At 39.7% G+C, this 576,716-nt stretch overlaps 2 protein-coding genes across 11 annotated transcripts; one reads left to right on the top strand and one right to left on the bottom strand.

Annotated features, from left to right (window-relative positions):
• Nucleotides 1–187,708: 187,708 nt before the first annotated feature.
• On the top strand, nt 187,709–429,494 carry Rbp6 (RNA-binding protein 6). Of its 10 annotated transcripts, none has more exons than XM_090369754.1 (16): nt 187,709–187,870; nt 188,269–188,309; nt 194,075–194,153; nt 237,732–237,816; nt 247,234–247,275; nt 314,621–314,713; nt 380,588–380,636; nt 402,123–402,205; nt 402,491–402,578; nt 405,308–405,340; nt 407,507–407,575; nt 419,694–419,897; nt 424,555–424,608; nt 424,861–425,042; nt 427,381–427,439; nt 429,290–429,494. In XM_090369754.1, the coding sequence occupies exons 1-15, from the start codon at nt 187,809–187,811 to the stop codon at nt 427,420–427,422; spliced, it is 1,206 nt and encodes a 401-aa protein (XP_090225880.1). In that variant the 5' UTR covers nt 187,709–187,808; the 3' UTR covers nt 427,423–427,439; nt 429,290–429,494. The 10 variants fall into 10 exon arrangements, with proteins under 10 accessions (XP_090225880.1, XP_090225888.1, XP_090225881.1 ...); XM_090369762.1 differs by lacking the exon at nt 419,694–419,897 and adding an exon at nt 407,076–407,078 and having other exon boundaries at nt 194,072–194,153; nt 402,491–402,560; nt 424,930–425,042; XM_090369755.1 differs by having other exon boundaries at nt 194,072–194,153; nt 424,861–425,033.
• A 9,031-nt stretch (nt 429,495–438,525) lies between these two features.
• On the bottom strand, nt 438,526–522,062 carry Nos (Nitric oxide synthase). The gene is made up of 26 exons (XM_090370991.1): nt 521,569–522,062; nt 479,242–479,344; nt 470,522–470,664; nt 470,272–470,434; nt 469,207–469,298; nt 468,962–469,103; nt 466,834–466,973; nt 462,113–462,287; nt 461,928–462,029; nt 459,424–459,618; nt 458,966–459,066; nt 458,717–458,861; nt 458,160–458,264; nt 456,751–456,818; nt 456,387–456,503; nt 455,516–455,690; nt 452,229–452,364; nt 452,044–452,122; nt 451,645–451,841; nt 451,376–451,545; nt 450,966–451,176; nt 442,639–442,726; nt 442,399–442,529; nt 441,304–441,452; nt 439,117–439,308; nt 438,526–438,941 (listed from the first exon to the last, which is right to left on the bottom strand). Exons 1-26 carry the CDS (start codon nt 521,994–521,996, stop codon nt 438,831–438,833), a joined length of 3,858 nt encoding a protein of 1,285 aa, XP_090227117.1. The 5' UTR covers nt 521,997–522,062; the 3' UTR covers nt 438,526–438,830.
• Between the last annotated feature and the right edge of the window lie 54,654 nt (nt 522,063–576,716).

Genomic DNA, 576,716 nt, shown 5'->3' with positions numbered 1-576,716 from the left:
ACTTCTATACCTATTTGACGTACAAATCTCGATAGAGAAGTATACAGAAAGTTATTAAATTGTTCAATTAAATGTACAAATCTAATCATACAAAATACAGTTAGATTTTGCTGTATTTTTTACTTAGATTTAACAAAAGTAAATTGCCGTAAAATATGGGTATATGTACAATTAGATTTGTACATCGAATTGTACGTTTATGCATTCAATAAGTTTCCGTGTACTTAAATTGGTACGTCTACTTTCCCACTTGTGCATTTAATACGTTAATATATAGTTGTAAAAACGTACACTTGTACAGCTAGATTTTTGCACCTGATTATATATTTGTTCATTCAAAAAGTTAGTGTAAACTTTTACACTCAGCTGTACACATCTAATTTTGTATTGGTACAGTTAACGTATTGTTATACAATTGTATAACAATACATTAACTGTACAATTGTTATACAATTGTACAGTTATTGTTATACAATTGTATAACAATACATTAACGATGTATTGTTATAACAATTGTATAACAATACATCGCGTACCTCAGCTGTACACATCTAATTTTGCATTGGTACAGTTAATCTATTGTTATACAATTGTATAACAATACATTAACGATGTATTGTTATAACAATTGTATAACAATACATCGCATACCTCAGCAGTACACATCTAATTTTGCATTGGTACAGTTAATCTATTGTTATACAATTGTCACTTAAATATGTTATTGCATGTATGTTTAATACGCAAGCCGAACGGTTGCGTATTAAATATACGCAAGATAGATTGATTAATTTTGTACGCATATTTGTACATTAATATCTGTGTACACTTATATCTGTGCATGTAATTGCATATTTACTTTAAATGTACGTTTAATTTAATTTATATTTACATTTAATAAAGTTGCCGTGTATAGTTTTATATTGTACATGTGTACATCTTTATTGTTTTAAAATGGAGTATCTCAAACAGACTGATTGTACTTATTTTAATGAATATTTTGGAAGAGGTGGGACGTACATCAGATTCATTTACAAAAAAATTGTCCAACACTTATTTAACAGTGAGACATAAGGATTATAATGCATCTTCCTTGAGCATCCCAGTCATCCTCTGAAGGTCGTGCCACGATTTGAGTGACTGCTGTAAGGTCAGCCATTATTATCCATTAACATGAAGTCCGAAGTACCTGGAAAAAAACCAGCATTACATTTCTGGATTTAAGTTTGAAAGTAATTTCAAAAAGATAACAGTAGATAATATATTTAATATTAATGAATAATTGTGATGATAATAACCAATTCATATTTCTTATTTGTACCTGTACACCCTCTCCAAAGCAGCGCTCATCACTGATGAGCACTGAATCGGAAGTTTCAAACCCAACATTCCAACTGTAGCACACACCAACAAATTACCGACGTCACTTGACAGCACAAGTATCTGACAATCCATGATCTCCTTACCACGACTCATTCTAGCTGATGGTAATATTTCTGGTCTTTTATGCAGCTGTTTCTTCTCTGCAGACTTCGCCACCTTAAGAATTGTCCAATTACATTTTGAGAGGATAATTTACAAGATTCTTGTTACTTGCGCAGATGACCATCTATTGTCCTTTAGAGAGATCAGTCCATCAGAGAGATCAGTAAATATTGGATCATATCGTAGATAAACACATTTATTCACAATCTATCTACACTGCTCGACAAAATTAACAGAACACGTAGAAAACGTGGGGGAACTCGTGCAGCTTGCGATGAAGACGGACAATCGTATGGTGGTGGACCATGGAATAACGATGAAATGAAGAGACAGCGAGAAACTGTGGACAAGCATAAGGAACATTTGTAGGCTGTCTATAAGATTCTGTGGCAACAAATCCCATTCTTCCAACAACGCAGTCATAAGTGGTTCACCAAGTGACCAAGGAGTTGGCTGTCGGCACCCAATGCGACGTCTAGGGGCCTCCCACACATGTTCGATAGGATTTAAGTCTGGTGATCGTGCTGGCCACGGCAGTCATTGGATATTTTCATTTTCAAGATATTCCTCCACCACTTCAACCCTATGTGCAGTGGCGTTCTAGTGCATGAAAAGAAAATCTGGGCCAACCGCATCCCTCAAAAGCCGCGCATAGGATCTGTTCTCGGTACCTCTGCGCAGTTACGACATTCATATCAAAAACATGAAGGGGGTTCGGCCGTTCATCTTTATCCCTTTCTCTGATGTTGGAGAAATTGTACCGCATTCCTCGTTGTCTTCAGATGATATAACGTCTAGAATCTGTTTGTAGGCTAAAACGGGACTCATCAGAGAGCAGGACTGAACTACATTTCTCAGGGCTCCAAGTCACATGTTCATGGCATTAATTTCGATATGAGTCCTGCAATGGTCTGTGGTTAGTGGGATATAAACCATTGGCTTCCTTGCGTTGAGTCCACTTCAATTGATCCTTCTTAACACAGTCCGGTTTGAAGAGACGACATTGTGCTGAGACGACATTAAGCCACGTTCAACCTTCTGGCTTCTGGCTTCAAATTCCAAATGCCCCCCTTCTCAAAGACTCGTCTAAAGGACAATGACTTGCCATTCTGCGTACTGGAAATATGGCTACCCCATTGAGCAAACCAAAAGAGCATGAATGAAGTGATGTGGTCCCAGCCCGTGTTTTCTTAGGCACGAATAATTTGCATAATGTGCAGCTTTGTCAGATGATAGATCGTTTTCTGGACACTCGGAATTTGGATGACTATTATGTCAAATATTGGCCTTCAGGGACACTGTTCATAATAAAATATCCATGAAAGACATTAATTATGCCGAGCTGTCGATGATGGGTTTAAAGCCCACCCAGACCTGTAGAAAGTGCCCTCTAAGGGGTTCTTAATATCAAACCCCACTAGGGCCATATGATCGATAATAAAAATTTCTTTTTTCTAACACGATGATATTTCATTTAGTATCCCAATACATGTGGAGCTTAGTGTACATAAGCCCCAAATTAAGCGATCAGGTTCTACGTAAAATTGGACCCAAGATGGGAGACGAATTCTATAAAATGAAGTGGGGGTGTTTACAAGAAAACATCAAAACAAAAACAAAACCTACAAAAATACTATATAAATAAATAAGACGTTGCTGGAAACCATGTACAAGGGACAGAACCATTAAGGATTTCGAAGACTTTATAGAGACACGATCCAGCGTTTTCTCCATAAGACAATTTCTACATCTCTAAAGATGGCAACCCAACTTTTTCCTTTGGAAGAAACTTGTTCGGTATTCATTAATAGAACTCTCAGGGGCCGGCTTCTTTTTCAGTTTATTACTATGTAGATTTTGTAACATGTTTCTACGAATCGAATTCGGTCTCCAGATGTAGGAAATGGCTTTTCATAATCGTCCTCCCTCTGATAGCCTTTTTCGGTTCCAATGTATTTTGGTTACCAAATAGCAAAGACTCGGCCTTCCCCTGCACAATCGCTTTCCTGCACTACTCTCTTAATATGCAGGGAAGCCACATTAGAGTGCTTTGTTGTATTGCCTGTTTACATATTTGCTACTGGTACGCGGTGGGTTTCAGGTTGGCAATTCCCATTGGGTGGGACCCCCATAAATCTGGGCGTAGCTGGCCAGAGCTGTCAGGAGCAGGAGCTGCTCGTGCGGGCTTAGCATCCCTACTACGGAAAGCTAGAGGTTTAATTAAATGGCAGCTCCATGTAAAGAGAGAGAGAGAAAGAAAGAAAGAAAGAGAGAGAGAGAGAGAGAGAGAGAGAGAGAGAAACTTCCTACTTCAGTCGACCGGTAAATTAGGGGTGCACAGCCGGAACAGGCATGATGATGAATTGGTCAGCAAATATCCCCAGCGTTCCGGAGAATAAAGTAGGGAGCTGCTTCAGTTGCCGACAAGGAACAGATTGCTCTGGTGACAAGGTTAGAGCTGTCATCCACTTTATTGAAGACCATTATAGTTGCTTTTCACCAACAAAATAAAATTTGCCCTGGCTTTTGATCGCATTGGAGTGGATGATAGCTCGTTTCTGTGTTGGATCCTACAGTCTATTAGCTTAATGACTTCCCCTTTAAAGACGTTGGGAAAGGAGAAACAGAAGAGGTTGAAAGAGATTATTGAGGAAAAGATTTAAGATTTTAATGTGGTAGTTTAGAACCATCACATTCGGATGTTGGAATGCTCGTTTAAATTGATAAGTGGGGTTAGATTTTATCGGTAAAGTTCATCTGAAATCATTTAGTGAGCATCTCCTTTCATTTTTTTTTTTTTTTTTATGGAACCACTAATATTATCATTCCGATGGACCATCGAATCTTAAAAGAATGCTGGAAAACTTAAGTTAACCGAAGTGAAGAGTTTTACAATTCTTCGAGAATTGTAGAATTGAATTCTTCAAGGTCATTGAACAAATCGCGCAGCTCAATTGAATTGAACTGAGTTGAATTCAATAATTGATTTCTTCAAAGTCATTGGACAAATCGCGCAATTGAATTGAATTGAATTGAATTGAATTCTTCAAGGTCATTCGACAAATTTCGCGACTCAATTTAATTGAATTGAACTGAGTTCAATGATTGATTTCTTTATTTATTGCACAAATAGTGAACCTCAGTATAATTGAATGGAATTCAAGAATTGAATTCTTCGAGGTCATTGAACAAATCACGCAACTCAATTGAATTGAAATCAAGAATTAAATTAGAATTAACGAAACAGGCCTACGCGCTCTGGATTCATTGAGGAATTTATTGTAGCTTAAACACAGAGCGTACAGATAAAGCAGAAATATATGAGCTTTCGGCTATATGGTAGCCTTCGTCAGAATTAAAATACATGAATTTTAATTCTGACGAAGGCTACCATATAGCCGAAAGCTCATATATTTCTGCTTTATCTGTACGCTCTGTGTTTAAGCTACAATAAATTCCTAAATTAGAATTATCATTAGAAGAGGCATACGATGCAAGGAAGCAAGCTTATGCATCATCAGACAGAAAAAAAAAAAAAACAAACAAAAACCCTCCAATTTCACCCCTCCATTCATTCCAAATGCCTGTCCAGCTTAGTCTTAAATTTTCTTTTAGGCTATCAACTTCCACAACAAAAGATGGAAGTCTGTTCCAGCAATCAACTACCCGCACATCTACTATTCTACAACTGTCTATCCTCAATTTGAATTTATGCCCCCTCAGGTTCTTAATCTCAGCAAGAGGAAGAATCTCATCAGCATTGAGCCTATTCAAACCACTCAAGGCTTTATACACCTCAATCAGATCACCTTGAGGGTGCCTAATCTCCATAAACTCCAATTTGCACAGCGCCTTTCTACATAAGAGCACCCCTTTGTTCCCCCTCAACAGTCTTGTTGCCCTTCTCTGTACTCGTTCTAGAACTGTACATCCTTCCTAAAATGAGGCGACCAGACCAGTACGCCGTACTCAAGGTCTAAATTCTTCAAGGTCATTGAACAAATAGTGGAACTCAATTGAATTGAATCGAGATGAAATCAAGAATTGATTTCTTCAAAGTCATTGGACAAGTCGCGCAATTTAATTGAATTGAATTGAATTCTTCAAGGTCATTGAACAAATTGCGCGAATCAATTTAACTGAATTCAAGAACTGATTTCTTCAAAGTCATTGAAGAAATCACGCAATTCAATTTAATTGAGTTGAAATCAAGATTTGAATTCTTCAAGGTGATTAAACAAATCGCGCAACTCAATTGAATTAAATTAAATTCAAGAATTGAATTCTTTAAAGTCATAAAACAAGCTGCTCAATTTAATTTAATTGAATCGAAATCTTCATGGTCATTGAACAAATCGTGCAACTCAATTGAATTGAACTGAGCTGAATTCATGAATTGATTTCTTCAAAGTCATTAGACAAATCGCGCAATTTAATTTAATTGAATTGAATTCGTCAAGGTCATTGAACAAATTGCGCGACTCAATTTAACTGAATTCAAGAACTGATTTCTTCAAAGTCATTGAAGAAATCGCGCAAATCAATTTAATTGAATTGAAATCAAGAATTGAATTCTTCAAGGTCATTAAACAAATCGCGCAACTCAATTGAATTAAATTAAATTAAAGAATTGAATTCTTTAAAGTCATTGAACAAGCTGTTCAATTTAATTTAATTTAATTTAATTCTTCATGGTCATTGAACAAATCGCGCAACTCAATTGAATTGAATTGAGCTGAATTCAAGAATTGATTTCTTCAAAGTCATTGGACAAATCGCGCAATTTAATTTATTGAATTGAATTCTTCATGGTCATTGAACAAATCGCGCAACTTAATTGAACTGAATTGAATTCTTCAAGGCCATTGAAAAAATTGCGCAACTCTTTTTATACAATTCACATAACTCCCATTTTCACTTATTTATGTTGCTCTTTTAGCTATACCTCCACTATATTGCCAAAAGTATCCGTACACCAATGAAAATTTGTAAAAATGAACTAAACTCGCCATCCACGATGTCAAGGATAAACAAGGATCACAGAGGAAGTCCCGATAATTAAAAATACCATTTCTTACACGAGGATTTATTTAAAAACCAGACGTATCTTCAATCAAGATCCCCTCTTCTGTTTTCCTTTAGCAATTATTCATTTGGGGGTGTACGGGCAGCTGATGTTTGCACCAAAGTGAGCAATTTCTTGGTCACACACTTTGGCTGGCCCTTAGAATTCTCTTTTCGTAAATCGAGACAACCGTTCCAAAGTTTTTCCCACTGTTGTCTCTTGGGTCACATGTCAGTGGACAGAAACCCGCTCGCCGAACATGACATACACCACTTCGCACTTAGAGTTAATAAGAGTGTGGAAGGGGAAAGGACAGTGGAGCGTGATATAGATAAAAACTACACACACCGAGGATTATCTATTCCGCCAGAGTGCAGCTTTCTCTCGGGAGGGTTGAGAAAAACCCACAGGGGAGAAAAGTCGCCACGGTCTTCTTCTCGGTCTACTTTCTTATCAGTTCGTTATTCGCCTTAATAGATTGGGTAATGGATATGTGGTTTGTCAGTAAAAGAACTGATTGATAACTTTATTGGGTGATTGATAAGGGAGGTGTTCGCATGGGAGGGTACTGAAACCAGGAAAATAACTGGAAATCACTGCTGAATCGTGATTTGGTATCCCCTTAAATTTAGGGGTGTTCTTTACTACCAACAAAGTAATCTTCCAAATAAGATTTTAAATCTTTCTTACGTTGTGGCTGTGTCAACGTATTTTTGCGGTGAAATATTTTTATAATGCGAGGGCTGTTGATAAAGTAGTGGCAACACATGTATGCGTAGCCTTTTTTGGGCATACATAACTGTGTTGAAAGAAGAAGAAATTATTTGAAGTATTAAAGGATATAGGTTGTCTGAAATTTCCATAGATTCCTTCATGTATTTTGTTATATAGGGGTTTTTTCAAGCTAATAAAAGTCATTAAGTCAATTTTCGTGTTCGAATAATTTAGAAAAAACAGGGGTGGCCATCTTTAAAAACCGCCCTTGATGTAGACATTTTGGAGGACACATTTCTCTTTCATCTTACTCTATCCAATATTATCATTAATACACCAGGTCAATTATACTGGAGTCCCACAAGGATCGCCCTTGGGACCACGGCTTCTTAAAATGTTCGCAAACGATCTAACCAACACGCACAAGTGACCCTAGTTAGAGGCCATAGAAGAAGATTATTTTTCCTACCCAGTGTACTTTATACTTTCACGCGTACCTGCTATGTCCAACCGCCATTTTTCTTTCTCTGTTTCCGAGAAGAGGAAGAGAAAAACGCTAACCGAAAAGCAAACTGTGTGCTGAAGGCAGATTTATGGTGATTAACTTGCCTAATTAAGGTGAGTTACTAATTATCACTTCTTGCACGTGCAGTTGCGGGGCCCCCATCGACACTCGCCAGCTAACTTTTATCAGAAATGTCGCGCTGTTTCGGAAATTATTTAATTTATTTGCATCCTCCGAGTGTAAATTCTAATTAAAACTTAATTTTATCCGGGCATTGCTTTCTTGGGTGGTGGAAGACGTTATAAATTGGGCCATCTTTCCAGAAGAAAAATACTTAAGGTGGATATCGCGACATACTTTGAAAGTATTTCCACTCCCTTTTGCAACGCCTGGATACCTTTTTATTTTTTTTCACCATCCCAGCTTGGCAATTCCACCCCCTCCCCCATTACAACGAGCCTGCTAAAATTGATTTGTCTCTTCCACTCTATAATTTACAGAAAATTAATTGTTTTAAATTTTTAAACATTTATGAAAGTTAGAAGTTAAGTAGATCAATTGACATTTAATAAATTTAATTTATGGCCTTTATTATTTTTTTTAAATTAAATTGGGCTTCTTTCGCGCTTTCTGTACCACCTTTGACCCCTGACCATCCCCAAGAAGTTTCACTAATCACATTTGGTATAATCACTACAGAAGAAAAAAAACCATGTCGTGTTTTGAATCACAACTTAAGATTTATAAGAGCAAAATGTTGTGCTGCCATCTGGGGGAGAGTAAAGTAATTATAAATCATAATACTGAATTTGCATTAATTTGTATAGAACTTTGACCTCTAAAAATTAGGAAAAATCGTCATAAATGTCGCGTGATGGGATGAACGCTGGACACGTGTCACAGTTCGACTGTCGTCTTCCACTTTTCACTTTCGGAAGCCAATAATAATAATAATAAAATGTAGAGGTATGACGGAGTAAGTTCGATTGTTCGATTTTCCCGGAAATTTCGGGAGGCTGTAAAAATGTAAACCCCTGGCTTTTTGGCCGTGAAGGGCATTAAAGATTCTCTCTCTCTCTCTCTCTCTCTCTCTCTCTCTCTCTCTCTCTCTCTCTCTCTCTAAGTCAAATCTTTATCACAGAATGCACACCTGCCGAAACGCACTGATCGATATCTAATCAGGAAATAACCTATGTAATTATTTACCTGCGCATTTGTAGTGACGTAATTTCCCGTTTACCCGCATCCCTCTTCTCCCATTGGCTACCCCACACCCCTAACCACGCAGCATTCTCAAGGTGGAATAATATTACTATGTAATTATTAACTTTCGTTTACATAGGTCACTTAGGAAGAGGCCCTTTGCTTCTGCGTCCATAATGCATGAGGAATATTGTTGCACCCGAAAGAGCAGGACTAAAATATTTACGAACTATACAAATATTTAAAATATTTACAAATATACAACTTATATCGGGACGATGGGTCCCTTCATCAGCTGACATTAATCTACAAAAAACGTTACAATGGAACATCAATGGACCCAGATGTGGTCATGTATTTGACAGTGAAGCACGTGCACGAGGTTGGTGGAAGTAATTGAGGCAGATGTCTTGCAATGCGCGAACTTTGGCATGTATCCCACATACGTATTTTACAATCATACCTCTACTATATCGTCCCGATATAGTAGAGGTATGATTGTAAATAGTTTAGTATTTTGTATAGTTTTGTTATTATTGGTACAATAATAACAGTATACTAATATACTAACATTATAACGCACTGATCGAAATCTAATCAGAAAATGACCTATGTAATTATTTACTTGTGCATTTGTCGTGACGTAATTTCCCAACCTCTTCTCCCATTGGCTCGAATAAATATCATTAGGAGGAAAACTTTTTTAATGTGTAGATAGATGGATATAATTTTTAGATGATTTCAGAGTTTTGTGAATAACTATCAACATAGACTGCTTCCATGGCAATGATTTCTTCCGGGGGGGGATGCGTTACCAACTCCTCTGGCGGAAGGTTAAAAGGGTTGGGAACGCATCCCCCCCGGGATGCGTTATGAAGTTGGATGAACAGTTTTTGTGTGTGTGGGATGGTAAGAGAATCTTCTGAAGATGTGTATCCTTGAGGGATTGTGAGGGGAGAGTGAAACGGAGGGGTATGAACTTTTAACGTGAAGGGATGGAGAGAAATAGGGGAAGGAACTCCTCGAAATGACGTGGAATATTGGAAGAGATAGTTAAGGAGAGATGGCTTCAAAAGGTGATGGTCGGTGGAAAAGAGAATTGCGAATGAGGAGATGCTCAAGAGGAAAGATGACTTAAGGAGAAAATGCTTGGTGGAAAAGAGAATTGCAGATGAAGTTTTTCGAGAGAAGAGCTGACTTAAAGGGTGATTCTCGGTGGAAAAGAGAATTGCGGATGTCGTGTGCTCAAGAGGAGAGATGACGATGACTTAAAGAGGGGATGCTCGGTGGAAAAGATAATTGCAGAATTGCAAATGAGATGCACATGAAGAGATGTTCAAAAGAAGAGACAACTTAAAAGAGATGCTTGGTGGAAAAGAGAATTGCAGAAAAGAATCAGATAAAGGATGTTCAAGAGAAGCAATGACTTAAAGAGAAGATGCTCGGTGAAAAAAGAGAATTGCAATTGAAGAGATTTTCGAGAGAAGCCATGACTTAAAGGGAGATTCTCGGTGGAAAATATAATTGTGGATGAGTTATGCCCAAGAGGACAGATGATTTAGAGAGGTCGAAAAGAGCATTGCGGATAAGCGGATGCTCAAGAGGAGAGACAACTTAAAGTTGAGATGCCTGGTCAAAAAGAGAATTCTGGAATTGCAGATGAGATGCAGGTGAAGAGATGTTCGCGAGCAGTGAAGACTTAAAGAGAAGATTCTCTGTGGAAAAGAGAATTGCGGATAAAGAGATGCTCAAGAGGAAAGATAATTTAAGGAGGTGGAAAAGAGAATTGAGAATGAGGAGATGCTCAAGAGGAGTTGATCGGTGAAAAAGAGAAAAAAACGGATGAGATGCAGATAAAGATATGTTCGAGAGAAGTGATGACTTAAAGAGGAATTCTCGGTGGAAAAGAGAATGCGGAGGAGATGCTCAAGAGAAGATTTATGAGAAGATTGATGCTGAAGAGAAGATGCTCAAGAGAAGAGATGTTTAGAGAAGTGGAAAAGAGAATTGCGGATGCCAGCAGATGAAGGATCTTCGAGAGAAGGGGTGACTTATAGAAGAGATTCTCGGTGTTAAAGAGAATTGATGTGGGGAGATGCTCTAGAAGAGAGATGATTTAAAGGGGTGGAAAAGACGATGCGATGAGGAGATGCTCAAGAGGAGAGGTAACTTAAAGAGGGAATACTCGGAGGAAAAGGGAATTGAGGATGAAATGCAGATGAAGGATGTTCGAGAGAAGAGACGCCTTAAAGAGGGAATTCGTTGGAAAAGAGAATTGTGGATGAGAAGATGCTGAAGAGAAGAGATGTTTTAGAGAGGTGGAAAAGAGAATTGATATGATGAAATGCAGATGAAGGATGTTCGAGAGAAGGAATGACTTAGAGAGGAGATGCTCGGTGGAAAAGGGAATTGTGGATGATATACAGACGGATTCGAAGATGCTAAACCGTGATGTGGACTAATATGGCGTTCTAGAGGAGGTCGAAGCTGGTGGGTGTCGTCATTTGTAGTCATTGATTTTGGTTGTGCGATGCCGTGTGTGTGTGTGTACGATGAGTTTGGCGGGGAAGGGGTGCTTTCACCCTTCTCGAGGGCCACTCTGTAGAACGTGATTGGCAATCTGGTGGCGGCGGATTAATCAGGAGTCGAATTATGAATCGACATGACTGGAAGGGGGCCCCTCGGTACGGTTAAAAGACAAAAGCGCATCGAAGGTTTCCGATGGAGATTTGCATCTGGTCGACACAATGGCGTCGCATAATGCGCCGTTGGAGGGACGCAGTGGTGTGAAGGCTGCGCGTGGAACCGGTGGATTATTGCTTCCCTTTAGAGGCCTCATTTGAACCCCCAACGAACCTATTGTCGACGCACTCGACGTTTGTTTCAATTGCGCCGTGTTTCGCCGGGTTTTATCGGAAGAGGCGATTGTTCCGAATTTGCCACAGCGGATCCATTCGTACGTTAATTTCGCACGATGAGGTTATCGTGACGGTTTTCCCCACCCTGCAAACAAGAAACGCTCCCCCGAGAGAAGTACGACGTTATTTATTGGTAACCAGGCGTCCCTTCCCACAGCGCAGTTTCGGTGCGCTTTAGCACCTGAGTGGTGAGGGCAGGCACACCCTCGCTGCAACATCGGGTCGAATCCCGTTCATTAAACTTTCCAAAACCTCACTTGGCCCACCCCATCAAAGCGCAACTCCATTCCTTTCTTTTTCTGACGGCATCTCTCTCTTCTTATCGTTCTATTTTCACTCTCTCTTCTTTCTTTCAGCCTCTCGTTCTTTCTCTCTCCTTATCTTTCAGTTTTTCTCTCTCTTAATGTTTCTGTATTCTTTCTCTTTCTTTCTTTCCATCTTCAACACTCTTTATCTTTTTAATTCTCTCTCTTTTCCTTTCTCTTTATGTGTTTCTGTCATACTTACAGTCTTTCTCTCAATCTTCTTTTCCCCTTTGCTTCTTTTTTTCTCTCTATCCTTCTCTTTCAGTTTTTTCTCCATCTTTCTCTATCTCTCTGTCTGATTGTCTTTGTCTCTCCCCTTCCTTCTCCCATCTTTCGCTCTGCCTTTCTGTCACTCTCTTTCTCTGTACCTTTATTTTTCCTTTTTTCTCTCCATCATTCATTTCTCTCTGTTTATTCTCTCCTTTTTCCGTTTCTTTCACAATTTCTGTGTTTCCGTTCTTTCTTTCTGTGTTTCCGTTCTTTCTTTCTCTTTTCCTCTCTTTTATTTTTTTATTTCCTTCGCTTTTCCTGTTTCCTTTTCTCTGTCTTACTAGAGCTGTCTTTCTTCCTCTCCTTTCCTTTCTTCTTTCTCTTTGTCTCTCTATCTTTTTTAATCCATTTGTCCTCTCTCTCTCCTCTTTAACATATTTGCTCTTTCTCTCTCTCTGTCTCTCCTTTCTTTTTATTTTGCTTTCTCTCTCTTTCCATCTTCATCTCTATTTATCTTTCTATTCTAATCTCGATCATTATCTCCATCTTCGTGTCTATCTTATTATTCGTCTCTCTTTATCTTCCTCTCCGTCTTTCGCTCTGTCTTTTTGTTCTGTCTTTAATTTTTGTTTTTATCTTTCTGTTTTTTCTCTCTTTCTTCATCCATTCTTCTCTTACTTTTTCTATTGTTCTCTCTTTATCTTTCTCTCTGTTTTCATCTCTGTCTTTTTGTTCTGTCTTCATTTTTCTATTCTTCTCTTTATCTTTCTCTCAGTCTCCATCTCTTCTTATCATTGTTTTCTCTTTATATATTTATATTTCTATTCTTCTCTCTTTATCTTTCTGTGCTTTATTCTCATTTTATTTCCGTCTTGATCACTTTTTATCTTTCTTTCACTTTTTCTGTTTCTCTGTCTTCATCTCTCTTTATCTTACTATTCATCTCTTTTTTATCTTTCTCTCCCTCTTCATGTCTCTATATTTTGTTCTCTCTTTAATTCTTCTCTGTCTTCTTTTATTTTTCTCATTTCTTCTATTGTTCTCTCTTTATCTTTCTGTTCGTCTTCATCTCGCTCTCTCTTCATTTTTCTATTCTATTCATCTGTCTCTTTACTTTTCTATTATGTTTTTTTTTTACCTTGTCTTCCTCTCTCTTTTTCTTTTCCAATCTTTTCTTTTCTATTTCCCTTTGTTCCTCTCTCTCTCGTTCATTCATTTTGTTCTGTTTATTTTCCCTATCTACCTTTCTCTCTCTTTTTGTCTCTCTCTCTCTCTCTCTCTCTCTCTCTCTCTCTCTCTCTGTCGTTCCTTTTCCCTCTTTCTCTGTCTTTGTATATAATTTCTTTTTTTTCTCTCTGTCCTATCTTTTCTTTTTCTCTTTATCGTTCCTTTTCTCTCTCTTTGTCAATCATTCACTCTATCCGTGTGCATTTGTAGCTGACATCGTGCATGTCCACTTGGATCAACCCCTAATTCATTTCCTCCCCCCGTTTTCAAAGCGCATCCACTCTGATCTTTCCATTCTAACCCCCTCTCCCCTCCCCTCCCCCTCCCACTTCCTTATTTCATTTCCGTCGTTTCGTTTTCTAAATCAATCGGTGAATCGCAATGCGGCCAAACGAAACCCTTCGCCACTTCATCCGAGTCCGAGTAATCGTCAATCCCCCGACGTACCCCCCCCTTTATTTCGGCGCGTCCCCTTAACAGACCTACTCCCGCGCGACTTTCATTAATACCGAAGTCAAAGAAAAATGAAGGAACGCCCAACGTTACTTTGAACCCCAGAAAAAAAGTGCCCCCCCCGGAAAAGAGGGGTCGGCGAGATTTAATTTCGTTATCTGCGTGGAATTAATTTTCTCGTCTTCGGCCGACGAGTATTAGCGCGCATGAAAAATCAAGCGGCGGGTTTTTTACGCTTTTCTCGCTTCCCCCACCCCCGAAGCAATCAATAGGTCTTTAGGGATTTTTGTCATCGAAACAAGGGTGGGTCTTTCGGAGAAATCTGGGGAGCGCACTCCCCCTCCGTCATCTCGCTGTTTTGTTGCCGACACAGGGCAGGGCACGAGGTCATTAACTGCGTCCGATATAGCACGAAGGGGTGGGCAGCTCCGTCTTCGAGGAAATTGGGTTAATTAGTCCTCGTGCATGTCCGTGTTTTTTTTTTTTTTTTTTTTTTTAAATCCGTTGCCGAAAGTGAATCGCGAGCCGACGACGCCCAGCCCTCAGTCGGAGTTTTGGCGGCGATAAATTGTCATTCGGATCGGGGGCAGTGCGACAAACGAGCGAATTGTGGACGTCCGATCGTCCACAAGTGCGAAAAGAAGCGATCCGATTGGCCAATCGGTTACGAAAGCGTAATTATCCGCCGAAACGCGCGAAGTCATCTTGCGGTTTCCATGGAAACCAACTCTTGGTGTTCCTCGGATTTCGAATTCTGTTTTTCTCCCCCGGAAAACGCCTTTGTCCCTCGTGGGTGGTGAAGAAAGGGCAAAATTTGGCGAAAACATCCTTTTCGCGCTATAGAGAAAATATGTCGATTAGTCCCAGGGTTTTCGAGAAAAGTAATGGTAAATGTTTCCATCCATCCCCTCCGTGTTTGGCTGTAAGTGTTCAAAGAACCTGAAGACAACATTAAGTGGGAGTGGTTGAAACTTTGAACCGCCTCAGCATCAAACGACAGCTGACAGAAAGAATTTTGTGATGGCGTCCACCCACACGATGCTCGCCCAGTCCAGATCCCGCTTGAAAAGACGCGCTGAGGATGGAGGGTGACAACCCAGTAGTCTGTGCACTACAGTCCTCTATTACACAATGTTTACAGTGGTTGAAAAAGAAAAAAGCTTGGAAAGGATTGAAGAAAAGATTCAGAAGGATCAATGAAAGATCAGAGAAGGATATTTTTAGATGTTACCAAAATATACTTTCAATCCTAAATTCGCTTAAGATTTAAAATATCATTATCTTTCTCTTTATCTCTCTTTCTGTCTGTCTCCCTTTCTCTTTATCTCTCTCTCTCTCTTGCTCTTCATTTACTTCTCTCTTTGTCTCTTGCTCTTCATTTCCTTCCCTCTTTCTGTCTGTCTTTCTTTCCCCTTTCTCTCTATCGCTCTCTTCCCTTACTCTTTTCCTCTTTGTCTCTATCAGCGGCTATCTCTTTCTGTTTCTTTTCCCCTATCTCTCTGTCGGTCACTGCACTTCTTTATCTTCTTTTCCTCTTTCCTTTCTTCTCTTTCTTTTCCTCTCATTTTGCAAATCGCTCTTTCTTTCCATTTTTATTGTCTTTTTCTCTCTCCATCAGTCGCTTTCTCTGCCATTCTTTCCTCTCTTTTTCTTTTCTTTCTTCTTTTGTCTCTTTCTTTCTTGTCCTCTTTAGTATCTGCCTTTCTTTTCTTTCTTCTTGTTTCCTCACTTTCTCTCTATCAGTCTCTGTCTTTTTTCCTTTTTTCTTGTTTCCTCTCTTTCTCTTCATCTGCTTATTTCTTTCTTTCTTTTTTCCTCAATTTCTTTCTCTTTTTCTTTCTTTTCCCAGTCTTTTTCTCTATTAGTTTCCTTGTGCTTCTATCCTCTCTCTCTCTCTGTAAATGAATAACTAAAACAAGAAAAAATCACACTGTTGATAAATTTTGCAACATATTCCGCGTAAATTTTCCCTAAAAATTTGGGAATTTTTTTAATTGAAAATTTACGGAGAATATTTTAGAAAAAATATTCGATAGAAATTTCGAAATTATTCCCTAAAATGTAGGAAGGACATTTTTTCGGAAATTTGAAAAAGTTACTAGACGAAAAAATCGACAATTTTTTTATGTTTAGAAGTAATAACATTTAGGGAGAAATTTTAGGAAATAATTTTACATAAAATTTAGGAAATAATTTTACATAAAATTTAGGAAATAATTTTACATAAAATTTAGGGAATAATTTTGGAAAATTTAGAAGAACATTTCGGAGGCATTTATGAAAAATTGTTAGGAATAAAAGTCTACAAATAAAATTTGGGAGAAAAAAAACTTTTAAAGAATTTTTGGGGATAAAAGTTTAGGGATAAATTGGGGATTTGAGGGATAAAATTTTAGGGATATATGTGGGGTTCGGGGATAAAGTTTTAGGGATACGTTTAGGGTTTTGGGAAGAAAATTTTAGGGATACATTTGGGAAGAAATTTTTAGGAATAAATTTAGGATTATGTTAGAAAATTTTAGGGATAAATCTGTGGTTTTGGGGAGAGAATTTTATGGATAAATTTGGAGAGGATTTGGGACAAGCGAAGCATGGACGGATGACGTGATATTCGAGTAGAAATTGTGAACACATCCTGGGTCTCTGTGGCCGACCCTTTTGTTCTGATTCAGTTTAATAAGCGCAGCACACATTCGCAGCCACCTTCGGGCATTCCGCAGAGTGGTCACACCCTCTGTAACCTCCCCGTGATGGCTATCATTAAACGGGGCAAGATGGAGATGGAGGGACATTAAGAGCAAAGGAGACATTAAGAGCAGCAGCACGCATGAGTAATGACTTTCTATGTAGGACATCCTGTTAGTCGTTCGGAACAATTATCTACATGCCCATTCACTCTCTCTATCAGCTCTTACCTACTCTCTCTCTCTCTCTCTAACTATGCAGGTGTAGTTAGTTAATCATTCCATCTATTTATCTAATAATTAATCACCAAATCAATCCATAAATCATCTCCTCTCTCTCTCTCTCTCTCTCTCTCTCTCTCTCTCTCTCCTTACCTGTTACGTAATTACTCTGTCTATCCGACAATTAATCAAAAGCGCCATTTTCATCTATCTATCTTCATCGTGATCATAAATAAATCGGCTCATGCGTCTCTTTCTCTCTTTTCCTCTCCTCTTACTCTGTGACAATATAGTGAGTTCGCCACTTGTCACTCTCTCACAGAAGTTTGGTTCGAATCCCTTCTGAAAATCGGGAACTGTTGAAAGTCTCTTCAACCAAAACTGCAGTTAACCACCCACAGGGAAGGGAGTAGGATTTCCTCTTTCTTTCTTTCTATCTTTTCTATTTTCCCTTCCCTCTCTCTCTTTCTCTATCTTACTTTTTTTTTCTCTGTCTGCCTGTATAACTTTGTCTCTTCTCTTTCTCTCCATCAGATTTCTCTATTATCTTGCTGTATTTCTCTACCTCTACCATCTTTCTCTCTATCTTTCTCTGTTTCTGTCTATCTCTATCTCTCTGCCTTTTTCTGTTTCTCTCTCTCTCTCTCTCTCTCTCTCTCTCTCTCTCTCTCTCTCTCTCTCTCTCTCTCTCTCCTACACTCCTCTCTCGCTTTCTGGCGCCTCCCTAGCCAGGTGGGCAGGAGCAGCAGTGCGTAGCACATGCTTCTTGATCAGACCTGGGTTCGAGCCCGTGCCCACCAAATACGGAGGGTGTGGAAAGGTCAGAGAATGACCACCGCATATCCCGGAGCAATATGGCCTTAGTTGCTAATGCTCCTAAAAACCAAATAATAACAACATAACTCTCGCTTTCTCTATTTTCCTCTCTCTCTCACACACACGCTCACTTTTTACCTTCTCTCTTTTTCTCTATCTCTCTCTATCTGCTATCTACTTACTTTCTCTCTTTCTCTCTTCCCTCCTTTTGTCTCTATCTTCATGTTTTCTCTTTTCTCTGTCTTTCTCTCTTACTCTCGCCTTCCCTTCATTTGCCCGTCTTCTTTGTCTCTATCTTTCTCTCTCTCTCCATCTTTCTTTCTCATTTTCTACCTCTCCCTCTGTCTCCTATCTTTTTCTCTGTTTATATCTCTTCCCTTCTCACTCTCGCTTTCTCTTTTTCTTTCTCTCTCTCTATGTCTCTGTCTCTTTCTCTTTCTATCTGCCTCTCTCCTTTCCTTATCTGTCAGTCTCTCTCTTTCGTTTCTCTTTTATTCTCCATGTATTTCTCTCATTTTCTTTCTCTCTCGCTTTCTCTGTTTTTGTTCTCCATAATGCCCATCTCTTTTCTTTTTCTCTCTGTTTCCCTTTCTCTCTTTCTCTTCATATACCAGTTTCCTCTTATCTGTTTCTCTCTTTATTTCTCTTTCTTCTTATTTTCTTTCTATCTGGCTTTCTCTGTTTTTCTCTCTGGCCATCCATCTTTCTCTCTCTCCATCTATCTTTCTCTCTCTTTCTCTCTCTCAATCTTTTTTCTCTTTTTCTACCTCTCCTTCTATCTCCTGTCTTCTCTGTTTCTGTCTCTACCCTTCTCACTCTCGCTTTCTCATTTTCTTTCTTTCTCTCTCTCTCTCTCTCTGCCTCTCTTCTTTCTTTATCTGTCCGTCTGTCTCTTTCCGTTTCTCTTTTATTCTCCGTGTCTTTCTCTCATTTTCTTTATCTCTCGCTTTCTCTGTTTTTGTTCGCCATAATGCCTGTCTCCTTTTTCTTTTTCTCTTCATATACCTGTTTCCTTTTATCTGTTTATCTCTTTATTTCTCTTTCTGTTTCTCACTTATTTTCTGTCTATCTGACTCTCTCTGTTTTTTCTCTCTTTCACTTTGTTTTCTCTCTCTCCATATTTCTTTCTCTCTCTCAATCTTTCTTTCTCTTTTTCTACTCTCCTTCTGTCTCCTGTCTTCTCTTCTTTCTATCTCTGCCCTTCTCACTCTCGCTTTCTCTTTTTCATTCATTCATTCTTTCTTTCTTTCTCTCTTTCTCTTCATATGCCTGTTTCCTCTTTCTCTCTTTCTGTCAGTCTGACTATCTCCTTTCTTTGTCTCTCCGTTTCTCTCTCTCTCTTTCTCTCTCTCTCTCTCTCTCTCTCTCTCTCTCTCTCTCTCTCTCTTCCACACAATCCTTCTTTTCCATCGATTCTACAGGAAATCTCGGGGAGCATTCCAACCACATCATCAATACTGAGGTCCATACGTTTATCTTTTCCTACTCTCTTGGGACTATGTAGAGCATATTATCCTCCCCCCTCCACACAGTAATCGATCCCCTCATCTGAGTTCAGATCACTCACGAAAGTTAAAAAAAAAAGAAGCCGCACCAGCAATAATTAATCTCTCTATTTATATATTCATCTATCTCTCCTCACTGTGTGAGAAATGCTCTGCAAAATCGTCCGGACTTCAATGATCTCTTTAAATTGTCTTGCTTCTTGCGCAAACAACTCAAAGACTCTTTCATGAGCCTCACTGATTGTTTTTCTGGGCATCTTCTCATAATTTCTAAGAATTTTAATTTTAGCTCTTCGGCTTGCCGCATCATTTTCATGTCTGCGAGAAAGATATTAAACCTCTTAACGAAGTCATTACGAGTGGAACGACGCAGATAAAGCTAAGTTCGTGACAGAATCGCCAGATCGGCGAGCTACGATTGCACCCCGTAGTAACGGAGAGAAATGTTTATTAAGTTTAATAATCGCTGTTGTGTGTACGCGCGTGGAAACCAACGCCACTGATAACCGTTTCTTCTCTAATAAATGAGCGTCGTAGACCCCTGATGATGATATCGAATTAAGCTTTACATAAATGAAAAAAAATTAGGGGTTCCCGGATCCAATCAAATAACATCAGCCGGAAATAATATTCAAATAGAATTATTAACGTATTAATACTCAGCACGTGCAGCGTTCAAATCGTCTTAAGTGTTTTGATGTCTCAAAAATTGTACAATTCCCAATTTTGACGTCACAATGACGTAATCGGTTTATATTAATTTATAAATATAATTTTTTTGGCTTTTTTTGAATATTGAACGCAGCTCTCTGTCGAGGGCCGGCAATGCAGAAGCGACACCCTCGATCGCAGCGCCACCTGGTGGCTCGGTGTCAGTGTTTTTGTGATTAATTATCAGTCCTACGACACGGTTTTTATAGAAGCGGGCAATAAAAACCGACTTACCGATTTCTAAATAAAAAAAATAAAAATAAAATTAATGCAAAATCTATACTTCGATTAAAATATTTTTTTCACTCACTCCACTTCATATGGCTGCTTGGAAAGTGGAGGGGAAAAAAAAAGGAAGGTATTTCGACTTGCAGATCCATTCAGTGACATGGACTAGTTGATTGAAAGAGAAGACAGAAGGGAACTGAGAATGGGTTTTCCAAAGTGTTTTTTTTTTTTGTCTTCGGGTTGGGGATCGCTCCTCCACGAGGCAGAGGTTACTGACACTCATTGTGATCTTTCCAGGCTTTGGAGAGAAAGAAAGATATTTGAAGTGGACATTTTGATTGGACACTGACGCTTTTAAAGTTAAATAATTATTAAAAATAATTCATTTTACGTTATGGATGGTTGGATTTCACTTAGAAGGACATCTTTAAATCCTTGGATTACATGGATGAAATATGTCGCGAAGATCCTCTTTAAATTCTTGGATTGGGATCGCGAAGACCATCTTTAAATTCTTCGATGGAATATGTCGCGAAGGTCATCTTTAAATCCTTGGATTACATGGATGAAATATGTCGCGAAGATCCTCAAAATAAATTCTTGGATTGGGATCGCGAAGACCATCTTTAAATTCTTGGATTAAATGGATGGAATATGTCGCGAAGGCCATCTTTAAATTCGTCCATTAGTTGCATCTTGTTATTTTCGAAGAGGTTTGCTATCTCAAGTGTAGGAAGTTAAGAAATATATAAGGAACACGTAGAAGTCATTATCTTCAATGCTCCATTCCTACAAGCGTTTATTTATTAAATTCCAAACATAACTGGATTAGTTCAATTTGTCAGAACTTAAACCATCGAAGATTGTCAAGCTGACAGAGAGAGAGAGAGAGACTGCAACTAGCGCCCCCTTTATTTGACATCCATAAGGCAAAGTGTAGTGCAGAGAAGCCCTACGAAGACCCGATTGTAGGTTATTGGGATGAACGAAAATTTACCATCCAGGGTAAGGTAGCTATCGATTGCCTTGGGGGCCTGACGTTGAGCTAGGAGAGAGAGTTGGGGGGTAGACGCTCGCGCTGTCATTGTAGATGAATGAGAGAAGCTAGGCAGGAAGACGATGCAGGGTACTGCACGCGCGACGCGAGACTTGATTGAGTTGCTACCAATTACACTCCAACACAGGTCCGGCTCTAAATCTCCTGTAATGGTCTCCTTCTGCCTCCGGGCAGCAAGGAATTGTACCTTTCGTAGGGCGCCCTCTACAGAAACTATCTGTTTGGAGAATATAGGCCAGCTGACGTATCAAAAACAAAAAGAAGCCACCCGGGGCTGTTTTTGTAAGTGCGTTTATCACACCTTCTGGCCTATCAAATGTCAGATTCCACATTTGTCCAACCCCCAACCAATGAGGCACGGTAAGACTAGTTTGATGAGTACTCTTAATTGGGAAACGTCAATTTTTGTTGTACAGTGTATTTTTATAAAAGTTTAAATTAAATATGAAAATTTAATAGGATAAATTAAGTGCCTGGTGGCCGAGGCAGAGAGTTTGGTTAAGTTCAAAGAGCAATTAGCAACTTTTGGACGATGGAGAAAGCACCGGTGATTTAGGGATGTTTTGGCAGGACTAACGAAAACCCTGAGGGATATCTGAAATTCATGGTGCTTCTTGTCTTCCCAATAGTGCGGACTTGGCACCCTTCCCATTGTGATACGTTCAGACAATTGAAAAGTTCGTGGGAAGTTAATGAGGAGATTATCAATTCAAAACACGCATAATTCTGATTCTGTTCCATAACTATAGTCATTGGGCAAAAAATTAGAAACCTGCAATTGGCGTCAACAGTTCACGTGACATGAACACGAGTTCCGTGGTATCAGATAAATACTGTACGCTTTCCTTGAGGGTTTTTAGTCCATCTGGTCCAGGAGGGGCTAAGACAGGTGATATTTCCGATTTTAAGAAAGATCTGTTGTTTGAGGACGTTTAAAAAATCGGAAGATTCCACTGGAGTGGGCCATCAATGCGAAGAGTGGACTGTGGAACAGTGGAATGGTATCGCATGAAGACGTTCGTCTATACTGTCTCGAGTCCACCATTGAAGATGCTGAGGATAGTACCATGGTATGAGATATTCATTGGCGTGTTACCTCCAATGAATATCTTTCTATCATATGGGACCAACTTCACTCTGCAGTGCTTTATTTTTACTCGGATTGCAAGGGATTCTTTCACGACAACAACGAACTGAAGATTTCCAACATCAATCAAAAACGAATTAGACAATTGATTGCCCAATTGTGTAGATCTGAATCCAATTGAGAATGTTTAGGTTACGTTGGAAAGGACAGTTTGGTTTCTCAGTTCTCTAACGACCCCAACACACCATCTGACAATTATCCTGATGGACGAATGGTCAAGTCTGGAGCTAGACTCCCTCAGACATCCCCTGAAATCCAACCACTACGCTGTAATTCGGACAAAAGATGGCCCTACTAGATTTTGAATAAAAGTTCCTAATTTTTTGGAGAGCGAGTATAGCAAATGTTCTTCTCAAACCCATACGTAGTTAAGTCTGTTCAGAGAAGCAGAAATTCGTCATTATTAACCTGTGCCAATAAAATTCCCAACCCTCAACCCATCCCCAGACTAATTTAACCGCTCGTGTATTTTGAACAACCCTTTCGCTGTACGCGACGCCATTCTCTTCCTTATCTCGACTGTCCTCCCCTAGTACCAAAGGGGTGGGCGACTGCTCCTTCCCCCCAATATTCCCAAGACGCAAAAACTGAAGTGATGGGTTTTGCGCCCGACATCTCTCATCTCCATCCTCATCCGGGCTAATTTCTGCACATCGCCTGCAGTATGAGCGGCGCAGGCTCCCAGAGACACCCGCAATTTACGACCAATAAAAGAGCAGTAAAAACACGGTCTCTCTGTTTGCTTTCTCTTCGACAATAAAGAGAACCGAATTAAGTCAGCCTAATCGACTCTTTATCACTATGTACAATACATTAAATAAACGGGCTCTTCATTGTTCATGACTGGCACTGCCCCCTCCTGGGAAGATTTAAAACTACTGCTGGTCGGATAATTGGAATAGAAAGGAACGATAAATAACAGCTTCCAAGGAGCTGAATCCAGTTCATTATTGCTAGCCGGGTCTCCCTTCTTCTCCTAACAGCTCCAGAGAGGAGAGCTCCTCTCTCTCGTGGCTATTTATGACGTCACTGAAACTTTGGCGTGCACCTATTGGTTTGCCATCGGATACGCTTTAATTTATGGCTGAGGTTTGCTGAGAGTTGCGTTTCAGGTGCATCCAAGGGTGCAGTAATTCTGTTTCTCCTCTCGTGCTGAACGTCTTTGGGGTCTACGTTTCAGAGCAGAAGCTGGCATTACAGAAACAATTTATTCCTGCAGTCTGTCATTTCAGAGTTTATCTTATTTCGGCCCGCCTTTGTTGGCCCTTTTAAACTTTCCTTCATTCTCTATTTCTTCGGGTTTTTGAACACTAAATAAAATCTTAGTTGAGAGTGCAAAGAAAACCCTTTAGGAGTCGAAGGTGTGGGCAGAGTAGGTCTCAAAGTCCGAGGATGCGAAAGAGAATTAAAAAATCTAAAAGTGAGGAAACTTAGGTTTTTCATCCAGCAAATACAAAATCGGCCTCAGGACCCAACAATTCCCTTTTTATGCGGGAAAACTTGTTAAGGGGGAAGGTACTTAAGGGAGTTTTACTATTGCAGTGTTGGTATGAATAGGAAGATAAAACATCGCTGGAATAATCGAGGACCATTGGGTGCCAAACTTAATTTTCCGTCCATCCACAATCACCATTCACCCCAACCATAAAAAGAGTCATAACCACGCATTCGGTTCCTACCAACCACCAAACGCCAGGACATCGAGCGACATCAGCGACCTCTATCTCGAGCACTCTGTTAAATTAGCTAGATTACTGAAGGGGTTATGCGACATTGCTCCTAATTAAATGTAACACGATATTATTCTGTAATTGGAAGGGGAAAACGCTCTAGAGAAATTATCACTCCCACTTCGAAGATAATTACAATCAGTGTCCCATTAACTTAACTATCCCCCAAGAAATAATGTTTTTGAACTCAATCCATACTTCTGCTGACGTTTCTAGTGAAAGGTGGAGAAAGCGAAGAAGTGGAGGAAGATTATTGGAGAGAAGGACAGAATTCTTGATATTCCTTCCACCTCCCTCTTATAAAAAAACAAATATGAAGGCTGGAGAGGAAAAATGTCTTCCTTCTGTCACGAATGCAAGGAAACTTGAGGCAAACTGGAAGCCACGATGCCCATAATAAAATAACTCTCGGGTGATTGACAAAAATCGTTTTTTGTCCTCCCATCTCAGCCTGTGGCTTTGTCATGATCTTCTCCGATCTCCACCATTTTCTTGTTCGTCCGTTCCACCCTCTCACGAGAGACAAACAAAAGGCGGAGCTTTTCCAAGAGAAGAACATGTTATCACTAACGAGAACCCGAAATCAAAGGTTTTTTTCTACAGCATTTGGTAGGTGGTTGTGGTTGATGACATTTTAGGGAGGTCCAGCCTTCTACGCAATCTTATCCTTCGCTATTCCTCCTTACCGATTCAACTACTGACATCTCTACTTTATATTTCCACTTTTTATGGTCTTTTGAGAGATGGAACTCGGCTAGTTTAGTTCAATTTTTAACCTACTGAACCGGCCCTTAAAAAAAAAACAACATTGATTGAAGATTTGGAGAAGTCATTACGAAAGTTGTTTTTCCAACAACCGAAATCACGTGGTATAAAACAACGCAAAAGTACTTTTAATTCCCTGTCCATTCTTTGAATCATCAAAGAGTGTCCATTTAACAAATCCAAAAAAAAAAAGTTGGAAACCAAAAACCAACTTTGCCTTCCATCTACTCACTCTTAAAGATATATTAAAAACTCTTAAAATAATCCACAAACATAAATTAAAATTATCTACAAGAAAAAAAAATTTGAACATCTCTAAATTATAATAAAAAATTCAATTAGAGGAATAGTTCGCTTCATCCACGCTAGAGGGAGTAATATGCGTAGAGAGAGAGAAATTAACACGTTTTGTGTATTTAGAAATAGAGAAATTGACACATATTTTTGTCTGTGACGTAACTTAGAAGGCAGCCTTCTGTTGGGCGCCCTCTAGAGGAAATCTAAGGAACTATTTTCGCTTAATGACGTAATTTTTAGAGGGATAAAAATAAAAATTGTTGCACTTTTCAAAACTCTTCTATTTCTGGCCGAACAATTTAAGATTAAGTTATCAATTGTTATCCATTCCAGGAAGAACAGTTCGCAAAACTTTTCTAATTTTTCTGCCATTTTGACGCCATATGTATTCCACCGCTACTCAGTGTTGTTCACTTGGCTAAACATCCATCATTCGAGTGGTTTAATAATGTATTTATCTGCAAATTCAGAGGCGGATAACGTTTCTGGTCGTTTGGGAACTTTGAAACAATGTCCCCGGCGGTAACTATGGCAACGGGGCCCGGAGTGAAGGCGATCGCAGGGCTGCCAGCGCCCCGTATGAACGCGCCCGTTATTGGAAAGCTATATAGCACTTATATATTTGTCGTAACGTTCGCGTCCGTTAACTCTAGAAGCGCAGTGTCAATATGACGGTAACTATGGCAACGCGGTGACGTCACCAAGGTAAGTATCTCGTATAAAGTCGATTATTATCAACTTACAAGGGGGGAGGAGGGTGGGGGAAAGAAAAGTGGAGACGAAGAAAAGACTTAACGGGGAGCGTTTGGCAAAGTCGGATCAAATTAAATAAAGATGGTTCGCATGCGCAACGTCGCAGGCGTAAATATTGGGACTTCGGATGAGAATGGCTCTCTGCCGGAAGTGAAACGTATATTTACATCCGGTGAGGAGAAAAGGTGGATTATGGACACGTCTAGTGTAGGACGTCGGAAGATCCATTGGAGATGTTTGGGGAGGGGGGATGAGAAGGTTCCCTGAAGTGTGCTAAGAAGTAATCAACGTCTAAGATGACTTGTTTCTAAAATGGGATGCTGGTTGCTATAGCAACGGAAATGCATTTTTGATTTTTCTCGGATTCTGAACACGTATTGTTGCGTTACTGTATTGCGTGGCAGTTATTTTCAATGTACAGTACCCTGACAAAAGTTAGTGGCCAGTTGTCCTGATCTGTGCTGAGGAAGGTCAGGTGTTCTGAAATACGAATTCGGTTGCTATAGCAACAGAAACGCATCTTGCTTTTTTCTTGGATTCTGAACACGTCCTGAGCAGCAGTTATTTTCCATGTATAGGACCATGAAAAAAGTTAGTGGGAAGCGGCAGTAGTCCTGATCTGTGCTGGGGGAGGGGGGTCAGTTGTACTGAAATTCGAAAATTGGTTGCTATAGCAACAGAAACGCATTTTATGTTTCCTAGATTCTGAGCACCTATTAGTTATTTTAAAGGTACAGAACCGTGACAGAAGTTAGCGGGCAGTTGTCCTGATCTGTGTTGGGGGAGGTCAGCTGTTCTGAAATACGAGAGCTGGTTGCTATAGCAACAGAAATGCATTTTGATTTTCGTAGATTCTGAACACGTATTATTGCGTTATTATATCGTAGAAGTTATTTTCAATGTACACGACCATGAAAAAAGTAAGCGAGCAAAGTTCTGATCTGTGCTGGGGAGGAAGGGGTCAGCTGTCCACAAATAGAAACTTTGGTTGCTATAGAAACGGAAATAGATTTTATTTTTCTTAGGTTGTGAACACTTATTGTTGTTTTGTTGCATTTTTTTTGTTATTTTTTCGATGTATAGGATACTAAAAAAAGTTAGCGAATAGCAGTTTTGGTCTGTGCTGGGGGTGGACAGCTCTGTCTGAAATAAATGTTGGTTGCTACAGCAATAGAAACAACACGTGCGGTTGTTATTATACAATATGTTGCGCATTATTGTGCACCGTTTGCATTGCGTTTATCTCAATGTACAAGTCCCTGACAAAAGTTACCGTACACCAGTTTTGGTTCTGCGTTGGGTTGCTCAGTAAATACATGGAATGACGTCAGTGGACTTGAGAGGTTTGAGGGGAATTACGCAGGGATGCACGGGTATTTTCCAAAAACACTTTTGTAAAAAAAAAAAAAACTCCAGGAAGAGTATTTTTTCTAAATGGTTTCTATGGCGATAATTAATAAGAGACTATAAAAATGAGGGTCACTTTTTGTAGTTAAATGCCCCTAAGTAAAGGTAAGACAAAGAAAAGGGAGGCAGATCAGTGTATGGAAGGGTGGAGGGGGGGTTAGATCCCTATAAATACCCTTAACTAGTTCCGAATCGTGTTAGGGAAAGAAAAACTTATTATTTCCTCCGATTGGCCATTTGCGCGAGGTATTAGAAGGACCCGGGTGCCCATGCTTCAGAAGGAGAGTGAGTTACGCGCTGGCTACTCGCACGGTGTAAAATTTAAACGGCCGTGAATGACACGAAGACGACAAGGAAGCCATTGGGGGTGCTCGGATGTCCCGCTGGATGGAGCAGAAATTATCTACGCCTTGTCGGCCGATTAGACTCCCTTCTTCCGGCCTGCCTGCTCGTGACAGATATTGCTGTAGATTACTAAATCAATGGCCGCTCACTTCGCCATCTCTTCCGTCTCCAACGCTCGCCGCCCCCCCCCCAGCACACACAGCTCCGTTTTACTTCTTCGGCGAACCCCACAACGTGACGGCGAGAATTGATTTCCGATAGATGTGCGGGATCAAAGGAAGGGATGAATCTGCGAAGAAGTTGCGCGTCCCAATTGACATCCCCGAACGCATCTACTGTAACCGCCGATAATAACGCTGTCCGTCGACAGTTCTGGGTCGCGGAGGGTTCGTCGAGCGAGTCGCTGTAATACCAGAAAACGGCCGCATCCTTCGCCGCTGGAGATGACCAAGTGATCCATAAAACAGATCCCTCAAACCGCCCCCACCCCACGCCAATATCCCCCCCCCTCCGATACTCCTCTCAGTTTGTCGTTTGGCCATTCCTGGGGGGAGGGAAGAAGACCGATAGAGACTTGGGGGGGCTGCTGATAGGGAGCCGGCGTTTTCCGAGACATTGCCCCTTTTGTTCGCAGTGACAGCGTTGCCATCGACTTCACTGTTACCTAAATGGCATGCGACAAATGTCACTCGCGCAGCGGGTGACATTTCGTGACGGCGCGTTTGATGATGGCCCGAGTTGGCGACAAAGAGGCCGAAATTACGGACATCGTAGATTGATAGCTGCTATCGCCACTTTTATTCCCCCCTCAAGCCTTCCGTTAATGTGTCAATATTTCCTGGAATCTTCTCTCTCTCTCTCTCTCTCTCTCTCTCTCTCTCTCTCCAGATGCTGTCTGATGGCTTCACTCAGCATCCCATCTCAATGTACAATTACTCACTCCCATCTTCCCTCCGAAGAGCATCTGCTGTTGGCTTTCAGAATCAGTCTTCGGTCCTCCAACAAGCCATTGAAATATCAGTTCAAAACAGAAGTGACTCGTAAGTCCTGATTGTGAGTGCGCGCAGACAGCGAATTCGGCAGTTAGGATGAAAAGCTGAAAACGGTGGTTAACATTTTGACTCTTTTCAACTCCATCATTATTAATCACGGAAATCGTAAAGGGCTCTCCACAGTCTCGTGGGGGATTTTGTCAGATGGATGTGTCTTGCCAAACAGTTTTGAATCAAAATTAGGCTTTCTGGCCCTTCCTTTCAATTTTTGTTGGTGTTCCCGGGAAGTAACTCTTACCTGTGGATAGGGTATTGTGGAACATTGGAATAAGTTACTAACAAGGGAGGAGGAGGAGAGTTTTTAAGGAGAAATTGGATGGGTACCGGAGCATTGTCAACTAGGAGGCTCAGAGTACCTTTAGATAGCTTCCTACGTCTTTAACTTGACTCAACTTTCCTTTCCCAGGAAGTTTCTGTAATATTCCCAAGTGATGCTTTCATTTGGGAGATGATGTGTAAAGATGACACCTTTATTATTCCCAGAAGACTGAAAACGTAACCTTGTTGACAGACAATCGACCCTCGCTTTTCTGGGGGTTGTTGTTGTTGTTGTAGGGTTTTGGGAGCATCAGCAACTAAGTCCATATTGCTCCTTGTATATTGTCTTTAAAGGGCGTCTGTTCTGAGGTTGATTTTCTGTTTACTGGATGAAAGGCAGGAGTTACCGGGAGGGAAAACCAGCCTACCATCGCCTGAGGCCGGCTAACTCAGCAGCCACCTTGCAATAAAGGCTCATAACAGTTCCTCACGTCATCGACGCGACTCGAACTGAGGTCTTTTCCACTCGATGTGTTCAGGTGTTGTGGAACATGAATGTTTCCATTTTTTGCTCATCTGTTTTGTTTCTGGGTCATAAGTGATGTACCTAGCATTCATCCATCGTCCCAATTCTCTCAAACAACCCCATCAACATCTCTACAAAATATTGTTTCTTGTGGAGCTCTTGAGATTCAACAATCTCAATCTCAGAATTCATCCAGTTTCCGCCTCAGACACGAGCAGGAACTCGTGCATTATGATACATACAGAAGCCATAACCAATTTTCTCCTCATTAACTACCAAATTTATAATAACACGTCTATCTTCAAGGGCCGGCTGTTCCACTTAGCTCACAATGACAGGGTCTGTGGCTGAGATGAGTCTTCCTTCTCTTGGGTCATCGTGACACTTTGAACTATCTTGTCCAATTATTCAGAGTCTCATATGATGGGCAATCCTCCCTATACTACAGAGGTTTCTGTACTGCTCCCTTTAAATATGATACCTTTAGTGTCCCAGAAGACTGAGAACATGACCTTGTTGGCAAACAATTGAACCTTGACCTTGCTTTTTTGGGGCTGGTGAAAATGAATGTTTCCATCGTTTGCTCATCTCTTTTGTTTCTCCACCATAATGATGTACCCAGCTTCATCCATCATCCCATCAACATCTCTACAAAACACTGTTTCCAGTGGAGCATTTTAGGAGGTTCAACAAGCCTTAGACATGAGCAGACTTCGTGCATTATGATGCAAACAGAACCCATGCCCAATATTCTCCTCATCAACTACAAAATTTATAATGACACATCTGTCTTCAAGGGCTGCCTGTTCCATTTAGACCACAATGACAAGGTCTGTGGGTGAGATGGGTCTTCCTTCTCTTGAGTCATCGTGCACACCTTGAACTATCTTTTCCAATTTTTCAGAGTCTCATATGATGGACAGTCCTCTCTATATAAAGTTTTCATCCCCTTATGGATTTCTTTAGCTTGCAAATGAAGACTTTTTTAACGGATCGAACTCGACCTCAATCTCCTCTTTCTAGTCAGAAAAACGGCTCCAGTTCACTAGAGCCAATGGATTTAGAAAAACAAATACCTAACATCAAATCCTTAATTCAAATATTTCTAGGTGAGGGCAAATAAACTCCCAAATTTCCTTAAGGGACGATAAGGGTCTAAAAACTTTAATCACTTAGGAGATAAAACAACTTGATGCGGACTCGAATCGTTATTAAATAATAAATTATGGCCAGCATCTATTGTAATCGGATCTGGCTGTCATATCTTCCCGAACTGAGACATATTTCAAATACTTTTCAAATGGATTTCAGTTTTAATTTGAGCCATGGAAATCTTTCTTGATTCACTTAGGACTAGAAGAATTCAATTATCCATTAATTCTATTTTTTTTGTCTCTCTTTTTTTTTCTTTCATTTCTGCATTACTTTTATCATCTCTCTAACTGTGCACGGCTCCCGCGCAATAAGTGTATTGATTCCATCTTGCTGTGCCATCTATCACCATCCCTCCCTTTCCTCTCACAAGCTCTTCCTGCATTTTCGCCTTTAATTCTTCGTGACACCAGGAAGGGGGTTGTCTCTGTATCATCCGCTAATTAATTTAGCAGACGCCTGCAAGTCTGTCCTCTATCTCCGACTGTCTTTTGCAACCGTGAAAATGAAAGATGGAATCCGTATATACAGAAACGCATTCTCTATTTGGGTGTGGGGGGGGCGCGAATGTGCCGGGTGACGTCTTGTGGAGTTCGTACAATTGTCCTGCATCGTTGACTGTCGCCAAATAGTCAGTCACGAGCCAGGTGCTGCAGTCAGGTCGAAGAGAATGAATATCTTGCGTTGTGGACCGCCTGGCTTTGGAAAGAGGGCGGATGACAGATTGCCTTAATATCTACATTTAAAGGTGCGAGTGCCGGTCCTGAAATTACTTGACAGAGGGAAAGAGCATGGACCCAGAAATATTTCGAAGTCTAAAACTCTTTCTGATTTATCCTTCAAAGTACATCTTCCATACCCTTCTCACCACCTCAATGAACCTTACCAAGCTATTTTGGACATTGATTAGAATCCTCTTCTCCCACAAATGTGGTCTTACCAGTGATTTATTGAACATCCCCTGTCCCCATCAATGATTTTCGTACAGATATAACAGATTAGGACTCTCAGATGAGCTCATATAATTTGTTTTATATAAACCAGTAATGCTGCTGAAGAGCGGGTATATACGGTAGTGGCTCCACTACTTTATAAACAGCCTTCTTAGCTAGAAACTAACTATGATAACTTTTTCTTGGTAAACTTCTGTGAAGTGTACGATACGTATAATATCCTCAAGCCCTGGTGAATTGATACCCCCACCAGATGGTTAGAAATCATCAAAAATCTATTAATCGGATTCGTGTTAATTTATGGATATTAAATAAAAACTTTTAAACTCTTGGTAGATTATTCAATGATTCTTTGTAAACAAACAAAATGTCTCTTCCCTGTTTAGAATCTTCTGTGTATCTTAAATGCCACGGACGCACATTTAAGGAAATCTTGTATCTACCAACTCCGGTTAGAATTATGAATACAGTCTCCAAAGATTCTCTTATCAGAAGTCACAGGAACATGAAAGCATACGCTTCTAGCGATACCCATCCTTTCTCTCTCTCTCTCTCACACACACACCACTTCTGCCCTTTCACTTTTGTCTTATCGGGTTGGATAGCTAGTCCGACCTCAATACCATCCCTTGGGTACATTTACCTTAAGCTAAGTATCGTCATGAGCCTTGTGAATCATCTCTGATTACACAGCTCTGTGTTCAACGAAAATCCCTTTATCAATAAGGGAACAGCTACTTTTTTTTTTTTTGTTGGGGCCTCACTCCTTAGCTTCTATTTAAACAACTTTTACAGAGTTTTCTAAAAGGCTTTTCCAGATAAGAAAAGAGCCTCAATTCATCAAACACTATCCACCATCTTGGCTAAGTCAATAGAGCAATTAGGTTCATTACTCACCTCACGAACAGGAGTTCCCTCCCGCGGATGATTGCAATTCTATTTTTAGTAAGGGGGAGGTTTAGAGAAGGATGTAATCCACTCCTTAAAATTTTCTACCGATGGAGGGCAGCAAGAACACCAAACTAACTTTTTTTTTTTTTTAATAATAGAACCGGGGACATCTTCCAAAATACAAATCGACCAATTGAGGTCAATCTTCCTCTAAGAATCCATTGCTAAAGAGACTCCAATGACAGTTTTTCATCCCAACTATTTTATGATGAAAATCAAACTCCTAACCGGCGTACAATCTATCAGTGGTTGGCAATAAGCCTCACTGTCCAAACTTGCCATGTCTTCTGAGCAATGTTTTTATCTCATCGGTTGCCATGGTGATAAGAAAGACGTCAATCATATTGCACACGCAACGTATATTAGCCATGTTAAATGCTGACAGGCCGTATGTAAAAGCTGTCACAGGACGCTCTGATAGCAGAAGTTATTAAGGCAGACGAAAAAAAACTTTTAAGTGAATGTTCAACGTTTAGTTCCTTTAGGGACACCCAGGGGGCGTTTGATAATACGTATGATTAGATCGGAGGAGAGAAATGCGTTTTCCAAAGAGGCTGAAAGCAAGTTAGTCCGAGGCATGAAATTAAGGAGGGAATTTTCAGAAAAATAGACGAAAGTGATGCGTTAATGGTTGGTGAGCAGCGCCATCTGGAGGCAGAAAGCTAAATCATCCACGATGGGCGAAGATTTAATATTTGTTTCGCGTCTAAGGTTTGAGGAATCGTACAATCTTACGTTTGGTTGTGTTATGTAGAATTGCCACTAGGGGCGCTGGGTTAGCGACGTTTTATTAGTGGAAATCCAAAGTGCCACCGATGAAATTGAGAATAAAATAGAATTGTAAATAGAAAATGACAGGAGAGTTAATCTGTCTGTTGGATTGAGACAAGGAGAGGGTGGATGGTGTTGTTGAAAGGCTGACAAAAAAGTAGATGGAAGGAAGAGCGTAGTTATTAAATAAAAAGTATTGTACGACATTTTAAATAAAAAAGGACAGAGAGAGAGAGAGAGGGAGGGCGTGAATCAAACAAAAGCATCTTCGTTTCTCTTAGAATAAGAGATCAAAGAGGTGGTAAAGAGAAATTGCTAAAGCGATCAGCTGTTAAGAAATCTTATTGTGTTCAGAATTAGTTGTTGATTCAAAAAGATGAGAAAGTTGAGTTGAAAACTAACAAGACCTTCCTGCTACCAATCACAAAGACATTAATAAAGACCAATAGATTTTTTAAACAAACTTTAATATCTAGCAGGGCCACTTTTTTGAGCGAATTGCAACCCATGTTTTTGCATGGATTCCACTAGGTTTCCGAAGGAGTCAAACTCAAGGTTCTTCCATCTGGATATTTGTCGGCTGCTCTATTGTGGTTGGTAGAGAATTGCGAAGCCGAACTGCTCTTTCCAGCACATCCCACACATTCTCAATTACATTTAGATTTGGAGAATTAGGCAGCCAAGGTGGACGTTGAAAATCTTGGGAATGTTCCTCGAACCATTTAGATGGATAATCTTCTTGAAAGAAGCCATCATAATCCAGGTAAAAATGGCGCATTGTAAGATGAAGTTTATCCAGTATGGCAGGAAGATATTTGTTGAAGGTAATACGACCTTCAGAGGGTACAAACTCATACCACTTCCAACTGCTTGAGTAGGTTGACACAAGACAGTCTGGGTGCGTGACTTCAGGTGCGAAAATTGCGAATCTGTTGGCGCAAACTGCAAAGGTTTCTATTTTTTTGGCCATTGAGTGCACGAACCATAATATTAAAGCATTTGTGTTAAAAGTATCAAAAATCATTTATTTATAAGCAGCCCAAAGTCATTGGCATACGCCACCATTGCTGTATGCTCAAAGTCCTTGAGCAACCAATCCTCCAAAACTAAGTTCCACATTAGTGGTCCATAAAACCGACTCCTGTGGACATTCCTGATTACTTCTCGTACATGACGGTTACCATACAACATCACGAGAACGTTCCCATTGAATAGAGTCAAAAGCTCCTTGAAAATTGATATGGATTCATTCAAGGTTCAATGACCTTGAGTAAATCCATATTTCTTGCCAGATCAGATGGGTTTTGATTTCTGTGCAATCCACGATCGTTCTTGCAAAGAAAGGACAATGTACTGGTTCGGCGGTTTCTAGCTCCATCAGTGGACAGTTCCTTGGAATTTGAGAACTCTTTTAAAGTAATGAACAGGGAGTATGTTTAGATGTACGAAGTTTTATGGCCTATTGAGAATTTAATAAGGTAAGAACCTGTCTGAAAGATCGAATTCTGTTAAGCACTGACTTGTACAGCTCAGGAATGGTCCTTTGAGTATCGGCGAGAGGAATCCTCTCTCAATATAGGGCTCCCAATGCAGAAATCATGCTCATTTTCATTTTGGGTATCGATTGTAGTGAGGAGCTGTTGACACCTCAGAGAGTTGGAAAGCTCGGTGAAGTGGATTTGAGTCAGAAGGGTCACTTGAGGTCCCGATACTGCAATAATTAAATACTGTGGTAAGTGCATTATTATTATTCCATTTTTACCAGAACTTCGCATATCTGGAAAGGAGTAGTGGATTTGGGTAGATTACTGAGTAATCTTTGGGGGTGGAGGGCACCATCTCCGGAATTTTAACAAGCTGGACGAGTTGGAGATGGATCCTGGCACGTGGTTTGATTGAAACCAGTTTTCTGTTAAGTAATCGGATCATCAACCGAATGAACTCTATGAGAAAGGCCTCCCATCCTTGTCCTTGCTACGCGCTCTGATTATTATCAATTACTCCAGCGGTTAGCATGTTTGCTCTTAGGACAACTGAATGGTGTGAGCAGCCTTTTCGATTATTATATCCTGGAATTCAATCTTTGACAGGGCTTGCGGATATATGGCATTCAGCTGACAGACGAAGGATGTCCACGAGTGGTTACTTGATTATTCATCTGTCTGCATCTTTGCCAATCGCTTGGACTAGAGATCTTTAATTTATTTCTTTGGTACTTCCAACCACATCTCCTAATATTATGTCTCTTTCTCTCCCTTTCACTCTCTCTCTCTCTCTGATTAACTCGTTCCCGATGTGATTCCGAATCAGCGAGGCATTGCGTGAGACGTCGGTCCGTGAGGATCGCTTGATGTCGGTGGACGTGCCACCATATTTTATCTTCCCCATGAATACCCACAATGACTTGGTCACTCGGAGGAAATTGATGTCTTTCCGTCAGCGTTCGTAGAAGTAGCGATCTATCAATGACCTCCGAGCCACTTACGGATGGAAATAGGAACTGCGAGATGCGGCACTCCTTTCTCCATCTCCGTCCGCTCTTTTTCGGCGCCAACTCTTTTACTCGGGACATTTGTTTCCTGATTTAGCAATCGGTTCCCGAAATAAGTTGTGGCTCTCTGCCCCCCCTCTCACTTTAGGGCAGCCCTGCCCCTTCCATTCGCCTTTCGACTGCCCGTGCAAACGAGCGACCAAATGGACGCACAACTGGACAATTGTGCGTGGGGACGCATGCGCGCTGGGAGCGAGCTCAGTGACGTCATGCGAGTTACGCGTTTTTCATTTTGCCGGGGACGTCAACAGAGCCACGTGCTTTCTCGCGATGCTTCGCTGGATATTAGCGGAATAAGCGGGCAGTGTGCGAACGATAAAAAAAGGCGACGGACGGCGAGTGCCTGCGAAACCATAACTGTCGCGCGCAGCTAGGTGTTGGGGTGATTAACGGGCCCTGCCGAGCAGCCCGTCCCTGGACGAAACACTCCATAAAAGAACGAGTGAAGTCGTTAGCTGCGAAGCGTTCTGTAATTTTGAGCCGTGTTCGGCTGTCGCTTTATTTCCTCTTCTCTCATGTATCGATCGTCGTCATGGTGATTGTGTGTCATCTGTTTCTTTCCCTCCATCCGAAGCTCTGCTCGTGCTACTTTGCTTTTCTTCATCTCTCTCTCTCTCTTTCTCTCTCTCTTGGTCATTTTCCCATCTTCTCCTTCCCTTTTTCTTAATCTGTTTTTCTTACATTCACTCTCTCTCTCTCTCTCGCTCACACACACACATACACACTCTCTTTCTCTGTCTCTCTCTCACATTCATTCTTTCTAGTTCTTTCTCTCATTCAATCGTTCTCTTATTCTCTCTTTTTTCTTTCTCTCTTTCTCTCCTTCATGCATTCGCTCTCTCTTTCATTCTTCCTTACACACACGAAAGATACACACATGCGCTTTCTCTCTCTCTCTCTCTCTCTAGCTGATCCTCTTTCTCTCTCCTTTCTCATTTTTTGTAGTTCTTCTTTCTCTATTTATCTTTCACTCATTCTTACACACATAACCAAACAATCTCTGTAGCTCTCTCTCTCTCTCTTTCTATCTAGCTCATTCTCTCTCTCTCTTATTCTCTTTCTCAATCTTTTCTTCGTGTTCTTTTTTCTCTCTCCCCTTCATACATTCGCTCTATCTTTTGCTCTTTCTTACGCTCATACACTCTCTCTTTCTCCAGCTCCTTCTCTCTCTTCTTCTTTCTAGTCCTTTATCTATCTTTCAATTATTCGCTCTCATTCAATCTTTCTCTTATTCTCCTTCATTCTTCTTTTCTATTTCTCTCTCTCTCTCTCTCCTTTCCAGTTCATTCTCTGTCTCCTATTCTTTCTCCCTCTGCCTTTTATTCTTTCTCACTCTTTCTTTCTCTGTCTTTCACTCATTCTCAAACTCTTCCTCTCGCTCCCCTTCTTTCTTTTTCTCTTCCCTTCATACATTCGCTCTTTTATTGTGTTTTTACACGCGCACTCTCTTTAGCTCCTTCTCTCTTCTTATTTCTCGTTCTTTCTCTCTCTGTTAATTATTCGCTCTCATTCAATCTTTCTCTTATTCTTTCTCATTCTTTCTCTCTCATCCTTTATTTCTCTCTTAATCCCTGTCATTCCTTCGGTTTATTATTCTTTCTTTCTGGTTTTTTTTTTATTTGTCTTTCCCACTCTGTCCTTTCTCTGTCTCATTTCTTATCTTCCATTCTTCCTACGTCTTTCTCTCTCTTTTTGATTTTTTCTCTCATAGGTCTCTCCTTCACTCATTCCGTCTGTCTCATTCGTTCTCTCGCTGTAAATGACACGAGAAAAATTTTAAATGGCTTTTTAACAAAGTAGCTCAGTTCGTCGGTCTCAGGAGAGAGAGAGAGAGAGAGAGAGAGTTGATGTTTTATTCCCCAAAGAAACTGTTGCTTTTTCTCATCAAACAGACAAAGCCAACACAGAATAAAAGCGATTTAAAAACGCAATGTACTGATGCCTCACAGCCTTAGTTGCTTTGGCTCTCTCTCTCTCTCTGTTTCTCTTGTACACGATGACGTATTGGTCTTCCTACAGTCACAAATATTTCATCATTCACTGCCAACTCACTACTCGCTAATCTCCACGGCATGTACAGTGGAGAGAGAGAGAGAAAAGAAAAATTTGTTGATTTAATTCTTCTAAAACTCACACTTATTACTTCATGGGTCCTTGCTTCGACTTAAGCCAATTGTGGCTTAAAGTGCTAATAAAATCTTTCCCTGACAACATTCTGGCCCTAGGGCTGAATGTTGAACAAGCCCGCTCTGACCTTTCTTTGCTAAAGTGTTTTGAATTCAGAGCAAAGTGTTACAGCAATGGTTAAGGGCCATACACAGAGAAGACCCCGCGCTATTTTCTGGCTAGTTGATTAGAATCAAGTGATCATCATTCAAGACATGTCTGTTTAGATCACAGTATCTTAACACTGACCAAGGATTTTATAACATTACACATATTACCTTTGAAATTCGGCTGGAGCAGTACCACCAACGCCAAGACTGGGCCGTGGAACAGTGGAAAAAGATGATGTGGTCTGACCAGTCTCGATTTACACTTTTTGTACAAGAAACTAGGGTCAAAGTGTGGTGTGAACCTCATGAAGCCGCATCCAGACTGTGGATGGAGGTGGTATCATGGTATGTGGTATGTTCTGACAGCACGGACTGGGTCTCCTCATACCTTTAGCAGTTCTTACCTCTAATGAATCTGTCTCTCTCTCTCTCTCTCTCTCTCTCTCTCTGTCGTATATGACCAACCCCTGCAGCGCTTCAATTTTACCCAAATTGCGGAGATGGATTCTCTGAAGACGACAACGCAACCGCCTACCTTGAAAAAATTGCTTGAATGGTTCGAGGAAAGAACATTCCCAAGATTTCCAATATCGACCCTGGCTGCCTGATTCTACAGATTTGAATCCAGTTGATAATGTTTGGGACACGCTGGAAAGGACAGTTCAGATTAACAATTCTCAACTGACCACTATACAGCAGCTGAGAAATATCCTAAGGGAAGAATGGTCAACTCTGGAGTTAGGCTCTTTCAGATTCATAGTGGAATGCATGCGCCATTTATAAACTGGTCCTACCAGATATTAAGTAATGGTTTCTAATCTTTTGGCCACACTTTTAAGAATATTATATGTTCAATGTCTTTTGGTATCTGAAATTTCGATTTTGGGTAATTCCATATATTTTCTTCTGTTTTAATTTTTTCGTTTGCTGTTGTACTCTTCTCTAGTCTTTTGCACCCCCATCCGCCCCCCCCCCATCTTTGGGGAGGTAGTCTGAGAGTGGTAACTTTAAGTACCTCGGATTGCTAACCGCAGTGTTAAGGAATCAGTGATAGCAGCACGCGAGACACGCTGACACTTCCTAATTTCTATCCCCTGTCGAAATCACTCGCCGTAAGTTGACATCGAGGTTGCGAAGATACTTATTGTAGTTGCCGGCAACGGTGCGTGGAGACAGAATCAGCAACTTCGCCATCGGTGTCACCTGCCGGTGCCGCTGCAACATCCTTTCGCAGAAGGAGGATTTCAGTTTTCGTGCCAGCGGATCAGAGGAATTTATCCTTTGCGGCTGGTCCCTAATCTCGTGTAGCTGCATACGGAGTGGCCGCCAACAGCGCGTCCTCCCGTTACATTACAACGGCGATTCTGTAATTTGGATCATTTCCGGTCTCTAAGCTTGGTTAATAGCTGCAAATTCCACCATCTCCAAGATTTTGCGTTCTCTGGTAATAACTTCACAATTTTGCCCAAACAGCGATTCTATTAGTGCTAAGGAAATTCATATCTGGACACTTCAGGCATCTATTAACTTCTACCTAATTAATTCCTGCAGTGAACACATCGGTGAGCTCTTTTCCGGGCAGAGAAAACTCATCATCTGATATTACACCTCTGCTATCCTTGGGAGAGATTGGTCTGCTGTTGGGAGATGTGACACGTTTGCACAGATTACTTTTGAACTCTGGAGGAAGAGAGAGAGATTTAGGCAGAAATAAATAATTTTTTATTGTGTTGATTGCTTAAATTTACTCAAATCTCGCCAGAAATATCTTCAAATACTTGGAAATAAATTGTAAAAGGTTTTATAATTCCAAATTTTGTCATTGAAAGTCAGGAGGGGAAATGGTCAGGGCTGTGAGGGTTGCGTGGTATGCCCTTGTTTTGATTTATTTTTGGACAAGACTGTTGGACCATGCGTCATTCACAGTTGCTGAACTTCTGTGGACTTAGGTCTATTGCCACACAAAGTAACTCGATTCATCTAGTTGAATGACTGATTCATTATTGAGAAAAGTTCTTTGAACGAAATATATCTGATATACCACGGTTGTTGTTGTTGCTGTTGCGTAGAGTTTTAGGAGTATCAGCGATTATGGCCATATTGCTCCGTGTATATTGTTTGTAAATTGCGTGTGTTCTGAGATCGATTATCTGTTTGCTGGATGAAAAATCCCCGAGTTTCCTGGAGATAAAACCACACTATCCTCGCCCGAGATCGACTAACGCAACCACGATGTGAAAAAGGCCTCTAAGATCTTTTCCACCCGGTGTGGGGAGGACGGCGATTGCACCAACTCTGCTACCCACGTAGGCATATACCATGATTCCAGTTACCACAAAATTACCAGATTTCAATCTTTAAAATTCGCGGACATATCCAGCGCGATCTGTCAAGAATTAGTCACTGAATCAAAGAATCGATAGTGACTAGAGTCGCTTTTGATTTGGCTGAATCGACTCACCCAAATGATTCGTTTTGCCATCGTTAGTAACAATCCAAACCATTAGAATATTTGTCGTTCCTATTAATCATTGTCCACGATTGGCATGGCCAACATGACTGTTTTTTACGCTCTATTCTTTTTTGTCTCTTAAAATTACCATAATCTTGTCCTAAACTTTCTTTTATGGCGATATTTTGAAATACCTGCCTTCTTCAAATTCGAAGTTATCAATAGAGAAGTCCATTAGGAGGTGGGGTGAAAGATAGAGGGATGATACTTTGGTCGTCAATCCCCGATTTAGCTTAAGGACAAAATTCATCATCCCTAACATGGCACCTTGGGGAGGAGAGCATTAGGATTCCAACCGACAGGGCAAAATAAACAGCGCCGGATTAACATCCTGGAAGATCTTTAACGCTCATCTTTTAACAAGAGAAAACATTAATCAAGCCAAAGATGTAAGGACTCATAGAAGCAGCCCAACACAGAGTCAGTGAGAATTAATCCCCATTAAGACAGTACGCTGTCTATGACACAAAGTAAAAATTATGACTCTCGACACTGCTCTTTCTACCCACCGAAACCCAGCGCCATCTGTCTACATTCTCTCTGTTGCTGACGTGGATAATTTAAAATAGAGTGAGTGGTTTTCTAACGAAACTAGCCAACACGCTCTCAAGCGAATTGATTACAAAATTATTAAATATATAAAAAAAAAAAAATGTACATTCCCTGTAAGTGAAAAGCAGCAGCGACCTCTAGCGAGATCGAAATCAGATTGGAAAGGGACCTTGCTTATTTATTTATTTACTTTCGATTTAGTTTATTAATTAAGATAAGATAAGATAAGATCTTTATTGTACAGTACATCGGTACACGCAGGTACCACGACCATACAATACCCTTCACGGCACCATGCCAGGGGTTAACAAACGGCAGAGATAACCTCGCCGGAATTATAAAGATTAATTTTTAAAAAATTAATTAAAATTAAAAAATTAAAATATTAATTAAAATTAAAAGATTAATTAATAAAAAAAAAAAAAAAAAAGTACTCATAGCAGATAACATTGACTTGAAAGGAAAACTAATACAAAAATAACAAGTTGTGATAACAAAAGATTTTCCTCGAGTCCAGTTTTCTGAGAGTCTCTTGCCCCGCCAAACCGATCTGAGATCAGTTGGTAGTTGTGGAGACCACGTGCAGATCTAGGATGATCCGTCTATACTTTTTATCATCTATGATTTTAAATAAGTCAGCATCCAAGGATTGAACCAGGTGGAGCTTCTGATAAGGGAGGAACCGATCTTTCAAATGTAGTCTCGAAGGAAGAGCAAGAAGCTTGGGAGTGGAGCGGAGACCTGGTTGGGGAATCCGCCAGCACACGGTGTCCCAAACGTTGGGTGCTGAGACTCTCCCGGAAATCATTTTTACGGTGAAGATGAGTCTTCTCTCGTGCATTAATGCTGAAAACCTGGTTAAATTCAACGCGTCGGCCATCGGTGTTGTGCGCTGCTGTGGTGGGAGATGACACTTCCAGGTTGCCCACTTCAGGAGCCAGTATTCAGCGGCTTTTAATGGTTTAATTGTGGTGTCTGCAGCTGAGCCCCACAACTCTACTCCATACAGTATACTTCCAAAAACCATCATCCTGATATACATTTTTATCAGGTTTGTGTTGTCAATGTGTAGCAAGTGCTGCTTGGCAACCCACCGTTTCTTGTTGAATTTAGCACAGAGTTCGTCTATATGATGATGGAATCGTAATTTTCTGTCGAAGATTACACCCAGATCTCTTTGCTTTTCAACGCAGGGGATCGGGACTCCGTCAATCGCAGGCTGAATTATGGTTGGTATGGGTTTAAGAGAGAATACCATGATGGCAGATTTCTCAGGATTCACTTGCAGGTCAAAATTCGTGAGGTACTGCCGTACTTCTGATAAAGTCTTGTTGATGGTTACTGTGGCATTTTTGGCTTCATCGGTCAACTTTATTTTTGTGAAGATCTTTAAATCATCTGCATATGATATCATATCTGTTCTATTGTGTATTAGTGGGTAGATGATAGCAGTGAAAAGAATTCCGGACAGGACTCCTCCTTGTGGAACGCCTGTTTGTATTTGTCTAGTATACCTTTGTTTTCCTATGTACATTTGGATGATTCTATTCTGAAGAAGGGATGTCAGAAACTTCAATACTGGGCCTGTGATGTGATAGTAATTTCGAAGTAGTTTGAGCAAGGCTGGGATGTGAACACTATCGAACGCAGCTTGTAGATCAAGATATGTGATTGCCATTTCTTCTTTCTCCTCAAATGATCCAAGGATTGCATTAGTAGTCATAATCAGGTTACTAACTGTTGATCTGTCTTGCAACGAATAATGAATTTGCTGGGGCCTGTGCGGGAGAATGTGCGTGGTAAGTGTTTTCAGTACTGTTTTTTCAAGTAATTTCAATAGACACGAGGAACGAGAGATGGGTCTAAAGTGCCTGGCTTCAGTTGGCTGGGAAACTTTTGGGAGTGGCCTAACAGAATATAAATTCCATATTGGAGGAAAAAATTCTCCTTTTAATATGCTATTGAAAATTATTAGGAGGGGATCACTTAGAAATGGGCTCAAACATTTAATGATAAATTGTGGTACTTTGTCGATTCCCGCTGTACCAGTTGCAGGCAACTTATTAATCGCAGATAAAAGGTCTTGTCTTGTTAATTCAATGGTTTCAAGTGCGTCTCTGGGCATATCATCATCAGACATGGGAATATCACTGGGCTCATGTTGGTTTAGCTGAACTCGTGCAATAAAGTCCATCCACCTTTCGGGATCAAACTGTGGAGGGAGTTCACAGTATTTCTGTCGGTATGGTGGACAGCCCTTATGAAGTGTGGTTTCAATGTGATATTTTATGGCTTGAGACTTGAGGCGGTTGAAGTTTGCTCGTCCTTTGGAGTACGCAATTCGGTCTGGAACTAGTCCTGTCATTTTCCACTTATTTATTTACTTTCGATTTAGTTTATTAATTAATTTATTTACTTTCGATTTATTTTATTAATTTATTTATTTACTTTCGATTTAATTTATTTATTTACTTTCGATTTAGTTTATTTAATTTTGATTTTATTTTAGTTTATTAATTTGTCACTGACAATTTAATAAACATGTTATGTGTAAAGGAACGACCTCTGTTAGATTATGGAGAAAATTAGCAGCATACGAAATAAGAATCTAATGATAATGTGCCATCTAGCGAGTTAAATGGAAACAACGTCGTATTCAATTATTATCAAATTATAATTATTATGAAAATGATTAATCATAAAATTATAATTATTAACAAATTTTAAAAAATAATACATTTCTAGTACAGTCTTCCAAGCCAGTAAATACACGCTTTATGCGTAGAAGCGACCTCTATTGGATTTTGTATGCAAATTAATATATTAACAGCAGTTTCAGTATTTGGTAAATAAAACTAAACGCGAAGGAAATAAGGATTTAGTGGTAAAGCGCCGTCTAGTGGAGCAATTATTAAGCAGTTATTATCGAAATAAGCAAAAACATGTATTATATAATAAAATATAATAAAAAATATCAATTATCTGATATTTTTATTGAAATATTATTATTATTTTTTATTGAAAACCTATTATTAATTATTATTGCCCTCTAGTGGCGAATGCTCTCTAGCAGAACATAAATTCGTACTGTAATAGTTTACTGTTATGCGCCATCTCGCGGAGTTATATGGAAACAACATATTATTAAATAATTATCAAACAAAATAAAATAATTATCAAAATCCTCTACTGGATTTTGCCTACAAATTAATATAATTAAATAAAAATTAACGGATGGAAAATAAGAATATAGTTGTAAAGCGACATCTTGCGGAATTATATTGAATTGATCTATTATTAAGCAATTATTATCGAAATAAATAAAAATATGGTTAACCTTTTTGATAAAAATAAAAAAATTAAAATAATACGATGCAGTCTTTGGGGGAATCTTACGAGGGTACACAAAAAAAAAAACCACCGCGTTTGTTTCCCCCCCCCCCGCCTCGTTTTCTTTATTTTTCTTCGAAAGAAATTACACTTTAGAAGAATAAAAAGCCTTTTATCTCAACTTCCTTTTTTTTTTTTTCCAACTCACGTGCCCGTATGAGCAGGCGACATCCCACCTAGCCTCCCACGCGCATTTCAGCTCCCCATGGATGCACACTTGATTTCTCTTCAGATGCAAAAGCATTTCTACCTTTGAATATCGAATGTGCAGATAGTGCATTGCCTTTTGTCGCGTGTATGTCTACGAGTGTAGAAGGTGGGGGTGGGATGAGTGGGGGAAAGGAAGGAGTCTCCATTTCCAGAAATGGAAGATGCAAAAGATCTTAGCTCACTGCTTAACTCCAAAAGGAAAGACAAAAAAAAAAAAAAACAGACGACCGTCCAATTTTAAACGCAGTTAAAAGTGCTAACACCTTCTCGTCTGCCATGCTAAACATTTCCTCACGAGCGCACGTTTTGTGTGCATTTCAGAGCAGACGACTGAAAGAATCTGATCCAGCAAACGATTTCTGTTTTCATGGTATGCCAGGATTGAACATTGTTGTTTAATGAAACAGACTGCGGAATTTATAACAAAACACAAGTCTTTTTATATTGACTTTTCTCCTGACAAGCTCCAATATGGGCGAAACGGGAAGAAATTTTATTTTTTTCTTATATTTATCTCGTAACGAGATCTTTCTTGAGGATAAGTAAACAGAAAATTTTCCTCAACTCGCAGGGGATTTTTACTTGACCGAAGAACTCGTATAAAAGACTTTTCAAGCGTCTGCGCGTGCAATATTTGATCCCTAAATGGATTGTGTTTAGCCCCGCAGTAGCGATAAATGTTAAACACAGCGTACATCGACAAATTCGTGCGTTATAATACGCCGAACTGCTTGTCCGTCTTCCTAGTTATTGGGTTCTATTTAATACAGTCGTCGAGTGAGCCTGCAGTGCTGCTAAGCCCACTAATAATGCTGATGTCAGCGCTGAGTAGCCCACTTGCGCGAGCTTCGAAGACTCCCTCTTAGGGCTTAAGAAAAGGGATGAAGCCTAACAAACATAGCCACGTCTGACTTGGAGAAAGCTCTTACCACCGAGCGAGAGAGGTTTTTGTTAGGTTCGTGTTTCACGACGATTCGCGTGGTTTGGGAAATTGGCGGGAGAAGGGGAGGGGGTGGGGTGGTTGGGGGTGAAAACTCGAGTGGGTCTTCTCTTGTATTCGCCTTCCAATAGAAGGCGGTGCATTAATGGTCACAGACTGACAAAGACGTGGTTTATCTTTCCACCATCGAATATGATGGCAGAGCACGAGACAAAAGAACGCGTTTTATGCTCCCTCCCCCCCAACCAGATTTCTTTTGTTTTCCCCACTCGGAATATCAAGAAGTGCTCTCGTGGACTTTCAGTCTATCTTGTGGCGTCTGCGATTCTCCCCCTTTTTCTAACCCCCTCCCCCACGCCGTTAAACCTTTGCACGCAGACGTGGTTGTACCGTGGGGGTCGAGTTGCGGTGCCATGCATTCAGCGGGACGTGTCGAGATGTCTCCGATATGCTATCGACTTGGCGTGGGTGGTTTCGGGGCATTTGCCCTCCCTTTCCTTTTCCATGCGCGTGCATGTTTTGCTCGCTAACGACGTTCGCTCGCAATTTGCTGAATCACCGTGACTGTCTTAAATACGATGAACCGTCAGCCACCTTTGACCTCCCCCGTTGTCATTTCGGAACGGAGAATAACACGTAAATATTCCCAACCCCGCAGTTCTAATCACAATAGTGATGCAGCACTTTTTCACCGGCATGACCACCCCCCATCTACTCCTCCCCCTCTCCTTCTTCTCCTTCATAAGTCTTGGTTATTATCATGGAGATTGAAGATAGTTATTGATTTAGCATTAACTTCATTTCTGGTTCGCTAACGCTAATCTGTATTGATGAGCTGTTGTAGGATGTTTCTTTAATTAAGATTTTTATCAAGCAATAATAAATCAAAGGAATCTGAATTTCCATCATTGCCTGACAGCGATTAAAATAGTCATTTTTAAGATTGCAGAGAATCGAAAAATATCAAAATATTCGTCTACCCCAGTTAGAAATTAGGCATTTTAATTAAAACATTCTTGGTATAGTTAAACCATGGTTAACTCAATTGATTATTATGATTGATATTATATTATTGATACCGTACATTAATGATTAAATTGTCTATTTATTATTAATAATTAAAAAGGGGTTTCGCCAACCACCGAGCACGCTTTTCTACGTAAAATGTAGAGGTATGACGGAGTAAGTCAAATCTTTTCCACATAAAAGACACACCTGAGAACTGCGCTGATATTTCCCCTTTTTACTCGTGCTTTTGTTCTTTTGTTCTCTGCAGGAAGCTCAGGCGACCCCTGATGGAGAGCAGCCACAGTACTGTGGACAGCATGGCTCATCTCCTAGTGGTGGTGGTGGCAGGCAACATGGAGTCTCACTAGGGGCCTTGCGGCCAAGAAGCCAGCACGAACAACAGAACCTAACACTAAACTGCACATGCAACACTTCTCTGGCTTTTACAGAGGTTCTGTATTCATCACAAGAGTACTGATGTTGCAGATGTGGGGAACCCACAGGTGGCGCCTTACCCAAACAGTATGCCATTATGATCGATATCTAATCAGGAAATTGACTATGCAATTATTTACCTGTTCGTTTGTAGTGACGTATTACCCCACCCACTTGAACCACATCCCTCTTCTTACAATGGCTACCCCACCACGCGGCATTCTCAAGGTGGAATAAATATCACTATGTAATTATCTACCTGCGTTTACATAGGCCACTTAGGAAAAGGCCTTTTGCTTCAGTTCCATAATGCATGAGGAATATTGTTGCATCCGAAAGAGCAGGACTAAACTATTTAAAAATATGCACACTATACCGGGTCCCTTCATCAGCTGACATTACAATGGAACATCAAATGATGCCGTGCGTGGTCATGTATTATAGAGTGAAGCACGTGCACCATGTTGGTGAACGTTATGGATAGAGTTATCTTTCCATGGAAGACAACAATGTGATTATTTACCTGCGCATTTGTAGTGACATGATTAGTACGCCCTCTTCTCCCATTGGCTCGAATAAATATCACTAGGAGGAAAGTTTTTTTAATCTATAGAGAGAGTTCAGTTTTGGTTGAAAGTAGGTACGTGCCATTTCTCTTATTAGGTATTTCAAAATACAAGATCAAGACTTCTTTAACCCAAAATAAAATGAAAATCAAAAGAAAATTTTCTTATATTTATATCTCAGCTATTTTTAAACCACAAAAGTGATGAAAAAATATTATATGCATTTTTACGTAGTAGAAGATAGTTCCAGAAATTTCCACCCCAACAAGAAGCGCTGCTATTCAGGGTAGTTCCTGAAGGAACCACCGCAACAAGCAGCGCTGCTATTCTACAGAGAATTAAAGAACAGAAGCTTATTAAACTCTAACAAGGAGCGAAATGATTTTGTAATAACTGAGAGCAAAGTGGAGGAGGAATTGTTGAAGTTGAACATAAGAAAAGCACCTGGGGTGGATGGGATCTACCCAGTTATATTAAAGAAGGCGGCAAAGGAAGTAATCAAACCCTTAGCCATAATTATGAAAGCATCCTTGGACTCAGGGGAGGTCCCCACGGACTGGAGATGTGCAAATGTATCCCCAATTCACAAAGGGGGATCGAAGAGTCACACGACTAATTACAGACCAGTTAGTTTAACTTCTGTTCCTGGTAAAAAAATGGAGGCACTGGTTAAAGATGCATTGCAGGATCATCTAGACAAGACTGCAGTAATAATTCAGACACAGCATGGGTTTGTTAAGGGAAATTTGATTGGATACTATGATGTGGTCACAAAGGAACTGGATGCAAAGAATAATTTGATATTTGGATCTTAGAAAGGCTTTTGATACTGTTGCACATGAAAGACTGATGTACAAATTGAAGCAGAATGGTATTAAGGGTAAGATACTACAATGAATAAAAGGATGGTTGAGTGGGAGAAGAAAGAGTGGTAATCAATTGGCAATCAATGGAATGCTCTTCGTGGACTAATTTTTTAGGAGTCCTCCACAGTTCGATGTTGGGCCCACTGTTGTTTTCTGTATTTATCAATGATATTGATGAAGGTTTATCAGGCTTAATGTCCAAGTTTGCAGATGATACAAGGTTTGGTAGGGTTGTTAATGACAGTAATCGCAGTGTGCTATTGCAACAGGATTGGGAAAAGTTGGGCAAATGGGCTGAGAAGTGGCAACTGATGTTTAACCATTTCATTTGCCATTTCCACTTTTTCATTCTCCACTACATTGAGGGTAGAGGAGAATGAAAAAGACCTGGGGATAATTCCGCAGTCAAATTTAAAGGTTTCTGAGCAGTGCAGACAGGCTTCCAGAGCAGGTCATGGAGTCTTGTCAATGATATACAGGAATTTTTGTAGAAGGGATAAGGAGGTGATTATTCCCTTGTATAAGGCAATGGCCAGGCCAAACCTTGAGTACTGCGTACAGATGTGGAGGCCTCATTTTAGGAATGATGTAGAGCTACTGGAACGACTACAGAGACGGGGAACAAGATTGGTGGGGGTGAACGAAGGGATCCTCCTACCAAGACAGGCTTAAGTTCTGCAAACTGCAATGCCTGGAGAGTAGGCATCTTCGATGAGATCTGATTGAGGTGTTTAAGGCTTTAAATGGTTTGAGAAAGCTGAATGCTGATGGGATTCTTCCTGTTGCTAAAATTTTGAAGCTGAGAGGGGCATAAATTGAAATTGAGGAAAAGGAGTTGTAGAATAGCTGTGTGTAAATTTGCCTTTATCCAGCGGGTGGTTAATTGCTGGAACAAACTTCCATCTGTCGTTGTGGAAGTTGATAGCTGAAATAAATTCAAGGAGGAACTGGACAAAAGTTTGGAGCGAATGGATGGATGAATTGGGCAGGATTTTTTTGGCCGATGCTGTATAAGCTTGCCTTTCTGCACCAAATGCGTCTGCTAATGCTATTGAGTAGAAGGTAATTCCAGAATTTGCAGCACAACAAGTAGCGCTGGTATTCTATTATTGAGTGTTGGATTTGCTTTATTTAGAAAGGTATATTTAGGTTATATTGGAAGTGGGAAATAAATTTAATAAACAAAAGGTGTAATTACCTATGCTGGTATCATTTCCTACAATTAAATGGTATATTTATTGTAATATCGCAAGCTGAGGTGGCCAGAGCATGAAGTTCACGAATGGTTATTTGAAAGTTTTGCCAACAAGAAACGTATTGAAAAGCATTTAAACCATTTTGTGCGTAGATGGGCACGAGTGGTCGTTATGAGCAACAATCTCCACGACTGCAAACATCTTTCCCGTAGAGTTCGCCTGTAAAGCAGCGGAGCAACCCTTTGACGAGTTTAAAATCCTTCCATTTTGTCCTTGGCCCCACCACCACCACCAGGAAATCAATTCAAAGTTCTTACATCCTGGAACCTTTTCTCAACAATTACATTACCATCGCATTGCCATTTTTTTTAACTTTGCAGGGGAAAGTGTGAAGGACGTATTGATCTAAAGGAGGTGAGCAGATCATTAAGACTCGGTGACCGTCTTCGGACATTGTCTGTTTCGCGATTGACCTGTGGTGTCCAGAAATGATGTCGCCACCTTTAACGACCCTCATTGTTGACGGGGACCGACTCCAGAGAGAAAAAGGGGTGGATACCGGAAAAACAGAGCAGACAGCGAAGATTAGCGAAGAAAAACTCGTTCTTCTTCTTCTTCCGGAATCGACGACTGGGTGTCTCAATCTGTTAACGATGCAGAGAACACAGCAAGAGTTCTGGCGACTCCCTGACCGGGTCAGGGTCATTAATCATCGACGATGAGATGGACACTGGTCATTAATGATGCTGCGGCACACGTGCGAATCATCTCAATCAATGTCTCGCGGCCAGATTACGGTGGATGGTGTCTTTGCCGTTTGGCCGTGTCACCGGGCATGACGAATGTCCTTCCATCCAGGGTGTCCAGGTATAAAACGCATTTGGCGATAGAACCCAGTCGAGATACATTCATTCCCCCTTGGACGGGGCCGATGGATTTTCCCCCGACAGTTGCCTGCCCTTAATGGATTTGCAGACGCCAATGGAATTTCTCGGCTTTCTCCCATTTTCTGTGGATTGTCTTTAACAGAAAACAAAAGCGTCTGCTCTTTTTTTAATAATAATTTGCGCAATCATAAAGCGACATCTGCTGGTTGGTTTTAAAGTCTGTTCTGGTTTTCTTATAAAATACAATTAAATTTATAAGAGTCTTCCAGTGACTTAAATCAGTTTTCTGCTGATGAATACACCAGGTGACCATTTTATGAGGATCATGGAGTGATGGGACGTTGAGGTACCTTTCGTTCGGATTGTTTATCCGCTAAATTCGTTCCTCATGAGGTTCACTGAGGTAAATGGACCTCTCTTCCACCGCTCTTGATGCCATGGTAACCATTTTTCCCCATAAATTCGGTGCTCCTAATAAAATGGACGGGAAGTGTATGCCGATTGGACCCAATGAGTCTTTGCAGGTCTCGTGACCATCCTTAAACTCTCTTAAATAAGACGACGCGTACGTAATAAGGGAAGAGTGACTGCTTCGAGCGCCCCCAGGCGAGTAACTGCAGAACTTGTGAAATTGTCGATGTCGAAGCGTAAACTGCGCCATTAAATATTTTAAACAACGCCGCGAAGTCTATTATTCAATAGGACGCCATCTGTTAGTAACGCGGGCGCATATTTGTCTCGTTGGGCGCATGCGCAGAGGGGGGTGTTACTTTTTAACGGCGCGAGGCAGTCGATATATTAGCCGCTGTGTCTTTGCCGTCGGAAGAATGCGGCCGCTTTTATTGGCTTCGTCGTCCCATTCCGTTTCTTCTTTCGTCTCATCTTTTGTGCGGCGCAAATCAGAAAGGGCCCTCGGCGTGTGTTTGTGCGCGCAAATTACTTACCACAATTTTCCGGGCTATTTGCAGTTAGGTCGGTTTGTGAATGGAGATCGAAAGTGCGCAGCGCGCGCCTCGTTGCTAAGGAACCCGGAATCTCGGCGGCCGGTGCAACTGTGTGGTGTGGAGAACGCGTTTCTGTTTCGGGGAATTTGATTAGGGGGCTTTCGCAAAATTAAATCAACGGCCAAACATCTTCATCCCGTAGTTAACTGTGAGGAGCCGCCAGTCGATATGCGATTTTTTCCGTGTGAGCCCGTCCGCCCGCCCGCAACGAGATGTCAAGCGATACACGCCATTCGCCGAAATTGAAACTCTTTCCGCCGTTAAAGGCGTCCTCAATTTACGGAGGTGCAGATATTCGGGCGGAGGTGACAAGCGCGTGAAGAGCATTTTGGAAAACAGATCGATCGATATAATTGGGCCGCCATCTTTGTGGCCGGCTACACGCTTTGCTGCTCTGGGCACAGACCTTTTCTGCAATTAAAAACATTTCTAGCACCCTCACTCCCGCTACCCCACTCTCATTCATTCACTCTTCCTCTTGCGATTCTCTATTTCCTTCTTCCCCCTCCCCTCTCTCTCTTTCTTACTCTTTCTGTTTTTATCTCTTTTCTTTCTCTCGTTCTCACACTCTCTCTTACTCCCACCGAACCCGTCTCAATCTTTCTTACTCTTTCTACTTCTCTCTCTCTCTATGTTTCTTACTATTTCTCTTCTTCTGTCTCTTTTCTCTCTCTCTGACTCTCCATCGCTCTCACTATCTCCTTCTCTCGCTCTCTTTATTTTCTCTCTCACTTTTCTCCATATTTTTTACTTTCTTTTTTTTTGTCTCTCTCTCTCTCTCTCTCTCTTTCACGCTCTCTTCTTGCTCTTTTTATTCACTCTCTTTCTCCATCTTTCTTACTCTTTCTATTCTTCTATCTGATTTTTCTTCCTCTCTCTCTCTCTCTCTCTCTCTCTTCCTCACTCTGTCTTTCACTCTTTCTTTCCTCTGTTACATTATTATTCCTTTTCTCTCTCCAACTTTCTCTTGTTTTCTTTTTCACTTTATTATTTTTCTTTCTTTCACTCTTCTCTTTCTTTCTCTTCGTCTCTCTCTCTCTCTCTCTCTCTCTTATATGTCTGCATCTATCATTCTTTTACGCATTCCCCCCCCACATACACTTTTTTCTTTCTCTTTTTTTCTTCTCTACTTCTCTCGTTCTCTTCCTTCCTCCTCTCTATCATTCCTCCGTTTTCTTCCTCATAATTAATCCCCCCTCTCCCTTTCTCTCTTTCTTTCTCTCCTTTCTCGTTCATTCTCTACTCTCTCTTAGACATTCTTTTTCTCTCTTTATATTTTTTCCTTCTCTGTTTCCTTTTTCTCAATTCTCTCTCTCTATTTCTCTCTCGCCTTCTCTGTCCCTCTCCATTTCTCTCTTTCTTTAATTCTGCCGCCTCTCTCTCTCTCTCTCTCTCTCTCTCGTAAACATTCTTTTCGCCCTCCCATATTCTCTTTCCTACTCATTCATTCTGTGGTTTTTTTCTCTTTTATCTCTTTATTTGTCTCATCTCTTTCATTCTCTCTAGACATTGTTTATTCTTTCTCTCTCCTGTTATTTTTTTTATTTTTGTTTCTTTCTTTCTTCTCTCCCTCCTCTTTTATTTACTCTATTTTTTTTCTCCTGTCTATCACCTCCCCTCTTTCATTCCAAATTTTCTTCCTCTGCCTCTCTCTGTCTCTCTGACTGTCAGTTTTTCGTCCTGTCACCATGCATTTATTTGCTCATTTCTGTTTTCGGCGCGTTAACATATAAGCATAATGCGTCTATTGTCTTCACTATGCCCGCCCGTCCGTCCACATGCAATAACTCGTCTCCTAGTAGATGGATTTTCATACAATTTTATATTCAGGTCTTTCAGGAAGATTTATAGAACCATCCCAAATTTCATTAAAATTTATATAATAGAAATCGTACAATTATTATTACTTTCTCCGTCCGTCCGTCCGTTCGCATGTAATAACTCGAATACCAATGAATGGATTTTCATTAAATTTTAAGTCTCGGACTTTCAGAAAGGTACCGTCCAAAATTTCATTAAAATCGAACCAAAAGTAATCCAGCAATTATTATTTATTTTTTTCATACATATAACATAGACTATCCATAGCTGAAGCCCTGGATGTTATAGTTTTTTGCCATGCGCTAGTTAGAGAAATGAAGGGAACATGCGCAGAAACAATATTTTCTCGGTTCGCGCATAAATGTTGTTTTTACCTTTAATAATTTCTCCTTCCTCTACCAGTTTTTAATTCTGATAGTTTGTTGATTTTTCTTAAAATAAAATAAATAATTAAGCCTGTCTCTGTCAATCATCAAAAATCAAAAGAAATTGTATAAAAAAATCTTCAAATCATGGAACTCCCCCCCCCCAACTAATCAACCCCTCGATTAAAAAAATGAGATAAAAAAACAAAATCTTTATAAACAGAAACGAATGCCAAATACACTTAAAATTCAGGAAATAAAAAAGACGTAATTTCCGGAACGTATCCATACAGTTCATAACAGTTCCAGAACTGTGTTTCTGGAACTGTTACGTGTTTCATAAGTTTGTAGAGGAACTCAATCAGGAAGCGATAAATCTCGATTTCTTGCAGCTCAACTCCCCAAAATTGATGCGTTCTACTTAAAACTTATATCAGCGTTCCTGTTGTAAGATAGGAACGCTGATAACCACTTAAATATTTAACTTCGAGTCCGTTATTTTATCCTGTAAAACTTCATTCGCTTTTTGCACTTCAATCAATAACAGTTGAGCATCCATTCCTGAACATTGGAAATATAAAGTTTGAACTTTGGGGAATCTTTAACAAGTGCACGACGATATGGGCCCCCGATAAAAGAGAGTGAAGAAAGTAGAACATCTGATGTTAATATCTTTCCCGTACCCAATCAATAGAATCGGTTCTGGTCAGTGTATGCGCCAGCCTCAGCGAGTACTCGAAGTCGTTTACATCATAAAAACCGAGCCCGAAGCGCAACTGCTGGTACACAATACCAACTAACCAGGACTGCTGTAGGACGTTAACAAGATAAGTAACAAATGGCGCTCCAATCTAACCCCCTCGGGATAAAAAACCCCCCACAAATGGCATCAACAACACACCATGGAGTATTGACAGTTCCACAAATATTCCACGAAGATAAAACAGATGTAACAGTTACAGAAACGTGATTTTTACCAAAAGGCATCCAAATTTGAAGGGTGTGTACACTGAATAGGAAAAATATTGGACGAAATACACCAAAATTCTAAAACTTGATTTTTACCAAAAGGCATCCATATTTGTAGGGGTGTGTACATTGAATGGGCAAAATATTGGGGAAAAAATTCCAAAAACATGATTTTTAACGGGTGTACATATTTGTAGGGATGTGTACACTGAATGGGCAAAATATTGGACAAAAATTTTAAAAAATAAAATAAAATAAAAATTGCGAAAATTCCAAAAAAGATAAAACAGATGTAACAATTATAGAAACATGATTTTGACCAAAAGGCATCCATATTTGTAGGGGTGTATACACTAAATAGACAAAATAAATAAAATAAAATAAAAAATGGAAAAATTCCGAAAAGATACCACACAGATGTAACATTTATAAAGACATCCATATATGTAGGGATGTGTACACTGAATGGGCAGAATATTGGACAAAAAAATAAATAAAATAAAATAAAAAATACAAAAATTCCAAAAAAAAAGATAAAACATATGTAAAAATTATAGAAACATGATTTTTACCAAAAGGCATCAATATTTGTAGGGGTGTGTACACTAAATAGACAAAATATTGGACAAAAAATACAAAAGAAAAAAAATAATAATAAAATAAAAAAATACAAAAATTCCAAAAAGATAACACAGATGCATTTATGAAGGCATCCATAACTGTACGGTTGTGTACACTGAATGGGCAAAACATTGTACAAAAATAAATAAATAAAATAAAATAAATAATACAAAATTCCAAAAAAAAGATAAAACAAATGATTATAGGAACATGATTTTTAACAGGACGCATCTATATCTGTACGGGTGTGTACACTGAATAGGCAAAATATTGGACCAAAAATACAAAATAAAAAATAAAAAAAATACAAAAATGTAACATTTATGATGGCATCCATACAAAAAATATAAAACATATGTAACAATTGTAGAAACATGATTTTTACCAAAAGGCATCCATATTTGTAGGGGTGTTTACACTAAATAGACAAAATATTGGACAAAAAATACAAAAGAAAAAATAATAATAATAAAATAAAAAATACAAAAATTCCAAAAAGATAACACACATGCATTTGTGAAGGCATGCATATTTGTAGGGGTGTGTACACTGATTGGAAAAAAAATTGGACAAAAAATAAATAAATAAAATAAAATAAAAAATAAAAAAAGCAAAAATTCCAAAAAAAAAAAGATAAAACAGATGTAACAATTATAGAAACATGATTTTTACCAAAAGGCATCCATATTTGTAGGGGTGTGTACACTAAATAGACAAAATATTGGACAAAATAAATAAATAAAATAAAATAAAAAATGGAAAAATTCCGAAAAGATAACACACAGATGTAACATTTATGAAGACATCCATATATGTAGGGTTGTGTACACTGAATGGGCAGAATATTGGACGACAAACACTACTAAGAAAGAAAAATCTCTTAATTTTAAAGTGATGTCTGAGGGAGGTTTCAAAGGAAAAAGTTTCCACCATCTGCTCATTCAAATTCTCCATCATTACGAACCCATTTTGTGGCGCAGAAAGTATCCAAGTAGCGTCTCTGTTCCCCGCAGTTTCATAAAAATATGCTAACGTCATTCATTCTGTGTGTAAACCACTACGAAATATCCCTTCCCCCAGTTGAGGGGCTGGCAAGAGGAGGGAGAAAGGGACTGACGAAATTTTCTATTCACACCAAATGGATTTCGAATGACAGTCCTATTAAAATCACAGATATTAATAGCCCGAGAAGAAGGCAGTACATTAAGGGGTGGGGGAGGGGGGGAAGAGTCTTAAGTGGTTTTTAAACGTCCCGGCTGAAAGACAATGCTTATTTAATAGTAAACATGGTGGCCACGCATAAATATTTAATAGATTTTTAAACCTTTCTTTTTTTTTAATGAGATCTTTCTGTTTCCATGGCAACCACCTCTTCTTTTTTTTTGCTCCGTGGTGATATATTTGTTTCTAATCTCTTTTGTACCGGTCTGGGGGGTTTTGTATCATTATTTATTCGTAGGTTACTTTAATGGATTTGTCATGTACAACGGGGAGAAGATAGCTGATAGACAGAGAGAGAGAGAGAGAGAGATGGAAGGAAAATGTAAAAATAAGTGGCTGCATTATATGGTAAAAAGTAATGGTGACATTGGACGCCAGCTATCTCAATCAGGTGCAGTTGTTCTAAAGGGAGTTTGCTTTTAAAATGTTCATCTTCCTTCGCTAGCAATTTATCTTTTAATTCTATTTTGAATAAATTTCTTATCTATTTTCAGAAAGTCGAGTCACCAAAAAAAGGCGCAAGACATTTTCCTTTAACGTTCAATTTAAATCAGCGGATAGACAGAAAGAGAGACTTCGAAAAGAACAAAAAAGAAATAAATTAAAAGCGCCGAAAAGAACAGCTAGAATATATTTAAAAAAAAAAAAAAAAAAAAAAATTTGAGGTTGCCATGGAGACCAAAGGAAGAAATTAAATACAGTAAGTGGTTTATTATAATAATAAAGAAAGAGCCAAGGGAACATTAAGAAAGGAAACGGAGTACGTTTTATCGTACGTGCCCCTGGAGCGGCGCAGTGGCTACGCAGTTTTTAACAATGTGAGATTTTAGCCGCGTGCAGAGCTCGATTTATTCCTGTCATTAGTTTTTAGAGGCGTTAGCATATATGCGTAATAAGCTTATTGCATTTACAATGCCCGTCCGTCCGTCTGCATGTGATAACTCGGTTCCTAATGGATGGATTTTCGTGAAATTTTATATTTGGGCTTTTTAGAAAGCTTCGTTGAGTCATCCCAGCTTTCACTGTACAGCAAAGAAATAGAATAGATTTGCAGCCATTTATGGATGTCTCAAATTAATATCATCCTTTCTGGCTTTGAGGTAAACGCTGAACTAGCCATCACCTATCTGGATGTTGGTTTAATTCCATCAGGATCCCAAGATATTGAGCATCATTTTCATAACGTCCTCTTAGCTACATCTGAAAGTTTTCCAAAAAATTATCCAGACCTATAATGGCAGTGGGTCTTCCAGGCGTTGTGCTGTCAGGATTGCTCTTTATTGCTATTCTGCTACCAAAACTACACTCAATGCAATAAAGATGAATTCAAACACCGATCCCCTCCTTGAGATGATGTCAAACTGTAATTAGTTCATCACTAGACAGCATCCCCGTTGAATAGAACGCAGGTTTTGGAGTTGTGATATTAGGGCAACAGCGAATGTAGAACACGCTTGCTGGTACTATTGATGTTTTCTAGGCATAGGGCCACTGGGGATCCCTATCTATGAGCTAAGGGGCTACGTCGTCCCTATTCTCTGGTGCCATCATCATCAGATGGCAAGTCTGGTCCAACAGCAGGATTGTGATCTCGTAAGTTCTATTCAAGTGTTAAGACAGTAAATGTTATTGAGATGCCGGACGAAAGATTAGTCCATTCTGGTGCTTAGGACATAGACAGAATCTTTTTCGCTTTTGGGGGACTCGTGGTTTAGCTTCCCCTGTAGTATTCCGCGATGATAACTGTCCAGTTCACGGGGACTGTACTGTTTTAAACTGGCACGAGGAACACGATTCGAATCCCGTTAGAAACCGGAGGAAAGTGATATTTCAGGAAGAAAGGAAGGAGACCTGTGGAAAGTGGAAATTCAGTATTTTGTCGAGGATTACTTTGGGTTTCACAGCCTATTCTACATGCAGATTGGTCCTCTTTATTTCCATAATTATGCCTTTCTTCTGCCTGTCTTTTTCTCTTTTCCCATATTTATTTTCTCTCGTTCACCTTTCTCCATTTCTTCCTTTTTTTTCTTTTTCTATCATTCATTTTCCTATCAGTCGTGCTTTTCTCTTAATGACTTTCTTCCCATCTCTTCAACCTCTCACCATCTTTCTTCTTCCCATCGCTCCCTCCTCCCGCTCTCACTTTCTTTCCTTCCCCTACTTTCTGTTCTCTCTCTCTCTCTCCTTCTCCCCATCTCTCGTTCTCCTGTCTGTTTCTCTCTCTGCTTTTTCTTTCTGTTTCTTTCTCTCTCTTTCTTTCTCTCGCCGTTCTGTTTCCTTACCTCTCTTTCTCCTTCTTTATCTCTCTTCTATATCTTTCCTTTATTTCCTTCTCCTCCTTCCTCCGTTTCACTTCTTTCTCTCTCCTATCTTCTTCTCTTTTTCTCTTTATTTCTCTTCTTTCTCACTCTCTTCCTCCTGTTTCTCTCTTTCTTTCTCCCCCACTTTCTCCTTCTCTTTCTTTCTAATCTTCTTTTGTCTTTCTCCTCCTCTCTTCTTTCTTTCTTTATTGCGCTCTCGTTTTTTCCCTTCTCTCTCTCTCTCTCTCTCTCTCTCTCTCTCTCTCTCTCTCTCTCTCTCTCTCTCTCTTTCCTTCTCTTTCTTCTTTTCCCTTTTCTCTTTCCTTTCTTTCCTTTTTTATCGTTTTCTCTTCTTTCTTTCTACTCTTTTTTCTCTTTTACTTTCCCCTATCTCCTTCTCTGTTTTTCTCTTGATTTGTTCCCTTTTCTTCTATTTCTTCTGTCTTCTTTCTCTTTCTTTTTCTCCTCCTGTTTCTCTCTCTTTCTTTCTCATCTTTATTTGTCTATCTTCTCCTGTCTTCTTCCTCTTTCTTGGTCTCTCATTTCCTTCCCCTTTTGTGTGTATTCTGTCTCTTTCCTTCTTTTTCTCCTTTCCCCTTTCTCTCTTTCTCTTTACTTCTTTTATCGTTTTCTCTTCTTTCTCTCTATTTTTTTCTCTCTCACTTTCCCCTATCTCCTTCGCTCCTTTTCTCTTGATTTCTTCCCTTTCCTATTCTTTCTCTTTCATGCTCTCCTCGTCTTTCTCTCTCCTCTTTTTCTCTCTGTTTGTCATCTTCACTTGTCTTTCTCCTTTTTCTTTCTTGCTCTTTCAGTTCCCCCTTCTTTCTCTCCTGTGTCTCTTTCTTCTCTCTCTCTCTCTCTCTCTCTCTCTCTCTCTCTCTCTCCACTTAAATTGGCCGGCTAAGAATAGTCTAATGTTGTTGTAAACTATTTAAGGGACCTGGCCGGGCCCCTTCCAAAGAGCATCCTCGAAGTGGTTGGTGCTGAAAGAGTGGGGGGCATGTTATTGATTGGAAAATCCCGGGTTCGACCTTTCCGTTTTAATTCGTGTGGAGATCGCCGGCCGTGGGCGAATCGCCCTTTCGCAATCTGGACGAGAAACGTCGGAAGTTTCGTGATTCTGTCGGGCATTTGTGACCGCGTCTGACTCGCGCCAGTGTCGTCCTACGAAAACCCCGGCGATTAATTGGAACCGGGGAAGGTTGCGTAATTAATTCGGGCGCATTCTTCGCAGTTATTAACTTTTTCTTTCGTTTCTTCCTCCCACCGTGTGGCAATCTCGAGCTAATCTGGCGCAGTTTCCTTCGAAGGATGTTTAAAAATGGCCGGATCGGTTCGTTTGGGTGGCGCCTTTGTGCGGCGGGGCCGTATTAATATGTTCGGCATTGATCGACGTCATTGATTGGCCGTTATTAACGGAGTAACACGACTCGAAGTGTTCGCATGACTGCCGCTAATAATGCACGCTCTGTTGTGTACACCCGACTGCTTAATCTCGACTCCAGCGCGCGATATTTTTATTTCGTTTTATTTTTTCATTCCGGCAAATGACGCGCACAATTAGCGGCCACGATTACGAACACCCACCTGCAGACGCCGACAATGAAGGGAAGAACGCGCCCTGAAAGCGAAGAAATTTGCACTCAACCCATCCCATCCCATCCCATCCCCCTATCTGGCCGGATTAAAGGGAGTCCATTATTTCGGGGTGTTTCGATTTTGGGAGCGACCTCTACAACGGGACGCATTAATCTCCGGCATTAATTGAAGTCACGGACGAGGAGGCGGGGGTGGGTTGGTGGGTGGGGGGCAGCTATATTCGGAATGCGATTTATGACGACCTTTTTGTGTTCGACTGCGTGCAATTTCTCGATTGGGCTTCGTTGCCGCAGAGGGCGCTTTCTTCTCTCCGGGAGACTGCTCGATCTGTCACGAGACCTGCAAGAGAATTTAGTTAACGAGTCTGTTTTAAGATACGACATGCCGAAGCCTCATGCCCTTGGTTTCCTCTCCGCTTGTTCTGATCCTCTTCACCTTTTCTTCCGACTCTTCCTCTCTTTTCCCTCTTTCTGTTCACGCTGTTCGCCCCTCTCTTTTATCTTTCTCTTCCTTTCTTTCTGTTTACTTTCTCTTTCCCTCTTCTGTCAGCCTCCCTTTTGTCTTTCTTTATCGTTTCCTTTCAGTCCCTCTCTCGCTTTCTTTCTCTTCTCTCTCATTCCATTTCTTTAATATTCTCGTACTGCCCTTCTTCTTTCATCCCTCTTCTCTCCTCTCTTGCCCTTATTTTTCCCTTCCACTCTGTCCAACAGACAGCACGGTAATTTGGCCCCTATTTGGAAAGATCCCATTTGGAGGAGAGTGGCATTCATTGGAGGAGGGAGTAGAGCAATGGAGAGTGGAAATTCAAGATTGTTTCGTGGATTTACTTCGGCTCTGACAGCCTACACAACACGCAGATTGCTCCTCTACATTTCGATAATTCTGCCTATCTTTTTCTCTTTTCTCTTCTTTCTCTTCTCTCTTTCTTCTTTCTCTTTCTATCATACATTTTGCTATTGGTCATTCTTTTCTCTCACTTTCTTCCTATCACTCACTCCTCTCGTTCTCACTATCTTTCCTCTCTCGCCCTTTACCTTTCTCCTTTCTATTCTCTCTCTCTCTCTTTCTCCTCTGTTATTTCACTTCTCCTATCTTCTCTCTACCTTACTTTCTCCTTTCTCTTTCCTTCTTTATTTCTCCTTATCACTTCTTCCTCTTTCCTTCTCTTTTCTTTCTGTTTCTTGCTCTCGCTTTCTCCTTCTGTTTCTCTTTCTTTTTTGTGCTCTCTATCTTTCTTTTTCCTTTCACTTTCTTTCTTTATTTCTCTTTCTTGCTTTTTCCCATCTTCTTTCTCTCGGCATTCCCATTCCTTCTCTCTCCTTTTCATTTTTCTCTCTCCCTCCTTCTCTTTCTTTTTACTTCTCTCTTTCTCCTTCTTTATCTGTTGTCTATCTCCTTCTTTATCTGTTGTCTATCTCCTTCCTTCTATCTCCTTCCTTCTCTCTCCTTTTACATTTTCTCTTTTTTTCTTCTCTATTTTTCTTTCTCCTTTCCTTCTTTATTTCTGCTTATCACTCTCTCTTTATTTATTTCTCCTTATCACTTTCTCTTTCCTTCTCTTTCTCCACTTTTCTTTCTCTTTTTCATCTCTTCTTTTTCTCGCCGTTCTCTTTCTCTCTCGCTCATTCTGCTTCTCTCTTCCCTTTCTTTCTCTCTCTCTTCTTTTCTCTTCCTGTTGTTTCTTTCTTTCTCTTTATTTTGTCTTCTTTCTCTTGCTCTCTCCTCTTTCTCCTCTCTCTCTCTCTCTTTCTTTTCCATTCTTCCCTCTCTCTCTCTCTCTCTCTCTCTCTGCCTTTCCTTCTTTTCGATATTACATTCCCTCCCCCTCACTCTCTTCATCTGATTGTAACCGATGGTGTTTAGTCGTTTACTGTCATCCAAAAACAAAGCCCTAATTCTGTTCTTTCTACATGGATGGACAAAAGTTACAGTCCACTTTGCTGATCTTCCCTCTGACTATTTATTTTCATTTGTTTACACTTGTAAACACCTCTGATCCATAAATAACTTCAAGGTTTAATATTCAGTGAAATATGATTCTCGAAAACTGCCAACCCACTAGGTCTCTCTCTCTTTAAAATCTAGTGCATCTCAGTTCTAGACAGTCGCGAAATCAGCGATCAGATAGCATACTACACCTATCTCACATTGTAGTATACTATCAACACTTTCGTAATGCACTTTCCTCGTTTGTTCCTTGATTAATATAATAAGGAGATAGTAAAAAATCAAGATTTATATATTTAGTAAACTGATAACAAAATACGAGCTCATCGAACCGAGAAAATATATACGCATCCTCCAAACTGCCCATTAATTTCTCGGATCATCGCGCATTAACAAACATCCAGTGCTTCAGCAACAATATACGAGACAGGAGAATTGTCCAGAAGAGCTGCACGAGGTCACAACCCTAGGAGGTGTCTAATATCCCTCTCTGACTGCCACACAAGATGGCGGTCTAACTTTAGAACAAAGAATAATAATCTTTTTCACTGATCTATTGTCTGCATTGCTTTCTTGGACAGATGGCGTTGAGGTTTGTTGATTTCTGCAAAATCCAAAGTTGTTGTTGGAAGGATTGAGCCCTCTTAAAGACCAAATCGATATTGGGGTTCAATTTCTGACTCTTGTACCACTCGTTAAAGACACAAGAATGCAGCCTCGTCAACAGCGATCGCAAGTCTATTATCGCCTTCATTTAGGGAACGCAAGGTGGGCCATCTACCATCAAAAAGGGGGGGGGGGGGTCGATCAGCCACTCGAATTACAACGAGTCTCTTTGCGGACCCGACCTGTTTTCTGGCAGCAGTTGTAGAAATTAGCGTTTTCATTAGTAGGCCGTGTTCGAGATTAACAAACGACTTAAGGTGTTGCTAACATTGGTCGATGCCATTGTGCGGTGGTTGTGACGGAGCCCCCACTTAATTAAGAAGAACATTAACTCATACGCCGACATATGTTGGACGCTACGGAACGTGTTGTTATAATTGCCGTCAGTAAGCGGCGAATCATTAAGATCTTGTACCACCATCCGTCTACGCAACGTTGCCAAGGTGACAGCATCCCTTCGTAAAACACGCTTTCAAGAAAATGGTGCCTCTTCGAAGTCGAACAAAAGAGGGGCGTCCGCGGAGATGACCGCTAGAGGGCGCTACGTGTGCAGAAAACCGAATCGTTCTAATATCGTCGGTATTAATTAATTACGTAGTAACGTCTGATTGGGGGAGGGGGATGAATTGCCATGGCAACGAGGACGATATCGTTTGGAGAAACTATAACGCCGGATATTCGATTGTTGAGCGAGTTGCGGAGATGAACTCCAGAAGGCGATTCGTCGTCTGCTTTCAAAGATATTTTTTTGGCTGTTTTTGAAATCCTCCGTTGGTGGCATAGTGATACTATGAAGATGAACGCCAGGAGGTGCTTCGCCGTCTGCTTTCAAAAACATTTAGACATTTTCTGGCCATTTATGAAATCCTCAGTTGGTTGCATAGTATCACTATAACGATGAACTCCAGGAGGAGCTTCGTCGTCTGCTTTCAAAGGCATTTTCCGGTCGTTTTTGAAATCCTCAGTTGATGGCATAATGTCACTATGAAGATAGGGAAGCTTTCATCGTCTGCTTTCAAAGTTACTTTCTGGGCGTTTTTGAAATCCTCAGTTGGTGCCTTAGAGACACTATAAAGATGAACGCCAGGAGGTGCTTCGCCGTCTGCTTTCAAAGACATTTAGACATTTTCTGGCCGTTTATGAAATCCTCAGTTGGTTGCATAGTATCACTATGACGATGAACTCCAGGACTCCAGGTGGTGCTTCGTCGTCTGCTTTCAAAGACATTTTCTGGCCGTTTTTAAAATCCTCACTTGGTGGCATAGTGTCACTATGGAGATGAACGCCAGGAGGGCTTTCATCGTCTGCTTTCAAAGTTACTTTCTGGGGGTTTTTGAAATCCTCAGTTGGTGCCTTAGAGACACTATGAAGATGGACTCCAGGAGGTGCTTCGTCGTCTGCTTTCAAAGACATTTTCTGGCCGTTTTTGAAATCCTCAGTTGGTGGCATAGTGTCACTATGAAGATAGGGGAGCTTTCATCGTCTGCTTTCAAAATTACTTTCTGGATGTTTTTGAAATCCTCAGTTGGTGCCTTAGTGACTCTATGAAGATGAACTCCAGGAGGTGCTTCGTCGTCTGCTTTCAAAGACATTTTCTGGCCGTTTTTGAAATCCTCAGTTGGTGGCATAGTGTCACTATGAAGATAGGGGAGCTTTCATCGTCTGCTTTCAAAGTTACTTTCTGGATGTTTTTGAAATCCTCAGTTGGTGCCTTAGTGACACCATGAAAATAAACGCCAGGACGTGCTTCGCCGTCTGCTTTCAAAGACATTTAGACATTTTCTGGCCGTTTATGAAATCCTCTGTTGGTTGCATAGTATCACTATGACGATAAACTCCAGGACTCCAGGTGGTGCTTCGTCGTCTGCTTTCAAAGATATTTTTGGGCTGTTTTTGAAATCCTCAGTTGGTGGCATAGTGTCACTATGGAGATGAACGCCAGGAGGGCTTTCATCGTCTGCTTTCAAAGTTACTTTCTGGGGGTTTTTGAAATCCTCAGTTGGTGCCTTAGAGACACTATGAAGATGGACTCCAGGAGGTGCTTCGTCGTCTGCTTTCAAAGACATTTTCTGGCCGTTTTTGAAATCCTCAGTTGGTGGGTGAACATTTTGACAATGACATCAACGGTGTTTGTACCTTTGCCCGAATCACAAAAAAAAATCAAACGAAACGGAGTTGGAAAATGAGGAGGGGAGGAATTTGAGGAATGTGCACCCCCTGGTTAATAGCCATAAGCGGGTGTCTCTTAGGAGAAAATAGTAATAATAATTGCCATGGCAGCAAGTACGAAATCGTTTGGCAAAACTATAACGTTAAAAATCCGATTGTTGACAGAGTTCCTGAGATGAATGCCAGGAGGAACTTCGTCTGCTTTCAAAGATATTTTCTGGCCAATTTTGAAATCTTCAGTTGGTAGCATAGTGTCACTATGAAGATGAACTCCAAGAGGCGCTTCATCGTCTGCTTTCAAAGACATTTTCTGATCGTTTATGAAAACCTCAGTTGGTTGCATAGTATCACTATTGAGATGAACGCCAGGGGGCACTTTGTCTACTTTCAAAGATATTTCCTGGCCGTTTTTAAAATCCTCAGTTGGTGGTGAACAATGACGTCGACGGCGTTTGTACCTTTGCCCGAATCACAAAAAAAAAAACGAAACGGAGTTGGAAGAAATAAAAGTCAGCCATTCTCTGCTTCCTTGGAGACTCAAGAACTCTTTTTTTTTCTTTTTTCTTCATTCCGATAATCAGAAAAGTTCTACGATCGTCAACTACTTTTCCCTCAATGTCCCGTCTCTCTGCAGCGGCAGCACTCTTGACCCATAATAGAACGAACAAGCGGAGACACAAAAAAAAAAATCGGATTTTCAGAAATTCGGTTGGTTAGAAGGAGCGAGGTAATCGGGCGTGCATGACAAAGCATCTAACTTCTCCATCCCATTCGTCTTGAGTTGCCCACCTTTTGTCGGTGATCGAAACTGTTGTCTGCTGCCGTAGCACGAGCTCTATATTCCCCCCTTTCAACTGCGCCGACTTTTTGAAAGGAAGACCCTGTTTAAGCTCAATAAATCAACATCCCTATAGATCGGGCAGATCGATTGATTGAAGTGCTCCAGGATTTGTCCTGTCGTGTTTCCCGGCCATTGGGGAATATACGTCACGCCGGAAAAAAGATGGTTCGTAACGCCGTATCGTTCTTTCAAGCGGCGTCTTGTCTATCGACGCACACGTCGTCAGCGAAGACTGTAGACGTCAAAGGTTCCCCTCCTCCCCCACCAGAAAACATCATCAAGAATCATCCTGGCAACAAAGCGGATGTCCAAGGATTTTTTACGAGAAAGTTGCCGTTTATTTAAGCCTAATTTTACATAATCTTTTGGTAATGTTGAAATAGAATTAAACGTCAGCTGTGACGTCATATACATGGGCGTGGTTTTCCATAATCTTTTGGTAGTTTAAACAGAATTAAACGTCAGCTATGACGTCATCTACGTGGGCGTGGTTTATCGCGAAGACTTTTTATCGATTTTTACAAAACTGTTTCTATCAATTTATAATCGATAGAAACCAGTCACGGTTCTGTAACGGTTACTCTCCTATATATGTCCTAGGAGAAATTTAAAAATAGGTTGGTTGATTTAGAAACGCTGTAGAATTAAGGAGACGAAAAATTAAGGGCAGGTTTCTCGCCAGCCAGGGACATTCCAAAATGGAATCAGAAGCCATGCGAGTTTTGTATATTAAGTTCATCTTTTCCAGCTTGGTCTATTTCCATCTTTCATCCCGGTTTCCAGGAGGAAATTTGAGATTTAATCTGGTGTCTGCAGCTGGGTTGGATGCATGACTAATCTCCTGCCTAAAAAAAGAAACCATCAGCGCTCTGACGGCGAAAAAAGGAACGTAAATCTCTATTAGGTCACGTGATGCAGTAATTGCAAATGTAAAGGTTATGGCGTGGTAATGTAGCATGACCACGACGCAATAAGGGGTTATAAAGCTTTTTTTCTTTCTTTCTTTCCATCTTTGTGATAGTTCTGCCTCACAGAAGCTCGAGTATGATAGCAGATAGTGAGAATTCTATTTTTATTCCTAATCTCTCTCTCTCTCTCTCTCTCCATAACGAAGCCATTTTTTCCCTCTTAATCTACCAATCGTACTTTCTGACAGGTTTATTAATAACTGAACGAAGTTTGTAAATTCTTTATTGATATGAAAGAAACTTTTTTAAGATTATTTCCTTTTGTGGTGATCCGAAGTGGATTTATGATTTCTTACAACCGTTTGTGCTTCTTCCATCGTGTTTTCCTCAACTTTAAGATCCAATTAACATTTCTAATTCAAACTGCCAGCAAAGCAGAAAGTGAAACTTTTCCACTTAGTAAACGAAGTGAAGAAAAAATTACCATAGAAACAAGAGAGATTGTGGACAATGCCGGAACAACGCTTTTCTTTCACAAACTGCCAACACCGACTTGGCGCGAGACAATAGGACCCTACTTCCGTTCAAGTAAGTGACAAGCAACAACGTTTAGCAGTCGCTGTCCTAAAGACTCGTTTGCCTGTAAACTGGTGGACGTTACTGATATTTTAGTTGAGCTGGCCTTTGCGAAACAATAGTTTTTCTCGATATTTATGAATCTTGTAGACCCCTGATGAGAACTTTATATCAACTTTCGATTACACTTTGTTTTCTCTAAGAAATCTATCAACAAAACATCGAAATGTTAACAATTTGCTTTTTATTGAAAAAGAAAATTTATATTTCTCCTTAAACATACATACACTGCGTGGACATAATATTAGGACTGATAATACCGATGATGACGATGTCTTTATGGATCTGTGGGATAGAAATGCGTCAGACATTTTGTCGATATTTAATGGTAGACTGACAGTTGCAGTAACATTCCTGGATGTCCCCCGGATGTATTTTCCCTGTTTTTCTGCCCCCTTCTTTCGGTTTTTATTCACATGTGGAGAGTGATTGACGTCGAAGGGTGTTTCTGAAGCCATCCAATACTTCTGCGCGTCAAAGTTTTATGTTTCGTACATTTCCGTTTGTCAAACCCTCCCTTAAGAATAGCACTTCAAAATCAGGACACCTTTTGAACATCAGGTTGGCAGGGTACACTGCCAGCGACAAGCGCGGTCACTTGCCAACCGCGATATCTCCGGACTGGAAGTTGTTCGAAGCTATCTCGCGAGGTTGCTATTTTTTACCACTGTCGATGGGATGCTTTCCTCCCTCATACCGAACCCCCCCACCCCACCCCACCCCAAACCTATATCTGCCCAGACGCGGAAACTATGAAAACAGAAAATTCAAACTTGGCCTCCAGATGGGAACAGCTGTCTGAGAAAGCTTTGATGGAATGAACGAGTTCCTTTTAATAATTTGGCCTCTTCGGAGAGCAGCAAAGAAGATGTTTTTGGTTTGTTGGGGGGGGACTGAATGATGAACAGATGAGTGAGAGACGATAAAGGGATGCGTAGAAACAGAGGGAGAGAGAGAGAGACTTGCTGATGAAGAGATAGGAAGCTGAATGATTGAATGACAGACGGACAGAATGAAACAGGTCTTGGTATTTCATCGCTGTTGAACTTATTATGAAAATTCTTGTTAAAAATATCGCAATAATCGCAGACAGAAAGACAGAAAGAAAGAAATTCATCTTATATAGTGAAAGAGATAATAGAAGAAAGAAAGAAAGAAAATATGAGAAGAATGCAAAAAAGTGATAAAAATACTGAGAGCCACCCAACTAGAAAGAGAAATCGAAGAAGGAATAGAGAGAGAGAGAGAGAGAGAGAGAGAGAGAGAGAGAGAGAGTTAAAGAAAAAGAGATACAACGAGAAAGACTGAGAGGGAAAGATGAAAGGAAGGAATAAGGCGAGAGAGGGAGAAAGATTGACATAGGGACAGAAAGTCATATAGAGAGAAAGAAAGAGAAAGTCAGAGTGTGAAGTAGAAAGAGTCGAAGAACGAGCGAAAGAAAAAGAAAGGGAAGTTGATGGAATAGAGGGATGAAGAAAGATGCTGAGGGATAAACAGAGAAAGGAAAGAGAAAGACATACAAAATGCAGAGAGAGAAAGACTGAGAAAGAGAGAGAGACAGGATGGAGAGGAATATATAATGAGAGAGAATAGAGAGAAATACAAAGAGAAAAAATAGAGTAAAAAAAGACAGACTGAGAGGGAAAGATTAAAGAAAGGAATAAAGCGAGAGAGGGAGATAGATAAACATAGGGGAAAATGTTGTACAGAGAGAAAAAAGAGAAAATTAGAGTGTGAGGTAAAGAGTGGCAGAAGGAGAGAAAAAAGAAAGGGAAGAGGGAGGGAAAGATAGTATGAGAAGGTAATAGGGAAGAGGAGGGAGGGATGCTGGGGGATAAAGAGAGAAAAAAGAGAAAAAGACATAAAAGCAGCGAGAAAAAATGAGGAAGGAAAGAGAAAGACGCAGAATGGAAGGAGATAAATATAATGAGCAAGAAAGAGAGAGAAATGCAAAGAGAAAGAATGGAGTCAAAAAAGAAAGATTGAGAGAGAAAGATGTAAGGAAGGAAGCAAGAGAGAGAAAGGGCGAAAGATGAAGATGGGGGGAAAGATGACATAGAAATACAGAGAAAACGAAAGAGAAAATCAGAGTGTAAAGTAGAAAGAGAGGAAGAAAGAATGGAATAAAAAGAAAAGAAAGATCAAAAGAGAGAGAAGTAGAGACAGGTAAAGAAAAGGAAAAAGTCAGGAAGAGAGGGTGACAGGGAAGAGCAGCAAAGGATGGTGAGGGATTAAGAGAAGGCAAGAGAAAGATAAAGAAATAGGTTAGGAAGAGAACAATGAAAGAGAACAGAGTGTCAAAGAGATAAAAGGAAGAAAAAGAAAGAAGATCGACTAAAAGATTGACAGGTGAGAGAGAGAGAGAGAGATGGGGAGTGAAAGAAATAGAATAGGAAAAAGAAAGAGAAGATGGAAGAGGAAGAGATGGAAGGAGAAGATGAAGGAGAAACCCACTTCACCTGTACCGCTTTCGTGTCCACTTTGATTTACAGAAATTACCCGAATACACAGAGGGGGGGGACAAAGTGTAGGGGGCAGCAGCCATCGGAAACATACCCGCGGATTCAGCCGAGGAACGAGTGGCGTTCTGTTTCTTCGGCCTCGATTAAGATTCCGGTGAAGATGGAGACGCATAGTTTCACGGAGAGCACCCACAATCATCCCACGTGATTAATTGGCTCCCGGCTGCCCCCCCTCCCGTGTGTGTGCCTCTAATAATAGGCAGACGAAATATTTTCAAGGAGAAAATAGCGCGTGTCGAAGGAGATGCAGAACATCTCCGCCACGCGCATCCACTAAGCCTCGTCTCTGCTCATCCCTCTCTCTCCATTCTGTCTATCCATATAAGTTTATCTATCGGTTCCGAGCGAAGTTTTGCCGGCTCGACACTCCCCACCCCCAGCATCCCGCTCCGAAGAGGCCTATTTTAACTCGGCTGTGACGTCACCGCCCGATTAGATTAGCGTTCATCTCTGCCGTGTCAGCGAGGTTTAAAATTTGGCGATGTGCACCATCCCTATCGACTAAATATACCCTCGTGGTCTATTACGGCGCACCCGCTCCATGCACGAGGAGGAGGGGGAGGAAAAAAGGGGGTGGCGATGTAGCCGTTCGAAATAAGAGGTCACATAGCGATATTCGGGTGTCGTTAACGTCGAGGGATGGATGGAGGGGGCCCCTAAAGAGAGAGAGAGAAATGATTGCACAGCTTCCAGCTAAATCATCCGAAAATTAGATTAGGCGCTCGTCAGCAGTAACGGAGTCGTCCGAGGAATGCAAACGCATGCGGGGTCCGGTGGAGGTTCGGAGGACTTCGCCGCAGAACGTATCGTTCATTGCGAAGATCAGTTGAGTAAATGATGGGTTTTCTATTCTTCTCTCTCTCTCTCTCTCTCTCTCTCTCTCTCTCTCTCCATGTTTGAATCTCCCTCGCTTAAATTGGATCTCTGTTCGAATTCTGCCCTTTTTCCCCCACCTGTTCCGGCCCTCTCCGGTTGCGCAGTGAGTATAATCACCATCCTCCACACCGGGTGGAAAAGACCCCACTTCTAATCTAATCTCGTGAACAAACAGCAAACCGACCGAAGAACACACTCTCTAACATATCTACGCCTCATTGCAAACCAAACACTTGTTCCATCCTATCTCTTTTGGTTTCTCTTTCTTATTTCTCTTTATTCTTCTCTCTCAAAACCCCCAAAGACGAAAGGTATTAGAACCTTTAATACTTAGTACCATGCATGGGTTGGGGATTGAGAAGATGAAAGAAGATCCTTGTTGACATTAGACTTGAATTTCTCAGGGAATACGTACGAAGGAAGTTGAAGGAATGAACGAGGAAGAAAAGTTGGTCTGCGAGCTTGATTTTGGACAATAAAAGGATGCTGAATGGTTGCAGCATGGGTTCGAACTGGTTTGGAAAATAGAGCGGGAATTATATAAGCCATTTCAGAAGTACAGTGCCCATGTAACTATCTGTACGTCTATGAGACAGCGCGTGGGGAGATTCTGTTAGAGATGGATCATTAATCAACCCTACTGTCCTCTTCAATGGAATCTAGAAGACTCAGAGGTTTTGTGGGCATCCCCCCCCCCCAGATGTGGCAACAATATTCCACGGTAGGGCGGATTTGTGATTTGTATAGCGTGGATATTCAAGAAGTTGAAGCTGTTTGAGCAGGGCAAAGGTTCTCAAACTGGAAGATTGCAATATGCTATCATCAGCAAAACTATGAATAGGATTTCCGGTCAATGGAAGAAGGTCATTAATATAGAAGAGGAAAAGAGTGGGAGAAAGAACTGAACCTTGGGGAACACTAGATTTCAGCAAAGCTTTTGACTCAGTCCCACATGAGCGGTTGCTTTATAAGCTGGAACAGGTTGGAATCACTGGGAAAATCCTTAGATGGATAGAAGGATGGCTTCAGGGCAGGAGGCAGAGGGTTGTGATAAATGGCTATTCCTCAGATTGGGTTGATGTAAGAAGTGGGGTTCCCCAAGGATCAGTATTAGGACCACTGTTGTTTTTAATTTTCATAAACGACATCGATGAAGGGATAGAGGGCGTGATGTCTAAATTTGCAGATGATGTTAAAATTGGGAGAGTAGTTAATGATCACTGTCAAGCTGAGCTTCTTCAGAGAGACCTAGATAGACTTCAAGAATGGTCAGAAAAATGGCAGCTGTGCTTTAATCCAACAAAGTGTAAGGTATTACACCTGGGAAACAGTAATCCCAAAATAACTTATTCACTTGGTGGAGTTCAACTAAACCCAGTACTGGAGGAAAGGGACTTGGGTGTTACGATACGGTCAGACATGAAATTCTCTGAGCATTGTAAACAGGTTGCAAGGAAGGCCCATGGTGTCCTATCGATGATCTATCGAACTTTTGCAAGTAGAGATAGGGACGTGATAATCCCATTATATAAGGCTTATGTTAGACCACACTTGGAATACTGTGTTCAAGTATGGAGACCGCACCTAAAGAAAGACATCGAGCTTCTTGAAAGGGTGCAAAGAAGGGTAACTCGCCTATTGAGATCGGCAAAAGGGCGTCCGTATGAAGAAAGACTTCGAATATGTGGGTTGCAGAGTTTGGAAACTAGACACCTTAGAGGAGATTTGATTGAGGTGTTTAAGGCTCTGAGAGGCATCAGTAAAATGAATGAGGACAAAATTTTCAAGATTATAAATGATGCTAGAACTAGGGGACATAAATTCAAGTTACGGGGGAAAATGTTTAGATTGGACTGCAGGAAGTTTTATTTTAGCCAGCGAGTTATAAATTACTGGAATAAGTTGCCTTCATGGGTGGTAGAGGCCGACAGTTTGGGGAAATTCAAAGGTCATCTGGATAGTACTTTCGGGTAAGGGAAGCGCATAGGATGATAGGATTAATTTCCTTTTTATTTATTTTTTATTTTTATTTTTTTAAATTATTATTATTTAGTTATTTATTTATTTATTTATTTTTTGTTTTTATCATTGTTTTGTTCGGATTTTTTTTTTTTTTTTTTTTTTTTGGCTGGTGCAGCATAAGCCATAGGCTTTCTTGCACCTTGCGGCCGTTACTAATACTAATACTAACACCAGCATTTGTGGAGAAGTTAGAAAACAGATCCATGAACCATTGAGTAGTCAGAGAGAAACTGGATACCCAATTACAAAAAACAGTTGGCAAACCATAAGATGGAAGTTTATTTAGAAGACCCTTATGCCAAACACGATCTTTGGAATGTCAAGAGCAACTGCTTGAATTTCACCAATCTTTTCCATTTAACTTGTCCATAGATGGGTAACATAAATCAAGATATTACCAGTGGATCGACATTGATAGAATCCATATTGGCGATCTTTGATCAGAGGAAGATTTCTAATACTTTAGGAGTTGGTGGTAAAATCTCACTAAATGTACCCTCCCAGATCGTGACTGGAGTAAATCTACGGAGCGCATGTCAAGGTGGTGGATATAACTTGCTGGATGCCCTCCAATTATAAAAAAATTCATCAATCTCGCTCCCTTTTCATCCCAACTTTCATGTCATGTACACCAATGCATCACGAATAGCCAAAATTGAAAAAAAAATGTCTTAATTATTCGCTCTACAATCCTTTCGCTTTAAAGAGGTACTTATCGAGCATATCTCCTCTCTGGGAATCCTTGTCAGAGACTTCGAAACCTGCAATCTCCTGGAATATAATCTCTCCGCCCCATTTTGGGGAACTGGCCTTACTCGGATTAAGCGAGCGAAATTATTCTTGTAGGGATCAAATCCTTTACTCCATCATCTTCATGAAAACTCTTGTTTCCCAAGAAACACTGTGGTAAGGCTATTCATGATAACAACATAACATATTGCAGTTGAATTGCATCCGAAAGTCCAGCTTCATTTTGCGCCTCATTAGAGATCGCAAAAATTGCAGAACGGTAATTAACCAGACCAAACTGGAATTTCAACAAACGAAGAGACTTTGTCTTTTGTCCAAATGGTAGTAGTCGGTGGTCTTTGGTCAAAGTTGAAGATGAGTTATTGGTGTCCTACGTTTTTTCTAACTCTTGCATCGATGATTTTTTAAATCTCCTCCCACCGTATTGAATCATTATCTGCTCCTACAGGAGATTTAGAAGAATCCTAAACAACCTCCGACAGAAGTATTTTAAAAGAATCCTGAGCAATCTTTGAGATTTAAAAGAATCTTGATCAATCACCAACAGAAGAATTTAGGAAGATCCTGAGTCACCAAGATTCTAAACGATTCCAGGTTCTGATGGTATTTCATCACTCAGAATCTGTGCACCAGAACTCAATTCTACTTTTCTCACCATTTTGCACTCTCTTATTCCACTGGAGTTTTTCCTTTTGTATGGGAATTTGCATATAATCATCCAATTTCTAAAACTGGTTACAAATCTCTCCCTTTCGACAATGGGACATTGAACTTGTTCTCCATCCAGAGTAATCGAGAAATCCATCAACCTCCAACTCTTACACATCGAAGTATTTTGTCTTTTTTCAATCTTCAAATCACACATGGTTCTAGAGTATGTGGTTTCAATCCCTTTTGTATTTTGGGTCACCATTAAAGAATTAAAAAAGAAAACTCGAGTTCCATGTCGTCCTCATTCTGTTTACCATATTCCGCCTACTCCTATCTTTTTCTCTTTCTGTTTTTCTCATGGAATTATGAAGAATTTTAAAGGGAAACTCTACTATAATTCTGGAGGGTAGTGTACACATTGAGCAGACAGTGAGGATGGATTTCTAAATCCTTCGAAAAGTCAAAGTGTTTTGCTGGTTTTTTCTAACAAACTCCAAGTTTCTGCGCTCGACCTTTCACTTTGCCGCTCCCTCAGGACATTACGATGATACGAAAGAAAAAAGGTTGCCCATTACGTGGTCCAGAAGCGCCACTCTGTGGTCGTTTGGCCCGCGGCTACCCATTACTGCTTTTCTCTTGCTGGCATAGGAGACCGTTGTCCAACTATTGCTCTCCCCACCTCCTGATGGACCGATTCAGACGGGATTTTCCGTCAACACAAAGGACGTTGAACGGGCAAAGCCTGTGTGGTCACAGGATTTGGGGTGAATAAAGTATTCTTCCCTCTCTCTCTTTTTTCTTTCTCCTTCTTCGGCACGCGGGTCTTAACTACGACAGCCAATACTTTCTCCAATCTTTTTCCACTGGGAAAGACAACCCTCCTTCGCATGCAGTTTTTCTTTTTGGTGAAACACACAGCAAGACTCAGTTATGCAGTTGAAGAACGAGTCATTAATATTGGAGTGATAATACGATAATGGGGAAAACAGCACGTGAATAATATATGGCACCTGATGATAATATCTAGGACAATAGATATATAGGTATAGAATAAAGATATAAAGATCAGGATAAAAATACATAGGTACTAATGACATGCCATGATAATATCTAGGCTCATAAAGGACATACAACGATAACATGATAATACCTAGGATAATGAAGGAGTACAATGATAATACCTAGGATAATGAAGGAGACAATGATAATACATAAGATAATGAAGGAGAACCATAATAATATCTAAGATAATGGAGGAGGGCCATGATAATATCTAGGATAACTAGGGATGTCCAAATAAGAGGAATATATTTAGGATAATTAAAGATATATAGGCAATAAATTACATGCCATGATAATATCTAGGCTCATAAAGAACATACAACGATAACATGATAATACCTAGGATAATGAAGGAGTACAATGATAATGCCTAGGATAATGAAGGATAACAATGATAATACATAAGATAATGAAGGAGTACCATAATAATACCTAGGATAATGGAGGAGGACCATGATAATACCTAGGATAACTAGAGATGTCCAAATAAGAGGAATATATTTAGGATAATAAAAGATATATAGGCAATAAATGACGTCATGATGATATCTAGGATCATAAACATCATACCATACAACACCTAGGAGAATTAAGGATAACCATGATAATACCTAGGATAATGAAGGAGAGCATGATAATATGTAGGATAACTAGGAATTGCCAAATAATGGGAATATAGTTAGGGTAATAATATATTTAGGTAATAATCGACATGTCATTATAATAACCAGGATCATAAAGAACATACCATAATAATAACTAGTATAATGAAGGAGAACCATGATAATACCTAGTATAATGAACGAGAAGCATGATAATATCGAGGATAACTATAAATTGCCAAATAAGAGGAATATATTTAGGATAATAAAAGATGCATAGGTAATAAACGACATGTCATGATAATATCTAGGATCATAATGAACCTAGATAATTATCATCTGTTGTTGTTGTTATTTGGTTTTTAGGAGCATTAGCAACTAACGCCATATTGCTCCGGGGATATGCGGTGGTCATTCCCTGACCTTTCCACATCCTCCGTATTTGGTGGTCACAGGCTCGAACCCCGGTTTAATCAAGAAGCGTGTGCTATGCACTGATAATGATCATCAATAATGATCCTAGATATTATCTATGATAATATGTAGGATCATTATAATAACTAGAATAATGAAGAAAAACCATGAAAATATCTAGATAATGAAGGAGATCACGATAATATCTGGGATAACTAGGAATTGCCACATAATGGGAATATATTTAGGATAATCTATTAATTAGGAATTCATAGCAATAAATAGGATAATATCTCTGATAATGTCGAAAATAATAGGATAATATTATAAAAAACGGAAAGAAATTTTGGCTATGTTATCCGGGGTGTAATGAGGTATGAAAATATTATGTAGGATGGAGATATTTGAAAAACAGGAGAAAAGTCAATCATGAGAAATATCACATATGATCTAATAATTTCAATATTTTCTTTTAAGTAAGTTTTTTAGATATTTTTTTATGGTTCTGGCTTGACTTATTATCAGATTAACCATTCCTGGTCGATCGTGAGTAATTTTGTGATTGCTGATCGAAGTAATTTTGTAAACTTTGGTTGATGTTGAGCAACCTTAAATTTTAATCATTCTGATAATTGTTTAAAAATTTAGATGGGTAAGTTTATCGATCCTGAGCAATATTGAAAAATGTTTTATCGTTCCTGAATCAACTTGTAGAATTTTGTGACCTGAATATATTGAAATTTCTCTGATTAGTTTCTCATTGTTTGCCGATCCTGAGAAATGTTTGGAAAAATATTCATCTTTGAGAAATAATTTAAAAGAGTCAAACCTGAGTGACACTAATTTGTGAAATTTTTGATGTGGATAATTTCGTGAATTTTCTTTTTTGCTCCTGAGAAATGCTGAAATTTTTTTTTTTGTGGTTCTGGAATTAATTTTTAAAATTCGTGACGTGGATAATTTTGTCAAATTTCTCTGAGTTCGTAATATTTGTCAATGCTGGACAATTGCATAAAGTTTGTGAAATCCTGAGAAAAGTTGCAAAAAAGCGAAGAAAATTCCTTCCTGAGAAATACAGTATTTTAAAAATTTAATGCTGAGAAATATTTAAAAAAAAAGAAGAAAAAAGTGAATGCTGAAAAGTATTGAAGAAAAGAGGAATGTCAATCCTGAGAAATGTGGAAAATGTTAATCCTGTGTCATATTAAAAAATGAAAAGAGAATCCTGAGCAACATTAATTTAGTAATATTTATCTGATTACTTAAGCAATATTTGCAATGCTGAGTAATTTCATAACGATTGTCAAATCCTGAGAAATACTGATAAAAGTGGAAAGAAGTCCATCCTCAGAAAAACAGAAAAAAAGAGGAGAAAATTTAATGCCGAGAAATATTAAAAAAAAAAAAAACTTGGAGAAAAGTTAAACCTGAGAAATATTGGGAAAAGTTAATGCTGAGAAACACTGAATAAGGAAGACAGTCAATCCTGAGAAATATCAATTATGAGAAATATTGAAATGTGCTAACCCTGAGAAATATCGAGATGTAATCATGAGAAATATTTAAAAAAGAGGAGAAAAGTCAGTCATCAGAAATATTTAAATGTACCAATCCTGAGGAACATTTTAAAATGAGGAGAAAAGTCAGTCAGTCGTGAGAAATATCCATGATGAGAATTATTAAAGAAGTGCCAGTCCTGAACAATATTGGGAAAAATCAATGCTGAGAAATATTGAAAATGGAGGAAAGTCAATCCTGAGAAATATTTAAAAAGAGGAGAAAAGTCAATCACGAAAAATATCAATTATGAGAAATATTTAAAAATAGCAGAAAAGTCAATCATGAGAAATATTGAAATGTACCAATCCTTAGAAATATCGATTAAGAGAAATATTGAAACGTGCCAATCCTGAGACATATTTAAAACAGATGAGAAAAGAGAGTAATGAGAAATACTGAAATGTGTAAATCCTGAAAAATATTTTTAAAAAATCAATTGTGAGAAATATTTAAAAAAGAGGAGAAAAGTGAGCAAGGAGAAATATTGAAATGTGCCAATCGTGAGAAATTTCAATTATGAGAAATATCGATAATAAAAGATATATAGATAGCAATATCATGAGAAATATTTAAAAAAGGAGGAGAAAAGTCAGTCATCAGAATTATTGAAATGTGCCAATCCTGGGGAACATTTTAAAAAGAGGAGAAAAGTCAATCAATAGAAATATCAATTGTGAGAAATATTGAAATGTGCCAATCGTGAGAAATATCGAGATGTATCAATCCTGAGAAATATTTTAAAAAGTCAATGAATGAGAAATATTTTTAAAAAAAAAGAGGAGAAAAGTCAGTCATCAGAATTATTGAAATGTGCCAAGACTGAGAAATATTTAAAAAAGAGGAGGAAATCACTCCTGAAAAATATCAATTATGAGAAATATTGAAACGTACTAATCCTGAGAAATATCAATTATGAAAAATATTGAAATATGCCAATCCTGAGAAATATTTGGAAAAAAGTCAATCCTGAGAAATATTACCTTTATAAAATTTTACCACCCGGGTAATTCTGTCGCCCCCGAGTAATTTTATGAAATGTTAATGATCTGTCTGGTGGGGGTAATTTTGGAAAACAATGCCGCTTTGTACAGAGGGGTTAATTCATCTCGATGTTAGAAAGAGTAATGGGAGGTGTCATCCTTCATTTTCATGGTGTGACCAATCTGTGAATCTTTTATTCCACGCTGCTAATCTTCCGCTATATTAAGAACGCAGTAATTACTGGGGTAGTGCGCTGTAATCCCTACTGTAATTTCACTACGTCATCTCCACTTGCTCTTCGCACACCAAACAAGCCCCCAGACTGTGTTCCTCGCTAATAACCTTAAATGCTCACCTCCCTTTTTTTGCACCATCATATTTTGGCCCCCCCGAAGTATAAAAAAGCCACGTGCTCATCATTCCTTCTACAAAAGCTCCAATTAATTATAAGAATAAAAGTATCCGGTCGGTCTGTCATAGAAACACGTCTGTCATTGTAATATGGGGTGGCTTGTATATATTTAGCCGCGTTCGTCGGGACATTTGCGTTGCTATGTGCTGACAACGGGCATATTATTAAAGACGGCTTCGCGCTGCCATTATGGGATAAAAATACTTCGCCAGCTCCGAGATATTGTGACCCAGATCGGCGGGACAAATAAAAGGTCGCGCAACTATAAGGGGTTAACCTCCCACCAGTCATAGAAGAGGGAAGAAGAAAATAAACACCTAGACTAAAATTAATTTGGCGGTGATTCGTTCAACCATAACTGGAAACAAGAGAGAGAGAGAGAGAGAGACAGAGGTGGGGGGGGGGGGTGCCAGTAGGTTCAAAAATAAATTTATGGTTGTCCAATCAGGATTCTCATTTGGCATCATTTCTCAGACGCGCTTTCCAGCTCTCTTAGATTACTAAGTTAGGCCTAACTGAATCAGCTCTTCGATCACAAATGGGTTGTTTGTTTCTTTTTTAATTAATCACGCTTGGGGATTTCGTTGGTCCCCTAAGTGGTTTACCTCCATAAACCCTTCTAAAACTGTAGAGATTCATTTTTAAATACCCACATTAGAACTAAGTTCGACCACTAGATGGCGGTAGAGACGCGCACCAATTAATAAAAGTTGTCTTTTGCCGCCCCCCTTCTCCAGTTACGAATACCTACGCGCTCTTCCCACTCCCACTCTCCACAGTTTGCATTTTAAGGGGGTTTTCACCTGTTCTGGGACACCGCAGTCGTACAAAGTGTTTCCGAGTGCGTAAAGGTCAAGGACGTTCGTTGAGAGGAGCACCGTTTGACTTTTGCAGTCATCGACTTCCCCATCAAAAAGAGGGCGTTTACGTTTCAAAGGGAGCTTGTCTGTTGGCTCGCGCTGATTATTTTTAGCTGCCCTCGAGTAATGGGAGTAGGCCTGGCAAAAGAACTGTTTTTCCCCGGATGACGTCATCGCACGTGCTCGCTCGGTGATATTTGGGCAAAGCCGTTCGTTCGACTTTGTCGGAGGAGGAGGAGGAGGAGGACACCGAAAGCGGTTATTTGTGTCGCCAGGTGAACTCTGACCTTTTCACGGTGTACAGTTATCTGTCACGATTTTTGCAGAAGACAATTCTTTGAATGGGCCAAGCGTTCGGCTCGTCCCTGTTCTCCCCCCTTCAGCTCACCTGGGTGTAACGAGAGTCAGAGGTAGCGTCGACTTGTCCACGTGACGAAGCGCATATTTTGCACTTGGCAAGAAGCCAACTATTTCTTTCGCTGCTTTGATGGAGCGTGCAAAGGGGGGTTGGTTTTAACCCGATACAAAATGACCACAGCGTTTTGTATAGCGCCATTCTTTCCACGCGCTACTAATGGGTGCTCTTTTGTAGTGACAAGACAGGTGACGGACAGGCAGACGTCTCCTCACCATTTGTAGGTGGACGCAATATCCGCGGTTTTGTTTCTTATTTATAAGACGCCATAGCGGTGTATATTTTAAATTTAGCCCCGATCAGATTCTCAGTAAATTACTCTGAAGAAAACGGTATGCAAATGCCCTCGAAACGTTGCCCACAAGTTTTGTCCTACAAAAACAACTTTACTGTTCTTTTAACTTCTAGAATTGTTTAATACACGCCTCCGAAGTATATAACAATAATAAAAATAAAATACCTCGATAACTGTAATATAGAACGTAACCCACACCTTTTGCATTATTCCTTATGAGAAAACGATACTCACTTAACGCTATTTCACTTTAAATTGTACATTTTCACGAACTGCGTGTTCCTGAATAAGTACAACCGTGCGTCTATCATTCTCTCTACAAGCGTGATAATTTTAATTTCGGTACAGTTAAATTAACTGCGCATGCTCGCGTCGCTTTTCGTGAACCGAGCGGATAATAACTGATTAAAGAAAAGAATTTTAATTGTCAGAGATGAAATTTAGCTTCTTGCGTGAATGTCTAGCAGTTTCTCTTATCGCCATGGGAACCAGAAGGTACGCATTTAATTATTTTGATTCAAGTATGATGTCATTAGCGTCCGTAATGTGTTTTCTGCCCCCTGAACTCCCCCGAATAAATCCCTGCGTGTTTGGGAAGCCACTTTCAAGTCTCCCACTTTTTATTGCTCGCTCGCGACAACTGATTATGAATGTTAGCCCTTCTTGGGTTTTAATTAATCGTTAGTAGTTGCCATAACGCGACTATCACGAGTACGATTTTTTTCTTCCTTCTTCTGTTTCTCAACGAAGGTTATTCATTCAATTTTAGATTTGCAGCGAAACTGTCATTTCCAGGCGTTTATAGAGCGAAGAGGAAAGTCGTTTATTCTCGGTTCTCACCGGAATAAAGTCGATAATTATTTGTTTAAGAAAAAGGAAATTAAGGATGTTGCACACGGCACTCACAAAGGACTATTTTTTTTCTTTCTTTTAAGACCAAAGCGTTTACCTTAGATAAGAAGCAACGCCACGCTTTATTATCGATGGTGTCAGTAGAATATAAATGAAATATTATACTGCGGGCATCGATGAACTCATTCCTAATGAAACTATTCCACTGGGAAGAGGAGGAGGAGGAGGAGGATAGATGGAGGACAATGATAAAGATGGAGAGAAGGAAAAAGAAATTGAAAGAAAGACACCACCTGTGTATGGAACCAACCCATGGCTCATGAAGCTCTGTTGGGAAGACGCAGACCTCGGTATGATGACTTTTACAGGGGCAAGATTGGTTTTGGTAGTAGCCACAAGTTTCGTGCGGTACCTATACTCACTGGTCAAAAAAATAGGAGCCTTTTGCAACTATGATCACAAGTTGGATCCGAAACGTCAACAAGATGGCAGTATTATTATTTAATAAACTGGTTGTGCTTTTTTGTCTTTTGTCCAATTTCTACTTCAGGGACTCGATAAGCTTTTCAATATTCTAATATCTTCCATTATCAAGGTTGAAGTCTCTGCTTCGTAAAATACCACACTCCATACCAAACATGTGACCAATATTTTCTTAAACTGATTCCTAATCCTTGAAAATAAAAGAACTTTGTATCAGAGTTTCTTTTATTGGAGTCATTGAACAATCACTGGTATCAGGGAGCGTAGAAGGATAAGATTTGTACGGGTTTTCTTTTTACAATGACTGAGTTAGTCGGTCTTAAGGGAGGTTTGTGGTTTTTTCTACGGACCCTCTGGTCTTTCGTCCTGCAAATGGAGCCTAAGTTTCTGAAGAGCCTAAAAACCCTACAACAAACCCCATATCCCCTCCAATAATTTACCTAATTCTTTTTTTGAACTTATCCAAATTATGCAATTCCATAACAACAGATGGAAGTTTGTTCCAACAATCAACTATCCGTTGGCTGAAGATAAACCTCTGCCCAAGTAGTCTGCAACCGTCCTTCCTCATTTGACTTAATGTTCCTCGTATGTGTTGTCTGAGCAAAAGGAAGAATCCAATCAGCATTGAGTTTGATTAATCCATTCAAAGGCTTAAACATCTCAATCAGATTACCTCTCCAGCTGGTGCAATTTGCAGAACATAAATCTTTCTCGATAAGACCACCCTTTCGTTCCCTTCACCAAACTCGTTGCGGTTCTCTGTACTACTCCTTCCAGCAGCTCTACATCCTTCCTGAAATAAGGCCTCCACACCTGTATGCAGAGGCGCCTCCGTAGCCAGGTGGGAAGGAGCAGCGGTGCGTAGCACACGCTTCTTGATTAGACCGGGGTTCGAGCCCGTCACCACCAAATACTGAGGATTCGAAAAGGTCAGGGAATGACCACTGCATATTCCCGGAGCAATATGGCCTTAGTTGCTAATGCTCCTAATAACCAACAAACAACAAACAAACCTGTATGCAGTACTCAAGGTGTGGCCTGACCATTGTCTTTATACAAAGGGATAATCACATCCTTATCAGGAGGATAATTACTTCCTCCTCCTAAAGGGATAATCACCTCCTAAAGGATAGGGTTGCTTTGTATTTGTCAATCTTAAACTTCAACTGCCATTTCTTGGATCTCAGCCCATAGACCTAATTTTCCTCGATACCTTCATCAATATCATCGATAATATATAAGACAACAATGGGTCCAGCACTGAAACTGCGAATTGGGGATACATTTGCACATCTCATCTCCACAGGCACCTGAATCCAAAGTTTATGGCTGAAGGGTTGGGGGGGGTATGGGGGTTTCATAAAACAGATTTAGAGAGAGAGAGAGAGACTGACATAAAATGAGATACATTTTCAGATAAACAGAGATCGAAAGATAGATGCATATTGAGGATCATTTAGGATGAGCGCAGAAATTGAATTAAGAAGAAACAGAATCTCGTTCAGAGATGGGCATGCGCTGTCTCTTTCAGTGCATTGAACCCATCCCCATCTTCGGAGGGAACAGAAAGCTCTCCGATCTCTCTCTTGGACGTCATACTTTCCCGTCACTTCATGTCAGCCGCCGTTGTCACGTTCTGTCGCCGAGACAATTCAAGCAGAAGACCAACCCCACATTCCAGATGTTAACCTTTCCTAAGCAAATGATTCGGTTTTAGCCGAGCTATCTTTCAGATCGAGCAGAAGGCCGACAGATGGGGCTGATAAGATGGATGCGTTTATTTCTAGAGACACCGGCTGGAGCAGAGAGGGGGATGAGTGATAAGAATATTTCGGCTCTCAAAATACCTATTGGCAGCTCACGTTATGAAACACTCCACCGGGCCATCGGAAGGAGATTAAACTCAAAGAGGGGAAGACCGAAATAGATGGTAGTCACGCGTGGATAGCTGAGCGCGAGGGAAATACGATATTTGGACTCAACAGGGTGTGCGTCAATTACTGCTTTAAAACTGGACTGTGTTTCCTCTGGTCTTGTCCACTTCAGGGGCCTTGACCACCGTCTTGTTGTCAATCTCCTTTTCTACCCTCTCATCTCTTATTACAAATTGCAGACTGTTTCCTTTTCGTTCATGCATCGATCAGAAATGAAATGAAAAAGTTCTTCCAAGTTGGGAAATCTTTCTGAGTGAATGGCTTCCTGCGTTTCTTACTTCGGGTATCCCTCAAATGTTGACACTACCTCTTGAAAAGTTTCGGGCAGCTGCTAATGTACACGGATGTAATCGAATGCAGTTAAGGGTGGATTTACCATAATTACAGTTGACCAAAAATAATGTCACGTCATTATGTAAAACATCTACATTTCGATGGGGGGATGATGACCTACTTAATGAACACGTAGGTGGCGCTGTAATTCTGAAAAAAGTGTTTCTAGACCATAGAAGCCAGTTTAGGGCAGAGCAGTCGCCGCTCACTTATTTTTTAGTCAAAACATTCCAAAAGTGTTCTGTTAACATTCTGTTCCATCTCCTTCTGTTAACACTGTTCTATATACCTTTGTTAACATTCTAAACCAGTTCTGTTAACCTTCTATTCTGGCTTCGTCTGTTAACATTCCAAACATGTTTTGCTAACCGTCTGTTGATATTCTAAATGAGTTCTGTTAGCGTTCTAAATGTGCTCTGTTAACTTTCTAAATGCATTCGGTTAACGTTCTAACATAAACAAACCTTGTACAACAAAAGTTTGTTCTAAAAGAAGCCTTCTATTCTATCTTCTGTTAACCTCCTATCCTCTCTTCTTCTGTTAACATTCTAAACATGTTCTGTCAACCTTCTACTTCTGCTGACATTCTAGATGAGTTCCGTTAACCTTCTGTTCTGACTTCGTCTGTTAGCACTCTAAAAGCTTTCTCTTAACCTTCTATTCTGTTCTCTTCTGCTAACATTCTAAACACGTTCTGTCAATCTTCTGTTTTATATACTTCCGTTTACTAAATGAGTTTCTTCTTCTGTTAAAGTTCTAAACACGTTCTGTTAACCCTCTGTTTTATATGCTTCAGTTGACATTCTAAATGAATTCTGTCAGAATTATAGCGGTGTTCTGTTAACTTTCTATTCTGTTCTCTTCTTCTAACATTCTAAACACGTTGTGTTAACCTTCTGTTTTATATGTTTCAGTTGACATTCTAAATGAGTTCTGTTAGAATTGTAGAGGTGTTCTGTTAACCTTCTATTCTGTCTTCTTCTGTTAAAATTCTAAACACGTTCTGTTACCCTTCTGTTTTATATGCTTCAGTTGACATTCTAAATGAGTTCTGTTTGAATTCTAGCGGTGTCCTATTAACCTTCTATTCTGTTCTCTTCTTCTAACACTCTAAACACGTTCTGTTAACATTCTGTTTTATATGCTTCAGTTGACATTCTAAATGAGTTCTGTTAGAATTGTAGAGGTGTTCTGTTAACCTTCTGTTCTGTCTTCTTCTGTTAACCTTCTATTTTGTCTTCTGTTAAAGTTCTAAACACGTTCTGTTAACCTTCTGTTCTGTATACTTCTGTTGACATTCTAAATGAGTTCTGTTAGAATTGTAGCGGTGTCCTATTAACCTTCTATTCTGTTGTCTTCTGTTAACATTCTAAACACGTTCTGTTAACCTTCTGTTTTATATGCTTCAGTTGACATTCTAAATGAGTTCTGTTAGAATTGTAGAGGTGTTCTGTTAACCTTCTGTTCTGTTTTCTTCTGTTAGCACTCTAAAAGTGTTCTGTTAACCTTCTATTCTTTGTTCTGTTAGCTTTCTATTCTTTGTTCTGTTAGCCTCTAAAAGTGTTCTGTTAACCACTGTTAACCTTGTATTCTGTCTTCTATTGACATTCTAAACGAGTTCCGTTAACCTTCTGTTCTGTGTTCTTCTGTCAGCCTTATAAATGCATCCTGTTAACCTTCTGTTTTTCTAAATGTATTCTGTTAACCTTCTACAATAGGATCTCATAACCGTCCTGATACGTCCTCTTAACCCTTCAAAATACCATCCCTTAACTTTCCTCTTAACCTCTTCACCTTCCACTCTGCCAACTCCAGACTTTAAATGTAGTCTTCATTAGTGTTTCCGATTGCCACACGGTGTCGCTATTTGCAATCCTTTATGTCTGCCCACTGCCCCCCTCCCCCCTCGACCAAAATTCAGTTTGCAACGCGCCAATAGGGCGGAAGGTGAGCAAAGATTGGCATCGGCTATGGCTGGTTCGTCAGCAACCTCACGAGTGATCTTTCAACACCCAATTTCGTCGTCCCCTCCACTAATAGATGGGTTCGTGTCAGGCGGACGTATCAAACAGAACCAAACAATGGAGAAAGGCATTATTCCGCTATCAGGCGACCAATCGGCGTGTTGTTGGGCGAAGCACCACAAAGCCCCTCTTCGTTCCTCTCCCATTGAGAAAGTTTTATCGCCATTTTGAAACATTTGAACGGATCGCTAAGGAGCACACAGTCGTGTCTGGAGGGCACTGCCAACCTCAGAAGAATACTGGTGTCGGGTTCTATCTCTTCGGTAATGATTTGCGGCCCCTTCCGCCCTCCCCGGCCTATCAGCGAACGAGTTGTCCGTGGAACAGTTCATCCGCAGTCATATCTTCACACTACAACAAACCCACAACGACCCATTCATCCGGGCTCTGTTTTCACTGACGAACTATTGATTGGAGTGCACGCGTGGCGTAATGTAAATCCAATTCTCTGATCGAAACCACTCTTCGGCACTTGCCTGCCCCCCCTCCCTCCCTTAGTTCCCAAACAGCCCCCCCTCCTTCCAGCGGACAATAAGTCTTTTCTTCGACTCGTCTCTGGATGCTCATTTGTTGTCGGAGGTTAGATAAGCGAGTCCGAAAAGTGATATCAAAGCGCGATAAGGTGGGGGCCCCCTTGTAGATGGCTAATGTGCATGGTCGCTGGCGACATCATCGTCACATCATTAAAGGTACAGACGCGCTGAAAAGGTCCCTGTTTTTCTACTCATTGGGGGCTTTGTAATGAGGCAATCGCGCGTCCTTTTTAATGACGTTCTCGCCAAAAGGTTAATTTTAACCGAAAATGCGTTGAAGATGGCTCTTGGCGTTTATGTGTGTGTGGGGGGGGATCTTTAAGGGGGACGCACGCGAGAATGTGCAGGAAGCGAGATAATGCGGGTTTTGGAGGCCACGATGAAATTATATTCGGTGTTTGTTGGGTACGAGTGGAAATGTTTTGAAAAGTGTTTTGCCATTGGTTGCCATGGATGAGGCAAAGCTAAAAACACTCCAGGCGTCCACTATGTTTGGCAAAAGTTTCTTTCTTAACGCCCGCTTCTGTTGCTCGACTTTGTTGGTGGAGTTTTCTTTGGAAGTTTGTGGAGTCATCGGTGGAACATCAAAGAGTCATCAATAGACTGCTGGAGTAGCATTGGTGGAACATCGAACGGTGATGAGTGGTCTATCGAGGAGGCGCTGATGGATTATGGGCGGAATATTAGAGAACGGTGGACAGATTGTTGACAGCCATCTTTGGAACCGAAAGGTTAATAGACCATGACACCGAGTAGATGTGGAAGAAACCGAGTACAAGAAGAGTTTCACCTTCGTCGAGCGGTGATAATTTAAATTTTTGACTTTGCTTCTAACGGTTTCCGACAGAGGGCGCGCTCCTCGCATCGAAGGAAGATTTGCGCGATACCTCAAACGTTTTAATTACTAATTTCTGAATTTACTTCCAGTACAACCAAATTTCTGGATTTTATTCTCAATTGTTTCCAACAGGGGGCGCTGCGCATCTCTAAGATTGCGTCGAAGAAAGGCTGATCTTCGTCACAAATTTCAATTATCAATTTTTTCGTTTTGCTTCCAACAGTTTCCGACAGAGGGCGCTGTTCCAATATTGCGCCAAAGAGAAAGATTCTTTGATTGTCATTTTTATCGACAGGGGGCGCATTCCCAAGATTGTACCTAAAGTAGACCGCGAAATCCACCTTTTTTTACTAGCTCTCGATTTTGTTAGCAACAATTTCCAACAGAGGGCGCATCTAACTTGGCACAAAGCGAGAGATTTTGCCACCTAGCGCCCGATTAAAATTTGCGACTTTTGTTTCCAGTGGTGTCCGACAGAGGGCGTATCTCCAGGATTGCGCCGAATAACAGACAGATCATAATCCAAAAACTAATAAAAGAAATTTTTGGATTTAATTCATATCGTTTCCGACAGAGGGCGCTGTTTCCATATTACACCAAAGAGAAAGGTTCTTCTGGTTCCCATTTTTATCGACAGAGGTCGCTATAGATCCATCTTTTAAATTTTGTTTTCAGTGGTTTCCGATAGAGGGAGCATCTGTAAGATTTGTACCAAAAGAGACTTCAAAATCGAAGGACTAATTATTGTCGGTTGTGGCTTTATTCCAATGGCTTCCGACAGGGGGCGCATTGGTTAGTGTGCACCAGAGAGAGACTTGGACCATAAATATAAGATATGAACAAAGAGTTATCTTTACGGGCCGGCTAATAAGTAGTGTAATGCCAGTGTTGCTATTGGTTACAATGTTAAGGATAAATTAAATTAGTGATGGAAGAGGTCATTAAAAGTGTTCTCGTGCCGTGATTTACGGACGCACAAGGCGACTGTGTTTATGTGTCGGAACATTTACTGTGATTACGGAATCGGTCATTAAGTTGGTCCACGAACACACAACACGAGCAGATCGCAAACACCAACTTTATTTATCTCGGGAGTCGTGTTTACAGCGTGTCTATTGATTGCTTTGCCTCACATCCCCTTTCTCCTTCTCCTCGGGGCTCCAGGAGGCGCCTTGTCGTGAGTCTCCTTAAAAGCGACGTTGTTTTGTTTTACGGTTTTCGATTTTAAGACAACGTCGGGAGAAAAATTTTAGCGCAATCGCGGCGCGGCGCATCTCCAACACGACTGCGTGCGAAAGACTTACGCTACGCAAATATCCCTGCAGAGGTGAGTAGTAACGTAGGTCGACTGCGTGCTTTGATTTTCTCGCACGTGATCTAAGATCACGCTCAAAATCCACCGCAAAATTTTCATTTTGTTTCAAATTTTTTCCGACAGAGGGCGCTCTTGCAATATTTCCTCAAAGATGAAGGATCTATGATTCCCATTTTTCTCGACAGAGGTCGTGTCCTTTAGATTGCATCGCAAGTAGACTGCGCGAGCCATATTTTTTTTACGAGTTTTCAGTTTTGTTTCGCTTCCGACAGGGGGCGCTGTTCCGATATTGTTCCACAGTTGAGGGTTCTGTTGATTGCCATTTTTTTCGACAGAGGGCGCATTCTTTAGATTGTACTGCGAGTAGACTGCGTCACCCATCTTTTTTACGAGTTTTTAGTTTTGTTTGCGACGGTTTCCGACAGGGGGCGCGTGTAAGATGTCGGAAACAAAGCGCCCTCTGTTGGGACAAAGTGAAAGATTTCACAACCTAAAGCTTCATTAACATTTTTTGACTTTTGTTCTCAGTGGTTTCCCACAGAGGGAGCTTTGTCGTTATGTACAAGATACACTACCTTGCCAGAAGTATTGGGACAGAAACAAATTGGCTCGTGAGTTGATATGGGCCGGTTAGACTAAGGGAAAGATAGATGGAGAAAAGAAGGAGAGAGCCGAAGAAAGACGTGGAAAGTGAGGGAAGGCAGAAAGAGAGAGAAAAGAGAGTGATGAGGGAAGTGGAAATGTGGAAAAAAACATTCATACATTTTGAGGAAGAGAAAGAAAGAGAGAGAGAGAGAGAGAGAGAGAGAGAGAGAGAGAGAGAGAGAGAGAGAGAGAGAGGACTTGGATAGAGGGAAGAAAGAACGGAAGGGAGAGGAATGTGAACACACTGAAGGAGAGAAAGATAGAAGGGGAAGATGGGAAGAGACAGAAAGAGCGAGAGATAGACAGAGAGAGAGAGAGAGAGAAGAGAAGAGTATTAAAAGGTAAAGGGATATTGATACGTTGAGAGTAAGAGGAAGGAAAAGAGAAGAAAATAAACGATCAGGAGAGATGGAATGAAAGATTGCCCCATTGAGGTGAGAGAGAGAGAGAGAGAGAGAGAGAAATAATGCATAAAGATATGAATGAACAGATGACAGAAAGAGAAAGAGACAGAAAGAAATAGAATGAATGAAACAGATGAGAGATCATGAATGCAACGATGAATGCGCAGATGATAGACAGAGAGAGAAAGAATGAAATGGTGAATGTACAGATGATACAAAGAGAGAGAGAGAGAGAGAGAGAGAGAGAGAGAGAGAGAGAGAGAGAGACATCTAGTATGAAAGGATGAGATGAAAGGAAATCAGGATGAGAGGGGGGGGGAACAGACCGACTAAAACTTGGGGACCTTGGGGACAGAACCCTGTTGTCCCGAGTTCAGTCCTGTGGAGAGTTGCCCCGATCACTCGTCCATAGTGTGCCGGTCCTTTACATATTGTTAACCGGTGATCCCCGGGTCATCCGTTAACAATATGTAAAGGACCGGCACTATTTATTAATCGCCCTCGAACTGGCCAGACGTAATAGGATCGTATAAAGTTAAGGGTTTCCGGCCATCGAGCGCCGAGTAGCCCGTAAGGGCGCATCGTGTGCACCGGCCAGAAGCGCGCGCCCGTTCGCCAGCATAATGGCGCAAAACAATAAGCGCGAGAGTTGAAACATTACAGGCGACACTAAAGCGCGCTAATCAAACGATTCCTATGCGTCCTCCCCATTGCGCCCGGGCCTATTGCGGGGCCCCCCTCCACCGCGATCGCCAGAGGTGATTTGAATACGTTTTAGTGGGACTTGGAATCTGCTCGTGCGAAACTTTCGCCTTAGTGGCCCACATTTTTTATCCTCCGCTGACTTTATGAACGCGTTTGACACCGTCCGCCCTCCCCCACCCCTTCGCGTCCCGATCCGCGCATCCGACGACATTTACATCCCTCTCGCGCTGCCTCCGAACGCAAACACCAGAACCGAGTGGAAGTTGTAAAGAAACGCGCCACCGTCGACATCGGCCACCCCTCCCCCATCCTATACCCCCCACACAAAGGCATCTCGTGCTCAAGATAACAAATATTTTGACCCCCACCACCCCCGCAATCGGCAACACGAACTGCCACGAATAAAAACACACGTTCGGATGAGAGAGAGAGAGAGAGAGAGAGAGAGAGAGAAAGAGGATGATGAGGTGGATGCGGATGAAGGTGGACGTCCTCTGCAGCGAAACAGGGATAGAGCGAACGAAGGAGAGATGAATGCAGAGGAAAAGAAAATCGGGCGAAATACTGCCGAGAGAGAGAAAGTGAAAGTGAGGAGAGTGAGAGAAGTAGAGAGAGAGAGAGATCGTAGGAATGGTCGAAATAGAGAGAGAATGGAAGTAAAGAGAAACGGAAAGATAGAAAGGAGAGAGCGATAGAAGAAGAAAAAGGTAAAGAGAGAGAGAGAGGGAATGAAATAATAAAATACAGAAAGAAATGGAGAGAGCGAAAGTGAAACTGAGAAGAAACAGAAAAGTAGAGAGAGATAGAAGAAACAGTAAAAATAGATAAAGAATGAAGAGAAACATGAAAAGGTAGAAAGAGGAACAGAGAGACAGAAGAGGAAAAAGGTAAAGAGAGGGAGTGAAGATAGAAGAGAGAGATGAAAAGATACGAAACAGGAAGGTCGACAAAGAGAGAGAGAGAGAGAAAGAGAGAGAGAGAACGAAACAAGAAGCAAAATGGCAGAAAGAAATAGAGAGAGAAGGAAAGCGAAGAGAAACAGAAAAGTAGAGAGAGCGAGAGAAAGAAAAGTCAAAATTGAGAGAGAAAAGAGCGAGGGAAGACAGAAAGAAAGACGGAGGGATAGAAGAAGACAAAAGAGGGAATAAAGAGACAAAAGGGAAGTTTAAAGATGAGAAACGGAAAGACAGAAGAGAGAGAAAGTAGTGAACCAAATCAAGGAGAGACAGAAAGTAGAGAGAGAGAGAGAGAGAGAGAGAGAGAGAGAGAGAGAGAGCGCATGTGCAAATCATCCCCCGATTTCATTGCAGTGGCAAAAAAGGTCCTTTTTGGATTGATGGGTGAATTCCATGCTTTGGCCAAGTGGCCCAGGTGTCTGCGCGCAGTCTCCAAGGTGGCCCCAACAGTCTCCACACCACGGCCAAACTCACTTGAACTGAGGGCCGGCTCAAACCGACTCCACCCACTGCATCCAACCGTAAAGACTTCGCGCACGAATCCCCACGTTAGTGAATGCCTGCATTTCAACAGAACGTGTACAACCCCAGTCAAAATATTAGACGAACTTCAGAAAAGGGCCGATGTTTCCTGTGGAGCCCCTACCTCTTCCACCGGCCATCAACCCCCCCCCTCTTCTCCCACGCAACCAACAGACAGACACGTCCAGAAAGGGGCAGACGGAGAGATCGATAGTTTCACAGCTCATTTCTGTTATTGCTAATTCGTGTCCGGGCATTCCTGGGCCAGGTGCCTCCTCTTCCTCCTCCTCCTCCTCCTCCCCCGCACCCCGATGATTTACGGCCGTCTGCGAAGCCATCTGTTACGGGGCGATTACGATTTAGCGACCCTGTTCGCGAATTCGTCTCTCAAAGACACGCTCGAACGTGTTAATTCCTCGCGAGGATTACGCGTAATCCCTCGTGCCCGTTGGATCCCGGCCGCCGGGCCAACTGCACTCGCCACCCGAGACGTCGTACACGCGATTACACCCCAAATAATCGACGCTAATTATTAGCGGCTAATAAAAAGCCGCTTAATTAACGACGCAAACTTCTTAATTATGCGTCCACCCCGTGATGGATTGGGACGCTGCAAAGTCCAATCGCCGATCCCCACTAATTGCGTTCACGCTCCATTATCGCGGGTGGGGGAAGGGGCCCTTATAAATGCACTCCGTAATGGATTGCCAAATGATATCGCAACCTTTGATGCAACTCTCACAAATTGCTTCTTTCTCTCTCTCTCTCTCTCTCTCTCTCTCTCTCTTCTCTCTCTCTCTCTTCTCTCTCTCCCCCCTCCCCCTACTCGATCGCTTTTCGCATTAATTGTGCGCAATATCACGCTCAATGGCGACTCCAACAATTTGTCCATTTTTGAACAAATCATAATCTCGCCACCAGATGGCATTTTAGGACCACTCGAGGATTTCCTTTTTGGATCTTTGGAACTCGTTTCCTCTCCATCTGCGATGCTGCTCACACTTTCGCTCGATGTGTGCAGCTTCTGGAGGAAAGAGGAATGGGAAAGAAAGAGGATGGAAGAGGAGGAATGGAACAGGAGGAGCAGCAAGAAGCAGAACGAGAGAAACAGATTGAGTGAAAGAGAGAAGGAAACGGAAAAGCGGGAGTGAGAAAAGGAGGGAAAGAATGAAATGAGAAAAGACAGAAAGGCAGAAAACGGGCGAAGAAAGAAAGTTGAAAAGAGAGAAAGATATAAAGTGGAGAAGAGACAGAAAAATAGAAAGAGAGACAGTGGAGGCGAAACAGAAAGGGAGAGAGAGAGAGAGAGAGAAAGATCCGAAGAAACAAAGTTCAATAGAGAGAGAAAGTGGAGGGGAGAAAGGGAAAAAGTGGATGACAATTGGAAATAGAGAACTCAAGAAAGAAAAAAAGAAAAGATTGATCTGAAGAAAGAAAGACAGAAGAGGAAAATCCGAAGAAAGAAAGTTCAAGAGAGAGAGAGAGAGAGATATGAAGTAGAGAAGAGACAGAAAGTAGAAAGAGAGAAAGTGGAGGCGAAACCGAAAGGTACAGTGATCTGAAGAAAAAAAGCTCAAGAGCGAGAGATACAGAAAGATAAAGTGGGGAAGAGACAGAAAGTAGAAAGAGAGAAAGAAAAGGGAAATCAGAAGAAAGAAAGGAGGAAAAAAAGGAATAACTGATCGAAAGAAAGAAAAGGAAGACCCGAAAAAGGAAAGAAAGAAACGTGAAGAGAGAAGGAGAGAGAGAGAAAGGTATAAAGAGTGGAAAAAATTAGGAGAAGCAGATGGAAAGAGACAGAGTGAAAGTGAGGAGAGACAGAAAGGTTAAGAGAGAGATTGAAAGAGAGTAAGATGAGAAGAAAGAGAAAGAATGAAAGTACGGATGACGGAGAGGTAGAAGGAGAGAGAGAGAGTGAGATCGAAAAAGAGAGACAGGAAGAAAACGATGAAGAAAGAGATTGGAAATTTCGATAGAAAAAAAATTACTGAGATGATAGGGGCAGAGAGAGAAAGAGAGAAAGAAAGTGAAGAGAGAGTGAAAGAAAGGTAAAAGGAAAGAAAGAGGGAAAGAAGGGAAGAAGATGATGAATGTGATAGAATGAAAGAGATAAGAAATTCTGCAAGAAAGATAGAGAAAAAGAGAAATTATTATGTTGATAGAGAGAGAGAGAGAGAGAGAAGAGGCAAAATGAGAAGGATGGGGAAAGAGAGAAAGTAAAAATATCGTGTGTGCATATGAGGGAGCGGGAGAAGAGAGAGAGTGAAAGAAGAAAGGAAAAGGGATGATAGAAAGAAGGGAAAATTGTTAAGGGGCAGTTCAAGGGGGAATGAAGAGAAAGGGACAAAATAACGATACGGGAAAGGAGAGGAAAGACAGAAGAAGAAAGTGGGGTCAAATGAAGGGGAGCGAGAAAGAATGAAGAGACTGAGGATGTGCATGGGAGGATGAGGATGAGGAAAGGATGAGGGGCGACAGAAAGAGAAGACGATGGACAGGGTCGACGGGACGAATGAAGGAACGGAGTGTGGGTGACGAAAGGGCAAAGTTCGTTCAAATGCGGAAGAACAGTTCCTTCGCCGAAGTGTGGACACGAAAGGGGTCACTCCACACGGGTTCCTTTGGGAAGCCGTGTCCACTTCACGCCAGGTGGCAAGCAGGTTGGTGGTCCAAACCCCACGAAATTCAGTCCCCGAAATGCATTTACTCCACCCGAAATCCTCGTCTGTGTTCAAAAGTTATCCGCCAGGTGGAGCAGTTTACAGATTCCTTCAACGAAATTTGAAAGCACCCTCCCGGTGGGCAAAATGCTTCCTTCTCTCTCTCTCTAAAAAGCCTTCCACAGCTTCTCATGGAGTTCGCATCTGCGGGGACATATTACAACGATGCCAACTTACCATCCTCAAATCAATTTGGATTCAGAAGCGGTCTTTCCATTGTTGATGCCCTGGAGGATGATTGATTAAAAGACAGGACACCGTATAGCAAAGTTACGGGCCAAATCTACAGAGGATGTCCCCCAGGGCTCTGTCCTGGGTCCCCTACTATGGAACATCGTACTCGATGAGTTCCTGAACGTAGACCCGCAGAATGTCCAATGTCCAGCATATGCGGACCACTTCGTCCTCACCCTTGCCACCGATAGTAGATCCCAACTGGAAACCGCAGCAAAGAGAGCACTCGGAACTCGGAAGAGCACTGGGCCTGGCTCAACCACCTGGAAATGTCACCAGTAAAGACAAAGTATACTCGAAATCTCCCACACGGTTCTCCCCTGGCCTATTCTTCTTTTTGTTAACTGGCCACGGATCTATCAGAGGAAAGCCCACCGCACTCGGAATCACCGGAAACCCACAATGCCTCTGTGGTTCCCTCGAAAGTTGGGACCACCTGATGTACGAGTGCGAAATATATGAAGATTTGAAATGCCTCCTCCTGACTAGGATACGTTATCTTCCTAGAAACCAAGAACAGCACATCCTCGAAAGAGAAGAAGACTATGTCGCCTTAACGCGCAAGACTTATTCGCACGACGGAAGACCCCACCATGGACATAGTCACTGTCCCGATCATCATCAAAACCAAGAGAAGACAACCACCTATATTTTGGGAATCAATGCACCAGCAAATAAGACTACACCACCACCAAATCCGAGAAGATTCAGTATAGGACAACCACAGCTGCATTCCTATTTATATCCCTACTGACTTAGACACAGATCACCGGATGACATCACCACTGGACCTCAATGAGAAGAGCGAGAACATTGTGCCAAATGGCCATCACCCTTGTGCTCTCTTGCACGGCAACTTTTGTCCCACTTCCATCCCTTACTTTCGCCTGATGGATGTATTCCATTGTACCTGGGGGATGCCTTCTTGTTCATCACCCATATTTCTACCTGTCCCCCCCTTTTCTTGAGTCTAAAGTCCATCCACTCTAACTCTAACTTCTTCTGTCTTTCTTTCAGAAGTGCAAAAAAGAAAGAAGGAAACAGCTGGTTGATGGCCCCAAACACGTGAGAGAACTTCGAACAGAACTGATTCATTAAAAAGGGGGAGGGGGAGGGGAATTGGGCAAATAATTCCTCTTTGAGGAATGAAAGGGTCTTCGCCAAATATTCTTAAGAAAAATGTCAAAGGAGAAGAAACGTCTTAAAGGACACCCTTCGCCTCCTCATTCGGACTGTCACCCAGAAAAGCGGACGCAGATTTTAAAGCGAGGCACGTCCCGAGGAGTGCAATTCATTGCTCGTCCTCCCCCCGGATGGCGTCCCTCTCTCTCTCTCTCTCTCTCTCTCTCCTCCGGGATGCCATCCTCATCCGCATCTTTTGAAACGCTCACAAAACGCTCCGTGATTGGATGTTTTATTTGCCGATGTGCGTTCAGTCGGGTGAGTGTAGTGTCGGCGGGGTGGGCGACAGAGCAGTTGCGAAATGAATTCGTGACACAACAACGCCGGGGTTGTCAACACCGTCTTAATCAGGGGACGCCAACACGGAAGGTGCTCGACTCATTACTAACAGCGTGTTCCCTCACGATTAACACGGATTTTCGAAATAGCGGGGGAGGGGGGAGGGGAGGGGGAGGGGGGAGGGGGGTTTATACAAAGGGGGCATCGGTGATTCTCAGTGAAGTTATCGAAAAGATCCAATTCGCAAATCTCCGTTTGGAATTCAGTCTGACACACGTGGTGGGACAGAGCATTTTATGGAGAGAGAGAGAGAGAGAGAGAGAGAGAGAGAAGGTGCAGAAAGAGTAAAAACAAATAAAGATAAAATAATATATGCAAAAAAAGACAGAAGACAATATGAATGGAACAAAGAAAGAGACACAAACGAAGAGATCGAGAGAGAGAGAGAGAGAGAGAGAGAGAGAGACAGAGATGGATAGATGCGCAGAGAATTGAAGAAAGAAAGAAAGTAAAAAAAAGATAGATTTGGAAATATGGAAAGAAATTTGTAAAGAAAAAAGGAAAGAGAGACAGAAAAATAGAGAGAAAGACGGAGAGAAAGAAAAAGAAATGAGGTGAAAGAGAGAGAGAGAAAGCGAGAGAAAATGAATAAAATACAGAAAGTGAAAAGAGGAAAGAAAAAGAAGAAAATAGTGAGAAAACGAAAGAACGATAAACAATTGAAGGAAGAAAGACAGATAGAGAGAGATTCGAAGAAAGAAAGAATGAAAGAAAGAAAGAGAGTGAATCGAAGAAAGATGGACGGAGAATTGAAGAAAGATAGAAGGCGAAAAAGATAGAGTTCGAAAGAGAGAAAGATGTTAAAAAGGGGAGAGAAATGATGAGAAAGAAAGAATGAGAGCCAGAATGGAACAGCAAAAAAAGGAAAGAAGGCGAGGGAGAAATTATAAAATGAGAGAAATAAGAAATAGAGAGGAAAAGATATAAGAAAATAATTATAGAAAGATAGACATTTGAAGAAAGATAGAGCGCGAGAAAGATACAATTTGAAAGAGATAAACAAAGTAAAAACATAGATAAATGAAGAACAAGAAAGAAGGAAAGACAGATAGTGAGAAAGAGGGAAGGAAGACGAAAGAAAGAGAGAGAACGAGAATTGAAGAAAGAAAGATATAGAAAAAAAATTGAATGAAGAAAGAAAAAAAGAAAGAGAATTAAACAAAGAAAGAGAATTAAAAAAAAAGAAAGAAAGAAAGAAAGACAGATAATTGAAAAAACAAAGAAGGAAAGAAAGGAAGAGAATGGAAGAAACGTGCAATGAATGCTATGATGATGATAAAATGAAGAGATGGGAGGAGAAAAAGATGAAGAACGTGGAGGAGAATGGAATAATAAGTGACGAGAAAGATTGTGAAAGATCGATAAATAGATAGTGATAATTGAAAGAAAATGAAAATATGAAGATGAGAAGAAACAGTGATGACGAGAAAGAGAAGGAAATAAAGTGAAAATGATTATGAATAATCATAGGATGGTGATGATGATGGTGGTGGTGGAAGGAAAAGAGGGATGAAGATGATGGATGGAAGGGAGGGGGAGAGAGGAAAACACAAAGATGGAGACAGAGAAAGAGGGCCAAAAAACGGGTTGATATTTATGGAGAGAAGGTAGGTGAGGAAAAAAAACTATCGTGATAGATAGAAAGAAGGAGAAATGTGCATTACAAGAAGGAATAGAGAGAATAAAAGAGAATAATAATAGAAAAGGGAGAAAGCTGTGCGGATAATGATAGAAGAGAAGAGAGAGCGGGAAGGACACGGATGATGGCACTGGAAAGGATGATGGTGAAGAGAGTTGGGGAGGGAGGGAGGATGAGGGGAGAGTTGATGGATGGATGGAGAGATGTCCTCAAACTTTGTGCGCCGACACTTGTCCCTTCGTTCGCAGCTCTGACCCAAATGTCTTCACGAAGGAGGTTCTCGAAACGGTGCCGCCCCGGTGCCGCTGCTGCTCATCGAGCGCGGAGGTCCTTCAGTCGTCTCTATTAATAATCTTGTCCAGCGCGTGCCCCTTTCGTCTTTCATTCCCTTCCGCCCCAGTTCGCCCGCATCGTCAGTTTTGTGCTTTCACACGCTAATGAGCTCCGTCCCGAGCATCCCCCATGTCAGGCACTTTTGTTCGGAGGGGGGGAAGGGGGGGTAATTACCGACTTTTTCACTCGTTTCTTCTTCTCTGACCTACTTTTTTGCGCAACTCCGAAGCTTTTAATTAAATAGAAAGAGAAACTCTTTCGCTCTCTAATTTTTCTTCTGAAAACTTCCACCTATTCTCCGCTCAGGTGTCGTCTGCGTAGGTAGCACGTCCCAGCCGTCATAATGGCAGAATATTCCACGGGGGTCAAGATTCCCATAAAAGAGAACCTCTCGCGCCCACTTATCTTTATAATTAGGCCCGTAGAAGCCAATATTCAGGATATGCGCGCTTAGTCAGTTTTGTGGAACTTTTCTTCCCTTTGCTGGGCTTCCCAACACGAGAAAGAAGTTTCAAAGGTCCAAGTATAACGAATAAGGTGGAAGATCAGTCTAGGTGACCAGCTTTTTATTTCTTCAAAAATCCCTAATAAAACCCATTATGAGCTGGCTAATTGTCGTGCTGAAAAATCATTCATTTGTCTCCAAATATTTTCGAATAGAACAGAAAGTTCATGAATTCGAATGGAATTATTCTGGTTGGTGTTGAAATTAAATCGATCAACCAATCAAAAAGTCCTGATTAGCAGACGACCTTTAACACCGGAAGTACTCATCAATCGTCGTTTATTAAGCAACTGTCCTCAAACACCATCTACATCACGGGAAGTCTCTTGGAGACTAAGACGAAGATGTTCATTTATTCAGCAAAGATCGTCACGTGAGAAAAAAAAAAAAACCCGTGACTCTCTACCTTAATTACCAGACATAATCTATCGAGCAAAAGATCCAGGAGCTGTCACACGAAGAAAAACTAACGCGTCAATAAAACCACAACAACCCAATGGATTGCAGAACTTTCACAGACACAAAAAAAAAATCAACCGTCCATCTTGTGCGAGTAGTGATACTGATAGCGTGCAGCTAAATTATCCACAAAATTTCTTTCTAACCCCCTTACCCCCCTGCCCCCCCCCTTTCTCTTCGGGAATGGTGTACATCAAAGACGTCTGTTTTATGATCCCCTGAGAAACTAATGAAGCGCAAACTGCAGATAAGGTGGATGCATCGAGAAGAGTCTGCTTATGTCATTAGCGATCTTTTTGGAGCAGGAAGTGAAAAGAAAGAGCGAATGTGAAAGAGAGAGAGAGAGAGAGAGAGAGAGAGAGAGAGAGAGAGAGAGAGAGAGAGAGAGAGAGAGAGAGATGTTGGCAATCCTGACGAGGCGTTATCGCTACAAACAGACCCAAGTGAAACTTTCTAACAACCTCTTAACTATTGGTGGCATCTTTTATTATCTTATTCAACTCTTCTTTTACTTTCGTTCTATTTCTTCAAATATCTCGTGCACTCTCGCGTCTAATGTTTCGTTTGCTGTTCCGCCATCTTTTCTTTGCGCTGTCGACTTTCTCAACCGTCTTCTGCTTCCCGATTATCATTATAAAAACACTACAATTCTCTGACTGCGTGTTTCTTTTGTAGGTGGCGCTGCGGACGTCTCTTTTTAACTATTTTTGAGACTATTAATACACAATGTACTCTAGAGGGCGCTTTCGTCGCCTGAAGGGGTAAAAATTTTTCTACATTGTTTTTACAGTTTTCAGTTTTTCTTTACTATTGTTTGAAAGAAAATTTTAAACATCTGAACTCTTTTTAAAGACAGCTATTCCGAAAGAGGGCGCTGATTTTTTGGAATGATTCAAATACACTCGTGCGCAAATGTTATGGAAGTTCCACGTTTTCCAGTGTTTTACGCAAAATATATTTCTAAATCAAAAAAAAAAAGTGACATTACCAATGGTCAAGAGCAAGAGTACACGCGTTAGGGTCGACCGGTTCAAGCACACGTAACTGCTAAACGTAATATTGTTGTAATAGCGTTACAGAAGCATCAGTGACTGAGGCCATATTGCTCTTTGTATATTGTCAGTAAATTGCGTGCTGGATGAAAAACCAGCACGCAACCCGAGTTTCCGGGAGAAAAACCCACGCTACCATCGCCTGGGACCGATTAACTCAGCCACGTTATAAGGTATAAGGTATAAGGTATGTTAGTGTCTAACGGCTCCTGGGATTTCTCCCATCTCCGCGGGTGTACATTGTATCGGGGCCAGAGATTTGAAGTGTGTGGGGGTCATGTGCTGTATATTGTGTTGTGCCCTTTGTTCCTCCGGTCTATTAGCCGCCGAGCCCCTAGTGGGACCCGACGTTACCACACCATGCCACGGGGAGGCTGACCGAGCTAGAGTACTCTGGCGGGTCCTGCCACCTACTTTCCTGGGATTTCAGTGGCTAGGACCAGATTTAAGAATGAGATGATCGCTGTTTCTTGAGCAACGGTTGTAATTTTAACAGAGCGTAGGGTTGTTCGCTGATAACTTGTTCTAGGGCCAAATAGGTCGGGCAGTAATTTTGATGTTTTTAGATTTAGACCTGTGGGGGCATGAGTGTGTGTGTATATAAAAATATATATACACACACACCCACACACAAATATATATATATATATATAAACTAAAAAAAAAAAAAAAAAAACGTTGTGCAAGAGAAAAGTAAGGGAGGAAGGCAAAAAGACTGGAGGGTAGGAAACAGAAGAAAGGGGCCAATAGAGAAGATGGCCCCTGATGACAGTGTGGCATGCCCAACGCCTCACCAGAGAGAAGAGTGGGGTGGCGGGTGGACGAAAACCACCTCCCCACAAAAAAAAAATAAATAAATAAAAATAAAAAATAATAATAATAAATAAGAAAAAAAAAAAAATAATTCTGTAAGAGAAAAATAGGGGGGGGAGTAAAGAACGGATGGCAGGAAACAGAAGAAAGCCGGAAAAAAAAAAAAAAAAAAAAAATGAGAGAGAGATATACCCCGCAAGTTCAGGGTAGGTACAGCTAGCACGGCCAGTCAGTTGGAGTCGACAACTTGCTGGAAATCCAGCAGTGCGAGTGCTGCTATGGTGGATGGGTCATGTTCAGTAAGGTCTAGTTCAGGTGCCGTCATTGGGACTCCATTTGGTGAGTCTTTGTCGCATCCAGACTGAAGGCTGGTCCAGTAGTCCATCAGAACGAACAGTGGGGGTGGTCAAAACCGGGAGTCCAAGATTAATGGTCAAGTCCAGGGATCGATGCTAGGCCTCTTCTTGATGAGATGTGTCACGTCTGGTCGAGAAAAGTTTGTCCAGGAATCAATGATGAGGAATTTGTCAAAGTATGTGTGGACCCTGTCTTTGATTGCACTGCTGGTCAAGTCTTGTGCAAGTTGGTCCAAGGCATTAGCATTCATGGCTCAATGATGAATAGCAACAATTGGCAGTCATGGTTGTTATGACCTATTGATTCGGATACTAAGGTGGTGGTAGTGCTTTCTGCCTGGTAAATAAGTCCATTGCAAATTGAGTCAGAGCTCGGTAAGTTTCTTCATTCTGTAGGGTGAGGTGTTCTTGATTTTGGTAGTTGAAGCGTAGTTTTGTTATTAGGATCCTCCTGAAGTCCTCGTAGATTTCACAGCTGTGGGCAAGGTGCTCCCATGTCTGATCCTCTCCACAGTGGCAGCGGGGTGAGTCTGAAATTCTGAAGTCATGTAGTTTTTTCTGGAAGGAGCCATGTCCAGTGAGGAGGTAGGTAGCATAGAGTCCTGGTGAAAACCAGACAGGTGTGAGGGGGTAGAAGGCCCTGACATCAGGGAGGAATCTTTTGGTGACAGCGCCTTTAGTTGATGTCTGCCATCTTTCTTGCCAGGTGTCTGTTAGATGTTCATTAAGTCTCATCTTTTCAGCGTTTCTATTATTTTCTGGGTCAGTGGTGAAACCTGCACAAGTAACTGCTCTTCCTTTGGCTATTTGGTAGAGCAACCCATGACGAACAATCTCCAGGTCCAGTGGAAGAGACCCAGTGAGGACCTGTAGCGCATGGGTGCTGACAGTGCGACAAGCACGCGAGGACAGAAGGAGAAGAGAGCGCTGGATAGTTCCTAGGCGCGATCTGTTTACTACGGTATTGGCCTTCTTGTACCAGACTCCAGAAGCATAGGTGATAACCGGGATGAAAACTGCCTTATAGAAGAGTGACAGCGTTCTCTTCTTTAAGCCCCAGTCCTTCCGGGCAACTCTTGAGACTTGGGCAGCATACTTCCTGATCTTAATCCTGAGTTGGTCTAGATGAGGAGTGAAGGAAAGGTTTTTGTCTAAGATCAAACCTAGATATTTAAGCTCTGTTTTTAGTTTTACTGTAACACCATTGACCTTGATTTGGGGTGGTCTTCTCAAATCAAGGGTGCCTTTTAGTAGGATCGAATTGGTTTTCTCTGGGGAGATCTTTAGGTTGTTATGCTCTGCCCAAGCTTGAAGGGTGGAGATGGCCTGGTTGGCAGTTGCTTCTAGTTGGGTTCTGTTATTGGCAGAAAAGAGCATGACCAGGTCATCTGCATAGGCCTGGGTTTGTACATTGTTGAGTTTGGTGTTCAGGAAATCATCCAGCACCAGATTCCAGAGGAGAGGCCCCAGGACAGATCCTTGAGGGCATCCCCTGAAGACTGGTCTGGAGACACTGCAGTGGGGAGCAGACACGACAACTCGCCGGTCCTGGAGATAGGTCTTGATGCATCTATATAAGTTTTCTGGGACATGCGCTCTTCGGAGTCTGCCCAGGACGCTGGGCCACCAGAGGGAATCGAAGGCACCAGCAAAGTCAAAGGAGATTAGTAGAAAGTATTTGGAGTTGCAGTTGGTAGCAGCTTCAATGATTGTTTCCAGTGCATCAATCGTGGAGCGTCCTTTCCGGAAACCGTACTGCTTAGGTGAGGAGAGACCAGCGTCATTGTAGTGGGCTTCTATTCTATGGGAGATCATCCTTTCGAGAAGTTTGCTGAAGACTGGCAGCAGTGCAATGGGCCGGTAAGATTGTGGCAGATCATGTGGTTTGGTTCCATTCTTCAATATAAGTCTAAGGATTGCAGTCCTCCATTGTGTGGGGAAGAATCCTTGGTGGAGACAGTGGTTTAACAGGTTGAGTATTGTAGTGGGAATAAGTTCAATGGCCTTCTGGACGATTTCTGGATCGAGCATGTCTCTGCCCGGAGCCTTCTTGTTTCTGATTCTAGATGCAGCTAAGTTGAGCTCGGTTGTGGTGAAGGGTTCTTCAATTGCAGTTGTGTGATATGTTTCATTTTCCATGCAGAGCTGTAGCTGTTCCGGTGTGTGTGGGTCAGCAGGCTGCTGAAATGTAGCGTCTAAAATATTATTGATAGTATCTTGCCACGATCTTGTATACAGTCCGTTCGGTAATTTTGTGGTTGATACGACCTCGCCTCTGGGAAGCTTGTTAGTGGTCACTTTGTACACAATCCCCCAGGGATCGGCGTTCCCTTCAGTGCTTACCAGGGCTTCCATGAGCGCCTTTTGCGCTGTTTTATTGTTGTGGTATACTGGTTCCTGGTCACTCGATATTGCTGCAGTAAAGCCTCTGTTTCTTCTGGAGGCCATGTTCTTCTTGCACGTTGATAGCGTTTTCGTCGGTAAATGACTTCGCGTCTAAGAGCCTGGAGTTCAGGTGACCACCAGGGGACAGCACCAGGTGTGAATCTCTTCTTTTTGATAGCCTTGTTTGCAGCATTACTGACGAGCTGTGTAATTGCACATTGATGCTGGTCTGGGCTGAGGCCGCTAGGATTGAAGCGGCTGGCTGCACTGGTCAATTCCTCCTTAAAAAGGTTCCAGTCAGCCTTATTCAGGGCATATCTTCTTTGTTGAGTTCGGTTGGTTGGTTGTGTGACTAGTGAACGGTGTAGTTGGAAGGTTAGTACCCTGTGGTCAGAGGTGGTCCAGTCCTCACGGACTGTCCAGGAAGCAAGGTGCTGAGCAATGGACTCAGCCACGTTGTGAGGAAGGCCCATTAAAATTCCTGACGTCATCGATCTGCAGTGCTGGATTAAGGTGCGCGCTAGCAGAACCCTTAACCAGGGCGCCATTCTTAAAGGGGCGCCAATTATTAATTTTACAAATCATGGAAAAAAATATATCCTTAGTAAGGGAACCCCGAAAAATCTTTCTGCCAGGGGTGCCGAAATAACTTGGTTCAAACTCAGGTCTTTTCCATCCCGGGAAGGATTCTGATTCTACCAACTGTACTACCCACTAGTGCCAAAACACAGTGATGTACTTGTATTCTCTCTTTGTTGTGAACTTCTCTGACCTTATGCCATCTTCCGGGAGCATAAACAGACATTTTTTTTTTATTTACATGCACTGGATGACCAAAAGTATTCGGACACATACAGTAGTTGCAGAACGGTGATTAATTCTAAATCCAAATACAGAGCAGGGCCATTTTTGGCTTTTATGACTTCATCAACCCTCCTGTGCATCAGCAACTTCCAGATGCAATGGGGGACCAGAACTACCCTGTATCCTTCTTGCAAAACGGCTAATTTGGCTCCCACATAATTCTTCTCTGGATTCGTCCCACAATTGCTGAATGGGTGTTGAGATCCAGGCTGTGAGCCCGTCAGTTCAACCTTTTGATGGCCCTTCCACCTTCGTTCATTTTACTAATCCCTCTCAGAGCCTTATAAACCCCAATCGAGTCCCTTTTCAGGTGTCTTTCCTCGTACTGTTGCCCTTTTGCCTATCTCACCACGATGGGAAGTAACAGTTCAATTCATCAGCAACATCAGCTAGTTTAATCTAAGCCTTTCTCACACGCAGTACACAAGAGTCCGATCTGATTCCTTTTTGAGAGTGTCCAGATACTTTTGGTCATATAGTGTACTTTTCTCATCAGTGCGTTTAAAATTATATTAAAGACATTATCTCTAGCTTCAGAGAACTAGAGGGCGCTGTGATGCCCTCAGTTCAAACCAGTATTGAGTAAAAGTGTGTATAAAAATAGCGGTGATACCCCCCCCCCTCCCTTTTGAGAGGTCGACTTTCGGAATCCACCGGAAGCGAGAAATTTTTCCATTTCCGAACGAGTTTGCGGACGGATCGGAGTCGAAAATAACAGCGGCCAACATCCCGCCAGGTGTAAGACGTTAAGACAAGGGGGGGGGGGATGTTTTCGATCGCGTGAAGCAGCGAGATAAGGGAGATTAGCAAAAGGGACGATTTGTTCGGCGTTGTGCGAAGGGGAGATTAGAAAAAAAAAAGCCCGCCAGAGGATTCGCTCTCAAAGTTCTCGCTGTTCCTTGGACCGAGGGGGGGTGGCGTCGTAGGAAGGGGTGGAAGGATTGCCAGATCACCTGTTCCCGCAGTGTTGGGTTGTCGCTTCAACGTCTTGACAGTTCTTCTTCGGCGAGAGCGAGGGTGGCCGCTGACTTGGAACGCTGTACGTTATCTTCCGGAACATTTGTCTGCTGAGATGAAACAAGTGCTTGTTCGGAGGTTCGTGGATGTGGCGTCACGCGGATGCTATTTATAGACACACTCGAAATTTCACTTGGAAATTGCTTTTCCTCCCCCCTCCTCCCATCCTCCTACTCCTCTCTGTCTCCTTTGTTTTCCTTCTCGGTAGGTCTTGTGTAGGCGTTGTTTACTCTGCGACACAAACAAGAGTATCGTGATACGTCCCCCTCCCTCTCCCCCATCTTATTGAAGAATGCCAAGTTCGTTCCAACTCACCCCCCCCCCCAAGTTTCGAAAAAATGGAATCTTCCTAGATTTGAACGTACTACGCATGCTCACTTCCTTATAATCAATCAACTATAAGCTTAGGTTAAAAATTGAATTCTTCTGCACCGGATGTGACCTAATTCTCAGAATGTACACTAGTCAAAACAATTAGTGGATCGCTGTACAATTATTAGCTGTACCTGGACCCATCTGCGTACTTAGATTCTCTTCCAGTCCTGGTGTGGAAGAACCTCGAAACAACCTTCTTTGCACACATGAACAGAGTTTAGATGGTGGAGGAGGATTGCAGTAGTCTTAATGGTCACAGACCCTGATCACACCCAGGAGTAGAGATGAACTCCTGCGACCCATAGTCTGGAGGTGAAGAGTTCGTTGTGATGGACGACAAAGCTCAGTTCCATAAGACACAGTTGGTGTGCAGTAGGTTGGAAGGTGCGGGAATCGTCCATATGGATTGATCTGCCTCACCTGAATCCCATCGAGGATGTCTGGGATGCCCTAAGAAAGAAGGATTATTGCAGCTCGCCCAGGTAGTCCTTGATTTTTATCGATGCATGACAGATGTGAAATATGTCTGGCGGTTGCTGAAGACTGTCCACTAAACGAAAGTCGTTATCCATGAACATGCTCGACAAACACTGCTCGAAACGTAGCCTCAACTATGAACCGCGATCCTCTAATTGTTCTTTTGTAAACCATTGCGTTTACAAACATGATTTGGCAGCTATTCCATAATGGCGGGAGTATTCTCATTGAAAATATTCGTGCTAGATCTGCAGGACACGGAGAATGAGGGACGGAGCCATGCTCTTCTTAAGAGCAGTTCAAACCCATTTGGGCTGCCATGAGCAGGTCTGCACGAATATCAAGGGCAAATTGATCGCGTTCTGTCACTTTAATCGGACGTGGGATCGTTCGTCAAGAAAAAGTGTTCGCAGCTATCCAAACCGACCTTGGGAAATCGGTCTTATACACAATATGTCGACCCCTCGTGGCCTAAGTGTCCTCGGGGCCAACCGAAGCGACCAGACCCTTAAGGCGCATTCGGACACCGATAAAAGGGAACGTGCGGTGGTCGAGATTCCTTTGCATAAGCCGCGGGTATTTTTTTTTGTGGCCGAGTGTACACAAGAGTCCGTTTGACGCAATACGTCTTTTGCAGGGTGTTTGTTGCCTTCGCAGTCAATAGGGTTTTTTTTTTTTTTTTTCTTTTTCGTGTGAGGGGGGGGGGGTGGAGACGTGTCCGTAAATAATTGGTCGCGTGTTGTCCCATTTGGCGCTTTTTAATTTCGGCCCGGGGCCGATAAAAAGTGTTTCTTCGGACGTCCATCCGGCCGGCGTCAATCGGTAATTGCTTCTTAGCGTTATTAATGGGCGCGTGTCTCGGTTTGTTCAACACCCCCTGATTAATGGCGGAAGCGTGTTTGTTGCGATCGGGGCTGCGCGCATCTGAAAGGCCCTTTGTTGGGCCATTGTCGATTTGCGGGGCCTCTTATCTGGCTTTGCCATAACGCCTTTCATTATGACTTGTGGTCCCTTCGCCACCCTCTCGGCTTAATGCGGAGACTTCATTGTGACGCCATCGGAAAAACAACGCTTCGCCGATAGACACGTCGCTGTTCGCGCACTCGCGGCTTGCCCCCTCAACCCCAGCGCCCCTCTCGCGAGCTAAAAATTTAATTACACTGCGGAGAAATGCGCTCTCATCTCACCGGGCTACTTCCAATTGCACACCACCAGAAACCCTTGCATTTCCCACCCACCTCCCCAACTCCCCTCTGTGTGCGTCTTTCCCTCTCTTTCTCTCCATCTCTCTCTCTTCCTCTTTGTTTATCTTTCCTTCTCTCTCTCTCGCTTTTCATTTTTGTTTCTCCTTTTTCTATATCTCTCGCTCTCTCCTTCCATCTTTTTACCTCTCTCTCTCTCTCTCTGTATATCTTTCCATCTCACTCTCTCTCTCTCTCTCTCTCGCTTTTCATCTCTGTTTCTTCTTTTTCTGTCTCTCTTTCTTTTTATATCTTTCTTTCTCCATTCCCCCCATGTCTTTACATCTTTTTCCACCTTACTTCATTACCGAAATCTCTTTCTGTCTATCTTTCTCTCTCTCTTTCCATCCGTTTCTCTTTTTTTCATCTTTTTCTCCTTTTTCCGCATTGCTTTCTCCATTTTCAAACTCGCTCTCTCTCTCTCCCTTTCTCTCTTTTTTCTGTCTATCATTCTCTCTCTACATCCTTTTTTCCTTTTTCATCTCTCTCCTTCCATCCTTCTATCCCTCACTTTTCATCTTTCTCTCTTTCCATCATTCTTTTTCTTTATTCTATCTTTCTCTTCCTCTCTCTATTTGTCATTTCATCTCTCTCTCTTTCTCTCTTGTTCCATATTTGTTTCTCCTTTTTCTATCTCTCTCTCCCTCTTCTCTCATGTCTCTCTTTCCATATCTCTGTTTTCATCTTTCTTCCTTTCTCCATTTTCAGACACACTCTGTTTCTCTCTTTTTCTATATTTCAATTTCCATTTTAAAACTCACTCTTCCCCTATCCTTTTCTCTCACCTTTCTCTCTTTCTCGCGCTGTATATCTTGCCACCTTTCTCTTTCCATATTTATTTCTCATCTTTCTATCTCTGTCTTCTTCTCTGTATATCTCTGTCTTCTTCTCTGTATATCTCTATCTCTCTTCCTCTATCTATTTATCTTTCCATTTTCATCTCATCCTCTCCGTACATCTTTTTATCTCTTTTTTAAATCTTTCTATCTCTTTCTTTCCACCATCTTTCCTTCTCTATTTCCAAACTCTCTCTCTCTCTCTCTCTCTCTCTCTCTCTCTCTCTCTCTCTCTCTCTCTCAATCTATCTTTCTCCACACAAACATCTTTTTTATATCTGCATTTCAGCTCAACATTTCTTGGTCCACGAAGAGGGCCCTTTCAGCAAAAATGGCCCGCAAATCTCTAACCCTTCCAGGATTGATACTGAAATTTAGGGGGCCACTCCAGGGTCAGACCGGTTGCATAAAGCAAGCAGACTGCTGAAGATAATGAGGATACACAAGAAACAACCGAAGAGCCTGGGATGTTTCCCGCACCAAACACATCAGAAAAAGATAAATGAAAGACCAGAAGAGAACTGAATGGACTCCCTCCAGATGGCGTACCAACCGAAACAAAGCACAAGAAGAAAAAGTACGCACACACCGGGGGGGTGGGGGCGAAGCACCAGATGAAAAGGTCACTGAAGACCCGAAAGAAATGTCTGGAATAAGCAGGTATCATCAAGAGTCCATCATCACATTGAACGGTGAGCTGAGGAAGGGACTGATCCAATCCCATGACTTTCTCGCTCTCTATCTATCTGTCTCCATCTGTCCGTATATTTTTCATCCCTCTCTCTTTTCCATCTCTCTTTCTCGCTTCCTTCGTCTCTATTTCTCTCTCTCTGTCTATTTCAGATCTCTCTTTTCATCTTTCTTTCTGTCGTTTCCACATCTCTCCCTGTTTGTCTCTGTTCTTCTTTCCATCTTCCTCTTTCTCTATTTCTATCCATCTATCGCTGTATCTATATATATTTTTTCTATCAATGTTTCTTCTGCCATGAAGAGGGCCACATGAGGGAAAACTGCCCGCACATCTCTACCTCCTCTGAAACTAATACCGAAATTCAGGTGGCACCAACCAGGGTCAGGCCAGATCCACAAAGTGAGCTGACTGTTGGAAACAATGGGGATACAGAAGAAACCATCAAACAGTCTGAGATGCTTCCCACACCAAGTACGTCAGAAAAAGAAAATTCAAAGATCATTGAGGACCAGGACATACCCCTTGCAGAAGACCCACCAACCGAAACAAGACGGTTTTCTCGTAATCAACCCCCAAGGCAGTCCATATCCAAAGTCACAAAACAGAAGTCTGCCTGTAAGCTCAATGTGATAGCAGAGATCGCTGGCTAAGCAATTTACGCTCTCCTGGATACTCCCTCCAGAAGGAAACCCTGCACCTTTTTAACATCTACATGCCACAGCAGGACAGACTTGCTGTTCAAACGACCAACTTCATACAGAACCATCTCTCTGCTATAGAGCAGGAACACATCATCCTTCCTGGTGACTTCAACTGCACCCTTGACCCAGAAATGGACAGAGCGCGATGCACTGAACACCGCACAAGGTTAATCAACAACCTTCTGGCCTTGATAAACAACAATGAACTGGTTGACGCATTTAGACACCAGCACCCAGAAGACAAGTCCTACACCCGGAGATCAACAAATACAGCATCTGGAAGACTACCTTACCAAGTCCGACTGGACATATACCACATACCAAAACACACCATCCCCCTGGTCAGAAGCATCACACATTTGCCATCTTATATCTCAGATCACTTCTTTATCAAATTACAGCTTTCCTTCTCACCCAATCACTTCAAAAGTGAAGGTGCTTAAGGACATTCAACAATAGCTTTCTTCAAGACAGGGAATACATCTCTAAGCTACAAAATCTGAATCCAATCTTGCCCAATCCAAAGACAGATTGGAGCCCATGAACACATGGTGACCTAGATTTAAAAGTAAACTGAAATCATTCTCGCAAACCAACATCCGTTAGGAAAGTCAACAAAAGCGTAATAACCTCTGTCAACTTGAGCAAAGACCGAAAAATCTCCCATCTGATAGTCAGGCCCATCAATCAACACTACAAGCCATACAAACCCACTTAGAACACTCTGCAAAAGGCGCCCTACTCAGATCGAGATACGCCCACATAAATCTATCTGATGTCCAGACCAAATACCTTTTCTCAGTAGAACGCAGACATCACAAAGCAACCAACATCACTGCCATTCAGCTGCAAGACGGAAACATCACTGAAGACCCAGAGGAAATCTTCTCTCAAGTAACAAGATTTTATAGAGAAATTTACAGTTCTCGAGAAACCGCTACGAAGGCAACCGAGGAAACCCTTCCAGGACTTAAAAAATCTTTCATACGGTCCATTGCAGTATGGAGAAACCAATCACCCTACAAGAACTAACAGCAGCATGCAAAGCCCTTTCCAAAAATAAATCACCAGGTCTGGGCGAACTGACTTCTGAATTCTTCCAAACGTTTTGGGATCAACTCGGAGTGCTATTCTTTCGAATGCTTGAAGAAGCCCAGTCCCATGGACTACCAGGTTCGGTCACCACCTCTGTCGCTCGATTGATTCCCAAGAAAGGGGATAGCACCAATTTCCAAAACTGGCGCCCGATTTCCTTAATGAATACGGACTGTAAAATCATTTCCAAAGCCATCGCCAATAGATTAAAATCCACTCTTCTTGATATCATCGATCACCAACAAACATCCTCTGTACCTGGAAGATCGATTCACGACAATCTACATCTGATCCGTGACCTCCTCTTCCTAGCACTGATTAGCCTTGACAAGGAAAAGGCCTTCGACAGCGTTGAATACAGCTACCTTTTTCAATCCATCCATCTATCCATCTGCTATACAAGGAAGCCAAATTCTGCCTGAAACTGAACAACCAGCTCACCTGCCACTTTCCGTATTCCAAAGGGATAAAAGAAGGCTGCCCACTTTCTGGACAACCCTACACAATGCCATAGAACCATTCTTTAATAAAATTGCCACCAGTCTACAATCCCGACGAACGCTGCTACCAGAACCCCACCTAAAGATGACCTACTCAGCATACGCAGATGACGTCACAATTGCAATACGCAACGAGAGCGAATTTGAAGACATTCAAAAGGCTCATGATCTCTACCTTCAAGCATCAGGAGCAAAACTCAACCACTGTAAGATCAGCAGCCTGTGGGCTGGCAACTGGAAAACCAGAACCGATTCCCCCATCCAATGCACATGGTCCAGCGAGGGACAGAAATAACTAGATGTCTACCTCGGCAATACCCTCCTTTTCTCTCAGAAGAACTGGCCCGAACTGCTGAGTCGTTTCAACAAAGTACTCGGGAAATGGAGAATCGTGTGCGCCACATCTTCGCTGAGAGGGAGAGTGCTTGTGGTCAATCAGATGGTGGCAAGCGTTCTCTGGCTCACCTTCAAATTTCTCACTCCACCTGTTGACTTCCTCCACCAAATCCAGGCATCTGTCCAAAGTTTTCTTTGGAACAAAATCAACTGGATGTCCTGTTTCAAACTCAGCCTCAAACTCTAGGTGGTAGATGACTCTCATCAACTGGTGAAATACCACCACTTTGCTTATTGGAGGCTTGAAGTGGTGGAACCCATGTTTAGTCTCTAGAGCTAAGTTCCGGTCAACCCTTCCCTATCTCTTCCATCATGCAGTATGATTGATGACTTTTGAGGTTATGATGAACGTCGTGGAGAGATCCAATATTCCTTACATTTCGAGGGTACAGCTCTAAAACGCTGTTCGCATGTCCCACTCACTTTTTCTTACTATTGAATACACCATGAATTGTCAAACTAATAGAGCAAGCTTATCTGCGAAAAGATCAAAACCTCCCAAGCACTTCCTAATTCATTTCACAAATATACCTGGTCTCAATTCTAATCTCAACGATGTCCATTTCCACTTGCAGTCTGCCAAACCCCATGTACTTTTTCTAACAGAATCTTAATTATCGGTTGATTCAACTACTGCTCATCTCAGATGCCCAAATTATTCGCTGTATGATTCGTTTCGCCTCAAAGGTGGTACTTGTGCACATGTCCGTTCTGATATTCCCTGTCAGAGACTTAGTAATTTGGAATCTCCTCTTTTCGATCTTCTCTGACCTAAAATCTCTCTACCTCATTATGTTAAATTCTTCTGTTGTCTCTACCGTTCTCCCAACTCCACTAATCACTTGGAGCTCTTTGACTTCCTCTCTTTGCAACTTAACTTTCTCCAGTCCAACTTTCCTAACAGTGAGGTAATTTTCCTTGGTGATTTTAACGTTCACAACTCCAGCTGGCTTCCGTTTTCTAGTCACACCAACCCAGCTGGTCGAGATGCTGAGGCTTTTGCAATTACTAATGACCTAGCACAGATTGTTCATTTACCTACAAGAATACCAGACAATCCTAATCATACAGCCAATACGCTTGATCTTTTTCTCACAAACAACCCTTCTAAGTACATGGTCGAAGTGAGAGGTCCTTTAGGCATTTCAGATCACAACTTGGTGATTGTCTCTTCTCCAATGGAGCAATTATCTCATGGCTATTCCCAACCTCGTGTTGTTTGGCATTAAAAATGGGATGACCTGCGAGATTTCTTTTCTTCTTTTCCTTGGTCGGATTACTGTTTCAAAAGTTCTGATGTCAACATTTGCTCAGATCGTGTCAGTGAAATTATTCTTGCAGGAATGGAATCCTTTATTCCACACACCACTTTAAAATCTCGTCCTTTATCTAAACCTTGGTTTTCCAATAAATGTGCTAAGGCTGTCCAAGAGAAGAATGTTGCATATCCTAATTGGCTTCTTGCTAATTCTTCAGTTTCATTTTCTTCCTACACCAAAGCTCGCAACAATTGTAAAGCAGTTATTAATCAGTCCAAACTAGAGTTTGAACAGGCTAAGAGTAGGAAACTTGCTTCTTGCCTTAATGGTAGCCGAGCATTCTGGTCTCTTGCCAAAGCTATTGGCCACAACTTTTGCCCACCTCTGTCCAAACCAGTTGGTTCTGTTGTCACTTCAGCCAAGGATAAAGCTGACCTGTTAGCATCCCATTTTTCTTCTAGCTCATGTATTAATGATCTTGGTAAAACACCTCCCACCATTCGCAACACGCTCCATTCAATGCTTCCTGTGGTCTTTCGTGAAAAGGATATCAGAAGGATTTTGATGAATCTTGATGCTAAGAAAGCTCCAGGTCCTGATAGTATTTCTTCACTTGTTCTCAAAATCTGTGCTCCTGAACTTACTCCTATTCTTTTCCTCCTTTTTTCACTTTCTAATTCCAAAGGTGTTTTTCCTTCTGCTTGGAAATTTGCTCATATCCAGCCAGTTCCTAAAAAGGGTGACAAATCCCTCCCATCCAATTATCGTCCCATTGCAATTACTTCTACTCTTTCTAAAGTAATGGAGAAATCAATTAACCGCCAACTCTTAAACTACCTAGAAACTTTCCGTCTGATCAACTATCGCCAGTATGGATTCTGTCAGTGTCGATCCACTGGTGATATTCTGGCTTATGTTACCCATTTATGGACTAATTCAATGGAAAGGTTCGGTGAAACAGAAGTAGTTGCTCTTGACATCTCAAAGGCTTTTGATCGTGTTTGGCATAAAGGTCTTCTAAACAAGCTTCCATCTTATGGATTGCCAACTGTTTTTAGTAATTGGTTATCCAGTTTTCTCTCTGATCGCTCACTGAGGGTGATGGTAGATGGCTCTCTGCCTTCTAACTCCTCCACTAATGCCGGTGTCCCCCAAGGTTCAGTTCTTTCCCCCACTCTTTTCCTCTTGTATATTAATGACCTTCTTCCATTGACTGGAAATCCTATCCATAGTTTTGCCGATGATAGCACATTGCATTCAACTTTCCATTTTGAGAAACCTTGTCCTGCTCAATCAGCTTCAACTTCTCGAAATTCTGCTACCAATTCCTTAAATGCCGATCTTCAGGTAATTCTCCAGTGGGGCAAAGACAACTTAGTTGATTTCAACCCTTCTAAAACTCAATCTTGTCTTATATCTCGCAAAAAGGATTCTTCTGCTCCTATGCTTATCTTTAGTGACACTCCGATTTCTAGGCAAAATGATATATCTCTTTTGGGGATTACCTGACTTCTAATCTCTCTTGGCACAAGCACATTACAAATATTGCTTCCTCTGCATCTAAAAAACTTTGTTTTCTCTTTCGCTCTCGGCATTACTTTTCTTCCAAACAGCTGTTCACTCTTTATAAATTGCAAATCTGCCCTACCATGGAATATTGTTCACACATCTGGTGTGTGCCCCCAAAACCTCTCTCAGGCTTCTTGATTCCATTCAGAAGAGGGCAGTTAGGTTAATTAATGATTCGTCTCTAACAGAGTCTCTCCACTCGCTTTCTCATAGACGCACTGTTTCTGCTGCATGCCTCTTCTACAGATACTTCCATGGGCACTGTTCTTCTGAATTGGCTTCTATAATTCCCGCTCTCTCTTTCAAAACAGTCCGAACACGTGCCGCTACCAGCCAACATCCATTTGCTGTCCAACTTCAAACCCACAGAACCAACTTTTCATCTTCCTCATTTATTCATTCAACTGCCGTTTTCTGGAACAACCTTCCTTCATACGTATTTCCTGAAAATTACAGTCTACAGAAGTTCAAGTCCAATGTCAACAAATATCTTCTGTCATCTTTTCAACCTCCAACCCAAGCACGGTACTAAGTACATAGGTTCTAATACCTCTCGTGTTTGGGGTTCACATGAAAAAAAAAAAAAAAAAAAAAAAAAGCCAGCCGCTCACTCACGGAGGTCAAGGGTTTGTCTCTCTTGATGAGAAAATCAGAGCATTCCGGATCACCTTTCTTCTTAAGACGCTGCAAACAAAATACCCACATTCCACCACTACGGATAAACTACTAGCATCTGCCACTAGAAGGCTATCTCTTTCAACAATCTTGAGAATGAGTATGGCACCAGCACCACTCAAATTACAGCCCTTCTACAAAGACGCACTGCACCGCTGGAAAAAACTAAACCTTCACCATACTCTTGAGAAAACATCCCTTCCCGGAATACCTTCAGAACCGCTCTTCTGCAATAAAAGAATAATAGACCCTGAAAATGATCATGTTCTCTTCTTCCCTACGTGGAACTTGGCAGGTATAAGAACCATAGACAACCTCCTGACACCAAGCCTTGAATGGAAAGGATCAGAAGACTTGCCCATTAAAACCATAAACGCAAAGCAGCAACAGAGACATCTAAAATCATCGATCACACAAGCTCTTCCAGGGATCACTACAGCTAAAGGGATTGGAGATGTCACCGGATCCTCACCTACACCAACCTTGGTCATCACATCACCAGAAGACACGGTACCTCTGTCCCCTGCACCCTCCAAAAAGTCTATCCATTAATCATGTCTCGCCATACAGGCACGATTTTCCCGTCATCCACCTGCCAAGCTGTCCCTGCACCCCTCTCCACTCACCACAAGCCACCATCCAACTTTCAGTGGAACCTTCTGTACAGGACGAAATGTTCCAAATCAGATGCAGACATTCAGTGGAGACTGTGGCACAACATCCTTTCCACCCCAGTCAAGCTACAAATCTTCGGGTTACGCTCCTCAAACTACTGCCTCTTCTGCGCCACTCCAGGTACCCTGGAACACACATACTTAGCGTGCCCTGTGAACAAGGAACTGGTCAAATACGCTTTGGATGCAGCAAAGATTGCCTGCAACCACGCCCACACTCCGGAGAACTACTGGTACCTGCTCCACTGTGAGCAGACAGCACACATCACTTGCAACTTCTTATTCATTGCTGCCAAGGGAGTCATTTACAACTTCTACTTGAAGCACACGAGAAGCAGTGACGACGTGCCTCCTGTCGAGAGGAGGAACGCAACATCTGAAGAGGAGGAAGTTGGCGAGCAGACTTCTGCTCGAATTCCACTGAAAAAGACCAGAAAGTGTGGATCATCTTAACAGCGAATGGAACATTGGCGATTCATCACCAATGTTCCATTCGCTGTTTAGGAAATGGACAGAGTCCATTTCCTATTGCACTGATAGGAAACGGGTTCCAACCTAGATGGAACCCGTGGTTCAACTAGCCAACGTTCACAGTGACACTCCAAATTCTCCGAAGTAACTTTTTCTCTTCTTCATTCATTCCTTTTTCTTTCTGGAACGACCAAATGGAACGTAGAAATTTACAACAACCCTCCCTTTTCGGGTAGGTCTAGTAGATTCAAGAGAGCCAAAAAGAATCCATTTACAAAATAACAATGTAACGGACGAGATTGCTCAGTTGGATTCATGGGCAGAGTCCACGAAGATTTGCCAAAATGTAAGCGAAGAACTTTATCTCGAGGAGTTATCTCAGGAGAGTTTCTGCAGCTGTACAAAGTAAAGAAACGAAATCTGGCTGCTGTTATAGAACTCATCAGCAGCCGACCTGGGAGAGTCAAGAAGACACGAAGTGGACAGATGTCAATCTGACGAAGGAAGTCCTTACTTAGGGAAGAACTCGAAGATAATTGCAAAGTTCGAGTTCAACAGTGCTCTGTTAATTTCGTTAAGGGGGCGATGACTATAATTGTTTTTACAAAACCCCAAACACGAGAGGTCCTGGAACTTCCAGTACTCAGTACCGTGCATGGGTTGAAGGTTGAGAGGATAAAAGAAGATACTTGTTGACATTAGATTTGAACTTCGGTAGATTGTAATTCTCAGGAAATAAGTATGGACAATACCATAAGATGGACACTTATTAGAAGATCTTTGCACAAAATGAAACGTCTAGATCAACTGCTTCAGTTTCACCACATTTTCCCATTGAATTTGTCCACTGATGGGTAGGATTGTCCGGTATTCTGGCTGGTAAATGAACAATCTGTGCGATGTCATTAGTAATTGCCAAAGCCTCAGCAGTGCCAAGCCTCCTAGAGGTTTGGTCCGGTGGACCATCTGGCGGCCGGCCTGCGAACACTGTTTTTGAACTGTACCCTCGAAATGCGAGTAAGATTGAATGTTGCCACGATGTCCACCCTAACCCCAAAAGACATCAATGCAGAATGGAAGAGATGGGAAGTTAGAATTGCTTTCTCGTGAGTTCTCTCTGAAGAATTCTGGCTCTTTCATGAAGAACAGCATCAAAATCTTTACTGAAGTCGTGGTAAATAATATCAAAGTTGCTTTCTTGAATCCAACTCTTTTATGAGTTCGTCATGGTCAGGCACGACTTTTCTCCCCAAGGACTGCTGTGATCCAATAAAGATACTACTCCTGTGAAGATGGTCATGTATTATATCCTCATACTCTGGTCTGTTAGCGCTTCTCCAGTCCACGGGAGATCTCCTGAAGTCTAATGGTGATCTCCTTAATGGGATGGCGCATTCACCTGCGGGTTCTTTTAATACAACAGGATAAATACCATCCACCCCTCGACCCTTGCCTTCCTGCAGCCTGACTAGCTCTTCGGACAGATTCTTCTCCGGGTCCCTACACCACTTTAAGTGAAGTGAAACAGTTTTATCCTACAAAATTCTCCCCGATACCCACATAGCACACTCGCATGTGCTGCCATCTAGTGTCGGTTTGGCGAAATAAATATTTATGCCCACGAAAACAAATTTCTGGGTTCCATTTTGTGCGCATAATCAGAATTATTAGATGAAGAAGTCGAATTAGTTGGGAAAGAGGGAGGAAGGTCCTTCACTGGTCACGTGGTCAAGAGAATGTGGCGTTTTTAGCGAGAATGCTGGCATTTCTTAAAAGTCTTTGTGACAGTTTGGCGCAGTACACCGATTAATAGGCATCGTAGTAGAGATTTAATATTTGCGCCAGCTGTAGCAGATGGAAGCTGCGGAAAGTCGATAGAACGCTGGAAAGTCACGGTGAACGAGCTCTCGCTACAACACCCTACAGCTGACAACAATTCCGCGTACAAACGCCAGGAATATTTTTCGGAATTTCTTTTATTACTTTCAAATTTTTAAACTGCTTTTTTGCACCCCGTTATTTGCAGATGCGGATGTTAAAAAAGCCCTCTTAAAGAGCAGATCCCCAAAAAGTTATTTTTGTCAGCACGGTTGTAAACGCCAATTTGGTTACAATGCGTACAAAAGTTTACAGGATTAACCGAGATGCACTCTGTATTTGGCTTCGTCGATGAAAATCTAAAACGTTACCATGGTTACGTAGCAGCGAGACACGAATTTCTAACGAAAATCTACTCTTCTCAGTGCCAAACGTGTGACTTCGTTTGGCTACATTAGTGAAATCTGAGCGAGCGCCATCATCGCGCGCGCAGAGCGTGAAATTGTTTGGCTACACTAATAATGAAATCCACGCAGTTTCCATGGTTCCACGTGCAGACTTCTAAAGGGCATTTGGCTACAACAATGACTACTTTAGTGAAATCTACGCAAAAAGCCATCATCGCGCGCGCAGAGCGTGAAATTATTTGGCTACATTTAATAATGAAATCTACACAGTTTCCATGGTTTCATATGCAGACTTCTAAAACGCGTTTGACTACAACAATGGCTACATGAATGAAATTTACATGAACGCCATCAACGCGTGCAGACCATGAAATTATTTGGCTACACTAATAATGAAATCTACGCAGTTTCCATGGTTGCAGACTTGTAAAACGCATTTGGCTCCAACAATGGCCACTTTAGTGAAATCTACGCAAAAGCCATCATCACGCGCTCAGAGCGTGAAATTGTTTGGCTACTTTTGATAATGAAATCTACACAGTTTCCATGGTTTCACGTGCAGACTTCTAAAGCGTGTTACAACAATGCTACATTATTGAAATCTACGCGAAAGACAATCGCGCGCGCAGAGCGTGAAATTGGCTATTTTTAATAATGAAATCTGCGCAGTTTCCATGGTTTCAAGGGCAGACTTCTAATTGCGTATTTGGCTACAACAATTGAGGCTACAATTTGCAGTTTCCATGGTTACGCGCACTAGCTAAAAAAAGAAGAAATCGTGAATTTTGAGAAGAGTGGAATGAAAGAAGTGGTTGGCGACGCGATCCAAGTTTGTAGACAAGTTGATGAGTTGTGTGGTTATCCCGTGTTGACTCACCGTTTGGTGGCGCTGTTATTAGATTAATCAGAAAAGTTCCACCAAAAATCCACATTCTTTGTAATTGAGACATCGGATGACAAAAGTTTGCCAAACTTAAGTTCTGTTAACAAGGAAATAAAGATTCGGTGGTGCAAGAAAAAATCGAGTCAGATTTTTCAGATGTTGAGCACACGTCAATCTCTATAAAAGTCCAACTGGTTTGGACACGCTAAGAAGCGGTGTTGTCTGGAAGTCTTCCACGCAACACGGTTTGTTGACAAGAGGATGTAGTCTCCTTATGGCGTCTGTCAGAAACATTTTAAACGTTAAAGGCCACCTGTAATCCACCCCGTTGGTGCTGTAAACAAACTTAGTTCGCGTGCATCACGCGGGCATTACTCTTCATTTATAGGAAGCTTATCTTCCTCCTACAGGGGTCTCGCGTTCCGAACAAAGCTCCTCATAAATCACGCTGCAAAATTGGATAAATTTCAATTTTTAATGGGAGAAAAAAAGAGAGAGAAAAATGGAAGGTTAAACGGATTGTTGGCAGCACAGCGCGTGAGGAATAGATAGATAGAGAGAGAGAGAGAGAATAAAAACGGAACGAAAGAAAGAGAAATATGTGGATGGATAGACAGATGGTCAGAGAGCAGAGCAGGACAGAACGATGGAAAGCTTAATTATGAAGGACCCAATTTTGGCCGGCAGAAGAAACTTTTCTTGTTGCAGTGACGTCATCGAGCTTTTCTCTTGATGCTCCCTCAAGTCACTGCATCAATGTCACATCCCAGTCAACTTCGTGCGATGCGACTGTGAGCATTCTTTGTGTGGGCTTCTGCCTCGCGCAGACAGAATTCATTTATCACAACACAAAGCAATGGCACCATTTGTCCCCTCGCTCTTCTTGTCCTCCTTTCGACCCCCACTCTCCTTCTACGGGCGATTTGAAGCATAATTTGTACGACTAAGTCAGGTATCGAATCTAGAACCCACCTTAGCGAGATGAGAAAAAAGAATCAGAAAAATTTATGTAGCAGACGATTGTAATGAAAATCTTAATACCCCATTGTTGTATTATAAGTAGCAGACGACATACATTAATAGGAAAAATGGTAAAATTTATGTAGCAGACGACGTTCTATAAATGTGCTTTTTTAACTATAAGGAAAATCTTCTGTATTATAAACAGCAGACGAAATGGTTCCCTGGGAAAAATCATAAAATTTATCTAGCAGACGACATTCCGTAAATGGTTTTTTTAACTGTAATGAAAATCTTAGTGCACCTCCGTATTATAAACAGCAGACATGGGTCAGTGGGTAAAATCGTAAAATTTATCTTGCAGACGACATTCCAAAAACGCGCAGTTGCAGAGGACAAAAAGTTTTCTATTCCTTTGCAAAGATTCCAGCGGTGCCACAAAGGTATTAAAAGTGGTGGCAGACGTTAGAAATAATGTCTTCTCCTGAAACTTCTCCCGACATCTCCTTGAACACAACGTTATTATTTTTCGAGCGAGGAGTAGGAAACAAGGGATGCTTTATTTTGGACCACGTCTACTTCATCACTGTCACAGTGGGCAAAGGAGCAAGAAGAGATTTTTATTTTAAACCACTTGCGTCCAATGCCATCAACTACTGGAGGCCGGGGTAAAAGGTGGTCTGTGAATTATGACACTCGGGACAGCTATTACGCGGGGATGGATCATGTTGAAGATGTACCAAAGAGACAAGAAGAAAAACGTTCCTTCGCCACGAAACTATGACTCGAGTGATTTGTCAGCGCGTATTCAATAAAAGATTCCGGGATGCTGGTTTCCATGGTTGCAAGATGGATGTGAAATGTCAGTTGGTGATTTTGAAGAGGAAACTGGTGGATGGTGGTTGGTTTTCCAATGGAATTTTAATGCTTTCGCATTAAGGGGAGTGCGCCGGGATAGACAGAACACGCCATCTCACGACCCCAGTTGCCCGAATGCTGCAATCAAGTGCACTTGAACGCCCCCTACGTTTTTCATACTTAGAACCTTAGACACCGTTCACGAAGTGCATTAGGGATGTGACAATGTTCGCGAGGCCTACAAGGCCACTGGGATCGTGGTCGTAAAAAACGAGCAGGGCTACAGTGTCGCCGTCTATAATCATTTATATAGATTCCTGGTTTTGTTAGACGTCAGATGTGATGAGGGGAAACTCTTGAAACGCTATCTTCGTATCAAGTGGGCCAACTTGATGTCTGTTTTATTCCGGCCACTTCCTCTTTACGACAGACTTGAGGTGTTTGATGCGAAAACTTCTTGAACGAAAGGTTGTACGTCAATAGCGGACCCGGCGGATCTTTATGACGGCTTAGGGACGTCTACTTGTGATAGGCAGCGCGACTTCTAACCCTCCCCCCTCTTACAACAACCCCCCGTGCGCCACAAAGTCATCGTTTGGCTATCGCACGAGTTCAGCAGTAAACGTTGGGTAGAGAACGGGTCAAAACACCCGCGAGGGTGATCAATCCGCACCTTTAACGATCGTTTTCGGGAGACCAGGAGCTAAAACCAACTATGTTCCATCGATGGGGGGTGGGATGAGGGGACGTTGGTGTCCTTGTCAGCGATGGTTCATAAAAATGACCTTTATGGCCTTCGCCGTGTGACGAAATCCACTTCTGGAAATATTGGCTGCCCAAGCTGCTGTCTTCTGCTTCTTGAATTGTGCGTCTGCCTCCCCCTCCCCCTCCCCCTCCCCCTCAGCGCCCACGTATCTGTCTCCATCCCTCGAGCTCTGTTCTCCACTTGCTTATCCCAAAGACGTATGTGGAGTGTTCACTGATTTTATTACCACTGAAGGTGGTTTAATGAAATCCTAAGGAAGTCACCAGTTGCTTAAGAAATTTTTGGAGTACCCGGCCACACATGCTTAGGCCGGACTGTTTCATTAATTACATTTTTTATTAGCAATTGGAAGAAATATTACGAAACCATTTCTGAAATAAACATTTTCTGTACACTGGGATACATTTTTTCTTTTCCAACCAATCCAAAGGTAACTAAGATTATGAGGCGTTACATGACAGACAGATCATTATAGCGAGGCGATATTCCAATCCCTCACTCAACAAGATAATGCGCATGTCACAATCAAATCTACTCAGTGTATAAGATAACTTCTATCGTGTGATTGCGCTGCCTTTGAACTTCTGCTGAACACCTTTGTACCCCAAATTATTTGGACTTTGAACACGAGGACAGCTAGAAGATGGCGCAGTGTGTGTTATGGTCCATTGAGACCAAATGAAATATTTTGGGGAAAAAGCCAAAAGATACCAGCAAGTAAGCCACCGATACTTGAATATATAAGAAATGTCCGGGGACTGGAAATGTCTTATGTCAACCGCGATCCAGGAACTACAGGTTCCAGGCTCATAACCAGAGCGACTAAGGATGACATTGGGAGAACTTAAACTGTAAAAGCCATGTTCTTCCCAATAAACGAAAATCCCATCAAAATACGCGTTCTCACTTTCTATCTATGGTGATTCATTGACGGTTTCACTTAAACACCCCTTTTAGGAAATTCAAAAGAAATATAGACGTTCTTAGTTCTGCCTTTGGCAATTCCAAAGAGAGCATTAAGATGTGATCGAAACGTTTGAGAAAATACAAGCCTTTTCTTATTGCAGATGCAATTCTTTGAGCAGTGTCACAGACGCTAGTTCCTTGGTAAACACCAGCGCGAGACGGGAGTGGTCTTTCGTTCCAACATCGACAAACTCTCTTCGGCAATATTCTGGGGGGCTGATATCGACTTTCTCTTTGAAAAGTCGATATCAGCTGACATTGTATTCTATAAAATAATCGTCTAAGATTAGGTTTTCTTTCCTTTTGTGGACAATCTTATTCAGTAAGTAAATATTAGCGTTTCGCTCGAGGAGGTACAATGACACCAATGCAGATAGGATGCTTTACAACACGTCGATAAATCAGCAACGACAAATCCAATGTACCCGATGGTGGAACCCCAAAAACCTCAATCGAAGTTCTTTCATAATAAGAAAGATTAGCTGGATGAAAATCCGTACTTTAATGTATTCTTTCATAAGAAAGTCTGGATGAAAAATCAGTTCTTCGATGTGTCCATCGACAGTTAACTCTTCTACATTCTTTGTTCCATCTTCGACCAATCATTGTTGAAGACGAATCCCACTCTTCAGCAGTCTCTTGTACGATCCATTGGAATTCTAACATGCCTCTCTCGTTCCTGGAGATAAAACTTCAATTTTAAGACAGGAAGAAAACCAAAAAAAATACATAATTAATTAGCCTGCTTCATTTGCATAATTAAAGGATTTTGTTAATCTATTTATAATACTCGATTTTATGAGGCGCGTTCAGTTTTCTACCAAAAAAACCAAAAATATTCTTTTTCTCACCGGCCTTGATAATGCGAACATAATAGATCCGCGTTTTAACAGCGTAGATGGCGCTAACATCGTTCACGTTGCTAAGTTACAGAAATAACGAACGAATTCCTATTGTTGACTTCTTTTGGTTGATGCACACCACGATAAATACTCGAGTTTAAGAATTATCCTTCAAAGAGGAGAAAATTTCTCCTTTTGTGAATTCTCCTCTGGCTTTTACCAATCGTGGGGGAGGTTATGAAATTCCAGAATACTCGCGCCGCGTTCCATTAGGTCGCCTGGTGAATCGGACAATGTAAAATATGCCCATCAATCTTTTGGTCGTCAATAAAGCCACTTTACCGCTATTTCCATGACCCCTGTCGGCGGTTTCTTCAGCACCCGACCCTTGTACATTCCCGTACGATTTGATAAACAGTCCCAAGAACGCTGTTACGATCAAAATATTCTCCGTCGACTTTTACGAAAGTTAAATTACCAAACGAAGAGTGGAATGATCATCAGTGGCTTTGGGAAAAAGAAGCGGAGGGCCATTTCTGGCAGCTGTTAAAACCAATTGGACTTTGTGTAATGATTTTCCCAACATATAATGACTTTGGAAACAAGTTATATTGAGAAAACAAAGTGGAGGAACAGATGTGGGAGGGGCTTCGCAATTATAAATTCCGGGGGAGTTAAAAACAAAATAGGAAAACGGGTCTTTGAAAACACTTTATGCCAAACAAATCTCTTCGAAGGAGAAATTTGTATTTGGGCAACCTCAATTAAAATTGGGATTTTAATAAGCGACTCTTTCAGGTGTCAACCTCAGATGGCATCCACAAATAGTCACTGCTCTGAGGATGACACACGCATTAATGTCAGACATTAGTAAGCGACTCCCAATCAAAAGAAATCTTTCAGCGCGTTAAAATTTATTAAATGCGAGATTCGTTTTGGTTGGTTAATGCTGAATAAGTTTGTTATCGAAGGTCATCCAAGGTTATTTAACAACATCAAGGTCGTTGAAGGTCATCCAAGGTTATTTAACAGCATCAAGGTCGTTGAAGGTCACAAAAAGGTTAGTGAGAAGTTAAAGGTCATTGAAGGTCACGCGAAGTTAGTGAATGACTTCAAGGTCATCTAAACGTTGTTGGTTGATGTTGATGGATGACGTTAAGGTTATTTAAGGTCACATGTTTAGGATGTCCTCCCAAAGAGAAAAAAACTATACAATCCTCGCCTAAGACTCACCTAACTTGATCTGGAGATGGTTGGTCTGACGCATGGTTGTAGTTTCGATGTGACTTTTTATTCCATAGTTCCTTTGCTGGCATGTCCTTTTCCAGTTGGAAGAAATGCGTGGAAATATTCGGGTTATCTTGCACTGGGTGGTTGTCTTTGCAGGATGAAATAGAAGTGCAAATATGGGTGAATAGAACTTGTGGCTCTGGCCAGAGGCCAGAAGGCTCGATTATCATTTGGACAAGAATCAAGTGTTTTACTCTTAGCCTGTTCAAAGAGTTTGGATTTGATAATCTAGAGAAACCTTAGCACATTTATTGGAAAAGAAAAAGATAGATGAGGACGAGATTTAGAGGGCAATGTGGAGTAAAGGATTTTGTCCCCAGAAGAATGATTTCACTAACTCCATCTGAGCAAACATTGGGACTGCAAGACCTAAACAAGTAATGCAAGCGAGACAGAGAAGAAGAATAGCAAACCTGCAGATCATCCCATGTTGCACTTTTTAATACCCAACAAGGTCATCTAAGGTCACTTGCTGCGAACATCATTAGTGAGAAGATTCAAGGCCATTTAAGGTCACACTAGGTTAGGGAATAACTACGAGGTCATCTAAATTCACTTGCTGCTAACATCATCCGAAAACCTAAAACATTAATGTTCATGGATGATGTTAAGGTCATTTAAGGTGACGTATGGTTAGAATGTCCTCCCAAAGAGGGAAAACTAATACAACCTAACTAATACTGACCTAGCTCGACCTGTGGTTGGTTGGTCTGACGTATTGTTGTAGTTTCGATGTGATTATGTTTCCAAGGTTTTGCCTTTGCTATCAAGCATTTTTCCACTGGAAGAAATGCATGCAATCTTTCCAGGATATATGGATACAATCTTTCCAGAATGCATACAATCATTCCAGGTTGTCTTTGCAACAGAAGTGCAAATATGAAACAGAAGTGCAAATATGGGTGAATTGAACTTGTGGACAATAGCTCTCGCTTTCTTTGTTTCTTGTGGACAAGAAACAAAGTAGAATCTTTGTTTCTTGTGGACAAGAAACAAAGATTCTACTCCTAGCCTGTTCAAAGAGTTTGGATTTAATACTCTCGACAAGTCTTAGCATATTTATTGAAAACCAAAAGGTAGATAAGGACGAGATTTTAGAGTGCAATGTGGAGTAAAGAATTTCGTCTCCAGAAGAATGATTCCACTAACACCATTTGAGCAAACATCGGAACAGGAAGATCTAAAACAGTAATCCAACCAAGGCAAAGAAGAAGAACAGCAATCCTGTAGATTATCCCATATTGTATTGGTTAATGCCAAACAGCACGAGGTTCCATTTGAGAAGAAGCCATCACCAAGTTGAGATCTAAGGCGGTCAGAGGATCACTCACTTTGACCGTGTACTTTGAAGGGTTGTCGGCGAGGAAAAGCTCAAGAGGTTATGGTTGTTTGGTAGTGTGAGGTCGTTAGTGATGCAAAAGCTCCAGCATCTCGACTAGATGGGTCCTAGTAAGTAAAAAGTACATGACCTCACGATCCCATGACACCACGATCTCATCATGACTTTAGCATACAATCCAGTAATACAAATTTTATTCGTAGAAGCAACCACACAGATCCGATTCTATACTTGATTCGAGAAGGAAATGTGGACACTGATGAGGTAAGCATCCCGGAAGAGCATTAGAAGGAACTATAGTTCGTTTGCTCAGTGTATCTAACGTCTGCTTCCACCGATAGTCCAAATACGACGACCGACAGCGAGAAGAATTCGAGCGAGCTGCATTATGCGTGGTCCATGACCTGCCAACTCCTAGTCAACTTAAATGGATCAAGAACGCGTGATCTATTTAATTAACCCTTCTTCGAGCATTGATTAATAGCGCAGCGACATTCCGCTCCTTATGACACCGTCATAACTCTCGACACATAGAGGGACGTACGATTTGGCAACCTCCAGAAACATCCCTTTAGGTGTCCATCGTCCCCCTCGAATCCACTAATACCATCAATTTGCATAACATTAATGAAGTCAGTGCAAACCCGGGTCAACCGAAGATCCTACAACCACTTTGAAAAGATACAAGAGACTGGGATATTCCATTTTGTTGCGAAGGGTGGTGGTGGTTAGTGGCGGGGGGGGGAAATGGCTTATGAATCCAGAAGTAATTTCACCAATTGGATTCAGCGTCTGTCATTGAACATCGTGACCGAGAGGCACGATTTTCGCGTGGCCAATTTCCATTATCGTCCTGTCCCTGTCGGTAGGTTTAATTACTATCACTAATTAGGGGCTCCTATTAATTGCATCTGGCGTTCCATTGTAGAACACCGGACCGTAGCCTCTCCAGTCATTAGCAGCGAGCCACAGTCTCTTAACACATCGAGCGGAGTACATGTCATCAGCACGAGCTGTGTATCCGCACCGGGGTCGATTACGTCACAGAATAGACAGTTTCCGAACGCGCGCGATATTATAGAGATGTGGTTATTACTCTAATGACCCCCGCGTTATTTTAAAGATCACAGCGTCTGGCTTCGTAATTTGCCTCCGGACGAGTTCGCCCATTGGCCACCCAATAATAACTTCCCCTTATGAAAGGAGAGAACGATAGATGGACCCCCCTCTCTTTCACCGGGGCCCCTTTATACGATGGAGCTCACTGTAATCCAATTATTGTAATTAATAGCTAGTTATGCCATCTTGTAATACGAACTCCTTTACAGCAGTCACCAAAAAAATAGATGCACCCAACTGCCATCATTATCGATGGTGCGTGCTGATGAGGGTAGTTAAGTTGGAGACAATCGTACCTCAAATGTCCCGGCTAATGAAGCGTCTTTAAAATGCCATCCTCCGTTTGGCTTTTATCACCCACCCGTTTAGATTGGTTTCCATGGACAGATCACCTTGTCTTAGCATCCCTCTTGATCTCTACAATTCCAGAGTAGCTGGAGGTGTTGCAAAGGCGATTTGCTATTATCTCAACATATTCTTCAGACATTACAACCAACTCAAATTGCCCAATTAATTAAGGAAGATGGGAGATGACACCGGGAAAATATGCAGCCGTTACCATGGTTACCCGGGCTTTGTGTGTTGGGAATTCCTGGAGGGCCTGCGATGCAGCGGACGCTTAAACAATTGATGGGGGAGGTTTGAACGCTAGCCGTGAGTTGACACGCTTTGGAAGATGGGCTGATGTATCATTGGTTCCAGTGGAAAGTTTTTATTGCAGTTGTAATAAATATTAAATGGAGACTTACCATCGATTGGATGGATTCTTTGCAATCTTCTTCTTCGCTATCCTGGAATGAAAAAAAAAAAAAAATAAACAAAAAATGAATATAGTTTATTAATAATTTACAAATATAATGTTATTAATTAATTATTAATAATTAAATTGTTTGCAGAATTAGAACTTGGAAATCAATAACAGAGTGTCACCATCTTGGAAAAGATGTGGTTCAATAGAAGTTCAATACAAAAGGTTCAGCTGATCATTCCAAGGTGGCCACATCTTGGAAAAGATGGCGACTGTAGAAAATGTCTCTCTGCGTGTGGTCAGATATTGAGAGAGAGATTTTTACCGGGTATTCGAGTTTTTAGTGTAGGTTCCCAAAAAAATATACACTACGTTGCCAAAAGTAAAGGGACACAATGATCCTCTAATGCAAGTGTTCTGGTTACAGAAGACGGATGCTGTTGCAGATGTAGAGAAACGAAGGATGTACATCTTTCTTTCTTTCTTTCCATTCTTCCCCGATGCGTGTTTGTGGTTTAAATGCCTCCCGCTGTAGTCTGTTTACAGGAAACGAATCTTGTAAAGTTGGAGTAGAATTGAATGCTCCAGACGACTATCATGATCATTACCCATATTCGTGATATAATCCCCGGATGTATGACTTCGGTTGGCGCACCATTTAAAGAGAATCGCAGTTGCCTTAACGAACCAGGGCCGGCATATTAAAATGTGTGTCCAATCTGGGGAATGGAGTAACTGCGAACTTAACGACTTGCCTTAATGGCCCATCTTTCTGTGTGTGATTTTGCGACACAACATCGCGGATACAAGGGGGATGCTTTGTTCTTTTCTCCTCCATTCATAGGAGAGCCGTAATGTCCGCACTCATTAGCTAAATCACCGCCTTGTCCATTTAACCCCCGGCCACTATTGTGTGTTACTTGAGATTTTATCCGCTCTACCACACACACACACACACACACACACACACGCACGCGCATGGCCAAGTGAATGAAGTCTTCATAATTATTCTCCCTCGCTGGGTGCAGCATTGGAATGAAGATTGCTCGACAGCAAACGGAGATATCAAATGTGTACAGGTACGGGTCAAATTATTAGGTGGAATAAGAATATTCATTTGGAACACGTGCCCTTTTGAGCTCTCATAAATTAAGGAAATGAAAGCTGCATTTGAAGAGGATTTGCCCTTTGTATGGGACTCTGAAAAATTGGAAAAGGTATTGGAGGTGTGGTAAAGCAGCGTGTACGATGACCCAAGAGAAGGAAGACCAATCAGATTTGGTCTTCCTTCTCTTGGGTCATTCTGGAGATGGTTTTTGGACCGAATTGTGACGATGGATAAATGCTGGGTAGATCACTATGACACAGAAACAAAGATGAGCAAACAATGGAAACATTCACCCTCACCAACCCTAAAAAAAGCAAGGTGACGGGTCAATGTTTGCCAAATATGGTCATGTATTCAGTCTTCTGGGATATTACAGGTATCATCTTTAAAGAGAAGATTACAGAGAAATCTCTAAAGTATAGGAAAGACTGTCCATTATATGAGACTCTGAAAAATTGGACAAGATAGTTCAAGGTGTGCACAATTACCCAAGACAGGGAAGACCAAAATCGGGAGTTGGTCTTCCTTCTCTTGGGTCATTGTGGAGACGTTGATGGTTTTCGGACCAAATTGTGTACATCACTGTGACCCAGAAACAAAGGAGATGAGCAAATAATGGAAACATTCATCTTCACCAACTCCAAACAAAACAAGATCAAGGTTCAATTGTTTGCCAACAAGGTCATGTAGTCAGTCTTCTGGGACACTAAGGTATCATCTTTAAAGGGAGTACTAAAGACATCTCTATAGTATAGGGAGGACTGCACATCATATGAGACTCTTAAAAATTGGAAAAGATAGTTCAAAATGTGCACGGTCATCCAAGAGGAGGAAGACCATCTTAGGATTGGTCTTCCTCCTCTTGTGTCATTGTAGAGATGTTGGTGGTTTTTGGACCGAATTGTGAAGATGGATTAATGCTGGATACAACACTTTGATCCAAAAACAAAACAGATGAACAAACAATGGAAACTTCTTCTTCACCAACTCCAAAAAAAGGCAAGGTCAAGGTTCAATTGTTTGCCAACATGCTCATGTAATCAGTCTTCCGGAATACTAAAGGTATCATGTTTAAAGGGAGGACTAAAGAGACCTCTATAGTATAGGGGGATCTGTCCATCATATGAGACTTTAAGAAATTGTAAAAGATAGTTCAAGGTGTGCCAATGATCCAAGAGAAGGAAACACCTATCTCAGCCACCCACAGATCCTGTCATTGTGGTCCAAGTGGAACAGCTATCCCTTGAAGAAAGATGTGTTATTATAAATTTTGTAGTTAATGAGGAGAACGTTGACCATGGGGTTCTGTTTGCCTCATAATGCACGAGTTCCTGCTCATGTCTAAGGCGGCAACCCAATGAGTTCCGAGATTGTTGAACCTCCTCAAAACTCCAGAGTAAGCAGCGTTTTGTAGAGATGTTGGGCGTTTTTGGACAGAATTGTGATGATGGATAAATGCTAGGCACATCACTATGACTCAGAAACAAAACAGATGAGCAAACAAAGGAAACATTCACCTTCAGCAACCGCAAAAAAGGTAAGGTCATGGTGATGTCTTCTGGGACACTAAAGGTACCATCTTTAAAGGGAGAACTGCAGAAACCTCTTGGGAAAGCTATACAAAAGTGCCAACCTTACGACAATGGACTTTGCAACTAAGTGTGGCTTTTGCAATCTTCAACTTTGCTCTTTTGACCTTCTTCTTTCTTCAAATTAAGAAACCATTAAGGGGCTACAGATTTTAGACTGATGAGCAGGTAATTATTGAAATGGAAGCCTGGCGTTCTGCTCAAAGCGAGGAATTCTCTTCAAGAGACCCGAAAGACATCCACAGATGATAAAATTATGTATAAAAATCTCGCTATCCTAGCCTGAGACTGACTAACTCAGCGAGAGGTGAAAAAAACCATAAAAGTTCCTAGCACCGTTGACTGAATTTCAACCCGGGTATTTTCCACTCGGATGGTGATTATAACCACTCGTGAACATTGAATATTTTACAGATGGCGCCACCAGAAAACAGTGGGACCATTTTTTACAGATAGTAAGAACTATTTTTCTGGGGGGGGGAGGGAACTCAATGGGAATACAGTGAACTTGAGGAGGTGGGTCCAGAAACCCCCAATGCCAGAATGTTCGATTCCAGGCACGTGACGCATATTTGAAAAAGGGGGAACTTTGTTCGAGTCTTCGCAAAAATTTTCTTAAGCTGCTTTTTCCTAAACGAGACTCTTCAAATCTCGCTTCTAATTGTTTGCGATTCCCGCCAGCACGTGCCATCGAGAAACATCCTTCGCCACAAGACAAACGCGCCGACCACGCGCTAATATCTTCTTCCATTATCGGAAGGATCCGCTAAAACGTCCTCTTTGGAAACTCAACTCATTCAAAACTAGTAAAAAAACAAAACAAAACAAAAACTGGAGTCATCTTAGAGCGCGTGCCAGCAGATCATCCCCCCATCCCAACCCGCGCACTCCCCCCCCCAACACAACATCGACTGCCAACAACCAAACATTTCTGTCTGTGGCTTACAAAACGCCAAGTGATGATGACTTTGCAAACGATTTCTTTTTCCCTTAATCTGTCCACGTGGAATTGGACCACCCTGTAAAGCGGGGGCCGCCTAGCCACGAGAAGAGGTATCTAAATGCGCGTCTGTGTGTGTGTGTGTGTGTGTGTGTGTTTGCAGTGCGCGTGACGCTCGTTTCTGGGAAGATGGTAAGTATCGGAGAGGTGCATAAACGCTTTGTCCATTTGTTATCTGCTTTCTGACGATCTCCCACCAATCCGAAGACGAGAGATCCCCCCCTCCCCCAAATACATGTTTCATAGAGGACTACGCAAGACCCGCTCTTCCGAGGAATGTGTAGTTATGCGTTCGAAGAAAACGTTGACGACTCGGAGGAGAATGAGCAAAGAGAGAGAGAGAGAGAGAGAGAGAGAGAGAGAGAGAGAGAGAGAGAGAGAGAGAGAGAGAGAGAGAGAAGCGTGAAAAATAGGTTGGAAATGGAACCGGAAAGAGAGGCGAGATTTTTGTTAGGAGAGGATGGAGAGAGAGAGATGTGAATAAAAGATAAGTTCTCCTGTGATCTATTAGGGCTACTGGTCTGAGAGCAGTGGCATCAGGGAGGGTAGGGGTGCAGTGGGAGGAAGTGGCAAGCGAAAGACTTCTTCTCCATAAACACTGTAAAAAACCGACTGACATTACTTTATGGGAGAAGATTTATATGGGGAGCATAAGTGAAAGTTTCGAGAGCGAAAAGACCCTCCCCACTATTAGGGGGAAATCTGCGGCGATGTGATTTGATAGTAAAAGGAATTCTATTCGAAATAGATCCAGGTGGGTGGGTGGGGAAGGAGGGATTCGGTTTTTTCCAAGATGGAATGCACTTTTTGGAAACACTTCCGATGGTTTGGAGAATTAATTTTTAGACAAAATAAATTTGGTTTCATCTGCATCTTTAAGCTTGATTGGTGGAAAGGCAAAGATGTGGTACGATAGATAACAGTATGTAAAAAAAAAAAAGTTCAAATCAAAGAACCAACAAACAACCAGCCTAAGAAAATCAAACCAAAAGTGGATCTCTTGGACAAATAGAGTTTGAAAATTAAGCGTTTGTTAAATCAAAAAAAAAGTGGATCACTTGAATAAATCAAAATACGTAGAGAGTTTAAAAATTAAGCGGATCAAAATCTATTTCACTTGTTTGTGAAATCAAAAAGTGGATCAGCTGAATAAATAAAAATACAAACGGAGTTTACAAATTAAGCGAATCCAAATCTATTTCGGATGTTTCTGAAATGAAAAAGTGGATTTTTTTTCAATAAATCAAAATGTGTACGTAGTTTAAAAAGTAATCGAATCAAAATCTATTTCGCATGTTTGTGAAATCAAAAAAGTGAAACTCTTGAATAAATAAAAACATATATCCAGTTTAAAAATTGAGCGACTCAAAATCTACTTCGCGTGTTTGTCAAATCAAAAAGTGGATCACTTTAATAAATACATAGGGAGTTTAGAATTTAAGCGAATCAAAATCTATTTCGGATTTTTTGAAATCAAAAAAGTGGAACTCATGATCGATCAAAATACATATCGAATTTAAAAATTGAGCAATTGGAAATCTACGTTGCATGTTTGTCAAATCAAAAAAGTGAATCTCTTCAATAAATCAAAATACCTACGGAGTTTAAAAATTGAGAGATCCACTTTTTTCATTTCATTTCTGAAATTAAAAAAGTTGACCTCTTGAATAAAGAAAAATACACGTGGAGTTGTATTTTGGGGGATCAAAAAAATTGAGGGAATCAAAATCTGCTATGCATATTTATAAAATCAAAAAGTGGATCTCTTGGACAAATAAAAATAAATACAGAGTTTGAAAATTAAGTATGTTTGAAAAATCAAAAAAATAGATCTGTTGAATAAATGAAAGTACATACGGATTTTTAAAAAACCTGAGCGAATCAAAATCTAATTCGCATGCTTGTGAAAGCAAAGAAAATAAAAAATGGATCTCTCTCTTGTATAAATCAAAATAAATGCAGAGTTTTAAAAATTAAGCATATTTGGTAATTCAAAAAATGTGGATCTCCTTAATAAATCAAAATGCATACGAAGTTTAAAGAGTAAGCGAATCAAACTCCATTCTGCATGTTTGTCAAATCAAAAGAGTGGATGTCTCGAATAATTCAAAATAGACATAGAGAGTTTAAAACGTAAATTTGAAACGTGAACGTAAGCGAATCAAAATCTATTTCTCATATTTGCGAAATTAAAAAAAAAGTGGATCTCTTTAATAAATCAAAATACACAATTAGTTTAAAACTGAGTGAATCAAAATCTATTTCGTATGTTTCTCAAATCATAAAAGTGGATCTCTTAAATATATCAAAATAGACTTAGGGAGTTTCAAAATTAAGCGAATCAAAATCTATTTAGCAAGTTTGCAAGAGCAAAGAAAATCATAAAAGTGGATCTCCTGAATAATTCAAAATAGACTTAGGGAGTTTCAAAATTAAGCGAATCAAAATATATTTCTCATGTTTGTCAAATCACAAATGTGGATCTCTTGAATATATCAAAACGCATATGGAGTTTCAAAATTGAGCGAATGAAAATCTATCAAAAATTTCAAGAGTGGATAACTTTCAAACGAATATTTAATAAAGAAACGTGTCTTCCGCAGTAGTCGGAGAAAGTGGCGCCCTTCACGAGTTGTCATTAAAAATCAAAAGCTGTTGGGTGCGAGGGTGGGGTGAGCTGGTGTTGTACGTGCATCGAGGTTGAAGTCCGAAAAGGAAATAAATTATGGGGGCGGCGCAATATTTCAAGTTGTCGGGGGCGATTTTGCCCGATCTAAAAATGACCGAAAAGACAATCCATCGTGTGCCAAAGTTGAGCGGAAAGGTAGAAAGACGGACTGCAACTCGATGCAAGACGAAACGGTTGACGACTGCACCCTCGAGCATTTGTTAGCGGCTAACTGCGCGCGCCAGATAGTGATACACCGGAGAAGTTTTCGCGCTCCATCAACTCGGCACCATTTGTTTTAGACGAAAGGTCACCGCGTTTACATTTCACGGAAATTTCCGTCATTTATTAGCCCGGAGAGGTGGGCAGGTCTAAAATCAGTTATCCAATTGACACAGGGGGGAGGGGGAGAGGGGGAGGAAAGAGATTTTCTTTCGTCGTTGGCTCTTGCGCGCGCAGACGACAGCTGAAGTGAGTTTGCCGCGTGGCTTCACTCGGGACAGTTGTTAGTTGTGCGAAGGGTTTTTTGTGGGCGCGTGACAAGTTCATCTTATGGATGGTTTTGAGCGGTTATTAATGACGCTGTTTATGATTCCGAAAGTTCACTGCGAACTCGCTCGTGTCGAGTTCACCGACGACTAATGGGACACACGAACACAACGACTTTAAGTGAAAATAAATGACCTCCTCCCCACCCCACCCCGCCCCGCCCCTCCACTCTGCTTCTCTTCTCTCTTTCGTCCTCTTTCTCTCTACCTTTCTTTCACTCTCTCATTCTACATCTCATTTTCCCTCATCTGTCTCTCTATCTTTCCCTCGAATTTTCTTTAAATTATTTCGTTCCATTTTTTTCTCTGCTTTGCTCTATCTCTCCATTTCTCTTTCTTTCTTTCTTTCTTTCTTTCTTCAGATCCCCTCCCCCTCTCGCCTGTTTCTCAACGTGCTCATCATTCCACGCACGCCTTACATTTCAGCTGGAATCTGGGGAAAAGTGCAGAGAAGCCAGGTGAGGGCCCTTCTACTGATCCCCGCCTTCTTTGGGTCGGATGAGGAGCGATCCGTTCTTCATCCAGACATCGTCTGACTGCAAGGCTTTCAATAAGACCAGAAGTTCCGCACTTAACGCACTTTGCCTTTCTGCTTCTCTTTCTTTTCGTCTCTCTCTCTCTTTTCTTTTTGTCTCTCTGTTTCACTCATCTCCGTCTGTCTTTCTCTTTCTCTCTCTATTTCACTCCATCTCTCTCTCTTTCTCTTTTTCTGTGTCTCTCTATTTCTCTCTGTTTCGTCTTCTCTGTTCACTTTCCTCCTTTCCTCTCTTCTTTTTCTTTCCATTCTGATTTCTTCCTTTTCTTTCCTTCTCTCTGTCGTCACCTCTCCCCCTTTCCCCCCTCTCTCTTTCTCTCTCTCTTCTATTCACACCATTTCTCTCTCAGTGTTTTCTTTCCTCTCTTTCCATTCATTCTACGTCCTTTTATTTTTTCTCTTTCGTATACCTTCCTTTCTCTATCTTCTCTCTGTCTCTTTCTCTTTTCCTTTTGCGTCTTTCTTTCTTTTTCTGTTTTTTTCTCTTTTTCCCTTTCTTCCTCCTCTCTTTTTTCTTTCCTCTATTCATTCGTTTCTTTTTCTCTCTCTTTCTTATTCTCTTTTCTTCCTTCCCTTTTCTCTCTTCTCTAGTTCTTATACTTTTCTTTTTTCTTCTATATTTCCCTGCTCTCTCATTCTCTATCTGTTTCCCTCTTTCTCTGATTCTATCTCTCTTTCGTTTTCTCTGCTTGTCTATATCATGCTTTCTTTCTCTTTCTTTTTCTCTCTTTGTTGCTTATGTATAAATCTAAAAATGGGTTCCCCCTCCCCTCCCCTCCCCTCAATACTAATCCTCGCATCATGTGCACCCGCCAAACCCTAACTCGACGTTTCTTAAATTTCGAGTTCGTCTGCTGTTTATTGCGATCAGCTGGGAATCATGCCTTCCGGTGAAGGCAATCAAAAATGTACAAATTCCATGTAATAACTGAAGTCACTGCGTTACCGACACGCACTGAACGTGCCAAGTAACCCCCCTTCGCCTCCTCAAATAAATCGGATGATTAATAGCTACTCTCGTCGCCAGGGGGCACTGTATTAGTTTATATCGGTGAGACTCGAGATGCAGATCGCCGCGGTGTAGATGCATCCCTGAACACCAGATGGCGCTGTTCGCAGTCACGTCGACCTCCGTCAAAACATAATTTGAAACTCCTGGGGGCGGGGGCGTATCTGTAACCCCATCACGTCAGGGGGTGAACTGGCACGCGGTTGAAAAATGGCCCGAGTTTGCATCGAAATTGAGTTTGTCGCTTTCGGCCGGAGTTCACCTCTTTCCACGAGCTCCGAATAGGGCCCGCCACGAACAACGGCGGTGCGGGGTCCCCGGGAAACCTTTTCAAAGGAGCGACGCAAACAGAGTGAAGATATCAACTTGCTCGGACAGGAGGAGAGAAAGAAAGAGGTAAAAGCGGATTTATTGCCTCACTTCGAAACTTCCTGCTGACATCGCCTCGAGCACCCCTCCCCGGCCCCTCCCCCCCGTTAAATTCATTATGACGTAAGCAGCCGGTTCGACAATCAACTCTTTCGGCTCGCTTCATTTCCCTGACGTTGCCATGGCGACGGCACGCGGGCCTGTAACGACGTCGAGTTTGGGGAGAAGCGATTCCGAGGGTGTTTCGAAGTTTAAAGCGACGGCAGAGGGGGGGGGGGGAAAGACCGGCGTGAGATTTCTTCGGAGCCCCGCAGGTGCTGGTCGGAAGTAAGTGGCGGCCGCAATGACAGAAGTGTATCGGTCTCGCAGTTGTACCGCAGGGTCGTGTTGCGAGGCTCTTCCATTAGCTGCTCGGGACTCCTCCCCGAAGAGCACGTGGTGACGAGCTCGAAGTTCCCCACCCCACCCCCATGTACAACGAACTTCGGGACCAACAAAGGCATCCCTCTACAGCAGCGAGGTCAACGGTGTGGGAGTAGCGTGCCCTTTGCACCCCATCTGAGGACACAAGCGGAGGTCACCTCCAAAATCTCATTCGTCCTCTGCCGAAGTTGCTGCGCGATGTCAACTGGATGCAACCATTCAAATCCCCCTCTTTCCATCCCCCATTGCTCACTCTCTCCATTTCCTTCTTTCCCTCTCTTTCAATCTTTCTCTCTCTCGCTCTCTCTCTATCTATCTCTTTTAATCTCTCTCTGTCTTTCAATCTTTCTCCTTCTCAGTCTAAATCTCCTTCTTTCCCTCTCTCTCTCAATCTTTTTCTCTCTTTCTCAATCTCCTTTCTCTCTCTCTCTCTCTTTCAATCTCTTTCCTTCTCTCCTTCTTTTCCCCATTTTCCTATCTTTATTTCTTTCCTACTCACACTTTCGCTCTCTCTTCCTTTATCTCTATCTCTCCTTTCTTTCTCACTTTCAGTCCCTCTTTCTTTCTTTCTCTCGCTGTGTTAGTCTTTCTTTCTCTCTCTCGCTTTACTTCCTTTCTTTTTATTTTGTCTTTATCTCTTTCTCTTTTTGTCTCTCCTTTCACTCATTTCTTTGTTTCTTTCTCTTCTTCCTCTTCACTTTATCTCTCTTTATTTCCTTTTTTATCTCTGCCATTTTCTCTTCCTTGTGTCTGTCATTCTTTCCCCTTATTCTGTTTTCCTTTCATCTTATTGTCTGTGTCTCCTCTGTCTTATTCTCTTTGCCTTTCTCTCTTATTCCTTCTACTTGTTTTCTGTCTGCTTTCTCTGTCTTGTTCTCATTTCTTTTGTTTTCTCCCTCTCTTTCTGATTCTCTTTGCCTTTCTCTCTCTCTTTCCTTCGTTAACTCGATTTTTTCCTCTTTCTGTCTTTATGATCTTTCATTATCATGCACGGTGAACAGCAAAGATGTCAAATTGCGATCCAAATGCTCTCGTGGGTAGTACAGTTGGAATAATCACCATCCCTCCCCCACTTGGTTGAAAACACCCGAGTTCGAATCCCGTTCAATGACGCGAAAAACGTTTATGGGTCTTTTACACAACGTCGCTGAGTTAGTCAGTCTCAGAGGTTGTAGCATGGTTTTTCACCCAGAAAACAGCAGACCACACAACACACGCAATTTACTGGTCTATCGTATAAGGCGCAATATGGCCTCAGCTGCTGATGTACCAAAACCATACAACCACCAACCAAACAACCAACGACCCACAAAAAGTACGAATGGCACCACTCTCTTCCATATCCAGAAAAGAAATTTCTGAACCAACAGACGTCCTCCCACAGCCACTTCCACACACACAAATTACACAAAACTCATCGAAAATTCCATTGTGGTATAAAAAAAATCCCTCACAGAAAGAACAAACCTTCCACGTTTCCATCTGCAATACTTGAGACACGGGTCCATCACTTTCACCCGGAGACAAAGGACCAACAGTGAAAAAGTAGCTGCTCCAATTCCAAAGAAAGCCAAGTTGATTCCTTTTGTTGGCATTAGCTTTTGGGAGGCTGATGGAGCATTGATGGATAGTGGATTATCTTCAGAAACGCCAGACAGTCACAAGGGCATATTACTCACACCTTGTGGAGTGTCTGCATGAAAACATCAAAGACAAATTCCGCAAAGTTGTCCTGTTCCACGAGGACAACGCGCCTACGCACAAATCAGTCATTGCCAAGGCTACACTGCATGAGTTGAGCGTGCCTTTGAAATCTTGGACCATCCCCAATATTCACCAGATCGCGTAACGTTGGACTTTCACCTATTTCCTAATTTGAAAAATGCCCGGATGGCAGCGAGGAGTCTGACTCAATCCATCATGGGACGTTACTGTATGAGCTGGAACATGTTGGGATTATTGGAAAGATTCTAAGATGGAACGTAGAGTGGTGCAGGGCAGAAAGCAGAGGGCTGTGATCATTAGAACTTCAGATTGGTGTAACGTCAGGAGTGGGCACTCCAAGAATCAGTTCTTGGGCCACCGATGTTTCTAATTTTCATAAATGACATCCACGAAGGGGGATGCCAAAATTTACAGTTGATGTAAAGTTTTCTTTTGGCCAATGAGCTGTTAATTACTGAAATTATCTTTGAGAGGAGGGCTGACATTTATTTTCTCCCATCTAATCTTTCTCTCTCTTTCCCTGCGCGTCTGATTCTAGTTTCCCCCTTTCTCTCCAACTTTATTTCCATTCCACTCTTCCTTCTCTCTTTCCCGATAGCAAAGAATTCACGAGTCTGAACACATCGAGCGTAACCATGCGCATTAACGGGTTCAGCTGACACCACGATGGAAGATGTCCCAACAAAATCGAAGATGATGGAAGCATCTTTGTCTAAGATGATCTTCGATGGAAAATCATCTTCCATCAAGGTCTTTGCAATGAGCTGCGTTAAATCGAGTTTATAATTACATTACCACCGAATTGCATCATGGGTAATGTCATCTGGAGAAACCCAAAAACGTTGCCGATGATGTTGTTCACGTGCGAGTTGACATAGCAACCACAAATCTTGTAAACTGATGATAAACGGGTACTCTGTGACATCCTATATGCTGCTCCAATACGTGGAACACGGTATTTCAAACTTTGTATCCCAAAATTTGTGAGTTGGGGTGCTTACAGCCTGAAAAACCATGAGGGGGTTATAAGATGGCGACCACAGCGCCATTTGTTGGTGAGAAGATGCGATCTATAAATCCACGCCCAAAGAAAGGCAATTATCCTTAATTAGCGATACTTACTGCATACCATTAAGAAGACAAAGCCTTCCCCCCCTGGCAATCCCTTAGGGATGGCAAACTTGTTTATTTCTCGGAGGAGAAATTTATTTCTTGTTACGCCTCGCTGTCTTTACCAAACTTCTTAAGTATCTCTCGCTTCTCTCCGCTCCGTGCGGTCTCTTCTCCGAACCCTCGCTCGTGCGCATTCCCCTCCCCCTTTTTCCGGTTTTCCTACAGCCGTTGCAATATGCCCACAGTCTTACTATTTCTTCGTTATTGATGTGGGGAAAATCCCGGCTAAGTGTTTTCCAAAGTCAACTTGCCCCCCCCACCCGCTCCTCCCTTCCTCACCCCCCCATCCAACTCGCGACAGTCGGACGCAGTCTGTGCGGGCCCGAATTTGAATAAGGTTCTCTCGCAACCCGACCGAAGCTTGTGGGCGAAACATTAAAGGAAGGAAAGAGAGAAGAGGGAAGGAAAAAAAAAAGAAAGGGGGAAAAAATCCGAACTTTCTTATTGGCTATGCACGCGCGGGCTCAACTTTGCTCGTGTTGTTGAACATGGAAACAATCTTTGAGTCGAGCTATTGAAAAAAGCGTCGCTCGTATTTGTGTGGGTACAAAAAAACCGAGGGGGGAGGGGCGGGGAGAGAGAGAGAGAGAGAGAGAGAGAGAGAGAGAGAGAGAGACTTATTGGCAGAACCGAAGATTTCGAACGAGGGGTTTAGGCAGACTCGTAGCTGGGTAATGGGAAACAGTTCTGCTGGGTGGAATCGAAGGTCCAATAAACGGAAGTCAGAGCCGCGCTGTGTTCTTCGACATGGTAACGAGGCTATTTCCGAAAAGCCTTAATGTGATTGTCATGTGTACAAACTTTATTTGGATCCGAGAGGCTTTTTCTCTTTCTTTTTCTTTTAACTTCGGGACTCTTCTGGTCTTTGGTGCTGTTGTTTGCAGTGGGGGGGACTCCATTTCCCTCCTTTAATTTCCTCAGTCGATACGTTTCGGTATCTTTTCTGATCGCTACATACGTAATCAGAGAGTGGTAATGTTTTGTTCCAATCTATGTGTGACGTGGTAGCATGATGGATGCGCGTTTCTTTCTCACGAACTATTGTTTGAACACCATCTCTGTATCCTTTGCTATTTTTCTTTTGCTATCTTAACAACGAGAGAATTAATACTTCCGCAAGAGGGCGCCATCGTCGATTGATGTATGTCAAGAAGCAAATGATTATCTCAATAAATGCAGGAGAATTTTTTAAATTGTAGATGGTTGTGATTAGAACAAAAGCGCCAAAACGTAATAGAGGAGAATGTAAAATGCGGCAATAAAAACTTCTTTATGGCACCATCTGTCCGAGAAGTAAAGTGAAAAAACCTAACATAGAGGAACGCAATAAGCGAGAAAAATCTAAAATAGAGGAACGCAATAAACGAGAAAAATCTAAAATAGAGGAACGTAATAAGCGAGAAAAATCTAAAATAGAGGAACGCAATAAGGGGGAAAAATCTAAAATAGAGGAACGTAATAAGCGAGAAAAATCTAACATAGAGGAACATAATAAGGGAGAAAAATCTAACATAGAGGAACATAATAAGGGAGAAAATTTTAACAGAGGAATGTAATAATCGAAAAAAAAATTTGAGAGAGGAACGTAATAAGTGAGAAAAATCTAACATACAGGAGTTTAATAAGCGAGAAAATGTAATATAGAGGAACGTAATAAACGAGAAAACGTAATGTGGAGGAACGTAATAAACGAGAAAACGTAATGTGGAGGAACGTAATAAACGAGAAAACGTAATGTGGAGGAACGTAATAAGCGAGAAAATCCAGTGTAGAGGAACGTGATAAACGGCAAATGTGATATAGAGGAACAAAATAAGTGAGAAAAAGCTAACTTACAGAAAGGTAATAAGAAAGGAAAATGCAACATAGAGGAACGTAATAAGTGAGAAAAATCTAACAGAGAGGAACGTCATAAGCAAGAAAAATCTAACATAGAACGTAATAAGCGAGAAAAATCTAACATACAGGAACTTAATAAGTGAGAAATGTATCATGAGGATCGTAATAAACGAAAAAATCTAACTTACAAAAAGGTAATAAGCGACAAAATATAGGAACGTAATAAGCGAAAAAAATGTAACATAGAAGAAGGTAATAAGAGAGAAAATGTAATATAAAGGAAGGTAATAAGCGGGAAAATGTAATATGGAGGAAAGTAATAAACGAAAAAAATCAAACATAGGGGAAAGTAATAAATGAGAACATCTAACATACAGAAACGTAATAAGCGAGAAAATTTTAACAGAGAAGAAGGTAATAAGAGAGAAAATGTAATACAGAGGAACGTAAAAAACGAGAAATCTGACATACAGGAATGTAATAAGCAAGAAAATGTAATAATATAAAGGAAGGTAATAAGCTGGAAAATCTAACATACAGGAACGTAATAACCGAGAAAATATGATATAGGGGAACTATAAAGTATTTAAATGCAAGAGCCTCATGCCACGTGGTAGAATGACTAATGTATAAGTTCGTGCAATGGCATCACTCTCATATGGTGGAGTTACTCTTCATAACTGGGTTGTCCCTATTGCAACACCAGGATACCTACCCACCCATCGATGGGAGGTCAATAAGCCTCGAAACGGTGCCTTCTGGGTGGTAGTGCAATACCACGGCAACCAACTGGTTGGCTGCGAATTAAACTGATGCGATTGCGCTGTACGTTAATATAGAGGAACGCAATAAGGAAGAAAATGTAATATAGAGGAACGTAATAAGCGAGAAAATTTAACGTAGAGGATCGTAATAAGCGTGAATTCCATGGAAATTGACGAGATGATGACGTGTGGACGCCTCACGAACAACACAACCTCATTTAAAACTGTTGTGCGCCGTTCACAATGGCGTCTGTTGTCAGCCATTCGGTGAAAAATCGAACGAAGAATTAAAAGTCGCAATCTGAGCCCGACGCTCCATTGACCATCTCGAGGAGACGCAGCGGAGCATCGATGCACGGCGATGCATCCCTTTTCGGGCCATCCGTGCCCTCTGAGCGCTTAATCTACAACGCGCGTGTTTTTCAGTTTACAACAATATTTTTCTGGCACTTTCGCGTAAATAATTGGTCCCCTATGAACGCTTCCCTATAAAGAGAGACGCTGTCGCTTCTCGGCGCGCAAAATATCCCCTCGGAGACAAAGAAACGCATGTTTAGCGTCTTCGCGAAACCTCCGATCGAGTACCATTTCGTAATTAAGCCTAATTATGGCCTCAAATTAACGCGGCTTGTTCGTTGAAACCGTGCCACGCGCATCCTCTGTTGCCTCACTCGCAGCCCCTATCCGCTATTAATCAGATAAGCATCCCCCCTTCTTTGAATGAGGGGGGCAGAAGATGAAACCTGTCGCTCTGCGATACGCACCTCGGGGCAACACTTTCTGCCCGGCCCTTCCCGAGAGAGTAGTAAAAAGTTTTTTTAACTATTTGCATAAGCGTTTTGTTCAAAAAATGATAGCGTCTGCTTTTGCGTGTGACGTACAGGAAGCGCAGATGCATCACGGGAATGTTTTTCGGTGCTGATATAAAAGTTCGCTGTCACCTCTCTGATTTGTGACCCCCCACTCCCTTTCAGCGGCTAAATTCGCTCCTTAATGAGACAATAGCGACTTCCCGCTGTGGCAAGCGAACGGGGGAGTTGGGGGGGTGGACGCGAGAATGAAGTTTTCTGTTGCGAAAGCATCCTTTTCTTCGACTGTGCCCTAGAGTGGAACACATATTTCTTGAGAAGATAAAAAATTAGTTTGTTAGATGGTGTTGCCACAGGCTCTACCGAAACCTCCCATTTATTGGTGCCAAAAGAAGAGAAAGAACTTTAGTCGTTTACTGGATTCTCACCAGAGGGCGCCGTCTTAGTTTATCTCCTCCCCTCCCCCCACCGAAATGAGTTTTTACAATGAAGAAAACAAACTGCACTGACATCAAAGAAAAATGAACTAATATTTGATACAGAAACGGCCAAAAGATGTGATTAATGTTGCGAAGGGGCGTAATTAGCTTTTTTTTCTTTTGGTTTTTTTCTCAATCGTTCTATCAAAAGACGCACGCTGTACGGTATTGTTGGAATGGAAGGGAAAAAAATGCGACGTATTGGAAATGTACAGAGCGAATTTAAATAGCTTCCCACGTGCATTTAAATTTTTTAAAATCTGCTGTTGATCAGACGACAATTCATAAAATGCAAACGGGGATGTTTATAAATAAATTTCAGTGTAAATGATTGTAGAGCATGGATTGGATCTTATGGCCAAACTTTGTTGATTAACTCTTTAATTTGACTTTAGAGATTATTCAAGGCTTATTGGAGGAAAATTTTTCTCAACTCGGCCTGCACAAATTGGTAAAACCTTTTGCAATTTAGGTTTGTTGATGCCAATTATGAAAGATTCTAATTTTTTAGCAAGTTGATGTACAGGACCTTTGCTAGCAGCGAGAAGATTATTAATCCTCTAATGGTGACCAAATATTGTATTCAGGTATTGGTTCCTCATCCAAAATGAAAAAAGAAGATATAAAATTTCTACACTGCTCGACAAAATTAATAGAAAACGTAGAAAACGTGGTGTGACTCGTGCAGCTTGCCATGAAGAGGGACAATTGGAGGTGAGGGACAATTAGTACCATAGACTAACGAGGAAATGAGACAGCCAGAAACTTCGGACAAGTATAAGGGATATTTCTAGGGGGTTGTAGAAGAATAACCAAAAAGGTCACAATACAAGTCAATTCAAGATGGTCACCTGATACTAGTGCAGCGTATAATCCCCTCCAGCGGCTAAACAGCGTTGAACCATGTTCATGTCCAATGGCCAGCCATCTCAAAGAATCATCTAAACGAAGATGACTTACCATCTTCGTTTAGATGGGCCACGTTGCCCAATATTCATGAAAAACATTTTGTTCTGTTAATTTTGTCGAGCAGTGTATAAAGGGTGCAAAAATTTATTGGAAATTATAAGGAGTTGCTCTTAGGGAGGGCATTGTAGAAGATGCTCTTTAAAGATATTTCCACCTTGGGAAGATGAACTCTTCGACTGATCAATTTACTGAAGAAATCTTATTTGAACTTTGTGAACATATTGGAAAACGGTATTTGATCCAGATACTCTTCTCTTTATTCAAATCCATCGCATTTTTCTTCAGAAGAGGGGAACCCGGATGAAATAATTACCATCCTCTTGTCGCGTTTTCCAGCATCGAAAACCGGAAATAAATGTCACCCTTTGCCATGAAAGCGAATTGATAAATTGGACCGCGTTTAATGAGGCAATCCTTCAATATGTCTTCACATGGCTTTGAATCTAAGCTTCCGGCCATTATAAATGAAAGATAATTATTTCCCATCATTCCCAACTCACCTACATCCTTGTCCCCAATGCACTTTATCCCCCTGTGAATCTCCACTTATTAATTCGGTTACTGTCATCTACCGATTTTATTCACAAAAGGGGGCGGCCTGGGGGAGGGAAACATCATTGCACGTGCTCTCTATTAATTAGATTTTGGATGGTAGACCCCAGTAATTAGGTTTAGGATTCGAAGATGAGTGACACAGACATTTATCCAAGCATTTCTCCACTCTGCCGCCTCCCTTCACACACACGAACGCACAGATTTATGGTCCCCCCCCCTTCCGGGTCTTAACTTCAATTACTCCCCGCTTTGTTAATCTATTGGGGGGTGAGTTAGCCGACTAATAAACACCTCTTTGCATACCATCAAAGAGAAGAGAAAACAAGGCCAGAAATTAGATGGGAAGCGCAAGATTTGACTCAGAAACAGTTTCCTGGACATTTATGATCGATGTCTGCAGCGCCAGCTAGTGGGAGTTTGTTGAATTGAATGCTTTCGTCACCAGGGACATTGATCATTGGATATTTATTGGTCGGTTATTGAATTAGATCCATCGGTTAGTGAACTAGAGCCACGAATACAGCGAAGGGTGGAATGTTGGAGAAGATTGAGGTTCGATCAGTTATAGAATTTCTTTATTTGCAAGGGTTGTTGTGGTAGTTGGGTTTTTAGGAGCATCAGCGATTAAGGCCATATTGGTCGATTTCCTGTTTGCTGGATGGTAGTTAATAAAAACTACCATCGCCTGAGACCTGCTGATTGAGCCACGTTGTGAAAAATGCCCATAAAAATTCATCCGGTCATGGACGGGACTCGAACTCAGGTCTTTTCCACCCGGTGTGGGGAGGCCGACGATTCTGCCAACTGAGCTTCCCACGAGGGCCCAAGGGAAAGAAACAAAAAAGAAATCCACGAGGAGAAGAAAGTTTGAGGATTGGCAATGAGAATCTGAAAAATTGGAAAACAGACAGCTAAAGCAGTGTGCATGATGACCCATCTTATCCACAGAACCGTTGTGGTCTAAGTGTAACAGCTAACCCTTGAAAACAGACACGTGACTTTGTCGAGATCCACGGATCTGTTTGTACCAAACTGCACAAGATCCTGCTCAGGTCTAAATGGCAGTCAGATGGTTTTTTGACCAAATTCTGAAAATGGATCAATGCTGGGATCTAGAAACAAAACAGATGAGCAAATAATGGAAACTTTCATCTTCACCAGTCCTCGAAGAAACAGCCAAGGTTCAATTAGTCACCAAAAAGGTCATGTTCTCAGTCTTTTGGGACTCTAAAGGTTTATCATCCTTACAGATTTCTTTCCAGATGGCAACAGCATCATTGGGGAGTACTACACAAACCTCCTTGGAAAGTTAGGAGACTCCATCGAGTTGAAGAGATGCGGGATGCTGTCAAAAGATGTTTGCCTCCTAGCTGACGATGCTCCTGCTTCCTAGGATGTTGTGTCCTCTCTCACTGGACTTCAGTACGGTGTCTTTGAAAATCTGCAGCACCCACCACACTCTCTTGACCTCTCACCTTCAGACTTCATCCACTTCCCCAAAATGAAGAAACCACCAGGGCGCCACTGAGGAGGAAGTGATTAATGAAGTGGAAGCTTGGTTTTCTGCTCAAAGTGAGGAGTTCTGTTCAAGAGCTTATGTCTACAGATGGACAAAAAAGGAGAGAAGAATGAAAGTGCCAGCCAACTTTCAAATCCTTAACTCAAATATTTCTAGGTGAGGATAAATGTTTATTGACCGCCCCTTCATAAATGAAAAGGGCCATAGTTTGCAAATCAATGAAATTTTTTATGAACTATTTCATGCCCCTTCTGTTCGCACCCTAACTTTTTTTCTACAGTGTAATTCTGAATTTATAGAAGATAAAACAAGCAGCTGAGGAGAGTTTTTCATCCAAAAACTGGGTACAGAATACACGCGATTCAGAACACTATGTCCTAACACCTCATTCCCTTAATTGCCTTAGCGTCCGTCATCGTACCAATTGAGACAGGAAGTTAATAAAAACAAATTACAATCGAGAAAGGGTTCGCATTGTCTATGCAGAATATCTGCAACGACTGGACAAAGCCACTGGTGTGAAGTTTCTATGACGTCATCGGGATTTCCCATATTGACTCAAATCAAAGAAGTCACACGTGCGGACGGACACACAGACTTTCAACAATTAGTGTTAATGAACACAGTTGGAAAACTTACAGTTTAAAAGATGTATGACACATTTAGGGGGAGGAGGGGGGTTGTTCCAACCTTGGAGATATTTGATTCTCCCCTCTCCCTCCAAAAAAAATGTAAACCATGCGACTGGATGCAACCCAAAATCGAATTCTTCTGCCCATCTTGTTTATCTTCCCTCATGTATCGTGCTCGTACTCTCCTCTCCATTCCTTATTCGATAAGAGCAATAAACAAGCGGAGATGCGGAAAATCCCCACCCTTCCCCTTCTGTTGCTATGGTTACCATTAATTCCTCCAGAAAAAAAAAAAAAAAAAAAGGGGAACATAACCATCCGTAGTTGTTCATCTGTGAGGATGTTTTCTGTTTATCCGAACCACTCGGATTCTGCTCCCATTCCAGAGCCCTCCCCCATCTGGGGGAGGCTCCCACCCTCATATCTCCACTTAACAGGCCTTGTCGTGCCAATCCCCAATTTCTTCATATCGTAGGGGAACGCGTGGCTTGTCATTGGGTTAACATTTGCATCAGAAAAATCTAGGTTAACCCTGCCATCGATGGAGGCTCAGCCTACACAGATATCTGTAATACAGATGCCTGTGTCATGTCGGCTTTGATAGCCCTCGCGAGCTTGGAACGCCAGGAACTAGCGGAATGCGGGCGAAGTATGTAGCTCCGGCTAAAGCGACCAAGGCAGAGAGGGAGAGGGAGAGGGGGGGCGGACGAGAGAGGACATATCGCCTTCTCATTATCCGTACTTTCTTTTGGACCTGTCGCCAAGCTAAATGGATCGGAGAAAACGGAGGCAGAGATTATCAGAAGTTTGATTTACGTTTGGCACGGAAGAGGGAGGTGTGATTTAGTTGGCAAACACCCCACGGGATCGGTACATTAATAGGAAGCGTCGACGAATTATGTCTTAGATTTGTCGCCATGAACTTAAAATTCGTCCTTGGATTTTTTTTTTTTTTTTACGCACAAGGAAGGGTTTTTCTCGTTTTGGGATACAAGATTGTAAATACGTGCTCAGTAAATGAAAGGCGATTAGGGTTAATTGTTTACTAAGATGTTTTGTTCTCAAAAACAAGTGTTTTTGCACGTTTATTCGTTTTGATGAACATTGACTCTCTGAGAAAGAACTTTCGACCTACAAGAAGATCGCGACACGTTTCAAATTATTTTTCATTACTTGAGTAATGTTATTCGCTTAACGGCTTTTCGCTTTACGCGGCATATTTACAAATCTGTCTGCGACGTTAAGTGGGAAAATAACTCAGATGACTTGCGGAGGAGTAGAAATCATTAAAAAATTGAAACTACTACATTCCTTTCCATAATATTAAGAAAATTTATAGCAAGTTTCTTAATATTGTCTGTCCTGGGAAAGAACTCGCCATCTACAAGAATACCGCGACATATTTCAATTTTTCGAAAACATTATTCGTTTTACGCGTATATCAAAATTTAACGACGTTAAACGAGGAGATACCATATACTGCAGATAGATGATCCTTCTGAGGGACCTCACGTTCCTTGGATCGCATTTCCTCCCCCAAAGCAAAACGTAATTTATATCGTTTTTTGTTATAATGAATATTGTCTTCCCCCAGAAAGAATTTGAGACCTACAAGAAGATCGCGACACTTTTTAATTTTTTCATTATTTCTAACGTTATTCGCTTAATGTTTTTCGCTTTACGCGATATCTTTTCAGAAATTCATCTAGTCTACAGCGTTAAGTGGAATAACAAACTATATACCATCCAGATAAATAGCCTGCACCTGCAAAGGAGCCTCCATTCTCCTGGACTAAATTCCTTCCCATAATTCCAAGAAACTTTATGTTTCTAATATTGTCCGTTCTGAGAAAGAACTGGCGACCTACAAGAACATCACAACATATTTCAATTTTTGAAGAAAAAAATTTTTAATTATTTCTTATAGGTATCTTTATTCGTTTTACGCGTATATGAAATATTCATCTACAACGTTAAACGAGGAAACACCTTACGGTTCGGATAAAGACCTCGAAAGGGACCTGATGTTCCTGGATTACAAATCCACTTCATTGAAAAAAAAAATTAATATTAATGTAATTTACAGCACTTTTGTTAAAAAGAACACTGTCTTAACTCGCGACCTACAAGAAGATCGCGACACACTTCAAAATCTTTTCTAAAGAAAAAAATAGAAAAATAGACAAATTATCTCTCGTATTTCTGCAAATTCTCGATAGATGGCGAAACAGTCATTTAAACCACCATTTTTTTTTTTTTTTCTAAAAACAACTTTATATTTTTAGCCCACCTTAATATAATTTCCCAAACAGTCCTCTTTGAGAAATGAATACCACAATCTTGAAAATCCTCAAGAGGGGAAAGTATCTCCATAACGAGCCATCACGTAAGATGAATAATTTATAAGAAAACTCACTCGGGGACACAAGCACGAGGAAAGATTTGTTGGCGATGCGCATGCGCGATCAATTAAATAATGGATAGAAAAACTCTCATCTTCCGGTTATTTAATACGAAAACGCGTTTTCCAATCGAGCAACTCCAAAAAGAGCCGATTAAATAAAAAAAATAAAAATAAAAAATAAATAAATTCCCCATCGTCTGCTATAGTAATAGTTTTACTTGTTTCCCAACCCCCCCACAATCCCCTCAAACTATATTTCAAAGATAGTAATTGAAAATAATCATTTTCAGCCAAATTGATAAAATAACTCCCAAAATAGAGACAGTTCCGACTGAAAAAAAAATAACTTTCGGAACTGTTCTTTAATAAGCTCCTAACAACTCTTATCTTCTGACTCAAAGCGTGTTCTCTAAACAAAATCTTGAAAAGAAAGAAAGAAAGAAAGAAAGAAAGAGTGACGGTAGCTAATATTCGGCGTTAGCAATTGGCGAAGAGCGCTTCTACTATCGCTCCCTCCGCTGAGGGCAACGAGATAGTGTAAATATTAGAGCGGTGTTAGCGGGCCATGATGGATTAGCAAACATGTCCTCCCTGACAAAAATCATTTCTTTAATAGGTTCGCATGGACTGCCATTCTCTTCTCTTCCCCCACTCCCCCTTCCCTGGCTCCGGCCCCCGCCTCTATCTTTTCCGAAATTCGCCTCAGTGACGTCACTTGAAATGTACAACCGCGGCTGACTTCGTGGAAACGTGCGATGGGATAATCTTCCTCTTCCGGTGCGCTATTAGCGCCATCTGTGGGCGCTGGTGATTATTATGGCTGTTTTGGAAATTTGAATGTTTCGTGAAAAAGGCACGTTGTGAGGTGAGATTTATTTAAGGGGTGGGAGGAGGGAGGGAGGGCAGGATTTTTGACTTTCTTTAAGGAGCGTTGGAGACAGTGGAGGGAAAGAGCAACCTTTAGAATATGGATTTCGGGGGGGGGAAGGATTTCTTTCCCCGTGCACTCCGGTAGTGAGCAGTTTAGGCAGTAGGAGGGAAAAGTGTGGGTTTCCCCCAGTGGGTCTCAGCTTAAATGGCAATCTCGCTGGCTGCGGAAATAAAGAGACGCACGCGGAAGGAGATGACAAAGTTCGTTCTTGAAAATGATGTCACTTTGGGGAAGGTGGGGGGAGGGTTGAGGGGGGTTGAAGATGTTTAGAGGATGCTCGTCACTTTACAGCTTCTAAATTTATTGCTTTCGATGTCTCTCTCTCGTTTAATTTTCTTCACTCTCTCTTTCTTTCTCTTTCTATCTTTAATTTTCCTATTTGTATCTTTCTTTCTTTCTTTCATTCGTATTGTCTACCTCTCTCTCTCTCTCTCTCTCATACTCTCCATTATCCCTCTCTTTCAATCTTCTTCTTCCTCTCTTTTATTACTTTCATTCTTCCTCCCATCATACCTGTCCCTCTGTACGTTTTTCTTCTTTCTTTTTACTCTTCCATTCTTTCTATCTATTTCTCCCTCTATTGTATCTTTCTTTCTTTCTATCTTGTTTCTTTCATTCGCTCTCTTTGTAACTTTTTCTTTTTCACTCTTTCTTCATTCTCTCTGTCTTTCTCTTTATACCATTTTCTTTCTCTCTCTTTCCTTCTCTCTTTATGCCCTTTCTTTCTTTCTCTTCAATTCTTCCTCTTTGTTTTCTTTCTTTCTCTCCGTTATCTTTCTTTTTTCTTTCATTCTCGCTGTTTTCATTTTTGTCTTTCTTTCTCTCTCTTTTTGTACTTTTTCTTTATTCGCTTCTTTCTTTCATTCTCTTTGTACCATTTTCGTTCTTTCTATCTCTCTTTTCTCTTTCAACCTCCCTATTTCTTACCTTGGTATCTTTATTTCTTAGTGTATGCCTTTCTCTCTTTTGTCTGTCTGTCTCTTTCTCTCTCAGTGTGTTCCTATCTGTCTTTTCCTTTCTTTCTCTTTAAACTTCCCTTTGTATCTTTCGTTCTTTCTTAGTACTCCTTCTTTAGTACTTCTTTCTTTGTTTTATTATTTCTCTTTCTCTCTTTTTCCTTATATATATTTTTTCTCTTTCTTTTCCTCTTTGTCTCGTTTTTCCTTTTCCCTCTCTCTTCTTTCTGGCTCTCTTCTTCCTCTCTTACTTTTCCTTTATGTCTCTCCTTCCTTTTTTCTTGTATCATTCTTCTTCACCCTCTCTCTTCATATTTTTCTCCTTTTCTCTTTCGTTCTTTGTTACTTCCTCTTTATTTTTCTCTCTCTCCATCCCTCCATGAGTCTTTGTCCGTCTCTTTCCCTCTTACTCTCCGTCTGTTTCTCTTTTCCTCCATCTCTCTTTTTGATCTTTCCTCCCCCTCCCGCTCATTCCCCACTTACAAACCCCTTTCGATCCCTCAATACACCCTGCTTTGACTAATACACGCTCTCTCTATCTCCCCATTTTGTGGTAGCTAATATTGTTCCTAATCCGGGCTGGAGGAGGTTTGATCTTCCCTTCACGCAGAAACGCCATTCATTTGCAATGCACGACCGAGACAACTCGTGTAGACGTTTCCAATAATATCGGATCGATGCACGTTGAAGAAAACTTTGTTCGTGGAATAAGCGCGCTTAGAAAACTCAGAATAAATACCCAGACGAGTCCTTTTGGCCGAGGTAACTAAGGCAGTGAGGCGTCGGTACTCGTAAGTTGCGTCTTCTGCGAAATCCCGGTAAGAAAGAGCGAAGATTTTAATTTTTGGAACGAAGGCTACGAATAATAGATTACTCGATTCCCAAGACCGGGGTGGGGTGGGGTTGGGGTGGGGTTCTTTCCCAGCCACGCCCATCGCGAAACACCTTGGAAGAGAACTCGCGGGTCCCTCAGAGTCCATCCGGATGTACGCAGTAATACGTTTTCTTTCGGTGTCAATCAATCGAGTTCAGTTCCTTCGTGTGTGGCTTTCTCTTCTCCTTCGAACTCTCCTTCTCCTTAAGCCTAATGTCAGTACTTACAAGTCGTGTGTAGAGGCTAATCCTGTTTAAACAAGACAATGGGTCCAAACAATCAATCCTCGGAACATCACAGATGTCAGTGGATTAATCGGGTGGCTTTGCGATCTCTCTCTCTCTTCTCCTCTTCCTCTTTTTTTCCTTCTTCTCGCCACTTTCCCCGCGTGGCATTTACTTAATTACTGCAAAGTGCTGTCGACGAAGGAGGAGGGGGGAGGAATGAGGGGAGGGGGGAATTACGATCACGTGACCAGCTGCTCGATGGGATAGTTCGTTTGGCGAGCGACAAAGCGAAATGGACACGAGAAGATGGGCCCCCGTCTTCGTGTTGGTGATCGGAAGCAGGTGATGCCTTGGCAAAGAAAAGAAGGGCACCCGTCGCCGCGGACCACTCTTTGACACGCGTTGCCACGACAACCGACGCTAACACCTTAATTGGCGACGTTTAGAAACTGTCCGAAACTTATTCCGTTCGTTTTTGAATTAATCCGCGAAAATGCGCTTCCAAAAGACATCTTTAAATTAGCGGGGCCCCCGCAGATGGTGGCCCTTGAAAACAGACCTTGAAATTGATGATTCAGAAACCAAATGGTAGTGCTTAACAACTCCTCAATCTTAATAATTAAGATTATTAACTGACTAACAAATTTAAACTATTTTTTCCTCCCAAGAACATACACTGGGTGTTCACTTTATTAGGTACACTGACCAAATAGCGGGTAGGTTTCCCTTTATCCCTCAGAACAGACTGGATTCGCTCAAGTGGACTCAAAGAGGTGTCGAAAGCGGGTTGTGTGGATGCTCTTTGGTTACTGCAGTTGTATTTGATTGGGTGCAGCATTTTTCTATCCTTCTGGGCCCTCGTGGATAGCACAGTTGGTAGGACCATCGTCCTCCTCGCACCGGGTGGAAAAGATCTGAGTTCGAATCCAGTTGATGGGCATGTTATGCGGGATGAAAAATTCTGAATAACTCACTTTGGGAAAACCTTATTCCCTCCTCCTGAAGATCAGCTAATTGCAGCTCTAATCGAAGCGATTTTTAGGAATCATTGCCGAAGGATTTCAACCCACACTCCTCTACGGTGGTAACAATGAAATCAAAAATGGCTCCTCAACAATATGTACTACTGTGTGAACGTTGTCTGCAACAATCCGCTGTCAACAATGAGTATGATGGCAAAACGATACAAACGGATGATTCTTTGGATGAGTGCATGAGGACAGGGACCGGACAGGCCAAGCCAGATCAGTATATAAGAAAATGAGGTACGATATTTTTTATTATAAACATCAGAAAGTATTAATTAAATCAATTTCTAGCACGTAATAACATAGGCAGCTTTGCTTTTGTCCCCATTATAACTATACTAAAGAGAAAAACAATAGGCAGAAAAAATTCTACAATTTTCCTGCCTATTGTTGTGTTTCCAGACGAATTATTTTTGGGTTTGGTGGTGCTTTCTCGTATAAAAATCCGATTTCCACTTGTATGTCTAAGAGGGCGTACATTTGATTTCTTGGAGACGCAAATAAAATAGGTTATCTCCCACAAGGACCGGTTCAGATACCTGCTACAGAAAATCTTTATAGAATAAGATTGGATAAACCAGAAAAAAAAAACAGCTAACCAAGGATTCTGAGAGAAAACGGCGAAGAGAATTGCATAACGAGTTCATAGGAGAGAGGCATTTCATCCAGACTATGTGCAAGATGACATGCAATCTGGATGTTGGTCAGGGATGCTTTTTTGGGATGGTTTAAATGAAGTGGATCCTCACTTGAAATACCAACCGAATGAAAACATTCAGAGATGTAATCGTAGAAGATAGTAGACTTTTCATGCCAATTAAGGAATACTGTTTAAGGCTTAAACCTTAATGGATGTCAGATGAACTGATAAGATTCGTGGCAGAGAAGAAAAATGTGTGGAGATCCAGAAGTCTGCAATGGTAAAAATGCAAAGTAAAGCAGCAAACGCTTCTTTGCTTATATTAGCAGTACAACAAAAAGGTTGAGTCACATTGGTCCACTTGATGTCCATTGTCTAACTGTTGCTGGTTGGTTGTTATAGGGTTTTAGGGGCATGAGAGGGCATAAATTCAAATTGAGGAAGGACGGTTGCAGGATCGATGTTTCCTTCAGCTAGCGGGTTGTTGATTGTTGGAACAAACTTCCATCTGTTTTGGGGAAGTGGGCAGTTTGAATGAACTTCTGGAAGAATTAAACAAGTTATTGGAGGACATGAACAGTTCATGTGGAAAGATTTTTTTTTTATGGCTGATGCTCGCTTTCTTGCTTCCTATACAACTACTAATATTAACACTAATTTGAAGGACTCGTGATTTCGCTACTTCAATTCCAGGATGATAACTACTCGATTCCAATCGCCTGTACTGCTGTAAAGTGGTACGAGGAACACGAGGGAATGGTAGCGTGATTATGGACCCAATTTCCAGAATGGCTAAATAACGATATAATTTTTTTAGGGGTCTGGTTGGATCCTTACTAACGAGAATTCATCAACTGATTTGTGCTAAAGAAGGGAGAACACATTATTGATCGAAAAATTATATGAGAGCAGAACGATGAACACAATTGATAACAATAATATGAAATCCAAGAGAAAGATAAACATGGATAAAGATTTAAAAATTAAAATCATGTGTACAAAAGAGGATTGCATTAAGTTAAGTTACCGGTAAAATAATTAGATGAGAGCATTTTGCATTTGAAGAGAAGAGGCAAACTTGTGGATGGAGTTCATCAGTGATTGGGAGTTGTCAAAGAAGTCTTTGATTTGCTGATTCCGTTTAGTGGACTCAACTTCATAAAGTCCGTGGTGGCAAAGTCAACGCGAAACGGTGTAAGGTCTTGACTTGTCTACAAGGAGCATTGAAGTTTATTTTATTGAGGATATTAGATGCTTCATAAGTTCCAGTTATTACTTTGGCTTGAAGGGTGATGTCAGCAGTAACTCTTCTAGTGCACAGAGGCCTCAGATGAAAGTAATCACACAGCGAATGCACTGAGTGATAGAATAGAGGATTACGGTACGTAAGGTAATGAACAATTTTTTTTTTGGACTGCTTCAATTTTGATAATTAAAGTCTTGGTGTGAGGATTCCAGATGGGTGAAGTGAATTCAAGGATTGGCAGAACAATAGTTTTATAGAGGATTACCGCATATCTGTAGCTTTTGAACTTGTATGTGTTCCGTTTGATGAATCCCAGTGTTTTGAATGCTCCGCTTTTTTTTTTTTTTTTTATGAGAACCCCAAACAAGAGAGGTATTAGAACCTATAGTACTTATTACCGTGCTTGGGTTGGAGGTTGAGAAGACGAAAGAAGATATTTCTTGACATTGGACTTGAACTTCTGTAGACTGTAATTTTCAGGAAATACGTATGAAGGAAGGTTGTTCCAGAAAATGGCAGTGAATGAATAAACGAGGAAGATGAAAAGTTGGTTCTGTGGGTTTGAAGTTGGACAGTAAATGGATGTTGGCTGGTGGCGGCACGTGTTCGGACTGTTTTGAAAGAGACAGCGGGAATTATAGAAGCCAATTCAGAAGAACAGTGCCCATGGAAGTATCTGTAGAAGAGGCATGCAGCAGAAACAGTGCGTCTATGAGAAAGCGAGTGGAGAGACTCTGTTAGAGATGAATCATTAATTCACCTAACTGCCCTCTTCTGAATGGAATCAAGAAGCCTGAGAGAGGTTTTGGGGGCACCACCCCAGATGTGGGAACAATATTCCATGGCAGGGCGGATTTGCGATTTATACAGAGTGAGCAGCTGTTTGGAAGAAAAGTAACGCCGAGAGCGAAAGAGAAAACCAAGTTTTTTAGATGCAGAGGAAGCAATATTTGTAATGTGCTTGTGCCAAGAGAGATTAGAAGTCAGGTAATCCCCAAAAGAGATATATCATTTTGTCTAGAAATCGGAGTGTCACCAAAGATAAGCATAGGAGCAGAAGAATCCTTTTTGCGAGATATAACACAAGACTGAGTTTTAGAAGGGTTGAAATCAATTAAGTTGTCTTTGCCCCACTAGAGAATTACCTGGAGATCGACATTTAAGAATTGGTAGTGGATATTCCAGAAGTTGAAGCTGATTGAGCAGGACAAGGTTTCTCAAAATGGAAAGTGGAATGCAATGTGCTATCATCGGCAAAACTATGGATAGGATTTCCAGTCAATGGAAGAAGGTTATTAATATACAAGAGGAAAAGAGTGGGGGAAAGAACTGAACCTTGGGGGACACCAGCATTACTGGAGAAGTTAGAAGACAGAGAGCCATCTACCATCACCCTCAGTGAGCGATCAGAGAGAAAATTGGATAACCAATCACTAAAAACAGTTGGCAAACCATAAGATGGAAGCTTGTTTAGAAGACCTTTATGCCAAACAAGATCAAAAGCCTTTGAGATGTCTAGAGCAACTACTTCTGTTTCACCGAACCTTTCCATTGAATTAGTCCATAAATGGGTAACATAAGCCAGAATATCACCAGTGGATCGACACTGATGGAATCCATACTGGTTTCTTGGTAGTTTAAGAGTTGGCGGTTAATTGATTTCTCCATTACTTTAGAAAGAGTAGAAGTAATTGCAATGGAACGAGAATTAGATGGGAGGGATTTGTCACCCTTTTTAGGAACTGGCTGGATATGAGCAAATTTCCAAGCAGAAGGAAAAACACCTTTGGAATAAGAAAGTGAAAAAAGGCGGCAAAGAATAGGAGTAAGTTCAGGAGCACAGGTTTTGAGTACAAGTGGAGATATACCATCAGGATCTAGGGCTTTCTCAGCATCAAGATTCATCAAAATCCTTCTGACATCCTTTTCACGAAAGACCACAGGAGGCATTGAATGGAGCGTGTTGGGAATTGTGGGGGGTGTTTTGCCAAGATCATTAATACATGAGTTGGAAGAAAAATGGGATGCTAGCAGGTCAGCTTTATCCTTGGCTGAAGTGACAACAGAACCATCTGGTTTGGACAGAGGTGGGAGCAGAGATGGGCAAAAGTTGCGGCCAATAGCTTTGGCAAGAGACCAGAATGCTCGGCTACCATTAGGGCAAGAAGCAAGTTTTCTACTCTTAGCCTGTTCAAACTCTAGTTTGGACTGATTAATAACTGCTTTACAATTGTTGCGAGCTTTGGTGTAGGCAGAAAATGAAACTTAAGAATTAGAAACAAACCAATTACGATATGCAACATTCTTCTCTTGGACAGCCTTAGCACATTTATTGGAAAACCAAGGTTTAGATAAAGGACGAGATTTTAAAGTGCAGTGTGGGATAAAGGATTCCATTCCTGCAAGAATAATTTCACTGACACGATCTGAGCAAACGTTGACATCAGAAGTTTTGAAACAGTAATCCGACCAAGGAAAAGAAGAAAATAAGTCTCGCAGGTCATCCCATTTTGCATTCTTGTAATGCCAAACAACACGAGGTTGGGAATAGCCATGAGATAAAGGCTCCATTGGAGAAGAGACAATCACCAAATTATGATCTGAAGTGCCTAAAGGAGGTTTCACTTCGACCGTGTACTTAGAAGGGTTGTTTGTGAGAAAAAGATCAAGCGTATTGGCCGTATGATTAGGCCTGCCCGGTATTCTTGTAGGTAAATGAACAATCTGTGCAAGGTCATTAGTAATTGCAAAAGCCTCAGCATCTCGACCTGCTGGGTCGGTGTGACTAGAAAACGGAAGCCAGCTGGAGTTGTGAACGTTAAAATCACCAAGGAAAATTACCTCACTGTTAGGAAAGTTGGACTGGAGAAAGTCAAGTTGCAAAGAGAGGAAGTCAGACCTCCAAGTGATTAGTGGAGTTGGGAGAACGGTAGAGATAACAGATGAATTTGACACAATGAGGAAGAGAGATTTTAAGCCAGAGAAGATCGAAGAGAGGAGATTCCAAATTACCAAGTCTCTGACAGGGAATATCAGAACGGACATATAAACAAGTACCACCTTTGAGGCGAAAGGAATCATACAGCGAATAATTTGGGCATCTGAGATGAGCAGTAGTTGAATCAACCGATAACTGAGATTCTGTCAGAAAAAGTACATGGGGTTTGGCAGACTGCAAGTGGAAATGGACATCGTTGAATTGAAACCACGTATATTTGTGAAATGAATTAGGAAGTCCTTGGGAGGTTTAGATCTTTTCGCAGATATGCTTGCTCTATTAGTTTGACAATTCGTGGCGTATTCAATAGTAAGAAAAAGTGGGTGGGACATGCTGTATGAAGTAATGAAATTTTTGGATATGGCATACATGTGGTAAGAATATACCCAGATCCTTGACAAAACGTGGCCTCGACAATGCTCCCCGCATACACACTACTCGGACTCCCTCCAGTCACTATCTGGCAGAGTAGAGGTAGCAAGATTATACACTAGCTGATCCGGAAGCCTTCTAGAGAGTTACCAATAGGTTCAGTCCGGTGTACTAACTAGCGGCCGGCCTGCGAAAACCGTTTTAGCGCTGTACCCTCGAAATGTAAGGAATATTGGATCTCGCCACGACATTCATCATAACCTCAAAAATCATCAATTATACTGCATGATGGAAGAGATAGGGAAGGGTTGGCCAGAACTTAGCTCTAGAGACTAAACATGGGTTCCACCACTTCAAGCCTCCAATAAGCAAAGTGGTGGTATTTCACCAGTTGATGAGAGTCATCTACCACCTAGTACTGCCTGGTAACATAGAGGGGCGGCGTTCCTCCATGTGGTGTGGGCGCCACACCTCGACCCCTGCTTACGTTGGTTCACACCTGGGTGGTCACCCACCATGTACTTGTGCATGGGGGTTATACCCAGGATTACTAACAGTCCCACCATCGTGAAGGTGCAAGCAGAGGATTTGGCTGTCACAGACCGTCCGGACTTCGCCGAAATTGGGTCCACTTTGACTTGAGTGTCACCCGAATATCAGTTCCATCAGCGTTTTAGACTCCCAGGTAGCAAGTACAGCTTGTCTGGCATATCTGAGAGAATGTCTGTGACAACCTCAAGGACCAAGGATTTTAAGGACATGGGCATCGAATTTAGCACTGCTGGAGAAAGAGAGTCCCCCAGTGGTTAACTTGGTCACACTTTTCGATGATCATGTGGAGATCTGCAGGAGGAGAAAGAGATTCCTTTGCACTTCGAGGGGTTAGCAGACAATCCATTGAGAGATAGCCGCAGAGAGAATTTACTGAGTGCGCATTAAAGCTGTTGAGAATTGGTAAACTCCTTCACTGCTGAGTAGATCTTAAGATCATCTGCATAGAGAGCAACTTGAACATTGGAGGTGGGGGATGAAAGAAGGAAGATCATTTATGAAAACAATGAAAAGCAGAGGACCTAAGCAGCCTTGATTCTGCATACATCAAGAATCTGCAGATAAAGGAACCACTAGGTGGTAGTGCTCACAGTGTGCGTGCTGAAGTGGGATTTACTCAAAGAGGTAACTCCCTTCACCATCAGGGGTGAAGGGAAGGGTTTTTGTTTTCGTAAAGGCGACTATGCTGGTCTGAGACAGTATTTAAATTCTATACAGTGGGACCAACTGATGATGTTACCAACAGCAAACCCAAAATGGGAAGCATTCAAGGAACTAATCTTGGAGGCTACCAGGCTTTACATACCAACTAAGAAATATTGTTCAAGGTTTAGGCCTAAATGGTTGTCAGATGAACTAATGAGACATGTGGCAGAGAAGAAAAATGCATGGGATACATAAATTAACACGTGACACGATGGTATAAATTCAAATTGAGAAAAGACAGATGTAGGATAGACGTGAGGAAATTTGCCTTTAGCCAGCGGGTGGTTGGTTGGTGGAACAGACTTCCATCCCTTGTGGTGGAGGTTGATAGCCTAAATAAGTTTAAGGCTCAGCTGGACAGGTATTTCGAATGAACAGAGGGGTGAAGTGGAAGTTTATTTATTTATTTATTTTTTTTTTTTTTTGGCTGTTGCTGCATAAGCTTGCTTTCTTGCATCATATGCCTCTACTAATGCTAACTTGTCGAGGAAACAATGTATGTCAAAAATATGGATTCCCAGAATCGCACTCAAGCAGATTATCCTCCAACATCTCCAGTTTGCCCTAATTGCAAGGAGGATCATCCTGCATGTTCTAAACTCAAACCAGTGACTCAATTTCGCCTGACAAATCGCTTTCTGAACGGAGTCGAGGTCTACACTCAGTTGCTCAGGTCATCTCTGAAGCAAAATAACAGAGAGCAGGCTTGTAATACTTCAATTTCCATCCCTCTGTTAGTTGCATCAAGTCCAGAAATGAAACGAGGATGGCAGAATTTGAATCCTCTACGCAGAACCAAATTAATACTGCAGAAATGGATTTAGATGACACAACTCAAGAATAACCTAATTAGAAATTTATGTTGAAGAAGATATGGACGTTCTGTGTTCCCTAAAAAAGATAAAATCAAAGTGGATCGCCCTAAGCCTACTGCCTCCAAAGAGCAACCTGATCATCCTCCCCTAAAACTAAATAATGCAGTTCATTTTACGATGGAATTGTCGGGGACTACGTACTAATAGAGGTGAACTCTATGACCTAATCATCTTCATGATCTCCACTTATCCGGAAACTCGCAGAAGCTGGAATTTCTGAAAGCAGACAGGATAAGATACTCCTTGAGTATAGTTTCAGATAGTCACTGCATTAAGAATCAGTCAACAGATGAAGCTGCTGACCATATTACTAAGCAGATAGCAGCAGCTGATAAAGCTATTCCTCAATCATCGATTCGTCTACTCAGGCCCAAAAATTATCCCCCTACTATTAACTTGTACAAACTACAAGAAACGCATCACTAAAGCAAGACAAATAAGAAAGACCAAAGAAGATTCATGGATACAGTTCGCCTCCATCACTAAAAATACCGATATCTGGAGGAAGATTCAACTTCTAAATGGCAAAATCCTTTATCATTCTCTCCTGTATTGATCTGTAATGGACAGGAACTATCTTCCCCCCAAAGACATAGCAAATGCTCTCTCTGAAGCATTTGCTAAAAACTCCATTCCAAACAGAGCACCCAATAGTGCAACTGGCCCTGATGGTACATTTTGTATTATTCTAAGACACTTGGATGGAGTATCATATGAATCTTCATACCATTGGACTACGAGGCAGGCTTCCCTAGTGTATTCAAAGAATTCTCCAGGGCCTTTCAAATTTGTTATCTAAACATTCTTAATGGAATCCATATACAGGAGGACGGCCTTCCTCAGGGATCTACACTGAGTTCTGAGTTCTATTCTTTTTTCAATAAGAATTAACAATAAAGCACGATATCTTCGTCAACGTGAGCTGCTGATCGATACACTCTGCTTCGATTATATCGGGTATTAATCAGATCTCTAAGAAGGATGAAAAATCCCTCACTTCCATTGCAATTACTTCTATTCAATCCAAAGTAATGGAACCATCTTTAACCATCAAAAACTATCTCAACCTTCCACCCGATCTTATAGCCAATATGGATTCCGTCAGTGTCGATGAACTGTTGATATACGGGAACTTAACTGAGAACCTTGGTGTTCTCCAAGGTTGAGTTCTTTCTCCCACGTTTTCTTGCATATTAATGACCTTCTATTGGGGAGTGTACCCACAACTGGAGGATTATCCCCGAAATATCTTAAATTCCTTCCTTAGCCAAAAGGTTATCAATGATCCCTCAATTACGAACTGACTCCATTTCCTCTCACACACTTTCTGCAACGTGCCATTTCTAAAACTACGTCCGAACTGTTCAACAAGTTACTTCAACCCGTCCCTGATGCAAGTACTCTAGGTATTATGGGTAATCTGCAACCTTTTGTTTTTCGCGTTGGAGAGAAGAAAACGAGCGAAGGATGCCGAAAGAGAATGGATGAGAGCTCATTATGAGACTGCATCTGAAAGACTGATCGTTATTAACACACCTGCACTCCTAATATGGAGAAAGAGAGAAGGAAAGAGTGATCGATGGCATATGGGAATTTCAATAACAAATCTATCGACTCTTACCGAGGGAGGCCAGCCAGCATTGGCTCGTGAGAGCACATGTCTTGAGGCAACGGTGTCTCATCTTCTCGCTACAGTCCGCCTGGTCGCCATTGCTTGGGTCAATGGAGCGAACAACACCCCCCTCCCCTTCCCCCTCCCATTTTAGTGGTGATTTATGATCTGTGCATGATAAATACCCCGCAAAATGCATATTCAGCGAGCAGTTCCGCTAATGGACAACTGCAGAGTAACATTGGCGCCATAATCTTGGGCCCAGACGACTTTAGAAAGGGGCATGGCAAGGCTAAGATGTTTAATGGCCGCGCGTTATTAATAGTGTAAATGCAGCGCCATTTTGATTCATGGTGGGCCAATGAAAACCCACTTTGCACTCCTATTCTCTGTTTTTATTCCTTTTCTTTGTGGGCCCCTTCTTTTCTTTTGGATCCGTTTGATAGATCACATGACAGCTTTCCTTCTCTCTGAATATTATGGCTTTCTGACCCTCCCCCCCCCTCTTACTCTCTTTCGCCCTCCCGTGTTGTACGCGCCGGTAACATCGTGTCCTCTTTTTAAACATCGCATCATTCTACTTTTCGAAATGATTCATCTTCGCGGTTGAAACCGTAGCCGACCCTGCAGGAACGCCGAGATAAGAGCAAAAGAATTTTGTAGGAGATAAAACATGGAGCGGTTTATAAAATACAATGTTGAAATATTGTAAAAAACCATCCGTTTAACTCTCCAAAGTCAAAATTTAATTGAAAACGTATTGTGCGGGATCGCTATAAGAGGGAAATCGCTAAATTCCATTGTTCAAAAATTCCTCCCCCCGAGATCTAATAATTTTAATTTAATATACGTACATTCCTCTTAGATTTTCATTAAAAAAATTCTTTCGGATCATCTAAAAACCATCTTAAAAATATTAAAGAAATAATCGATTAAAAGCGTATTATGCGGGAACGTCTTAAAGGAGAAATCAGGAAACTTTTTCCGAGTTATAAATGTTTTAGTTTAGCATAAATACAATCTTAACGCACATTTCATCGACATCTGTTTAAAACTCTCCAAGAAAAGGCTGTACTTCCCGCAACTTACGTTCTTCGCTGTTACGTTTCTCCCTTAAGAACGGTTAACAGAGCTCTAACGTGTATACCATTGCCATCAATTGAGCCAAATATGATCTCTAATGATAATATTAACAACTTCCAACCATCAATTGAGCCAAATACGATCTTCCTTTTTTGATTGATGGATTTTTCTCTCAAGATAATTTTAAAGACTTCCAAAAATCGTTTTAAATCCTTCATTTTTCTTTCTCTCTCAAACAGCACTAAACTCTTAAGCTATTACGAGGCAATTCAGGCCGACTTTTATCTACTCACCAACTCCCTCTTTCACGCAAGAGTTTGGAAGTCGGAGCTGGTCATTGACCTAGATTATTGTGACGACCAAAGTTTAAATGACGATTTCCGTGACGCTATACATTAGGAACGGGAAGGATTTATGCCACCCCCCTGTCCAATGCCCTCATCCTGCAAAAGTCTGCGGACGATGAAAATAAAACAAGAATCCAATATTAATAAAAACATCGAATTTTCAACCTCCATCTTGTTCTTCTGGGTTACTTTAACTTTTGCACTTTAATGTATATTCTACTCGTGCGATTTTTTACAATCAAAATCGCCAAACGGAAGAAAATGTGGCGTTGTCCACCAAATAACTTTCTCCTTTTAAGGTGTTTCTAAAGTGATCACCAGATGGCGCTAGCGATCCGACATCGATAAAAGATCTCCGTTAATATTACAACACCCAATGACGTCACTAGGTGGTGCTGAAGCTTTGATCGGCTTCCTGATTTTTATCAATCTAGGACGTCCGCATTCTTTGAGTTGCATCACGTGTATTCCAGTTAGCACCTATAGGTGGCGCGCTGAAAGATTGCTTCTTCTCGTGTGTCTTTGACAGTGAAGGGGACAAGGCAACATTTCCCTCTTCGAAGATTCAACACAAAGGGACCTTGAGTCCAAAAACACACCCCAAAGTGTGTCAGCTAATGATCTTAAGGAGACGAAAGAGGCTTTGTTGGGAGGGGGGGGATTGGAAAGACACCCATACAGACCGACAGACAGAAGGGCCGGTGTTTGAAGACACCTTATCACTGCTGTCTTGGTGCAGCACACGCTAAGTACTCAACTACTAATCTCTTTCTCTCTCTCCATCTCTTTAAATTTCATAAATGTTCTTGCATTCGAAGAATTCAATATCGAAGATTACTTTTAATATCTGCGCTTCTTTTACAATATCGCTTTTCATTAAGAGCAAACACGTTCCCATAGCAACCGAAATCCTTTGTTTAGCCACAGTGGTTCGAGCTCTGTTTAAATATAATTTCTCCACATTAGCTTTGATCTTAACCATAATTTCATCTTACGTCAGAAGAAGAAGAAGGTGGAATTTCGTGGTGGCTGCAATCAGACTTGCCCGTTCCTTAAACGGATATTTTAAATATCACGTGCGTCCAAACGTAACGGCGATTTATTAAGAAAAACAAAACCTCGCACGCGTCTGCTTTTCCCCCTGCGTGTAATAACAGTGTTCGCTATAACGAGGTTCGTGAAAATAAACAGCAGGACACCGAGTCGCATCGCGATTAATAACTTAAGAAAGCGGTAACGATTAATGCAGTTAACGATTTTAAAAGGGCCCCTCTTATGTTGGGGGTTTAGTTCCTGTACGTAATAAACGTGTTCACTATAATGAGATTTATGAAAACTTGCAGACAAAGGGAGACTGAGTCGCACGCTATTAATAACTTACAACAGAGGTAATGCAGCTAGCGATTTTAAAGGGACAACCTTATCTTAGGGCCCCTGACTTATTAAAGTGTACTGGCTCGGATTTAGTTCCTGTACGTGATAAGAGTGTTCGCTTTAACGAGATACAGTAAAAGTTACAGAAGAAAGTAAACAAGAATAAAACGATTCGCATCGCTATTAATATTTTACGACAGAGGCAATGAGATTAACGATTTTAAAGGGGCCCGTTATCTTAGGGCCCTGACTTAGTAAAGTGTCCTGGCTCGGATTTATTTCCTGTACGTAATGACCGTGTTTGCTATAACGAAATTTATGAAAAGTTATGAATGTAAACAAGATGACGCTAATTAGCATCACTATTGATAACTCACAACAGAGGCAATGCAGTTCCAACGATTTTAAACGGTACCCCTTCTATTAGGGCCCCCGGCTTAGTAAAGTGTACTGGTAGGATTTAGTTCATGTACGTAATACCCGTGTTCGCTATAACAAGGTTGATTAAATGTTACAGAAGAATGTAAACAAGAGGACATCAAGCTGGCTCGGATTTAGTTCCTGTGTGTAATAACCGTGTTCGCTATAACGATATTTATCAAAAGTTACAGAAGTAAGCGAACAAGAGGACACTTGAGTTGCACGCTATTCATAAATTAAAACAGAGGTAATGCAGCTAAATTTTAAAGAAGCATCCTACCGGATCCTTATTTTAGGGGCCCAATTCGGTTCACATACGTAATAATCGTGTTCGCTATAACGAGAGTTATGAAAATTTACATACAGAACAAAGTAAACGAGAGGACTCCGAGTTGCATCGCTAATGATAACTTACAACAGAGGTAATGCAGTTAACGATTTTAAAGGGAACCCGTCTCTGAGGCCCCCGCTCAGTAAAGTGCACTGGTCAGATTTAATTATAATAAGTAATAACAGTGTTTGCTATAACAAAAAATTAAGAAAGTTACAGAACAAAGGAAACAAGAGGACATCGAGTGGCATTGGTATTGATAACTTACTATAAGCATCCTTATCTTAGGGCCCCCGACTTAGTAAATATCCTAGCTTGAATTTAGTTGTTGTATGTAATAACCGTGTTCGCTTTAACGAGACCATATGAAAAGTTAAAAAACAAAGCAAACAAGAGGACACCGATTCGCATCGCTATTAAAACTTACAGCTGAGGTAATGCACTTAACTATTTTAAAGGGGCGTCGTTATCTTAGCGCCCCCTGCTCAGTAAAGTGTACAGACTGGGATTTAGTTCCTGTACGTAATAACGGTGTTCATCATAAAGAGATTTATAAAACTTTAAACAAGAGGACATCGCTATTAATAACTTACTATCAGCATACTTATCTAAGGGCCCCCCCCCCTCTTGAAAATATCCCAGCTCGGATTTACTTCCTGTATGCAATAACCGTGTTCGCTATAACGAGATTTACGAAAAGTTACAGAACAAAGTAAAGAAGGGGACACCGAGTCGTCGCATCGCTATTAATAACTTACGACAGAAGCAATGCAGTTAACGATTTTGAAGGGGGCTCCTTATCTTGTGGGCCCCCTCCCCCTCAGACAGTAAAATCTACTGGCTCGGATTTAGTTAAACTGTAGCGTAAAATAGAACTCCATTTTCGTAAGTAGGGGGGTGGGAAGGGATGCTTAAAGGCAACCGTTGGATATCGATAGTCGGATGGCCGTTTTGGTAATTTAAGAAATACGGCGCGTTCCCTTTCTTAAGACGTCGCTTTCTGTTAGATGACCGTAAGATGTCTATCTAAACGATCCGTATTACGGCTCTCCCCTTTATTTATATTCAACATTACGACCAAACGATCCATGCGTCTCTTATGGCACATCAAAGGGCCCGCGGCTTCTACATATTTCATTTTTTGTGTCCGACACCCTAAGTACGGGCGAAGGAGGAGGGGGCAGTGTTATAGTGTTCCTCCGTACCCGCTGAAGGATGACATGCGATATTGGTCTGTTTGTTGTAGCTTATTGAAGTCGATGGTTGGAGTACTTTGGTACAAAGTCATAAAAAATAAATACCACTCGCCCCCTTTTTTTTAAGTTGGGGGGGGGGGGTTCAGCCATACCCTCAAATTACCCTGAAAGTTACCAAAATACCCTTTTGTTTATTTAAATTTATTGTAATCAATTAGATAAAATTTACTCACCAGGAATTCCTTGAAGAGTTTTAGGATTTTTCAGAAGACCCTTAGCCAAAACTGGCATCTTTAAAAACCCTTAGGGACACCCTTGGAGTTGTCAAATTGTGGCTGGACTCTTTTATATCTGAAAAAAAAAAAAAAAAAAAAAAAAAAAAAAATTCTTAAAGCACTTATAAATCATTCTTTAAGATGGAACAAAATACATCAGAATGCGTGCTATCCGAAATGCGCATGCTCATACATTTAGACAAAATAGCTGATGCATTCTCATCTCCTGTGGTTTTCAAAAAATCCACAGGAGCAAGATTTGTCGTGTCCAGTATCCTTAAACTTTTGCGGTAAATTACCAATGAGGCATGACTGCCTTTTGGATACTCGTTTTTTGTTTATGCACCCAAGCAACTAAGGCTATGAGGCGTCTCTGTCTACTGTGCTCGATTTGATATTTTATGGATGAACAACGCAAGTTTCTGGAGGAGGAGGAACCATGCAAAACTATTTGCTAATAAGGCTTAAAAGGGTGTATACGCTAACATTTTGCTATATATATATCAACTACCCAAAAAAAGAGACACGCAGATGATATCCTGGCTACAACACCAAAGAATTTCCAATCAAAGACCCCTTAATCTTCCGGCAGAACATGGAAGAATCGTGGACCTTACAAAGCGCATGCAATGTCTTCTTCCACCACTCCATATAAAGCTTCAATTGGTGAAGCAATTTGTTAGAGCTTTGGATCCTCAAGGTGACTCTTTGAGGATTCAATGCTTCAAAAAATTACTTGACAGTTTGATTGAAAAATACTTAAAAATGGGACGCCGAATGTCCAACTCAATATACTTGCACTCTCATCTGCGTTTGTCTGGACTAACTCTGGGCGTTGTTAGTGAAGAACATGAGGAAAGATTTGACCAAGGGAGATCAATATTCTTTAATTGGTCGTTACAAAAGATCCATCTATTATTGAAAATCCTAGAGTTGAGGAGTTGGAAATCACCAAGAAAATTGGGGCTCCTTGTCTGGAGCCCCAATTTTCAAAGTTGAACACCTGTGGGATCTTTTGGAACGGGAAGTGAGGCTTAGGAAGTCCAGTCTGTAGCAGACGAAAGAATCCAAAACATTAGTTGACGCCAGGGGGAGTGATGACTCCATGCATCGCTCAGTAGAAGTTTTCTTGTGGGTTGAAAGCAACGTGCTACCAGCTAACCACCGAAGTGGACATTTCGCGTAATCTTCTGCAAGTGGCCCCACCTAGTGTCAGTATTACGAATTTATTTGATACCACAGCAGAAGAAAATTGTTTGTCCCTTGTTATTCGACTTATTAAACAACAGGTGGCCCTTACGCGCGTGCCAGTTGAATTGGATCCTTTCACAATAAACCTAACGACGAATGGGCCCATGTCTGTGTACACGACGTTTACAAAAAATTAATGCCAGAAGGATTTGTTGGCGTCTGCTAAAAGAGGTGCTCAATTAATGGGAGTTATATTTTAGGGTTTCCTCACTGCCTTTTAGGGATAAAATGATGCAGTTCTGCGCACCTTCCTTTTGCTAGGGAGGGTTTTCCCCCTCCTGTGTCCCGCGCGTTCATTGATGTCACATTTCATCGCTGTCCACTGCCTCACGTGACACGAGCGTTCCGACAGGAAAAAGATTTCGTAGAAATGAGTTTTGTCATCTGTGGGATGATAAGCCCGGGATTTGTGTCCTTGGATTACACATTTTGGCTCTTTTTAAAGTCGATTAGGGTAGTTAAGGGGTGGGGGCCAATGAGGTTGAGGCGATAAATGAATATTAAAATAATCATAAAATGGAATTGGAAATAAATAACATCGTTTATGTTCTTTTTATTGGAAGGACTCGAGATAGTTTGGGAGTTGGCGGTTAATGGATGTCTCCATTGCTTTGGAGGAAGGAGAGGAAGTGCAATGGATGTGAGGTATTTCTCTCCCTAGAAGCAAACTTTCGCTTCCTCAATTTCAATTATTAACCCTTCATGTGTGTCGTCTGAGTAAGAAGAAGAAGAATCCCATCGATATTGAGCTTGCTCAATCTATTCAAAGCCTTAAACACCTCAATCCCGCAGTCTCCAAATCCAACAATTTGCACAACTGAAGTCTGTCTCGGTAAACTCATCCTTTCGTTTCTGTTATTGTCATTAATCAGCCCAACAGCACCGAATCCTAGGGGACTTCACCAATCCTTTAATAACCACACTCTGTCTTATTCCACTCAACGTTCCCTTTATCCAGAGCAGTAACTTGCCCATAATGCACACTGCTCAATTTGAACAGCATAGATCACCCCTAACCTTACAATCCTTCATTATAATCCTCCTAAGATCCGTTGGAAAAGAGATGTCTTCGAATCCAGCAAATGACACGAGGAATTGTTATGAGCTTTTCTTACGATATAACTGAGTTAGTCAGGCTCAAGCGAGGAGTGCCTGGGTCTTTTGTTAAGGGAAACTGTTCATCAGACAAATTAGTATTAGCAGGAGGAAATGATTCAAGAAAAATGCAAACAATTTCTCCTCTAAAGTTATTTTCCTTTAATGTTGTATTACAAAATCGTTCACTTCGCTGTCAGAGTTTGATAAACTTCTGGCATCTCCTCAGTCTCTGAAGAAATCCTCATGTGTGAAAGTAGGTGCAAAATACATTCCACCAATTTGGTCCTGGAGAGATTGTGCAAGGGTCATGGGGTACAGTTTTTTCCAGTGTGGTCTGTACTTGTTAACAGGAGAGACTGCTTCTACAGGGATGGGATACACTTAAATAGAAAGGGTGCAAGAATATTTAAATAGAATTCTTAATTTCTATTTAAGAATACTTAAATAGAAAGGGTGCAAGACTGCTAGCTTGGGAGGACACAACGATTAATAGATTAACAGTACCGACTGGCAGAGGCAAAAGTGATTCTTGCACTGCTTCTATTAGAATGGGCAGCAGCCTGGAAAGCAAGGTAATGGAGATTTCCAGGACTGCTGGGGGTCATAGTGGAACAAGTAAATAGATGGGCTGTGTTAGGGTGGCTAGGAGAAGGAACAGGTGCATGTACACCAATGCTAGGAGTGTAGTTAATAAATTTGTTGAGCTTGAAGTGCTAGTCAAGACATCAAAGGCAGATATTTTTTGGGATATCAGAGATGTGTCACACAGATATAGGCAGTGCAGACTTGGAATTTGGGGAGCACAGTGTGTATAAGGAGGGGTTATGCTGTTAGTTAAGAAACACATAAAATCTAAGGAAGTGCATCCAGTTGCTGTAGATGGAAAGTGCAATGTTGTGTCAGTTTGGTGTGACATAAGCACAGGGAAAGGAAAAATGAGAGTAGGAGTGTGCTATAGGCCTAATGACTCTGATGAGTATAATAAGATATTGTACAGGGAAATAGAGTGGGCCAGTAAATCAGAGAGTCTTATAATGGGGGACTTTAATTTCCCAGATATTGACTGGAATTTGGGGGCTGGGTACTCACGCAGTAGCAGGGCTTTTGTGGATTTATTGGATGATTGTTTTCTACATCAGCATGTTCAGGAGGCAACAAGAGGGAGCAATACTCTTGATTTGATTATCAGCAGTGATTCTTCATGCATTAAGAATCTGCAGATAAATGAACCACTTGGTGGCAGTGATCACAGTGTGCTGAAGTGGGAGTTACTGAAAGAGGTAACTACCATTAGGGGTAAAGGGAAGGGTTATTGCTTCCGTAAAGGCGACTACGGTGGACTGAGACAGTATTTAAATTCTATACAGTGGGACCAACTGATGATGTTACCAACAGCAAATTCAAAATGGGAAGCATTCAAAGAACTTATCTTGGAAGCTACTAGGCTTTACATACCAACTAAGAAATATTGTTCAAGGTTTAGGCCAAAATGGATGTCAGATGAACTAATGAGACATGTGGCAGAGAAGAAAAATGCATGGGATACATACAAATTAACACGTGACACAGAAGCCTATGATAGATACAAGTTGATCTGTAACCAAGTTACAAGGGAGGTTGGGCAGGCGAAGGAAGATTACGAGAAATCTTTGGCAAGGGATGCATAGAAAAACAGAAAAGTGGTTTTTAGAAGGAAGGGAATGAATCAGATTGGACCACTTATCATAGATGGGTGGACTATTGATGATCATGCTCAGGTAGTTGATAAACTGAATGAGTATTTTGAATTTCATTTTGCACTTCACACATGAGGAATTATTACAGTTTGAAAATGGCAGAAGGTTATCACATTGTAGCAGTGTGCTTAATGATTTTGTAATAACTGAAAGCAAAGTGGAGGAGAAATTCTTGAAGGTAAACATAAGAAAGGCACCTGGGGTGGATGGGATCTATCCAGTTATATTAAAGGAGGCGGCAAAGCAACTGAGCAAACCCTTAGCCATAATTATGAGAGCATCCTTGGACTCAGGGGAGGTTCCCACGGATTGGAGATGTGCAAATGTAACCCCAATTCACAAAGGAGGTTCGAAGGGTGACACGAGTAATTACAGACCAGTTAGTTTAACTTCTGTTCCGGGTAAAATAATGGAGTCGCTGGTTAAAGATGCATTGCAGGATCATCTAGACAAGACTGCAGCAATAATTCAGACACAGCATGGGTTTGTTAAGGGAAAGTCTTGTCTGACAAATTTGATTGGTTATTATGATGTGGTCACAAAGGAACTGGATGCAAAAAATAATTTTGATATCATATACTTGGATTTCAGGAAAGCTTTTGACACTGTTGCGCATGGAAGACTACTGTACAAATTGGAGCAGAATGGTATTAAGGGTAAGTTGCTACAATGGATAAAAGGATGGTTAAGTGGGAGAAGACAGAGGGTGGTAATCAATGGGTGCTGCTCTTCGTGGACTAATGTTATTAGTGGAGTCCCACAAGGATCGGTGTTAGGTCCACTGTTGTTTTGTATATTTATCAATGATATTGATGAAGGTATATCAAGCTTAATGTCGAAGTTTGCAGATGGCACAAAGGTTGGCAGGGTTGTTAATGACAGTAATGGCAGTGTGCTACTGCAACAGGATCTAGATAATTTGGGCAGATGGGCTAAGAAGTGGCAACTGAAGTTTAACCTTGACAAATGCAAAGTACTGCATATTGGTAGAAGTAACCCCAGAGAAACATACCAACTGTGTGGTACTACACTTAAGGTGGTAGAAAATGAAAAGGACCTTGGAGTAATTGTGCAGTCAGATATGAAGTTTTCTGAGCAATGCAGACTGCCAGGGCAGGTCATGAGGTTTTGTCAATGATATATAGGAATTTTGCTAGCAGGGAAAAGGAGGTGATTGTCCCTCTGAATAAGGCAATGGTCAGGCCACGGCTTGAGTACTGCGTACAGGTCTGGAGGCCTCATTTTAGGAAGGATGTAGATTTACTTGAGCGGGTACAGAGAAGGGCAACAAGATTGGTGAGGGGAATGAAGGGATCTTCTTACCAAGAGAGGCTTAAGTTCTGCAAATTGCATTGGCTGGAGACTAGGCACCAGCGCGGTGATCTGATTGAGGTGTATAAGGCCTTGAATGGATTGAGCACGCTGAATTCTGATGGGATCCTTCCACTTGTTCAGATTACGAACCTAAGGGGGCATAAATTGAAATTAAGAAAGGACAGATGTAGAATAGATGTGCGGAAATTTGCCTTTAGCCAGCGGGTGGTTAATTGCTGGAACAAACTTCCATCTGTCGTTGTGGAAGTTGATAGGTTAAATAAATTTAAGGAGGAACAGGACGGGTATTTAGAGGGAATGGTTCTGTGATTTTTTTATTTATTTTATTATTTTATTATTTTTTTTTTTTTTGGCTGATGCTTAATAAGCTCATACGCTTGCTTTCTTTCATCACATGCCACGATTACTATTACTAATTATTTTGAAGGTTGGCACAGTTGTTGATGACCAGAACCAAGCTAAATTCGCTACCACAAACACCAACTCCTTCATGAAGTATGATCCCTTCCTATGGCTGATATACTAGCTGTCCATCGACTCCCTGATGTAATTGGTTTCAGCAGAATTACAACTACCCTAAAGACGTTCACAGATCGTATCCCAAAATTTCTGAGATATATAAGGGGAACCTCCTCCCCCCACACACTTTCTTGTCATAACCACTGCTTCATCTAATCAAGAATCACCTTAAGCTGTCCAACCAGTTTCTCCATGGGCACATTCTCCCAATAATTTTTCCTTCAGCAACTTTGTTTAAGCTTCGATAAATTTTCTTTGGCTCTATTTTAGATGGGGCCCTTCCTCTCCTCCTTGAAGGCTAACTTTTACATGCTTTGCCGCATGGCAAGCGCTGCGAAACTTGGCTCAACGGGGTTAATTCTTGCGAAGAGGGTCAGCGTCCATCTTCGATTACCTCATTTGATCTACCAGGAATTATCAGATGCGCGCTACTAATTTAATATCGACCAGAGTTTCGAGTTCGCTTAATGCGTCCCCAAAGAGTTCAACCTGTCCTAACTGTTTTCCATTTATATTTCACTCCCCTTCACCATCCCCATTCCTACCCCGCCTCCAGAAACTTTTGGTTGCCGGTCCTAAACGCCAGATGTTTCTCGCAACTTGTTTGTTTCTTCGAAACTAATGGTTCCCCGGTTACCATGGCAACATGCTTTTAAACTTTCACGTGCGAGAGTGTGGATTTCATAGCGGAGCGGATACATAAAAAATAATAAAAATAACAAACCAGCTGCCAATGGCAGTTAATAAATTTTAGAAAGCTTTTCCAAGAGGACAAAAGGGGGCGTCGAGGCTAGTGGGCTTTTTTTGTAGTTTCCGGCTAATGGAGTAGACTGTCCGCTTGGCCGAATTTTTGCGGATATGACGACAGATTTAATGAGTGATGGAAAAGCGCACAAAAAGCAAACAGACAGTGGCAGTCTGCGGATGAATAATTGCCGGGTCCACAACAGGCGAGTCTATTAAATGGTCAAGGCAGTGTACATTTGTCTTTTGAGAAAAACTCCCTCCGCTTGTTTCTCGGAGGCAGTAAAACCAAAAGATCTTATGCAAAGGCGTCTGAAATAAAAGCGTTCTCCACTCGAGCAATGATCCGCATGCGTGTACTCTGGAATTCTAAACGCAGACGAACTAAATTTATTGTCGTATTTATTATAGAGTGGTGGTGGTGGCAGCTGAACCGAATTTTTGTACAGAAAGTTGTAAAACTCCCCCCACCCTCGCTCCCGAACTCGATTCTGCATCAGTTTTATTTCGAATTTTACGCCCTCCAAGAAAATACTGCATTTCCTATAATTTTTATCGCTAAAAAGTCAAGCAGAAGATTATGAAACCCACAATCCCTTGCCACGAGATGCGATCTTTTGGTACTGTTGATAGAACCCATTGTTGTCCGCTCGGTATTTCAGCGCGTGAAATCAGAATTCATTATACTCGATGTCTATTTCAGCGCGCGACTCATCGTGCCCAAGAGATATCGTGAAGCACGAGATCCAAAAGACAATTCTTTTGAACATTTCCAGAATACCAAATGATCGTTGTCTGCCGCGTATTTTTTTTGGCGCATGCGCATTTCTCGTGAACTACCGATTTTTGAAACCTCAAAATACAATATTCTTAAGACAGAAAAAATTTTCAACGAAGATTACAATTGTTAGGCTACAAATATCGTGACGTAAGGGTGACCTCTTCCAACCACACACAAGGAATCAACTTCTCTCATCTCTACCTCCACGTGCTCCTCGACCGTCTTAAGATTACGTGTCGAAGTGTGGCGTGCCCACTCAGTGAAATTAAAAAAAAAAGCTATGCGCTACTTCTGCTATTGTAAATGACCAGACGAAAGAGTGTTCCCCTATGTTTTTGGGCATGTAGTGTATATGTAGAAGAATCTATTTATTATTTGGTGTTTATTTTTATATTTTTAAGTCTCCTTATTTTATTTAACTTTTTTTTTTTCGTCCATCACGTGATCGTGTTCGTTTCGAACGTCGCGTTTCCGACAGAGTCGACCGGCGAGCGAACAGAGGTCAAATTGCCGTGATTGTACATCCCGCCCATCTTCGTACGAAGACGAAAGACCGTCGCAAGAGACAAGCAGCCGAAATTACGTACCAAAATTGGACGAAATAAATCAAAGAGACAGCAAGAGATTGGAATTCGCAGACGAAATCAGTAGACATAAAAACAGGGGGGACAAAAAAAGGCCAAACGAACTTTTCACCCTCGCTACAGAACGCTGCGCCAATTACGGATACGTTTAGGGGGGTAGGCGATTTTAATCAAAAATACCGAACCTTAAAAGTTCCTGCCCTCCCCCTCCCCCACCAATTTACTGCGAAATTTGAAAATCAAAATACGTATTATGAAATGCGCTTTGGTGTATGACGCACTTCCGGTAAATGGCCGAATTTGAACTTCCGGTTTAGAATTGTGTAATTAATGAAGTGAGAAGTTAACAGCCGAATAACTTCTCGGGTAGTTAAGACAATGGAAAGGAGATACGCTAGGATAAGCAATTTAGCCTTTCGCGTGAAATATAGCCTCTCGATAGTAGTGCCCCCTGGAGACGAAACGAATAAAACAATAACCACTGCTAACTTCGTTTATACGCGACTGTTAAATCCTAGTTTCTGGCAAGTAATTAATAGAGCGAAGGGATTTTGAAATATGGCGCGGAAACAGCACCCCCTGGAGGGAAATAAACGCATAAATTACAATAGAGGAAGAAAATCGAAGCGTTTAATAATTTAAGTGGCATTATTGACTCGTAAGGTGTTATTACAGAGCCCTCTAGCGGATAAAATGAGCATTTCTTAGCAGATAGTCCGTTTGATTAAAAGATTAAACGTTTGTAGATTTCAATGTTTGGGTCTCTCAAGGGACCCCGCTTGCATTTGAATAATGTCGATGTAGTGAGGAAGGGGGCTTGGACAGTCCCCTTTGTGATCAGCCGGTCCCCCTTCACGCGATCTTTGCGTAGTTTAATCTCAAAGCCGCGAATAAAATATCACCAAATTTCCTGGTCACTTTTCCATCAATCAATCAATGGATGTATCCAATTAGTGTCGTTGTCATGACAACTGGGAGAAGGAGGAGGAGGAGGGAGAGGGAAAAAAGAAACGAACAACGGATGAGGAAATTTCGAAACTCATTCTTCCGCAGGGCACTTCGAGGTAAAAAATACCTACAGGGTCGAGTTAATCCCGAAACCCAGGGGGCTTGGAAGAAGAATATTCCGGCCCCCAAGACCCGAATAATGGTTGATATTTACACTTGAGGAAAAAAAAAGATTATTTTTTTTTTGCGCCCGTTGTGGTGTTAAGTATTCGCGCGTTTCCAGCGTTCGTTGGTGAGTTTGGTGCGCACGCGCTGCAGCTGTAATGGACCGTTCAGCTGGCTGACCTGAAAACCAAATCACCATTGCAACTACCTTTCTCGTCCCCATTAAGATGCGTTCAATATCGATCTGTTCAGGTATATTGGCCGAACAACGTCTTGAAGAATTGGAAAAGTAAACAAGTTTTCCTCAGTAGAAAAAATCTCTAAAAATTTCCTCCCCCCTTTCCCTGAATATGAGAACTCGCGAAAAACAATTGATTCCTATTGGTCCGATTTTAATGAAATTTGGGATCGTTCGAGAAATCTTTCTGAAGGAAACGAATGTAGAATTTTATAAAAAATCTGTCTATCGAGAGTTTGGTTTGTTAGTACATGCGGACGGACGGACGGACACTCTGAAGATAACAGTTGCCTTCACTATTTACTATGGCGTCTAAAAATTTTAAATTATTTTAAAATAAATTATTCTCTCTTTTTTCGAGGATATCTCAATTTTCTGTTTGAAGCAAAAGGACAAGCAGCTCATAAAAGAGAACATCTTAAAAAAGCACTTTTAAATAAATTTAAAGAATTAAATGACGTCATCGAAGCAAAGTGTACGAAATATCCGCAAATTATACTTCCAAAAATGTCGTTTAAAGGAGAGAAGATGGAAGGGCAGAACGTGATTGAGAGAAGAAAGAAACGAAGAAGAAGAAGAGAGAGAGAATAAATGAGAGAAAGAGAACGAATGACAGAGAGGAACACAGAGGGACGGAGAGAGAGAATGAATAAGAGAAATGAAACGAATTTCAGAGAGAGAGAGAGAGAATGAGTTACCGAAAGAAAACGAATGAGAGAGAAAGAGAGAGAGGAACAGAGAGAATAAATAAGAAAAACAGAAGGAATTTGCGAGAGAAAGAGTGACAAAAAACAAGAGAGAGAGAATAAGTCAGCGAAGAGAATAAATGAGAGAGACAGGTACAAAGACAAGAGAAACACAAGGAATTTGAAAGAGACAGAGAGGATGAATTAACGAAAGAGAACGACGAAGAGAGAGAGAGAGAGAGAGAGAGAGAGAGAGAGAGAGAGAGAAAGAATAGTTAGCGAAAGATAACGAATGAGAGAGCGAGAGGAACAGAGAGAACAGAGTTCTGTTTCTCTGTCTGAAAGACAGAGTGAGGGAGCAAACGATAGAAAGAGAGACAGAGTGAGAGAGACAGAAAGAGAGAGAGAGAGAAGAAATGAATGAGAGAGGGGAGCAGAGAGGGAATGAATAAGAGAAACAACGAAGTTTCAAAGAGACAGAGATAGAGAGAATGAAAAAACGAGACACAAATAGAGAAAATAAATGAGGTAGTAGTAGTAGTGGCACGTGATGCAAGAAAGCAAGTGTATGAGCTTATGCAGCATCAGCCAAAAAAAAAAAAAAAAAAAAAAAAAAAAAATCACGCCATTCCCTCCAAATGCCTGTCCAGTTCCTCCTTAAATTTACTCAACCTATCAACTTCCACAACGACAGATGGAAGTTTGTTCCAGCAATTAACCACCCGCTGGCTAAAGGCAAATTTCCGCACATCTATTCTACATCTGTCCTTTCTTAATTTGAATTTATTCGTAATCTGAACAAGTGGAAGGATCCCATCAGAATTCAGCGTGCTCAACCCATTCAAGGCCTTATAGACCTCAATCAGATCACCGCGCAGGTGCCTAGTCTCCAGCCACTGCAATTTGTAGAACTTAAGCCTCTCTTGGTAAGAGGATCCCTTCATTCCCCTCACCAATCTTGTTGCCCTTCTCTGTACACGCTCAAGCAAATCTACATCCTTCCTAAAATGAGGTCTCCAGACCTGTACGCAGTACTCAAGGCGTAGCCTTATCCTGCAATGCATCTTTAACCAGCGACTCCATTATTTTACCCAGAACAGAAGTTAAACTAACTGGTCTGTAATTACTCGTGTCACCCTTCGAACCTCCTTTGTGAATTGGGGATACATTTGCACATCTCCAGTCCGTGGGGACCTCCCCTGAGTCCAAGGATGCTCTCATAATTATGGCTAAGGGTTTGCTTAGTTGCTTTGCCGCCTCCTTTAATATAACTGGATAGATTCCACCCACCTCAGGTGCCTTTCTTATGTTTAACTTCAACAATTTCTCTTCCACTTTGCTCTCAGTTATTACAAGATCATTAAGCACCCTGCTACAATTTGATAACCTTCTGCCATTTTCAAACCTTAATAACTCCTCACGTGTGAATGTAGATGCAAAATACTCATTCAGTTTGTTTGCTATCTGAGCAGGATCATCAACAGTCGAACCATCGATATGAAATGGACCAATCAGATTCATCCCCTTCCTTTTAGAGTTTATATAAGTAAAGAAATCCTTGCTGTTTTTCTTAGCATCTTTTGCCAAGGATTTCTCGTAATCTGCCTTCACCTGCCGAACCTCCTTTGTGACCTGATTACAGATTAACTTATATCTGCCATAGGCTTCTGAGTCGCTTGATAATTTATATGCATCCCATGCATTTTTCTTCTCTGTTACGAGTCTCATTAGTTCATTTGACAACCATTTAGGCCTAAACCTTGAACAATATTTCTTAATAGGTATGAAACTTTTAGTAGCTTCCAAGATTAGTTCTTTGAATGCTTCCCATTTTGAGTTTGCTGTTGGTAACATCGTCAGTTGATCCCACTGTACAGAATTTCAAAACTGTCGGAGACCACTGTACTCACCTTTACGGAAGCAAAAACCCTTTTCTTTACCCCTGATGGTAGTTACCTCTTTGAGTAACTCCCACTTCAGCACACTGTGATCACTGCCACCTAGTGGTTCATTTATCTGCAGATTCTTAATGCATGAAGAATCACTACTGATAATCAAATCAAGAGTATTACTCCCTCTAGTTGCCTCCCGAACATGCTGATGTAGAAAACAATCATCCAATAAATCCACAAAAGCCTTGCTAGTGTGTGAGTGACCAACCCACAAATTCCAGTCAATATCTGGGAAATTAAAATCTCCCATTTTAAGAATCTCTGATTTACTGGCCCACTCTATTTCCCTGTACAGTTCCTTATTATATTTGCTATAGGCCTAATGACTCATCAGAGTCATTAGGCCTATAGCACACTCCTACTCTCAATTTTGATCTCCCAATGCTTATGTCACAACAAACTGACTCGGCACTGCACTGTCCAGCGATGTCAACTGGCTTCACTTCCTTGGTTTTTATGTGTTTCTTAACTAATAGCATAACCCCTCCCACTTTCTATCCTGTCTATCCTTTCTGTAGACGTTGTACTCCCCAAATTGCAGTTCTGCATCCCTTATATCTGTGTGACACCACGTCTCTGATATCCCAACAATATCTGCCTTCGATGTTTTGAGCAATACCTCAAATTCATCAAATTTATTTACTAAACTCCTAGCATTGGTGTACACGCAAGTATACCTGCACCTGTTTCTATTCTTATTATTAGTTACCCTAACGCATCCCATATACCCACCTGTTTCACGATGACTGCCATGAGTTCCTGAAACCCCCAACACCCCACGCTCGAGGTCGTTACTTATTCTAATAGAATTTGTGCAAGAATCACTTTCACCTCTGCCAACGGCTACTGTTAAACTATTAGTCTTTGTATCCCCCCAAACTAGCAGTTTTCCGACCCACCTAACACTGCCTCGATAGCATCAGCAAATATTCTTGCACCCTTTCTATTTAAGTGTATCCCATCCCTGTAGAAGCAATCTCTCCTGTTAACAAGTACACACCAGGCTGAAAAAAATTCTACCCCTTGAGCCTTGCACAATCCCTCCAGGGCCGAATTGATCGACAAGGCTCTCATCATATACTCCCTCCTATCGTGTCTGGGCAGATTTGGCAGACACTTTCAAATTCAACCCTAATTCTCGGCTTTTGTTCAACAGTGACCTGTACTTGCTAAGTAATTCCGCCGGTCTCCTACTCTTAATATCATTAGTGCCAACGTGTGCAACTATATCACCTTTTGTGTCCTTAAAAGATATCTGCAGATGATATATGCTTTACAACATCATCAACCTTTGCCCCTGGCAGACATACCCTGGTCCTGTTCCATCTATCCTTTTTACACAATATATTCCCCTTCTCCCTGACAATAGAGTCGTCAACAACTACTAGTTCCTGTGGGACCAGCGGATTCTGCTTTGGGGATTGCCACTGTGTTGTCTGTTGCCCAGATGTGAGCTCTGGTGTTGAGGTGGGCAGCTGAGAGCTTGACGGGCCCCTCAAATTAATTTCTTTGAGGGCATCTACCCTACACCTCAATCTCTCATAGACGCCCAGTAGAACGCTGAGTTGACGCCTAATTTCTAGACACTCTCTGCACCTGGCACACACAAAGACATCCTCCTTGGCTGGATCATGTTCTGTTCCAGAGAGTTCGGCAAACACTTCACAAGTTGCACTTTTTTTTAGGCTATGATGCGTTGGAGAATTGCCCCCCCCTCAGTTCTCCCCCGAATCACAGCACTCCTGCCACTTTGTGCCGGATGCTTTGCTGCTCTAGTCTGGGGCATGATATTTTAAATTAATAAGATCAATAAATTTAATTAATTAATTGTCAATACTACGCTAACTAATAGAATCCTAAATGCACTGATGCGTATTACGCTATACAATTATACGTTAGAGCTGCCTAGTTATCACAATTAAAAATGGAAAAGGTGAAAGAGAATGAAGAAGAGAGAGAAGGAATTGGGGAAAGAATGAATAATCGATAGAGAGAAAGAATAAGAGAAAGAGAACGATTGAGTGTGAGAGAGAGAGAAAGAGGAAAACGATGAAAGAGCGAGAGAAAGAAAGTCAGAGAGACAGAATAAATAAATAGGGCGAGAAAGATCGAAAGACTAGGATGGGAAATTTTATAAATGGAGGGAATGATGGAAGGAGCGAAAGCACAGCGACATGCACAGAGAAAAACAAAGAGAGAGAGAGAGAGAGAGAGAGAGAGAGAGAGAGAGAGAGAGAGAGAGAGAGAGAGAGAGAAAGAAAAGAGGGAGTGAGAGGAGGACAGAGGATAAGAAATACTAACGGACAAGACAGGGATCGAAATCAGAGAAAATCAAAGACAGAATCCCTCCTTTGTATGCAAAAATGGTCCTCCTGACATCCCTTAATTCGAGGCACCCTCGGATGCAGATCCCACATCGAAAGGTCACCTCCATCTCGCAGTCGATGTCCCTCCTCATCCCCACTCGCCTTCTGACCCGTCTGAAAGGCACCCGATGGACACACACCGAGCGAACAAAACGCGCAAAAGAGGTCACTGGTCGTTCTTGGCGTTATTTTGGATCAGCCAAGGCAGCTGAGGCAAAGAGGTTTCAGCGTTTCCCGTCTTTAAGCCGGGTGTGTTCCAAGCCCTTCCGAATTCCGCGGAGAGTTGCTGACCGAGAATTCGGCGAGAGATTCCGAAATCTTCTGGAGAGATCGCACCAAACGAAAGCGGAAATAATGTTCGTCAGTTCTCCATCTTGTCATCTCCTCTGAGCCTAGATGACCTTGCCGAGGTATATTTCAAATTTTCAGTTAAAACCGACGTTTCACTTTAAATTACATCAACTGTCTGTTGTCAATGTTAAGAATTACCTGATCTTTGTTACAAACGAAACTGGGTTTCCTTTTGGCTTTCCTGGATCTTAATGCGCAGCACCATCAAAATGATTAATAATTATTATCCCTTAGTTAATCCAGAAAACCTGAAGTTAAGCCTTTTAACAGACCTGCGCATTATTCGGGTTCAGCGAGGTAATTACAGGAATTTATTAATGAGGCAAGATGGAGAAGGGTCCAATTTTAATTGAGGATTATTCTAAGCTGTCTAATAACCTAAAAGAGATCTACGCAATGATTTACCAGATGTGGCCATCACGCGTTCATTGCACATCCTAAAAACAAATGGAACGCCCGAAAAAAGACCACGCAGTCAAGACGAATCCACTACGTACAGTCACTGACCAAAAACTTAGCTACCTTTTTCCCGAATTACAGTCAGTACACATCTTGGCATGGATCCTGCCATGGCAGAATCGATGCCATGATGTAGAGAAGTAAGAAGCCGAACTGCCATCCCAACATATCCAAGACAATATCAACTGGATTCAGATCTGGAACATCAAGCGGCCAGTGTAGATGGAAATCTTGGAATCTTCCTCGATCCATTCAAGCTAATTTTTGCTGGATGTATAGCTGGGTTGTCGTCTTGAAAGAATCCATCGCAATCCAGGTTAAAATGAAGGGTGAAGTTGGTCCAATAAATGAAGAATAAATGGATGATGCAATATTATTGATTCTTCCTTTTGCTGATAACAAACTGTCGATCGCGAAACTCTGCAATCATATCCATGGATGATGCAATATTATTGAAGATTGCAAGATTTGGACATTGGAAACAGTTTGGGCTTTCCCCGTGTGTTTCTTATCAAGATCCTTCAAGGATCCATCGTTTGAAACTTATCTCAATGCAACCAAATTGTACCAAGCTCTTTGGTTATATCCGATCATGAATCAAATGGTATCAGTATTCTGTTTAGCAATAAATATGTCGCGGTGTTTTAGCCACCATTTGAAATTTACCGCAATATGCCTCTCTATGGCCGACCGGGCTAGCCGAGTGGGTAAAGTACCTGCCCGGCAACCCAAAGGTCGCGGGTTCGATTCCCGCCTCGGGCTTGGATCAAAGTACTGCAAAAACCTTGGCAGGTGCAATATGGCCACTGAAGCCGATGCGCCAACAACTACCAAATCAAAAAAAAAAATCAATCAAAAAAAAAACCTCTCTATTTTTTGACACTTAGTGTTTATAACTGAAAAACATCTCAAAGAAAATTGCCGATTATTTGTTAAATTTCTGTATAAGTGACTTATCCAATCTAGACTTAGTTTGTAAAATCTTCAAATTTTAAATTGAATTTGAAAATTTTTTTTTCTCAGATTCAATTTGAGAATTTTTTTTCAAATTTTTAAAGAAACAATTTTAATTTGGAAACTTTTTTTGTTTTCTGACAGATAAAGTTACAAAACTATTTTGAAAATCAAAAAAAAAAAAAGGAAATTATTTGGAAAAAATAGAAATATAGTTTCTAGAAAAATTAGAATTATAGTTCGAAAAAAAATTACCAATATAGTTTGAAAAACATTAGAAACTAATTTGAAAAAAATCGAAGATACTTTGAAAAAAGCTGAAATACAGATTGGAAAAAAAATAGAAAAATGAAAAGAATTAATTACAAATATAACTTGAAACAAAATTGAACAAATTTAAATATAGTTAGAAAAAAATTTGAATGTAGTTTTAAAAAAAAACTGAAATATAGTTTAGAAAAAAATAAAAATATAGTTTGAAAAACATTAGAAAAAAATCGAAATATACTTTGAAAAAAGCTGAAATATAGATTGGAAAAAATTTTAAATATGCTACGAAAAATAATTTCAACCATAATTTGAAAAAAAAATTAGAAATACTGTTTGAAAAAAAATTTATATAGTTTGAAAAAAAAGTCCTGAATCTAGTTTGGAAAAAGTTAGAAATATTCTTCGAAAAAGAATTACAAATATAATTATAAAAAAATTTTTAAAAAATTGAAACACCGTTCGAAAAACATTTAAATATAGTTTGACAACAAAAAACAGAAATCTAGTTTGGAAAAAAATTAAATATACTTTGAAAAAAGAATTATAAATATAATTGGGAAAAATTCGAAATGTAGTTTGAAAAATAATTATTAAAAAAATTAAAATTGATAATTATTTCACATTTAAAATCATCTGAGAGAGTTGCAATTTATTACAAAGTGAGTAAATCAAAAAGAAAAAAAAACTTGACAATTGACTTCTACTTCATCGTATATACAGGGGTTCTCACCACCTCATAAGCATTTCACAATTGTTAAAAAAAAAAACATTTTTAATGGGTTTTTAATAAAATTCCCAGTTCAGCCTTCTCTCCAAACATTTCCAAAATATTAGAATCATAAACTTAATAAAGGAAACTTAAAATTAAAATAAGACCCTCTAAAAAGGGAATTGTGCTTATCTTCCTAAATAAAAAAAAAAAAAAAAAAGAGTTAAGATGGTGTCAAGGAACCTGACAAAAGATAAAATTGTACTCACCAATTATTACACTCACTCATCGTACACTCTTCTGCTGCTTCGTACCAACCATCCATTAACCACACCATCCCCGCTCGGTTCTTCTGTCTCTCAGCTATCTTCACCCCCGAATGTTCTCCATAATCTTGCTTCTTTGGTCGGCAAGTAACGGCAAATATCCGTATGACCCCCACAACACAGGAATCCCCTCGACACAGCTGCTACTGACCAAATCGCTTTCGCTGGCATTCTCGTCTGAGCGGCAGGTAGTTCGAGAGGTGATCACCAGGTGGCGACGCATCAACGTTGCCGGTGTCTCCTCCGGTGTGGGCGTGGCCCCCGAGCGAGGAGCCGACCAATGGCGGGTGCCGCACATTCCATCAATCATTGTGCGTCTCTAGTTTCCGCCCCCCCTCGATTTCTTGGAGAGGCAGCCTCGCTATGGTCCAATAGAAGTAGTGTACAGCTTAGTCTGCTAGAACCCACCACGTGCGGGTTGCCGATACTGTATTTTGGTTCGTAGTGTAGCTAGGTAGTGGGGGCCACTTTATCGTAGGAAAAATGGAAACAGACACCCAGACCAATTGTACTGGTAGCTCCAACGACATCACCCATGACCCAGGGTACGTTTTGGTAGCGAAAATGCTCCGGTCCTACTAACCTCCGCACTTGTATCTGTGTGTGTGCGCGGCTTTAACGAGTAAGTGTGCGTATGTGTGTGCGGGCGACAGTGTGTGCGTTCGTTGTAGGCTTGTTTATGTCTTTTGGTATTTTTTTTTTTATCGTTTGGCAATTTTTTTTTTTTTTTGACGCTTCTCGTCTGCTTCTGATCGCTTCGCTTGTATCTCTCTCTCTCTCTCTCTCTCGCTCTCCCCGAGTGTGTGCCGTTCCCCTTGCGTATCCGCAGCCATACTATCTGCCCGTGCGAACCCTAACGGCCTGTGTGTGTTCAGTTCTGTGTGTGTATACGACGCGTCGAAGAGGATTGGTGCCTAATACGTGTTCCTTTGTTATCTTGCAGGAAAATGTTTATAGGTGGACTGAGCTGGCAGACTGCACCCGGTAAGTGTTTTTCTTCACTCTCTTTCTTTAAATGCGCGCCCTGGTGTTTACTACAAAATGTCTGATTTATTTATTTTATTATTTTTTTTTTTTAATTCTCTCTCTCTGTCTTTTATTCTTTCTCTACCTCTATCTTTAAAATGATACGTATCTAAATAACGAAGGCTTCTGCAGACTGCACAATTTTCACCATTTTCCGATTACCGTTTGACGAATTTTATATTTTTAAACCGCCCCTGTACCTTTAAAATCTGCCCGATCCTTAACCAAACGATAAATTCCATAAATAATAATAAATACAATAATAATATACTCACGCTTATTTACCCTTTCTAAAAAAAGCTAAGGTCGATATTTAATGCGAAAAACCTGGTGTGCATTTTTAAAAATACCGTGTCTGCATTTCTAGGCCTAACATTTGCAAACGATCGTAATTTTTCATTATCGTTTGGCATTTCTACAAAAGTGGTTCCTCATCTTCTGTTACAAATACAACGTAGGAGTTTACGAGACACAATAGGGCTACGTGAACGATGTGACACCATTTTGGTCATCCTTCTTCACATCTGATGAGGCGATAAATTTGAAACGCGTAGGATGGTCGTATGCTGACGATATCTTACCCACGTTTCAACATGGACTCCGTCAGAGCCAGTCGATTCTGCTAAACTTCATTTACATGCGGAATAGATAACGCATCGCAATTAAGAACGCGGAATATCGACACTGCGTTCCTCTCTTTTCGTCGGTGGTGTTGTATCGAAGCCCCCAATTGAAAACGACCTTCTTCTGCCCACCATTTATGTGGGCGGGATGAAAAATAACAAATATAAACACGGGCATTTTAAATACCAAATAAGACCGTGGAATTCATAGCCAACTCAATCAGTGCCACTCTCTATGTGTGATTAACGATTTACAATTTCCATTTATTGAAATTAGACGTTAAAGCGCCACGTAGCGGTCAGGAAACGTACTAGAGTTCCAATGGATACTGTGGTGATACATTGTAGCAAACGTGGGCACATTTAAGTCATTTTAATTAAAACCGTTTCAAATATGAATAATTTTATTTATTAATAATATTAATAGTAGATTAAAGTTTTATTTATAAATTATCGGTTTTGGAAAGCCACTATTTAAAAGAAGTAATTAAATTCCCTTTTTTTTTGAATTTCATATACGAAATTTCTGCTAAGCCTAATTTACTAAAATTCAAATTAAAAATCGTAATTATTAATTTTCAAAGTTGTGGTTTATGTAATATTTGGAGATTAACTATTAGTTTAATTTTATGTAGATTAAATATTAATTTAATTTTATCTATTAGTATTTTTTGACATTTTAAACCATTTTTGTAGTCCTGATTGTATTTGTCTTGGAAAACGTTTTAATGTTGGAAATATCATTGAAATAAGGGGACGGTTAACTAATTTAGTCTGGTTTGAAGGGCCTTTAATGCCCTATATGTTACTATCTATCTCTCCTCTTTATCTACAGCAAAATAAAGAAATTCGGAGTCTCCAGTTTAGATGGAAATGCATTTGTGTTGGAAAAAGTTTGAACCTTGAAATGTTCCTGAAATAAAGGGACAAAAAAGGGGTCAGTTCATTAATTTATTCTGGTTTAAGGGGACTTTAATGTCCTATACATTACAATCTATCTCTCCTCTTTAACTACAGCAAAATAGAGGAACTCGGAGTCCCCAATAAAAGCCAGTTTAGCTGGAATTCCATTTGTCTTGGGAAAAATTTAAATATTGGAAATATTCCTAAAATAAAGGGACAAAAAGGGGGGCGGTTAACTAATTTATTCTGGTTTAAGGAGTCTTTAATGTCCTATATGTTATTATCTATCTCTCCTCTTTAACTACAGCAAAATAAAGAAGTTCGGAGTCTCCAGTTTAGATGGAAATGCATTTGTGTTGGAAAAAGTTTGAACCTTCAAATGGTCCTGAAATAAAGGGACAAAAAGGGGGCAGTTATCTAATTTATTCTGGTTTAAAGGGCCTTTAATGTCCTATACATTACAATCTATCTCTCCTCTTTAACTACAGCAAAATAAAGAAGTTCGGAGTCTCCAGTTTAGCTGGAAATGCATTTCTGTTGGAAAAAGTTTGAACCTTGAAATATTCCTGAAAAAAAGAGACAAAAAGGGGGCAGTTAACTAATTTATTCTGGTTTAAGGGGCCTTTAATGTCTTATATGTTACTATCTATCTCTCCTGTTTAACTACAACAAAATAAAGGAACTCGGAGTCCCCAATAAAAGCCAGTTTAGCTGGAATTCCATTTGTCTTGGGAAACATTTAAATATTGGAAATATCCCTGAAATAAAGGGACAAAAAGGGGGCAGTTAACTAATTTATTCTGGTTTAAGGGGCCTTTAATGTCCTATATGTTACTATCTATCTCTCCTCTTTAACTACAGCAAAATAAAGAAGTTCGGAGTCTCCAGTTTAGCTGGAAATGCCTTTGTGTTGGAAAAAGTTTGGACCTTGAAATATTCCTGAAATAAAGGGACAAAAAGGGGGCAGTTAACTAATTTATTCTGGTTTAAGGGGCCTTTAATGTCCTATATGTTATTATCTATCTCTCTCCTCTTTAACTACAGCAAAATAAAGAAGTTCCGTGTCTCGAGTTTAGCTGGAAATGCATTTGTGTTGGAAAAATTTTGAACCTTCAAATATTCCTGAAATAAAGGGACAAAAAGGGGGCAGTTAAATAATTTATTCTGGTTTAAGGGGACTTTAATGTCCTATATGTTACAATCTATCTCTCCTGTTTAACTACAACAAAATAAAGGAACTCGGAGTCCCCAATAAAAGCCAGTTTAGCTGGAACTCCATTTGTCTTGGGAAAAATTTAAATATTGGAAATATCCCTGAAATAAAGGGACAAAAAGGGGCGGTTAACTAATTTATTCTGGTTTAAGGGGCCTTTAATGTCCTATATGTTACTATCTATCTCTCCTCTTTAACTACAGCAAAATAAAGAAGCTCGGAGTCTCCAGTTTAGCTGGAAATGCCTTCGTGTTGGAAAAAGTTTGAACCTTGAAATATTCCTGAAATAAAGGGACAAAAAGGGGGCAGTTAACTAATTTATTCTGGTTTAAGGGGCCTTTAATGTCCTATATGTTATTATCTATCTCTCTCCTCTTTAACTACAGCAAAATAAAGAAGTTCCGTGTCTCGAGTTTAGCTGGAAATGCATTTGTGTTGGAAAAATTTTGAACCTTCAAATATTCCTGAAATAAAGGGACAAAAAGGGGGCAGTTAAATAATTTATTCTGGTTTAAGGGGACTTTAATGTCCTATATGTTACAATCTATCTCTCCTGTTTAACTACAACAAAATAAAGGAACTCGGAGTCCCCAATAAAAGCCAGTTTAGCTGGAACTCCATTTGTCTTGGGAAAATTTTAAATATTGGAAATATCCCTGAAATAAAGGGACAAAAAGGGGCGGTTAACTAATTTATTCTGGTTTAAGGGGCCTTTAATGTCCTATATGTTACTATCTATCTCTCCTCTTTAACTACAGCAAAATAAAGAAGCTCGGAGTCTCCAGTTTAGCTGGAAATGCCTTCGTGTTGGAAAAAGTTTGGACCTTGAAATATTCCTGAAATAAAGGGACAAAAAGGGGGCAGTTAACTAATTTATTCTAGTTAAAGGAGCCTTTAATGCCCTATATGTTACTATCTATCTCTCCTGTTTAACTACAACAAAATAAAGGAATTCGGAGTCCCCAATAAAAGCCAGTTTAGCTGGAATTGCATTTGTTTTGGAAAAAAGCTTAATCTTGAAAATATCCCTGAAATAAAGGGACAAAAAAAGAAGGGTTAGCTATTTTATTCTCCTTTGAAGGGTCTTTAATGTCCCATATGTATCTCCTCTTTAACTACAACAAATAAAAGAAAATTGGGAGTCCCCTGTAAAAATCAATTTAGCTGGAAATATACTTAATAGCGAATAAAGATCAGGAATTCAACATCAATCGTTCATTGAGTTGATGGACCTCCTGTATGTGCCACGAATAATGGAATGCGTTTTAAATATTCTTCCAGCGACCAGCCATCTTTGAAAAGTATTCATAAGCATTAGGCTTAACTGGAAGTCATTTTTCATCCCCGAAGCACCAAACTTGTAAAAGTTATGGAAATTCAAGTGAAGACCTTTTTGTTTATTCCATTGAGTTTGAAATATTAGAGAGAGACACCTCCCAAATTGACGTCGGTGTGTCCAAATGATTCTAGTGTATTTATAGCAGCATGGAAAGTCACATGACGCAATCATTCGGTTCTTGATGGTGGTTTGAAGATAGGGGAAGGAGTTGGGGTTTTGGATACTAATATCGATATAAGGGACATTAGTATCGATCTCTGATTACCAAAGATTTATGGCTATTCGAGAACATTGAGATGTGTGTTTATCAATCGATTCGGTGGTTCCAGGTGACTTCTTTAGGTGATGGATTAGTCTGTACTGGTGTCAACGTCAGACCGCATGGAAGGTATCGCAAACAGGAACAAAATTGATAGTTCTGAATTTCACAAATATCATCATTACCCATCATCTTAAGCAGGAGGTTTCCAAGGGATCCAGCAAAGCTCGGATAGCAGAGAAACCAATGGTAAACACTTTGGCTTGCAAGTACGATCGAAGATACACAATGCTCCTTCAAACAGAAGAAGATGTTAAGGGGAGAAAAGAAGTGGTAAACTGGAATCACCATTTAGCTGGAGATGGTTGTGATGTAGTAGATGCAAAACCACTCCTTGGTTTGTTTAGAAGAGTCAAAAGATCTCAGAAGTACTGGATGAAAAGCCTTTATCCAAAGAACCCTCTGGAGAGTGGTTTTCAACTTAAAATGTGTTTTCTACAATTGTGCATCCCTCAAAAGATCCATCTAATGACCCCTGGTGACCATTACATACACTAAAATATGTGTTCCTATAGCATAGGTGCAGATGGTTGTCATATCTAAGATGCAAAGACCATGATGGGTTCACTAAAGAAGTTAAAGTTGTAAAACCACTGGAAGAACAAGACCTTAATCCAGAACCCTTTCCATGGCCCCCTGACGAGCATTATATACACTAAAATATACATTCTCCACACAATATGAGGAAATAACAGCAATATACATATTTATAGAAAAATCTAGAAAAGTTTATAGAATACAGAACCCCAGTCATAAACTTCTATAGACCCTTCCATCATGGGACTTCCTCTACGCTCTCTGGTGGACATTATGTGCACTAAATACAATAATCTCTATTATTGAGTGAGATCATAATAAAATTGAAAATACGAAACTCCTGTCTTTTGTGGAACAATTTTAAGACCCCTGTCTTACGTAGAAGAATTTTAAAAGAAAACGAGACCCTTCCACAGCCCTCTGGTGAGCATTATTTGTACTAAATATGCTTCTCTGCATCATTGAAAATGATTGTAATATACGAAGGAAAGAAAAACCGACGTTGGCTTATCTTGAAAAGTTTCCAATTCTTTTATAAACTGGATTAAATAGCTACCATCGAAAGGGACTTTCAATGCCCCCTGGTGGGCATTATGTGTACTAAAATATTCTCCTTACAATACTGGGATTTTATTGAATTTTTAATTTGGATTATTCGATTGGTTGCGCAGTTTTATGTATGCATTTTATAAATTATAATTTCTAAGATTTCAATTGTTTTGTTTTAGTTAATATAAATAGCGCCTCTTTCAGGCTCACGCCCCTAATCACTTCATTTATTTCCAGAAGGACTTAGGGAGTATTTTAGCAAATTTGGAGATATTACGGAGGTCATGGTGATGAAAGACCCTACAACGCGCAGATCACGGTAAGTTGTGACTTTTATTTTACCCTCTCTCTTTCTCTTTCTCTCTTTCTTTCTGTTTGTGGCACCGCCAGCATCTGTCTGCCCTTTTTTTTTCTTTTAAATCCCTCCGATCAGTCAAATTGGTGAGCAGCTGGGTTTCCTACCTTTACAGTTGAGTTAGCTTTGTGTTTGTCCCCCACCCTAGCGTTAGCGTAGTGCCCCGACACTCACACATGCTTGTTTTTGAACGCTGAAGGCAACCGAAGACATTTTTTTCCTCTCTCTCTTCTAATTGGTCAAAAAAAAAAAAAAAGTCTGAGCTACTAAATCGATTAAAAGTAGCTTCGAGTGTCTTAAAAATCCGCCTTTTTCTTGCCAATTAACAAAAAAAAGAAACGAAGAGAATGTTAAGTCCCATAACTATCTTTCATCAGTTATCGATCTGTCATGCCAGGTCTATCATACGATCACATATTTACAATATTTTACTGGTAGGTTTATTAGCTGATTCCAAGCTGTGTTCTTTTTTTTTTTTTTTTTTAATTATCTAGTATTTATTGTGCGTGTCACGTGATGATTATTGTGCTGTTTCCACAATAAATTCAATTTCTAGTGTTTTTTTAAAAAAACAAAACATTTTTCGATCATGGAGAGTTAGGCCTAACACAAACTCCATCATCGAATTTTGCTCGATCTTCTCTGCAGGGAGGGATAGAAAAGCAAGACATTGTGTTTGTTCTGTACACTTCAAGTCTGGCCAGAGCAGGTTCAGCTGGGGGGAGAGGGGGTGGGAGGGAACTGCAAGAGAACGGTAGTGCATGATCGATAGCCCTCACACATTCAACACAGCTACCACCTGGATCATGGAACAGCTTTCCGCGGAGATTACGAAAAGGGACAAATGAATAGAGAGACGGACAAACGAGATGTAACGGTGCCAGTGGCCCTTCCCAAATAACCCCCGTTTGGTTTAAGGGACCTTCATTTGCGCCCCTGCATTATATAAAATTAGTCTCACCATAAACTTAACCTTGGAAAAATTTTAAGAGATAAAATCGATTGAACAGTGCACAGCTCCACCCCCCTCGGGGTTCTCGGGCCCCCTAACTGCTTATTAGAACATCTTTGACCATATTTTATTCATATCAAAAGCAAAAAGCTACTATAAGTAAAAATCTACACGCAAGAATTTGAGTTTGACTCTAGGTAGGTTTTGTTCCGGTAACTCCTGATTTCTTAACAACCAAAAATTAATGGGAGATGTCAAATAATATCTTACGTTAGTAGTGTAGATGGCGTTAGTGAGGTCTTCAAATACCGATGGAGTGATTAAAAGACTGTCAATAATCGATCCCTGTACGTCATCATTTACAACCCCCTCCCCCCAAGTAATACAGTTCCAATGATAATTGGGGTACATCTCGAATTATCGCATATCCTTCCCCTAAAGAAAATAGGCCCCCTAGACATAACGGCTACAGATATTAAATTTTATACCATCCCCATTTCCCCTTTTGGTTTCTTATAGCACCCCCAAATTAATTCTGGATTACCTCTACATAACTGTATCCTAAGGTCCAACAGAGAACTCAAGGGGTGTTGAAATCCCCCTTGAGTTCCCCCTCATCCCCCCATCAGGAAAATTTCTGGTGACACACTTAGATAAAGGGATGTTCCCCTTCGAAGATGATAAGATAGTCGATAGGAAAGAAGCTTCAGAGTGGCTTTCTGGTGAAAATGTCTGACTTCTCTGAATCTCAAGGGTCTGTGGTCCCTGCATTGTAAAGGTCATTGGGTTGACCTTCGATATAGCGCAGGAATATGGCAGCAGAGAAGACTGTGATTTGCAATCCATGATTGTTCATAGCCACTGTGATTTCTATTCTGGACCCTGGTGTATAGCCAATTTTCCAAAGTTTAGTTTAGGAGTCAATTACCATCTCTTTTGAGAAAGATATGACAGGATCAAGTTTTAAAAAAAAACGTAATGAAATTCTGTTATCCTCTTCCTGTATTGAAGATTATTTAATCATTAAAATTTCCTCATCTTCAGGGTGTAAGAATTTAAATCAGAATGAATTCCGAAGGATCCTCTTAAAGTTTGAATTTGGATTCATATAGGTTGTAAGAACGTTTGGAAGAAATGACGTCAGGATTTCAGACTTGCTGGCATTAAAAGTTATGCAAGAGACATTAAGTGGCTGTATGGGAAGAAAGGATTCGCTAGGATTCACAACGTGGTGATTAGAGAAAAGAAAGATTCCAGTAAGCCATCTTTATCTTTAGATGTAGCAGAATTATCAGGAAGCAAATGAGGCCGAGGGATTGATGGACAGAAATCCCAAATCCTGTCACATATACTTTCCTCAATCAAAAAGGTGACTAGCCAATTCCATTTTGAATTTTACCAACCTCTTCTCTTCTGCAGCGTTGGTAGATACTTTATTCCAACGATCTGCGACACTCTGCCTGAAGATAACCCTCGTGGAATCCAACCTTCGGTGACTTGTCTTAGATAATCGGAATGAAAGAATCTTGTGGCTTCCCAAGAACTTATCGTAACTTATAATTCAAAGATTTGGTCCTCCGGTACAAATCAAAAGGATCTTACAAGCAATCCCAATTTGCTCCATTTTATGAAGAGTACGAAAAGCTTACCAGAATATAGAATTCAATTATTTCGTTTAAAACGCTCCCGGTGTTATAAACAAAACAATTGAATCCCTTATAGTTACACAAAGTATATCAGTGATGCTGTAACGAAGTGACCTTAGGACGGCCTTGGACTGATGGTCAATATTTAACTTCCTCAACCCCTTTCCATCTCCTGCTTGGGTTTGTCCTGCTTCCATCTCACATATTTTCGAAACTGCTCACGTGACAAAGCTGGGTTAGCATTACAAGGGTTGAATTTCCACCATAGTTTGAAGGGTGAAAAGTTGCCCAACCTTTTTTGGAATAGGGGAACACATTTCAGATTTTTATTCACCCTCGTACAGATGAGACAAATAATTTTAACAATTAATTAACCATCACTGAAGTTTTTTTTTCTAATTCATCTATAATTTTATATATTTTCGCATAATTAAAAAATAATTTCTTTAATTAGAATATAATTTTGATTTTATTGCCAAAAGGGAAATATCAATAGGGTAAGGGTAAACAGAAATATAATTGTGCAAAAATAGGGTAACAATAAAAGAAATGAGACGTAGGGTAACAATAAAAGGAGGAGGTATCAGTAGACAGAATACAATTATGTAACAATAGGGTAACAATGGAAGCACATGTGACTTAACAATTGGGTAATAGCAGGCAAAATACAATTATGTAAAAAGAGGGTAACAATGGAGAGAAATGTAACGTAACAATAGGATAACAGTAGACAAAATATAATTATACAAAACAGGGTAACAATAGAAAGAAATGTGACCTAACAATTGGATAACAGTAGATGGAACATAATCATGCAAATATAGGGTAACGATAGAAAGAAACGTGATGTAACAATAGGATAACAGTAGACAAAATATAATTATTTAAAAATAGGGTAACAATGGAAGGAAATGTGACTCAACAATTATGTAAAAATAATATAATAATAGAATAATACAATTATGTAAAAATAGGGTAACAATGGAGAGAAATGTCACATAACAATAGGATAACAGTAGACGGAACATAATAATGAAAAATAGGATAACGGTAGAAAGATGGGTGACGTAACATAATCATGAAAAATTAGGGTAACAATGGAAGGAAATGTGACTTAACAATTGTATAATAATGGACAAAATATAATTATGTAAAAACAGGGTAACAATGGAAAGAAATGTGACGTAGCAATAGGATAAGAGTACACGGAATATAATTATGTAAATATAGGGCAACAATAGAAAGAAATATCTGACGTAAAATAGGGTGACCATAGCCAGAATATAATTATGCAAAAATATGGTAACAATGGAAAGAAATTTGATGTAACAATAGGATAACAGTAGACAGATCATAATTATCTAATACAAGGTAAAAATAGGCAGTAATATCGTGACGCAAAATAGGGTGTACTGTTTCCCTATTGTTAAAATTATTTAACAATGGGGAAACAGTAAACAGAAATAGTAGGGTAAGAGTAGATGTAATATGATTATGTAAATATAATCTAATAATAGAAAGAAATGTAACATAACAGTAGACAAAATATAATTATGAAATAATAGGGTAATATTAGAAATAAATGTGACGTAACAGAAGATAAATATGATTATGTAATAACACGGAAACTATATAACTACAGGGTAACAATAGATAGAAGTACTGTGACTTAAAAATAGGGTGATCATAAAGAGAACACGATTTTTTAATAATAGGGAAAGAGAAATTGCGAATATGCTATATAGGGGATTAAAAGGGAATAAATAAATATTGCGAAATTTCAACAGAACAAACAATAATAGGGTAACAGCAGGCACAATACAGTCGCATAAAATTAGGGTAGCAATAGAAAGAAACATAAAGTAATAATAGGGTGCTCTCTTGGATAGCACAGTCGGTACAATCGCCGTCTTCTCCACACCGGGTAGAAAACATCTGAGTTCGAATTCCATCAACGACGCGAATTCGAAGTAGGGTCTTTTTCACAACGTGGCTGAGTTAGTTGGTTTCGGGCAAGGGTATGAAGGATTTTTCTTCCTGAAAGTAGGGACTTTCATCCAGCAAACACCCTGCGACAACAAAAATAGGGTAACAACATAAAGAAACGTGGAGATGGAGTCCATCTGGAGGGTGATGAGAAGAAATCTCCTCCACCCTTACACACTCCTAGTTCCGATGAAAAATACTTTCGTATTCTCCAAAGGCCTTTTACTTCCAGTCCGGCCTTGGTGGACTGTCACCGCTAAGAACGCCCCAAAAGAAATGGTGCCCATTGGACAAGAACAGACCCAAATATGATGACGTCACAATGCATCGAGATAACAACAGACACAGATGTCAATAATTAACGGTACACGAGTAACGATATTGAAAGAGGCACGTGACGAAATGAAAGAGACACGATTGTCTTTTCGTTTGGTCTTCGGATCGGACAGATTGACGAGATCCGAGTGCCCGTACCCGGCACGTCGTTTGGTAATAATTCCGAACTCGACGCTGCCCTGGAAAAATTTTCTTTCACAACAGGAAGTTTTGTTGGCGTGCCGTGAAGAGAGTTTCCTCAAAGTGAAATCCCCGAAGCGTAACCACAACGGGTACACCCCACCGGCGCGTCGACGGAATATCTCGTGGACCGAATGCGAGCGGGGGGTTGGAAAATGGCAGTCGACTGCGATTGGTTTAAGATGTGGCGGAACACACCTAGTGACAGGTGACGGGGGAAGGCAGTCCCATCACCATGCCAACAGCGTTCATTGTAACCATAAATAGAAAGCCTTCGCGCGAGGACAAACCCAACACCCTCGCCGTGTGGCCATATGGGGGTAGTTGGGACGGAATAAATCAAGGTTAACCTCGTCCCCAGTCGGACCAAGCGAACATCGATTAACCTCGTCCCCAGTGACTCCATAACAGGTATTTACCATCGGCATATCGAGGTTCATAAAGAGCGGATAATTTAATTGGGCCGGCTCACGGCAGATTCCGCAGTTCAACCCCATTAGGTCTAGCGGTGAAGTTGAGTTTAATGGCTTCATATTTGCACCAAATTGCTCTTTCTAAATATAGCCCTCATCGCCCGCTCCTATTTATAAACAAGACCGATGTCTAAAGGTTGTTTCATTTGCACAACAAGCTACCTCACATCCGCAATCCTACACACGCACACACACAACAAACCGCGCGTTTTTTAACTCGCCCTCTGGAGATCGTAAAAGGAACCATCAAAGTGTGGATACGAAAACGAGCCACCCATCACGAGCCTCTTTCTGCTTTTATTTTTCTTAATTCTTCGTGTATTGACATTTTTGTGACAGGGGGGGCGCTCTGCTGTAAGGGTGCGTTTTAAGTTTATTTAGTCGGTACAGTCCAATAAATGTCTATAAATTGTTTCTCATATTAACTAGTGATTGAAAACTAGCTCCAGAAAACTATGGTTTTTCATCCCACAAAACGGATAAACTGGTCATAGAATAGACGCAGTTTTCAGGCGCTGTATGGTGATCAGACGAACTGATAGAAGGATCGAGGAAACATTCAAGCATTCGGAACAGCTGGTTCCAATTGTAATGAAGCTGAGCGTGTCTATTAGGGTGTGCCCTTTTAAGGAAATCCCTAAGGTTGCAGAGGATGGTGAACACATACCGGTAGTATACAACGTGCGCGCCCATGTGACTAATGTAGTCTATAACGGATATGACGTCACCCAACTTCCGGTTTTTTTAGCTCGAAATCCAATAGAAAAATCTACAAACTTTTTTTGTCAGGTTGTTTACTTTCAGGGGGGTTGGTGAAGAGCGGGTGCATAGAAAGGGGGTCATTTCGGCAAGTTTATTTTGTGACGTTAAATCCTGGTTTCCATCGCGCACCCCCGACTTAATAATTAGTTATAATTGATTACGTTTAATTGTTAGTAGTGAAAGCTAATTAGGAGAAATTAATTATAAGGCTACTGCCGGACACGTAATTAACTTTTAATTCATTGAAACTAATTAATCCGATGGGTCATAGCGCGGATGACTACGAACTTCCCCTCGTAGAGGTCAGAGGGATGTCTGTGACCGTAGCATTCGGGAGCCATTTGGTTTTTCCCTCAAAAACTGCTTCGCTTATTTTGACTCGGGCGTTCGAGAACCGGCGCCGCTCTCGAAATATTTCTGTTCTCACCAAGCTGCTCCCGAAGCGAACTAATTATTGAAAAAAAGAAAAAGGGGGAGTTGGAAGAGAAGAAAAAGAAAAAAATCAGCCTGTTCATTACGGATAAAAACACTCACTTTGTAAGCCGGTGGTAACAAACAATGACAACCGCGGTGTGATGTTGCTTAGCAACCGCAGTTTCATTGTTGCGTCTTTGAAAGAGCGTGAAAAAAATGGGAAAAAATCGTGTCGATTGTTGGTTGTTTTAATGCGCAGACGAAGGATGTGACTGATTTGTATTTTGTAATGTGCATCACGTGACAGGGAAATGTTTGCCATCCCACCAATAAAAAAAGCGTAAAAACTGTTTTATTCGAAATCGGAGATTGCTCGCCCCCCACCCCCCCTCTCCTTCACTTGCATCTGACGAACCCAAAGATGGTTTGAAACTTGAAGTTTGTTGCAGCTTAAAAAAGGAGAAGGAATCGCTTTTATTGTCCGATACTTATTAGGAACGCCAAGAAGAATCCGTGCCTATTACGTCATCACTCTTATCTACGTCTGCTACATCCATTCAATACCTATTATAAATCCCTTATACCTATTATAATCCATATTGCTCTTTACCTATTATAAATCATTACACCTTATACCTATTATAAATCCTTTTCGCCTTCTATGTATTATACATCCTTGTACCTTTTATAATTCCTTTCTCCATGTACCTATTATAAATCATTTCGACTTTAAACCTATTATAAATCATTTTCTTCTTGTACTTATTATAAGTCCTTTTTTTCTTGTACCTATTATAAATTCTTTCCTTATTGCATCTATTATAAATCCTTTTTACCTGTGCCTATTATAAATCCTTCCGCCTTCTATCTATTATAAATCCTTGTACCTATTATAAGCACTTCTCGCCTGTTATAAATCCATCTCGTCTTCGATCTATTATAAATCCTTTTCACCTTCACTTTATACCTGTTATAAATCCATGTACCTATTATAAATCTTTCTCGCCTTCTGTCTGTTATAAATCCTTGTACCTATTATAAGCCCTTTTCGTCTTCTATCTGTTATAAATCCTTCTGGCCTTCTATCTATTATAAATCCTTCTCGCCTTCATCTATTATAAAACTTTTCGCTTTATGCCTATTAGAAATCATTTCACTATAAACGTCCTTGTATATATTTTAAATCCTTGTACCTATTATCAATTCTTCTCGCCTTTTACCTATTATAAAGCCTTCTCGCCTTCTATCTATTATAAATCCTTTTCAACTTTTGCTTATTATAAATCCTACTCGCCATCTATCTGTCATAAATCGTTGTACCTATTATAAATCCTTCTCGCCTTCTATTTATTATATATCCTTCTCCCCTTCTATCTATTATAAATCCTTGTGCCTATTATAAATCCTTCTTGCCTTATATCTATTATAAATCCTTTTCACCTTCACTTTATACCTTTTAGAAATCCATGTACCTATTATAAATCTTTCTCGCCTTCTATGTGTTATAAATCCCTGTGCCTATTATAAATCCTTCTCGCCTTCTATCTATTATAAATCCCTTTCACTTTCACTGTATACCTGTTATAAATCCATGTACCTATTATAAATCTTTCTCGCCTTCTGTCTGTTATAAATTCTTGTACCTATTATAAGCCCTTTTCGTCTTCTATCTGTTATAAATCCCTGTGCCTATTATAAATCCTTCTCGCCTTCTATCTATTATAAACCTTTTCGCTTTATGCCTATTAGAAATCATTTCACTATAAACGTCCTTGTACCTATTATCAATTCTTCTCGGCTTTTACCTATTATAAACCTTTCTCGCTTTCTATCTATTATAAACCTTTTCGCATTATGTCCATTATAAATCATTTCACTTTATACCTATTATAAATTCTTCTCTCCTTCTATCTGTTATAAATCCTTGTACCTATTATAAATCCTTCTCACCTTCTATCTATTATAAATCCTTCTGCATTCTATCTATTATAAATCCTTGTGCCTATTATAAATCATTTTCACCTTGTGCCTATTATAAATCCTTTTCACCTTGTGCCTATTATAAATCCTTTTCACCTTGTGCCTATTATAAATCCTTTCTTCTTGTAGTTATTATAAATAATTGTAACCTTATATTATACCTATTGTAAATCCTTTTCACTTTATACCTATTATAAATCCTTTTCACTTTATACCTATTGTAAATCATTTTCTTCTTGCACCTATTACAAATCTTTGTTTGCCCTTTCTCGATGTATACCTATTTTGACACGTGCAATTGTTTCTATCTAACGTCATCAGGATAAGCACTTCGTAATGTGTACCTTTTATGCCTCTGTACCTATTACACGTATTGTCTGGACAGTTTGGCTAATTAATCTCGCGTGTTAGTGCCTGTGACAGTAGGTTTTACATGTGTTGCACGTGTGGTCAATTACTTACTCTTGTTATCTGTACCTGTAAAAGGTATAGGTATTACCTCTACTGTTCCGCTGACTAATGTCACGTATTAATACCTGTAATAAAAGGTATTACTGCGCATTATGACTCCATAAAGCATTTAGAAGTTGGAAAGAATGTCGATGTTTTTGGCTCCCCAGTCCATGAGCTAAAGAGGTTGTTGGGCAATCCTAGAGAACCATTGGGTCTCGATTACCGTGGTTGGTGAGGTTATGGAGTGTGTGGTTAAAGACGAACTACTGGACCATCTCAACGTACGAATCGCGTGGTGAGGGAGAAGATCTATCAGTGGACCTGGGGGTGGTTTATAGATTAGGGGAAGAAGAACTGAAGGATGCTCTTGAGGATTTATAGACAGACATGCCGTGGACAACGTCGTCCATAACACGATAGGGCGACCATAATACTGTGTCCCGGACTAGAGGCCGCATCTGAATCGAGGTTTATTCGCTTCGCTGGGGAAGGCACTTTATTGTAGGTACCAGGTATAGGTTACGTGTACCTGTAAGGTCCGCGCTTGGACAATAATGAACCCATTGTCGCAGGACCGGCGAATGGCTGGAAGGTAACCTTCGATGCACGAGAGGAAATATGCCCGACTTCGTAATACTAAACGCGCTCCAAAATGCAGGGGATTTTGCTCACGCACGAGCTAATCCACAGTGAGAGGGATGCGAGCAGACTTGCCCGCGTTCGAGAGGTGAGCTGTACGTGCGAATAAAATGCACCCCATGACAACTGACGCTACTGGTCCTCTTCCCTCCCGTTTCCCTCCTGCCTTTCCAGCGTCGTTCCACTGCGAGACGTCCTTGACCTCCGCTCTATGTTTTCCCGTGAAACGGGGGCGAGGACACCCCGTCTTTGTTGGCGGTTCGCTGGTGAGGTACACGCCGGGCTCGCAGGCACCTCCGCTAGGCCTAATGGACACCGCCAGAAGCCGTGGTGCATTTTGGGTGACCCCTTCGCTAATATTTGGTAACGAACTCAGCATCGGGCCATTAAAAAATGTTTTCGTGGAAGTGCGCGGTCCTGTGCGTCTGCTTCGCACTGCAGACGAGACCGGAATACGTCAAGAGCGCGAGCGTCCAGGGATCGTCTCGCCAGTAGCTGCTCTATTAGGCCTACCCGGGTGACTCTTAAATAGCGACTCTATTATGTACGAGAGACTCCCTTTTGGCGTTTCTTTTAAACACTTCGGTTTCGAAACAGCGACCTTACATAATCAGCAGCCCCCTTTATAAACATCCCCGTATTCAGGGCGGTTCCAGTACTGATCACCTGACGTTTTTACAGTTTTTTGGTTAAATACTAACCGCGGAATTTATATACAATTGTCTCGATGAAGATGTAGCATTTTTGAAACAACATGTACAGGGCGAGCAAAAAAAAACTTCCCTCCACAAATTTAAATTACGTAAACCGGTCTGTATTAATATTAATCTGTATAAATTACATAAACTGGTCTGTATCCTACTTTAAAATATTTACAATGGCAGATCACTTGTGACCATGGAATCAGCAAATGAATTCAACACTTTTAAAAAGGGGAATTACCATAGATTTCCGGATTAGAATCTTGTCTTTGCGTCAATGCCTATTGGTCCATTAATCAATCTGTGGAGGAAGGAAGAAACTACTGTCGATGTTTCTTCTTTAAAATTTTATTGTGATAGGTATCTTAAGATGGTTTGCTGCCTTTACCTCAGCAACTCAATGAGTTATTTCTCATGCGGTTGGCAGCCTTGATCCCAGCAAGCACTGCGACAGTACAGCATTAAAATGGCGACAGTGGAGGAGAAATCAATGTGCGTGTTGTGGCTGAGGGACACCAAATCTCAAGTGACTGTGGTGCAGAGAGATTACAACGTGAATTCCGGAAAGATCCACCTACAGAACGATCAATGAGGGGGTAGTTGAAACAGTTTCAAGAAATCTGCTGTGTGCTGCACCAGAAAGGAGCAGGTAGGCATAGTGCATCTGCAGATAAAGTTTTGGAAATTCAGAAAGTGTTTACCGAAAGTCCTACAAAGTATATCCGCCAGGCAAGCCTGCTGTTACAAATATCGCGAGCAATTTATACGGTCCCTCGTGGAAGGATTATTGTATAAACTGGAAGAACTTAGAGCTAGTGGTAAGATCCTATGTTAGATCACAGGCTGAATAAAAGATAAGAGACAGACAGTTGTCATAAATGGTCAGTCTTCAGGGTGTATCGTCTCTAGGAGTTGCAACTTGCAAAATTGAAGCCTTTCCATCCCTCACCAATCTCGTTTCCCTTCTCAGCACCCATTCAAACAGATCCATCCTTCCTAAAATGAGCCTTCCAGCTATTCAGTTAGGACACATAAAATCTAAGGAAGCGCATCCAGTTGGCATTGGTGGACAGTGCAATGTTGAATCAGTTTGGTGTGAAACAGACTTTTGTAAACAGTAAAAAGAAAGGGTTGAATCACATTGGTCCACTCGATGATGGTCGTTTAACTGTTGATGATCCTGTTCAGGTCGCTGACAAACTGTATAGGTCTTTGTTGAATTTTTCTGAACTCTGAACATTTCTTCAGCCTTTCATCTAAATTTACGCATGAAGACTTTTTTTAAAATGGGGATTGCAGAATTATTTAACGTGGGGTGGCACCTGGAACTTCATTTGAACCCGCCATTGATCTCTGATAGATTAGACAGTAAAAAGGAACTGGATGCAAAGAATAATTTTGACATCGTGGATTTGGATTTCACGCGCAAGACTGGTGTACATTTTGGAGTATTGTGACGATGGTTGAATGGCAGAGACTAGGATGGCTACTGATGTCCGCTGCTCCTTATGGCCTAATTGCAATTAGTAGATCCCTCAGGGTCCAGGCTTATCAAGTTGAATATCAAAGTTTGTTGGTGGTACAACGATTGGCACGGTGGTTAATGTCAGGAGTCAATATGTCGCTGTATATTAAAGCTGAGTGTGCTAATTGCAAGATTTCGGTAGATTAATCCCAGAATACCATTCCTGTTGGTTGGTGCCACACTCAATGTACTGGAGGTTTTTTATTGACCATTAATTCTATTCAGGAACTTTGCTAGTAAAGATAAGGAGTAATAATTCCATTGTACATTGGGCTGAATATTGAGCACTGTCTGTAGGCCTCATTTTAGGAAGGATGTAGAGTTGCTAGAATGAGTACAGAGAAGGTCAAAGAGATTGGTGAGGGAGAACAAACGGTTGGTCACACCAAGAAATGTTTCAGTTCTGCAAATTTCAGCGTCTGGAGATTAGGCACCTGCGAGAGATCTACTAGAGATGTTAAGGCCTTGAATGGATTGAGTAAGTGCATTTTAATGGCCTTCTTCCACTTGCTGAGATTACACACATGAGGGCAAATTCAAATTGAGGAAGGATGGTTGAAGAATAGATTCGGGAAGTTTGCCTTCAGCCAGAGAATAATTGGTACTAATACTAAAAGATATACAGTTGAAATTCTAGAAGAATCTGTTGAGTCTGAATTAATTGAGACAATGAAGTAAGGCAATACATGACACCCAGCAGTTATCGGGACCCTCAAGAAGTTCTTTGCATCTGTCAACTGCTACCGATTTACGTGTGTCCAGCTGAGTTCACCACAGGAAGAAACATTCCATTCTAATTTCATTTCAACTGATTTTGATGGATTATTTTTGGACCTAATAATGAATTGTGTCCATTTAGCTGGATCAACAATATTCGTTCTACTTACGCTCCCACGAAGTAACCTCCAATTCTGGTTTAAACTTGGCCACATTCACAGCCTCTGCCACTTGGAAGCCATTTCAGTGTTTGACAACGCACAGCCAATTAGTGAACTTCATAAGATCCAGTATTTTGCTATTCCATCAAAATTTAGATCTGCGCCTCCCATAGTTCGTCCCTCAATCAGATCTCTCCTATACACTCCCGTCTAAAAGTTTGGGAAAACTTTTTTTATGAATTTTCAAAGTTTTTATTAAAATATTTTCTATTATTTATCAAAACACAAACAATATATAAGAAATTTCTAGAATATTCTATAAAGGTGTAGAAGACTCCTGAATGTGGTAAAATGTTGTAGATGATTGTAGAATATTGTTGAAAGTGGGAGTATTCTTTAAATATTACAGAAAGGACTGAAGACCATTATTAAAACCGAAAGTTAAATCGAAAGAAACGGTTGGCTAGGGTTAAGAGCCATCGACATTGCACAATTGAAGAGTGGACGGATGAATCCAAATTTGAAATTTTTGGATACAGCAGTAGAGTTTATGTGCGAAGATCAACTGAAGGAAAAATGGTGCCACGTTGTTGGGCGGCTACATTCCAGCACGGTGGTGGTTCCTTCAGGATATGGAGTTGCGCCTGTTTTGCTGGAGTGGGTGACATCGTCCGAATTGAAGGAATTTTAAGAAAATATTCTTGAACATAATGCTATATCCTCTGGACTTCAGCCTTGTGGAAGAAATTTTATATTTCCACAAGACCCGAAGCACAGCTCTCAGCTATGTACAGATTTGGCATTCGTAGCGGCATATGCAAGAAAGCAAGCTTATGCAGCATCAGCCAAAAGGGAGGGGGAGGTAAAACACCTCTCTGCTCACCCCAAAAGATTGTTCAGTTCTTCCTTGAATTCTTTCAAACTATCAACTTCCACAACGACAGATGGAAATCTGTTCCACCAATCAACCACCCGCTGGCTAAAGGAAAATTTCTGTACATCTATCCTACATCTGTCTTTCCTCAATTTGAATTTATGCCCTCTCAGGTGATTATTCTGGGCAAGAGGAAGAATCCCATCAGCATTGAGCATGCTCAAACCATTCAAGCCTTTATACACCTCTATCAGATCACTTCGCAGGTGCCTACTTCCCAGGCGCTGCAATTTTCAGAATTTAAGCCTTTCTTCATAAGAGCAGCCCTTTCTTCCCCTCGCTAATCCCGTTGCCCTTCTCTATCGAACAGCTCTACATCCTTCCTAAAATGACGCCTCCACACCTGTATACAGTACTGAAGGTGTGGCCTGACCATTGCCTTATACAAGGGGATAATCACCTCCTTGTCTCTGCTAGCAAAATTCCTGTATATCATTGACAAGACTCCATGACCTTCCCTGGCAGCTCGTCTGCACTGCTCAGAAAACTTCATATCTGCCTGCACAACCACCCCCAGGTTCCTTTCATTCTCTACTACTGTCAGTGTACTACCACAGAATTGATACGTTGCTCTGGGGTTGCTGTTTCCCATGTGTAGTACTTTACATTTGTCAATGTTAAACTTCATTTGCCACCTCTCAGCCCATCTGCTCAACCTTTCCAGATCCTGTTGCAGCAGCATAGTGTCAGTAGTGTCCTTGACAACCCTGCCAACCTTTGTATCATCTGCAAACTTGGACATTAAGCTTGATATACCATCATCAATATCATTTATAAATACAGAAAACAACAATGGACCCAACACTGAGCCCTGAGCGACTCCACTAATAACATTAGTCCACGATGAGCAGTGTCCATTGATTACCACTCTCTGTCTTCTCCCCCTCAACTACCCCTTTATTCATAGCAGCAATTTGCCTCCAATGCCACACTGCTCCAATTTGTGCAGCAGTATTCCATGTGCAACAGTATCAAAAGCCTTTCTAAGATCCAAGTATATAATATCAAAGTTATTCCCTGCATCCAGTTCTTTTGTGACTACATCATAGTATCCAATCAAATTGGTCATACAAGACAGATCTCCCTTTAACAAACCCATGCTGTGTCCGAGCTATAACTGAATTCTTGTCTAGATGATCCTGCAGTGCTTCTTTAACCAGTGCCTCCATTAATTTTCCAGGAACGGAAGTTAAACTCACAGGTCTATAATTACTTGTGTCAGCCTTTGAGCCTCTTTTGTGAATTGGGGTCACATTTGCACCCCTGCAGTCCATGGTGACCCTGAGTTCTAGGATGCTCTCATAATTATGGCTAAGGGTTTGCATACTTCCTTTACTGCCTCCTTTAATATAACTGGATAGATCCCATCCACCCCAGATGTCTTTCTTGTATTTATCTTCAACAATTTCTCCTCCACTTTACTCTCAGTTATTACAAGATTCTCTAGCTTACTGCCAGAGTGGAATACACCTCTGGCATTCCCCTCGCTGAATAACTCCTCATGTGTGAATGTCGATGCAAAATATTCATTTAGTTTGTTAGCTACCTGAGCAGGGTCATCAACAGTTGACCCATCGATATCAAGTGGACCAATCTGATTCATCCCCTTCCTTCTAGAGTTTACATAAGTAAAGAACTCTTTGCTGTTTTTCTTTGCATCCCTTGCCAAGGATTTCTCGTAATCTGCCTTCGCCTGCCTAACCTCCTTTGTAACTTGGTTGCATATCAACTTGTATCTATCATAGGCTTCTGTGTCACGTGTTAATTTATATGTATCCCATGCATTTTCCTTCTCTGCCATTGTCTCATTAGTTCATCTGACATCCATTTTGGCCTGAACCTTGAACAATATTTCTTAGTTGGTATGCAAAGCCTAGTGAACCCCAAGATTAATTCGTTGAATGCATCCCATTTATCGTGTCTCGGTCCTACTCTCCTGGGACATGATGCCATCCAGAGAGAGGTATCGGGAATTCTATTATGGGGTGTGTACCTACTCGGGCTTGCTATGTGAAACAGTTATTCGAAACGGTGTGTGTGAATTGCGTGTGGTTGGTTGTTGTAGGGTTTTATGCGCATCAGCAACTCAAGTCATGTTGCACCTTGGTATCATGTGTGTAAATTACGTGTGCTCTGAGGTCGATTTCAAGTTTGCTGGATTAAAAGACCGAATTTTTGGGAGGAAAACCATTCTACCGTCGCATGAGACCGAACAACTGAGCCACGTTGTGAAAAAGGCCCATAAAAATTACTTTCGTTTCGAAGGGGATTCGAACTCGGGTGTTTTCCACTCGGTGTGGGGAGGACAGCGATTCTTCTAAACTATCTACCCTCGAGGTCCATTGGTATGTGACCGCTGCTGATTTTTGTACTTATTTCAATTTGTGAATTAGCCATGACAATATATGGTTTAATATATAAATATCCTCCACGAGATTTTTATCACTGCCTTACAGTAGCGCCTTGACTAAGATTATTCCAATAGACCTTCGAGGTTCCTCATGAATCTTGTGAAGATGGGCAGACTTCAATGACTTGACGGTTTACGTGATCCGATAAAATCTCTATTCGGTTTAAGTCAAGTATTGGGGTGACCACACCATAATATGCAATACCCCTCCTGTTGTTCAGTTGCTAGAAAGTCCCTGAAGAGTTTAGAACTGTCTTCGGGTCATTTTCTTGTTGTAATATAAAATTTGTTCCACAAAGTCCAAGTCCAGAGATACTGCATTGTGTTCAAGAAAGATTTTATAGACTTGTTTTCTTCAAATTCCTTCAATTCTGACAATGTCGCCCACTCCAGAAAAGCAGAAGCAACCCCAAATCGTGATGGAATCACCACTGCTCTTCACTGTAGACGCCAAAACACGTGTCCCCATTTTTTCTTCAGTTGATTGTCTCACAAACTCTACGCTTGGATCCAAAATTGTCTTTGACCTAATCAAAGACATACCCAAGTTTTGATCTAATATTAGTCTTTTGAATTTGATCAACCGAATCTTGTCAAATATTTGCATATACTGTACATCCAAATATTATAAGAGACGGTTACTGAAAGAGGACTACATTTTATGATGGAATGATCAAACCATTAGAACATATCGTTTTGAAGTATGACCCCCATCTGCTTCTGTAGAAGCCATTATGCGTTGTTGTCATTGGATCAAAAAGGTCCCCGAGGTCCTCTTGAAAAATGTCCCTCCATTCTTCAGATCTGTTCCTGTGCATTGGCCTGTTTGAAGTGTGGCCATGCAACAAATCGCTTTGTAATTTTCACAATTAATGTCGCCACCAAGAAAGCCATCCATTAAGAAAACCATCAATCTTGTCTTTCAGTTCTGCGTGGATGTGTCTGCTTGAGGAACCAACGTTTTATTAAATTTTTTGACCACTGAACCTGATGTGGAGTGGAGAAAGAAAGACTATTTTTTTTTTGTTTTTTTGAGAACCAAGAATCCTGGGCGCCAAGCTACAACTCAATTTTGGTAGATCAGAGGACTTTAGAGAAATCACCTTGCAGACCCGGATCCTTCTGAGTTTCCAGATGCCCCCAGAATCTTGAATCCCCCACAGACGTCCCTGAGAATGACTAACTCAGCCACGTTGTCATACCACCTCCAGATTCTTCGGTTGTAAATCTTTAGACAATTCCATTAACCCATTTAGAGGGAAGGAAATATTTTCAGGCGCCTACTGTACTTTTGTACTAAAAAGAGAGAAAGAAAACGGGAGCTAGAAGGAAACAAACGGAATGCATCAGTAGCCTTTCCTCTCCACCCTCTCCCTCTAAAATTACACCCACTTCTCCACCGTAGTTTCAAATATAGCAACCTCCACGTTCTCACAGACTCCCCTGGAAGGTTCCTTCTGGATCGCATTCTTTTACAATCGGTCTTCGCTTCCCATCATCAACAACGATGGCAGACTCCATTTTGAACGCTCTGTGGCCATGACGTCACAAAAACGTCACTTTATCATAATAAAAGTTCCGTTTTATGGGGCAATCCATCAAGATTCATTTCTCGGTTTCTTATGCCGAAATATTGAACCACCGGGGAGGGACAAAATGGGGGAAAAGGGAAAAAAAGGGGGGTTGGGGATTAAGTTATCGAATTTCCTTTCTAGCGCCCAACTGTAGTTGACGTTCTAACTTTGGCGACAGACAGAGATGCTTGAAGTTTGTAGGCGTTTCTGGACACAAGCCAGGCTCACTCCACCTGCCGTATTCTCTCTCTCTCTCTCTCTCTCTGTCCTCTTCCGTCTTTCCCCCCTCTGTTTGGAGTTTTAACAAACTTCACCTGCTTTCTCGGTTGGAATAAGCCCGCAATATTCGGTCCCCAGCATTCCCCTTATAGTTATACATCGCGATGCTTAGTGGACAAGAATAACCCTCCATTGACACCTAGGACGCATCCGGCCCTCCTTGAGACGCGAATATTGCACTTGTCATGCCTGTGTGTCCCCTGTAATGACAAACACAGTGTTTTGGTGCATGCCAGGGTTAGTTAATTTTAACTTGGCTTTCTGCTATAACTCGATTTGCGTCACAAAGCAGCCGAGCTCATTAAACTACCGGCAGACGACAGATGTGTGTGCATAGATGGCGTGCGAATCTATATCCGCTTCGGTTGTTCTGTTATTGCATTAAAATGCAATACTCTAATTAAGTACTCCGATACGATGGCCTATTGTAGCATGTGTATCATCACTTAATAGTGGTAGGGTAGTTCGTACTATCATCTACACTCAGCTACCAAAAGTATGCGAACAATAGGCAGTTTCGTTCAACGTCTGGATGTTACTAAACTTTTTTCAAGGAAGTGTACGTACATGCCTTCAATCATCTACACAAATTTTATCTCTTTTTTTTGGATGCGAGATCTGGATGCAATAATCCAAGTGTGGTTCCTCGCTAGCCTCTGTCCTATGCTTCTCTTCTTTTGCTCAATTAAATCTTTCAGTCCGTCTTGGCATCTTTCTTTTGCAGTTCTTCTCAACTGGAACCCAATGTGTTTGTGGCCTGCACGATAAATCCCTTAAACAGTCCCCACAATGCTAATGTTTCAAAAAAGGACGTAGTAATAAATCCTGTTAATAGACGTTGGGAAGTACCAAAATCCATCAAAGTCCTTCTTCGGGAAATCAACTCCCTGATCTTTCCCTTTTTACCACCGAAATTTTCTTGGATATTAACCATTTGAATATTTTAATCACTACCTACTATCGGTTCCTCAACTATCATATTTGTGATACTGCTCGGATCCTTGAGAACTAGTTCAAGGACAGCCCTCGTGGGTAACACAGTGGGTAGAATCACCGTCCTCCACACACCGGTTGGAAAAGACCTGAGTTCGAGTCCCGTCGAAGATGTTAGGAATTTTATGGGCCTTTTTTTACAACGTGGCTAAGTTAGTCGGTCTCAGGCGAGGGTAGCGTGGTTTTCCCTCCCTGAAACTTGAGTTTTTCATCCAGCAAACGGAAAATCGACCACAGAACAGACAGCATATTCGGAGCAATATGGCATTAGTCGTTGATGCTTCTAAAACTCAACTACAACAACAACAAAACAGGTGAAGGATATTTGAACCCTTTATGCCCTCTCTAACTTGTTGACTCAAGAAACTACTCCAGTTGTGTACACCGAATGGCCACGATTTCTGCTCTACAAGGGAAGAAGTTAAAATGGTCCATTAGCATTACTCTCCCCCAATTGACAGTTTCTTCAACCCCTTAGGGCTCGTCTCTGTCTTCATCAAAGACCCTTATACCTCTCCTGTTCGTGTGAATATCATCGTTATAAAATAATTCCTTTCTGGGGCAGGCCGAGCTGAGAAAAAATTCTGTTATAGGCCTTAAACCTTCATGTGGACATTCATCATACGCGGCGTCCATCATTACCTATTTCTTCGTTTACAGAAGGTCGCGTTATCCCCCCTAATTTCGTATTTGCCCTTGCTAAGTCTTTCCACCAGGTGTATAGCTGTGGCTTCGAAATAATGCCACCAGAAGGAGCTACAGTGCGCGTTGATGGGAGCGTGCTTTCCAGAGGGAAAATATTGGCTTCGGGACGAACGCTGGTATGTAGAAGAAAAGATGTATGTTTTTGTCGGCCTTAAAGGGATGTCGAAAAGCGGGGGCCGGATGATAGAAGCAGGTTGCTGGGAGTACGCCAGATACCTTAAAGACGGCACTGTTCTATAAAGTGAATGAAGAGGCGGTTGGTTTAATAGCGTCTAGAGCACGAGGGGATAAAGTGCACTCTGAGACAGATGTCCTGGAATGCTCGCACTTATTTTAGGTCTGGCTGAAGCAGAATTTGCGAGTGCGGTCCGGGCTTTCATAAAGGTCAGTGGGATGCAGTTTGCCTGCGTGAATACAAAACAACGCTACGAAACCAGAAGCGCATTCCGGCTGCTAACTTTACTCAAGGAAATTGCAACTCTCTTTCTCTCTCTTGCTCTTCTTGTCTTTCTATTAATCTTTCCTTATTTCATACCTTCTTAGTCTCTCTCTCTCTCTCTCTGTTTTTTTTATCATTCATTTTTCTCTTTTCTTCCTGATTCTATCAGTCCCTCAATCTCCTCTCTCTCTCTCTGTCTATTGCATTCTTTCTTTATCTCTCTCTCATTTTCTCCCTGTCTATCTATGTCTGTTTCTCTTTCTTTCACTTTAATTCGTTTACTCCTCCTCCCTTTCGATTCCTTTCTCTTTTCATTCTTTCTGTCTCTCTGTATATATCTTTTTCTAACCGCCTACTTTTCTCTGTTCTATTCCACCTTCTCTTCTCTCTCTTTCTCTTACTTTCCTTTTTTAAATCGTTTTCTCCCTCTTTCTTTGTTTATTCTTGTCCGTCTTTTCCCATTTCACCCTTTGCCTCTCATAGATAGGGCAGTCATCATAATCACCGTCCTCCTCACAAGGGGGTGAAAGAGAGCCGAGTTCGAGTCCCATCAATGACGCGAGGAACTTTTATGGGCCTTTTGCACAAAGTAAGTCGATCTCAGGCGAGGGTAGCGTGGTTTTTTCCCCTCCTGGAAACTCGGTTTTTCATCCAGCAAACAGCGAATCGACCACACAATACACGCAATTGATAGATAGTATATGAGGCAATATGGTCCATGTTGAAGATGGGCCATATTGACAGATACAACAACCCATTCCCTCTTTCCTTTTTTATTGTTGTTCTCTCTATCTTTCTCTTTCTCTGTTTCTCTCTATATTTTTTCTGTAGGTCTACTGAAAGGAAGCCATGACACCTAAGATAAGAAAACACAAATTCCCTCCTCATCACAACTCTCCGGCTAAAAGACAACTTCCTACAGTGTAGTCCAAACCTCTCCTCTTATAATTTGATTTTTATGGCCCCTAATTCTTGAATTCTTTGTAACAGCAAAAATTCCACCTTCCTTCATTTTACTAACCCCTCTAAGAGTCTTATAAACCTCAACCAGCTCCCCTCGAAGGTTCCTGGTTGCCAAACTCTGTAGCCCACATAATCGGAGTCTTTCCTCATATGGTGATCCTTCGGCCATCTCACCATTCGAGTTGCCCATCTTTGGACCCTTTCAAGAAGCTCAATGTCTTTTTTCAGACGAGGTCTCCATACTTGAACACAGTATTCCAAGTGTGGTCTTACAATTTCCTTATACAGTGGGACTATGACCTCCCTGCCTCTACAGGATAAAGTTCAATAAATCATTGATATAACAGCATGGACTTTCCTGGCTGCCTGTTTACTCTGCTCAAAAAACTTCATATCTGCCCGTATTGTAACTCCCAGATCCCTTTCCACCTCCACTGTTTTTAATCCAACCCCACCAAGTGTATAATTTAATTGGGGAATTCTATTCCCCAAGTGTAAGACCTTGCATTTAGCTGCATTAATACACAGCTGCCACTTCTCTGACCATCTTTGAAGTCTGCTGAAGTCATCCTGAAGGAGCGCAGCTTGACAATGGTGATTAACGACTCTGCCAATCTTTACATCATCTGCAAATTTTATTACCACGCCTTTTATCCCTTCTTCGATGTCGTTTATGAAAATGAGAAACAACAGTGGTCCAAGAACCGATCCTTGAGGTACCCATTCCTGACGTGACACCAATCTGAGGACTATCCATTAATCACGTCCCTCTGCCTTCTGCTCTGCTGCCATGGGGGGGATGTCTTTGTGTGTGCGCGATGTAAGGAGTGTAAGGAAATCAGGCGACAACTCAGCGTTGTTATGGGCCTATATGAGAGTTTGAAGGTCAGGGTGGATGCCCTCGAAGGATGTAAATTGAGGGGCCCATCAACCTCTCAGCTCCCACATCAACGCCAGAGCTTGCACTTGGTCATCACGCAACACAGCGGCAACCCCCAAGGCAGATTGCGCTGGTCCCAAAGGAACTAGTAGTTGTTGGTGACTCTATTGTCAGAGAAACCGGAAACATGCTTTGTAAAAAGGATAGGTGGAACAGGACCAGGGTATGTCTGCCAGGGGCAAAGGTTGATGACGTTGTAGAGCGAATATCATCTTTTAAGGGCACAAAAGGTGATATAGTTGTACACGTTGGCACTAATGATATTAAGAGTAGGAGACCGGCAGAATTACTCAACAAGTACAGGTCACTGTTGAAAAAAAGCCGTGAAATAGGGTTGAACTTGAAAGTGTCTGCAATTCTGCCCAGACACGATAGGAGGGAGTATATGATGAGGGCCTTGTCGATCAATTCGGCCCTGGGAAGATTGTGCAAGGCTCAAGGGGTAGAATTTTTTTCAGCCTGGTGTGTACTTGTTAACAGGAGAGTATGCTTCTACAGGGATGGGATACACTTAAATAGAAAGGGTGCAAGAATATTTGCTGATGCTATCGAGGCAGTGTTAGGTGGGTCGGAAAACTGCTAGCTTGGGGGGATACAAGGACTAATAGATTAACAGTAGCCGCATTCAGAGGTGAAGGTGATCCTTGCACAACTTCTATTAGAATAAGTAGCGACCTGGAGCGAGGGGTGTTGGGGGTTTCAGGGACGGATGGCAGTCATCCTGAAATAGGTGGGTATATGGGATGTGTTAGGGTAACTAGGAATAGGAATAGGAGCATGTATGCTTCCATGTACACCAATGCTAGGAGTTTAGTAAATAAATTTGATGAATTTGAGGTATTGCTCAAAACATCAAAGGCAGATATTGTTGGGATATCAGAGACGTGGTGTCACACAGATATAAGGGATGCAGAACTGGAATTTGGGGAGTACAACGTCTACAGAAAGGATAGACAGGATAGAAAGTGGGAGGGGTTATGCTATTAGTTAAGAAACACATAAAAACCAAGGAAGTGAAGCCAGTCGACATCGCTGGACAGTGCAGTGTCGAGTCAGTTTGGTGTGACATAAGCATTGGGAGATCAAAATTGAGAGTAGGAGTGTGCTATAGGCCTAATGACTCTGATGAGTATAATAAGGAACTGTACAGGGAAATAGAGTGGGCCAGTAAATCAGACAGTCTTATAATGGGAGATTTTAATTTCCCAGATATTGACTGGAATTTGGGGGTTGGTCACTCACACACTAGCAAGGCTTTTTTGGATTTATTGGATGATTGTTTTCTACATCAACATGTTCGGGAGGCAACTAGAGGGAGTAATACTCTTGATTTGATTATCAGCAGTGATTCTTCATGCATTAAGAATAATCTGCAGATAAATGAACCACTAGGTGGCAGTGATCACAGTGTGCTGAAGTGGGATTTACTCAAAGAGGTAACTACCATTAGGGGTAAAGGGAAGGGTTATTGCTTCCGTAAAGGCGACTACAATGGACTGAGACAGTATTTAAATTCTATACAGTGGGATCAACTGATGATGTTACCAACAGCAAATTCAAAATGGGAAGCATTCAAAGAACTTATCTTGGAATGCTACTAGGTTTTATATACCGCTAAGAAATATTGTTCAAGGTTTAGGCCAAAATGGATGTCAGATGAACTAATGAGGCATATGGCAGAGAAGAAAAATGCATGGGATACTTGCAAATTAATACATGACACAGAAGCCTATGGCAGATATAAGCTAGTCTGTAATCAGGTCACAAAGGAGGTTCGGCAGGCGAAGGCAGATTACCAGAAATCCTTGGCAAAAGATACTAAGGAAAACAACAAGCATTTCTTTACTTATATAAACTCTAAAAGGAAGGGGATGAATCAGATTGGTCCACTTGACATCGATGGTTCGACTGTTGATGATCCTGCTCAGATAGCAAACAAACTAAATGAGTATTTTGCATCTACATTCACACGTGAGGAGTTATTAAGGTTTGAAAATGGAAGAAGGTTATCAAATTGTAGCAGGGTGCTTAATGATTTTGTAATAACTGAGAGCAAAGTGGAGGAGAAATTGTTGAAGTTAAACATAAGAAAAGCACCTGGGGTGGATGGGATCTATCCAGTTATATTAAAGGAGGCGGCAAAGCAACTAAGCAAACCCTTAGCCATAATTATGAGAGCATCCTTGGATTCAGGGGAGGTTCCCACGGACTGGAGATGTGCAAATGTATCCCCAATTCACAAAGGAGGTTCGAAGGCTGACACAAGTAATTATAGACCAGTTAGTTTAACTTCTGTTCCGGGTAAAATAATGGAGTCACTGGTTAAAGATGCATTGCAGGATCATCTAGACAAGACTGCAGCAATAATTCACAGCATGGGTTTGTTGAGGGAAAGTCTTGTCTGACAAATTTGATTGGTTATTATGATGTGGTTACAAAGGAACTGGATGCAAAAAATAATTTTGATATCATATACTTGGATTTCAGGAAAGCTTTTGACACTGTTGCTCATGGAAGACTATTGTACAAATTGGAGCAGAATGGTATTAAGGGTAAGTTGCACAATGGATAAAAGGATGGTTAAGTGGGAGAAGACAGAGGGTGGTAATCAATCGGTGCTGCTCTTCGTGGACTAATGTTATTAGTGGAGTCCCACAGGGTTCGGTGTTGGGTCCACTGTTGTTTTGTATATTTATCAATGATATTGATGAAGGTATATCAGGCTTAATATCGAAGTTTGCAGATGACACAAAGGTTGGCAGGGTTGTTAATGACAGTAATGGCAGTGGCTACTGCAACAGGATCTAGATAATTTGGGCAGATGGGCTAAGAAGTGGCAACTGAAGTTTAACCTTGACAAATGCAAAGTACTGCATATGGGTAGAAGTAACCCCAGAGAAACGTACCAACTGTGTGGTACTACGCTTAAGGTGGTAGAAAATGAAAAAGACCTGGGAGTAATTGTGCAGTCAGATATGAAGTTTTCTGAGCAATGCAGACAGGCTGCCATGGGGGCAGGTCATGGGGTTTTGTCAATGATATATAGGAATTTTGCTAGCAGGGAGAAGGAGGTGATTGTCCCTCTGTATAAGGCAATGGTCAGGCTACGCCTTGAGTACTGCGTACAGGTCTGGAGGGCTCATTTTAGGAAGGATGTAGATTTACTTGAGCGTGTACAGAGAAGGGCAACAAGATTGGTGAGGGGAATGAAGGGATCCTCTTATCAAGAGAGGCTTAAGTTCTGCAAATTGCAGTGGCTGGAGACTAGGCACCTGCGCGGTGATCTGATTGAGGTGTATAAGGCCTTGAATGGGTTGAGCACGCTGAATTCTGATGGGATTCTTCCACTTGTTCAGATTACGAACCTAAGGGGGCATAAATTAAAATTAAGAAAAGACAGATGTAGAATAGATGTGCGGAAATTTGCCTTTAGCCAGCGGGTGGTTAATTGCTGGAACAAACTTCCATCTGTCGTTGTGGAAGTTGATAGGCTGAATAAATTTAAGGAGGAACTGGACAGGCATTTGGAGGGAATGGTGTGATTTTTTTTTTTTTTTTTTTTTTGGCTGATGTTGCATAAGCTCATACACTTGCTTTCTTGCGTCACATGCCACTACTACTACTACTATTACTAAGTGCCTGCTAAGTTAGTTAAGCGTGATTTATTCTTAAAAAAGCATTCGTGTGTCTTTCAGAATGGCATGTCTTTCTAAATGTCCCTGGATTGCACTCTTAATCATTGCCTCTAAGATTTTTCCTACCACCTTAATCAGACTAACCGGTCTATAGTTACCAACTTCACTCTTAGAACTGTATTTTGTATTGTCGATACGGTGACACTTCTCCAATCCAAAGGAATCTCCCCCGAGTCCAGAGATTCCCTCGTAATTAACCACGATGATTAAACACACTCCCTCGCGCTCTCCCTCAAAACGACAGGGTATATGCCATCAACTCCAGGAGTCTCACTTGCCTTTAGACTCCAAAGATTTTCTAATAGTCATCTGTAATTTCCAAATCACCAATTTGATATGGGTCAGCCTCATCACTCAACGAATCTTCAGCAAAAAAGGGCCGGCCTTTCGTCATTAAACACTACTGAATGGTATAGATGCGTTCTTGGTATTCCATGATTCTAATGTATTCGCCCTCCCTCTGCAGTATAATAAATAAGAAAATTTGCACCTATTATCTTTTGCTGTTGTGTAGAAAATTTATTGAATACAATTGTGGTTCTTGTGTACTCTTCGCGTTAGCCATATGGTTCAAGATAGTCAAGGGTTTTGCTGCACCAGCCAAACAACATTCCCTCCTCGTGTAGGTATCAACCCACAATTTCCCCAAGCTGTCAGCCTCAATCACCCACCAAGGCATCTTATTCTAATAACTAACAACTCGCTTGCTAAAAGAAAGCATCTGCAAACCAGTTTTAACACTGACAGCAAAATGAGCATTGCTTTTACCACAAGTTGCTTTGATATTGCACTACTAAAAAGGCTAACTCCCATCTATGGTGGCGATAAAGCCATAAGATGGCGTTACTGCAGACCGCATTATTAAAACGGATTAGTCTTTACCAATCTCACTATAAATCAGAAAGAAGGTGGATGCCTTGGATGCTCTAGGAAAATGCCTTTCCCTTAATAATCTCTCCCTCTCTTTTCTCTTTTATCTTTTCACACCTTCTGTCATTTTCTTTAATCTTTTCTGTGTTTTTTTTTTTTTGTTGACCTACAGAGGTCGTTAACGTTTGTTGTTGTCAACAGTGTCTATTAGAAACGGGTGTAGGAGAAGATGAAGAGGAAGGGAAGTTACTTTTAGCGTCAGTCATCAAGGAAGAAGAAGGGGAAATATTACATTTCGGGCCAAGCCTGCAATAGAATAAGGGAACTTTCCCAGTCCACACAACTGCGTTTCCTTTCCAACGAACGCTCGCGTTTTTGCTCAGCAGAGTTGAGGGAGGATTCTTGGCTTCAGTTCAGGTCATAATGAGTTTCCTCTCTTGCAGGCAGACAGCATAATGTCTGCACACTGCTTTTTTTTTTTAATTTCAATAACGAAATGAATCGAATTCAGGTGCGTTTAGTCACCCTTTATGAAACTGAACTCAAGAAAAATATTTAAACAAAATAATAAACACAAAAGCTTTAATTCCCTTTCGGTAGGAACTTATTTTATAAATACAGACTTTTATTAAATCCAAAGGCGCACCCTAACTTTTGATAACGTAGTGTACATAAATAATTCAATATCCATTATTAATTTTGGCATTAATTGGCAAATATTTCACTGAATACAATAAGTATCAACTCAGCTGCCAGATGTCACTACAGTCTGGTCTGCTTGTATTAAATAAAACTGCATTTAAAAAAAAACAATAATTATAAAATCTGTGATTGTTAAGGTGGAAGCTGTGAATATCAACTCAGTTGGCAGATGTCACTACGATCGACTATATATATATAATTAATTATATATTCTTTCGGGGATGTTTACAAAATAAAATTGGGATTTAAAAAATCTTTTGCTTTTAAAATAAACTTTTTGATTGTTTTTTCAAAGAATTAAATATCGGCCTAATAATATTATCTTTTATATATATTTGCGCGTGCCTTTGATGCAGAATTATTTGTTTGTTAGCGCGGTAATTTTCAGATCCAATGGGCCTGGGAGATGAAGACTTTTCTCAAAGATCAGGGCGACCTGTGTCTGTGTGTATGTGTGTGTGTGTGTGCACGGGAGGGATGTTTACAAAGAGAGCCCTAATGACGTACATTAGTTCATTAATTGCTTTCGATCTCGGGATAATTGGATGCTAATTACACACACAATGTCTCTAAGTACCTTCTTTGCAGGGAGGTGCGATCAAGATCGCCGACGAATTTAAATCGAGGTATTTATGTGTTGCGCGTGCATATTTTTCTGACTGCGACCGAAGCCTTTTGCAAAGCAGCTGTGATGTATGGGAGACAACAGGAAGCCATGGTTGCACATACAAATTTCTAATTCCTTTTGTACTTCCACTTCGACTTTTCGTTAATGGGTGATGGAACCAAAGTACTGCTGGGGGAATTGACCGAAATAAAATTCACCGCCTCACTCTCCTCCCTTCCATCTACTCCCTTCCCCCCATCGACAGTGGAATTAAATTCCATTAGAGTTACCAAAATTTACCATAACTCCTCTACAGATTGAAGGCCATCGTAGATTTACGACCACTTGCCGATGCTTTTAATTTGGAGATTTTACGACTGCTCTTTTGAACTCCTTTCAGGAGATCTGCTTGGGAAATTTACTAAAGTGCTGTTTCCGTACAACTCCATTGACAGCAGTCTTAAATAAAACTTCCAGATGCTCTAACAGCCATCGTCAAATCGAAGTAAAGGACATGGGTGATGCCAAACTTCTGAATGACCCCAGCGAAAAGAAATCTTCAGCTCAAAAATTCTCTGGAACATTATCCTCGCCTCCTAGGACCAGATACGATAATTTAATAAAATATTAGAGATTTGGACACACCAAAGACGACTCGTAAAACCCAATCGTTGCTTTCAAATCCAGTATAACTGGGTTCGAGCTTGAATGATAGTAAGTGAATCTTAGAGTAAGTATAAATATGAATTAACCTATGATCAAGTTACTCGGGGGAGTGAGAAATTCTAAGGCAGATTATGAGCTATTTGGTTAAAAAGGGAAGTCTAAAAAATTCTGTGCGTATTTCAACACAGTGTTGTGCTGGATTGGAATGGCAGGATTATTGACGATCGTGTTCAGGATGCTGAAAAAATAAGGCATCGGGGGTGATGGAATGTATCCATTTATACTGAAAGAGGTAAGCAAACCCTCTTGGCAACATTTATGAGGGCATCTCTGGATTCAGAGGAGGTCCCTATGGACTGAAGATGTGCAAATGGATCTACAGTTCACAAAGTGGAATCGTTGGGTGACATGAGTAATTGCAGACCTGTTAACTTAACTTCTGTTCCAGGAAAAATAATGGAGTCAGTGGTCAAGGAAGTAATGACTTCCACGGTCAAGGAAATGTTTGGACAGGAACACTATTATACTGCAGTCAGAGAATGGATTTATTAAGGGACAATCTTGTCTGAACAATCTGATTGGATACTATGATGCAATGGCAAAGGAACTGGAACAAAGTAAGCTAATGCAACATAAGCTAAAGAAATTAGGCAGATGGTAATGGTAATATTATTCAGCATGTAGCGCAAGGAAGCCATAGACTTTTGCTGCACTGGCTAAACAAAACAAGTAGATAAGAAATTACAAATTATGTGCTTACCTCCTCACATTGGTCCAGTTGACCTTCGAATTTATTCAAAGCCTCAATTGCCTACGGAGGAAACTTCTTCCAGTAATAAACGACTCGCTGGCTAAAAGAAAACTTCCTACAATCTGATCTAAACCTTCCCCCCCCCCCCTGTAACTTGAATCTTTGGCCACTAGTTCTGGAATTCATTATAACAGTTAAAATTCCACCTTCATTCATTTTACTAATCCCTCTCAGAGCCTCATGAACCTCAATAAGCTCATCTCTGAGGTGCATAGTTGCCAAGCTCTGTGGCCTAAGAACAGATCCTTGGATGACGCCATTTCAACCTTTACACCAATGAAGAATATCCATTAATCACAACGCTCTACCTTCTACCCAGTAATCCATCTTAGAATCTTTCCAGTAATCCCAACGTGTTCCAGCTTATATAATAAACTCTCTTGAGGGACTGAGCCAAGTGCCTTGTTAACATCCAAATAAACTGAAACTATGTCGAAATTGTTTTCAACATCCAGCTCATTAGTAACTGTCAAAATTAAGCAGAGAAGAAAAATGCAATGGATGCATATAAATTATCAGGCGACACAGGAGCCTATGGTAGACATAAATAAGTCTGTAATCAAGTCACAAAGGAGGTTAGGCAAGCGAAGGCAGATTACGAGAAATCTTTGGCAAAGGATGGTAAGAAAAACAGCAAAGGCTTCTTCACTTATGTAAACTCTAAAAGGAAGGGGATGAATCAGATTGGTCCGCTGGATATCGATGGATATAAATGATACTGATGAAGGTATATCAGGTTTAGTGTCTTTTTTGCAGACGATACAAAGATTGGCAGGGTTGTTAATGACTGTGAAGACACTGCAACAGAATCTAGAAAAGTTGGGCAGATGGGCTGAGAGGTGGCAACTGAAGTTTAACATTGAGAAATGCAAAGTACTGTATATGGGCAGTAGTAACTCCAGAGAAATGTACCGACCATGTGGTACTAGACTCAGGGTAGGGGAGAGTGAAAAAAGACCTGGGGGGTAATTATGCAGTCAGATATGAAGTTTTCACACCTGTGCTGACAGACTGCAGGAATAAGGAGGTGATTGTTCCTTTGTTTAAAGCGATGGTTAGGCCACACCTTGGGTACTGTGTACAGGTCTGGAGGCCTCATTTTAGGAAGGATATAGAGTTGCTAGAATGAGTACAGAGAAGAGCAACGAGATTGGGGGAGGGCAACAAAAGGGTGCTCTTATCAAGGAAGGCTTAAGTTCTGCAAATTGCAACGCCTAGAGAGTAGGCACCTGTGAGGTGATCTGACTGGGGTGTTTAAAGCCATGAATGGTTTGAGTAATCTCAATGCTGATGGCATCCTTCCTTTTGCTCAGATTACGAACCTGAGGAGGCGTAGATTTAAATTGAGAAACGTCAGCTGCAGAATCGTGTGAAAGTTTGCCTTTTGTCTGCGAGTGGCTGATTCCTGGAACACGCTTGCATTGGTCGTTGTGGAAGTTGATAGCCTAAATAAATTGAAGGAAGAACTTGAAAAACCTTTGTAGAGAATGGATAGGTGGATGGGAAGTGGTTATTTTTTTTTATTTTATTATTTTTGGTTTATGCGGTATAAGCTTGTTTTCTTGAATCACGTGCCTCTGCTGATGCTAATGCTAATAGCTTACTAAATTAGCAATTACGATTTGCTATTATTTCATCAAGTTAAACTTACACTTAAACATGATTTTCCCCTTAACAGAACCATGCTCTGGTTATTCAGAATGCCATCTAAATGTTGCTGGATTGCACTGCTAATCATTGCTTATAAGATTTTCCCTCCCACTGAAGTCAGCCTAACTGGCTGTAGTCACCAACTTCACTCTTAGAACTGATTTTAAGTATTGGTAATACCTTGGCACTTCTCCAATCCAAAGATTCCCTCATGATTAACTTCAGTGGATCAATACACTCCCTCGCGCTCTCCCTTAAAACTGTCTGCGCGCGTAGCACAGTGGTATCGTCACCGTCCTCCCCACACCGGGTGGAAAAGGCCTGGGTTCGAATCCCGTCTATGACGCGAGGAACTTTAATGGGCTTTTTTCACTCCGTGGCTGAGTTAGTCGGTCTCAGGCGTAGATAGCAAGGTTTTTCTCCCCAGTAACTGGGTTTTTTCGTCCAGCAAAACAGGCAAATCGACCATGGAACATACGCAATTTACAGACACAAATACAGGTTTATGTATTTAATTACGGGCAACCCTAAAATAATAATTTGATTTGATCTCCCTTAAAACTACAGGGTATGTGTCATTAACTACGGGGCTTTAATCGTCGTTTTATGGCTCAGCCTCACTCCCACAACCTCTTCTGAGCATGAAGAGTCTTTTCTCAATAAAGACAAATGCAAAGTTCCTGTTCAGTTCATCTGCAGAATCAGCTGGGTGGTCTAAAACTCTTCCATGCCCAGTGTACAAGGATCCGATCTGATTCGTATTTTTCTTCCTTATATTGACATAGTAGTAGTGGCATGTGATGCAAGAAAGCAAGTGCATGAGCTTATGCAGCATCAGACAAAAAAACACACCATTCCCTCCAAATGCCTGTCCAGTTCCTCCTTAAATTTATTCAACCTATCAACTTCCACAACGACAGATGGAAGTTTGTTCCAGCAATTAACCACCCGCTGGCTAAAGGCAAATTTCCGCACATCTATTCTACATCTGTCCTTTCTTAATTTGAATTTATGCCCCCTTAGGTTCGTAATCTGAACAAGTGGAAGGATCCCATCAGAATTCAGCGTGCTCAACCCATTCAAGGCCTTGTATACCTCAATCAGATCACCGCGCAGGTGCCTAGTCTCCAGCCACTGCAATTTGCAGAACTTAAGCCTCTCTTGGTAAGAGGATCCCTTCATTCCCCTCACCAATCGTGTTGCCCTTCTCTGTACACGCTCAAGTAAATCTACATCCTTCCTAAAATGAGGTCTCCAGACCTGTACGCAGTAATCAAGGGATGGCCTGATCTTGCAATGCATCTTTAACCAGTGATTCCATTATTTTCCTCGGAACAGAAGTTAAACTAACTGGTCTGTAATTACTGGTGTCACCCTTCGATCCCCCTTTGTGAATTTGTTAACCTTCTGCCATTTTCAAACCTTAATAATTTCTCACGTGTGAATGTAGATGCAAAATACTCATTCAGTTTGTTTGCTATCTGAGCAGGATCATCAACAGTCGAACCATCGATGTCAAGTGGACCAATCAGATTCATCCCCTTCCTTTTACAGTTTATATAAGTAAAGAATTTAAAAACTGTCTGAGACCCCTGTACTCGCCTTTACGGAAGTAAAAACCCTTCCCTTTACCCCTGATGGTAGTTACCTCTTTGAGTACATCCCACATCAGTACACTGTGATCACTGCCACCTAGTGGTTCCTTTATATGCAGATTCTTAATAAATCTATATCAACTGGATACACTTCTTTTGATTTTATGTTTTTCTTAATTAACAGCATAACACCTCCTCCATGCATGAAAAATTCCTTGTCTCGACTTTTTGCTTTCTCATTTGGAGCCTGGGCCTCCCGGTCCTTATTTGTTGCGCTGTTACAGATCAACTTGTCCCTGTTGTAGAGTTCAATACTTTTCATCTCTCTCTGACTGTCCCATGCTATCTTTTTCTGCTCTATTTCATTGACCAGGTCTGCACTCATCCATTTCTGCATCCTCCTCATCCTCCTCCTGCATTATTTTCTTAAGGTTCATGTGATTTTTGCTTTAAAAGCATTCCATAATTGAAATGTATTCGCCATTCTTCGTCAATCCGCCCAATTATCCCCTTAATCTGCCAAAGTTCCCTCTTCTGAAGATAAAACCCCTGCGTTTATCTTTAACTTAAGCACCATCTTTCTCTCTCTTCCAACTGACAACTGCGTGATGACTACCAATGGTATTTTAAGCCCTGTGATGTCATCTAATTCTTGAGTAATGATGAGGTCAGCAACATTTCCACCCCTAGTATTGTTCCAAATTCTCCACTTATTCCATCTAGTACTAGAGTCATCCATAATAAGACTTTCACGCTTGCTTGGCTATCCATCTGCACGTGAAGACTTTCGTCATATCCTTCATAATCTTCTGAATTACTTCCACTCTCATTGTTCCTTTGCTTCCAGCTGACACTCCACACAGATCCTGCTCAGTTAGATGGACTGAGAAACGGCTGTTGAAGTTTGATGTTGACAAAAGGTACTTCATATGGGATTCAAGACATCTACCGCCAAGCCAACCTATAGGATCTGGTAAGTTCCACCTCCTGCTACCTTAACTCAAAAAGGGAAAAATTGTTTGGACTCCTCCTCCAACAAGAAAATGGAAAAATTATACATAAACTCTTTAATTCTAACTACACCTGAGTAGTAACAGACTTCGAAAAAGGTCTTATGGTAGGTGCACGTTTAGGAGGAGCTACGATTCAAGAAACGGAAGACATAATTGGTTTCTCAAAAGCATCCATCTCAAGGGTTTTTAATGAATGAAAGAAAGCAGATCTTCAACATCACAACCCCACACCTGGTGGGAAGGACTTGAGTTTGAGTCCCGTCGATGACGTGAAGAATTTTTATGGGTCTTTTTATTAAACGTGGCTGAATTAGTCGGTGTCAGGCGTGGGCAGTGTGGTTTTTACTCCCGGAAACTCTGGTTTTTCGTTTCGTCCAGCAAACAGAAAATCGACCAATATGATCTTAGTCGATGATGATGATCTTAAAACCTTTCCACAACAATAGCAGCCTTTTGCTGATAGGCTCTTATGGAGGCTCTTTGGCACCATACCAGTGGTTGACACGGTAATTGGGATGGTCGTTACTTGTTCCATATTGCACTTATCTTTCACTTCCTGTCTTAGGTCTGAGTACTTCCTGATCTTTTCCTCTTATGTTTTCTGGAGTTTGCTGGTGTTAGTGTTGAGCACCTCCATGTTGATCAGGTAGGTTGCCATTTCAATGCTTGTCGATGAAGGCTCTGTCTGGTCTGTTGTGCGGGATGGTCTTGTCTCTAGTACGGCCTGAGGTCTCTAGTGCTGAGACCCTGCTAGGACAACTCCTGGGGATTTGTCTGTGATATACAGGAATTTGCGTACTTTGCCATGGAAATGATTATCCCTTTGTACAAGGCTATGGTTAGGTCACATCTTGAGTACAGTATTGGTCTGGAGGCCTCACTTTAGGAAGGATGTAGGTGTGCTGGAGTGAATACAGATGAGGGCAACGAGATTGGTGAAGGGAACGGGAGGGTGCTCTAACCAGGAAAGGCTTTAGTTTTGCAAATGCAGCGTCTGGAATTTAGACAGCTGTGAGGAAATGTGATTGAGGTGTTTAAGACATTACTCAATGCATTCTTTGAATGGATTGAGTAATGTCTTTTCCTTGAGGTCTTTGTGTAATTCACTGAATCCGTAATACAAGAAGGCTGGATGGAACGAATGATTCTTACAAAGAAATATATCACAATTCCGTCAAAAGAGTACACCGTTCTCTCTTTCAGTATTTTGCAAACCTAGAGACCTTTGTTTTTCTTATCAGGTTGTATCATCTGCAGGTGGTTGTCCGCATTGCATCTTTCGGTTGTGTCCTCCGTGCTACGTTGATTCCTCAGCTGGCTAAGATGTAAAGACAACTTTCAAATGAATTCGTGAATGGTAAGGACATTTTTATTAGAACTGGACAGAAACACTTTGCCCAGTTCTAATAAAAATGTTGTAATACAATGGCCGATGAAGGTCATTTGAAAAGCAATGCGCTCTAAACCATTTGGGGTCCTAAGGCCCCGTGGGATTTTAGGACCCCTACTATTGCGAAATTGTGCATTTGGGTGTATATTAGCATTAGCATTATTAGAGGCATATGATGCAAGAAAGCAAGTTTATTCAGCATCAGCCAGAAAAAAAAAAAAAAAAAAACTTCCACTTCACCCCTCCATTTGTTACAAATGGCTGTCCACCTCACATTTAAATTTATTTAAGCTATCAACTTCCACGACAACGGATGGAAGTCTGTTCCACCAACCAACCACCCGCTGGCTAAACGCAAATTTCCGCAAATCTACCCTACATCTGTCTTTCCTCAATATGAATTTATGCCCTCTCAGGTGATTATTCTGAGCAAGATGAAGAATCCCATTGGCATTGAGCATGCTCAAACCATTCAAAGCCTTATACACCTCTATCAGATCAACTCTGCCTAGTCTCCAGACACTGTAATTTGCAAAACTTAAGCCTTTCTTCGTAAGAGCACCCCTTTGTTCCATTCACTAATCTTGTTGGCCTTCTCTGTACCCGTTCCAGCAGCTCTACATCCTTCTTGAAATGAGGCCTCCAGACCTGTATACAGTACTCTAGGTGTGGCCTGACCATTGCCTTATACAAGGGAATAATCACCTCCTTATCCCTACTGGAAAAATTCCTGTATATCATTGACAAGACACCATGAGCTACTCTTGCAGCTCGTCTGCACTGCACAGAGAACTTCATATCTGCCTGCACAACCACCCCCAAGTCCCTTTCATTCTCTACCACTGTCAGTGTAGTACCACAGAGTTGATACGTTGCTCTGGGGTTGCTGTTTCCCATGTGTAGTACTTTACATTTGTCAATGTTAAACTTCATTTGCCACCTCTCAGCCCATCTGCTCAACCTTTCCAGATCCTGTTGCAGCAGCATAGTGTCAGTAGTGTCCTTGACAACCCAGCCAACCTTTGTATCGTCTGCAAACTTGGACATTAAGCTTGATATACCATCATCAATATCATTCATAAACACCGAAAACAACAATGGACACAACACTGAGCCCTGAGGGACTCCACTAATAACATTAGTCCACGGTGAGCAGTGTCCATTGATTACCACTCTCTGTCTTCTCCCCCTCAACCACCCCTTTATCCATAGCAGCAATTTGTCTCCAATGCCACACTGCTCCAGTTTGTTCACCAGTCTTCCATGTGCAACAGTATCAAAAGCCTTTCTAAGATCCAAATATATGATATCAATAATTGATATGATATATCAAATGTATCTGAATTATTATTGCAGTCTTCTCTTGATGATCTTACAGTGCTTCTTTAACCAGTGCTTCCATTAATTTTCCTGGAACAGAAGTTAAACTCACAGGTCTATAATTACTTGTGTCAGCCTTTGATCCTCCTTTGTGAATTGGGGTCACATTTGCACATTTCCAGTCTATGGGTACCTCCCCTGAGTCCAAGGAAGCTCTCATAATTGTGGCTAAGGGTTTGCTTACTTCCTTTGCTGCCTCCTTTAATATAACTGGATAGATCCCATCCACCCCGGGTGCCTTTCTTGTGTTTATCTTCAACAATTTCTCCTCCACTTTACACCCAGTTATTTCAAGATTCTGTAACTTACTGCTAGAGTTGAATACACCTCTGGCATTCCCCTCGCTGAATAACTCCTCATGTGTGAATGTCGATGCAAAATATTCATTTAGTTTGTTAGCTACCCGAGCAGGGTCATCAACAGTTGACCCATCGATCTCAAGTGGACCAATCTGATTCATCCCCTTCCTTCTAGAGTTTACATAAGTAAAGAACTCTTTGCTGTTTTTCTTCGCATCCCTTGCCAAGGATCTCTCGTAATCTGCCTTCGCCTGCCTAACCTCCTTTTTAACTTGGTTACAGATCAACTTGTATCTATCATAGGCTTCTGTGTCACGTGTTAATTTGTAAGTATCCCATGCATTTTTCTTCTCTGCCATATGCCTCATTAGTTCATCTGACATCCATTTTGGCCTAAACCTTGAACAATATTTCTTAGTTGGTATGTAAAGCCTAGTAGCTTCCAAGATAAATTCTTTGAATGCTTCCCATTTTGAATTTGCTGTTGGTAACATCATCAGTTGGTCCCACTGTATAGAATTTAATATTTCAAGTGTATCGGGTACACTTTGGCGTGTGGTGTTTGGGCATGAGCGAAACAGTTTTATGCGGGTGCTCGTTGGTCCCACTGATGAAAAGCCCCTCGTGTTCCTACACGGCTGTTGTTGTGGTCTCTCTGACAAAAGAGGATCGTATCTGCGGTGGTTCTTCGGTACCATCACGTGATCCTCAGTTGCAAACATCGATTTCAAAATGATGCAATTTGAAAAAAAGGGTCCTCTGGGTGATGGATAACGTCACCCAGACGGCCGTTTCATTGAATGTCGTATTGGGAATGCCTTTGCAAGGCCCCACCGACGCACCCACCAATGAAGGGCCGAATATCCCTCAAAGGGCTGTCTGGGTGTTGGTATCCACTGACAACAACCAACAGTAGTCTTCTCTAATGGGGAAGCGTTTCTTATTCGAAACACGACCGAAGAGGCAACTCGTTGTGAAGCCATTCGCAATGCCTCTCTCTCTCTCTCTCTCTCTTTGTCTTTCTATTTCTCTCTGTTTCTCTTTGTACCTATCTATTTCTGTCTATCTTTCTTTCCATTGTCTATTTCTCCCTCTCTCTATTCGATTATTTCCCACTCTATTCTTCTCTCTCCTTCTCTGTTCTTTTTCCTGTCGTTTTCTCTCTCTCTCTGCGCTTATTTCTCACTCTCTGTCAGTCTATTTCTCTCTCTCTCTCTCTCTGTGCTCCCATTTCTCATTCTATCTGTCTATTGCTCTTTCTCTCTTTCTTTCATTCTATTTCTTTCTATTCGTCTACTTCTCTCTTCTCCCTGTGCACCTAGTTCTTATTCTCTCTCTCTTTCTGTCTGTTTCTCTCTCTGTCTCTCTCTGTTCTTCTCTCCCTATATCTTAATCTCTCTCTGCTTATTTCCCGCTTTCTCTCTCTCTCTCTCTCTGTCTGTACAGATCTCTCTCTGTTTGTCTGTCTATTTGTTTTCTTCTCTCCCTCTTTCTCTGACATTACATATAAATAGAAAAAGACAAACGCATACTTTGTAATACTCGTCATGTCCTTGGTTGCCTTGGTGTTTCTGCCAAACAATCCAGTCCGCGTCTCACTTATGAAAGCTTTTATTCAAATGATTGATCTTTTTTATGATAACGTTTATCTTTTAACGTTTATTGGCGAATATCTACCATTACTAACTGCCCCCATCGTTCTTTCCATGTTATTTTAAATCAGAAAGAACGAAAGACACCTGAACTCGATGCTCTGAAATGAAACTTGGTCCTCCCCTCACCTCCCTTCCCCCATCGGCACAAATGTAACAGTTTTCAGAAGAACACGTTCTTTTTGGTAAGAAAGTTGAGTCTCAAGGACACTTGTCCTTGAGGCGCTCACATTTTCAAAAAGGATAATTGCACGCGCACATTGCAGGCAGTGACACGGTAAGTGGACACGAACCCCTTTCCTCGCTACGTTTCCCTATTTTTCTATATTTACTACTTCTCTATAATAAAAATAGCCTGTAATTACCTTAAAACTACACATGTACACTCTTATCAAAAATATTAGGACACAAACTAAAGAAAACAGATTTATTTCTATTAAAAACTCATAAGTAGTATAATCGGTGATAAATACGTCTTACAAATTAACCAATATACACTCTTATCAAAAATATTAGGATACTAACTAAAAGAAAAGAAAAGTACAGAAAAAAAAATATACAGAAATTCATAAGTAGTATAAGCGGTGATAAATACGTCTTACAAATTACACAGTATACAACCTTATCAAAAATATTAGGATACTAAATAAGAAGAAACAAAAAAAAAAAAACAACAGAAAACAAGCGTATCCATTCTACAGGCTTATAAGTCATATAATGGGGGATAAATACGTCCCCTAAGCCAAACAAAACCCCCAAAAATATCCGTAGTCTCCCACAAAACATTCAAATAAAGCTTATAAGGAAATTATTCGACTTAAACAAGATGGTCAATGAACTTAAGGTACTGCAGATGTGATTTAGCCAAAATCTAACCTATATTTGCTTAACAGCGGCGTTCTTTTTTACTGGTAATTCGTGATAGGGTATCCCCTACTCTCGTGCACGCGACAGTTAAGTGAATAACATTGCGGTTGAGCTAATGCACCTCTCCCTGCGTTAACTTCATTAGCATAGAATGGAAGAGAAGTCGCCGGGAGCTTTGTTAACATCGAAATGGACATTCATTTTCATTTACCACAAGGATTGAACGAAGGAGAAATAAATGCAAACTGCCAACAACCCTACTCCAACATCCCGTATTCAATACCACTTAAAAATCGACCTTCTGTCTCTCTCTCTCTCTCTCTCTCTCTCTCTCTCTCTCTCTCTCTCTCTCTCTCTCCGGAAGCTGTCTTTTGCAGAGGTTGCATCCATAAGCGAGTACTCCGTCCAAGTGTAACTTGTGCCTCCTTTTCCCTCCCCTATTTTACAACCCCCTTTCTCTTAACCCCCCATTAGTGTAGTTATTATTATACATATATATATATTTAAAAAAAAAAGCTAGCTCAGGGATAGTCAATAATCCGATATTAACTAGTTTGTTATCTTTAAGCCGAGCTACGCTCTTACTGAGCATGCGCGCTGTCTTTGGTCGATGTCAGAAATGGGTCGGGCGCAAATACTCCGTGAAGAAGGTAGCTGTTTGTCGCCTGGTGTTTCGCTAAAGAGAAATCGCGTGCATTTTTTATTATTTTTATTCTGGATGATTTTTTTTTTTCCACCCTTGGATCGGCCATTATTTTGGTAGGGAGCGTATAAAAAGCGGGTTGATGAGGGTGGTAAGACGTAACGAAATGTGTACGGACTCCTTCCAAACGACCCCTATTAATATCTTTATAAATATGAAATTGTCGTGCGCATAAAACGAACATATATTGTAAATAGCGCCGTCCGGCGAGCGAGATCGCCGGACGGCGCTATTAAGATAAAACTCCGATTTCGAAACGCTTTAATGCAGTTCAACCTCCCCCTAAGCATGACCGTGGAGTTGTGTGCGCGTTTTTCTTATTAGGAGCATACACGAGAATAATCAGCGAACTCATTGAATCATGGCAGACCCATTGATCATGCACAGCCAAAGTTGGGCATAATATTAACTATCGGGCGTCCATCTAACCTCAAATAAGTGTTTTGGCATTCTGCCAACAGAACCCACCATTAGCAGGGGCATGTTAAGTCTTACAAATAATACCGGCTTGGACAAAACTTCAAGAAAGGCCAATCAATAGTGTCTCTTAGACAACACACGCCGGTTTGTACCTTATCTGCGTTTGTTTTTTTTTTTTTTTTCTGCAGACGCCGATTATGATGAGGTACGTTCAACCGGGTGTAGGCTATCTGTAGGTGACGTCACCACCCGTGGGTGTGGGGAGAAAATTAGGGGCTGGAAATGTTTAACCAACTACAATTACCTACCTACGACTATCGCTGATGGGCATTTACAAAAGAACCTTCAGTCGAGTTTCTTTTCTTTTTTTTTTGTGGATTTTGTACGATATAAGACACCCCCTGTTTAGGGAAGGGTTGTTAGATTTAAAAGAAGTTGGCTTTAAAATTTCGTTTCTCTCATGATAAATTATATCACTTAATGTTTGCTGGTTAAATTATACTGGAACTTTTTTTTCTCACACCGTGTATTTATTGAAGTTTTAAAATTAGAATTTTGTAAATTGTAATTTTGAAATTTGAATGAATACACATTGCTGCTATATACCAGTCGCTTGTTTAATAATTTGTCACTGAAACTTAAATAAATACACAGTGTCAGAAAAAAAAGTTCCCACGTTAGTGTCCCTTGTTTAAAAATTTAATAAAAATTTACGTCACTAAGCTCCTGTTCTAATGGAAAAAATAATTAATGTCTCCACTATGGAGGAGGTACAAACACTGAACATTGTTGGAGTCTGTTGACAGGTGCTCAAGCATTCATCCTACATCCCGGATCTTTCTACGCGTATCTTTGGTCCTTTGAAGATGCCTCTCAAATGTAGCCAAAGTGTTTAGCAAATAGCCAACTGAGGTATACGAAAGACAGCGAAGATGGGGGGCACGTCCCCCCCTCCCCCCTTTAGACAACAGCCAGGATTCTTCCGAGAGATTGTCAAACGTTCATTAATCGTGTTTGCTGTGGATAATGCGTTTAAGCACTTAACACAAGTTAACAGCGCGCCAGGAATGTTGAACCAAAAGGGCTTTCAGACCGGATTATTGACAACCGAAGTCTTATTTGAACAGATATGAACGCAACATTAACGCCGAGTTTGATAATAACGAAATGAAAAAGAGAGAGAGAGAAAGAAAAAAAAAAAAAAAAAAAAGAGAGAACAGCCTGGTTGGAGAGTTGCTGCAGTCAACTCTCGAACCCAGGGCACTTTGAGCAATACGGGCAAAAGAGGTTGACAAACTGGTTCTTTTATTTTTGCAGCAGCCAGAGAGAATTGCTCGTGCTGCTCTAATGAAACTCATGCGCTGAAGAAGTGGCTTTTTCATTCCTCTCTCATTCCTTCTATCACTCTTTCCTTTCTTTCATTTTTTTTTTTTTTATCGCCGCGACACTGAAAAAAAAGACAAGCAAAGTTTTTCCTTTTGCTTTTCCCATCCTTCTCTCTGAATATTAAAGGTTGTGTGTGTGTGTGTGGCCAAAACTGTTTCTTCCCACTTATAAACAACATCGTAGTTTCTTCTACATTTCGGGCCCGTTTCCATGACAACCGCAGCACGTGTATCAATTATGTAGTCCCAAATGCGACACCGAGACTTTCTGTTTGTTTAACTTGCAAAATGCACGATAATTGCATTCTTTTTAGTTTGTCGCGAGTTAAATCTCTTTCTTTCTTTCTCTCTTTTTCTGTCTCTCTCTCTCTCTCTGTCTGTCTGTCTGACTCTCGGCCACGCTCGGTGTTTGACTCTTTCCAGAAAGTGTTAAGAAATTTGTGGATGCGAGCGCATTAATGTCATCTCTGAAGAAGGGGACAATTTTTATTACCAGCAGTGTACACACGTAAGCAACCACAATCACGTGAATAGCACGTCACCAATATCACGTGAAAATGATGAGCACGAGACACGTGTTCTGTAGTGAAAGTGACAGTGGCACGAGACGCTTTGAAACTACCACGCATGCGCGGATATGGAAAAAAAAAAATTGGTTTGTCTCATAGCAACAGAAACGTGATTTGATTTATTCGGGAATGTCTATTTTTGTAGCAATAAAACAAATCAGAAAAATCAGTGAATAAAATAAATGAATAAATCAGTCAATAACATAAATCAACAAATAAAATAAATCGATCAATCAATCAACAAATGAAAAAGATCAATCAATAGATCAACAAATGAAATAAATCAATCAACAGACCAAAAAATGAAATAAATAAATCATTAAATCAACAAATGAAGTTAATCAACGAATAAAAACTGAATCAATAAATCAGCAAACGAAATAAATCAATGAATAAATCAATAGAAGAAATAAATCGATCAATAGACCAACAAATAAAATAAATCAGTCAGCGGACTGACAAAAAATTAATAAATCAATATACCAATATAGAAATAAATCAAATGAACTGTACCAACATTGCATTAATGAAAGGTTCTTTAAAGTGTTCAGGTATCTGCTCACTTTTGGAGATGTTAACAAAAAAAAAATGTTGATCTAAAATCGATCAATAAATCAACGAATGAAATTAATCGATCAATATATCGACAAATGAAATAAATGAATCAATAGATCCACAAATAAACAATGAATCTGTAAATTAACGTACGAAATTAATCGACCAATAGACCAACAAATAAAATAAATTGATAAATATACCGACAAATGAAATAAATCAATCAATAAAGCAATCAGTATATCAACAAAAAAATAAATCAATTAACAAATCAAGATATGTAAAGAAATCGACCAATCGACCAACAAATGAAATAAATAAATCAATAAAATGAAATCAATAAAAGGTTCTTTGATATATGCAGGTGACCACTTACTTTTGGAAGGGTAGTGTATAAACAAATTCATTGGAGATTTTTTAATGTTTTTTTGTATCATTTTAAAAAAAAAAGTGGGAATTCGTATCTATTATTACTATTGTATAATACACGCGTTTAGTGACTGTCTCTTCTCATGTGACTCAAGTTTTTCTTTTTTTTTCTTTTCTTATAGAGGCTTCGGTTTCGTCACCTTTGCTGACCCCTCTAGTGTAGATAAAGTTTTATCAAACGGTCCCCACGAATTAGATGGTAAAAAGGTAAGTTCACAGTTCTCATCGAGTTTACTTAATTTTTTTAATTATAATTGAATGAAAGAAAGAAAATTAAATTAAAAGTACCACAGTGGACAAATTATTGGAAACATCACCTAACGCATCTAACCACTCTGCGGAAGAATTGCGTTATTTTAAGCCATGCTTTTTAAACGGGTGAGATTAAAATGTGGCGAAGTGACCTGAGGACGGCCTAATAGTCTCGTGTCATGTTTTGCTTCCTCGAATAGTCCCCATTGGACTTCAGCCAACACCCTAATTAAATTAACCCCACTGATCCTCTGGCTACATCGTCACGCCTGTAGGACAGTCGGTAACCTCATGTGCCAGGTCCAAAGATACTATTGTCGCTGGGGGTTATCGTTATTATTAGGAACCAGGGCGGCTAAGGACATGAGGCGGCAGTGTATTGTGCCTGTAAGTGCTTGCAGATAATTAAACAAATATTTGTTTATTTAATTTTTTTTTCTATCTGAGGATCAGCGCTTAAATGAGTATAACGTATTATCTATTTCGCTTGAAGAAGGAAGGGAAATATTTACCGAAACGTTTTACCTGCTTACTTAATTGTATGGGGGGGGGGGGGACTGCTCCTAACTTTTGTTACGAAGTGTGCACCATCAGAAGGAGCTAATATTATTGGGCCCGACACCGAATTTAATTATCACTGCGCCTGTAAGAAACAAGATTTTTAATTTGGCTGTAACTCGACTTTGTGATTGTCAGATTTAAATTTTCTTTTTTTTTCTTTTTTTTTAATCGCGTGTCTGTTCGAGACCGAAAATTAAAAACAGAAAACTCAAAACGTTTTCCCCTTCCTAAAAAGTAAATTAAGAGATTCTTAATTGCCAATCAAACGCTGATCATTGGGATCCCGAGTAATTAACCGGCGTCGATTGCCCGCAAGATGAGAAACCCAAAATAAAAACGCCGGCTATACTTAGAAGCACAAATCGTGCATATTGATTTTTTCCCACTTCACCTTCGAGGTCAGCAACGCGCCAAACACGGCTACGTAGTAATCGCCGGCCCCAAAAAATTTTAATTCGTCGCGTACAATCGCCGGCGAGTTTCGAAAAGCCTCGTGGCAAATGCGCCTTCGCAAACGCTTCGAATGCATATTCTGCGAACAGGGGGCGCTGCGATGCGCCCATTAGGAATTCACGCGGCAGGCGAGATGGAAACAATATGAGAAAATCTATCGGGATCCATTTTGGGCATGAGGGTGGCGTATGACCTCCAGGAACGGCAGACGGCGAGAGGTGTTACTTGGCAATCCTTCCACTCGCTCTTAGACAAGGCTAGGAGAACGCGACCTGGTGTAGCATTTTGGTAATGACGGGGTTTATTGATTGTCCCCCTACACTCCCTCTCTCCCTCTCTCTTTCTCTTTCCCTCTCTCTCTTGTTGGCACAGCGATAATCTCTCAGGAAGAGAACTACAGACACTCTGCTATGTTGCTTTGTAACTCGACCAACCCTGCAACTGGAAGCTATTTTTGTTGCCACACTGACGTAATACAAGGAGGAAGTGGCAAAAAAAGGGGGATATTTTTATGGGGGTGAGCCGGCAAACACACGTCAGAGTTTCGCATTCGTCGAAGAATCCCCAGGACTACAGAAGCCCTTCTGTGTGTGCGTTTTTTATTAGATCTCTTAACCTTTCGACTTGTCTTCGCTCTTTACCCACTTACCCATTTCGTGAGTCGGGCCAACAGAGGCAACCTGAACTTTTGCAACGCTCTCTGAGGTACCACGGTGAGGCACTTTTGAAATAAATCTATTTTTATTATTTATATTTTATAAAATGTGAGGAGTATTCTTTTAAATGATGTTTCTTGTGGTAGATGAACTGGAGGAAATTCTCGATAGAGGATTTGTGGTACCCATTTTATGGCATTGACCACAATGTCCCGAAATGGGTAGTGTCCAAAGAGATTTTGGTGGTTAAAGGTAAAGGTGAGGGCTTCGGCTTCAAACGAGGGGACTATTGTGGATTGGGGTATTACCTTGGTTTCTGTTAACTGGACAGTCATCAACACCCTACTGGATACGGTTCATTGTAAGAAATATTCAACGGATTTATCCTCGAACTCTAATTTATGTGATAATTGCAAAATAAGATAGTAAAATGGACAAAGAGATCTTTGGGAAGTGGTATAACGATCTTGGAGAAGAATTTATTAAAAAGCTACTGACGTTGAGGGAAAGTAAGGCTCCAGGAGTGGACGATATATATCCTGTTATACTAAGAAAGGATGTGACGGGGTCATCCGTTGGAGATGTTAATGAGATCATTATCAGACCCTGGAACGTCCTCCTAGAATAGAGAAACGGTAACGCCTCACCAGTCCACAGAGAAGGTTAAAAGAAAGTGTTGGGCAACTAAAGACCACTGAGTTCGACTTCAGTGGTAAGGAAGATCGTTGGGTCTCTGATTAACGATACAATACAGGATCATATTGATAAGAATGGTATCCTTAATGAACTACAGTCTGACCAGTCTAGTTAAGTATTATGAAGTCATTAAACAGTTTATTGTTAAGAGTAGTAGGATCCTGGAATACATGCAAATTCCAAGTATCCAATAGAAATCTATCTACCACCTTATAGGTCCCCCACATGATGAAAATTATTTAGATGATTCTTTGAGATGGCTGGCCGTTGGACGACTTGAAGCTGGGCAGTCGCAGGTGGCACGTTGGATTAATGGGTCACACAGTTTCAGGAGACAGGGACGTTACAAGAAGAGTCCAAGGTCGCCTGAAGGCTACATGAACCAGAGCAGACCACTATCTGGCTCTAACAGCAAGACAGAACCCCACGATGTCCTGTTATCAACTGTCTCTCGATATTGCTGCAGGCACAGGTGAAAACATTTCCAACTGGACTGTGTTAAGAAGGCTCAATTGAAGCGAACTCTACGCAAGTAAGCCATCGGTTTGTATTCCATTAACTGCAAACCACTGCAGAACTTGTCGAAACTGGTGCCATGAACATGTGACTTGGAGCCCTGAGAAATGAGGAACACTTCACCTTTAGCCTTTAAACAAATTCCATACGTTATTTCATCTAGCTACGAGGAACGCGGTACCATCCCTCCAGCATCAGAGAAAGGAACACGGTGGAGGCGGTGTTCTAGTGTGGGGCGGAATGATGATCAACGGCTGCACCCCTTTTCATGTTTTTGATAGGGGTACCGAGAACAGATCCTCGAAATCTGTGCGACTTTTTAGGGGTACGGTTGTCTCAGATTTTCTTTTCATGCACGACAACGCCACTGCACATAGAGCTTAAGTGATGGAGGAATATCTTGAAACTGAAGATATCCAAAGGCTACCATGGCCAGGGCCAGCACGATCATGAGACTTAAATCCGATCGAACATGTGTGGGACGCCCTTGGCGCCGCATTGCACGCCGACAACCAACTCCTCGGTCAGTTGGTGAGTTGAGGTCTGTGCTGGTGGAAGAATGGGATTTGTTGCCACAGACACCTTTATAGCGCCAACCTTATATTATAGACAACCTTATATTCGCCAATCTCATATATTTATGGCATACTTGCTGACGAAACATGGCTTTCCACAGATATTGGTGACCAGGAGATTGTAGATGGACAATGCTGCATAATCCATAGAAAAGACAGAGGATCTCGCGGAGTCGTGGAAGCCATTATACATCCCAACCATATACTCAGTGAAATTGCATCTAATTTCATAAATATTGAATCACTATACTGACTTCTCCACCTTGGCAACTTAAAACTTTTATTAGTATTAATTTATTTTTCTCCTCCCTTGACTAACAGTGACCTTCAGTACTTAGAAAACTCACTCGCTGGAATCTACCCTCCGGCTTATTCAATCTGCTGACATAGCAATGATTTGGGTGATTTTAAATGTCATCTGGGTAATTCTTCTCCATGATTCCGAGCCTCTACTCAGATAGAGGCTCGCAAAGACCATCCTATATTCCACTCGGGTCATTCGCCAATTACTTTGGACATCACTGTGACTTCTCATAACTTGAAATGCATCTCCCGTTCTCCACGGTTCAATCTCAGAATGGCTGACTGGTCTCTGCTCAACCTATCTCTCAGCAATGTGGACAGGCAGCTCGTTGATGCTGTTGATGACATCGATGTGCTCACCAATAACCTGGTCAACTGTGTCCACTCAGTTATATTCAACATTGCTTCTTAATCCCATCTGACTGCATGCTCTACCTATCCTCAGAGTTATCGAACCATTCTGGAATTTCATGAAGGACAATAATTAAACCAGTATCAAATTTCAGTTTCATAACTCGGACAGAAGTCTCTTATCTGACGAATTTTGAATTGCTCAAGAGCTTGCCAAACATTTTCCCAGAATTCAAACCGATGATACATTGAGACTGCCTCATTTCCTCACTTGACACTAGTTAAAGATGATATCCTCATCAACCTCTTTATCACGGATGATGATTTAACGTCACACTTAAACCCATGAAATACGACCACACTAGAGGTCCCGATGACATACGCCTCACCAATCGAACCAGACTTTGAGGCCATCATACTTTGTATCTTTAACTTGTTTCTCAGGCAGGGCGAAGCACTTTAAGCAGGTCAACATTCTTCCAATTTTCAAAAAGGGTGGTAAATGTGCTGTATCTGATTACAGACCCATATCTTTGCAAAACAGCCTGGCTAAACTCTTCGACACAGCAGTACACAAACATCTCTTTGAATTCTTCAGGCCTTTCATTGATCAGAATCAACATGGTTTCTTCAGTGGTCACAATTTTGTATCCTTTCTGGCAATACACTTCTGAAGCTCTTCAAGTTATTGCTGTTTACCCAGATATATCTAAAGCATTTGATAAAGTCCCTCATGAGCGACTTCTTGAAAAACGTATGCTATACGGGGACCTTTTCTCTCATGGCTATGGAGGTATATTACGCTTCGTTACTTGAGCGTAATCATCAATAAAATGAACTCGGACCATACAAGTGGAGTACCTCATGTCCCCTTCTCCTAGGTCCTCTGCTTTTCATTGTTTTCATAAATGATCTTCCTTCTTTCATCCCCACCTCCAATGTTCAAGTTGCTCTCTATGCAGATGATCTTAACATCTACTGAGCAGTGAAGGAGACAACAGATTCTCAACAGCTTCGATGTACTCTCAATAAATTCTCTCTGTGGCTATCTCTGAATGGATTGTCTGCTAATCCCTCGAAGTACAAAGTAATCTCTTTCTCCTCCTGCAGATCTCCACATGATCATCGAAAAGTGTGACCAAGTTAACGACTTGGGGACTCTCTTCTCCAGTAGTGCTAAATTCGATGCCCATGTCCTTAAAATCACCAGCAAAGCATTCAAAACACTGGGATTCATCAAACGGAACACTTACAAGTTTAAAAACTACAGATATGCTGTCATCCTTTATAAAACTATAGTTCTCCCACTCCTTGAATTCACTTCACCCATCTGGAATCCTCACACCAAGACTTTAATTAACAAAATAGAAGCAGTCCAGAAACAGAAGAGTAGAAAACTTGCTTCTTGCCCTAATCGTGTTCAAGCATTCTGGTCTCTTGCCAAAGCTATTGGCCGCAACTTTTGCCCATCTCTACTCCCACCTCTGTCCAAACCAGATGGTTCTGTTGTCACTTCAGCCAAGGATAAAGCTGACCTGCTAGCATCCCATTTTTCTTCCAGCTCATGTATTAATGATCTTTGGTAAAACACCTCCCAACATGCTCCATTCAATGCTTCCTGTGGTCTTATGTCAGAAGGATTTTGGCGAATCTTGATGCTAAGAAAGCTCCAAGTCCTGATGGTAATTCTCCACTTGTTCTCAAAATCTGTGCTCCTGAACTTACTCCTATTCTTTGCCGCCTTTTTTCACTTTCTTATTCCAAAGGTGTTTTTCCTTCTGCTTGGAAATTTGCTCATATCCAGCCAGTTCCCTTCAACCAAAAGTGCTATAAGGGTGGACAGTTTATTTTTTACGCTTCTTACATTCTGCAGAAAAATGCTAAGATGTTAGAACAGGTGTTAGAAGGATGTTCGCAAGTATTAGGAGGAAGGATAAATGATGGACTATGATGCGAACCCGGACTGATATTCTCTAGCTACGCAGACAGTCCAACAGATTAAGAGTTAGACGTTAACTTCTTATTGGAGTTGTTGACAGAACCTAGAACAGTTCCATCAAATGGCATGACGAGTAGACCATTCGGCCAGATATCAGGATTTAGATACTTTAGAAGGTCACAATCCTTGAGCTCAATTCTGAAGGATGCGTAAGTCGGATGTTTGGTTTTTATCTTGAATGCACTACCCGGAATTTCCAACTCCAATAGAAGCTGATCCATCTGCTGGGAGGTAGTATTGGGATCTGGTTTGCTAACAAAAATATTATTACTTCTAAACATCGGAAGATTTCTATTTCTAATTTTAATACAAGACTGCGTAATTTTTGGTCCTATTATGCTACATTTGTTTCTTCTGGGGGGAACCTTGAAACTTGAGGAGTTTGAAGGCAAGCTATTATGGGTAGGCACTTCAGGATTAAGGTCAGATGGATAATTTTGACAGTGGACGTACATACTGCCAGGTTTCTGTTGATTTCTAATTGTGGTGGTATCAGTTGCATGCTTGTGTCAACAATACGTTGCGAGGATACACGATTCTGACCTCGGAGAGAATGAGAGATAGAACTAGATTTCATAGACGGCGCTGCTGTTGTTTCTGGAACAAATTCTTCACCATCTGGACTGAGGACTGAATATTTTTCCTACATCTAGGGCGGTGCTCCCAAAATCTAGAATTCTGGATTCTAGAAGCCCTCTCAGGCTTTTAGCATTTACTGTCCATTTACTGTCCAACTTCAAACCCACAGAACCAACTTTTCATCTTCCTTGTTTATTCATTCAACTGCCGTTTTCTGGAACAACCCTCCTTCATACGTATTTCCTGAAAATTACAGTCTTCAGAAGTTCAAGTCCAATGTCAACAAATACCTTCTTTCGTCTTCTCAATCTGCAACCCATGCATGGTACTAAGTACTATAGGTTCTAATACCTCTCGTGTTTGGAGTTTTCATAAAAAAAAACCTCTGACACAACCTGTCCTGCGACTATTTTTCAACCATTCGATATTGTCCCCCTCATGTAGCCTGAGCAAGACAAAGAGTCCCGTCAACATTGAGTTTCCTAAATCCATTCAAAGCCTTGAATTTTGCAAGATTACTTCGCTCACCAACGATCAAATTGGTCACAGAAGACTTCCCCTTAACAAACCCATGCTGTGTTCGAGCTATAACTGAAGTCCTGTCTAGATGATCCTGCAATGCATCTTTCACCAATGACTCCATTATTTTCCTCGGAACAGAAGTTATGGATTCTCTCTTAATTATGGCGAAGGATTTGCCTTCCTTCTTTGCTCTCCCCTTCTGTATACTTGGAAAGATCCCATCTACCACAGTCGCCACTGTTATGTTAAGCTTGAACAATCTCTCGTCCACTTTCCTCTCAGTTATCAGAGAATAATTTAGCTCTCTGTTAGATTTTGATCAACTTCTGTCATTTCCTTCCTTAAAATACTGCTCAAGCATGAATACAGACGCAAAATACCCATTCAGATCGTCACAACCTAAACGAGGTCATCAAGGTAAAACCATCGATATCAAGTGACCAATATGATTGAATCCTCCCCTTCTATTGTTAATATAAACTTAGAAATCTTTGCCAGAGACTTCTTATGGTCTGCCATCGCTAGCCTAACCTTCTTTCTGTGGCTTCATTTCATGCTAGCTTATATCTACCATAGTCTTCTGTGTCACCCGCTAATTTATATCAATCCTCGCACTTTCCTTCTTTGCCACGTGTCTCAATAGTTCATCTGACAACCATCTAGGTCTAAGCATCGAAGAATATGTCTTGGTTGGTACGAAAACCCTCTTTGATTCTTTTTTTGAACGCCTCCCATTTAGAATTTGCTGATGGCAACTCATCAGTTGGTCCCACCGTATACAATTTAAAAACTGCAAATGGCCTTCCCTTTACCCTTGACTGCAGTTATGGCTTTAAGTGAACGAAGCCACATCAGCAGCCTTGAGGGTCTTCTACCTGCAGATGCTGGAAGAATCTGTCATCCAACTAATCCACGAGAGTCTTTTGCTACTGTGTGAGTGATCAATTTGAAAGTTCCAGTCAACATCTCTTAAAATTTCGAGAGTTATACGCTCACTGACCAATAAATTAGAAAGCTTTATAGCTGTCTGAGGGACGCCACTCAAGGACCCACGCGATCTCTGTCTGACCTTCAGAATGCTATCCATTTTGGCCCGTAGCTGAAAATTTTGGTACTGTTCTGCGTGATTGCTGAGCAGTGCCATCGGAATAAAAATTCCTATTTGGTGGCCTAGGCTGAGAGTATGGCGAAGTTTAGTTTCTGAAAAAAAAAAAAAAAATGACAGTTAATTTTAATTGTCCGAGTACAGGAACGACACTTATGTGGGGCTAAGATCTTTTTCTTTGATAATGCGCCATTCTACTTTAATTTTAATGCGGTTGCCTGGTAACCGACATACCTTTTTGGGGTATATTTCTAATCCTCATTGCCTACCTCGGTTAGTCCGTGTTTGAATTCCATCCCCGGTTTAAATAAACGTTGTCATTCTTCCCCCCTCCCTCGCCCACCACTACCACTCGCTCTGTTTTGTCTTGCGCGCAGAAAGAAGGGCCGGCAGCGGCGAAGAAAGAAAAGAGAGACAGAAAGAAGAAATGTGCGCACAGCTTGCACGTTTTCCAATGGGGTTGGCAAAATAATTTTTCAGCTTCGTCCGACGATAAAAGTTATTTAGCTCGCGCTTAACCATCGCATCGCGAGGTTTGTTAAATACATTTCCCAGAATTCCTCGCTGTTTCCTGCCTACAGCGCCTGTCGACTAACAAAGCCAATAGATAGAATGAGTTATATTCTTTCTTTCTTGGGGGGGAGCAGCAGAGGCTGTTGGTGAATCCTCGCTTGTTTCACAGGAAGCAGAGATGTTCGTTTCCTGTCTGAGCAATGCGTATAGAAAGCGAGAGGGGGTTTACATAAAGCCAGAAACACGGGGGCCCTTTTTTTTTTTTTTCATCCCGAAGTAACTCAACAAAGTTATTTTTGTCGCCAAGATTGTGTTCCACCCTCACCAACAAACTTTGTTTCGACAAAAAGTTCCCATAATGCAATTCTTTCGAGGGTTTTTTAAAAAAAATCCCATAATGCAATTCTTTTTATTTGTGATATTTATAAACCCTTTCATGTTTACTAAACTATATTTAGGTGTATTTCTATGCGATGTTCTAATGATTATTTTATTCTTTCTTTTTCTCTCTCTCTCGTACCTGCCTTCCCATTTTAAATCTAGATCGACCCCAAAGTTGCCTTCCCAAAGCGAGCTCATCCTAAGGTAAGTGATAACCTGTTTGTCTACTATCCTACACCTTTTCTATGCCTACGCACCCCTCCCCCCCTCACCCTGTTAGAGCGTAAGGCGACTTTACAACTTTCCTTATAAGTTCACAATCATATCTTGGCTTGGCTAAAGAGGAGTGTTTCTTATCTCAAGAAAAAACTTCAATATTTTAAACGCAGTTTCGAAACTGTTAAGGAATCCTGAATTTGATTCTAAGTGGAAAATTATCCATCTGTTGGGGGATAATGTCTCTGCTCGTGGACCCTCATCTGGATCTCTCCAATGAAATCTTAAATATTCCCTCTAAGACGAGGCCGAGGATGAACCAATTTCACCAAGGATTTGTGTGGATTATCCTTCGTGGAGATTAGTCCGGGTTTAACAAAAGAAATTGTGTTTCACTTAAGCAGATACGTGCGTGCCTGATTCCCTATAAGTGGATGTGATTAAGTCAAGAACATATTTCTTATTCTTAAAGGATGCGTTAGCCTTGACACTATAAAGGCTTGGCAATAAGTACAGAATTGAGCTGACCTTGTTCGAGCAGTTAGCCTCTGTTAGCGAGTCTTTGAAAATATACGTAAGAACTACAATGTGTGACTAATGCGGATAACCTGACAAACGAGGAAAGTGGCCCACGTGACAAAGGAATATGTTCTCGGGTTATTTATTTTAATAATCCGTCATATTGAAGCAGGCTTTACTTTTTGACTATTTCTTCCACGTCACAGCAATATATTAACCAAAAATGTCTCGAAATCCACTCGTTTAAGGATTCTGAAAGGGGGCCCCGCATAAGTAATGCTTAACGAACTCTCTTAGGCCACCAGTTTTTACTTTAGATCAAGGCCATCAAATATTTTCCCCAAATATCTCTCAAACTCAATTTTTTAAAGATTTCTAAAAGGGGGCCCCGCATAAATAGCACTTAGTGAACACACTTAAGCTGTTTAAAATATTTTTTCACATTAAGAGCTTTAAAGATTCGCTTTACTTTTCTTTTTTGAATATTTACGTTACCTCAGAGTGATGTCATCAAAATAATTTGCAGAAAATGTCTCAAAATCAATTCTATTAAGGATTTTTAAAGGGGCCCCGCCTTGATAACACTTAATTAACCCTCTTAAGACGCTCATTTTTACATTAGATTTACGTTATCAAAAATTTTTCTAAAACATCTCTCAGATTTTTTTTGAGGATTTCTAAAAGGGGGTTGGGCCCGCATAAACAGCACTTAAAGAACTTAAGATGTTTGAAATATTTTTTGACATTAAGCACTTTAAAGGTATGCTTTGCTTTTTTTTTTTTTTTTTGAATATTTCTACGTCGAAGTGACGTAATCTAATTTACAGAATTTTTTTTGCGATATCAAAGGGGCCCCCACATAAATAACACTTAATGAACACGTTTAACCAGTTTATTTGAATAATCTAGACACGTTAGACACGTGATAGATATCTTTACTTTTTTGACCATTTATTCGACGTCACAGAAAATTTTCTCCAAAAATGTCTCAAACTCAATTTTATTAAGGATATTTAAAGGGGCCCCGCATAGATAACACTCTTAAGCATCTCATTTTTGAGGATATGCTTCGCTTTTTTTTTTTACTATATATGTTATCAAAATAATTTCCAGAAAATGTCTGAAAATTTTTTTCAAAGGTTCCAAAAGGGACCCCGCATAAATAACACTTAATGAGCACTCCTAAGTTGTTCATTTAAATAATTCGTCGCATTAAAACGTAAAAAGGATGCTTGGCTTGTTTGAAATCACTGCATAAACAGAAAAATAATATTTTTGCATTTTCAGAATTCTGGTTGTTTTTTTTTTTCTTTCTCCTTTCCCCTTCTTTCTTTTTCTTCGTCTTCTGCACTCCCTCGTGCGTTCCAATGTCACATCGTTCCCTTCGTAGCATATTTAGATTTACGAGTTCGATCTCACCATGCCAGTCTTAACGTTTGGCTAACTTTGCCTCTTCACTGTACACACGAAAAGCCGTCGGCGCATGCGCACGTGCAGGGCACACAAACAAAATCGATTCAACATTACAGTCTTTCCAAAACGACACGTCCCTTTTCTGTTAGCGATAGAAGGTACGTTCTACGCTTTGCGGCCGTCAGCCACTACGTAGCTGCGCTGTTGTAGCTGAGGGATTTAAATATGGCAAAAGGGCGGAAGAAAAGAGAGAACGCCGGGGGGGAGGGGGGGAAAGAGGGCGAAATTCAGAAGTTTCCCGAATAGATTTATTTGCCTGGTAATATTTTGTGGTCAAGCAGACGATTGTTTTGGCATATCGGAGAGCTTCTACGGCTTCATTTTATACGGCGTAATAAAAAGGGCCGGCGTAGAGATTGAATAAAAGTCCAACAGATCTCCATATTACCAAAAATAACTACAGAAACTTATTTGAAATCAGATTATGTCTTTTATTGAAACAATTTAGTGAAAGATCAGCGTTCGTCCCTTGATAAATAGGATAAATAGAAATTTAAAATTTTATATTTAAACACCAGTTCACATTTTTTAAAAATATATTTTTCTATTTTTAAACTGAAAAATTCGATACCAAGAGTAGACTTCCTTTTTGTGACGTCACTGTTACGTAATTGATGACGCTTTAACACTTATTTAAAAAAAAAAAAATGCGTGTATATTTCTAGTCTCTCACTCAGTATTAAACACGTGCTGCCAACAATGCTTCTCGAGACGAAGTGCGCAGGTGCAACCATTGTGACGTTTTCAGCTGCAAACAAAACGAAACAATTGAAATTTTGATGAAATAGACAATCTGTATTAAAGGCGCGCCTTTATTATAATAATCTTTCTGCGACTGCGTCGAAATGCCTAATGTTATATGCATTGCTGTTACGTCACAGTTACGTAATTGATGATATTTTAAAATTTATTAAAAACGCGTGCATGTATATTTCTTGTCTATTACTGTCTGTTACTCAGTATTAACCAAGCGCTGCCAACAATGTTTCTCGAGACAAAGTGCGCATGTGCAACCATTGTGATGTTTTCAGCTGCAAACAAAACGAAACAATTGAAATTTTGAAATAGACAATTGAAATAGACAATCTGCATTAAACGCGCGCCTTTATTATAATCTATTTCTGCGACTGCGTGGAATTGCCTAATTTTATATTCATTGCTGTTACGTCACTATTACGTGATTGATAATGTTTTAACACATTAAAATGCTTGCGTGTATATTTCTTGTCTATTACTCAGTATTAGCCACGTGCTGCCAACAATGCTTCTAGAAACTAAGTGCGCATGTGCAACCATTGTGACGTTTTCAGCTGCAAACAAAATGAAACAATTGAAATTTTGATGGAATAGACAATCTGCATTAAACACGCGCCTGTATTATAATGATATATTTCTGCGACTGCGTGAAAATGCTTAATTATAATATCCATTTATTGTGACGTCACTGTTACGTAATTTGACGTTTTAACACTTTTAAAAAATGGATATTTCTTGTCTATTACTAAGTATTAACCACGTGCTGCCAACAATGCTTCTCGAGACTAAGCGCGAGAGTGCAACCACTGTGACGTTTTCAGTGCAAACGAAACGAAACAATTGAAATTTTGATGAAATAAACAACCTGCATTAAACACACGCTTTTATTATAATGATCTATTTCTGCGACTGCGTGGTAATGCCTAATTATAATATTCATTGCTTTTCTAGTCATTTTAAGCGGTTTATTTAAATAGGGGTTTTTTAATTAATTAAAAACGGGTTCTCCTTTATAGAAACAAAAAAATTGCTGAGAGAATAAAAAAAAAAAAAATAAAAGGGTGTTGGTAGAGAGGGAGGGGAGGATTGCAAAAACTGAGAGCAGTGTCGTCATTACGTACGGCAAACGAGAAAGACAAATTATCCTGTCCAAGTGAATCAGGCCCACCCTTTTTGGCCAGATAAGTGTCTGTCCCCCTCGTTATGTTTTCAGGTAACGTCCTTGAGTGTCTTAAGCGGAAGATCCGCTTCGCTTTTCAGGATGACCTGGGAAATACCATCGCTTTTTCCGAGCAAGTTACGGCCGATATTAATACCGTGCCGCTGTTGCCGAGTCAAGTGCTTTAAGTGTTCCCTAAGATGTATTTTTTTTTTTATTTACAATTTCCCTCTCGGCCCTCTTCATTACCCTACATCTGGAGGTCGTGTGGGTTCTGTGTGACGTAAAACCTTAACACTCTTGGCGAATGAATAAAAAAAAGTGCCCTCAGCCAAGGGTGTCTGCCGTAGCTGGTTCCCATGACATTGTCGAACCTACCACCACCCCTGCGAATGGTGTATCGTGCCTAAGGGGATAACACGACCTTAACTCCAGCCCAAATGACTGCTTATTAAAGTTGTAAGTGTGTCAGACGTATAACTGCTACAGATCCCGTACACAAATCCCTCGACCCAACGTGTTCCCTCGTCCCAGCGGAGGGAAGACCTTGAAATTATGTCGGGAAAAAGATGGATGCCGACTGAGGGACTTGTAATTGGGTTTTCGGTACGGGCGGGAAAAAGTTAGCCTCGTTTTCTTCGGTCATTAACTGCTTGGGATTAAAATGGGGGTGATTATGGGATTTAAATAGGGTTGCGGGCATAATTACAACACACACTAACTTCTTAATTAATTTAAAATGGAAATTGGATTATTCGAGTACAACTTAATGAGTATAAGAACAAAGATGGCTCTGAAGAAGATCTTGGCGAGTATTCTTGCCACGTTTTTGAATTTTTGTGATTGTAAATACAGGGAGGGAATGTTTGTCATTTTGGGACGCGCGCTCCCCTTTGCCTCCTCCTCCGTGGGTTAAATTCTCCATTTGCCGCGTTCACTCTTTTGTACCAATCATTGTTAAGCAACTGCGGGTCAAAGGTTGTGTTTACGATGTAGTAAACGCTATCGCGAGGGTTGTTTACGAAATGTCATAATAGTGGTACGGATGCAGTGCAAATAGGCACGCCGAAATCACGGTGTCGATAATAGGCGAAAGCCGGGGTTCCTTTCTGTCGGTAGCGCCGCCATGATTTCGAAAAGGGGGTTGGGGGCAGTCGCTTTATCTTATCAGCCAGTTCGTCTTATATCGGAGCAAAGGAAGTGCTCTCGCCTGGGGAGAAGCGAGATCAAAGGGAACGTGCGACCGAGGATCCCAAGTAATAACTAGATTAGCAGACTACACTTCTATTTCGTACCAACGCAGGGAGTTCTGGGGGGAAGGGGGGTAAAGGTGAACCAGAAAGGTGATAAACAACTCACGAGGGTATAAAGTTTGCATAACATAAAAAAAAAAAGGAAAAGCGTTTTATGTATTTAAATTTAATGTTAGGGAGGATTAGCAAAATCGACAGGAATTAAATGGTATTGGCGCATGCTCAGAAAGACCCTGAAATTTTACCCTCAATTAATTTCCAGTGCTCATGCGTTAATATTACTTTTCATTGGTCATCCATCATTGGACGTAAGTACTAGCACCGAAAAAAGTATGCGATCCTCTGTGAATCTTGGACCGAAAAAAAAAACCCCTTTTACTGAGCCAGGGACGTGTGGGCTGCAAATGGACGCTTTTATAGCTAAGACAATTTATTTAGCAGGTTTCGCACCCTCCTCTTATCTTTCACTCCCCCCTCTCTACCCGCCGCGTCCGAATGGGAAACTTTTAATGGCTCGCCCGCGCGCGCACGCACGCACACACACACACAACACGGGTGCAGCAGAACGGTTGCTATGGCAACCTATCCATCTGTCGTAAAGTTTAGCGTGCGGATTACAAAAAAGTGTGTGGAGGGTAGGGGGGGGAGGGGAGAGGAAACAAGGAATAATCGCTCGGCAATAGGGAAAAGAGAAGTTTTAAGGGGTAATTTCCAGGCAGGAGGCAATAAAGATTTTCAAAATTACTTTAACAGTTCTCGAAGTTGATGTTCCTCTTTTCCTCTTCACCACCCCTGACCCAGATAAAAATCGTCGATTGCTACTTCGTGGTTGGTAGAGAGACTTCGCCACGTGTTTCCATAAAAATCGAGCGTTTTATCACCTTCCTTCATTCCTCCAGATTATTCTCTGTGGAATCATTCGTAGCGCCACCATGCGGCAATCATTATCATTATTATGTTTTTTTTTCGGGAGTTATCATTCGCGGGTTTTATCAGTCCCTTTAATCCGTCTCTCTTTGTCCACTCCGATATGCTGCGTGCTCACGATTGGAAGCCCGTGTGGACACGTGTGTAGCAGATGCACGGGTCCCTACAGATTGCATCGGGGTGGGGAGGGGGACACAGACGTACAGCACCGGTTCCTCTTCCGCTCGCCCAATTGCTCCCTCCCGTTTCACCCCTAATCTTCCCGTTCCCTCGTGCGTGTGTTTTGTACTCGCTCGAGATGATAACCTACCAGGTTTTCAGCTAATCTGGCTACTGCGGGCGAATGTCGAGCTAGTTAGCCCGAACTGGTCTTCGTGGGGGGAGGGCAGGGGAGGGGGTGCGTGTCTCCTGAAAAGAGTTTATTTATCGTACACAAAATCAACGTCAACTTCCAACCGTTTTGTATTATAAAGAAAGAAAACCCCCTTCTTATCCCCTCACCCAGATATTAGGAATCGAAATTTTCAGATAAATATTTTCTTTGGGGGGTAGCCGGATTTTTCTGGGGGGGTGACAGTACATTAAACTTTTGTAGGAGGAAGGAAAGATGCTTGTTAGGGAAACCACCCTTTAAATTTTTATAGGGAAAGGGAAGGGTGCTTTTATGGGGACGGAATTGCCCAAAATTTTACAGGGGGGTTGTTTAATTTTTTATAGGGTAAGGGGGAATTACCCTAAATTTTGGTAGGGAGAAACGAGGATAGGAACAGTACAATTTTTCAAAGGGAAGAAATGCTTGAGGGGGCCCTCCTCCACATTTTTCCAGAGAAGAAGAGGTGTATATTTGGGGGGGGGCTGTCCCTCCCTTTTTCTAAGGGAATGTTTGTAGGAAATTTACCCTAAGGTGGAAGGAACCCTTCAAATTTTACCAAAGAGAAAGAAAGGTATTTATAGGAGGAGGGCTTTGAAGAACTACTGTGACATTTTCTAGGGGGACTAAAGTAGGGTGAACTTGCCCTTGAAAAGTTGAGGGAAGTATAAATATTCGTAGGGGATGACTGCTCAAATTGCGTACATTCTAAACAGAAGGAAAGGCATTTGTTGGGGGGGGGGGGTCAGTACGTTTTTCTTTAGTTCAAATATGACCAAGGAGAAAGAAATACATTTATAGGATGTTTTTCTTAAAGACATTACTGTGAAATTTTTCTAAGGGGATAGAAGGTGTTGGGTGGGAGGGGGACAACCCTTCAAAAGCTTTTAAGGGGGAAGCAAAAATATCCATAGGAGAGACTGCTCAAATTGCTTCGTACTTTTTCTAATGGACAGACAGTGGCTGTTCAAGTGTCTCCTACTCCTGCAGACGTCTCTGCCAGCCCACAGGAGAAATTTGGCGACTCCTATGATCCCACTTTTATTTATTTAATTATTATTTTTTTTTTTTTTCCAATGTCTTTCTGCATCTGACAATGAGAATATTCTCGGGGCAGAGCTACCTTGGTCATAAATAGATCGGTCTCCAAAGAGATTCTAGGAAATTCCCTCCCCCTCCCCCCTCCCCGGGTTTTCTTGACGTCAAGTGACTCTTCTCTTTGGAGACGGGTAGGGGGAGAAGGTGAAAGGTCCCGATGAGTCTCAGTGGCGCGAATTAAGGAGCAAAGCATTGTCATATGCGGTAATTAGGCCTAGCATCGTCATCAGGGAGGGGAAGGAGGGTTGCACTCGCGACGCTCCACGTCCAAAATTGCTTATTGACGTCATGCGCAGCTGTTAAACGGTCCATGCGCAGCTCCCCGCAAAAACTCGCGCTTCCACACCGGTGACGTCACCGAGAGCGAGGTGGGAGGAGCGGTTTTGTATCTTTTTGACAAGTTACTAACAGCAGCTACGGTGGCCGGGCGCAGTTCGACAACGGGCGAGGGTTGTCCGAGGAGAAAACGTGTGAGGTGCTCTCAGAGGTGCGGCCATTAAAAAGGTAATCACCAATTTGCGAAGGAGCTCCTTTTTTTTGTTATTTGAAGCCAATCCGCTGGATCCGGCCCTTTTTTTTTATGTGTTTGTTAACAGGAAGTGCTGATCCGTGGGGTTCTGTGGGAGCTGTTTCCTCTATTGACCTCTCGCTGAACCCGGTTAAGGGCTATCGTGGCGTCCTGCTTGGGGTTATTGAGGTCTTTCTTTCTTTCTTTCCCCTTCTGTCTGTTTGAACCCATCAGCTTTGTTAGAAATGATTCGAAGCTGCATCAAACCGGTTTCGACAAATTGGCTTAAAACGCATTCGGTCTAAACTTAATAAAATAACACCACGTGTCTCTGAAATCTACCCTCCCACCCCCCCCAATTTCTTTCGATCTTTATTTTCTCTTAACCATCCCATCATCAGTTCCACCTCTTAACTTCTTTACCCCATCCTTAAGAAATGCAAACTTCTGCGCTTTATCCATCGCATTTTCTCTTAATTAGATTTTTCCAAATGTACTCTTAATTCGGATTCGAACAGTGTCCATTTTTGTTTTTCTCTTGACTCACCTGTGCTGTGCTTTTGAAATTTCAAATATGTACTCTGGGATTACTGTAGTCTTTGTTCATTTTCCTCATAACGTTTCTCTTATCTTTTTGTCTTTCTTCTTGTCTTACGATTTCTGTTTTCTTAGGAATATTTTAATTCCTCGCGCATATACACTTCCAGAATACGCGTGATCTTAATTTTCTGCAATATTCTTCTCTTGACTCCTTTGAAATTTTCTCTTAACTTAAAATGTCTCTTACTTTTCGCCGTTCATGCCCACAGGGTTTGTTTATGTGGCAAATTCCTCATGACGTCACGAATATTTTCTCTTAAAGGCCGATCTTCAATATTTTCTTCCAAATTAATCGTTAGAAGTCCTAGATTTCTTGATGACAATTAGTGTTCAAGCCGGGGTTACCACAATCAAAGCCAACCAACAGACTTTTGAGATTGAACTTCCCGATCACAAGTTCGTTTGGCGGATTGCATAACTCGTGGCCATTTTTTTCCTCTTAACCTGGATTCGCACGAGCCCCTGTGCGAGATGTTTGAACTTGGGCACGTCTGTTTACTGTTTGCGTCCATTTCCGTTTCTTTTCAACCGTTTTCCCCGGTCAAACGACTCCTCCCCTCTTCCACGTGACCCCGCGCGCTGTGACGTCACACCATCTGCTCGCGTTTAAACCACGAGGTTATTTAAAGAGTTGCGCACTAATTAATTAAATCATTGCAACAGTTCGGGGGATTCATAATAACTTCAACCAGGAGAGAACAGAAACAAAGATTGCGAAATCGGTTGCCTTTTGCGCCTGCTTCCTGGTTTCGGCTGGTCGTAGGAGGGGCATAAAAATAGTGAGTCACCAACGCTGATATTTTCTTCTTCCTCATTTCTTTGCAGACCCCTCCTTTTACATCCTGCATCGAAAAGCAGTGTCCCAAGTCACGTGACAGCGCCCTGATAGAAAGTGACCCGTATTTTCCTCCCCTCTACCTTAGCAATGTTTTGGAGGAGGGGGAAGGGGAATCAAGCGTCCAGTTTACATTCACCGTGGTGACCACTTCGTGCTAGAATCACGTGCGTGCGCGCTGACCAATAGAAACGGAATATTTCTGCTCACGGCTCAATAAGCCGTGTGGGAAAACTCCGCCTGGGGTCGCTTTTTTTTTTTTTTTTTCTGATTACGAAACACGAGGGAGTTTCCCCCAAATATCCTTTTAGTAATGAGATGTCGGTGGGAGGGGGAGTTACAACGAGGAGGGGTGAGTTTCTTTAAATCAAGGTACACACCGGCGTAGTGGAAAACACCCTGTGGTTTTGAGGATAACCGAACAAAAGTCCTCAGCGAATACATTGAAAATAACTGGCTTCGCTTCCCCCTCCCCCCTCCCCCTTATCTGCACACACCCACCCATCATCACCTTATCTGAGCCCGCTAACAGGAAGAGTAATATTTGAATAGGGCCGTGGCGTGTTCCACCATCTCCACCCATGACATTGTGCGCAAGAAATGAGGGCTTATTTACCATCTTTTGTGCGCATTTAAATAACAGATGGATGTGTACTTTATGCACGAGCGGATGTCCCCTCCCCTTTTAAAGATTCTGGCGTATATCGACCGCTAGATGGCGCTGTAGCGCGACCTTAAGAGTTTTGGGGGGGGGAGTATTTATTTCGGAATAGATTTCGTTATAATCTTTCATCAGAATCGCCAGTCGAGTCAGCGTATTTGTTATCTAAGAGTTCCCGCATGTTTTTTGAAGACACAGAACTCTTTTCAATGCTATTTTCGTCTCCGGGGATGCAAAAGAAACTAGGGGGACGTTGAGAAAGTATGTCAAAGAATATTTAGTTCATAAATGGTTGCCAAACGTTATTTTTAGCAGCAGTGATCAAGAATGTCTGTTTTGAAGATGAAATATTGAAGCGTAGTTCGCGGAGTACTGGCATTAATGCGCATAAAAAAGATCCTTTTAAGCAACTTATCCACATTTCTGCAGTCCTTGATGATCCTCGAGTCCCAAAGACAACCATCCTCACTGGCGATCCCCAACTTTTGGAAGGGTAGCGTACAGCCAGCACGAAATGGAAAGTTAAGACTCCCACTGAGTGGCAATTATTGAAACAGAACTGGAAATGTCCTTGGATTCGATCCCCAGCTTCAATGCAATCAATATCATTGTAGTTAAGTCCTTGTTTTGGTGGTAGAAGATCCCAATAAGGTATTGGAAACATCGATGTCCGGTCCTTCGCTTGCTGCTTCTGGAAAAGCAGATGAACAATCTCAATATATATTACAGTTGCATGCGCGTGAAGACTCTCCCGCTTTTTCGTTAAGGGTACAATTAAAAAATCCCCCTCCCGCTGCCATTCAACATTTTAACTGGTGATTAGTTTCAGTTGGTGTGGCTGTAGACAGTCATGCGCGAGCATCTATAATTACCCTGGACCGGATGTAGAATGCTGTGATTGACACATAATAGGCCGCGGATTACCCCAACATCACCCCCGATAGCGTCTCTCCTCCTACAAACAACATCCGCACTTCCCTTCAACGTCCATCAAAGAACACGAAACCGTACATTTAGAAAACTTAGCTCAAAGGTCAAGACCATTGTACGGTTGACGTAGAGGGTCGGCCTACCCGGCCCTTGACGACTTAATCCACATATTTGAAAGGAAAGAGAACAATTTGAAAGTTACAAATTCATTTATCGTTGGATTTTTAAATTTTATTTAGAACAGATCGTGGATTCATCTAGAAGAGTTGATCAACATTCCATCAGTCACGATATAAGCCTCTTTCCTTCAATTCTGACTATGTCACCCACCCCAGAAAAGAGAAGCAATCCTAGGTTATGATGGAACCACCATCGTTCTTGACAATGGCTCCAAACAATATGGCACCATTTTTATTTCAGTTGATCCTCTCACATAAACTCTACGCTTGGATCCAAAAATTTCGAATTTGGATTCATCCACCCACAGTACGTTTTTTCCACTCTTCGGTTGTCCAAGGTTGATGGCTCTTAGCACAAGCTAAGGTTTTAATAAGGGTTTGTCCATTAAAGTGCCAATCTCTATGAATCTTCGGATGGTAGTTTGTACTCCTGTAAAGGACACATCCAGTTCTTTGCCAAAAGATCATGGACTAACTTTCTTTTTACAGAACTGAGCACTTCTGTTTTCAACGCTTAGTTCCTTATTTCTTGACTGGTTTATCATGTGACCCATACAGCATACACCGAACTCTTTCTGAATGATGGGCCTTCGATTTTACAAGTTAAAGCTCCCCACTCTTCAATTTATAAATCGTAAATCACCTTGGAATCATCTACAATATCGAAAGAACACTCCCGCTTTCTAGAATCTTCTACAATGTTCCACCATATTTAGGAATCTTCTAAAATGCAGCTTATTAGCTTATGAATAGACTGGTTTGGTGCATTTTAACACATTTTGGGGACTTATGATTGAAAGCTTTAACAGAGGATGAATTCCTTATGAAATACATTCGCTGCCAAAAAATTAGAAGCCTTTATTCAATATCCAGTAAGGTGGTCATCTTCTGCCAAAGCCTGTACATTGTGGTATAAATTCCACCTTGTCTGTAGAAGACTAGATCTAGATTTGACCAATCTGCCATCAGGATATTTTGCCAGCTGCTGTAGAAAACTGCAAAGCCAGTGACCTTTCCAATTATCTCAAACATTCTCAATTCGATTCAGATCTTTAGAAATAGGAGTCCGAAGGAGATTTTTGGGAATGTTCCTGGAACCATTTGATACAATTTTTGTACAGTGGTGTTGTCGTCTTGAAAGAATCCATGCGTGCAGTATTTATGTGATACCAACAGTAAGGTGTAAGGTGTATTTAGTGTCAGACGGCACCAGGGGTTTCCCCCATCTCCGCGTAGTTTTCATTGTGGGTGTACCAGTTCACTGGAAATGCCAGAGATTTAAAAGTGTATGGATATTGTATATGTGTAGTGCCGTGTACCGTTGTTCATCTGGTCGTTTAGCCGCTGGACCCCTGCTGAGGCCCAACGTTGCCCCACCTTTGCCCCGTGGAGGCAGACCAGGAACCCAGTAGACTTAAGTTACTCTGGCAGGTCCTGCCACCTAATTTCCTGAGATTTCAGTGGCTAGGACCTAAAAAAAAAATAAATAAATAAATAAATAAATAAATAAAATAAAATAAAATAATAAAAAAAAAAAAATAAAAAATAAATAAATAAATAAAATAAAATAAAAATAAAAAATAAAATAAATAAAGAAATAAAATAATAATAAAAGGATAAATAAATAAAATGATAAGAAAAAAAAAATGTATTTATATTGCATGCATATATGCATGTATACAAGCACATATATGCACACACAACGTGCATACATGTGCCAACGTTAATCGTGGGGTTGACGTCACTTGAGTTGGGTGCATATATGTGTGCATACAAGTACATATATACACACATGCACATATGTACACACAACGTGCATACACATACCAACGTCAATCGTGGGGTTGACGTCGCTTGAGTTGGGCCAGAACGTGGGTGAAGATATTTTGGATGTATTTAAAGTTAGGTGTGTGGGACTTGGCTAGCGTGAAGATAGAGAGGGGGGAAGGCTGAAGACTGGGGGGAGAAAGACAGAAATATGGAGCCAATAGGGAAGACAGCCCCAAGTTCCAGTGTGGCATGCCCATGCCCCACCAGAGTGGAAATGAGGAGGGGGCGACGAGAGAATCGTCTCCCCGGGGAGTAGGGTTTAAAGGTGAAGGGGGCTAGGGTGCCCTCTTCAGGCTGCCGTGAGGCTTTGGGAGCTAAGCTGCAGTTTGTTGTTTGTTGTCTCTATTCTTGTCCACTTGATTCAGATTGGGACACTCATGAGGCAATCCCTGTCCCCCTTTTTTTTTTTTTTTTTTTTTTCTCCTCCGTTGATTCTCTTTTCTTCTTCTTTTTTTCCTTCTTTTCTTTATTCCTTTCTTTTCCATTCATTTTCTTTTCTTCCACAGTTTTCTTTTCCAGGAATTGTCAACAGTGGCGCTCCCAGGATTTTCTGTTGGTGTTGGCAACAGAAAATCATTTACCACCCTCCCACTGATTTTGATATCATCAGACCCCTTCGCCAATGTCTTGATCGATGCAGATACCCACTTTATCAACTGGATTATCAGTGACTTACCCGCAACATTAAGAAAGGGTCCGATCTGATTTACTGTTTTCTTACATAGATATAAAACTCCTTGTCCCCTTTCTTTGTTCTCTTAGCCAGCGGTTTCTTTTACTCAGCATTTGCCAGTGGATCGGACATCTGAGGGGAGCTCTGATTGAGGTGTGTAAGGTACTGAAGGAATTGAGTAAAACGAAGGAGTTATTTATTTTGGCCGATTCAGAAGTTGTCTCTTTGCACCATTTGATCTTAGTAATGACAAACGCTAAGTGCAAATTATTCCCACATCCAGGACTGATTCTTTGGAGATTCATCAAGATTTTTCCACTGATATTCTAAAATGATTGCAGTCATTAAAGACAAAGAAACGAACTGTGTATTTTCTACCTTTTTCTGTCTCTCCCCTCTGCTCCTCCTCCTCCTCCTCCACCCTTTCGCTTTCTTTCCTTCCCGTTTTCTTCACAGTTATTGCTGTCTCACTCCATCTTCCGTTATCTCTTCTGTGTCTCGTAATCAGTGCCAGTAATTATCCGAGAGCTACAGCTCCGCTCTTCTTTGCCTTCTATTAAAACCTTCCCTGTTAATTACCCTCCTGTAAAAGTGTCCCTAATGAGACACTTAAAACCCAACCTCTTCATCACCAAGTGCAATACCATGAAAACTGTCGATGCGACTAACTGGCTCAACAACTCCTCCTGGCCGATTACTTAAATTGATGGAGAATCTTTAAAAAAAAAATTGATGAAATCATCACTTGCTCTTCCGCATCCTTTTTCCTGTCTCTAATCATCCGTTTGCATTTTCATAATGATAAAAAGAGAAAGTTTGGCTAGGGATGTGTGAGGTGGGTTACTATCCAGGTAAGGTCGAGACCATGGTAACCGTGGTGGGGGTTCCCTACTTTTCATCCCCTTTTATTGCTTCCATCCTCTTGTCTCCATCTGCGTTGTACTTCTGTCACCCGCATCAGTAACAGATGGCCCAAAAGGTTTGCCCCCCAACCCCCTCGGTGTATTATCTTCCAAGATCATTTAACTCTCGATCCTCCACGCTTAAGCAGATGAACTTGGAGGGATCACTAAATATTCCATCGTCTGGCTTCCAATTTATTTCAGGCTCTCATCAGCGCCCTCTGTGGGAGCTCAATCAAGCATAATGATGTTGGAGATTTCCTCTTCTACACCCCAATATCGGCTATTATATGAATTGATTTTTTTTTTCATGCACTTCTGCCATCAGGTGGCGCTTTGTACGCCCTAGAGGAGATCCAAAGTAGTGTTTTTCTGAAAAACAAATATCTTAGCTTTAGGTCCGTTACATTTATTGGTAACCAATGGTAACCAGCAGGGGTTGCGCAAAAACAAAGATAACCTTATCTTTAATGGGAATGTCGGAGTATTTCTGCACACAAGGGCAGTGTCTGTACGTGAAGTAGACGCTGGCGTCTCAAAAAGACGCTGGAAAATCCTTTTGTCTTATTAAAAGCTTTTCTTAAATTATTTGATTAAAATAAGATGAAATAAATTTAAAAGATTTTAATTAAATTTAATGTATACGAGAAATGAAATAAATTTTTTTTCTTCTAAATCCAGACCGTCCATTATTTTGGATACTCGATGTATTTTCGTCTTTGGCCACATAAAAAATGTCTCCTGGTTGAACTTTACATTCTAATTTGCAGCGTTCATTATGCTGGCTCTGTTTAAGCTAAAAAAAAGTAAATAGACAAATGAAGCCCCACAAGGTTCCTCCTTCGGACCGCGCATCCTAAAATTGGACAAGAATTGATAAATTGTACACGGAGTAAATAAATAAATATCGATATAAATAATAAATATGTATGTATTTTAAATTAAATTAATATTAATTTCACCCGATAGGGGGTTGTTAAATGAATCTTTCGCTGATAAATAGGAACCGCTAACGAGGACTCCTCCGAGCATTTATCTTTTTACTGCGATCGAAATAGAGTGAAGAGTGAAGTCCCCTCTTAATTAAGCTAATGCATTAATAACGCCACAGAAATTGGACATTTGTGTAACGCACCGGGTGTGTGTCACAAAGCGATCGCTGTTTCATATTTGCGACACGACCAGATGACAAACTGCATTGTTGCTCGTCCACCGTAACTGACGAGTTATTATTGTGTTCGGCGTGACGTACGATAACTGGGTATGCGTTGTTCCCTTTTCGTCGCTACCACTCTGCCCACCACCGGATCACTGTCTGCCCCCCCCCCCAACCACAAGTTTCGAGATCGCAGAAGTTGCATTTGGACAGCAAGTCGACGAACACGCCGAAGTACACACGATTGGTCACGTGACGCTTGTTCGTGTGCGTCTGCCATCGACAACACGTGACAGTACAACAAAGTGCCACCTTATTTAAGGAAGCAAACCCATTACGAAGTAATGTTAATGGTGCGGGGCCCCCATGGTTCGATTCTACACTGGATTCTGGTTAGACGGGTGCTATTCGCAGATGCCGAACTTCGGAGATCTTTTTTGTGGGTGTGTGGGTGTCGAAGCCCCCTCCCTGACTCCACTACGGAGTGCGCAGGCGCCCAGATCGTCCATTATTCTGGACACTCGATGTATTTTCTCTACATAAAAATGTCACCTGGTCGAATTTTACATTCCGATTTCCATCCGTGGCGGTCGTAACTGGAGCTCGGGACCTTCGTCGGTTGCAGACGAAGTTTAATTGGGGTGGGGTCAGGTGGGGGGGAGTTGTCTTTCGCGCTTTACGATCTTTTTCTCTTTCACAAAGTGTCGAGGGAAACGTCAGAGCTGTTTTAGCAGTCATGGAATTCTGTCCGTTCCTATGGCAACGGCGGACCCTTCTGTTGGTTACACCCGCTTGCCCGTACGGAAACACGAGGACAAAAGGTCATCTCTCGGTTTGTACCTTTTGTTCGGCGCACGGATCGCAGTTCCGCAGTAATTTGAGTCTCGTGCTAAAGCCCACGGGCTGTGCTGGGATTTGCGAAGGGGCTCTCTTCTTGATGAGCTCCGCCACCCATGTCTTCTGCAACCGGGTGTGTGTCCTGCGCTCGCTCGAGATGTCGATCTCAATTCAGGATCGTTTGTTTTTTCTTATTCGGGGGAGGGGGGTGGAGATGACTAATTCGCATACAGTCGGGCCTTTAATGAAGATAAATGTCCCGGTAATCGGTTCCCTTCTTTACTCCACCCCCCCCCCACACACGGACAAAATAGCTTACCTGGACTGCAATAGACAACTGCCGGAAAAGCGTCTTACTGCGCATGCGCGTGGAATTTTTCCGCCAACCAAAAACCCACGTTTTTATTGAGCGTCACTGTAAACCACATTTTCACGCAGTTCCCCCCTCACTCCACCCAACCCCACATTGTTGTCATGTTTCAATCAGACGATCTCGCAACAATATGACTCGTGACATTTGCAGCGCTCGAGCACGTGACCAAACTGACTAATTTGCCGGCGCGAGTGGAAATAAACTGAACGCGGTTTTCCGCGTTTGGAAAAGAAACACCGGGGGGAGAGGGGGGTAGGGAAACCCATCCCCCTTTTTTTTTCCCTCCGTCGCTCCTCCGCTTTAATTGGGGTTGTCTCCTCCGCCGATGCAGCTGGCAAACGATGGAGCAAAGTCCGGAATGTCCACTAGCCGACTTCCGCCCGCTGTTTCGGAAGGACACTCGGCGCGAGACACTCCGCACACAAACGACTGTCGACCGGTGTGACGGCAGAGGGACAGTTATTAGGTTCTTCGTCAGTCGCCGAGAGCGTTTCTTCAGATTCGGTGTTTGTCCGGGGTCGCCCGTTTAGAGCACGGGCTTAGGGAAGTGCCCGCCACTTCGCTCTGCTCTGTCAACCGCACCTCAGCCGATCGCGTGCCTTGCCTCGCACACGTCTGCGTCGGTTAACGGCTCTATTTAGCCGACTTTCTTTCTCGTTGAAGTTGGTTATTTACATACGTGGTTTACCGTATTTGCCCGATTATAAGATCTTTAAAAGACAAGCAGAAAAATGGGGAAATACAGGGGGGACTATAGACGCTATGGCAGTCCTCCTTCAATAACCAACAGGAAAACATTCCTTCCTCCCCTTTACCTCTTCTTTCTGTCCTTCTCAGTGACCTTGTACACGCGTGGACAAAAAAATTTCCATCTTTAAACCGAAATGGAATCATTTCGTTTTTGATCTGAAGTCTTTCATCCACCCCCAAATAATATTTAAAGAAATTGATAACAGACAGATTGGATATTACGTGGACAGCTTAATCGGTTGATATTAGGGGCTGGAAGGTCCCTAATATAAAACCAAACCAGCAACTCTTGCCTACGATGGCGCATCTACAAGAATCTTGGTTGATCATTCCATTGTAATGCCCCGCTCCTTCGTGTCAGGGTTCGTAACGGAAGTGCATTGATGGGAATTCCTCACGGAGGAGATGTTTGTCGGGGGGGGGATCGATTCGGTTACACAGTCAGTGGAAAAGACGACATCTGGCCTTGGAAAGATAAAGGCGAAAGCGAAAATCCAATTTCTAATGTTGTGGCGTCTTGGGGTACTTACATCAGCCCCTGGAGTAGGCTACGAAGTTAAGTTTGTGTCTGTCGAGTGGAGGGCCCTCCCCTAAGTCGAATGTGTCAATTGAAGTGACTTTCCCCCATTTGTTTAGAAGCCCCTGAAGAGTAGACATTGTCAGAAATACTTCACCACAATCTTGTACAGAGAGATTCTTCTCCTGTTTTGCGGATTCATCATAAATAGCAAACGATCTCATTGGGCAACGCTTCAATCGGGCTTAAATCACACTCCCCCCCCCACCCCCAAGGTCACAGTGGGTTCGTGTGGAGTGACAGACTCCAATGGGTCCTAAAATCTTACCTAGGATTCAAGGATCTTAAAAAATTTTTACCTAAAAGGTGTGTTCATTCCCACCCCACCCCACTACACCATCAACCACCCCATGATAGTAGTCTCCTTTCCCTGGTGTCAAAGCGACAAAAACGTATTCCACGTTCCCTCCAGACTGTTCCACGTCCAAAGTCAATTTCAAGATTGGCTTTTTCAATATTAGCAAATGTATGTAACTTAACATTTTGGACACCAGTGTATTTTTGATCCAGGTGAGCGTTCTGTTAAGTGCTCAGAGTTCATACCGCTGTCTACAAAAGCATGCGTGTTGCAAAGCAGGTTCTAGAGTTCCAGTTCTGTTGGAACCCTAGAAACTGCTACATCCTGTTTTCGATTTAATACGTTTCGGGTTCCAATTGCTCCAGACCGTCATCAGTGTCACAGGAATGTAGCGGTAGGTAGTACACATATCTCTTAGGAGGTGATCGATCTACTCTGGTATTTGCTTTATATCTGGTATTATAATTGGTGTCCCAATACTTTTGGCAACATAGTGTATATGTATTTCCAAAAGTATCCTGAGATTTGAGAAAAATGAACCATACCCCCATCAATATGGCTGGTATGGTTCTTTTTTTTACGTATACACTACGTCACCATAAGTATTGGGACAAATAAGGACCCAAAAATCAACGATACCGGCCATCAGTATGGTGCATGAGGAATTTGGGCTACATACACTGCGTTACCAAAAGTATTCGAACAACTTAGAATCCAAAAAATGCAAAACCGTGATGTAGCAACGCCAAACATGGAAAGAAAAAGAAAGGAGATATACAACCGAATTATTCGATGGTGAGGGGGGGGGATGTGTTAATGGTAAGAAAACTCGAGAGACGCCAGAAGAATACACAAAACCTTACAAACAATAACAGCTGCCGCTCGCAGGTCAATAAGCGAACAGACCAAACGATAGGGATGCGCGCAACGACACACGTTTGTAAGGAAGATACAGAGATGAGACTGAGGAAGTGTATTGGTCGCCGCGCGCGCGGCACGAGATGCTTCCCAGTACCGCATCGCACCAGTTCGTATTGATCAGACGCCGGATGGTGTCTACATTAAGGTAGAGGGCGCATGAAAATTGAAGCCAATCTCGGACTGATTAGAGGTATTTGCTAAGAGAGCATCCCCGTGTTCCGATAAACAGAACAAATCTTTCATCCCGACATGAAAGACGGCTCCTTACTTGGAAACCATTAATTAAAACCTACTCCCGTGTCATCCCCCTGCCCTTTCTCAATATCTCCGATTTATTGCGCCCCTTTTATTCGAAGAATTTCTATTAGCTTTTAGCCAACACGAGCGTGACAACAGATGAATGCATTTCTGCTCGTGAAATCTCCATTAAAGGCATTTACCGCCAAAATATGAAAATGTTTGTCCAAAAGAATGCTGCGGGTCACTTGGTTAAATAGCAGACGAAAACGCGGCTGTTTATCTAATTCGAAATCGTCTCGCCCGAAACGGATTGCAGTTTTCTGTCAATTTCTGGCTCGTGACGCGTGATTATATTACGGCGATCAACATCACTACAGATAGGACGCAGACGAAAATTTCCAACATTGTGACGTGCTTGCGCTATGTGTAGTCATTGTTGATCGAAGTAATATAATCACCTATCACTAACCGAAATTTGCAAACCAATCCGTTAGTGCAATGACGTCACAATGTAACTAGTTCGAAAATTTCGTCTGACTCTTAATGGATTAGTTTGCAAACTTGTCTGTTTCTGGCTGGTGACAAGTGATTATATTACCTCGATCAACAATGGCTACATATAGTGCAGTGACGTCACAGTGTAACTAGTTCGAAAATTTCGTCTGCGTTCTATCTGTAGACATTGTTGAACGAGTAAGGTAACATAAACACGTGCCACCAGTCAGAAACTAACAGAAATTTGCAAACGAATCACTTAATGCAGTGACGTCACAATGTAACTAGTTCGAAAATTTCGCCTGCGTCCTAACAGTTCGTTCCAAAATTTCTGTCAGTTTCTGACTGGTGAAACGTGATTATATTGCCTCGATCAAGAATCACTACAGCTAGCGCAGTGACGTCACAATGTAACTAGTTCGAAAATTTCGTCTGTCCTCTGTAGTGATTGTTGATCGAGGTAATGTAATCACGTGTCACCAGCCAGAAACTAACAGAAATTTGCAAACGAATCCGTAAGCACAGTGACGTCACAATGTAACTAGTTTGAAAATTCCGTTTGCTCCCTAACGGATTCGTTTGCAAATTGCTGTCAGTTTCTGTTTAGTGACATGTGATTATATTACTTGGATCAACAATGACTACAGATAGCGCAGTGACGTCACAGTGTAACTAGTTCGAAAATTTCGTCTACTGTATCTGTAGTCATTGTTGATCGAGGTAATATAAACACGTGCCACCAGTCAGAAACTAACAGAAATTTGCAAACGAATCCCTTAGCGCAGTGACGTCACAATGTAACTAGTTCGAAATTTCGTTTGCAAATTTCTGTCAGTTTCTGGTTGGTAACACGTGATTATATTACCTCGATCAACAATAACTACACATAGGACGCAGACGAAATTTTCGAACTACTGTAGTTACATTGTGACGCCACTGCACAAACGGATTCGCTTGCAAATTTCTGTTAGTTTCTGGCTGGTGACATGTGATTATATTACCTCGATCAACAATGACTACACATAGGACGCAGACGAAATTTTCGAACTAAATAAATAAATAAATTTTCTGTTTATACTCCGGGACGACCAAACGGTCAGAGGAGTTCACAAGATAGATTGAATACAAGAAACAGCACCATATTCAGCAGTCACGGGCTTGAACCCCGGTCACTCAAGGCACGTGTACTTATGCACCCGCGCGCCTGACCACTAGTAACTAGTTACATCACTGCTGAATTCTGTTGTAAATTTCTGTCAGTTTCTGATGGTGAGACATCATTATATTACTTCCATCAACAATGACTACAGATAGCACAATGACGTCATAACGTAACTAGTTCGAAAATTTCGTCTGCCTCCTAACGTATTCGATTGTAAATTTCTGGCTGGTGGCACGTGATTATATTATCTCGTTCAACAATGACTACAGATAGGGTACAGACGAAATTTTCGAACTAGTTACATTGTGACATCACTGCCCTACTGTACTTATTGTTGATCGAGGTAATATATTCATGTGTCAAAAGCCAGAAATTAACAGAAATTTGCAAGCTAATTCGTTAGCACACTGACGTCACAATGTAACTAGTTCGAAAATTTCGTCTGCGCCCTAAAGAATTAGTTCTTAATTTTCTGCAAGTTTCTGGCTTGTGACACGCGATTATATTACTGTACCTTGATCAACATCACTACAGAATAGGACGCAGACGAAATTTTCGAACTAGTTACATTGTGACGTCACTCTGCTAACGAATTCATTGGAAATTTATGCAAGTTTCTGGCTGGTGACACGTGATTATATTACCTCGATTAACAATGACTACAGATAGCGCAGTGACGTCATTGGAATGAAATGTAACTAGTTGGAGAATTTCTCAATCCTCCAGAGGAGGAGGAGGATTAGGAAAAAGTAGGTTGCGGTATCGGGTTTTGTCGAATGTCGGTAGGCGTTTGAACTGCGATGTCCAAATATTTCAAGGCCTCTTGTCAAAGTGGAGGAAACACGAAGGATTCTGGTGTATTTGGCAAGGTTCTCCATTGCCACCTAATAGGCCCCTGCTTTTTGGAATCGGTCCAGGTTTGCTAAACAAGTCTAATAGACTGAGGTCCCCTTTTCTCTTGTCCATTTGTAAGTTTTTCGTGACAGATGGCCAAGAGTTAGACAGCCCTCTCCAAAGTTCCGGATCTTTCTAAGTCTGAGAGCTTAATTCGCATGTTTAATTTGTGAGGCCCCATAAATCGATAGCCGCCCCTTGATGTGGCGTGCCACCGCAGTCTTCCACAGCGCACGTACCATTGCTGATAATATGCAAATGATCATCTCCAGTCCTCCAATGAATCGATTGAGATCTGACCTATCGCTCCAAAATATCTTATCAATAACCAGGAATTGCAATAGATTACCTGATTCTGTAGTATTTTGTTCATCAATTGGTGCAGCCAGAAACTCAAGGTAGAATAATCTTATCAGCGCCCTCTATTCTGAACTTCAAATTGATTACTCGACATTTTTTTTATTTTTTTTAAATAACTGCGTTTTCCCTCATATTGAATAATCTGAAATGACGTGGCACATTGTTGAAAGGCAGTGAATACACTGAGTTGTCAAAAGTTAAGGTGCACCATTTAATAGTCACTGATGCTCGTAAATTTGTACGATGTTCCAAAAATTACCGAGTTAAAAAATAAGCAGTGAATACACTAGTTGACAAAAGTTAAGGTGCACCATTTAATAGTCATTGATGTTCGTAAATATACGAGATGTTCCGAAAATTACCTATACCATTTAAGACCATGATAAAAATATATATATCGTTTTTTGTGGGGGGGGGACATTATTTGACTCCCTTTATAGATGTCCCTAGTCGCAAAAATTCCACCAGAACATCTCTGGCAAATCGAAATGTACGATTCGAATCTTAAAACTACAATAAATATCGTATTTATCGTAAAACCAATTTGTAGCACAACTTTTGGTACACCCTGTACATAAATGGGCATTTATACGCTCGAAAACGTTACGGTTTCTATTTTTTATCGCTATAAAGAACGCATTTCGAGAGCGGGGAACAATCGTTAACTGAACTGCTCGCCCATCTCACCTACGTTCATCGTACGCGAGATGAAACACCAGGCGGAGACAACCGATCAGCAGCAGACCAGTACAAAAATTACATTTACGTTGATTTATGTTGCATTAAAAGGGTTTAGCTTTCATTAGATCTCTACACTATCTCTGCAGCCTCTTCCAGGAGAAAAGAAAAAAAAAAAAAAAAAACGAAGAAAGCATCCCGGCGTCTCCCATGGCAACAGAAGAACAGCGTCGGGCAACCTGACCAAATGTTTATAAAGATAAGTGGACATCCGTATCTCTGTTCGGAGATGTGCAGGGGAGGTTTGTCATCCCAAACTGGGAAGCCATCTTCGGGGTTGATGATAAATCCTGCTCCTACCAACTCCTCTACTGTTGTGTTTCCTAGCGATGCTCATTTGTCACCGGCGCAGATAAAGCGAACGCGGCCACCGTAGCTGCACATGTGACAGTGTATCGCGTCCGTACTCTGCCGGGGTTTCGAGTGCGCCTTTTCGTGACCTCGTTCGCCATCTACGTAAAAGACGAGATAGTCCTACTGCGTTGTTATCAACTGGCGTGCGCGTGGAATTGTGGGAAGAAGAGTAGGGTTTAGGGGCGTCAGTTGCCGGTCTCCTCCTCCTCCTCGGAGATTTTCAGATAGTTCGGGAGCTGCTGAAGAAGGTTCAGGGCGACACTAAATTCCGCTCTTCCCCCTTCAGCGTCCCTACCCCTTTGTCCCTTTCTGTTCGCGAAGGCTCTTCCTTCAGTTGGCTGCTGGATGAAAAACCCTGATTCTGTTTTGCCCACATTATTTCGATCTAAATTTTCTTCTTCGTTCTCTCTCCCTCGACTTATTTCGGGGATCGTGTAATAAAAAGAAGAGATAAGTTGTTCCCAAGATGCCTTTCAAATAGAACCTGCGTCGTCTGCTGCCGTCAGAGGTCGTGTCAAGCCTGACACCGGTGACATGACAGGTAGAATACAAACGACAGCCGTGTCAAAGGTGAGCGCGACACTGCGGTTTTGGCAGCCAATGACGAGCTCTACTCATCGTTATAAAGATAAAGGGGGTGTACCCCCTCCCCCTCCCCCTTCTTGACAAATTGTATTCGGCAATCTTCACCTCGCGCGAACTCTTGACTCGCCGGCAACGAATACGAGGGGCATAAATATAACATAAACAAGTCGTACGCGTGTTTCCAGTGGTTGCTAAGCAACCAAATGAACTGAAATCGTAGAACAGGTGAGGTAGTCAGCTGCATCCTCTTGTCTAGTTTTACAGGAAGTACACCTCGAAGGGAGGGGAGGGGGTGGAGGAAATGCTTCTCCAGAATATTTAGATAGACTCTATACAGCCAGGGGTGCTGAAAACTTAATCGATTATTGTTAACAAGGAAACTGGTATTTAGTGGCGTCGTGTAGGCTCGATCCTGCGCATTGCGCACTTCTCTACCCTCACGCTGTCCCACCAATTACAATAAAATTTTAATCGAGTTTCATAATCAGGTGAACAATTTATAGAAACTCTGTATGTGTTTTGAGGATTATACAGTGACTGGCCAAAAAATTAGGAACCTTTATTTAGTGTCTAGAAAGGTTACCTTTTATTCTGTCGCACAATTCGTGCAGTCTGCTTTTTGGAGTACCGACATTTCTTCCTTGGGGGGGAGGGAATTTTCTCTCTCTCTCTCTCTCTCTCTCTCTCTCTCTCTCTCTCTCTCTCTCTCTCTGGGTTGAGGTAATCCTAACTGGTTCTGCCACACAAAATCCATGTCACAAAGCCGAATAAACCCAGACTTTAAGATGACGGGGGATAGAGTAGTCGCATGCCCTTGTAAACTTTCGTAGAGTCGATTGGCCAAGCCATCAGTGCGTGCAGGTTGTACGGAAACCCCCTTCCCTCCCCCAAAAAAGGACAGTGAAACCTGCGCCTTATTTATTTATGTCCCCAATAGTCCCAACGCCAGTATGGTTACACATGTAGCTTAGCTCTGATCTTTCAGTACGCCCTGGTGGTCGAAGGATCACGCTGTTTGGTTACGACTTTGATCGGGGGTTCCTGCCCAGAGACCCCCCCCTCTACGAAACAGAGAGACAAAGCTTGGATAGATCTGGAATTTTCAAAACATCAAAGTGGATGCTTGAAGGATACAGCGAATCAAGCTGAGTGTACTTCTTTCCTTAGCGTGCTGGGAGAGAGATCTGAAAGTCGCTTGCTCGAGCCTGCTCGACGCCACCAAATACGGCTTTGTAATCGTGAAGTTTTAGACTCCCTTGACCTTTATAGTTTGCTCCTGCTCTCTTATACATCGTTAAAACACCCAGCTCTCTGTCCACTTCCTCTCACACAGATTCCCACTTAGCTCTCTCCACTTAAAAAAACTATAGCATCCTTCCAAAAGTATACGGAACACCATTTCTGCGAAATCCAATTTTTGCAGTATTAAATTTTCTTTGTATATTTTATTCTAGTGTATTTTAAGGGCCGGATCACCGCTGACCAGTATAATTACTTCCTCCTGTGTAGCCAGGAGGCCCAAAGACACAACGCTTATCATCTCTTGCCAAACAAACGGTTCCACTGAGAGTTAAGCAAATACTGATGTCACGAGACAACGATCCCTTCCCCCCCAACCGCCTTCCCAGCCTCCTTTGCGAGACCGAATGTGGTTTCCTTGACACTGCTTTTATCTTTAGTTTTTTTTTTGTTTTTTTTTCGTAACCAAGGAGACCGAATTATGTGGAGGTTTACTGCCTCGTGCGTTTTACAGAGATTAGGAGAGCAATTATCGAGTTTATCAGTACAAGGAAGCACAAATGGAATCTTTTAGTACCCCGGTGAGGGGTGGGGGGTTCCAAAGGCAGCAGATTATTCACAATGAATAAATGGGACCGCTAATCTCCCACTCCAGTATCGGACTTTGCTTTCCTGAAAGTTGTTCAAATGTATTTCACGTTAACTTTTTTTCTTTTTAATTAAAATGGTGGAAAACTAGGGCCGGCTTTGTTAAGAACTAACAGGGTTTACAACTTAACAGAGCCCGCTTTAGATGGTTGGGAGTCTGTCTCAATAATTGTGATTATCAGATTTTCGGAGTTCCCGGATTTACACAATAATCACGGCCCAGTTAAAAATAGTGCACCTATTGGGTCTCCCTCCTTTAGGGGCCCCGAATTCTATAGGTTAATTGCTAAATCTGTCAGTAAGAACAGTTCCACTCGGACAGGGGTTAACCATAATGTCGCATCCTTTTGAGGTATCCAGAATATAAACGGATAATCCCATGGAATTATGGGATGCTCTCATATTTTTGGCCATGTTTATATTAATGAAGGTAATCACGTAATTTTTGTTCTCAGTGCGCATTATTGAAAGTAGTCTAATACTTTTTATTGCGTAGTATACATTACTGAAGGTTCTCTCATACTTTTTATTGCGTAGTATACATTATGGAAGGTATTCTCAGACTTTTTTTTTTTTTTTAATGGAAACCTCAAACAAAAGTATTAGAAGCTAAGTTACTCTGTACCGTGATCGGTTGAAGGTTGAGAAGACAGAAGATATGTGTCGACATTAGACTTGCCTTTCTGTGGACTGTAATTTTCAAGAAATAGAGGTTGAAGGAATAAATGAGGAAGAAGAAAAGTTGGTTCTGTAAGTTGGACAGTAAAGGGATGCTGACTGATTGGGGCACGTGTTCGGATTTCTTTGGAACAATTCAGTGGAACAGTGCCCATGGAAGTATCTGTAGAAAAGGCATGCAGAAGAGATGAGTCATTAATTAACCTAATTGCCCTCTTTTGAATGGAATCTAGAAGCCTGAGAGAGGTTTTGGGGTCACCGCCCAAGATGTGGAGAAGAAGAATCCTTTTTGGGAGGAAAAGACAGGACTGAGTTTTAGAAGGATTGAAATCAACTAAGTTGTCTTTGCCCTACTGGAGATCGACATTTAAGGAATTGGTAGCGGATATTCGAGAAACTGAAGTTGAAGGTCAATGGAAGAAGGTCATTAATGTACAAGAGGAAAAGAACTGAACCTGGGAGGACACCGGCATTAGTGGAGAAGTTAGAAGACAGAGAGCCATCTACCATCACCCTCAGTGAGCGATCAAACAGAAAACTGGATAACCAATTACAAAAAAAACAGTTGGAAAGCCATAAGAAGGAAACTTTCTTAGAAGACCTTTATGCCAAACACCACCAAAAGCCTTTGAAATGTCAAGAACCAGTGTTGGAGTTACACCAAACTTTTCCATTGAATCTGTCCACAGATGGGTAACATAAGCCAGATATCACTAGTGGATCTAACCTCACAGAATCCATATTGACGATCATTGATCAAAAGGAAGGTCTCAAGATAGTTTAGGAGTTGCCAGTTAACGGACTTTTCCATCCATTACTTTGGAAAGAGTAGAAGTGAAATGGGATGATAATTGGATGGGTCTTTTTATAAATAGGCTGGATATGAGCAAATTTCCAAGCAGAAGGGAAAGCTCCGGTGGAATAAGAAAATGAAAAATGGCAACACAGAACAGGAGTAAACTCAGGAGTACAGGTTTGGAGGACAAGTGAAGAAACACCATCAGGACCCGGCACTTTCTTTGTATCAAGACTGTTAAAAATTCTTCAGACATCCTTTTCACGGAAGACCACAGGAGACACTGGTAGGAGGTGGTTTACCAAAATCTTCAATACACGAGTTGGAAGAAAAGTAGGATGCTAGCGAGTCAGTATTAGTTTCAACTGAGGTGGCAATCCAGTTACCTTTTGGATTTCTTCAAACTGTCAGCCTCAACTACAAGTAGAGGCAACTTGTTCCAGTAATTAACACTCGGTAGATGTAATTTGAATCCATGACCCCTAGTTCTGGAATTCTTTATAGCAGAGCCTTATAAACCTCAATCAGGTCACCTCTGAGGTGCCTGGTTGCCAAGCTCTAGCCCACGGAGTCTCTCTGCGTACGGTCCTTTGAAGAAGTTCAATGTCTTTTTTCAGATGAGGACTCCATACTTGGGTACAGTGTTCCAAATGCGTTTTACATTTTGTCTTTGCAGGAAAATCATCCTTAGGATACCATGGGCTTTCCAGACCTCCTGTTTACACTGCTCAAAAAACTTCACATCTACCTGTAATCTTATATTTCCCAGATCCCTTTCTTCTACTGTTTTTAACTCAACCTCCACGTGCAAGACCTTAAATCCTGTTGTATTAAATCATAGCTGCCATTTTTCTGACAATCCTTGAAGTTATTGAAGTCTTCCTAAAAGACTGCTGCTCAGCGCTGGTCATTGAAGACTCCACATCTTTAAAGTCTTCTGCAAATTTTGATATCACGCCCTCTATCGCTTCGTCGATGTCCTTTTTGAAAATCGGAAACAACAGTGGTCCAAGGACCGGTCTGTTGAGGACCCTGCTTCTGATGTAACAGCAAACTGAAGGATACGTATTAATTGTGACCTTCTGCCCCGCATCCACCTTGCAGACCTCTTAGAATCTTTCTAGTAATCCCAACGTGTTCCAGTTTATACATTGACCTCCCAGTAGGAACCAAATCAAATGCCTTGCTAAAATCCAAATAAACTATGTCGAAATTGTTATCAACAACTAGCTCCAGGAGCAACTGTGTCCAAATAGGGACATATCCAGCCAATGAGGATGTCTTTGTGTGTGCTAGATGTCCAGAGTGTTAAAAGGAATTAGGCGCGAACTGAGAGTTATTATGCGCGTTTATGAGAGTTTGAAGAGTGTGGTATATGCCCTCGAAGGAATTAAAATGGGGGCTCATCAAGCTCTCAGCTACCCAACTCAACCCCACAGCTCACTGTTGTGCATCAGGTAACACAGCAACAACAACCAAGTTAGAATTCGCTGGTCCCATATGAGCTGGTTGTTGTCAATGACTCTGTTGTCAGGAAGATGAGGAATATACTAATCAAGAATCACAGGTGGAACAGGACCAGTGTATGTCTGCCAAGGTCAAAATTTGACGATGTAATAGGGAAGATATCATCTTTTAAGGTGGGAGTATATGATGAGAGCCTTCTCAATCAAGTCACAAAGGAGGTTAGGCAAGCAAAGACAGATTACAAGAAATCTTTGGCAAAGAAAAGCAGCAAAGACTTCTATTCTAATATTAACAATAGAAGGAAGGAGTTGAATTACATTTGGGCAACTTGACGACTGTGGGTTAACTGTTGATGACCTTGTTCAGGTTTAGAACAAATGTTGAATAAATAAACATTTTGCATCTACATTCACACACGAGGAATTCTCTAAATGGAAGCAACTCCAATGAGGAGCTAAATGACTTTGCGTTAACTGAAAGGAAAGTAGAGGACCAATGGTGGAGGATGGACATAACATTTTTTTTTATTTTTAATTTTTGCTTTTTTATTGACTTAAATTGGCGTATTAAGTAGAGTTGATTTATATTCTTAGTAACAATACTTTAATTTGGACTTCGACAGACATTTTGTAGGTTATTACTTACTATCGGTGAGGATGTCCAATCCAGGGGTTGGACAAGTTTTGTAGCTCTCGCGAAGGCGAAGTTTTTAATTATATTTATCCGTTTTATTGATTTAGTTGTTAGATTAAACTATTTTCTATAAGTAGCTTATGGACCTAGTCAAGCTCTGTGGTTTATTTTGAATTTCCATAGCCCCATTTGGAAAGTAATACCTCGTGTCCGTAGATTAACCGTTCGTAAATTGGAGCCAAACAGGTGCATAACAGCACGAAAGGTGCCCTTAAAAGAGAGGGACATTAAGCTTCTCTCTTACTGTAATGATATTAAGAGTAGAAGACCAGCAGAATTACTTAACAAGTCACTTGAAAAAAAGCCGTGAATTAGGGTTGAATTTGAAAGTGTCTGCCAAATCTGCCCAGACATGATAGGAGGGAGTATATGATGAGAGCCTTGTCGATCAATTCGGCCCTGGAAACATTGTGCAAGGCTCAAGGGGTAGGATTTTTCTCAGCCTGTTCTGTACTTGTTAAATAGAAAGGGTGCAAAAATGTTTGCTGATGCTATCGCGGCAGTGTTAGGTGGGTCGGAAAACTGCTGGTTGGGGGGGATACAAAGACCAATAGATTGACAATAGCCACTGGCAGAGGTGAAAGTGATTCTTGCATTGCTTCTATTGGAATGAGCAGCAGCCTGGAAAATAAGATGCACGATATTTCAGAGACCGCTGAGAATCATTGGGGTACAAGTAAACACATCGGTTGTGTTAGGGTAGCTAAGAAAAAGAACAGGTGCATGTATACTTGCGTGTACACCAAAGTTTGGTAAATGAATTTGAGGTGTTTGTCAAAACATCAAAGGCGGATATTGTTGAAATATCAGAGAAGTGGTGTCACACAGATATAAGGGATGCAAAACTGGAATTTGTGGAGTACAATGTCTACAGAAAGGATAGACAGGGTAGGAAGGGAGGAGGGGTTATGCTATTACATAAGAAACATAAAATAAAATCTAAGAAAGTGCATCCAATTGATGTTGATGGACAATGCAGTGATGAATCTGTTTGGTGTGACATAAGCATAGGGAAATCAAAATTGAGAGTAGGAGTGTGCTATAGGCCTAATGACTCTGATGAGTATAATAATATATTGTACAGGGAAATAGAGTGGGCCAGCAAATCAGAATCTCCTATAATGGGGATTTTAATTTCCCAGATATTGACTGGAATTTGTGGGTTGGTCACTCACACACTAGCAAGGCTTTTGTGGATTTCTTGGATGATTGTTTTCTACGTCAGCATGTTCGGGAGGCAACTAGAGGGAGCAATACTCTTGATCTCATTATCAGCAGTGATTCTTCATGCATTAAGAATCTGCAGATAAATGAACCACTAGGTGGCAGTGATCACAGTGTGCTGAAGTGGGAGTTACTGAAAGAGGTAACTACCATTAGGGGTAAAGGGAAGGGTTTTTGTTTTCGTAAAGGCGACTATGATGGTCTGAGACAGTATTTAAATTCTATACAGTGGGACCAAGTGATGATGTTACCAACAGCAAATTCAAAATGGGAAGAATTCAAAGAACTTATCTTGGAAGCTACTAGGCTTTATATACCAACTAAGAAATATTGTTCAAGGTTTAGGCCAAAATGGATGTCAGATGAACTAATGAGACATGTGGCAGAGAAGAAAAATGCATGGGATACATATAAATTAACACGTGACACAGAAGCCTATGATAGATATAAGTTGATCTATAACCAAGTTACAAAGGAGGTTAGGCAGGCGAGGGCAGATTACGAGAAATCTTTGGCAAGGGATGCAAAGAAAAACAGCAAAGAGTTCTTTACTTATGTAAACTCTAGAAGGAAGGGGATGAATCAGATTGGTCACTTGATATTGATGGGTCAACTGTTGATGATCCTGCTCAGGTAGCTAACAAACTAAATGAATATTTTGCATCGACATTCACACATGAGGAGTTATTCAGCGAGGGGAATGCCAGAGGTGTATTCAACTCTAGCAGTAAGCTACAGAATCTTGAAATAACTGGGAGTAAAGTGGAGGAGAAACTGTTGATGATAAAAATAAGAAAGGCACCTAGAGTGGATGGAATCTATACAGTTATATTAAAGGAGGAGGCGGCAAAGGAAGTAAGCAAACCCTCAGCCATAATTATGAGAGCTTCCTTGGACTCAGGGGAGGTACCCATAGACTGGAAATGTGCAAATGTGTCCCCAATTCACAAAGGAGGATCAAAGGCTGACACAAGTAATTATAGACCTGTGAGCTTAACTTCTGTTCCAGGAAAATTAATGGAGGCACTGGTTAAAGAAGCACTGCAGGATCATTTAGACAAGACTTCAGTCTTGTCTAAATGCTCGGGCACAGCATGGCTTTGTTAAGGGGAAGTCTTGCCTGACCAATTCGATTGGATACTATGATGCAGTCACAAAAGAACTGGATGCAGGGAATAACTTTGATATTATATATTTGGATCTTAGAAAGGCTTTTGATACTGTTGCACATGGAAGACTGCTGCACAAATTGGAGCAGTGTGACATTGGAGGCAAATTGCTGCTATGGATAAAGGGGTGGTTGAGGGGGAGAAGACAGATTGTGGTAATCAATGGACACTGCTCACTGTGGACTAATGTTATTAGTGGAGTCCCTCAGGGTTCAGTGTTGGGTCCATTATTCTTTTTTGTATTTATAAATGACGTTGAGGATGGTATATCAAGCTTAATGTCCAAGTTTGCAGACGATACAAAGGTTGGCAGGGTTGTCAAGGACACTACTGACACTATGCTGCTGCAACAGGATCTGGAAAGGTTGAGCAGATGGGCTGAGAGGTGGCAAATGAAGTTTAACATTGACAAATGTAAAGTACTACACATGGGAAACAGCAACCCCAGAGTAACGTATCAACTCTGTGGTACTACACTGACAGTGGTAGAGAATGAAAGGGACCTGGGGGTGGTTGTGCAGGCAGATATGAAGTTTTCTTAGCAGTCTAGACAGGCAGCCAGAGTAGGTCATCATGGGGTCTTGTCAATGATATACAGGAATTTTTCTAGCAGAGATAAGGAGGTGATTTATTCCTTTGTATAAGGTAGTGCTTTTCAAATGGGGTGCCGCGGCACCTTAGGGTGCCGCAACAATACTTCAGTGGTGCCATGTAATTTGGGTTTAAGTTACTTAAATTTTTTTTTAATTAAATGTATATTTAATTATAAAAAGGTGTACAGTATCTTTTTAATTTTGTGGTAATCTGTAATCCATGTTTACTTAGTACCTCCATATATTTTTTAATATTATATACATATATATACACAGAGAGAGAATCGGATCTAACAGGTAGAAAATTGAGTACGGGTGTCCGAAAATAAAATAAATGAATTAGGGGTGTCGTTATTAAAAAAAGATTGAAAACCACTGTTATAAGGCAATGGTCAGGCCACACCTAGAGTACTGTATACAGGTCTGGAGGCCTCATTTCAAGAAGGATGTAGAGCTGCTGGAACGAGTACAGAGAAGGGCAACAAGATTAGTGAATGGAACAAAGGGGTGCTCTTACGAAGAAAGTCTTAAGTTTTGCGAATTACAGTGTCTGGAGACTAGGCACCGGCGAGGTGATCTGATAGAGGTGTACAAAGCCTTGAATGGTTTGACCATGCTCAATGCGGATGGGATTCTTCCTCTTGCTCAGAATAATCATCTGAGAGGGCATAAATTCAAATTGAGGAAAGACAGATGTAGGATAGACGTGTGGAAATTTGCCTTTAGCCAGTGGGTGGTTGGTTGGTGGAACAAACTTCCATCTTTCATTGGGGAAGTTGATAGCTTAAATAGATTCAAGGCAGAACTTGACAAACATTTGGAGCGAGTGGATGAGTGAAATGAGAACGGGATATGTTTCTTTGTTTTTTTTTTTTTTTTGGCTGATGCTATGTAAGCTTGCTTTCTTGCATCACGTGCCTTTGCTAATGGTAACAGTGAACGGCCACATCGCGTACCTTTGTTATCAATGAAGAACAAGAGGGCACGCCTCCTGTGGGCACAGGAACACCAGCACTGGACTATCGAGGATTGGAAAACAGTTGCTTGGTCTGACGAGTCGGAGTTCCTGATACATCATGTTGATGGAAGGCTCAGAATTTGGCGAAAACAACATGAATCCATGGACCCCTCATGTCTGACGACTATTGTGCAAGATTGTGGGGGCAATGTTATGGTGCGGGGAATTTTTTCTTCGCACACGTTGGGTCCATTCATACACATAGAGTCACGTCTGAATGTCACATTGTACTTAGACATCATTGCTGACCACGTGCACCCGTTCAGTTTATCCTCAGTCAGATAGTTACTTCCAGCAGGATAATGCGCCAGTGCACGAAATCTGTATCACTATGGAATGGTTCCAGGAACATGACAATGACTTTTCTTTGCTGCAGTGGCCCGCTCAGTTCCTCGGATACTCAATCCTATTGAACATCTTTGGAATGAGCTGGAAAGGGCTGTTCGCTGCAGGCCTACATCTCTTTCGAATCTAAAGGAACTGCGTGACACACTCATGTCTTCATGGTACTCCATTACTGCAAAACGTTTTCAGCATCTTGTTCAATCCATGCCTAGACGAATTCAGGCTGTTTTGAAGGCTAAAGGAGACAAAGTAGTGCATATGGGTAGAAGTAACCCCAGAGTAACATTGCGACTGGGTGTTCCACTACACTCAGGGCAGTGGAAAAGGAAAAAGACTTGGGGGTAATTGTGCAGTCAGACATGAAATTCTCTGACAGTGCACACATGCAACCAGGACAGCTCATGGCGTTTTGTGAATGATATACAGGAACTTTCCTAGTAGGGATAAGGAGGTGATTATCCCCTTGTATCAGGCAATGGTCAGGCCACACCTTGAGTACAGTGTACAAGTCGGAAGGTTCTGCTATAGGAAGGATGTAGATTTGCTGGAACGAGTTAGAGATGGGCAACCAGATTGATGAAGGGAACAAAAGGGTGCTCTTACCTAGAAGGGCTTCAGTTCTGCAAACTGCAGCGTCTGGAGACCAGGCACCCGCGGGGAGATCTGAATGAGGTGTTTAAAGCCTCGACTGGATTGAATAAGCTGAATGTTAATGGTATTTTCCCACTTGCTTGAGACTTGAGGCAATGTCACGTTGAGCAAGGATCGTTGCAGGATAGATGTGTGGAAGTTTACGTTCAGAAAGTGGGTGGTTGATTGTTGGAACAGACTTCCATCTGTTGTGGAAGTGGATGGGTTGAATGAATTCAAGGCAAGGTTGACAAATTCTTGGATTGATGAACTGTTTTTTTTTTGCTGATGCTATATAATCTTGCATCATTTGCCATTACTACTAATAATAAAATAAAATTCTTTAATAAGTCAAATCGTATACATTTTTGATTCCATGCACAGATAACCTGAGGAATCTTACAAAACATTAACTGTACAAGTGACCAAGAACCCTCTCTCGATATCATTCGATTACACAGTCAATCATTGCTTCTAAGATTTTTCCTACCACTGAAGTGAGACTAACCGGACTCTAGTTACCAAACTCTGGCACGTCTTACATTCAAGTAAATGTCTTCCGGGTCCAAAGCTGCTCTCATGATTAACCTCAGTGGTCCATGAAATTCCCTTGATGCTGAGCAAAGGCTCAGCATGAAGGGAATTTCGTGAGTGAAGACCTTTTCTATTTTTCTCTAGATGTTCAGTGATGTTCATTATTGAACATTGTCTCATACTTCTGGTCAAGCAGCATTTATTAAAGGTGTTTTAATATTTTTGGTTGCTTAGTATACATTACTAAGAATGTTCTCATACTTTTGGCTACTTAATATACATTACTGAGAATACTCTTATACTTTTGGTTGTGTACTGTACATTACTGAAAGTGCTCTTAGTATACATTATTGAACATTATCTCACACGTCTGGTCAAGTTCCATTTATTAAAAGTGCTCTTATACTTTTCGTTTCCTAGCATACTTTACTGAGAATGTTCTTATACTTTTGGTTGTGAGTTATACTTTATTTAAAGTGTTCTTATACGTTTGCTTTCCAATAATGTTCGTTATTGAACGTTATCTCATACTTCTGGTCAAGTAGCATTTATTAAAGGTGTCCTAATACTTTTGGTTGCGAAGTATACATTATTGAACGTTGTCTAATACGTCTAGTCAAGTATTATTTTTTAATGGTGTACTAATACTTTTGGTTGCTTAGTATACATAATTGAGAATGCTCTTATGCTTTTGGTTGTGTACTGTACATTGCTGAAAGTGTTCTTATATGCCTGTTGTTGTTTAGTATACATTATCAAGCATTGTCTCTTGCTTGTGCTTAAGTATTATTTATTAAAGGTGCTCTCATACTTTTCGTTGCTTAGTGTACATTACTGAGAATGCTCTTATACTTTCCGTTGTGTACTGTACATTAGCGAATGTTTTCAAAATTTTCCAGTTGATCGAAATGTCGGATAAATGACACATACGGGAACTCCTCTCGAGCAGTTTGTAAACACACTTCTGCCGACCAACCGCATCCATCTTTTAAAAACCGTGACGGGGGGAGGGGGGTGAGGAGGAGGAGGGCTCATCCTCGGCAGCAAAGACATTTAAAAATAAGCGCACACTCCCGTATTTCGAAAAAGGGGAGGAAGTGCAGTGGGGGAGGGTCTAGTTTACATACGAGGCGAAGGTGCTTTTAACAAATACACTTCCCTTCTGCCAAGCGACAAAAAACGTCTCCGATGCTCCGATAGGGGCAGCGTCTTGCGGAGCGTCTGACGGACAGATTGCGTTAAAGCAATTTCGTGTTTTCTTGCCGGGTTAAGTTATAGTAAGTTTGTCTATTTCAGCCATCCATCAACAGAACGGGGGGAATGGGGAGGGGGGTTCAAGACGTTGCATCTTTCGCTGGATTATCTTCACCACATCCGTTACTATGGCAACGGTGTTTTCCATACAAAGGAATCGGTCATTTACTGATGTCCCGCTAACGACACCAGTGGAAGCCAAAAGACAGACGCAACATGTAAATTTCATCTTAATCCCCCTCCCCCCGAGATATATTAACTCCCCCTTGGTATAATTGCGCCAATGTCTGTTTTTCTTGGTATCTGCTCCACTGTCCCTTCAAAGACACCCCCTCAATGGTCCCCACCACCCCCCACCGTATTCCCTACAAACAGACCCATCATGTGGTGACCACATGTTTGGTGAGGGATGCTTCTACAATGATCCTGGTTGGTTTACATTCGACTCTGCTGGCTAAATAAACAGGAAGCGCTCACTACGCATGCGCCAGTTTTAGATTTAGGGTCTTGGGTGTAACCTTATCGAAGTTGAGAACGCGTATGAGTTTTGACCTTCTAGCGACTATGACTCCCTCTAGCTGTAATTGGTTGTAGCTCGAAAGGTCTGGTCGTTGGAGATGTTTTGAGGGTGGTAAGCGACTAACTCTTTGGAGGGTGGTTATAAACGGGATAATGAAATTTTTATTTTCATTGAGGGTAATAAACTGCTCCCTCCCCCTCCCCCAAAAGGAAGGTAAGGTAGACGCTGGAATCTGATAAGGTGTGCATCGCTTACTAGATAAACAAACCTCTACAGGGTTTCTTATCTGTTGAACAGTTAAGAAGTGACCTACATCCGAAACGCTTTAGCTGGAGATAAAGAGTTGGGACATTGCACATTTTTGTGGGACTTTGTCCCCCATCCACCCGAATGGTTTGTTGCCTTGTCAGGAAAAATGAACGGACAGTTTCGAATAACTTTATCCACAGCGATTCAAGACAAACAGTAATCCAGAGAGAAGTTCCATTAGAGAAGAGACCATCCAGTTGTGGTATGAGGGGTGCCTAGACGACCAATGGAGAAAGCGTTCTTCGAAGAGTTGGTGGTGAGGAAAAGGTCGAGTTGTGGTTCGAATTGTCTGGTAGGTGAATCTCGGCCAACTGGATCCTGTAAATGGAATGAAGTTGGAAAATTTTTCAGAGGACATCATTGAGATGATTGGAACTCAGGGCAAATATATTGGCCAAAAGACTGCGAATGTTTTTGGGAGGTTTGGATTTTTTCACAAGTTTGTTCTTGTAGTTTGGGTGTTCAAGGTGCATTCAATAACACTCCCAACAGAAAACGATGGAGGGGTTTGCAGTTGTAAATGTTGCTTGGGGTGTTTATAGAGAGTGGGAAGAAAATTACTTTAAATATTCATACAATGTATTTGCAGAACATTATCCATCTAAAAATAACCGCATATTGCTCATGACGATTATGTGAGGGGTATTTCAAAAGTTTGGGGCCTGAGTATAAAGCTGTTCTTACTCTTAGTTACCCTTAAACAGTTCATGTATTTATTTATTCCACTATGACTCCCAGAAGTCCTTGAAATTCCCAGCATCTTGCTTATCAGGCTGCTGCTCATTCCAATGCCTCGAGAGTATCAGCAAATATTCTTGCACCCTCTCTATTTAAGTGCATACCATCTATATAAAAGCAGTTTCTCTTGTTAAGAAGCGCAGACCATGCTGGGAAAAATTCAACCCTATGGGGTTGAGTTTGCACTCCCAGGCTGAATAGATTGAGAAGACTTTCAACATGTGCTCCCTCCTATGATGTTTGCACAGAATTACAGGCACTTTCAAATGAATTCTATCTTCCAAGTGTTCCACAACATTGCCCTGTACTTGATAAGTAAATCCTCAGGTCTCCAATCTTTTATATGAATTTCACACTTCTCTGACAACTGAGTTACCAACAATAACTGGCTCTTGTGGGACTAGCGCGTTCAGTCTTGGGGATTGCCACTGTTTTGCCTGATGCATAAATAAGGGCTGTGGCGTTGAGTTTGGAAGCTGAGAGCTTGATGGGTCCTTCAGTTTAGTTCCTTCAAGAGCATCCACCCTGTTATTTAAGCTCTTATAAACACCCATCAAAACACGGAGTTGGTGCCTAATTTCCTCATACCTTTCGACTGAACATAAAGACATCCCTCCTTGGCTGTATAATTTCCGGTTTCAGTTATCCCACGAACATTATCCAAGTAGCACATTTTGTAAGGCCGTGATTCGTAGAATAACTTGAGTCTTCAGTTCTTCCCCATTGCTTTGCTCTGGTCTGGGGCGTGATTTCCCTCACTGCAAAAATGTCTGAAATCCAATCAGTGATTCTTCTCATTTACATTGTATGCACCTAATTAGGAACATTTTTTTTTTTTTTCGAATATTTTACGTCAGGATCACGTGTAACCGTTAATAATTAAGAAAATTTTCATCCACCTATAGTAGCTTTGCACCTTCACGGTATTAATTAAGATGACCCTTTCGTCGTAATTGGAAACGTCGCAAATCCCAAAATGAAATTTTTAACTGACCCTGCCGAGTGTAGTTTAAGAATGTTGTTGTCTAACACAGGGGCGCGTTCCATTCTGTTCTTCATCAGCAGTCTTCAAAGAAGCAGAGTATAGCAACAGACCTCCTGTTAGGCCTAATCTCTATCCCCCGTTGCTATTCGCTGTCTCTCAAGAGGATCCTAATCGGCACCACGTCCCCGTCAATGTGTTTGCCGGCGATGTACCAGGTAAATGGAGACAGCGTTGTCATGACAACGAACGTGATACAACCGACCCCATCCTTTCTTCTCTGCCTTTCCTTACTTCCATTACTTAAGTCTTCTGGGTGAATCACCGCCGTAATCTCAACCAGCCGTTCAAGCTGGTGCAACGTGAGGTGAACCCCCCCCTCCCCCACCTCCCCTTTGGTGTGCTGTCCGATAGGCGTAAACCAATCCGCCCTTGAGGTCGTGTCGGAAGCTGGGATTGAGAGCGAAGGTCCGGAGTTATCACAGCTCAAGATGACATAGTCGGAGGAGGAGAATTTTTCGAGGAGCCAATAAAACGCCAAAACAGAAGCAGCTGCTCTCCCAGGAGACGTTAGAGGGCGTTAAAATCGAAAAAGCATAAATGAACGTTTCGAATTTGCCAACAAAAGCCTTCTTCAGATGCAAAAAAAGCGCAGAGTTTGAAATAATAATCGTTAGAAGGCGCTGCAATTATTATTGTCATAAGCGAAGGGTTAAATACAAATCACGTGACATTCTAGCCAACCTGTGTTGTTATTAGGGGGGGGGATGAAAATTGGTATGAAACAAAATAGAGGGTGCTAAAATCATTAATATATAAACCGACGTTTCAAATTTGGCCCAGGTCTCGTTTGTTTGGCCACCAGAAACATGCTTATAATTCGGTGCATTTTATTTTGTTACATACTATACATATATCTTTAAAATTAGCGATCCATAAATTACATTTGTACAGCATTAGTCTTCATCAGATTAAAAAGAAATATACAACAAAAGTAAACAATGGTTAGATGGCGCTCTAGTCGACTCGTGAGGGGCGTGTTATGTACAGAACACGTGACATTTTTACCTTTTTTTTTTTTTTTTTTTTCTCGATGTCAGGGTTATTATCTGTTTCCTAAATAAAAATTTCAAGAGAATTCTGCGAAAAAAAAAAAATTAATAAGAAACTCAAGGAAGGGTACAAAGATAAAGATATGAAAGACAAGGGGGATCGAAATGGGGGGAGAGGGAAAGACAAAAGAGATTGCAGACGACCAAGCGAGAAAGAGATAAAGCTGTCTTTGGTAACTGATGTCAAATGTCATAGTACACAGATAGGGGAGGATGACGAATTCGTCGCTGGACTGTGGCTTAGGAAGTGACACTGGTACGGTGTTAGTGGAATCCGATGTTGGCTGTCTCGCAGAGCATCCCCCCACCCCCTCTGCTCCCTCCCCACTGGGAGATGAATGGAGAGAGCGAAGCAAAAAAAAAGACATTGCAGCTAATGGCGCAGCTAACGTTTATCGTGAAGCGCAGAGCGAGTTATGTAAATATCTCCTTCATTAGCACATCAATCGGGGACACTTTAAAGTGACCAAAGGAGGAGTAGGGGGTCGTATGAGCCACATGCAGCCTTTCCCCAGTATTAAACTATAATTCGATCCCCCTTAAACCGAGAGAGTGGCGGCTACTAATAGAGAAATGGAAAATTCAGATAAATGTACAGTAGGTACCAAAATAAAGTATCACGCTAGGTATCCAAATAATTACTTTTTTTACATAATTAACCTCCTTATCCGAGATTAATTACTCGATGAAAAATTAATAAATAATAGTGTCCTAAAACATTTTGTTGACGTTGATTTTTCTGTTTCTTTTATAATTTGGGGGCGCTCAGTACGTTTCTGTTATTAGTTTTAGTATACAATGGAGATATTTGGGAGAAACGATGCCTCTTTTTGATACAGGAGCTTTCGCTCTCATTTGTTTGTCCACCAGAACCACGCTTACAATTCGGTGCATTTTATTTTGATACATACTGTACATATATTTTTAAAATTAATGATACATAAATACATTTGTGCAGAATAACAGATAGAAGTATTTATAAGGTAATGCGGCTCATTTTAAGGGGGTTTAAGTAACTATCACGTGATTGTTTTCTACGTTTAAAAAAAGAAGTCATGGAAACCAATCAACCGAAAGACGTAACATTTTACTTCATTTCCAAAAGACACAATTTAGTTTTCGAATACCATGGCAACCATCCTTCTTGGTAATCTCGTGCTCCTATCCCTTATAACATTGTCGATCTCGTGCATTTTTTCCCCAAGATAAAAACCTCCTCGCGTGCGAAATTATCTAAAAGAAAATTTCCCCTCGTTTAGAATGAAATGCGCAGTGCGCATGCGTACAAATCATAACGGAAAATTGCCTAACTAATAACGGATGTTAAAAAAAGAAGATTAGCGTGACAGTGGAATTGAAAAACACAAAACACAACTTATATTTATTAACGTAATGATTATTTCTTTTAATAAAGGGGGGATGGAAGGAGGGGGGAGGGTTAGCTAATCAAGATTTTGATTTTTTGAAATACAAGTCGTGAATGGTTGATTTTACTTTTCTTTTCTCATCGATTCGAAGTAAATGCCACCATTACTTTTGGGCGTGTTATTAGAAGTTGTCAAAGGAACGCGATAGAAAAATGGGCCCCCCCCCCGCTCTACCACATTACCTTAAAAGCTATTTCTGCAATGGATAGCAGACGATACTGTTATATGGTTACCTGTCAAGATTTTTAAATGAGAGTAATGAGACCTATAGTGGTTACCCTGGAAACAAGCATCCAGTCACGTGGGAAAAGCTCTGGTATTACGCATTACTCGAAGAGAATCAATACCCTGAAAACCAAGACGTCTGGAAACCCTATTCTACCTCCCCCCCACACAAGAAAAAAGACACTAAGATATTCGCCATGTCCACCTGTCGGTGGTTTCATATTTCATCATTAGTATGCGGTGAAACACTCCCGCCAGGTGGCGCTGCAGTCTAGGGCTTCGTTGTGAAACCCAAACTGGTTATATGCTTGGCAGAAAAACAAAATTAGGCCTTGAAGTGTGTTTAGAGAGAAAGAGAATGCGACTGGATGATGCCTTTAACGTATGGCAAGCGTAGAATGCCCTTCTATCAATATGAATAGTTATAATTTCTGTTGTCAGGTGGCGCTATACTGCCGGGTAAGATTCGACCGGTAGATGCTTTTCTATTATGGCAAACGTCATTTTCGAACACTACTTAGCCACTAGAGGGCCTGAATGTTGCTTGTCCTACTATCATAAATTAGTTGAATTCCACCATGGTGCACTATGATGATACCAGAAATTGAGTAATTTCTGGTATCATCACCCAGAGACACCAGCTCAAGTGTCACATTCTTTTAAATGTTTACTTTTGAGGAGTCAAGTCCAGAAGATTTGTGTCCACACACTGGATGATGGAATCATCAAGGCATTGAGCTGTTGGTGCAATATTTGGAGTGTTAAAGGTTGTATGTGTTCTGGAGAAAAGCTGATGGGCAAACTCTTGAAGGATTTGGAATGACTGCTGAATTATCCAAAAAGCAGTTTTCTGTACCAGAGATAAGAGGGTCCAGATATGGATGCAAAAGATCTTTTAGATCTTTGCAGATGGAATTCTGAAGGAATGAGAAGGATCTTATTTTGCAACTGAGATCTTTAAAAGTTAGATGCAGGTCTAGAGACAAAACTCCAGCCAGGACTTGAAGTGCCATTGTAATGACCATCCGGCAGACTGGAACAATAGCAAGTAACATGAATTTCTGCATTGTATGGAGATTGGATTGTAATTTGATGTTTTTGACCTTATGGAATCATTCCGCTGCACTGCACAGGGCCATAGGTATAAACTCAGTACTGTAATAAATATGTAGAGTTGCCGAGCCAAATGTCCAGAGCAGTGTTCCCAATAAGGAGTTCTAAGATAGATCCTTGAGGACACCCTTGAGTAACTACTCTGGACACAGGCTGATGCTTCGAGATCACAAGAACCTGTAACTAAGTAAGGATTAGATGATAAAGCTGGAGTGAAGAGCCTGCACATCTAAGTCTAATCCCACCAGAGAGAAACAAATGTGCCCTAAAGATAAAAGATAGCTAACTTACTTGTAGTTTAATGTCTCGAGGGGTTCTGGAATCCTCACAAGAACTCCCAGGCCTAAATCCACTCTGTCTTGGTGAAGCCAAACTATTTCTTTCAAACAGATTTGTTATTGCTATAAGAAGTCCCAATAACTTTCCGAGATTGGCCAGTGGAGATACCGGTCGGTAAGAAGAGACAACATTAGGTGGAAGTTGAGTATTGAAGTTGAAAACAATTGCATGATGGTCGCTGTTTGTCCAATCCGTTATACAATGAATTGGACAAACAGCGAACAGATCAATCTGTAATTTTCTTGAGAAATATTATTAGTGGGTAAGGTCAATATTAGAGTCAGCAATAACAGTCCTGAAAATAAGTTATTGGGCTTATTTAAGATTCTAAGACTGCGCAGCAAGGAAGTCTTCCAGAAGACAACCACAAGAGCTAGTACAGTTGCTACACCAGAAATGGGATTTTGAATTTGCGTCAGCAGAAATAATGGTGTTAGATGGACCTAATGTGTCATAACTGTCTTGTAGAAAAGAATGGTGCCTTAATGCATACGACTATATTGGGGTTTGAAGAATAGGGTCCATGCCCTCGAAGGATAAAAAGACAGAAACCCATCAAGCATTCGGCTACCCGGTCCAAACCTTGAGGTCTCGGTCCACCATTGGATAACACAAAGACATCTTCGCAGCAGAGATCCTTTTTGGTCCCACAGGAAATTACAGTTGATGACCCTATTGTCAGCGAGACGGGGAATATATTATGCAAAAAAGGATAGGTGGAACAGGACTAGGGTGTCTGCCAGGGGAAAAAGTTGATGTTGTAGATCTTTTAAGGGCACAAAGGGTCTTGTACACGATATTGTTGTACAAATTGGAGTGGTGTGGCATTAAGGGCAAGTTGCTGCAATGAATAAAGGGATGGTAATCAATGGACACTGCCCTTCGTGGACAAATGTTTAAAGACGTCGATCTGCTGAAACCGGTGCCCAGAAATGCGTGTGAATGGTGAGAGGCCCAAAAGGTGCTCTTACCAAGAAATGCTTCAGTTGGGCAAATTACAGCGTCTGGAGACTGCGAGGTGATTTGATTGAGGCGTTGGAGGCTTTGAATGGATTGAGCAATGCTGATGGAATCCTTCTTGTTTCTCGGATTACACCCGAGGCTGCATGAATTCGAATTGAGGACAGTTAATTATTGGAGTAACTTCCATCTGTTTTGGAGGTGGGTGGTTGCGATAGATTCAAGTGAGAACATCAATCTGCCACCAGGGGGCGGAATGGTCACTTCCTCGAGCGTTAGGCAAAATTTGAAATTAATGAATATAACGAAGAGAGCGCTTATTCTCCTTAAATGGGTACGAAGTAGTTATGATATCCTTCCCCAGGTGGCGCTCTGACTGTTTATAAAACTCGACACGCGACGTGGTGCACGTAAATTGCTTCTTCGCGTTTTATTTGAAACGCGGTTGTCGTGCCACCAGATGGCTCTGCTGTCAGCGGAAGTCAGCTGCAAAGTTAAACGTCGTTGTTAAAGACGCAATAAACGTTTAAAAGGAAGACGTTCCCCGAAGCGAATCGGTTTTAAAGAAGCGGATTTGAAATCGCCCGAACAAAAACAATTTTTTTTTTTTTTTTTATTAAATTTGTTGGCGTTTTGGAAGGAGCATTTTTGTAGGAGGGAGCTCATCAGTCAGTCTTACGGGAAATGTATAACCTTTCAGAGGATTCCTCAATCTTTATAATCGATCATGTATTTAAAACTACACGGGCGCAAATGCCCATAAAGTTTGCTCTTTTTATATACATCCCCCCCATCCTTTAGAAGAAGAAGAAGAAAAACAGGGAGGGGAGGGGAGGGAGGGGGGGAGGATGATATATAGAGTTAGTCAGATCGGAGGAAAAAACTCGAGTCGGCCGAAAGTGTAATAGATGGAGATAACGGGAAAAATGGATCGAACAATCCGGCGTTGTCATGGAAACGACGAAGGCAGTAGCGATGTTTTGTACGGAGCGATGTCTATAGCGGAGTCGCTCTACGAAAACTCCTTTGACGAACAGGTCATTACAATAGAGCAGATTACGGGTTATCAGAAAAGGTCAGCGATGTTTCGGATGTTTTTCGGTGTCTCCGCTCCGACACTTCCCCCGCCTCCACCCCCCCCCCCCCGCGCCTTCCACCGTTTCTTTTGGCCGTCGATTTCGTGGCGTAATTACTGGCGGGGGGACGAGCAATAAGGCCCTCTTTTCGTACTCGCCGCCATTTTAAATATCGCTTCGTTTTTCAAGGAGGCTCCTTCGGCGACATTCTCTCTCATTCATCCTTTCTTTTCCATTCTCTTTTTTATTTTCTCTCTCTCTCTTTCATATTCATCCTCTCTTTTTCATTCTCCCTCTCTCAGTATTTGATATCGTTTACTTCTCTTTCTATTGTCCTCCACCACCACCTTTCATTTCTCTCTCTCTTTCATCATTCTGGTTTTTTTCATTCTCTTTCTATCTATTATTTTGTCTACCTCTCTTTCTTTCCGTTTCTTTGTCCTATATAATTTCTGCTTCTCTCTCTCTCTCTCTCTCTGTGTTCTCCTACTCTTTCGCTCGTTCACCTATGCTGTCTTATTCTCCTTCTCCTACGCACTCTGTATCTCACACTCTAATACCATCTCTCTCTCTCTCTCTGTTCTCCTACGCACTCTATTTCTCACACCAATAGGGCCTGCCTGGTACTCCTGTGCACTCTGTATCCTATACTGTCACCCTCTCCTACCGCTGCTCTTTTTCTTTCTCATTTTCCTGCACTCTTTGTAAACTCTTTTCTCCCTCCTGCTCTCTTTTTCCTACAATATTCCCTACACTTGTCTTTCTCTCCTATACTTGGGAGCGCTGTTTCTCATACCACCATTTCTCTTCTGTCTTTCTTCTGCACTCCCTCTCTTTCTCATGTTATCTTTCTCCTACTCTCTCTCTCATTCTACTCACTTTCTACTACGCCCTCTTTATTTCTCATACTCCCCTTCCCATGCTCTCTTTCTCTCCTCAACACACCCTCTTCTCTAACTCTCTCTCTCTCTCTTCTCCTACTGTTTTGCTTCTACACTTTGCTCTTTCTCCTACATTGCTCTCCTATCCATAGTATTTCTCATGCTTTCTTTCTCCTATGCACTCTGTATTTCTCGTACTCTTTTTCTCCATTTTTCATACGAATACTATCTCTCTTTCCTGCACTATTTCTTATATCTAAATTTTCTCTCCTACATTCTCTTTCTAATGCTATCTCTCTCTTACCCTCCCTCTCATTCTGCTCTCCTACTCGCTTTCTCCTATGCCTCTTTATTTTCCATACCGTTCTTCCCGCACTCACTCCTCTCTCTTTCCAACGCACCCTCTTAATCTCTCTTTCCGTTCTCCTATTGCGTCTTTCTTCCGTTCTCTCTCGCTCTTTTCACCTACTCTGTCTTTCCTATGCACTCTGCATTTCTCATACTGTCTTTCTCCTACGCGCTATTAATTTCTCATACTCTTGCTATCTCTTTATTTCTCACAATCGTACTATCTTTTTCTCTTAGGCACTCTTTTTTTTCACATTCGTACTATTTCCCATACTAATATTCTCTCTCTCTCTCTCTCTCTCTCTCTGTATCTTACCTCTTTTACATGCAACAACATCTGCCTTTGTCATTACTAATGCAACCACGAATACTTTTGACAGGGCTCTGTACAGCGTGGACGTTTCCAGAATTAATGCCATTTAACCTGGCGCTTAAAGTGGAATCAAACTATTCAGATTGCTCAACTGCAGGGGATTACGCGCGAAACAATCCCTCAGCATCTTCCTCTCTCTGCCAGGTATTAACCGGAGAACATCTATCACGTAGTTTACAAAGGGGGGACGACACCTGAGAGGGGGAAAGGAAATGCATAGCAGCGACCCTCCAATCGACTGGGGGGATGATCTCTGGTGCCGCGGTATTGCGTACAATAATCAGCAGATGGCAGTCCGGGGATTATCTCGAAGCTCTCTTAATGATTTAAATGGATTTGTGGAATAATTGACTCTGGACAAGATGGCGCTTGCTGTCAGCGCCTCGAACCTCCTCCACGAATAAAAACGGAACTAATTCCGCTGCGAAAACGGCTGTTAAAATCCAAAAACGGCCTCGCTCAAAACGAACAAAATTCGGCCAAATCGTATCGCTTCGCAATCGACCAATTGCGTGAAGTGGACACCTCGCGCTGCATTGTTGCAAAATGACATCTGCCGACTAGAAATGGACATCCGATCACGCATTGTTGAAATGTTTGACGTTAAGCTCGCGTTGTGCACGAACAGACATCTCGTGATTCATTGTTGAAAGGTGACGAGGGGGGGGAGCGAAGGGGATACGCCGCTGATATTGACATTTTACGCGGTTTGTGCTCGTGACGCCACGTGACGCGCGGTTTGAAGCAGAAACTGACATTTTAATGAACAATGGCGGGAAAAACTTTTATTAGCGCGGGAAATTAAAAAAAAAATCCGCGAATTCCAAACGCGTAATGGTGCCTTTTGGGACCGCGCAGAAGACAACATGGGGATTGTTGACTGGGTGAACTTCGAAGGGTGCCGTGCCGCATAAGCGTAACCTCCCGCTCTCTTCGTCCCGTATACCTGCGGCTACGGCGACACAGGTTTGTCGCGAAGTGGGGGGAAGGGGGGAAGGAGGGGAAGATAAGAGAGAGAACGGGGGTGGGTGGGAAAAGCGAGGAACGCAGCCTGGATTTCCTTTCACCGTTTACGGTCCGCTGCTCCGGAATGGTCGAAGCAACGTTCGCTGCCGAAATTCCGTGTCGGAGAGCGGAAACAGAAGCGGCGGAGACGGCGCGCGATGCAAACAAACCCCACGGAAAGCACGTAATTTCGAAACTCAGCATTATCTGTGGGCGGGTGAGTGATCAACCCCCGTAGCTGTGGCGCTCGACGAGGGACTAGTCGGCGTCTCCGACGTCCAACCCGGCAACAAACAAACGCATTCGCAACGCGGGAAGCCATTTCGGAAGGGTTTTTGTTGCCTAAATGTGACGCCCGGGGAAGGCGGACCACCAATGTAATACAGCACGTGTTTGCGACGCAAAATATTTCGGTGAAATTGAATTTAAAGAAAAAAATAAAAATAGTTTGGCAAATTGCCAAAAAACATTCGCACTTCGCGGTGTGTACAGATATCCCGGGAAATGAGAAAACATTACATCCGGGAACGGTAAACATTTGAAAGAATTTAACTCATTAAAGCCACAGGGGGGGAGGAAGCACCTACATTACCCTGCCAAATGATGTAGCTACTTGGCTACAATTCTCACTGGACCAAACGACCACCGAACGCTAGTTTCAAATACTAACACTGGGTGGCGCACTATGGAAGACCCAGAAAAATGAAACAAGAAAACAGTTCTTAGCAATTTGGATTTAATCATCAACTTAAAAAATCTACTGTCAACAATGGACCCTGTTTGCTAATCTTACAACCTTTGCAACAATCAGCTCAATTTGTTTCGCCAACAATGTCTTGATTTTAACGCTTCGGATTACATTTCAACAATATTCCATTCTAAACAATCAGTTCCACGAATATTTGATCTTCCAACAATCTTTGTAACAATCGCTTCTGCTTGCAGCATCAACAATGTTTCGTCCTTATCTGTTCTTAATGTTGATAAAAATATCACTTTCCTAACAATCAGTTCCATTTGTTTTGCCAACAATGTACTCGTTTGTTTGTTTGTTTGTATTTCAAACAATGCATGTTTCGTTCATCGCCAACAATGCATTGTTCTATATAATCAGTGTTCAATTGTTTCACCAACAATTCACTCGTTCTTAACAATCGTTTGGTTCTGCCACCAATGTTTCGTTTTGAACGCTAACAGTTCCAATAATTAATTCTTAACAATTACTACCAGTACTTGCTCTCTTCTAACAAATTTTCATCCGATGTATTCGTTTTTCTTCTAACAATGCAAGTTTCGTTGTTAATCAGTATCATTTGTTTTGGCAACGATGTATTTATTTTTTTTTTTTGCCATCAATATTTCGTTTTCAATAATCAGTACTGAAAACGATAATGCACACATTGTTTTATCAACAATGTGTACATTTTTCTTGACAATCGTTTGGTTTTACCAACATGTTTGTTTCCCTTGCTTCTTCCATTTCATTTCTTTTGTCAAAAGTGTATTCGTTTTTTTGACAACAGTGTATTCATTTATTTTTTTCCAACAATGTAAACAGTAAACGTTGTTTTTGCCAACAACGGTACTCGTATTCTTTCGTTCTCAATAATCAAAATCCGTTTGTTCCATCAACAATTGCGCCTTATTCTTAACGATCGTTTGGTTTTGCCAACAATGTTGCGTTCTTAACGCTTTTGCTCACACTTCCAACAATATTTAATTCTCAACAATCGCTGGCAGTACTGACACTGTTCTAACAAAGTTTCATTTCCAACAATCCGTTCTATTTGCATATTTAACAACGCTTCATTGTTAAAAATCAGATCTAGCTTCGGCCAAACAAAGTTATTCTCTCTCAACAATCACCACGGCTTGCAATTCCAACACTTTCACTGTTAGCAATCTCTTTGCCCTTCCAACAATGCTTTATTTTTAACCGTAAACTGGTGAGATGCCAATTATGAGACATCAAAGTTGAGCCATCGTCTGCAGAACTCACTTGTCGTCTGCTTTCAGCTATAACTCAGAAGAGAAAATTCTACGTAGATTTTGACCACCGTACGCTGGTACCGTTAACAGAAATTGACATATCTGATTGTTAATGATCACTTCAGACTACAATTCCAACAATGTTTTCATTCCAAACAGTTGCGGCTGCCCATCCGTTAACAATCACCTCTTCGACAATGCTTTGCTCCTAACAATAGTTTCTACTTGAAATTCCAACAGCGCTTCATTCTTAAAGCAATAACTTCTGCTTGCTCTCTAAACAATGAATCTTTCACAACAATCGTCTGCTCTTACTCTTTCCAACTTCTGCTCTCTCTGGGTGTTTTTTGCGGCTGGAATCGCCAGAGATATCATCCTTCTGCTGCACCCAGGAGACACAGGCCATCCACTTTCCGTAATAGGCATAAAATTAGTATAATAATGAGCAATTGTTTTCCGAGCGTAATGTAGTGTGCTCTTGTCGGGAACATTAAGTGAAATCCGAGCGGTATGTCGTATCCTCTTGCAGACGAACAATTGGCCATCGCCGAAGAAGCACTTAAATCAGACAGCATCCAAATGCCGAAGTAAAACCATCCATTTTATTACTAACTCCCGCCAAGTGACTTCAGCCCCAACTTCTGCGTCCAATAGGGGCACGCACAGTCAGCCCGAACTTTTTTTTACGACACCAGTCCCGTTTTTCCGTAGCGTCTCTTTTACGACATGGCAAGAAATTGATTATTCATTCAATACTAAAGAGAGAGAGAGAGAGAGAGAGAGAGAGAGATGGGGGGAGGGAACAGCAGCGCCACCAACCCTAAATTGCGAACAACTTAAAGAGGGGGCAACTATTCCAAGAAAAAAAAAAAAAAGTAGCGGCCGTAATTTATTGCCGCTTATATTGATAAATCCAGGGGACCTGGTACGACGCACTCGTGCCGACATTTCGTGCGGGTTCGTAGCGGCGACAAATCTATTCGATAAATCCGGGACTCGACAATCCGATAGTTTCAATGGAAAATATGGCCCGCGCTTAATCGTCGGCAATAGATTTTATTTAGGGTTTTACGACCCACGGCCTCTTTCACCATTTTGATCTACCGGGGCAGGAGCGAGATATAAAGGATGAGGTTATGTCGGCATGACGATCGTCAGCGCGACATTCGGATCGCTTCGGATGTGTCACGGGCATCAGGAGAGGACCGCAATGAAAGTCGGTCAACCGTCCTCCTGTGCACATTACTATTAGGCGAACAACCTCCTTTTTATATTTTTGCGGGACACCCAATTATCGAAATGATCCGCCAGGGGGCGTTAGTCGCATGTCCGGGTCAAAGTTTATGTCGTAGACGGCAGTATACTGTATTGGAGTGGTCGCCAATTGCATTCCCCTTTTCTTTTTTGCAAAGCCTGTACTTGTAGTTTGTTGATTGTATTCCCTTTTCTTTTTTGCAGAGCCTGTACTTCTAGTTTGTCGATTGTATTCCCTTTTCTTTTTTGCAGAGCCTGTACTTCTAGTTTGTCGATTGTATTCCCTTTTCTTTTTTGCAGAGCCTGTACTTCTAGTTTGTCGATTGTATTCCCTTTTCTTTTTTCGTACGGCCTGTACTTGTTTTGTCGCTAACAATGAAAATTTTTCCTTTTGGTAGAAAAAGACGCACGTAAATTTCTCAAAGGAAATTTTCAACAATGATAATCAGGCGTGAGCTCTGAATGGGAAAATGCAACAATGATAGTCATGCGCGCGTTCAACAATGATAATCAAGCGCGAGCTCTCATTGAGAAAATGCAACAATCAAGAGCGAGTTCATATCTTTTGGAGTTCTCAATGGGAAAATACAACAAAGATAATCGAGCGCGAGTTCAACAATAATAATAAGCGCGAGCTCTCAATGGAAAAATGCCACAATGATAATCAAGCGCGAGTTCATATCTTTTGGAGCTCTCAATGGGAAAATGCAACACTGATAATCAAGCGCGAGTTCTCAATGGAAAAATGCAACAATGATAATCAAGCGCGAGTTCATATCTTTTGGAGCTCTCAATGGGAAAATGCAACAATGATAATCAAGCGCGAGTTCTCAATGGAAAAATGCAACAATGATAATCAAGCGCGAGTTCATATCTTTTGGAGCTCTCAATAGGAAAATGCAACAATGATAATCAAGCGCGAGTTCTCAATGGAAAAATGCAACAATAATAATCAAGCGCGAGTTCATATCTTTTGGAGTCCTCATGGGAAAATGCAACAATGATAGACACCTCCGTAGCCAGGTGGAAAGGAGCAGTAGTGCGTAGCACACACTTCTTGATTAGACAGGGGTTCGAGACCGTCACCACCAAATACGGAGGATGCGAAAAGGTCAGGGAATGACCACCGCATATCCCGGAGCAATATGGCCTTAGTTGCTAATGCTCCTAAAAACCAAATAACAAACAAACAGCAACAATGATAATCAAGCGCGAGTTCATATCTTTTGGAGTCCTCATGGGAAAATGCAACAATGATAATCAAGCGCGGGTTCATATATTTTGGAGTTCTCAATGCGAAAATGCAACAAAGATAATCAAGCGCGAGTTCAACAATGATAATAAACGCGAGCTCTCAATGGGAAAATGCAACAATTAAGCGCGAGTTCATATCTTTTGGAGTCCTCAAAGGAAAAATTCAACAATGATAATTAGGCGCGAGCTCTGAATGGGAAGATGCAACAATGATAATCAAGCGCGAGTTCAACAATGATAATAAGCACGAACTCTTAATGGTAAAATGCAACACTCAAGCGCGAGCTTATACCTTTTGGAGTTAAAATCGCCCATTGAACGCGAGAATGTCAGCTCGTGCCATGCAGCAATTTGTCCATTTCAGCGCATGGGCATATGCGCTGAATGCAGGGGGAAGGAGGATAAAAAAAAAAATCCTTCATACAGAGTCAGAAGATAAAAGCTACCGGCTGCAAATTAGCCTAAGAATTTTTATTAAGGGCAAGAAGTTCTCGCTAAAGACGCCCTGGCCGATACCACTTGCGTCAAAATTTCGTTCGTAAGCACAAACAATTAAAGGATTAGGGTGTCTTAGAGAAATCGGAAAGTACTTAGGCTTATCGCGAAGTTTTTGTGCTTTGTAAAAGACTCCTTTTAATTACCTAAGTGATTTGGTAATTAAAAGTATATCCTGCAGCCCAAAAAAATAGTTCAGCGTACAAAAAAAAAAAAAAAAAAAAACAGAAGAAACCGCTAGAATTTAGAAATCAGAAACAGACGACAAATTTATAAACTACTTTAAACAAGATTACGCAATAATCCTGTTTTTCGAAATTTCTCGGTAGAGTGCGCAACACTAAAGAGAATCAGCCAACTTAATCATTATTGTTTGAGATATTAATCCGAATAAAAACCACCCACCCTGTTAATCACAAAGTTATTGTATTTTGCAAACTTCCGCTTTTCAATCTCCACTTCCGTTTGCAGGGAAAAATAAATACGTAATATTCGAAATGTCTACGTGACTTCCGGTTTTCTGTTTGAATAAGGTGACTTCCGGTTTAAGTTGATAAATTAGCTTTATCTGAGGCCAAAGTTTAATTTACCTCACTTGGGGTGTAAATTTAAAAATTTTTCCGTAATTCGTTTTACTTCCGATTTTGATATATACTTCCGGCTTTTACTTCCGATATCAAAATTTTGTTTCCGCTTTCATTAATCGATATTATTTACTGCAAAAATGCTTAAATATTACTACTTCCGGTTTAATTAATCCTTCGATCGATATTATATAGTTAAATAGTATTACTTCCGGTTTGAAGTGTGATCCGGAAATAAATATCTATTTTGGCTATAATTGTCTTTCCAATAGGAAATATTTTGATACTTGCTGGGAATATAATGTGGCTCACAAAGATGAGTCTTCAACATGCGTTCCAGTTGTAGAATCACTTCCGGTTGAATCCTTTGAATGCTGCGTATCGGAAATGAAATATCGGTGCCGGATTGTCTTTTGGTAAAGTACGAAAACCAGCTACATCGAAACGCTTCTCAATGTCTGTTGGAAACCAATTTTTCGCAAACTACTCCATAGTGGATTTTTATGGGGAAGTCATTTTTGTGTGGTGTGTGTGCGCGCCCACCTTCTGCGCTGTATTTTACGATCAGCTATTGCTATATTTAGAAACTAACTATCCCCATAATATTTATCGTCTGGGGTAACCTCACTCTAATATCTACGCCTCCTACCGGTGTAATATTTACTTATGCATTGAGATGTCTGACAGTGACTTCTGAACACGCGAAATGTTCCCAAAAGCCATCGTACAGTCGAACGCTGCTTTATTTTTTTTCACCCCTTCCATCCCCCGTCGTCTTTAAAATTTAACAGATGAAGTTATGTCGGGTATTTGTTCCGCAGAAGCCAAGTCTGACTTCTCTACAAAAATAAACGACTTAAAATAAATAAAAACGACTTGAAACGTAGCGTAGTCGAAATACATCAAGTGCTCCCCTTCCGCCGTCTTTCCCCCCTCCCCAGTAATGCTTCGCTATTTCATCTCGACTCGAAGTTATTCGACTCTGTGCAGAAAACAATTTCTTTCAGCATCTGCTGACGTTCAAAAGTGTCCAAATGGGGGTGTAATCTCCCCCCCGTTTCCGCTTCTTACACCCCCGTGTACTCTGTTTAAAATGTCTCGTCATGTAGCGCCACTTACCGAGTGGCGCACACGGGCAACCAGATTTCGATTTACGGGTTGAGGTCAAAGGTCAACTCTATAAACATCTTTCTCCGGGCTTGTATTGGTTGAAAGGGGAGATCGGAGTGGAGAGAAGATGGGCGGATTGATGGTGGGGGAAGGGGGGGGTGGAGAACGTAGAAAAAGGCAGATTTCTGTTTCGTTTCTTTCCCTTTTCTAACAATGTCGTGTTGTCACTGTCAGACGATACGCAATGCATGCCGGGAAGATGACATAATGTTCGCTTTTCCCCCCCTTCCCCACACACACCTCTCCGTCGTTCCGGCAGCTTTTGCGAGATGATCTTTAACCTCCGTAGCGTCCCTATGACACTTTATCCGTATTCGATCCTCCCGCATTTTAGATTTGGGGTAGTGGATAACTAGTGGAGATTTTGCGCGCGCGTTTACACCAGCCCCGGTGACAGTGATGGCAGCATTAAAAGAGAAACGCTATTGGGAATGGCAGCCGAGATTGAGGAGTGATAGGAGAAGGAGTTATGATATAATTTAGAGGATTCTCGCAGGAGTGAAAGTGGTGCGTTATCATCTGATTTTTCAGTGATGGCGAACACTGCGGTTTATCCATCTTCCGACTGGGGAGAAATATTGGGTCGTATTTTTCGTCCCTGATCACATTTTGAAACGGAGAAGTTGGGGTTTTTACAAGCCACCATGGTGGAGCAAATGTAAAAGGAGCAAAATTTCCCTTCAAATGGTCAATTTTTGTCATAAATCAGCCTTGGAACACAGTTTATTACGTTTGAACCTATCTTTAGGAAAAGAATCACTTTTTTTCGCTTATGGACCGCCCATTGAAAAGCAAATGGGTCCCCGAAGGCCTCTGCTATTGCCTTTGCGATGTCTGTACCCATCTCGAAAGATATCTCTGTAATGCCAGTTGCATCACAGTCTTCCCTCCCCCCAAGCTCATCATAAACCCTGAAGCAATGGAACTGCAGAATATGTCTCGACACCAAACACCTCTGTGGAAACTATCAAGCACGTGACTACCACAAAAGATCACTATTAATACACTAGCTGCCAAAATATAAGAGCACATAGATATTCATAGGTCTCAACTTTCTGCAACGATACAAGGGTGAACTCCTATCATCATGTATCTCTTTAGGGCAGTGGTGGTTCTTCTTATGGGTTTGTCGTACCACGTGACACACGTCACAGTCCCTTCTATTTGTCTACGACGGAAGACGTGCGTAAAAAAAAACTGCTGCATTCTCTAATAATTGGTGTTGCCCTCGTCTCGGGGAAAGACATTGGACGTGATTAGCGTTACCGTGGCAACGGACTGATTCATTGCACTAGTAGGTAATAAAGTATTCAAATGTTTGCATTCCACAGACATTAATCGTAAATTGTTGACAACCACCTCCACCTGTGTATTAATGCTACATGTGCTGCCGCCTAGTGGTACCTTTTCCATTCGAACTGGATGCGATATTGGCAAATGATAATAAGATGCTTTTATCTTATAATAAGCTCTGTTAAGATGGCGGGGCCCTTAAAATGAGGGTCTCTCTACCTGCTACACCAATGGTTCTGTTTAGTAACCTATCCTGTACGTCAAATAAAATACCCAAATTTCATAAACGAATATTAAAAAAAATAAAAATTAATTGGTGGCACATTATTTTTACCACGACTGTACACACGCCAACAATAATTGCGTAGAAGTAGAAATTTCGGTGGACGGTCATTAAGAAAGTAACGGCGAGGGAGAAAGAAACAGTGGAGCACCAAAATGCACCCAAGGGGTGTGGGTTTATCATCCGCGTTTTTCATTTCCAGAAAGGGGGAGGAAGTGCATGTATACATTACGAGGGTCCTCCCCTTCGTTTCAACAAGCAATATGAAAAGACTTGTAGTCAGGTTGTCAACTAACGCTCTCTCTCTCTCTCTCTCTCTCTCTCTCTCCCCTCACTGGGTTTTCTCCCCGAACTACACACACCGACTGGTTCGTATTTCCGGTCTTCTGTTACTGGGCGTCCCCCCCCTTGATTTTTTTGTCGACTAACAATCTCCTATTGTTGCTACAATCACCCGTTACGAGGTTATTTCAATTTCCGCCAAAACGAGGGACCGTATAAATATTGAATTAAGCATAAACGTAGCAGCAGTAGCAGCCATTGGTGCGCATGCGTATTTCATTTCGACTTGATTGTTCTCTTCAGCAAAGTCTTGTAAACATTTAAATTGAAATCTATCCGTTTCTAAGCTCTTAAAACGTATGTTAGCGAACAAATGATCACTGAAGAGGTTATAAGTGGCGAAACTGCAGATCCATTTTCGTATTCGAATCGTCCGTTTTTAAACACCTAAAAATCGCGAATCGGAGGGGGTGTGTTTACAAACGTAAACATTTTAGAGGTCACAAAAGGGCATTAGGTACAGTGCTGGGTGTCGCCCGGGTTATTATCCCTCCCCGCGTGCCCTTTAAGAACGAGGGATAAGACCTCCAATTGCCCGTAACCGAGAGTCGCCAGATCAGCGGATCATAACCGCCAAAAAAGGTCACGTGATTGATTCCCGCTCGGGAAAAAAAAAAAGAAGGCAAAATTTATTAGCCTGCAAAGTATGCGGACCCTCTGACTTTACAGGAGGGGGCCCCCTGGAAATGCGCGCGCTACCGTGTCTTGAAAATTTTTCGGGCGTACAAAGAATTTTGATAGAAATTCAGACGCTAGCGAAGGGTCGGCCCCGTAGATGGAGTACCGCGTGTGTGCGCGCGCGCGTGTATATGTCACGATCACGTGACAGCTCCTAGAAGTGTTTTTTTTTTTTTGGCACTTAACGAACCATTTCCGCCAATCCTCCAGTCAGCCTTAGAACCGTTGCAAATTGTAAGATTAGAAGGAAATAAAAGAAAGAGAGAAAGAAAAAAAAATAATAAATACAAAAAGGCCATCGATACAAGTCGCCACTGTCACCCTCTTGCGACCAAGGTCATTTACTCAATGCGTGTACCTTAGTTCCTGGGCGGAGCTCATATTTCGCAAAATCACAAAGCGCCCTCTACAGCATAAAAAGAAAAAGTCTTAACACATGCAAGAACACGAAAGAAGATATTAGAAACAAATCCCATTACTCACGCTCGCTCTCCAGGAACAATAGATTAATCCAATCCGAATACGAAAATATATCTGCAGTTTCGGACACTTATATCCTCTTCAGTGAGAAGAGAAATCCTTAAAAGGTTAAAATCCCTCTTTTGAACCAAAAAAATAATAAAAAAAATATATATGTATGTAATTGTTTTCGATATTGATTTGTTTGTTGTTAAAATAAAGCGTAATTCATCGCGGGGCCCTTCACCCACCTTCGTTCAACCGTATCTGTGTACCTCCACATCAAAATCATTGACCTAAATTGAATGGCGTTCCTTCCTATGACATAAACATTATTTACTTTATGGAAAAACGCAGAAAAAAAAAAAGCGACCGTTTGATTGTTTATTCACCCCCAATGCCCTTCTACCCCCTGTGGAATCTTCTAAAGTTAATAAAATATAGTTTGAACATCGAGGCCAAAAGAATTTTTCCATTTCCATAACAATGCGAGTGGAAATCAACACGAACGCGCACACCGAGCACAACAATGGAAGCACGTGATCAGAACCATTGTTGGCCACTTATTCCGACCATTTAAACACCTATAAATTCAACAGTACAAAACATTGACTTCTGTTAGGCTACAGATCACTGTTCAATAGCGATTTTTTTCATTCTTTCTTTCTTTCTTTCGCTCTTGCGTGCTTCTAATCTGTAAGCCGGGCAGACTGCCTGCAAACGCCAATTGTCATCGGAGCAGTTGACCTCGAATTCAGACAATGCAACCGGTCAGACCCGTGTCCACGATGCGATACAAAAACCCGCACAAAGGGATTTCCTGTGTTTTGTCGAGTTGGTGGTGGTGATGTGGTGGAGGAAGGGGGGAAAATATGGCTCCTTATTAGTAATGCGATTTGGGTGATTTTAAATACGAAACTAGAGCTCGAAAGAGCAATAATTGTGGCTCAGCCTAATTGTGAACACAGTCGACGCGGTTGAAATAGTTTGGATTGGCAACCCCTCCCCCTCCCCTCAACCAAAATGCTTCATTCACCATCATTTAGTCCGTGTCTTTAAACCGATAATCCTATACTCATCCAAAGCGCCACCTAACGATATACAGACAAATTAAAAGGTAACATAAATGTGGTTATGATTGAATATGAAAATAAATATAAATTATTTATACACGCGGTTTAAAGGCGCTTACAATATAGAGGGAATACACGAATCATCACCGAATTTAGCAGTCCCGCGAGTTCGAACCATGGTCACTGAAAGCGCTTCACGATTCCAATTTTCACCATTACATTGAAATTGAAGGAAAAAATACGAAACAAATTTGAAAATTAGAAAAAAATATTTTTGAAAAACATGAAAAATTTAGAAAATTCAAAAATTGGAAAAATCAAAATAGTTGAAAAATTTTAGAAAAACGGAAAGGTTCGAAACAATTTAGAAAAACCAAGACTTGAAAATAAAAGATTCGAAAAATTTTAGAAAAACCGAAATTTTTGAAACTTTTTTAAAGTAGGAAATTTATAGAATTTAAAATCGATCATTTTCAAATATTATTTTAGAAGTAATGAATGAGATTTTTATTAAAAAATAATAATAATTAAAAATATAATTTAATAAAATTATAATAAAATATATATTTTATAATTTTAAAAGAAACAAATTATCTAATGAAAAAATTGAAAACAGGACTGCAAAAAATAATGAAACGTTCAGAAAAAATCGAATACAAAAAGTTTGACATTTAAAAATTTGGAAACTAACATTTTTAAGAAAAATTGAAAAAAAAACTACAATTTAAGAAAAATTGAAAACCAACAATTTTTAAGAAAAATTGAAATAAAACCAAGCTAGAATTTTTTTTAAAAATTAAAAGTAAGCTAAAATTTAAAAGTAATAAAAAAATTTAGAAATAATTTTAGAAAATTTACAACAATAGCATTTTTTAAATATGGGTATGAAAAAAGTTATAAAAAATTTCTAAATATGATTCCAGAAAAATTGATAAAATATTGAATACAAAAAATTTTAATAACAAAAGAAACAGAAATGTGAAAAAATATTTCCTTTAGTAAAAAAATCTGTAAATTTCTAAAAAGCAAAAGAATCGAAATAATATTTTTAATTCGAAACAAAAACTTATAGAATTTCATAAATAGCAAAAAAGTGTAGAACAATTAGGAAAAAAGGAACAAGTAGAAAAAAATAAAAAAAATTAAATATTAAGTAGAGAAATAAATATTTTAAAACTTAAAGAACAGTTCTTAAAAATTAAAAAAGAAAATTTTTTTTAAAAATTAAAACGTTTTAATATTCAAATAATAAATTTCAGAAAGTACAAAAATAGCACAATTGGAAACAAAAAGAAAGTTAAAAATCGCATAAATTAAAAAAAAAAATTGGGAAAATCGAAAAAAAGTTGGAAAACAGGGACTGTTTTAATCGAGAATTTTTTGTGTAAAATTTCTAAAAAAAAGCGAAAACATTTTTTTTAAATATTTTTATTTTTAAGTATGAACAAAAGAAAAAAATTACCAACTGCGAAAACGAAAAGAGGAAAAATAAAATAAATGCAAAATTAAATTGAATTTTTTAAAATTTACAGAAAATTAGAAAAATTTCACAAATTCAATCACAGGTAGGGTAAGGCAGGTGGGGCATGCGTCCCGAATGCCAAATTTGGAGAGCGCCGTTTTCATGGTTAAAAAATGGAAAAATTCGAATTTTTCATTTATCAAGGGCGCCATTTTTTTATTAGCCCTGGGCACCATAAACCCTAGTTATGTTTCTATTTAAAAATGTCATATTTTTAGAAAATCTCACAAAAACTGCCGGAATTTTAAAAAATATATATTACTGTATTTTCTTTTTCACACCCACATGACTTTCACATTTCCTCCGATAGGTGGCTCCCTATCACCTTCTTTCGATTGTCAATGGGAGGGGAACTTCCATTTACTAACGAATTGTTTTTAATAGGCCACTTGGTCATTAGATATGCGCGTTACAGTTTCTATATATATCTTGACGACCGGGGGGAAGAAACTGGGGCTTCTTCCGCTTCTTAAAATAAACAGCGACATCTGGTTTACGCTAAAGAGAGAGAGAAAAGCTGAAAACTGTCAAAGGTAAGCCAAGCGGCAAAGGAGCAAGAACAGATTCATTCATTAGCATGTTGTGTTTGCCACCGTTTACAGAGCTCGGTACAAATAAGACACGCCGGCCGGCCCCAACGTACGTGCACCCGCGGCGGGATAATCATAATAAACACCAAATGATAATTGGTTTCTCATTCCAATTAAGGATCAAGTGATGGACAGAAGAGTGCAAGTGAGGGCGCCTAAAAACATCGACTTAATGGGCCACATTGGCGAAGTTAAACGCGGGTCACAGTTAATAATTTTTGCCAGTGGCCCTTAACTGGTGTCTGAGCGCCGTTTCCCGCCAAAATAATTCCGCCATTCGCTCCATCATAAGTATTAAATCTCGCGCAGTTACGCGGAGATTTAATATTTCTATAATTTAAATAAATCCCGCGCTAATTGCAATATTCAAGAAAACGCGTTCGCAATTAAGATTAATAAGGGGCCCATTGAAACGCGGGCTTTCTTCTCCGGTGTCGAAGGTCACGCGGTTGTCTTCTGATCTCAGTTAAATAAATTATCTAAAATAGGCTTCTGTTCAAATCATAACCATAAATTTATAAAAATACACTAAGCGCCGCCTGGTGATAAAATTAGGAAATACATTTTGTGTACTGTCCATATTTTGTTTCCATAATGTTTATCCATTTTATTAAAATGAAATTATCGACCATAGTCTTGAAATATTAATGCTGCCAGTGCCACCTGTCGGCAGTATTTTTGCCGGATTAAAATACATTTTTCAAATTTTCCCAAAATGGCCCCGTTGTAAATCGCGAAAAAAAAAAAAAAAAAAAACCATGATTATTGTACCACCTCGTTTGCGATGCCTGACGCCAGGTGTAGTTCCCGGCGTGGGTAGATTTAAAGGCCTGCTAACCTCTAGCCAAACAGTTAATGGGAGGAAATATTTCCCGTCACGTCTGCAAACGTGTTGTGTATGTTTGTGTGTATGCACGCACGCACACACAAACTGGCATACCGAATGCGGGCCATTACTGTAACACAAGTGTCATGCGCATGTTTGCGGTATCTTCATTGTTCGGTGTAATGCCGAGTGTAGCTTACATTTTGCCCTCGGGCTTTCCACGAGGTCTTTAAGCGTCATCCATATTCATGCATCGCGGATGGGTTGCACAAATGTCTTCTTCCGAGGCAGACGAAAAAAAACGCAACAATAAAAATAAGAGCAGAAGAAAAAAGTGGGGACCGGCAAATGACTCTCTCGACATGTCTTTGTGTGCAAATGTATCCTCCGACCGTAGCATTAGAGGTTTCACCGGTTGACCTTGGTTGCAGAAGACACAAAACTATCGTAGATGTGGTCGACGGAAAAGCAAACACCGTAGCGTCCTCACGCGCAACGCATTCCTCCTTTCGGAAAGAAAACCCAAACAAAGTGAAGGAGGCGCACTTCAGAAAATACTGTCGTAATCAGTTGAAAAACCGACTAGGCGCACGCGCACAAAATGGACACGTGTTTTGACGTTTGATTATCAGCATTCCTCCTCCTTCCCTCCCCAACCCCAACTTCTGCCAAAAGAAAAAAAAAATAAATTTATCTAAATATTTCTACACTAATTAAAGAAATAAGCGCATTGTTGCCACAGTCCCGATTGAACTTGATCACGTGATGTATCGCGATTCATTGTTAAGCCGGCGATCGCGTTGCCAATAATTGACTGTGGCTGTCACTTTGCCAACAGACGAACACAGCATCCATTGTTTGATAGTGAGATTTCTTTGCTATCGCCAAACGAAAAAAAAAAAAAGGATTGTTACACGGCGCCACTTGCCATTACCATAGCAACCAGAATGCGGAAAAATAAATGTTTTCCCATTTCCCGGAAAATTCTTCCGTATGATTGTTATCTTCAGTATAATCCGCATATTATCGTATGCGTCTCTTTATCCGCGTTATCTCTCTCTCTCTCTTTCTCTCCATCTATCTATTATTTATACGATTTATCTTTTTCATTCAGTCTTTTACAATTATTACGTTTACAGTTAACAATCGAACACAATGTCTGCAGTTTCGGTACGATGCATCGTCTGACGCATCTGACAGGGAAAGAGTATGACGTAACAATGTGGTTAGTGTGATGTAACAATAAACAATGGTTGACCACCAAGAAAGGAAGCTCTGTCTGCTGCCATTGACTTACGGTTATGTTTGTTAGGTAAGGATATTGTTAAATGATACGTATTCGTGTACGTCATGCTTACGTCATCTGCTCTTGTCCTCAATGATGGACTGTTATGATTGATTGGTAAATCGATTTTAATCGATTATTAACCAATCACAAAGTAAGATTTATGTGATTTTAATCTATTATTATTTATTATCTTAGAAAAATATTAAAAATTCAATCTAGAAAATTTTAAAAAATATATAAAATATTGGGAAAAAATCGTAAAAATTTTAAAAAATTGCGAAAAAAAATTACAATATTTTCCAGATTTTATTTTTTCGTTTCCGATTTTTTTTTTCTGAAAATTTTCTCCCCAATATTCGTTCGTTTATCTTAATATGGGTTACTCAGATAACGTGGACTGTATACACTGCATGGCCAAAAGTTATGTGAGCATAATTTTAAAAATCGATTTATAAAACATCTCTGTAAATAATAAATTAATTAACTTTGGATTCTTTTGGTTCATTTTATCGCACGACACTGACCCCCGTAATCACGTGATCATTAGCATTCGAAGGAAAAGCGAGTGATTTCAACTGTCAATGTTTGGTGTTCCCTGAATTTTGTTGTGGCAGTGCGCATGACAAGAATTTTTTTATCCTGACCGCCGATTCCGTTATTTGTTCAGGGCATCCACGAAGAAAAGAAGAGAGTGTGCCGTAAATCTTCAACCTTTGCCGATGACCCTCGCCGGGGTTATGTAAAACAACGGGTCTGCATCGAGCTGACACTAAAAGAGAGGGAGGAGTCTGAGTAGCGCGCTCTGCACAAAGAACTTTTTTTTTGCGCGTTCGCCGGGGTATTGAACTTCTGACTAGCACCTGACCTAGCGGCAGATAGCGGACGGACGGCGGTCGAAGTGGGGTGGAGAACGAGAGCGACTGAGCGAGGCGAGCCCTCGAACTCCGCCTGGAGCATTCTTAGGAGAAGTCTCTCCCGCCGTGAAATGTATTTAACAAGCTCGAAACTTGCCAAATTTCGATAAAAAAGCGGACTTGGCTTCTCTCGTCCTTAAAACCGTAACGAGGAAAGACGCCCTCTGGCGACGCAGATTTCTGATGACACCGGAGTTTTTTTCTTTCGAGTGTGGCTGCGATATTTGATGCTGATGCGGATAAATACCAAATAAAGGTGCGCAACACCCTCCTCTGAATCGTTTTAGCGCTACCGAGTCCAACCCGGTTTTCGGGGCAGTTTGTGTATAAAAATGCGCCACGTGATTAAATTCGCATCTTCTGTTAACATTTTAATGGGCTCTTTAAGGGCACGATCCAAATTTGCTGGAAAAAGTGCTCCTACGAGATCTACTAATGAAATCTGGAACGCTTCGTGCGCCTTCCTCCTTCAGGAGTAAATAAATTTCTACAAAATTTGCTAGTGATAAGCGCCTACAAAGAAAGAAATGCTGATCTCCCGCCAAATCTATTAATCCTCTCTCCTACAAATATTGTTGATAGGGTTCTTAAAAGATGCTCTCCTACGAAATCCATTAACCTGTTCTCCTAGGATATGTGTCCGTGTTATTCGCCTACAGAATCTGTTGTTCAGAGGTTCTTAAATGACGTGCGCTCCTAAAAAATCCACTAACTTTTCGCGAAATCTAATAACTCCTATGTATTAATCCAGTTCTACGATATTTGGTATATACGGTTCTCCTAAGAAATCTATTAATCGTGTTAGGATATCTATAAAATGCTATTCCCTACGAAATCTGTTAATCCTGCTTCCGTACGATGTGTATTTTAGGCTGTTCTCCTATAAAATGTATTGTTCTTAAATGATGAGCTTCTACAAACTATGGAACAGGATCAATGTATTGATCCTGTTCTCCTACGGAATGTATTGTGGATAGGGTTCTTAATGATGTGCTCCTATGAAATCTACTGAAGCTGCTCTCTCCTACGAAATCCATTAACCCGTTCTCCTAGGGTGTGTGTGTTAATATCATTCGCCTACAAAATCTAGTGTTCCGAGTTGTAAATCTATTGTTCAAAATATATCATTAAATGACGGCAGCTCCTACAAAACCCAGTAATGTTCTTCGAAATCTAATATCTATATTCTCCTACGAAACACATTTCTTGTTATTATTATTATTATAAAATCATGTTTTGTTGCACTATGGTTCACCCCCGAACAGCCTTCAGTTAGGGCTATTCTACTTAAAATAGTGATCCTGCTCTCCTACGCTATTTGGTAAATACTGTTCTCCTTAGAAATCGATTAATCCTGTTTTCCGAGGATATCTCTTAAATGCTATTTCCTACGAATTAATCCTGTTTTCATTGAATGTTGATGCTATTCTCCTATAAAATGTATCGATACGTTCTTAAATTATGAGCTCCTACAAAATATTAGGCCTGACAGCCCAGTGGTGAGGAGCCTGAGTGCATAGCACGTGTTCCTTGAGTGGACCGGGGTTCAAGCCCGTGACTACTAAATACGATTAAATATTTGTATTGACAATTTATTGTAAACTCTACTGACTTGGATGTCGTGCCGGAGTATAAACAGAAAATTTATTTATTTATGGCAATGCTGCTCTCACCCTACGAAATGTAATTTCATGTTCTTCTAAGTGTATTAAGCCTGTTATACTAAATGCAGGAATCCTGTTCTACTAAATGTATTAATCCTGTTCTCCTGCTAAATTTATTAATACCGTTCTCCTACTGAATGTATTAATCCTTTTAATACTAAAAAAATATTAATACTGAAAAATGTTAATTACAAAAAAAACTCCTCCTAAATATATTGCTAATTCTGATCTCCTATTAAGTGCATTAATATTGTTCTTCTACTGAATGCATTAGTAATGTTCTCCTACTGAATGTATTAGTGCTGCACTCCTACTAACACAAGATTAATGATACATAAAATGTATTATTAATCCTGTTCTCCTACTAAATGTATGAGTCCTGTTCTCCTACTAACACACAATTAATAATACATTAAATGTATTAATAGTCCTGTACTCCTACTCAATGTATTAGTCCTGTTCTCCGACCAACTGCATTAGTCGTGTTCTCCTACTAAATCTATATGTCGTGTTCTCCTACTAACACAGGATTATAATACATTAAATGTATTATTAATCATGTTCTCCTACTCACTGTATTAGTCCAGTTCTCCTACTAAATGCGCCGACCGGGTTAGCCGAGTGGGTAAAGTACCTGCCCGGCAACCCAAAGGTCGCGGGTTCGATTCCCGCCTCGGCCTTGGATCAAAGTACTGCAAAAAAAACCTTGGGAGGTGCAATATGGCCACAGAAGCCGATGCGCCAACAACTACCAAATCAAAAAAAAAAAAAATCCTACTAAATGCATTAATTCTGTTCTCCTACCAACATCATTAGTCGTGTTCTCCTACTAAATCCATATGTCGTGTTCTCCTACTACCACAAGATTATAATACATTAAATGTATTATTAATCCTGTTCTCCTACTAAATGCATTAATCCTGTTCTCCTACTAAATGCATTAATCCTGTTCTCCTACTAAATGCATTAATCCTGTTCTCCTACTAAATGCATTAATCCTGTTCTCCTACTGACACAATTAAATGTATTAATAATCCTGTTCTACCTACTAACTGTATTAGTCCTATTCTCTTACTAAATGTATGAGTCCTGTTCTCCTACTAACACAAGATTAATAATACATTAAATGTATTGTTAATCCTGCTCTCCTACTAAATGTATTATTAATCCAGTCTCCTACTAAATGTATTAGTCCTGTTCTCCTACTAAATGTATTAATCCTGTGCTCCTACTAACACAGGATTAATAATACATTAAATGTATTATTAATCCTGTGCTCCGATTAAATGAATTAATCATGACCTTCTACTAAACGCATTAATCCTGTTCTCCTACTAAATCTATTGTGTTCTCTTGAGATGTCTCAAATGCTATTTTTCTACAAAAATTTGTTGCTGATAAGTTTTTAAAATGCTACTGATGCTCTCCTACAAAATCTATTTATTAATGATGCTCTCCTATGAAAGCTATTCACGCGTCACTTCTAATTGAAATTGACCATTTTAAAGTGGGCATTGCAATGACGAATGTTTGTTTTCTCTTGCAGATGGTTACTAGAACAAAGAAAGTATTTGTGGGGGGTCTGTCCGCACCTACAACCTTAGAAGATGTAAAAAATTACTTCCAACAGTTTGGCCGGGTAAGTATTTTTGAATCTCTATTCTCTCGTCTGCCACCACCATCTCCTAACAAACTCCGAAAATCGAACGATGGGTTAAACGAGGGACCAAACATCCCTTCCCTTAATTAGCGCAAATCTAAAACTGTCGATCGCGATCTACCGGAGGATCGCGATCGACAACTGGGTGAATATCAATCAAGGTGGAAGTTCTTAGGGGTTTACGGCACGAGCCCCCAATAACTAGGGGGAGGGGTATTATGATATAAGATGAAATCCTCTGCTGCTGTGCAAAGATTATTAAAAGATAAGAAAAAGGCGTTTTATTTCTTCCACGAGATAATAAGATACGAACTTCTCGGTAGTTAATAAACATACCTCCGGATTGTGCATATGCGCTCCTACAGATAACTCGAGCAGCTAAGAAAATTAGCCGCACAGCACCCTGACAGCGCCTTACAAAGAGACAGCCGACTGTTAAATCACCAAACATGCGCAGAATGTAATTTTGCGGCGAAAATAATTATATCGGGCACAAAGCCCCAAAAATGTTCAGCTAGGTGATAATAGTCAACTTTGAAAAATCAGTATCGCGAAACACAACGTTAACTCAACGAGCAATTAACACCTTGTATAACTTTTAATATCTTAAACCGCACGCCTTTCAAAAAAAATGGGAACAAAACTGGCGCTTGATATTAATGTGTTACCGCGGAAAGGGGGGGAGAGAGAAAGAGAAAAAAAAAGTGCGAAAGAAAAGCCGTAATTTCCACGCAGACTATAAAATGTATACCCTTGGGTAATGATAAACTAGGGTTGCTGATAAGCAGGCAGTGGGGGGAGGGGAGAGTGAAGGAAAAAAAAAGCGGTTTAGAATTAGAAAAGCAAACAATAGGTTTTAATCTTCAGAGTGCAAACAACAGTGGGGAGAATCTGGCATCGAGGCTATATATTTAATGGTTCCCGAACATCTTTTGTACTTGGTCGGAAAATGCAAGAGCGCATGCGCCGTCTGTCCCGCTCTCTTACTCCTCCTCCTCCTCCTCTTCCTCCCTCATGGACCGTGTGCGGTTCGTTGGGCTCGCCAGACGGCACTTTGGAAAGTTGTCTTCTGAGATTTTTTTCCCGCCTTCTGACATCGAAGAAAACCACGTGATCGAATTTTGTTTCGTCTGCTGTAAAGTGTAAACTTTAATTATCGTTATTAGGGGATCTTTTAGGTGGATATTTTATAGGAGTTTAACTGGAAGTTTTGGAAACTGGATTTGAGTTCGAACACGGGTCCAGTCTTTTGGTCCTGGATCCAATTTGAGCATCGGTTGAGGGAGGTCAAGAAAAAGCTTTAAATCTTCCGTTTTTATTATCGATCCTTACACGAATCCCGGCAACTGGAATATCTCCTTAAAGGGCGTTGTCAATTTCGGGAGTGTAATTATTAATGATCCATCCACTTCGACAATGTCCAACACCTGAACATCTCATTACTGCCATCTACGGGCGGCGTTCGTTACTACAAAGGAGAAAATAATCTGCGGTCGCCTATATTTTCAGCTTGGCGTCCATCTTGGCCAATCGGATGGTTGTTCTTCTGTTCATTAGCGCACCAAAAGACCACATGAGCGTCCACCGAGGAGATAAATCGCTCCACAGCGGATCTCCATTACTCTGATGAGTTTACTGTTTAACGGACGCAATACGAGCGTACGGACGGGGGTCAACCCATGGATTACGATTTATCGCGGTGTCTTCTAAATGGTGATGTATGTCTTTCCCCCCACCCCTTTACGGGTCTCCCACATGATGCTTCTGCCAGCCACTCGTAATGCCATTCGAGAAGAGAGACTTCACCGTCTCGCGCTCCTCAGCCACACCCTGCCACTACCACGAACGTGGCAAAGACGCCTGAATGGGTTATGAGGATATTTATGGAGATGTGTCTGCCAGTGAGAGTAGTTCGGAACGTGACTAACCTCCCTCGAATACTCAGCAGATGACAGAAGTATTCAGCCAAATGAAACCATTCGAATCTTAGGGATGGTCCAATACTTTTGTTAAGGGCGTATACGTAGATTTTTATATAAACCATTTCTGGTGCTTTTGTAGAGTTCAGTTGTTTTGAAATAGGTGGAAATAAATTCAGTTTTCAAATCTCTCTGTCCAATGTTTTGTTTGTCCAATCTTCGGGAGATTTATCGAAGGATGAAGTAAGTTTGGTTGGAGATCTTCCCCATAGATCATCCATTACAGAATTGGTGATCGTTAATCCGTTTTGGAATTTTGTAAACTGGACCATCAGGATTAATAGAGGTGGAAGATTCGGACAATATCTTTGGAAATGGAGATCATTGAGATTGGATCCAAGACCACGTAGTTTTGTGGTCTTGGATGCAATGAATGAAGATGCTCTTAGGAGGTGTAGATCTCTTTGCAGATAAGTTTCTTGTATTTCTCTGACCAATCATGATGCATTGGGGTTGAAGTTCAAAGCGACTTGAAGATGGTGTGATGGAAATAAGACGTTAATCAATGACAAAGTGTGAACCCGGAAGTCTTCAGAAGCATCGGTTCGAGTCAGTAACGACCGGATAGAAGGATGAGAAAAGATCCAAACCACAGGGGGCTGTAGTTGCTCTGAGCAGACCAAAAAGAAAAGATTGCCCCATTTGGGGAGTTGAAGTGTACGGTAGTGATTGTGTCTTTGGACGAGGGTTGCCTGCATAAGTGGTTGTTTCGCCTTTATTGGAACCCGTCAGAGGAAGTGGATTTGTCTAAAACGAAATGTTTGGTCAGTGACAATGGGGTTACTGGCAGCTCAGATGTTTCGCGTGTGTTGTTATTGGGGATTTGCGCTGCGTTTGCTCCCTCTCCCCTCATCCGATGTCCCTCCCTGCATTTCAGAATGGCAGAACGGTTAACGGGATGAAGAAAATTCGTCCCTTTTTGTGTAATTCTTGAAATCGACAAGAGAATGTCGTCTGGAATTTTCACAGTGGGTGGGCCAAAAACGAGAACATTAGGGAAAGACCCACGTGTGAGATGATATTCTGTTAATATCTGTCAGCCCAGACGAGCCTTTCAAGTAACGCCTGCTACTGCCGCCATCTTGAATTGGTGCTCTGCGTGTACTCTGGCAGGCTGTGGATCCTCCCCAATGACGTCAGAAAACAACGAATGATGGACATTTTGGGATCTCTCTCTCTCTCTCTCTCTCTCTCTCTCTCTCTCTCTCTCTCTCTCTGTCTTTGTTTCCTTCTGTAATTTGCCTATTGCTGTTCTGTTTTTTAGTTCTCTCTTTTCCTCCTTTCTCTTTCAATTATTTTCTTTGTCTTTTTCTCTTGGATGTTTCATTTTTCTCTCTTTCTATTTTCCTTCTTCCTTCTCTCCTTTTTTTTTTCTCTCTCTCTCTCTTTCAGTCACTCTTTCGGTTTTTCTTTCTCTTTCTTCTGTTTTTTCTGTCTTCCGTTTTGTTTGGCCGTTCTGTATTTTATTCTACTACCTTCTGTCTTCTCTCTCTCTCTCTCTCTTTGTCTTTTTCTTTCAGCCTTTCTCTTTTGCTTTTTTGTCATTCTCTCTTTCCTTTTCGTCTCGCCTCCTCATTCTCATGCTGGATTTCTCTTTCTCTCTGTCTTTTGCGCCTTTCTTTAGTTTTCTCGTTCTCTTTTCCTCTTTCTCTATCTCGCTTTCCCTCTTCAGCCTCTTCCTTTTTCGTTCACACTCTCTTTCTCTGTTTTTCTTTCTGTTTTTCCTCTATTCTATCTTTTCTCCCTCTTCCTTTCTTTCTCTCTCTCTCTCTCTCTCCGTCTATCGTTTTCTTTCTATTTATTCTCGTTTTAGTTTTGTCGGGCTCTCTCTCTCACTCTTTCGGTTTATGTTTCTTTCTGTCTTCCTCTTTTGGTTTGTCGTTTTCTCTTTTTCCTTCTCTATCTATGACTCATTTTTGCCCTTTCTCCATCTTTTGCCTCTTCCTTTTTATCATTCTCTCTTTTTCCTTCTCTTTCTCGCTTTTCACTCTATTTTTTGCCTCTTCTTTTTTGTTATACTTTCTCTCTCTCTCTCTCTTTCGCTTTCATTCTGTCTTTTGCCTTTTGTCATTGTCTCTCTCTCTCTTTATCTTTTGCATCTTCAGTTTTTGTCTTTCTTTCTCGCTCCTTTCTCTCTTTTGCCTCTTCCGTTTTGCCATTCTCTCTTTTTTCTTCTTCTCTCTTATCATTTTCCTCTTCCTGTTTTGTCGTTCTGTCATTCTTTCTCGCTTTCTTTCTTTCTATCCTTGCCTCCTTTTTTTTGTCTTTATCTCTCACTTTCTTCTCTATCTTTTACTCTTCCTTTTTATAATTCTCCCCTTTTCTTTTCTTCTCTTTCTTTTCTCTTTCTCGTTTTTTTTCTATAATTTGCTTCTTCCTTTTTGTCATTTCTTTTTCTTCTCTCTATCTTTTGTGTCTTCATTTTTTTGTCATTCTGTCTCTCTCTCTCTCTCTCTTTCGTTCTCATTTTCTCTCTATCTTTTGCCTCTTCCTTTATTTGTCATTCTTCCACTCTAGTTTTCTTTCTATCTTTTGCTTCTTCCTTTTTGTCATTCTTTTTTTTCTTCTCTCTCTTTCTCACTTTCCATCTTTTGCATCCTCATTTTTTGTCCTTCGATCTGTCTTTCTCACTTTCTCTCTATCTTTTTCACTCTTCCTTTTTATCATTCTCTCTTTTTTCTTTCTCGTTTTCTTTCTATCTTTTTCTTCTTCCTTTTTGTCATTCTTACTTTTTTCTTCTCTCTCTCTCTCTCTCTCTCTTTCCTACAAAAAAAAAAAAAACGAAGAAAGGAAAATGGCCGTGTCAAAAGAAACATAATCTGACTCTGGCGATCCGTGGCTGACCCCGCACTTCCTTTATTCGTGACCTCTTTTTTTTCCCACAATTCCGTGCCCACAACAACACGCGTTCCCGTATCAGGTTTCCCAGAGGGTAAATAGGGACTACGTCTACCATTCTGGGTGGGTCCCCGCATCTCAAGGTCACCGGGGTCACGGATGACGGGAGCGTGGCCAGGTGAGATGCAGGAGGGTGGCCGCCGCGTGATACGACAAAAACTCTTAAATTACCATCCCCCGCCATCATCCGCGGCGGGTCACTAAGCAGCCGCCAGAGGGCGCCATACAAACACGACTTCAAATTTATTCGATAAAATCGTCTCGAAGTTCTCCAAGAAGTCTTCAAGAAAAGTCTCAAAAAGATGTCATCGTTAAAGCCACGTGATTTGGAAATTTCTATTCATTGGATAATCATCCACCAGGGGTATTTTAAAAGGGAAACACCTTCCCAGTCACCATCTTGCGTGACCCGCTGATGGCTCCTGGAGGAATTATGGATGGCCAACAGTAAACAGTTCGATTTCATCGATGGAACCTTTCCAGCCCCTGCTTAACTGGGTTCCAGCTGCCCAATGACGTCATAGCAACAGTGTACTCGCTAATTGTGATCCTCTTACACGGCGTCTTGTGTTAATGAAGTTTTTAGGGGGTGATCAAGATGGGAAATGCTCCTTATCTTTCCAATAAGTGATTTGCAAAATCTATTAAGTTTCCTCTCCTTTGCCAAGATGCTTCCGATGGAAGGAGTGTCCACGCGAAATGTTAATTATTTCAGATGGAGTTTCTTTCCCTCATTAGGAGATTATTGTAGATGTGGGGTTGTCGATAAATTCATTCCGCAAACCGGGATTTAACAGCCACAACGTTGGAGAAGATTGATGGTGATTTCGAAATCACCATCCTTCTTCTCCAATCACCCATCGCTAAAATCCCTCTCCAACTGTCAGAGAAAAGACCGGTTTTGAAAACAAAATAACTTCTCGACTACTGTATTCCAATTTTCACTTTGTAAGACATTTTCTACACGCATGAGCAGTAAATTCCAAATTGGACCAATTAGAATCCACCCGGCCCTCTCAAAAGTAATTAGGCGATATCACTTATTAATGAAGCGCCATCTGGTGAAAGCTATTAGAAATAGCAACTCACAACACGGGTTCGCACCATTGAATGCGATCGAACGTAGTTAAAAAAAAAAATAGATTCGTCTATCTTCTTCGACATTGATCTCTTATCCTTGAACACAGTAACCCGGATTCGGACCATCAGTGATTTCGAAATCACTTTATTACAAATTGACATTAGAAAAATGTCGTTTATATATTCAACATTCGAACCCTGTATAAAGTTCTAATACGCATTCGAACCCTGGTTGTATAACCGCGTCGGGCTTGGCAGGTGGCGCCCCCTGGTGGAACCCCCCAGTTTTTATGGGGTTATGCATTTAAGCGTTTTAAGCTGGCGCAGAGATGATACGGAACTACTGCAGCGGATCTACATCCTGTTTAAACGGGGCCGGCGCTGGCGAACCCGCATGTCGTAACTGCCAAACGACGAGATGCAAAAGATTAAAAATTTCCGTCGAAAACAAATCCGAAGCCGCGCGGAAAGTTCCCGTATGCGGAACGAGACAACCCGCGTTCTGGTTCGTTTTCGCACAAAACTCGCTCGTAAAAGCGACTGTTGTGGAACGAATAAATCACGTGCAACCTCGCGCTCGGAATGAACGCTTAAAGTGCTTCGCAGAGGCCTTGAAGCCGTGTCTTCTTCCCGGCATGTTCGTGTGTTGTAATGAGTGCCCGACCCTGACTTAATAAAATTCATTTCCTTTGTTAACTAACAGACGTCATCAACACCTGAAATCTTGGCCCACCTTTCTCCGCTCTATCGGGGTGCATTAAAGCCAGAAGACTTCTCCCTAAGATTAAGTCCTGAGCGCATGCGTGATAGTAGAAGAAACGTATGGAGGATGAAATGGGATAACCTCTTTTGCATATCTATCCTATTTTCTTCTCTTTCAATCGCTCACAATTCTAAATATAGATTCTGTTAACTGCAGAAGAGGAAATTTCACAATTGAGTAAAATGTACGGAAGCTGAATTTGGATACGGGTGTGTGATATCCCATTTCGGCATCCGTAGATTTTTGTATGTTCATCTTTATGAGTTTGTACAAACGGATTAGGTATAAAAAATAATATTAGAGGAAAGGTATGGAGGCCCAAACGGAGCATTTCTTCTATTTTCCAATAGAAAATTTTCTTAAATGTACAGAAGCCTGTCGGGGATATCGCTTTTCCTTTTTTTATTTTTCTTGTGAGGAAATTCTCTAGTGAATGATTATTCTGAGGAGACGAATTGGAATACATAATTTAATTTTTTAAAGCTTTCATAAATATGTACATAAAAAAAACATACAGAAGCCGAAAGGGACCATATGTTTCTATACTTATGTCTTTTAGTTTAATATGTATAATTTTTTTATTTTAATTTATATAATTTTTAATTTATATTTTTAAGAATCATAAAAATTCATTTAAAATTTTTACCCAAGTATTTTTGTCTGCTAAAATATCCAGGATTAAATAACCCACCTTTGGTGAAATGTACGGAGGCTGAATTGGGCTATCATGATTATGTAGTAGGTTTGCAAATCCTCCCCCACCCTATTGTGATGAAAGTTTCTGGTGAATGCTTCTACGGAGGCCTAACTGGAGCGCACAGTTTTAATTTTTTTTCGAGCTTCTCATAAATTGGTACATAAAAACATACAGAAGCCGAAATAGGACATATGTTTCTATATTTTATTTATTGTATTTTTTTTTAAATAAAAATGTCGATTTGCTATTTTTTTCTTATTTATATTTATAAGAATGCATTTAAAATAGTAAATGTTACACTTTTGGTACGGAGGCTGAATTGTACTAACATGTTTATGTCGTAGGTTTGCAATTTTTTCCCTTATTGTGATGAAATGATCTGGCGAATGATTCTACGGAAACCGAACTGGAATACTTTAATTTTTTTTCAAGATTCTCATAAATAGCCACATAAAAACGTACAGAAGCCGTAATAGACCATATGTTTCTATACTTTATTTACTATTTTTTTTTTTTAGTTTTTCAAAATAATGTCTATTCTCCATATTTTTTTAAAAAATTTATATCTTTTAGAATCATAAGAAAGTATTTAAAAATTTTTAGGCAAACATTTCTGCCTGCTAAAATATCCAGGATAGCAAATAACCCATCTTTGATAAAATGTACGGAGGCTGAATTGGGCTAACATGTATATGTTGCAGGTTTACATTTTCCCCTCCCTATTGTGATGAAGTGTTTTGGCTGGTAAATAATGATTCTAAGGAAGGCAAACTGGAACACAAAATTTAATTTGTTTTTTGAAGCTTCTCATAAATAGGTACATAAAAGCGTACAGAAGCCGAAATAGACCATGTGGTTTATTACTGTTTTTTTTTTTAATTTATATTTTTAAGAAACATAAGAATGCACTTCTCCCTGCTAAAATTTTCAGGATAGTAAATAACCCACCTTTGGTGCAATGTACGGAGGCTGAATTGGGTAAACATGTTTATGTAGTAGGTTTGCAATTTTTTTTTTTTTTTTTTTTCCTGTTGTGATGAAATTTTCGGGTGAATGATTCTACGGAGGTCGAACAGGAACACATAATTTAATTTTTTTTTCAAACCTCATAAATAGGCACATAAAAACTTACAGAAGCCGAAATAGACCATAAGTTTCTATGCTTTATTTATTTATTTATTTATTTATTTATTATTATTTTTTTAATTTTTCAAAATAATGTTTCCCATATTTTTAAAAAAATTATATCTTTTAGAATCATAAGAATGCATTTAAAAAAATTTAAGCAAACATTTCTGTCTGCTAAAATATCCAAGATAGTGAATAACCCATCTTTGGTAAAATGTACGGAGGCTGAATTGAGCTAACATGCTTATGTTGCAGGTTTGCATTTTACTACCTATTGTGACGAAGTGTTTTGGCTGGTAAATGATGATTCTAAAGAAGGCAAACTGGAACACAAAATTTAATTTGTTTTTTGAAGCTTCTCATAAATAGGTACATGAAAGCGCACAGAAGCCGAAATAGACCATGTGGTTTCTATACTTTATTTACTGTTTTTTTTTTTGTTTTGTTTTTTTATTTAATTTATATTTTTAAGAAGCATAAGAATGCACTTCTCTCTGCTAAAATTTCCAGGATAGTAAATAACCCACCTTTGGGGAAATGTACGGAGGCTGAATTGAGCTAACATGTTTATGTAGTAGGTTTGCAATTTTTTTTTTTTTTTTGCGAAACCGAGATTCTCTTAGCCACGATTACAAAAAGAAGAAAAAGTAATTGATGCTATCAGAAGAAAAGAAAGAGAGAGAGAGGGGGGGGGGAGAACGAATTGAATGAACACCGAGATAAAAAGCCACCTCAAAGAACGCGTGGAACTTAGAAGAAAAGACACAAGATGAGTGGCTAAGCCTAGTGTGTGTGCATTTTCATTAAGAAACATTAACACGAATTTTTGCGCAGAAAAACAAAATATATCGTCTGCTCCCAAAAAAAAAAAAAGAAAGAAAAAGCGAGGCTGTTTTTCACGTGACTCCTTTGAGACACAAAAAATCGCATTAAACGTGGATAGAAACAGAAGAAAAGAAATTACGACTCCTTAAACAAATTGAGAAATCTTTCTTTAATACCAAACCTTCCCTAAAGTCTGTGAAGAGGAAATAATTTGCCACGCCACCGCGGTGTCCTTCCACCCCCCCCCCCTTTTTTTCTTCATTATTTCATCTTTTATCCTGCGCGAGCTGAGCAGAGTCACACAGAGTCGTCCATTAAGAATTTTCTACCATCAGAAGGTGAATGGAAGAGACCCTCTTCTCAACAGAACTCGCTGAAGTGCTCTTTCTTTTGCTCTGGTAACAAAATTGCTCTCCACCTACTCCCTCTAGCGGCCAAACTCGCTAAACTCATTATACACCAAAGTCCAGACAAGATTTTATGAAAACTTCCAGTTGCGTTATTGCGTGGAAGTTTATTCTGCTCCAAGATTTCCTTCCTTCCTTCTTTCCATCCGACAATTCTGTTTAAGGCTAATTACGTTACTGACGTAATTAATTAATTATATAGGCTAATTATTGGAGCCACTAGTTACCAAATCCTTAAAGAGATGAGGCAAGTCCTCTCTGCTCCTGCTGCTGTGTTCGAATAGACAGCACAGAGGGCGCTATTGTACGAGAAAGACGAGGGGGGGAGTTTGATATATTCTATCGATTGGTGGCAAGCGTAGTTCCAGAGATGTGTCAGTTGGAAGAGCAGTAGAACATGATGCATCGAAGACCTGTCTAAGGTTCTACAAGAAATGAAAACTTTGGTATGTAATTTAATGGTCAACTCGATACTGAAAGGGAAGCACAGAATTGCTTTGTGGACGGTGTCTGAAAGGAGACTATTTGCAGGGAGTTTGGTAGTTGCATTAGCATTACAAGGACACGAGCCTTCTTATTACACTGTTTAACAAAATATTAGAGAACGGTTTTCTGACTCTTCAAACAAGTCAATTAAAGTGAATTAAAATCGCCCATCTAAATAAAAAAAAAAAAAATCCGCGTTCTACAGTGTTATTAACAGAAAAATATCCTTGACACAGTCTGCACCGATACATCGGTCACCTTCGTCAACCATCTTGATCAAAATGATCCATATTTTCTGGAAATTCATTCACGATGAAGTGTATTGAGACATCCAGTTAGCTAATATTTTGGTAGGTTCGTGTAGATATGTAGATAAGCAAAAACACAGTCTACAGCGATACATTCGTCACCTTCATCCACGATAATAACACCAACTTAAAGTGATCGATTATTTTATGGAAATTCATTCACGTTGAAGCACATTGAGACCCCAAGTTCCCTAATATTTTGGTAAGTTAGTGTAGATATGTCGCTAAAAATCGTTAAGATTTGGTGATTGTCTCATTAAAAGAAACCCGGTCGACTACAGCGCCTTCTATAATTCAGTATTTTTGTCTTTCTTCCTTTGATGCCAGGCCAGATCTTACCTGCTATTAAGAGAACATCTGAAATGGCGTCTTATTTTTAAAATGAAACCCTGTCAACTTTCAAACATACTCAGCAGTTGCGTTTTAACTGACTTTTACACTATTTATCAAAATATTAGGTACGGTTTTCTGACTCGTCAAATAAAATACGTAAAAATCGCCTATCTTTATGCTAAAGCAAAAAAACGCGTCCTACAGTGTTATAAACCGAAAAATGTCCTTGACACAGTCTGCAGCGATACACTTGTCACCTTCTTCCATAATAACACCATATTGAGACAACCAGTTGGTTAATATTTTGATAGGTTAGTGTAGATATGTTGCCACGAAGTTTTTATATAAAATATAGGAGCATCAAAGGGCAGTGTTGCCAACAATCGTTTAGATTTGGCGATTGTCATTATAAGAACTTGGTCGACTACAGCGCTCTCTATAATCCAGTATTTTTTTTTTTTTTTTTTTTTAATCTTTCTTCCTTTTATGCTCTGTCTTACCTGCTATTAACAGAGAACGACTGAAATGGCGTCTTATTGTTGGTGGAGTTTTTAAACTGGAACCCTGTCGACTTACAAACGTACTCAGCAGTTCGTTTTAACTTGGCGTCGCTCACAAAATTAAATTATCATCGGGCGAATTTCCTTCTCGATGTCACCGAGATAAATTGCGCTTGATTACCTCATTTCAATGAAAATGGACAGTCATGATCCTGCTTAACATTCGTCTGTTGCAATCGTACAAGTCTGCAGAGAACCCCCCCCTTACCCCTCCCCCAACACCCACCCGAGCGATTCCGATGTGGTTTCAAACGGTATAAAGAAACATAATATCTAGAGGCATTTGCAGCTCACACACACACACACACAGAACGTCCTAATGAGGCGAACACTGGTGGCGCCACCTCTCGGAATATTTAGGTCATCAAGAACTCCCAAGGTTTTATCGTGAACACTTGGGCCTGAGAGAAAGGAGAAGCGAATCAATGATACCTTTGGGTAGTGTGGGGTCAAGAGATGACGGGCAGGTGCATTAAAACACCTGCCACATGGAAAACGGCGTAATCACCAAAGAAACCTGTAGTGTACGAGGGGTAGGTTGAAAAATCACGAACTGGCACCCAGTTTGGTGTTCTTTCTTTCTGTACACTCCACGCATGCGTGATTAGAATTTATTTTTGAAAGATTCAGGAAGAAGAAGAATTTGAAAGCAATACGACGCACAAATTATTATTTGACGCATTTAATTGTACCTTTACTTTTGTTAGGGTAGTGTATATTATAGTGCATCATTCAATTTTAAATTGCTGTAGAGTAAAGAAGAAAATTTGGCTTTTTAATAATAATTATGGGAGAATCTTTGATGGTATTGAAATAATTCAGGGCGCCATCTTTGAGAGAACAGAATTGGAAGAAATAAATAACTAAATAAAGAAAAGAAAAAAAAAAGCCTCCAGTACAAGCTGCGTTGCTGTTTTTATGAGTCTGAAAAGAGAGAAGGGAGGAGGGAAGGTTGTCCTAATGATATTCTCTATCACGCCTAATCTAAGCCATAATTGCCACAGACCCGTGCCCTGACTCATCAATAATCACAAATGAGTTCAGACCAAGGCTTTTTGCTGCGTTCGCATTTTGTTCCCTTTTTTTTTTCTCTCCCTCTATTTAGACGGCGCATAATCACTTTATAATCTTTCTATGCGTGTATGGTGGCATAAAACCGAAGAAAATATGCAAATGAGCCGACCAAATACAACTCGTGCGCGTTCTGTCTTGTACTATCCAGTAATAACCGGTGCTGTCTGTACGCTGTTTACATTATCGGCCGATAGATGGCGCTTACGCGATAAGATAAGCCAACTGCCCAATTCTTCTACGTCTGCTCTAATAAAATCAAATTCAGACGAGAACGGGAATCTTATCGAAGTCGTTGCAAGATTGTACCGATAGGTGGCGTGACCTCTAAGAAACATAATTAGAAATCACAATACTGAAAATTCTCTACTTTACTTATAGTTGCGGTTACCACCGACAGATGGCGTTACTGTCGCCAAATTAATGGATTATTAAATAATCATCGGATATTCGAAAGAACCGCCTACAGATGGCGGTGGTAAAAGTTATCTTTATTAGCACTAGCAGGCAAAAGTTTGAAATCTTAAACTCCAACAGATGGCGCTCGGATCAGTTTTTTTTTTTTTTTCCCTCTGTGGCTATCATTTCTTGTGTTGACGCGAAATGGCTTCTTCCCGACAGCCCTTGCGTCGAGAGCCCTTACCTAAGTCTGTATTAGACAAGAGTGTCTGTCCAAGTTGATGACATCGCTTAAAGAAGTATCGCCGGCCCTTACACAAAAATAAATGGCTGTACTTATGGTCATACTTTCTATTTGGCTCTGGTGTTTTATGATCTTGGAGAACGCTTCTTACATTAGAAGGTGATTGAGTTAAAGACGTAAGAAATGAGCCCTCTGCTAAAAACGAATGAAAAAAAAAAAAAAGTCTGCGTCTGTGTGGGTTAAAGGGGAGTGAGGGGGGGCCTGAATAAAATGAAAAAGACTTTTGGCCGAATGCGGTTGAAAGTGGCAGCAATATCGGAGCGTATTAAAGACTAAATGGAGATATTTGGGTTGGAGAGTTTGATCAGAAGAGGATATTGGAACACACCATGAATTTCTATTGGCTTTTGGAAGGGTTCTTCTTTTTTCCTTTTTTCTACAATAGCCCGTTATCTTAGCTATCCGATATCTCTCTCTCTCTTTCTTTTCAGGTAGTTAAATAAAGGAGGGATCGTCTTTGAAGGTAATCAGCCCCTTAGCGTGTCTTTTGGAGGCATTGATTATCAATTTATGAAGGTCTCACGAAACGTAGATACTGGCTAAGAATGAAAGGTCATAAAATACATCACCATTTTGGCTGCCATCGAATATCTGAGCTCTTCTTTTATTTGCAAACATGGCGCATACAATGCGCAGAAAAAAAAAATCGATCATACAGAAAAATTTAATTTTTTTAAAAATTTTTCATAACAACAGAAATCGATTTTTTTTTCAAATTTAGCGCAATTTGAAATCACGCACAATTAGGAAAAATCTCAATTTTGCCTAACAGAAATAGAATTTTTTCAAATTTTGCGCAATTTTAAATCACGCAAAATTAGAAAAATCTCGATTTTTGTCTATCACCAGAAATCAAATTGTTTTTTTTTCTTCAAATTTTGCGTAATTTGAATTCACACAAAATATGAAGAAATCTTAACTTTGCGTGATTTCAAATCACGCAAAATTTGGCGAAATTCGATTTCTATTGTTATATAAAATTTGAAAAAAAATCTCATTCTTTTGTTTTGCGAAGTTTTTATAAAATTACATATATCTATTACACAAAAATTAAAAGATTATTTCTGTTGTTTCACAAAAGTTTTAAATAAAACCAACTTCTATGTTTAGAAAAATTTGAAAATTATTCAAAAATTATTTATGCCGTTATGCTAATTTTGAAGAATACTTACTGTATTTCTGTTCTTACGCAAAACTGTTAAATTCTATTTCTACTGTCACACAATATTTTAAAAATCTATTTCTGCTTTAACACAAAGTTTTAAACATCCATTTTTATTATTATGCAAAATTTGAAAAAATTATTCTGTTTCAATAGAAATAGAATTACAAATAGAATCTCACAAAATTTGAAAAAAATAATTCTATTTCTATTATCTCGTAAAATTTGAAAAAATAATTCTATTTCTATTGTTACACAAAATTGTTAAAAAAACTATTTCTGCTGTCACACAACATTCGAAAAAAAATCGTTTTCCATATTTAAGCAAAATTATAAAAATCTGTTTTCCATTTTTAACTAGAATTATAAAAATATATTTTGTTACGCAAAATTTGAAAAAAATGATTCAATTTCTATTACTTGCAAAATTTGAAAATCTATTTCTATTGTTGCAAAAAATTTGAAAAATACATATATCTATTAGGCAAAAATTAAAAGAATTATTGCTGGTGTTACACAAAATTGTTAAATCTGTGTCGGATTTTAAACAAAATTATTAAAAAATTTATTTTTGCTGTCACACAACATTTGAAAAAATCTATTTCCATTTTTAAGCAAAATTTGAATCTATTTCTATTGTTACGCAACATTTGAAGAAATATTTGTTTATACTGCCACGCAACATTTGAAAACAATCTCTTTCCATTGTTTCATTAAATTTTAAAAATTACATATTTCTATTGTTACGCAATTTTTTTTAAAATCTGTACCTACTGTCGAAAAATTTTAAAAATAAATCTATTTCCATTGTTACGCTAGATTTTAAAAATGTTTGTTTCTATTGTCAGGCAAAATTTGAAAAATTATTTCTATCGTTGTGCAAAATAAAAAATATATTTATATTTCTATTGTTAACCAAAAATTGAAAAAAAATCCGTTTTCTATTTTGTTAGTTTAAAGTGAAACTAACAAAAGCATTTGATCATTCAAAATGGCTGCCCACTGAATAATTTTGATTGCATAATTTTCTCGTAATCCAACAGGCTTGCGCGAGTCTGACCAGTGCGTACAAGGGAATGCATGAACCTTTTGGTTGTTGTCATCACATCTTTCTCATTCTCTCTCTCTCTCGTGCGAACGCGGGTTTATGAGTTTTCTCAGATATAGACAAGGAAATAAATTTACAACGTGCTTATCGTGTTTTGTAACGCAGACAAGGGTGATGTAAGGATTGCAAACAGACTTCTTAGTGTTCAGTAAAGAATATAAGAACGGCTATAAACACTAGAATGATGAAATCATTCCTGTCTCTCTCTCTCTCTCTCTTAGTTTCCTGCGACACCCTTAAACGTTTCGAATCGTTTCTTAGCCACCTTCCTCAGGCATAAAATATGCATATTGCAAATTAAGTTAATATTTTCGTAAAATACTATATAAAATACTGATGAAAACTGCTAATAAAGCGCTCGAAACTTTTAAGGTCATTCTAAGGTTTTAAGCTCATTTGCAACGTGCCTTTAAATCTGATGAACGTTGGTAATAAAGCATTCGAAACGTTTGAAAGCTTAATTTTACCTATTTTTGATGCTTTTGTTTACTCATAAGTATTTTTCCGAAGGCAGGGTCTGTGTGTTCAAGGCCAGTTAGTTTCTACACGTTAGGGGAAAGGGGATCAATCCCCACGCTCGTCTTCTAAATGGATAAATTAAATTTGAGTGAAAAGATACTTATAACTTCCTCTGGTCTACGATGGGAATCGAACCCGGATTTTTCCTAACTGGTGCCAAGCTCACTATACTAACTCTCTGAGTGAGTCAGAAAATTTGAAACTTTTGCATAGTTTATACTGGATAAAGGTGCTGCTAATAAAGAACTTGAAACGTTTAAAGTATAGAAATAAATATTTTATACAATGTTGTATTGAAATATTATATACAGTATTTGAGAATGAAAATATGAATTTGAAAATTTTGCATATTTTATGCGTGATGAATATTGCTACTAATGCACTCGAAACGTATAACGGTTTATTTTGGATAAATGGGCTATGTCTCTGAAACATCAGCGAGAGACAGTTTCCCGTTTGTTAAAAATGCTAATTTTTAATAAATATAATTAAAACTGTCTATTGTGTAGGCTACATCTGTATCTGATGACGGCTGCTAATAATGCACTCGAAACGTTTACGGTATGGAATGAAATATTCGATACAGTATTATATTGAAATATTATATAATGAAAATATGCTGAATTTTGCATATTTCATACCTGATGAAAGTCGCTTCTGATGCACTCGAAACGTATAACGGTTGACTTTGAATAAACTGACTATTTTAAAAAAGAAATAGACGAGGGACCGTTTTTCGTTCTTTTAAAAATGCACATTTTTGATAAATACGATTAAAACTGTCTATTGTGTAGGATACATCTGTATCTGATGAAGGTTGCTAATAATGCGCTTGAAACGTTTATTGTAGGATATGAAATACCTGATACAGTGTTATATTGAAATATTATATAATGAAAATATGCAGAATTTTGCGTATTTTATACCTGATGAAGGTTCCTGATAATGCGCTTGAAACGTATAAAGGTTAACTTTGGATAAATAGACTATTTTTTTTTTTAAATCAGCGGTGGACGGTCTTCATTTTACAAATACACATTTTGAATCGATATAATTAAAACTGTCTGTTGTGTAGGCTCTTGGAACCGTTTTCAATGCCTTTTGTGTTACGATGCTTTACATCCTTTCTCTTTTAACGAACAATTTCAGAAGAACAAAGAGGGCGCCACTATGCATGTGTGGATGTGTTGACAAACATTCATATATTCATTTATTATCAGCCATTCCTTCCCCTCTTGGCTACAACTTCCTGGAGTGATGCAAACAGTTTTAATGTCAGAGCCGGAGAAGCGATATGGAAAATTAATGAAGCTGTTATACCAAGCAAACAGTGCTTCGTTTTCAGCTCTAAATTTTCAGCCTGAATTGCCTCATTACACCCGAGTAGAGGACAATTAACACACAATTAGTTACCTTAAAACAAACGCGAAGATCAGGGAATGTCTTCAGTTAGTCGGCATTTAATAATGGTTAGATGTAAAGAACAGAAGCCAATGGAAAAGTCAACTCGTCTTTTTTGACCTCCGAAAATTGCCCAGAAACCTAACAGGAGAAGGTGACAGATTAAAATGTTTTTAGATGCATCATCTCTCCTTCCGGAACTCGATTAATTGGTCCAGGATAATTAAGAGAGCTAATTATTCAAGAAAGATCAAACTGATGCCTCTGTTTGGTGATGGAGCCCAGAGATAGGATGTTTGCTATTCCCGGAATGCCTCTCATCGATGTTACTTAATCCGCTTTATTTTGAAGTGCCAGATTAACGGAGATTTACAACATTCTGCGCTCTGGGATTACCAGCATTGATACGATCGATGTACGCGGATAAATACTTGCAGAATCCAGAGTGGAAGTTCGTTGACTATCGTGGAATGATTTGGGGTTGCCAAGTGGGTCTAGTGACCGACGAAGAATGCAATACTCCAATCAGTTACATAAATCCGAAAGAGAAACGGTTTTACGGTTATTTTTTTTTTTTTTTAGTTAACTTGGACCTAAGCAGTCATTTGATATTCTAACAACGCCCATGACATGCAATAAAATCAAAGACTAGTTTACTTTTCTACACGTTACAGCAGAATTTACAAATACTGCTAGCTGTTGGTATTTTTGCCATACGGCAAAGCATCGTTCCCTTTTTTCTCTGTGAAATGAAAGTTTTTTTATGGTTTTCTGTATAGGAGTCATCGTGTATTGTATCTGATGGTTTAATGTACAATTTTAATAAAATCTATTTTATTTTTACTTAAAAAAATTTTAAAATTATGTTTTTATTAAAAAAAAAAGTCTTGTTCCGTGGAATAGAGTCAGTGCAATAATTATAAGCGAATATTGTCTAGTGGAGCGAATGTCACAGAGCTGTTTTGTTCCGGGTAGTCCAGATTTTGTTTTTCTTTTTTTAACGATCGACTTTTATGGCAAATAATTATTGTAGGTGCTCTTATGATTTTGCCAAGGCAGTGTACTCGAGGAACTGAGAAAAATAGGAGAAAAGAAGCGAACGAAAGTAGACAATGAAGCATGGAAAGTGAGTTGCGAGTCTTGGGGATGTTTGCGGCGAGTAATGAAAGATAAAAATGAGCCAAACAGGAAGATCCAGGTATGGAGGTATCGCAGGAGACGTACTTATCTTCGGCGATCCTCCCCACTTCCATTAAGTCTCTATGAAAACACAGTACACAGTTCATTTACCCAGTACCATTACCCCTACCCGACACTCAATCACCCCATCACTACAACACAGAGGGAGGGGAGATGTGGCATCGCACTCACGCGATCTTTCTCTCCAGAAGACACCTCCCCTGTGCATTATGTACAGAAATGGAGTCTTTCCACTTCTCACTACAAAAGAAAAAATTACTCTCTGAGCTGCTCGCTTCCCTCCTCTATTTTTATTTATTTATTTCGGAAAAAAAAAACATTTTTTTCTTCTCTGTTTTCCATTGGCTCCATGCGCAATTCGAGTCACACAAAAGCGGTCAATATTGAATTACTACCGCAGCATAACACGTCTGGGATTTGTGGGTTTACCAAGGTTACGCATGCATCTGCATACACCAGCTTAAAAGTACTCTACCTGCCGCTAGAGGGCACCACACAACCTACAATAGTACGGTCACTTCAGATCCGAAACGATAAAGTGAGAATATAGACCACTAGATGGCGCTGCACGTCTAACTAAATTGGATAATGGCAGTGATGGGCACAGTCGAATAAATCATTCGAACGATATGGGTACAATCGATATAACATTAAGGTGCAAAATTCTGCCGGTAGGTGGTGCTCCTTCTCTTTAACTTGAGCATTCGTTGAAAAATTTGGAACGGCTCCCTAGCACAAGTTCGAGTAAATGCCGACAGGTGGCGCTGAGGTCGACGGCAGTGTTAAAATGGCCCTAACTGCATACTGTAAAATAAATAAAATAAGGTAACTCCTGATGTTAGATGGCGTTAGTTTCTGCATTATACTTAGTTATCAAAGAAATGCGAAGAACCCCTAAAATATAGCCCGACTAGTCTGATAGGTTTAAGTACATAGAAAGGTGGCGCTACTATCAGCGACAGTCTTAAATTGATGGTAATTCCATACTGAGGTAAGATTTTTTAAAATAAATTAAGGAAAATTCTGGCGGTAGATGTCGTTGGTTGTTACTTTGGCAATAATTGCATTCTAAGATATTTTTTCAAAATAAAATCTGAAAAAATTAAGGCAAATTCTGCAAGTGTTATACAGTTATCACAAAAAATGTGGAAGGAACCCTATAATAGCCATGCTAGTCTGATATATTCAAGTAAACGCCAATAGATGGCATTACGTTCAATGGCAGATTAAAGGTAGTTGACAGTAGATGGCGCTAGTTTCTGAATTTTCTGAAATTTTCACAAAAATGCAGAAAGAATCCTATAATATAGCGTTATAAGTCTGACATATTCCAGTAAATGCCAATAGGCAGCGCCACGATAAGCGGCAGTGTTAAATTGGAAAAGTTTCCTTTTTTTATCTTTTAAATAATTTCTATAAAAAAAGACGTTAGGGTAAATGTTTACCAACAGATGGCCTTGGTGAGCAGTCCAGCTGTATTATTCCGCGTTAAATCAACAAAATTGTCAAAAGAAATTTATTTTGGTTCGTTTGCCGGAAATACATTTTTCAGTTTATTTCTTGTTCGAAATTTTTCTTCTCCCCGACCCCCACCCCCCCTTTTTTTTTTCCATTGTTGTTCCGATAAAATGAGATAAAGTTGATCTCGCCCGTTACAGATCTTCTTTCCAACTTTTGTGTCAGTTGTATCATCAACAATGGAGACTGCTGTCACTTTCTTAACGCCACGTGTCACTCCCACTACATCTCCTCCGCGTGCTATCTTTTTCTTTGTTGATCGTTTTCAGTAGAACTTTCCAAGGTATTGCGCAACTTGGATTTCTCATTGTTACCCATTTTCTGTTTATTTCACGAGAATGATAGCGCGAGCGAGGAAGTACGCGCGAGATTTTTCCCTCGGAAAGAAACAAACGAAAAAAAAAAAAAAAAGTAGTTAGCTGTGACATAAACAATTAAACGTACATTTTCATTGTTGTAATTACTGTTTATTTCACCAGAATCATAGCGCGAGATTTTTCCCTGGAAACTAACAAACTGCAGGTAGCTGTGACGTAAACAATGAACATTTTCGTTGTTGTAATTTCTGTTTATTTCACCCGAATCAAAGCGCGAGCGAGCACGAGATTTATCCCTCGGAAAGAAACAAACGGGGAAAAAATGTAGTTAGCTGTGACGTAAACAATGAAACGTACATTTTCATTGTTGCAATTTCTGTTTATTTCATGAGAATCATAGTGCGATTTTTCCCTTCGGAAAAATTACGTCCAAACTACCAAACAAACTAGTTTGTTTGGTAGTTTGGACGTAAACAATAAACGTTTTCATTGTTGCAATTTGTGTTTATTTCACGCGAATCATAGCGCGAGCACACGTGAGATTTTTCCCTCTGAAACAAACAAACAAAAAAAAAACTATAGTTTCATGTAGTTTCTGTGATTGTTTACGTTACAGCTAATTGTAGTTAGCTGTGACGTAAACAATCAAATGTACATTTTCATTGTTGCAATTTCTGTTTATTTCACGCGGATCATAGCGCGAGCACATGCGAGATTTTTCTCTCTCAAAGAAAAAAAGAAAATTATATATATAGTTAGCTGTGACGTAAACAATAAACATTTTCATTGTTGCAATTTCTGTTTATTTCACGCAATCATATCGCGAGCACACGTGAGATTTTTCCCTCTGAAAGAAACAAACGAAAATAAAACTAGTTTCACGTAGTTTCTGTGATTGTTTACGTCAGATTTTTAAACGCGAGATTTTTCCCTCTGAAAGAAAAAAAAATGTAGTTAGCTGTGACGTAAACAATGAACATTTTCGTTGTTCTAATTTCTGTTTATTTTACGTGAATGATAGCGCGGGTGCGCAAAATTTTTCTCTCGGAAAGAAACAAATGAAAAAAAAAAAAAAAAACTAGTTAGCTGTGACGTAAACAATGAAACACATTTTCATTGTTGCCATCTCTGTTTAGTTCACGCGAATCATAGCGCAAGATTTTACCCTCGGAATCTAACAAACAAACTGTAGTTAGCTGTGACGTAAACAACAAACATATTCGTTGTTGTAATTTCTGTTTATTTTACGCGAATTCAAAGCGCAAGGGAGCACGCTCGAGATTTTTCCCTCGAAAAGGAACAAATGAAAAAATAAAAAAATAAAAAATTAGTTAGCTGTGACGTAAACAATGAAACGTACATTTTCATTGTTGCATTTGTTTAGTTCATGCGAATCGTAGAGCGAGATTTTTCCCGCGGATTCTAACAAACTGTTGGTAGCTGTGACGTAAACAATGAAACGTACATTTTCGTTGTTATTTCTGTTTATTACACGCGAATGAGAGCGCGAGATTTTTCCCTCCGTAACAAACAAACAAACAAACAAAAACTATAGTTAGCAGTGACGTAAACAATGAAATGTAGATTTTCATTGTTGCAATTTCGCGTTGATTGCAAATGGGCGTGGACTGTGGTTGCTATAGCAACGAAAAGAGCCTTTTAAAAGTAGCGTGTTTAGGCCTATTTCTTTCGAAACGGAAAACGAATATAAAAATAAAGTTTTCTCTCTTTTTTTTTTTCTCACCAAATCAGTTTGCTCAATTTATTCAACAACATTCCCATGCTTGCAGTCAAGAATACTAAAGCTATAGTCCCAGGCGTCAGCTTTGAACGCACCTCGTAAGAAATCGGAGAAAAGGTCAAAGGTTGGAACATTGTAAGGAGTATGTTCTGTACGATTTCGGAGTAAGCAAAGACAAGAAGTACCGTTAGGTGGTGGAAGTGTATGACAGGCGTTGTCAGCAGTTTTTATTTTTTATGGCCCGCCAGTGATATTGGATTTTATGTTGGGTGTTTACAGTCTGCAGGAGAGAAGATGGCCAGCTAGTCGAGTGCAATTCTCTTTGCAAACAGATGGCGCCTCTTTTATCCATTAATAATCTTGCTTGCTACGAAATGAATTTTAACAACCTGGGAGTCTTGTTTCTTTCTTAAATGGACAGCCATTTTTTTTCCCTTCATTTTTTTCTTTTTTGATGTGTGCAAGTGGAATACGACATTTGAAACCCACTTTATTACAGGTTTAACGCAAGATGAGTTTTACCTTTTATCTCTGGAATAGTTTTTTTTTTTTATTAGTGACTTTCTCTCGTCTGCTGCTTTCTCGTCTGAATATTAGAGTAGAACGCTATTTTCACGAATTCGAGAGAAAAAACATGAAGAGATGTTAATTTTTTTATTGCTTCCCTTCTAAACGTTTTCCCATTGTTAAGACAACGTAAAAATAAAATCCATTGTGAATAAATATACTGAACTTCGTCAGGTGTTTATAACTTTGTATCCCAAAGTGGGATACAAAGTTACAATATGGGACAGTAAAATGAATGAAGAAAACAGTTATACTGGTATGGTTCCTGAACTTGGGGGGGCATAAATTTAAATTACAGGGGGATTTAGACCAGGTTGTAGGAACAGTCGTATGTTTATATACTTTGTTTATTGTGTCCTGTTATATTACAGTGTTGTAAGAGTGGCCACTTAGCAACTAGGAGTAGCAATCATCTGGTAAGCTGTTCCCGTTACTGCCACAAGGAGGCGAGCTATTTCTTTTCAGAGCACAGATCAAACAATTCCATTTTTTTTTTTTTTTATGAGAATCCCAAACACGAGAGATATTAGAACCTATAGAACTTAGTACCGTGCATGGGTTGAAGGTTGAGAAGATACTTGTTGACTTCGAGTTGAGGTTCTCAAGAAATACGTATGAAGGAAAGTTGTTCAGAAAACAGAAGTTGAATGAATGAACGAAGAAGAAAATTTGGTTCTCCTGTGAGTTTGAAGTTGGACAGTAAATGGATGTCGACTGGTTGTAGCAGGTGTTCAGACCTCTGGAAGAGAGAAAGGGAATTATAGAATTCAATTAAGAAGAAAAGCGTGCATGGAAGTATCTACAGAAAGCATACGAACCCTTTTAGAGAGATATAAGACAGGACTAAGCTTTAGAAGGGTTGAAATTAATTAAATTATTTTTGTCCCACTGGAGAATTACCTAAAGATCAGCATTTAAGATTTGGTTAGGATCAATGGTTGAATCAACCGATAACTGGGATTCTGTCAGAAAAAGTACTTGGGGTTTGGCAGACTGGAAGTGAAAATGGACATCGTTGGGATTGGAACTGAGACCACATATTTGTGAAGTGTTTGGTAGGTTTAGATCTTTTCGCAGATCTTTTTAGATCTTTTCATGGTGTATTCAATAGAAGTTTGGATCTCGCAATGATGTCCATCATAACCTCAAAAGACATCAGTTATAATGCATCATGGAAGAGATGGGGAACGGTTGACCGGAACTTAGCTCTGGAGACTAAACATGGATTCCACCACTTCAAGCTTCCAATAAGCAAAGTGGTGGTATTGCACCGGTTGATGAGAGTCATCTGCCACCTAGTAGTTCCTGGTAACACAGAGGGGTGGCATTCCACCGTGTAGTATGGGCGCCACACCTTTACCCATGCTTACGTTAAAGGCCTCGACAGGGCCATTTAGGAAACTGAAGAGGGAAGAGTAAGATACATAAGTAGCAGCCTTGCTTCATTACTTTCCAAACATCCCTTTTAATTATCTCTGTTTCGGTCTACCTTTGAATCATTTTTTCAGACTGTGTTTTTATTTCTCTATCTGTTTTCTTCTTTCTTTGTATTCCTCTCTTTATTTTTTCTTCTCTTTCTCTCGATTTCTTTTTCTCTTTCCGACTCACTTTATCCTTCTTTCTTTCTATGTCCTCTCTGTTCCGATCTTAATTCTCTCTATTTATTGATTCCCTCGAAGAGAACAGTGACTCTCTCTCTCTCTCTCTCTCTCTCTCTCTCTCTCTCTCTCTCTCTCCCAACTGTGATTAAGATGATTTTTTGTTGTGTTTTTACGAAGAGTGAGAAATAAAACTGGGGTGAGATTGGGGGGAAAAGAAAGGGGAGGTTGTTCCGAACTGTTTTCCATTTTTATTCACTGCCGGTGCTCCACCAGTCACGAAGCTCGTGCCCGGCAGGCATAAACAAACAGAAACCATTTTTGTCCATGCCGAAGCTAAGGGCCGGCCACTGATGGGCCTTCTTTAATTTGTGCGCGTCGTGTCAGGGATGGTCGTGTGACGAGCGTCTTGTGTTGCGAGACTTTGCATCGTGTCTTGATTGGGAAAAGATTACAAAAACAGCTTCCGTTTAAGTGGTGTAGTCTCGAGCACGGGCTTCGGGTTTTGTTGGGGGGGAAAGGGGGAGATGGAGGGAGGAAGAGAAAAAATCGATTGAAATGACCTTCGCTAAGAGTTGCCGGGTGTCGGTGAATTATTTCGAGCGTCGCAAACGCTGGCATTACTTCAGCGCCACCTATACACAGAACGATGTCAAGGATTACTCCAGAGGAAGTGCTTTACAGACAATTGGGTTTGGTCGAGTGTTAAATAAAACGGAACTGGAGAGAAAACGGCTGAGATTGTGAGTCGTTTGCACGAGATGTATGGAGAGATAGAGAGAATGACAGTTGGTTTGATAACCGGACGGACGGACGGAAAAGGCAGAAGAGAAAAAAATAACTGATTGACAGTGTGATCGACTGCAACGTTCAAACCAAGTTCACTTCACTCAGTGTTGTACAACGTTTCGAAAAGTCTCTCACTGACTTCTTCGGTGAGGACAGACGTGGAGTCTGGCTATTACATCCGTGTGTTACGACAACACCTTTGCGTCATACATTCCAAATTACCGACAGACTATTTTATTATTTCAAGAAGGCTGTTTGAAAAGTAGTGGACATGGCTCTTAAAAAAAAGGTAAAAGCAAACGAGCTCTATTTACAAATATTCGAGGATCACATTCCTTTGAAACAATTTCCGGCTTCTCGTACGATTACATTCCAAACATGCAGAAGGCGTCTGCTACCATCAGCAGTCTGATGTGGCTGAAAATCGGTGATCTACTGCTGGCAGTATGTCTTCTGCAACTCCTCCATCTTGTGAAACAAGTCAAAGTCGTAAGTACTCGTGTCCAGAGAATAGGGTGGCCACTGAAGTATTTTTCCCTGCTCGTTTCCATGAAATGGCGACCGATTCTTCGAATTGGTGCAAATGCTTCTCCAGGAACTAGTGTAAACATCCATTTATACTCTGCCTTAACGCGACTTCAGTCTCTACTCAAAAGTGCTTCTATTTCCTGGTAAATATAATTCACAGCACCTGCAACACGCACTTACACTTCTCCATTCGGCGAAAGCAATTTCGCTATTCATTAAACTCGCGAAACTGCTGTATAACTGTTCCATCTCTTTTTATAAGTAACCTAATACACATTAGAAGGCACTGTTTCCACTACTTTTTGGACAGCCCCGATATATACATCACTATTTTCCTTTCGCAAAACTGTTTATCAATAAATGTTGCACAGTAACCACACTTTTTTTTAAATAAAATTTAACTCTCTCTCTCTCTCTCTCTCTCTAATGAGAGTAATACAAGCTAATTTTCCAACCACCTGCTTAGCCATAAGACACTTTCAGTACCAGTCACGTGCATTGCTTTCGTGCGTACGTGATCTTCCCCGCCTGGCCAACTTCGTTTTCTCTGTAGGTAAACCTGGAAGGGGCCCTGAATTTTCACACTGAAAATTCTCCCCTCGCTGAAATTGTGTATCTGTTAGAATTTAACCTCTTGGTTTGACCCCTTCTGCATTCTAAAATAAAAAAAAAAAAAAAGGCATTTATTTATAAAAGTGACCACGTGATTATCACGTTTCTCCATGTGCAATATAAGCAGTTTATTTCATTGTTTAACAGCTTTTAACAATTGCGTCATTGTCACGTGTACACCGCAAATTTCATGTTAATTTCTTCACGAGCCACGTGAATTGGTGTTCATTACATTGTTTAAAAAAATTATTACGTCAATGTCACTTGCACTGCAAATTTTATGTTAATTTCCTCACGAGCCACGTGAATTTTCTGTTAATTATATTGTTTAAAATATTATTACGTCAATGTCACGTGCGTACTGAAAATTTTATGTTAATTTTTTCACGAGCCACGTGAATTTGGTGTTTATTACATTGTTTAAAAAACTAAATTTAACTTTTTTTTTAATTTGCATTTTAAAATTACAAATCGATTATTTTGTCACTTTTCTGGTTTTTTAAAATAAAGTGGATCAAAAATAAGCAGCCACTGGCACTACCCTGGAAGGTAACGCCATCTAGCGACTTCTCTTACCTTAACTACTCTCACAGTGTCACTAACCAGGAAGTGGCCTATTGTAACTGCGCGCGACATTTTTCTTGGCTTCGTATCAACAACTCTTACTGTGTGTGTGTGTGTGTCCACGTTCTTCGCTTGTCACGTGCCATTGTTCGTTGGAAATGTGAGATACGCGAGTGACATTGTCATCTTTTCAGGAGCTCCATCTTACTCGGAAGATGCAAAAAAAAAAAAAAAATGGGGAGAGAAAGTCAGACGGAGAGCGGGAAACGTAAACACGAGAAGAAAAAACCTATTGTTGGCAGTGGTTGCAGCGTTCACCGAGGACAGTCTCCTATTATGAAAACATAAAAACCAAAAAAAAAAAAAAAAAAGGACCCCCGACTACACCATCGTTAACAGTAATGTTCGTGATAGCTTTTACGACACTGACGATTGTGTCGTAACGCATTCATGATGAAATCTGACCTCCACACTGATAAAGAGCACTTCATGATACAAAATGATTCAAAAATGGCGTCCACGTAGTGAGTCTTTCATTCAGGTAACAACTAGAAGTCGTTGGAGAATAAATTCAGTTCTATCCATTATTGCTAATTGCCAACATCGGGTAATAATAATGAAGATTAGTAAGAGAAGGCAAAATGGCGCGAGGACTAACTTTTTCTGCATCTCTCCAAAATAATTAAAACAATGCATACAGCGCCCTCTTTTCCACTTCCGTTCATTTTATGTAGAAACTTGGACAGAATTCTTAAAACATCCGCCCTCCACATTGATAAAGAACACTCTAAAACAAAATTACTCAAAAATGGCGTCCACGTAGTGAATATTTCATACTGGTAACAACTAGAAGTCGTTAGAGAATAAATTCAGTTCTATCCAATAACACTAATTGGCAACTTCAAGTTATTAATAATAAATATTAGTAAGAGCAGCCAAAATGGCGCTGGAAACTGAATTTTTCTGCATTTCTCAAAAAGAATTAAAATAATGTACACAGCGCCCTCTTTTCCACTTCCGTTCTTTTTATGTTGAAACTTGGACACATTTGTTAAAGCATCTCACGAAAATACTACTGAAATTTAACCAAACGACAGTAATTACGCGCATGCTCCAAAATTGCTTTCCTTCGATTGTCAAAAAAAAAAAAAAAAATGAAAGAAATCAGCTGAAGCTCGTGTGTGCTTAATGTGGTAAGCGAGTGGCACAAAAGTATGTAAATTAACGACCCCTCAACCCCACCCCTCTAATTCAAATTCCTCCTTCAACATCAAGTACATCTGATAGGTCAGTTACACAGCCAGACTCTCGTCCTAATAGTTTTTAACCTTATCAGGATATGACGTCATCTGTTTGATGTTCGGGTCAACCACTTTGCTACCGTATGCATTTCCACCACTACTTTAAGGGGGATAAAATGCAATTACTGGGGTACCAGTAGTAGCAGTTCTTTAATATCTCCCGAACGCTTAAAAGGGGGGGGGATATATTTGTAGAAGGCGCTCTCACGTGACCATTAATGGCTACTATAATGCTGTAATTAATGTCGGATACAAGCACGAGACATAAAAAAAAAAAAAAAAAAAAGGGCCGTTACCCAGCTAAGTGCGGCTTGGAATCACTAGAGGGTGTAGCTGTAGCTTTTTTTTTTTTTTATTTCGCCTTAAAATTCAAATATGGAAAATAAATACTTCGCATTTTAGGGGCCGGCGCAAAAAAGGGGGAGGAGGGAAAGGCAAGATGGATTGGTGCCAAATGAATGTTAGTATTTTTCCACCACGTAGTAGTTACCGGGAGCCGACTGTGACTAGGCGAAGTGCACGCACTCCGTGTTTTATTACGGACATTACTGGAACGCGAGCAGGGTAGCGTGTACCGATTTCAAGGTTATTAAACATATCGCAAATTATTTAAATCGCCTACAGACCGTGTCCCGAAGAGAACATATCCGCTGCGACAGCTTAATCGTGTCACTCTTTGATGTACAGGGCCGAACATTGTGGCAATAACCATTATTTCACATTCCTAAATTACTTTTTTTTTTTTTTTTTTGGTGCCTGATACTTTTTTCCCTTCATTTATATGACTTTTACTAATACGCACTTATATTTCCATGTATGGATGCAGCGCCATCTTTTCCACTTCCGTTCTTTATAGAGCTCGTCTGCGTTGGTTTTTTCCCGCTACTGAGTTCCCAAATGCGCTAATTTTCCCGCAATCACTGCTGCATTGTTGAGCTTGCTCGTGCTCTTTTTTTTTTTTTTTTTTTTTTTGGAAATAGACACGAGATTTGGTTCTGTTGTATTGTTGAGCGCGTGCTTTTTTTTTTTTTTTTCTTTTGGAAACAGACACGAGATTTGGATAAAATAAACGGTCGCGAGAGTGACTGTTACGTCATGTGCGCGCGTGCAGCAAGCAGAGATGCATTGTTGCGTGAAAGGTGACGCTTTTCGAAGAAATGTACATGAAAATGGGATGCGGTTATCCTGCGAAGGTGAGGCGATTATTATTATTTTTTTTTTAAGAAAAGGGTAAGTGTCGCATAAAGATACAAATAAACAGAAAGAGAAATGCGTTTAATGCAGAATTTTCTTAACTGTTGACGAATGGAAACTATCGGAAATTCTTTCTTGTTTTTTATCTAACAGTAGCCACTGATTGAAGACCAGAGACACTGTTTGCGTCGATACATGGGTGAACTCCGGTACTTAATCTAGGGAGGTCGCTTTTAATGATTTATTTATTTTATAGTATTTTTGACGGCAGATGCTGATGAAGATTTGCTATCTTGCATCATTTTGTCACTTTAATAAGTTTATTCTGTCATATTAACGGTAATGTAACCCAGAAGGTACATTGCCTTCCAAAAATATTAGTTAACATACCTAATAGCATAACGATCAACCTCTACCGGCAATCTTGTTTTTTTTTATCTAACAGTAGCCACTGTTAGAAGACCAAAGACACTGTATGCGTAGATACATGGGTGAACTCCGGTACTTAATCTAGTGAGGTCGCTTTTAATGAGTCAATAGACTCTCTGAAAGGATTTATTTATTTTATAGTATTTTTTCACGTCAGATGTTACTTAAGATTTGTTTTCCTGCATCGTTCTGTCACTTTAATACTTACATTAACGGTAATGTAACCCAGAAGGTCATGGGCCACTTCGCCTACGACGGAAGGCGTGTGGATATCGGTATGTCTAATAAATTGGTAAGACAATGTGGGAGGGAAAATGAATCGCATGCGTAAAGCATGAAAGTCGATAAACAGTGTTTTGTTAAAAACAAAAAAAAGATGAAATTCGGCAGAAATGTAAAGTACAAATCAGAAATACTGAAACCGACAAGCGCGTGCATAACACACAAACAAGAAGAAAGCAAAAGACATTAAAAAGTTGAAGCAGACGAGCTCGTGTTTCAAAACGATAACAGAAAACCTTTAAACAGCTCGTGCAAAAAAATAAAATAAAATAAAATAAACAAATAATAGAAATAATAAAGATCTACAGGAAAGTCTCTTATAGACGCCCCCTAGCGTTGAGAAGCGAAACCCAGTTGAGGTTTGTCCTCTGAAGGCTTGCGATGTTAATTTCTCTGTCTGTCTATTAAGATGGCACGTAATGATTCCGGTTAGAGATTATCTTCTCAAATAAACCACCGGAACGATAACTGCGGAGCCCCTTTTACATCCCGAAATGGGCGCATTTACGACGAAATCTTCTCCGAAATCCCGTTGCTTCCACAAATACCTTTCGCGAGAAACCTCTCATCCATTAATAATGGAAATCTTCCACATCGCTGTGGTTACAGCGTCCATTTCCCCTCAATTCTCCTTTTTTTTTCTCTCTCTCACTCTTTCTCTTTTTCGAAGATTAATTGACAAAAATGGCGTCCATATTTCGAAACTGGAGAAAAGGACACGCAAGAAAAAAAAAAAAAAAGTCTTCAAAATTGGATAAACCACCCGAGTCAATTTAAGAGATAAAAAAACGCTGCCCATTATGATCGTCTGTTATCCCTTCTTCAGCGCTGCCAACAGAAGTTCTCTTTATCCATCCAATCGGTACTAAATCCGCCAGAAAACTGATGTCATTTCCTGTTCTAAATGAAATTGACTGGATATTCCGATTTGGCTCGGTGCCAACAGCCTAGAACTAGGCACGTTTCCCCTCTTCTCCCCCCAAACTTCCCTCCCTCCCCACCTCTTGGAGTAGCGTGGAGCAAACCGAACTGGAGATGAACGTGAAATCACCACTGCAACAATGGCTTTCATTGTTGAGGATCGCGTGCCTTTGCATACGAATATACTCCAGCAACAATACTGTCAGCAGTTCTGCGGATCTGATTTTTATCATTCTTGTTAGGACGTGAATTACGTTGTTTATTTTCATTGGCTCTTCGCTTTTCTTTCGCGTTTGCGCCGAATTGTACAACTAAATTGCGCGTGCTATATTAATCACGATTACAATGGCGTAATTAATTACGCCAACTGCCACGAGGACACTGATAACGCTTGTCACGTGATATCTCAGTTAAACAGACGAAGGGAAAATGACTGTTTTCATTGTTTTTTTTTTTATCTTATTTTTAATCTTCCTTGTTTGATGTATTCGCGCCATAATTTGCTTCCTTATGATTCGATTTCTTTTGATTTTCTTTTGGAAATAGTGTTGGACCATATGTAGTTCTAGAACTGCTCGCCGATTTGTATAATATGCGCAGTTATGCATAAACAGCTTTCCACGATTGTATCAGCTGACAGGAGGCACTATCACGTGCCAACTCATTTAATAGATGAAAGGAACGGCAGTTTGACTCATTTATCGTTTGGTTTATTCGTGGTTAGTTTTCTTTTGCTGCTTTCTTTTAATCTTTTGACAAGGAAGTGTTGATCCATCTGTAGGTCTAGAACTGTTCGCCAACTTGAATAACATGCATAGTTATGTAGAAAGAACTTTCCACAATTGTTTCAGTTGACAGTGGATGACACTATCACGTGCCAGCTCACTTAACAGATGAAACGAACGGAAAGTTTGTTTGAACAATTTATCGTTTGGTTCATTTACAGTTATTTATTTATTTTTTTTTTTTTTCCCTGACGATATGATTACTTTTGCTTCTTTCGTTTGATCTTTTGGTCCATCTGTACTTCTAGAGCTGTTCGCCATCTTGTATAACATGCGCAGTTATGCATAAAGAGTCTTCCACAATTGTTTCAGCTGACATGATGACACTATCACGTGCCAGCTCACTTAGCAGATGAAAGGAAAAGACAGTTTGTTTGACCCATATCGTTTGGTTTATTCACGATTCATTTTCTAATTCTGATAATTTGATTTCTTTTGATCTTTTGAAAAGGAAGTGTAGCTCTAGAGTCTTGGTCCAAGTGTAGTTCTAGAACCGTTCGCCATCTTGTATAAAATGCGCAGTTATGATTGGTTAGCAATGACACTAGCAAATGGAAGGATCAGACACTGACTCATTTATCGTTTGGTTTATTCACGGTTAAATTTTTCTGATGTTTGTTATCTTTTGCTTCTTTTAATCTTTTGACAAGGAAGTGTTGGGCCATCTGTAGTAGTAGAACCGTTCACCGACTTGTATAACATGCGCAGTTATGCATGAAATGCTTTCCACAATGGCCTCAGCTGACAGGAGGTCAGCGATCGCACTATCACGTGCCAACTCACTTAACAGATGAAAGCAACAGATTGTTTGACTCATTTATCGTTTGGTTTATTTACAGTTAATTTTTCCTTTTCGGGTGATCTCTTTTCTTTTGTTGTTCTGTTAATCTTTTGACAAGGAAGTGTTGGGCCATCTGTAGTTCTAGAACCGTTCGCCGACTTGTATGACATGCGCAGTTATGTATAAAGAGTGTTCCAAAGTTTGTTTGACAGATATATGGGTGAAAAAAACTGTTTGACCCATTTATCGTTTGGTTTTTTCACGGTTAATTTTCTTTCTCTGATGATTCGATTTCTTCTGCTTCTTTCTTTTAATCTTCTGAGGAGGTGTTGGACCATCTGTAGTTCTAGAACCGTTCGCCGTCTCGTATAAGATCCCTTTATAATGACCCTTTTTATAACGATCCACCTTTTCCTGTAATGATGACCTTTTTAATTAAAACGACCCTGTTTATAAGAAACAAGAGTAGAGTCATCAAAAGAATATTTCAGCTACAAAGTAAAAAGTTTATTCTTAAAGATTTATCTTGCAAAACTGCTTTTTTTTTTTTTTTTAAAGATTTTGAAATGCGCTCATCTTTGGGGGGGGGGGGAATCTCGAGATATCCGTTCGCTATCGAAAAGATCAGCTGCGATATCTCTTGGCTGGAAATGGAGGATTCATAAGGAATATCCACTAAGCCTATTACAATAAGAACGCGAGGCAACTCGAACAGGGCGGTAATCCTCTTTGCCCGAATTTTTCAAAATAAATTTCTGCGATTTTTAAAATTTCAAACGGAAGAATGGTCAGATTTCCTGATATAAATAACTAGAGATCGTAATCTCAAACAGAAGAGGTTTTTTAGTGCCTGTGGATTGGTTGAGGAGTGGGAAGTGAGATGATAGCATTAGTTCAGAAATCGAATTCGATTACCATAACGGGCAGCAATCAGAGAAGAAATGTTTTATTTTATAGAAGAGAAACTCAAAAGGAACGCGTTATGTACCGCGTTTGATTACAAAATAAAGGTGCTGTTGCAATGCGCGCTTTTACAGCTCCCCTGATTTATATTTCTACGCTACTTTCGTGTTATTGTAAGGGGCTAATTATGGGTTGTTATCATCTGTAATATTTCATATTCCACAATCCCTTCTCTCCATCCTCCGATCCTCGATGGAAGTTGGAGGATGAGAAAAAAGGGGTTAAAACACGAGTATCAGCGCCACCTAGTGGCAGAACTGTTGGAGCATCGAATAATTTCAATTAATTGGAGGATACAGTAGATTCCTCCTCTTCCTGCTGCCATCTGATATTGACACGGGGGAGTGGTGGGAGGGAGTTTGGGATCTCAGCTCATTGGACCATGATGGATACATTGAATATTATTTTCAAGAGAATTCTAACTACAAAAGTTAAACGTAGATGGAAGTACAAAGATTGCATTCTTGGTGAGGGGTCGGGGGCAAAGAAAGAAAAATATGGCTCTTTAAATAGGGCTAGCTTAAAATAAACTTCAGTCGGATGTGAGAGTAGATCCATCCATCTCTCAAGACATTTATTTCGCCCGAGGTATAATTTGACGCAATGGATCTTGGAATCTCTCTTTCTCTGTGGTAAATTAAATACCTACACGAACGCCATCGCAAAAGATTCAAAACGCACGGACTGGTACGACTGTCGTTCTCCGGCCCTTAATGAGCCCGAGTCACGCATCTACAATAACACAAGGATGCAATTTAACCCTAAATGGAAGTAAGTCGGAATCGTCGTCCAAAAAGTAAAAATAAAATCTTAAAAGTCCCGTTGTTAACTACGCGCTGTTTTATAGGCTGCCATAACGATGAATTTTTCTGGCCTCCGTATGACTGTCAAGAGTTCGAGAGGTCTTAAAGTATAATTTTCAGTTTTTTTATGCAAATAGTGAATACAGGCGTGCTTTATACCAAATAATCCCAACCCCCACCCCCGAAGGATAGTTATACTTAGGATACCAAAAGTGTACAGATTATTATTAGCTTTCTTCCTTCCGGTTTTTTTTTTCTTCTATAAATACATTTTTTCAGAATTATAGACACAAACCAGCCTTGGAACAGGCAATTTACAGACAAATTATATTGCAAATTATAATTATGGCTTTTTTTTTTTTTTTTGCAATTTTTATTTAATTTTATCTAAGGTTTATTATAGATGTGGTAAGGATCCCATTGCCTCAAAATGGTAGCTCAGTTGGAAACGGTCGAGTGGTCTCGATAATCCGAAGTATCGGATAATCGGGAGTTTGATCACCTGATCCCACTTTTTTTTTTTTTAAATGTGAATCTGTATCTGCAAGTCAGTTAATAATCGTTGAAAATGTTACCGCGACCTTTAAAGAATTAAAAATAAATATATATACACAGGTGACCAAAAGTTAATCAGTCTACTGAGGCATAAATATGTTGTAATTTTTAAAACATTCGCCAGGTGTCAGTGCTTACCACTACATGCCAGATATAAAAATTCTTTTATATTAGAATCAAACGGATGGGCGTTATGCACGCATATTAGCGCTAATTCTTTTGATACTATTCGGTGAGAGAGCTGCGCATGCGCGGGCGTTTCGTGCCTAGAAAACAAGGGACGCATCTATCGATTGAATAAGTAACTTTGATCGAACTTCCAAAAGTGCGTGCTATTTTTAAATGGGGGCCCCTTTTGTTAATCACTAAAAGTTACTATCAAACGCTGTTCATTACGCCGGCTAAATGGCTAAACTCAGAACAAAACAAAAAAAAAAAAAAAAAAAGAATCGAACCAGCCGATGCTTCGTTAAACAATCTATATTTGTCGATAGAAACGAAAAGTGTGTAGTAAACAAAAAGCGTAAATAACGCGGCGTTTGATGAAGCCATCTGGCCGGCCATGATAATTAATTAACAGTTTCTGCCTTCTTCTCCCCCTCTCCCCCAGCTGGCTCCCTACCCCTGTCTAACGCCAATACTTTGAATTCGCGCTCATTGGATCCTATGCCAGTCACGTACACGTATCCCTGCACGTAATCAACTACAAAAACACATGTCAGACGCCATTTGTACACGTAATAAGTTACACAAGTGCGCGTGGCATTCCCCTACCACCCCTACACACTCTTTAACATGCTTGTACGGATCGCGTGAGTTCTACAAGCACGCTATTCTTTAATTTTTAATTGCTCGCGACAGCCGCATGAAAATTTTAAATGTTTTCTCCTATTACCCCCCCCACTCCCTTTCACTCCCCTCCGTCCCTTAGAACTTTATGAGCTACGTCTTTATTTGTTTATCTGCGCAGATTTTAACACTGAATTAACCTCGCAAAGCGGCCATTAATGTTTACACAGTTGCCAGTTTTTAACAATTAGAAATTGCACGTGGCGCGAGACACGCGTTTGTTGTCAATTTCGTGTTAATTTCTTTGTTTCATTATTAAACTTTTTTTTGTTGTTGTCGATTTCTGTATGGCAGACGTATTTTAAATAAACTACGGTGGCCATTAGGTGCAAACACAGGCATTGATAAAAGCTTTTACAGTACCTTGACAAAATTATCTGCTCACTCTTTTGTTTTAATCGGAATATAAAAAAAAAAAACACGTGACTCCGATTATCCGACAATTCTTTTATCCGAATTTATTAATATTTTAATTTTTATCTATCTGTGCTTTTTATTGGATTCCATATATCTTTTTGTCTTGCTCCTTGTCCATTGTTTAAACAATTGTTTGAATTTCGTCTGCACATGATCGAAATGTACAAACCTCCCAATCAGAAAATTATATCCATTTCCAACATATCCTGACGTGTATGTTTAGCCAACAGCGCCAAGTGTTAATCCTTTTGTTTTAATCCGAATATTCTATTTCCGGTTGGTGAGATTTTGCTAAATAAATAAATAGATAAAAATGACTCCGATTATCCGATAATTCGTTTATCCGAATTTGTTAATATTTTAATTTTATTTGTGCTTTCTTTGGATGTTAATACGTATCGATATGTTTACTGACTTTTGTGGTGTTTACGATTAGGTGTGTTCGAAGGCTGGTTTGGGATATTACGAAAGGTTCATTTGTGACAAGCCAGAGTGCAGACAGACAGTTTGATCACCTTGCAGCGAGGGAATATGCCGTCTGTAATCAAACTGTTTATACACGGCACGTGCGGAAAACATGTCCACCTGGAAATACGAAGGAATTTCTATGCCGGATTTAGCTGCGTGGAAACGCATATAAATGTGCACGCAAACTTTTGCCCTCTCGTTGTCTGTGTGTCTCTGCCTAAGGAGTTTATTGATTCGCAGTCGCGTTGGCTTGTTAGCAAGCGGTCACAAACGCCGATGCATCCGTGTGTGAGTGCAAAATATTATCGATGACACGGTTTGATTTTCCATTTTCTTCTTCTTCTTCTTCTTCTACTCTTTTTTTTTCAACAATGCAAAAAAACAACGCAAAAGATCAAAGTCACTCGACAATTCCCTCTCGCTACACTCTTTTTCACCCACGTGGCCGGATTCTCCATTGTTTAAACAATTGTTTGAATTTCGTCTGCACATGATCGAAATCTACAAACCTCCCAAACAGAAAATTACGTCGATTTCCAACCTATCCTCACGTGTATGTTTAACCAACAGTGCCAAACGATCGATCTCGTATCGCCATCTAGTGGCGATAAACAGAAACACGCGTATAAATATTGAAAAATCATTTTGTCTACGTTCCAGCACACAAATACAACACTTTTTGAATACACTTCAGAACCGAACAAGCAGTGACATGGGATCAGACCCGAAAACGCCTGCTAGATTTAAAAGCGTAATTTCATTAATAACAAAACTAGCGACTGTTTTATTCTTTCTTTTGTGTTTTTTTCATTACTCAGTTTAATCAATGGACGCACAATTATCCGAATGTGCATCGATAAGATCCCCCAAAACACAGGTCACCATGGCAACAGACAAATATTGATACACATATTGCTGAAAAAAAGGTCACTCACCCTGCGCGCCAGTTATTAGAGGATATTAAGTACTTCGAATAATTGAAATCGCAATGCGCCTTTCAAATAATAAATGAGTGTGCATTTTTTTTTTCCAATTAGACAACTTCCCTTTTTATTTTTTGATTGCGTGTAGTCTGTCGTACAGAATTTTGATATTTATGAGAGTAAAATTTAAATAAATTCGTTTGGAGTCATCTGCGCAGTGTAAATATTATACGCGGACACAGAAATGCACAACAAAATTACCGATGTACGAATATAAACAATAATGGTCCGAAGGATGAACCTTGTGGGACACCTGTATCGAATGAAAATTAACCGCAAGCGATAGCATTGAAAATTAATTTAAATTGTCAAATGTAAAGGATGCCAGGGCTAACGGATATTCTATTTTTGTATGCAAATGAATTCACGCGGGGGAGGTAGCCACAGGATGCCCTCAGGAGACAGACAGACGAGATAGATGATTATTTTTCATCTGTGAATTAAAAAACTTATATACGAAGTATATGAAAAGCTAAAGAAATAATCACTACTGCCACCTGGTGTTCAAATAAGAGAATTTTATTTTTGACGTTTAAAACGAAATTTGGGGGGGGGGACATAAAAACATGTTTGTTTACAAATAGCCGCAGTGTCGCGCCGCTGCTAAGCGATATAGGAGGATGTTAACTCTGGCGTCTATTCAGCTGGCATTCCTTTGAGTTTTGACTGTGGGAGTTAAGGATATTAGCGTCTTTTACGCTGGATTAATTTTCTTCTTCAACGGACGAGTCCAGCAATAGTGGCTGAGGAATGCACACATATTACATTCTGTAACTTGATTGAATATTTGGTTCCGGGAATTCCTCCAACGTAATTACAATCCCTCCCCCAGCACGCACCAACTGTAAATGTCATTTGGGCTAAAGGAAAGAGATGTTCAAATGGCGAATTATTCATTATATAACAAATGGATTGAAGAGTTGTGGTTTGCGTCGTTGACCTGGAAGTTCGTCTGCCTCTCTTTCAATTTTTGTTTGTAGAATTGATTCAGTTCGGTTCGTCTGCGTTACCTTTTCGTCTGCACTATTGTGTCGATTTCGAAAGTGCAAATTTCGTCTGCACAATTGTTTCGATTTCGAATGTGCAAATTTCGTCTGTACCTTTGTTTTCAGTTTTTAACAGAGTTCGTCTGCTACAGAATACATTTTCTTACAACCGAAGACAAAGATATTTATTTATCTATTTTAACGCTAGATCGCGTCTCTCACGACATTTAAAGTGCGCGTGAGCCTCTCTAGGATCCTGCGAGCAGGTGAAAGATGGTAAACATGTTTTGCAACAACCCTCACGTGTTCTTCCGTTACCATCGGCCAATAAGGCTTCGTCAGCTGGGTTGACATATTGCTGATATAAGGATAGCAATTATAGCCGGAGGAGGTGGTTGCCTAGCAACCATAGGGTGATGGCCCACGTGTAGACGTCTCTAACGAGGGCCGACAATAAACAATAGGGATGGGACTGACAGCTTCTGAGGGCATCGCTTGCAACCGTAGCCGATGCACATAATCTCGACACCAGGGTAATAACGGATCTTTCCAAAGGCAGTTATAAATTCAGACGCGACCTTCCCTGTTATTACCCCCCCATCTTGCCCTTTTAAAGCTTTCGATGATCTTCACGTTTATGTACACTGGTGGTCATCATAATTCCTTTTGGTGGCTGTACTGAAGGGGTTAATCCCTCCCCCCCCCCAAATATCGATCAACGAATTGAGATCGAGGATATGTCATCGGTCCAACTGGGAATAAGACCTACTGTGGAACGTGGCTCCCTCTGGTGTTTGATAAAACAACATCAATAATTTTATTTTAAGAAACTTTGCGAGCAAGCTGCCAACCTAAGGATCAAGATTAAAGTCCTACACATCGAAATACTTCTGTAGGATCAAAACTTCCGATATCGTAAACAAAAAAAAACTTCCCCACTTCGAAGAACTATTTTTATCTGGCGCAGTAATCGAAGCAGTCTTGGCAAGTAATCAGAGTAAATAGTACACACTAAAATTAGCAAAATATTTCATAACTGCAATGAATATGGATTCCATTTGAGCTGCTTTGGAATACATCTGGTAAACATCGGTACTCTTAACGCTTTACAACTGGTATTTGCATGTCCAAATTACTTTGCGGAAGCTGCTAATGAAAAGTTATGTAAATAGTTCGTCTGACGCTTGCCTCCTGCTAAGCCTAATTAATAGGACGCTCGAAAAGCAAAGATTTGTGGACTTTAAAAATCCATTCGAGATGTCGCTACATATTTACGAAAATGGTATTTTAACATCTCAAATTTATCCTCGAATAAATATATTTTCCCTTTTTAAAAAACGCGAAATTCGAATTAAATCTTCTGCACTTTTTTTTTTTTTTTTTTTAATGTTTCCATACGATTTTTAATATCCCTGAAATGATTCATTGTTGAAAATACGCTTATGATTGAGCAAACGATTGTTGAGCGCGTGTCTGGCATTTTTTAAAATGTAATTTATAAACAACAATGAAGTTAGCACATTGTTGAAAAGCTTTTGATCGTCTGTTTTTCAACTCGAGTGTTTCGTTTGGTTTTTGTTTCTTTTATTTTCTCTCTCCTTTTTGTTCCTATTTTTTCCTTCCTTTTCTTTTTGGTGTTTTTTGAAAGACACCATTGGAATTTTAAATCAGGGGAGGGAAAAAAGAGACACCAGCTGACGAAATGAGGAGGGAGAAAAAAAAGAAGAAGAAAAAATATACAGAGACAGGCAGCACTTGCAGATAAAAGAATATATTTTATAGCTGGTAGTAACACAGACTAACGGATACACAGAGAGGAGAGAGAGAGAGAAAGAATGTGTATGTCCGTGCGTGTGCAGGAAATTGATCTAAAAAAAATAACGCCCAACTTGGGGACGCATGTGTCCCACAGTTGTCACTGCGAATCACAAATGGACATCGCCAGACGTTACCAACTGTCGCTCACACTCAAGCTAGCACGCTTGCGTACTGGAACAGCAGACGATAAAAAATTGGATAATTTCTGGATTTCTGCTTCTTTTTTTTTATTATTGCATCTAATAGTTCGGGTATTTTGCATGAGAAAGAAAGAAAGAGAGAGAGAGAAGAGATTTTGCGTCAAAATAAAACTTTTTTTTTCTTTTTTTCAAAAGTGGCACTTCTACGCATCCATTTCCTTCTCCACTTTAGTGGATTTTGCAGTATTAGAATGGCAAATACCAACGCATTCATATGCGCATCTGAATAAGATAAAAACAGACAGATATATCTTTAAATATTTGTAAAGGAGACTGCAGTTTGACTTCTGATAACGAATATTTTATTACCCGTTCGCATAATGTAATCTCCTCAGAGCTTAGGAGCAGGGGGGGCATGAGAGACGGGGGAGAGGCAGTAATAAAAATCTTATTGAGTTCCGAGAGAATTTTTCCGTTCCAGCTAGCCAATAATTAATCAGCGAAAAACGGCTGCAAAAGATCTATTAATCCGTTTGATAAATGAGAATTACGAAAAATTAAATTGTTTTTGTTGTTTAATTGTTTGTAAAATGTTCATTGTTGCATTAATAATGGCTATTTCTATTACAGTTACATCGTTTGGCATTCACGCGCAGAGGTTGAAGCGAAATGTACACTAGTTAATTGTTAGAAACGTTACAAGTTCACGTGCGGTTTTTTTTTTTTTTAATCAAATGCTGCACGCGCAAAGAATTTGAAGCGAAATGTACATGAGGTAATTGTTAGAGACGTCATAGATTCACGTGGTTTTTTTTTTTAATCAAACGCTGCACGTGCAAAGAATTTGAAGCGAAATGTACACGAGTTAATTGTTAGACACGTCAGATCATGTTTTTTTTTAATCAATTGCTGCACGCGATACAGTTTATTGAGTTGTGTATTGTTTACAAGATAAAATTCACGATTAGCATTTTTCTAACAATACATTTTACTTTCATTTTTTAACAAATGTTTTTGATTTTTTAGGGGGGGAATGCCCGTATTTGTTGCATTATTTGTTATTCTTTCGTGCTGTTTGGCATTCAAAAATCATTTTTTTTGCTGTTACTTTCATCATTCAGTAGGTAATTGGAAAAGGAATTGGATTTGTAAATATACTATTTTTTTTTTTTTTTTTTTAAACTTTCCGCCATATTGAAGAAACAGAAAGGAATAGAATGTTTACATAATCATAAATAGCTTCATTATTTATCCACACGGGTGTTTGGCTGTTTCTATTTCGTTTTTCTAACAGAGCTTATCAAATTTCCTCCCCCCCCCCGCGAAAAACCACTTTCGGTACAAATTTTCATCTTTAATATAAACTGTATCGGTTTTCCATGTACCAAAATGGAGAAAAAAAAAATTTTTTTTCAACCTTAAGCTACAACCTTTTAAAAACAAATATATATAAAAAAAAATAAAAAAAAATGTGGAAGTAATCCATTACAGTGATTTGATGTAAAGAATGTAATACTTGTTCCATTAAAGAAAATGTAATTTAAAAAATTCCTTCGGATGATTTTTGAAGCCTGAAGAAAATAATAATAAAAAAAAAAAAAAAAAGCCGTAAGAAGTTGCATTGCAGACGACAACTGCATGAGCAGCCGACTGACATTATAAAAGCGTCCATATTTGGAGAAGAAATCTTTGTTGAAATGCGTTTCGTCTTGAGAGTAATGCATTTTTGTTCGAGCCGCGCCTCAGCCCCCTTCTCCGCTCTTTCCCCCTTCCAATACCCGACCCTACCCCTCGCGTTTTCCTTCTTTCCAATCTGTGGCCGATAGAGAGCATTCAAAAAGATCTAACTTTTCGCACACACAAACTGGCTGGTGTAGCCTCTTGGAAGAGATGGCTCGCCACGGACGGGAAAACCAGGGAGTGGAGGGGGGGACGAGGGGAGGGGTGGGGACGAAAGGTTTGGGCGAAGAAAAGACGCTTACAAAAGACAGCACGATAAAAGTGGGCAATCGGAGGACCACCATATCGCAGTAAGAGGATGAAACTGGTCGTGGTTTTGTATTGTTAAACATCACCTGCGGATCTTCTCGTAACCATGGCAACGGTTCCACGATTATTAAACTTTGGCAGAGAGAGAGAGGCAAAAGTAGATTCTATATCTATGTATACACGCACTCATAGTGCAAGTTCGGACCGCCTCCAGTAATGCCGAGATGCCTTGGAGTGCATGAACAGAAGTGTATTCACAAATAGTACACTGCCCTACCAAAAGTTTCTTACCACTTCCAGTAATTCGTGCGAAGGTACCCGATTAAAAAAAATAGCCGTCTTTCTCGGGTTTACCCCACTGCAAAGAAGGGGAGATCTGCAAAAGAGACCTTTTCTGTTTTTTTCCCAATAGATAAAAAGAATATTTCGATCGGACACCAATGATGTTATTTGCTGTGTCCATATTAGCGTCAGTGATTGATGGAGCATTCATGTCTGGTTGGTTTTCGTTATGCATACCCAGTCGAAGCCATTGACCATTAAGATGACCTTAATTCATAGCACTAATGGAACGCTTGTTACACATACCAAGGTACGTGATCCGATCCTTGGCAAATACTCAACGCACGTATGTGAGTCGTACCAAAATAGCGTGTTTTAGTGAGGCCATCATAGAATCGGACAGTAACCGATGCGCAGAATTGCCTCGGAGACGAAATAGTCCCTTAATATTTCAGTCCCTTGCAATATTTATATAATGCTCTTTTCCGGTGGTGCATGCAAAAGACATTTGCGATGTAAATGGATTCTTAGCGGAGAGTGGACCATAATTCAGCAAATGAACTCCGTGTTACGGTCAGATAACTCAAAATATACTTCGCCGTTTTAACCTCCTAGCGGTCGTCGTATGCCAAAAAGTTTAATCACTCCAAAATGTTCTTCGAAAAAAGTTGAGATACAAATCCCAGAACTTCAATATTTGGACACGGAGGAGTTGTATTTGGGAAAAATCAAGCGCCATTTAACAGTATTGGAACTACATTTTCGTCTGCCATCTACACAATTCAATTGTTGTCAAGAGATTACACTTTAGTTTCGTCTGCGTTCTACACAATTCTTGTTGTCTAGAAACTTTACTGGCTTTTGCTATCTAATTGTTATCATAACTACATATTCGTCTGTCTATATGCAATCTACTTTTTACTATGAAACTTTCTTTTGCCTCCTGGCCAATTCAATTGTTATCCTAAAACTATGTATTCGTCTGCCATCTATGAAATTTAACTGTGGTCATCAGGCTAAATTTTCGCGCGCTCTCTCTACAGAATTAAATCGCAGATTAAGATTATTTTCGTCTGCTATACACACTTTTCCGATTACGTTTTAAAATTCTTTCGTTCGGTATCAAAACAGTTTAATTGTTGCCTTTAAACCACAGTTTCGTCTGTCATCTGCATAATTCAAATTTTATCTTGAAACTATGTTTTCGTCTGCCATTTGTGCAATTTAGCTGTTGTCTTCACCCTACATTTTCGTCCATTCTCTACATAATTAAATTTTTGCCTTTAAAGTATATTTTCGTCTGCTGTCTACACAATTTGCTGTTGTCTCCAAACTACATTTTCGTCTGCCATCTACACAACTTAATTGTTGTCAAGAGATTACACTTTATTTTCGATTGCCATCTACACAATTCTTAGTCTAGAAACTTTCCTACTGCCTTTTGCTATTTTCAAAGCTAAATTGTTATCATAACTACATGTTCGTCTGCTTCTAAGCAATTTAATTTTTACTATGAAACTACTTTCTTCTGCCTCCTGGACAATCCAGTTCGTTTCCTAAAACTATACATTCGTCTGCCATCTATGCAATTTAACTGTTGTCATCACACATTTTCCTGCGCTCTCTACAGAATTAAATCGGCAGTTGAGCGAATATCTTCGTCTGCTTATACACACAATTCAATTGTTGTTTTTAAATTAAATTTTAAAATTCTTTCGTTGAGTATCAAAACAATTTAATTGTTGCCATGAAACTATAATTTCGCCTGCCACCTGCATAATTCAGTTGTTATCCTGAAACCATGTTCTCGTCTGCCATCTGTGTAATTTAACTGTTGTCTTCACGTTACATTTTCTTCCGTTCTCTACATAATTAAATGTTTGCCTCGAAAGATTATTTTCGTTTGCTATCTACACAAATAGCTTAGGTAACCTTCAATTGTTGTCCTCAAATTACATTTTGAAATTCTTTTATCTATACTAACTACACAATAAAGTTTTAATTATGAACCTACATTTTAGTCGCCATCTACAAAATTCCAATGTCTTGAATTAGAAACTACACTTTATTTTCGTTTGGGCTCTACACAACCTAATTGTTGTGTAGAACTCAAACAGAATTGCAGCAGACGAAAATGTAGATTTTCATTAGCTCTCTAGCAGAAGACAAAAATGTAGATTTCATTAGCTCTCTAGCAGAAGACAAAAATGTAGATTTTCGTTAGCTCTCTGCTCATTGTTGGCAGGAGACTAAAATGTAGATTTTCGTTAGATTACTACTCATTGTTGGCAGGAGACGATGTAGATTTTCATTTGCTCTCTATCAGAAGACGAAAATGTAGATTTCCTTTAGCTCACCACCCATTGTTGACAGGAGCCTGAAATGTAGATTTCCGTTAGCTTACTACTCGTTGTTGGCGGGAGATGAAGATGGAGATTTTCATTAGCTCTCTATCAGAAGACGAAAATGTAGATTTTCGTTAGCTCTCTCTATCCATTGTTGGCAGCAAAACAAAATATAGATTTTCGTTAGCTTTCTGCTCATTGTTGGCAGCAGACGAAGATGTAGATTTTCATTAGCTCTCTACCAGAAGACAAAAATGTAGATTTCGTTAGCTTTCTGCTCATTGTTGGCAGCAGACGAAGATCTAGATTTTCATTAGCTCTCTACCAGAAGACAAAAATGTAGATTTTTCGTTAGCTCTCTGCTCATTGTTGGCAGGAGCCTAAAATGTAGATTTTCGTTAGATTACTACTCGTTGTTGTCAGGAGACGATGTAGATTTTCATTTGCTCTCTATCAGAAGACGAAAATGTAGATTTTCTTTTGGTTTCTGTTAATCGTTGGCAACAGACGAAGATGTACATTTTCGTTAGCTCTCTACCAGAAGACGAAAATGTAGATTTTTTTTAGCTCCCTACCCATTGTTGTCAGCAGAGAAAAATGTAGATTTTCATTAGTTCACTACCCATTGTTGACAGGAGACTGAAATGTAGATTTCCGTTAGCTTACTACTCGTTGTTGGGGGGAGATGAAGATGGAGATTTTCGTTAGCTCTCTCTATCCATTGTTGGCAGAAAAAAAATATAGATTTGCGTTAGCTTTCTGCTCATCGTTGGCAGCAGACGAAGATGTGGATTTTCATTAGCTCTCTACCAGAAGACAAAAATGTAGATTTGCGTTAGCTCTCTGCTCATTGTTGGCAGGAGCCTGAAATGTAGATTTTCGTAAGATTACTACTCGTTGTTGGCAGGAGACGATGTAGATTTTCATTTGCTCTCTATCAGAAGACGAAAATGTAGATTTTCTTTTGTTTTTTGTTCATCGTTGGCAACAGACGAAGATGTACATTTTCGTTAGCTCTCTACCAGAAGACGAAAATGTAGATTTTCTTTAGCTCCCTACCCATTGTTGTCAGCAGAGAAAAATGTAGATTTTCATTAGTTCACTACCCAGTTGACAGGAGTGTGAAATGTAGATTTCCGTTAGCTTACTACTCGTTGTTGGCAGCAGACGAAGATATAGATTTTCATTAGCTCTCTACTAGAAGACAAAAATGTAGATTTGCGTTAGCTCTCTGCTCATTGTTGGCAGGAGACTAAAATGTAGATTTTCGTTAGATTACTACTCATTGTTGGCAGGAGACGATGTAGATTTTCATTTGCTCTCTATCAGAAGACCAAAATATAGATTTTCTTTAGGTTTCTGTTCATCGTTGGCAACAGATGAAGATGTAGATTTTCGTTAGCTCACTACCCATTGTTGTCAGCAGAGAAAAATGTAGATTTTCATTAGCTCATTAGCCATTGTTGACAGGAGACTGAAATGTAGATTTTCGTTAGCTCTGCTCATTGTTGGCAGGAGATGAAAATGTATATTTTCGTTAACTGTCTAGCCAACGTTAGGAGCTGTCGAAAATGTAGGTTTTCATTAGCTCTCAACCCACTGTTGGCAGCAGACGAAAATGTAGATTTTCGTTTCACCCAGTTTCATTGCAGGAAACTGCATTTTCGGCTGACTTCTGTTCAATTCAAGTATTGTCTTCGCACTCTATTTTCATTCGCTCTCTACGGAATTTAATTTTTGTCTTTAAAGTATATTTTCGTCTGCTCTTTACACAATTCAACTGTTGTCTTTAAACTACATTTTTGTCGGTCGTGTGCACAAACAATAGTTGTTACGATAAAACATTTTCGTCTGCCATCTACACAATTTTTTTTGTCACGTTCGACATTTTCGTTTGCTCTCCACAAAATTTAATTGTTGTCTCGAAACCAAATAATCGTCTGCGCTTATGAAAACAGACGAATCTTCGCAGGAATGACAAAAAAGGCCAACGTTATTTACACATTAATTTCTAAGGGAAAATAATAATAAATAATACTTATTTGCGAAGGAAAATTGACAAACATTTATTTATGGCTGCATCAGTCCTGTTTGGAGAGTAGTGGAACACGTCCCGGATATTCATTATCTCTAAGCCATTAAAAATCGACCATTCTGTTAATTCATTACGTTGGATCACCAAATATAATAGAAATTATTAAATAAATTGCAATTTGGGGATTTCTGTGGATAGCCACAACCCACTTATTTGTAATTTTTTCATTTTTTTTACGCATTAAATAGAAAAATATGCAAATTTTGTTGGGTAGTGCAGTCAAAGTAGTCGATATACACTTATTACGCCGAAACATATTGCATTAATTAGTTCCATAAAGGACACGCAAATAGAAAAAGCAGAAGAAAAATGGCGCAATTTTCCCGCGAATTTGCCAGAAAAGAAAATTGAAATTTCTCCTTCGCAGAATAATCCCGCGAAAAAGTAGAGCGATTAGTTACGTCAGCCACGTGTTTATTAAAGGAAATTAAAAGTAAAATATTTTGAATTTAACACAAAAAAGTAATTGAAGCGAAAAAAAAAAAAAAAAAGGCGGAAAAAGAAAGAAAAAAAAAAGGAAAGTCAGGAGAAAAAGACAGAAGACGGATAATATATTTAAACAAGGACCGGGCCATTTCAATCCCGAAACTAAATTAAAAGTTTCAGCGTTCCTTTTGTTATTAAAAGCCCCCCAGAGTGGGGGGTTGTCAGTGGGGGGAGGGACACCTCTGAGAAAGAATTTCAAATAGGTTGTTCGGTTAATTTTAATTTCAAGGAAACAACGCATTCAAGAGTAACCAGCAAGGGGGGGGGGTGATTAAGGGACTGGTTGTTGAAATCTCCTTCACCTTTTAAACTAGAGTAATTAAATGCGCAGCGCCCTCCAGTGAAAAGAATCTCGTTCGTCTTTGACCGCAGCATTAATCTGTTCTAATAGGCTTTTTAACTATTTCGTGTCGCTTTTAAGGGAGGTGGGCGGGCTGATCGTGGGTGCAATGCGAAGCTGAAAATATCTCCATCGACTGTTTCCAATTCCCTCTCACCATCCACCCCTCTCCTCCCGGCCAATGTGACCTAATTATTTTCACATCTCTGCTCCTGTTACCAGCATCCAGTGGATGAGTCGGGAGCTGAAGTGGGTATCGATTGAGAGACTACAGTGTACCCTTCGAAAGCTGTAAGTGTCATTTAGGGGGAAGTGGAGGGGATGGAAGTTTTCATCCGAACTCCCACTGACGTTAGCCAGCCGAGCATTGGAGTGGTTGTGATGAGCAGACTCGGAGAAACAACTTTGAGGAGCGTGGGTCTACCCGATCCTGTTCCACTTCTGTTTACGGCACGGCTGACTTTGGATTTGCCCATTTAAGACCCTCCACCATCCTCCCCCCCCCCTTAAAGAACACCACAGATGAAAAAAGAAACTTTCGGGAACGTGGACCTAAGAAAAAAACGAGTTGCCATAGTAACTTTTTTTGCAACCGACAAATGCCGTCCCTTGAGGGGGAGGGGGTAGTTGAGTGATGGGTTCTTGGCATCAAACTTCCTTCCATATTAAGGCTGACGAAAGAAACAAAAGGATGTCTTGAGTTTCGCCAAACTGTCATTTGTTTTCGAGATTGGAGTTTCCTTGCTATTGAAGTCTGTCATAGAGGTGACAGCATCGTTTATTAGTCGACCATAGTATGCGACGTTCCCCTAAGAGTGTTCCCCACCCCATCTTACGACTGGAACTTTTAATATCTATCTGCTTGAGAGCCACCCTATTGGTCAACGCATAATGGTCCAAGTATGGCACGTAATCGATAACTATCAGGACACAAATATATTTTATTGAAAATCTCAGTCTTGTATATTGAACACATAAATTACACTCGGAAAACCGTGTCCGCAGAATCAATTTCAAATAATATCAGAATCGATCCGGAGAGAAAGAAAGAAGAAAAAAAAAAACAGATCCCTCATCATATTCGAAGAAACGCTGGTCTGAAAGAGCGGTAGCAACCCTAGTCAGAGCTGTTCATAACTTGCATTTTGTATACGTCAGTGCTCCTTAAACTTTAGTGACATAAACCCCTCCCCCTTTTATTCGGGGACCCTCTGGAACATCTCTACAGGCCCCTGGAAACCCGAAAAACTGTTAAACCGCTAATATAATTCATATGAACGATTGTTGGGACACTCATACATTTTGGGAGGCAGTGTACTTCTAAAATAAGCCAAGCGCTCATACATTAGCGTAGGCTGTGGCAGACGATCTTCTCTGCAGCTCTATGACATCACACAAGTTTGTCTATTTCTATATCTTCAGCTCGCGAATCACCATAGTAACGTAAAGTACATTTTTCATAATGTAGGGGGCAGCACCTGTACGAATCCCTACAAATCCACAAACCACAGTTAAAAAAATATATAAATAAATAAATAAACCCTCGTTGGGGCACTTATACGTTTTGGAAGGCAATGTATTTCCAAAATAATTCAAGCGCAGACTGTGGCAGACGATGTATGACGTCACAGAACTTTGTCTATTTTATCTTTAGCTCGCGAACGTTGTCTATTTCTATATCCATAGCTTGCGTATCACCATGGTAACGTAAAGTACATTTTGATAATGTAGGGGAGGGGGTAGAAAACAGGTGAGTTTAAAAGATTTAAAATTCCTTCAATAACATTTGCCATTATCTGCAAAATAAATTCTCTTATTTCCAAAGAAATGTCTTGTAGATGATGGTGATGGCTTTAACGTAATTCACACTGCACCCACCCCAGTCTTACCCCTTCCTCTCCCCCCCCCTTTTCGGTTCCTAAGTTGTAATAGAGTCCTTGTTTATATCCGACTGTGCAAGCCATTTCCATCTTAAAGCCTCAGTCATTTATGGACCAAGAAAATGGCCTATTTTTTATTTTTATTTATTTTTTTTCTTCGCGCTCCTCGTGCTTCCAACTGCACCCCCGATGTGATAAGCAACGCTAGCATTTCAACCTGATTGAGCACTTCTCAATAAACCGACAATCACAGTTATCTACAGTCATGACACTTACGAAGACGTCAGTAACACGTTTCCCTCCCCTCCCCCTCCTCTCGCCCCCTACTAAAAAATCAAGTGGAATGATCTCTAACGAGCTCTGGTGGCAAAGGTCTTCATTACAAAGATCGAGGATGTATAATTGGGCATTTTTACTGCGCCAAACGTATTCCCTATTAAGTGACGTCATCAAAATGGGTTTAGTTCCCTTTTCGAACACCAGATGTCGCCATACCTCTTTATATATTGAAAAAATAATAATTTTTCTCGGGGATTAGTTCCATTTAATGCCATACTGATAATCGGGAGTGTTTTTTTTCGCGGGGGGGAGACTTAATAAACTCGTGTCAATTAGTTAAATTTGGGGTTGTCACGTACTGCGAAAATTTAATAACAAAAAGGAGTATAGATAAGTGATTTTTTTTTTCTCTTCAAGGAATTTATGGTGGAATTAGTTATGTTTATGGATGGCGAATGTTGTTGGAAAAAAAAAAAAAGTGAGCAGACGCGACTGGGTTTCGTTTTCCGTTTTTTTTTTCCATTTTTTTTTAAAGTTCGCGTTCGTTTCACCAGCGTCGCTAATTAGTTCCGCTTGACGACAGTAGGTGGCAGGGTATGCTACGCTTTAAATTAAGGGATAAACAGTCACCGGAATTAAAAACAGTTTTAACTGATTAATAACGGCAGTGCATTTATCGATTATATTTGCCTGGTGTGGAATAATGCAGCTCGTCTTTTGGTGCGCCAGTTAAATGCGCAGTAGCATTTTCCCAGTAAATTCCGAATAGTTCGTACATCTTTCAAGGAGACCGGGGCGCTTAAAAACTTCATTCCGCACCGACGATTACTGGGAATTCGCTAATCCGACGTCGGATAATTGAGGTGACTTTCGGTGTGTTACTTGCGGCGAGTTGCACTTCCGGTATTGTTTGGGAAAGCGACCGCGCTGGTGTCCCCTGAAATTGAGAAACAAGCAGAAGTCGCCAGGTATTGGATCTTGTTAACAGATGGCGCTTTTGTTGTTGAGGGAACGCAGTAGCAGTGCTCTGGTGTGAATTTCATCCGGCAGGTGTCGCGGATGAGAAGTGATGCGCGCTTGGAAATGCGCAGTTCGCTCGAAATATTGTCGCACTCTCCACGGCGTTGTATTTTGATTCCGCCGGTGATTGCGAGTCGTAAAATAAACACGAGCGTCCGTGCGACCCCGCTGTCTTTGTTATTAAACGCTCCGGCGGGAAAAGTGAACACGGTGTCGGCATTGTGTAACATCGCTGTGTAGTGGCACGCGCGTCTTAAAACCCTTGAAATTTTGAAAAGGAGAACGCACCCTCCTTCTCACCCCTGCATCACTCTCTCCTTCATCCTTCTATTCCGCGCTTTGCGTTTCTTTCTCCTTTTCTGTCTTTCTTTCAGTCGCTCGCACACTCTTTCCCAACTCTAAAACAGGCGCTTCCTTCTCTCTTCTGTTTCTTGCTCTTTCTGTTTCCTGTTTTCTTCTGTCGCTCTTTTCCTCGTTTTCCTTTTGTTTTTCGCTCTATCTTTCTGTGTTCATTCTCTCCTCTGTCTTCCTTCGTGTGCTCTCTCTCTCTCTGTCGCTTTGTCTTTCTTGGTATCTTTCTTTTTTCTCTCTCTCTCACTTCTCTTCCTTTCATTTTTGTTTCCTCTTCATTTGTTTCTTCTTCTCTGCTTTCTCTTTCTCTCCATTTTATTTCACCTTCATAAGTTTATTCTTCTCTCCTTTCTCTTTTCATTCTCTCTTTCTTTCTTTCTCTCTTTTTCTTTCCCTTTTATTTACTTTTCATTCGTTTCTTTTCCTCTCCTTTCTTTCTTCTTTCTCCTACTTTTATTTTCTCTCCTTTCTTTCTATCTCCTCTTCATTTTGCTTTTCTCCCCTTTCTGTCTCCATTTCTCCTTCTATCTGTCTCTTCTTCTTTATGTCCCTCCGCTGTTTCTTTCCTAATTATTTTTCTCCTCTATTTTTCCTCCTTTATTTCCGTCTTCTATTTCACTCCTTTCTTTCCTTTCACTCCAATTACTTTTTAACACAATTTCTTCCTTTCCTGTTCGTTCTTTCGCTCTTCTTTCTGTTTCTTTTTCTTATTTTCTTTGTCCTTTTCATCTGTCATTGCTTTATGTCCCTCTTTCAATCTTTCTCCCTCTTGCACTTTTACTCCATTGCTTGCTGTCTCTCCTTTGCCGTTCTCTTCTTTTTTCTCCTTCATTCCATCTCTCTTCTATCCTTCTTTCTCTCTTTTATGTCCTTCCTTCTCTCCTTTATATCCTTTCGTCTCTCCATTATATTCTTCGTTCTCTTTTCTCTCCATAATGTTCTTTGTTCTGTCCTTCTCTCCTTTATGGCGCAAACGACATTAATTGGATATTTCCACCATATCCAAAAATTTCACTACTTCAAAGAACGTGTCCTCCCAACTTTTCTGCTACAGAATACCTCAATGGATGGTCAAATTAATAGAGCAAACTTATCTGCTAAGAGATCTAAACCTCCCAAACACTTCCTCATTCATTTCCCAAATATCCGTGGTCTCAGTTCCAATCCCAATAATCTCCATTTCCACTTGCAGTCTGCCAAACCCCATCTACTTTTCTGACAGAATCTCAGTTATCGGTTGATTCAACTACTGCTCATCTCAGATGCCCAAACTATTCGCTGTATGATTCCTTTTGCCTCAAAGGTGGTACTTGTGCATATGTCCGTTCTGATATTCCCTGTCAGAGACTTGGCAACTTGGAATCTCCTCTCTTTAATCTTCTCTGCCTTAAAATCTCTCTACCTCATTGTGTCAAATTCATCTGTTGTCTCTACCGTTCTCCCAACTCCAATAATCACTTGGAGCTCTTTGACTTCCTCTCTTTGCAACTTGACTTTCTCCAGTCCAACTTTCCTAACAGTGAGGTAATTTTCCTTGGTGATTTTAACGTTCACAACTCCAGCTGGCTTCCGTTTTCTAGTCACACCGACCCAGCAGGTCGAGATGCTGAGGCTTTTGCAATTTCTAATGATCTTGCACAGATTGTTCATTTACCTACAAGAATACCCGACAATCTTAATCATACAGCCAATACGCTTGATCTTTTTCTCACAAACAACCCTTCTAAGTACACGGTCGAAGTGAGAGGTCCTTTAGGCACTTCAGATCACAACTTGGTGATTGTCTCTTCTCCAATGGAACCTTTATCTCATGGCTATTCCCAACCTCGTGTTGTTTGGCATTACAAGAATGCAAAATGGGATGACCTGTGAGACTTCTTTTCCTTGGTCGGACTACTGTTTCAAAATTTCTGATGTCAACGTTTGCTCAGATCGTGTCAGTGAAATTATTCTTGTAGGAATGGAATCCTTTATTCCACCTTAAAATCTCGTTCTTTATCTAAACCTTGTTTTCCAATAAATGTGCTAAGGCTGTTCAAGAGAAGAACGTTGCATATCGCAATTGGCTTGTTTCTAATTCTTCAGTTTCATTTTCTGCCTACACCAAATCCCAAATCTCGCAACAATTGTAAAGCAGTTATTAATCAGTCCAGACTACAGTTTGAAGGGGCTAAGAGTAGAATACTTGCTTCTTGTCCAAATGGTAGCCGAGCATTCGTCTCTTGCCAAACCTATTGGCTACAAATTTTGCCCATCCATGTTCCAACTTCTCTCAAAACTAAACGATTCTATTCCCACTTCAGCCAAAGATAAAGCTGACCTGCTAGCATCCTACTTTTCTTCCAACTCGTGTATTCATGATCTTAGTAAAACACCTTCCACCATTCCCCACACGCTCCATTCAATGCCTCCTGTGATCTTCCGTCAACAGCATTTCAGAAGGATTTTGAACAATCTTGGTGTTTAGAAAGCTCCAAATCCTGATGGTATTGCTCCGCTTCGTATCAAAGTGTTCTGAAACTCCTAAGATTACTAATTTTGTTTGTTGCATTTTTACACTTTCTTTCTTTTTTACACTTAGAGAAAACATTGATGTTTTCTCTTCTTCTTGGAAGCTCATATTTAGCCAATTTCTAAAAAAGGGTGACAAATCCCTTCTATCCAATTATCATCGCAATGAACTTTTACTCTTTCTAAAGTAACAGAGAAAAACATGGACCGCTAATTTGTAAACTATTTCACAACCGTCCATCTGATCAAAGACCGCCAGTATGGATTCCATCAGTGTCGATCCACTGGTGATATTCTGGCTTATGTTACCCATTTATGGACTATTTCAATGGAAAGGTTCGGTGAAACATAAGCAGATGCTGTAGACATCTCAAAAGACTTTCGATCGTGTTTGGCATAATGGTCTTCTAAACAAGCCTCCATCTTATGGATTGTCAACTGTTTTTAGTAATTGGTTATCCAGTTTTCTCTCTGATCGCTCACTGAGGGTGATGGTAGATGGCTCTCTGTCTTCTAACTTCCCCACTAATGCTGTTGTCCCCCAAGGTTCAGTTCCTTCCTCCACTCTTTTCCTCTTTTATATCAATGACCTTCTTCCATTGACTGGAAATCCTATCCATAGTTTTGCCGATGATAGCACATTGCATTCCACGTTCCAATTTGAGAAACCTTGCCTTGCTCAAACAGCTTCAACTTCTGGAATATCCACTACCAATTCCTCAAATGCTGATCTCCAGGTAATTCTCCAGTGGGACAAAGGTAACTTAGTGATTTTAACCTTTCAAAAACACAGACTTATCTTGTATCTCGCAAAATGGATTCTTCGAAGACACCATCACAGATCTCCATTTGGAATTATCTTAACTTGTAATCTCTCTTGGCACAAGCACATCACAAACACTGCTTCCTCTGCATCTAAAAAAATGGGTTTTCTCTTTCGCTCTCCGCGTTCTTGTTCACCCTCTACAAATCGTAAATCCGCCCCACCATGGAATATCATTCCCACATCTGGGTCGGTGGCCCTAAAACCTCTCTAAGGCTTCTAGATTCCATTCAGAAGAGTCCACATCCTTTTACTGTCCAACTTCAAACTCACAGAACCAACTTTTCTTCTTCCTCATTTATTCATTCAACTTCCGTTTTCTGGAACAACCTTCCACAGAAGTTCAAGTCGAAAATCAACAAATATCTTCTTTCATCTTCTCAACCTTCAACCCATGCACGGTACTAAGTACTATAGATTCTAATACCTCTCGTGGTTGGGGTTTTTTGAGGGAGGCCGCCAGGGAGTGTATTGAAAAAATGAAGTTCATTATGAGGGAATCTTTGGACTCAGGAAGATTCCCTTAGATTGGAGGAGTACCGGTGTCACCAACATATAAAGATGATTCTAAGAGCGAAGTTGGTAACTACAGGCCGATTACTGTGACTTTAATGGTAGGGAAAACTTAGAAGCAGTGATCAAAAGTGCAATCCAGGGACATTTAGATAGAAAGGACATCCTGAAGGTCATGGTTTTGTTAAGGGAAAATCATGTGCAACTAACTTGGCAAGCTGTAGTGTTCCATGCAAATAAAACAAAACGGTGAAAACCACACTTGGCCAGCAGAAGACACAAAGGAGTGGACACGGGTGCATTCTCTAGTTAGTACCGTTAATTATTTTTTAGAACCCTTCGACGCAGCTCTGAACGACCATCGAAAAGAGTTCTGATTTACTTGTAACGATGTCACCAAAAGACCCCTTTTTTTTTTGTTAAAATTTCTATCCCTTCATTGTGGATCCGACAACTGTGTTACGTCCTATGGTTCAAAAAATACGGTAATTTTATATTCATTGGTGGATCATACAGCTGTCTTACGTCTTATGGCTAAAAAAATACGGTAATTTTACATTATAACAGTCTTTAATAAAGCTTGGAGTTTATATATACTGCCACCTATCGGTAGTAAGAAGAAAAATGTATTAAAGGGTATAAAAATAGGTTGTTTATTCCTGGTGTGACCTTAGGAGCGGATTCAGCCCAAATGAACTTAATGCACTTTTTAACTCGCCAGATCTCTCCACAAGATGTTAGAAGGTCGACCACGACGCCTAGCGGCGGTAAGGTGAACTATTGAGCACAGAATCGTCATAAACACGCATCAGGAAGGACAGAACACCCCATGTATTATCTGAAACAGAATTCAGCTGATGGAAGTTAAATTAATCTGCTCTGCTCGAAGTATTTGCCCTTTCTTCGACTTTTAAGCGTTGCTATCGTTCAGTTCGCGACAGCACTTCGTCCATTTCTGTCAATTTCCATCCTTCCTCTCCCTCCCCCACCCCACCCCACCCCACTCCCCCTTTTGATTCAGGCACCGAGAAAAAGCTCGCTCAGTCAATACAAAAATCTACGCACACTACTAACAAAATCCCAGCAATAACACAGATTTTTAGATTTCTCTTTCTCCCCCTCCCCCTTTCCCCAACACCCACCCATTCACCCACTCTCTAGACGGCTTAAAGAACAAGCTTTAAGGGTACAGAGACAGTTGCAGCTAACGCTCTTTTCCGGTCCTTCCAATATTTCAAATAGAATTTGTCGTAGCTCGGCCGTATCGATTTTATAATCACGCCCGTCGCGCGCTTCGCAAGTTTACCGGAAGATGGCGCCACGGTCGGTGGCACGGTTTGCCCTCTCCTTGACGGCAGTAGCGGCATTAACTGAAATTTTCAGTCGCTGACGATGTTATTTTGTCGCGTGACAAGTGACAGGGATTTAGATGTCATTCTGATAACTGACTGCCGAAGCTCAATGGATCTCATCCGAGATATTTTGTCATTGCCTGTCTTCAGGGCCGGGCATTGCTGGGATGTCGAAGAAGTTCGATGTGCATTAAAAATCGTAACACGATGCAATTGCTTCGCCTCGCTCGAAAGATACCTCGTCGCTGATGTTCCACTGAATTAAATCTATCTCACCATCCATCTATCCATCATTCTTTCTCTCTTTCTTAGGGACCGTATTAAGCACAGCACAAAAAAAAGACTCGATTTGAGTTCCAGCTTCATGAGCCTTTGCGCTGTATAAAAATGTAAGTCACGCGACAGGAAACAACTACCGTATTTTTCCGACTATAAGACTCACTTTTTAAATCCTATAAGAACAATCACCAGTTATTAACCCTGTTGTAATTTTATGCTTTTTCTCTTCTCTAATATCTAAATTACAAAGCGTTTCAGGGTGCATTTTATGCAGTCAGTACCTTTATTCGATTTCCAGAACATACCCTTCGACCCGGATCTAGATAGGCGACGAACAGTGTTCTGATTTATTGTAATTACATCATAGAGAGGATTTTTTGTTAAAATTTCTATCCTTTCATGTCATATCTCGTGTTCTACTGAATTAAATCTATCTCACCATCATATTCTGACCATCCCCTCCCCTCTGTCCCTCCCTCCCTCTCTCTCTCTCTCTCTCTCTCTCTCTCTCTCTCTCTCTCTTTCTGTTATGGAATGTATTCCTCCCCTCTGTCCCTCCCTCCCTCTCTCTCTCTCTCTCTCTCTCTCTCTCTCTCTCTCTCTCTTTCTGTTATGGAATGTATTAAGCACAGACAAAAAAAAGTACGCGCTTAGCAGTTTGTGCTTTGTGAGCCCTTTCACCGTATAAAAATGTTGAATCACACATGAGCGAAACAACTACCGTATTTTTCCGACTACAAGACTCTTTTACACTTTTTTCCCTCTCCAATACCAAAATTATAGTCTTTTGGGGTGCATTTCCTGCAGTCAGTACGTTTACTCAATTTTCAGAGAATACCCTTCAACACGAATCTGAATAGGCATCGAAGGGGACTCTGATTTATTGTAATTATATCATCGAGGGAATTTTTTGTTAAAATTTCTCTCCTTTCATGTCTGGTGTACCATTGAATTAAATCTATTTCACCATCATATTCTGATCATCTCTCTCTCTCTGTTATGGATCGTATTAAGCGTAGACAAAAAAAAGTACCTGCTTCGGGCTTTGGCCTTCTTGAGCCCTTGCACCATACAAAAATGTTAAGTCACACATGAGCGAAACAACTACCGTATTATTCCGGCAACAAGACGCATTTGTTTAATCCCATAAGTAAAATTCTCAGTATTGTGTGTTGTAATTCTATGGTTTTTCCCCAAATATCAAAATTCTAAAGTCCTTTCTATAGCACTGCTAATCAATTTTCAAAACTTATCCTTCAACCTGGGTCTGGACAGGCATCGAAAAGTGCTCCGATTTACTTGATCTCTCTCTCTCTCTCGCTCTCGCTCTCTCTCTTCGGAGTAGTATTAAGCACAGCTCCATAAGGCTTAGGGGTTCGAGTTTGTGAACCCTTGCACTATATATTTGAGCCATAAGACGTAAGATAGTTGTCGGATATGCCAATGAATATAAAATTACCGTATTTTTTGAACCATAGGACGTACGATAATTGTTGGATCCACCAATAAAGGGATAGTGATTTTTCAAAAAAATGGGTCTTTTGGTGGCATTACAAGTAAATCAGAACTCTTTTCGGTTTTTTTTCTCTTCTGTTTTTTCACTCTTCTGTTGTAAACAACAGAAGAGAGATTTTTTCACTCTTCTGTTGTAAACAACAGAAGAGTGAAAAAATTACCGTATTTTCCCGACAACAGACTCACTGTTTAATCTTATCAGAAGAACCCAATTTAACACGAAAAATATGTCACGGAAGTGACGTCTTCCTTCGCTTCCGCTAAGGTCTTCCCCACCCACCCTTCCACCACTAGTCTCTACCAAGCACTCACTAGTAGTGTGATTAGAGTGCGTGATGCATTTTTCGTGACTGGTATATTCTGTAGCCATTTGTGGCACACGAACATTTTTTTTTTTTTTTCAGTACAAAATTTATAGTCTTTTAGGGTGCATTCTCTACAGTCAGTACAGTTAATCAATTTTCAGAATATCCTCTTCGACCCAGGTGTGAACGACCATCGAAAAGAGTTCTGATTTACTCGTAATGCCACCAAAAGACCCATTTTTTTAAAAAATTCCTATCCCTTTGGTGGATCCAACAATCATTGTACGTCCTATGGTTCAAAAAATACGGTAATTTTATATTCATTGGCAACTATCTAACATCTTATGGCTCAAAAAATACGGTAAATTTACATTATAGCAGTCTTTAATAAATCTGGAGGTTTATATATACCGCCACCTATCGGGAAAAAGAAGAAAAATGTATTAAAGGGTGTAAAAAAAATGGTTGTTTATTCGTTTGTGTCTCAAATAAAACCCAAAAGAACGCTTATTTCTTACAAAAATAAAGTGTATATCTCCTTACATTTTACAGTCATTACCAACGTGCTCAGTTAGAATTATTTACTGCAACTGCGTTCGTTTTTTCTCCTTTGTACAGCTCATCAGCGCATACTTTACGATTCTCCACTGCCAGGCGAATAAATTTATCAGTGCGCCATACAAGCGTTCCCGACTCGAATTTTTTTTTTTTTTTTTTTTTAATTTCTACGTCTAAACTACGTTTCGATGGTTCACAAGTTCATTGTTATTATTGCGCGGAATTCAAAATATTTGCAATTCTGAGCGTTGTTCCCCGTTAATATTTTATTTTTAGTTATGGCGTCCTTCAATAACGTCTTGTACACTTGGAGTTTAGAAATAATGAGCGACCAGAAGACCAATAAATAATGCGCAGAAACATCTAGGAGAGACGCAGTAAGGCGGATAGGAGAGCGCAAGAAGTTAAGAGATTTATATCCGCGCAATAAATTAGCGCCCAAGTTGAAATAGCCATGATTAAAAACCCACGAAAAGAACGCAATATCCGTGTTTCGTTATAACGGGAGTCGTGGCTCGTAAAACAAGTAAATTGGTCAGGGGATTTCGGCGCAGTTGACACGATTGTCAGATTATGGATGTTTGATTATTTAAAAAAAAAAAAAAAAAAAATTCAACTGTATGTTTTTATAACGAATTAGGGGTTGGGCCTCCTGCCTAATATTTGCCTGGAAATTTACAGAAAGATAGATTTTACTCTCAATAAGGTTAAAAAGCTTCTCTGGTTATGGAAAATAATAGCCAGCCTAAGGAGGATCCATCTAGTAATCCAATTGAAGTAGCTATGATTCAAACCTGAAAGGACGCAATATCCGTGTTCCCTTATAACGGGGGTTCATAAAACAAGTACATTGTCAGAGATTTCGGCGCGGCTGACATGATCATGAAAATACGGATTACTTCGGATTTGATTAATAAAAGAAAAAAAATCATATATTTTTATGACGAATTAGGGGTTGGGTCCCTTTCCCAATATTTGCATGAAAAATTGTACCAAAATATAAACTTTACTGTCAAAAAGGTTTAAAGGCATCTCTCGTTTTTAACAAAGTAGATCAATTATTATTATGTATGGAAACTAATAGTGAGCCTAAGGAGGATCCATGTGGTGACCCAGTTGAAGTAACTATGATTGAAACCCAAGAGAATGCAATATCAGTGTTTCGTTATAACGGGAATCGAGTGTTGTAAAAGTAATAAGTCAGGGATTTTTGGCGCGGTTGACATGACCATCAAATTACGAATTACTCTGGATGTTTCATTATTAAAAAAAAAATGCTTATTATGTTTTTATGACGAATTAGGGGTTGGGCCCCCTCCTCTAATATTTATATGGAAATTGTACTAAAAGATAGATTTTACTATAGAAACGGTTAAAAAGCGTCTCTGAAGATGACAAAGCATATCGATTGTTATTATTACATACGAAAAGAATAATGGGCCTAAGGAGGATCCATGTGGGTTGCAGTTAATGAAATTAAATGAAAAGTGAGTTCGTTGGAAAAAAAATAACTGGATATTCATTAATCAGCTGGGAATCCAAAAGACTCAATTGTGGATCCAAAGTGCAAAGGGTTGAATTAAGAAGAGGATTTATCTTTCTCGAAATTTATAGCGTTCGTGGATCCAAAGATTTTTAGAATCAATGTGCATAATCGATGTGTAATTTCGTTAAGACTCTTAAATTCTTTTTTTTTTTTTAAGTTAATAACGTCTGTGGTTAAGGGGTTGTCGATAATGGATCCAACTGAATAAAAATAAAAAGATCTTTCTTTCTTTCTTTCTATCCATGTAGTTACTCTTTTCTTTCACTCGAGTGGATCTTCGTATTTCCTTATTCAAACAATAAATGCATTTCGAAATGTCGTCCAACTGGTACAGTGCCTCGGGGAGTAGCTACTTGGGTATCCTTCCCCTTGACAGGCATTGTACCTAGCGGGTTGGGGGGTGGGATGAAAAAGGGGCGTGGAACGCGACTCGTGTCACTCCCTTTATTGTCGGCGGTGGTCATGTTGTCAGGACACGAAGAAATGTCTTGACAGCCATCGCGAGCTGCGATATTTTTCTAACTGTCCCAGAGGGGGACAAAAGGTCTGACAATAAAATCGTTCGCTCATCTGGGACATCAGCTTGACACGGGTCATTGGTATCGGACGTCAACTCAACCCCAAAGCGGACATTCTGCTTTGGTTGCATTTTCCCCTTTTTCTTTTATCTTTTGATAGATTCGTCTGTCGATATCTACTTGAAATGTACATTTCGTTTTATTTTTACATTGTTACGTCACTTCCGGTATTGAGGATTCGGTAGCCAGGTGGATAACGCTTCTATTTCAACAGTTGTATTAAACACAACAATTGGACGTTGACATGTACAAAGGACTGAACCGAGTCCCTTTTAATGAACGCAATTACTTCGATTGTTAATTTCATTAACTCTGATGTTCGCGGGGTCCCTATGGGCCCTTTGACGATACCGATGCTTGATTTCTGCACTTGCTCGCAGAAATTGCCAAGGTTAGCAGCGAGTTAGCACTTCGGATTAATTTACAATGTTTTGAATGTTTTTTGGGCGATTTTCTTTGCATAGAGGGGTGATTAAAAGTTAAGTGCCGTCCCTTATTTGTAAAATATCGCAGTAACGAGTTATGAATGTCCAAAATTTGATAATCCTACATCTCGTTATATTTCCATATATATTTATTAACGTGGGGTGTGTGACAGTCTTTCAATTAGGGCCGTCTTCATCAGAGGGGGCACTGGCACGCGAACATTGGCAGACGATGAAATAGCGTCCCAGATTACAGCAGTTGTCAGACAGGAAATATTATCAACATTTACAATAATCTGGCAATTATTTTCCTCTAAGCAATCATGATCACTTGTGGGTTTATTTTAAGCGAATTATTAGCCTGGTGGCTTCTAAATATCGATTAGTCAGTCCTTTATCTTTCAGTAGCCTTCATTATCACCATAAATTAACCAACAGTACGAAAAAAATAACGTTTGCGTCGATTTTATATCAATTGTCTTAAAATTTTTTCAGTTGATGAAGGTTTTGATTTTTTGAAGACGAAACGTTCCCTGAAGAAATGTAGTATCAAATTAGGCTGACTTAAGATTTATCAAAATTACTTCGATAAGAAATCGAAGGGCGTGTTTTATTTACTTCGCGCATGCGCACAAGCGAACCCAGATAGCTCACTCCAATGATAATCATCCCTGATTAGAGCAGATGTCACAGAGGAAGTATTTACAATAATCTGCCCAATCATTTTGCTATTAGTGATAATGAAGGGGTGGTTAAGAGTTTATTTAAAGCGACTTATCAGTTTAGTACTATCTATCAATCAATAAATTTGTTTATCGTTTCATTGACCTCTGCTGCAATCATAATTAGCAGGCTTGTGGAAAACTACAATATTTGTGTACATTTTGGGGGAAGATTAAAATTGTGGTTGATGCTGATGAAGGTTTCTATCCGAAACGTCTCCTAAAAAAAAAAAAAAAAAATTATCTGTTAAATTATGCGGCAATTAAAATTACTTTTATAAGAAGTTTCGACGCGTTTTTCTTCGCGCATGCGCATTAGCTAACCGAAATTGTTTTAAGTAGCGTTTGGCGTTAATTTTCTAACAGGATACCGCACAAGCAAGACGAGGTTGCGATACACACTTCACCTCTCTCATTAATAACAGATGGAGGCTAGACACCTCACCGGAGCGTGCAAGGGGGATTTAAGGAAACGCGGGGGGGGGGGGAGGAGGATTCTTATCATTCCAAACAGCTAAGACACAAACAAACGAATTACCAAAGCAACCACTTCATTCGCGCGAAGATTTAGATTTCATTACGCCACGAACGAACTGTGAGCGTTCGCGAATAGGATTTTTGTTTTCTTTCTTTCTTCCAATCCTAATTAGGCACTTCATGCCGACAACCGAGTCGTGGTTCCGATGCGCGAGACTTTCATTCCCTCCCTCCTTCTCTCCCCCTACCTTTTCTTTTCCTCTAACTCCTTTAATGCCTTGTAATTTGTCTTTCTACTTGTAAAGATAGGGGCCCCTACAACTTAATTAACATCGTAATAATCTCTCTTGATAACACGCGCGGTGACGTCACAGGCGTTTCTTTTTGCACGGGGTGTCACACAATGCACTAATCGACTCTATGAAACTTTGTCTGCTTGGTGACAATCCACTGCCCACCAAAAGTGCCGGCAAGGGGGGAGTAGTTTTTTCGCGCGCGAGTAATCTCCCCTGAAGCGAATGGTTGCGTGTCGCTTTGGTCCTCAGGTTCGCACTGAGTATCCCGGAACTTAAGTCCCAGGTATAATTTATTACACCCTCCCCAAAAAAACGTTACCTGTCTGATAGGAATTTCTCATTATAAAGACGTCTGTTTGTGTGATTGGAAATGTGTATTTAAATAGCGTAAAAAATAATAATAAAATTAGCTTAGCATTAACACAGGTATATTAATTAACACTGATTAATTAACATTAATATACGCAGGGTCATTTAATTATCCTGAAAATCATTGGTCGACAACGTAGACCGTGACAATTTAGCAGATGGAGTGAGAGTTAGAGACAGTTGGCAGAAGGCAGTTTCATTGAGACAGCAATGGTAGTTTAAGAGCCGAGTAGCGTCGGATTCACACATGTGCAATTGATCTAGGCCCAAGGGCCTCATACAAGTGGTCCTAGGGGCCCTACCCACCTTGTATTTAGGGCTTCTAAATATATGGAAGCGCCCCCTTCCACCAAAATTCAGCATTGGGTGTGGTATGTAATATGGTTTTTTTTTTTTTTTTTTTCAAAAGAACTAGTGTCCGTTTTAATTTGATTGCGTGATGCTAATGTTAATATTAATTTACATCAAATTGTTAAAATGTTAATGCCCGTATTTCCTAAATGTTAACGTTAGCATTTTTTAAATTAAATGTTAAGAAAAATTTATGTTGCGATCAATTTTAAATGTTAAGATTAATGTATTTATTTTTCACTTCCAGTTTATCTAAATGTTAAGATGGATGTTTATTTTTCTAAATATTAAGGTTCACGTTAATGCGGTAACGTTAACATTTAAAAATTAATAAACAGAAAAATAAATTATGTTTTGATATATTTGAAAAATCATGTTAAATGTAAGTGACGTTAGAAAATTTTGAAAATGCCAATCTTAACATTATTTGCATGTTAGTGTTTTTGGTCATTTTTTTTAACTGTTAAAGTTAATGTTCACTTTTTTAGATGTTAAGACAAATGTTATGATAAATGCTAATTTTTCACAATGTTAGGATATATGTTTATTTTTCTAAATGTTAAGATTGTTAATGTGTTTATTTTTCTAAATGCTAAGATTGTTAATGTGTTTATTTTTAAATGTTAATGTTTATTTTTTAAATGTTAAGATAAATATTTTTTTCTAAACGTTAAGATTAATGTTAACGTGATATTTATTTTTTTAAATGTTAAGGATAATGTTCATTTTTTTTTTCAAAATGTTAAGATAAATGTTTATTTTTCTAAATGCCAAGATTAATGTGTTTATTTTTCTAAATGTAAAGATTAATGTTTATTTTTCTAAATTTTAAGGGTAGTGTTTATATTTTTAAATGTTAATGTTCATTTTCTAAACGTTAAGATTAATGGTAATTTTTTTCTAAATGTTACTATTAATGTTTATGTTTTAAACGTTAAAGGTTAAGAATAATGATAATGTTAATAATGATAATGGTAATGAGGATAATGATAACGTTATGGATAATGTTTATTTATTTTTTTATTTTTTAAATGTTAGGATAAATTTTATTTTACTTTTTTTCCAAATGTTAAGGTTAATGTTAATATTGATGTGTTTATTTTTTTAAAATGTTTTATACTTTAAAAATGTATATTTTATAGTTAATGTTTTTTTTAAATGTTAGGATAAATTTTATTTTATTTTTTTTGTAAACGTTAAGATTAATTTTAAGTTTTTAATGTCATGATTAATGTGTTTATTTTCCTAAATGTTAATGTTATTGTTAAAATTTTAAAAATTGGTAAACAAGAAAGTTTATTTCTTATTTATCAAAATTTACAGATATAAAAATGAAAACTTAGAAAATAAAACTTGGTGTGGAATTTAATATTTTTGAAATAATCATTAACTTTGTTAATGATAATGTTAACATCAATGTACGTAAAAATTTTACTTCAGAACTAAACAGAATTTTTGCAACTTGATCATGGAAAAGGAAACACCTGACTTTAACGTTACGAATAATTTTTATTAAAGTTAAAAACTAACTTTAACGAGTATAAACTTGCAGTTCAATGTTTATGTAATGATGTTCACCTTACTTTATAATCAAACCCGAATATTAACTCAGAGATTTTGTATTTTCAGATAGAAGATGCGATGTTAATGTTTGATAAACAGACTAACCGACACAGAGGTAAGTTAAGACTTTTTAACTATTACAAGTAATTACTATCGCTCATTTATTCGTGTGGAGTCGAAGAAAGAAGGAACAATGTCGCCAGCAATCCTCCACTTGCTAATGCGCCTGATTTCTAGAATGCGCAACCATTAGCCTCCAAACCCGGAGGTACAAACATCGCATGAATGTATTTTTATCTGACATCATTAATACATCCCGGTTCTTGCAGCGGCGCTTTTGTCCATCCATCCTTCACCCGTGTCTCTTCCGTTTCTTCAAACACTATTACGTTCTTTGGCTCATCGTTTGTCTGTCTCTCTCTCTCTCTCTCTCTCTCTCTCTCTCTCTCTCTCTCCCTCATTCCCCCTGCGTCTCTTTCACTCCATTTTCTTCCGTTTCCATATTCGTTTTCATTCATCTGTGTTCGCTCCATCGGCACTACGAAACAGTTTAATGTTTCTCTTCTGTCCATCATCTTTTATTCATTTTCCTCCTTAAGCGTCTGCGCCTGTACACCCCCCCCCCAAGAAACGTACTGAGCGCCAACCAGGGCCGGACTGGTTTTTGATAGATGAAATGTAAGAAATTACTGGAAAACTCTAAACTTCTGGGAGTTCTAATGAATTCTGTACTTTTTTCTTAAAGAATTAAGTCACCATGTTTCGCGTCTTTTCTTCAGTGGACTCAGCAAATATGCAGTGCAGTGGCCAAGATTTTTAGTGGGAGGTGGGGGGGAGGCATTCAGGGGGGCTGTACAATATACCGCCTGGAGGGAAAGAAAGAAGGAAAGGCGAATCTTAAGCAAAACGACCATGCATGCTCAGTCATGCATTTCCCTCCTCCCCCTCTTTTTTTTTTTTAAGGCGAGTAATCCCCTATAATTTCTCCAAGGTGATTTCTCTTGCCTTTCAGTCTTTAATCCCTCGACCGGTCGACGTTAGCGCCACCTGGTGTGGATGATCTTATTGGAAAGAACATCGTAAGACAGATCGTAAAGGTGGCCTATTTTGAATAAACATCACTCACAAAGGACCTATCAGAGGACACATTAAAATATTAGAACGGCTCGTAAAAAACGTGGGCCCCTTCGTGTGTGTCCAGAGTACAAATCGCAATCTCAAGCAAACTGGGAACGAGGCTATAAAAATGATACTTAAGTAGCCTCCCGCGGCATGCGTACTTCCCAAATTTAGCAGGAAGGTTTTACAACTGCAGACACAGCGATTATCCGGGCTAATTAATATTAACGACTGTCACATGAATTGAGAAAAGGGGGAGCTACTTCGGGGACGTCACTCGCATTAAAAAGTGACAGAACTCACTCGGTCGTTCACTCTTTTATCGAAGAGACTGAAGGAGCAAGAGACACCTCCACCTTGATCTTTTCTTCCTTTATTGACCCATGTGTTCTCCACTCTAAAGGGTGGGCTACAATCCGTCGAACGAACTTTGGCCTTCGACAATAATGGAGTACTGACCAGCTGTCGAAATTCGTGCTATGAACTTTGACCTTCGGGAGGACGACATTTGAATTAAAACAGGATATAAGAAAGCGTCCGTAAAATCTTTTGTAATGGGCTGGCCGCGAGAACTGGCAAAACAGGATTTTTAACATGTTCAGACATGTCTGGACATGTTGCAACTTGCTGATTCCTTTATATTTACTCTCCCTTGCTCGGATGGATGATATTTTCAGGATGGATGGAGAGAGGCAAGCAGCAGAGAAAGAACAATTTGATCTGATACACCCAGGGGACACATTTTAACAATTTCTTAGAACAGACTCAGAGATTGATGTTGGTGGAATCGCGAGAAAAACCACGCATTTACCTTTCTCGACGCCTTCTTCGTCTTACATTGAAAGAAACAAAATCTAACTTTCCCAATTTGTTGGGATTCTAAAGCACGCGTACCTCGTGACCTTGATTTCGAACTTCGGCTTCAGTCACCCTCCCTATTCTCCCCCCTTCCTTTTTTTTATCGTGACTAACGATCCCGCGCTACAAAGCCGTGAAAGTATCCTCATGCTCTTATCGGCCGTGCAAAAAAAGAAAAAAAGAAGAAGCGTTGCTATGACAACGGGTGTCAGAAACAACCTCTTCCTTTACACGGCGATACAAATTGTTCCGGTGAAGGGCCGAAATTTGAATTGTTGAGAGGCTCCTGTCAGCCCTTTTAACTGCGAGCCCGATCATTTTTCAAGGCGCAAGGCACACACCCCCTAATCGATCCCCGCCGAAGGCTCCGTCCCTGAATGGCCCTCGGTTGAAAAAAGGAAGAAAACAAACAAACAAAAGGAGAATGAAAAAGAGGAGGGAACAGAGGAGTTAGTTAGCCGGGCGCTCGAAGAAAATAAAAGAGTTCTAATGCCACGACTCTCTCCTTCGTTCTCTCCTGCAAGCTGGGATGGCCACCATTATCACACCCTGCAGCCGGGCAACGGATAGGCAAATAAACAAGCGTCTCCAGTCATCAATCATGATTCCCGGCAACGCCAACAGATACAGCGTCTGTTCCCTGAACACCCTCGATCCACTCGATGTAGCCTCGTTGCCAGAAAATCTGGGCGCCGTTTTTTCGTGGCGCAAAAATGCAACGCCGGTTGTTGTAAATGACCGCCGGAGATTTTATCCTTTCACGTGCAGTTTTAAAAGGAAGAATACGAAGGGTGAAAGAGGACTTTACGCAACGTCGTGCAGTTGTTTTGTGGGTTTTCATAATCGGGACGGATTACGTTTCGACAGCCGAATGATTAATCTTCATCAGAGGCTTATTAAAAAGTGAGACGGGTCGGTTTCCGGTGTGGACGTTGCGTCGAGCAGTGGTTAATCTTCTTCGGGGAAATGATGATGTCGGCTGTGAGGGGTGTTTAGTCCGCCGGGATTAATTTCGCAGTTTATTTTGACGCCGATCGGATAATTGTTTGATTATGCGGATTGTGGGAACGTCTGTCACTCTGCGTTGTGCTCGCAGCAGACGAAAAATACGCGGGAACCCGGCTTAGTAAATTTAAAGACAAACCCCCCCCCCCCGTCAAGCTCCATCCATTTCTTTGGCTTTCTCTCTCTCTCTCTCTGCCTTCCCTACTTCCTGTTGTTTCCTTCTGTCCTCCTCTTTTTCTACATTTCTTTTGGATCTCTCTTTCTGTTCTCTCTCTCTTTGTACATCTCTTGTTATCTCTCTTTCATTCTACGCAGATCTTTCCTGTTCTCTCTCTCTCTCTCTCTCTCTCTTTTGCTTTTCTCTTTCTGCTCCTTTCGCTTTCTTCTTTCTCTCCGTCTTCTCTTTATGTCTGTCTATCTCTCGATTCCTCCCGACATTTCACTCTTCGTCTCTCTCTGTCCGGTTCTTTTGCTGCTTCTTTCCCTCTTTCTTTCTGTCCCTGTGCCCCTTTTCTGCTCGTTTTCTCTCTCTCTCTCTTTCTCTCTGTCAGTCGTCGCGGTTTTTCTTTCACTTTCCATCTGCCTCTCCTTCAATTTTCTCGTTCTTTCTCTCTTTATCCATCTGTCCTCTCCTTTCTACGCCTCCCTTGTTTCTCTCTTATTTTCTGTTTTGCTCTCCGATCTTTCTCTGTTTTTCTATCGCTCTCTCAGTCTCTTCCGATATATTGGTGTTTGTCTATCTATCACTCTCTCTTGTTCCTGCTGATCTTTATTTTATTTTCTTTCTTTCCCTTGATTTCTCTGTCCATTACTGATGTAGTTTCTCGTTTTCTGTCTTTCTCTCTTCCTGTGACTTCTCTGCGTCTCATTCTCTATCTTTCGCTGGCTTTTCGATCTCTTCATTTAGAACGTTCTGCCTTTCCCTATCTTTCTCTTTGTTTCTCACTTTCTGTCTTTATCTAGTTTTCAGTCTCTTTCTCACTTTCTGTCTTTCCCTGGCTTTCTTTTCTCTCACTCTCCATTTCTCACTTTCTGTGTTTCTGTGTCTGTCTCTCTTTGTCAATTTAGCTCCTCTTCTTTCTATTTCGGTCTATGAGGTCTCTCTCTTTCACACTCTTTTCTAATCTTCCTTCTCTACTGTCTTCGATTCTCCTTTCTGTCTACCTCTCACAATTCTTCCTCTGTTTCTCTCTTCGTCCATCTGTCTCTTTATCTCCTGCTCCTTTTTCTCTCTCTTCCTCTTCCACTCCTTTCTCTCTCTCTCTCTCTCTCTCTCTCTCTCTCTCTCTCTCTCTCTCTCTCTCTTTCGTTATCTTCTTCACTTTTCTCTCTCTAATTTGTTGTCTTCTCTTTTCTCTCTCTCTCTCTCTCTCTCTGTCACTATTTATCTCTCTTTCTTTCTCTGTGTGTATTTGTTTTTCTTTCTCCTGCTCCTCCTTTGTTTCTCGTTCATTGTCTTCCAATCTTGGTCTCTCTCTCTCTCTTTCACTGTCTTCTGCTCTTTTCTCTCTCTCTGTCACTCCGATATTTATTTCTCTTTCTTTCTCTTTGTGTATTTGTCTTTTTTTCTTTTTGTGTATTTGTCTTTCTTTCTCTTCCTCCTCCTTCTTTGTTTCTCTTTCATTCTCTTCCAATCTTGGTCTCTCTCTCTCTCTCTCTCTCTCTCTCACTATCGTCTGCTCTTTTCTCTCTCTCTGTCACTCCGATATTTATTTCTCTTTCTTTCTCTTTGTGTATTTCTCTTTCTTTCTCTTCCTCCTCCTTCTTTGTTTCTCTTTCATTCTCTTCCAATTTTGGTCTCTCTCTCCCTCTCTTTCACTGTCTTCTGCTCTTTTCTTTCTCTCTCTCTCTTTCTCACTCCGATATTTATTTCTCTTCCTCCTTCTTTGTTTCTCTTTCATTCTCTTTCAAATTTGGTCTCTCTCTCTGTCCTCTCTCCCCCCCCCGTGGTTTTGTTTCCCGATGATCAATTGTTTCGCCTTAAACTGAACTTTAAAATTTTCCCTTCTTCTATGTTTCGAGAATCGATGAAATTCCTTCAGCGGGAGTAAAAGCGGAATGTTGAAATCAATTACCGACATCGCATCGCTTGCCTCGGTCATTGTTGCTGCTCCTAATCCGGACCTCGAGGAGAGGTTCGAGCTTCTTAAGAAAGAAGGAGGAGTTAATGCCACCTTCTCGTTTGGCGCATTACTTAAACGTGGCAAGTCGGAGCTGTTACTTCGTCAAGTGGAACCGAGTTGGTTGTTGGCGATGCTGCAACACGCCCGAATCGGAAATGCAATTGCGATTATTGATTTATGGCGCCGCCCAACGCAGCTAGGGGTGTTTCATTAACACGAGGCCAATCTCCTGCGTCCATGCATTGTATATGTAAATTAAGTGCGGCCTAAAGGTCGGTTTGTTCGCAAAAACAAAGAGAAACGACGCGAAAGAGGTACACAAATGACAGAAAGATCAAAAGAAACGAGAGGGCTGTTCGCAAAGTAGTTGCAATGCGAATGACCCAAAATGTCCGACTTTATTTGACAGTTGCCTTCTTTGGAGCTGATTTCCGGCCCCTACACTCAACCTCAAACGTGTTGGGGAAGGGGATTTCATACCACGAGCAGCACAGTGTAAAGGAGTGACGAAGAAGTGATCTGCTGTTCTCAATATGTCGTTTGCTGTCCACATTAAGCGCCGAGTGGCTGCTGAGGTGCTAAAGGACTTCCTACGCTATCTGCTCAGGGTAGTACAAGGCAAATTTGCCACTACTTACCGAACAGCCCCTTAAATTTCTTCTTGCCCACCGTTTCCACTCTCGTTGGCTTCTTGTAGCGCACGAAATCCGAGTGGGTAACTAGTGAGTCGGGGCCGGCGACTTCTCCCAATCCGCAGGCTCGGGGGGGGGGGTGGAATCGGGAAACAATCGGAACATTTCTCTATCGGGCAACTGTCGGCGAAATTTGTATGAAAGTCCCATTCGCACTCGGCCGAGATTTACGATAATATCCGAAACGGCGCTTTGATCATTGTTGGGGAGAGCGCGGATCTCGCGCTTCGTGTCACCGAAGAAGTCTCTTTCTCGGCGACTGCATTTTCTTTCATCTTTTGATAACTCCTTCCGACGCATCTGCTATTCCGTTCGCCGCTGCCGTAATCTGCCCCAATTCATTGCGCCGCTTCGTGTCACAATGCCGGCAAGCAGGCGGCAGACGAACGAGTAGGGCTTCGAGGGGGAGAGGTATGACACGAGAAATACGTGCACGGTGTATCATTGACCCCCGTAAATCTCGGTTATTTGTAGCGAAGTCAATTTCGCAGAGAATTGAATCCGAAAACATGAGAAATGGCCCGGAGGAACGCCATCTCCAAAATATTGATCTTCATAAGCGGGCCGATCAGGGCCGAATATAATATTCATGAGACACCTTCGGAGAACTCACCTAAACGTCGTCTGCACACATGCACTCCCTTGCCAAAGTATTAGGACGCCCGATTCACCTTTTAAATTATTCGCGTATGGGATCGCGTTTCTTTGGGGCACAACGTAGCTAAACACCCTTTAGAGTATACCAGCAGGGGCAGTACGTGCCCCTGGTGGCGTTCACTTCGACGCAACGCCGTTTATAAATTTTTCGTTCTCTCTTTCCGCGATTTTCGCTTTACTTTTCAGTGACGTCGCCAGATGGCGCCACCGCCCCCAGCAGGAGACGAACGGTCGCGAACAGTTGAAATTATCAGTGGAAGACCCATCTCCCCCCTCCCCCCCGAAATAACTCTATTAATCTCCCCGATATGACGAGTGGAAGTTGAAGTAAACTGGCCCCGCCGTATCTCACCCAATCAGCGCACCCGACAGGGCCATTAGTTGAAACTAATGATCTTGCCTCTCAGTCGTCTGCGTTTATTTCCAGCCCCCCCTCTTTGTGCGTGCGTGTGTGTGTGTGTGCGCGTCCTATCCCTTCTCGCTGCCCCCCACGTAGTATTCGGGCGTGTTGAAATCATTTGTCACAGAAGATGTCCGAATGTCGCCAGTGCCTCGAGCCACCGGGATCGATCCCGTCATCCGATGCATCAAATCTTCGCAGATCCCCCGGATGTTCGCCGTGATTCCGCTAATGCCTCGTCATATCGACGTTAGTGTGGCCGAAATAAAAATGCGGACGCGAAATCCTCTCGTACGAGATTTGCCAAGGTACGCCGAATTGTAACTGCAGGTGTGGCCACCAGATGGTAGCACCTGTGGGCAATGTTTTAGCGATCGGGGAAGCCATAAAAAATGGCGATTTTGTTATTTGGCTCGCGTAATGGCTTCGAAGGAATCGTCTTTGTGTGTACAGTCGTTGGCAAAATAAAGTTCCCGCACAAATTGGGGGTTTTTAAGTAGGGTCGCTTGGATCGTTCGTTTATGCGGTGGAAATCGGAAATGCGTGTAATTTACAAGTACAATTGCCGTAGCAGGTTAGGAGGGGGGTGGTTGACAAATGAACGGAGGTGGGAGGGCGGCTGCTTCGCCGGCTCGATCACTTTAAACGAATGCGGACTTAATGAAACACGCCCGAAGACGACTCGCTCATCACCGGCCGCTGCTGCATTGAACGTAACACGAACTGTTGCCCGCAGGCATCCCCCCCCCCTCCTCGCCGAAATGTTACGAACCGACTGTTTCCATCACTCACTCATTCTGGCAAAAATTAAAGAGTTCACTTTCTTTTCTTCGTCTCTCTGTCCACCTTTCCTATCTGTCTATTTGCATTATCTCTACTCTCTTTTCTTACAACTGCAAATATTTACATTCTCTCCATCTCTCCATTTTTCATTCTTCCTTGCTTTTACTCTCGCTCTTTCTCATACCGTATAGAAATATTTATATTCTCTCTTTCTTTCACACTTAATTAGATTCTCTCAATCTCCCTCATTCGCTCCCTTTCCTATCTATTTATATTCTCTCTGTCTTTTTCTTACTAATTTACTCTCTCTCTCTCTCTCTCTCTCTCTCTCTCTCTCTCTCTTGCATTCACTCTTTCTTACAATTTCTCTTTCACTTTCTCTTACATTCTCTTTCATTCTTTTGTACAATCTATCTTTCACTCTTTTGTACAATATTCAACTCTTTCTTACAATTTCTAAAGAGAAATTATAAGAAAGTTACACTCTCTCATACGCTCTTTTTCACTCTTTCTTACAATCCCTCTCTCTCTTTCACTTGTTCTTGCAATCTCTCTTTCTTATATTCTCTCTTTCACTCCTTCTTCCATTAACTCTTTTACTCTTTTGTACATCTCTCTTTCGCTCTTCCTTACAATTTCTCTTTCACTCTCTCTTACATTCTCATTCACTCTTTTGTACAATCTCTCTTTTACTCTTTCTTACATTCACTCTTTCTTGCATTCACTCTCACTATTTCTTACAATTTCTCTTTCACTCTCTCTTAAGTTCTCTTTCACTTTTTATTCCAATCTCTCTTTATTATATTCTCTCTTTCACTCTTTCTTGCATTCACTCTTTCACTCTTTTGGTACAGTCTCTCTTTCACTCTTTCTTACATTCACTCTTTCCTACATTCTCTCCTTTACTCTGTTTTTCATTTTTCCTTTCTCATTCTTTCCCTCAATCTCTCTCCCATTCCTGTCTATTTATTTATATTTTTCTCTCTCTCTTTTTTTCTACCGACTTATATTGTTTCTCTCCATCTTTCACTCTGTCCTACTTCCGTTCTCCCTGTATCACTCTTTCTTACATCCTTGCCTGCTCTGTCTCTCCCTCTCTTTCTATTTTTCACTTTATTTCATTCTCTCCCTATCTCTTCCCATTCTCTGTTTTTGTTTAATTTTCTTTTTCTAGTTTCGCGTTCTGTTCAAAGTACCTCTTCGTATTGACTCGGACCGTCCCTCAGCTTCCCCCCCCCTTTTAAGAGCCCAACATCAGTAGAATCTTCACTTGCTTCCATCTTCATGATGGTGGAACTATCTTCTCTCTCGTTCACACATTCTCTACTCACAAACAGACCCAACTGGTCCAGATGCTGAGGCTTTTGCAACTACTCAGACCGCCCACAGATTGTTCATCTAATCACCAGAATACCAGACAATCTTACACACGCAACCAACAAGCTTGATCTTTTTCTTCCAAACATCCCTTCCAAGTACACGTCAAGGTGAGTAGTCCTCTACGCACCTCAGATCACAACTTGGTGATGGACTCTTCTCCAATGGAGCCTTTCTGTCGTGGCCATTCTCAGCCTCGTGTTGTTTGCATTATAAGAATGCAAAGTGGGATGATCTGCAAGATTTCCTTTCTTCTTGTCCTTGATCGGATTGCTGTTTCAGATCTTCTGATGTTCCAATCGTGTCAGAGGGATTATTCTTGTAGGAATGGAATCCTTTATCCCACATTCCACCTTAAAATCTCGTCCTTTATCTAAACCTTGGTTATCCAATAAATGTGCTAAGGCTGTCCAAGAGAAGAATGTTGCATATCGTAATTGGCTTGTTTCCAATCTTCAGTTTCATTTTCTGCCTACACCAAAGCTCGCAACGATTGCAAAGCAGTTATTAATCAGTCCAAACTAGATTTCCAACAGAGTAGAAAATCTGCTTCTTGTCCAAATGGTTGCTTAACAAAGCTAATTGCCAAACGTTTTGCCCATCTCTTCTCCTACCACTGTTAAAACCCAATGGTTCTATTGCCATCCCAGCTACAAACCAATGCTTCCTGTGGCCTCCCATCTAAAGGATATCTGAAGAATTTCAAACAATCGATGCCAAAAAAGCTCCAGGTCCTGATGGTACTTCTCCACTTGGCCTCAAAACCTGTTCTTCATGGAAACGTTTGGGGAAACTCAAGCAGTTGCTCTTGATATCTCAAAGGCTTTTGATGGTGTTTGGAATAAAGGTTTTCTAAATCAGCTTCCATCTTATGGTTTTCCAACTGTATTTTGTAATTGGGTATCCAGTTTTCTCTTTGACTGCTCAATAAGGGTGATGGTAGATGGCTCTCTGTCTTCTAGCTTTTCCACTAATGCTCATGTTCCCCAAGGATCTTTCTCCCGCTTTTTCCTCTTGTATTTTAATGACCTTCTTCCATTGAGAAATCCAAACCATAGTTTTCTGATGATAGCACATTGCAATACACCTTCCAGTTTCAGAAACCTTGTATTGCTCAATCAGCTTCAACTTCTCGAATATCCACTACCAATTCCTTAAATAATCCTCTTAATGAAGAGACTTCTTTCAAGAAAACACCATCCACCATTTATTTTGCACAAGCCCATGACAACTTTTATGACCTCTAGTACACATCCATCCAATAAACAACCCCATCTCGTTATCCAACGATCAGTTGGCTCCCTCTGGTGGACACTATCCTCATCCGAATCTTAGCTGACCACAGATGTCTGTGGAAGTCCTTCAACGGCTAATATTTTAGCGCGCGCGAGCTGTTGGCCTTCATCCATTCCGGGAAAAAGGTTCCTTCGGTTTCAACAAATTACTGAGGTAACAGTCCACCTCACGAGGGGCCCATAAACGGCTTTTAATAACTCGAAACGTCAACTGGGAAGATTCTTCTCGCACGAGGAACAAAACGTGCAATTATTGCATCAGCAGCTACGTTGTAATTGTCCAAGGTTGCAGTCACGGAAATTGGGACGTACTCTCGTCAACGGGGCGGAGGATATAAAGGGGGAGGAGGGGGGCAGGGGAGAGAAACTTTCGTCTGGATCTAGTGCAGGTCGTTTGCTCTTGACATATCTTGTATGTTGGCGCGCGCTTCACAAAACCACCCAACTGTTAATTAAACCTAATTGCTGTTTTCGCAGACAAGCAACGAATGGGTAGAACTTATCTTCCTAATGTGCTGTCATTGCGTTCAGGCAGGAATTAGAGAGTTAGGGACGGTAGCAGCGAACGTGGAGGGGGGCGCTCGTGAGTATATTACAGGGTGGGGGGTATTAACGATTCCCTTTAACCAGTAGCTGTTGAACTTGTTTATTGTTTCCATTATCTCAGTGGCTGGCGTATCGATCAGTCCTGAGTTGCGTTGTTGGAGATAGTTTGCTACAGTCTTTCACTCTCAACAACCCCTTCCTCCCCCTCTACCGGCCCTCCCCTCAACACACCCATCCAAACGTTTCCGTTCTCCACTTCGGTTTCAGTTCAGAGATTTCTTAAATCGTGTAAAGCGACTAAGTCTATTATATTTTCTTCGAGGCCTTGTTTAAATAAAATTAATTCGTTTCATCGACGGGCAGCGTCACCTGGTGGACACAATTATCGCATTTACATTTCCTTTACTAATTTGTCTTTCTAACAACCGCTAATAATTCACTAAAACAAGCTGATCGAAGACAGATTATACAATGGAGTTCCTCAAGGTTCTTCTTTAGGCCCATTATTATTTAACATTCACTTTAATGTATCTTTTGGGGTTAAGTATTTCCAAAAATATTTCGAAAAATCATGGTCCAAATTGTTTATCAATTTAGCTAGCGTTCTATCAAAAGGCACTGCACATTCTTGGTGGTCAGTCGCTCACCGCTTTGTTTGCTATACACACTTAGCGCCATCAGATTCTTACGAATTCAGACGATAATAGAAAGAATATTGAATGGTCTGCTGCACTGATCAACTTGACAAGACAAACGTTTACGTCCGTATACGTCACAATTTCAAATATACACTGAGTGGCCTCTTTATTAGATACACCAACCCATTAAGGTCCCAGTTTAGAATGGCTTGGATTCATCATGGAAGAACTGATCAAGGTGTCCAAAGCGCACTACAGGGATGCTAGTCCACGTTTACTTAACTGCTTCCCACAGATGCTGCAAGTTGTTGTGGATCTCTACTCCAAATAAATCGGAATCCTGATCCCACAGGTGCTAAACTGGATTGAGATGTGGCCAGTGGAAAGGTCACCACCAGAATTCCTGTTCCTGGTACTACTTCTGCGCAATTGGCCTGGTAACCTGAAGCACCATGCTCTTGGAAGGGTCACCGTGGATAGTACCGTTGGTATAGTCACCTTCCTCCCAACGCTGGGTGGCAAAAACTTGAATTCGAATCCCGTTGATGAGGTGATGAATTCTTATGTTTTTCATCCAAGGGGATCTGCAGCCATGCTGCCTGCAAGGCTGTCCACAGTGTCCATAAGTTTCAGTTCCCACAGGTGTTCAATTGGATTGAGATCGGGCAAATTTAGAGTCCAATCAAGATGGGTGATATCTTCACTGTGTTCCTCGAACCACTCTTGCGGCGGACAGCTCAATGACACCGAAATCAAAGATCCCATATCTGTCTGGGGAAAAATGCAACATGGTAGGGTGCTCATGGTCTCCTAAGAACTTCCAGTAGGCATATAGTCATATACAGTCTTATATACGGCAGCTCCGAAACGTTTGAAGAAAATGGTTGAAGTACACCACCAAAGTTTCTTGAGTTTTCAAGTAGAGTTGGTAAATTTTCTTTCTTCTTGAGGTGCATTTCTCCATAAACGCAGTTAAATAAGTCATATGCGTACGCGATATTAAAACAGTGTTCAAACTCCCCGGGAAGCTGCTAGTCCAAGACGATACTCCAGAAGAAAACCCCAGGACAGACTCATGGGGAATGTCCTCTGGAAACAGAATGGTAATCCCACAGAACGAACCCCTTAAGGAATGATTGTGATCTCTTTTCCTACGCTTACAATTAATGCATTTTGGAGGTTCTTTGAATTGACAGACCGTATATAAGTGGCCATCATTTGCACAATTGCCAGAGGAAACAGTTGAGGACACGTGGAGGGAAGCGAGTAACCTGGTGCGTTACCATATTCTTGTTTTCCTTCATTGTAGGTAAAACAAATCATCCAGTATGTCTTCTTAGGTTAACTCTTTCGGGACATCATATATTAAAATCATTGGGTTTGAGCCAGTGAAACATTGAGTCATACGAACCAAGGGTCCCAGCAAAAATGCCCATATTGAGCAACCACAACCTGTCTGGACAGTGGGCACCATGCATGATGGATCCATGGACACCACAACATTCGCTGTGGACGAGGATCAACAATGTGGATCGTCTGGTGTGGAACTTGTTTCAAACATGATTGAAAATTATCCTTTTAACTTAACTTTGTATGGAGAAGTATATTTATGACGAGATGGATAATATGAATCCTACAGTGGACGAATCCAAGTTAAGGGCTTTTTGGTGGAAGGCGAGGGGGAGTTAGAAGTGGGCAAATTGGCGCTCTTGTCTCATCACTTAATCGTTGAACGTCTTATCCTTGGAAACGACTTTTGTAGGACATTTGAACGATATTTATATCCACCTTTCTTGGCTGGCCATAGAGTTCCAGCCCTCTAGTGTCTCCTAGATGAATTATCCTATAAAACACACTTAATCCGATCTCACAGAGCAAAAGCCTGCTACTCCAGCGGTGAGGTCTTCCAACCAGAGTGCTTATCGCAGCGTCCCATTTGTCGGGTGATGTAACAGTGGGGTGCTGTCCCCCGATCCTCTCCCCCCCTTAAGTCTCCTGGAACGGTACTTGCTTCAGTCGTCTCGGCAGTTGGTCCGTTAAACCTCAATAAATTGTGTGCACTGCCCCTTAACGCCAACCCAAGTAACTACCACCAATTGCTCATAAAGACTTCAGATTAGTCTTCTATGGGTTTTACATCCCATCTAATGCTTCCGGCATCCGGTAGTTGATGATCTTACCACCAGATGCCCTTGCAGTCTGCCAAGGAGCATTAGGAACGTTGTAAACTCCTGTTGGCAGAGTGATAGATGCAGTAAACTTTTAATCTCGAAGTCTAATGATGGCCCGGTGACAGTGGCGCCACCATCCGGAAAATTGAATAACTAAGATATTTTTCGAAAGATTAAACGTATTTCCAAACTTATCGAATTGTTTTCTTATCTAAAAGCGATTGACGATATTGTGTTTAGTTACTCAAAGTGATACGAGGTGGCGCTAGGGTCACCAAACGACTTTAGTTATTCTTCTTATTTTTTTTCCTTTCTTTTTATTTTAGGTTTACTTAGGTAGCATCTTCATAGCCCGGGGAGGGTGGGGAGGAAGAATCTGCGCGTTTTTTTTTATTTTTTATTTTTTATATAAAGTTTCGTCTTATATTTGCTATAAAACTTTGTCCTCGTGGAAATGGTTCAACTTCAAAAAAAGGGGAACAATTTTTCATGGCTGGTAGGGCTTCTTGAAAATCACCATCACCTACCTCGATCCGTCACGCGCTCAACCCCCCTCTCATCGCATTCTCGGGGGGGAGTTGAAACTGCAAAAGGTGGACTCCCAAGGGGTATGAAAGAAATAATTCAGTTGGTCCTATACACTTTTCGACCCCGACTGCTTCCCTGTCGTTAGCCCGACCTCGTGGCCGATTAAAGAGTCCACGAGCAAAGTGGTACTTGGGGCTGTCGCCGGTCAAGATCGATGGAGGCTATGCAGGCGATCACGGTGAGGTCAGGTCAATCAATAGCTCCTCTAACAACGCCTTGTCTCCAGGCATCAGATGTGGCAGACACAAAATAGATGGCGCTTTGGCGTACACCAAAAATTTGACATCTTGGACAAGGATGACTACTGGACCATCTTCTGCTGATTTTTATTCTTCCTGGAGTGCCTACTTGAAAAATAACGGCTCATCCAAAATTAATAATGGTCCTTAAGAACAATAATTATAAAAAAAAAACAAAATGGCGACTGTATCTTAATTTAAAATATAAATAAATTTTACAAAACAATAATAGGTTATTTAAATTTTCAGACGATAATCTGCTTCTTATTTCCATATTTTTTCCGAAGCAGAAATCATATTTGCCGTCTTCTGCTTCGCTAGATATTCTAATCGATAACTTCCATCGTCTGCCAACAAAACCTCCAAACGATCGGGCGAGAAAATTGCAAATTACGAAGCCAATTGTTTTCAATTTACATTGTTGCTATTCACAATAGCCCCAACAATCGATACGGCCTGACTGTTGTAAATTTCGGCATGCTACGAACGAGAGAGACAGACAGACACAATGGCGTCATAATATATGACCAACAAAGTAACATAATGAATAGACACGCTTTCATAATTGTTGTTAACAATGACCAACACACTGGCGCACGAGCAAGCGCGTGTCAAACGATTTAAACACAGCGAGAAATGCCATTGAAATGGAACGTCCAAAAGATGATCACAATTCGCGCAAAGGGACGGCGCTGAAAATTAATTTGTTCGTTAGCAACGAGGTCGAGAGAAAAGTTGGGGGAAGGGGGGGAAAGGATATTATTGGGATATTGAATACGCAAACAGCGCGCGATTTAGCTCCCTGCCACTTCCAGATATTGGAGCAGACGATTGTGTTTGTTATCGTAAGTTTGGATTCTTACTGAACGGGTGCGTTAATGGAAAGTCTGCATTGGTCACTTGGTTTAGCAGACCTTGCAAACGTGTTCAAACATGTAAAAGCGAGCTCTGAATTGGGACTAATCTACACCTTATAATTTTGATTAATTAAAATCGGTTCGATTTATTACCGGGAACTCCGAATTAAATATTTTGAAAGATTAAATAAATCCTGCATGATTGGATGTGTGGAGGCAGATGATAGAATGGATTGACTCACTAGAAAATGCATATGGATGCTGTCGGTTGCAAGAAAGTTGCAAGTTTTCTGTGCCCTCCCAGATCGATCAGAAGCGGAGACATTATAGCTACATTCAAGACTTCCTTCTTATCGATTTAAGAAACATCAGGAATACTTCTTCAGCTGGTTGGTTGGTTCTTATCCACAAATCATTAAATTAGTTTTTATATCAGGCGATAGATGGCAGCACTTAACAAAACGTATCAGTTTGCCAAAAGACAGGTGTAGTTGTTTTAGCTGTTTCGTTTCAACAGCAGCAGCACCACAGAGGGCGCTTTTCGGATATCACTTCACAGTTGGCATCTGCTCGTGCCCAACGAAATTAGAAATTACTTTGGCAAGAATAATAAATAATTGAGTATTGAGCAGAAAAATAATTCAAAAATTTTATTAAATTAAAAAAAATTATTAAATTAATTTTTAGAGCACCAGAATTGTGTTAGAAATATTATTACCCAATAATGGCTAACAGATTTATGAATACCCTTGTATTCCGCGTCTGTCGATGGAGGGGGGGGGGAGTTATGTCTAATAACCATACAAATGCATTTGTTCGCTGTTAATTTCGAAATTAAGTTATATCCCTGATCTTGCCCCATCGAACTTGCAGATGATTGTGAATTATAATGCAAATGCAGCAACTGACTGATGCATTAGTTAGAATCACAGTCTGTGAGGCTTCAGATGAATTTTTTTTTGTTTCTGCCTATTTTGCTTTCGGGCATTTTACTCCTTTTTTTTAATTTTAAGAAAAGATTATAATTAGAAGTCTGTCTTTAGAAAGAAAACTTTGTTGGAAAGTTAAATTTTCTAATTTATTGCATGGCGTCTTCCGTGCCGGGGTCTACACCTTCCAACTTTCCTCGAGGCATGATTGGAGATCACAGTAGTCGCCACTACTTTCGCTTGTCTATTGTTACAAATCGTCCCATTGTTACACGCGCTCATTCCTCTTTCTTCTTTCTTTCTTTCTCTCTATCTTTCGCTAACCTACCGTATCTTGGTAATTAGGGAATGCTAATTTTCCCCAACCAAGGACTTCATTTTAAGTCGGCCATTCGGGCTAATTAGGGTTGCCATGGTAACGAGTTTCCGTTTTCATTGTCTCTACTTTAAGTTGCATTTTCTTGAGTTTCCATGAAGACTCTCTCTCTCTCTCTCTCTCTCTCTCTCTCTCTCTCTCTCAGCACAAAAGAAGACACCAAAGGTGAGCAACATTACTCATCTTGCGTCTGGTTACGCCTGCTTCTTAACATGTACTCTTGTATTGATAATTGCTTGTTTTTCCTTCTGATCTTTTGCAGACTTCCTCATATGCGCACTAGATGGAGACTCTGTCGGTTCAAGAACCATGTGATGTATTACTGCCTTCCTATTGCATTTGCTTAATATATTGAACAGAATATCGCCATAATATAAGTTTATTAAATGGACTATTTTTTAACTGGTACGCCCAATTTTTAATAAACCGTCTTTTTGAAGTAAAAAAAAAAGTTCTTGGTCTCCTATTTTTTTTACTCTGTACTGTACATTTATAGAGTTGAAGGTAAATTGCATTTATTCCCTTTTTTTTTTAAATTTATTTATTGCTTCTTAACATTTACTTTTGTGTTAATAATTACTTGTTTTTCCATCTGCTCTTTTGATGACGTCTGCCTACAGCCGCCAGATGGAGACTCTGTCGGTTCAAGAACCATGTGATGTATTACTGCCTTCCTATTGCGTTTGTTTAAATACTAAACAGAATACCGCCATAATATAAGTTTATTAAATGGACTATTTGTTACCCGTTACTCCCAATTCCTAATAAACCATCAAAAATGGACTATTTTTTACCCGGTACTCCCAATTTCTAATAAACCATCAAAAAATGGACTATTTGTTACGCAGTGCTTCCAATTGCCTCCGTAGCCGAGTGGTCAGGATCGGGAGTGCAGTAGCAGAGGCTCCTTGAGTAGACCGGGGTTCGAGCCCCTGACTGATAAATATGGTCGATCTGCCAACCGGCACTGGACCAGCGTGGCAGAGGGAAATGGGAAAAGGGAATTGTTGAGGTCCATTTTCTACAACATGAATTGTTGAGGAGGCTTCCATCCTGCAGTGGATTGATAATGGCTACAGTTTACCTTTTACTCCCAGTTTCTAGTAAACCATCTTTTGGAAGTAAAGAAATTGACTATTTGTTACCCGGTACTCCAAATTTCTAATAAACCGTCTTTTGAAAGTGAAAAAAGATTGACTGTTTTTTACCCGGTACTCCCAATTTCTAATAAACCATCTTTTGGAAGTTAAAAAAATGGACTACTTTTTACCCGATACTTCCAATTTCTACTAAACTGTCTTTTGGAAGTAAAAATTGGACTAGTTTTTACCCAGTACTCCCAATTTCTAATAAACTGTCTTTTGAAAGTGAAAAAAATTGACTATTTTTTACTCAGTACTCTCAATTTCTAATAAACCATCTTTTCGAAGTAAAAAAAAATTGACTACTTTTTACCCGATACTCCCAATTTCTACTAAACTGTCTTTTGGAAGCGAAAAAAATTGACTATTTTTTACCCGATACTCTCAATTTCTAATAAGGCATCTTTTGGAAGTTAAAAAAATTGACTATTTTTTACCCGATACTTCCAATTTCTACTAAACTCTCTTTTGGAAGTGAAAAATGGACTATTTTTTACCCAATACTCCCGATTTCTACTAAACTCTCTTTTGGAAGTGAAAAAAGATTGACTGTTTTTTACCGGATACTCCCAATTTCTAATAAGCCATCTTTTGGAAGTAAAAAAATTGATTATTTTTTACCCGGTGCTCCAAATTTCTAATAAACCGTCTTTGGAAAGTGAAAAAAGATTGACTGTTTTTTACCCAGTACTCTCAATTTCTAATAAGCCATCTTTTGGAAGTAAAAAAATTGACTATTTTTTACCCGATACTCACAATTTCTTCTAAGCTGTCTTTTGGAAGTAAATGAAAAATGGACTATTTTTTACCCAGTACCCCCAATTACTAATAAACTGTCTTTTGAAAGTGAAAAAAAATTGACTATTTTTTACCCAGCACTTTCAATTTCTAATAAACCATATTTTCTAAGTAAAAAAATGGACTATTTGTTATCCGGTACTCTCAATTTCTAATAAGGCATCTTTTGGAAGTAAAAAAATTGACTATTTGTTACCCGGTACTCTCGATTTCTAATAAGGCATCTTTTGGAAGTAAAAAAATTGACTATTTGTTACCCGATACTCCTAATTTTTAACAAATCGTCTTTTGGAAGTGAAAAAAAAGTTTTCGTTCTCCTATTTTTTTTCCTTTGCAGCGTACATTGATAGAGTTAAAGGGAAATTGCATTCATTCCCTTTTTTAAATGTATTTATCGGTTAAAACGCTGCCATTATGAATGCATTAGTTATTGGTGGGTGCATGCGAAATACGAAACATTTTCTAACTCAATTAATACGTGCTCGAAAACGTTTCCTTAATGACGCACGCAAATCGGCTCCCGGGTCCCGATGATAAATTGTTCCAGCGAATCTCCATTAAAAAATTAACCCTTTACTTTTAATGGTTTGCGAAAGTGGAAACTTTTGATAGTTTGGGGGGGGGGGGTTGTGCAGAAGGAAAATCTCCATATCCATATCGCGATGGCAGCTGATGGTGACATTTCCGATACTTCTCTACTATCGTAAGTTCTCGTTGCCCCGGCAACGCACTCATATTTCTTCTCGAGCAGCTCCCTTCTCGCGCAGAATATTACAGGGCCGGAAAGGCATAATATTCAGAAAATATGTGAAAGTGTACAATTAGAATTGTTAATACCCACTCGAAAAAAAAATTTTTTTTTTCTTTCACTCTCTCTCTCTCTCTCCAGACCGTTGGAATTTGATTCGAATGTATTTGCCATCCCCCACCGATCCTATCATTAAAAGTTCGCTCTGTACTTTGAGGTTTTTCCATTTCTTTCAGAAGGAATGGAAAAAGAATTGAAAAAAAAAAAAAAAAAAAACTTTCACTTTGAATCTTATGGATTATTTCATCCCTTTTTGTTTTTTTTTTTTTCTTTATTTTTAAAGCCACCGGAACAAATTGAAAACGAAACGCAGTATTTAAAATTGGAACTATTGGGCAGTGATTAAATTTTTCACCATCGAAATCCTTTGTGTTGCCTTGGTAACGCGATCCTAGAGAAACGCAAAACACAAACTGGTATTTTAGGATTTATTAGTCCGACCCGTCTAGTGCCAGAAGGTCACAGACCCTCACTGCACCACAATCGAATGATTACTAATCGGCAGATTTCAATAATCGAATCATTCGAATGATTTTTATAATGTAGTGACACAATCGAATGATTTTCCACAATCGGATCATATAATAGAAATAATGGAATGATTTTTATAATCGAACGAAATTGTCATATGATTTTCCATAATCGATTGATATGTTCGAATGATTTTTCAAAATCAACTGATATAATCCAACGAAATCTAATGATCTTCCATAATCGAATGGATCATTCGAATGATATGAATATAATCGTAATAATCAAATGATTTTCAACAATCTATTGATATAATCGAATAAAATCTAATGATCTTCCGCAATCAAATGAAATAATGGAATGGTTTTCCATAAGCCAATGGATCATTCGAATGATAAGAGTATAATGGAAATAATTGAATGATCTTCCAGAATCGATTGATATAATCGAAAGAAATCTAATGATCTTCCATAATCCAATGGATCATTCGAATGATATACTATAATGGAAATAATTGAATGATCTTCCATAATCGATTGATATAATCGAAAGAAATCTAATGATCTTCCATAATCCAATGAAGTCTAATGATCTTCCATCATCAAATGAAATAATGGAATGATTTTCCACTATTCGAATTGTTTCCACAATCGATTGATATGAGTATGGAATAATTTTCCATAATCAAATGGATCATTCGAATGATACTAGCATAATCGTAATAATCTAATGATTTTCAATAATCGATTAATATAATCGAATAAAATCTAATGATTTTCAATAATCGATTAATATAATCGAATAAAATCTAATGATCTTCCATAATAAAATGAAATCATGGAATCATTTTCCATAATCAAATGGATCATTCGAATGATACTAGCATAATCGTAATAATCTAATGGTTTTCAATAATCGATTAATATAATCGAATAAAATCTAATGAACTTCCATAATAAAATGAAATCATGGAATCATTTTGCATAATCAAATGGATCATTCGAATGATACTAGCATAATTGTAATAAAATCTAATGATTTTCAATAATCGATTAATATAATCGAATAAAATCTAATGATCTTCCATAATAAAATGAAATCATGGAATCATTTTCCATAATAAAATGAAATCATGGAATCATTTACCATAATCAAATGGATCATTCGAATGATATTAGCATAATCGTAATAATCTAATGATTTTCAATAATCGATTAATATAATCGAATAAAATCTCATGATCTTCCATAATAAAATGAAATCACGGAATCATTTTCCATAATCGAATGATCTTTCACAACCGATTGATATAATCGAATGAAATAATGGAATGATTTTCCACAGTGGATTGGATCATTTTAAATGATGTGATTTTGTATAATGGAAATAATCGAATGCTTTTCTGTAATCGAAACAATCAAATTGTTTTGTTTTATAATGGAATGAATCATTCGATTAGCACGAGAACAATCGAAATAACTGATCAACGCCCTTTGGATTGTACTCACCATTAGCGCTGGCCATAAAATAAAATAATAAAAAAAATTAAAAAATAATGAGAATAATTTTAAAAAATATAAGAAATTAATAAAGATTCAGAAGAATTTAAAAGAACCTGTCTGATCTTCCTCACGCAGCTGACCTTTGAATTTCTCCACCTCTGGGTTTGGGAAGAAAAAATTTTTTATTTATTTATTTTTTAATTTTTATTTCTTTTAATTTTTTTCAGGCTTCGGGTTCGTAACATTTGAAAGCGAAGACGTAGTTGACAAAGTGTGCGAAATCCACTTCCATGAAATAAATAACAAAATGGTGAGTTCCTCTTTCTTTCCATCCCCACTTCATTTTTAATTCCTGGAATTTTTAATTTAATCAACAACCACTAGGGGTCACCACATATTCGATTCCACTTATCTAAAAATCTACGAAAGCGCAACGTCGTTCCCAAACAGCAGTCGATGCCCGGAATCACACGAGCGCCACCTAGTGTTTGTTTATGCTAACAATTTTAGACAGAAAAAAAATATTTCGGATTTAACCATTCTGTGTACTTCCAGAATCCTCCAGCTTTTATTTCAATGTTTATTCCGATCACAGGTAGAATGCAAGAAGGCGCAGCCAAAAGAAGTCATGATGCCCAATAACGTCGTTCGTGGTCGTGGAACAGGTGGCCGGGGAACCTACGGTAGGTGGCGTTGCATTCGCTAATGCTTCACATTATTTTAAGAACAGTTAAGTCGCAAATCTGCTGATCTCATAATAATTATTTGGAACACAAATCATCTCTGCCATAACATTGTTCGAAAGAATTCCGATTATATTACACTCCTTACCAAAATATTAGAGAACCTACCTAATGGCACGTAGATCTTGGTTCCACGGATTCCAATAAGTTCTCCAATAAATTAGAGGCGCGTTCTGATATCTATTGGATATATCCAATCGTCAATTCTGATTATTATTCTTTTCCAGTATAAAATGTTAACCAATTCCATTAACCAAAACAATTGTGACTGTCCCAAGGTGCTTTATTCACTCCACTGTTCAGGACGCATCATTTTTAATTCAGAAATTGAAACCATATCGTCTTGCTGACACTGTCTGCCGAATATTTTCCGCCCAGTATTTTAAATTATTCTAACATTTTTTCATACAACTATAATTATCCTGAAATTTTTACTTTTTATTATCCTTAAATTGTCACTTGCTGCTAGAAGGCTATAAAATCATGATATCCTGCCATTTTTACTCTGCGAAAATTATAAAATCATCTTTCTTATCCTGGTATTGTTATTTGTGCTATAAGGCTACAGAATAATCTTATGCTGGAATTGTGGTTTTATTGTTACAAGGATATGTTATCCTGTCATTGTTATCAGTACACTGTGTTCTAGAAGGCTAAAAAATCATCATATCCTGTCATTTTTTACTCTGTGAAAATTATAAAATCATCTTTCTTATCCTGGTATTGTTATTTGTTTATAAGGCTAAAGAATAATATTATCCTGGGATTGTTGTTTGTGATAACATATCCTATCACAGCAATTAAACAGCATTGTTGTTGCATTGTTATTAGGACGTAATTTCCTAAAATTGTTGCTCCATACTTGAAGACCATAAATTGTTTTATCCTGCCATTTTTACTTTGCGAAAATTATGAAATCATCTTTCTTATCCTGGTATTGTTGTTTGTGCTATAAGGCTACAGAATAATCTTATGCTGGAATTGTTGTTTTATTGTTACAAGGATATGTTATCCTGTCATTGTTATTAGTACACTGTCTGTTCTAAAAGGCTATAAAACCATCATATCCTGTCATTTTTTACTCTCTGAAAATTATAAAATCATCTTTCTTATCCTGCTATTGTTCTTTGTTTATCAGGCTAAATAATAATATTATCCTGGGATTGTTGTTTGTGATAACATATCCTATCACAGCAATTAAACAACATTGTTGTTTTATTGTTATAAGGACGTAATTTCTTAAAATTGTTGCGCCTTACTTGAAGACTATAAATTGTTTTATCCTGCCATTTTTGTTTTATTTTTATAAGCATATGTTATTCTGGCATTATTTCTTAGTACTTGAAGATCATAAATTGTATTATCCTGGCAATGTTTGTCCAGAAGGCTATAAAAATGTCGTGTTATCCTGTCATTTTTACTCAGTGACGGTTATAATATCATCTTTCTTATCTTGGTACTGTTTGTGCTATAAGGCTACAATATAATCTTATCCTGGTATTGTTGTTTGTGCTATAAGGCTACAGAATAATCTTATGCTGGAATTGTTGTTTTATTGTTACAAGGGTATGTTATCCTGTCATTGTTATCAGTACACTACTGTTCTAAAAGGCTATAAAATCATCATACCCTGTTATTTTTTACTCTCTGAAAATTATAAAATCATCTTTCTTATCCCGGTATTGTTGTTTGTGTTATAAGGCTAAAGATTAATGTTATCCTGTGATTGTTGTCTGTGTTATAAGGCTAAAAATAATATTATCCTGGGATTGTCGTTTGTGATAACATATCCTATCACAGAAATTAAACAACATTGTTGTTTCATTGTTATAAGGACGTAATTTTCTAAAATTGTTGCTCCTTACTAGAAACCATAAATTGTTTTATCCTGCCATTTTTGTTTTATTTTTATAAGCATATGTTATTCTGGCATTGTTTCTTAGTACTTGAAGACCATAAATTGTATTATCCTGGCAATGTTTGTCCAGAAGGCTATAAAAATGTCGTGTTATCCTGTCATTTTTACTCAGTGACGGTTATAATATCATCTTTCTTATCTTGGTACTGTTTGTGCTATAAGGCTACAATATAATCTTATCCTGGCATTGTTCTTTGTGCTATAAGGCTGCAAAATAGCCTTATCCTGGAATTGTTGTTTCATTGTTATAATATTATATTATCCTGACATTGTTTCTTGGTACTTGAAGACCATAAATTGTATTATCCTGACATTGTTGTTTCATTGTTATAAATATATGTTATCCTGACATTGTTGTTTCATTGTTATAAAGATGTGTTATCCTGACATCCTTGCTCGGTATTTGAAGACTATAAATTGCCATTGTTTGTTCCATAAGGCTATAAATTCATTTTATCCTGACATTGTTACTCCTTACTGAAAATTATAAAATTATCTTATCTTCACAATATTGTTCGGTAACTCGAAGGCTATAAATTTTTTTATCCTGACAATGTTGTTTGGTGCCAAAAGGCTAAATGCTTGGTATTTATTCACTATTTCTTTTTTTTATAACTGCATTTAAAACTATTTAAAAGTTGACTTATCATTTGATTTCGTGAACAATAAAGATTTTTTTTTTCTTTGGATGATCATGAATTCATTTATGTGTCGAAGATTTAAAAATCCGTCTTTCTTTTTACCTTTTCAGACTTAGTGTGGCCCCTGGGAGCTTTAACGGATGGTGAGTATCTTTCAAGATATCGAAGTGTGTTATATAACGCCCCTACAAAAAAAATTGTTATTAATATGCATAAAAAATCCGCGGGTGACAATAGCAACCTTGGGCCTTTATGTCCAGCGGGCACAATGGCCGTTTCCACAGCAACGTGGCACGCCAGATCGCGCACAGATTTTATGTACACCCCGCTAATAAAATTTATCGCTTGCTAACAACAAAGGATAGCCAAATTAATGAAGGTATTAGCAGGAGACTGAAACAATAAACAGGATTATGATAATCAGCATTTAATCCCAGAATAGCGAAACTGCAAATTTTTATGGCCCTTCTCGATTTCCGTAATAAATTTAGACGCGATCGACTTAATGGTGAAAATTTAATATCTAAAATTCACTATTCATCTGCTGGAGAGGGTATAAGGCATCCCCCCCTCAAAAAACGAATAAAAGTCGTAATCACAACTGTTCGTAGTTCGACAAACCACCGACAGATGGCGCCACCACGACACGCGTATCTGGAACGTGTTCGAAAGATATACGATGGCCTTTTGTTTGGTGGTGGTCTTCAGCGTGTAACTCAAACCCTTCCTTCCCTCCACACCGGTGTGACTCGACAATATGATTCATAGTGGCTGAAGCGGGCGCAGTCACTTCGAACTCGTGACAAAAGTAGAGTGCGCGCACGCGCTCTCTGTGCGCGGGGTCTGTGTTTTGCACCCCGCTGCTCTTCAGCTAATTACCGGCCCAGGCAGCGTAAGGTCTGCTAATTAACTTTGGTCATATGTGGATGACACATTTGCTAATTAATTGTTTCTTCGCTAATGTGCGAAAGGATCCCCCGCAGTGAGGAACGGCTACGGTTTGAGGACTTTCTCCACGTCATTGTTATTCAAAGGAAGCGGGCTGGATTCATTTCCGGTCACCTTGGCGGAACTGTGCACCACAAACGTGGACACAAAGTTATATTAATATTAAATGTTGCGCTTTGAGCTGACTTGGAGGTTTGCGGGTGCAGCAAAGTGGAGAAATGAGTGGAGAAATACATTTTCACAAACTTCTCCATAAATTTGTTAATCTGGCCTTGCACAGTTAATCAAATATTATTGTAGAAGCAAATGGAACTGGATATTTCAGAAATTAAATGGTATTAATAACGATTTAAATTAATTTAAAAATTTAAATTAAATTATTATAAGTTAATCACGAATTAAATCTAAAATAATTATGATTTATTTTAAAGAAATTTAGTGTTTAATTTTTAATTTCAAAATTTTAGGACTTTTTGATATCGGTCTATTTTTAATTCGAAATTAAATCAATTTCAGGTTTTTTCCCTTAATTTTTGAAATTTTTAAAATTCAAAACCGTGTTTTTTATTTTAAAATTTAAGAATTCAATTAATATCACCTTAAGACCAATCTGAAGTACAGTAGACGTGGATTATCCGAGTTATTCGTTGATAAACCGGTTTGAATAATCGATTTGTTCTGAAAATCATTTTTACAACTCCCTTTTATTATTATTTTTCAATATGCGAAACAGTCAGAGTTTCAAGCAAACAGAATTTCCGACATCAACAAGCAAACATACATAAATTACAGAACAGCACCAGAAACCACATAGTTACTGTATGGCATTTCAAAATAATTATTCTAGTAACATTAAAAAAACAATAAAAGTTGAGGATTTTATTTTTTTGAAAGTGAAACATTTAACTTTCTCATTATTAAAATATTTAGCTGGTTTAAAATAGTTCCAATATTCAGTGTTTCGAATAATCGGAGTTCGGATAGCCGATATCCCACTTCAGTTCTCATTATAATCAAATTTTGTGTTAATAAGACGAAATAATCCAGAATAGAAACCTTTTTTTTTTTTTTTCGATAGTCTAAGTTTCGAATTATCGGAGTTCGGATAATCGAGGTCCCGCTGTATTTCTCATTCTAATCGAATGTTGCGTTAATTAGGACGAAATAATCCGGAATTGAAACTTTTGCTTTGAAACAGGAACAGGAAATAGCAAACAATTCAAAATTTCCTGTTTAATTTCAGATCTTTCGTCAACGAAGCTACCGTATTTGTAAGTAACCCGGACGTATTTTAACAAAATATATTTCGATTAACACAATCGTTAATATTTATTAATTTTCTCTTACTTTTTCGCCAATAGGTTTTGCCGCTTACGGCTACGGACGAGGAGGCTACCCAGGATACCCCGGATTTGGCTACCCATTCGCAGGTATGACATTTAATACGCAGCAGATATGCATTCCCTGCCCCTTGGAGCTTGTGGACTTATCAGAACTGCATGCTTTGCTCTGACGGTCATAGATCTTTATTATTTTAGCGCAAATCTTTTTTTTTTATATGTGTGTAGCTCTGTCTTGTCTTTACCCATAATGCTTTTCAATTTTTTTAAATACGCACAACCCCCACCTCCCAAAAAAAAAATATTATTCCTTCAGTGACTTCAATGGGTACACCCACCACCCCTTTTTTTCTGTTACTTCCCATGTCTGTCTACGCAGGGACCCCGGCTACATCCCTGTCTTCGGCTGCAGTCGACTGGGGCGCCCCCTGCAATCGCTCCGTTCCAGCACCCTTGTCCTCAGAACTGTATTGGCCTCCGAAGGGACCTGGCCTACCATTGTGGCAGACTGTACTGCTGTTGGAATTATAAACCCGAAAGGTGAGAAGGAAGAGAAGAGGACAGTGAAAAGGGGAAATCAGCCAGTACTTGACGAATGACCCTTCACCCCTCTTCCCCCAGCCATCTCTCTCTCTCTCTCTCTCTCTCTTTTTTATCTTCCTTATAATCCCTCGCTCCCTTTTTCCCCTTGTCTTTTTGCTCTTCTCGGATTGTGTGGGGGGAGAGGGGGAGTGCAGTTGATGGATCGTATCTTTGTATTTCACATCTGTCATCTACTTGGAATGTTGTAGTCTAGTAGACACCAGTAGCATTTGTAGACTTTTAAATGTAGTGTGTAATAATAATGATAATAATAAACAAGTGCCAAATTGTGGTTCTATTATTGGCTGCATGCTTTCTTGACATCAAACTCCCGATGGTAACCATGGAAACCGAAATCCTGCTCGAGATTTGAAAACGAAAAGGCTAACTATTGTTGTCCATTTCCAGCAGACAGATGCGAGCTGCTCGCGCGCCATTGTTTATCGAAAACGATCACGATTTTCCAACAATAAATTAGCGTTGAAATGTACTCGGAAAGTATTGTTGAGGCGCGTGCTTCATCTAGAACGTGCTGAAACAGGCTAAAAGCAGGCTAACTAACAATGCAAGGGTAAATTAATTACGTTTGCGTTATTTTTAGTAAAATGGCCGTGTAAAATGATATTTATTCATTAAAATGTATTTATTTTCGAATACATTTCGAATGCAATCTACCTATTTATTATTAATAATAATAATAATAATAATAATAATAATAATATTATTATTATATGTTATATTAAATAAATTTTATATGGTTCGTTGTGATTTTTATATTTGTTATATTTTTTATAAGGATAAATTATTTCATATGTATATATTAAAAATTATAATCGATACCGGATTTCTTACGACTATTTATTCCTTATACACCTTTTTTTAAAAATAGTTTTAGAAGAAAATAAAAAATAAAAACCAGTCCATTTTTTTTTTCAAAGAAAAGAGAAAAGCATCTCATGTTATTTGGAGGGCGAAAACATTGCAGTTTTTATGGTAAACACCCAAAGATTATAAACATTGTGACGTCTCCATGGCAACAGTTCTATTGATACCGTTTCTTATCCTGATGGGGAAGAAAGATGGAGAAAAAAAAATATTTTTCTCGTTGGCCTTTTATCTTTACTAGATGAAGGCTATAAAGGCTAAAAATAAATTAAGATTCACGTGATTAAAGACAGTTAATGTGCTGGAATGAGTAATGATGGAGAGGAAATGTCGAGTGTTTTTGACGTATTTCGAAAGATGCGTTTTCTTTTACTGCGATCAGCGTTGCGATGGAGAGAAGGACGGAAGTACTAGTAACAAGGGAGAAGGATGTTTTATGAGCACGTGTCCAAATTGGACGCATTATTATTTTCTCTCTTTTTTTTCTTTCTTTCTTTTTCTGCTGGGTAAGAAATCTTATTATGTCAAGCATGTAATGGGAAAAGTGCAATCGTAAATTTCGTCCAAGAAACAAATGGGGGAGGGGGGCACGTTGGAAGCAGATGTGGGGGTAGAAAATCCCCGAGACGAGTGTCGCTTAACGGAGCGTTAAAAAAATGTAAGATCTAGAAAAGGATGAGATAAGAAAATGGAAGCCAGTTTGATTTTTATTCGAAGTGGGGAAACAGTCAGCGTGTGGGGAAAACAGGTGGGTGGAGCAGGTAGATTGACGTACATTTAGAGAGGGGAAAAGCTGTGATGAAGTGAAGAAACCAAGTGGATTCTCTTAAATGAAATTCTCCTAGATGAAAGTTAGGTACACGTTTCTCCACCATGTGTTTCTGACAGGTTTCCCCCGCCCCTTCCTCTAGCGCTCTTTTTTCCCTTCGTTTTAAGATTTTCTGCTTGTGTTTTCTTCAACTTCAATCAATTGTTGACAATAATCAACGTTTTTCGAATTACCGGAGTTCGGATAACCGAGGTCCGGCTGTATTTCTCATTCTAATCAAATTTTGTGTTACTTAGGAAGAAATAATCCGGATAATGGAGTTTATGAGGGAACAGATGTTTCCGAATAAGATTATCCCTGACCCATACCGCCCATTGTACATAACTTAATACGCCAGATAATCCTAAGCTTATCTAGGATGCCACGTATGTAGCGCTACTTTTAAAAATTAAAAATTTATAAATTAAATTATGTTTTTTGTGATCTTAATCTATCCGTTCAGATGAATCTGGTGCTGGTCACCTTCCATCCTAATCTCGTTGATCCACATGAGTTTGTGATCTCTTTCGAGACTACCAACTTGATTAAGTCAATCTCACAAGTCTGTCCATTTAAAATATTTGATAAGACAAAACAAGAATTCCTTCCACACGTATTAAGGTACTGCTCACAGATCAATCTTACCTAAGTTAATCCACATGGCTGAAGATAATCCTTATCGACAAAAACAAGGATTCTAATAAAATATGCTAATGCTGATCTTTTGTAAATGAGAAATTTTTTCAGATTTATGCTCTCAGGGATTAATATAATCTGATAAATCCTAAAGGTAGATGGTGTAGCACATCAATCCACACAATGATCATTTTCAAATTTAACCCCTCAGGGATTATAATAATCTTAAAAGTCAGTTCTAAAGACATGGATCTGTAAAATGATTATGGTTATGACGGTTTATGACCTTCCAAAATTAATCTTAATTCGATTATCTTAAACAATTAATTAGTCCAGGAGTAATAATATAATCCTGATATGGAAATAAATATTCATTTAATCCACGAGTGATCATCATTACTTTAATTCTATATGGATAAATAATATGAATTAAATGGAAAGGAATGGATTATCTTGATTCTGTATTGTGTGACATACTCATGGATGGATTAAATTAAAATATTTGCACTTTTAATGTGAATTAAAATAATCTTGATGGATTTAATAAAAATTGTCTCCAAATTCTGTATGGATTAAGATAATCTTGTGTGGGTTAAATTGAATAAATATTAAGGTAAATTTGAGTGGATTAAATTAAAATTGCTACTCCCAGATTAAGAAGAATTAAGCTAATCTCTCATAGATTACAATAAAACTGACTCCGTATTGGATATGGATTAAGATAATCTTGCACGAATTGAATTAAAGTTTGGAGATATATAGTCCTAAATGGATTAAAATTCTGGAGTTAATCTTTTGTGGATTTCATTAATGTAATTTCAGTGGACTAAATTAAAATTGCGACTCCCAGATATAGGATGAAATAAGCTGATCTCTCGCGGATTACACTAAAGCTGTGACTCCGAATTGGATTAAGATAAATTTACGTGAATTGAATTAAAATTTGGAGATACCCAGTCCTAAATAGATTACGATTCGGATTGCAAATTGTCTACGATTAAGTTAATCTTGACAGTCCCATCCATGTAATTAGTTCACATTAATTAATGTACACATTTCATTAAAACACTGAAGTATATGTGGATAAATTAAAATCGCGATTCCCAGATCTAGATGGATTAAGATAATCTCTCAATGTACACATTTCATTAAAACTGACTTTTAATTATATATGGATTAAGAAAGTCTTGTGTGGGTTAAATTAAAATCGCGACTCCTAATATTATATGTATTAATGTAAATTTGAGTGGATTAATTAAAATTGCGACTCCCAGATCGAGATGGATTAAGCTAATCTCTCGCAGATTACAATAAAACTGTGACTCCGATTTGCATATGGATTAAAGGATTAAGATAATCTTACATGAATTGGATTAAAATTTGGAGATACCAGTCCTAAATAGATTACGATTCGGATTGCAAATTGTCTAACGATTAAGTTAATCTTGACAGTCCCATCCATGTAATTAGTCCACATTAATTAAAGTACACATATCATTAAAACACTTTTAAGTATATGTGGATAAATTAAAATCGCGATTCCCAGATCTAGATGGATTAAGATAATCTCTCAATGTACACATTTCATTAAAACTGACTTTCAATTATATATGGATTAAGAAAGTCTTGTGTGGGTTAAATTAAAATCGCGACTCCTAATATTATATGTATTAATGTAAATTTGAGTGGATTAATTAAAATTGCGACTCCCAGATCGAGATGTATTAAGCTAATCTCTCGCAGATTACAATAAAACTGTGACTCCGATTTGTATATGGATTAAAAGGATTAAGATAATCTTACATGAATTGGATTAAAATTTGAAGATACCCAGTCCAAAATGGATTAAAATTCTAGAATTAAAAGACTAGAAAATCTTGTGTGGATTTCATTAATAAAATTTTGAGTGGATTAAATTAAAATAAATCCCGACTCTCAGATTAACTTAAGCTAATCTCGTACGGGTTACAATAAAACTGTGACTCCGAGTTGGATTAAGATAATTGAATTAAACTTTGGCCGAAATTATCTAATGATTAAGTTAATGTTGACATTTCCATCCATATAATTAATTTACATTAATTAATGTATACATTTAATTAAAACTGACTTTTAATTGTGTATGAATTAAGATAATCTTGTGTAGGTTAAATTAAAATTAGGATTCCCAATATTATATGTATTAAAGTAATTTGGAGTGGATTAAATAAATTAAAATCGGGATTCCCAGATATAGATGGATTAAGATAATCTGTCGGTGTACACATTTCATTAAAACTGACTTTTAATTATATATCGATTAAGAAAACCTTGTGTGGGTTAAATTAAAATTGGAACTCCCTATGTTATATGTATTAAGGTAATTTTGAGTGGATTAAATTAAAATTGCAATCCCCAGATCGAGATAGATTAAGCTAATCTCTCACAGATTAAAATAAAACTGACTCCGATTTGGATATGGATCAAGATAAACTTACATGAATTGAATTAAAATTTGGAGATGCCCAATCCTAAACGGATTAAAATTCGGATTACCAATTCTCTAACGATTAAGTGAATCTTGACAGTTCCATCCATATAATTAGTTCGCATTAATCCATGTACATGAGTTGATCCCGTAGATTAATCTCCCCGGATTAGCCGAATTAAAGGCAAAAGAGGGGGGAAGGGAGAAATGCAAGTTTCGTATTGGGCTTGCAAGTCACGAAAGCATGCAACCATATCAAAAATTTCAACTTTGTCATATTCCTGCTGGATTTTATAGTAACTACTTCACTCTCTGTGTAGTTAAATAGTAAAAGAAAGTGTATTTATCTGCTAGTACATTTACTATTAAGGAGACACCGGTTAGATAGAGTTGAAGGTATTTTGATAGGTTTAGCTTAAATTTCAGCTGTTTCATTCCCTTCTCATATCACTAAGACAACCAGTGAAACAAAACGTAAGCTTGCAGTATTTAGTTCGTAATTTCTTTAGTCGCCAGAGGGCACATTTGCATAATTAGTTACCTTAACCAAAGCAAAACTAAGCATAGCAGTTAGGATTTGAGAAATGCGGTGGATGAGAGTATGGGTGAAGAAAGATGCTAGCTGTTGTAAGAAATGCCAGCCAATTTTTTGCCCAACAAGATTGTTCCAAATGGAAGATGCTTTTTTCACTTCCAGGGGCATCTTAAAGTGAATTTATTTTAAGAAAAGAAATATTTCTTTACTATTGTAAATTGTTGATATGTTAAACGTTCTATTATATGTCCAATCAATGGCCTGCTGTTATGATATGTTACGCTTGGGGAGATTTTATATATGTGTTTCCTTTTGTGTTGGAAAATGATGATGGAAGATGTGATGATGAATATGATGATGTTTTTTCCTGTTATTTTCACCAAGAAATAAATTCTACTTTCAAAGGCAAATCTTGATTGAGTAGAATTAATTCAGGAACAATCAGACATCCCACAGTTAAAATCCAAATCGATAACACATTCTATTCAATTCTCTCCTGTAGGAGAAAGTTGGAAATTACGATTTAATAAATAAATAATAAAATTTTAAAGTCTCTCATAAATTATCCACCAATGTTGTTCACTAAAAATTCATGGACTTTGTTGATTGAATGTTTCCAAATTTCTCCACCGGAGGAGCGCTCGTTCTAATTTTTTTTTTAAAAGTCTTAGAGACACTTATAAATGTTTAAAATATGTTAAAAATACATTGGAGTTTAAAAAATACATTACAGTTTCAGATACTCGCTGATCTTAATATTTAAATTAAAAAAGAGACAGTCGTTTTGAAAAATCCGACAAATCCAGTAGAATCTCATTAAAATAATCATCTGATAATTTGTAAAATATAATTAATTTCTACTGTTGTTATCCGACATAAAATTCTAATAATTAAAATAGTTAAAATATTAAAAGGAAACATTAACACAAAGACTAACTTTTCAAGAGCATTTACAAGTATTTTTCTTCAGAGTGGTAACCTTAGGAGAAAAGGTTTATAAATGCGTATAAACTTAATGAATCACATCAGACATTTATGAAATCGCGATAATTTTTGTAAATATAATGTCGTTGGAGAGCAGAGAGCATGCGCAGAACCATATAAGTCTAAATTTTGCTAAATCCAGGTCCATGACATTTTCGATAAAAGTAATCAATTGAGTTCATTTTAGAGAGGTAAACATTGAATTATAAGACATTTTTTCCAAAAAACAAGATATTTTAGAAAGGTCAGATGAATAGCAATATTTGAATTTCAATTCGAATCTGTTGGATTCTAACAGATTTTCTCAACCTCCACTTCCACTGAGATGCATCTTACACTTACCAGAGATTAAGCATATTGGGGATAAATGTAGTTTCATGATATGGATGAAATATCTTTCAATAATTTAAACCAAATTCATGAAGTAACTCTTCAATAAAACCAAACAATTAGTTTTGGTTTTTTGTTCTTTCGTGTCTTCGATTCTCAAAGTTGAGATGGATTGCTTGTCGATCCTCTGAGCTACTCATAATCAAATTTATTTCTTCGACTTCCACCCAGTTTTGAAAGAGAAAATGCAAAAGTTTTGAAGGCATGAGAGAACTTTCAGACTAAGAGTGAACTGGAAGAAATTTGGCTGTGGGCCATCTCTAGAGAGACCGGGTATTTCCGAATGGCGTTGATAAAGTATTGGATCTCCAACAGTAGGGCTTGCTTACCAAGTTGCCATGACAACGCTCTTAAGTATCTGTTTGTTGTGTTTTTGGAGACGATTTACGATCCGAAGGAGAAATCGCAGATTGATCACTTTTAGCACCTTTCAATTATCCCCTTACGCCCTCTGGTGAGCAAGAAATAAAATTTAAACGCTAAAAAAAATTATCCATAAAGTTTCAAAGTGATAATTTCTTTGTAGTAAAATAATGGAGGAATCCTATAACTCGAGTGAATCTAATATTTTTTTAAAACATAGTACTGATATGTTTTTAGAATGGATATAAGTGCATATATAAAAAGAAGTATTGATCATATTATAAGTGGGATTTGCAAGATTAAATTGGGAGAAAGAAATCATGCATTATGCGGTTTCTGTTTTCAGACCGCTTATAATACTGACTTTACTACTTCTTTTTAAGATATTTTATTAAAGTGCCGACAGATGGCAGCACCACTTTTTTGGTTCCACTCAGGATATATTGAAACATGATATCGATATTAAAATACACCAAAAACCCTGTTATTATATTTAAACTTTTATGATAATCAGTGTTATCTTCTCCACCTTTTAATTCATTATTTTTGTGTTAACGTTTCGATAGAGATTTGTTAAAACCTTCATCAGCGGTCACTAAACTTTCAGATACTTCACTAAGTCATTATAAGATATGTAGATTGGTAGAGATGTCACTGATTATCATATATATTGAGTAAATATTTAAAAAAAAAAACAAATTATTAATCTAAAATAAAGTCGGACTCTCTCTGCTACTCCAAAAATAATCTTTAAACCCTAACATTAACCTTTACTCACTAACTGATTTGTTAATAAATTTAATAATTGATTTTAACAATAATTAATGCATTGCATTTTTAGAAATGAGATTGTATAAATGTGTTGGTAGTTCAGTAGTACAATAGTTGAAAATTTGTAGCAAACATGTATCTTAGAAATCTAGCATGCTTTCTTATGTGTGGTGTGGTCTGGTGTGGTGTGGTGTGGTATGCGTGCGATTAGTGATGTCTTCCTTTGTCTTTGATATTATCTTAAGCCAGTGTCCTAACTGTAGTCGATTGTAGCTGTTAAAAGAATTGTTTGTGCATGCGTAGTAACCAAAGCAATATCCAATAGATAACAAGACGTAGTTTGTTTCTACTAACAACTAGCTCTCATTTTTGTTTTTTGTTTTAAAATGTCTGAAGCGAGCTTCCTGGGTTGTTTTCTTTAATTTAAAGAACTAACCAATTTCTTTTTAGTTAAAATAATCAATTCCCATTTATTCCTGAAACATAAAACACCCCTCGTATAAAGAAACATAAACGCGTTAATATTAGTACGGAGTACTCTCATGATAGTCGCCAGATGGTGCAAATTGTCAATGATTGCACACTGCATTTTTTTCCTTTTTTTTATGTTTATTCATAATTACTATTGTTTAAAAGAAAATTCTGATCAAGGAGTAAGACAGCAGGTGAGAGGGTCCCTTTTCCTTCTGGAGGGCCCTCTTTCTTTCTGAGTGCAGGCAATATATCAAGATGATAGCACCATAGTTTTGTTAGCAATATGCACATTAAGAAACATAATTATTAATCAGTTAATAGAATCAAAGAAAAGAAGAGAGAATTTGGGAAAATATCAATAAATTTTCAAACATGTGTACAGTATGTAACAAAATAAAATAGAACGTTCAATATATACAAATAACTCCAAGTAGAATTATTAACCTTGGGGTATTTAGCCTTTTTTGATCTTATAGGACAAATTGAGAATTTTCCTCAATATCACCTTGTCTTACAAGGTTAGAGGCTTACTTACAGTATGTAACAAAATAAAATGCGTTTCACGAATATATTCATATATTTACCGGAAACTAAATACAAGTGTAAATTGGTTAGTCGATTGCAGGTGCAAAGTGTTTATCCCCCGGGATTAATTCGAAATTTTCAGCTCACACAGTGCAGACGTAAAAAACCATAGAAACTGCTGTGCCATGTGATCTCATGTCCTGTCAAATCCTCAAACAGTAACATCCCCCCCCCTTACCATACCAATGCATGTATGTGTCTGTTTCCCTAAATACCAGTTAACTAATCCTTTAGAAACCAATTCAATGCACCATAGTGAAGTCATAAAACTTGCTTTAAAAAAAAGTTCTTTTATTACTAATGCAATAAAAATATTTAAAATTAATTAATTAAGTGTTATTTTATAACAGAATTATTATAAAATTTATAATCAGCATTTATGTTGAAAAATCCCGTAATTAAGTGGATTTTTGTAATGCATTAAAAATTTCCATCACATTAATTACTTTATACGACACCAGATGGCACCACCAGTCGTCTTCAGTTTATATGTGCAAATACGACACTAGATGGCACCAACAGTCATCAGATTATATGTGTAATTCAGAAATAACGAAAAAAATAACATCCCAGGAAGCTTTGGTGTGTTTTCTGTTTAGTAGAACTGCATTTATACTTTCTGTAGTGAATATAATGATGGTAAGAATATTTACTGCCTTAATCCATCATTAACTGCTATGCTTAGTTTTGTCCCAGTTAAAAAAAAAAAAAAAGTTTCTCGTGTAGTTTAGAAATCTGCCACTGGTAGCAGTGTTGTTGTGGAGTGCCAGGATACGTTATATGATTTGTTGCTTGCTTTTTTTGTACACCAGTGGTTAAATGTCCAGTGTTGTTATTAAAACTATCTTCCCCTAGTGGTAGTTTCCTGAACTAGTTTTCTCTTGGACTGAAATATACCCCTAGGTAGTTTAGTTGCTTAGATTTTTTCTCTAGAGTCCAAATGTACCTTATTAGGAGACCCCTAGATTTTTACCCCAAGTAGAAACCCCCTATAACGAAGCCTTCTAGATCCCCTATTAATAGTCAAGTAGATGAAATTAGCAGATTTCTATAATCTTTTTAACTTCAACCTGACCTACCTGTTAGTTCACCTATATTTAAGACTAGTTGTAGATCATTAGAATTCCCTTCCACCCCACCCCTTGTAAAAATTATCACCAGTGAGGCCCTCTCAGTTCCTTGGAGAAGAATCAAAAAAACGAGTGAGTAAGGTTTTAATATATCACTCCTGCTTTTTTTACTTTCATTTCGTTTTTAGCATTGCATTTTTTATTATTATACAGGGGGGTTGTAAAGTTCTTTCCCACTTTTAAAAATTAATAACTCGAAAGGGGCCATATCGAAAAATGGTTTCATTGTAATCAGCATACGTGAAATTGTTTTTTTTTAACAGTGAAAAATATTTCGGAATTTGACCACCAGGGGATGAGAGATTTATTCACTTTATAAAAGGAATAGCTCCTGGATTGATTATTTAATATCCTATAGATGGATGACATGCACTTTGACCTCGATGGGTCTGTGATGGGCACAAATTGTTGAATTTCAGCTGTAGAAACCCGCTGTGTGCAGGCTGAAAATCACTCCACTCATTAAAGGTTGCAGTATGGTGGACTTGCGGCACACGCTATTATTGATCTCTTTTTTTTCCTTTGAAATTGTTAACAATCAGGGGCATTTTGAGATGCAAAATTAACGGCACACAATATTAGCCTATTGTGGGCCAAAATTATCCCAGAGTTTAATAAATTTCGTATACATGGAAACAGTTTTTGTGCAGATGGCAAAAGGAGAAACTTTCACTGAGAGGCGAATTATCAGTCACTATTTTCCACATCCTTGGCCTATAAGACCATCCAAGCTAATTCCAAGAGCTGTTGTGCGGATATCTGTAATAGTGAAAACGTGAATTTAATAAATGGTAGGCACGTGGAGATATTATAAATTAACCAATTTTAGCGCCACCAGGTGGTGATATTTCGAACTATTTTACTGTTTAAAAAATCACACGTGTATCGATTACAATGCAAAAACCTCAATTGAAGATAATAAGGTTTTTGGTTAAAACCAATTTTTTCGATTTTAGCTATTATTTCTTAAAATTGGGAAAAAGAATTTATAACCACCGTGTGTATTATACCCTACTGTGTTTGTCTTCCCTTTTTTTCCTTTCATTTAATGTATTAATATTTTTGGAATGCCTTTTAGCTTAAATCCTTTCTTTTTTTTCTGCCACACCCTGGGAGAAAAATGTGGGGAATTTTATTTCACTTAGAGCGCCCTCTAGTAGCGGCTCCTGCATTTGTTTATTTATTTTTTTTTTGTCCTTAGTGCTAGAAAAAACAGACTGTTGATTTGTACGCGAGTTATTTTATTTTTAAATAACGGAAAATAAATGTTCTGTTTTAACTGATTATATAGTTGGTTGAATTTATAAACTGTCAGGGAGGTTATTTTTCATGGATTCAAACTTAAAAATTTCATTTAATTTAAAAAAAAAAAAATTCTTAACCACAAAAATTATATTATTGATGGATGAACTCCATGATTTTGATTATAAATAATTAAATTAATTATTTTAATCTTTAAAAATATCCATGTAAAATTTCCTTTCCATATAATCGTACATTATTTTGAAAAAAGATGTCGTTGTAATTAATAAATTGTATTAATTTCATAAATCGCAAAATATCAGAAAGAAATACTCCATCCCCACATTTTTCCCCAGGGTTTCCGGGCTATGGCTACATTCCCCCACCTCTGGCGGAACGCCAGACCCCTGCTTTCTATGGAGACACTTACTCCACTACACCAGCGACCCCTACCATCACACCTGTTAGCCATGTCTCTAACATCACTCGTAGCGAACCCACATCCGCCCCTTTTACCATCTCTCCCCTGAACAGGGAGCATTTTCCTCATGCCCCTACAGGTAAGCTACTATTACCTGATCTCTCTCTCTTCTACTACAGATTTTACCACAAATGGACAATCAGAGAAGCGCCATCTAACGGAAATTAACTCTTAACCTCTAAAATTGATGGGAAGTTTAAATTTATTAAAATTTTTCATCAAGCTATTATGACCAAAAGTACCGATTGTAATTTTAAATCTAATTGAAACTTCGGATAACCGGGTTTCGGATAATCGGGACTCAAATTCCCTTACAGCTCTGTATTATATTATTCTTTTCGATGCGGATTAAAGGAATAAATAATTAGTTACGATGTTAACAGGTGGCAGCACTGTCTTCTTTGAAGATTTTTCCAGAAGAACAGCTGAAATTAAAAGGAAAAATGTTATTTTTGAATTATAAAATCGATTCTGCGAAATATCTTCACAATCCTTACCGGGTCAGGACAGCATCAAAGTCACTGTTTCGAACTTCTTAGAAGAGTAAGGGTTATCTAAGTGGAAGTGGGACGCTCCTAGAACATCAGAGGAAAAAACCGTTTATAATTTCTTAGAAAGAAAACAGCGCCGATTGTTATCAAAAGATAAATTTGTCTCAGAGACCAAAAGATCATCAGGGCCTTGAACACGATTGGCCTTAATTTGAAAATTGCCCATTTTGAGACTAATAGCCTTCTATTATTTTCGAGGAAGTGTACTTAACGTGTTCTCTGATTGGTTGCATAGTTGGTAAATCTGATTCTAGTGTTAATTCCCCTGATTCTATCTATCTATCTATCTGTCTGCTTTGCTATTTAACTACCACTGTCTATCACTATGCCTAACAAACATAACTGTGCTCTAATTTTTAGAATAAATATTTGTTTATGTGTTGTATTTTTTGATTGTTTACAGAAGAATTTTATAAAAAAATTAAATAAAATATTTATATTTCTAATAAAGTAATATTTTATTGATTGATTTTGGAATGTGATTTATAAAAATCTTTTGCATTATATTGAAAAAAAATATAGAAAAAAAATGTTTTCAATATTTAACATAAAACAATATGGCACCTTTTAATTTTTTGGCACCTTTTAATGCATCCAGTAAGATCCAGAAAATTTGTCCATCATATGGACCTTATGCAATTCTATTTTGGACATCCTCAAGAGGTTTCGGATGAGTTCAATAATTATCACAGGTCACCAGGCAACCACAAGATGTGTCTGATTAAGAAATATGCCCAACACCAAAGTCTGATTTTGGTGCAATTAGTTCAAATAAGATTGGACAAACCTTGTTTGTTCAGTGACGTCAAAGAACTTATTTCATGGATTAATATGTAATGTTGGACATAGAAGTTAATAAGAAACTGGAATAAACAAGAGGGCTGTTTGAAAAGTAAGGTGACATGCTTTGTGATGTCCCTATCTCGTATGTTTCTATAATAAGAGGGATGTTTGAAAAGTATGGTGACGTGTGTTGTGATGTCTGCATCTCGTATGTGTCTATAAACACTAGGGCTGTTTGAAAAGTAAGGTATGTTTTTTGTGATGTCAAATTATATCTGGTATGTTTCCATAACACGAGGGCTGTTTGATAAGTAAGGTGACATTGTTTTGCGATGTCTGTATCTCATATGTTTCCATAAACATGAGAGCTGTTGAAAAAGTAAGGTGTCTTTTTATGTCGAATTATATCTCGTATGTTTGTATAAACACGGGGGCTGTTTGAAAAGCAAGTTGACATATTTTGTTGATGTAAATTTATATCTGGTATGTTTCTATAGCACGCTGGCTTTGTGAAAAGTAAGGTGACATATGTTCTGATGTCAAATTATATCTGGTATGCTTTCATAACACGAGGGCTGTTTGGAAAGTAAGGTGACATTTTTTGTGATGTCTGTATCTCATATGTTTCTATAAACATTAGTTGTTGGAAGAGTAAGGTGATGTCTTTTTTTATGTCGATTTATATCTCGTATGTTCCTATAAACACGAGGGCTGTTTGAAAAGTAAGGTTACATGTTTTGGTGGCGTCAAATTATATCTGCTATATTTCCAAATACAAGCACTCAATGGGAAATTTCTACCGCTGCAATCACCAATAATACAATGGAATGGGCAGGAATTATCTTCCCCTACTGATATTGCAAATGCAATAAACCTCCCCAAGCTTTATCCAGCCAGTCACCAAACCTGACTTAATTCTTAGACATGATTGAGTTGGCTAATGACTTTCTACGGGTTGATCCTTTGAGCATGCAGAAATCAATCAACTGCGCATTCTTCTTCTTCTTAATTTGTCTGGTTTCCAGTAAGGCAGCCATTTTGGATGAGTCATATTTTCAATAAAGATGTACAGTGCCCTACAAAAATAAAAGAAACCATACCATATGCATGCTTTTATTCATTTAATATTTCTTTTTTGGGGAAGGTACAGTTTTGTCAGATCACCATCTGTTACATTACTTTCCAAACAGCCCTCATATTTAAGAATAGGTTATGATTTGGTTTAAAAAAATGGCAGTGCCCCAAGAAAAATAATCTCCAGATTTATGTAAAGATCTGATAATTCAGATGGTGAGATCTTTGTGATGGAGGACCGTGCTTAGTTATATTCCCGGGAAAAACAGTTCATTGACTTCATACTTGAATCCTTTCCAACAAGTTACAGTTTCTCTGTTCTCTTGAACGTCAAATTACAGGCAGAATCAATTTGTGAGTTCACCCTTTTGGGGTGTCCTCATACTTTTGATAAGACAGTGTAGATATGCAAAAATAACTCGTAATAAAGGCCCTCCCAAGTACTAAATCCTCTGTAGGGTCCACCTTTCTTGAACATGCTTGTGTCTTTTTATATGGTTCTTGTTCATATTCTGACATGACCACCAAGTCAGAGGAGTTGGCAATAAATCACGAATACAATCGTTAATCGTCAAGGGGTCGAACCATGGTCCACACTTTGAGTGGACCATGGTTCTGCTACTGCATCCTCGTTCCTGATCACTATGTCAGATAGCAGCCCGTTCTAGTTCAAGCTAACTTTCAATCTATTGGTTGTTTTGAAAACCGGTGTTCATAGGGTGTCCCAATACTTTTGAGACGACAGTGTAAGTATGCAGCCCCGAAGTACTAAATGACTGTTGGGTCCCTCTTTCTTGGAAGGACTTGGAGAAACGATCTGAGCCAGGTGTGTGTAAAGAAGGAACAAAGGAATTTGTCTATTGGGAACATTAATTCAAAACCCACACTATCCTTTCAAAAGTATTAAGACACCCTCTGTGTAGTTATTAAACAAAAGTCTGTACAAAATCTATCCCAAACTCTAGAAATAATCAGCATTACTGGGACAAGGCGCCACCTGATGGCGACTCACTGAACTACTTTTTAAATTGATCAAATTTCTGAACCAAAATTTAGATATCGGCAGCAAAGTTAGCAAGTTTTCATCTGACAGTGTCTTACAAAACCACCTCCAGTACAGTTCATAGATACGCCATCTGGTGGTGACTTACAGAACCATTTTCAGCACAGCTGATGTGTCAACATCAGTGGTGACTTGCATGACCACTTTCAGCACAGATTAGTCTTGTGGTGACTTTCAGGACAGCTTTCAGCACATCTGGTGGTGACTTTCAGGACAGCTGATATGTCGCCATCTGGTGGTGAATTACAAAACTACCATCAGTACAGTTAAGTAATAAACACTGCCTGGCGACAACTGACAGAACCACTTTCAACACAGCTGATGAGTTGCAATCTTGTGGTGACTTCCAGAACTGCTCTCAGCACAGATAAATCACCATCTGGTGGTGACTTTCAGAACCGCTGCAGCACAGCTGATGTGTCTCCATCTGGCGGTCACTTACAAACCACCATCAGTACAGTTAAGTAATAGAGACACCGTCTGGTGATGATTGACAGAACCACTTTCAGCACAGCTGATGAGTTGCAATGTGGTGGTGACTTACAAAACCACTGTCACTTGAGTAATAGAGACACCTTCTGGTGACGACTGACAGAACCACTTTCAGCACAGCTGATGAGTTGCAATCTGGTGGTGAATTACTGAACCGCTCTCAGCACAGATAAGTCACCATCTGGCAGTGACTTTCAGGACAGTTGATGTGTCGCCATCTGGTGGTGACTTACAAAACCACTGTCACTTGAGTAATAGAGACACCTTCTGGTGACGACTGACAGAACCACTTTCAGCACAGCTGAAGAGTTGCAATCTGGTGGTGACTTACAGAACCACTCTCAGCACAGATAAGTCACCATCTGGCGGTGACTTTCAGAACTACTTTAAGCACAGCTGATGTGTTGCCATCTAGTGGTGACTTAGAGGACCACTGTCAGCACAGACAAGTCACCATCTGGTGTTGACTTTCAGAACCACTTTAAGCACAGCTGATGTGTTGCCATCTGGTGGTGACTTAGAGGACCACTGTCAGCACAGACGAGTCACCATCTGGTGGTGACTTTCAGAACCACTTTCATATATATTTTTAAATTGAAATGCATGAAAAGAGTAGTTTTTTTAGCTGTTTCTAATATCAGATATAGATTTTGTTTAACATTTTGTTATTTATGTTTTAGAATTAAATGTTATATGTTTAGCATGTTTGTGCCTTCACTCCCACTATGTAGGTATGTGCCCGTGTTCTAACATTCCCTTGTCTCTGTTTACAGTGGAATTAAACGGTCAGCAGACGTCTCCGCCACTACTAACACAAGCCCTATCAGGTAGTTGCATCCTTGCTGATATAGTAATCTTAACAAACCCTGCATAACCATTAGTTTACAGTTAGTGCTGTGTTATTACGTAACCTAATGTTGTGAACCTGTCTTTTAATGGTGCACTGTTACTTTTTTTGCATTGTGTATTTTTTTCACCGATATTGCAATTTTTCTGTAAAATTCGTAACATTGACCATAAATCTTAAAATAAATTAAAAAGTTATTATGCAAATGTCTGTTTTCTGTCTCTTTTTTCAGTTATTAATAACTACGGTCCTCAGGGATTCGCACCACCTACTTCACCCGCCAACAGTCGGGGGTTTCCAGCCACCAATAGTCCTGGACCCATCGATATTTATAGTTCGAGTCAGGAGAGTGTAGGATACGTGCAGGCCACTAGCCCTCAACCCTCTGGCTTCCCCCCTATCGCTGTGAGTAGGGTAAGTTGTAAGTGTGGAGAGTACTTGGTGTATGTGTGTGGATCGAGAAGAGAAAGAGTGTCTTACCAAATAGCCCCTTAAATTTCTTGTGTTGTTTCAAGAGCTTATACAAATTCTTGAAATAACTATATTATACACTCACTGGCCAAAAAATTAGAAATCTTTATTTAATTACTAGTAGCGCCAAAAGAGGAGTTTATTCCTGATTTGACTCTTCTTCCATCAGGATATTCGTTAGAGAACTGCCTTTTTCAACATGATCAGACATTCTGAATTGGATCAAGATCTGAAGGATTAGGCAGTCATGATAGATGGTGAAAATTTTTGGAATCTTCCTCGAAGCACTCAAATACAATTTTTGGACAATGGATAGTTGAGTTCTAGTTTTGAATGAGTCCATTTGCAATCCAGGTTAAAAAGAAGTAATGCAGAGTGATGCTGTTACCTTCAAAAATCATACCTCTTCAGCAGCTTGAGTGGTAGACACAAGGCAGTTTGTATCCATGGCTTCATGAGGATCAAGCCATGCTTTAGCCCATTGGAGCTAAAAAGTATAAATCGAGACTCCTCAGACCACATGATCTCTTTCTACTCTTCTACAATCCAGTACTCATTGACATTGAAGTTTTGCAGAAGGAAGTGGCCTTCGTATAGGTACACAATTACAAAATCCTAGACTCTTCAACTCCGGCCTCATAGTCCGGTACGGAATGGATCCTTCTTTGCCTAAACCGAATTTTTCAGTCACTTGCCACACACTGGACCTTCCATCTGTTCCCTTTTAGACCTGCGTTCATCTTTCAACTTCCACTCATTGTATACTTTCGAGATGGTTGCCTTCGACACACCATTGATTTCTTTGCTTTCTCAGTTGTGGCTCCTGTTAAACAAGCTCCAACGATAACACCTTTCTGAATATGGGAAAGGTCACCCTGGCTCATGGGCTAAGAAGCCCCAGGATGGCAAACAGTATCTAAGGAATTTGTGGATTACAATTCGACAAATTAAATTTGGATACCATACTTTTAGTCATCTGTTGACGCCAGTTGCGAAAGGTTTCTAATTTTTTGGCCAGTGAGTGTATGTTTGCAATAAAATATCAATTTATATACTTTTTATTATGAATTCAAACAGTTTACTCGTAAATGTTGATTTACGAGTATTTGTTTAATATTTATAATATTATGTACACTATGTTATCAAAAGTATTGGGACACCATAGGATAACCACAGTTTATGCAAAATATTGGCTTAGCTAATAATGTACAGGGCGTTATACAAGTTATTACAATAAATGGCTAATAGTTATTTAGTCACTTACAATGTCTTGATGTTTTAATACTTTTGATGACATCGTGTATGTAAACATTGGTGGATAAATGACAGGAATTGTGAATTCTGAAAGATGCAAATTGGCTCATGAGTGCCTGAATATGGGTATCTAGCAAAAGATTGTGGATCTTAAGTGAAGAGCGTGATTGCCTTTCTCTGGCAGCCTGAGATGCTCAAAAAAGGATTTTCATCCCTTTTCCAACTACTTCCTTTCCATTGGACGAAAATCAAGGTTCATTCGAATGAAATGGTGGAACTGCTAGATCCTTAAATTGTGCACATTCTTATGATGGTTATGGGGTGGTTTAAGGTATATTCTTCCCCACCCCTCGAATCTGGACTGATTTTTGAACAGCACATTGGATTTGGAGAACTGCGACACGCAGCCAAGTGGACAAAGCCCAAGTACAGCAACACACGCCCTCGAGTTGACCCTGGTTCGAATACACGTTACTGTAAAAGAAAATATTCTTGTCTTCTCTGCAATGTGGCGGCCTTTATGTAGATCCTCCCTTTTGCAGCCAGGTGAACACAATTTGGCAGGGGATATTCTGTGTTGAGGTGCTGACCGATCTCCACCTCAATAAGTCTCTCATTCAGTCTCTGTATGAGTGACTTATTGAGGTGAAGAGCGGTGACTTATTTAATTGACGCTGAAGCATTCCTTAACACTGGACGCTGAAGCATTCTTTAAAGTCACTTGTGAGAGGTGAGTGATGCACGGTCAGACTGCTCTTTCATAAAACTTCTGTATTTAATGTTAGAAAGATGTGCCCATGCGCACCTTTGCGTTTTCGTCGGATATGTGATCCAGGGGCACAATTTCAGTTCGGATTAATATGGTTTATGTGCAAAGTAGGCTATACCTGAACTTTTATCCACCAGTATATATAACAATACATTTTATTATAAGGATTGATGCTTTGCCGGAAGGCAAATATAGCTGCAAAGCTGTTTGAGTAATCCTACTAATTCCCATGTTTGTTCTGTTGTTTTTTGCTGTTAGGGACCCCTGATCGCTGCAGCCTTCACTAATGGCTATCATTGAATGGTGCACGAACTTAGGTAAGACATTCCTACTCTTAAATTTCAGTAGACAGCCATTATTTTCTTATTAGTGTCTCGTGATCAATTAGCATTCTTAATGAGTACCACCATCTTAAAAATGTCCTCGAAAAATTCAGTAGAAAAAGGAATGCTAAGAAAAGTACACTGACATCCAGAAGTCAGGGAATCCACCAAATTAGTCATTCCAATTTGTCCATGATTTTTGGCGGGTTCCTTTACTTCTGGATATCAGTGTACTTCTTCCATTTCTTCCATTTTATCAAATACGTACTTCATAAAATGGAATTTCATTAGTTACCTGTTTTTCTTGATATGCCTGGGCTGTAATTTAACTTTTGGATAGCAGTGTATTTATTAAAATTCGTATACATTTTTAAATATTCGATTTTATGTGTTTTTACTCTTATTTAAAAATATCTCTCTGAAATTCTTGAATGAATAAAATTAGTTGATGTTTTCTAAATTAATTTAAATTTTAAAAATTAAAATGAATTTGAAAATACTGATTTTATTACATCAATAAAACATAAAATTTGCCATAATAAAAATATATTTTTATATTTAATTTAAATATAAAAATAAATATAATTTATTTTAATTTTTTCTTAATTTATAGATTAACTAATATTAATTTATTTCAGTTTAATGTATCTCATAAATATAATTTTAAGTAATGAATTATCATTAAAATAAAATCTTAATCTTTAAAATCAATAAAACTTACCATAATAAAAAATATAAATAAATATTTTTAAAACAAATAAATATAAATATAATTCATTTTAATATATTTATTAATTTATTATTATTTATCAATTTATTATTTTTATTTATTAACTTTTAAATCTATTTGTTGACTAATAGTTATTTATTTTTATTTTATCTCACAAATATAATATTAGGTAATGAATTATCGTTTATTAAAATTAAAATCTTAAAATCTTTAAAATAAATAAAACATAATACTTACCATAATAAAACAATAAAAATATTAAAAATAAATATTTATATTTAAAAAACCAAATAAATATAACCATAAACATATAAATATCATTAATTTTAATCTATTTATTAATTAATTTATTGACTATTTTTTAATTTATTGATTATTTTTTAATTTATTGATTATTTTTTAATTTTTTTAATATTTTATTTTAATTTATCTGGCAAATATAATATTAAGTAATGAATTATCATTTAATAAAATAAAATCCTAAAATATTTAAAATCAATAAAACAAACTTACCATGATAAAAAATATACTTTTATATTTAATTTAAATATAAACAAATAAATATAATTTATTTTAATATATTTATTAATATTAATTTATTTTATTTTTTAATCTCGTAATTATAATTTTAAGTAATGAATCATTATTTATCAAAACAAAATCTTTAAAAAATTATTAAAATTATATTTAAGACATTTTAATTAAAGTTAAAAAATAATATGCATTAAAATTAATTTAAATTAAAAAATAATATGCATTAAAATTAATTTAAATTTAAAAAAATAATATGAATTAAAGTTAAATAAAATTAGTAGGAATTAAAATGAAAATGGATTCAAATTAATTAAAATTAATATGAATTAAAATAATTAAAATTAATATGGATTCAAATGAAAATGGATTCAAATTAATTAAAATTAATATGATTAAAAATAATTAAAATCAAAATGGATTCAAATTAATTAAAATTAATATGAATTAAAAATAATTAAAATTAATATGAATTAAAAATAATTAAAATTAATATGGATTCAAATGAATTAAAATTAATCAAAATTAAAATTAAATTAATATTTTTAATCTGTGATTTTAAATGTGACTTTTGACCTTACAGATGGGATTTTTTGTGGCTCCACTCAGGAACGGACACGGAGAAGATTCTCCACATTACCTGTCTTCTTCTGTTTCGTCTTCATGCACCGGACTTAATTTCTTTGATCGCCCATTACGTCCGGTGTGTGGCGCTGCAATATGATATGTGTCAAGGGCCCCTTGTACGTGTTCTATAAGTAAAAAAAAAAAAAAAAAAAAAAGAACAAGCTGGACCCGGAAGACAGACGTGTTTTTGGACATTATGATGACCTTCAAACTGTGGTCAAATAAAACGGATCTATCTGTGAAACATTTTGTGTGTGTGTGTGGAAGCAACCAAGAATGAATGTACATGTTATATATATATATATAAATATGTGTGTGTGTGCGTGCGTGTACGTGTGAGTGCGTGAATGAAAGAGTGAGTGAGAGAGAAAAGTGAGGGCCCCGCGCGCGTGCGTGTGCCCCCAAAATATGAGTGCATTGTTCCTTGTGAAATTCTGTTAATTTTTATTTCTGTAAAAAAAAAAAAAAGAGAAAAGAAAAGAAAAAATGGCGCGAAATGTTCGCGCCAAACGCTCCCAAATCCTATTTTTTTTTCATGTCGTCAAGCTAACTGTAATCCGTTTATTTTTATTGTTTATTTTATTTTTTATTATTATTATTTTTTGTGTGGTTTCCATGGTGATGAAGCAGTCACGTGGACCATTGTTGCTGTTATATATTCTGAAAAAAAAAAAAAAAAGACGAAAAAAAAACCCAACCAACTCTGGTTTCCATGGTAACGCGATCGTCTGATTCTTAAAAAAAAATGAAATCGACACCATTGTTCAAAAAAAAATAAAAAAATAATAAATTGGTTCCTGAATTCTACGGAAGCCGAATAAGGCAACTTTCCTCTTTATCTTTGATTTCCACGTAACAGTTGATTTCTTTATTATTTTTATTGATTTGGGAATAAGATGAAATGTGGATTTTGTCTCCAGAGGGCTCTGTTTAGCCACATATACGGGAATAACTGTCAAATAGCAATAAATACTTGAGAGAAACTTGTTTTTTTTTTTTTGTCGTATTCGTTTGTGGTCACAAACTTTAACTAGGAATTTTACCTAGTTGGGGGTGATCAGCGACAACTTGCTATGAAAACCAGAGTCGATCTTCCTTATATATTATATACATGGTTTAAAAATATATATATATTAATCCCGAAATGTGTGCCTGTATATTTTTAATGTAACTGGTTGTGTATGCAGGCAGAAGTGACAATTGATATTATAATGAATACTGAAGCAATACTGACTACTGTATGTACATTTTATATCTATACTATGTGTGATCTGTATGTGTTAGTTACCAAAACTGTCCTTCTCTGGATTCCGTAGGTGTGGAGATTAATCTTGTTTGTCAACAAGACCTCCCGCTGTGTCCTGAAAATTGAGGCTCCTTAGATTAAAAAAAAAATACGATAATTTAGTGTGTGGTAGAATTTATTTCATTTTTCGCATAAATAAATCTTTTCATTCTATAAATGTTGGATTATTGTTGGTAGAAAATTGTTAACTTCAATGGAACCGTTGGTTGTTGTTAAAAATGCTATGAACAAGTTAAGCCTAACGTTGGAAATGAGATATATAATTGACTACGCTTATATATTTATTGTCCTTTTTTTTTTTTAATAATAATATCCATTTGTTTTTAAACTATGTATATTTAAATACTCTACTCGGTAAATATATTTTTTTATGATTTTAAAACGCCAAATTATTTAGAAAATGAGTTTTGCATTTTTTATGACTTTAGTATTGTTTCATAGCGTTGACAATCCGCGTTAACATAATAAAACAATCGAAATTTATTGTTGAAATGTATGAAATCCAACAGAGCACGCCTTTAGTTTTTATTTAGAGGAATTTTTCGAATTTATTGTTGCCCTTTTTTTGCTCTGATGAAGGTTTTTTTATTTACTGTACGAAACGTCTTTTTAAGTCTCCTAATTCATTTTCTTAGATTAGGTAAACTGTGTAATATAATAATAACTTCGAGATGCAATTGTGAATAGAGTTTAAAAAAAAAATGGTCTATTGATGTTCTAGTCGATTATCAATACGGGTCTCTTTGCAAAGTAAATTTAGGAAATTTAAAAAAATTAACCTGATCCGCGGATAGATTTGTTTACCTTTTTGATTGAAGTACGTAACACTTTATTTATTTTATTTTTTTTTTTTGGAAATTTAAAGATAGTTCACTGAATTTATCCACGATTTTTCCATCTTCTCACAACAAATTTCTGACTAATCCTCTCACAGTTGTCCAGGGTGGGATGTTAACGATGTCAGTGCCACCTAGCGACCTCTAGCTTCAGGACACTGCGGGAAGAGCGAGTCTTTATATTGTTCCTATGTTGGAAGTGAGAGAGAGAGAGAAAAAAATGCAATATCCTACCAAAAAACCCGCCTTCCACTCCCCCCCCCCACCCTTCTATAGCCTGTTCGCACCAGTGATCTATATTTATACCTGTAAACCCTTGGGGGACACCAATAATCAATATCCCCTTTGGGGGGGGTCCCGTGTGCAGCTGATGTATAGTGCATATTCAGTAGTTAAATATAGTCTCATATAGAATTAGAAGCATTTCCCTATTGATAAAGCAATAGCTTTTCCTGTTATTCGGGCTGTGTACAGGTTGTTAATGATAATCACTCACCCCTTTTCCCAACCTCCATCTCCCCTTCTGTATAATACATCATGCTGATACTGCTAGACGCCACCTACCGGGTTAAAACCATCACGTTTAGTAGAGGATTCTAATGTAGATTCAAAAGAAAACACAAAGGGGTTGTTGACGACCCCCGAAACCCCGTGGTGTTTGTAAAACGTACTGACGTTTATTCCCACTCTTCCCCCGACCCCGAAAAAGAAAAAAAAAAAATCCATAAGAAGCCTTATGCTTGGCTTTTTTTTTCCAGATCTGTGTAAATATAGTGCCGTGTGTGACCAACAGATGGCAAACAGTAGCTGTTGGTCGACGAATTGAAGCACTGGTGGATTATTCACAAGAAACACGTTTCCCCCCCGATGGTTTACAAACACACACACACACAGACACGCTAAATACAATGATGTTCGTTCGGCCAGTGGCTTACATTTCGTTAACTGCCCGTCAGTGGCTTTGCCAATATAAAATATGCACTATTTGATATTTGCCTTTTTGTAGGTTATAGTATTTGAGGTGGTAGCCACGTGTCCTTGCAAGCCTCCCACATTTGGTGTCCTTTGGTTTTTCGTTTTTTTTTTAAGTACATTTATACAAAGACATCGAAAAAGTCATTACAGATTCAATTCTCTTTATCCCGTTTGGTTGTTTATAGACGTTTTGGAGCGCCCTCTGTTGAGTGAGACAAATATCTCCACCCTTAGCCAGCTAAGCCTCGTGTAGTTTTTCTCCAATTGTTGTATACACTCGCTGACATGTAAAAGAAATAAATAATCGATAAAAAAAAACCCCTTTGTGTAATATCTTAAGAAAGAAACTTGTGTCGTATATTTATTTTACCCTTGGACATATTTTTTACTCATGGAATAGCTACCACCAGAGTGAGAAAATGCAACACTAGATGGCGTACGTGTACTGGTGGTGGTGATTCATTTTGTGTTGTCTTTAGTCAGGGAAAAAAAAAATAAAATAAATCGAGTGAGGGCAATTTTGCAGACCGAAGAACAAAAGATTTCCAGAGACCTTCCTTACACCTTCTGGGGATGTCACAAAACACCGATTCATGGTTCTCCGTATCACCATGGCAACGCTTAGATTGTTAGCAGCACCACCACCACCACCACCATCATCTTCCTCCTTCCATCCTAAACCCGGCCTCGCGATTTATTTTATGGCTTCCTTTGAAGATAAAGGGGGATTTTATTGGAAACATGGTTCTATCGGTCACCTGGTGTCTTATTTCAAATATTTAATATGCATATAAATAAGTAGATGGCGCCCTATTCGCCCACCCCTTTTTCTCCATTATTCTTACGACTGTTTTAGAAAAAACTGTGTACAGATTTTTTCGTTATTATCAACTCTATTTATAAAGAGTATACTGCCAATAGTTTTAGTAAACCTGGGTTCAACACGAGAAGTATTTGATGCCTCTGAGGAGGCAAAGAACTTACCATGGCCTATCCCATCTTGGATGGCCGACATTGTGTATAGACACAACACATGCAGAGACACTAAACTAGGATTTAATTGAATAGGACAGAGATGTTCGCATATACCCCATTTTCTCTTTCCTCCCCACGCCCCCAGTTTTCCCCTTAAGAAAAATCCCTCCCTCTTAAGAAAATCCCCGTTTAGCTTAGGACTTGGTATACTTACGACGTCAACTTTCGTCAATAAGAGGTTTATATTTTGTATTAAAAAAGCCCACACTCATAAACTCCTGCTATAGGATGACCAAATCTAACGGGTCTCCCTGATGGCCCGGTTAAGACAACGACAATTTCAATGACTGTTTGAACGTTTTCTTTCTTTTTAACTTCACGATATTAATAATCAATGGATGGTGCTAGGTTTTATCATTTTTTTATTCTGCCCTTTCCACGTTCAATGGCTTAGAATAGGTGATGAGATGAGTATTTTGGCGATGGCTACTTCGTATTGGGTAATAGGGGCTACTACAGTAGCCCTAATGGACAGAAATGGTTAGCTATTTCTTCTCACAACCCCCCTTGTTCCCTTTCATTCCCCTTCCCACAAAAAAACTACCCTCCATTTCTCGTCTTTACCCCTGCAACCTACAATTCCCCATCTTACACCATTGTATGTACTGTCTATGTATAATGATTAAAATGCATTGTGTTACATCTGCTTAACATAATAAATGGAAAAAATAAACATTGTACCATGGTTCACCCTTTGTCTGTGTGTTCATTCTTAATCCTGTGTATATGTGTATTTATTCGAAGTAAATTCGGGAATAATTTGAACGACGAAATACAGCATAACGTTTCGGGTACTGCCTCAAATCCTTCTTCGTGATTTTTAATAAATCAAGACGTTTCTAACTAAAAAAATAAATAAATAAAGGCCCTACTGCACAGTTGAGAGCTCTTTTTGGATAAATATGTGCAATACTTAGCCAGTTACCTTCTTAAAACTCTGTAACCTTGTAGTGGTGGTGCCCCTAACTTATAAAAATGGTGGTGCTACACCTGACAGGTGTTTAACTTCCTTTTCAATTGCTGAAAATAAAGTTTATGCGTTTTTTGAATCCTGATTGCAATTTAACAATATTTAATCTTTTTTATTGGACCGCAATATTTACTGTATGCACTCTTTAAAGTTTTAAACATTTTAAGTTTTTAAAATATTTATAATTGATGTTTTTATTTTAAAAAAACCAAAAATTTCTATCGAAAATTTGTAACGTTTTATGTTTAAAACATTATACGCATAAAATGTAAATATGCATCCATTAGTCTCTTGCAGTTTTAAGTTTAAAAAACCACACGAAATCTAAAATGTATGTTTGCACAAAAAATTATGATTATTATATAGTTCAAAAATGGAATTTGGAGAAATAATGAGCTCATCAACCTGGATTCAATGTAATATGCCGTCAATTTGTTACGGAAATACAGATTATTGTCAAATGACGTTTCGAGGTAATTCGTGTACCACTTCTTCAGCGTTTATTATTCAAAAATAATAACGAATCTTTCAAAAATACGTATTTTACCGCCATTAGAACGATAATAGTCATTGGATCAGGTGTGGGGTGGTTTGAAAAAAAATAATTTGTATCTCAGTTTCTCATGCTACCATTAGTTGGTGTGGATTTTGAAATTTTAATCGTAAAAGCGATAAAAATTTAACATCCATTACCAAGTAAAAATTTCTCTATTTAAAATGATACAGAAAATCAGAAATTTTTATCTTCAGCCAATAGTCAATGTGAGCTCATTCTTTTCGATTTAAACCTCACAGGTGTAGCACCGATGCACCAAGGTTAATAAATCAATGCCATTTCCCTTTCATAATAGTGAAAACTCGGTACAGGATCGAGCTTTTCATCTGGTAATTTCTAGAAAGTGATACCATGCTACGCATCAAAAATTGTCACCTATATCCTCCATCTTGTTTTTTTAAATGAGTTTTTTAATAATGGTTTGATGAAAATTAAGATTTGTATTCATCCAGAAGTAGTGATGATAGAATGTTGCAACAAACAACATGTATTGTACTTTTTAACATAGTAGAATGCGAGGAATGAGCAGGCGCATTGTGGTAGAGCAGTGAAATATTTTTAAGGGTCTTTATCATCTGATAATTTGGAAAAAAGAAATCCAATGCAGCATTTCAAAAGTACTCAACAATCAATGGTTTTAAATATAAATTATTTTTACTTTATTTTTATATATAATCTAATAATTTATTAAATTATAAATAAAATTATTTCTTAAGTTAAGGTATATATAAAATTATTTCTTAATAAGTTATTAAATTATATGCAATATATATATATATAATTATCTTTTAAATTATTAAATTATATATAAAAATTATTTCTTAATAAGCTTTTAAATTGTATGCAAAATATATATAAAATTTTTTCTTCATAAGTTATTAAATTATATGCAATATATATATATATATATATATATATATATATAATTAATCTTTTAAATTATTAAATTATATATAAAATTATCTTTTAAATTATTAAATTATATATAAAATTATTTCTTGATAAGTTAAATTATATGCAATATATATATAAAATTATCTTTTAAATTATTAAATTATGTATAAAATCATTTCTTAATAAGCTATTAAATTATATGCAAAATATATATAAAATTATTTATTCATAAGTTATTAAATTGCATGCAATACATATATATATATAAAATTATTTCTTAATAAGTTATTAAATTTTATACAAAATATATATAAAATTATCTTTTAAATTATTAAATTATGTATAAAATTTTTCTTAAGTTATTAAATCATATACAAAATATATAAATAATTATTTCTTAAGTTATATACAAAATATATATAAAATTATTACTTAATAAGTTATTAATATATATATAAAATTGTTTCTTCTTTTTTTGATGAAATTTAGGATGTTTAATGTTGCAGATGTCATTATTATTGATGTTGCCATCAATAATCATCGAGGATCAAATTGACTGTTTTAGTTAACTAATTAAAATATTTAAAAAAATAATAAAACATTTATATAAATATAATATTCTTTTATTGCAATTTTTAAAATTAAATACATAGATGGTAATTTGATAATTAGTTTATCTAATAATTTGTAGAAATAAATAGTGAACAACATCTATAATCTTTTATAATATTTAATAAATCAACAAAAATTCTTTAAGCTTTCCTTTGAACAAAATAAAGTCATAAGCAAAGATACTTTTTACATGGGTAATTATAATATCGACGTAACTAAATACAAAATGAATTTTAATATGATTAAATTATTACAATAACCAAGTTAAAATCCACTCTGTAGAACTCCTTAAAATTAGTAGTGTCTGGATTGCGTGTTGAATCTTGCAATCAAGTCTAATCAAAGATTTGAAACCTAGGACTATGGGTGTAAGCCATAATCAGATTTTAAAAAATTATCACTAATCTTTAGTTGGTAACCACCTTCAGACCTCTCTTACAATTTGTTTCAAATGTTATATAAAGTCAGAAGGAGAATACTTTGAAGGCATATATGCCAACTTAAGATTAGTGATAAAATAATTTCTATAGAATGTCTGTCTACCTTGTTATAATCATACTTTCTTTAATAGATTACTCATCCACATCATTTTCCAGAACACTAATTATTTATGGCAAGACACACAGTATAAGCAGAAGTCCGACAAGCTATAACATGTTGAAAACATGTTCAGGAACACATTTTTTTAACAAGTTCCATTTCCAAAAGAGAAAGCCTTTTCAGTATCAAATAAGCTTTCTTTCTAGTAATATTTTTAGAAATTCCTCATATTGATTGAAGTGTAACTTCACTTGATACGATAGTGCTGAAAAGAAAGATCTCTGCTCAAACCCTGGCCCCAGAGTCCTGATCTGTCTTCTACAGATTTCTGCTCCTTGCGATAATAAAACTACTACAAGAGCATTGAGATGCTGAAACATAGGAGAGAATAAATGTATAGAGTAATGGGGAGTGTATATATTGAAAATTGATACGTGATTTATACAATTCTCTCTTTGAGTTCAAGTGGATCTGTTTCCTGCTTTATTCATAATAAAACCTCTTTGTTTTATTAACTGTGTTGAGTGTATTTATTTTCCAATTATTATATTTAAAAGAAAAAAAACATGTTCATACACTATGTAATTTGTAGTATAAATAATTTCATGCAATATTTAAAAACATATACAAAAATTACTGGAGAAATAAAGCAGAACATTGTTGAAGATTGATGTCTAATGTGTCCATAGGTGGACTAATATAACGCCAGTTAAGTGGATTAATATAACGCCACCATAGGTGGATTAATCAGTGTATTAATATGTGGATTAATAGTGGATTAATCGGTGTATTAATATGTGGATTAATAGTGGATTAATCGGCGTATTAATAGGTGGATTAATAGTGGATTAATATCAATATTAATATTAATCAATATTAATAGTGTTTATATAATAGTAAGATATTAAATTAATTTTCATATTTAACATTAAACTTTTCAATTTTGGAGCATTCGGTCTGTTTATTGAAGAGAAATGTCGAAAAATTCTAAGAAATTCTTCTAAGAAACCAAAGATGATAAATAAATAAACTTCAATACATGAAAATTAAAATTATTAAAAATTAATCATATTTCCAAGATTCCAGCTGCATTTAAAGTGGCAGAACACACGTAATATAATGTCAGCGTAGTTGTAAAGAGTGACACACAAGGACAGACGGACTGATGAAAAGAAACACGATAATTCAAAATAAACGTTTTTTTTTTTAATTATCTGTCTTAATAAGGATAGAAGACATACACTGAATCAATCACACTTATGAATTATCAATGTTGTGGAAATAAAAATATAATTACCGCCATTTATATAATTTTTGTAACTTCTGAAAAGTTACAAGATTAGGAAGAGTTTGAGGGTTATTATTAAAATTGCCAAAATATTTAAGATATAATACTTTTACGTAGCCATCTACTTGAAGCAATATGTATACTCGTAAGTTTGTAATTTATAAGATTGATCACATAATAACCATGTTAATGTGCAGCTCCTTTCACCCAGTGGGAGACCAAAAATAATGAACAACTGCTCTTAACATTCCACTCGTATTTAAGACTTAATTTATTTGCGAGGCTTGTTTTACACTCCTTAAACGTATGTTGTGCGATGGCGTTGACACCTAGTAGTGAACGTGGGACTGAATCATCACCCAACGTTTAGAGATATGTTAAGAAGTTTTAAGAAAAAAGACAATTGAGCTAATGCGTGTGGTTTTTACTGGAACGGAAGTCACAGATGGAAAAATAAACATTTCTTAAAGAGAGCAAGGTATGTCTCAACTTGAGGAAGTACTTCGTTTGCTCTTAGCCTCGACTCTACCTCGCTTAGTTACCTCTGCGGTACGTAAAGTAATTCCAAAGATGTCTTCGTGGTAACGATTTTCCTCCTGGAAAATAAACATTAATTTCAATTAAGACCATCTTATTTTGAAATTAAATGAACATTTCGAAATGGCATTTTTTAATTTGGTATATTAAGAATATTTATTCGTTGTTCAGAAATTAAGAAATATTTCTCCTTTATAATTTTTAATTAACCAAGATTAGAGGTCAAACACTTGCCTGAAGAGTTACCATCATACTGTCTGCTGCATCTCTTGAGAGGGCTCCACAGTCTTGGAAGATTACTTTTAAAGTTTTGTGAACATCTTCAGCCATACTGACATCCCCACAAACATAGAAGTGCCCACGTTCTTTAACCAATTGATGGTATATAGATGGTGCTACATCTCTGATGATATGTTGAACGTAGCACTGTCAAAGAAAGAAAAGAGGGAATTTTATTTTTCTATCGTTTCTGAACAGAAGAAATCCTCAAAGTATTTATTGTTCATTAAGGAATATTGATAATGAGATTTTTATTAAATTTTCAGATTGCTATAAATATCAGATTGATAATTTAATTTGATAATTATATAATTAAATTTGATTGGTAATTAAATAATTATATTTGATTGATAATCGATAAATTATCATATTGGAAATTTAATAAAAATCATATTATCAGAACACTAGAAGAATTTAAATTATAATTAAATTAAATTCTTTGTAAAATTTAATTCTTATTTCTTTTTTATTTCATTAATTCTTTAATTCATTAATTCTTTTTTATTTCATTAAAAAAGTAAAATTAAATTCTTTGAAATAAAATAAATTAAATTAATTAGTTAATGAACAACAGTTACTACCAAAACTATTATTTTGATTTTTTATTTAATTAAAGCAGAAAAATAAACATTTTATTTATATATATATATATATATATATATTTAAATAAAATCCTTAGAAATATATATATATATATATATATATATATAAAGTATATATAATAAATGAATATTAATTAATATTAATATAACATATATATATAATATTTTTTAAATACAAAGACTTAAAAATCCAATTATAAACCAAATTTATTTATAAATAATTAAAATATTAATTTTAATTATTTATATATTAAAATATTTAGATTCATATGTAAATAAATATATTGATATTTATATAAATTAATAAATAATTCAATATTTATTTATTTCATAATTTATTAATAATTTATTCATTCAATTTCGTAATAAACTTCAATATTTTAAAAGTATTCTGTCATTTATTGCTTCCAAATTGTATTAGTAAGCAAATTAAATATAATCATGTATATAAATAATAAAGATAATAATATTTTAATAACAGTTTATCAGTAAGGATTTATTCAAATTAATAATAATTATTAAAATTAATAATTTAAGTAATAATAACTATAAATATAATAATTATTTTATCGCAATAGACTTATTTGTTATTTTAATAATTGATCCAATTAATAAGGGCAGTAGAGTAAATCTATTTTTATGCTAAATAATTTATATAAAAACACATTTTCGTGGTATGATCCCTCATCACTATTTCAGCTGCAAGACATTGAAGAAGGAGTAGATGATTACTGGAAGAAACGTATGTCATTATTATAAATCATAGGAAATAAATATTTATTCTATGAGAGTTAAAAAAGTACTCTTTCTCTTCTCGAATTTAAATTCGTATTCCCACATATAAAATTTATCCCGTGTTTGGAGAATGCTCTCCAAGTAAACGTTTTGCCACAATATCGATCATCAAGAGCAGATCCATCCATCACATCTACCATGACCTTGACAAGGACTTCATATCATTAATAATTGTAAAAACAATGAAGGATACAATAGGTGAATATCGCTGGTAGGTACTCAGTTATCCACCCTACAATGCAGATCTTTCTCCAGCATGTTCCTTTGAGACAAGATTAGTATTTTTACATGAACGATGATGTAAAGGCTAGAGAGGGAATACGAGTTAGCAGAGGTTCCTGAAAACTATTTAAATAAAAGAATATAACAAAAATAATAAAAGAAAAATGTACATTAGTAATTCGTGGACTTTGAGTCATAGAGTAAGAAATAATTGACCAGCTATAAAGAACGAAAATATAATTAAAAGACAATTCTTTTTTTTCTTATATGGATCTTTTTTTTTTCTAAACAAATTAATTTCTTTGACCACTCGTTTATTTCAAATTCTGATCTGGTAAAATTTATCTTAAAGCAGTTATTGAATGGCACAATGGATGGAGCTACCAGCAGAACTTTATAGATGATTTATTTCTTTATAAATTAAAAATAATAATAATAGTAATGCTAACATGATGGGGGTTCTTAAAATCTCTTTCATATACATCCAACATAGCGACATCTGTCTATGAGGATTTTCACTTACTTTTGGCATATCTGGTATACGTGAGTAAGCTTTGTAGATTTCTGTCAACACCCCTTGTTCTTTCATCATTTGTGTCTCCTCCCTGTACAGCTCTAATTTTTGACATCGACAACCAACAAACAGGGTCATCTTCCCAAAGTTTTTCTGCTCTAAAGAAGAATATTATTATTAAAAGTTACTCTAAAAATTTCATATCTGGATATACGACATTAAAATGTATGTATTATTACCACTAGATGGCAGCACGTACAAAAGTAGATCACATTTCCAAATTATACATTCCAATTGAGCAAAATCCGATTTTGTAGATTACTTATATCAACAGAATTATTAAATAGAAAAAGAATTAGCTACATTTCAGTTTTTTAAATTACAGGACATATTAGGTCAAGAAATTCTAAAAAAAAAATATTAGGTCAAGAAATTCTAAAAAAAAAATATTAGGTCAAGATCATCATTGGATACAACATTGGATACACAACATTAAATTATGTGTATTTTATGCCACTAGATGGCAGCACGTACAAAATAAATCACAAATATGTGTATTTTATGCCACTAGATGGCAACATGTACAAAATAAATCACAAATATGTGTATTTTATGCCACTAGATGGCAGCACGTACAAAATAAATCACATTTCTAAATTGTATATAAAAATTTTAAAAAATAAGATTTTTTTAGATTACTTAAATCAACAGAATTATTAAATCAGAAAAAAACTTAGCTACGATTTTTTTTAAAATGACAAGATTGTTATATTAGTTCAAGAAATTCTAAAAAAAATATATTCCTACTAAATAATTGCAGTAGTCTGGTTTTTGCGTGGCGCCATCTACCGAGAGAAACCGAAAGCTTTCCATAATAAATTCCGAACAAAATTATGAACTACATGAAAGATTTTATAACTGCCGTTTAAAACCTAAGATATTAAACCTAAGAATTTTAAATTTTAATTAAAAAAAAACTTATATTCTAAGGGAGTATGAAATCTAAGAAATTATATTTAATTTTTATTGAAAAATCGATCTATCAACAAATGGGTTGCTGTTTAAAAATCAAATTTTTCTTATTATGTATTTTTTGAAACTTACCATCAGATGTCTCTGCTTTCATATCTATATATCGCTGCTGCCAGAAACTTCTAAAAGGGGCAATGCCCGTTCCTGGACCTACCATTATTACTGGTGCTCTTTTATTGTCCGATAATCGAAAGTTTGGGGCACTGAAAATCAAATAAGATTATTAAAAACCAGAACAAAGGGGGCGTTCAATATATAATTTTTAAAAATCGGATGCATCTGGATTAAAATACTGGATGATGATCAACAAACCTTCTTACAAAGCAGGCCATTTCACTGCCTTCTTGAGCTGAAGCCAGGTAATTCGAGCAGACACCATAATGAAGTGGTCCAGCGCAATCTGGCGACAAGAAAAAATACATGACTATTACAAAAGTTATAGTTATAACAAAAGTTTTTAAATGGGTATTTATGATAACACAAAATAATTAAACTACATATACAGATATGGAAAAATAATGGAAACACCTGTGAAGTGAGTTATAGATATGCACCAATATGGTGTTGGCTACCTTTTTCTTTTAGAACAGCTTATATTCTACGTGGAATCGATTCGATTAAATCCGGAATTATCTTAAGAGGCACGTTGGACCATTCTTCATGGAGGATGTTTCAAGCTCCTGGAGTGATGAAGGTGGAGCAAATCTGCTCACTGTCCTGTCGAAATGTGCTCACAGTGGTTCAATAACGTTCAAGGCTGTTGATTACGCAGTCCACTCTTACTCTCAGTTTCGTGCTCCTCAAACCAAGATTTGACTGGGTGTTTGTATTGGAGCTTTATATTCTTGAAAAATGTTTCGTACCCTGGGATGAATCTGAGCTCTCAAGAACATCAAGATAATCAATGGCAGCAATTCGCCCACTCAGGGTGATGACTGTATTCTTTTGCCAACAATGCCAAGCATTGTTGATTCATCTCCATGTTTGAAGGTTGGCACGAGACATGGTCAGGATGGTGCGTTTCCTTTGGCATTTGTCAAATGAAACTTAGAGCGAAATGAAGATTTTGTTTTTCCATACTTAGTTAATGCAGAGGTCACTTTCAATTTCTTTCTTTTGACACATTAAACAAATCAGCACTTTTAGTCACCGACGTCCCTCCGAAATGTGCACCAACAATTTGACCTGTTTCGAATTCAGAGAGGTTTGTCATTTTCTTCATATGCCTTTCTTATATTCTTTCTTTCACAGTGATACTGCAAGAAACAAAAGTCTATTACCGCATGTTCATAAATACATCATAGGAGTCATTACAAAAACTATTACTTTTTATCAGGTGTTTCCATTATTTTATCCACTACTGTAAGTGAAAATGTAAATGTTATAGGATAAAGAGTACTTCCAAGAAAACGAAAGTGAATAGGTAAGGAAGAAGACTGTGAACTTTTTCTGTGGTGGGAGGCAAAATATACAGAAAGAGATAAAGCGAGAGAGAAAGAGAGAGAGAGAGAGAGAGAGAGAGAGAGAGAGAGAGAGAGAGAGAGAGAGAGAGATAAAAACAGTGAAGTACGAAACCGATCTAATGATGCAAAGGAGCAGGTATTTTCTGCATCTGCAAAAGGAAATTCTATCATCCATACCCGTGGTAGCCCATTGATTATAACCACCGTCCTCCCATATTAGATGGAAAAAGGCCCGGGTTCGAATTCCGTCAATGACGAGGAACCTTCATGGGCTTTTTCATTCCATCCATAGCTGAATTTATGGGAGTTAGGCGTGGATAGCAAGGTCCTTCCTCCCTGGAAACTCAGGTTATCCTCTAGTAAAACAGGAAATCGACCTGTTCTCAGGTGGGCCCAGCACGACATCTCTTTTCTTCCTCACCTTCCCCATTCTGTTTTGAACCGATGATCTATAACACGCTTTTGAAACTCAACTGCACGACGTCCAGCCATCTGTTACTCCGCAAAATTTCGTTTTTGTTAGGCCCTGGTTTTTTTTTCTCTGTCTTCTTCCAGTGAAAAATGACTGAATATTTGACAGATTCGTAATGCTCAATTCGTTTTCGTCATGGACTTGTTGTTCTTGTTATAGGATATTTTTTTATGAAAACCCCAAACAGGAGAGGTATCAGAACCTATAGTACTTAGTACCGTGCTTGAGTTGGAGGTTGAGAAGACGAAAGAAGATATTTGTTGACATTGGACTTGAACTTCTGTAGACTGTAATTTTCAGAAAATACGTATGAAGGAAGGTTGTTCCAGAAAAGGTCAATTGAATGAATAGATGAGGAAGATGAAAAGTTGGTTCTGTGGGTTTGAAGTTGGACAGTAAATGGATGTTGGCAGTACATGTTCGGACTGTTTTGAAAGAGAGCGAGAATTAGTATTAGTATTTAGTATTAGTAACGGCCGTATGGTGCAAGAAAGCCTATGGCTTATGCTGCACCAGCCAAAAAAAAAAAAAAAAAATCCGAACAAAACAATGATAAAAACAAAAATTAAATAAATAAATAAATAATAATAATTAATAAATAAATAAAAATAATAAAATGAAATTAAAAATTAAATAAAAAGGAAATTAATCCTATCATCCTATGCGCTTCCCTTACCCGAAAGTACTATCCAGATGACCTTTGAATTTCCCCAAACTGTCGGCCTCTACCACCCATGAAGGCAACTTATTCCAGTAATTTATAACTCGCTGGCTAAAATAAAACTTCCTGCAGTCCAATCTAAACATTTCCCCCCGTAACTTGAATTTATGTCCCCTAGTTCTAGCATCATTTATAATCTTGAAAATTTTGTCCTCATTCATTTTACTGATGCCTCTCAGAGCCTTAAACACCTCAATCAAATCTCCTCTAAGGTGTCTAGTTTCCAAACTCTGCAACCCACATATTCGAAGTCTTTCTTCATAAGGACGCCCTTTTGCCGATCTCACCAGGCGAGTTACCCGTCTTTGCACCCTTTCAAGAAGCTCGATGTCTTTCTTCAGGTGCGGTCTCCATACTTGAACACAGTATTCCAAGTGTGGTCTAACATAGGCCTTATATAATGGGATTATCACGTCCCTATCTCTACTTGCAAAAGTTCGATAGATCATCGATAGGACACCATGGGCCTTCCTTGCAACCTGTTTACAATGCTCAGAGAATTTCATGTCTGACCGTATCGTAACACCCAAGTCCCTTTCCTCCAGTACTGGGTTTAGTTGAACTCCACCAAGTGAATAAGTTATTTTGGGATTACTGTTTCCCAGGTGTAATACCTTACACTTTGTTGGATTAAAGCACAGCTGCCATTTTTCTGACCATTCTTGAAGTCTATCTAGGTCTCTCTGAAGAAGCTCAGCTCGACAGTGATCATTAACTACTCTACCAATTTTAACATCATCTGCAAATTTAGACATCACGCCCTCTATCCCTTCATCGATGTCGTTTATGAAAATTAAAAACAACAGTGGTCCTAATACTGATCCTTGGGGAACCCCACTTCTTACATCAACCCAATCTGAGGAATAGCCATTTATCACAACCCTCTGCCTCCTGCCCTGAAGCCATCCTTCTATCCATCTAAGGATTTTCCCAGTGATTCCAACCTGTTCCAGCTTATAAAGCAACCGCTCATGTGGGACTGAGTCAAAAGCTTTGCTGAAATCTAAATAAACAATGTCGAAATTATTCCCTAAATCCAGCTCGTGAGTGACCCTTTCGAAATAGCGAACCAGATTTGTTAAACATGATTTTCCCTTTACAAAACCATGCTGAGTATCCTTGAGAATTTCAATTCGATCCAAATGATCCTGAATTCCACCCTTGATCAATGCCTCCATGATTTTCCCTACTACTGAAGTCAGACTGACAGGTCGATAATTTCCCACTTCACTTTTAGAGCCACCCTTATGTATGGGAGATACATTGGCACTTTTCCAATCCAAGGGAATCTCCCCATAGTCTCGTGATGCTCGCATAACCAGCCTCCGTGGTTCAATGCACTCGCTTGCCGCCTCTCTCAAGATTATAGGGTATATTCCATCAACTCCAGGAGCCTTACTAGTCTGTAGGCTTGAAAGTTTTTTCATTAAATAATCTTGCGAAATTTCAATATCATTAATTACATATTTTTTAACTTCGCTCCCACAATTTCCCTTTGCCACAAAAGGCTTTTCATTTGTAAATATCGATGCAAAATAACTGTTGAGTTCATCTGCAACGGCAGCTGGTGTATTTATTACTATCCCCTTTCCCTTACGTAAAGGTCCGATCTGGTTTGTCCTGCTCTTCTTGGCATTTATATATGTGAAGAATTCTTTATCCCCCCACCCCTCTTTGCTCTGTTTGCTAGTGATTTCTCATAAACTGCCTTTGCCTGTCGAACCTTTTCTGTGGCTCTATTACAGATCATGTAGTTGTTATAGGCTTCAGTACTTTTTATTGCTCTGTAACTTTTCCATGCCACCTTTTTCTGCTCAAGTAATGTGGCAACTTCACTATTCATCCAACTTGGAACCCTTCTCGTGAAGTATTTTTTTAATGGTATATACGCATTCAAGGCATCTGTGATTAATGTTTTAAAAGCGTACCACAGTTCAATTGTATTCATTCTCTGCGCGATATCTACCCAGTTAATAGAGGCCATGTAGTACCTTAAGGCATCGTAATTTCCTTTTCTGAAATTAAAACCCATTCCTTTGCCTTTTACTTCTGCTACCTCTCTCGTCATCATCCACCGTAGAACTCCGTGATCACTTCCTGCTACTGGTTCCTCTACTGTCAGCCCTGTTATGTCATCTGATTCATGTGTGATGATGAGGTCTAGGATATTCTTTTCTCTAGTACTTTCCCTGACATGTTGATACAAATAACAGTCATCTAGTTGATTTAAAAATTTTGTTCCCCATGTCGAGTTTCCTTCCCATTTACTCCAAGAATTATAGAAGACAATTCAGAAGAACAGTGCCCATGAAAGTATCTGTAGAAGAGGCATGCAGCAGAAACAGTGCGTCTATGAGAAAGCGAGTGGAGAGACTCTGTTAGAGACGAATCATTAATTAACCTAACTGCCCTCTTCTGAATGGAATCAAGAAGCCTGAGAGAGGTTTTGGGGGCACACACCAGATGTGTGAACAATATTCCATGGTAGGGCAGATTTGCAATTGAACAGAGTGAACAGCTGTTTGGAAGAAAAGTAACGCCGAGAGCGAAAGAGAAAACCAAGTTTTTTAGATGCAGAGGAAGCAATATTTGTAATGTGCTTGTGCCAAGAGAGATTAGAAGTCAGGGTAATCCCCAAAAGAGATATATCATTTTGCCTAGAAATCGGAGTGTCTCTAAAGATAAGCGTAGAAGCAGAAGAATCCTTTTTGCGAGATATAAGACAAGACTCAGTTTTAGAAGGGTTGAAATCAAATAAGTTGTCTTTGCCCCACTGGAGAATTACCCGAAGATCGGCATTTAAGGAATTGGTAGCACATTTTCGAGAAGTTGAAGCTCATTGAGCAGGACAAGGTTTCTCAAAATGGAAAGTGGAATGCAATGTACTATCATCGGCAAAACTATGGATAGGATTTCCAGTCAATGGAAGAAGGTCATTAATATACAAGAAGAAAATAGTGGGGGGAAAGAATTGAACCTTGGGAGAAAACCAGCATTAGTGGAGAAACTAGAAGACAGAGAGCCATCTACCATCACCCTCAGTGAGCGAACAGAGAGAAAACTGTATAACCAATTACAAAAAACAGTTAGCAAACCATAAGATGGAAGCTTATTTAGACCATTATGACAAACACGATCGAAAGCCTTTGAGATGGCAAGAGCAACGACTTGTGTTTCACCGAACCTTTCCATTCAATTAGTCCATAAATAGGTAACACAAGCTAGAATATCACCAGTGGATCGACACTGACGGAATCCATACTGGTTTCTTGGTAGTTTAAGAGTTGACGGTTAATTGATTTCTCCATTACTTTAGAAAGAGTAGAAGTAATTGCAATGGGACGATAATTGGATGGGAGGGATTTGTCACCCTTTTTAGGAACTGGCTGGATATGAGCAAATTTCCAAGCAGAAGGAAAAACACCTTTGGAATAAGAAAGGCACAAAAGGCGGCAAAGAACAGGAGTAAGTTCAGGGCCACAGGTTTTGAGAACAAGTGGAGAAATACCATCAGGAACTAGAAATTTCTTAGCATCAAGATTCGTCAAAATCCTTCTGACATCTTTCTGACGGAAGACCACAGGAGGCATTGAATGGAGCGTGCTGGGAATGGTGGAAGGTGTTTTACCAAGAACATTAATGCATGGCATGAGTTGGAATAAAATGGGATGCTAGCAGGTCAGCTTTATCCTTGGCTGAAGTGACAACAGAACCATCTGGTTTTGACAGAGGTGGGAGCAGAGATGGGCAAAAGTTGCGGCCAATAGCTTTGGCAAGAGACCAGAATGCTCGGCTACCATTAGGGCAAGAAGCAAGTTTTCTACTCTTAGCCTGTTCAAACTCTAGTTTGGACTGATTAATAACTGCTTTACAATTGTTGCGAGCTTTGGTGTAGGCAGAAAATGAAACTGAAGAATTAGAAACAAGCCAATTACGATATGCAACATTCTTCTCTTGAACAGCCTTCGCACATTTATTGGAAAACCAAGGTTTAGATAAAGGACGAGGTTTTAAAGTGGAGTGTGGGATAAAGGATTCCATTCCTGCAAGAATAATTTCACTGACACGATCTGAGCAAACGTTGACATAAGAAGTTTTGAAAAAGTAATCCGACCAAGGAAATGAACAAAAGAAATCTCGGAGGTCATCCCATTTTGCATTCTTGTAAAGCCAAACAATACGAGGTTGGGAATAGCCATGAGATAAAGGTTCCATTGGAGAAGAGACAATCACCAAGTTGTGATCTGAAGTGCCTAAAGGACCTCTCATTTCGACCGTGTACTTAGAAGGGATGTTTGTGAGAAAAAGATCAAGCGTATTGGCTGTATGATTAGGATTGTCTGGTATTCTTGTAGGTAAATGAACGATCTGTGCATGGTCATTAGTAATTGCAAAAGCCTCAGCATCTCGACCTGCTGAGTCGGTGTGACTAGAAAACGGAAGCCAGCTGGAGTTGTGAACGTTAAAATCACCAAGGAAAATTACCTCACTGTTAGGAAAGTTGGACTGGAGAAAGTCGTTGCAAAGAGAGGAAGTCAAAGAGCTCCAAGTGATTAGTGGAGTTGGGAGAACGGTAGAGACAACAGATGAATTTGACACAATGAGGTAGAGAGATTTTAAGCCAGAGAAGATCGAAAAGAGGAGATTCCAAATTGCCAAGTCATTGAGACAGGGAATATCAGAATAGATATATGCACAAGTACCATCTTTGAGGCGAAAGGACATCAGCAAATAATTTGGACATCTGAGATGAGCAGTAGTTGAATCAATTGATAACTGAGATTCTGTCAGAAAAAGTACATGGGGTTTGGAAGACTGCAAGTGGAAATGGACATCGTTGAGATTGGAATTGAGACCACGTATATTTGTGAAAATGTATATTTGGTAGAGTCATCTACCACCTAGTACTGCCTGGTAACATAGAGGGGCGGCGTTCCTCCATGCGGTGTGGTGTGGGCGCCACACCTCGACCCCTGCTTACGTTGGTTCACACCTGGGTGGTCACCCACCATGTACTTGTGCATGAAGGTTATACCCAGGATTACTAACAGTCCCACCATCGTGAAGGTGCAAGCAGAGGATTTGGCTGTCACAGACCGTCCGGACTTCGCCGAAATTGGGTCCACTAGACTTGAGTGTCACGCGAATATCAGTTCCATCAGCGTTTTAAACTCTCAGGTAGCAAGTTCCGCTTGTCTGGCATATCTGAGAGAATGTCTGTGATAACCTCAAGGACCTCAAGGATTAGAGGCACTTCAGCAATTTGAGCCACATGGCGCCTTATATGATATGTCTGTATATTGCGTGTGTTCTGTGGTCGATTTACTGTTTGCTGGAAGAAAAACCCGAGTTTTCGGGAGTAGTCCCCATGCTAACTGTGCCTTAGAACAACTAACTCAACCACGTTATGAAAAAGTCCTACGAAAATTCCTGGAGCCAATGACGGGATTTGAATTGAGGTCTTTTCCACCTGGTGTGGGTTGAATGGTGGTTATACAAACTGTGAAACCCACGAGGGCTCGTCCTGAAATACGTTTAACTCCATTCCCCCTAGCTTGTGTGGATAAATCTCTGGATAAATTAGTCAGATGGTGAAGCTTTAGAATAATTTGCATAATGAACTCATATCCAGTAGTTGTCTCTCCAGTTGATAGAGTCCAATAAATATCTTAGACCCCTGTAGTCCCCTTTCTTATAACTGAAGCTCTCCCCTTTTCCTTCACTACAGAAATCTCGTTAGGCACCACCCATTTTACGATACTGTGGTCCCCATCCGCTTTGGTCCAGCACTCAAATTTTGTATGCAGGTTGGATCCTTATTGAGAACCAAGTAAAAGATATTAGAGAGTGTACCAATTGGCTCTAGAGAACTGTGAAAGAGAGAACTGGCTATTGGGAAAGATCAGGAGATAATTTTTTAATTCAACAAGAGTTTTGAGAACTTGAGGACACTTTGTAGAACATGATCATGTGTTGTACTTACTTTGTGTATGATAGTTAACCACCGCTACTGTTACATGAATATCTCCATGATGATGGTCAGGAGAGGAGCTGATGCTGTAAAATCGGGACTGCAGGGGCGGCAGATGGGTAAGTAAGAAAGTGGGAGTTACAACCACAGATGGGAATCCCTCCAGAACTTCGAGAAGATGAGGATAGAGAAATGACTTCCAATCTTCATAGCGAGAAGAGTCCTGCAAACGGATGAGACCAATCAGTGACTTCTTTTATACAAAAATTATAATTTGGTTTAAATTTGTTTAGATAATTAAGAATCCATCCAATTCTAATTTAATAAAGATTAGAATCGAACAGATCATTTGAAGGAGGTTACTGGAAGGTCATCCCAGTGACCCGAGTGACATAAAAAAAATCAAACGGGAGATCACTCACTGTTGCCAACACCTCCAGCTTCCTTTGATCCGTCTCCTCTGTTGCCATGGTAGCCAAAATTCGTAAGAACTGCTGGCCCGGAGGGGTTGTGATATCCAGATATCGGGTCAAGGCTGCACGCACGGAACATGATGGAAGACGGTCGTGAGGAGTCCATTTTTCTTTCGGCCCTGCACACACAGAACAAAGTAAAGTATTGCGGGGCTCATTTGTCTTCTAACTGGGTCGCAAACTCAGTTAAGTGTGAAGCAATCCAAACAAAAGGGTACCTTCTAATGTACTGATGTCCTTCCTGAGCTCGAGTTGAACGACGCTGTCGGGTTCGCTGCAAGTAGCACGCATGCGCTGTAGAATTCCGTCTACAAGCTCCTTCCGGTTCTCTGGGTAGATACCTACGTGGTCTCCGGGTTGATAAGAGAGTGCCTCCTGCCCTCTGGTGTCAATTTCCACGAGGATTGTTTCTCGACTGTCAAAACACAAAAACAGAAAAGAAAGATTCTTATTTCAAAATAAAGCAGAAAGGCTTCAGGTTGCTATCTGTCCCGGATTGGGTCCTCTTAAGTACAGGACCAGATTGTGGCTAAATGGTAAGCACGCGCATTGAGATTGAAATTATAAAAAGCTAAACGGTTGGAAGAGTCGAAGGTGAGCATCCTGAATTCCCTTACCTGTCCTCCGTGCGATTTAATACCACTCTGGTTCTGAGAGTACATGGAAGAACCTTCCTGTTGGTTCCTCTTGCGAGTCCTGCAAGGAAAATTAGGGATAAAAGAGTTAAGAGGTTATGACTTCAATACGTTTTGAAACTTGTTTTAAGGAAGTGGGATGGATGGGGTAGTAAGTTGAGTTGTACCTTTGTAGATATCACCAGGATTGTCCACCTTTACAAATCGGACTTTATCCGGTGACCAAGAAGTATTTGAATGTAGAGTGGCTCTGACCTCACTTAGACTGACTTCGTCCCCAACACAGAATACATCGCATGCCACCTAGTGGAAGAAATGCGTAGGATTTAGTTAAATATTCAAATGAAAGTTATCCTAGTCTGATTACTAGGAAGGAGGAAAAATTCAATAAATGGGAAAAGACGTAAAATGCAATGAATTGGAAAAGAGAGAAAGTGTAATAAATTGAAAATTACACGGAAAATACAGACTATACAAAAACTTGGAAAGATGGACTAAATTCGAAGAGATGAAAAATAAAATGAATTGGACAAATTGGAAAAGAAAATAAATTGGACAATAAAATAAATCGTATTTTACAAATAAATTTGTATCACATTTTGCAGTTTGCATTTTAGGATTATCACATTTTGCAATTTGTATTTTAGGATTATCTTAGGATTATCACATTTTGCTATTTGTATTTTCGGATTATCACATTTTGCTATTTGTATTTTCGGATTATCTTAGGATTATCACAATTTGCAATTTGTATTTTAGGATTATCTTAGGATTATCACATTTTGCTATTTGTATTATAGGATTATCATATTTTTAAATTGGTAAAAATGCAATTTGTACTTTAGGATTATCTTAGGATTATCACATTTTGCAATTTGTATTTTCGGATTATCTTAGGATTATCACATTTTGCAATTTGTATTTTCGGATTATCTTAGGATTATCACATTTTGCAATTTGTATTTTAGGATTATCTTATGATTATCATATTTTTAAATTGGTAAAATTGTAAAATATAGGAAATAAAGTAAACTAGAAAGACGGGAAATGCAATATTTTTCAAGATTTGTAAAATACAATAAATTATAAAATATTTTTAAAATACAATAAATGGAAAAGAAGAAAAATGCAATAATTTGGAAAATATGAAGAATGCAACAATTGGAAAAGATAGAAAATACAATAATTTTGGAAAAGATGGAAAATAAAATAATTCGGACGAGATTTGTAAAATATTGGAAAAGATTCGAAAAATACAAATTTTCCTATTTGCATTTCAGGATTATCACATTTTGCAATATGTATTTTTGGATTATCTTATGATTATCATATTTTCCAATTTGTAAAATTGTAAAATATAGGAAATTCAATAAACTAGAAAGACGGAAAATACAATATTTTTCATGATTTTTAAAATACAATAAGTTAGACGAGATTTTTAAAATACAATATATGGAAAAGAAGAAAAATACAATAATTTGGAAAATATGAAAAATGCAAAAATTGGAAAAGAGAGAAAATAAAATGATTTGGAAAAGATCGAAAACAATAAATCGGACGAGATTTGTAAAATACAAAAAATAGAAAAGAAATAAAATACAATAATTGGAAAAGGCATAAATGCCATAAATTGGAAAAGACAAAAACTACGATAAATAGGACGCGATTTGTAAAATACAACAATGGAAAAGAAATAAAATATAACAATGGAAAAGAAATAAAATACAAAAATGGAAAAGAAATAAAATACAACAATGGAAAAGAAATAAAATACAAAAATGGAAAAGAAATAAAATACAACAATGGAAAAGAAATAAAATACAAAAATGGAAAAGAAAAGAAATACAATACAAAAATGGAAAAGAAATAAAATACAACAATGGAAAAGAAATAAAATACAAAAATGGAAAAGAAATAAAATACAACAATGGAAAAGAAATAAAATACAAAAATGGAAAAGAAATAAAATACAATAATCGGAAATGAAATAAAATACGATAATTGGAAAAGATCAAAAATACAATAAATAGGACGAGATTTGTAAAATTTAATAAATAGCACGAGATTTGTAAAATTTAATAAATAGCACGAGATTTGTAAAATTTAATAAATAGGACGAGATTTGTAAAATACAATAACTGGAAAATATGAAAAGTGCAAAAAATTGGAACAGATGGAAAATACAATAAATTGAAAAGGTAGAAAATAAAATAATTTGAAAATATGGAAAATACAATACATTGGACAAGATTTTGAAATATAAATAAATTGGACAAGATTTGTAAAATACAACAATGGAAAAGAAATAAAATACAACAGTGGAAAAGAAATAAAATACAAAAATGGAAAAGAAATAAAATACAACAATGGAAGAGAAATAAAATACAACAATGGAAAAGAAATAAAATACAAAAATGGAAAAGAAATAAAATATAACAATGGAAAAGAAATATAATACAAAAATGGAAAAGAAATAAAATACAACAGTGGAAAAGAAATAAAATACAAAAATGGAAAAGAAATAAAATACAACAATGGAAGAGAAATAAAATACAATGGAAAAGAAATAAAATACAAAAATGGAAAAGAAATAAAATACAATAATCGGAAATGAAATAAAATACGATAATTGGAAAAGATTAAAAATGCAATAAATTGGAAAAGACAGAAAATACAATAAATAGGACGAGATTTGTAAAATTTAATAAATAGGACGAGATTGGTAAAATACAATAGCTGGAAAAGATGTAAAGTGCAATAAATTGGAACAGATGGAAAATACAATAAATTGAAAAGGTAGAAGATACAATACATTGGACAACATTTGTAAATTGCAAAAAATTAAAAATAAATAAAATACAATAATTGGAAAAGATAAAAAACGGAATAAATTGGAAAGATGGAAAATACAATAAACTGAATTCTGTACAATAAACTCGTGTAATAAATTGGACGAGATTTGTAAAATACAGTAAATGGAAAATATAGAAAACAATATGTCGGACAACATAAAAAAATCGAATAATTTGGAAAAGATGAAAATTAAAAATAAATTGGAAAAGATAGAAAATATAATAACTGGAAGAGATAGTAAAGTACAATAAATTGGAAAACACAAAAAATGAATACATTGAAAATATGGAAATTACAATAAATTGGAAAATATAGAAAATACAATAAAATTGGAAAGACTGAAAATAGAATAAATTGAGCAAAATTGAAAATGCAACAAATTGGTAAAGAAGAAAAATACGGTATAATTTACAGTACACATTAAAACCTTAAAATGTAAGTCTTCTTTATTTAGACATCTATAATACGTCAACAGATGGCATCATTTTCTGTTTTTTTTGTTGTTTTTTTTGTAATTTAGTTATTTCTAAGAAAATTTTTAGAGATGTTTCTTTCTTAGTGCTTCAACTGATTTAATTTTTAACAGGATCTTTGACACTACCTGAAAAGCCTCTTGGGCCCACTGTCGGAAAGATTGTTCTTGTCCGCACAGTTCATCTCCCGTTGCCATCTTCAAAATTCGCTCTCCCCCAAGCTCTCCTAGTAACGTGTCCACGTATTTTCCAAACGAACAAAAGTTAGGGTAGGCGCTGGAACCCAAGGCAAAGACACCGAACCTTAAATGCGAAAGAAAATGGATTAAATCAAAAATAATATTTGTAGCCACCTATTGTTTTTTATAAAAATTAAAAGGATCACATTGATGGTCAGAATCTTTGTTCCAAAACTTTTATATCAAACCCACAACACAACCAAAACACTCAGCCACGTTGTGGAAAAGGCCCATAAAAATTCCTCTCGTCATCGATGGGACTCAAACTCAGCTCTTTTCCACCTGGTGTGGGGAGGATGGCGATTCTGCCAACTGAACTACCCAAGAGGGTCCCATAGGCTCCACATGAGATCTTGTGCTGATGTGCCAAGAAGATGCACGCTGTCCCGGATCCTAATAAGGATCAAGTCTATGAAGCTTAGTCCTGGCCAGTTCCACGTTGGCAAAGGGAGATGGTGGTCAATTACAGGATCCGTTTTTATCACGGAAGAAGGGTTCTGTTCAAAGATGTGATAGAAATTCAAATAACTGCCCAAATAGCTTTGCAAATAGATGAAATGTAGGAAGTTATTTATTGGGGCTAGTTAAAGAGGATGTACCCTGGAATGATTTCACCTGATGATTTCTAGGATCAGGGCATAGAAAGTTAGCTGCCCTTACCCTGTGAATTGATATGTGAATTCGAGAAATACTACTCCAAAAATGAATGATTGAATATTAGGGTTCAAAGGATTATGGGAAGTGCAAGAAATATAAATACCTGACATTACTCAAAAGTCCAATATCGGTGTCAATGGTTGGTGTGGGCGAAGACATGGAATCTTCAGTTGTGTCTGTTGGCATACTGTTCATCCTGACGAAGGGCATGGAGGTACTTCTAAGAAAATACAAAAAATAACAGCAATGTCATCGATTTAGTTCTCAAAAAATCCACTTCGTGGCGATTATTTAGTACAGTCTGTTAATTTTGATTTATAAAACCTGTCCAGAAGATAGTTCTTGTGTATGTGTTAGTGCTGCCATCTATCGTCAGAATAATGAATTAGTAGTTGAGGTGAGTCTTATGAGGTGGTAAATTGTCCTTAGGTGGTGCTTTATTAAGGGAAAACAGCGAGCATTCTTACCTGATGTATTCTATGTCGGGGGTCGTGTCCCCAGTCACTCTAATCGCTTGAAGATTCCTGGCAAAGGCCTGAAATAAACGCAAAGCGCATATGAAGACGAAACATGCAGAGAATTCGAAACAACAGATCAAAATTAAATTTTAATTTAATTATTAATAAATAAGTCAAATTTTAGGATTTAAGCAAAGCATTTGATTCAATCCCTCATGATTTTACTGTTGGAAAGATTCTTAGATGGAATTCAGGATGGCTGCAGGGTAGAAGGAAGAGGGTTGCTGTAGACTTCAGAAGTGGAGTCTCCCAAGGATCCGTCTTAGGACCACTTTGTTTCTGATTTTCACAAATGACATTGAATAAAGAATAGAGGGCGTGATGCCAAAATTTGATTCAAGTCCTTCAGGAGGACTTGAATCAAATACAGTAGAGGAAGAGAGGGATCTGAGAGTTATGATAAGGGAGGATATGAAGTTCTTTGAGCAGTGCAAACAGGCTGCCAGGAAAGTCCATGGTGTTCTGTCGATGATTTATTGAAATTATCCTGGAGAGGTCATAAATCCAGACAATTTCAAGACTACATTTGGAATATTGTGTCCAAGTATTCCTCATCTGAAATCCTCAAGAGACCTAATCTGAAAAAAGGACATTGATATACAACCATGAAAAGAGCTATAATGATATAAAAGGTTGTTCACATAAAAGGGCCCCTGTTAATAAGGGGACACGTGTGCTTTTTGGTTGCGTACGGATCTAATCCTGCAATGTCTGCATCAATTGTCAAAGGAAACCTACCCTAGAACTGCAATAAACTGCTTTCAAAATTATGATTAGCCCAAAACTACAACAATGTTCAAAAGTTAAGGAACAAACACAAAAACAGACAAACTGCACTATAGATTCTACATTCATTTAAAAGTTTGGCCCAGCTGATCCTGAAAAGGGACAGAATCTGGTTCTGCCCTTTTCCAAGATGTAGAATCTGATTGAAGACTCTCTTGTGATTCATCAATGAAGAGCGTTCATGGTCCTGGGTCCAGTCGAAACCCATTCAAACGGGCTCTTGGGATTCAGAGTCTAGGGACCACAGAAGGATAATCACCATAAAGACGCATAATACAAACCAACGTTTTAATTCAAAAAGAAAAGCTTTTATCGAGTTGCCTCGGTTTCGCACTACTTTAAACGAATAAACTTCTTTTAGAAAATGAAGAAAAATCTGTAAATGGCACAGACGCCTCGTATTTCGATGTCATTATAGAGGTGTTGCTTGGAACAGTGCAAGACCGAGGCAACTCGTTGGATGACCCCTGTAGAGCATTTTCTTCTGCAGTTCAAAATTATATTTCAAAGATTTGCTCTCTCCAAAGACATTTAAATAAATCCTCTACATTACTGAAATTCTTAACGCTTACCTCTCCATTTTCTGGAGGATCCCCATTACCAAAAGTGCTGGTTACAATAAGCAAGAGAGCCTCGTGTTCGAGATTAATAATGTCGTAGTCGGTCATGCACATCACCTATAATGAAACCAGAAATAAGTCCATAAGCTGCATGGCACTTTGGTCACTTTATTAAGGCCAAATTTCCATGGTCCTAATAAAGTAGCCAGGTAGTGTATATCTTTGTAATGATAAAGAGCGCAACGAAAAGGCAGACAGACGGACAGAACAATGAAAAATCAAAGTGAAAGCTTAGTTTGGAATGTAATTTTTATAAAATAAATATTTTTTTTAAGTATGGGAGAGACGTTGAGCCATATTTCCTTTATTTGTTATTTTCTGTATACTACATTCCAAAAATATTAGGATCCATGAATATTGAAGTTTATGTTTTAATTGAAAACAGTGATTCTCCATTGACTGGTGGGCCACTATTTTGTTGGGTACAGTCTAAAAATTACAACAGATTATTATTTTTTTTTTATTTTGTAGAAAATGTAGTTTACTTGAGAGGAGATTGTAGGACATACCTGGACGTTAAAGGCGTGCGAAAAGGTATCTCCTAATGTCTTAGAATAATGTTCTGACCTGCCCGTTTCGGTGGCGTACAAAATGGTGGCTTTCACGCGTTGCGAGAGAGCTTTGCCAAATAAATTGGACGTAAACTTGACTGCTCTGAAATAAAGGTTACAGAGTCATTAATTAGGCATGCGTCATTTTTAAGGATTAACGAGTAAATTAATATAATTAATCTTATATAAATCAATTTTTATATTTACCTGGCCACTTCTTTGAATCTAAATTTTCTAGAGGGCGTTCTCGGGCCATTTCCCGCCATTTCGCGGTCTTTCTCCCAAATATGAGTTTTCCAAGGAGGATCCTGAAACATAAGTTAAGAATATATCCCAAAATTCCATGGCCCTAATAAAGTGGCCAGGCAGTGTATATCTTTCTCTGTAATGATAAAGATAAATATTATTTTTATGCACTCGATTGTCAAATCTAATGCACTGTAATTACAAATATGCACTCAGCGAACATTGCTTACTATATACGCGCTGCCATTCATATTCATTAACACTTCGTGAAATATAAATGAGATTAAAGCATCTCATATTTGAATCTACTTATCCAAAGGAGGCTTATTATTACTGATATCGTGTGTGCAGTTACGCCCTCTAGTGGGAAAGAAATTGAATAAAATAGCTAACTGGAAGGCAATTGAAAAATATATTACCTGGTAGCAGTAGCTGGGTTTCAGGCTATAATAGAGCATCTCCTGGTGGAAAACAGGCGTCAGGCTTCCACTGATGGGTGGGACTATCCACACCCAGTCAGCTGGGCACCCACCTCGCAGCCTGTGCTCATTCTCCCAGTGCTTCATGAATGATTCAGATGCTGAGTGATGATCAACTATCGTCACGTTTTCTTTCTGAAATATGAGGGATGGGTGCTGTTATTAGAGTTTCATCAAAATGAAGGGGAAAAAGTCTTAATTTTTAATTGCATTCAACTGAAACAAACAGTGCTTTGCCCCAGAGAGACAGATTGCCACAACGGGCGGTCCGTCCTTGTGGGCGAAAATAACTGGAAGATTCAATTGGAAATAGAACGATCGAATTGTAGAAAATCCAGATTTTTGAAGTTGCTCTTAGATGCCAAACAACACAGAGGTAAACAGAAAGATAGAATCATGGTGGGAGAGACGGAAGGGCATAGCAGTAGCTAGAGAAGAAGAGAGGAAAAGATTAGATAAAAAAACGAAAAGAGAAAGAGAGCAAACGCGCACAGAGAAAAAAAACAGGGTGAAACAGAAAGAGAAAGATAATGCTTACGCAGAGACAAACAAAAGGGGGAAATAACAGGAAAGAGAGAAGAGGGAAAGAGAAAGAAGGAGAAAAGAGACAGAGAAGAAAGGAGAAGGGAGAGCAAGGGGTGAAAAACAGAGAAAGAGGGAGAGGAGGGAAAGAGAAGAAAGCAGAAGATAGCGAGGGGTGAGAAAAAGAGAAAGAGGAAAGGGGAAGGAGGGAGGAAAGAGAAGAAAGCAGGAGAGAGAGCAAGGGGGTGAGAAACAGAGAGAGAGAGAGCGAGAGAGAGAGAGAAGAGGGAAAGAGAAAGAGGAAAGGGGAAGGAGGGAGGAAAGAGAAGAAAGCAGGAGAGAGAGAGCAAGGGGGTGAGAAACAGAGAGAGAGAGCGAGAGAGAGAGAAGAGGGAAAGAGAAAGAAGGAGAAACATAAAGAGAAGAAACCAGGAGTGAGACACACACACAGGGAAAAGGGAAAGAGAAAGAGAAGAAAGCAGAAGAGATATAAGGGAGAAACAAAGAGAGAAAGAAAAAGAGAAGCAGAAGAGGGCAAGGAGGGGCGAGAAACAGAGAGAGAGAAGAGGGAAAGAGAAAGAGTTGAAAGCAAAAGAGATATAGATGAGAAACAAAGAGAGAGAAGAGGGAAAGAAAAAGAGAAGCAGAAGAGGGCAAGGAGGGGCAAGAAACAGAAATAGAGAAGAGGGAAAGAGAAAGAGTTGAAAGCAGAAGAGATATAGATGAGAAACAAAGAGAGAAGAGGGGAAAGAAAAAAAATAGAAGCAGAAGAGGGCAAGGAGGGGCGAGAAACAGGGAAAGAGGGAGAAGAGGGAAAGAGAAAGAGTTGAAAGCAGAAGAGATAGGAGGGAGAGAGAGAAGGAGAAAACAGAAAGAGAAGAAACCAGGAGAGAGAAGGAGAAAACAGAAAGAGAAGAAACCAGGAGAGAGAAGGAGAAAACAGAAAGAGAAAAAACCAGGAGAGAGAAGGATGAGACACAGAGAGAGAAGAGGGAAACAGAAATATAAGAAAACAAAACAGTGCGAGGAGGGGGTGAGAATCAGAAAAGAGAGAGAATGAAAAAGATTTGAAAGCAGAAGAGAGAAGAGTGAAACAGAGAAAGAGAGAAAAGAGGGAAAGAGAGAAGGAGTAAAGAGAAAGAAAAAAAAAAGCATAAGAGAGAGAGAGGGGGGGTGAAAAACAGAGAGTGAGAAACAGAGATAGAGGGAGAATGAAATCGAAACTGAGAATCCTTTATAATTAATTTGTTTAAATGCTCTCCTCACAATGTTATAATTCGATTTGTGGAAGGAGTGCATCGCTCTGTCCCCCGTCTCAAATTGTGGCCTCCCTCAATTTACCTTCTTAGCATCGTCATCACTTTAAGGTGCTCTTTTACAAGTAAGAAAATGAAAACATTTTTGTGAAGCACACCGGTTTATATCATCCTCCACTTCACTCCACTCACGGCACGCGCCATGCCCCCCAAATAACTCGCGGAATATCCGAACGTTTTCTTTGATGCTCGTAAACCGACGCTCATAATGAGGCTTCGCCACTCGGACTCATTTGGACCACCGTTTTTGGAAAATTCATCTCTCTCTCTCTCTCTCTCTCTCTGTAAATGTGAACAGCCCACAGATGGCGTTTAATGTCCATTATGCTAATGACGCGATCAACGGGACAAATACAACGTGAGATTATCGTAGTCTCCCCTAATGACGTCACGTCCTCGATCAGATGCAAGCTTTTATGTTGCTTAGCAACCATTACATTATGACGCTTTACGCTCCAACCCAATCAAATTATTATTTATTCTTCCGTTTGCTTCAATTTCTACTTAATTAAGCCCCCCCCTTTTCACTTTTTAAATATCAAAACCATTCTATAATTAGCTCCTTAAACATAATTCTATTTGTTACCTCTAGATGGCACCACTTACTTGGAAACTGTAGAGAACGGCGTAATTGATTTCCACCACGGCTCTGTCCTTCCACAGTGTAGAGGGCGCTCGGGTGTCCAGGCCCATCCGTAAGGCAACTTCCTAATGTACAAAGCAAACACAGATCAGGGCCCCTGGGGCGCAAGCGAGTCCAAATTACAACACTGACACCACTCGCGGCTCACCTCTAACACGTTGAATCGGTGGGGGTCGCACAGGTCCCGGGTGGCTATTTCGGTTACCATGTACCATCCGTTGAAAGGCGCGGCCGGGAACTCAATGCCTCCCACGTCGAAAAGCATGTTGGACACGGCTGGAAGACCGTACCACTGCAGACCGAAGCTCTTGAACCAAGGATACCTGTTGGTAATCAAAAGGACCATTAGATGGTGGTACTTTCGAGATGAATATCATAAGAGATGAATCCCTTCTACACTGCTCGACAAAATTAAGAGAACACGTAGGAAATGTGGTGTAACTCGTGCATCTTGCGATGAAGAGGGACAATTGGTAAGGTGAGGGACCATGGAATAACGATGAAGGAGACAGCGAGAGACTTCGGGCAGGCATGAGGAACACTTCTAGGGGTTGTATAAGAATTACCAAAAAGGTCCCATTACACAAGTCGATACGTATGCTCCCAAATGTGGTCAGAGGACATCAAGGTATCATCCCTCCAACGGCCTGACAACGGTGGACCATGCTCGATATAAGGATGTCTATAAGATTTTGTTGCAATCGATCTCGTTCTTCCACCAGCCCAACCTTAGCTCACCAAGTGACCAGGAAGTTGGCTGTTGAGGTTCATTGAACGCCAACAGCCAACAACACTAACATCTGTGATCGTGGTGGCCACGGAAGTCGTTGGAATCTTCAGGTTCAAGATATTCCTCCACCACTTCAGCTCTATGTGCAGTGGCATTGTAATGCATGAAAAGAAAATATTGGCCAACCACATCCCTAAAAAGTCGCACATAGGGTTTGATGATATGTCTCGGTACCTCTGCGCAGCCATGGTTCAACTATCAAAAATATGAAGAGGGATGCCGCCGTTGATCATTATTCCTCTGTACACCAGAACACAGCTTCCACCGTAAGTGTCCCATTCTCTGATGTTGGAGGGATGGTACCACATTCCTCGATGTCTCCAGATGAAATAACGGGACTCATCAGACAACAGAACTGTATCAGGGCTCCAAGTCACTTGTTCATGACACCAGTTATGACGAGTTCTGCAGTGGTTTGGGGATAATAGGACACAAACCATAGGCTTCCATGCATAGAGTCCACTTGAATTGAGCCTTCTTGGCACAGTCCGGTTAGAAATATTTTCATCTGTGGCCTCAGCCATCTCAAGGCTCATTTCAACCGGAACAGACTGCTGTAGGGCTCTAACAAGATGCATCCCTACGACAGGACATCGTAGGGTTCCATCTTGTTGTTAGAGCCCTACAGCAGTCTGTTCTGGTTGAAAGCCCTCGGGCGACTTTGGACAGCTCTTTTTGTAATGGTTCCTGTCTCCTGAAACTGCTTCCATTGCCGAGACAACAAATTAAGCCAACTGGCCACCTTCACCTGCGATTGCCAGTTTTCAAATTGTCCAATGGCCCGCCATCTCAAAGAATCATCTACACGACGTCTTGTCATCCTGAGTACTGGAGACGTGACTCTTCACTGAGAAAGTCAAAAGATGGGAATGAAGTGATGTGGTCGGAATCTGCGTTTTCAAAGGCATGAACAATTTGCATAATGTGCGGTTCTGTGAGGTGGTAGATCGATTTCTATTGGTTACTCGAAATTTGCATGTAGTCCAGGATGCCTCATATATCCAATATTCACCTTCTGGGACACTGTTCACAATGAAATACGGAAGAAAAACATTTTGTTCTGTTAATTTTGTCGAGCAGTGTATTATCGAGATACACAATGATCAGAAGAGACATCAAAAGAGATCTCTGTTACCATGATAATGGATAAATCTTAATACATCATCAATGATGTTGTTACCACAACTGATAACGATAATTTTAATGTCGCAGTTGATAATAAATCATGAAGTACATATTACATCTGAGTTGAGCAATGACATCAGGATGCAACTTGGGCCAAACAAACGCAATACCCATAGATTCCATCAAGGTCTTCCAGTCTGATGAAGCTATCAGGTGAAGACCGCAGATGAGATTGAAGAGACCTACATATATCTAGAGTAGAGATGGTGCAGGCTCACCACTTAGAACATGGTGATCATGGACCACATGACTGAGAAATACCATGAGGGACTGAAAATCTTGCTGAAACCAATGGTAGGAACATGGTCACAGCCATAAACACTTATGCAGTCCCAGTACTAACGTAATCCATCATTGGGATTGAGTGACCTCACTGATTGAGTGACACACAGGGATTGAGTGACCTCACTGAACAAGAGAAGAATGCGATTAAGAACATGACGGATTACTTCCAAGAATACACTGTACCAATCTACCAAGCCATAAGAAAGATAGACAAATGGCACACAACCTCAACAAGGATACACCACTCACATAGACAGAAGAAACAAAGACAAAGAGATAGATGAAGAAGACACTCCATGGAAGACACCTCAACGAGATCCATCAAGACTACATAAAAAAGGTGGCTTCCAATGCTGGTTCACAAATGGAAGGCTCTTCCCCGAGACCAAAGGATTCATGGTCGCCATCCAAGACCAGGTAATCAGCACCAGTAACAATAGGGAATACATTGCCAAGGACCCCGGAGTGAGAGATGACACGTATCCATGATGCGACCTGGCCCCAGAAACAATCCAATCCAGCAGGATTGTTTCTGGGGCTAGGGTGATCACCCAGACTCGACTAGATTGCCAGAAGCTAGAGTAAAGATTAATAAAGTGTATATTAAAAGTACGAACTCCAGGCCATTGTAGAGACCCTAATCTTAGACCATTCTGGGACCGTGCCATAATAACAGACAAGATGATCACGTAGAATAGACTACACATAAACCTCATCAAGAAGGAAATGGATACCTACCTGATTGGCATAGCAGTGCCCAACACCAGCAATCTCCAGAAAAAATCAGGAAGTACTCAGCCTTAAGACAGGCAGTCAAAGATATGTGGCATATGGGACAAGTAGTGACCATCGGTTCAACCACCGGCATGGTGCCAAAGAGCCTCCAAAAGAACCTAGCAACAATAAGCCTCCCAGAGAACACTTATATGGAACCCCAAAAAGCCACGATCCTGAACACCTGTAGGACAGTAAGAGAGTTCCTCAACCAATAGTAAAAATTGACTGAGGAACTCTCTTATAATAATAGTTACTGGGCACAACCAACAACCCCATGTACTTGGCGCCAGTACCGGTCACGGGGCAGAAACAAATTGCGTGCGTTCTCTGGTCAGTTTGTCTGTTTGCTGGAAGAAAAACCCTTTTTTTCCGAAGAAAAAACCTTGCTTGTGTGCTACTTTACATTACTACAAAGAGCGTGACCAAATGACGGACAGACAGACACAAATAATTCTATTTATTCTGTATTTGCGCTCTATTACCTATTTATTTTATCTGAAGGATGAGGTTAATTTACCAACTGAACTGAGCGTTCCAGGGGTGATGATGTCAACAGCGTCTGTGAATTAATTTTAGCTGCCAATTTTCTTTGAAAGAACCAAAATTTATTTTCAAAACAATAAATTCCCAAATAGAAGAATGGGATCATCTCAAAATCAACGATAGGTTGGAGATTGTAGAATACCACCCTTATAGTGCAGATATGTCTCCTTAAGTCACCACCTCTACCGACCGTTAAGAGAATTTTTTGGAGGACCACTGAAAAGGCAGTGGAAAAGGCATTGACATTGCACATCCATAAAAGGAACATCCAGGATCTTTCTTGAATCGCGAGGGGTGAACGAATGGGCATAGCGGTTGCTATGGTAATCTCAAGGAACACAAATAAGAAGCAGGTTGTTTAAAAGACTATTTAAAGTCATATGTGGAAAGAAAATGAGTTCCTTTTCACCTCCATTTTGTAAGATTGCTAATTTTGCTGTCATCTTCTTTCTTTCATAAGGAAATCACAAACTAAATATTAGTTTATTTCCTTAAATTTTCTTAGGTGGGGTTAACGTCTTAGTCAATAGTGACTAAGACGTTAACCTACTTTCATTAATAAATATTTATCAAATTTCGGCAAAGAAATAAATCTTAGACAGACGCTGGCTTCTCTTTTTAGTCGTCTGCGTTGAAGTTGCGTAACCTCGATATTAAGAACATTTGCTAAGAAAACTGTCACAGTTTGCTTAAACACCTAACGGCACTAAGAATAGCAGCGTCTTCTGCTGCTCGTTACGGTACGATAAAGAGCGTGACAAAATGACGGACAGACAGACAGACACAAATAATTCTGCGCTTATTTGCTAACAGATTTCGTTGTTTTTTTTATCTGTGGGATGGGGTTATTTATCAAAGGGGATTTGATTCACTGGGGTGGTGATGTCAATAAATTCTTAATTAATGGCGTCTGCCTATTTCTGTGAACGAACTAAAGTTTATTTTTAAGCGATTACAGTACTTTCGAATTTTTATCGTCAATGACCTCGGCGAGTCGGTGGCTCAGACCCGTTAGCATCCCGCGACTCTATAAATCGAGGGTTCAGCGGTTGCTATGACAGCCGTACACGACCCAAACCAGTTTTTTCGTCGCGAGGTTCACCACAAATCACACTTTCTGTAAACAAGGGATGATCGGAACGCTGGCATCGAAATGCGAAGGGTGTGATTTTGGGAATTTCCAAAAGTGTTCCTTAACTTTTTTGTTGGGATGTAGGGAAGTGTTGTTAGAGTGGGACGGGCTGCGTGTAGAAAATTGGAAAGAGGAAACGAGAGCGGTGCGTACTTACTTGGGGTGGCTAATCGGCACCCGCAGCAACAGGTCTTCCGGGATGGGGAAAAACTGCGGGTCGTGTCCGTTGGCGGACAGAACTAAAGGAAGCACATCCCAGCGTCCGCCCGATCCTTTCCATCCTAATTTGTTGCATAGCTGGGGGAGAAAAGAACAGTTCAGAAGAGCTTTGCTCACTCCATTCGCTCAATCACTTTTACGTTAATTCATCTCTCTCTCTCTCTCTCTCTCTCTCTTTCACGCGCACACACATTTTTTCTCTGCCTATATTTCTTTTACTTTTTCTTGCTATCCCTCACTCTCTCTCTTTTCTTTTTCTCGTTCTTTTTTATTCTCTCTCTCTCTATCTCTCTATCTCTCTCTCTATCTCCTTCATTTCCTTCTCTCTTTTAATTTCTATTTTTCTTCGTGCCTTTCATTCTTCTCACTCTGTCTGTCTGCCTCTTTTTTTCTTTCCTTAAACTTGTTTTTTCTCTCTGCCTTTTTCCGTTTCGTTTTTTCTTTCTGTCCTCCTAGTCTCTTTCTTTGTTTTTCTCTTCCTCCCTCCCTCTCTCTTTCTTTTTTCTTTATCTCCCTCCCTCTGTTTTGTTCTTTCTTTTTCCTTTCTCGCTCCCTCTCTTTTCTTTCTTCTTCCTTCCTCTCTCTTCTTTCTTTCCTTCTTCCCCCTCTCTTTCTTCTTTCTTTCTCTCTTCCTTTCTCTCTCCTTCTTTCTTTCTTCTACCATTGCTCTCCCTTTTTTCTTTCGTTCCCTCCCTTTTCTTCTATTTTTCCCTCTTCCTTCCTTCCTCTCTTCCTTTCACTCTCTTGCTTTGTTTTTTCTCTTTCTCTCTGCCTTATCTTTATTTCTATCTCTTTCTTTCATATTCTTTCTTCTTTCTCCCCTTCTATCATTTTTGTTACTCTTTTGCTTCTTTCTTTCTCTCTCTCTCTCTTTCTGTTTTTCTCTTTCTTTGTCTCTTGCTGTTTTTTCTCAATCTTTTCTTCTGTCCTTTCTCTCAGTCCCTTTTCTCGCCTCCTCTCTTCTACCTTCTTTCTTTCTGTTTCTCGTTCTCTCTGTGTTTCTCTTTCTTTTTCTTTCTTTCTTTCTGTCACTCTTTTTGTGTTTCTATTTCTCTTTCTTTCTCTCTCTATTTCTGTTTCTCTTCCTTTCTACTTGTTTATTTCCTTTCCATCCTCCTTGTCACTCACTCTTTGTCTTTCTTTCTCCCTTCCACTCTCTTTCTCTCTCTCTCTCTTTCTCTCTCCCTCTCTCTCTTTATTTCTTTCTCTCTCTTTCTTTTTTCTTTATCTCTCCCCTCTCTTTTCGTCTTTCTTTCTCTCTTCCTCTCTCTCTTACTCCTTTCTCGCTTCCTCTCTTTTCTTTTTCTTTCTTCTTCCTTCCTCTCTCTTCTGTCTTTCCTTCTTTCTCCTTTCTTTCTCTCTTCCTCTCTCCTTTCTTCCTTCTACCCTTGTTCTCTCTTTCTTTTTTCTACAGTTGCGCTCTCTCTCTCTCTCTCTCTCATTTCTCTTTCTCCCTCACTCTTCTTTCTCTTTCATTTCTCTTTCTCCCTCACTCTTCTTTCTCTTTCATTTCTCTTTCTCCCTCACTCTTCTTTCTTTCTCTCTTTCTCCTTTCTTTCTCCCTCTCTTTTATTTTTTCTTTCTTTCTCCCTCTCTCTCTCTTCTATCTTCCCATCTTCCTCCTCTCTTCTGTACAACTCTCTTCCTTCCTCTCTCCCTTTTACCCTCGTTCTTTGTTTCTCTCTCTCTCTCTCTCTTTGCCATTGTCTTTATTTCTATTTCTTTCTTTCATATTCTTTTTTCTTTCTCCCCTTCTATCATTTTTGTTACTCATTTGCTTCTTTCTTTCTCTCTGTCCCTCCTGTGTTTCTGTTTCTTTCTCTCTCGCTATTCTTTCTAAATCTTTTCTTCTGTCCTTTCTCTCTCTCAGTCCGTTTTCTCGCTTCCTCTCTTTTACTTTCTTTCTCTCACTCTTTAGGTGTTTCTCTTTCTCTTCCTTTCTATTCTCCTTGTCACACACTGTCACTCACTCTTTCTTTATTTCTTTCTCCCCCCTCTCTCTCTCTCTCTCGTTCTATCTTTACGTGCACATATTTTTGTTATTTTGTCACGTTTTAAGCTCTCACCTGCGTAAACTGCACGTTGAGAGGATCCCCGATCACCACCCCATCGTTCTTCAGGTACCCCGCGTACTGAATGAGCTGGTTGTTCCAAATCCGAAAATCCCTTTTGCCATCGATTCTCTGAGGGAAGACGGTGATCGCGGATCTGCAAAAAACAAAAACGATTAATGCATTATGCAAATGCGTCAATTAAAACAAAACAAACCTCACTCACTCTATTTCACGCATCTGCACAGGAAGTGACGTACCGGATATTACCTCTATTCGTGCCATATTTTATGTGATTACAAAGGGCTTCGAACATCTCTCTGGCAGTTGTAACATAACGGGCGTCAAACACCTGAAACAAAAACAAATCGAAAAAAAGTAAATCCCACTCCAACCACTCCGTACTACACAAACACAAATACAAAAAAAAAAAAAAAAAAAAAAACGAATTTTTCTAAAAGAAAAAAATACAGAAAAAATCCAAAAATTTGTATGAAAACATCACAAAAAGCATTTCAGAATCAGGTTAAGATGGAGATGTTGGCAGAGAGAGAGAGAGAGAGAGAGAGGGGTGCACATAAACAAGTCCAGGCATGCTGATAATGACCTTTCCGGGCCAGATTGCTTTTCGAGAAACGTTAATCACGGATGGCCGATTTCAATTACAGACGTGGGTGGACTTGGGATCGACCTTCGTCATTTCCAATTCTTTGCGGCGTCTTGGAACGCCAATGTCTGCATAATAGACCCAAAGTAGGCGATATGTGAGCCTTCTTCGAGGCTAATCTATTGAACTTCCCGGCCAACTCTGTCCTCTTAAAGAAGATCAAACTGCAAACAATGCGGCCCCCCCTGCCAACACTCGTAGAAAGGCCTCATAAAACAGAAAGCCAACTTTATTTGAAAACCCTAATGCTGTTTTCGTGTTAAAGGGCTTGCGATGCCTTAAGATCCCATTTCAAATGTTATCGGTTGCCTTCCTCGCCCTCAAGAGGTTGTGACTAGCGTCTGGAGAACGCCTTTGGGCCCCGCGCATGCGCACAAGCCGCCAAAACAAAAGAGCGCGGCGACTCTTTGATGGCTCGTTCTGTTTTTCGACATTTTTCGAAATTTTCGACGCGCGCGCGCGCGCGCGCGTTATCTCGCGAGGCGCCAAGAATAGACGCAAACAAACCAACCTCTCGTCTGCCTCCAGCACCCTCGACGTTTGGCATCTGTAACAATGAACACGCTGCTGCTCAAGTGGTCGATAGATTTCGAGATGATAGAAAGGCAGTCACAAACACTTAGGACCGGCACCATCTTTAAAAATTTTCTCCACTTACCTGTAATTTTGACCATTGGATGCGTCCGATACATCTTGGGGCATTTCGCCAGGCTAGTTTGGCCCCGTATACCAATTCTGTCTCTCGGAGTTCATAAGTACCCCTCTGTTCAACTTCTGCAACAACTTCGGCCCATCTTCTTTGATGGCTGGCCGTGTTGTACCTAAAAATCAAAAAAAAGCTTCAAAATCACAGATACGTGAACCGGTTATCCATTCGAGCAATAAAACATAAAAGTGGTGCCACCTACCGTTTAATACTTGTGTAGTATTGATCAAAGAATTGTTTGGCGTGCACAAAGACTTCTTCTTTTGGCCGGACAGTAGCTGGTGGTCTCCTAGGGGGCGCAGACATCAAGGAACCCGTACATACTGCTGATGAGCATTGAACCTCCTAAGGTTGAAAATAAAGACAGAGATCAACTTCACACGCAACTTGGCCGAAAGATGTCGCTGACATCAATCTCGCGAATTTTGAACGATTTTTTTTTTTCGAAAAATCTTATGACAATCATCGTCACACAGCAGACGATATATTTTTGCATTTACCCAACTCTCGGTTTTTGTTTATCGTCTGATATCGTGTCTTACCACCAGGTGGCTCTGATTGCTATCTAATTAGTCGTGTCAATTAATGAACATCGTTGATTTCGTAATTAATGATTGTGTTGGCTTTCGGGGGATGTAGATGACAACGTCTGCGTAAGAGAATAAACTTCAGTCACGCCTGTTAGGTTCACACTTCACGTGCGCTGACCTGACGACACAGCTACCGGAGGTCACATCAGAGGACGCGTGTGAGCGGATTGAAATCTGAAAAGAGATGTCAGTGGAAGATATGTGGAGTTTACAGCAAAATCGATATCAGGTGGCGCTTTTAAATGACCCCCCTAGTTGTTCTTGTGACATTTTTGAGTTTGGTAATTGACTCTACAGACAAAGAAACCTTTAGAACGCACAAAATGTAACTTTAAAGATAATAAATTTCAATGTGGTCTATAATTTTTATTTCGTTTATCTCCAGGGGTTGATGAGGTCTTCATATTTGCCAGGAACCATTTGCAAAGATCTTCGGAGTTTTTTTTTTTTTTTTTTTGAACTCTGGAGCCATAAATTTGGCTGCAGACGCTGTGTCGAAATTTGAAAAGAAAAGTCGCATCTCTGAAGAATTCTGAAGAGTTTCTTAACGCTACAGGCGTTCATTTTTATGAGATTTAACATAAAACTCAAGAAGTACACCTTTTGGAACTCTTTTTATATCAACTGTGTTCGTGGTGATGCTGGAGGATGGTTAGATACGTTTTGCTAGGCGTTGCTATGGTGATGGTGGATGATTTTATGTGAGAGGAAAACTGGGGAGTAGTTTGTGTTTGTAAAGTAAATAAAGAGTTTTTTTTTTTAATTGAGGTATTGAATTTGGATTTTGTATTGATTCGAAGGCATTTTTGGTTAATTTGGATGATGGAGTGATTTCAGATTACCAATCTCAGGAGGTTTAATTTTTTTGTCTTCCTGTCTTTTATAAATTTATGTAGCATCCATCTAGACTCGGATCGTTTGTTTTATTTGAAAAGTAGATGGAGTAATGATTCCCCGGGGGCCGTCTACAACCCTAAGGGGATCATTACGAAGTGCTGGGATGAGCGAAATCGATCTGGTGGACCATGCGAAGATGAAGAGTGACTGGTGACAAATGATGCTCAGATCGAGTTTATGAATTAAAGAAATTGTTTTATGTTTTGAAGGAGAGGTGAACTGTTCGTGGAGGGGAGTAGACCTCGCAACCCGCATAATTCGTGGGATGGGGAGGGGGAGAGCAGGGGGGAGGAAGGAGACTTTGTTCGTGTAATGCTGACTTGGCTTAATCGCTTTCGGAGTATATTTGGTTGAGGCTTCTTTTGGTTAAACTACGTTTAGTAGATGACCTGGAAGTTGACGTTTGGATGTGAACACCGAAATGAACTGAAGAGTTGAAAGAGAGAGAGAGAGAGAGAGAGAGAGGAAGAAAGAAAGAAAGAGAAAGATAGAAAATGAGAGGGAGAAAAGAGAGAAAGAGATAGACAGAAAGCAAAAGATATAGAATTAGAGAGAGAAGAAAGAAAGAGCAAAAATGGGAAAAATCTGAAAGGTAGAGAGAGAGAGAGAGAGAAATGAAAAACTGAAGAGCAGAGAGAGAGAAAGAAAGAAAGAGAATAAGAGAGACAAAGATAGAAAAGAAAGAGAGAGAGAGAGAGAGAGAGAGAGAGAGAGAGAGACAGAAAAGAAAGAGAGGATAGCCAGACATAGAGACAAAGATATAGAAAAAGATAGAAAGAAAGAGAGAAACAGACAGAGAGAGAGAGAAAAAGAAAAAGAGAGAAAGGATAGAAAGAAAGATAGCGATAAAAAGATAGAAAGAAAGAGAGAGATAGACAGAGAGAGAGAGAAAGAAAGGGATAGACAGAGAGAGAGAAATAAAAGGATAGAAAAAAAGAGAGAGGGAAAGTATAGAAAGAAAGATAGAGATAAAAAGAGAGAAAAGAAAGATAGACAGACAGAGAGACAAACAGAAAGAAAAAGATCGAAAGAAACAGAGATAGAGAGAGAAATGAAAAAACTGAAGAGCAGAGAGAGAGAGAGATAGAGAGAAAGAAAGAGAATAAGAGAGACAAAGATAGAAAAGAAAGAGAGAGACAAAGATAGAAAAGAAAGAGAGAGAGAGACAGAAAAGAAAGAGAGGATAGCCAGACATAGAGACAAAGATATAGAAAAAGATAGAAAGAAAGAGAGAAACAGACAGACAGAGAGAAAAAGAAAAAGAGAGAAAGGACAGAAAGAAAGATAGCGATAAAAAGATAGAAAGAAAGAGAGAGATAGACAGAGAGAGAGAGAGAAAGAAAGGGATAGACAGAGAGAGAGAGAGAAATAAAAGGATAGAAAAAAAGAGGGAAAGTATAGAAAGAAAGATAGAGATAAAAAGAGAGAAAAGAAAGACAGAGAGACAGAGAGACAAAGAGAGAAACTGAGAAAGAAAAAGATCGAAAGAAAGAGAGAGATAGACAGAGAGACAGAGAAAGAAAAAGAGACAGAAAAAGATAGTAAGAAAGAGGAAAATAAAAAGATAGAAAAGAAATTGAGAGAGAAAAAGATAGAAAAGAAAAGAAAGAGAGACAGACAGACAGAGAGACAAAGAGAGAGACTGAGAGAGAGAAAGATAGTAAGAAAGAGGAAGGTAAAGAGATAGAAAAAAAAGAAACAAAGACACAGATTGAGAAAGAAAAAGATACAAAGAAAGAGAAAAAGACAGAAAGAGAGAGATAAAAAGATAAAAAAGAAAGAGAGACAGACAGAGAGACAGAGAGAGAGATTGAGAGAGAAAAAGATAGGAAGAGAGAGAGAAAACAAAGAGAAATATAGACATTGAGAGCGACAAAGACAGAGAAGGACTGAGAGAGACAGAGACAAAGAGAGACATGCCAGAAAATTAAATGAGAAACAATCAAAAGTAGAGAGAAAGAGAGAAGGAATGAAATGAGAAGAAAGAGAAAAAGACGGGGAGAAGAATCAAGATAGAGTGAAATATAAAGAGAAATGGATAGAGAGACAGAGGTAGAGAGAGAGAAAAAGAGAAAGTAACAAATCTCTCTTTTTCCCTTTCAACGAAAGATAGAGGCAGACAGAAACATAGAAAGACAGAGAAAAAAGGAGAGAAAGAATGAGAGAGAGACAGACAGTGAAAGTGAACGGGAGGAAGAGAAAAACAGACAAGGACAGAGGGATAGCCAGTGAGAGAGAGGTGAAGGAGAAATCTTGAAAGAGAGAGAGAGAAAGGACAAGAAATATAAATACCTGTGGCATTCGTTATGCCATTTCTTCAGCTTCTTATATCAACAACCGATCAACGTCTTTGTGCAACAACACCGCCTTCTTCTGATCATTAGCCACCCTTCCTGCTTTCCAGTCTTCGGCAGAATTCCTCTGTACTTGTGTTCAGAAATACACAGACTCTGACTTTGTACCCTGATTAGAACGACAAGGTGTCCCTCAACAGCGATCCCTGAATGACACCGTTTCTACGACACCTCACTTTAAGCAATACCATTTATGACCATCCCCTGCCTCCTGTCCTTGGGCCAGTTCCGACCCACCTACTCTGACCCTACTCTCATCTGCCACACATTGTCGAAGTTGCTTCTCCTTGCATCAAACTGTTTTACGACCTCGCCATAGAATTAATCAGCTTGGTCCGAAGAAACCCCCCCTCCACGAACCCCCCCTGCCATCCCTTCGGGATCCCATCTGTCACCCATAAGCTATATGATCCTGCCCAACACCCAAATTAAAAATCAGGGAGCTCAAACAGGCTGTACACTCGCTGGGTCTTACGCTCCCTCAGATGGTTGTTCAGATGACTGACAGAGAGCAGAAAGAGAAAGAGGGCAGAGGAGAAGGTGGGTGTCTTCCTCGCTCTCATTCGTCCCCCTGAAATAATTATTTGTTTGCTCTTCTTTTCTCCCATTTCAGAATCAAACATTGGCTAACTAGTAATGGAGGATCTGCACCTCTTCCATCCACCGTTGCCACCTAAGTCTCGAGGATTTACGTCAACCTAAATAGCGACTAATGAAAGAAACTTTTACTTCTGCGTCCCCTGACCTCCGCTCGCTTGGGACGCCGATATTGATTACTGTCCTACGTGCAGTCTCCTTCGGTTTCTTTCGTCATCAATTAGGAGTCAAAGGCTTAGCGCCTTTCCGAAGAGAAAATGGAAACGCGAGAGAGACACCCACCAAATAAAGTATCTGACAGGAGATGTTATCGGGATTTCGAAGGGGATTGCGCTTCTCCCCCTCCTCGCCAACCCCGCTTTTAAATTTCGTCCTTTTTTGAGGAGGCGAAAACGTTTTAGGGGTGATTTCTGAGAAATCGATTACGAAAATTATTTCTACGACCTCCGTCGGGACAAATAACCCCGGGGGATAATTGAGGGATTTATTGAGTTTGATGTGTATTGATGACTGTGTTTCTGGTCCACCGGGAGAAAAATCTGCGCCACTTTTAAACGAATTCTCTCAGGACCATTGTTTCTAATAAATCAGTTGTTAATTACGCCTTTGTAGATGTGTAAACGGTGACACAAAAATAAAACAACCCATTTTCGTGGATAACTACGCCTTTAAAAAAATGCGCGCGTGGAAATCTATGTTTAAGAACGTCATAAGGCGTTGCTATGGTTATACGCATAAAAATGTACTCGAATTGCTATGGAAACGCACGTGAAAATGAACTCCAATTGCTATGGAGACGCACGTGAAAATGAACTCGAATTGCTATGGACACACACGTGAAAATATACTCCAATTGCTATGGAAACGCGCGTAAAAATTAACTCGAATTGATATAGTTATGCACGTGAAAATATACTTAAATTGCTATGGAGGCGCACGTGAAAATGAACTCGAATTGCTATGGTGACGCACGTGAAAGCATTCATATAATGAGTTTCTTTTGGAGATAAAATTTATACATTTTCCTCCCTGATATACACTTACTGTCCAAAATATTAGAAACCTTTATTCAATAACTGATAGGACCACTTTTTGCCGAATTATAGGCGTGACTCTTCGTGGCATGGATTTCAGTTGATGTCTTGAGTCTAGCTCCAAATTTTGGTCATTAGATCGATTGCGAGGTTCAGTTCACATCCATCTAAGATGTTCCATGGGACTGTGGATGCAGCTTCAATGCAGAGTGCTGGATTCAGAAATTTTGGAGCGGTGACCTTTTTACAGATTTGGTTTTGGGGATATTGAAATATTTTTTGGGTAGAAGAGCTGTAAATATGATTGGTTGGTGGTCCGATTGAAACATGTCGGCTGTGGTTTCTTCGAGTTGGCATATTGCCGAGGAATAGACTATGTCCAGCAGCTTTTGGTCGTTGGCTGGTAATTAACTTGGAATATTTGGATTGATTGGAGAGATTCTGTGAGCCGACTTTTGAAGTGTTGGGTAGATGGTGGAAGATTGAAGTCCTCCACATACGATATGAGTGGCTGCTGGGTGCAGATTACTTATTAACCAGTTAGTGGCTTCGCCGATGGCCATAATAGTTGGCATTGGAGGAAGGTACAGGGATGCGACGTCTATAGTACCTTGGTATCTTGATGTTCCAGAATTATCATTAAGGCTTCCACGTCTTGAGAGATACTTGAGACAGAGTGTACGATGGAGAACTTTATCGTATTGAAAATTATAGCAACTCCACTCCCTCTGCGGTTATCGCGAGAGGCAGCCAGTATATGAAACCCTGCAGGAATGGAGCAGCTTATATCTGTCTGGTTCGCCTCTAACCACGTTTCATCGAGGCACAAGATGTCTAGTGAGTTTGAGAATAGAATCTCTTCCAGTGTATTAAGTTTATTTCTTAAGGACCTGATATTCTGGAACATTACGCGGATGGTAGGAGAGGTTGTAATGCTTATCCTCATGGAAGGGAGCCTTGCTGCCCGGCTGCGAACAAGTAGAGGCTCTCGATAATGAGAGATCAGGACAGGGATGAGGCGACCTTGGGGTCTCTCGCGGTGGAGGATGGTATTACCAACCTTGGGCGGAATTTGTTCCAGTATGTTGGTGTGGGAAGATTGAAGTTCGGAGGGAACTGTGCGATTTTATCGCGGTGCATATTAGAGCTTGACCTTTGATGGTTTTGCCACTATTGCTCATCTCGGTGGCCAGGATTTCCGCGTATGACTTATCCCGGGGGGGGGAGACTCTGAAGATTGAGCATCATGGGTGTTTCTTGTGTGTCATACTTTCCAGTGTGGGAGAGTTGGCTTGCAGACTGGCATTGATTTCGTGATTTGTTAGGCAACTAGTTTTTTTCCCTATGAGATCTTCCACTATTTCGATGATTTTGCTGTCAATGATTTGTTTAGGGATGACTTTAAGTATTGAATGGTAATTTCTGGTTCGGTTTGTCACCCTTCGGACCTCCGCGCAGGTGCGCTTTGGCTATTTTCAGATATTGGCATAATATAAGCTGTCTGAGGGGTTGCTGAAGATGCATCGATGCTTGCATGTGATGCGGACAGGTTCAGGTGGCCTGGTGTTGGTCTGTAACAGGCGTCATCTGTAACGATGGTTTTTCAGCTTGTCCTTGTGGCCTAATGAGCGTAGCTTCTTGCAGCACGATTCCTTGAATTTCAGCCTGGCTGCCATGGAACGTTTCTTCCAGCTGGATGGGGACAGGTCCTAACATCCGAGGTTATCACAGCTGGTACAGAGGATGACGTCACCAGCCAAACGATAGCAGAGGGCACATTTCTGTATCGAGTTTAGGGATTTTCCGTTTCTGCTCATATTTGGGAGGGAAGTAGTGGGGATATTCAATAGATGGGCGTTTGCGTAGTCTACGTGGATGTCTTGCTGTGAGCTACTGTATTGTGATTGGTAGAGCACTGCGACGTGGAACTGCCCTTTCCAACGTTTATAAGATTTTCTCAATTGGATTCAGATCTGGAAAAATGAACGAATAGGGTAGATGATGGAAACTTAGGAAATGAAAGTGGGAAAACTAGACCAAAAATGAAACTCCCTCTCCATATCTGACAGTGATCTGAACAGCAAGATCGGATCCATTGAAGAAGACAGACTCAAAGGTTTCTTTTGAATTTCTCTCATTCGATCCAGTGAACTGTCAAAGAATGTCTCTGTCTTTTTTTTTTAAAGATTAAGAAACTATACAGATACCATCATTGATAAAGTAGAGGAGAAAGAAAGATTGGAGTGGTTTGACCATGTGAAGAGAATGGAGGACGACAGATTGCCCAGAGGAGCCATGGAATGGATGCCGTTGGAGAAGAAAAAAAGAGAGGAAGACCAAGAAGGTGTGAAAGCAGCTATGAATAGAAGAGGACTGAAGGAAGGAGATTGGGAAGATAGAATAAAATGGGAAAAAAATATACTTTTCGATATAAGGTTGAGAAGAACCGTTGTAATAACGGAATGCATCCTAAGAAGAACAAGAAAAGAAAAGATGGTCATCTATGAAACTCTCCAGAACTGGAACAGACAGGCAGAGATTGAGAGAGAGAAAAAAAGATAGAAAGAGAGATAGACAGATAGAAAGACAAAAATAAAGAGAGGGAGAAAAGAAAGAGGAATATAGACATTCAGAGAGACAAACACAGACAGAGAGAGAGAGAGAGAGACAAAAAGAGAATAATGCGTACCAATGTACTCTTAAGACAACGATCTTAAAAGTCCGCAAGTTTTCTTAGGAACCCTCCAGCTTGATTTTGCTCTTTGATTTTTACAACACCCTCCCGTACGTGCAGTGTCCCTTAACGCCACATAGGTGGCGCTGCGCGCTAATGAAGTTTGCGACATCTACTCCAATTAGGGCTCGGATAATTTATTTGACCTAATCTGCCAAGGCTAATCTAAATAAATCTTTCGGTTTCGTGAAGCCTTTCAGTTGCTTTTTTAACGAAATTAAAAGTGACATCTAGCGGAGGAAAGGAGAATCACATTTCGTGATTGATCTGTTTCCTACTTTTATGCCAGGTCATCATAAGAGTGTGGTGGTGGGGGGGGGTGTTATAATTGAGCGGACACCTGATGGAAGGTTTGAAAAGCAGCAGAGACATCCAAACGACAGATAAATTGGGTTAGGGTCTATCGTCTTGCTCAACATCTGTCTCCAGTTTACTCGTGATCCTCCACAGCACGTGTTTCCCCTTATAACAACACTTCGCCGGCGTCCCAATGATTCGAGGGTTATTTTGTTACCCCGAGGCTAACGAGTTATCCTTTTAAGTCGCTTAACACAACACACTTTACAGTTCCGGCTTGTTTAAAGTGGTGAAACTCGATCCGACTTAGTCCTTCGACGTTTAATAGATTGAAATATGGCCGGCCCTTAAAGCTAAGCCTAAAGATTTATACAGTATATAAATTTAGCGTCCAAAATGTAATTGTCTTAAAAATTTACCTCGTTGGCTCGATGGTGCAAAGATTCCACAGTCATGTGACCACTGGTGACATTGCGCAGGCGCAGAGGACGTCGACACGGCGATGTGCAACGATTTTCTTTGCTGCAACGAAGAAAAAAAAAATTTTAATTCTTTTGCCAAATTGCTGTAGACGTTTTACAAGTGATTAAACTAATCCCCAGATTAATAAAGAGCCAAGTGGATTAAGAAGACACGCGCGAACAATGCCAACTAATCTTCAATAAACATTTGGAATACGTTTATTTACAATCGAGTAGTTAAGCCTGGAATAAAAAAAGTAATTTATTCTTTCAATCAAATGTCTTCTGTAAAACAAAACAACCCTTCGGGGGGTCTTTATTTCTTTTCCACGGGCATTTTTAATATTCTCCTGTTGTCATAGTAACCGAGGTTAGCTTTCGACTGTTTTTATTTTGCGCGTGTCACTCGAAGCGAAGGAACTTGTGTCGTTTGCATAAATTCTTAAAACTCCTAAGATTAAGGAAGTCTGCCAGTTGTCTTTAAGGAACGAACGAAGAATGAATATCCACGCAGAAGCCAAGAACAACGAAGCTGGTGGATTTAATAACATCTTTGGGTAAAGACAGACAACCCAATAACAAGACGAAAGAAGACAAGGTCAAATTAAATTCGCCATTTTCGACGCAAAACCGCTTACAGTGCCAGATGGCAACGTCCATCCCTTCTTTCAATCACTTTGTTACCTGAAAAACGTAACTTCCGGTGCATATGACCTTTTTTTAAAGGAAAAAACGTCCAATTTCCGGTTCGTGTGACATCACTTCCGGACACTTACTAATGAGATTTTCAACGTTCTTCCATTTCAATCTCGTCTGGTAGATTCAATGAAACAAACGAAACCGGAAATGACGTCACATTCGGCTAGTGAAAACTCTGATCTTTTCATGAATACATCGCGTAGCAAAAATATTGGACGCAATAAGCATTGTTTATAAATACGTTAAATACATCAATTTCCGGTTCGTGTGACATCACTTCCGGACACTTACTAACGATATTTGCAAATATTCTTCAGGCTCGTCTGGTAGATTTATAGAAGCACACGAGACCGGAAATGACGTCACATTCGGTTAGTGAAAACTCTGATCTTTTCATGAATACATCGCGTAGCAAAATTATTGGACACATAAGTACTAATATTAAGTGTGGTGGATTCTTGGAAAACGTTACCGGAAATGACGTCAGAACAGATTGGGAAAATTTTCTGATAACTTCATATATTAGCAAGTTTTGTCTGCTCGTGAAATGCATCGCGTGGCAAAATATTAGACAATAAATATTGTTCATGAATACATAGCATTGCAAAAATATTGGACACATTGTTCAAAAATACATAGCATGCCAAAAATATTGTATACATTAAATATTGTTCATAAATACATAGCGTAGCAAAAATATTGGAAACGTTAGCTACCTCTTCATTAATGGATTGTGTGGCAAAAATATGGGACACATTAATTGTTGGGCATAACTGCATTCATAAATACATGACGTGACAAAATATTGGACACGTTAAACACCTGTTAGAACTATTGGACCTATTAAGTATTTATAAATACACGGCGCGACAAAAATATTAGCCACGTTAATTATTGTTCATAAATACACTGAGTGACAAAAATATTGGACACGTTAAGCGTTTTTGATAAATGTGCAGTCTCTAACGAAGTTAGCTGTTTGGTATTTCTGGGGAGATTTGTATTAATCATTCGCTCTTATCTGTGTCACGTGTCTAGCGAGGTGCAAAATTTTATGTAAGCGGAAACAGTGGCAAAAGAGCGAGAATTGAAATCGTGCAATGCGACCGCCTACGTTCGACGGAATTTGCGTCGGGGGGGGATGTCAGATATTGTCGCGTGTCTAGGCCGCCTCTGATGGAGTTTCTTTTATTGCACGAAGGTGAGAAAAAGAGCGCAGTTAGGTGTCATGTGAGAGCGGATGGAGGGATCAATCATAGATACAGGAAGGAAATGCAACCGGGTGTTGCTGTGGCAAGTTAAAAATGTTTCCAGATAGCTCGGAGTTAAATAATGGCTGAAATTATCACCAGAAGGCGCTGCGCTGATTCGGGACACAGCGATTTCTCTAGAAAAATTTAACAATTTCAAAACGATGCTGTGGAACTTGGAGGCGTAAGAAGGAACATTTTCAGTGCGCATGCGCAGAAGTTAATTGGAATATTCACAAAATAGTTTTTTTTTTTAAGTCCCCAGAAAAACAAAAAAAAGTTATCAAATGTGCCAACTTTGGCTACCGAATAATTCTATTGTTGCCATTAGAGAATAACCTCGCTAATCCGAACTCCACTCATCCGAATTATTAGAGTAGATTAATAACTGCTTTTTAAATTAAGTCATTAACTTCCTTCCTTGGGTGGCCCTCAACTGAATTATTAGGGTGGATTAATAACTGTTTTCGGTTAAGTTATTAAGTTACTTCTTTGGGTTGCCCTCTAGCGGTCAAAACTGAAGTGAGGCGAGAGACTTTTGCTTTCATTTTGTACTTCTAACCCTAACTTTGATTCACGACTTGAATAAACATTTGCGGAGTATGCGTCCAAGAAGTGTTTCTACGCGTCGAAGCCTAAGAATCGAAGGGGTCAGGGAAAGGGGGGGAAGAACTAGAAGCTCTTTGTCAGGGAAGTCGTCATTCCATAAGCCTAGCGTTCTTTCAACACGATTTCTCCGATTCGATATACGAACAAAGAGAACGCCAGAGGAAGGGCCCGCAGTGCAAACCCACCATCATTATATTTAATAAGGAGACAACCGAGGTGTGTCTTGATGGCCACTTTGACCTCGCCATCCTGTAACAGGCTCTCTCGTTCTTTCTCTCTTTCTTTCACGCTCTCTGTTACTTTACGTTCTTTACTCTTTGTGGCAGCGCGAGCAAATGCTCACTCCCCACCCTTTAACACTTAGATCCAATCTCAGATTTAGTAATTGACGGTAGGTGGCCTTAGAATTAATCCACACGTGCGGGGGGGATCCAATTCCCCTCCACCCTCCCCTACCTCGACAGTTCTCCTAAATCTTAAGAGACCAGATGGCGCAACAGAAGTATGTTGGGGAAAGCCGATGCCTTTCTTTTTTGAAGCAATTGACTTTAAATTTTATTCGAGGGCCGGATAATAAAATGGTAGCTCCTCAGTAGACGTCAGAGAAATCTTATGCATTTTGATTTCGTTGCCAATCGTTCCCTTATGTCCATTTAATGAATCTTACTACCACTTCCCTCTTAGAAATCGGTAGTAATGAGACTGATTTCATTGTGTGGTGTTCGGAGAGTTATTCGTTTATAAAACAGGTAAGAACATGTTCAGACGTGTCTGTACATGTTTTTGTATCATATCAGTATTGGTGTTGCACAAATCCGATTAACATAATCTGCTTTGAACTGATTAAATAGCATACTAGAAATATTTGGCTTTTTAATGTACGAGGGGTGATCATTTAATTCGGGGACTGGTGCAAGATTTTATATTTACCTCGCGAACTTTCCATAACTGCCGCTAGAGGCGCCCTCCCTGATTGCTACTGAGCAGACTATGCGCACATGCCAATACTTGTCGAGCTAGTGTTGCGTGAGGAGAGTTTTTTTTTTAGCCGCGTGTCACTGATGACAGTTTTGAAGCAAGCACCATGTCGGACATACAGATTGAACAGCGATATGTGATTCGTTATTGTGTCAGAAGGGGATTAAATGCATGAGTGTCATGGTAGGGTGATCATATTAGGGTGTGAATTTGTTTCTCCATCACGGCCATGCCATGCGGCTAGTAGTGCACACAGTGATCATTGTCATGGTGCGGAATTCTGCCACATCCCCCTTATTCATCGACTTAGCCCCGTGTGATTTCTTCCTGTTTCCATGTCTAGAGAAAGCTCTGAAAGGCAAGCGTTTCCAGTCCGATACAACATTGCTCTCAGAGCCAAAACGGAAGCACTTCACAGTCTTTCGACTGTGAAGAATGCGTGGGCACGAAGTGTATAAAGTTCAAGGGAGAGTATTTCGAGAAGGAGAAATCACAGAAGATTCAGTTGATGACAATTAAGATAAGATCTTACACCAGTCCAAGAATTAAGTGATCATCCCTCATATTTGATAAATTAACGTAACTTTCAAAATCACGTTCTAGGAAAATTCCCCAAGATATGCTTGTCACTGTCCCGGAACTTATCACCCTGTCTCTTGACCCCCCGTAGTCTTGACAGCAAATTTAACCACGAGAGAAGACAGGTTTCTGTATTTATGCGCCAACTTTGCGAAGGGTTTATCCTTGACTTATGTTTAAGGTGATAACCTAAACCCACCGTAGTTGAAAATGTTGTGGTTCTCGTCTAAAGGGAAGGGAAACACGGGTGATTGTTGTTGTTGTTGTTGTTGTAGGATTTAGGAACATCAGTGACATATTGCTCCGTGTAAATTGCGTGTGTCCTGAGGTCGATTTTCTGTTTGCTGGATGAAAAACTCGAGTTTCTGGGAGGAAAAGCCATGTTACTTTCTCCCGAGACCGTCTAACTCAGCCACGTTGTGAAAAAGCCCCAGAAAAATTCCTCGCTTCATCGACAGGACTCGAACTTAAGTCTTTTCCACCTGGTGGGGGAGTACAGCGATTCAATTAAGTGTGCTACCCACGAGGGCGTGAAATGGGGCTTATAGTTTACAGAACATGAAGATTTGGTTTAGTTTTCATTATCGAGTTGTTATTATGTTATTTTCATTGGCACAGGTGAACCTTAACTTTTGTCCATGCAGTGTAAATTTTATTGTTTTAAGAGGTTAGCGAAAAATCATCACGAACTTTCATTTTACCACGAAACCCTAATAGATAACCTTATAAAAAAAGTCTCAGAGTATATTTGAGAAATCAGAATATTTTCTTTTCTTAGTAATCTTGCTTGTATAAGATTTGGGCAACTCAACTTCCAGTAGCGCTCAGCTTAACCTTTCTGTTTTCTGAGACAAATCTTGTCCCTCGAAATCAATCACTCCTTCCAGTTCTCCTTAATCGCTGTTCATTACTACAAATCGACAAACTTGCCCTCTTTGCCCAAGGGATCGATCCATTTTAATCCTTCCAGACAGAACTCAATGTTAAGCAAATGGACTAAAACACTCTCCTAAGTTACAGCTCCTGATAGACAAAAGAAAACCAGATTCGAAACTCTTTCTATCACAGATTAATCTGACTTTAATCAGGGTAAATATCGGTGGTCTCATGCCTGGGTCTATAAATTTTTATTGCCAAATGGAGCAATATCCAGGAGTATACATTGAGTCAAAGATTTTCGGCTGAGTTTTCTTTTTTGGGACTCTCTTATGGATATAAAACGCGACCAAAAAATCTCTCAGTTGACCACAATTCAATTCAGCCTTGAAATTTTCCAAATTTTCTACCTTAACTAAATGGGAAGACAGCTAATTCCAATCTACTTGCCCTTCTTTGGACTACTCCAGACTTGGATACCATATTTCAAAGGATAGGGTATAAGAATTGTGGGTCCTTCTTTGGACCTTTTTCCTGGACCATTTGTTCTCCCGTCAATGGCCTTTTTCACCCGGATTGGGAGGGTGGGTGGCAATTATAACCACTGTGCTATCAGCGAGGGCATTCCAAAGGTTGTTCCACCATCGTTTTATAGATTGGATTAATAACATCCATCATTTCAGCGTATCTTTATCATGGATACCAAATATCACCCACCGAGGACCAAATTTTTAAAAGAACCCTTTGAAAATAGAAAGAATAAATAACTCAATTGTATATGAATATTAATTAGTTAATCACGTGTCCTCCATTTCAAGAAGGTGATATTATAACCTGGTTTAAGGATAATTTATGCAACAAAGTCTTATTCTTTAATCATAAAAACCTCCTTACCTCATCGGAAAGATCTTTCTTCTCGTAGGACTTGTAAACAACGAAAAGTTCTCTTTCTTATCTACACCAACCACCAGCGTATCAAGGTCACCAAAGGGTTGTAATTAGCTTGTAATGCCACTTCATCCTTCTAAGTACTTAAATGACTTCCTGGTCAATCCACACACACGTGTGTGTGTGTGTGTGCGTGTGCGTGTGTGTAAGAGTTCTCAAGATCGCTTTATAAAGGAATCCTCAAACGTCTGAAATCATGCACCCATGTCTTAAAAACAATGATAATTTCAAGTGTTTTAATTCTCAACATAAAGATACACTTTTTTAATAATTACAAGGACAGTTGTTTAGCAACCGATTGGAAATAACACCAAACGTAAATATATTGGACCTCGTCTGCTATTTACAACTTTGTGTCCCAAAATGAACTAAAAATAATACCAAACGAAAATATATGGGGCATCGTCTGATATTTGCAACCTTTGTTTCCCAAAATGAACTAAAAATAAGGCCAAACGAAAATATACGGGACGTCGTCTGATATTTACAAATTTGTGTCCCAAAGTGAAATAAGCATAAGACCAAACGAAACTATATGGGACGTCGTCTGATATTTACAATTTTCTGTCCTAAAAATGAACTAAAAATAATACCAAACGTAAATATAAGGGGCGTCGTCTGATATTTAGAACTTTGTGTCCCAAAATGAACTAAAAAGGATACTAATGGTAAAAATGAGCTAAAAATAAGGCCAAACGAAAATATACGGGACGTCGTCTGATATTTACAAATTTGTGTCCCAAAGTGAAATAAGCATAAGACCAAACGAAACTATATGGGACGTCGTCTGATATTTACAATTTTCTGTCCTAAAAATGAACTAAAAATAATACCAAACGTAAATATAAGGGGCGTCGTCTGATATTTAGAACTTTGTGTCCCAAAATGAACTAAAAAGGATACTAATGGTAAAAATGAGACGTACGTATATGGTATATCGTATGATATTTATAACTCTGTGTCCTAAAATGAGCTAAAAAGAATACGAAACGTAAATATATGGGACGTCTACTGATATTTACAATTTTGTGTCCCAAAGTGAAATAAGCATAATACCAAACGAAACTATATGGGATGTCTACTGATATTTACAATTTTGTGTCCCAAAATGAACTAAAAATAATACCGAACGAAAATATAAGGGGCGTCGTCTGATATATTTACAACTTTGTGTCCCAAAATGAACTAAAATACCAAACGTAAATATATGACACGTCGTCTGATATTTACAATTTTTTGTCCCAAAAAATGAACTGAAAATAATACCAAACGAAAATATAAGGGGCGTCGTCTGATATTTACAACTTTGTGTCCCAAAGTGAAATAAACATGATATGATATGATATGATTTGGTTTTTTAAGGAACATTAGCAACTAAGGCCATATTGCTCCGGGTTATGCGGTGGTCATTCCCTGACCTTTCCGCATCCTCCGTATTTGGTGGTGACAGGCTCGAACCCCGGTTTAATCAAGAAGCGTGTGCTACGCACTGCTGCTCCTTCCCACCTGGCTACGGAGACGCCCGAAATAAACATAATGCCAAACGAAACCATACGGGACGTCGTCTGATATTTACAACTTTGTGTCCCAAAACGAACTAAAAAGGATACTAATGGTAAAAATGAGACGTACATATATGGTATATCGTATGATATTTGCAACTCTGTGTCCTAAAATGAACTAAAAATAATAGGAAACGTAAATATATGGGACGTCTATTGATATTTACAATTTTGTGTCCCAAAGTGAAATAAGCATAATACCAAACGAAACTATATGGGATGTCTACTGATATTTACAATTTTGTGTCCCAAAATGAACTAAAAATAATACCGAACGAAAATATACTGGACGTTGTCTAATATATTTACAACTTTGTGTCCCAAAATGAACTAAAAATAATACCAAACGTAAATATATGACACGTCGTCTGATATTTACAATTTTTTGTCCCAAAAAATGAAATGGAAATAATACCAAACGAAATATAATGGGCGTCGTCTGATATTTATAACTTTGTGCCCCAAAGTGAAATAAACGTAATGCCAAACGAAACCATACGGGACGTCATCTGATATTTACAATTTTGTGTCCCAAAAATTAACTAAAATTAATACCAAACGTAAATATAAGGGGCGTCGTCTGATATTTACAACTTTTGTGTGGCGCTTCTGTAGCCAGGTGGGCAGGAGCAGCAGTGCGTAGCACGCGCTTCTTGATTAGACCGGGGTTCGAGCCCGTGACCACCAAATATGGAGGATGCGGAAAGGTCAAGGAATGACCACTGCATATCCCCGGAGGAATATGGCCTTAGTTGCTAATGCTCCTAGAAACCAAATAACAACTTTGTGTCCCAAAATGAACTAAAAATGATACTAATGGTAAAAATGAGACGTACATATATGATATATCGTCTGATATTTACAACTCTGTGTACAAAAATGAACTAAAAATAATACCAAACGAAAATATACTTGACGTTGTCTGATATTTACAACTTTGTGTCCCAAAATGAACTAAAAATAATAACAAAGGTAAATATATGGCACGTCGTCTGATATTTACAATTTTATGTCCCAAAAAATGAACTAAAAATAATACCAAACGTAAATATATGGTTTATCGTCTGATATTTACAATTTTATGTCCCAAAATGAACTAAAAATAACACCAAACGTAAATATATGGTTTATCATCTGATATTTACAATGCTCTGTGTCCTAAAATGAACTAAAAATAATTCCAAACGAAAATATATCGGACGTCATCTGATATTTACAATTTTATGTCCCAAAAAAAAACTAAAAATAGTACCAAACGAAAATATATGGGACATCGTCTGATATTTAGAACTTTGTGTCTTAAAATTACTATTTGTTGCGTCTAAAGAATCTTAAAAGCAGACACGTATCTTCGCTCAGTAATGTACCGGTCTGGTATTTGGTATAACTCAGGGCCGGCACTTCGATGGAACTGATAATATTGCTTTTTCGCAGTCATTCAACAGACAGCCACCACGGTAGTCATCCGGAAATGCCCCTGCTCACCAATTACAACACGCTAGGGGGCTGACCGTAGTGTTGTTGTTAATTGGTGATCTTACTTAGCGGGGTTCCTACTCCGCTTATTTGGCCCAGACGCTGATCGATGTTTACGAGACACCCCTCTGCATCAGAGGATGAAGAGAAGGGAAAATTCGTTGATGGTGCTTTTGGGGGCTGTATAATTAGAGGGAGGTTCTTCGCAGTGTTGACAACCAGCGAAATGTGCGCGCAGTGACATCTGGAATATAAAAATAGCGTAGGAATAAAAGGAATGTGAAGAAACTTTATTATTGCAAAAATGGATCATGGTTTTTAATACTTTGGAGAGGTAGTGTACTTTAAATTTTGTTATCGTTTTTGATCCATCGGAGTGGGACAAAAGAGGCTCATGACGCGTATATGAGCAGGGTTTTTAGCAATCCAGTAGAGGGGGTCATCAAAAACAGAATTATTAATCCTATTAAGTTCGCGAGCCATTAGAAACAGCAATTAGCCGTATCCGGCCCGAAATGAAACCCAATTATCCTTAAACACTTCAAACAAGATACCATTAGCATAATTAAATTTAAAAATTCAAACATTTAATATTTAATTTCAAATTAGTGGGATATTTATTTAGGTCATATCAATTATGTACTCGCCATCAAGGATTCAACAATACTATCTCACCAAAAGTATTGGAGCACTAATGGCTGTTAACGTAGAGATATAAATGAAGCTGCAGAAGTATCGGTGAATTATTTTAAGGCCGGAATTATACAGACCAGTCAAGATATTACGACCCCCTCCATGTTTTAGCAATGGGCCGTTCCTGCATGCGGTCCATACGAAATACTTGATCGACACGGGCAAGGGACGTGATCTGATCTAACAGAAACAGACAGATGGTGGCTGTGTTTTGATATGGAGGACCATAAGACAAGAGCAAAATCTTTCTCCAATAAGAAAAAACTAAAAACGAACAAAGACCTTCACCCCCCACCCCACCCCCCGGCAACTTTCATTTTTAACTCCATCTGCAGATGACTGCAAATGCTTTCAATCAACCAAAAATATGCACGTGGACGTTTAAAAGGGTGGTCAAATTCGAAAGAGCACAAAAGCTATCAAAACTATAATCCACGATCCCTCCCCCGCACCACACACACACAGGCGCGTTTTAAATTGAATCTACCCAGAATCCTTTGCAATTACCAAAAGCCAGTTCTGTCACAAGTGTTCCCAAGACAGGTTGGAAAGAGAAATCAAATTTTTCTCCGATCAAAGTTGACATCAAGATGACTCTGTCCGCTTTCTCCTTCATCCCTTCCCCCTCTCCCTAATGTACTTAGAGACAGACCCATTATCTTGCAATGCTAACATAGTGTCTTGATGTTGCGCCGGCCCGAAAACTTCTTTCTAAGAGGGACTTACTAAAATCCGACCGACCGCGAGCTGTCAACGCTGTTAATGTACTGTCAAAGAAGCAAGCTTCAGTAATTATATCTTTGCCAGGGGTTCTGTGGGGGGAGGGGGGTATTTAGGACAAAAGGATTGCTTCCAAGCGCTCACTGCTTTCGATTTATTCGTCGACAACCCCCTTTTAGACGCACTTCGATGTAAAAACTGCGTTTTATCTTCTATCTTTGAAAAGGGCCGGGAGCGATTTGAGTGTTTAAAAAGATTGGTAGGGTTTCTAGCCATAATAAGAATAAATTGCGTTGCAGTTTTAAAATCAACGATTTGCTCTTTTCACCCCCGATGGCAGCGTTTGCGGGGTTGTTAATTGGAATCGGTTCATTTCTCGAGTCACTAATTACCCCATCTTAAATATTAAATTAACAAACGAGCCAAAAGAAAAGGGGAAAGGGGGTTTTTTTAAATGAACCCCGAAGGTAAATTCTTTCTTTGATCCAGTCGGAACAAATTTCACTCTTCCTACACTCTATGACAGCAGTATGAAGAAAGACGTTTCGTGTTTCTACACGACAATGTACCATCTCATACGCCACACTCTGCAATGGCTTGAAGAGGTGGAGGTGCAGAAAGTTCACTGGCCATTATCCAAGATTATCTCGGAGCTACCAGTGATGGTACATCGACATTTTTTAGATATTGTATCGATAAAAGACACTGAAACATTGAGGTGTCCGGTTACTTTTGACAGGGCACTGTATAGTGAGAATTTAGGGCGTGCAATGCATTCGGTTCTAAATTGACCAATGAGGACTTGGTTTTAAACACCATTCTCAGTGTCAGCTCGCTAACAAAGGCGGTTATATGAGATAGTAAACAGATTTAATTAGGGGGTCTGTATTCATTTCTGTCTCGGTTTCGACCTCCCCACAATAGTCCTAATGAGAGCTTGTATTCGAAACTCCTCTGATTCGTAAAGTCTTCTCTTATCCGTGATGAAGGATTCTAATGATGCTGTGCATGAGAGAGAGAGGGGGGGGAGTGACAAAGGGGAAGAAAAGCAGAACCCAGAGTGGGGTAATACGTCCAAATTACTGTTTGCTACAAATGGGTCTTTCGCCATTACGATATAATTGTATTTGCTGCTAAAGCTATCAAGGGAGGAGGCCCTTTCGGAAGAAAGGGGAGGGTTAAGGGATCGTAAGCACCCCCTGAGATCATTTAATTAAGCTCACACCGCAGAGGGACTTCAGAGATTCGATGTCTTGGACGAGACTGTTTTGTTTCTATTCGAAAACATTTTAAACGTTTCTATGGCAACCGTTCCCTTAGAACGATGGATATTTCAATAACTTCTCAGTTCTCACATTTGCTTTGAAGATGAAGCAGAGTTTGAAGACGTAAAGATGAATAGAGAGAGAGAGAGAGAGAGAGAGAGAGGGAGAATTCGTCTTTCGGTTGTTGTAGATCAGAGCACGAGAGCGTAAACTTTGATCGTTTACAAGGGCAAGAAACCCCCCTCATTTGATTAATCATTAACCAACGGTGGTGACCCAAAATAGTTAAACCAACAGAGGAATAGACAGAAAACTTAAAACTTGTTTGCTGTTAAAAACCTCTGGAAAAATCCATTAAGGTGCAACCTATAGACATGGAGAAATTTGTATTTCACTCTTCAGAGATGTTCCGGGCCAAAATGAGTCCCTGAGGGGAAACTGTACACGTTGGAGAAGTAAACATCCCCCAGTGGAAGCAAACAGTAATCCTTAATAACGCTCATAACTCCTTAAGATGAAATGAATGTATCAGCTTGTGTCTGCAAGGCCGCAGGGGATGCTAACTTACATTTATTGCGCGACAAACGGCCAATCCACCAGGGCATGACAGATGTTACGTCTGATCTGAACGGTTGTGTAAACAAAGGCGTAGTTTATTCTCCCTTAGAACAGAGTTGTTGATGCTCCAACTGGAGTTATTTTACCTTCTCTCTCTAGCAACAACCCTTACGGTTTATAACCCATAAACCAGTGCCCATGGGCCCACTAAGCGAAGCCTTTGGTGATTGACACCACTAGATGGCTCCACCTCTGCTTCAAACGGCCTTTGTATTTTCTTCAGACATGGACTTTGCCTCTTTGGTACTTCACAAATTAGGCCTAATGGTATTTTGGAAAAATCGCCTTTCTTCTGCTGATATTGGAAAAGTGGACATCCCAATATGTCGGTCCCCCCACTGCCACATGGACATGGAACGTACCATCCGATATATTTTGATTAACTCAATTGTCAATACAGTATGGCTTGCATAACCCCAGAAGAAGGCTATGTATATCTTTTGTTGTGCGCATGAGTTGGAATTCTTCTGTCTGGCATTGAACAGAAAGATTGATAGCTTCAAAAAGAGTCGATTATCTTTAATGTGTTAGTTCAAGCTGTTCTTAACTAGCTTAAAGGCATCTCACACCAAAAATACACTCACTGGCCAAAATATTAAAGGCCTTATCTAGCAGGGCCGCCTCTTTCTTTTTTTCAGAATTTCAGGCAGTGGTGTAGATTCCATTGGTGTCTAATGGAGTCTACTCCAGTTTCGTTATTCTTCCATCAGGATATTTGTTAGCTGATGTGTTGTGGTCGGTTGAGAACTGCAATGCCGAATTGCCCTTGATATTCGCAATTGGATTCAGATCTGAAGAATTGGGTAGATGGCGAAAAATTTGGGACTGTTCATCGAACTATTTAGATACATTTTTTAACGGTGGATAGATGGAAAGAACTGAACTTTGAGGAACACCAGCATTAAGGAAGAAGGTGGAAGACAGAGAACCATCTACCATCACCCGTAGTGATCAATCGGAGAGAAAACTGGATACGCAATTGAAAAAGTCAGCCTACAATCATTAAGATGGAACCTTATTTAGGTCTTTATGCCAAACACGATCAAAAGACTCTGAAGTGTCAAGATAAACTGCTTAAGATTCACCAAAAATGTGTCCATAGATGGAGAACATAAGCCAGATACATTATTACCAGTGGATCGACACTGATGGAATCCATACTGGCGATTATTAATCAGATGGAAGGCTTCTAGATGGTTTAGGAGAAGGCGGATAATAATAAAAATCTCTCAGATCATCCCATTTCGCATTCTTCGAACGCCAAACAACATGAGGCTGAATGGCCACGAGAGAAAGGTTCCATTGGAGAAGAGACCATCACCAATTTGCGATCTCAGGAGCCTAGAGGACCGCTCTCCTCGACCGTGTACTCAGAATGATTTTTGTGAGAAAAAGATGGAGCGTTGACTCTGTGGTTAGGGTTGTCTGCTATCCTCGTAGATAAATGGACAGTCTGTGTGAGGTCATTAGTAATTGCTTAAGCCTCATCATCTCGAGCAGCTGGGTTCGTGTGACAAGAAAAGAGAAAGTCAAGTTTCAAACAGAGGAGGTTAGAGTTCCGAGTGATCAGTGGAGTTGGGAGAAAGATAGAGGCAATGGTCGCTTCGACACACCAGTGATTTCCATTGGTCTCTCAATTCCGTCTCCTGCTAAAAGTGCTCCAAGACCTTTCTGAAAATTGAAAAGATCACCGTTTCTCCACGACCTTAATCTGATGCAAATACCAATTTTTCTTAATCTTATACAAAATATTTTATATTCATTTTCCATCTGCTCACTGTCCAATAAAGGTTCGCCCTCGCGGTAGTACAGTGGTCGCGCACACCTCTCTCCAACAGAGGCAGGATAAGGCATGAATTGGAATCCAGTCAATGACCCAAGGAATTCTTATAGACTTTTACAACAACTTTGAATACAAAGCCAGCAGTAATCTGAACCCAGAATGGGGAAAGCGCGTGACTTTGAAAAAGGTCTTATGGTGGGTACACGTTTAGCAGGATTCACGATTCAAGAAACCAAAGATATAATTGGATTCTCAAAAGCATCCGTCTCAAGGGTCTTTAGTGACTGGAAAGTAAGCGAATCTTCCACATCTTAAAGGCGTAAATGTGGTGGAATAACAAATTCAACAAAAAGTCCAGAAGTGCCCTATTTCTACCCATTCCATACACCAGAAATTGAAGAAATTGGGAGTCTCCTGCCTATTTGGAAGCCACTTTATGGTAGGTGAAGAGTGTGGCGAGAACCTCACAAAGCGATGGATCCTGCTTGCCTTGTTAAAACAACCCAAGCATCTGGAGGTGATACAGAGAGTACCTGAATTTGGTATCAGATCTACTGCGACCTGCAATGTTACACTTTGATCCATGATGTCCACTTTATGGATGACAATGCAACAGCGCTAGAATCGTGAAAGAATGTTTCGGAGAACATGACACGGATTCCACCATCTTCCATAGTCCCCAAATTCAACTAATCTCAATCTTATTGAGAATGTGTGAGATGTGCTGGGGACAGCTGTTCGACAACGAAGTCCTCTTCCTTCAACTTTGTCACAGTTGCGCAATATTTTTCTGGAAGAATGGTTACAATTTGACCAAAACGCACTAAAACACCTTAATAGAAGCCATGCCGCGTGCACGCACTTGCTGTTATGCGGCCCGATTCAATACTGAAGATTCGTATTTATTTGGCCACTGCGTGTATTTGCATCTTCTCTGTCCCCAACTACTCCTTGTCACAACTACTTAGGCAGGTTCCCTCAGCATAATAAACGTTCCCCGTTCTCCTCTTATCTACCCAGACAGTGGGATTATCCTCCTAGGAAAGATGGAGAGGTATCCTCGAACACGCAGCATCTTTCTCCACTAAAAAGATCTTCAACGGAACAGCGCATCTGAGAGAAAGAGAACGCAACGGCCCCTACTGATTTATGTTCTGCGCAGGGGTTTCTTCTGTCCTCCTGGAATACGCAACCCCTTTAAACACTAGGTGTGATGTCAGAAGTCTCGCGAGAATGGTGTCAAGCGAACATCCATCATTAGCTATCTTTTTCCAATCACTATCATCACGCTGTTCCACGCAGGAAACTTCCGCCCAAATTGCAACTTCTGGCCACCCTTTCTTAACTAATACAAGCCGTTATCGACATCTCCATAACCCTTGAGTTCAACAACATGATTTATTGTGACATAATTACAGTCTGCTGTGGACAGCTCGTCAAATTGAAGCGTATGTACCATCGATAATGAACCAACAATTTATTTCTCGTTATGCCTACCAGGGGGCGGGCCAGTTGCTCCCTTAGTTGGTGGAAGAGGATTTTATTCTCAATCGTTTCCTTTTTGGATTCAATTGCGTGACTGGTGCTTCTTCAGCTTGCCAGCTTGTGCAGTTTTTCTTCGATGTCAGTAGAAGCAATTTTTCTGGGGGGCCCCCTTATTGCAGCTCCTTCCATTAGAGGCTTAATTAAGACCTTCTGGAAACTATGATCAGTTCTTCTTAATCCCTTACACAAATGCCCTCCAGGGAACCGGATTTTAAGAAAGATTAAAGACAATACTTTATTCCATTAGCTTTGTGATCTTATTTTCGATGTTTTATTAAAGGTTTCATTACCTCCAACCCAATAATTCCTTCTTCTTCTTCTTTTTTTTGATACTTTACATTTCCTTTTCTTATTGGGGATCTTAGTTCTTTTTAATTCTAAAGTAAGTCTCAGGGAAACATCAAAAAAATTAAAAAACAGCATCGCTTTTATCAGATTGTAAAAGAATCCACCCAAATTGTCTTTTCTTTAATTCTCTGGAATAAATCTCAAGTGATTCTTTATACGAAGAGCAAACTTGTTGAAAAGATTGCTGAGCATAGACAGAAAGAACGAGAGAGAGAGAGTAAAAATAGAAACCGCGAAAAGACAACAAGGGAAGAGGGAGAATAGAATAGAGAAAAAGCGGGAATGGATAGAATCTCTGTATATTAAACATTTAAATGAGAAAACGATCTTCAAATTGTTGTATCAAATTAACCAAAGAGTTTTTAAAGCAGGAACTTACATCAATCTTTTCCAATCAATATATGAAAAGGAGACTGAATCAATACCCATCGATCAACGATTATCAAGTTCTGGTGACCAGAAAGAAGGCGTTCGACAAGAAGACAATCTTCCCCAATTTTCTTACTCTTTAAAAGAAATTTTTTCCAAACTAAATTGGGATACCACAGGACAAGATAATGGAGATTACCTGAATCACTTATGATTTGCAGATGATATGATTCTCTTTGCCAATGATCCGGAAGAATTTCTGCAAAATATTGAAGAACTGTGGCATGAAAGCAAGAGGTTTGGTCTGAAGATGAATATCAAGAAAACACAGGTTGTATTCAACAAATTTAGCAGACCAAAGAACATCATGGCCGATGGACAAGAACTAGATGTGGAATGGTACGTTTACCTTGGAGGAAAAATTTCAATAGATGGAAGTTGAACAGCGCATGAAATTGGGATGGAAAGCTTAATATAGTCTTCAAGTCAAACTTGGTACTCTGTCTCAAAGGAAAAGTTTTTTATCAATGTATCCTCCCTGTCCTTGTATGGTTGTGAAACATGGACATTGAATGCCAAAGACTGAGGGTCACACAGAGAAGTATGGACAGCCGAATTTTGAACGTAACCAAAAGAGAAAGAAAAACATATGGATGGATTCGTCAACAGACCGAGGCCTGTGACTTCATTGAAAGAATAAAGCGCTTAAAATGGAAATGGGTAGGTCACATATCAAGATTAACTGACGATAGAGGGTCCAAGCGAATTTTGGAATGGATACCTCTTGACTCTAAATGCGCAAGATGATACAGAACAGGAATAAACTCAGGAGCACAGGTTTTGAGAACAAGTGGAGAAGTACCAGCAGGACCTGGTGCTGTTCATGGAATTAAGATTGTTTAAATTCTTCTGGCATCATTTTGATGGAAGACCACAGGGGGCATTGAATGGAGTTTACTGGAATGGTGAGAGGTGGTTTACCAAAATCAGCAATACACGAGTTGCAAGAAAAGTAGGATGATAGGAGGCCAGCTTTATCTTTAGCTGAGATGGCAATAAAACCATGCGGTTTTGACAAAGGTGGAAATAGAGATGAGCAAAAGTTGTGGCCAACAGCTTTGGCAAGAGACGGGATTCGAACTCGGGTCTATTCCACCTGGTGTGGGAAGGACGGTGACGATACTACTGCTACCCGCCCAGACCTACCATCTGGACATGTATACATTATCTTGTGTAGGACGTGCAGAGATTTTAAAAGAAGAAAAGAAATCTCGTAGATCAACCCATTTTACATTCTTGTAATGCCAACCCACACGAGATTGAGAATGGCCATGACAGAAAGGCTTCACTGGAGAAGAGACCATCACCAAGTTGTGATCTGAGGTGCCTAAAGGACCACTCATTTGGACCGTGTACTTGGAAGGGTTGTTTGTGAGAAAAAGATGAAGAGTGTTTGCTGTTTGGTTAGGATTGTCCGGTATCCTTGTAGGCAAATGAACAATCTGTGTGAGGTCATTAGTAATTGCAAAAGGCTCAGCATCTCTACCAGCTGGGTCCGTGTGAATTAGAAAACGGAAGCCAGTTGGAGTTCTGAACATTAAAATCAGATGGAGGTTGTTGGAGCTTTCCTCTGGAGTTTAAACATCGCTTTCACCATTTCAAGCCTCCCTCCATTAAGCAAGTGGTGATACAGAACCGATTGATGAGGGTCATCTACCATCTAATATTGCTAACACAGAGGGGCGGAATTGCTCCGTGTGATGATGCCACCCCTCGACCCCAGCTTACGTTCGCACCTGTGTGGTCATCTCCAGTCTACCAGGAGCTTCATTTCTGGACTTGTTCATGGGGGTTTAAGTCCTGAAGTTAGTGACCCTGAGTATAACTTAACCTGATGATTGTCTCTAACCACTTTGCCAGCCATTGTATCATTTGCAAACTTTAACATTAAGCCTAGCGTACCTTCATCAATATCATCAATAAATATTGAAAGCAACAATGGTTCCAGCATTGAACCCCAAGGGACCTCACTAGTAACAATTTTCCATGGAGAGCAGTGCCCGTTGATAACTCTATCTTCTCTTACTCAACCATCCCTTTATCCGTAGGAGTAACTTTCCCTTAATGCCACACTGCACCATAGTATCTAATCAAATTGGGCGCACAAGATCACCCCTTGAAAAACCGATGCTGTGGTAACTGCAGTCCTGTCTAGATGGCCCTGCATTACTTCATTAAGCAGTCACTCCCATTTGTGAATTGGGGACACATTCGCACATCTCCAGTCCACAGGAACCACCCCAAAATCCAAAGATATTCTCATAATTATTGCCAAGGATTTCTCCAGGATAAAAACCATACAACCCTCTTCTGGGGTATGAAAAAGCCCCTAAAAATAATGAACCACCTTGACCCATTATATCTAGTGGGTCAATGTGGTTCGTCCATTTTCTTCTAATGTTAACTTACGTATAGATTTCTCTACTTTTCTTTGGATTCTCAGTAAAGACCTCTCATAATATGCTTTAGTCTGCCAAACCCTTGGTCCCTTGTCAGACCCTTGGTCTCCCCCCCCCCCATCACGTACACTAGATCCAGTTCCGTACGTTTCACTTGGTTTCATTTGAACTCAAAGGGAGGAAATTAATACCATTTTGGAGATCCAACAAACGTCGAATGAGGTATTGTGAGAGATGATGACACGAGGGTTTCAGAAATGCTTGCAGCAACAACAGATTCATGGGATAACGTGATTTAATTCTCGGGGGAATTATTAGACGAGAATGCTGTAGATGGACCAGAAAGGGAAGCCATTTTGTATTACAGTCCGGAAATTTGCTCCTCACCACTCTTCATTTAATACACTCGTAACTTGTACAGGGATGTGCGGGCAACGCATGTTTCGTAGATTATCTTCCATCTGTGGGTTCATAAAACACGAAGAGAAAGATTCTTTTGTGGTGAGAGATTGGTTTTATGACGGGGGTTCCATCATAAAACTGCTCCCGATAAAGTGGACTTCGTTAGTTTGCCATCTGCAGTTCCAGCTTTGGGCCATTTCCTCTTTCACATTTCTTAATCATTTTTCACATATTTTGGCTCTCTTTAACGGGTTTGGTTGTCTCTGACGAAAGCAAAAGAAAGAAGGACAGACAGATAGAGGAGAGAGAGATAGACAGAAACATAAAACGGTAGAGAGAGTGAAGAAGAAAGAGTAACATAAAAGTAGGAAGGTAAAGAGAGAGAGAGAGAGAATTGTAATTACAACCGGAGATATAAAGGGAGAAAGGAAGAAAGAAAGAATGACAGAGAGAAAGGATGCGAGAAAGAGCGAAAGAGAAAGAAAGAGAAATGTAAAACGGCAGAGTATGAGAGAAGAGGAAATAGTGAATTAAAAGTAGAAAGATAAAGAAAGAGCGAATTAAAATTACAAGAGAGAGTGGAAAAAGATAGAAATGAAAAGAGAGAAATATGGAAAAGAGAAGGGGAGAGAGAGGAAGAAAGTAAGAGAAAAAGAACGAGAGGGAGAAAGAGATGTGGAAAGAGATAGAAAAAAAGAAGGAGTGATCAAACAGAGAGAAATGGAAATAGAGTGAGAAAGAAAGAAAGAAAGAAAGAAAGAAAGGAAAAGATAGAAATTAAAAGAGAGAAATATGGAAAACAGAAGGGGAAAGAGAGGAAGAAATAAAGAGAGAAAGAACGAGAGGGAGAAAGAGAGAGAGAGAAAAGAAAGAGGGAATAATGAAAGAGAGAGAAATGGAAATAGAGGGGGAGAAAGAAAGAAAAAGAACTAGAGGGAGAAATGTGGAAAGAGAGAGGAAGAAAGCGAGAGAAAAAAAAAGAAAGAGAGACAGTGATGAAAGGGAGAGAGAGAAAGGGAAATGGAGAAGGAGAAATAAATAAAGAAAGAATGACAGATAGAAAGGATACGAGAAAGAGGGAAAGAAAAATATAAAACGGTAGAGAAAAGAAATGTGGATTAAAAGTAGAAGGATAAAGAGAGAGTGAAGTAAAATTACAAACAGAAAAAATTACGAGAGGGTGAAAAAAGAGAGCAAGAGAGAGAAGAAAAAAGTGGATTAAAAGTAGGATGAAAAATACAGTGAATTAAAATTACAAGCGGACATAAAATTACAAGAGAGAGCAGAGAAAGAGAGGGAGAAAACAGAGAAAGGGGGCAAAGAGAGGAAGTAAGAAAGAGAAAGAGATGTGGAAAGAGAGAGGAAGAAAGAAAGACAAAAAGAACGAGAGGAAGAAAGAGACGTGGAAAGAGAAGAGAAGAAAGAGAGAGAAAAAGAAAGAGGGAGTGTTGAAAGGGAGAGAAATGGAAATAGAGAGGGAGAAAGAAAGAAATAAAGGCAAGACAGAGAGAAAGGATACGATAAAGAGCGAAAAAAAGCGAACTAGAGAGAAAGAAAAACATAAAACGGTAGAGAGAGCGAGAGAGAGAAGAAAAAGTGGATTAAAGTAGAAGGATAAAAACAGAAAAAATTACAAAAAGCAGAGAAAAAATTACAGGAGAGAGAGAGAGAGAATGAGAGCGAGAGAGAGAAGAACAAAAAGTAGATTAAAAGTGGGATAAAAAAAAGAGCGAATTAAAATTACAGGAGTGAATAAAGAGAGAAAGAGAGTAAAAGAGAGGGAGCAAAAAGCAGAGGAAGAAAGAAAGAGAAAAACAAGAAGAGGAAGAAATAGAAATAGAGAGGAAGAAAGAAAGAAATAAATAGAGAAAGTGAGAAAAGGAAAGAAAAAGAATAAAAGACAGAGGGAGAAGACAATGGAAGGAAAGAAAAAGAAAGAAACAAAGTGAGGGAGAGAGAGAAGGGAGAGTCAGAGAAAGAGAGAGAGAGAGAAAGGAAGAGTTAGAAAAAATGAGAGGGCGAAAGAGAAAGAGAAGCAGAATAACAGAGAGAAAAATGAAAGAAAAAGAGTGAAAGAACGAAAGAGCAAGAGCTTAATTTAAAACAACGAAGGAAAGCTTCTCTCATTAATTAAACGCAGCGTTAGGTCAGTTGCGTGTCCAGCTCCAAAGCAACTAAGGCCATGATGCATCAATATCTTGTCTCTAATTGAGTGCAATCTTCAGTCGGGATACTGCTGGATGAAAAACCTTAATTTCCGGGATTAAAACGATTGAAGCTTCACCCGAGACCGACCAATTCTTATAGACTGGAGTACGTGGACTGGAAATGCACTACATGTCACGAGAAGTTGAACAAACCGGACGAGTACCACTTATACCAGCATGTCCACGAGGAGACAACGGCCAATGACCACAACGCCATAAAATAAGTTGAATCTAAAGAAACCTGCGAGCTCAAAGGTAAAGGCGAGAGATACAATTTCAAGAGAGAGGGAGAGAGAGAGAGGACAATAATGGAAGGAAATAATCTCTTGGGCTCGATTAACCGCAGTGACTACTATGCGTGTCTGATACAAATAGGCTATGGGAAATATTCGAGAGATTTCAATATTCGTACCAGTGGTAAGAATATTGTCTTAGATGATTTATCTTCCTTCTCCTTTGCTAGGAGGAGAAGGAAGTCATTTTAAAGACACTGGCCACAAAATTACGAACCTTTACATCAAGACACCGACAGTAGAAGTCTAAATAAACGAGAAGCAGGAGCCACGATTCAAGAAACAGAAGCATTCCATCTCCAAGGATTTTAATGATTGGAAAGCAAGCGGTTCTTCCACATCCCAAAGGCGTCAATTAGTATTCCAAAAGAAAGACACTACCACACTCTGTTTTGCGCCGATGGCAGGTAAAGAGTGTGGCGAGAACCTCACGAAGCGATGGACCATGCTTGCCTTTTTAAGATAGTCCAAGCATCTGGAGGTGGTGTCATGCTATGGAGGATGTTTTGTTGGTTGGCACGAAGTGGGTCCGTTGATACCGGTGGATGGTCGAACGCCATCTAGGGAAAACCTGAATTTTTTTCAATCTAGTGCATCCTTAAATATTACGCACTGTTATCCCGAAGGTGGTGGTCACTTTATGGATAACAATGTAACAGCGCATCGTACCAGAATCGTACAAGAATGGTTCGGACACGGATTCCATTATCTTCCCTGGCCCCCACATTCAGCTCATCTCAATCATATTGAGAATGTGTGGAATATGCTAGAGAGAACTTTAGGCAACGAAGTCCTCTTCCTTGAACTTCGTCTCAGCTGAGCGGTATTTTTACCAGAAAGATGGTTACGAGTAGATCAATTAGACACGATTCGACACTGAATAGGGTTCGTATTTTTTATTTATTCATTTTTTGGCCAGTGTGCGCGTCTCTTTAGAAGTGGATGGCCGCCAGTCTTCTAAAGAGACCCAGCATCATGAGGGACAGCCAGAAATTGCGGATAGATATAAGGGACATTTATAGACTAACCATCGCAGAGCATTGAAAGGTGTGGTGGAATCAAAAATATGAAAGTTTCCACTTGAAACAGAACATGCACATGAGTTGGAAAAACTCCGGAGCACCCTTGGACAGAATTGCCTTTTCCCGAGCTGGTGCGCTCTTTTATTAGGAACAAGATGGAGACGATTAAACTTCACCAAGAGGCTACCATAAATAAGAGGAAGCCCTTCCATAGAAACCAGAGGAAGTCATTGACTCAATCAATCTGAGCAGTTGGCTCGACCATATAACTAGGTTTTCCGCTCAGCCACAATCAACTAGAATTCCCACTAGAGTGGGGATTTAACCCGATTTCGATTTCCCCACACTAGGGAAGGAGCGGTCATTAGTGAACGAGCGGATAGGGGTTACTGGAAACAGAACAATGGGTCGGTGGAATGCAGATGATTAAGACATGCTTGATCCATGCAGCCAAGAGTTCTAGAAAATTATCTGAAGCAGATTCAGGAGAAAGCAGATGTAGGAAAGCCTTAGAAGATAGCCTGGAGAGCCTAAGATGGAAGCTTGAAACCTCCCTGGAGAAGAAGAGGAAAGGATAGAAGTAGGTGAGCGATATATTAAGTACACTAAGTTAACAAGGACTGTTAGTGAAATAGTAGGGTAATTAATGAAAGGGGGTAGCCATAGAAAGTAAAGTGAAGGTGGGGCTGTTGTAGGTGTGAGGGCACCTAAGAAAAATCTTCTGTGAGATACAATAAAAATAGATAATATATAACATTAAAATAGGCCCCCCCACACCAACAATAGTACAATCCATTTGAAGAGAATCCCCTCTATCTGCTGTCCAACAACATACCGATGTAAGAAATATACGTGGTCTCAATTCTAATCTCAACGATGTCCATTTCCACTTGCAGTCTGCCAAACCCCATGTACTTTTTCTGACAGAATCTCAGTTATCGGTTGTTTCATCTACTGCTCATCTCAGATGCCCAAATTATTCGCTGTATGATTCCTTTCACCTCAAAGGTGGTACTTGTGCCTATGTCCGTTCTGATATTCCCTGTCAGAGACTTGGCAATTTGGAATCTCCTCTCTTTGATCTTCTCTGGCTTAAAATCTCTCTACCTCATTGTGTCAAATTCATCTGTTGTCTCTACCGTTCTCCCAACTCCACTAATCACTTGGAGCTCTTTGACTTCCTCTCTTTAAAACTTGACTTTCTCCAGTCCAACTTTCCTAACAGTGAGGTAATTTTCCTTGGTGATTTTAATGTTCACAACTCCAACTGGCTTCCGTTTTCTACTCACACCGACCCAGCTAGTCGAGATGCTGAGGCTTTTGCAATTACTAATGACCTCGCCCAGATTGTTCATTTACCTACAAGAATACCGGACCATCCTAATCATACAGCCAACACGCTTGATCTTTTTCTCACAAACAACCCTTCTAAGTACATGGTCGAAGTGAGAGGTCCTTTAGGCACTTCAGATCACAACTTGGTGATTGTCTCTTCTCCAATGGAACCTTTATCTCATGGCTATTCCCAACCTCGTGTTGTTTGGCATTACAAGAATGCAAAATGGGATGACCTGCGAGACTTCTTTTCTTCTTTTCCTTGGTCGGATTACTGTTTCAAAACTTCTGATGTCAACATTTGCTCAGATCGTGTCAGTGAAATTATTCTTGCAGGAATGGAATCCTTTATCCCACACTCCACTTTAAAATCTCGTCTCTTATCTAAACCTTGGTTTTCCAATAAATGTGCTAAGGCTGTTCAAGAGAAGAATGTTGCATATCGTAATTGGCTTGTTTCTAATTCTTCAGTTTCCTTTTCTGCCTACACCAAAGCTCGCAACAATTGGAAAGCAGTTATTAACCAGTCCAAACTAGAGTTTGAACTGGCTAAGAGTAGAAAGCTTGCTTCTTGCCCTAATGGTAGCCAAGCATTCTGGTCTCTTGCCAAAGCTATTGGCCGCAACTTTTGCCCATCTCTGCTCCCACCTCTGTCCAAACCAGATGGTTCTGTTGTCACTTCAGCCAAGGATAAAGCTGACCTGCTAGCATCCCATATTTTTTCCAGCTCATGTATTAATGATCTTGGTAAAACACCTCCCAACACGCTCCATTCAATGCCTCCTGTGTGTCTTCCGTGAAAAGGATGTCAGAAGGATTTTGTTGAAACTTGATGCTTAGAAAGTTTCAGGTCCTGATGGCATTTCTCCACTTGTTCTCAAAACCTGTGGCCCTGCACTTACTCCTGTTCTTTGTCGCCTTTTTTCACATTTTTATTCCACAGGTGTTTTTCCTTCTGCTTGGAAATTTGCTCATATCCAGCCAGTTCCTAAAAAGGGTGACAAATCCCTCCCATCCAATTATCGTCCCATTGCAATTACTTCTACTCTTTCTAAAGTAATGGAGAAATCAATTAACCGCCAACTCTTAACTACCTAGAAACCCTCCGTCTGATCAACGATCGCCAGTATGGATTCCGTCAGTGTCGATCCACTGGTGATATTCTGGCTTATGTTACCCATTTATGGACTAATTCAATGGAAAGGTTCGGTGAAACACAAGTAGTTGCTCTTGACATCTCAAAGGCTTTTGTTCGTGTGTGGCATAAAGGCCTTCTAAAGAAGCTTCCATCTTATGGTTTGCCAACTGTTTTTAGTAATTGGTTATCCAGTTTTCTCTCTGATCGCTCACTGAGGGTGATGGTAGATGGCTCTCTGTCTTCTAACTTCTCCACTAATGCCGGTGTCCCCCAAGGTTCAGCTCTTTCCCCCACTCTTTTCCTCTTGTATATTAATGACCTTCTTCCATTGACTGGAAATCCTATCCATAGTTTTGCCGATGATAGCACATTGCATTCAACTTTCCATTTTGAGAAACCTTGTCCAGCTCAATCAGCTTCAAGTTCTCGAAAATCTGCTACCAATTCCTTAAATGCCGATCTTCAGGTAATTCTCCAGTGGGGCAAAGACAACTTAGTTGATTTCAACCCTTCTAAAACTCAGTCTTGTCTTATATCTCGCAAAAAGGATTCTTCTGCTCCTATGCTTATCTTTAGTGACACTCCGATTTCTAGGAAAAGTGATATATCTCTTTTGGGGATTACCCTGACTTCTAATCTCTCTTGGCACAAGCACATTACAAATATTGCTTCCTCTGCATCTAAAAAACTTGGTTTTCTCTTTCGCTTTCATCGTTACTTTTCTTCCAAACAGCTGTTCACTCTGTAGAAATCGCAAATCCACCCTACCATGGAATATTGTTCCCACATCTGGGGTGGTGCCCCCAGAACCTCTCTCAGGCTTCTAGATTCCATTCAGAAGAGGGCAGTAAGTTAATTAATGACTCCTCTCTAACAGAGTCTCTCCACTCGCTTTCTCATAGACGCACTGTTTCTGCTGCATGCCTCTTCTACAGATACTTCCATGGGCACTGTTCTTCTGAATTGGCTTCTATAATTCCCGCTCTCTCTTTCAAAACAGTCCGAACACGTGCCGCCACCAGCCAACATCCATTTACTGTCCAACTTCAAACCCACAGAACCAACTTTTCATCTTCCTCATTTATTCATTCAACTGCCGTTTTCTGGAACAACCCTCCTTCATACGTATTTCCTGAAAATTACAGTCTACAAGTTCAAGTCCAATATCAACAAATATCTTCTTTCGTCTTCTCAACCTCCAATCCAAGCACGGTACTAAGTACTATAGGTTCTAATACCTCTCGTGTTTGGGGGTCACATTAAAAAAAAAAAAAAAAGAATTATTTTTGACCAAAATCTCTCCTTTCTACTGCATATAGACCACCAGCAAATAAAGTTCTGCAGACCTCGGTGGATGCTTCAACAATAACTTCCACACGTCCACGACCAAGCTGTGGAGATACATTAAGACCTGCGAATATCCGTGGGAAGTACAGAAAATTCGGCTTTCTCCTGCACCAAGGACCTCCAAGATGGCGACAGCTCTCAACATCAGACGTCTTCCTGCCACCATTCAGTAGAGAAGACTAGTCTTTGGCGTCAAAGGGATAGTCGGAATCATTTCTGAACTAGACGTCTGGACTAACTGCTGATAGAAGGTCCCCGTGCCATCGTCAGGACACCCCAAACCAGTTGAAGAGATCTGATCGATTCCTACCTGTGCAAATGCTGCAGTACTCCTTGGACGGCGACCTCAACAAGTTCTTAGTCAATAAAAGATATAGGCAGAACTTACTCCATCGACTGGTAGTCGATGACCTCTCCATCATTGCCATGGATCCATCACCCCAGTTTCCAACCTTTCTGCGCCTGCTCAGATGACAAAAAATTGTCATTTTTTTGTGCTCCAATCTTTAATCATACGGTTGTATAGCAATAGTCTTCTTCTAAACGACGATGACTTGCCATCCTGAGTACTGGAGATGTGACTGTCCCACTGAGCAAGCCAAAAAACGGGATTGAAGCGATTTGGTTGCCACCACGTTTTTAAAGGCATGAATAATTTGCATAATGTGTGGCTCTGTAAGATGGTAGACGTCTATTAGCTATTTGGAATTTGCATACCAAGATTATATCAAATATTATCCTTCGGGACAATGTTCACAATAAAATATTAAAAAAAAAACACCATTTCGTTCTGTTAATTTTGTCCTGCTCCAGCGAAGGGCCCAGATTAAATGCCTCCCCCTTAAAACTATTTTAGAATCCTAAATAGAACTAATTGTCCCTCAAACGAATTTCACCATTTTGAAACAAATCTCCCTGGAACGCTGTAATCTTAAACGCTTAAATGAGCCTCTTCACAAACGAATAACAAGACCCGTGTGGTGGTGGCGCTTCTAAAGCGTTCTCGTGATCGAAGAGCCCGTTGAATTTCAACTGTCTCTTCTTTCACTCACCAGCGACGCGTCACGAGAGATCTCATCCTCCCCATCATTCACTTTTATCAAATTACATTAGATGCAGTGCAACTGAATGTCGCTGTTCTACTGTCAAGTAGCCTTACATTTTATCTTTCTTTCTTTCACTCAATGTCTTCAAGGTCTTCTCTCTCCAAATAATGGGCAGAATCCTTTATTTTTTTGTCACCCACCTTTCTGGTTTATAAAAGACCCCCCAAAAGAATAAAATCCTTCTCAAACTCACGCCATCCATAAGCCATCCTCGGATATCTTATCAGATTCATTATCCATCTGGCGCAGCCGTCAATCTTTTTGCCACCCAGAGGGCGCTTTGAGTGCCAATAAAAGCATTGTAATTGTCGAGTCAAATAAATTAACCTCGTGGTCAACTCCCAGCCTTCTTCTCTTATTGATCTACATTCTGTTAATATTCAACATAATCTTTACCACCATTGGTAATTGTCTCTTTCACGTGCCTCCCAAAAACCTCCATTAAAAACTTTTTAGTGATCCCCAAAGAGCCCTGAGGGAGTGAAAGATTTAAGGAAAAGGCGTTGAGCACTAAATTATCTTCCTTTTGTGGCAAAGGTGGAACGACAATAGTCCAGCGTCCTTTTCAAGTTAAAATCGCAATATTCCAAGATGGCTTCGAGCGAGCGGGATAGTAAAATATTTATGAAACCTCCCCCATCACCAACCCCCCTTTTGTACCACCCTTAAACGCAGAAGGTTACAAAAACCGCACTATGCATAAAAAGTAATGGGTCCATTAACTTTCAAAGAGAGTCTTTATTAACTGATAATTGCCAATTGGACTGCTTAGATAAAACTTGAAATTTTAAAAGGAAGCTCCGCTAGGTGGCGCTCGTTGATGACCATAAGATAAAGGATGCCTTTATCTGATCATCGGCTGTTTGGTAATGGAAGATAATTTTGTAGATTAAGATAAGTTCCACTAGATGGCGTTAAGTCTCTTGGTGTTTTGATGTTCGGGTTTTTTTCCAATGTCCTCTTTCGCGCATGACTGGACTGCGGCCCTTAAAACACTTCTTTGATTAATGAAGTTGACGTAATTCGCTAAGACACTTCTGCAAATCTTAAGAAAGAATCCTTTACTTTGTGATTTCGTGCGAACAATTATAAAATTGTTTTCTCTTTGTGGGTGAAGAGAAGTGTCTTTTCTTCGAAAGAATTACACAATGACCTTCTTTGTTCTGCGAAAGTGGAAGGGCCCTGGATAAGAATGGTTAAGGGAGCTAATGTTCCTAGAAATGTGGGTTTAAGAAACTTCTAGAATCTTCTTCTTCAAATAACTGTAGAAACCAGAAAAATAAATTCGTGCACCCTTTTGTTTCTTAAAAACGTTTCTCAAAGGTCCATTATGATTTAAGTGCAGGAGAGACGTGGCCATCATCTCGGAGAGATCCCCCTTTCTTGTAATTCAAGTACAGTTGCATTATAAATGCGTTGAAAGAAAAGAAACATCCAGGAACAGTCTCCTCAAATATACTCACTGACCAAAAAATCAGGAACCTCTATTATGGCCACCTTTTGATTGATCAACAGCCCGTGCATGGATGGCATGGATTCCACTAGATGTCCGAGAGAGTCCAGCACCAAGTTTGATCACTCTTGCATCGCGATGTTTGTCCGGGTGCTGTGCTGTGGTTCGCAGGGAACTGAGAAGCCACACTGCCCCTTCCAACTTATCCCAGACGTTCTCGACTGGATTGAGATTTGGAGAATCGGTGGCCAGAGTAGATGTTGGGAATTTTGGGAATGTTCCTCGAACTATTCGTATACAATTTTTGAATGGTGGACAGGGCATTGTAGAAGAATTCTTCCAAAATGCCCTATCCACTGTTTTGAAATTTTATACAAGGAGAATCTTTAAGATTTGATGGATTTCCAAAAGAACCAGTCACAAAGTTGAAGGAAACGGTTGTGGAAGAAATGAAAGATGGTTCTGAAGGGTCCAGGAAATAGTACAGATATGACAAGTCCAGCAACTGTCGTGGGTATTCCATGTGAAAGAAAAATATGCTAAGAAAAATGAAAGACAGAAGAGAAAGGAAGAATAGATTGAAAAAAGAAAGTGAAATAAGAAAAAAAGAAAGAGAAGAGATGAGAAAAACAGATAAGAAAGAAAGGTCTTGCTTTATTTCTTTCGGATTCGTATAGGAGAGAAAGAAGCTGCTATGAGGAAGGAGAAAAGAAATAAGAAAGAGAGAGTGGATAAGAAAAGAAGGAATGGGAAAGAAAGAGAAAAATCAGGGAAAGAGAAAAGGAAGGTTAAGAAAGAAAAAAAAAGGTAGATGAGAGAAGGTAGGAGAACGGAAGAAAGGAGAGCTGAAAGGGAGAGAAATGGAAACAGAAAGGGAGAAAGAAAGAAATGAGGAAAGAAGAGAGGGGGAAAGAAAGGGAGGGAGGGAAGAAGAAAGAGATATGGAAATAGATAAAGAACGAGGGAGAGATGAAAGAGAGAGAAATGTAAATAGAAGAGAAGAAAGAAAGAAATAGAGCAAAGAGAGAGAAAGAGAAAGAAATATGGAAAGAGGAGAGTGGAGAAAGAGGGCAAGAGAGAGAGGGAGAAAGAGACATTGAAAGAGATAAAGAAAGAAAGAGGGAGAGATTAAAGACAGAGAAAATGGTAATAAAGAAATATAGAAAGAGAGAAAGAGAGAAAGGAGAAAGAAAGAGAGAGAGGAAGTAAGAGGGAAAGAATGAAAAGGAGAGAGGAGTGAAGGAAACGGAGAATGAAAGAAAGAAAGAAAGAACTGGAGGGAGATAAAGATATTTAAAGAGAAAGAAAGAGAGAACAAGAAAGAAAGAAATGGAGCAAAGAAAGAAATGGATCAAAGAAAGAGAGAAAAAGAAAAAGAGAGGATAAAGAGAGAAATGTAGAGAGAGAGAGAGAGAGAAAGAAAGAAATATTGAAAGAGGAGAGTGGAAAAAGAGAGAAAGCAAGGAAGAGAGAAGGAGAAAGGAAGAAATATGGAAAAGAGAGAGGGGAGAAAGAAAGAGGAAAAGAAAGAAAGAAATATGGAGAGAGGGCAGAAAGAAAGAATAAGGAGAAAGAGATATGGAAAGAGAGAGGAAGAAGACCGAAATGGAAATAGAGGGGAGGGGAGAAACGGAGAGAAAGAGAGAGAGAGGGGCCAGAAAGAAAGAATAAGGAGAAAGAGATATGGAAAGAGAGAGGAAGAAGACAGAAATGGAAATAGAGGGGGGGAGAAACGGAGAGAAAGAGAGAGAGAGAGAGGGGAGAAGGAATGTAATAGAGAGAGAGAGAGAGAGAGAGAGAGAGAGAGAGGGGAGAAGGAATGTAATAGAGAGAGAGAGAGAGAGAGAGAGAGAGAGAGAGAGTGATGGGAAAAGAAATAAAGAGAGAATGTTGTCTGGCGACAACAGTTACTTTTATAATAATTTTTCTGAAGTCGTGCGCATGCAGTGTGCGTTGGCAGCTTCTGCACTCCCCCAACATCCATCTGTGCTCATTGTGTGCTCTCTCTCTCCAAAGAACCCATCAATTTTCTCATCGCACTGCCCATTACCTTCCCCACTCGCTCTCTTATTACCCTTATTATAAATGTTTGAGGGGGAATAAAGAAGCCGTTGCCTGTCTGGACCACTGATGGATGCGGGTCCGTCATTCTTTACCAGCAACAAGCTTTCATCCCTCTCCTAATCCCGAATCATATCTGCCATTATCCTCGGCGATGAAGAGCAAATGAGTGGTGCCCGCACCTATTCACGCGCGGCCCAAATCGATGACCTCCGCAGATGGGGAATGCGAGATGCGATAGAGATCTGCCGCGAAAAGATGCAGGAAGCATGCGCAAACAGTAGGGAGTCAATGCGGCCTTCTTTCTTTCATTGAAAGAGGGGGGACGAGATAAGAAGTACCAACAAACATATCCTAATCCCCAACAACTCTAATTAATCTATTAGTTGGAAGAAGAAGAAGAAGAAGAAGATTCCTCGCTGACTCCTCCTCCATCCAACAGAGGAAACAGAAGCAGCGGCCACGAGAAGCACTCTGATGGATACAGAAAACAAACTTCGTTTGACCTTAAAAAAAGTCCTCCACTTCATCTCACACTGGATTTGATGAAGGAATTCATAGCACCATGCCAACTTGGGTCTGACTTTTCCTGTCATTCTTTAAACGTGACGTCATTGTATGCAACATTCAAAGTTTCTGGCGTCTGTGAGCGCTTGCTTAATGCACGCAGCATTAGGCGAATGCAACATTTCCAATGCAGGTTGGAATAATTGAGGGCAACAGAGCAAATCACAAGAGGGGGATGCAAAAAAAAAGGTGCGCTTTATTGTCGAGAATTTAATCAGCAACTTGAGTAGGGGAGGCCAGACCAGGAGGCTAAATTCATCCTCATCTTCTTGTCTCTGTGGTGGGTTATTGACCCGATGGAAAAATCTATTCGCAGATGATACGCTGCAGTCACGAGGGGATGGAGAAAGGGTCAATTTAACCTGAAACGCGAACCACGAATACACTCCCCACACCACCGCACCCCTAATACCAGCCTGCATTGCTGATAATTCGCGGGATGGGTCCATGTACTCGCTTTGTTTTCACCACATTCCACCATGAATGAGGGGAACAGATAAGACAGAGAGAGAGAGAGAGAGAACAGAGAGATGCTGAGAGAGAGAGAAATGAAAGAAATGGAAAAAAAAGAGAAAGAGGAAGAGAAGAAATGCTAAAAATGGAAATGGAAGAAAAGAAATTTAAAAAGACAATGGAAGAAATGAGAATAAACAAGCAGAAATAGAGAAAAGCGAAAGACGACGATAGAGAGAGAGAGAGATAAAAAAGAGATTCTGAGAGAGAAATGGAAGAAATAGAAAGAAAGAGAAAGAGGAAGAGAAGAAATGGAAGAAAGAGAAATGGAAAAAAATGAAAATAAACAAACAGAAATAGAAAACCTGAAAGAGGACTATATATATATATATATATATATATATATATATATATATATATATAGAGAGAGAGAGAGAGAGAGAGAGAGAGAGAGAGAGAGAGAGAGAAAGAGAGAGATAGCGAGAGAGAGGCTGAGAAAGAGAAGAAGAAGAAATGATAGAAATGGAAATGGAAGAGAAAGAATAGAAAGTTAAAAAAAGAATGGAAAAGAAAGAGAAAAATCGAAGAAAAACAAATGGTAGAAATGGAAAGAAACAAATAGAAATAGAAAACCTGAAAAGCGAAAGAGAACGATAAAGAGAGGTTTGGTTTGGTTTAGTTTAGTTTTATTGGCGCATCAGCAACTAAGGCTATAATGCGCCACATTAAATAAAGAGAGGGATGCTGGGAGAGAGAGAGATAAAGAGAGGCATGCTGGGAGAGAGAAATAAAGAGAGGGATACTGAGAGAGAGTTAAAGAGAGAGAAGCTGAGAAAGAGAAATGAAAGGAATGGAAAGAAAGAGAAAGAAGAAGAGAAGAAATGATAGAAATGGAAGAGAAAGAGTAGAAAGTTAAAAAAAATGGAAAAGAAAGAGATTCGAAGAAAAACAAATGGTAAAAATAGAAAGAAACAAATAGAAATAGAGAACCTGAAAAGCGAAAGAGAACGATAAAGGGAGGAATGCTGGGAGAGAGAGATAAAGAGAGTGATGCTGAGAGAGAGAAGCTGAGAAAGAGAAATGAAAGGAATGGAAAGAAAGAGAAAGAGGAAGAGAATAAATAGTAGAAATGGAAGAGAAAGAGAAGAAATTGAAAAAGAGAGTGGAAGAGAAAAAATTAAAAAGAGAGTGGAAGAGGAAGAGAAGAATCGAAGAAAGAGAAATGGAAAGAAACAAATAGAAATAAAGAACCTGAAAAGCGAAAGAGAACGATAAGGAGAGGGATGCTGAAACAGAGATAAAGATAGGGATGCTGAAACAGTGATAAAGAGAGGGATGCTGAAACAGAGATAAAGATAGGGATGCTGAAACAGTGATAAAGAGAGGGATGCTGAAACAGAGATAAAGAGAGGGATAATCGAAGAAAGAGAAATGGTAGAAACGGAAAGAAACAAATAGAAATTAAGAACCTGAATAGTGAAAGAGAACGAGAGGGATGCTGGGAGAGAGAGATAAAGAGAAGGATGCTGGGAGAGAGAGATAAAGAGAGGGATGCTGAAAATCTCTGTTCATTTCGAGCTTAAGATTTTAATATACGTTGTTAGCCTTAAGAAAAAGAAATTGACATGAGATGCGAGTATTCAAAAGATAATGGAAAGAAAAACTGACATCATAATCACAGATAAGAAAACCGACAGAAACTTTCCCAGGCTGCCCATCTCAAGAAGTGATGCAATTTGGAATTTGATGACTGATGTGGGTTCCTTGTTTCTCTACCAAATGACAATTTGAAGAGAAGATGACTGCTTTGGCTCGTATTTTGAGAACAGTGTACGACAAGGTGGAAGATGACCAATAAATAATAAATACACGTTCAAGATTGTGATGGAATCTCATCCAGCTGTACACACAAACCGGGTGGACTGTTCCGATTGAGAGCCGCCTCATTTTCCTCGCGTCTTAGCTCGTGTGCACAACATGCGTGAACTCAGCAGGGAATATGATCACGGTCTCCTCTACCTATTCATTTATCTCCTAAATAGAAGCACCCTCAAAAGAGCAATGTTTAAAAGTACACCGACAGTCTCCATATACCCTGTGATCAAAGGGAGTTTAATATCAGTGGAGAGAGAGAGAGAGAGAGAGAGAGAGAGAGGAGAAAGTAATCATACCCAGCCAGATGGGAATAGTGTTCAGTAAGTGATGTCATCGACAAAATCAGAAGTTTTGCAACGAATATCAACCCATATTTCCAAATAATCACATATATATGAAAGTTTTCTCTTTCTGAGCATCAGTCACGTGACCATTTATTTATTTCCTTTTTTTAAGTTTCTTAAAAAAGAACTTTGATCGATCAAAGATGCCAATTCTAACTCAACATTCAATTAAATTTTCATATCAGCGCTGGAAAAGAGAGGGGGGCCCTTATTGGTTTTATTTATTAACCCATTCTGCGGACCATACATCAATGGCCGATGGATATCAAAGAGAAGGAGTACACCTCCCTCAAACATCTTAAATCATCAAACGGTTTCTTATGGGCATCTTCACGTTATCAATCCAACAAAATGTCTGCCAGAGTGATGTATGGTGCAGTCTCTCTTGAGCGGAATAATTTAGCACAATGTCCCGCGTTCGCACACTAACGTACACTTTTGGTTTTTATATTTAAGAAAGTAAACGAGAAAAATTCTTGTACCTCCCGGTGCAGTTGTAAATTTTAATATCTTCTCCTAAATTGGGAATCGTATGTCTGTCACACATTGTAGATAATATTTGGAGAGCTCGTTTTTGTGCGCTCTGGGCGCCGAAGGCATTTCTCAAGAAACATCTCCAAATATATTCAGGCCTGCAGTGGGAAGTGGAGAATGCATAAATGATAAAAATAGGAGCGAATCTAAATTCTCATCTCCTCCATTGGTATCTTGTAATAAGTAGATATGGAGAGCATCCGATATGTATTGCCCCTGTAGAGGATGCCTTACTGTACGACACCTGCATTCAACATCCCGGTTCAAAACCTAGTCGGAAGTCAATTAAAAAGACTTCCGCGATTTGAATGAGTTGCGCGAGTATAAAATATGTTTATAAAAAAAGGGAGTTAAATAATTTAAATGAATATTTCTTAAAAGAAGATAATCTTAGAAGATAAATGAAGAGAATCTTCATTTATCTGCATGTTCGAGTGATGGAAATTTGGAAGTGGTGGCTAAATTTCTTATAATCGTCTACGCTATGCAAATTATTTAAATTAAATTTATTATTTATAATATCTATATTTATATTTTTTATTTTATATTAATTTATTATATTATTATCTTATTCTATATTAATGTATTATTAATTTATATTAATGTTGTTTTTTATTTATAATTATATTGTTTATATTTATATTAATTAATTTATATTAATTATTTATATTTATATTTATATTTTTAAATATAATAATTATAATATCTTAATATTAATATTAGTTATAATTAAGGAGTTAAGCACCGGGATGTCAATGTCTGGCTAAAGGGGAGCAGTTTCTTGCCTAGATCCAAGAACATAATTCCTAAACCACTGGTAGAAACAGAGAATGAGAAAGAAAAAGAGAAGGAATGGAAACAGAAAGAAAGAAATATGGAAAAGAGAGGGAAAAGAATGAGAAAAAACGGGAGGGATAAAGAGAGAAAGAGAGGGAAGGAGGGAGGAAGGAAGAAAGAACAAGAGGGAGAAAGAGAGGGAGGAAGAGAGAGAGAGAGAGACAGAGGGTGAGATGAAAGAGGGAGAAATGAATATGGAAACGAGAGGGAGAAAGAACGAGAAAAAGAGGGGGGATAAAGAGAGAAAGAGAGGAAGAAAAAAGAACAAGAGGGAGAAAGAGAGAGAGGAAGAGAGAAAGAGATGGAAATAGAGAGAGAGAAAGAAATATGGAAAAGAAAAGGAGTAAGAACGAGAAAAAGAGAGGGATAAAGAGAGAAGGAGAGGAAGGAAGCAAGGAAGAACGAACAAGAAGGAGAAAGAGAGGGAGGAAGAGAGAGACAGAGAGAAAGAAAGAAAGTGGGAGAGATGAAAGAGGGAGAAAGAAAGAAATAGCGAAAGAGAGGGAGAAAGACAGAGAAAGAGAAAGAAAGAAAGGAAAATGGAAAGAGAGAATGTTGTCTGGCTACGGAAGTTACTTTTATAATCCTTTTTCTGAAGTCCTTCGCATGCAGCTTGCGTTGGTAGCTTCTCCACTCCTTCAACATCCATCCGTGGTGATTGTGTGGTATTTTTCCAAAGAATCCATCAATTTTGTCATCCCACTGCCCATTACTTTCACGACTCACTCTCTTATTAACTTTATTATAAATGTTTGGTGGGAATAAAGGAAGTCGTTGCCTGTCTGATGAACTGATGGATGAAGCCTCGCGTTATTCTTCAGCTACCATCAAGCTTTTTTTGATCCCACTCGTAATTCCTAAGCATATCTGACATTGCTCTTAGAAGAAGAATAAGTAAGTAAAAAGGTAAAGTGCAACCATTATCAATCCACTGCAGGATGGATGGACAGCCTTCTTAGCAATTCATATTGAGGGAAATGGACCATAATCTACCACGCTGGTCCAGTGCGGGTTGGCAGATTGACTGTATTTAGCAGTCAGGGCTTTGAACCCCGGTCTACTCAAAGAGCGTGTGCTACTGCACTCCATCTTCTGACCACTCGGCTACGGAGGCCCTTCTAATCGAGTGACTTACTTACTCAAAGGCGCTACGGTCCTTGTAGAACCATGACCTTCTCAGCGATTTTTCTCCAGCTGTCTCTTTTCCTGGCCATTGTTCTCCATCGTCTCACCCTAAGCTGTCTTAAGTTGTTCTCTATGTCATCCATCCACCTCCTTCTCGGGCTTCCTTTCATTCTTCTTTTTCCCGGTTGCCCTTCCGCTGCTTTCCTTGGCCATCTGTTTTCCTCCATTCGTATCTCGTGGTCTGTCCATCTAAGTTTTGAGCTCTTTATCACTCCCACTATATCCGGTTCTCCATAGAGTTCCTTCAGCTCTTGGCTTGTCCTTCTTTTCCACTCTTCCCCGATTTTTACTGGACCAAAGATTTTCCTCAATATTGCACCTAGCCTAAATCGATGACCTTCTCAGATGTGAAAGTTTTACCTCAGGAAGGTCCTGCCTTCAACTACCTTTATACGAAATTCCCATCGATCACTCAAGAGAAGCTAAAACAAGACATTTTGGTTCGACCTCAAATTCAAAAACTGATGAGGGACCGAGATTATGAGGGAACAACGAATAAAAGAGAAAAACCGGCATGAATTAGCTTCAGGTCTGTTGTTGAGAATTTCTTAGAGAACAACAAGGATCCAGACTACAAGAACATAATTGAAAATATGTTGGCAAACTTCAAGCTGTTCTTCAACATGAGCATTTTCAACACTCCCATCGACTACTTCCCAGAAAATCTAAGAAGTTTTAGTGAAGAACAGGGTGAGAGTTTTCACCAGGACATGGAGATGAGGTACCAAGAAAGTCGAATGTCAACATGATGGCTGATTATTGCTGGATGCTGAAGGGGGACTGTAAAGTCCCTCTTTAGCATTCAGCAATAATAATCAATTAATTCAAATATTTTCAAATGTATTGGTTATGTTCAAAATAAGAACGCCAACTCAAATCTCAAAGCTTCATCATTATTTCAAGAAATATAACAGGATTAGTAAAATGAACCATCGATGGAACAAAGGGTCTTGAATAATTTATTTATTCAAGACTCTTTCCAATCTCCTTTGTGTTGGCATCGAACTTCTAACTAATTGCAAATGCAAGCATCGATTCCATCCCTCTTTCTTTCCAAATAATTAATGATCGTTTAAAATTAATTATTATTAAAATTTCATCCACACGCGCTGCTAATTTTATGGGAAAGACTTAATCTCCTTCTTTTCTTTGTGGTACTTCCGAAACTTTGCAAATGAAGACGCGCAGCTATCAGAGGTTTGCTAAACAACACGTGCAAATCTCGAAGGATATTAGAATTTTGTTTTGAGACTTTGGAGAAACGGAAACAGAACATTTATTTAAACAGAGAGCGTTGATGGATGAACTACTTGGATAAATGACCCGGTTTACACCTTTTTTTGAATGGAATTCGATATCTTCTCTACCCATGTACACTGATAGTCATAAAAAAATCAATGGATCATATTTCTTTGATGCCAGAGGCTCACTAAACATTCATCTATCTTCCGTTATTATGGTCTCTACAATTTTCGTAGCTGCCTGAAGGTTTAACCACCCTGCACAAGAATATTTGCATAACTTGGATCTGTTTTCAACTCTACTATGGGAGAAACAGAAGAAAGATGGAGATGATTCAGATTCCAGAGTGTAGAATTTCTATAATCAAAATTTAAAGCCCCAAATACTTTGTGCGATTGAGTTTCTTTCAAAAGCAATTGGGGACTGTATGCTGGCTTCCACGAAATATCTTCACTGTGATCCCAAGACCATCCCCCAAATAAGATGTGATCAAATCAAGGACATAAATATAAAACCACAGGGAGTAAGAGAAGATTGTGTCTCATGATCTTTACCTTCAATGAGGGTGATGGATATCACTGGGGTGACTTATCTACAAAAGTGGCCGAGGTGGAGAGTTTGGTGAAACCCAAAGCGAAATGAATAGTCACTTTTTGGTGATGGAAAGGTATGGTTGATTAGGGATTTCTTTTTTTAGCAGATGCTGAGGAAGTTTGTCCCCTTGAATCATTTGACCATTGGGAAACGATTACTAATCAGGCACTCTCATCTTTCGATTACCACGCATTTATTTTATTCTTTGTTTATATACACTCAGTGATCACTGAATTATGACTACCTTCCTAATACGGTAGTTGGGCCACCATTCGCACGAATTACAGCAGCTATTTGCCTAATCATTGGTTCCACTGGATGTCTAAAGGTTCCACTGCAACCATGTTGCCTGCAAGGCTTTTCACAGTATTGGAATACATGACGTATGCGTGTCCATACCCCTCACCCCGTTCAGAAACATTCCATAGGTGTTCAGTTGGGCTGAGTTCAGGCAGATTTGGAGGACATTCAAGATGGTCGATGTGTTCCTCGAACCACTCGTGCACACTGCGGGCCGATGACATGGACCATTATCGTCTTGGAAGATCCCCTTTTTATCCTGGAGTGTGCAACATAGCAGGGTGCATATGGTTTCTAAGAGCTGTCGGTAGGCCTCACGAGTGAAACATTGGTCCATACGTACCAAGGGTTCTAGTTCTGCCCACTAAAACACGCCCCGTATTAAGCAACCACCGCCACCTGCCTGGATAGTGGATACCGTGCACGATGGTTCCCTTGTGTCTTTAAACCCAATAACAACAACAGCACGATGGTTCCATGGACTTTCTGGCGCTATACACCAAGGAGTCCATCGGCGAGTTGCACCAGGTATTCGGACTCGTTTCTAATCCTCCAGTGTCCGTCCAACCAGCGTATTGTTGAAACCACAACCTTCTCCATATTGTATTCCGATGGCCATTGTCCACCATAACCTGCTGTTGATGTTCTACAACGCGCTGTACCCAACCAACATCCACCTTACATAATCCTTTACAATTCTGGGGTTGGACCCCATTCTTTGTACACCTTAACCACAGTGGGCCACGAGCACCCGACGCAAGATCTCCCACAATCGTGCCCTTGGGGGATGGTCCCAATTCAATTTTGTTAATCTATCCGATAAAGAGATAAATTTATCTCTTCGTTCCTTTGTCTGATGAGGATCCGTTTATCACAGTCGAGAAACAGATGCATTAATAGAGGGAAGAAGAAAGAAACTTGAAAGAGGGATGGAAGTATAAGCCACTGAGGAACGCCGAATTAATTCAAAGAATACTATAAACGCCGATTAGATTATCGTGAGAGAATTCCGAGGACAACGATGTCGGAAATGACGTAAATCAAATATTAAACTTTGCCAGGAAAATTTAAAGTTTGTTTTGCATATTTAATAAAAGGGGCCGGCACAACAGAAAATAACTCTGCTGTCTCTGACTGTCAATTCGATTACTTATAAATTGAAGTACATCTGCCTGTGACAACGCAGAAGCGAAGATGTCAAAAGTAGAATAACCATGTCGTACAAGACGCGCGGTCTATTGTTTGTTTCTAAAGTAAGGGACGCTGTTCAGGACCAACTGCGCTAGTAATTTACCCACGTTAGCTTCGAAGAGAGAGAGAAAAAGATACACACTGCTAAGAGAGAGATTATTTAATGGATTCTCCTCGAGTTAATGAAGCAGTGAAAAAAAAAAGTCTGAAGTATCAAAGATTTAAAAAAAAAACGAGTTTGTCCGGCCCTTAATGTGTAGTTTTTAGATAATGGTACTCATAATCTGGAAAGTGGAGTACAGATGCAGCAGAATCTGAATATTCTCAAATTTTCATCTTCTGTTGGCACTTTCTATTGTCAGCATTTTATTTTCCGGGATAAAAAACCTTTAAAATTTTTTTTCAACTCTTACCTCCATTCTACGTATTCGTCTTGTGTGATTATACGTTTTACACTGAATATTCATTGTTAAAGTTCGAAAATTAATTGTTTTAGATCGAACGTTCATTGTTAACCACCGAATGTTCATTGTTCACCTTCGAATGTTCATTGTTAACCCCGATTTTTCACTGTTAAACTTTGACTGTTTTTCACCTTCGAATGTTCATTGTTCACCCTCAAATTTTCTTTCTTAAACTTTGACTGCTTCACTGTTATTTTTAATCTTCGAATGTTCATTGTTAACCCCCCGAATTTTCGTTGTTAAACTTTGGCTGTTTCACTATTGTTTTCCACCTTCGAATGTTCATTTTTAAACCCAAAACTTTCATTATTAAACTCTGACTGTTTCGATGTTGTTTTTCAAATTCGAATGTTCATTGTTAACCCCCAGAATTTTCATTGTTTAACTTCGACTGTAGTTTAATTGTTGTTTTTCACCTCCGAATGTTCGTTGTTAATCTTCGTGTTCATTTTCCAATTTTCGAAAGTTCTTTTTCACCTTCGAATGTTCATTGTTAACCCCCGAGTTATCGTTGTTAAACTTTGACTGTTTAGATGTTTTTTCTCCCATTCGAATGTTCATTGTTAAACCCCCGAATTTTCATTGTTAAACTTTGCTTCGATGTTGTTTTTCACCTTCGAATGTTCATTGTTAACCCCCGAATTATCGTTGTTAAACTTTGACTGTTTAAATAAATAAATAAATTTTCTGTTTATACTCCGGGACGACCAAACGGTCAGAGGAGTTCACAAGATAGACAGAATACAAGAAACAGCACCGTATTCAGCAGTCACGGGCTTGAACCCCGGTCACTCAAGGCACGTGTACTTATGCACCCGCGCGCCTGACCACTAGGCTACGGCGGCCTTAGATGTTTTTTCTCCCATTCGAATGTTCATTGTTAAACCCCCGAATTTTCATTGTTAAACTTTGCTTCGATGTTGTTTTTCACCTTCGAATGTTCATTTTTAACCCTCGAATTTTCATTGTTAAACTTTGCTTCGATATTGTTTTTCACCTCCGAATGTTCTTTGTTAATATTCATGTTCATTGTCCAATTTTCAAAAGTTATTTTTTACCTTCGAATGTTCATTGTTAACCTCCTGATTTTCATTGTTAAACTTTGACTGTTTTGATGTTGTTTTTTGTCTTTGAATGGTTTTGTTAACTGCCGAATTTTCATTGTTAAACTTCGACTGTTTCATTGTTGTTTTACACCTTCGAATGTCCATTGTTAACCTCCGAAAGTTCGTCTGTTTCAATAAAATAGCTGTCGTTTGGTTGCCCATGGATTTAAAGTTTGAATAATTCAAAATAATTGAAATATTTAGCAAAATTAGTAATTGCAACACATTTAAAAGTTAACTTTAGTATTTATAATTAACATTTTATTTAATTAAATTAAAAAAATAATTAATTAAATCAGATAAAACCTTTCAGCTCGCCATAAGAGGTGTCTGCTAAAATCTTTTGGCTTCGAATTGAGAAGGAAAAAGGTAATAAATTTACTGAATCTGCAAAAGAGGATGTTCTTAGCGATTGAACTCTTAACGGTTTTCTTACGGGGCTGTCTACTTACTTGGGCGATAGGGTCAAAGGTCGTTCGCTTGACCTGTTGATAATTCCGTTTTGACCTTCGGGCGCTACGGAGGTGCCACTGTTTTCGTCTTTTCCCGGCGGATCGCTCTCAGAAACCTCATCTTCCACGAGTGTGTTCCTCTCGCAAGCCTCATCGTCACTCTTTGTCCTTTGACCCGACGACAATCCCTGGACCGGCGATGACGGAGGCTGGACAGCCGATGGGACGTGGCGTCTGGCTTTTTCGATCAGAGAACTTTCCAAGTCGGGATTCGCCTTCCCCACGCGACGAGCGCGTTCCTCTGACAGGATGGGTTCCGTGATCCGAGTGGTGCGAGGCGAACCGTCATCGCTGAAGGTCGTCTCCAGGCGGGTGGTGTAACCTTCGGGCACGCGGAGTAACAACAGAACAGGAGCATCGGACGGCATCCCTCGCAACACTTCCAGTCCTTGTCCGTACTGCAGGTCGCTAACGTCGACGTTGTTTACCTGCAAGATGAGGTCACCGGGACGCAACAGTCCGCTCGACTCCGCTTCACCGCCCCGGACGAGCTCGGAAATGACGAGGCGCGGAGGAGAAGACCGCGGACGAACGATGAAGCCTAAACCACCGCGGCGACGTTTCATTAGACGCACTCTGATCGTCGTAGGCCACTTGGCGTGCACCGGACTCAAATTGTCCATGACGAACCTTGACCTCGAAAGCGCAGCCGACTTTTCTGATTGCTGCTTCTTTTGGGTTTTTTCTTTTATTTTTTTTTAACTCGACCGTCGGTCGGCGACCTTTCACCGATCGCTGTTACAGAGCGCACGGATGTGTGTTCGCGGATGTTCCGGGGGGTTTCGTCAGAGGGTCAGCTTCTCTCAATGGCCCACGGCGCTGCTTCCGACGGTGTAGCACGGGCATACCTCACGAGTGGGGAGGGAGGGAGTGGCTGCGGAACTGGCGGGCGTTCTTGTGAGATCGCATTCCACTCGGGAGCCATAAGCACATTGCTGGGTCACGTGATCCACTGGAGCCACTGCCGCGAGAGTGTCGTCATCAGAGCGAAAGTTGAGAGCGGACTTGGGAACGCTAACAGCCGTCAGTCGCCGTTACGTCACCGAAGTCCGGAGGTCTCCATTTAAATGAGGGATTAGACGAGGGGAAGAGTTCGCTGAGCCGTTCCCCCCTCGAAGAAAACACCGCCGCCGCGCTGACCCGCGCAGGTCGTGAAGAGCACGAAAACACCGAGGATTTTCGGAAATCCTACAGTGACCCTGCCCGGATGATGTGACCTGTTCGTTTGTGTTCGGCCGTGCTTTGTGCGGATTAGGCAAAGCGTGCTGATTAGCGGGATGTGCGGTAATGGAAGTTCTCACGGTAAGTTGGTTGCTGTGACGTCACTGTCTGTTCACTGGCCCGCAGGTGCCTTCTCAACATGATTGCGATCCGCTCAACTCTCTCTCTCTCTCTCTCTCTCTGCGTGTTCATCCGTCTGCTTCTCTTTTTCTTTCACTCTTTCTTGCACTCCATTTCCGCTTCATTTCTCTTTCGATCTTTCTATTTATCACTCTCTCTTTTTCTCTACCTCTCTTTCTCTCTATATTTCTGCTTCTCTCACCTTCTCTCTTTCTCCTTATAAGTTTCTCCATCTGTTCTTTCTCTTTGCACTCTATTTCCGCACCATCTCTAATTTCTCTTTCGACCTTTCTGTTTTTCTCTCTTTCTCTTGCCATCTCTCTTTCTTTCTCTTACTCTCTCTTCCTTATTATTTCATTTTTTCTCCTTCTCTTTCTGTCTTTCTCTTGTCATCTCTCTCTTCCTCTCTTCTTTCTCTTTCACTTTTTCTCCGTCTCTTTTTCTCGCCTTCACTCTTTCTCATTTTCTCTGCACGTTTCGCCATCTGTTCTTTCTCTTCCACTCTTTCTTGCGCTCTATTTCTGTATCATTTATCGTTTCTCTTTCGACTTTTTCTTTTTCTCTCTCGCTCTTTCACTTTCTCCTGCCTTCTCTCTTTCTTCTTTCTCTTACCGTCTCTCTTTCTTTCTCTTTCACTTTTTCTCAATCTCTTTCTTTTTCTTTCTCTCGCCTTAACTGTTTCTCGTTTTCTTAGCGCGTTTCTCCCTCTGTCCTTTATTTTTCAGTCTTTCTTGCACTCTATTTCTCAATCGTTTCTCTTTCAACCTTTTCTCTATGTCTTTCTCTTTTCCTCCACCTCTTTCCGTCTTTTGCTTTCTCTTGCCGTCTTTCTTTTTTCTCTCTCTTTTTCTTTTTTCTTTATCTTTTTCCGGTTCTTTTTCTTACCGTCTCTCTTTCTCTCTTTCTTTCTCTGTCACTTTCTCTTTTTCTTTATTTCTATTTTTCTCTGTCTCAACCTCTATTTCTTTCTCTTTCATTCTCTATATTTTTTTACTCTTCCCTGTCTTTCTCTTTATTTCTCCTTTTATATTTTTCCGGTCTTTCTCTCTCTCTCTTTAATTTCGTCCCTTAAACCACAATCATTTATTTAAATTATTTAAATTGTTTCACAATTCCATGCGTATGTTTGTTGAATGGACTTTGTACTTTTAATGATTTATCCACCTATGCGTTCATCTCTCTCTCTCTCTCTCTCTCTCTCTCTCTCTCTCTCTCTCTCTCTCTCTCTGTCTCCTCTGTCTCTCTCTGTCTCCCACCCATCTCCAAACCTCTCACACACACACACACACACACACACACACACACACCAGTCTGAGTTCTGAAAACAACTCCATCGTCATCGTACTATCTGAGCCAAAAACGACAATCCAACAGAGAAACTTCAACAAAATGCAGAGAATCCATTTCCAACTCGTAGAAAAAAACCAAAAACGAACTCGGACCCGAAATGTTTCCATCCGAACTCTCTAAAGAAACCAAAAAGTCTTTGAAATTCCAGCTGGAAATTCAACGGATTGGATTAGGCCAAATGATAAATTCAATTTCATCTTTTAACAGAATTTAAACTTAAAAATGCCGCTTGGACTAAAAATAGACGAGGACATAATCAAATGGAAGGAAGGATCGATGCCCTCTTCGGCATCACCCCCAAGATGATGACTTGACAGAATATTCGAAACAAAGAAAAAAAATAACCGTTTGTCTAGAGAGACCCGTTCAGGATAATTAATTCGTTATCAGGAGAGGAATCTGTGGTCTCGGAGGAAGGAATCCATCGATGGTAAAAGGCCATATTGCGGTACTCATTCGGGAGGATGTTAATTATCCACACCTCCCCGGAGATTGCGGGGAAATGCTCTAAACAGACACGAGCCAAGGTGGGGGGGGTACACAAATACCAACCTGCTCGAGGCTAATGAAGCTAATTTCGATGTTTTTATGCGAACATTATGGAGGATTTGCTGCCAACATTAATTAATGGATAATGGTAGTGTTGCTAAGTAACGGGATGATGCGGGATGAGAGGATGCTCTAAAAATTGAATTATCAAAACGCTTTCTTAATCAATAGCGTTCCTTTTTCTGGGTCATCTTCGACATTGTGGGGGGTGTTCTGTTGTTTTGCGTAACGTGTGTCGGGGACGTTTATTAAATCGCTTTCGCAGTTCGTCGAATGTGAAACGGGTGGGGGATGGGATGTGGGAGTGGGGGAAAGAATTTTTGGCGCATGCGCGGTGAATTATTAGAGAAAAAGCGAAGAGGCTCATTCGCTTTTCTGGATGCGAGACGAAGTCTTTTCAATGGTCGCATTAAATTTTCATCAGTTGGCTTCGGGGGTTGTAGAGAGGGAGACAAAGATGGCGCTGATTACGCCTAACGCCGGATGCGCTGTGATTGGTGGGCACAAATTGGACAGAGCGCAGTTTAGCGATGCAGCGAGTTAAGGGCAGAATGTGGTAACGTGCAATTAATGGACAGAGCGAATTAGGCACTCAGTGTAACGTCAAACTGATGAAAACAGCCCGCTAATAGAGACAGCGCTGATGCTCTCTGCATCAAGTGATGCTAATTCGGAACAGCATCACGCTCCGGGATGACTGATGCCTCTCCTCAGCACCTGCCATAAAATCTACAACTTCCTCTCTATGTCTTCTGTCGCTCATCTCTCTCATCTCTCTGCCATCCCCCCCCCCCTCCTCTCTCTCTCTCTCTCTCCTTCGCTTTCAATCATAATCCTCTTCTCCATTCCTACTCTCATACGTTCCTTCCTCTTCTTATCCTCCTCATCCCTTCACGGCTATTTTTTTAATCTATTTTCGTTTTCTAAATTTCTCTCTTCATTTCTACCGTTTTCTTCCCTTTCTCTTTTACTCGTTTTCTTTATTCTTTCTTTCGCTATTCTCTTTCTTTCTTTCTCCCTTTTCTTAGGATCCTTCCTTCTTTCTTCTTTTTTTTCTCTATTTTTCCTTTGCTTTCTGTCTCTTTCTTTCTCATTTTCCTTCTTCTCTCTTTTCAAAGTGAGTGCGTGAACCATTGAGGCTAATTGTGAGAGCATCACTGGACTCAGGAGTGATTCAGTTGGGTTGGAAAAGGGCCAATGTATGTCCAATACATAAGGGCGGTTCTAAGAGTGAAGTGGGAAATTATTGGCCAGTTGTAGGGAAAGTCATGGAGACCATGATCAAGGGTGGAATTCAGGATCACTTAGATAGATATGGAATTCTTAAGGATACTCAGCATGGTTTTGTAAAGGGAAAATCATGTTTAACTAATCTGGTTAGCTATTTTGAGATGGGCACTCAAGAGCTGGACTTTGGAAATAATTTAGATGTTGTTTATTTGGATTTCAGCAAAGTATTTGACTCAGTACCACAAGAGCGGTTACTTTATAAGCTGGAACAGGTTGGAATCACAGGGAAAATCTTTAGATGGATAGGTTGATGGCTTCAGGGCAGGAGGAAGAGGGTTGTTTATTTAGATTTCAGCAACGATTTTGATTCAGTCCCACATGAGCGGTTGCTTTATAAGCTGGAGCAGGTTGGAATCACTGGGAAAATCCTTAGATGGATAGAAGGATGGCTTCAGGGCAGGAGGCAGAGGGTTGTGATAAATGGCTATTCCTCAGATTGGGTTGATGTAAGAAGTGGGGTTCCCCAAGGATCAATATTAGGACCACTGTTGTTTTTAGTTTTCATAAACGACATTGATGAAGGGATAGAGGGCGTGATGTCTAAATTTGCAGATGATGTTAAAATTGGTAGAGTAGTTAATGATCACTGTCAAGCTGAGCTTCTTCAGAGAGACCTAGATAGACTTCAGGAATGGTCAGAAAAATGGCAGCTGTGCTTTAATCCAACAAAGTGTAAGGTATTACACCTGGGAAACAGTAATCCCAAAATAACTTATTCACTTGGTGGAGTTCAACTAAACCCAGTACTGGAGGAAAGGGACTTGGGTGTTACGATACGGTCAGACATGAAATTCTCTGAGCATTGTAAACAGGTTGCAAGGAAGGCCCATGGTGTCCTATCGATGATCTATCGAACTTTTGCAAGTAGAGATAGGGACGTGATAATCCCATTATATAAGGCCTATGTTAGACCACACTTGGAATACTGTGTTCAAGTATGGAGACCGCACCTAAAGAAAGACATTGAGCTTCTTGAAAGGGTGCAAAGAAGAGTAACTCGCCTGGTGAGATCGGCAAAAGGGCGTCCTTATGAAGAAAGACTTCGAATATGTGGGTTGCAGAGTTTGGAAACTAGACACCTTAGAGGAGATTTGAATGAGGTGTTTAAGGCTCTGAGAGGCATCAGTAAAATGAATGAGGACGGAATTTTCAAGATTATAAATGATTCCAGAGAAAAGGGGGCCATAATTTCAAGCTATGGGGGGTTGTTTAGACTGGTTTGCAGGAAGTTTTATTTTAACCAGGGAGCTATAAATTACTGGAATAAATTAGTTACATGGGTGGCTGAGGCTGACAGCTTGGGAAATTCAAAGGTCAGCTGAATAATTACCTACTGGAGGAGGGAAATGCATAAGTTGTCCATTTCCTTTTCTCTTATTATTATATATTTTTTAATTTTCTTATTTTTCTTATTTTTTTAAAAATTTTCTTCTTATTATTAATTTGTTTTTCTTCTTATTATTTCATTTTATTATTATTTATTTATTTATTTATTTTTGGCTGGTGCAGCATAAGCCATACTCTTCCTTGCACTATGTGGCCATTACTAACACTAATACTAATATTTTCTTCTCTCTTTCTTCCTCTCTCTCTTTCTCCCTTGTATTCTCTCCTTTCTTTTTCTCCTTTCCTTCCTCTCTCCCTCCCCCTTTGCTTAATCTCTTATTTCGCCTTTCCTCTAGCTATTTCGTTTTCCGTTTCTTTCCTTTTCTCTTTCTTCCCTTTTCTCTCTCCACCTTTCGTTCTCTATTCCCTTTCTTCCTTTATTTATCTATTTATTTAATTGGGCTGCTAGCTGCATTATATCCTGGGACAGCTATTAGGGCAAAGTTCTTTTTCTTGTTTTTTTTTCCAGATTTTCCGCCAAGCTAAAGCTCACAGGAATTCGTTTCTGGGAGACAAACCATGCAACCCTCTCCTGAGACCGACTAACTCAGCCACGCTGTGAAAAAAGCCAATTATACAGTTCCAGGAAAAAAGTTTTGGGCGCTGTTCACTGACTACCAACTGCTTGGATTATTCCACCCTAAGATACAATCTCGGTAACGTGGAGATTGAAATAAAATTCTTGTTGTGTGAGGGCCAGAAGTCGCGTTGCAGGATTCTTGGGGTGCACTCTACAGATATAGTAGTGTGTGTGTTCCAGGGCTAGTTTGTATGTTCCTGGATGAAAAATACCTCTGAAAACCAGCAATCTCATCTACGAGCCATGTCACCCAGAGAACGAGCTCTTTGTGTTCCAAACACGACAGTCGCCAACATACACTATACTGCCAAAAAGTAACGGTACACCTGCATGTTTCAAGGAACCTTTTATAATAAAATATTTAATGAGAGCTCAGCCGATGTGAGCGCTAATTGCATACCGTCCACTTCAGCAAACTCCAAATCAATTTTTGGTAACAGAAAGGCAAAATCTTCCTCCTCTTCCTCCTCTTTCTCAAAATCTTCCCCTTCTTCCTCCTCCAACTGGTTTTGGGTGTATAAGCCTGACCCAAAGCTGAAATTCCACTTAATACATTTCTCCAGTGACATCTTGGCTAATTGGCGTTTGGGTGGTTATGATTGGTGTTCCGGGGAGGCCAATGAAGCAATTTCACGTCCAAACCAATAGGCTGTGGAGGACTGACCAGATCTACGTACCACTCTTCTGAGCACCCTCCGATCTTATTTGACTAGTTTCTGGAATAGCACAAACAGATCAATGTGGGAGTGCAAGAAACGAATCTTCAAGTTTAAGTCATATATAATTCTTGAAATGTATGGAAGATATTTCAAGATACTTTCGTAACTGGCATCTACCTTTTTCTTGAATTACAGCCAATACACGTGGCATTGATTCCACTAGATGTCCGGAAGATGTGTAAAACCTTGGGAATGTTCCTCAGACCATTAAGAAAAAATATTTGCCAGATGAACAGTTCCACTGTCATCTTGAAAGAATCCATCGGAATCCATATTACCTCCAATGATATTCATTAGAGATAATATGATCTTCTCATGGAATGAGCGGACTTAGTCCATACCAACAGAACATACCACTTCCAGCAGCAAGTGGTGGACAAGAGATAGAAGAACCTAAGATGAACCAGGAAAGCGTTCAAAATTCATTTGATACAAAAGAACTTGTGCTCACTGATTTCTAATATTTTGAGCAGTGAGTGTATTAATATTAGAATAGTTAGATAATGCAAGTGGTGACTAGCGGAACAACTCCATACAGAACTCAACACCAACTTTGAAATTCCACAGTACTTTGCCAGTTGTCAACTCAGGAATGTTTAATTCTCGAATAATAGAAGAACACGCACAGATATGCGTGCTGTGCTGAGTTATTGTTCCATCCCTAGTCTTTCCACCCTTATGAAACTCTGTTACCTCACTCCATGTGCCCAACTTTCACCACATTCTGTTTGAACGAATTCCCAGATAAGGGCTGATCACCTTCGTAGGCCAAAATATTTTTATCTGCTTCATTCAAGGTATCCTCGATCAGAGGAAGCATCACTTAACTTTTGGTAGGGCAGTGTATATAATATAAACCAAAACATTGAAAAAATAAGAAAAACAAAAATTGCAAACCTATTGGTAAACTGCAATATCATGAAATATAGTTTACACTAAAAAGTCATCATCAGGTGTCAACGTTTCAACAGTATTAAATTACCTATGTTTCTGTATACTGGCATGCGCTGCTACTAGACTTCTTGTATCACAAAAGAAAGTATCGAAGGGGGTATACCACACTAATAGGGTTTGCTCAAAATCCCCAAACATCCCTCACGTTCTCTAGAGATTTTGTTTTGTTTTCTTCATAGAACATCTTTTTAATCCAAGAAATGAGCTCCATCTTTATCGACTTTTTCGGTATACCTTATTTGTACGCAAGAAAGCGCGGGAGCGTTATTTGCTGCAAGATCCCATCCATTCCTTCGTGTCACTATCGATGAAAATCGAACTGGTGGCGTCAATCTTACCATGCTTCCAGAAAGCCAGGATAAAGCTACAATGAGCTTGTTTTCTGTGCATGCGTAGGCGCAAATTCGCCCCTGTTCGAGGATAGCGAATAAGAAGGAGAAAAAGACATTTCAAAGTTAGGAATTCCTTATTTTGAAGTAGATATTTAATGGACATTTCAAATTCTCTCTTTAATTCCAGATGGAAATTGAGTTATGGTGCTAATATAAACACAGAGAATCATTGCACATAATGACGTCATAATAACACTTCAAACTTCTCCGGTTAATTAACTAATTATCAATTATATAATCGAAACACAGCTGTAGTGGACTTACCAGGATTGTGGGGGATGTTATCCAGGGTATTAGGATTCAATGCCAATCAGATTAACAACCAGCAAGGTTGCGCAAAACTGTAATGTCAAATATCTGTGTTTGTGTCCCTATCTATTCAATTATCTTTAAAATAAGCTAATAAAAAATTAATTAAATTTTATTTCTTTTATTTTTTAAACCCTGGAACTTAGAAGAGTTCTTTTTCATTCATCTTCTTGCCATCCATAGTTCTGTGGTGATGAGGTGACCCAATTGCTTTGCTTCGCTTAATTCGGTTGCCATGGAGACCAGAGGAGGACCCCGTGATTATTGTATTGTGGATAGCGTTAATGATTTTCTGTTTTTGTTGTGGTCCTTGTTTTTGATTTGCCAATTTCATTTTGGTTTCCATAGCAACTGATTAAGAAAGTTATTTAAGAAAACAAAATGGTAGGGATCTTTGCCCTCACCAAACTTGATTGTTCAAGATATTAAAATTAATCCGTTTGCTTTTTTTTCTTTTTTTATTTTTGAGTTTCTCGAAGCAAAACTCATTTTAATTTTAATTGCCTTTTGTTGTCTTGAAATCTTGTCTGAAATTCTAAAGGTCCAGTGTGGAAGGTCAATCAGCAAGATCTTTCAAAAAACTTTAAACGCAGTGTGAAATGTTGGTCATAATATACACTACCCTACCATTAATATGTGGACACCACTCCATGGATGGGGAAACAAGCATGCAAATGTCAACACGTTCAACAGAATTGATCACCTCAATAAATGCTAGAAGCTGTTTAACATGGTGTAAGGAGCGCAAATCCTGGATTGTAGAACATTGGAACATCGACTCCTGTCCATAGTCCTATGGACAGGAGTCGATGTTCGCATTCTACCAGTCTGGCCATTCCTGGGCGTGGCGAATGCCAGGGGAGCAGTTCCTTCCTAGTTGTATCCTCCCAACAATGGTGGAGGCAGTGTCATGGTATGGGGCTCCTTTCATGGTTTGGCTTTGGCCCATTAGTCGTTATCGACAAAACCATGAATGATATGCAATACCAGGACATCCTTGACAATTATGCACTTCCAACATTATGGCAATACTTCGGGGAAGGCCCATACCTGTATCAGCAAGACAACGCGCCATGGCATACTACTCGGGTCGTAACAGAGTGGTTTGAGGACATGGGCGTGGAAGAGTTGGGTTGGCTAGCGCAGGATATTGATCTGAACCCTATCGAGCATCTTTGGGATGTATTGGATCATCGAGTATGTACACTTCGAGATCGCCCAAAGAACAAGATCCATGGTGGCTGCGCTAAAGTCCGAGTGGTGGAACATATCACCTGGTATTTATAAAAAGCTGGTTGAGAGTATGCGAGAAGATTGAAGGCTGTCATAAAAGCATAAGGTTTCATAAAGCGAGAGGTTGATCATCAAGGTCTTCCAAGGGTATTCATGTTTCAAAGGTCATTTATGAAGACCTTCCGAAAGCTTCATATTTCAATGACCAATCATAAAGGCTTCCAAAAGTGTTTCAAGAGTCAGTTATGAAGTCCTAAAAGTCCGGATGTTTCAAAGGTCAGCTATGAAGATCTTAAGTCTTGATGTTTCTAAGGTCACTCATGACGACTTCTGAAAGTCTTGATGTTTCTAAGGTCAATCATGAAGGTCTTCCAAAGGTAAGTTATGAAATGCTTCCGAAAGCTTCATGTTTTTGGTCAATCATAAAACTGTTCTTAAAGTCTTCATGTATCAAAGATCAACCATGAAGGTGTCATTTACGATGCCACCCACTACAGAAAAATCATGATGGAACCACCACCATGCTTGACTGTAGGAACTAAAAAATGTGGCACCATGTTTTCTTCAGTTTATTGTCTCAAATAAACTCTACGCTTGGATCTAAAATGTTCAGATTTGGATTCATCCATCTACAGTGTTTTTCTGCTCTTCAATTGTCGAATGTTGATGGCTGGTATCCCAATAGCATAATAGCACTTCTTTTTTCAACGCTCATCACCCTGGAATCATCTACAATCTTCCATAATACTGAAACAATACTTCGACTTTCTAGAATAATCCGGAATCATCTACAACATTCAACCACATTGAGGAACCACCTACAATGTCCTGCCACAAATTTAATAAAAATGGAAGGTGATTCCAAACTTTTTGGCAGGAGCGTATATTAATAGGATATTTAAATCGCAAAAATTAATCGTACATTTAATTAAAATTTATTTTTATTTACCGTTTGTATCCTTCCTCGAGAGGGACCAGTCCTACTGATTCCCCTTCTGATGAGTGGATTTAAGAATTCAAAAGAAAAACTGGGACGTCTTCTTACTGCTGGTACAAGTTTGAAATTAGTTCGTACCAACAAAGTGGTCCAAGGAAGAGAGACGTGAAAGTAAACAGAAATTCGGTAAGCAATTAAGTCATCTTGTACGGATGTTTACCAAGTTGTCTTCCAAAATGAAGCATCTGCCAAAATAAGGAGAGGAAGTGGAAAAAGTTGAGCAATATTCCTCCAGGTGTATTGGGCAAATATCTTAAAATTACAAAAAGTTTTCGAAGTCGGGGTCTAGCAGTGGCGCATGCTCTGTGAAGAATGGTAACGCAAAATACCACGGGATTTTAAGATAATCTAAGATGGATAGAATGGAGGATGAACGCTTTTTGAGCTTTTAGCAATTCCAGTAGATTCTTGAATATCGATTGTTAATCATGTTGTAATATTAAGCATAAATATTCATTTCTCTATCTATTCTTACTTCTTCTGTGTCTCCTACAGAAGTCGAAGTGGTAGCACAGTGATTTTGATCACTGTCCTCCTCATGGAGGGTGGAAGAGGCGTCGGCTGGAATCGTCAGGAACTTTTATGGGCTTTTTCAATTAGTTGCTGAATTAGTCGGCCCCAGACGTGGATGGCCAGGGCTTTTCTCCCCAGAAACTCTGGTTTTTATTCCAGCAAAACAGGAACCCGAACCCAGAGAACAATTTATGGACATAATGGTCAATCATGAATAGAATTGCGTGTTTTGTGGTGGATTTGCTGGATGAAAAACCCCAGTTTCGGGGAGGGAAAACCATGCTACTCTCGGCTGGGACCTTTTATGTCAGTCATGTTGTGAAAATGGCCCACAACGGAAATTTCTTGCGTTATTGATGGGATTCGAACTCGGGTCTTTTCTACCGGTGTGAGGATGGACAGTGATTATACCAACTGTGCTACCCACTCGGGCCATATAATGGAAGTGAGTGGAGGAGACTATTTATGGGTGGCTCTAATATGACAGTTTGATCCCCAGCTGAAACATAGTAGCGCGATGATAATTCATCTCTAACTGAACAGCTACAGAGAGAGAGAGAGAGAGAGAGAGAGAGAGAGAGAGAGAGAGAGAGAGAGAAAACTAAAGAAAGAGATAGGGAGATAAATAGATAGAGAAGAGAGAAGTGATAAAGAGAAAGAGAGAGAGGAATAAAGGGAAAGCAAGAGAGAGAGAAAACTAATGAAAGAGATAGAGAGATAAATAGATAAAGATAAAGAGAGAATAGGCGAAAAGATAGAGAACAGAGAAGACGCAAAGAGATAGAAAGAGAAACGATAAAGAGCAAGAGATAAATACAGAGAGAGAGAGAGAAAAGAAAAGACACATTAGAGGAGAGATAGAGACAAAGAAAGATCTGAAGAGAAAAAGAGAGATAAAGAGAGAGTGAAACAAGAAGAAAGGGAAAGAAAGATAGAGAGAAAGACAGAGAGAGAAATAAAGATAGAGACAAGAAGAAACGGAGAAAAAGGAAAGAAAAATACAAAAATAGATAGCGAGATAAAGAGGTAGAGAAAGAAAGAGATAAAGAAAGACAGACAGAGAAAAACAGAAATACAGAGAGAGAAATAAAGATAAAGAGGGAGACAAGAAGAAATGGAGAAAGAAAGAAAGAAAATACAGAAAGAGATAATGAGATAAAGAGAAAGACAGAGTGAAAAAGAGAATGACAGAGAGAAAGAAAGAGCGATAGAGAGAAAGAAAGAGCGATAAAGAGAGAGAAATGGATGAAGAAAGAAATAAACCGACAGAAAGAGATAAAAAGGGTCAGAGAGCGGAGAGAGAAAAACAGACAGAGAGAAAGACAGAGAAAGGCAGAAAGAAAGAGAAAGACAGAGAAAGATATAGAGAAAGACAGAAAAAGATATAAAGATAAAGAGAGTGACAAGAAGAAACGGAGAAAGAAAGAGAAAAATGCAGAAAGAGATAGTGAAATGAAAAGAGAGAGAGAATGAAATGAAGGAAGAAAGAAAGAAACCGACTGAAAGAGACAGAAAGGGGGAAGAGCAGAGAGAGAGAGTGATGGAGAAAGAGAAAGAGCTTATTTAAATAATTGAGAGCAATTTGCCAAGATAGTAATATCGGGAGAGTGAAAGACAAATCTGTCAAATCCTGCTGGATGGAATCTTCTCTAATTTTTCCAATTGTTAACTCCGAAAGAAACGAACACGTAATCGCCAACAAAACGAATTTGGAGCGGGCAAAAGAACCCGCTTCTCTTTGGCCATGTACGGCCCTGGACCCCGGGATAAATTATTCTTGTCACAATAATATCTCGCTCTCCCAGGAGAGACAAAAGAAGAAGCCAACTCAGACACTGCAAATCCCCGGCTTTCGCTCCATAATAACCTCCGAGAAAAAAACACAAGGGGGTGGCGAAGAACAAATTCAACGGGAAAGAAATGCGTTCACACGAAGACGAGGATTAATTCTCGATAAAGTAATCCCCGCTGTAGTGTACACGGGGAGGGTGGATCCGACAACGACACACGTGATTTAAAGCGATCTCCTTCGCTCCGCAAAAAGAGGCCGAAGATCAAAGGGAGACGCGCAAGACGTTATCGACGGTGACATCACGTGCTCGCCTCCCGGGGGATCAACCGCAGAAGACGTGCATATTTAACGCGCGCGGAAGATTACAATAATCCGATTCACGACGTATTATTTATCATTTTCGACCGATTTGCCATTTGTTTCAATGTAATTGTTAAGCCTAATCGAGATTACAATGTACGAGTGCAGCTTTGACGCCACCCCTCGAAGCATTTGATGCCGTCGACGGACAGACGGGGGTTATATTCGATGCCGCGATTCGTCCATCGGTAAAATTAACCATCCCCGATAGCGTCTTGAATATTATTGTAAGCGATTAGAAAGTTAATGGATGCTCCAAGAAGATGGAAGTGATTGTATCGCAATTTGGGCGCTGATAGGAGGCAGTTAAGGCACGAGAATGGTCCACAATTGCAGTTTAATGGATCATCAGAGATCACGGAGCTCCACCATATGTCAAGTGACAAGATGGCATCGTTGACAGCAGATTAATTAGGGGGTTGACTAAGTGTAATGCGTTTATTGCTTAATCATTCGGCCGATGGAACGAATTTTCCTGCGCTTCCATCATGCAAAAGATTTTTGAGAAGGTGGAACTCGAAGAGGAAGACAGAAAATGAAGCCGGATGGAAGGCAGATCGAGAAAGTTGAAGATAGTTCCAAAAAGAGTTCGTTTAAGAAGAGGAGCTCTCTTAAAATTAAGAGGTGAGCAGATCTCCAACAAGAGTCAAGAGATGACTCACGACTCTGAGTTATAAGAGTCGAGAAACGAAGAAGAGTCCAAAAAAGAGTTCTCTTAACATTAATATATGAAGAGGATACCAGTAAGAGTTCTCTTAAAATCAAGAGGTAAAGAGGACTCAGATAAGACTTCTTTTAAAATTAAGAGATCAAGTCCGATAAGAGTGCTCTTAAAATTAGGAGGTGGGGAGATCTCCAGTAAGAGTCAATAGATGAAGAAGAAGGCCAATAAGTGCGCTTTTAATCAACTCCTAGAATTCCCTTATAAGACTCGAGAGACGAAGAAGAAAGATTCCAAAAAGAGTTCTCTTAACATTAAGATACGAAGAGGATACCAATAAGAGTTTCCTTAAAATCAAGAGTTAAAGATGACTCCAGTAAGACATCTTTTAAAATTAAGAGAAGTTCAATAAGAGTTCTCTTAAAAATTAAGAAGTTTCCAATAAGAGTTCTCTTAAAATCAAAAGGCAAAGGAGGACTCCAGTAAGACTTCTTTTTAAATTTAGATATTAAGAAGGGTCCCGAAAGAGTTCTCTTAAAATTAAAAGTTGAGCAGAACTCCGGTAAGAATCAAGAGATAAAGAGAATTTCAGTAAGAATTCTTTTAATCAATTAAGTGATAAAAATAACTGCGATAACAGTCCTCTTATAAGACTCGAGAGACGAAGAAGAAGATCAAAAATGAGTTCTCTTGACTCCAATAAGAGTCCTCTCAAAAGCAAGAGTTATAAAGGAGTCTATGAAGATTTCTTTTAAAATTAAGAGATCAAGAGAAGTCCAATAAGAGTTATCTTAAAATTGAGAGATGAGGAGGTTTGCAATAACAGTGAGGAGAACTCCAATAACAGAAGAAGAGGACTCCGGTGAGAATTTAGAGATGACGAGGCGTCCAATAAGAGTTCTCTTAAAACCAAGAGATAGAGGAGGATTCCAGAAAGAACTCCCTTAAAATTACCAGATGGAAGTACACGACTGCAATCGCTGCAACCCATTTATGAACCCGGAAACAACAAATCCGGTTCCAGTTGGGTGAATCCCAGAAGATCATGTACACTGGCGCTCATATAATTTGTAGAGTCATTGACGAAACGCGGTTTCTCAAATCGTTAGAGAGTATGGTTGCCATCAAGGAGACCATTAGTGAGGACGCATTTCCATTGACACCGACTCCAAGACGCGTATTAGTCGAGCCCTGGAGCAGCCGTCCCGAAGGCAAATGCACCAGTGTTTTAAGGCGCGAATTATTTTGCATAAATTGCAAACTCCAACACGGAGGGCGCTACATCCAAATTACTTTTCACAGAAAGTAATTTGCCGAGAGAAGGGACTGTAAATGTTCTTTACTGTTGTTATTTAAGGATTACCGCTTCCGTCTTATTCATTTCTTATTCCGCGCACTTTTTCTAAGAAAGAGACAGTCCTCCCCCCACCCCCACCCCTCTTTTGTTCGCTCTCTCTCTCCGGAGATAAAAACCCAAATTTACATAAGACTTGTTAGCGGCGTTCAACAGTTGGCAGCCGGTTTTCGCCGCCAGGGGCGCTGCGGTCGTTTCCTCGAGGAACTGGAAAATAAGAAGCGCGTTAATGGAGAAGACACGGAACACTTCACAGGCTTTCTTGTCACGGTCCATCGCAGCGTGTCACCGGAGCGACACAGTGAGATATGGGAGGTGACAACCGGTGCTGCCCCCTGCCTGTTTCTATTATTACTACACCGCCTGTCCTTAATCTCCGGCTTACGCTTGTTTAGAGGGGGGGTGTAATGTCTCCCTCCGTCCCTTAATTTTAAAGGATTAGTTTGTCTTTAATTCGCTTGTCGGAACGGGGAAACTCGAGTCGTCTGCGTGGTGTGATTTACCCGCAACTCATCGGACGCAGACGAACTCATTTTGTTTCGCGGAAATTTCGCACGTGTTGCTCGGAATAGCGAATATTAAGACGGTCGTAATCATCTTAAGAAATTGCCCCAATATTAAGATCCTAAAATGTGAGTTAAGTAGGGGAGGCCGTGCTAACAGATCGCCCTGTGCCTCTGGCGTACCAAGCGATTTTTTCTAACTTTGGGAGGGTTTTATTATTATTTGAATTTTTTTTTTAATTTTGAATGACAGTTTTATATAGAAACACGTGATTTTGATTGATCAAAATATAAGTCGAAAACACGTGTTTTTTTGTGGTTTGTAAGTTCCCCTTTTTGGTTTTTTTTGATGTTTTGTTTTGGTGATTTTTTGATTTTTTTTTCGTGATTTTTCTTGTGATTTTGATCGATATTTTTTGTTTTCGATATCTTGGAAGTTTTTATATTTCTTATGATTATTATTATGATTTTATTTATTTTATTTTTTTCTGTAATTTTGATGGTGATTTGACTATTTTTTTGTGATTTTGATTTTACTGATGTTTTTATAAGACTGATGCTGTTTTCATGGATTTTTATTCCAATGCAATAATTTTCATTAATTTTTTTAATCTTTTTTGTTTCCTGTCATTTTAGCTGTGATTTGATAGGTTTTTTCTGTTTATTGTCATTTTGAGTGATATTTTGATTTTTCTTCTGAATTTGATGAATTTATTTTCAGTGGATTTATATTCATTTTTGGATTTTTTTTCGATTTTTTTTTCACGCGGGCTTGATTGAATTTTTTCTTTTCTTCCGATTTTGATTGTGATTTGATTATTTTTTATAGTTTGTGATTTTTATTTTACTCATGTTTCTGTGTTCTTAAGACGTTTTTTGTGATTTGATGGATTTTTTCTAATGAATTAATTATTTATTAATTTCTGGCTTTTTTTTCTGCTTCTTATCATTTCTACTTGTGATTTGACTGACATTTTCTGTTTCTAATCGGTTTATTGATGTTTTTTGCGAGTGTCATGGTGATTTGACGGTTTTGTTTTTGTTATTTCATTTTAATTTTATTGATTTTTTACGACTTTTATTGTGATTTGATGGATTTTTCTGTTTATTTTCATTTTTTTATTGTGATTTGACTTACGTTTTTCTAATTTGCATTTTGATTTTTCGTGTGATTTGATGGATTTTTCTATAGATTAATTTTGACATGATTTTTGTTTCCTCTCGTTTTAGCTGTGATTTTTGTGATTGTGATTTGATAGATTTTTTCTATTAATTGTCATTTTGAGTGATATTTTGATTTTTCTTGTGAATTTGACGGATTTATTTTCAATGGATTAATTTTCGAAATTTTTTTTCTATTTCCTCTCATTTTAGCTGTAATCGGAGTGACATTTTTTAACTTCACTTTCTTGTGGGTTTTATTGATCAATATTTTTTGTGTTTTTTATTATATTTTTATTATTTATTTTATTTTAATTTTTGATTGTGCTGATATTTTTTCTTTTCCTTCGAATTTTGATTGTGATTTGACTATTTTTATGATTTTTGATTTTTATTTTATGTTCTTAACACTTTTCTTGTAATTCGATGGATTTTTTCCGGTGAATTAATTTTTCATTAATTTCTGGCATTTTTTCTGCTTCTCATCATTTCTACTTGTGATTTGACCGACATTTTCTGTTTTTTATCGGTTTATTGATATTTTTTGCGAGTGTGATAATGATTAGACGTTTTTGTTTTCGTTATTTGATTTTAATTTTATTGATTTTTTATGACTTTGATGGATTTTTTCTGTTTATTGTCATTTCGATTTTTCTTCTGATTTTGATTGATATTTTGATTTTTCTTGTGATTTTGATGGATTTTTTCTATACATTAATTTTGATTAATTTTTGAAAATTTTTTTTGTTTCCTCTCATTTTGGCTGTGATTTGACTGACATTTTTTACTTTCTTGTCGGTTTTATTGATATTTTCATGTGGGCTTGATTAATATTTTTCATTTACTGTTTTTCGTGATTTTCTGATTTTGATTGTGATTTTTTTTATTCTTAGGACTTTGTGATTTAATTGATTTTTTCAATGAATTAATTTTTAATTAATTATTTTTTTTTTTTCTGTTTCTTGTCATCTTACTGTAATTCGACAGATATTTTCTCTTCCTTGTGGATTTTATTGATTTTTTTGACTGTGATCGTGATTTGACTGGATTTTTGTTGTTTAGTGATTTTTATTTTGTTGATTTTTGCACAACTTTGATTGTGAATTGATGGTTTTCTGTTTCGTGTCATTTTTGTGGTTTTCGTAGTGATTTGATGTTTTTGTGTTCTTTATGGCTTTGACTGTAATTTGATCGCGCTTTTTTCTGTGACATTTTGACTGTGATTTGCATGCGATTTTGACTGTGGATTTGATTGATATTTTTACTCTTTCATATGATGTTTACAGTTTATTGATTTTCCGTTCATTGTTTATTGATTTTCTGATTTTAACTAATGTTTTTATGTTTCTTATGACTGTGATTTGATTAATTGATTTTTCTTTCTTGACATTTTGATTGTGATTTGACTACTGACATTTTTCGATTTCCGGCGGGTTTTATTGATATTTTTATGTTTTCGTGATCTTGTGGATTTGATTTTTTCTTGTGATTGTGGATTTGATTTTTTCTTGCTATTTCTGTTTTTTGATTTTACTGAAGTTTTTGCATTTCTTATGACTTTTTTTATCGAGTTTTGCCCTTTCGAAAAAATAATTAAGGGAAAAGGGTCAGTTAAGGAATTTCAGATTATATCAAATTTCGAACGTGACTGCAGTATAACCGCCATCTTATTCACTGTCTGCTTAACAGACGTAATAGGATGGTCAGCGCATGCGCTTAGTGTTGTTTCGTAGATTTTAACGAAGTAACACGCCCCAACAGTTTCTTTTTTTTTTTTTACCTTTTAACAAACGATTTTTCCGTTTTAATTTTAATTTGAATTTCCCTTAGAAAGATGGGGGGGAGGGTCAGGTGGAGAAAAAAAGCGGGTTGGAAACGAAGCGAGCGAGATTAGCTTGCGAGCATTTGTTGCTACGCATTAATATGTTAACGAAGTCAGGTGACAAGGCTTGCTTCGGCGTTCGCGCCACAAAGGATCGAATAAATGACAGAAGAAAACAGAGCTGAGAGTTAGCAGTAATCGAGTCAAACCTCACTTCGGCCTGATCGATCGTGGAGTCGAGAGGCGTTCAAACTACAATTGACCTGTCGTGGTCACAACCCTCCCTCCCCCTTAATATGACCGGCCCTGTCTCTTATAGCTGCTGCGAATCTCCAAGAAACAATCTTTGGTTTATTGCATACAAACAGTGAAAGAGCGAAGGTGAATTTTTTAAAATAAATGAAATATTCCTGATAGAGAGAGAGAGAGAGAACTCTCTCTGTTATTCTTCTCTTCTGTGTATTTCCCTCTCTCATTTTTATTATACAATCATGTAAAGAACGATTGTCAAAATCGATAATGCTGTTGTATAGCGGATGGGTTGAAGACTGGAAAGTGAGAAGTCAATATACATCACTGTTGTTTCATTCTTTGATGTTGAAGCACATCGATGGCAATTCTCACAGACTCCAAGTCCATGTCACAGCCAATCGTGTCCTTTGCCAATATAACTCCACCATTGAATGCATTCCATCATTTTGTGTCCAGGACATTGAGTCCCAATGACTCCTTCTTTGCACGGGAATAAAGGTAATGCAATGTTGTAAATACTTCAGTACATCTGTGGCAGCCATCATTAATCAGATCCAGAACGGGGTAGGTCAGATCAATTCCTGGCATCACATATTGAGATTTACCATCTGCCACTCGTTTGGAGAGGTTTGGGCCCGAGTCCTCCCATAGACTGGAGTGATTTTAAAGGACTCTTCGTAAGATGGCTGTAGTTAACCAATCACAGATGGGGTTTTTACCACGCAAATTATTCCTGGATTTCCAGCCACATGAACGGACACGCATCTTAAGTGTTACGTGTGCCGTAAGCGCCAAAGAAACTAAGGCTGTGAGGCGTCAAGATATTGTGTCTGAGACTGCATGTATTCTTCGGTTGGTTTGCTCAGCCCACCTCAACCCTCAGAACACCTTCAATGGGCCGTGGCATGGAGTCAACGAAGTGTCCAACGCGTGCCTCATTGATACTCAACTGACTCTGATAGTTTTTACAAATTTGATCTCTGAATAACTGAAATCTGAATAACTCTTTCTAACTTCTGCTACCCGCGCTCAATTGGATTCAGAACTGGTTCCAGGAACAATGAATTCAAGTTCACTGTTCCTGGAACCAGTTTTGAAATATTCTAGCCGTGTGACATAGTGCATTATCATGTTGGAAGAATCCATTCGCAGGTGGATATACTCCAGCCACGAAGGAATATGGAAACGATACCCAGATATCCTGTAACATCCAAATAGTGCTCTTAAAAGGAATCCGGACTACTGATTTTCTCTGAAAACCTCTAAGAAAGCCTTGCAAAGAATCATACTCTCGGGACGCAGGTCGCCATTGTCGCAACACATAGAAGCGATTCGGACCAGCACACCAGTACAGTGCGCAGGACGCTACATAATATGACTTACCAAGGTCATGCAGCCGTCCAAAAGCCACTAATCACCCCGACTAATGTCAGATGCCTTCTATATTGGTGTACCTAATAAATTGGCCACTCAGTGTATAACGATGGTAAGCACAGACTCAGAGATTTTAAACCTGCCAGAAGTATCTCTGCATAATCGTAAGGGATTGTTTGGGGAGCAGAAAAACTTAATCAAACCAGTTTTCTGAAATTTATTCATGTAGCTAAAGGTAAGTCGAGAAGTACTTGGGGGTGGGGGGGGGTACTTCAACAGCCCGAGCTCCTGGAATACGCTGATGAGTTGAGTTTGTTATTCCAACGAAATGTCAACTAACTGTAAGGGTCTTTCGAACTGTGAATGACACGTTATTGTATTCCTCTTAAAGGGATAGTCACAAAACTTTAATGTCCCTCACCCTCCTCAATAGGGACTGATCTCTCTACTGACTAAAAAAGGACCCTTGGACTTCCTGAATTGGAAGAGGATAGAATTTAAAGATTTGTGATTCGATTTTTCGGTGGTAGAGAATCCGGTAAGAGGAGGATATACCAACTGTTTGGTGGGTAGTCATAAGGTTTTGTGTGGATAGTGCTTTTCATGACGTGGTAGCGTGGTGGATGCGATCTTTTTTTCACATTGCGAGTGATGTGCGTTAATCCGGAATTCGTTAATCCCTTAATTAATCCATCCCGCAAGTTTGGAGTTTATAAACATTATGTTTTAATTTGATGTATTAGGAAAAATTAAGGAGGGGGATATTCCCTAATTTAACGGATCTTATTAATTGCAAAAAAAGATAATATATTCAATAAATACACTGAAAGGACAGAATTCGTGGGGCAACTGGTTCCTGGGCAATCGATGCTGTCACCCCTCTCTCGCTAGTGGACAAATCCACCGCTTGGCAGGTATACAGGTACACTGCATCGCTACATTAACGTACACGGTAATTCGATGCCAGTATGGATAAACGTCGTGAGTTAACCGACTTTGAAAGAGGGATGATAGTGGGTGTCAGAGGCACGGGTCACTCTATCGCGGAGGTGGTACAGAAATTGCACTATCCCCTTTCGACAGTATCAAGGGTGTATCGGGAATACGCCATTTCAAGAATAACATCCCATCGTTGACAGGTCTGTGGGCGGAGAAAGGTGGTGGATGAAAGTGGCAGTCTGTCTCGCATTGTTTCAGCCAACTGGAGAGCGACAGTGGCACAAATCATCCCCGAAACTTCTCCACCATCAGGCAATCATTAGTCGCAATAGGTTATGAGAGCCGCTGACCCATCAGAGTCCCATTGCTAACACCAAGACACAGGACTCTACACCTCAACTGAGCGAAAGGACATCGGCATTGCATCTCGGATGATTGGAGACGTGTCTCTTGGTCCAATGAGTCCCGTTTATTTCTGGAGGGTGCGTATCTGTAGGAAACCGCACGAAGCGTCATATCAACAAGGAACTGTTCAGGCAAATGGATGTATCCATCCTTGCAGATCACCTGCATCCCTTCATGGTCATCGTTCACCCACAAGGCAATGGGCCCTTTCAGTAGGATAATGCGCTTCCCCACAGAGCCGTGGTGACTAAAACATGGTTCGAAGAGCATTCTGCAAAATTTACCACATTGGAATGGCCTCCCTGTTCATCGATCATGAACCCTGTGGAGTACCTTTTTGGAAAGATCCGTTGAAGTTTTGGATCCTCCACCCAGAAATGGACAGCGGTGTAGCAAGCATGGATGGAAATACCTGTGGAACGCTTTCGTGAACTAGTGGACTCAATGCCCGAATCCGGTCGAAAGGTGGGCCTATTAGGTGGGTATCCCATGATTTCTGTCCACCCAGTGTATTATTCAAATAATGAACGTATAATTGTTGAAATATTTGTAAAAATTTTGATGGTCTTCACACCAGAAAACTCTAAATGGGCGGAAAATGTTGTTGTTCTTTTTTCTTCTGTAAAGATTCATTTATCACCTTCCAGTACCACTAATACAGACAGGGATTTATGGTGGAGCCAATCAATTCTTATCTGATTAAAACTAATGAGTTTTAAACTCGTCTACGTCAGAGCTCTGCTTGGATGCGATAATAAAACGTGTGGTTTGTAAGTGGAATACGATGTGTCACTGTAGACCGATCTGGTGACAGTACTCCGTGTCAACCCCGCGGACAAACGTATTAAGCGTTAATTTCGGATGTGTCGCTTCCGATGGAATCCAAAAGGAACTCGATTAGAATTTATGCGCACACAGTTCGAAAAATGGAGCGTAATTCAGCGCAGAATATGTTTAGCGATTAAAAATGTAATTAAATCCACCTTTGGGCATCACCAGAAGGATCTGCGCATGTGCTCAGTTGTATTTTCAAAACTTACTTCACCAACGTTAGTAATTTCAGTTCCATTTAAAAAAAAGTGCGGAAAATCAGACTGCACCTTAACTTTTGTCCATCAGTGTACTTAAAAGTCAAGAGCGCCATTTTTAAAAAACAAAAACGAGTTTCAATCAATTTACACTTGATAATCATTGAAAAAGCAGACTTGCACTTCATTAGTGAACGTTACACTTAAATGTACACTGCCTGGACATTTTATTAGGACCATGGAATGGACGTGTGCAAATCTATGCTAAGATATGTTAACCAAAGCGGTCAGTGTACTCATATCACTCGAATGATTAATTTGATTTTGTGGAAAATCATTCGATTATTTCGATTATATTCGCATCATTCGAATCATTCGATTATGGAAAATCATTCTATTATAACAACTCATTCGATTATTGGAAATCGTTCGATCAATCGATCAGATGATATAATCCAATTATTTAATTCCATTATATTTTGATTACGGAAAATCATTCGATTATTACATTTGATTTATGGAGAATCATAGATTGTGACAGTTCATTCGATCATGACAAATCATTTAATTATGGAGTATTTGTTATACACATCGTTCGAATGATTTCCTAATTTCGATTACACTCATTTCATTCGATTATGGAAAATCATTCGATTATTTCATTTGATTATTTCATTCGATTATGGAAAATCATTGGATTATGGAGAATCATTCGATTATGGAAAATTATTCACATCATTCGAATGATTCTTTCGATTATGGAAAATCATTCGATTATTTCATTTGATTATTTCATTCGATTATGATAAATCATTCGATTATGGAAAATTATTCACATCATTCGAATGATTCTTTCGATTATGGAAATCATTCGATTATTTCATTTGATTATTTCATTCGATTATGGAAAATCATTCGATTATGGAGACTCATTCGATTATGGAAAATTATTCACATCATTCGATTATGGAAAATTATTCACATCATTCGAATGATTCTTTCGATTATGGAAAATCATTCGATTATTTCATTCGATTATGGAAACCCATAAGATTGTGACAATTCATTCGATTATTGAAAATTATTCACATCATTTGAATGATTCATTCTGTGATTTAGATTGTTTTCAAATCATTGACTAATTCATTCGATTATTTTGGCTATACTCATATCATTCGAATGATTCGTTCAATTATGAAGAATCATTCGAGTATGGAAAATTATTCGCATCATTCGAATGATTCTTTCGATTATGAAAAATCATTGGTTTATGACAATTCATTCAATTATGGGAAATCATTCGATTATTTCGTTCGATCATGCAAGCTCATTCCATTGCGACATTTCATTCGATTATGAAAAAAAATTATTCGATTATTTCGATTATATTCAATCATTCGAATGATTCATTCAATTATGAAGAATCATTCGAGTATGGAAAGTTATTCACATCGTTTTAATGATTCATTCGATTATGGATAATCATTCGATTATTTCATTGGATTGTGACAATTCATTAGATTATGATAAATCACTCGACTGTGGAAAATTATTCACAGCATTCGAATGATTGATTGGGTAAGGTTGTCCTCATATCATTCGAGTGATTCAATCGATTATGAAAAATCATTGGATTATGACAATTCATTCAGTTATAGGAAATCATTCGATTATTTCATTCCAGTGATATTATCGAACGATCAGTAGTTATTAACCACTGATAATTCGATTATTAAAATCTCTCAAATCATTCGATTGCGCCCATCAGTACTTTGCCCATCCTCAGCCTCTGACCTTTTCCAAAGATACTTTACAGCAATTGTTGTTGACATCTACGAAATGATGAAAATCCCTGAGCTTAACCTTTGCCCTACAAACCCCTCCCTCTGCGTACACCTGTCAAAAAACTGAAGGCAGTGAACTCCCCTCCACAAACCACCCCTACTTTCCACTATCTTCTGAGACCAATAACCTCTCCCAAACAGCTTTATGCAAATAGATATCGATGGACGAGCAGCACACCTGCGTGAGATCTGAAGTTCCCTTATTCCTTCAGGGGGGGGAGGAGGTTATTTCGCAGAAAATAAAAATAACACCATCCTTTATTCCAAGATTTACTGAAGGGTTGAGAAGATTGGTAATTTAAAGTGTCAGAAAAATTAAAACTTTAATAACACACCAGTTATTCGTTAAGCGGGTGATTTGACAGATTTACTGCCCCCCCCTTTTATGGGGGAGGTAATGTAGGATCTCTTCCTGGTCCGCTGAAGATTTTTATTTATTACAACAGCTCGTTAATTTACAGTTATGTCCTTGTTTAAAGTCATTAATTATTGGGGTGGCACGAAATAATGATTCGAAGTACGTCCCATTGCGTGGCAGGTAATGCTTATTCCACGCAGTTTCAGATTACTTTGTAGATTTTAGAACGAGGTTCTGTCTCCAGAAAGGCACTGAGAAAGCCAAGAACTTAATTATTCTTTCTATCGATCGCCATTCTTGGTACCTTTGTAGTTCTCTGTTTTGAAAAACGAGACATTCTGCGAATCGGACGATTACTGTTTGCTCAAACAATGGTGGATTTTAATAAATGGATCAACTGAGAGAATGCGAAGTCTGTCTGACCTGGTGCTTCTTTGCAACAGAAATCGTTACTCAATCGATTTATAAGTTGATTTGATCCTCCTTTTAAGGTGTCCTGGTGCTTCTTAGTCCATTCGGTCATTGGGACAAAAACACATTTATGTCCACAAACAGCCATCTCAAAAGTAAACAATAGGTGGAGAGCGAAAGGAGAATGCTGCTCTAAAAGGAAGAAATGTGGCAGAAAGCAAGCCCAGAACTGCAGGAATTTAAATGCAGAATTAGAAGGTCCAGTGGGCAGCAAAAGACTGAAAAATTCAGTTCAGGGAAGAAAAGATCCATTTCCAACCAGCTAGAGCTGAAGTATCTTCTGTAAAAAATCGAAAGATTCGACTGTAGTGGTGCCTTGTCTAATTCTCCAGATCTGAATCCAATTGAAATTTCTGGGATATGTTGGAAGGAGCAGTCCAGTTTTGTAGTTCTACCGATCTCAATACAACAGCTGACAAATATCGTGATGTAAGAATGGTGAAATCTGTATGCTAGACTCCCTCAGACATCTATTGGAATCCATTCCAGGATGTGTATGGCTGTAATTCGCCCAAAGGTTGGCCCTACTAATAAAGGTTTCTAATTTTTTGGTCAGTGGTGTGGCATAATAGATCGTGGGCTGAATCATTTTCTATTGCTGATTTCAAAAATGAATTCCGTTTGCTTCCATCACGTCAGGAAGTCTTCAAAAATCACGAAAGAAAATTCGCAACGTTCCCTCTTCAGCATCCAGCAATAGTCATCTATCACGTTGACATTCCACCTCCCTTTTTACTTCGTCTCCATGTCTTTAATGTCCTACTGAAACCTCTCACCCTATTCTTCTCTAACACTTCCTAGATTTTCTTGGAAGTAGTCAATGTGGGAATCGATGAGGACAGTTTTGGGGTCTACCAGTGGTTTATGAACTACGTTCTTTGATACAGACAACAAACTACCCCTCTTTGGCCAGACCCAGTACTTACTCCTTGCCCAACTGTCCAAATCACAGAAAAAGCTGTCCAAGTAATATGCTTATCACTTTAAAGTCAATTGGAATTGATCCATATTTATTTCCATTGTGGAAGGACACACCTTCGAGACTCCTCTTTGGTGAGTCAATATAAATCCACTGTGTAGGACAGTAACTAAATCGTTAAGTCACTTATATTTCTACTAAAAACCATAGAATCGTCCTCAGAAAAGTAGGGGACTAGTTCTCGTTCTCTATCTCTAACATGAGAAAAACATCCTAGAAGATTTTTGACTCAAGTTCTGCGGATTCGTTTGGTAATTTTAAATCTCTTATCAGATCATTGAGTTCATGCTGTGAAAACAGTTCAGGGCTGGACTCAATATAAGTGGAGGGTATGGAAATAGCAGGTTATCTCCACGTGGGACATCACAGTGGTTTGTAGGCTTCTGCCAAACCTTCTTTTTACCATTTTTCCACAATGTGGAGCCCATCTTGTTTAGCGAGTTTCACTCCAAAAGCACATTTTTTAAAAATTCTGTAAAATCTTGTGTTTGGATTGTTCCACCACGACATCAAAAACGACGCAGAGTGGTGGTGCCATCATTAAAATTGCAACAAACATAATGTAATGTTGGTAACAAATACGTCCTTCTCTATTTCCTCTATTTATATTTAAAAAAAAAAAACAAATTAAGATCTAAACTCTTGGAATGAATATCCAGTAACCACGTCAGATTACATCTCTCAAGACTGGGAAAAATTTCCATTAAACAAATCATCAAAGAAAACATCAGGTGGTGAAACTTGTCTTAAACCAACGAACTACCTAAGAAACCGGCTCAAATACAAAGGCACATTATTTACAAGTGGTCAGACAGTTCTTGGGAAAGAGTCAAATAAAGAACGCTGGCGAAATATTAAATGCAAATAAAGACGAGGTTAAACTCATCAACACTGGCGGATTTCTTGGTTCATAACCACATAAATTTCTAAAGTCATTTCCTTGGCTTGACAAACTTTATCTTTCGGTGATTACATCATTCACGCGAATGATATAAGAGTTACTCGTTGTACGTAGATTGGGCAAGACCATTATGCTTCTGTAGGAGGGGAGAACTCAATTCTCAAGTTTATATATCACGGATACCAAGAATCAGAAACGACAGTTTCTTTACCAATATGTACCGAGTGAGGTTAGTATACACGCCCTAAACTGCAGGAGAGTATACAGTTTGGGTTGTGTTGCGTCATCTGGAAAAACAGTATTTCCAGAAGGCCAAATCTTGAAGACAAATTCTTATTTAATCTATGAAATTGTTTGAACTTTTTAAATTTATTTTAAATGAATATATCTGGTTGACAACTCTTTGTGGACCATAATGAATTTGTGAGGTCAGCATCCACGAAATGAGTCAATGGATACATTAATGGTAACTCTTGTTGTTGTAGACTTTTATGAGCATCAGCAACTAAGGCTATATTGCTCTGTGTATATTAGGTGTGTTCTGTGGTCGGTTTTCTGTTTGCTAGACAAAAAACCAGAATCTTATAGAGAAAAACTACTATCGCCTGAGACCGACTAACTGGGCCATGTTGTGAAAAAGCCCATAAAAATTCCTCACATCATTAAGGAGACTCGAACTCAGGTCTCTTGCACGCAGTTATGGGGGGACATCGATCCTACGGACTGTGCGGGCCATGAGGGCCAAAATAAAAGCATTTTGATAACTGTGAGTGTACAACAGAGGATAAATTTCAGTTATCTTCCCACGAATCAGATTTCTTTGTACACTCCTCACTGTTTACAAAGTTTCAAGTGAGTGTATCTTCAAGGAGGGTACTCTTACTAAATACTCTTATAATGTAGATTTGATCACATAATGGCCTTCGTTTTTTGCCCGGCAGATTTCTTAATAAACTCCAGTTTTCTTATTAAGAACTTTTTTTTTTTATCGAGGATAAAGCGTTTAAAAATTAGAACCGTGGATCAATTTCACGTTATCGATCTTCAAGAGATTCATCCATTAGCTCACAGGGTCATCAGATGAGCATATAATGTACATCGTTCAATTTATGAGACTATTAATGAATTCTGATGAAATTTTAAGCAGTTCCACCACTGATAGCTTCTTATAATTCTGATGCCTGTCTCGGCCTAATGTATCTTAAATGTCTAAGAAATTTATCTTAAAATGTCCCATTAAGTTCGCTCCATTGGCTATTGGGCAAACAGCTTTCTCTACGAATTTTAAGTACGTTTAAAAGCACATTTAAGTGACTATCCTTTTAAGACAGGAATATTTCACTTTGTTTGTTTGCTGGATGAAAAATCATGCAACCTTCGCCTAAGACCAACTAACTGAATCATATGAAAAAATCATAAAAACTCCTCCAGTCATTGACAGGATCCAAACCCTGGAATTTTCCACCCGATGTGGGAAGGAAGGGCATTATATCCATGAGCAACCCCTAGAGGGTTTTTTATAATAACGATCTTTATATAAAAAGAGGTTAGAAACCATCTAAAAATACAAGCAGTGGCCAAAAATTGAGAACGTTTATTGAGTATCGAATCCGGCAGCCTTTGCTTCGAATAACAGCAAATGTGTTTATTGCTATGGAGTCTATAAGGCGTTCTAATGCGTTCTGGTCTAATTGTAACCATTCTTCTAGCAAAATATCGTGTAGATGAAAGAAAGTTGAAGGAACAGGACTTCATTGCCGAAGAGCTCTCTCCAGCACATCCCACAAATTCTCAATAGGATAGAGATCGGGTGAATGTGGGGTCCAGGGAAGATGGTGAAAATCTGTGTCATTTTCTCCGAACCATTCTTGAAGGATTCTGGCGCTGTTGCATTGTCATCCATAAAGTGGCCATTAATCATCATTAATCATCACCTTTGGGAAAAAAAGTGTAACATTGCAGGGCTCTGCAGATCTGATTCAGGCACTCCCTGGATGACATTCGACCCACCACGGTATCAATGGAGCCAGTCTGTGTCAGCAAAACATCCCCCATACCATGATACTTGAGCTTGTCTTAACAAGGCAAGCAGGGTCCGTCACTTAGTGAGATTGTTCTCACACTCTCAGCCTACCTACAGTGAACAGAAAAGTGTATCGTGATCCTTTGACCACATGAATTTCTTCCATTGTTCCACTGTCCAATCACAATGTTCTCGACACCACTGCGGATTTATCTGTTTTTCTATGAAACTGCCAATTTCCATTTTTTTTCAATTCTTAGCTCATGGCACAGATTTAAAGAGGACTGTTCTGGACTCTGTTGAATTCTGAGATTATTTGCTGCACGCTGGACGTCCTATTTGTCCATACAGTCCTTGAAGTATTTTTTTGCCACATTTATGCAATTGGTCGATTTTCTGTTTGCTGGACGAAAAACCTGAGCTTCCTGGAGGGAAAAAACTTTGATGTCCTTGCCTGAGACCGATTAACTCTGCCACGTTTTAAAAAAGGCCCATAAAATTCCTCACGTCATCGAAGGGACTCGAACTCAGGTCTTTTCCATCCGCTGTGGAGGGGGACGATTCTACCAACTGCGCTGCCCATGAGGGCAAACCAGCAACGAATCTGGCTTGAAGAACTGTAATTGCAATCAAACGAATCACGAACTGACACATAGTATGGGTTTTTACATACGTTTTCTAATATTTTGTTAGGTTAGTATATATCAATAGAGATTAAATATCTCTGAGCGTACTGGAATCCGTGTACGCTTCGTGTTCTACTCCAACAGACTTCGAATAACTTCCGAGAGAGAGAGAGAGAGAAAATAATTCATTCGCGCTTCCAATTTTAAGATTAAATTTATTTATCCGTGTAAAATGGGATTTTGTTCCTATTAAAAAGAGAAAAACCATCTTAAATTACTGTTGAGTGCAAGTCAACGTAATTTAAGATGGTTTTTCCATTTTAAATCATCTCCAGACTTCCTCTTTCTGCAAGTAAATAAAAGCTGTCGTACTGCTTTATAATTAGCCATCGAGAAGGTAATTTACCTCACCCGTTGAAACTTTTCAAAAAGAAGACAAAATTGGTTTTGATCTTTTCTGTCCAGTGCTAGATTTATTCCTCTGGTGCAATGCTTTCTGTTTACAGAAGAAAATGGATGGTTTTATTTAAAACTGTTCTGCTTGTTTAACAAATACATCGTGGTGGATTACTCTGCAAATCGTAAGTTTGGTGAAAAATGAACACCATTAAGAGGTATTAAGGATCCCTTTCTCCAGGAGCTAGCAATTGATTCACTACAACGACTGGTCTTACTATTAACTGATCGTTATATTTGCGAGATAAGACGGTTTATATATGGAAAATAGATGGATGGAAAGACAGATGGAAAATTTTCACTCGTAACTTTGTGTTGGTGAAGATTGAGAATTATTACGATCTTGATGGAAAGAATCAGTGCAACAGAAAATAGCCTGGAGATTGATGTTTAACGAGGTGTTCACACCTGGCAGAAAAACCCGATGCTCATACATATTGCCTAACTCCAAGTCGGCCATTTCAATAACCCTAAGTGACGAGTGGAGTTGTTGTGACATTTCCAGAGTTCGAACTGACATTACCATTTAAACGAGAATCACTGTGAAGACATCGTTAAGTCTGCTACACTGGCTGGCATCATTGGTAAGTGCTAATAGAGATTTTAAACGCTTTTATTGCTTTCAGAGGGGGCTTGCGCCCCCTTTCTTTATAGATATTGTTGGTATAATTTTATAATAATCCAAGGTCATTAATCTGAAATGAGATGGTTGAGAAAGTTTGGTATTTTTGTTCGAGTTTATTTAAAACACAATCTTTCTTAGTCGATCTGGTGATGGGGAAGACAAGTGATCTTTCTGATTTTCGTAAAAGTTGTTATTGTAGTTGTCAAACATGGATGTGGACTCCCTCAGACACTTAGATATTCAATAAAGGTTTCTAATTTTTTGGCCAGTGAGTGTACATAAATACATAAGAAATATTTTAGTGTTTATTGATTTAAACTTTAAAAAATGCAAAAGCAATGTCCAACATTTCTTTCTAAAATTCATCGAGTAGTAATGTCTTCCAAATGAATCCAAGTGAAACTTTGATTAAGGTTTGTTCAATTTGCATAAGGATTGTCCTAGAATCAAACGTTACCAATCTGCTCTGAATATTTTATGGACAATCCAAAAAGAATGGTAAATGGTTTCAAAGAACTTGAGAATATTTTTTCAAAATATTTGAGAACATTCATTTGTAATCCTCAATATTATTTCAGAGTGAGAAATTCAAATAGACGTTCTGTTCCTGAGCAATTCTCCAGACATCTAAATTTCAGGACGAAGCCATCAAAAGATTCACAAAGAATGATTTCCTGAATTTTTCATATTTATTTTTATATATAGGAATTTTCACATACACCATGGACTGTCTTCTACGATGATAACGCTATATGTCACAGGGACCTCATTTTTAGTGGTTCAAAAAACCACAAAGACGACATCTCTTGACACTCCCACAGGACATTTGCAGAATTTCCTTGGTGACTTTCCTTTTGGGCGAATAGTACTACTGGACAGTTGCAGGATCTTTTGGATTCCGTACCATATTGTGAGAGTGCAGTCCTGGTCTTAATCTCTCCACTATCATTGCTAAATAAAATGGACGGTTCTGTTTTATTCAGTCCAGGTAGCGAACAGAAATGCCAGTTTCGTGTATTCGATCTTTCTTTTTCTCGTTAAGGCTGAGAAGATTGGTGAGAAGTTTGAGTCTAAGTTTATATTTAGATTTTTTTGGCCAAACTTGTCATTGTCACCAGCAACGTACGCCTTGATGAAATTATCGGGGTTAGGAGTAATGGGGTCATCTTAGTTGGAGCCAGACAGCTGTCAACGTAATAGCCAAACAGATTGTCAGGTATCCACTACAAGATTTAAAATGTTCTCTTCAGAGAACACTTTGAATTAATTTCTTTATAAGAAAACTTGAAGTGTTTGTAACGAGCGTTAACTACACTACTCAACAAAATTAACAGAACAAAATGCTCTTCGTGAATCTTTTATTGTGAACAGTGCCCCGAAGGCGAAATTTACGAGTATCCAATAGAAATCGATCTACCACCTTCGACCCTAGAAAAACACGGATTGGGACCACATCGCTTCATTCCTGTGTTCTTTGGCTTCCTTAGTGGGGTAGCCACATCATGGGGAAGTTGGTCCAGTGATCAAAAGTAGAGATCATTAATAGATGCTGGTTAATGAGCATCTTCTGACATTAGTTTGATAAGGGTAGGCGAGTAACCTTCCATGGGGATTGTGTAGGAGTCAGAATTGGAGTCCGAGTCCCCCTGCGTGGAAAAGTGCTCTTACCTAGTGAGGCATTTGCACCAGGACCTGTGGAGCGATGGTATGTCCTGCTGACTAAGTACCAAGAGACACAGCATGGAAGACGATATATTGCATTGTCTGTCGGCCTTGTTCGTTTCATAAAAAACCAGAGTTGCTAAGTTGGGGATGGAACGAAGCATCCAACCATAAAAATTCTTCCTTTGTCATGGGATTTCAACCACCTCATTTTCCATACGGCATGGATTCTAACCACAATGTTGTCTGAATGGACATTAGCATGGAGACCAAAGAAATACTTTTTTTGGGGGAAATTTTGAAGTCCTTGTCCATCCATGTTCCAAGATTTCCAAAAGAAATCTTAAGGTAAGAACAGTTCTATCTTACGTGGCCATAAGTTGATATTCTTACACCTGAAATGTTTCAGATATCACGTTGAGGAGCTGGGTCATTTGCACATTTATCACAATGCCAAGATCTGGTGCAGGAAAGATATCCCTTTCTCATCATTCACCTTTTGGTATGCAAATAGAATCGGGTCACGCGGTATTCTAGCGTCGATAGCCGATTAGGGACTTCTAGATGGTGGTTCGCCAGTAATCGGATAAAGAGATTACGCGCGTAATTTATGGGATTAGTTTGTTTATTTATTCCCCTCATGTCGTTAGAGGATGTCAACGGTGGCCATTTTCATAAAGATAAAATGAAAATACATTTTTAGTCTGGACTCGGAAAATGTTCTTTGTTTTTATTCAAGGTGTTCGAAGCGAGCGCCGTCTTGTGGATTATCTCTACATTAAATACGAAAAAATAGAAGAATATGCACTGTAGAAATACACTGAGTGGACAGAAATCATGGGACACCTACCTAGTAACGGGCAGGCCCACCTTTCACTCGGATAAGGGCAGTAACACGGCGAGGCATTGAGTCCACTAGTTCACGAAAGTGTTCCACAGGCATTTCCATCCATGCTTGCTGTCCATAATTCCGTCGCATTCCTGGGTGGAGGATCCAAAGCTAGAACGGACCTTTCCACAGCATCCCAAAGATGCTCCACAGGTTTCAATTCCAGTGAACGGGGAGGAGAATTCCATGGTGGTAAAATCTGCGAAATGCTCTTCGAATCATGTTCTAGTAATGGTGGAAGAGTCCATTGCCCTGTGGGTGAACGATGACCATGAAGGGATGCAGATGGTTTGCAATGAAGGACACGTAACCTGGACTGCTCAGAGATGCGTCTAGACGTACCAGAGGTCCCAAAATGTGCCAGTTGGGCACACGTTGTTTACACGCCCTGGATTTTACCGACCGTCCACCTGCCTGAACAGTTCCTTGTTCACATGATGGGTACATAGTTTCGTGGGGTTTCCGCCAGATATGCACCCTCCCGTCCGCTCGAAGTAACTGGAAACGGGACTCATCGGACCAGGAGACCCCCGTCTCCAATCATCCAAGGTCCAGTGTTCTTTCGCCCAGTTGAGGCATACAGTCCTGTGTCGTGGGGTTAGCAATGGGACTCTGGTGGGTCGACGGCTCCAATAACCTATTGCGACTAATAATCACCTGATGGTCTTGCTGGAGACGTTTCTGGCACCTTTCTCGTTGAAGTCGGAGGTGATTTGTGCCTCTTAGCTCTCCGGTTGGCCGAAACAATGTGAGACAGACAGCCACGTTCATCCACCACCTTTCTACGCCCACATCGCTGTCCACGATGAGATGTTATTCTGGAAATGGCGTATTCTCGATACACTCTTGATACTGTCGATAGGGGACTGTACCACCTCCACGATAGAGTGACCCATGCATCGGGCACCCACTATCATCCCTCTTTCAAACTCACGACGTTTATCCATACTGACATTGATTTATGGTCTACGTGAATGCAGCGATGCAGTGTGCCTATATACCTGCCAAGTGGAGGGTTCGTCCACTAGCCAGAGGGGTGACAGCATCGCATTGCCCAGGAACCAGGTATCCCACGAATTCTGTCCTTTCAGTGCAGAAGAATATGGTAAATATGCACTGAGTGGTCACTTCACTTCATTAATTGCCGACCGGGCTAGCCGGGTGGGTAAAGTGCCTGCCTGGCAACCCAAAAGTCGCGGGTTCTAATCCCGCCTCGGGCTTGGATCAGAGTACTGCAAAGATCTTGGGAGGTGCATTATGGCCATAGAAGCCGATGGGCCAACAACTAACTAAAACAAAAAACTTCATTAACTTCACCTATCTAATATCGAGTACGTCCTTTCCCCTTTCCGTCCTTAGAACAACCCGAATTCGCTGTGGAATGAACTCAATGAGGTGTCAAATATGGTGAAAACAAAATGAAGTCCCTGAAAAGGTGATGCTGCCAGTGTTTTTGGGATCAGCAAGATTACCAACAGATTATTATTTGATTGACTTTGTTATTCTATACAATTCTGGTCAGAATCTGTTGGCCTTGTCGCACTGAGCTGTTTCTGACCATGGAATGACGCCTAAATTAGATATTATTTGATTTTTGAACCAATCTCGATACATCTGAGACCCATTTGATGTGAAAATTACAGCAAGGTGGCAGTTTCCAAGATGGCGGCGCGACTGGCACTGACTACTATGATGCTGCTAATAAAGTGGACACTCAGTGTAAAATTACAGCGACACCATCTATGAATGGTTTATTGACTGTATTTCTTGATTATAGAAGTTTCCTTGTTTTAATTCTTCTGTTTCTTTTATTACAGAGCTGAATGACTGATGCAGTGTCATCGTGGATAAAGTTTAATATCGAGCCATTATCAAATTCTTGTTTCTACAAGGCAAAAAGCCAAGGACCATCCACGATGTCTTCAATGTATGGGGATATCTGACCATCATGTGACGTTGTAAAACATTTGTGGAGGCAGTTCAAGTGCGTCTGGAAGAGCGTACATGGTGAGGAAAGAAATGGGCTGCCATCCACATTGGGCACTGCTGGATTCATGGAGAAAATTGAACAACTGATCGTCAATTATCGCCAGATGACAGTTAAAAGGATGGTTGCCGAGGCTGGGATAAGCTATGGATCACGGGAGAGCATAACTCAGTGATTTGAATATGAATAAGGTCTCAGCACCAATGATTCCCCGCTTGCTTCCATGTCTTCAGAAAGATAAAAGGCAGGCCTGTTCTGCTGAATTGACTACCATATGTGACAGAGATTCTGACCTGTTTTTTTTCCCGATTGGTAACTATGGATGAATCGTGGATACACCACTTTGATCCAGGAACAAAATAGGTTTCAAAACAATGGAAACATCCATCATCACCAACTTTCAAAAAGTCTAGAGTGTTACCATTTGCAGGGAAGATGTTTCTGTCAGTTTTATTGGATGAGATGGGTGTCATTCTCACGGATTCTCTGGAGAAGGTACCAACATGGACAAGTACATTACTACATCAACTTACTGAAGCAATTAAGGCAAACCATTCAGAATGCTCAACAAAGGAGTGTTGTTGCTTTACGACAACGCACCAGGCCACACCATTGATCTTGCCCAGAAGTTAGGACTTCATATTTTGCCACAGCCACCTTATTCCTCTGACTTGATACGTTCCTCTTTTCGTTGAGAGCATTTTTTTTCCTTTTTCTTTTTTTGGAGATGCTAAGGGAATTTCTGCGACAGAAATATGGCTTCAAAAGCAAAGTGAGACCGAAAAAATGGCATCAAGAAGTGTCGCAAAAGATAGGAGAAATGCGTCACTTTGGGTGGTCACTGCATAGAGAAGGAATAATACGTACTTCGTTAAATCAGTTCCTAAAAATAAGAATCCTAAATCCGACTTTGCCTACAAAGTGGCAAATGATGCAAGAAAGCAAGGATCTATCATCCAAAAAAAAAAAAAGAAACTACACCCCACTCGTCCATCCTCTCCAACAATTTATCTATTCTTCCTTGATTTTTTTAATCTGCCCACTTCCATAACAACAGATGAACGTTTGTTCCAACAATCAGCCACCTGCTGGCTGAATGCAAATCTCTGCACATATATCCAGCAACCATTTGCATTTGTGTCCCCTCGTGTGTGTAGTCTGAGCAAGAGGAAGAATCCCATCAACATTGAGCTTACTCAGTCCATTAAAAGCCTTAAATACCTCGATCAAATCCTCGGAGGTGCCTAGTCTCCAGACACTGCAATTTGCAGAACAAAAGCCTTTCTTGGTAAGAGCATCCTTTTGTACAGTCTCTCGTTGGCCTTCTCTGCACTCGTTCCAGCAGCTCCACATCCTTCCTAAAGTGAGTCCTCAAGACCTGTATCCATTACTCAAGGTGTGATTACCATTGCATTATACAATGGGATAATGGCCTTCTTATCCAAGCTAACAAAATTCCTGTGTATCAACAATAAGTAAGGTGGTAGATCGATTTATATTGGATACTCGCAATTTGCATGCCAGGATACCTATTATATCAAATATTCCTTGGATCCTGATGCAAATATTCATCAGGATGCCTATTATATCAATTCAAATATTTATTGCGAATACTGAACATATAAGTTGAAGCAATGTATCTCAAGGTTTCTCAAGTATCTACACGAAAAGTTGGAGACAGTATTTCTAATCGAGATATCATAAAGTTTTTGACAAGTGAGATTCCTGAATTCTCCAAATACTGAGGTCTAAACTATTTATTAGGGTCGCCCAGAATGTTAATTCAACTACCCATGTGAATCGTGTCTGTAAATTGCGTGTGTTCTCTGGTCGATTTGCTTGTTTTGCTGGACGAAAATCCCCAGCTTCTGGGAGAGGGATAGAACCTTGCTATCTACGCCTGAGACCTACTAACTCAGCCACGGAATGAAAAAAAGCGCATTAACAAGTTCCTCGCGTCATCGGTGGGATTCGAACTCAGGCTTTTTCCATCCGGTGTGAGGAGAATGGTGACAATACCACTATGCTACCCGTGTAGATAAATACTGAGGTCTGCTATTTCTGGAATTTTTATTGGTCTTTAGAAATAAGATTATTTAGTTTATTCCAGCAATACCTAATAACGCATTCCAAAATCAAAGAGATCCCCGATTCATTTTTCTAATTTATTGCATCAATTTGGGCACAAAAGGTGATGTTGTTGTACACGTTGGCACTAATGACATTAAGAGCAGGAGATCTGCGACTTCCTTGACACGTAACCCCAGGGGCTCACATCTGGTGAGTATGGGCTTGGCACACTCAGGGTCTTGTGCTGAGCTGGATATCATCATTTTTCTTTTTCTTGGTGATTCCCTTCTACGTCTCTCTCTCTCTCTCTCTCTCTCTCTCTAAGGGTAATTCAGAATTTTTTTATCTTTGACTGGTGCAGCATAAGCCTCAGGTTTCCTCCCACCATATAAATAATAATAATAATAATTATTATTATTATTATTATCATTATTATTACCTACAAATACCTAGGGATGTATCATGCGAAAGACAAGGACAATGATGACCAAGAGCCGCCAACACCACCCGAAGTCAGCAGTGGAGAGACTAACAATAGCTCGGAAAGAGGGAAGAAGGAGTCTGATAGACCTGATAGAGCAACAGAAAACAGCGATAGTTAACGTGAAAGATTACTTCGAGAACAACACAGCACCACTTCACCAGGACATAAGGAAGATAGATAAGTGGTATACCCCCACTCAACCTAAGCGAGGAACCCCACTCACCCACACGGCACAAGAAACGAAATTAGAAAGATGGGCAAAGAAGACACTACAATGACCTCCATCAAGATCACAACGATAACATTGGTTCCAATGTATGCTCACAAGCGGGACACTCTTCCCTGAGACTGAAGGATTCATGCTGGCCATCCAAGACCAGGTAATCAACACCAGAAACTATAAAAAATACATCGCAAAGGAGCCCGGAATGTCAGATGACACATGTCGACGATGCCACCTGACCTCAGAAACGATCCAACACATCACCGCAGGGAGCAAAGTGATCCAGCCTGGTGATCACCCAGACTGAGTACACTCATAGACACGACCAGCTAGCCAGGATAATACATCAGAAGCTAGCGAGGAAATACCAGTTGACCAAAGAAAGTGTACCATACTACAAGTACGAACCCCAGGCAGTACTAGAGACCCCAACCCACAAGCTGTACTGGGACTGCGCCATAATAACGGATAAGACCATCCCGCACAACAGACCGGACAAACCCTTGTGGACAAGATGGAAAAGACTACCTACCTGATTGACATAGCGGTGCCCAACACTCGCAAGGTCCAGAAAACCCATGAGGAAAAATTAGGAAGTACACGAACCTGAGACATGAGATCAAGGAGATGTGGTATATGCAAGAAGTATCAACCATCCTAATCATCGTGTCAACCACCGGTATGGTACCAACATAGCAGCCTAGCAGCAATAGGTCTCCCAGAGAATACCTACAAGGAACTCCAGAAAGTCGCAATCCTGAACACCTCTAGGACAGTCAAGATTTCCTCGACCGACAGTAACACCAAACATTACAACCACCCTGTGTACTTGGTAGCAATACCCGTCACGAGGTGCAATCCCCAATCAGGGAGAAATAATAGAACAACGATAATAACAGGGGTGTGATGGCCCAGTGGTTAAGACACTGGACTAGCAGCTTGATGGACCCAGGCTCGAATCCCGCCTTGGTGGAAGCGAACGCAGCTCTATTATGCTGGGAGACCGATATAATATCATAAAATAAAATAAAAAAAAACCTTGGCGAAAGTTGCTCCTTTGGACTTACCTTCACCAAGGTAAGTCCAAAGGCGCAAAGGCTGAGGCAGATAGCGGCGTCATCTGGTGTCACTGTCGAGAACTAAAAAAACCACTTGACATAAACCAAAGCTAAACAAGTCCACCTCCATAGATGGATGATGTTGCAGTGAAATATTATTCATACTGCATAGAGTGTGGCGCAAGATAAAGTCACTCGCTTTCAGGCTTTAAGCAGAGGGGTCGGTTCAAAAATTTGGAGACAGTCTCCCGATCAAGTGGAGCTGTCCCCCATAAGGCTACCCCAGGAGAAGGGCAAAACCATTCATAAGGCTACCCCAATAAGCCCCCATAAGGCTACCCCAAGAGAAGGGCAAAACGATTCAGCCCCACCCAGGAAGGAAGAAAACCCCAACGCATGAAGTGGAACATTGAAATGAATACGTACATCATGCGAGCATACTATGAAATAACCAGGCTAGAGACCGATATGACAATGTACAAGTTGCGATTTCATACTAAATGGTTGGAACGATTCCCGGATATTCAGGTTACTGAATAGCGATTAGCGGACCAAAGGACCATCGTCACGAAGGTTCTAATTGCTACAGCCATCTTGGAAAAAATCAAGCAGGATGTCAGCGATCAACTACGGAACCAGAGGAAGAAGAGCAAGAAGAAATCCAACCCAGAGTAGCTGAAGTGGAAAGAGACGAAGTCGTGATATCCAGAACAGAAGACAAGCGGAAGAAGGCCCTAACAGAATTCGAAGGAATGGACCCCACAAGAACCCACATGATACCTAAGCAGAGGCTAAATAAAATCTTGTGGAGAGTAACAGACCACCTCAATCGGCAAATAATGACAACATTGATAACAAAGGTGCAAAGCTTGGAGGCTATCCACACAGCCGTATACTGTGTTGCCATAGCAGCCACTAGAATTAATGGAAAATAAACAATAGACCTGCAACAGAAGAACCGAAAACAGAAGAAAACACCAGCTTGGGAAAGAAGACTTCGGCAGAAGACAGAAGAACTAAGAGTCAAGATAGGTCAGTTGACCCAGTACCAAGAGGGTAATAGAAGAAAGGAATCGATTGGAAAGGTGAAGAGCATCCTCAAGAGAGACAGCGTCCACAGCAAACATGAGACCAGAAATCAGAGAATAATACTTGGACACACTGAAGCAGAACCTCTTCACACACAGCAAGAGACTACACCGATACAAATAGAGCTCTCAGAAGAAAATAAACAACCGAATATTCGATGAGGACCAAAGAGCCTTCTACAGGAAACTGGGTGAAGATGAGAAAGCAGAAAACGGACCACAAGAGAAGAAGACGAGCACGGAGTTCTGTGGAAATATCTGGAGCAGTGAAGTAAGACATAACAGCCGAACCCCCTGGATAGAAGTAGAACGGAAGAAAACCAAGGAATTGATAACATCCACAACTACTGGTACAAGAAGCTCACTTGTACACACAAGCACCAAGCAGAGCAGTTCACTGAATGATAAGGCACCCGGAGGCAATCCCGAAGTTTCTCACTGAAGGAGTCACATATCTGAAGCCTAAAGATGAAGATACAAGAAACCCGGCGAAATATAGGCCAATCACCTGCCTCCCAACGATGAACAAGATCTTGACCAGCTGCATAACCAAGAAGATATCAGCCCACTTAGAGAGTCAGAACATAATGGCCGAACAGCAGAAAGAATGCAAGGAGCAATTAACCATAGATGCCGCAGTTATGGAGCAAGCCTACAAGAAGCACTGCAATCTATACACGGCCTACATCGATTACCGCAAGGCCTTCGACTCCGTACCTCGTAGCTGGCTAATAGAGACCACCGAAGATCTACAAGGTCAATCCGATAGTGACAAACTTCCTAGGAGCAACAATGGCGAAACGGAGTACCATCATTAAGGTCGAGAACATCACAACCAGACCAATCCCCATCAGAAGAGGATTCTTTCAGGAAGATGCTCTGAACCCACTGTGGTTCTGTCTAGAACTCAACTCGCTATCCAACATGCTTAACGGCAGCAAGTATGGATATAACCTCAAAGAAGGAAGAAAGAACCTGTACACCCTCACCCATCTGATGTACATGGATGACATCAAGCTGTACCTGACAACCAAGAAGCAACTCCAGCAACTACTGCGGATCACCGAAGAATTCAGCAAGGACATCAGGAGGGAAAGCATCAGGGGAAAATTAGTTAGCAGAAACTACCAACTGCTGACTGGTAAAGAGATCGAAGCTATGACAGAAGGAGAGACCGACAAATACCTAGGAATGATGCAGGCTCAAAAGTTAGAGGACAAAGGAAATCAAGAAGTGCCTGACCAAAACATATCATCAGAGACTCAGAAGCCTGCTGAAAGCAAAATTGAACGGAGGGAACACAGTTAAAGCCATAAACACCTATATAGCCCCACCACTTAACATACACATTCGGGATCATAGATTGGACTAACTCCGAGCTGCAGGATATCATGAGAAAGACAAGGACAATGATGAACAAGAGCCGCAACACCACCCGAAGTTAGCAGTGGAGAGAAACTGACTATAACTCGGAAAAAGGGAGGAAGGGGCCTGATAGAGCAACAGAAAACAGCGATTGTTAACCTGAAGGATTACTTCGAGAACAACACAGCACCACTCCACCAGGACATAAAGAAGATAGATAAGTGGTATATCCCCACTCAACCTGAGCGAGGAGTCCCCTCCCGCCCACACGGCACAAGAAACGAAGTTAGAAAGATGGGCAAAGAAGGCACTCCATGGCAGACACTACAATGACCTCCATCAAGATCACACTGATAACATTGCTTCGAATGCATGGCTCACAAGAGGGACACTCCTCCCAGAGACTGAAGGATTCATGCTCACCATCCAAGACCAGGTAATCAACACCAGAAACTATAGAAAATACATCGCAAAGGAGCCCGGAATGTCAGGTGGCACATGTCGACGATGCCACCTGACCTCAGTAACGATCCAGGACATCACCGCGGGGTGCAAAATGATCATGCAGACTGAGTACACTCATAGACACGGCCAGGTAGCCAGGATAATACATCAGAAGCTAGCGAGGAAATACCAGTTGACCAAAGAAAGTGTACCATACTACGAGTACGAACCCCAGGCAGTACTAGAAACCCCAACCCACAATCTGTACTGGGACCGCGCCGTAATAACGGATAAAACTATCCCGCACAACAGACCGGACATAACCCTTGTGGACAAGATGGAAAAGGCTACCTACCTGATTGACATGGAGGTGTCCAACACCAGCAATGTCCAAAAAATCCATGAGGAAAAAATTAGGAAGTACACGAACCTGAGACATGATTGTTGTTGTTGTTGTTGTGGGGGTTTCATGGCGCATAAGCAACTTTGGCTATAATGCGCCTATTCATTTATGAGAAAGAATCGTACTGCCTGAAATGTCCTTAATCAGAATAGATTAATAATTCTAATTTGCTTCAGAAAACGGAAGAATTCCGGTATATTTGCCTTGTCACCTATCAAATTCTCTAGGGTTATTGGTTGTTGGAGGATAACCAGTGATTGCAGGGTGGAAATTCTGTCTTGTTTATAATGGGGGCAGTCAATGAGAATGTGTTTAACAGTCATATTTATATAGCAATGTGGACATTGTGGTGGATCATCTCCTGTGAGTAAATGAAAATGGGTTAGATAAGCATGACCTATTCTTACTCTTGAAAGAATTACTTCTTCCCGCCTTGATGTCCGGACACTGGAGAGCCAGATTTTCGGAACTTGTTTAATCTGTAAGAGTTTATTATTCGTTTGGGAATGCCACAGTGCTGTCCATTCTGATAGGCATGCAGCATGAATCATTAGTGCATAGTCTGAGGCTGGAACAGGGATATTGGTTAAATCTAAGCTGGTTGGGTTTTTTGCAGCTTTATCAGCCAGTTCATTGCCTAAAATATCAGAATGTGCTGGTATCCAGCAGAATGTGACCAGTTGGTGGCGTTCTATAATCTTTAGTAATAATTTTCTAATTTCAATTATAACAGGGTGAAATTTATCTGAAGAACTGCACAAAGCGTTGATTGAGCTGAGGGAATCCGTGTAAATAACTGATTTTAAAGAGCAGTCAGGAGGGAGATTATTTAAAGCTAGTTTAATTGCGAATAACTCAGCTGAGAAGATACTGAATTCAGAAGGAAGGGCTGCTGATACAATTGTATTCGGAAACACTGCAGCTGCTCCAACTTTTGAATTTGATTTAGAGCCATCTGTGTATATTGGTAAAAAATCAATATACTTTTGAGTGTGAACAGCATGAACTTGTCTGATATTTGATGATTGCAAGATATTCTTTCCCCACTGACAGAGGTAAGTGTCACAGGTCGGTATAGGAGGTGGAACCCATGGTGGTTGAGTACAAGTGGCGACTTGTTGTACGGAATGAATGGATATATTCCATACCTGCAATAGTTCAAGAAGGCGATGACCAGCTGGTTTTCCTATGTTAGGTTTATTTCTGTACAGATTTTCTAATGGTGGATTGAAAAGATATGGCTGAATGGGATGTGAGGCACAACGTTGTATCTTGACAGAATACTTCAGCAAAAGCAATTTCCTACGTAAAGATAGTGGCGGCTCGTGAGCATCAATGTAAAGGCTATGTGCTGGCGATGTTCTGAATGCGCCAAGTGCAATCCTCAGTGCACTGTGTTGTACTGGATCAAGCCAGCGTAATGCGCTCTTTCTGGCAGAGTCATAAATGGGAGCTCCATAATCAAGACGAGATCTGATTAATGCCCTGTATAATCGAAGAAGGGAGGTACGATCTGCACCCCACGTTTGTGCAGATAAAGCTCTGAGTATGTTTATCTTTTTTAAGCAGGCAGTACGTACATTTTTAATGTGCTCTAAGAAATTTAGCTTGTTGTCCATGATTAAACCTAGAAATTTAATGTTACTAGTGATTGGGATGGAGATATTAGAGATGTAAAGTTCAGGATCCAGATGAAGTTTGCGTTGTCTGCAAAAATGGATAGCAACTGTTTTCTGCTGCGAAAGCCTATAGCCGTTAAGACTGGCCCATTGCTGTATTTTATTTAATGATATCTGAAGCTGTCGTTCAATAGATCTCATATTTTGGGAATGACAGGAGATGGCAAGGTCATCTGCATAAAGGTAAGTTTCTACAGTATTTGGAAGTTGTTTAGTGATAGAATCTATTCTTAGAGCAAAAAGAGTGGCACTCAGTACTGATCCCTGTGGAACACCTTCTTCCTGAATGAAAGTTGCAGAGAGGGCATGTTGGTATCGTACTTGAAACGATCTAGTGTGTAGAAAATGCTTTATAAATATAGGAAGGTTGCCCCGCAGACCAAGAGAGTAAAGATCTCTTAGTATGCCATGCCGCCAGGTGGTATCAAAAGCCTTCTCTATATCTATGGAAACCATTACTAGATGTTCATGCTTAATAAAGGCATTACGAATGGCAAATTCAGCCTTAACCATAAGGTCCAGGCATCTGAGACATGAAGTCAAGGAGATGTGGCATATGAAGAACACCTACGAGTAACTCCAGAAAGTCGCAATCCTGAACACCTGTAGGATAGTCAGAGAGTTCCATCAGACATAACAACAACCACCCTGTGTACTTGGTAGCAATACCCGTTACGGAGTGGAATCCCCCAATCAGAGAGAAATAATAATAATAAGTAAAGGTCAATGTTGAAAAAAAGTTGCGAGTCAGTGTTGAATTTGAAAGTGTCTGGAATTCTGCCCAGACACGATAGGAGGGAGTACATGATGAGAGCCTTGTCAATCAATTCGGCCTTGAAGAGATTGTGCAAGGCTCAAGGGGTAGAATTTTTCTCAGCATTGTCTGTTATTGTTAACAGGAGAGACTGCTCTATAGGGATGGGATACTCTTTCTTAAATAAAAAAGGTGCAAGAATATTTGCTGATGCTATCGAGGAAATGTTAGGTGGATCGGAAAACTGCTAGCTTGGGGGGGGGATACATGGACTAATAGATCAATAATTGCCACAGGGCATAGGTGAAAGTGATTCTTGCGCTGCTTCTGTTCGAATGAGCAGCAGCCTGGAAAGCCAGGTGCCAGCGATTTCAAGGACTGCAGGAAATCACCATGTCACCATGGAGAAAGTAAATACAAGGACTGTGTTTGAGTAACTAAAAGTAAGAACAGGTGCATGTATATTTGCATGCACACCAATGCTAGAAATATATAGTAAATTAATTTGAAGAGCTGGTCAAGACATCAAAGGCGAATATTGTTGGGACATCAGAGAAATGGTGTTACACAGATATCAGGATTGATAAATTGGAATTTAGGGAGTGCAATGTGTAGAGAAAGTCTAGACAGTAAAGGAGGGTCAGATGGGTTATGCTGTTATTTAACAAACATAGAATCTAAGTTCATCCAGTTGACATGAGTGTCCAGTGCAATGTTAAGTTAGTGTCCTGTGACATAAGCGCTGAGAAAGCAGAAAATGATTCTGACATTTGAATTTTAGCAATGCATTTGACTCTTTTCTCCATGAGGTCACAATATATCAGTTGGTATCACAAGATCATTACATGTACCACAGGATATACATTACATTTTCAAGTTGCAGGTTACCCATACAAGAACTTACACATACAAATGTTTATTCTAGTCGTTAGCAACTCACTACTTCCAACGATCCTATCAGTACTCTTCTACCATAATTTTAATTTATAGTTCCTATTTCACATATCATTTATAACCAAGAAAACGTTGCCATGATTCATTTTACTGTCCCATACTCGAAACTTCCAGTCGCTAGGTTGTTGGTGAAGGGGATGATCAGTGGAAGTACTTGTAGTCCTCCCAGCTAGGTCCGATGTACCCCTAACCAACAACAGCCTGTGCAGTAGCACAGTGGTATCGTCACGGTCCTCCCCACTCCGGGTGGAAAAGGCCCGGGTTCGAATCCACTCGATGACGTGAGGAACAACTTTAATGGGATTTTTTTTCTCTCCGTGGCTGAGTTAGCCTGTGTCACGCGTACATAGCAAGGTTTTCCACAGAAACTGGGGTTTTTCATCCAGCAAAACAGACATCAACCATAGAACATACGCAATTAACAGACATAATACATGGCAGATGAATTTAATTATTTGGGTATTTTAAAAATAAAAGTTTTAACAACAGCTGCAGCCCTCCATTCATATTGGGGGTTAGGATGGTTCAGACGGCCCATCCTATAAAACCGGTAATTTAGTAAAACACCATGCTGAAAAATTAGAAAGGTATGTACATCCAGGTTTTTCGTTGGGAGAGGCTAACAATCAGAGCATCTCCTTTGAACTAGAGAAAATAACTTTTGTTTTCGCTTTAACTGAATCTTTTTGAGAGGGGGATGAAGCCTGGAAAACCTCGTAGTTGCGTCACCCGTTCCAAGCTACTGAGTTCTGCAGCCCACAAAGAAGTTTTTACTATTATGGGCGCCGTTTTGTCGATCACACTATACATTTCCCGTCCCTGTACTGTTTCAAGAAGTTCTATGTCTTTTTTAGAAGGGGATGCTACAAACAGAGTACTCCAAGTGCGGTCTCACAATTACCTTACACAGTGACTATCCCTACAAGTAAATATTCGACAAATTATCGAAAGGGCACCAGAGGGTGTTCTTAGCACCTGTTTACACTGTATTAGCATTAGCATTAGTAGAGGCATATGATGCAAGAAAGCTAGCTTAAGCAGAATCAGCCAAAAAAAAAAAAAACTTACACTTCACCCCTCCATTAGTTCGAAATACCTGTCCAGCTGAGCCTTAAATTTATTTAGGCTATCAACTTCCACAACAAGGGATGGAAGTCTGTTCCACCAACCAACCACCCGCTGGCTAAAGGCAAATTTCCGCACGTCTATCCTACATCTGTCTTTCCTCAATTTCAATTTATGCCCTCTCAGGTGATTATTCTGAGCTAGAGGAAGAATCCCATCAGCATTGAGCATGCTCAAACCATTCAAGGCTTTGTACACCTCTATCAGATCACCTCGCTGGTGCCTAGTCTCCAGACACTGTAATATACAAAACTTAAGCCTTTCTTCGTAAGAGCAACCCTTTGTTCCATTCAATAATCTTGTTGCCCTTCTCTGTACTCGTTCCAACAGCTCTACATCCTTCTTGAAATGAGGCCTCCAGACCTGTATACAGTACTCAAGGTGTGGCCTGATCATTGCCTTATACAAGGGAATAATCACTCCTTATCCCTGCTAGAAAAATTCCTGTATATCATCGACAAGACACCATGAGCTACTCTTGCAGCCCGTCTGCACTACTCACAGAACTTCATATCTGCCTGCACAATTACCCCCAGGTCCTTTTCATTCTCTACCACTGTCAGTGTAGTACCACAGAGTTGATACGTTGCTCTGGGCTTACTGCTTCCCCTATGTAGAACTTTGTATTTCTCAATGTTAAACTTCATTTGCCACCTCTCGGCCCATTTGCTAAACCTTTCCAGATCCTGTTGCAGCAGCATAGTGTCAGTAGCGTCCTTAACAACCCTGTCAACCTTTGTATCGTCTGCAAATTTGGATATTAAGCTTGATATACCATCATCAATATCATTTATAAATACAGAAAACAATAATGGACCCAATACTGAACCCTGAGGGACTCCAGTAATAACATTAGTCCACGACGAGCAGTGTCCATTGATTACCACTCTCTGTCTTCTCCCCCTCAACCACCCCTTTATCCATAGCAGCAATTTGCCTCCAATGCCACACTGTTCCAATTTGTGCAGCAGTGTTCCATGTGCAACAGTATCAAAAGCCTTTCTAAGATCCAAGTATATAATATCAAAGTTATTCCCTGCATCCAGTTCTTTTGTGACTGCATCATAGTATCCAATCAAATTGGTCAGGCATGACTTCCCCTTAACAAAACCATGCTGTGTCTGAGCTATAACTGAAGTCTTGTCTAAATGATCCTGCAGTGCTTCTTTAACCAGTGCCTCCATTAATTTTCCGGGAACAGAAGTTAAGCTCACAGGTCTATAATTCCTTGTGTCAGCCTTTGATCCTCCTTTGTGAATTGGGGTCACATTTGCACATTTCCAGTCTATGGGTACCTCCCCTGAGTCCAAGGAAGCTCTCATAATTATGGCTAAGGGTTTGCTTACTTCCTTTGCTGCCTCCTTTAATATAACTGGATAGATCCCATCCACCCCGGGTGCCTTTCTTGTGTTTATCTTCAACAGTTTCTCCTCCACTTTACTCAGTTATTACAAGATTCTCTAGCACACTGCCAGAGTTGAATACACCTTTGGCATTCCTCTCGCTGAATAACTCCTCATGTGTGAATGTCGATGCGAAATATTCATTTAGTTTGTTAGCTACCTGAGCAGGATCATCAACAGTTGACCCATCGATATCAAGTGGACCAATCTGATTCATCCCCTTGCTTCTAGAGTTTACATAAGTAAAGAACGTTTTGCTGTTTTTCTTTGCATCATCCCTTGCCAAAGATTTCTCGTAATCTGCCTTCGCCTGCCTAACCTCCTTTGTGACTTGGTTACAGATCAACTTATATCTATCACAGGCTTCTGCGTCACGTGTTAATTTATATGTATTTTTCTTCTCTGCCATTTGCCTCATTGTTTTCATCTGCCATCCATTTAGTACTAAACCTTGAACAATATTTCTTAGTTGGTATGTAAAACCTAGTAGCTTCCAAGATAAGTTCTTTGAATGCTTCCCATTTTGAATTTGCTGTTGGTAACATCATCAGTTGGTCCCACTGTATAGAATTTAAATACTGTCTCAATCCATCGTAGTCGCTTTTACGGAAGCAATAACCCTTCCCTTTACCCCTAATGGTAGTTACCTCTTTGAGTAAATCCCACTTCGGCACACTGTGATCACTGCCACCTAGTGGTTCATTTACCTGCAGATTCTTAATGGATGAAGAATCACTACTGATAATCAAATCAAGAGTATTACTCCCTCTAGTTGCCTCCCGAACATGCTGATGTAGAAAACAATCATCCAATAAATCCACAAAAGCCTTGCTAGTGCGTGAGTGACCAGCCCCCAAATTCCAGTCAATATCTGGGAAATTAAAATCCCCCATTATAAGACTCTCTGATGTACTGGTCCACTCTATTTCGCTGTACAGTTTCTTATTATACTCATCAGAGTCATTAGGCCTATAGCACACTCCTACTCTCAATTTTGATCTCCCAATGCTTATGTCACACCAAACTGACTCAACACTGCACTGTCCAGCGATGTCGACTGGCTTCACTTCCTTGTATTTTATGTGTTTCTTAACTAATAGCATAACCCCTCCTCCCTTCCTATCCTATCCTTTCTGCAGACGTTGTATCCCCCAAATTCCAGTTCCGCATTACTTATATCTGTGTGACACCACGTCTCTGATATTCCAACAATATCCGCCTTTGATGCTTTGAGCAATACCTCAAATTCATCAAATTTATTTACCAAACTGGTAGCATTGGTGTACCCGCAAGTATACATGGATCAGTTTCTATTCTTAACTACCCTAACACAACCCATGTGTTTACTTGTACCGCAATGGCTCCCAGCAGTCTCTGAAATACCATGCATCTTGTTTTTCAGGCTTCTGCTCATTCCAATAAAAGCAGTGCAAGAATCGCTTTCACCTCTGCCAGTGGCTACTATTAATCTATTAGTCCTTGTATCCCCCCAATCTAGCAGTTTTCCGACCCTCCTAACACTGCCTCGATAGCATCAGCAAATATTCTTGCACCCTTTCTATTTAAGTGTATCCCATCCCTGTAGAAGCAATCTCTCCTGTTAACAAGTACAGTCCAGGCTGAAAAATATTCTACCCCTTGAGCCTTGCACAATCTTTCCAGGGCCGAATTGATCGACAAGGCTCTCATCATATACTCCCTTCTATCGTGTCTGGGCAGAATTGCAGACACTTTCAAATTCAACCCTAATTCTCGGCTTTTTTTCAACAGTGACCTGTACTTGTTAAGCAATTCTGCCGGTCTCCTAATCTTGATATCATTAGTGCCAACGTGTACAACTATATCACCTTTTGTGCCCTTAAAAGATGATATTCGCTCTACAACGTCGTCAACCTTTTCCCCTGGCAGACATAGCCTGGTCCTGTTCCATCTATCCTTTTATCCTTTTTACGAGGCATGTTCCCCGTTTCCTTGACAATATAGTCACCAACAACTACTAGTTCCTGTGGGACCAGCGCATTCTGCCTTGGGGGTTGTAGCTGTGTTGTGTGATGACCAAGTGCGAGCTCTGGCATTGATGTGGGCAGCTGAGAACTTGATGAACTCCTCACTTTAAATCCTTCGAGGGCACCCACCCTGTCCTTCAAACTCTCATATAGGCCCATAACAACGCTCAGTTGTTGCCCGATTTCGTTACACTCCTTGCATCACGCAAACACAAAGACATCCCCATGGCAATATCATGTCCCGTACTCGATTGCTCCACAAACATCATGCAAGCAGTGCATTTTAAAAGGCTGTGATTCAGAGGGCAACTGCCCCCTCAGTTCTCCTCTGAGCCACAGTACTCCGATTAGCTTGAGCCTTTTGCTTTGCTGCTCTGGTCTGAGTCATGATTTCGATTTAATTTCAATAAAATTTCAATTTCAGTACAAAAATTATAACCCTAAACTTGTATTCCAACAGTTATATATTTTTCAGTATCAAATATTATCTACGAGTTTTGTTTATATAACTTCCGTATCAAGTTATGTTTCGTTTGTAATCAAAGTCGTTATATGTATTTAGTCAAAAGTACAATTTAATTGACAACGAAGTTGAACAAAATTAGTAGATTTTGCTGATTATTTGACAATATTATATTATATACTATACTATACTATACTATACTATCTAGTTCGGGATATAACGTATCGTATAAAGAGCTCCATGTCTTTGTGCATTGTAATACTCCAAATACCTTTCTTTTTCTCCCGTATTTAATTCGGGTCCTTGAAGTGTATGTTATTATGGGGTTATTTTCTCAAGTATGAAACTAGTATTTTAGCACAGCTGTCACTTACCTGATTATCTTTGAAGCTTGTGGAAGTAGTCCAGTTTAACATGCAGTAGCTAGTTTATCTAATCAGTAAATTCTCTTTCAGTGGCATATTTTTTTCAATTTATATCACTCCTTTATCACTTGAACTTCCGTGAAAAGAATCAGGAATAGTTTGAAAAACAAAAGTTTCATCCATAACACTACTGATTACTTTTATTGTTGCACTTACGTTCTGATTTGCAATGTCAATTAGCCATTTGTGTTATTGTTGTAGACATATCAACAATTTAAGCCAAATCGCACCAAATGTCTGTAAATTGCGTGTATTCTGTGATTCATTTGCTGTCTGTTGGACGGAAAAACCAGAGTATCTAGGAGAAAAAACCATGCTACCTTTGCCTCAGACACACTAACTCAGCTACATTCTGAGAGGCCCATAAAAATTTCCCGTGTCATTGTCAGGATTCGAACACAGATCTTTACCTGGTGTGGGGAGGACAGTGATTATATTATACCAACTGTGCTACTCATGAGGGCTAGTGATTCACGCAAAGACAATTTTGAATTGAAAAATTAACCCATTAAATTCTGATTGATATCAAATTCAATTCCTTGTTGAGAATCTTTGCATCTTTCCTCAGGCTTCCTTGCACCATATGGCTAATAATAACTTATGCATTTTTATTCCTCAGTTGAATGGGGTTTACGATTATATTTTTCCACACTGCTTGGAAAAGGACTGGCTGAATCTCACCTCAATGAGTTTTATTTTAAAAAACTCTCAATCTAGTGTGGCAGTTTAAGTCTCTAAGGAATTTGTTTTTCATCCAGCAAACAAGACCACAAAAAATACAATTTCCGACATAATTTACTTTCTGGTTGTGGAAGGGTTTTGAGCATCAGTGACTAAAGCCATATTGGTCCGTGCATGCCTGTCTGTGAATTGAGTGTTCTGTGGTCTATTTTGCTTGCTGGATGAAAATCCCGAATTTAGGGTAGAAAAAACCATACTACCCTCACCTGGGGCTAACTCTGCCACATTGTAAAAAAGGCCCATAAAAATTCATGTCATTGATGGGACTCGAACTGAGGTCTTTAAAAAGGGCACTACTTCCTAATCTTAATTCCATTGCTCATTTCTTGAATGGAGAAATTGCGAATGCTGAAATAAATGCACCTGAATTCTGTTAAGCTTTGAAAAATGCATAATCTAGTGGTGAGAACTGGCATGCGCAAGGTGTTTTTTAAGTTCTGAAATTGGCTACACTTCAGCACTAAGAAAGCTACACCAGAGTTGGCAAACACATCATGGGGTAAATGATACCAAGCAAGTGCAGTTGTATTTAAAATCATGAAAGAAATGAAACTGTTAAGTTCTAGTAGTCTATGATCATTAGTTTCTTTAAAAAAGTGATTTTGATGCAATTTATACATATTGCACTCATACACCCATTATTAGCATTAGGTAGAGGTATATGATGTAAGAAAGTGACTAATATACAGCAACATCAAAAAAAAAAAAAAAAAAAAAAAAAAACAACCCTCCAATTTCACTCCAAAAGTTTGTCCAGTTCTTCTTGAATTTATTTAAGCTGTCAGCTTCTTCCAGGACAGACAGTTTGTTTCAGCAATCAACCAATTGCTGGCTAAAAGCAAATTTCTACACATCTACTGTACAACTGTCTTTCCTCAATTTGAGTTTATGCCCCCTCAGGTACACAATCTGAGCAAAAATCCCACAGCACTCAGCTTGCTAAAACCATTCAAGGCCTTATATACCTCAATCAGGTCACAATGCACGTGCCTAGTCTCTAGATGCTGCAATTTGCAGAACTTAAGCCTTTCTTGTTAAGAGCACTCCTTTGTTTCCCTCACCAATGTCGTTGCCTTTCTCTGTACTCATTCCAGCAGCTCTACACCCTTCGTAAAGTGAGGCCTCCAGACCTGTACACAGTACTCAACGTGTGGCCTGACCACTGCCTTACACAAGGGGATTAATCACTTATCCCTGATAGCAAAATGCCTGTATATCATTACTGATAGTTTTCTGCACTGCTCAGAAAACTTCATACCTGATTGGGTACACAAATAGCCACTTTATTAGGTATACCCACATAATAGCAAGTAGGGATCCCCTTTGATCCTCAAAACAGGTAGAGTCATCATGGCATTGACTCAAAGTTCCAAAGCATAATAAAGGGAGATACTGATTCCACATTCATTCAATTACTTCCCACAGCTACTGCAAATTGTATAGTTGCACATATGTAACTCCAAATGAAATTACACAGGTGATCAATTGGATTGAAACCATTGCAGTAAGCTCCTCATTTCTGGAACCAGTTCTGTACAATTTACCAACCAGATTGGTGAAGTAAACAAAAGGGTGCTTTAGTTAGAAAGGCTTCAGTTCTGCAAATTGCAGTCTCAAGAGTATGCATCCGCAGGGTGATCTGATTGAGGTGTATAAGCCATTGAATGGATTCAGTAAGCTGTATGTGAATGGGCATTCTTCCTCTTGCAGAGACCACAAATTCAAGTTGAGGAAGAATGGTTGCAGGACAGATAAAAAGTTTGCCTTCAACCAGTGGGTGGTTGACTGTTCGAACAGATTTCTATCTGTTGTGGAAGTGGATGGGGTTGAATAAATTCAAGAACTAGACAAATTCTTGGAGAATATTGTATGGGTGAACTGTTATTTTTTTTGGCTGATTCTATATAAACTTTCTTTCTTGTATCATTTGCCATTACTACTACTACATGATACCATCACTGAAGGAACACTCCATTTCATGAGTTCATGTACCTAATAGTGGTCACTCAGTGTGCATACATGTAATTCTTATTAAATATACCATAAAACAGAGTACATCCATAAAAAAAGTCTGAACAATATAAACTAGAACTTATTACATTTTTTTGAGTGAAAATTATTTTCCAACACTTTTTTTGCCTTGCATCAAACATATTGCAGAATATATATTTCAATATTTAGTATTAGTAAGTGGCAAATGATGCAAGAAAGGAAACTTATACAGTATCTGTCAAAAATAAAGAACCAACATTCCCATGTCACATCTCCATCACTCCTAACAATTTAGAATTCTTGCTTGAATTTATTCAAACAACCCA

This window comes from Mastigoproctus giganteus, chromosome 3, assembly GCF_048544385.1.
Source record: "Mastigoproctus giganteus isolate SK-2022 chromosome 3, ASM4854438v1, whole genome shotgun sequence".
NCBI classification, from domain to species: domain Eukaryota; kingdom Metazoa; phylum Arthropoda; class Arachnida; order Uropygi; family Thelyphonidae; genus Mastigoproctus; species Mastigoproctus giganteus.
Note: the sequence above shows the minus strand (reverse complement) of the source record. Positions and strands in the feature narration are given on the sequence as shown.

What these genes read in the sequence shown, in the direction of transcription:
- Nos (XM_090370991.1), bottom strand. Translation starts at nt 521,996, where the DNA reads ATGCCGTCCGATGCTCCTGTTCTGTTGTTACTCCGCGTGCCCGAAGGT. An exon ending in CCCGACATAGAATACATCAG is followed by an intron (nt 456,504 to 456,750) that starts GTAAGAATGCTC and finishes GTATTTTCTTAG; the next exon opens with AAGTACCTCCATGCCCTTCG. An exon ending in GGTTAACTATCATACACAAA is followed by an intron (nt 442,727 to 450,965) that starts GTAAGTACAACA and finishes TCTTGTCGCCAG; the next exon opens with ATTGCGCTGGACCACTTCAT.
- Rbp6 (XM_090369753.1), top strand. Translation starts at nt 187,809, where the DNA reads ATGGAAACAGACACCCAGACCAATTGTACTGGTAGCTCCAACGACATC. An exon ending in ACAGACTAACCGACACAGAG is followed by an intron (nt 380,637 to 402,122) that starts GTAAGTTAAGAC and finishes AATTTTTTTCAG; the next exon opens with GCTTCGGGTTCGTAACATTT. An exon ending in ATGAAATAAATAACAAAATG is followed by an intron (nt 402,206 to 402,490) that starts GTGAGTTCCTCT and finishes TTCCGATCACAG; the next exon opens with GTAGAATGCAAGAAGGCGCA.